General features: G+C 42.5%; 4 protein-coding genes across 9 annotated transcripts; all 4 read left to right on the forward strand.

Annotated features, from left to right (window-relative positions):
• The first annotated feature begins 1,957 nt into the window (after positions 1-1,957).
• On the forward strand, positions 1,958-21,597 carry LOC140656446 (single-stranded DNA-binding protein, mitochondrial-like). 2 transcript variants are annotated; one of them, XM_072872159.1, is made up of 16 exons: positions 1,958-2,305; positions 5,439-5,638; positions 6,506-6,554; positions 9,068-9,240; positions 9,892-10,013; positions 11,291-11,437; positions 12,220-12,321; positions 12,654-12,739; positions 13,376-13,546; positions 13,635-13,777; positions 16,481-16,517; positions 17,877-17,937; positions 18,897-19,037; positions 19,713-19,800; positions 20,022-20,110; positions 21,430-21,597. In XM_072872159.1, exons 1-16 carry the CDS (start codon positions 1,973-1,975, stop codon positions 21,474-21,476), a joined length of 1,989 nt encoding a protein of 662 aa, XP_072728260.1. In that variant the 5' UTR covers positions 1,958-1,972; the 3' UTR covers positions 21,477-21,597. The 2 variants fall into 2 exon arrangements, with proteins under 2 accessions (XP_072728260.1, XP_072728251.1); XM_072872150.1 differs by lacking the exons at positions 1,958-2,305; positions 5,439-5,638; positions 6,506-6,554; ... (5 more) ...; positions 13,376-13,546; positions 13,635-13,777 and adding an exon at positions 16,198-16,379.
• Positions 21,598-31,602: 10,005 nt separating this feature from the next.
• On the forward strand, positions 31,603-108,403 carry CREB3L2 (cAMP responsive element binding protein 3 like 2). 2 transcript variants are annotated; one of them, XM_072872262.1, is made up of 12 exons: positions 31,603-31,896; positions 75,608-75,824; positions 90,176-90,342; positions 91,958-92,045; positions 93,880-94,058; positions 94,739-94,885; positions 96,612-96,670; positions 98,049-98,117; positions 105,256-105,355; positions 106,315-106,441; positions 107,130-107,355; positions 108,303-108,403. In XM_072872262.1, exons 1-12 carry the CDS (start codon positions 31,789-31,791, stop codon positions 108,376-108,378), a joined length of 1,563 nt encoding a protein of 520 aa, XP_072728363.1. In that variant the 5' UTR covers positions 31,603-31,788; the 3' UTR covers positions 108,379-108,403. The 2 variants fall into 2 exon arrangements, with proteins under 2 accessions (XP_072728363.1, XP_072728361.1); XM_072872260.1 differs by having other exon boundaries at positions 31,604-31,896; positions 93,877-94,058.
• A 1-nt stretch (position 108,404) lies between these two features.
• Positions 108,405-350,149, forward strand: DGKI (diacylglycerol kinase iota). 4 transcript variants are annotated; one of them, XM_072872233.1, is made up of 34 exons: positions 108,405-108,504; positions 200,138-200,246; positions 208,069-208,092; positions 211,269-211,364; positions 215,464-215,538; positions 217,944-218,000; positions 219,228-219,293; positions 225,409-225,480; positions 226,047-226,163; positions 232,978-233,052; positions 234,297-234,392; positions 236,229-236,311; positions 237,769-237,829; positions 241,449-241,562; positions 242,141-242,278; positions 243,423-243,501; positions 247,273-247,328; positions 248,186-248,248; positions 248,469-248,542; positions 250,026-250,137; positions 252,654-252,853; positions 269,229-269,329; positions 280,426-280,505; positions 282,347-282,391; positions 287,640-287,709; positions 289,231-289,271; positions 290,864-290,991; positions 291,572-291,697; positions 309,650-309,675; positions 325,856-325,893; positions 327,440-327,560; positions 335,761-335,797; positions 337,671-337,770; positions 339,233-350,149. In XM_072872233.1, the coding sequence occupies exons 5-34, from the start codon at positions 215,521-215,523 to the stop codon at positions 339,347-339,349; spliced, it is 2,511 nt and encodes an 836-aa protein (XP_072728334.1). In that variant the 5' UTR covers positions 108,405-108,504; positions 200,138-200,246; positions 208,069-208,092; positions 211,269-211,364; positions 215,464-215,520; the 3' UTR covers positions 339,350-350,149. The 4 variants fall into 4 exon arrangements, with proteins under 4 accessions (XP_072728334.1, XP_072728343.1, XP_072728349.1 ...); XM_072872248.1 differs by lacking the exon at positions 108,405-108,504 and adding an exon at positions 196,377-196,409; XM_072872242.1 differs by lacking the exon at positions 208,069-208,092.
• Positions 350,150-366,451: 16,302 nt separating this feature from the next.
• Positions 366,452-446,132, forward strand: PTN (pleiotrophin). Its single transcript, XM_072872275.1, has 5 exons — positions 366,452-366,717; positions 421,479-421,588; positions 423,207-423,380; positions 424,429-424,590; positions 439,969-446,132. The coding sequence occupies exons 2-5, from the start codon at positions 421,480-421,482 to the stop codon at positions 440,019-440,021; spliced, it is 498 nt and encodes a 165-aa protein (XP_072728376.1). The 5' UTR covers positions 366,452-366,717; position 421,479; the 3' UTR covers positions 440,022-446,132.
• Positions 446,133-505,654: the final 59,522 nt, after the last annotated feature.

The raw sequence follows: 505,654 nt of genomic DNA on the forward strand, positions 1-505,654 counted from the left end.
GCTGGGTTATTAATTGAAAAGTAGTTATGGGGACTAAAAGCATTATTTCTTCAGATTTAAAATAAAATATTACTATCTAAGGCTCCAGTATCCAACATCTGATTAATACAGTCAGATCACAGCAGTACTAAAGTGGTCCTGTCATAGCATCTCAGTGGGCCAGATGCTGCAGAGACAGCTTTTCATAGCAAAAAGCAGCCAGCGCCAGCACTCCCAGGCTTTTGGACCTCGCTCAAGGTAAGGCGCAGGGAGATGCAGCAGCTGCGTGGCAGGAGAAGGGCTGCCACAGCAGCCACAGGCTCTGTGCCTGGAAGAAACGCTACAAGCTCTGGGCCAGATGCAGCAGTAAAACCAATACTGAGTTCCTGGCATGTCCACCTAATACAGCTTTGGTGGCCTGTATCAAATGAATTGGTAGTCACAGTCTTAAAGGGCAACTTCAGAGACCCGTATGGCCATACTTTTCATTCAAAGACCAGGTTAGGAGGGCTGAGTGCCTTCAGGTCAACATGTCCCTTTATTTTCTGGTGGGAATTCCCCTCAACATGTGCACGGGAAAGCACGTCGGTTCTGACAAACCTCCACCTCCTCTGGGCTGCGGCCACTTCCAATTTCTGCATGTCCTTCTAGCAGTTCTCCTCGATGCTAAGAAAAAAGGCTGCCATAACCTTGTTCCCAATTAGTTAAAGCTCACTTTGGCCCCTCTTCAAAACACAGGCTCACAAAGGCACAGGAAGATCCCCATTTTTTACAGAGAGGCGCAGCAAGAGGAGACATTGACCCGCTCCTGGTGAGCAGCAGAGCCACCCTACCTGCGGGGCTGCCTTCACCGATGCAGCCAGCTTCTCCCTCCTCTCCCAGGGCACATGCTTGAAACCTCAAGATGGGAGCCCATACAAAGACCTCTGTATGGTCCCTAACTCTCTCCTGAAGTCTAGCACGTTATAAATTAGGCTACTAACCTCTCCATGCAGGCTGCAACGCTTGTCCAAACTAATACACATCTAAATGCAGGAAATGAAATTCAGACTTCAAAGAAGGAAGCACAGGGCCCCATCACCATAAGACTAATCGCTTATACAAGTAAGTATAAGTGATACAAAGACTGCATCTCTGACAGCATTAACATGGAGCAGACTGGCTGCCAGCAAACATCACCTCCCCGTAGGCCCCAGGAAGCCGGAGGAGGGAAGAGCGTGCAGAAGCAAGGAGATGACTCAGAGGGAGCCCTGGCTCCCTGCAGAGCTGGTTGCAGGCACAGCAAATCCACATCCACAGCAAAACCCCTCAGCCACCAACTTTCCTAGGCACAGGCAACGGTGCACAGGTGCTGCTGAGCTCCAGATGTTTCCCGTTAGCAATGGTCCAGGTGTGTGGGGTGGTTATAAATGTGCCAGGGCTGGAGAAGGGTTGTCTGTAGGGTATCTGGTAACTGCTTGGGGCACCCTCTGCTTTTACAGCTGTATGTAGCATGGGTTCTTTTTCTCTGGTTGAGAAATTTAAGGTAGAAAAGGATGAGGAGAGGGCTGGTGTGTGTTGCTCTTTAGGACTTGATAGCTCTGTTTCTATGTGTGATGAGAGTAGTGGATGAAGTGCTGGTGGGTGCAGAAGTTGTGTTGGAGGCTCACTGGGAAAGACAGTGACTTCTGACTTGTATCTGACTTGCACCAACAAGGTGAAAAGCAGAATCTGTTGTTGTTATGTGAACAGTAACTGAATGGATTTGTATTTGCTAACTCTGGAGTACTCTTCTTTAACCAATGCCATCAAATGACATCTATGAGTGATCAAGGCTTCTGTGTGTGGGGTTGGGGTGGGGGAGTGCATGTGGTGAGTAGAACTAATGCCTTTAACAAGGCAAGAAAGAGGGTGGTTAGCCTGCCTGTGTAAATAATCTTCCTCTCCTTCTGCCCTTCTCCCTCTAACAAAGCAGGCCAGTATCAGCTCTACCTGTTCTGTTTCATATGGTGACATGGATGACTGGGACAACAGCGATGAATTCATTCAGCGACTGGATTTTTCCAGTTGTGGTGAAGAGAGTGAAGACAGAAGTGTACATGAGGAGGATGCCCTGAGCTCAAGCCCCCCCGGGAACTGCAAGTTCCAGAAGTGGCAAAGGAGCAGTCCTCTGCCAGCAACCCCTCAGAGAAAGCTTAGTGAGATTTTCCTGAGCAGGACGAAAGCCTGGATGAGTCCCACCCTGAAGCCTTCCCCGGCCGTGAGCACGAGCTGGGGTAATGCCGAGACACCGCTGCACATCACCTGGAAAAAGCTGCAGCTGTGTGACACCCCGCACACTCCCAAGGTGATGGCATGTATCAACTCTGAGCGGGCAAGGGCTGTGGTGTGGCTGGGGCATCACTGTGTGGGTGGTGAGGGGATCTGTTGATAGCTCTGTGGAAAGCATTTTTTTTAAATGTTACTGTTGTTAGCCTCTACTCTTCCCTTAGAAACCTGGGCCTTAGAAACCTAGCTATGGAAGGGTTATTCTGTGAGTGTGAATAGAAACCTGTGTGTGGGAGCAAGTGTCTTGACTCTTTCCGAGCTGTTGCTAAAACCAATTAGTTGGTGTTGGGCCAGTCTGACTTAAGAGAACAAGCAACCATGTGCCTTGGCCGCCCATGTGCCTCTCTCGCTCTGCTTAGAGGAGTGGACATCTGTAGCATCTCTGTAGGAAGTGTGCACTGTGCTCCCAGAGGGGTAAATGCATCTCTCTTCAAGGAGCTCGTCATTCCACGGGGAGCTTGGAGACAGGCAGCTGCCCTGACTGCTCTGTTCAGCATAATTTTGCATGCAAGCAGGCTTTCTCTTGAAAGAGAATGTTGGAAATGGCATTGTGGCTGGGGTATACTTTGTCTGGCAAGTCTGGATTGCCTCCAACCAGCTTGTTGTCCAGTGATGCTGATTCTCTTTTTATGTGAAACTGAACTGCTCAGTGAATTTGGGGAAAACAGGACTTTGTTCTCAGGGTAGCAAATCCCCTGTGGAAGGGGTAACAAATCAATGTGTGCTTGTGGAGTAGCCTGTTCTTCCTCTATGTCACTGTCCTAAAATGTAACTTATCTACTGAGCTAGTTTCTTGGGAGAATGATCCCAGCCCCTATTTTCTGTGAAACTTCTTGTATAGAATATAATACATCTGCTTTTTGTCTTCTGTAAGCACAAGTGGAGACTTGGTGCCAGCTTCTCTGTTTCTAGATAACTGTTGCGTGCATTGGCTTTTAGCATTCAAGACTTGCAGTGAAATGTAGCTCGTTCAGTCCTCTCTCAATATTCCTGCTGTACTGATAGACTAGTTGCTCAAGTGGTACACAGAAGATCAGTCTTTTTAGTACTTCTGAGCTAGGATTTGACTTCTGTCCCCCTCCAGAAACCTGATTATGTGGAGAGAAGGATGGTCCTATGGCCATATATGACCAACTGTGTGCCTATGTTCACTGAAGAATGGCCTGCTGCTCTCTAGGGGGAAGTGGCTCTAAATGGCATCACTCCAAGAATTTTGTGCAATGATCCTGCATAAGAAGTCTCCCTGAATCTCATCTGAAAATGGGTTAGAGGTCCAGAATCTCTTCCAGACCAGACGGGCTACTTGGTAGTGCAGGGTGCTTTCAGTGTGTGCTCTTGTGTAGATAACATGTTGGCTGGATGCTTCAAGACATGCTGCCTGTGGTTTGTCGCTGTGTAGCCCATGAGCAGCAATCACACTAAATCAACAATTTCTTTTCCTTTGCTGTCTTCTGGGAGAAAGGTCTTGGTTTCCAAGCATGCTGCAAAAGGTGGTCTCTAAAGGGCCTAAATCTGCTTATAAATGAGGCTGGGAGCATTGATCTTGGAACACTTGAAGGTGAGAGAAAGGGTAAGAGACCAGAGCCACATCTAACTGCAGATAGATGAGCACTGGAGCCCCAGCTAGGACACATGGCAGAGGAGGCAGATGATTGTATTTTGTAGACTTACCCAATCCTGGGACAGATTGCTAGAGCAAGTTATGGTAGCTGCCTTACACTGTATGGCAGCAGCTACTCTCAGATGATGTTACAGTAGACAAGTCTGCTTGATTATGAAATAGAGCCCTAGTAGAGCAGATGGGAATTGCATGCATACAACAGCAGGCTGCAGTGGTATTTTAGATCCCTTTCTTGACTTGTGGCTAGACTAGAACATAGCCACAATTCTACAGAGCTTCTAGGCTGCTGGGTAAATTGGGCTTGGACATATACTGCCTTTACTAGATCCATATGCAGAACTTTTCCATCCAAGACCAAGGAGATGCAGACCAGAGCTTGAGAAAGTGATCAAGAAGCACTTTCAGGATCATAGTAAACCAGTAGATGAACTTCCAAGTATGGTATAAAAATAGAGGGATGTCCCAGAAGTAGCTATATCCATGAGTGCAGCATCAATTAGGTGGATGCAGGATACTGCATGCAGCTCTAGGTTTTTATCTTCAAAAACTTTCAATGAGAGAAGGGAGGAACTCTAGATACAATCCTGGAGCCACATCTCTACTCACAAGAGAGACCACTGTTGGATCAAAAAAATATAGAAGTATCTTGATCTTCATGGCAGGGGGAGTTCTGGGTTCTTGAAGGGCTTTTAACTAGAAGAAAGAGGTATGTTGAAAACCCCTTTAGACCTTACACCACTCTCTTGAAGCTGAAACAAGTCAAAAACAAATGTATATTTCAAAAAGCTGATGGTTACTGGAGGAGTCAAATCATGGAAAGTAAGTAGATTTTTCTGTCTTCAGATCAAGACTGGGTACTTCTCTGAAGTTATGCTTTACTCAGACCAAGGTTTTGACTAGTAGGTGGAATCCAATGGCCTGTCTTCTGTGGGAAGGTAAACTGTAGAAGATCCAGAGGTTCCTTCTGAACTTAAATTTCTGAAACACTGTTTTTTCTTCTCAAGGAGCACTGTTTTCTGGTCACTTTGCCAGTAGCTGTATAAAAATATTTCTACCAACTTCCCCTATACTAATTCTGCTTATTGCTGGGGAACCAAAAGGAAACTTGGTGATGTTCTATCTCATCTCCTGACAAACCTGTCCTGACCAAACTGATGCAACAGTCCATGCTTGACAGAACTGGGTCTTTCATGTTAATGCAACATATGACGCAATTTCTGTGTCTCTGTAGGTGGGAAAGATGAGCAGCTGGCTCCTCGTGAGGACTGCACTTGCCAAAATGGCTCTGCAGGCCTCACCCAAGTGACAGGGAATAGCATCTCAAAGGGCTTAGTGAAGAATGTAATACTTTGTGGAAGGAGAAGAAAACTGTCTGGACTAAATTAGGGATGCAGGGTTTTAATGATTCAGCTATCCTGAGGAAGGGAGCTGAGTTCTCCTTGATTTGCAGGAGGGCAGAGATTTTTATTCTGACATAGCAGCAACAAAAACATTTTGCTGGCTTACCTGCCACTTTTTTTTCTCAATACAGAGCCTGTTATCGAAGACAGCTTTTGCTTCATCTGGGACAAAGGTTCCATCCAAAGGCTTCCGACATCTGAGATTTACTCCTGGTGCTGACTCAGATGACTCTACCCAAGCTTCTCTTGTCAACATTAATCCCTTTACACCAGAGTCATATCGACAAATGCTCTTTCTTCCTAATGGCAAGCGGAAGACCAGAGGAGAGCTGTAAGTGAACTACTCTTAAATAACAGGCTGGAAGGAGACTGTTTGAAGGAGATAAGTAATGATGGAGATGTTAGGTACCTGAACTTATTTGCTAACAATGAATCATTCACTTCCGTAGTATTCATTGGTGCAGAGCAAACATTAGCAGACATATGAAGGTAACAGAAATATAAATCATTTCCTTTGTTCAGAAGGGTAAGCTGGGATCAACAGCCAACCTCAGTGCTATGGCTGTAGGAGAAAATTATACCTCTCTTTCTTGACCATGGGTAGGGTGGAGCTTGATTCAGTTATGCACATACCCACAACTTGGAAGAAATTACGTGCATGTTTGCATGTAATACAGCTTTTTAAGATGGGTACAGGCTACTGCTGACCTGCAAATGGTCTGGGTTAACCCAGACACAAATTTAATCAAATACCTGCGCACTACAATGACGTTCAGCTTCTTTCATAGCCCCAACTGTAACAGATGCTCAGCTGGGTATCCCCCTTGAAAGCACAGTGGGGCAGTTCTCTCCTTCACTAGGAATTTGCTATGCGAGGTCATCTCCCATGTAGCTTGACCAGTAATAAGGTGGCCAGGAGAATGATGCCCCTGAACAATGCTACTCTGTTCTGTGACCAGTACTGAAGCTGGTATGTGGAGGCTTTCTAAATGCAAACAAAGGCTAGGAAGCCTGGGACTACAGTCTTTAAGACCTCAACTAGAAACTCGTTGTGTATTAACACTCTACAAAATACATCTTTAATTAAACTATGAAGCAAGGTTTGGGGATTCTTTTGAAAAAATGTTTTCATTTCAAATCTCAGTTGGATTGCTGCACTGAAATGATACACCCAGACTTTCCTAAACTTCTGTTATAGGAGGGATCCTGATCCAAGAAGCCAGATAAAACAGGAGCTACCTACAAAGGTGAGTGTCTGTATTTCACACCACAGAGAGGATAAGATGCTTGTAAAGATTTGGTGCTTGATGAAATTTATTCTGCTATTGGAGTATAAATCATGGCATCATGACAGAGGATGAATGCCTATGACAGAATCATTCCAAGCTGAATGTTTTATGTTAACATTTTTTTGAGACAAACTCAGAAATTATTCCTATCTCTAAAGGAAAATTGTACTTAAGCAGATCTGAAACTTTGACAAGTAATCCTAAAACTCATTGATTTTTTTTGTCAGGAGGTCTTTCGAGGAAAATATAATTTGGGTTCCTCAGGGGGAACTGTATTACTATATTATTGAGTTGGCATAAATAGGGGCTGTACCTTTGTGGTTCAAAAAAGCGGGTCTATTGCTGTTCCTATGAATCGGTGTACTGAGTATCTTTGGATGTGAATGGAACATGGCTTCTATATTGCAAATAATATATGGAGCTGCACTGCAAAAAGACAGACTGAGCTGAATGGCTCTGATGGGGATAAGTACTGCAGGCAGAGTTTCAGTTGCAGTAGTCACAATGGCAAACTTCTGAAGCAAGGCAGCAAATTCTGTACTCTCATTCAGTAGGAAAACGTCTAGCTGGGGGGTGTCTGTGTGCCTTGGGGTCCAAGGGAAGGCCCCACCACAGCTTACGTAGCTATGGGACAGCAAACACTGTCTTATAACTCAAAACCAAGTTCTCTTGCTGTTGCTGATGTCTGTACTTTGCTGGCAAACCTCAGCAGCAGGGTGTGTTGGCCTGGCTGTATGGGGCAGGGTGTGAGGTCTCATGTACCCCCAGCTGCGCTGCCAGAACTGGGCAGCTGGTGTGGGAACCCATGTCCTGCAGCCTTCTTCCCAGTCCTACCTGGGGGAAGCTACTCACCCAGCTAGCCTGTGGAAAGCAAGCCAAGCCTGAATTAAATATCTGTGTTCAGATGAGGTAAAAATCTCAATTTTCCTGAGCAGCCCCTTGAAGGAAGTATCTGGCCTTGTGCAAGTAGGTAGAATTGTTCATTGTAACTGTGAAATAATTAGGCTTACTGGAAGAATAATGGTACCCTCTAGCCGAGGAGACTGGTATTGCAGAAAAACCCGTCTCCATGGAAAAAGTACAGCTGCAGAGTAAATCTGCTACCAGGTAACGTCCAGGGTTACCACAATTATTGTTTTCCTTAGAAGAAAACCTCAAATAACTTGTAACCTGCTGAAATATTACTCTGCTCGAGTGCTGATTAGATTGAGTATGTAATATAGATATAAAATTGTGTACTAGGAAGTATTTTTATTCCCTGAGCTTTTTAAGATACTGTAAAATATAGCTGCCTTATGAAATACAACCTGTTGTGAAGGGCTGCTGTTTCATATAGGCCACATCTTACTGACTGTGAGGACCAACTCTTTACCCCCCATGCTTTAAGGTCATATACCATATACTACAGCAATCACAGCAGTGGTTTCTGTGGAACCACTGTGCAACATGAGCCACTGTCCCTGTAAGGGATGCAGGAGGATGAAGAAAAATAACTTAGTCCACTCTCTTGTTGTTCACTTCATGCTCCACTACTTATTTCTTATCTCCCCTGCCAGTAGACATCACTCTACAAGCAGTACCAGCAGCTCATATTTCCCTAGTGACCATTACTGTAGCAATAATGATGTTCCAGCTGTTCTGCAGGCTTTCAGCCCTTTGTGGAGAAGTGGCTCCTGGTGAGAAACCACTGGGAATACAAACAGATACACTGAGACCTGCTAATCTGCCATTAGTCAACAGCTGGTGCTTCAAACCTGATGAGAGCCTGAACTGATGCAGAATGTCCTTGCTGCAGGCAAACATAGCTGCCAAAGTAAAGCAGCTCTTACATAGCTGGGACCACATTAAGCCAATGCACCAAGCTTCTCTCCTGAGCTCAAAACAGGCAATAGCTCTTATTTAAACACAAGTTCAGTACATGAGTCTGGCTAATTCAGAGGTACTGGACTTCCACCTACCAAGGCCGGTAACAGGTCTTCTCGAGTCTGCAGTAGCTGGGCAAAAGACAAGTATTTTGTTGTTGCCTGCTGTTCATCTCTGACTCCATCATCCATCAGTGCCAAGAGAAGAGATGTGATGGTAATAACCCAAGGAAGCTTAGGCACATACAGACAACTAGACTACAGTTCTCCTTAGCTGCAATTTCTACCTCTATGGCTAGCAAGTCATGATTTAAAAAAAAAACAAACAAACAAAACAACAAAAAAACCCAAAAATACTTGGCCAAACCAGGCCAAGATGGCCTTTGTTAGGTGGTCAAAAAAACCCCACAACATGCCTAAGTGAAAGGTAGTGTTTCAAGAAAAACTGGCAGTGTACCTGCACACATGCCTGGATGAACATCCAGAATGGGAGAGGGAGCAACACGGGTACTCTGAGAGCAAGTGCTACACAGCTCTAAAAACATGACAGATGTTGTTATCTAAGTCTTTCAACTCATACTTGTCTTTGCTGTTTTTGTGACCTTGTAGAGATATCCTCTGAAAGAGAGCAATATGGTTTCCCGCTACAAGAAGGAGTTCCTGGAACTAGAAAAAATTGGTGTGGGGGAATTTGGCTCTGTCTACAAGTGCATCAAACGCCTTGATGGATGCGTTTATGCCATCAAGCGCTCCAAAAGGCCTCTGGCAGGATCCTCAGATGAGTGAGTGTGCTAGCTAGAAACTGCCAGTGGAAATGATGGGCATGTTCTTGGGAGGTGTGATGGGGAAGGAGGGAGTGTGGATCTAAAGGTATCTGAGGGGTGGCATGAGCAAAACTGGCTGCTGTTGCACTCCCAAGTAACAGTTGGGAGAGTGGGGGAAGTTACCACTTTAGGACTATTGGATATAAATGTCTGGGAAAAGGAAGAAGCCACATGTATTGCAAAGTGACATGACAGCTTACCTGAACTCCTTGGGTCCATGCAGCCAGTCTCTTTAAAATAATAACTGTCAAATAGTTCATTTGTGGTATGCCCATGCCCTGCTGTGTGGCCAGCACTGCTCACATCTGTATGGACCAGCTAGTGTTGTCCTGTATGCTAAAGCAATGAAAGCTGCCTTTGCTTCTTTAACAAAAAACTTGCTCAGTGATTTTGGGGTTTTTTTGATAGCTGCTCAGTGCATTTGAGCAAGGGCAGGTTTTGATTCAGCAGCTGTGAGAGCCAGTCCACCTGCCAAAATTTAAGAGAAAGTCCTAAATACCTCTACTTTCCCCTCTCCCAAGCCAGGCTGCAAACCAGGGCTCCTCTCATGGTCCCAAGCAGGACACTGGCACCCTGTCACCACTGCTTTTTCTGTATGTGCTTCTCTAGGCAGGTGGCACTTCGTGAGGTTTATGCTCACGCTGTCCTTGGACACCACCCCCATGTTGTGCGCTACTATTCGGCGTGGGCAGAGGATGGTCACATGATTATCCAAAATGAACACTGCAATGGTAAGAGCTGCGACATTGTTAGAGGCTGAGATCTCAGGATGGGTGCAGTTACCTCCTTTTGTACTTAAATATGGGATGTTTTGGCTTACAACAAAGCAAACTGCACTGAGGCTACAGTTCCATGGAGAATCCAGTAAGGGTTTGTAATATTTAGACAAAGCTCTGAATGGTGCCAATGTCTTAAAAGTACTGAATACCCTCTAATTTGAAGATTTTAAAACTGTTCCTCTGTGTTGGCTGGCCTGGAAAAGTATTCCCCATGCTGATGCTTAGAGCTGTGTCTGAGACTGCCCAGGTAAAACCTGATATGAGTGACTCAAGAGCAGTTGACTTAAGTGCCATGTATCTTGGAAACAAACCCTTCTTAATGAAGGGGAGTAATGATTTGAAGAGTGGCTTCCTGGTTGAGATGAAGGCACCTTGCATCTTGGCTAGAAGAAGGGGCTCAACAGCTGCAGAGGAACAGAGCTAAATAATGAGGTAAACTGTAAATGGGGTGCTGCACGCACCCTGGTACACTCTTACTTGGGTTTGCCCTTGGCCATACCACTGTTTGGGAGACATTGGAAGAAACACCTCTGGCTACCAGAGGAGCTGAAGGCAAATATGTGGCGCTCATCTTTCAACTGCTCCTGCAGTCTTGGGGCTCAATGATGAGTGGTGATGGCTGTTTGGAGTAATGACTTCAAATCTGGTGGAGGTAACCATGAAACCTGGTGATCACTGCTGCAGCAATGATCACAATTTCTTGTGTTCTAGTGGATGAACATCTGAGACTAAAGGAGAAGTGGTGAAAAGCAGGCTTATGGGGAGAGAGGCCATGGTATTTGCTAGTCCTGAAATAGCCAGAGTGCCTTAATGGAGACCCACAAAACACTGTTTCTGTATCAAATATTTCATTCTTCAATAAAAAATCTGCTAGTGGGTGCTCAATTTCCTTGCTCCACCATTCCCATACCTGCTTTCTACCTGTAAGCATGGCAAAAGTAATTAACTTTTCCACTGTTCACTACCAGGTCAGTCCTTCTGGTGCTGTGGTTAGAACTGCAGTTGCTCAGTCCTTGGCAAGCAGGAGGCAGGGTGCTCTGAGGCAATGGAAAGGCTGGAGTTAAATGGTGATGTCCAAGTTTGATCACTAGAGCGTACATAGCTGGTCTGGTTGGGGTTTGTCACTAGCAAGCCTGCAAGTGCTCTGGGCAATAGTTTCTACTAAGCTATTTCAAACATGCTGCTCCATAAAATCTTTGTCAGGTCTCAGACTGACTGTTTTCTCCTAGGTGGGAGTCTCCAAGATGTGTTGCTGGAAAATGCAAAGCTTGGCCAGTATTTCCCAGAAGCAGAGCTGAAAGAAATAATGTTACAAGTCTCCATGGGGCTAAAATACATCCACAACTCTGGCCTCGTCCACCTGGACATCAAACCTAGTAAGTATAGTGCTCTCCTTTGTGGAGGGTCCTCCAAGTGACCTTCCAGGGGTAGGACTTGTAATAGGTCCTTCTTACTGGACCTATTACAGTGCTTCAGAGGAAAGAGGATCTTACCCTAAAAGGTGAAGGTCTTGTGGTTTTTTTAATCTTGCCGCTACTGCTGCTCTAACACTGAGCCTTCTCTGATAGTTGGCAGCATTTTACTCATGATTTCTCATGATCTTCATAATCCTGTCTCATGGGAATCACTTTCATACTGGTGGAGCAAGCAGAGCTGCTAATGAAGATGAGGACTTCCTTATTTGCTGCTCTCTTGTTGCACAACACTTGACCTTTGTACATGAGAGCTGGAGCGAAGTGAATGTTTATTGTACCTTCCCTGAGGGATTAAGTTCCTGCAAAAAACAGTAACAAGCCTTCCTCTCTGCAGATGAGGATGGGCACCTCCAGGGCAGTGCTCCCTCCACAGTCGCATAGTTACGTCCTTATAGCAGAGCTCCACTTTCCTGCTGAAATCATGCTTCTAGCCTGGGGAGGCAGAGGGAGGGGCAGAAAAGTTGATTATGCTAAGATATTTATGCACAAGATACAACTGTCTTGTCAGCTGTATTGTTGAATATATGAGCTGGGCAGAAAGTGGACTAATGGGTGGGAAGCATGTGCATAGCTTCTCTGGCTGCAGAGCTTAACTAGCTTGACAGGTGGGATTTTTACAAAGTTGTCAGGCTGCCACAGTCTGGCTACTGATACCACACTTGCTAAACTTCACTGTCTTGCAGGTAATATCTTCATCTGTCACAAGCTGGCAGTTGCTGCCCCTGCTGAGCAGGAAGAGAGTGACAGTGAAGACGAATTCTCTTCTGGTGTGGTGTATAAGATTGGTAGGTTTTAGCCCACTTTACAGCAGGCTTAAGATTAGGGCTGCTCATTACTGCTTGATAGTGCTCTGTCCTGCTGGCTAAGAGACTTGCATACCAAACTGATACTGTAGTCCTGAATGTCTCTGCTGCTTACCAGAATTAATTCCTCTAAGGAGACAAGTCCTAGAAAACTCGTGTGCTTGTTTCCAAGCCCAGACTCCTGAGTAGGAGCAGGCTTGCTCTCTTACTCGATATTTCCTGATTGCTCTGTTGGTGCCTATAAAATGCAGGCTTTTATTGATGGTGGAGGTCTACATCAGTTTGCTCCATGAGTTGCTTGTTCTTTGTCTCAGGTGACCTTGGCCATGTGACATCAATAACAAACCCCCAGGTGGAGGAAGGAGACAGACGCTTTTTGGCCAATGAGATTTTGCAAGAGGTACAGCTGCTAGTGGGGTGGTGGGGAGAACAGGGTGGTGAGCAAGTGCGGAGAGAGCCGCTGTAGTATATGCACCCAGACAAATGCCTTGTACAAGAAACACTGATCAGGTAGTGTGGAGAGGTGGGAGGCATAACACACCTCTTAAACTGGCTGCAGTTTTGCCACTCTGGCCAGTGAACAAAAAGGGAATTGCTATGTAACAACCAGCTTGGATGTGTTCATCAACTTGGGTATTTAAGTGACAGTACCTTTTTGTGCTGCAAGCGGATTTAGGAACCATTAGGTCAATATATCGCATGCAGGCTTTAGTTTTAGGTGGGCATGGCTAGCTTATTGCCTTGTGGTGAAGGCTGGAAGCATGCATTTGTTAGGCCCATCCTCTGGGTTTGCTGCAGTGATCCTAATGTGGGCTGCAAGCTCCTCATGACTGGGTGAAAGCTAATGTGCTATTAGCTACTAATACTACTCACTATCAATGTTTTTATCCTAAAGAGGAGAAAGCAGCTAACTGGGATGGTGAAGGCAGTGTCACATACGTGTTTGGCAGTTTCTTTTTGAGCTGGTATCCCAACACACCTTTGTTCAGTATAGCAAGATGTTCCCTTTCTATAACTGTTTATCTTCTCTCCACAGCAATACTGCTACTTGCCGAAGGCAGACATCTTTGCCCTGGCACTCACAGTAGCTCTAGCAGCCGGCACGGCACCACTGCCTCACAACGGGGCCATGTGGCACCACATCCGCAAAGGCAATATCCCACTCATCCCCCAGAAGCTTCCTCATCGCTTTCTTGAACTCCTCAAGGTGAGGAAGTAGTCTTGACAGGATGGAGGTTTTTCTGGTTGGCACGTGACAGAGGGAGTGTTAAACCCTGAACTCCTTTCCTTTCCAGCTCATGATCCACCCTGACCCAGTGGAAAGACCTTCTGCCACAGCTCTTACTAAACATCCAGTTCTCCGTCCTTCACGTGGAAAAGCTGTGCAGCTCCAGAAGCAGCTAAATGTGGAGAAGTGCAAAACTGCCATGCTGGAAAGGTAGGGCTGGCTTGGGCATGAAGGGGAGAAGACATGGCCACACCAAGTGCTGGTCACCAGGCTTGAATGTAGGGTGGTAGTGTTGGGAGACCCAACGTACAGAAATACCCAGTCAGCTCCTGTGCCTGGAGCTGGGAGAGTGATGGGGCTGTAGCAGGGACTTGTAGTGCCCAAGCAACTGTGGTAAGCTGTGGTTCACTTCTGGCTTTGAGGAGCTGGCTAAATTAGAGCAGTGAACTTGCATGCTTACTGCAACCACTGGTGATGGAAAATAGTGATACAATATGCAGCCAGTGGGCAGTTGAGGAATTGATACTGCACTGAGATAGTGGTCTAGCACAGAAGGAAGAGAAATATCAGGTGGTGGCAGACATCCTCCTTCCCCTTGCTCCCTCTCACTGCTGTTGGCAGTAATGTTTTGAGGTGCTGGGATCTAGGAACTGCCCCACCACCCCTCTTAGTGTAATAGTCAGCTGGGGAATAGGTTTTCCATGTAGACAGGAAAGCATATGCTCTGGGAGAGCAGCAAGCATCAGGGGGAAAAAAAGGCAATGGAAAAGAAGCATGTGCCTTTATTAGGTATTTGTGCTGCACAAGATGGCACTGATCTAAGTTCCACCATTCACAAATATCTGAAACAATGGGAGGAAAAACTGAGCTAGGGACTCTTCATACTAGTGCCAGTCTAGGTGTGTGGTGCTGAGCTGATGCATAGTTTTCTTTTGGTAAACCTTCAAATCTTATCTGTTCTGAAGTAGAAACCCTAGTGAAACCTACAGTAATTTCCATGTCACCCTCTGGGGTCAAAAGTCACCACTCTCCAGCAATGCTGGAGTACTGCAGTCACCCCCTTGTGCAAGACTGTTCATAGCTTGCTTCTGTAGCTGATGGGGATCCATGCATGACATAGTTTTCTTCCTCTCCTCTTCCTTCCATCTCCTCCCTGCAGGGAACTTAAAGCAGCCCGCCTTGCCCAGACCCTCATGAAGGACCAGCCCTTAGGAAGTGCCAAGTTGCAAGAGTCTGAAACCTCTTCTAAGCAGAACAGCAAGCGCCTGGTGGGAGGGAAGAGCTGTCGCTCATTTAGCTTTACGTTGGGTTACTGAACTTCTGTTGTCCAAAAAGCTCTGGCTGCTGAATGGCCCTGTGAAAGCAGAGGGTCTGCACATATCAATGCCCCGTATTGGCTCTCCCTGTCGTGGTTTTTGGTTCCCTCATTAGTTATGATGAGATGTTGGCTGAGTGAAGAATGACTAGTTTACGAGTGTCAGATCATGGGATTTAAGATTATTGTCCTTGGTCTCTTACCTGTTTAATTTCTTGTGTAACTGGTCTTGTTCCAGACTAAGAATAGCTTTGCCATACAAGGGAAAGGATGGCATTTCCTCTACTTGCTTCCCTCGTTGTTTAGTTGGGCCCTATTATTGATGATGTTTTTGTGGTCTTAACACTCTGGCCACTTGTGTATCTTTAGAGGGGAGACTGGCTGGACATGGAGACAGCATCTCTACAGCTGGGTCCTCCTGGGAGTCAGGAGGTAGAGACTATGGTAGACAGTTTTAACTACACAACAGGAGAGACTGGTTACACAAAGTCCTGGTGGACTTGGGATGCAATTTGAGTGTCATTCACTGAGGGGGACAAAGAGTAAAATGAAATAGAGTTAAGGGGGCCTTACTTGTGGAAGTTGAAAAGGAAAACTTCCCCTCCCTTAACTTTCAGCCACAAGCGCAGTATCACGTAGCTGATGTGAGTAAGCTTTTGCAGACCAGTCCCTGATGCCCAACTTGTTTATACTGATCGGCAAGGACTCCTTGCTTAAAGTGGGGGAAATGACTGTCATGTGCTGGTAAGTGGGTCTGTGTACCTGTTTCCCTTCCAGTACCTTACACGTGGTGCAACTCCCTGCAAAGCCTTTCAGTCAAAGATGAGGGAAATCAGAAAGGGCTTTTTAGGCCTTGTCAGTTTTTTGGAGTTGCCTGTGTAAAGTGTGTATATATTTAAGCAGGGGGATGAGATGTAATAAGTATTAATGTAACTTTCTGAATCCTTGTCGGCTGTATGTCTAGCTGTGGTAGTTGGACATGAATGGTGTACTCTTACGAGGGAGAGCACAAAGTCGGTGATTTGGTAATTTTCAGGTTTTACTGAAGCTTGTTTTCAAGTGTTGGGCAGTGCTGCCTTTTAAACTGTTAGATCCTATCCTTTAAGAAGCGAAACGTGCAAATAAAGATTTTAATCCTTTTACCTATGACAGAGTGACTCTTTTTTCCTTTGGGCCTCCTTGCCCGCCATCCGGGGGATCTCGCTCACCCGTGGGCGGGTGGGGGCAGGCGCTGGCCACTGCTGGCGGCGGGAGGACCCTCCTCCCGCCCTGCACAAGGCCGCGCCGCTCCCGCCCGTTTCCACACGGGGTGAGGAGCCGGCCCCGCCGCGGTGCGCTGCCCTTTCCCGCCCCCGGGCCCCTCTCCCGCGCGGGTCCCCGCAGAACCGCTGGAGGGGGAGAGGGTCGCGTTTCCTCCCGGACCCTCTTTGCGCAGGACACATCGTTTCCTTTCCGCTTCCGGCCGTCTGAGGGTGGTGCGGGGCCGTGGCGGGAGAGGTGCGGAGGGGGGCCGGGCGGGAGCGGGGGCCGGGGGGGGTTGGCGGCCGCGGGACGGGGCTCCCTCCGGCGCTGCTTCAGCCGTGCTTTTCCCTCCGCAGGCGCGGCGGCGGCATGTGGCGGCGACCGGCGTGGCAGGTAGGGCCGTGCGGGGGGCCGGGGCTGTGGGTGACGGTTTAACGGTTCCCTGAGGGAGCGGCGCTCCCCTCGCCGAGGCCCTGGGGCCAGGCTGCAGCCCCAGCGGAAGTTTGGCCCTGGCTTTACGTCCGTCCCCGGGAGGCCCGCACCGCCGCAGCGCGGTGGGAGTCGCTCGGGGAGGTGCTACGAGCCCTCCCGCCGCGGGGAGGGGATGGCGGCGAGGAGAAGCAGCTCCTGCCCCTTCTCAGCCCCTCGCGGGGCTTGTGATGACTTTCTCGTCACGGAAGCTGGTTTTCACTGCCGTCCCCAGTTGCAGCGTTATAACGTGCGAGGTGCGGGGATAACCGAGGGCCCCGAACCCGCCCCTCCCTGCTGCAAGGGCCGGAGGAGCGCTCTGCCGCCGGACGGGGCCTTCGCAGAGCCTCGGCTGAGCTGTGCTACCTGCGAGCGGCTTTTCCTACGCGAACCAGCTGTAGCTGCTGGTGCCTTTACCGACGCACTGACAAAATGATGTGTTAAAAGATCCGGCTTATGCATGGAATGAGTCTTGTGTGATTTGCATATACATCAATGAACCATACAGACATACCAAGGAACACTTGTTTTCCAAGTTGCATTTCTTCTGGTTTAGCCCCTCTGTTCAACACAAGACTGTCAGTCTCGCCTTCCTTTAAGTTTTGCAACCACTTGCTATAGGAGATGAGCTTTTCTTCCAGTTCCTGTGCATGGGCTGCGTGCGGTGGTGTTCCTGGGCTTCTCTTTTCTCCTTTGTTCTAGGACGTGATATTTGCCAGCATCAAGTCCGTTCCTTTTCTTTTTTCTCACTTGTGTTTAGCTGTAGCAATCAGGTTTTTGTGGCCTTGATTTGCTGTTTGCTTGGGAATGACGGGTTATCAGTGCATCACACTGCTTATGCTGGTGGATAGATGTATGTTTTGGGCACATCCTGTTAATCTCTGGAGTGAAACAGAAAGTTGATGAAACTATCAAAACTGTTTCCAAAAACCGAAGCCCAACCAACTAAACAACCCCTCCACTTCAAACCCGCCCCCCCACTCCTATTACGCATTACAGAAAAACAGCAGTTACTGCATGTCCCAAAAATAATTGCTGGAGATGTACCTTTGGGCCATTATTTTTCCTAGGCAGCTTTTTAACCCCAGTTTAACCAAATATTATTTGAATAATCCTATTGGCTTAATTTAGTTGAACAGATTTCTTCCCTCAGACCCCCCATAAGTCACCAGAAAAGAAAGTACTTGCAAAACCTCTGTAAGTCTTCAGACAACGAGGTGTAAAAGCATGTGAATACTGTTCATACTTTGTGTCTTGGAAGCTAACATCTGTCTGTTCCTTCAGGTGCTTCGCCAGTTTGTAAGACATGAGTCTGATACAGTTGGCTCATTGGTACTGGAAAGATGTAAGTAGCTCCTGAGATGAAACTTAGCTGTTACTCTGTGGTTTTTATCTTGGTTTTAGAATGGCTGAAATATGCCAGGAGAGGAACGGTTAGGAACGGTAGCTCCCGAATGCAGTAACTAAGAATGTGTTGTTTCAAACAAACAGACTCCTAAGTAGCTTCCTATCTGGTCTTTGTCAAGTCAAGCAGCCCTTAAGGGGGAAGAGAAAAAAGCCCTAACATGGAGTACACCCTGTAAAAGGTAGGTAGTCATACTTTAACAATGGCAGCGAATCAGGTACGCTATTGTCCTGTTTTCTAATAACCTGCATTTAGGTGTCTCGTGCTTGTTTCTCAGACTCCCCTGTGCCTGGGGGACTTGTTTGGGTGCTGCTGCTGCCCCAGCATGATTTGCTCCAGGTGTACACTTCAGACTTTACTATTCAGTTCATGTGCTCATTGTGCAAGAGCGATGCTCCCCTGACCTCCAGTTGTCCTTCAACAAGGAGAAGGAATAAATTGTGTCCACCCAGTCCTGGTACCTGTGTAAAAACTAGTGACCCTCTAATTCAGAGGATGGGGTGTAATAACGCACCTTTGTTGTTTTAAAGGTATTGTTTTATGGACAAAACAATGGAATGCTATGGTTTTATCATAATGAAAAAAATAAAAGTTAAGTAAATGCAAAATAGTCTAAAGTGACATATTTATGTGTCTGTGAAGAAGGTTACAAAGGACCAAAAAGAATAAAGAATGTTTAGCTTTCTAAATGAGCTTATTGAGCAGTGATAACGATAGTACAGGCACAGTCAACCATCTGCAGGGCCTAAAAAAGCCAAAAGTCATAAGAGCTTGAAAAATGGTTAGGAGGTGCAGAAAGTCATTGTTTTGGCCCTTGACCAAAGTTGCCAACTTAGGACTTGCCATGATTAGAAGAATCATAATTCACCTGTATATGTATTTACTCTCTCGTGTTTCAGCCATGAATCGTGTTCAGTTACTTGGTCGGGTTGGACAGGACCCTATCATGAGGCAAGTGGATGGAAAAAATCCTGTTACCATATTTTCTCTTGCAACCAACGAGATGTGGCGAACAGCAGAAAGTGATGTAACCCAGGGAGGTGAGTCTGCAATGAGCAGTGTACTTCTGCTGTGTTCTGATGCCATGTTTGCATATTCAGTAGCACCATGCTTTGTCTTCAGGCTGCTGTGTAAATCTCTTGGGTGCAGGGAAGTTCCTTTGAGGTCAGTAGAGATGCTGGTGCATTTGTGTGTCTCTTACTGATCCTCAGCAGCATGTACTGAACAAAAATCTGCATGTCGACCTTCCTCTGGAGGAAAGGAAAGAGCGTTGAGTTGGCACTTTTTCACAGTTGGGGTTGCAAGAGGTGTAGCAGGTTCCATACTCTAATTTGTATTCCAAGAGGGGGGAAAAAAAAGAACAATACATTTTCTCTTTGATTCTTCCATCAGTCTGCAGCTACAGATGTCTCTTTTTCTCAAACTTTTGTTCAATGCGGAGTGTGTGAGGGGAAAAAAATTATTCTAGTGTGAGCACTGACTTCCAGGAAAACTCATCTCTTGATTTGAACTGTGCTTTTGCATGATACTTTCATTTGGATGCAGATGAGTGGAACATTGAGTTCTAGTATAGAGTGGGAGATCAAGTGCTAGTATACTTCCATTTTCACATCACTTTTCATAATTTGAGAACACCAACATGTTGAAACTAATTTCTGAGGCTTGAGTCAAAAAAAGGATTTGGCATCCAATTTTCTTATTTTTATGCAACTTAGGTGATATCAGTCAGAAGACGACATGGCACAGGATCTCTGTCTTCAGACCGGGCCTCAGGGATGTTACGTATCAGTATGTGAAGAAGGGGTAAGTGAATAACAAATGTGGTTGAGGATTTAATGCCTTAATAATCGATTGATGTAATAATTATGGTGACCGGGAGCTACACTAACATAGAAGTGCCATAAAATAAGTTAGCAGACATGCTACAAACAAGTGAGGCAAAAGCCTGTGTATTCAGAATCAGATACAGAGGAGAAAACAGCCATACAGTTCTCTGACCAGAACCAAATTCTTCATTTTTTCAGTGCTCGACTCTATGTTGAAGGGAAGATAGACTACGGTGAATATACGGATAAAAACAATGTGAGGCGGCAGGCCACAACAATTATAGCAGGTAAGGAACAACATACCAATGCCTACCTTGCCCTTTTAAAATGGAGAGGAGGTGGAGGACCTTTGAAATAGAGCTTGGTTTGTCTTCATCCTCAGAACCCACACTTGGGGATTTTGAGAGAATGAATAGGCTGTACCACTAGATGTCCTCTGGCACTGCGCGTGAAGACACAGAAAATGAGAGCATATAGTTGCAAACTGTTGCATAGTTTGTTCAGACAAATCAGTTGGTGCAGCAGGTAGATACTCTGTGTTTTAAGAACACTGGTATGTAGTACTGCAGGTCAGGCAGATTCCTTTTCTAAGCAGAGTTTGTTTAGTAACTTTGTCTCGGTTTGGCAGGGAATTTTTTCTTCCTGTTCAAGACTGGAGGCTTCCCCAACTTTAAGGACCTCTGTTTGTGAAAGATGTTTTGTGTGGGGATGACTTGATGGAGAATTTAGAAAGACCTCAGTCTGGTAGCCAGTAGTGGGAAGAAGAGCACAGAATGGATAGGGAGTAGATTTGTCCCTTGGGTAGACACAATGAAGAAGAGAACTGGGAAACACAACGTTTTCCTTGAGCCTTTAAATAGCATGAGCATCTACTGTGGGTAGAGCCACTATCTTGTGGCTTTTGAGGGAGGGCTAAAATAATTGCGTAGTAGAGCAAACATTTCTGTTACACAAGTGTATCTAAAAAAACTGGGTCAGAGGAGAAGGAAAAAAAACCAACCACAATTCTGGATGTTTCTGCTGTGCAGCCTCTTTACAACAGTAGTAATCAAACTTTCACATGAACAGTTCAGCTAGCAGTGCTGTAGGTTGCTGTTTAGAAATTGCTGGAGGGGAGAAGCAAGTCCCTTTTTTTAATTAGTATTTATCCTAATGGTTTCTTCTTCATGTTCAATATCCCCGGTCTCAAAATGCTTTAGAAATTACTGAGGCTTGATGAAATACAAGCTTCCTATAGTCCCATAGACTGATGACATGGTAGTGCATACTGAAAATGACAAAATAAAAAGGAAATAAGCTGTAACTGATAGAGATCATAGTCAAAGAATGAAACCATTATTTTAAAATGTTTCTGGTATCTTTGACTGTGATCATCAGGTTTAGCACACTTGTTTCATAGTATATATGGTCGCCTTGAATTGTCAGCTTTCTGGGGAGATAGAGCAAGAACCCTGTATTGGACACTGTTTTATTTTAGGAACTATTCTGTACCAAAATACACATCTTTGCAGGTTATTTTAACACAAATAGGTTGTCTTTGTGGGTGTGCAGGCTTGCAACAGGGCAAAACAATCCTGAAGATTAAATTTTCTTTATTTCTTTTCAGATAATGTAATTTTTCTGAGTGATGGTGGTATGAAAGAAAAGGTGTGAGGTCGTTAGTGCTTGGACCCAGGCCATTTCATTCCTTTTGTTTTACAGTGGTTCATAATTCTGTAATCATGTATATTGCTGTAGTTTCTTTGAAAAATAAATAAAATGTTTGATACCTGTAGGGTATCTATGTGTGTTTTGTTTTGTTTTCCTGCGTGCTTTCTCTCTGTTCATCATCATTTGGATTTCTTTCTTTTTCGTTCTTTCTTAAGAGAAAAGGTAACCCAGGCATCTGTATTAATTCTTGAGCTGATGAATATATAAATGGAAGTCACCCTTTGCAGTTTCAGCCATTTTCAAACCTTATATCCTTGGCTGCCTTAACAATCTCTCTTCTGTCTTGTGGGGTCTGGCAGCCTAATCACCTCTCACTGTTAACATCCCTCCTCTGTTCTGTAGGTGTCATTCTCCGTTTTTCCTTAGCTAAGTCAATTAGACGGCAAGTTTAAACCAGCGCCATTGGCCTCAACTGGTGCTTAGCTTGAAGTTTCTCTGTCACAGGCCCGGAAGCGCCTTCTGTGCGTTTGTGTCTGCCCCTCCATTGATCATAGCATTTGATCAAATCAGGTGTTGTCTTTCACCAAATCCTGTTTAGGTCATGTGCTTAGGTCTTCATTATTATGGCATTTGACATATGGTGACTCTATGATGACATCAACGTTCTTATCCCAGTACCTTGTTAGGGTGCTATGCCTATCGTTTGCAGGAGGGGCTAGAGGAATGACTGCCTTGACTGTTCCTTTTGAGAGGCCTGCAATAGTGTGTGAAAAACATTCCTGATCCAGGGTTCTCCGTTAATGTGGGAGTGGCGTTTGTTTTGCTTTGTTTTATTGCCAGAAAGACTGAGAATTACTAGTATTGTTAGTAAAAAACTGCACAACTAAAAGATGTTGCATTCTATTACATGGAGAAGTGGTGAAATTCCCACTGTAATACAGCGGGCTGCGAACAGGGAAAGAAGAACGTTAGAGGTGACAATTTCCTGTCTTCAAAGCTGGTGGGATTTTGTATCTCATCTCTCTCTGAGCCCAGTACAGAGCACGCTTATTTATAGTTTTTGCAGCTCTTTCCCCTACAGAATGATGATCTTGGTTAAGCTTTTCTCTACGGCCATTGTCAGTACTACCAAAAACTTCAATTCTTTCAGTTCAGCATTTATTTCTGCTTGAAGTTAATGCTTTAACTAGTATCCTAGCCCCTGTCACTGGCATACTGAGGTGTTAGATGTACTGGAAATGCTTAGCTACTTAAATGGATTGTTATGTACAGGAGATCATAGAATCGTTTAGGTTGGAAAAGACCTTTAAGATCATCAAGTCCAACCGTTAACCTAGCACTGCCAAGTCCACCACTAAACCATATCCTTAAGCATCACATCTACATGTCTTTTAGATTCCTCCAGGGATGGTGACTCAACCATGTCCCTGGGCAGCCTGTTCCAGTGCTTGACAACTCTTTCACTTAAGAAATTTTTCCTAATATCCAAGCTAAACCTCCCCTTGGCACAACTCGAGGCCATTTCCTCTTCTCCTATTGCTTGTTACTTGGGAGAAGAGACCGACCCCCACCTCGCTACAACCTCCTTTCAGGTAGTTGTAGAGAGCCATAAGGTCTCCCCTCAGCCTCCACTTCTCCAGACTGAACAATCCCAGTTCCCTCAGCCGCTCCTCATAGACCCTGTGCTCCAGACCCTTCACCAGCTTCGTTGCCCTTCTCTGGACACGCTCCAGCACCTCAATGTCTTTCTTGTAGTGAGGGGCCCAAAACTGAACACGGTATTCGAGGTGCGGCCTCACCAGTGCCGAGTACAGGGGGGTGATCACTTCCCTACTCCTGCTGGCCACACTATTCCTGATGCAAGCCAGGATGCTATTGGCCTTCTTGGCCACCAGGGCACACTGCTGGCTCATATTCAGCCGGCTGTTGACCAGCACCCGCAGGTCCTTTTCTGCCAGGCAGCTTTCCAGCCACTCTTCCCCAAGCCTGTAGCGTTGCATGGGGTTGTTGTGACCCAAGTGCAGGACCTGACACTTGGCCTTGTTGAACCTCATACAGTTGGTGTTGGCCCATTGACCCAGCCTGTCCAGGTCCCTCTGCAGAGCCTTCCTACCCTCAAGCAGATCAACACTCCCAACAAACTTGGTGTTGTCTGCAAACTTAGTGAGGGTGCACTTGATCCCCTCATCCAGACCAATGATAAAGATATTAAACAGACGTGGCCCCAACACAGAGCCCTGGGGAACACCACTTGTGACCGGCTGCCAACTGGATTTAACTCCATTCTCCACAACTCTGGGCCTGGCCATCCAGCCAGTGTTTTACCCAGCAAATTGTACACCCATCCAAGCCATGAGCAGCCAGTTTCTCCAGGAGAATGCTGTGGGAAATGGTGTCAAAGGCTTTACTAAAGTCTAGGTAGACAACATCCACAGCCTTTCCCTCATCTACTAGGCGGGTCACCTTGTCATAGAAGGAGATCAGGTTAGTCAAGCAGGACCTGCCTTTCATAAACCCATGCTGGCTGGGCCTGATCACCTGGGTGCCCTGTACGTGCCGCGTGATGGCACTCAAGATGATCTGCTCCATAACCTTCCCTAGCACCGAGGTCAGGCTGACAGGCCTGTAGTTCCCCAGATCCTCCTTCCGGCCCTTCTTGTAGATGGGCGTCACATTTGCTAACCTCCAGTCAACTGGGACCTCCCCAGTTAGCCAGGATTGCTGATAAAGGGTTGTAAGTGCCTTGGTGAGCACTTCCGCCAGCTCCCTCAGTACCCTTGGGTGGATCCCATCCGGCCCCACAGACTTGTGTGTGTCTAAGTGGTGTAGCAGGTCGCCGACCATTTCCCCTTGGATTATGGGGGCTTCATTCTGCTGCCGTCCCTGTCTTCCAGCTCAGGGGGCTGGGTGCCCCGAGCACAACTGGTCTTACTATTAAAGATTGAGGCAAAGAAGGCATTAAGTACCTCAGCCTTTTCCTCATTCTTTTGTCACTATGTTTCCCCCCGCGTCCAATAAAGGATGGTGGTATCTTTTTAAATAGGAAGTTCTGACTTTAATTCCCTTAACTACTTCTTGTTCAATCTGAGCCTGTTGTACTGCTGGGAGAAGTTGTGATGGTGCACTTCTATAGTAGTGATCCAAATACAGTTTGTGTTTGGTCCACGCAAATTTTTCCTGTTAGCTGAAAGCTGGGGTTTGTCTTAAGCTTTCTTCATGTCTAGGAGGCCTCAGGTGAACATGCTAAGCCTCTGTTTGTTCAGTGGTTACCTCCTTTTTTGCACTCTGCTGTGGTGGTGGGCCTCAACACAGCTTATGACAGTGTCTGCTTCGGAGCTTGGGAACTGGCTTTCTACTCCAAACTCAGAGTAGAAGTGGCAGCGATGATTCCCTTCACTGCTGCACACGGAGTGACCAGAACTGCAAGAACCCCTCTCAGCGCCTGCTGAACGGCTCATGCTCATCTCTGCCCCTGGCTCAGGATGGGGACAGAGCTGAGCTAGCACAAGGTATAGAATTAGGTGCCAACAAAAAAAAATATTTGCTCAAGAACGTCAACTTCTCTTGCTTTTCTGGTTGCTCTATTTAAAGTTGCTAGTATGCTTTTAAAGACTGGCCTGCTACAAAGACAACACATAGCTACTTTGAGAACACACTGTTTGAAAAGCAGTGCAGTATCTTGAGTGTTCATCACAATTTTGCATTAGCGTAGATTTTCCCAAATGATTCTGCATTAGCAATAGACATAGTTACGGAAAAAATAGCCAGTGGCAAAGGTATGTTGTGCGTTTGCCTCTTATGTCTGCTTTGCTGCTATGGGGCAAAGTTAATCTATAACTAAGTAGTTTTGGTTATGAGAAAATCAGGTGTGAAATCAGCATTCCTGTAGCATCTGGGTTGGGGTTTTTTATGGCTAGGTACTTGCTTTGTAAGGAAATGTTAAAGAATAGAAGTGGTATCTACTGAGTTAAATACAGTGATACCTTGTTTATAACTTGGCAATGAGTATTTTTCCACGCTGTCCCTTGGTAAATGGCATTCAGCTTTTGCTTGTCCTTGTTAACCTCTTGTGTAAACTGGATTAGGCAAACCCTGATTGCTTGCATCAACTGGGACATTTAGAAGCGTTTGACCTGAACAAGGAATTTATTTTATGTATTTATGGAGATAGATTGGAAGCGATAAAAAAATAGAGATTATTTCTTTTTAAAATGACAGAGCATTTTAACCAAGTATTTGGAGCATTTCTTAACAGCCCTGAGACAGAGCTACTCTGGTCTGCAACGCAGCTCAATGCCACTCAGTTACTTCTGTCAGTCCGGTGTAAGGTATAGGAAACCCTCTTCCCCTGTGCTTGTTTCTGTGGCTGTAGTGCACTGGTTTGAGGAAGACACTATGGGCATTGTGCCTGTGTCACACAGCGAAGAACATTTTCAACTTTAATTGAAGTGTGACCTGTATTTGGGAACACAGACACAATTCCCCCAGCCCCACATAACGCAGAGGGTAACGAGAGGGCTATTTCAGTGAAGTGGAACTTGATTTCTTTGGCTGAAGCATCTTCTTTTGCTTCTGTTTCATGACTCATAATTTTTGCGGACAGAGTAACAGGATGAATTAAGAATGACTGAGGGCTTGGACTGATGTAGAATTACTAGAGCTTTTTACCAGCAGGTACCTGGCTTGGGTTCTAACCTAGCCAAAAGACTTGCATCTTGGTGACTGCACAGTGCCCTGTGTGAAGGAGGTAGGTGTTTGAGCCCTGTCCCAGCTCTGCTGTGAAGACCAGCAGTGCCTCTGGGAGCCTGGTAAAAGCCCATGCAGAGAGGCCATGAATTGCAAAGGCAGGAAAGCTGAATTAGTGCTTTGAGAAGTCCCTGGGTACAAGAGGTAGGAATATTCTGGTAAAGGGAACTTGTGTTTCTGTTAGTGTACCAATTATGTGGTTTTAGTAGTAGGCTGTCTCCAGTACTGGTGATCCCACTTCTTTCACAAGTATTCATGTCAGAAAAGGAATATAATGCCAGGATTGTGGGAAGAAAACTTCACTATTCTCAAGCACACCTTCTATTTTTAACTCTGAAATTTCTGTGGTGGAAGCCTTTTTGTCAAGTAGTTGAGCATGTCTGTATGTAGAAACTAAGACTTGGTGGCTGTTTTATCTTGGTGATGGTGAGCTTCTCTACACAGCAGTGTGATTTAGATCTCATTTACACAAGAAATTTGCTTTGTTAGTGCATTACCAGATACTGGGTAGTGCAAGTAATGTGTTTGCACGTGACACACAAAGAAATCAACTTTCATGGGGTTTCTACAGAGACATCCTCTTGTGGGAAATGTGTGTTAGTGTGTGTGAGATTTCTTTCTTCTGCTTGTTGCTTTATGTCCCAGATAAAAAAATCATTTTTTTATCTGGGACATAAAGCAACAAGCAGAAGAAAGCTCATTATCATCCAGCTCATTACCCAGCTCATCCCAGCTCATTACCGTACTTTGCCATTTCAGAACAATCTCCATCAACTACTGCGATTAGAAAATGATTGCTTGGTCATTCATTGTGTTCTTAGTCCTGAAGTTTGTGCCCTGTACTCCTTAAGAGGTGCTAACTTTGTTGAAGAAACCTTCTCTAACTATGGCCATTTTCTGTGGCTTTCAAGGGGTAAGATTTTTCATTTGTAGCTGATCAAAAACCTAGCAATTTTTATCCTGTAGGCTCTGTTGCTGTTTGTTCTTTTCTTGCCGGTTGACTTTTCAAACTTATTTGAACAGAATGGCTGTAGAAGACGGATGGTTATCTTGATCCTGGTTGTCACAAGTCAGAGAAATGTCACCTGTAAATATTTAATGAGCCTTTGTTCAACTGACCTGATCGAGAACTGAGTAATGATGCGGTTGCAGGAGTCGCGGCTTCTGTAACCCAGATCTGCAAAGAAAAGAGAGCACCTTTCCTTTGCCAGTCTTTTTGTGACTTACTAGGCTTGTATTATTGCTAGCTTTTTTCTTTGATATTTAAAGTAAGTGGTGTTTGTTTGGAGCTCTGCCGTAACAGCCTCCTCTTTCTTAGCTAGTTTGGTTTTCTGTGTGGGTTTTCTATATGTTTTTTCTGCGTGGGCTTTCTGCTCCTTGCAGAAAGGCAACAGAATGCTCAGTAAAAGAAAGCTGAGCTCTCCTCTCCCCCAAGCCCCATCTCTGCAGACAACAGACCCCCACCTTTTTATCTTCTTGTAGATTGTCGGTCAATTTTTGCACTGTCCCCCTGTGCTGGAGAGTGAGTTCAAACCCAGTTCAGAAGTCTGTAGTGAGGAAATGGTCTTACACAAAAGGAGAAATCAAAATGCTCTCAGAATTACAGGAGCTGGAACTTAAAAACACTGCTAAAGCTGCTCTGAGAGGAAAGTTATGAAACACGGAAAAACAGCCTTGACTTTCAGCATGCTAGTAACTGTTGAAATCTACAATTTAAAATCCTCCAAGCAATATGGGAAAAAGTTAGGAGGATAGTTGGGTCTGTATAATGTTATTGCTGGTTTTGTGGTGCTTTTCACCATGCCTGATTTCTGGTGTAGTGTCCGTTTGTGAGCAGCAATGCATGACACATTAGAGTGCCATCCCATGTGTTGTGTCAGGACACTGAATAATTAATATTCTCTGGAAAGGATTAATTTCCTCCACTTTTGTCTCTTCCTTCTTGGTGCCCCATATGTGCTGCCAATTTTCAGCAGAAACGTGCTAATACAGATTTCTTTTCCCAAGAAGAACTGGTGCTGCAGCACAAAAACTTCAGTGTGGTCTATATGCTGTTAGTTGCCGCCATACAGGGCGAATCAGTCATATATCCTTACAAAGTCTCAGGGAATTGTTTTAGGAATGTTGAAGCTCAAAAATGAGATGTAGCCTTGAACACTAATTTTAATAATATGGCAGGAACTGGGCAGGATGCCCAGTTATCAACGTCTAGTCACTAGTTACCAATATCATGTTTTATATTGGTGAATAGCCCCAGAAATGGATAGTCTCTGTGTATCAAAATATTTCAGTGGCCCAAGAAATCTTCCAAGATGCTTATGAATACTCAGCAGCACTGTGTACCACAGCAGCAGCCGTGCCTCAGTACCAACGTTACAAGAGAGCCCTGGGGAAGTGCAGAGGGGAGAAGGACACAATTTTACGTGATGCAGGAAGAGTGGAAACCATTGGGAAAAGCAGCACGCTGTTTACCCAGGGTGCCTAATTTCCCATCAGCGCTTTACCCAAGGGGGAACAACAGATATATGTACTGTGCAACTTGTTTCCTAAATAAGTATTTCTTCCTGAGAAATGTGTTAGGACGAGAAAGTTCAGCCCAGTACTCTTGGTCAAATACCAGTCCTTAGGAGACCCTCATCCTCAGCATGTTCAGCAAATGAAGTTGCAGTCACCCAGTGAGCACCTTCTTTCTTCTTTTAAGGTGGCTTTTATTTTGTTGGCTTACAAGGCAAACATAGCTCTCCCTTTAGGCTTCTCACACGGGCAAAACATTAATTTCGTGCCCCAGCCCAAAGAAATTCTCTAGTCAAGCAGTAGTTTTAGAAGGATCTAATGTCAGCCAACAGAGTGATGGAGAGCCTTTTGTTAAATGGATTATCACAAAGCCACAAAAGCTTTAAAAGTAAGAACACATCCAATGAAAACACGGAGGTTTCTGGATAAGGCACTGACCTTTACAAGTTTCACAATCTGCATCTCCGGCCTGGCACAATGTAATTGCTTTGACAACAGTGCCTGACAGTGCCAGGACACAAGAAGTTTGTACGTCCGATCAGGCTTGCCATAGTAGTAGGTAGCAATTCAGGCGCTAGTAATTTGGCTTTAGATGTTTTCTGTGCTGCTGAGGGCATATACTGGACTGACTTGTTTCACAATGACTTAAAATAACTCATCTTTGCAGGAGACCTTTGGTTGGGGCAGTTAGGGATTTTCCCTTCATATTCTCCACCAAACAATGTAGCTTTTGTTACGCTTTTTTAAATTATTTTTTTTTTAATCAAGTCAAAAAGATTAATAAATCTTAAAGGGTTGTCGTGGTTTAACCCCAGCCAGCAACTAAGCACCACACAGCCACTCACTCGCTCCCCCCCGGTGGGATGGGGGAGAGAATTGGAAGGATAAAAGTGAGAAAACTCATGGGTTGAGATAAAGACAGTTTAATAGGGAAAGCAAAAGCCGCACACACAAGCAAAGCAAAACAAGGAATTCATTCACTACTTCCCATGGGCAGGCAGGTGTTCAGCCATCTCCAGGAAAGCAGGGCTCCATCACGCGTAACGGTTACTTGGGAAGACAAACACCATCACTCCAAACAACCACCCTGTCCTCCTTCTTCCCCAGCTTTATATGCTGAGCATGACGTCATATGGTATGGAATAGCCCTTCGGTCAGTTGGGGTCAGCTGTCCCAGCTGTGTCCCCTCCCAACTCCTTGTGCACCCCCAGCCTACTCGCTGGTGGGGTGGGGTGAGAAGCAGAAAAGGCCTTGACTCTGTGTAAGCACTGCTCAGCAGTGACTAAAACATCTCTGTATTCTCAACACTGTTTGCAGCACAAATCCAAAACATAGCCCCATAGTAGATACTATGAAGAAAATTAACTCTATCCCAGCGAAAACCAGCACAAGGGTCAACTCCAAAAACGTCACCATTATTTTTCCTCTTCTCATTGCCGTTGTGCCTGATGGGCGATGGGATGGCCTTATGACTTTGTCGTCCTCAGAGGGCTAGTCTAGCCCTCTCTCCTTAGCGAGGACCGTATCACTTACAACGCACAAGGGTTTGCTCTGTGAGTGAAAGAAAGTGGTGTGTCACAAGAGATAAAGTCTAAATGGGAGGTCCGACCCGTAGAACAGAGAGAGAATTTATCGGGAAATCCCGTTATGATTCATGCACAACGCAGCGTGGAAATGCCAATTAGCGTTGGACTGACCCATGGCGAAATGCCTTGATTGAGTTCCAGGAGCTGAAATGAAGCACTGAAGAATGCCCAGTTTCTTGAATCATAAAGATTTGGCATCTTCCATTTTTAAAGAAGTATGAAGTGTCAGCGTTGTCCCGGCTTGGCATGAAAGCAAGTCTTAAAATATCAGAATTTCCCATTGACTGGGACTATTTTTACTGCTGGTTGATTAGCACTCTGGGAACGGTATCAGACAGTCAACAGAGTACTTGTTGCTGCGAATGCCATGGCTGCGCAGAGTTTTGAAGCACAGTTTATCCTAAAGCAGCCGGTTTTTACAAGGTACATTCTGACACGTCTTTTCTCTAATACACAGGTAAGCCGTGCTCGGTCATATCAAACCATGAGCCTTTAACGATTTTCATGCTTCCTTTTTAACTAAATGAAACGACCAAGGGCCCGGTACCTTTAAGCCCTGTGAACCCGCTGAAGTTTACAGGAACCCGGCAGCGGCAGCGCTGGGGGTGAGGGGATGGCGGCGGCCCGGGGGCTGCCGGGGCTGCCCCGGCCGCTTCCCCCTGAACGCTCCCCTTGAGACTGAAGCACGGCCGGCCCCGTCCGCCTCCCGCGGGCAGGGAACCCCTTGATCTGCCTCAGCCCGCTGCGGTGACCGTCGCACCGCCTCCGGCAGGCCCCACGGTGCCCTCCCGCCAGGCGGCTCCGCGGCGGGCAGCTCTCCGGGCCGGCAGGCGCCGCTGCCCGCCCGGCCGAGCCCCGGCTGGCTGCCCGCCCCGGCCCGCAGCCCTCCGCCCTCCCTCACAGACCCGACGCGGCGGGGGCGGGGCGGCACGCGGCTGCTGCAGTCTTGTCGCTGCCGCGTTGGCTGGCGCGCCCGTCGCTCCCGGCGCCCCCGGCGCTCCATTGGCCGCGCGGGGCACGGGGGTCTCCCCCCCGCCGTGACGCGCCGCGGGAACCCCCGCCCACATTCCACAGCTGGAGCCGTGCGGGGGCCGAGCGCCGAGCGCCGATTGGGGCGCGGCCCGCCGGCCGGCCGAGCGCCTCGCCCCCGATTGGCGGCCTCGGCTGCGGGGGCGTGGCCAGGCGGCGCGGGGGCGGGGCGCGGCCGGGGGGCGGTGGGGGCGCGGCGCGCAGCTGGCGGGGGTGACCCGCCCGCCCCGGCGCCCGCGCACTCCCGGCGGCGGCGGCGGGGACGCGGCCTCAGCGCGGCGCCGGGTCCGGCAGCGGGGCGGGGAGCGGAGCGGAGGGCGAGCGGCTCCGCGGCCCATGGGAGCGGGCGGCGCGGCGTGAGCCGGCCGCCGCGGGTGGGCAGGGGGCAGGCAGGGGGGCGGTGGATCGGCCGGCGGGGTGCCCCGTTGCTTGCGGCCGTCATGGAGGTGTGCGAGAGCGGCGGGGAGCAGCCGCCGCTGCTGCACTGGGACCGCAAGCTGAGCGAGCTGTGCGAGCCCGCCGACCCCGACACCCTGCTGTGCCACACGGTGAGGAGCGGCGGGCGGGCGGCGGGGGCGCAGCCGTGGGGGCGGCTCCCGGGGGCGCTGCCCGGCCGGAGCCGCCGGGAGGGCCGGGGTGGGATGGCTGAGGCGCTGCCCGCGGGCGGCCGCGTTTCGCGGGGCCGTGGCAAGGGTCGCGCCGGCCGCCCTCGGCCTCCCCTTGGGGCGGGGTGGCCCGGCGGGCGCGGGGGTCGGTGCCGGGCGGGTGGAGGCGCCGCGGCCGGGAGGTGCTCGCCCGCCGCTTCTCCCCGGGGCTCCCGCCTCTCCGGGCCTGGTCTCGCCGGGGGAGCGAGGTGCCCCCGGGCAGGCGCTGGGGCCGTGGCTCGGCCCGGCCCCGCCGCGGTGTCACAACTTCCTCCCCGCCGCGGTCGGGCGCAGCCGTTGGCGGCTCCTGGCAGCCGGGGTCTGGCGCCCCTCGCCCCGCCCGCCGCCCCCCGTCCCCCCGCGCGGGCCGGGAGCCCAGCCCGGGCCTGGCCGCCTCCTCCCGGCCGGGGCTTCCTCTTCCCCCGCAGCGCTGCCTCCTTCTCTCGGGGGTCGCATCAAGAGTCGCCGGCCGCGTCTCCTCCTCCAAAGCGAGACTGTCCCGGCACCGTTCCGCTCCCCGGTCTCCCCCCGGCGCAGGAGGGAAGTGACAGAAGATCCCGGTTTGTCCCGGCAGCCGGGGACGGACGTCGTGAACCGAGGGACTTTCCTTCCCCGGTGCTTGCAGCCTGGTCGTTGGCCATCGTGCCAGTGTCGGAAAAGTTAACTATCCCGTAGGCGTGCTACGAGGGGTCTTTTAAAAACATTGATGAAGTCCTTGCTTGAGTGGCTTTGAGGGCCAGCACTTGAAGTTTTAGTGATTTTTTTTTTTTTTGGCTGGATTCCCTATGTTTTTGCTTGTGCAAAATGCATAGTTAGGACAATCCCAAGGAAATGTGTCTTGTTATCTCTGCTCTGTGGTTTCTGTCTTAATCTGGCGGCTTTTTGCAAGCACAGACATATAACTTTACAAAGCTGCATAGGTGCAAATCCTAAGTGGAAGTGAGCTGGACCGCTTCGGGACAGCGTGCACAGAAGACTCCTCTAGTCCGCTGTTTGTGCAAAGCACAGCGCAGTCAAGCTTGGTGCAGTTGTCGAGCATGTCCTCGAATGGAGACCCAGTGTAACATGGTGGTGGTGCCTAGCACGTGGCCTGAGGAAGGGTGCTTGGTGGGTGCTGGCGCTTGCTCTGCGTTTCTTTCTTGCACCTGGGAGAGTGATGTGCAAATACAGTCGCCCCACAGAGAGGGACCAACCTCTTCTGGTGGGAGCAGTGGTGATCCCGCAGCACGATGTGCAGCGAGGCAGCGTGCTGGCACTGTGTGGAGATCTTGGTGTTAGTCTTGAAAGGCAAACAAGGAACATTGTATTTGTTGTGTGCGGTGTGGTCTTACTGATCCGGGATAGTGTCCGTCACAAGCTCCAAACCTCGTTTCAGCAGGAAGCAAGCCTACTGCACGCGTGACTGGCTTTAAACATTGTTTGGCTTCTTTGTCTTTGAAAATTCTTGGGCTTTTTGCGCAACGCGTATCTTCTGGTAGATCCGGAGAAAAGCAATCATATGTTATGGTGGGTTGGTTTTTTTAAAGAGCCAGCAGGAACACTTAACAATGGAAAGCTCTTCCTTCAAACAGTTGCTTTCTTGTGTTTTTTCTTTAACGAGACACAATCTTTAACAAGAGGAACGTTGTGAATGAAATGAGAGGCTCTTCAGAGCGTGCTCCCGCTTGGATTTTACAGTTGTGCTGGGATACTTCCTCCTGCTTTGTTTGGATCCTTGTGATGAGAATGGAGTTGCCGCTCTTGACTTTTGTGTTCTTATTTAGTGTTCTCATATTTTTTTAATTAGTGCCCTGAAGGAGGTCTTGCGCTTGGGCTAGAATTTGTGGCTGCAGTGACACGGATATGTGTGTTTTCTGCCCTATTTCGAGGAGCCTGGGACTTGGTTTTAAGTGTAGCTTGACAAACAAAGCATCCTGGCTGTCTGGCAGATGGAAATGTGGTGCTTTTCCTTCTGCTGTTTTGAAGTTTTATTGGGGATTTTAAGCATCAAATGCTATGATGATGCATGTTTTGCAAGAGGCAGTGCATAGCTGGATCTGCAAAACCTTGGGCTGTGACCCCCTTTGGGAGTAATATTCTAATATTGATTTGCTTGTGTGGTGTGGGGTTTTTTTGTTTGTTTGGGGTTTTTTTAGGAGATTAAGACTTCTTTAGACTACCTTAAAATCAAATAAAAAGTGTGAAATTTATCTTTTTTGTTGTTTTTTGAATTCTTCTGAAAGAAGCTATCAGTAAAAAAAATAAAAGCAAAGAAATATTATGTGATAAAGTAGGTGTAGTGGGGTATTAGGATCTTTAAAGAAAAAAAGGGAAGTTTTCTGAAATTATTATTCTCGGGGGGGGGGGGGGGGGGAAGCACATGTTTCTGCCTGTTGAACTTTTTCTTTTGCAAAGTACATCCTGCTGTGTGGAGGAAAATACTGAGCTTGATATCATGAAACACAAGTTCTCCATTTACCTCTGGCCAGAGCTTCATAGAATAATTTTTAAAAACAAAACAAACAAACAGAAAAACCCCTCTGGATGAAACATCTGTTCTTCTCCTGGCTTATTCTTTCCATCTGGGAGGACTGGTTTGACCCAGCTGGTTCCGGTGCATCTGTAAACTTACTGCAGGGTCTTTCTGAAAAGACCAAGGTGATGAGCAGACCCTCCTCCACTCTGCACGAGTGCCCACCACCTGTGCTGTCATCCTCAGGGCTGAGGAGCACGTGCCCTGTGGCATCTTCTGGTCTTTGCATGCTTCTGAGGTGCCCCATAGCTGGATATGCCAGTCTGCATTCAGGAAAACTTGAGTGGGCTTAGGAAAGGTGCCTGGGGTAGTCATGCAGCCTCAGGAGTGTGAGCTGGACTCGCGAGGGGGAGGAGGAGAAGACAGTGACTGAGGGGAGAGCTCACAAGCAGGAAGAAGGATCCATGTCCTCTGGCAGTTGGACCCGTGTGTGCAGACAGGCGAGGGTGAGAAATTCTGTGCCAGCTGCCTTTTGTGTGTGTTAAGTTAAATTTTAACCTTTTTATGACCATAAAGGCTGTTTCTGGGTCTGGTTGATTTGAAGCTAGTAGACAAGTGTGAAAATATGCATACACTTAAAAACTTGACCTCTATTTTAAACTGTTCCAGCCTGCCTTAATTACCAGGGCTGAAATGCAGCCTCCCGGGGATTTACATTTCTCTTTAACAGCTGATGATTTTACCAGTGCCTGAAGCAGGGTGAGTAGCGGTTCCCTCGCTCTGCTGGTGCTGTCGGTGATGTCATCGGCTGTGCTGGGAGAAACTGGGACCTTGAGGAGCTCAGCTCTGGCGTTGGCAGGCAGCAGTCCTTGAGGTGGCTCATTAAAGTCTTCATGGTTTATAGTAATCACCTGGATGCCAGATAGCTTTAGTGGTTATTCTTCCAGAGTGGCTTAGTTTTCCATCTAAGAAAAGGCTGAAAGGTTTCCCAGAGGTGTGTTCATGGCATATGTGACGTGTCTGCATATATAATCTTCATACGCCCTGTAGCTTGTTATGATTGTGTTGGTAATACCTTACCTTGGCATTGTGCAAGGTATTATTATATGCTTTTTCTTTTTCCTGGCAGTCGAGCAGAAAGGAAGCGCAAAGCCTGCCGCTGCCCAAAGGGAGCAGAAGTGTGGCCAGGTTGCAAATTCTTCACCTTCGTGCCGCTGCTGTCACTTCGCGTAACACGCAGGCGGGCTTGAAGTGGGAGAGCTCTGCTTGCGGTCGTGGCTCTCCCTTGGAGTTGATCCGTGGTTGTGTGTGGCCCAGATGGGACGGCATCTTCAGCGACAAATGCCAGATCTGATGCAGATGGATGAGTCTGTGGACAAACACGCTGTGAAATGCCAACTACCTGTCCCATTGCTGGATGGCAGCTGAAAGGCAGATGGTTGTTACGAACCTTTGACATTTAAAAACTCCTTATTTAATACTGAGGAGACAGTCTTTTTTTCCCTCATTTTCATGGTGATTTTAACACATTAGCTGCTGGCTGCTGCTTCCAGATGGTAGCAAAATGCAGCTGAATGTAAGTATGACTGTGATCTTGGCATGGCAGGTGTAGAACTGCACCTGTCCTAGAGGTACGTGAGGGCAGCGGCTGGCTTAAATACTTAGGACTAAATTCCCAGATGCCATGTCCTGTGTGTCTTGATGAGTGGTTAACTGGAAGATACTTCAAATGCTAAGTAGCCCAAATTGCTTATTCTTTAAAGAGCCGGACTGTTGAACTTGAAGCTTATACGAAAGAATCGAAATGCCTCAAATATCACATTGCTGATGCCATTGTCTGAGCGGTGTTTGAGCTCAGCAAGCCTGTTGCCATGTCGCTGGTGATGCTGTGGGCAGCTCAACCCTGGAACATGGGTGCAGCATAGGTCAGCATGAGTGGAGGAGATGTCTCAGGCCTCGGCTACCAAATCTCAGGCCTCTGCTACCAAATTGCTATCTCCCTGCGAGAGCAGTACCAAAACGATCCACCCCTGAAGGTTAGCGTTCAGTGGTGCCAGAGTTCAGGGTCGTGATCATCATCTAAGACAAGCTGGAGAAACTTTCAGCCGGCCTTCTTTCCTCAGATAAAAATTGCCCATTACAAGCCTCTGAACCTCACCGGGAGCTTGCTGTGACTCATTTCCTCTGCCACAAAAACGATGGTTGCTGTTACTTTGTGTTCTGATGACTTCTGCAGAAATGCTACCTCTGAACGAGCTGCCAGGGATTGCCTCTAGTTTTTGGAGTATGGCAGTGGCAATAGTTAATTTAAAAGGATGACAGTGCTTGATTTTTACAATCTGTGTGTATTTAAAAGTTACGGTTACTGCAGCATGTATGGATGTAGAGCTGGGTGTATCTTATTTTGTGGTGGCTGCATGTAGCTCTCTGTAAAATCTCGTGTCGATATAGTCTGATCCATTTTTTAAATTATTTTGGTCGGGGGAAGGTACTTCATTTATTTAAAAGTAGGGTGTGGCCTGTTGCCTTCTGACAAGAAAGCTGAAAGCTGAAATCCCTCATTCTTTCTTCTCTATACACCTTCATATGGAGGACCAGACAGCTTACTTTAGGTGAAATATTTGTAAAATCAGTACTTTCAAGGATTTTGGCAAAATCCTTGAGTAAATAGGGAAAAATATGAAAGTGAGATTTTAAATAGTTGTATACAGACTTCATACAAAGTAGTAGTGTTCAGTTTTGAGAATGCCTTTCCATATTAAAAAAAATCAAGGTCACAACTGCTGAACAGCAGAACTAGTTGTATTCAGTGCCTTGCACTGAAAGCCATTCCCTCCCTGCTTCCCCCCTGCCCCATTTTCTTCCCAAATTTAAATAAGAAAACCACTCCTGTTTGCCAGGGGTATGTCAGATACTTGTAATGGGTCTAAATGATCTCCACTTCTAAAAGCGGAGATAAACACAAGTGGGATACTTTGAAATTTTACCCTCATTTTCTGACAGTTAAAATAAGAAAAATAAGGGTATTGACTTGCTGGCTGGTTTCATTTGGACTGGCTGTAACTGCATAGTGAAGTGCTTGATCTGCAGTGAGGACGGCAGCTGGAAAAAATGTTAGTCTGTGCTGGGACTGACTTTGGAATGTGGTAGATAAGAATGAGCCAGCGTTTAATGTACAAAAATACTTTTTTTTTTTTTTCCTGATGGACGTGACTGATCTGCACTGTCCTCTGTAAATGTTTCCTTACTTTGGAAGGCCAGTTGTTGCTAAGTGTGGAGCAGGTTGTGCGCAATAGCTGGGGTAAAGGGATTTAATTCACGGTGTTACCAGACAGGGTTTTCCTGTGTCTGGAGTTGTTGAGCTTATCTACAGCAATGGGGGGAACTTGTGGTCTTTGCAGGTCTTTGTTCGCACTGTAAAGAGTCCCTTCTTTGGGGTCTTTCACAGTTGGGGGTTAACTAAGTTTCCACTATCCGGGGGGGATGACCAATTTTTTATTAAAGCAGTCTCACTTTTTACGATCATCTGTGTGGAGGAGGCTGATGTGACTAGCTGCAGATCCCAGCTGGGGTTGTGCAGTTTGATTTGATCTTTTTGTGTCCCTCTTGCTTGCCGGTGCACTGACTTCAGCTGCAGCAGTTAATATATGCTGTATCTCTCCTCCCTGACAAGTCTGCCTTCATACTTTTACTTGTATGTTGTGAGATCAGGTCATCTTCATGCCAGCTGTGACAAATAAAAATAAATATAAAATAAATATAAAAATAAAGCAAATAGGCCTTTGACCAATGTACCATCAGCTCTGGCTGTCTCTTAGCTTGTCTCTGCTTCTTGCTGTGTGGCTGTCCCCATACCACCATCTGGCAGAGCCACTTGATGTCTGAGCTGCCTGGCAGATGTGGGAGGGAAGTAACTACTGCAGAATAAAATTACTTCAGTGCCTTAGGAGCCACTGTGTGCAGCAGTACTGTGCTGTGGTGACACAAGGGGATGCCTCTGGACTCGGGGGCTTGTAAGCTTCCCTTAACAGGCTTTTCTGCAGAGCTAAGCTAGAGTGGATGTGCTCAGCTTTGCTACGGCAGGAGCAGGGGGCTATCTGCCTCGTGAGCTAGCACCTTGTCAGCAACGCGGCTCCCATGGCCCTGCTCGTGCAGGGCTCGTACCCAGGGCTTTAAGGACTGAGGCACCTAGCTTGTGCTGCATCTTGCTAGCTACTCATCCCTCCAAGTGCTGTGCTGTCTTTGTCACTGTGGGCTCGTTTTCTCTTGGTGCCTCAGCTGCCAAGGTACCTCTAAGGTACTTGGTTGTTGCTTGGAAAGTGAAGAGACAGTCCTTTGAAAGTAGCCCTCTGTCTCTGACCGGGCAAGTTATCTTGCTGGCTTTGCACTTGCAGATAGCTGCTGCTTTTTTGTGCTGTAACCAAATATCAGTTATTGGGCCCTGCTGTCCTTCAGTGCTGTCTGTACTCCTTCCTCCCTGCATTCCCAAAAGCTGTTTTCCAGTCACTTCGTAATACTTGGTTTAAACATCCATCATCTGTTTCCTTGGTCTTGGGCTGCTTCTCTCCCTTCTGGAGAAGGATCGTTTTGTGGGTGAGACTTTAGCAATTATTGATAGCCGGTCAGATAGGGTGACTAACCTAGCTCGGTGGCATTTTTCACAGGCTGCATTGGCTGCCTACCCTGCGCTTACGAGGTCCTCCCTTTAATTCCTCCGATTCCCTAGTGCAGCTCTCCTTTTTCCAAGGGAGATGGGTTCTGGGTGGGTCCCCGAGGGGTGCTCTCCTTATAGAGCTCTGCATCTGGTTTTTCAAGGAGGGCACATTCACTTCTGCTGTTGCTCCCTATTCATCTCTCTGAATCATGGAGATGAGAAATAATGCTTTCTGGATGCCCTTTGGCTGTGTGTTTTCTGGGTGACAAGACCTGACAGTGCGGTTCTGCACCTGGATGTAACCGCTGGCTGTTGTGGCAGCTGCCTGGGAGCTCATCCAGTTGTAAAATTACTTTCTTGCAAGAAATTAGCTTTCAAGGGATATCAGTTCCCTGATGCAGCTTACCCTGTAGCAGCCCAGGTATGGTGCTGACATGAAAAGGCAGGTAGGAATATGTGGCTGGGGAAGGGTGGTGAAACTGCATTTTGGGCTAAAGGAATGTGCAGTGGGAATAGTCTGGGTAGCTTTATGGGTTGTGCTTAGATGTAATCCTGATGTGTGTGTGTGTATATTTATTTGATACCAGTGGACTATTATTTGGATGTCACTGGAAAGAAAGGGGATTACCTGGACAAGGCAGTTGTTCAAGGGTCAATAGGAAAAAGGGTTGTTTGAGAAGAGTGTGGATATAATGCAGGGAAATGGACAGACCTGAGGTTCAAAGAAGCACTGATGTTGGATCTGGTTGATGGTACTGCCACCCCTCCGTGATGCCGAGTGTTGGTGAAAAGTGGAGGCTGTCTTGGATGCTAAATTGTTTGTCTTGTATAAAAGTGACAGGAACAGCGTGTGAAACATAAGCTTGGCTTAGGGCCACATTTTTACTGGCAAATATGTTACCCTTTCACCTCACTTAAGCAAGTAATAGGCCGTAAAGAAGACACATCAAAAATGGTGAGGTTTAATAAGGCGTAGCAGAGGTGGGCATTGCGTCTGCTGTCTTCAGTGTGAGATACTGAGCTCTTTGTAGCAGGGACTGTCATTCTCTCTGTCTGTGAGCTGTCGAATGTAGCTTGTGACCGCACAAAAGAGAGTCACTGAATTGAGTTATATCAGTGCTAAATGCATTCAGGAAGGATAAAAATGCTCTGGCAAATAAGGAGTGCTCCCTCTCATGAGGGCACGTTGGGAAGCGGAGAAGGCAATGTGAGAAAATAAGAAAAGGTTGGTTAAATGGGATAGACCTGAATTACTAGAGCTGTCCCCATAGCTGCCATCCGTCCAAATATGTAGCTTAATAGTGCCAGTGACCTTTCTGTGCCTTCGCTGTGTCTTGGAAACTACTCACTTTTTTTTTCCATCTGCCACTAACCGGCTTTCAATCTTCTGTACGTGATCCGGCTCTGCTGTGGTGACAGGCAAAAATCAAATGGAAAAATGTGACACCCACTTCATCTCTTTCCTCTCTGCCAAGGAAAAACATTCCCCTGCAGCCACGCTAGGGCTGGCTTTGTCCTTTCATGCAATCCGTTAGTCATATGGGATGAGAAATAGAGACCAGGCTGCTCTGATAACCTCTTGGGGAGCCTTGGGCAGGCACATGGCATGGGGAGCTTCAGCCTTCCTTCCTTGCAAAGTCTCATGTGTCCTGAGCAGAGATGCAGGAGGAACATGAGCTGGTGTTGGTGGAGGCCTCCCCCCTGTAGCATAGGGGCAGAGAGCAATATTCTTGATATGCTTTAGTGGCTCACCTGGAGCTGTACATGCTGGGCGAGCTCCTCTCCTGCAGGACAAGCCCTGGCTGTTTGATGACACCAGAGCACTCGCCTCCCAGCTCTTGCTGGAGTGGAGGTTGGCTGCAGAGGTAAGGTGTGTGCGAGGTGGGCTAATCTTGAATAGAAAGGGGGAAGGTCATATGCCCTTGTTCTGCACCGAAGCTATTGACTGCTGCCACTGATTTTGGATGTAAGCAGGGTTTTCAGCTGTGGCAAAATGCTTTTAAGCATATGGTGGCTTGTGAAGCAAGGAGAGCATCTTTAAACTGCTGAGATTTGGAGTATCCTGTTTAGTTTTCCTTCTCCAGAGTTTGGATGCTTGATGCAAAGGTTTGTAGAAAAGAGTGGAAAAAGAGACAGGTTCTTTGCACTGCCATATGACAGGAGGATGACAGAAAATGGACATCAACTGAAGTGAGAGAGGTTCAGACTGGTAAGGAAAAATGGCTTTGCTGTGAGGGTAGCTGAGCACTGGAGCAGGCTGCCCAGAGAGACTGCACCATCTCCATCCTTGGAAGCTTTTAAGACCTGACTGGATAAAGCCCTGAGTAACTTAGTCTGAGCTTAGCGCTGACCCTGCTTGGGCAGGAGGCTGGGCTAGAGACCATCTGAGCCCCTTCCAGCCAGAGCTGTGCTGTGGTTCCACGGCAGTCCTGGATCCAAGGCACTGCCTTGCTCAGGTCTAGATACTGCATTGCTAGGCAGTAGTCTGATCCACGAGTTTTTCATGTCCCCTACTGAGCGATTGAGGCCACTTGGTTTTGCTGAGATTTTTTTTTGTTTTTCTGATGACCATGGTTTCACAGAAGCAATGCTTTTGGGTTCTTTTGCAGTTCTGGTTTGGATTTACTGAAATGGGAGAAGGAAAACTGGACTAAGTTCCAGCCATCCTGAACAAATGCTTGTTCTGTGCATACGTTTTCCTTCTGTGCAGCACACGTGATGTGCAGAGTTGCGTGTTGGACTTGTGGTTTGTTTATGCACCCTTAATTTTGTTTAGGACTTTACTGATAAAATTCTGGGCGCCTTACCTACTTGCTCTTCTGCCATATGATATGGCCGTATAAGAGCCTACATGATTTGCTTCAAGGCTGTTTGCCTTTTTGCAACCTCATATCTATAAGGATTGGCTACTACCTGTGTTATTACATTTTTGTGGCTAACCCTGAAACTGTAGGTGTTGGAAGAGACCACCCTGCGTAGTAGCTTGCGTGACTAGCTTGGAGGAGGTGCTGTAGACCTAAAACCTGAAAAACAGCCAAAAAAAAAAAACCACAAACCCAAGCCCTGAATACCAAGCAGGTCTCAGTTCCTTCACCCCTGCAGTCCTGCAGCAAATTTTGTGCACAAGGGGATCTTTATCCTAAAGCTGCTTTTTTTCCCCAGTCTCCTATAGGTTCTTCTGTCAGCTTCAGTAATCCACTTGCCTCTGATTTGATTTTGTGTGGGTTATCTGAAAATGTGTATTCTCATTTCTGGAGCTTCTGGTACCCACAGAAGAGATTTGTGTGAGTATGTTTAGAACCAAAACTTAGGAGCAGTAAAGAGCTTATCTGCTCCTCCAGCTGTTCTTGCAGCAGAAGGAGCGACGTGACTATTGCCTTTGGGGAACGCTTGTGATAGTACAGACAGGACAAGGTCTTCAGGAGGAACCAAGACTGAGAAGGTCATTATTTCTAGCAAACAGATACCTGGCTTTCTTGGATCTGTCCTGGCTAGCAAAGGATGAAGACTGAGGAAAATATGGTGTCTAAACTGTCTGCTTTCATACCTCGTAATATGAGGCAGTGGCTGACTTTATGCAAAACATCTGTCTTTCTCATCGTGGGTGTAACTGGCCTAGCCATCAGCACTGATGGTATGTCTTGCTCGAGCTTCTGCACCATGGCTCCCCTCCCCTTCTCCTCTCTGCCATCCCCCCCGCACAGCTGTGTGCGTAATTCAGGGTTGGGACTGGTGTGGTGTTCGGGGCAGACTGGTAAGCTGTATTTTTCAGAGAACAGGCACAAAGCATGAGTTGCTTTTTTTTTAAAAAAAAAAAAGAGAAGAAAACCAAACTGACCCTGTCTACCTACGGCTCTGATGCCTCCCACGCTCCCTGGTGAAGTGCTGTGGGGTCTGAGGGCTCTGCTAGGCATGTCCATTTTGGCTGGCTGCATGCCATACGCCCTTCCTCTTGTCCGAAAGCATTTCCCCCCTTGCCTCTCCAGACCAGTTCCTGCATGTCTACCTGCCCCCTTCCCTCCCAGCACCCCTGAAGGAGCCAAAGCAGAGAGTCCCTGGGAGGCTCCTGCCCCTGGTTATCAAATCAACGACAACAGCTCTCCAGCGAGCTGGGGAGGGCAGGAGCTGGTGGCTGCCGGAGGGCTCCAGATGTGCGAGGGTGCTGCACCGCAGCCCTGCCCTCATGGTGCCCAGCCAGCTCGCTCTGCCGGCAGCTGGAAGGTGATGCTCAGGTGTGACTCCGTATACCACGCCTGGCAGAAATGAGCTTTGACACTATTTTTAAGGCGCAAGCTTTCTGAATGCAAAACTTGTTTCCTCCTTGTGTCTCAGTGCTTTTGCAGTTCTGTTTCTATTCGGCTGGTTTGCTCCTCATGGCTTTCAGTGGATGCTGTCACTTACAAGAAGGACTAAAAGAGAAAGAAAAGTCTTACTTTTGTACTTGCCCAGGGTGACTTGGGGCTTCTCATTTGGCTGTACTAATTCAGAGCAAAATTTCAGCTGAATTCCTATTGACTATTATCTTTCTCTGATGAAAAAGCACAGCAGGGAGTCTGCTCTGGTGCTTGGGAATGTTTCCCTATTGCTATTGCTTGTTTGTTGGGTTGTTAAAAATATGTTGCAAAACCATGGGGGGAAGATGGACTTAATTTATGTAGCTGTTTTTTTCAACTACAAACATGTCTGCAAGATCAAAACCACAAAAAAAGTGGCACTGACCTTGAAAACTGCAGTAAATGTCTTGGTTTCTTTTCTAAAAAATTAAAATTAAAGGCATTTCATGTCCAGAATGTCTTTTTTAGCTTTAATGAAAAAGATCTGGAAGAGAGGCATACAGACAACCCTCTCCTCAGTATCTTGCTTGAAACAGCTTTCTGGCAAGATTAGTTGGGGATGAAAAAACCTACCTGGTTTTAAGATGTGGCTTCAGTGTTTAAGAGGGACGTTATGTGATATGGTAGCTGGGATGGAGCTACAAGGAACCTCTGGACTAATTTGATTTGGTTTCAAATTTGCAGGTATTTGAGGGGAAAAAAGGAGGTTGGAAATGCAGACAAGAAATGAGAATCTGCAGAAACTTGCCTTGCTGAAGGCCAAAGGAAAAGATAACTGAAGCAGTTAGTGCAGAAAGCTGTAAAGTCCATATATCAAAGGAGTCGGGGTTATGACTGTGGATGGCCAATTAACTGTGCCACTGCCATAGCGATGATTAAGGTGTTGAAAAGTACAGTTTGGGGAGATGCATGGAAACCTGGGGCTTGTAGGTGTCAGTATGCTACAGTTTGGCTGCGGGCTTTTCAATTCTGGACACCGGGATATCTGGAAGAGAGGCTGATTTGGGAGAATTCAAAGAACAACGGCAAAAGTAAGTGAAGTAGCTGGTTTATGAGGAAAGATTAAAAACATTAAATGCATATAGCTTTGACAGGTGTTTGGAAGAGGATGTGGAAGTGATATGACCAGAACGGTTTATGTTAAGCTCACACTAATATTATTGAGGCTTCTTTTTCAGTTTCATATGATGTATATAATGTAATTTTCAGTATCAGTACCAGAATAGAGAGTCTGTGAAAACTTTGGTTTCAGCTGTGGTTTTCATAACACACAGATAATGAATATCATTGTACTCACAGCAAGATCCCTTCAGAGCTTTGTGCTTGGAATAAAATTATTGTTATCATGAAGGGGATTATGAATCTTAAGCTATCATTATGCTATTCCTTTTCAAAACTGCTAATGGCTTTTGAAAATACCTTTTCTCTTTTTGCCCCAAGTAATACTTACAGGCTAGACAAGAGTGAAAAAGAATCACTGTGAAGTAGAGAGGAGCTAATGATGATCACCTAAGAACATCCAAGGGGAAAACACAATGTTGGCAAGTGTAAGGGTAGAAAGGGGATTGTTTTTATGATGTAGTATGAAAAATAACCCTTGTCAGTAATCAGGTTACAAAACTTCTTGGAACCAACAAACCTGGATAACTGGAAATTCAGATAGGCTGAAAGGTCCCAGAGGAGAAGTTTGGCTTGTTGACACTGGTTTTTGTTGGGTCATGACATCATGAGGAAATGTCTGAAAACATTAAATTGATTAAGAAAGAGTAAAGGGGAGGAAATAAAAACTATGCAGTGGAGATCATGACATCAAACATAGTTAAAAATACAGAAAAGCTCTTGTAGGATTCCATAGTTAGAGTGGAAGGATACAAATATGTTTTAACCCTGGTAGGTGGGATTTTATGAAAAGCAGATATAGTCAGACAAACCTGATTTCATTCTTTGACATGAAAAAAAAATTTGAAAGTAAATAGAGACATTTTCCAAGCAATTGGATATTTAATTGTATTGATTAAAAAATTGTACTACAAAATGTGTGAAATTAAAGGGTTGACTCAAAGTAGTTGCTAATGGACAATTGGTGTCGGAGGATGGATTTCTTTTTTCTTTGCAAAAAGGTGCTGGGACAGGAGGCTTCTCAAGATTTTAATCCATGATCCAGAAGCAAGTTATGTGTCTAGGAGCAAAAAACCTGTCTGTACCTGTCTGTACCTACAGGACAGGTGAATGCATATTGGAAATCAGGACTTGGAAAATGGTCTAGAGTTCAGAGTAGACAAGCAACTCCATGTACTCTGCTAGGGTGATTCTGAAGGAAAAAGATTTTAAAAAAAAAAAAATCCATGTTTTTCAAAATAATTTCTCTATTTAACCTTAGTATACAGTGTTGGTGAAACCAGTGTCCAGTTCCTGAAGTTCAACTCTTAAAAAAGGATATGGAAGAACTGGAAAGCATAACAAAAAAAATTAAAGGGCTAAAAATATACTGGAGTGGGGGAAAAATGCTCATTTCTCAATCTTTGCAGCACACCCATATTCTTTCCTGGAAGTTACAGTTCAACAAAGGACAAATTATCAGACCCTATAGAAGGATACCTCAGGGAAACATAGTGGATTTGGACATGTGGAAGGGTCAGATTGGGAAGGTTTCATAGTCCTTTCTAGCTTTAAATGCTGTAAAACTTTATTGCTGGGCCTGTTGTCTCTCTGAATACTGCAAAGCAGAACATACAGCACCACCCTATGTGACTCCTTTAATCTGTCCAAATGCATCACTTGGTTGTTGCAGCATTTGGTCATTCTCCTAAACTGTGTTGATTTCGGTGAAGTTTAAATAAATGCTTTAATCTCTTCAAGCTATTTTGAACTGCTTGTGTTTATCAGGACACCTCTTGGCACACGTAAAAGGGGACAGCGTGCAAGGCATGTGGGAAAGGGTAAGATTTCTGGTAGAAAAAGGCATTTGTCCCAAAATACAAGGCCACCTTTATGTGTGTTCCCTCTTGGAGTCGAGTACCAAAGATGGCCTTGTATTTCCTGTACTTCTGTCTGGGACAGACCGGCTAAAACACGACTGATCAGTGTCAGTTGTCCAGCATCTTCAGCCCTGGCAGGTGAAAGAAGGCGGAGGAAAGGAAGAAAGCAAAGCAGTTAGGACGAGGTATGAGGAAGAACCAATAGACTGAATGTATGAGGAGGTGGGATGAATACCCAGACAAAAAAAAGTTTCTAGCTTTCATTTTAAAGGTAGAGCTAGTGGAAGGTGGTGGCTAATATGATCCCAGTTGTACCAATGGTACCAACTTTCACCTCAGTTTTTAACAGTGGGAGATTGTTGTTGTCCCTTTGCCTCTTTTGCCATGATACTACAAGCCTGTACTTTTCTCCACCACCAGCTTGGAGGAAGCTTAAAATCCATTGCCTGTGGCAGGCCTTACCTTATTAATGTCTGTCCAGAACTTTTGCAGCATTTTAATGAGCCTGGTAGTTTGGTTTTGATGCAGGGTCAGTCTCCCCATAGTTTATAGGGGTCTCATGTTTAATTTTGACACGCAGGTTGAGACAGGAGGAGGAGAGTGCCCAGGGCGTTTGGGAAGGGCAAGTAATTTTTCTTCCTTGACATGCTCTGTATTTAGGTAGCTGGCAGACAGAAGACGCTGCCTTAAACTGCTTCTATGGTATGGTATAACCTCCTCTACTGGTAGTGCCATTTTGTTTTTTCTTTGGAACGTGCTAGCAGGAAAAATATTTTATTCAAATATAGCGTGGACAGCAGATGTGGCTTGAAAATGCCTAAAAGCTGTATTGGAAATGCAGCGATCGCCAGGAGAGTGCCCAGCTTCTCTAAAGCAGTGTTGCTTCTCCTTTTGGCATGAAGCTCCCAGTGTGCCCGTGATGTGTTGGTGTGGGGGAGAGCTGCTGCGCTCATGCAGTGGTCCCTTCCTGACCTGCTGCTCAGCGTCAGGTGCCTCCTGGAGAAGCGCTGACAACACGTCTGGCTGGGAATGGAGCTCCTCAGCTTGATGATCCCGTCAGGCTCTGCTGGGTCTAGCAGGAGAGGCTGAGGCTATGTGTGCTGCTGGGAGTCACCACTCACACCTGTCTGAGGACAGAATAGATGAGCAGCCCTGGTCCTTAAACACTAGTTAATTTGTGGAGCAGAGGAGTACTCCTGTGACTGCCTTTGCCATTCTGCTGTGGAAAGATAACCTGTGGCAGCAGAGCAATAGTGCAAGACATGCAACGCCTTAAACCACGCTAGGTGCCTGGAGCCTGGATGTGTGCTTAGCCTGCTCCTGCGATTGACGCACAGCAGGTTTATCTTTGCAAAGCTGCCTTATCTCATTTCTGCTTGGGATATGTAGTGGAGCGGAGCTCCTCGCGACAGTCGGCACTGCAGCGTGCAGTTGGCAGATCAGGAGCAGATCTCTGCTTGGACCAGGTGTGCCCATACAGAAACCACATGGAGGGGCAGTTCTGCTGTTCCAGGCTGCTGCCCTCACCCCTGAAGCAGCCTCTGGGGAGCTGGACGCTTGGGTTATGGCCAAGACACAGAATAGAAAATACGGAAATAAAAGCAGAAGTGAGCTGTAAAGCTTCCCCCCCCCCCCAAGAACAGGGAGTGATTTTTAAAAGACCCCAAATTTTCAGAGTACTGCTAGAATGCCTTGGAGGGGATTTTCTTCAACTAAGAGTTCTCTCTTAATTGAGCCCTTTTAAGGGACTTTCAGGCAGGTGTCCCAAAAATCTTGATTCACTCTTTTGCATAGATCTCTGACAAGAGGTCTGGTGTTTGAGCCAGGCAGGCTGTTCTCTGTCAGTTTAGTCTGGCAGCAGGGAAGGAATGTAAGTCAAAGGCCCAGCCGGGGAGATGATCCAAAGCGAGTGAGCGGATGCCAGAGAAAATCTGGACCAAGTAGGGGTGTGAAGAAACCTGGGGGCAAATGGGGCAAGGAAGTGTGACAAGTTGTGTGCAGACCAGGCTGTGACTTCAGTGGTCTGCAATACGTACCAAAGAGAAATGGCTGTGCAGGACTGGTGCTGGGAAATGGCTCTTTCAAAAGCTTAGTCACTAGCAGATGCTGCAATGTCTGCGAGCTTTAAGGTAGCTCTGTGGCTGTCTAAAATGTGTCCGTGCGATGCTTTGCTTCAGAACTCTTGCATTAAACAGATATTTGAAACATCTCGGACTGGAGTGGGTTTTCCCCATGACAAGTTGTACCCATACAGGCACTGATCTCTTCCTCAGGGCTTTGGAGGGGAGAGCGGCCTGCTGTAGAAATAGCTCTGAGGTTACATATAGCTTGGTGTAGTGTCTCGTAGCAGCAGGGAGGAGGTAGTTGTCATAGTTTTCTTCTTGTCTCTAAACAGATTGTCGAGGATTTCTGTAAGGTACAAGGGCACAATTAATGTAACCGGTGCTTTCAGGCTCCTAACCATGGCTCTTAGCAGTCCTGTTTGCGATCCACAGAGACACCTAAGCCCCAGCCATTAGTAAACATACAGACAAAGCTATATCACTTTTCCCAGAACATGCTGCAAGTCAATATAGCCGGGGACCCAGCAAAGACCCAATTCCTTGAGCATCCCCTGTTTCTTCCTGGCTTGGTCTGAGGGGGGGTGCTCACGTTGCATTGCTCCTCTGAGCCTCTTCTTGGAAGCTCCGTGCAAACCCGCCTGTTTCCAGTTAGTGATGCGGCGCTTCAGGAGGCCGAGCCAAGACAAACAGGGATGTTCCCTGCTTAGGGAGTGAACGGTGGGGCCTCTATACTAGGACCTTATGGGCAGCGTACTGACAGTATATTTAAATGCTCAAGATCAGTGTTAACTTCTCAGAGTTGTGTCTTTAGCAAATAATCTTTCTGTCCTGGTGGTGATGTTCATTTAAATCAAACAAACAAAAAGGTGAGGGGGAAGGAGGAAGGAGAGAGTTTTTCCATCCCTCTCTGATGGTGAGGGAAAACTAGGTTATAAAATGTTATCCTCTATAATTTTATGTGAGGAGCATCTTTGCCCCATTTAGGTCTTTTCTCCACTACTGTCTAGTGCACAGTCTCTCAAACTGGTGGACAGGCTCATATGAAAAGGCACAAGTGTAACAACTCTGGGGAATAAAAAGGGCTTCTAGTATTTTATTGGGAAAGCATATAGCTGTAGGATTTGTTGAGGGGGTCCAGGGAAGGGCAGAGGGAAATAGAAGAGCAACTGAGAAATGTGTGCTGTTTCAGCCAACTCCTGCCGTAGAAACCTTGCAGTGCAGGAAGATGCTCCATACTGTACTGCAGAGGGGTATCACTTCTGCTCTTTACGTTGCTGGTAGATGCTGGTTGTCTTGCAGAGCTTATGTTATTAAATTTTCATGTATCTGACCCAGGCCTGTCAGCTGCTGCTGGGTAAGTTTAAATAGGAGAACCTTCTCACTTTATGAATTAAGGTTTGGAGGGTTCTTTAGGGGGTTCAGACTGACGGGACAGGGCAAGGCTGGACAACAGTCAGTTTGACTGAATTTGGGGGAAAAAATAGCAAGGAGGACTCATAGCTTAAAACTTTAATACAGACTAGTTGGACTGACCAGGAAGAAGTTTAACAAAGTAGAAACTGGGTGTAATCTCACTTAAAACAGGAGTTATTGGTGAATGAGGCTGGATTCCTCTTATTCCATATTTCTAGTATATGCGTGACGAACCTGTGACTTAGTAGCAGAATCTTTATCTACAGATTGCGCTTTCTTTTATCTTTCTCTGGCAGACATCATGCAGCTGTGTGTATTGATGCCGCTTTGGAAAGCTGGGACAGCTGATCAGAGGCACCTTTAGGAGGTCTTCATTGCTTGCTTTGGTCAAAGGCTGACTAATAAAGTGTAGTGCAAGCTGGCTCAGTCACTTACTTTGGTTGAGATTCTGGCTGGGCTTATAGGAGTAAGGAGGATTAAAGGAAGAAAAAAAAGAAGATAAAATGTGGCTTTACCAGAAAGTGATGCAAACATCAGAAGATCCAAATTTGATTCCCTCTTCACCAGGGGAAGGAGTGCACTCAGCCTTAGCAAGAAACCTTGATCTGTCCACTGGTGTGTTGGTTTTTTTGGAGGTGTCCAGTATTTTGGAGACAATTTCTGTAATTTGGGGAGAGGGTGGGAGTGTACAGTCCAAAGCAGAATGTATCAGAATGTGGCACTTGCATGTTAGCAAGATAATGTTTAAATACTGTAGTTTAGATAACTTTAAGAAATTTTGGAAGCTGTAAGTGGAAGGTGCATCTTTTGCTTAGTTATGATTATGAGTAGCAATAAGGGAAGGTGAAGACCTTGCTCATTAAGATTGTGGGATTTTGCTGGACGGAAGCATATGCGAAGAGGAAAATATGGAAGCGTGAACTATTTTGCAATCTACCCCTGTATATGCAGTGCTTAAAATGTGACTTAACCATTTATTAAAATAAAATCATTCCTGTTATGAGTTTCTGGCTGTTGCCAGCCAGCTCTGATCCTATAGTCAGCTTGAACAACGCAGGAAGTACACTGCTGTTGAAACTAAGATGCCATCCAAGTTGCTCATCCTATTCGTTAGGCACTGCATAGGTACTCCCTTGCTCAGGAGACACAGATTTGGTGTCTTGTGGGAGGGCCGCAGCATTAACTCTGCTGCAGCGGCAACATCCCAGTTTGTAAATACGGAGGGAGGGATTCGTAACTTCTGAGTACATCTGCGGTGTGGTTGGGTGGGTACAGACTCGGCTGGCTATGGGAGGGCGGCCGAGCGAATATTTTACTGCAGTTGTCACAACTATATATGGAAGACTAGAAAAAAAACCAAAAAACACTGCAGTGGTCAGGCTGCTTACCAAAAGAACCTCAGCTGAATTTTCTTTTCCAATTGCTTCAGTGTGTCTGGATTGTTTCTGTAGTAAGAAACAAGTCGGGTACTTTGTGTCTGATGGATGACAAATAGTCCGGAGATCAGCTGATACTTCAGTTTGAGGCTGCCTGTGGTGATCATGAGCGATCATAAGTACTTTGCCACCTAGTGTAGTCTTTTTTTGATGGCATTTAGGAACATCATATGCCAGAAGCAGATGTTCCCTTCAGTAGGAAGGCTTGAATACTTGTGTGTGCATGTCCCCCAACACACATGCGTGCACACACTTTGGAGGAAGCAGCATTGCTAGTGCCCTCGCAGGGCTCGCAGTGGCAGTCTTGTAAATACAGCCTGCAGGATTGATTCTGCTGATTTATGATAGTTCTGAGAGCTCCACCCATCAGGAATTTCAGGGTTGTGGTAAGTAGCCTGCAAAATCCTACTAGGCAGTTAAATTTTGTTGTTGCAACATCATAAGAGACAGTACGTCCTGATCAGGATGCACCGTAGCCCAAGATGTTTCAGGCTGATCCATGAGCCGCTCATAAGGATAGGGAACCACACAGTCTTCTCTAAGGAAGAGCAGTTCGCCCTGGAGATGTTACAAGTACGCAATGCAAACTTGGATAAGATGTCCAAGTCAATCTGCTTTTTTTCCTCATATGATCATGGGATGACAATTCAGTGAAATTGGTCTTTGAATTACATCTTTACACAAAGAAATTTTGTGAAGTCTTTGACAGAGCTCAAATCGCTTATCCTGTGGATGTAAGAAGAATTTATTCATTGCAGGGAACCTTTAAAGACATCTACTCTCTATACTAGTTTTGGTTCTTCCTGGGGCTGAAGATGGAGCATCTGTGTTCCAGCCTTATACATATAGGTAGATTTATATATCCCAATACAGGAATACTCAAGTTCTTGTTGCATTTCCAATGCTAAATGCTGCTCTAGTTTGAGGAGGTCACTTCTTGCATTGCCTTATCTGGAAAATGAATACTAACATGCCTCAGTGGTGTGTTTTATGGAATAATTACAGAAAATGAAGAGGTGCCCGTGTTGTTGAAAAAGATCTGCTGCAAGAATATGGACCTTATTTTTTATTTTCTTAATTGGAGTGCATTTTTCACTTCAGTGAAGTTCTATGGACCCGACCTCAGCCAGAATGGGCTAATTGGTGCAATTAAATCACAAATTATGTCATTCATAATACCTGTAAAGGGAGCAGTGCTCTGTGCAAGGTAGTGCTATTTGTAGGGGACAGCAGCTACAAGGGCATCTCCTGTGAAGTTCTTCCCATCCACTGATCTGACTTTTGCTCTTGGAGGAAACCTCCTTTTGATCAAACGGTACTCCTGTTAAGAGGGTCCACTAATTGGTTTGCCTTGGTGGGAGCCAAAGCCTGAGCAGAGGCAGCCCTGTGCATGGAAGCTGGTCTCATCTGGTAGCAACACTGGTGCAGAGGCAGTGCTTGTGCAGGTGGTGGGTTTGTAAGCAGATGTGGCTGAGCATCTGCTCTCAAGGAGAACAAGCCATGCAGGATTTGACTAGATTTTACCCCGTTGTCAGTGTTTGCACCACTTCCCCTGAAGCAGAACTGCACCTTCTTTGGTGTCTTCTGGATTTGGTGACTTTGTAATGAAGGACTGCTGGAGGGATCAAACTTTGGGGGAGTGCTACAGCTAAAAGGCAGACCTTGGATGCAGCACAGTCCAAGAAGAAATTCTCTGTGAGGCAGGCTGCTGCTGTAAGCGATGCAGTTTTGAGAGGTGGGTAGAAAAACATCCCATCTTTCCTGGGAGAGCTTGAATTGTGCGGGGCTGGATGCTTGGGCTGCTGATGAGCAACTGTTACAAAGTTGTGGAACCTAGCTGACCACTTAAATGAGGTTTGTCCTCATTGGCCAGACAGATCAGAAATAAGGTAGGAATCACCTTTGGGAGAGAAAGCAAGACATTGATAAGTGACTTTGGCTCTAGTTAGGTGTTCTCTGCTGGGAACGTGAGACCGCTGGCTGGCCCCTTTAGATCTGCTAGCCTAACTGAACCTGGAGTAGCTCCCTCATACTGCTCTGCCAAAGTGGTCTGTGTTACTTGACTAGTGGACCTCAAACCCATCTTGATGGAACTGGGTTGGAGCAGCAGATGTGGAGTTAAGCTGTCCTCGTTGAGGGAACAGTGACCTCTGGGAAAGATGGTGACTTCTGTTGAACATGAATAATAATCCAACACAGTTTCTGGCAGAAAGGCACGTGTCTCTGCACGTTATGCCTGTTAAACGTTTTTATCTCAAAATTCCCGGTGATATAGCAACACTAAGATTTTCTTGGTGATGCTGTTTCGTGTGGAGTACTGATGCTGTGGGATGCTGAAAAGAGGCCAAGACAGCTGAACCATGCCTTTTGTTGAAACAGATAGGATGTAAGGTCAGGGTGTAAAAGATTGCGTGTTTATTAACTCCTTTTGCACTTGAAATCTGGTGTGATGGCTTCAAACTCAGTATTGCAGTTGGAACGTGCCTCTGTTGTGCTCAGTCTGAGTTATAATGATAGAGCTGGCGTATCTGAGTAGTTTGCATGTGACTTTGCCAGGACTTGCTCAGTTTTCAAGATGTGCTCTCATCTATTGCATATGGGCAGCATTTAGCCTCTTGAGCTGTAAAAGACAGGTTGCCAAAATATGTTTCTTAGCTTGATATTGTTAAAACACTCCTCCCCGCATGCTGGGTTTTCAGGCACGTTGGGGTTTTCTGAAATGTGTTCCTTCAGGTTTTTTTCGCACTGGTTTGTGTTGTCTGAGAGGCCTACTTTCTCCACCACTATCGACAGAGACAACTGACTTCTCAGAGTTTGAAAAAACCCAACTGTTACACAGAAATGAGGGTAAGATAAGATTGTGGTCATCCAGCCTGGAGGGTGTCCCTTGGAAGCCAAAGAATAGGCAGGGGAGCATGCCATCGCAATAGCCTGCCTTATAATTGCTCCCCTTGCCCTTCCCTCTCCCCTGTCCACTTAAAAGCAGAATGCAGAAAAGCAAGAAAAAAAGACAAGAAACCAACCCCAAAAAATAGCCAGCCAGGACAGACTGAGACGGTGGAAGCAGAAGCATGCAATTAAAAAAAGCTGCATGCACCCGGTCCCAGACATTCCTGCAGCTGCAGGCTCCCGGCGCGCTATCCGGGCGGGCTGGACCCCCGCCAGCCCCCGCCCCGGGCAGGGGCTCTGCTGGGGAGCTGCCGGCAGAGGGGTGGAGGCTGGGGTTGTTGCTCTTTCTCCACAGGGTGATGAAATGGGGTTTCCAAGGTCCTGCCTTTGCTCAGAAATGTCTCACTTTCTCTGTTTATGTGCCTTGGACAGGCTGCGCTGGAGGAAGAAAGAGCCTCAGAAATCCGTCTGAAAGGGAAACCGAGCGCAGCTCCCCTCCAGTGGGGAGCCCACCTCTACTTTACGCCCTGTCTGCACAGTCCCTGCTCTGTGCGCCTGCGGTGGAGCAACTTTACAACAAATGCCTCTGTGTTTCATTTTGGGTTGGTGGGGAAGGAGCAGGGGTCAGTGCCAACAGTCAGGCTTTTGAGACCCTGGAACCGTTGAGCCTTGCATGTGTGCGTAACTTTTAACCAAAACCCGTTGAATCTGTATGATTTTATTCTACCAAAGGGATGATGTAAATCCAGGGAGGGTTAACACGTTGGTTACCGGCAGTTAAACATAAAGTGTGAGAGCAGGGCTGGGGCTTTGGTAGGGTGAATTGTGGGGATGCTCTTGCCTCTTTCTGAGAACAGCAACTCTGTGTCTGTGCTTTGGGCCGAAGTAGCCTTGGAGCTGCTCTGGACACATACTTGGTCCTTCTTTGCTGGTTTCCAAAATGCAGGTTCTTCCAAGGGTGATGTTGGATATGAGAGAAGCTGTATTAATTTATTAAAATAAATGGCTTAGCAGCACAGCTCTTGGTGTTGCTCTAATGGCTGAGGAAAGGTGAACAGCTGTATCATTTGGGCACTGAGAATTTTTTTTAATTTAAAATATGTGTTTTAAAGCATGCCCGGTGACAGCTGTGACGGGGGGCTGTGGCACATCGTTGCTTTCCTGTGCTGCTGCCTCCAGTTTTCTGTCTTGTGTCTCTGATGGAGGCTGCCACGGGAAGAGGTGCCTGGGCCTTTCACCCCGGTGTTTTAGCTTACACTGCTGAGGAAGGTGAGTTGGGCACCTTGTCCCCTTCTGTGAACAGAAATGGCTGGGATGAAGGCCTGCTCCTCCCATCCTGAGAGAGTGGTAGTCCTGCAGGGAGCCAGAGGGCAATGTTGTCTTAAACCAGGGCTGTTTTTCTGGATTTTTTCCAGAACTTGTTTGTCTGAGTTTTCGGGCAGTGACGGAAGGGTGCGGGTATCCTTGGGCTAGGTGGGTAACTTATGCAAAAAGCGCCTGGGGTGCTCTGGGTGGCTCTTGGTGAAATGTTGTCCCTTTCCCAACATCCCCAGGGCTCTTCCCGTCACAGGCAGTGTGCTCTTGTGCCACCATCGGCAGAAGCTGAACGAGGTGAATGACCACACGACCTTTTTGCTGCTACAGGTTATCTTGCCAAGGACAAAGCTTGGGTATATCAGCAGAGGAGGCTTGCCTGTGGCTGTTCCCGCACCGGTTACACAAGTGTCCTCTTGGTTTTGGGATAAGTAAAGAGTCATTGCCATGGGAATTTAAGTGTTGAAAAGCAAGATAAGAGCTGTGTACGTTCCTCTCCTGCTCCCCAGTTGTGTCTTTGTGCCTCTTTTCTGCCTCTCTCATCACTGAAGGCTTTAGCAGGCCAGCGCTGTGGTTCTCCTAAGTCCTGGCAGGGACCCTCTCTGTAGTCCTCCTTAGCTGTTTGATTTTTTCCCTAAACAAAACACCAACTTCAGAGTGTACCAGGAGAGCATCTGAACATGTGTGTGGGCATCCCTTAGCAATGAGAGATTTCACACTGTTTGGCTAGGTCTATAGCCAATTTGCTTATTATTGTTCTGGTTGCCCCTCTTGGAGGTGTATGGTAGTGGTGTTGTCTAATAATAGGAAGCTTTATTTACAACGGTGTGGTATGAAAAGCCCTATCAAGCTTTTATTCCTGCAGTTACAGCTCTGTGTGTATGGCCTCTATCTTACCAACAAAAAACCCATGAATACAAATTTCTACACATCAGAAAAGGCTGCTTCTCCACGTGTATCTCTATTCACTCCTTGAACTTTTAAAAATGGGTTTGCATCAGGATCAGACAAATCATCTGCTTAAATAAAAATGGCTAGAGCACTAAACCTTTAAAAGCATATCAGATTGTCACTGCTTTTATTTAATATTTCCATTTCAGGTGGGTAATAAGCAGTTTGAATTACTGTTAACATGGGTATCTGGTCTAAATCTGTTTCCATGTTCTGTCCTGACCTTTCCTGACTGGCTTAAAAAATCCTGTCAAAAGGGGAATAGTTTTAACTGCTGCTACATGAGCCAGAGATTGGAGCAATGTAGGCAGGGTGAAGAGACTGATGATCTCTTCTACTCCTTCCCCCCCTCCCACTCACCTGTCAACTGATAAAATACCACATACAGTGGTTATACTGAAAGCTGGATGGTCCATTTAAATTTCTGTTCTCTTCCTCTGTTTGCAGCCTTTTCTGAGTGTGGCTGGCTGTCCCCATAAAGCTCAAACTGGAGGCTTGTGTAACTGGATCCTTCTGTGGAACAGAACGATTAGGTCCTTCTGTAAAATGGTCTAGTGGGCTCCTTTTACAAAAAGCTACCCTACTGGACCTTTTGAAGTGTTATTTGATATTTTTAATTGCAATATTGGAAAAATAAAGGTGACTGGTAGTAGGGAAAAGATGGACAACTGCTCTTTCCAAAAGAAGGGTTATTAATTCTCTGTATTGTCCTATGCTTGAGTTCCTGGTGTGTGTGCATGCTAGCAACTTGCTACCGTTATAGGACAGGTACAATTCAGCTTATGGAAATCCCAGAAATGCTGAGTTACCATTTGGCATTAGTGCCAACCATGCTCATTTCGACTCTTGCTGAGGACCAGATCTTCCTGAGCCATCTGGAACCGCAACTTGTCGGTAGAATCAGACCAGTGATTTTCAATCCCTTGTCGTTTTTGCACGCCTAACAATTTTCTGGGGAAGTTTGCGGCCTCTGCAAACTTGAACTTACTTCATGTTCTTTATTTTTCTTTGTTACCCTTTGCAGATCTTGCAACCAGAAAAAAAAATAGAGGAGATGATGCTCAGCAATTCTGAAAACCTGATTATTTTAGTTTGGCATGCCTGAGTCTTTGTATCAGTTCTGCATAAGATATGGTCATTGTGAGCCTTCATTTATAAATTCTTCTAGTTCATAGAATTTTGCTGTAGTCTTTGGAGAGGAATACTGATAATATCTCAATGTGTGCATATACACATGAATATGAAGCTGTCTTAGTCAGAAGGATGTCAGAGTGCTTTACAAATGAACCGTTTGTGTTTGTATGTTAATTTAATGAATAAAAACTCATTGTGGTTTTTATGAGCTTTTATTGTTTGATGGAAGCTTAAGATACTCCATAGTAACCCACTGAATGTCAGGTACCACTTTCAGTTCATTGGGGTAACACCAGTCCAATGCTAGATCTTCTCTCATACTGATGCATGTCCTGAAACTTGGTTTTGTTTCTTTTAAGGATGCTGAATTTCAGTGGCATGAGGTCAGTACCCTTGTCTGCAGCCAGCTCCAGCCCTGCAGGAAGCGGCAGTTTCAGGATCACTTCTCTTTCTTACCCCCCCCCCCCCCCCCCCCTTTTAGTTAAAGAACCTTCCTGATATCATGCATTTGTCAGTGTCCCTTACACAACAGTTTTCTGTGTAAAATCTGCTGCAAGTTTCAAATTCCTCAAGAGTCCCATAATGTTTCGCTCTCCCTCCCTCCCGGTCCAGATGGTCTGTAGCAGATGCTCATCCGAACTGTTCTGCAGCCAAGGGTGCTGTATTAAAAACTGAGCTATATTTAACACACACAGACACATGCGCGTGCACACACACGTATATATAGCCTTAACTGGCTCTGAGTTATGCATTGCTGATAAGCAGTACAAGGTTCCCCCGATTATTTTTTTTCTAGCTGCGTACCTGTGTTTCCCTAGATCTGAACAGACTCACTTAGCTCCGGGAGAGTGTTTTCCCCCCACCCAGGTGCTCTCTGCTTGAGCTGCGTAATATGGGGGGCTGTGCTGGCTTGGTGCTCAGCACCCAGGGTTTTGTGTGGCCACGCACTACAGATGGCTTACAGGCTGCACAGGAGAAATCATGACACTTGAAATTTGAATGCAAATTGTGCTTTCTGAGCTCCTGAGCTTGCTCCTTATGTCTCTGTAGCCCTCAAAGCCTAAAATGGCTGTGTGGGTCCCTCCCTCCCTCCAGGCCTCTGCACAGCATCCAGCACCGTGCCCTGCAACAAGGGGCTCCCTCTATGTCCCAGCTCTCTTCGGCATTTTTATGATCCTGATAATCTCAGCACTGAATATGATGCAATCTTCCATGCTGTTACCCTTGAAATCCCTCGTGACAGGAGGGTATCACTTCATTATTGCCCTTAGGCATGTGGAAGCGAGAGGTGAAGGGTGCCTTTGCCCCAGGGGACGGGAGGCCCGGGCCTGCTCAGGTGGTGTGGGGACAGCACATGGCGCATTCGGCTTCTGACTGGTCCTCTAACCACAAGGCTGCATTTCTTTCCTTACAGCAATGTTGACAGAGCCTGGAAAATACACTGGTGTTTTGTTTGGTTTTGTGTTTTGGTTTTTTTTTTCTTCCTTCTTTTAAGCTCTGGGGTAACGGTTACACAGGCAGGGGACGAGGGGCCTCCGGAGGCTCGGGGCTCTTGCTAGCTAGGTGCTGGGACAGGCGTCCGTGAGCAGGCCCCATGTCCTGCCCCACACACACACCCAGGCTGGGCCTCTCCCCCCCTTCTCCGCCTGCTCACCGGGTACCCGCTCGCCTCTGAATAGCTCGAGCAGGTCTTGGCTGCGGCTCGCAGGGGTCTGAGTTAGCGTTGGCCGGGATAGTGCGAACGAGTGATTACGTGTGCCTGTGCTTATGCAATGTCTGAAACTTCCCTCCGCCCGTCTCTATCCCCAGGACTCTGGCAGGCTTTTTTGGCAGTCTTGAGAGAGTCGTCTTCTGCCCCGCACAGCGCGCTCGCTCAATGTATTCAATTAATTAAATTGCAGTGCTGCGAGTGAAAGCAGCTTTGTTTGCGCATTAGCGTTTGAGGGATGTGGACTGGGAAGATGCTGCGCAGGGGTGCGGGTCTATGTGTTGGCTGGAGGCGTTGGCTAGAGCGCCCTTCTATTTGTAGTGCCAGAAACTCGCGTTGCCTGGTGGGATTAATCTTGTAATTAGTCTTTAAAACAGGATGAAACTCCTGCTTTCCTTTAAATGCTCCCTCTCCTTCCTTTCTGTCAGCTGTTTGCTTTTAATGTTTTTCTTTATCAAACTCAAAAAAATAAGGAAGCTTTTTTCTAACATAAAATAAGAGCGCAAGTTACCTTGTTCTCTCTGTGTGTTTGAATGGGGTTGCATATTACATGTTTGTGTTGATGCTCTTTCTCAGGTTTAAAGCAAGAATAAAGTAACTTGCCTCTGATATCTCTGCTATGGGCAGCCTTCTGCTGCTGCAGACTTGGCATTTGGAAAGGACGACGGGCCATGGAGGAGATGCCCAGACATGTGCAGCTGTGCTAACTAGGAGACGTTGTAAAAGAGACTTGGAAATGAGCAACTGCTAAATGACTTCTCTTGAAGTCAGTCCTTCCACGTGGAAGCTACCTTTTAATTTGCCCACGCACCCCAGCATTCCCCTTGCCTGGGCTTGTGGGGAATCTCCCATCACCACTGAAATCAGCCATTTATCGGATGTGGTTTGTTTGGAAATTAAACATAGACTCTGAAAATGATCATGACGCTGTGCGCTTGTGAGTCCTCACAGTTTGTTGCTGGCATTTGCTTGTGCTTTGGCATGACTGTAGCTGCTCCTCTGTTCCTGAGGAACAGATTGGTATCAAAAGGATAGGGAATAGTTTGCATGCGTGGCTGTTGCTGGGTGTTTGTGTTTTCAGTCTCGTTGATTGAGAAACCCTGAAGTCCAATGCAAGCCTGCCAAATTTTCCTTCTGTGACCCTCTCCCAGCTCCCTGCTGAGGTGCAGCTCTCGGGGTAATGGCAAGCGGCTGGGGCTCCCTCCCTCCCCCAGCGGGTGCTAGGGTGTCCGCAGCCCTCACCAGCCCAGCTGGGGTGCGGGGAGGAAAGCTGACTCACTCGTGCAGTAGGGCTCGAGAACCTAGCCTTAAAAATAAATCAAGGGAAAAGGCTTTCAATGGGCTAGTGCTTGCAGGATGTGCCAGCACTTGGAGTTTATTGAGCGCTGTGTTTGGAGCTTGCTTGTGAACGGGTGGGTTGTGTCTAACACGAACAACCTTTGGTTTTAAACCTAGATTCTTGAACTGTGTTCCCCGGCTGCCTTCCTGATAAAGATATCAAGTTATCTGGAGTATGGGAATGCAAGGCAGCATCAGCAGGTTTCCCAGCTCCGGGTTTGTATCGGGTTCTCCAGAACATGCTGCCACTCTAGTAAACATCCTTGTTTTGTTGCAAGAAGGCCAAAGGAAACAATTATGATTAATTAGTTTAGCCTTATGTAAATCGTGTGCTATAAAACTTTCCCAGATTGTTTCCTGTTTGACTTCCTGCATATCTTTGTAGAGAAACCTCCAGTCTTCAATTAAGAATGGCTTGAGTCAAAGAATTCATGCTGTTCCTTCATGATTGATTGTTCTCCCTTTTTTTAATATTGTGTCCCTTTATAACCATGATGAATGGATCTGGTTTCAGTTTGTAATCTCAGCTGCAAGCTGGTAGAGCTGTTCTCTAAGTCCTATTCCCCATTTCAGTACTTAAAGAAAGTTCATGTTCTGCATTCATTTCCTCTTTGACAAGCTGAATACATTGGTTTCTTCTTTTGTTATTTGCTTTGATTTTGAGGCAGGATTTCCAGCTCCGCAGTGATTCTTGTGGTTCTCTGAACTTTCTCCAGTTGTTCAACATCCTTTTTTTGGAATTTGGCGGTATAGGATTGGAGCTTGGCTGTGGCCAGTAGCAGCTACGTCTGACGTAAGCATGGAGAAAATGCTTCACACCCTTCTGTCTTCTGAAGTCTTCAAACTCATGTACTCTGGGTTGTGCAGGGAACACAGGCTTGTGCAGCGGGCTGTGCGATTGGCATGAGGCTGTAGTGCAAACCGTAGCTGGGGATTGAGCCTTACAGGGCGACTTGTTTTAAATATGGAGCCTCATTTAAGGAAAAAAAACAGCAAAAAACCCCCCCTAAATAAAGAAAAAAGGCAAGATTGCGGCAGTACCATTACCACCCTGCTGTTCTTCGGTTGTGTGAGCCCAGCACTGGCCCCGTAGCACGGGACAGCCGTGCCGAGGATCCCCAGTGCTGGGCTATTCCTGGGACTGCGTGAGACCCCAATTCTCTGGCCGAGGGACTCGAGCTGGGGTGCAGCGAGGGGTCTCTCGTGCTTGGAGCGTGAGCACGCATCTGCAGTAGTTCCTCCCCAGGCCCTCCTTCGTGCTCCCAGCGCTTGCGGTACCTGTCCCACAGACGCTCCTTCAGCCACGTCTCTCTCAGGGTCCCAAGTCCTTTTTGAGATCTCTGCTCCTGATTGTCAGTCACCTGAGCGTGACTTGGGGCCTTTTGTTTGTACCAGTAAGATTTTTTTTTTTGGTTTGGTTTTTTACCTTCAGCTTTATTTAAAACATGTCACTTGTTTATGGCTGCTTACCAAGTACTCTGTATTTTGGTTTTGTGACCTGACCTTTTTATTATTCGCTGCTCCTGCTGATGCTGCGTTATGTGCAAGCTTCAGTGGTGGTGACTTTTCCTCTCAGGTCATTGATAAAATATTAGAGTCTGGAGCCAAGGACTGATCCCTGTGGGAAGCCACTGAAAACGTGTGGTGCAATCAGCTGATTTGTGTTTCGCATCTGGGGATTTCTTATTTCTTTATCACACTGAATGTGGCCTGTTGACTTCATATCACTCTGGCTTTGTTTTGTATAGCACCAAGGCAGTTGCCTTACGAGAGAGAACGTGTATTAAGCTTGTAATATTACTACAAAAAGAGATAAAATTTGGGAAGCTAGATAGTCAGTTATTGTGGAATTATAAACATAAATTAGATTTCTCTCCCTTTTATTCTTGGACTCTAACTACTCTCTTCCCTTCTCTATCTCTTCCCTTAGTCAGGAATGAACAGTAGGTAGGTTAACTTGCTGTTACTTTGGTTGCCTTGTTTACACTAAATATTTTCATATTATTTTTTCCAGTCCATCACTATTGTCTCATACTGAAAATAGTTTCAAGAGCTCCTTAGAAACTGTGTTTAGACTTTTCAGATGGAGGTTTTCTAGGTCTGCTAATTAAAACGGCCAGCTTTGAGTAGCTGTTGTTTTTATATTCTCTTCCGTTATTGTTGGGATGAAAATCATTTCATTACCATCCCGTGGGATGGCTGTATCATCTGTTCTCATATAAAGAGCAGTAATTCAGAACCGCCCCCTCCCAAGAATATTCAGTTAAACATTTTGATCTTCCTCCCTCCCCGCCCCCCAATAAATGCAGCCAAGCGATGGCCTGGCCTATAATTAATATTATTCTAGGTCCTGACAATCTCAGAAGCAATCTTTTTTCCCTCTGAATTGTATTTTCTATTAACTTATTCTTGTTTTCTGGGTTCTGATTTATGTTAATTCACATTAATTTGTCCTTTCTTCCAGTAGCCTAAATATGTAATACTTACAAGTTTCCATGGTAAGCAGGGTTGTTTGCCCAGTGTGGCTTGCTCTTCACCTGCAGTGGTGAGATGGCAGGGCTTTTGTTTTTGTTTTTTAGGCACATCGTGAAACGCTGATAAATGATTTACAATCAACATTGATAAAGACCCTTCTCTAAGGTTCTCTTGATCCTCTGTTTTATGGGGGCAGCCTGAAGAGCTTGACCATCTCTTTAGGACTGCAGAGCACGGGCTGGAGGAAATGTTTGTTGCAGGAGAAGGGTAGGGCTGCACTGCCCAGCGTCACGCTGGCACTGCTCCCACAGCAGCGTGCCTCCGTCTCGCTGACTCGGGGATGCAGGGATCTAGTGCCAGCCCCTACTGAGTCTCCTTTCCTTCTTGAACCTGCCTTTCAGGTGCAGAAGAATAAATGAGGGTAAGTCCATAGCAGTGACAAGAATGACCACTTTAGGATGGGTAGTTTTAAATGGCGAGGCACAAGTCAGTGACACTTGGCAAAAATACAAAACTGGGGATGGAGAGGAAGTTCTTGCACAACCTCAGTATGCTGCTTAGCTTTCGCAGGTTTATTTTATCCTTTTCCAAGCACTGTGACTTCCCCCCCCCCCCATTGCTTTCCCTCTGCACCCTTGTTCTTCTGGCCCTGCTCCTCCAGGGTCTTCACCTGCAGCTTGCGACTTCCTTCCCGATTCCTCTGATCTTCTTTAGGTTCTGCAAGGTGATGAGTAGCTTAGGCCTCTCTTTCACCTGCTTGTGAGCAAAGGTCTGGAAATGAAAGGTACAGAGGGAGGTACACATGGAGGAGGGGGATGCTCTGAATGGGGGAGGGCTAGCTAAAGAAGCTGAAATGCCTGTTCACAGCCAAATGAAGGCAAAGCCGGTTTGAAAGTCTCCCCTGTATTAGAATTCGTGAGGGCAGAGAGCCAGCACACGTATTACTAAATAAGCTGTTTCACTAGTCCCTGTATCTCTGGAAAGAAGCATAGAGGAGAACTAAACACACAGCTTTATTTTTGTTTTTGTTTAAGACCTTGTCTCAGGATACAGATGTTTCCATCTACTGCTATTTTGGGTCCTGAACCTTAATCCAGTACTGCTCCTATTTTATTTTTTTTTTTTTAATAAAATTGACTGAAGTAGTGTTTTCTGGCACTGTGACAAAAGACTTGTCATAGGAAATTGGAATACCAGCTCTCAAGTATGGGGTGCCTTAAAATAATTTGTCTAGATGAATGCTACGCATACTTTTGAGTTTGTATTTATTTGATCTTGTTCACGTCCTGTCTCCTTGTTTCCTTTCTCTCTACAGCTTTCAGTAGAGCCTCAAAACTAAACTGGTCTGCCTTTGACATGAGTAAAAACCAAGTGACTCCTGCTGCTCTCATGGTGATGTAAAATGAAATGCATCTTTCCTCAGAGGGAGGGTGCCAATGTACCAGTGCTGATGGAGGTACTGGTCCGTACAAAATGAGGTGCCAAAACTATTTCTGTGGGTTTTTCTGCAGAATTAAGGCTGTACAAGTGCAACATGGGCATCCTGAAGTATTCATCTTGTGGTATGGAGGACCACTGGAGACAGCTTCAAAACGCAAAGCTTTTTGCTCTGGGATGGGTTTGGACAGGACTGGTTCATCGAAAGCAGTTCTAGTGTCACGGCTTGAGGTATAAGGTAGAGACATTCTTCCCTAGCGTTGTCATCAACAAATACTATTGCTCCGCTCTTCCTTAGCTTCCTGGGGCAGTAGCTGGTTTGACATGAAGCATGCTGCAAAGTTGCAAGCTGGAAACGTTTTGACGGTTTGGGACCGGAAGGCTTTGATGATACCTGCTGTTGGCAAAGTATCGGCTCTGTATGCACCTACAGTGTTTGCAAGTTTATGGGAAGGATGAGAGGTATGTCAGATCAAAACCCAGGATGTTTCTACTGAAAGCTAGGCATAGGACTTATTTACTGGAAAGGGGTTCTTTAATATAGTCATTTGTTCCACTGTCTGGTGAGATCACATGCTGGAACAGGATTTCATATCAAACGGACTTTTTTAGTGCGTGGTATTTAATGTGTAACGCTCAGTGACAGAAGCACTGAACACAAAGTCCTGCCAGTGTTGTTTCTCTTTCTTCCCTGATAGTAGATATTTATCTGATAGAGGGGGCAGCAGTTTCTGCTGGGCAGGGTCTAAAACCCGTGGCAGCTGAGGTCATTGCTAGCCAAAGGCTGCTGATCCTTGAGCTCTGAATCAGGCAGGGGAGTTCATCTCCCGGGTAAGGTGATATGACCTATGGATTTCTTCACATTTGTTTTGCAAAACCACTCCATTTTTTTTTTCTCTCCTTCCCTTGTGCTCAAGCACCTGTCCCTTGAGTTCAAGAAAGGATTATATGTGTTTGGTGTGTTTTTTCTTTTTAAAACTTTACACGCATCTGCAATTTTAACCATTATGTCTATGAATATTAGGCAGCATTTATAAAAGCTAATTCATATTTTCCATAATCAGCTCAAGGAGTCTGCATTTAGGCACTTGAAGAGGTAGTCTGACTCTTCAAAAATTAAGAGCGCTTAAATAAACATTTAGGAGCTTATGTTTGTGTCCTTTCTTTTCAAGCCTCAGCTTCCATGCTTCTGCTCTTAAAGAAACAAAAGACCCAGCAGAACTCCCTCAGTAACTCTTTAGTGAAATAAAATGCCCAATCTCTCCTTAAGCTGCCAATACTGATAATAAAGTCTTACTTATTTTATAATAACCAGACAGCTTTAATTAAAGAGCTGAATTTTGATGGGTGGTGTGCAGGTTTGCAGCCAGTGTTAGGAAAAAGAAGGAACAATTGCTCCTGCAGGCTGGAACCCTGCCATTTAAACTTTACAGCCGTTAAAGAAGTAATGTTGTTGAAGAAGAAAAAGCAATTTTTATTTTAAATGTCAAGTGTCCTGTCAGTGAGGACTGGCAAGCCAGAGCGTGCAGCGAGCGCTGCTGACGGAGCAGAAGTTGTTGTTTCCTACCTACACTGCTCAGACTAATTTAAGATCCTCCTTTGAAAGATACTGGTTTGGTCCTCAGGGAGGAGGCTGTTGTGAACACTTTAAACATGAAACAGCTGAGCTGCAGAGCATCTGCGTTCTGCAGGAGGCCCCCTGCACTAATGGGAACCTAGACGAGACATTATGATTTTGCCGGGCTCTCCTAACAGCATCCCGGTACAGTGTGCCCACTGGGACGGTTAAGTTTCTGGGAGGTTGTACCCATGGGCAGAGGCTGGCAGCTTCAAGTGTTGCTTAACATGTGGGAACTGTGATGAGACCTTGCAGGGTGAGCAGATGAACGAACTGCCGCTGGTGTGCAGGGCAGGTTACAGCACCTCTGTTTTAAGTAACAGTCCCTGAATTGCATGGTGCTAGGCATCCTTGAGGAAAGGGTTTTTTCTCCTTGTAGGCCAGCTGGAAAATCCCTGTGACTTCTGACTTCTCTCCATGGTTATCCATTCCTCCTTCCTGTTATATCTGTAAAGTCATCTGGGAGTTGGACTTGATGATCTTCATGGGTCCCTTCCAAATTGAGATATTCTATGATCTCTAAAGTGGGTGCAGGACTAGTAGATTCTGTTTAAAACACAGGAATCGTGCTGGCTGTGCCCTTTACAAAGGGCTTATCTGTGCCCCTTGACAAGGCATGCTGTTACATGAGGACTGAGATGAATTTTCCTAGCTTTCCTCCCCTCCCTTTTCCATGGTGAGGGAAGATGGTAAATGAAACCAAGTGCAGTGCGCCCGAATGTTGTAAAACGCTGCTATAATGTTAAGATCTAGCTGCATGCCTTGAAGAAGAAAGTGGAGTAACTGTTTTCTTTCAAAAGTGGCCGTAAGTTAAACCAGCTGTGCAACAACAAAATGTGTTATCCTTGCTGCCGAGCTCTTGGGCAGCAAACAAGACCATAAATGCCCACAGGTGAATTGTAAAATTTGTACGCAAAGGTTTCAACTTGTCTAAAAACTTTCTTTCATTGCTTATTTTTTGGCTAAACACTGGGTAGTTACCCAGAAGACGCTAGTTAGATGTAAAACTTGCGGTAAATGCAAGTTCTTTCCAAAGAGCCTGTAGGTGTACCTGGGGCATAACCTAGCAAATTAATATTATCTCACAACAAATATTTATGACTGGCATTGCATGCCTGGAGCATAGCTGGGGCAAAACCCCCCCCCCCACCAAACAAAAAAACAACTGCATCTGTTCCTTTCTTCACTAGATAGTTTTAAAAAACATAACTGGTCTCTTTAAGTACAGGGTGCCAAAAATCATCAGACACACCAATGACTAAGTTTTGGAAGCTGAGCTATTTTCTCTGTCTAGGGTGAGTCACAGCGGCTGGAGGTGGCAGGGGGAGGCTTGCCCCTACTCTTGGTGGTTTGGAGGCTTATGAAAGGCAGACCTGTCAGTCAGGCTTGTCTTGCAGTCTCTACAGTCACTGGTGGTAAAGAATTGTGGCCCTGCTGCTCACTGGGTGGAGAGAAGGGCATGGAGAGAAGTGATGGAGAGTTTCAGTTTTCTGTGGTTCTGCTGCTCGAGCTGCAGCCCAAGAGCTGACTTACAAGACAAATGAAGTGCATGCCAGTGAGCCTGGTGTAAGAGGCAAAAAAAGTAAGGGGGGGGGGGGAAGTAGCCGAGACAAAAGAATGAATGCATCTGACCTGAGAGCATAATCCAGACGCTTGCTTGGAACACAGAATTAATAATGTATTTTGAGGTCTCAGCCAGGGACCCAGATGGGGGGAGCCTTGTTGAAGGGCTTCCAGCTCGCTGACTCACCGCTCCAGAGCTCTGGCCCCCGTGACTCGCTCCTCTCTGGCTCTTTTAGGGAGAGGGTGGGAAACAGCAAAACATGTGCCCAGCCTATTGAAAAGTTAGACTAGATCCAAGAACCATGCACTGGGGGAAGGGCAGAGGAGTGTGAGAAGGATTTTCCTATTTTATATGACTCCCAAGAGGCTTGGGCTAGGAATGAGCAATAGCATCCTCTTCTCTGCTTGCAGACAGTGGGCTTAAGAGACTGAACTTCACGGTTGTTTTCTCAGCCTTGCCTCAACTGCACAAGGGCTTTTTTTTTTTCTTCTTTCAACCCATACTTAGTTCTAGTTATTACAGAGTTTAATTTTAATTCTCTTTTTAAATCCAAAATTTTTTTTTTTTTTTGGGGGGGGGTGTTAAGAAAAGTGCAAGAATATTTTGGAACAAGGAAAGGCAAAGGAATAAACATGGTTATTGAAAAATCCTCCCGATTAGTTAAAAATAAATATATCTCTTCTTTGCTGGTTGTGGGTTGGAAATACTTGAGTGTTTGCAATGGAAGTGTGTGCATGCATGTGTGCATAATGGGGTGGATTATAAGATTTGCTCAGCATGAACTTCAGCATTTCCAACTGTGTAACCTGAGCAAGTTGGGAAGATGTACAGATTTAATTACCATGTAAATCTATTAGCTCTGAATTTCCTGGCATTTGTTTTGCTAATGACACAACCTGAATGTTATTCACTTAGTGGATTTTTTTAATCCATCCAAATTTTTTTTTTTTAATGCTTAAAATGAGTAATTGCTGGTGTGAGACTCCAAACGATCATATCTGCTGTTATGGTGGATCTCTTCGCTGTTTTCAAATACCAATTTCATGTTACCCTTCATATCCTCCCACAAATGGGGTAATTTCAGTGTAGTTAATGACTAGGCAGTAAAGAATTTTATAGTAGAGTAAAATAATTGAGCAACTATTTCTCTGTGTCTTGGTTTTGATTTTTACGCTGTAGAAGATAAACACCTAGAAATCTGAGGTTCCCTCTGTTTGCCCTTGGCAGGTAAATAAGCCAGGGTAGTGTAAATCTCTCTACTGTGTTATCAGCATGTTTTAGGCGTGACTTGGGGGACTGTTTACAGTTCTGAGTCTCCCTGTTCTCTGCTATGGCTGCATCTAAGGCTTTTTTCCTGCCATCAGAAAGCTCTTCCAGCTATTTTGGTCCTTGATTAGGCTGAGAGGGAGGATCTCTGTGTCCTGTTTAAGAGCGAGCAGTTAGATGTACCTGCAGTCGCATGCTCAATACTGTGGTCTGTCCAAGGGGTCTCTTGGCAAATCAGATTTCAGCCATTTCAGGTGTGGTTGCATTAATTTTTTCAAATATTCGCTGCCAAATATAGTTGGTTCCCCCTCACCCAAATTAATGCATACCAAAGGTAAGCACCCTGATATATCAAACTGTATAGGGTGCAGCCTTCTGCTCTTACAGTCTTTCTTCCTGTGGGGATGTTGGTGAATGACTCTGTGGGGTTGGTCTTGTCTCTCTTTCAGCCCCCATCTTTGGAATCAATCTTACAGAAAAATACTGTATTGCTGCCAGGCTGTCCTTCGTTTCTCAACCTTGTAAGAGGTTGAGATGCAGCAGGAGCTGGGATCTGTGCCTCGTCACAGTGATGTATCAACGCACCCCATGCCAGTAGAGGAACTCTTGTGTTCCCTGCAGGGCATATGTGAGTGAATTGCAGAGGTGAGGCTATGGGGGCTCCATTGGTAGCTCTTCTCAAAGCTGACGAAGATGAGTACCATGTGATACAAGCTGTGGCTGAGTTTAGAGAAGAACAAGTGGTGGCCAGCTTCCCTGCCGTAAACGTAAAGGATTTCTAGAAAGGGAAGAAGTTGAGAGAAGTGATGCACCTGAAAATCTGCAGAATTTGTGTTTGAATCTCTGAAAATTAACTGATGCCCAAGTGCCAGTGAGTACTGAGAACAGTTGTCTTGGTTGTTGGATGCTGGCGCACACTGACACCTCCAGTCCATTGCTGATGAGCTTGCAACAGGAAAGTCAACAGCACCACCAGCAACATGTCTGGGAATAAAAACACCTGCCTTGAGGAACCTTTTCAACCTGTGCCTTGGGGTTTAACCTTGGGGTTGGGCATGCAGAAGGTCACGGACTTCTCTGCTGCGTTGCCATCATTGGTAGGCTTGTGTGTGCAGTCCTCCACGAGCAGCATCTCTAGGCATGGTTCTTCATTAGCTAAAAAGGGCAGGTCTCTGCTCCAAGCCCTTATGGGTAGATGCTGTGGCAAACACAGGCAGAGCTGATAGAGAGGTGCGTGATGCCTTTTACAACTCTTGCCGTGCAGTCAGGTCTGGAACCTAACCTGTGAAGGCTGACTGGCATTTATGTGCCATCTTTAACAATTGGCATCTTGCCTGGATGCCCCAGAGCTTGAAGCCTTTTGTTAGCAGCTGTGACTCCTACTCGGACCTCCTCAGCTACCATATAAGCAGCTGCCAGATATCTGTGAAGTGTGTGCTTGGTTCCTTGAAGAGGAGATGGTATCTCCATGTAGCCACGTTTCTTGATCTGTTTGATGCTATTAACTAGAAATGCTGCTATCTTTTGTGATATTTTGTGGTTTATCTCCTACGCACCTTTATTTATGCAAACCACAAAAGAGCTGCTGAAGAAATGATTCCCTTTTCTCCCTGTTATCTTAATGTGAGAGGAAATGGGGAGACGGGGGAGGAGGGGGAAATTCATGCCTGTGGTGCACGTTTACTTCCCCACGGATGGGAGCTGGTTTGTGGTCTCCCCTTTCTTCCCTCTTTCCTAATTTTCTCCAGGAGCACTGCCTTATACATTACATGCACTCTGATTCCTTTGATGCAGAAGTAAGAGTGCAGTCTTTGCCTCCCACCCCCCATTAGTGCTGCTCAGGCCTTACAAGAGATAAATATCAGGCAGTTTTGTACCTACGGGTAGATGGTGGGCTTCATTTTTATCCCATGAGTGCCTCCTGGGTAGAAGGGATGTTCCCACCTAGGCAGTTCCTCTTGCAGAGGAGGGATTGATCCCTCCAGGATGGGGAGACCTCCAGCTGAGCCAGGAGGGAGCCATTCACTCCCAGGAGGGGAATATCTTGAATTCGTGGGTGGTTCTCACCCTGGCACGTTGCACGTAGGCTGGCTTGCCCTGTGCTGCTTGGAGAGCAGGGCTTGCTTTGCAGGGTGCCAGGGTGCTGCCGCTGCAGCTCCCCTCTGGGCTGGCTCTGCTGGAAAGGGGGGATTGTGCTGCTACAGTCGGTGTGTGGGACTTGCAGCTGACGCAGTGCGTTTTCTAGGCTCAGCAAAGCCTGTCACTTGTTTAATAATTGAAATATAGTTATGAAGTATCATTTGGGGCTCTTGACTTCTCTTCATTCCTTTTTTAGTGAGTTCTTAGAAAGTCAGTTTTCTGAACACGACTGTTTCATTTTTAGTCATGATAATGTCACGTCTTTAGACAACTGGGGCTAGTGCTGCTCTCGTCTGGCTTCAGGTCATCTGGTGGAGAAGTCAGCACTGCCATGCACCTAGCAAAACCTGAGCCTCCGTTTTACTTCAGAGATGTTCATTTGATCAGACAAGAAAGAAGAAAACCCTTGTCCCTTAGGCAGAGCTGGAGAAAAGGGCCTTTGTCTGGCAGGAACAGGCAGATGCTGTGGAGAGCTGCAGCCCGCGGCCCAGCTGGTCTGCAGCCAAATACTACTTTCGAAGAGCTATCCAAAATCTGCCCCGCACCCGGATGTAAGAGCTCTCCTCTGTTTGCTTACCGTGGGGAGATGTCTGTACATGTTTTGTGTTCCCCAAAAGCACCCGGGTTATAGGCGGGAGCAAATGTCCAACTGGATCAGTGGTGAAACTCCGTAGGGCTGCAACTTACTTTCTCTCTGTAAACAGGAGCGCTGCTGTTTTGTTTGTCTTTTCAATGTTCTGGGGGAAGGGGAAGCGGAAGATAAGGTTACATCTGTCCTAAATCCATGTCTTTTTACAGAGGTTAAATCCCAGCTGAACACATCTCTTTGCTATGTAGAGAGAATAGTTTAATAATTCAAGCAGGCTCCTTGTACCAACACATGTCTGCAATTAGTCCCGTGGCTGCCAGTGGGGTGTGAGGATAGCAGGAAGCTGGCAATGGAGCTGTCTACAGAGGTATTAAAAATAAAAAAAGAAAAGCAGAAAAAAAGGCACATTTTCAATGCAAGTACTCTTTTCTCTCTTTTTTTAAAGGTGAACTCTCTGGGTAAAAGATGCCAAGCTGAAAGCCACAGACAAAGAATTTCTTTCTTTTGCGAGCAAATATATATACAAGTTCTAAGGGTAAAATTCTCAGTTTCCTCCCTAAATTGCCCTTTCCTGTTCCTGAGTGCAGGGATGATTGCTGCTGTATCAGAATTGGGGGTTGTTCTGTGGCTTTCCAGCTCTGGAAGCGGCTGATGACCGCTAAGGTGCATGTGGAAGCAGAGAGGGGAGCGCGGAGAGGAGGAGGAGGAAGAGGAGGGTTGGCGATGGGAGAACGTGCTTTGAAGAGACAGAGGGAGCAGCTTAGGTGTAGGCGGAAGTTTCGAGGAGCTGGAGGCCTAACTGCTCCTGGGTGGTTTCTGCTGTAGCTGCTGCTCAGATGCCTTTTCTTTTTTAATTCTCTAGGCAAATGGAGCTGCTTTCAATGAGACAATTGTTTTCTTAAGGGGAAAAAAAAAATCAAAGCGAGCTAGCTTTAAGTGTTCACTGTAGCAGAGATGTGTATAATGTATGAAAGATTCCTGTAAATCAAGTGGTGGTATTTTTCGTAATCACCGAGTGAGGAGAAATCCAGACCCCTAAAATTGTCTGTTCCCTGAGTTCAGTAGCTGTGCGGTCTGACCTGTGGCAATTGTTTGAGGCTTCTCTATTGACTGGTATTCAAAGTTATATCGCAGACCATTAAAAATAAGATTAAAAATTATAATGAAACCAGAGGATCATTTTAAAAACTGATTGACCATTTAGTTGCTATCAGACAATTCTGTTGTAAATGCAAATTCTTTTCTTCTTCACAGCTTGCTGCTTTGCAGCTGCGTATGAAAAGGAGAAAGCACAAATGTTGATTAACATGTTGAACATCCTTCCCCACCCCGAGGTCCTCTTTCTCTCTGGTTTTGGGAAGCTGAATGTTTGTTTCCTTCTTTGCTTTTCCTGAAGCGGTTTTAGGAAAATTCCCCCCCCCCCCCTTTTTTTGTGTGTGTGTGTGTGTGTGTGTGTGGAATCTAACATACCTAACTTTAATCAAATGGAAGAAGTAAAATAACATTTGATATCAATTTCTTCCATATCAAAGCAGTAATAGACAGAAGGCTAATAGAAATCTTTATTTGTGAATTTGCCAAAAATAGCCGAGTAGCCTGTGGTCATTTTGTCTTTCAGTTGAGTCTGTTAAATTAGGACATCTAAATAGTGTCAGACTAAGTCAGCACTTAGGTATGATATTTTCAAGGATGACATCCTCAGAGTGGATGATGCTGGTGATAAAGTAGCTGTGTGTAGAAATCAGGGTACAAATATTGTAGCAGCCCTATTTCAGCATCTGCTAGTCATCAGTCAGAATAATGCATGCAAGAATTAGAAAGAGGAAAATGTTCTAGCCAGCTTTAGGAAAATATGCAAACAAATATAATTGACTCTTGCCACTAGCCTGAATGAAAAGAAGTGTGTAGACTGTGGGGGAAAAAATGTCCTGAAGAAAGGCACTGCTTTTTTGTAAGTTCATCCTTTACTTCTGTTGTGGTTGGGAAGCATTTCTGTCCCTTGTTAACACTTTAATAGCTGCCTACCCTGTTTTACTCAGTGTCTTTATTGATGCACCAGGGTGTTCAACTAGTCTTGAGCATCCTTTTCTTTCTTCTTTGCGTAGTGGGGAATTGTAGTTTATACTTTTATCCTTGCAGATGTCGGGAGGTAGCCCTGGATGTGAATTGCTAGTGAGTCCTTGGGTATCAAAATTAAAATAAACAAGGCTTTCTAAGGTGGTCATGAACCTCTTGCTGAGTCATCTGAGAGTTTGTTTAGTAGTGTTATCATTTACAGTAAGTAAATATGAGGCTACAAATCTGTTTTGCCATTTGTAAAGGCTTTACTTGAGCTAGCTTGCTATTCCAGCATAGCAACTGTGGTCCTCTGTTTATTGCCTTATGTTTAGTAAATATTTTCCTTTCCTCAGTGTCAGTCAGAATTGACTGAAACCTTATTAATTTTGAAAGAAGGCACAGTTAGCATTCGTGAGCATCTTGGAAGAGGCACTCGAACTTCCAGGGGACTCTGTGAGAGCTGGCTGTGCTCAGTGTTTTCCAGCATCAGGCTTCAAGGCCACAGGTGCTGCTGGAGCTGTGAAATGTGCGTGCATGGGGGTGTGAGCACACCGCTTCCCTCATGGGTTTATACAATATTGGCTTGTTTAATTCTTAATTTAGAATACAGGAAGCTGAATCTTGAATTTCAGTGTTTGTTTCTGCAGGAGAGAGCAAGATGAAGAGCCAAGATCAATACTGCTTGCAAAACCGGAGCAACTCAAACAGACTTAGACTTTTGTAGGATCATGCCCCAATTGACAAAGACTCCTATATAAGATGGTAGATAGTGCCTGATTGTTCGGAAAAGCTTATTACAATTCATTGTACAAATATTTTTGCACAAAAATAAATTCTTTGTGTGAATGAGATGAGCAGGAATGGTTTCTTGCCGTGGAGTTTCTTGGTCTGTCAAAGATGTAGTCTTCTGACGTTGGAAACAAAATCAAGAAGAGATGCAGAGTTTTTGGCTATTGATGGGAACTGCATTGGAGTCTCAAGGAAGTAGATCGTGAGATTTCATTTGTGCTCATTTTGAATAAGAAACAAACACAAAGTTATCCTACTACATACAGCCATAACATGTGCTGTCAGTGTAATCAATTCAGTGTAATAGATAAAGTGGTAATTAGTACTGGCTGTCAGGAGCTTTAGCTCTGGGGCCTAGAAGCTGGATATGGGCTCTAGTCCTAGGTGGAATGCAACTTCTAAAACAGATACATAAATCAGCCAGGAAGGCCATTTTATAGCAAATGCGTTAATTGCTTGGCTGGCAACATGCATGGACCCGTTTTCCTAGAGCATGCTGTATGTTCTGCGCAGCTAAAATAGCCATATGTGGTGTCGGAGTCTGTTTGAGTGTGTTTCCTTTTTCTTCTCTGCTTCAGTGAACATTAACCCAATATATTCTACTCTACACACAAAGTGTTCTGGTGATAAATCCTGCAGGATCTTTCACGCTGTCTGGGTCAAATGTGCTTTCCCATTTTTGGTGGCATGCTGTAGAGGGTACCTTTGCGGGGGTGGGGAGGAGGCTGCTTCAGGCCATGACTACCATGGTTCTGTTTTCCGTTTTCATTGCAAGTCAGTCACAGGCTCTTCTGTTGTAATGGATGTCTCTGAGAGGACTTTTGTTCTAGCTGTAGCTTTTCAGCTTGAAGTAGTGATTGGAGGAGGAGGTTGTTAGGCAGGGCTGGTAGATCCTGCTGCTGACTGGCACGGGTGCCCGGTGCAGATACTGGGATTGTTCTGATCAATGCTCTCCTGTTGCTGGCATGACAGACAGGCAAGGAGATAAACTTTTCCCCCCCTTTTTATCTCCACAGCACTTCACAGAGTTCCTGGATGAGTTTTCATCCGATGTCTTAGGCCAGCTTTTGAATGATCCCTTCTTGTCTGAGAAGAATGAAATAATGGAGGTGGAACTGTCTCCGGCATCCCCAGCACCCCTCATCCAGGCAGAACACAGCTACTCCCTCTGTGGGGACTCTCGACCCCAGTCTCCCTTGACCCACATCTCGACCGATGACAACTTTAATGAAGGTAGTATGCACTGAGCCCTTGTTTGTTTGTCGTGATGATGCAGGAATAAAATGCTCCTGGTGGGGTGATGATGCACTAAGGGTGCATGTGAATGCTCTTTGCTAATAGATATACCTACAATGAAATCGCAGAAGGGATTTGTTTAAGTCTGCAGGCATTGTGAATAAAGAAACTTGTCCATAGACAGGGAAATTGTGCTCAGCAGAAGTTACTAACTTTGCACTGTAAACATTTTGAATTAGAAGGAAAGTACCCATCAAAAAGAAATGGGAGAAGGGCCAGAAATACACTTGTTTGCATATATCTGGATATGTGGTTGTTGGAGATAAATGGAGACTGGTAAACCAAATGAGGACCACTATGAAGTCTGGGTACTGTAGAACATGACAGGTAAGGAAAGGGTGAGGTGGGTTTTGTTTGGTCTTCTGGAGAAAAGGCAAAGGGGAGATCTTATTGCTGTCTATGGCTATCTGATGAAAGGGTGCAGAGAAGACAAAGCTGGACTCCTCCGAGATACACGGTGGTAGCACAAGAGGTAATGGTTGCAAGTTGCAAGAAAGGAAATTACAGCTGGGTGTTAGGGAAAATCATTTTCACCATGAGAGTGGGTCAGACATTTGAACAGGTGTCCAGAGAGGCTGTGAAGTCTTCATCCGTGGAGATATTCAGAGCTGAGCTAGGCAAGGCCCTGAGCAACCTGATCCAAATTGGCCATACTCTGAATGAGGAGTTGGGCAAGATGGTCTCCAGAGGTCCCTTCAAAGCTACATAATTTCAGGTTTATTAAAAACAAACAAACAAACCTTTTAAACTACACTTATTTTTCAGTAGTGAGTATCTGGAACTTTCTGGTATCCCAAAATGAAAATCAGGTCATCTTATTTATGTTTCTAAATACACTTGTAGGAATGTAACTTCAGGTGCTGCCCCAGTCTTAAAACCTGTCTTGCTGAAGTCCTACAGTTTTTTTTTCCTTTTTAGAAAATAAAAAGAAACGCAAAGAAGAAAATAATGCCCATCAATAAGTCATTGGTGATCTTGTAAAGACGTAATTGCTATTTTATAGATTCTGTGGTTGTGGGAAATTACGATGCATGGAAAATTATGAAAACCAACAGCATTTTTTAGCAGTTATCTTTAATTTAGCATTATAAATATCTGGTGGGGAAAAAAGGAACATGCAGGAATGGTGGGAGGAAGAGATCCAACCTGCTTGTTCTGGTGTGAAGATGCCTGCTGGCAGGAAGGGGAGTTCAAGGTAAAAGCTAGTGGTTGGCGGAGGAGCAAGGCCATGAGTATCTGGTAACTATTAGGAATAATCACCATGGCAGACTTTCACTCCTAATAATTGGTTTATGTCTTCAACATTAGCTTTACAGTGAAAAGCAGTAGAGTACTAAGCTGCATCACAATAAAAGGGAGGGAGATTAGTGCTTATGTCTAAGCATTAACAAGCTAAGCTGTTTATGAAGATCCACCAGGACATGAGTTTTCAAAGGCTGACAGTTTTGTAGTCCAAAGCGCTCTCTTAAAAGAAGATGCAGTCTGTTAGAGATTTCACAAGAGGACAACTAATAATATCTGTGAGAAGGCTTTTCAATGTGAGACAGGGTTTTTGGAGATGATCTGGAAACATCATCTACATAAAGCCTTCCCTAACTGTTTTATGTGAATATCTTTAAATTAATACATACAGGAGACATTAATTGTGGCAGGAGAAACAAGCACAAGAAACTTCAGAAACCAAGCTTCTCTGGAAGTTAATAGGGAGAAGCTTCAAACTAGGCTAAAAGTGAAGGGAGTTTCCTTTGGGGAAAAATCCTGAAGAAATTCATACTGCAGAGACCACTGGGTAATTAATAGAGCTCTAGTCAAATGACGTTTTAAAAAGCCAAGAAACATTAACAAGTGGGTTTAAAAATAGAAAATGAATGGAAAGCATTTCATCTTCTGTTCACTCTGCAGAGTGTTTCATAAGAGAGGAGGAGGAGGAGGAGTTGTTCTTGGTGTTTGGGATTTTATTTAATCTTAACCCTGGAATCACGCTCACGACCTTTCAATACCTATTGACTTCAAAACAGTGACGCTCAGGAAATTGCAGAATTACAGTTAACATGGCTGTCTGATAGATATTCAAAGGCATCACACTGATGATTTTTCAGTCCTTGAGTCCGTGAGAGCAGGAGAGGGGGATTTTGTGGGTGGCAATACTGCAGAGCTTGACACTGGAGACTGAAAGCATCTCCACTGTTAGATGGTGGAGGTACACACTGCTCTTAACAACTCTGGTGAATGCCAGTCCCCTTGGTGGAGTAACGGGACGGATACTGGGAGCACCAGTGTCCTTTTGGGGAGCAGGAGGTACAGGGTGTGGAGGGGGAGGTCCACGTGCTTCAGCATGATCTCCTGCTGCCAAGGAACTGGGATTGGTTTTGTGGGCTGGCAGGGGCTGAGAAACTAAGTTGGCTGAGGCACTTATATAAAGAATGTGCAAAAAATTTACATTCTCCAACTAACCACCCCACTGGGCAGCTTGGTGAGCTCTTACAGCAGTTGTGTTTTCATCGTTTTTCCATGGCAAGGCTTCATGATTCTGCAGGACCCTTCCCTGCAGGACTGGGAGTAGAAACACGCTAGTGAGGAGGCTCATGTATGACACTTGCATGCGTATGTGCACACATGCTATGGACACACGTGCTGTGGACCTGCGTGCCTGCGGTCAGCAGCAGTGCGAGGAGGAGGAGGATGGCACAGAGCAGTTAAGCTGGGTCTGGATGCCATTTCAGAGCTTCACCCTTAGCTCTAGAGGACTAAGGGCCTGCTGTTGTCCACAAAGCACATGGCAAACAGACTTTGTTCTCGCTTTGCAGTGAAGTCAATAACGTGATGTTTCTTCTTTGTAGCTCCCTTAGCAGTTGTCCTGGCAATGAGCACTGGCGGGTTGGTTCCCAGGGCGTGCAGAAACGCCATCCCCTCCTAGGCCAGCGGGTGTTTATGGGCAGGCAAAGACAGGGCAAGTGTGAGGAGGGGGAAAACCCAGGATTTTCTAGGGCCAGGCCCCTTAGCCCATATGGCTAGATAATGCGTACTTGGAAGTGGCACCTGCTACGCGCCTTGTTGTCGCTGTCACACCAGCAGTTACCCTGTTAGTGTGACTTGGAGCTGCAAACTCCTTTCAGCAAAGGCAACCTTTCAGGTGCCATGTGCTAGCGTATGTTGAGATGCAAGCTGGCTCCCCCAAGTCACTTCTAACTTGGTGCATGTTAATTGTGTAATGCTAATTGGCTGCTCAGCCCTTGGGTGCCGTTTCTGTGCCGGGAGCGGGCAGGTGGCTGCCGAGCCCTGTGCCGGCCTGGCCTGCTGGCGAGTCCTGCACTGCCAGAGGGAGGAGGCCTGCGACGATGGGGGACAGGGGGTGGCTTGTACCCCACGGATCTGGTGTCCTAAAGGGAAACATACCTGCCTGCCTTTAAAATTAACCTTAAAAGCTGAAGTGTGTTTCCATGGCGACAGGCCTGTTGGAGATGGCGGGGAGGCAGGAATGGCGGTTGGAGGTGTGTGTCCCATCCTGGGGCAGGGTCCTGCTGTCTGTGTGGGCCCAGGGTGACCCCAGCCGTCGGTCCCAGCTGCGCGGCGCTGGGGCCAGTGTGCTGCCACCAGGCCGGCCCCATGTCGTGTTGCTCCGCTGCCTGCCTTTCTGCCCTCCTCCTTCAGTCCGTGCCGGCCTGTTGGAGGAGGGAATTGGATTTTGGCAGTTGTCTCCAGCTGGTTCAATGGCACCCGATGTCTGCAGCGGTTTTCATCTATGTATTCACAAGTGCGGGGTCCCAGAGCCCCAGAGTATGGGGAGGCTGAGAAAAAGGCCCGTCTTGTTAGGCACATGATCTTCAAGATCTTGAGCCATTCAGTGTCTATTTCCATCTTTTGTTTTTTCCCCCACCAAGTCTCCGACAACCTTACTGGAAATGTTATTTAATGTTTCCTTTCAGCCGTTACGGTGCAGTGAATGATCGCTCTGACTCCATAAGCACCTTCTTGCCCACTGTTGCAGGGGAACAATTAACTTCTGCCGTGAGCCGTTCTCGTTGGCCACTACCCGGCTATTACCGCAATTTCTACAATTGCTAAATTGACCTATTCATGTAATTGTAAATCTTATATGAAGGTTTTTTTTTAAAGTGCTGGAAGTGTAAAACCTGGCAAACTCCTAAGTCTGGGTTTAACTTTTCTGAGAAGTCCTGTTGACCTCAAGGTGAGAACTCGTTTAAGTATCCGTAAGGTCAAGGTCCTAACACAGGGAGCGGCTAGTCCTTCGCGGCCCTCCCATGCTTCATCTTGTCAGCTCTAGGCACAGACTTTCGGATAGCGGCTGCGCCTTGTTTTGGATGTGTGAGATCCATAGGCGAGAATGGAGTACAAGTAATACTGAGGGGCTGGTGTGCAGCAGGAACGTGGAGGCAGAGGCTGCAGCATCTGCGTGGGGCCCTTCATCCTCAGGGATCAGCTCCAGTGGTGGCGGTGGTTCACAATGGGTGTGTGGTTTTTGTGTATGTTTTTTACTTGGCGAGCCTGGCAGGGCAGAGACAGTGGACAGCCGACTAGTCATTTGTATGGTTTCTCTCCTCAAATTGTAGCCAGGTGGCTGGGTGCGTTCCTTTCCCTGTCCCCCGAGGGCTCTGCTTTTGAGACTAGTCATGGTCCCCACATGCCCCTCCTGTTCATGCTTTCCTGCTCAGGAATGCTTTGAAGTTACTTTTGGATTTGAAGCGGCTTGCCTTGGCTAAAGGTTTGACAGAGTGATTACAGAAATGGTATGTTTCTATTTTATGCTTAGCTGTGCCAAAACTGGGGCTGGCCCCGGAATATAACCTGCATTGTTATTGGGGTTTTTACTGCTGAGGTTATGTTTTCCTGTAACGTGCTTTTAAAACTTAAATTTTCTTTTTAAAATTCAACTCCATCTCCCTACATGGTTGGGGGGGAGGGGGGGAGCAAACAAGGAATGTAAAGCAAACTAACAAAACCTCCAAAATCATTGTATATGGCTCCCACTTCTCCAGTGCAAATAGCCCTTCAACAATAAATCCAGCCCTCATCTCAGGCAGCACTCTGTACAGGAAAATGCTTGCTTATGTATGGAGTCCACAAGCAGTAATCAGTGTCATGTGCTGTCTCTTCGTGTAGAAGCATCTGTGGACTTGGGGCTTGGGATGGTCTTCATACATTCTATATGTATACATATATATATACACACAATATATATATCTGTATATGGTGTATATATAAGTCATAATATATTTATTATGTATAGTAGGTTATATTATATATTCTGGTTTTATTTTTTTATGTAGGCTATATATAGAGAGAAATGCATTGTCCTGCTTCTCTCTGTTTTTCTCCAAATACTGAATCAATGAAATGTGAACAATGAGAATAGAACCTCCTCTGCCCTGACTTTAAAGGAACTGGAAGTGGACAAAGAAATTCACTTGTGTTTTGAAAAGATGCTGTCAAAGCCATACTGATAATTTTTGCGAGTACATTCCAATGCAGCTTTTTTCCTGTGTGGGTTTTTTATTTTTGTGTGTTTATTTAAGAAATGGGGAGGAAGCCATTTGGTGGTGATAGCCTGTATTTAAGTGATTTTTATGTGGAAGGGTAGCAGTCAGTCCTTGTCAGCATCTGCAGTTTTAAAGGATGGGAAGACTTTTGAACTTTTATACGTCCAAGGTCCAAAATCTCACTAGGTCACTCTGAATCAAGCCTGTAACTTCTACATTTGGCAGCAGTGTGTCTGAAAAATGTCAGTTTTGATTTAGAGATGGGCATTTTGGTGGTTACTTATGCTTACTGTTAATAATTGACAACTTTATTTGCAGTCAGACCTCCTTTAGCTTTCAGTTCCACATATGAGATCTCTTTATGGCCTTTTTCCCTGCTGGAGTAAAGAACCATCTGCTCACGGAAACCTCTTTCCCCAGGTGTTTGTAGGCTGTGATTAAGTTCCCTCTTGATTTCTGCTTGGATACAGCTTAAATGAACTGCACTTTTTTGGTGTTTCCCTATATGGGATGTCTTCTGGACATTGAGCTATTCTTGCAGTTCTTTTCTAAACAAAGGAACATTTGCAGTTCCTTTTCAAAACTCTGTGTAAAGTGACTACAGGAGCTGATTTCTCAGGAATAGTTTCCCTAATGATGAACATTAGGGGAATACTCCTCCCACTTCCAGTCCTGCTGTTTCTGAAACCAGTGATCTCATTCTTTTAGCTGTAGTGTTGCACTGGGAGTTGACGCTCAGTTATTTGCTGCAAGCATTGAGTCCTTTTAATGTGTGTCAAAGCCTGATTGCTGCTGTAATATGGATATGCCTTCACAACATCCGTGTGGGGAGAAAAATTCAGAAGGGTGAGAGAGAACTGCTTTACTTGAACACAGTGCTTCTGTAGATAATTTTTACATGTCTTAAAAACAAAACAGAACAACTCACATAATCTTTTATAGGACATTTAATAGTATCCAGTGTTAAGGCTGTAAATCCAAGCTACCACCTCAATCTGTGCCTCACTCCCATATATAAAAAGGGTGATGCTATAAAAATAACATTTTTCTACCCCTAAGCAAAATAATTTAAAACATCACGGACTGTATCCCAGCTGACAGCTATGCTTGTGTAAAGTCTTAGGCTGAAGAGAGACTAAAGCAGAACCTGTAACCCTTAGACATCTCCTGGCTGGTTTTATGTGACAAGATGATTCTGATTGAAAACTGTCAAATTCCCCGCAGGAAAGAGGGTATTGACCCTGGTTCATTTAGGTATGGGAGGAACAATGTGTCCTTGTTTCTATCTTAATAACTTTGATAGTGATACAAATAATCTGTGGGTTTTAGATGGACTGTGTGCTGCTCAAAGGGGGGATGCAGGTATGACTGGTGATCCTTTGTTAGAAGAAAAGCTACTTCTGCTGTGTGTCTTGATGACTGTATATCACTGACGCTCATCTTTGCCCACTTATTTAATTTTCCCTTCCTGGCACTTTTTAAAAAGGACCCCAATGGTTGGTAGTCAAACAGTATCCCCTTTGTCGAGGCCGTTTCAAGGGCTTCGGTTTCATTATTTGCAGTGGGAGTGCGTGTGCATGCTGGGAGGGGGAAATGCCATCTGGAAAATCTGTAAGAGAAACTGTTTGTCGATGAATGTGGGCTCTCACCTCACAGAGGCGGGGGGGTAGCAGCAGTGGCGTTGGAGTTCAGCATTTCAGGCATGATAAACGGGTCTTGTGTCTGCCAGGGGGTGTTACGTGAGCCCAGAGCTGGGTACCGGGGACAGTGTGAGCCGAGGGGGAAGACAAGGAAGCAATTATGTCTCCAGAAGGGTCCAGCTTGCCTTTGGGAGGGTGTATAGGGCTCAGACTGCAGAGCTGGGGATGCTGAACTTCCCTGCAAGCGGCACATCCAGCAGCACGCCCAGAACCTGTGCATCAGCAGAGGCCCTTTCGGGTTTGCGGTGCGGTGTTCCTGCTGACAGAGAGTGAGCAGCCATTTCCCCCACAAACAAGTTGTGAGCCTCTTCCAGGAGATGTTTTCCCCTTGCAGGCTAGCTGGCTCCCAGTTTGCAGCTTGTTTCTGTGGTGTAGAGCTAGTGAGCACCCTTGGATCCTGCTGCTAGCTGCATGGGGTGGTGACCTCAGATGCAGGATCCAGGCAAGGACCAAACACTTGTCTGAAATACAGCTTTGCAAATGTGGACCCTTGGTGCAGAGTCTGAGCCAGCATACTGTTGTACATGGCACGGCTGTGCAGAAGCCATGTGGGCTGTGCATCCAAGCCCTGTGGTTCATGATGGCAGTACAAGGTCTGTCATAGACCAAAAGGAATTATTTGAAGCCCTTTTGCTCAAATCCATGACAAGGCTGAAGAGGGGGATTATTTAAATACTTTTGGCTGGAGAACAGCTTGACTCATTAAGGATCTTTTGCATTACCCTGTCCAGACATGTCTCTTCTGATAACCTGTGCAGAGCACTTTGGTAGTCTGTTGTGGTCTCCTGCGCTTTCCAGTTTTGTCTTTCTCTATCTGTTTTATCTGTTGCTTGGATGGTGAACTTGGAGGAGGCAAGGACTGCCTCTTCCTTCTGCTTATACATTTAAGGATATCCCTTGATGCTTCTACAGGTCTTATTTGCAGGCTTGTTTCAAATGACATGCAGCACATGCATCTGTTTTCTGTAAGATTATGATCTGTTGTGGTGGTAATGGTGGTAGGGGGGTTTTTTCCCCTTCAAGATTAGGTTCAGTGGTACACCATTCATGTGGGTTTGTTTACCTAGTGGTGTTGTCTTCCTTTTTACTGCAGGGGAAAAAACGGTGAAAATCATGTTGTTTCTGTGAATAGTTGCATTCTCTCTACTTGGGGGGGTGAGGGAGAGATACAGAGTGCCACTCTAATTTCATTTATTTAAAAATACACAACAACTCACTGATGCAACTTGGTTATCCATGCAAAAAGCATCTCTGTTAAACTCTTTAATGAATAGTGCTGAAATGAATGTGGGGAGCAAGGGAGATCTTTTTAGTTACTTCATAAACTCTGTTTCTCTGTACATCTATCACAGAGAGTGAAATTTAGTCAATATTGGAGAAGATTCACTTTTTCTCAGGAAAGGAGGTGGTATGTTGGACAAGATTGAAGAATTAGTTGGATAGAATAATGTTGGATAGAAATAATTAAAAAAAAGGAAAGCAAAACTCACTGGGAACTCTGATATTTAAAAAAAACCTGTACAGTTGAAGTAAGCATTTTTTACCCTATTTTCCACTTTTCTTACCCTGCCTTCCCATAATATTATATGGAACAAGGAAAGAATCAAAATGTTGCAGTACTTCAGAGAAATATGAGTATCCTAGAAAGCTGCACATGGTGGTGTTAAGAGACTATGCTTATTTTTTTTATATTATATATAAATACTGATATATTAAAAATGTCTTTTAACAAACACAGAAGTAGTATATATTAATTCTGTCATGTACAAACACAGCCCTTCTTGGTTGTGTGTTTTTCGTGTATGCCTAAATCACACGTACTGATTATTGCTACAGCTGTCACACTTAGAGGAGCACTGAAATCCATTTATGTTGAAAACTATCATCATAATGTGTGCGGTGTGCAGCATAGAGAGAAGTTGACTTCGGTGTGTGGTGCACCCAAAGCCAAGCACTTGTGCATAACTCAGTCTTCGTAGTGGACTTTAAAGTTCTTAAGCTTTTATCGTGCAAAATGTTGCATAGCCTTTTCCCTTTTGGGTGTAGTGATCTGGAGAAAGGAAAGTGAAAAGGGAAAGACCACGTGTGGTATGTTCGGTAGGTCTTCCTAGCATTGTCCATCTTAACTGCAGATGATGGAACCTGGGGCAGGATTAGGGTCTCTGAAATAAAGACAGAGGACAGAAAGAATTTGTTTGCTACTTGGATGCCTTGCTGTAGGTATGTGTGAGGTGCAATGCTTACACTTACAGTACTGAGGGAATTATGTCTCATTTTGAGCTTCCTCTCCTGCATTATTGCATACACAGCATCTTAACAACACATTGCATGTTGTATCTGGGACCAAGCTGGACTTGCGATGAGTGCAGCTGGGAAAGAAGAGGACATGTTTAGGGTTTTTCCTATCAGTGGGGAATTTGCTCAGTACGCTGATTGAACTTCGATGCTTTGTAAGGCTCCTGCCTTTTTTTTTTTTTTTTTTTAAGAAGGTGAAAGATGCATGCTAAACAAGAGTCTGCAGGAAAAGTGGGACAAGCTTGATGACAAAAGCAGCACACAAAAACTTTCCGAAGAAATGTAATTTTAGTCTTGGACACAGAAGAGAAGATCTTAGGTGCATGTGTCACAAACCTTGGGTTGCTGTGATGAATGGGTTTTTTGGATGCTTGATTTGAAACTCTGACGTTTAACTCGGAGAAGTGGCCGTACCTGAAAACTCAATGCATACTTTGTTTTGGTAAAGTATAATAACAGTGCTAAATCATCTGAAAAATCCAATTCCAGTTGTCTCCAGTTGGCCATTTTAAATTACTAGATACTTTTTGGCCTTAATCTCTCCATGGCTCACTTGAATTTTCAGGACCTCTGTGGAAATTAATTCAGGTTAGTGAAGCATTTTGATTGTGCCCTAGGAGGGAATTAAACAGCTTCGTGGGAACAGAATTTGAATTGATTTGTTAAAGGAGAGATGAGCCTGTGCATGAGACAATGAGAATAACAAAATATGGTATAGCTCCTTCATTAGGGGAGCGCCATGCATTCTGTGTGTGGGGTAAGGCACAGATTCTGCAGAGAAATTGTTTGATCTCATTATTAAAACATTCCTATTTTTAGGTGTGTATAACATGCAAAAGTACACTGAATTAAACCTTCACAGGTATTGCTTAATACCTGGGTGCTTTGCAACATTACTGTTCAGTTAACATAGTCCTTATGTGGAATTTAACAGTGCTGGTCCATTGCACGTAGAAGCATTAGCTGGGATTTTACTAAGTACTGTGTAGACTCCTTAAATGACATATTTCATGTGCCAAAATGCCTAGCATTCATGGACTTATGAAAGGGTAGGTGAAGTGCTTCTCATCTAGTCATTGTGCGATAGAGCTCTGTAGTTCATGGGAAGTTTCAGCGGGGGTAAAGCAGCTAGTATCATTTGTTCAACAGTCAGGATTTTGAAGCCCGAGAAGAGATTTCTAACAGACAAAGTGACCATTTTTAGGATATGGATTTTCCTAGCCATTTGAATAGCTAAATCTCTTGTTCAGGCTTTCTCCTCTTTATATCTGAATGGTTTGCAGTGTATTTTGTGTCACCTTAGCAATGCACTGTTGCCCTATTCGTACCCATCTAGAATATCATCACCAAGATCATTTTCTCAGCCTTTTGTTTTGGACTCTGTCTCAATAGTTCGCGTGTACCTCCTAGATCATGTAAAATATAAATACAAATACTCACCTTCAGTTTCTTGACACCAGTCATCTACTCTTTCCACAGCATGTCTTGCATGGTTTGGAGAAGACACCTCCCTTCTGATCCAGTGGGTCCCTTGAGCCAGCCTCTATTGCCCTTTCATTTCAATATTTCATGTGCACCTTCTTGCTTGTTCTCATTATTCCATAAGACCTCTCATGGTTCTTCATACCCCACCATAAGAAATACCATTGTCTTGGAGGGTGTGCCATGCCTCTCAGTATGACAAGTATTCTGTAGCCTGCTCGATTTTCCTCCTATTTGCCTAAATTTGTCTGGTTTTATGCAGCATTCTCATTGGGGCAAGGGCTGCCACTTTGTTTGCTTAGTACAGTGCTTGGCAGAGTAGACTGAGGTGCTTAGGGGCTATTATAAGAATCAACTAAGAATGATTTTCAGATAACGTCAACCCGCTGTGCTCAGGAAGAGGAGAAAGGAGAATGGGGAATGTCCTTGCAGCTCTTTTGGAGCAGAGGAGAGATCGTTGGTGACTTCAGAAGCTGGAATGTGTCAAAAGAAAGTAACTCGTTGCACAACAATGATCATGATAGTGAATGTGTAACAGGGGCTTGGAAAAAGTGGGAGAGGGGAGTATCAAGGTGGGATTTGACTAGTGTGTTGCTCCGTCCCTTCCTTTCACAGGGTTGTTCATCTGGAATGACAGCTGTCACCATGCATCCTAAGAGGCAATGTCAAAAAAATTTTTAGGTGCAGTTCTTCAAAGTTACCTCAGTGTTAAACGCAGCGTGTTGCTGTCGCTGAAAGCCATCCGTAACTACGAACTGGTTAGACTGGCTTTAAAGCCTAGAATAACTCCAAGCAGTTTGTGCGGATCTAAGCGGTCATGGCAGGGATGTCAGGTTAATCATCAGTCAGGTTCCAGAGGAGTAAAATGACTGGCTGCTGGCCAGCCTATCTTGCTGTCTTACAGCAGCTGAATCCTCACGATGAGTCTGGGGATTAGAGGTGATAAACATCACAAAGTGCAGCCTTAGAGGGCATGTCCTGTTTCGCTGGGCACCCACGGCTAGATTTCTCTTCTACTTGCATGATGATGCAAATCTCAGAAAGTTCAGGGCTAATTACTTGGTTCACTGATAGCTCTCATTTGTAGGTAGCCTTCCCTCCCAAAGGGAGTCTAAAGTAGATTACAGACAATAGCGCTGCCACCGGGTAGCTCGACCCAGAGGTGCGAGAGGCAGCAAGCGGGAGGCTCTGCACAACACGATGTGGGGGAGGTTTTGGCAGAAGTTATCCAAAGAAGCATTTGAAAGTTGTGTTTGCCAAGGGATTCTGGATTTCCAGGCAAAGATACCACTTTAAAGCTCTTATCTGAATGATCCACACGCAGCAAGCTAGAGGGAGTCCATGGCTCCACTGAAAATTTCATTGCAGTCAGCAAGGGAGGGAGCTGCGCTCTTGTGCTTGTGAGTAGAGAGGCTCAGAGGGGGTTGAAAGAGAGCAATGTCCTCTCTCCTGAGTTAATATTTAGACAATGCTACCTCTTTTTTTCATAAATACTTCTATTTTTATATTTCTGCATTTCCCAGAAAGCTCTGGGAGTAAGCCCTCCAGAAACTTAAATATGGTGTTTAGCCCTTGCTGTACAGTTACTTCTCTTGGCAGAGCTGGGCTCACTGTTCTTGAGCTTCTGATTACAGGATGTGTATTTTTCATTTTTAATTCCTTGGTGTGTCTTTTCTCAAATTACCTCCTTCCTTGCCAGCGGTGGAGGTTAGGTCCCACCACAAAGTAATTACTAGCACTGGAGATGTACATACTTCTCCCTTCTTCCAGTCACCCAGCTTTGTGCCCAGTGCCTGTGTGCTGTATGCGTGTGTGGTCTTAATAGCAAGGGCAGACAGCAGCACAAGGGCCATAAGCCCGCTCTTATTTTTGTTACCTGTTTGCAGCTGAACTCTGTTGACATCTCACCAGCTTGATACGTTCAGATGTGTAAGGGTCTTATGTCAGCCTTGCAGATGGCTGGTGGCACAGCCACAGCACCGTGGCTGCCTCCCACAGTGCTGATGCAGCATGCAGTTAATTCGAAGCCCTGTTGCTGTTTACTAGCCATACTGCATACGTGCTTGCTCTCTGCTTTAATTCCGTATATGCAGTAAGTACTCTGTATGAAGGCAGGAGAAAGCTTTGAAAGAAAGGTCAGCACTCTCTTCTCTTATGTATGTTTGGGTTCAGATTCCAGCTGCTTGATTTATGGACGTGCTTCTCATGACTACTGACGAGTTGTGGCAGAGGGCTGCACTGTATGCTGTTGGGATGCAGTACAGCTGGTGTAGGGTACTCTCCTGCAAGAGAAAAGAACTTATATGACTGAACTCTAGCAATAGGGATGGGAATTTTTTTAAGGCAGAATTGCATCTGCCAAGAATGCGTTTGAATTTTTTTTTTAAGTGGGGTTGTTAATAGCCTTGTGGAATTGTTTTAAAGTTTGAGTCCTTCCAAGTTCTTGATCCTCTATCATACTTTAGACCTGGGAGAATAAGTCCCTTTTCAGCAAGTCAAACAGTGGCTGCCTCATGAATGGAAATGGGGAGCTACCAACTTACCATGCCAACCTTCTTCCAGTTCTTGACAGTGCAAGGCAAACCTTTCAGCTTTGTCCAGTGAAAAGTTGCATGGCTTTCTCCTGATTAGTGAGCTTGCCATAAGTGGGGCTAGGGGACAATTCTGCTGCATGTTTCATCGCTGCCAGTCAAAATACGCATCCTGTGCTCTGACTTCCAGAGACTCTGGGGAGGAAATTAGCATGATCACCGCGGCACTGGTGCTCCTGTGAAATCATCAAAGCCTTTATCTTCTTTTCTAAATGGATCCTTAGGGGAGAAAAATTGAAGTCAAGAGTGTGAAAAATCCTTTGTTCTTAAAAGTATATCATCACTGCTCTGGCTATTTGATGATTGCAAGCAGTAGAAGGAGCAAAAGTCTGGCTAAATGCTATCTCTGCAAGGAGGAATAAAACTGAGTCAGCAGGCATTAGCGTGTGTAGGACATGACTCCCTGGCTGCTTTACCCAATAGCTTGTTTAGTCTTGTTCTGCTATGTGTTAGCAGCTTTTGGCAATGTACAGTGATTAGCACTCTGTGTCTTTCCTTGCTGCTCCTCTCTGTATCCTGGGGCTAGGATTAGGTTACAGCCCTGAAATGGCATGGTTGTCTGCATTGACCAAGAGCTGAATAGTAAAGACAGAGTTTTGTTGATGGACTGAAATGCCTTCTGTGTGTGTTTCCCTTCTCTGGAGGAGGGATGACATTATTTTCATTTGTAGTCTTTCTGTCTCTGACCTAAACATGTGGTGTCCAATTTCCTTCCCTGGCAGGTGACCTGGAAAATGAGGAATGGTGCCTGGGTACAGAGCTGACTCCAGCAGCAATAAAGACTGAGCCAGCATTGTGTGAGACATCAGGCCTTGCTCCCTCAGTCAGTCTCACTGTCACGGCCACGTCGTTGGAGGGGGAACAACCTGAACTACAGACAGATGCCCTGGTACATGCAGACTTTCTGTTCTCCTCTCTGGGCAATTAGCTACAGATTCTCCTAACACTCTGCATACCAGTGTAGCCTCATTGGTGCCAAAGGTTGTCAATTCAGGGTGCACACTGCAGTCTGCTTTAATATTTTTTAATGTTTGCTGGTGTCCCACTGCTGCTGTAAGAGCTTGTGTTTCAAAACACTTATCTGCATCTTCAGGTCTTAATGGTTGGATGCACAACATTCTCTTCTATGCTAGCCCCAAAGCCTGGGGCTCATGTGTTTTTAAAAATATTTAAACAGTTTCTAATGAACCGGTCCCACCTGAACTGACTAACCTATTTGCCCTACCGAGCCTGCGACAAGCTAAGTGTCTTCCATAATAACTTGCTTTAGTGCTGCTGTGCCTTCCCCTAATCAGAACAAGACTCCTTGTTTGAAATGACTGGAGAGTTTCCCTGTTTGCCTAAGTCACTTTTGCCAGATCTATGAAGCTTTGACATTTCAAGCTGCTGCTGCTTCCACACCAACCTGCCTCGTAAGGAGCATTTGTGATGCCTTTCTGACCACAGCTGGAGCAGCCAGCGGGCATTCTCAAGGGCTTAGTTTGGCTGTGGTTGAGTTAAGGAGAATGAACTGCAGCAGCTGATGGCTCACCAGAGTCCCCTGTCAGTAGAGGAAGAAGCATGACTGTTCTCAGTCCCCAGGGTGCGATGTCAGTCCAGGCCGGGTGGAGTTAGTATATGCTGAAAATAAATGTTTCCACTTGGATGTGGATCAGAAATATGTGCAACAAATTATTTTGTGAGAAACTGAAAAAATTAAACACAAGTTTCCCATAATCCTGTTCTAGTCTGAATGTGCTGTCCCTGGTACATAGTCCTGCTGTAGCTTGGGATGCCATGATTTGCAAAGAGTATATTGGGACTAGCTGGTGGCTCGTTACCATTGCATGGATTGCTTACACAGGTTATTGAGAGAGATTTTGGCTGCAATGAGCATGCTGATGTGCCAGACTGACTTCCTCAAGCGTGGAACTGTAGCATTCAGGCAGACTCTGGGCAACAGCTTGGCAGCCTGGTGCCCTAGCCCTGTCAACAGGGCAAGCCAGATGTCTTCCAAACTTTGGTCAGCCATGACTGTCTCTTTTCCTGCTCCTCCACACTGTGAAATGAACTTGGGTCCAATAATCTGGTGCTCAGTGACTGGCACCTTGCTTTTGCTTCCAGATGACAAAGGTCTTGCACAGGCTCTCCCCCACTGCCAGGAGTGTTTCTGTCTCTGCTCAAACAGACTGTGCGGTCCGGCAAATCCTAGCGGCAGCTCTGTTGCTAAGGGAAGTAATTTGAGTGGGTTGCATGCTAGCTTTCAGTCTGAAATGTCATCTCTGAGGCGTAATCTTTTATTTAGCTAAATATAGTAGTAAGAAAAGCCACAGTGGGAGTAGTCAGGGCAGTATTCTCTGTAGCCTGGTTTAGCAAACTGTGAGAAGCAGTTAAAGCTTTGCCTGTAGCAGAGCAGGAGGAAAGGGAAACCTCTCCATTTATGGAGAAGTCATCCTTGTATCCTTCTATTAAGATTTTTAAGATGTGTGCTTTGGGTTTTCATGCTGTTAATTTCTCTTTTTTAGATGAAACCACTGAGCCAGAAAGTTCTTCCAGAGATTAAATTGGAGCCCCATGAAGTGGATCAGTTCCTGAACCTCTCTTCTAAGGAAGGTCTGTTAATTACCAACCCAAAATGCAGGAGGAGATGACCAGAATGCACAATGAATGTACTTTACCCTGATTAAATATTTGGCTTCCTCGTTCGCCATGTTAATCTTTAGGCTGAAGCTGTTGCCTTCTAGGGATTCAATTCAGGTTGCTGAAGAGCCAGCCTCTCTCTGACCCATTTATGTGTTTTTTTCTTTTTTTTTTTTCCGTTGCTCATCACAAAGAAAATGATCCCTTTTTTGTCTGTAGCGTATTAACAATTGTACAGTTGCTGGAGGGAGCTTGAATCCTTAAAGTCCAGGATTGTTTAGGCTAGAAGAGAAATCAATTTGAGGGGAGTTAACTAAGGCATAGAAAACATGAAGAGCATAAGTGGAAACTTTACCATTTTAACCTCTGATACAAAAGTGAGGATGTGAGTTTATATGAAATTAAAAGTTAGGTGCATCTGTTTGTAGCATATTAGTTTTAGTAGAGTTTTTAAGAACCACCAGGATCCCTTTGCATTATCTGTAAATGAGGAAGGAGGAGCAATGATCCCTGCCCTGAAATTTAAACACGGTTTTGTGGCACATAATCTGTCAACCCAAGGAAAGTTTGAAAGACCCAAATATTTGGGCTGAAATTTGAGCAGATAACTGCATCTCAGTTAGGAACACTTGGTACTCTGTTAGTGAATTCATTTGTGTAGGTAAGTAGAACTACTCTAGGGAAAGAAGCAAGTGATGTAGCAGGTGGAAAAAGGGAGGCTATATCTCAACTCAGGGTGTAGATTCGGTTGCTCAATTTGTGGGATTAAGGGCCTTGCTGTTTTTCAAGTGTGTGTCTTCTTCTGGCAACTGCTAGAGTTAAGATGATAGACAAAAAGAGCTCATATATAAGACTACTTTTTTGTTACTATTTTTCTTCCTTCCTCCCCCACCGCCCATTTGATCTTTTCAACTCAAATTTGCGAAGTATAACAGAAGTGGAAGGTGGCAAATTCAGCCCTGTATCTTCCTACTCCCAATCTTAATTGCTGTAAATTTATCTTAGAGAAAAAATGACTTCATTATGGCTGTTTTGGACACCTGCTAAGTTGTCCGTGTAATATGAGTAGGTGAGACATTGCCCTGTTTCTCTTGGTCCAGACCCATTTGGTCATAAGCAGCACTTTGCTTGCCAATTCTAGCACAGGTTATTTTGGCTACAAGTGCAGTAGAAGTTAGCTTATGGCCCTTGATAGCACAGTGTGAGAGAGATTCCTGTGGTGGTTGCCTGTGCTGCTCCTGCTCCATCAGTACATTAAAGCCTTTGCTGTCACTAGGTTGTCACTTCCTCCCAGTTGTGCCAAACCAGGTCCTTAGGAGGCAGATTATTTCTCTCCTCCCTGGTCATATAACACTTTGGACCTGATACCTTCTCTTGAAAAATACTGGCGATTTGTTTAATCCACAGCAAAGTTAGGAAAGGCTATTATTTTTGGAGAGAAAGCACGCTGGCTCAGACCCCTCTGTTAATGTGGTTTCCCAGGGGCAGGGGACTTTTACTGGAGGGCTATACTGAAACCTCAAAGCATTCAGAGAAGAAGCTGAAGTGTAGGTAGAAATGACTGGAGCATATGTGCAGAGCCCTGTTTTGTCTGTTGAACCTAAAGATAGCTGCTGCGTTTCATTCCTCCTTTGGAGACCTGCATGCTCTGAAAATCTGTGAAGTTGCCACTTTTGCTTGATCCATTTTTTAGCAGAGAGTCCTAGTCTTGGAAACTGGGTGGTGGTGGTGGTGGCGGCGGCTCTAGTGGAAATTTAAATTAGCACCTCAAAACCTTGTGTTATATGTCTCTCTTGCCATTTAGCAGTAGATCCCCTCCATTTGCCTCCAACCCCTCCCAGCAGCCATGGCAGTGACTCTGAAGGAGGGCAGAGCCCGGCTAGATCACTCCCTCCTTCAAGCCCAATCCAACTACAAGCCACAGCTAAAGTGACATCGCGCACAGCTTCAGCACTCTCCAATTCCCCTCTCCTGACTGCACCACATGTAAGTTGGGTTGGCTTTTCCCAGCATCTATCTATCTGCCTCTCATTTTTTCTTTCTTTCTTTTTTTTTTTTTTTTAAATTACTGGTTTTGCCATGGATTTGCTAACTTTCTGTTGTTCTTTAGATGAACCCATCTCTGGTCACAACTGCAGATCCAGTCATTCTTGCTCACTGGTCTGTTCTGTTCCCACAGAGAACAGCATGTGCCTCTCCTCTAAGTTGAGACAGAGTTCAACAGTGTTATTAGGTTTCTCCCACCATGGATTGTGTTTTGCATTAGGGCCCAGCCCTGCTGGGTTGACCTGTCCCTGGTAGATCTGCATCTGTCCTCTTGTCTTGTCGAAAGCAAGTGGTGATCTTTAGGGAGGGATTTTCAGTATGCTTCTCATTTGTCTGTTTTTCTGTTTAAGCTAAGGGAAGTTTTACTGTTGGCCCCAGTGTGTGCAGAGCTGGACCAAGAACAGTTTTGAGGGAATCCAGTCCCAAAGGTTCAGTGTCTGAATGGAAGCTATCTAAAAGGTCTTCCCCTTCCACTCATTCCCAATTGCAAGGGGCTGCTGTGTTAGTAGGCAGAGTCCTCTCTGAAGTGGGAGAGCTGCTGCCTCTCTTCCCTAAACACCCTTTTCTCTAGGTCTGTGTGCACTTACTGTTATATTATTTCATTTCTATGACACTTGCAGAAATTACAGGGGACCGGCCCACTCATCCTGACAGAGGAGGAGAAGAGGACACTGATAGCAGAGGGATACCCCATCCCTACCAAACTGCCCCTGACAAAAGCAGAGGAGAAAGTGCTGAAGAAAATCCGCAGGAAAATAAAGAACAAGGTAACTGTTAGTTAGCTTTGCTGGGTAATTCCTACTCATCCTTCATTTAAAAAAATGCTGCAACAATTCTGCAGTAATGGTCTGTGGTAATGTTGAATGCTGTAAGATGTCTTTTAACAAAGTGTTTTGCTTTGTTCCTAAACACATCCATCAAATTGTCTTGTCACTGTGACAGTGTGCGTCTGTCTAGGTATTTACCTGAACACATGAACGACAGACTATTTAGCAAGCAGGGTATGAAGTTGCTATTGCTTGGCTCCATTTTAAAAACAGTACAATCCTACCCTTATGGTAGGCAAAGACCTCTCTGTTCTTTCCATGGCAATGAACATGTTCTTTTCCACTGTTTCATGTTTTAAAATCTGACCGTGTATTTCAGTGCCCTAATCTTTTGATCACTGAATTCCATGACCTTTACATGAATAGTTGATACCAAGGCTGTAAAATGCCCTACAAGTCTTTTCTTTCTTCCAACATGGGGAAGAGCTAGTGATAGCGAGGAAAGCTTTTTTTTTTTCCCCAGACCTGGCCAGCTCACTTATTCTAGAGGATATTAGCACATCTTTGGAGGTTAATGTGTTCTGTTATTGGTTTTGCAGATAAAGGTGCAAATTTGCCTACACTGTATTGGAATTTGGTCTTGTAACATATTTTTTCAAAATTTTTGAAAGTGACTTGTGCATTTTATGTACCACTTTCATATAATCAGAGTCATTTATACTGGAAGGGATCTTTGGAGGTCCTTTGGTTCAACTCCTTGCTTTGAAAGCAGGGTCAGCTTTGATCAAGTTGCTCAGGGACTTGTCCAGTCACATTTTACTGTCTTAAAGGGTGAAGAGTCCCCAGCATCTCTGGGCAACCTGTTCCCATATTAGGGCACTCTTGTGGTAAAAACAAATAAATAGAATTCTTAACATCTAATTGGAATTTCCCTTGTTGCAACTTGTATTTGATGCCTTTTGCCATTTTGCTGCACGCCTCTGAGAAGACTCTGACTCAGTCATCTTCGCTACACAAGATAGTTAAAGACAGCAATAGGATTCCCTCCTTAGCCTTCTCTTCTTAAATCTGAACAAACCCAGCTTTCTCTGCCTTTCCTGATAAGTCATGTGCTCTAGCACGCTTATTATAGCAGTGGCCCTCCTCTGGACTTGTTTCTGTACCTCCAACGTATTTATTTCAGAGCCACAAACTGTATGCTGTACTCAACTGTGGTCTTGCAGGCGCTGAATAGAGGGAAGAACCACTTCTCCCAACCTGCTAGCTACAATCGTGTTAATGTAGACCTGGATCTGGTTGGCTGCCTTTGCTACAGGGACACATTGCTGACTTACGTTTGGCTTGTTCATCAGGACCCCCAAGTGTTTTTCTACAAAGCTGCTTTCTAACGCATGCATAGGCTTTTCCTCTCCCAGATGCAGGGCATTGTTCTGGGATCGTTTTTTAGTCTTTGTCGTAGGATATTCTCTCCAGATGAATCTCATTTACTTTTTAAGGTTAGTTCTCTAAGAGCAGGGAATGATCTTTTTCCTACTACTGAGAGGAGCAGTCTGTTTCCAGGATGTGGAAACAGATCAAGTCAGTGCTTTGCTTGCCAGGAATAGAAATGAGAACAGCACGGAGGCTTGAATCTAATAACGTCAGGGCTTTTTACCAGTTTATTAATTAATCTCTGATGCTTTTTTTCCTATGCAAATATTTGGTGTTTTTCTTCCTTTTTCCTTAGATCTCTGCCCAGGAAAGTAGAAGAAAAAAGAAAGAATACATGGACAGTCTGGAAAAAAAGTAAGTCAGCCTCCTTCCTGTTTCAAGTGGGCCAATAGCACTAGTTGCTGGACTGGGAAGGGATCCAGCTGTTGATGCTGGGACTGTTTCTTGCACAGAGTGCCAGCTGCCATCTCGTGGTTATGACTGAGAAAAGGCCTTTCTTCTTGCTTCTGCTTGTACGTGTGCTGGGGTGCTGCATTCATAATCGTGTCTGCCTGCAGCACGCTGCTAGCATGCTGACAAAGACTTTAAACCTTAAATAAGGCAAGACCCATCTGCTGTTGGCCTCCCCCTCATGCAACTCTGTTGGCCTAGTGGGTAGGCAGTGTCCAGGGAAAGGGGGATTCAGAGTGAATATATTCTGTGTTCTAGTGCAGATGGAGACAGAAATAGGAAGTGGGTGAGTCAAGACCGCCTGGGAAAATAAGCAGGACTCAGGAAAACAGCATGTGACCCATCAACTTCCCTTAGCAAGAAGGAGCCAAACCTCCAGTTAGTGATTTATATCCCAAATTAATCTTTCTTCCAAGAGACAAGTATTCTAGTATTTCTCTTATGCACTTTACCAGATGGATCTGTTAAACCCCTTGTACCATCTTTGGTGATATCCTTGATGTAATTTCCTTTTTTTCTTCTTATTTCTTTATAACTGAGTCTTGCTTTCTCAGAGTTACTCTGGTGAAATTCCACCCTGTGCATACAGATATCAAAGCTATTTCCCTTTACCTTTTTCCTTCTTGAAGCTATTCCGGATGGTCATGTTTGTCTTTTTAGGAGTCCCGTATTTTTACTTGGACCTCTTATGTGGCATGTTATATGATAATCTCCTTCAGTTTCAGGGGTTTCCAGGGGCAGTGTGAAAATGAACACTCTCTTGGGAATTAATCTCCTGGCTTATTAGCCTCCATAAACTTGAAATTCGAGGATCTGATTTCAGAAGCATGGCATTCGCCAAATTGCTTGGTGCCTTATCCTAGCAATGAACTGCAAAGGAACACCTTTGCACAAAATACTTGCTAACAACATAAATACAGCATGTTCTGGGACTTTTAAAGTATCTGTCCCATGGCCCAATGCACAGAGAGAGTCTGAGCAGGGTCTTTGCTGTTGCTATTTCAAGGGGCAAAAAGTAGTTACAGCCCATCGTGAATGAGCTGCACCTACTGAGATGTAGTTGAGCACTGTAAGCAGGTGCTCCACAGCTAGTAGTATCTTTCGCAATGTCTTTTACAGTATGAAGTATGATTAAAGATTATGACTAAAGTTTGTTAGTGTAACTTTTCACTAAATGTAGGCAAAATCATAGAGCTTTCTGTGAAAGCAAGTTTGGTTTGTTTTACAATCTCTTTAATAAATGACTTTTAAATTCTTCTTTCTTTCCTTGTGCTGTCTCCAGAGTTGAGACCTGTTCAAATGAAAATAGTGAGCTGCGTAAGAAGGTTGAAGTCCTGGAGAATACTAACAGGTAAGCTATGAAGGGAATAAAACAAAACTGTAGCATGATATAACAGTGAAAAGTGAAAATCTGGAAGTTAAGAGATCAATTGAAATGTGAACAATAGCTGTATCTGATGTGGTTAATGTCAAACAAAGATGAGAAAGGCCAGTTATTGTGACTGCAGTGTGATGTAAAGCATGGAGGCTTTGATGTCAGGTCTTAAACTGTCTCCCTAGCCTGTGGTGTGCTTGAGAAACCTTTTAGCACTCTTCTTTGAGTTCTTCCACTGCCCAGGGAAACATAATTAGTGATACATAACAAACAAAAAACTACCGCCCAACTCTCCGAATTGTCTTTATTTAGTGAAAGACTGTTTTGACAGGAGACCTTGACCTGGGACATGACACTTCCAGAAATTACAGTGCTGAAGCTCAAGAATCATTGTTAGTTCCTTCTGGACTAGCAGATGTCATTGCAGTTATTGTGCACCCTCCTAACCATCTCACAGCCCAGAATTTCCTTCATTTGGAGGGGGAAAATCAACTTCTTGTTTCTTCATTTCTGAAGAAATGGGTGACTTGGTGGCTTTCTCAAAGGACACATGGCAGAAAATGTTGAATAGCTGAGATTTTAATCAGATGTTAGCTGAGAGTGGAGTGTCAGTCATGGCTCATGCTCAACATGTTCTCTAATGATGGCAAATTCCAATGAGTAGGTACTAGATAAGCCCACTGTTAACACCTTCTAGTTAGAGGCATTCATAGTGATGGTTGAATATCACCATTGAACGTGATGGTAGCACTGCAGTGTGGGAGGAGGCTGGGTTTTGATGATAAGACCCACGATCATGGAAGATGGCCCTAGAGCTTGTCTGGCAGCCAATGTATTGCTAATTGAGTGGGATGTGTTGTTTCTAATCTCCGGATCCAATCTCTAATTTCATGGAGCCAGACCCTGTAGCACTGTAATTTGCTGGAGAGTGTCTCCCACACACTGCTCATGCATAAAGACATCTGCTGCTTGTTTGAAGAGAGCCAAGCCGTTTCTGTGCCTCTTGGATGTTCCTCCAGGGTTTTACATAAAAGAACCAGGAATTGTTCTGTAGGTGCAGAGTAGGCTTTTCTCTCCCAGGATCTGTCCCAGGAGGTGCTGTAGCCAGCTGCTCTAAGGAAAGGTGCAGCTGTGGATGAACCACTGAGGAACAACATGTTGTCAAGCCTAGGGTTGTTCTCCCCAGTTCAGCTAAGTTTGGCCAGCTGTTTTCATGTCTGAGTTGTTGCAGATGTGGTCGTGAGAACGGTTTTGTTGGTATTGTCTGTCCTTTTAGACAGGACCTTTAGCATCTTCTCTATTATTTGGTGATCTTAATTCTCTCATGCTAAATGCTCTAAAAATATTTAGCTAAGTGATATTATCTCCAAATCCTTCATACTTTGGGCATGCAGAATGAGTTGCATTGTTTTCTTCCCTTGCAATAGCATTGATACTGATTTGTAATCTCCTGCAGAGAAGCAGATGTTCCTGACCTTCTGCACAGAAATTCTTGTAATTCATTGCTATGCTGTTTTGGCTATTTAGATACGAACTGTATCTAAAATCTGTTAAGGCTTCAAATTGAAGTGCTGAGAAATTTGTAAAAGTGCCTGCTTTCATCAAGCCTGAATTATGTAACATACCACATTATGGGTTTTCTCACCTTAACCCCAAAGAGCCACTTTTCTTATTTAGTGTATAATTGTGCAACTATCTCATTCAGAGAATGGTTCCAGGCCTTTGTTTAATGTACATTATCCACTTCCTACGGTGAATTCAAAATGTCTGGTTTCCTCATTCGTATTTGCACAGAGCCTTGATGTGGCATCCAGAAAATGTTCAAATGTTTCAGAACTTGTCTTCACAGCATCCTATAGCTGGTACTTCCATCTCCTATGTACAGTCAGGAATCAAAGTTCAAAGCAGTGATGGTCAAAATTATGCAGTGTCGGTTTATTCTTGGATGCCCAAATTTATACGTTTAGGACTTTATTTCTCAAAGTACCTAGCACACAGTCATACACACGCATATCTTATTTAATATACACAAAGCAGAGCCCCAGTTGACTTTAGTTGCAACTTTGAGTGTTCAGTGCAGTAAAAAATGAAGACGTCGTTGAAGGTATTATCTAAAAGTAGATCTACAAACATTAGAGCGGTTCTTTTGTTGTGAAAAATTGTAAGAGTGGAAGAAAGATAACAGGAAAATAAGACCTGTGATTACATTTTAAAATGTTCATGCATTCAAGTGTAGACGAAGACAAAGTTGGTTTTTCACCTTGTTGGAAAATTGGGCTATAGCTGCTTACCTAAAAGTTCATGCACGTGTATATGCTGTTGGTCAGTATCATTTTTTTTCTAGACTGGCTGGAGTTGAGAGGAACTGAAAGGCAATTTCCAAAACATAAAACTATTGAATAGCAGAGTTTCCTTTCAGTATCTGCAATCAGTTTTTTAGAGCATGTTATTCTATATATAGAACACATTTGCACAGATACATACCTAAGACTTCAGGGAAACCCTGCTTGCATTTCAAAATCTGGCTCCAAACCATGGAAACACTAGAATTTCTTCTGGTAAAAACGTTCCTACATTATTCTCAGTAACATTAAAAAATATAGAAGAATCTTCCCTGAGAGCCTGCCTTAGCCTGAAATTCTGGATCTGAAAAGATGTAATGTAAAAGGTGCAAGTGTGGTCAAAAAACTTGCATCCAGAAGCATCTCCCTTGACATTCACGCATCTTAAAAGGCAAGGCAGGAGGCTGGGGATCAAGATGCAGGGTAGTTTTTAATTCTCATTACTCTGAGTGGGCGACTGCAGCATTTTTGGCATCTTCAGTATTAGAACACTAGCATATGTTTCCTCTCCTAATTTATGTGACTCAGTCCCTTAAAAGAAACCCATCCAAGTTCCTTTCTAGGCAGTTTTCTCAAAACTAAGGAAGCACATTATTACATGCATATCTGTTATGACTTGTAGCCACAAGTGAGCCAGGCTCTCATTGGTTTGAGTAGCATCTGAACATGTGGGGCACTGCTGTCTTAGAAAGCAAAGGGTGTGAGAAGAAGCTGGCCTGAAGAGTTGGACTGACTTGTCCCAGTCACCAAGAAGGCTTGATCCACTCAAGTTTTGGCACTGGGACCGAAGGCAGAAACTGCCAGTGATCTAAGGGGTTGAATAAGGTCTCTGACACCAGCATTGTCTAGCTGGGAGCCGTGGCTATGTGGGCTTAAAGACAGTATTGAAATGTCTGGTACTGTGTATGACATATGAGAAGTACTTTTGCTTTTCACTTCTGTTGAGTCTGTATTTATAAATATATTGATGGTCACTTTTCCTGGAGAAAAAGATGTAGGATCCAGTTAGCATATGGTTGAGAGTGTCACACGTGGACAATGCATGCAAGTAGCTGCTGGAGTTGCTCCCATGGAGTAATGACTAGCAAGTTGTGTAGATCTCCACTCTGACAGGCACCTTAAAGGCAATGGCTTTATAAATACAATTGAGATGTTCTTCCATTTCTCATGCTCCTGCTCAAGCTATTGTTACAACTCCCAGTCATCTAAAGATCAAGTTGCATATCAGTCTGACCCATCAAGGGTTTATCAGCACCAAAGCTGCTAGACTTTACTGATTTGCTTGGCTGTTCCTTTATTTGAGGCTGGTAAAGTCATTTTACCAAGTCATTTTCAAGGATTGAAGGATCTGGGCTTAAGCTGCAATGAGATATCTTGCACTTCATTTCAGACCACCCTTATAATAGTTGACAAAGCGTGGCAGCCCTGGAGTGACTGCTTGTTTTCAGAGCAGCAGGACAGTGTTTTTTATGCTGCAACATCTTTGATGAAAAATTGCTGGATTTTTTCTTTGTAATTCAAATGAGAAGAAATTGTGGATTTTTTTTCTGCTTTGAGGTATTCCGGTCTTTCAGTGAAAGCCTTACTTTGGGATTTGCTCTCTTTCCTACAAATAGGACAGGAAGAGAAGGAATCTGTGTGTAGAGCTGGAAGACAGAGTAATTTTTCTCTCTCCTTATCAAAATTAGGTTTTGTTCCTCACAAAGTAGATAAATTCTGAAAAATCTTGATCAAAATAAACAGTGTTTGGTATCCCCTAGAAGCTGACTTTTTTTGTTTAAATCGATGTTGGATTTTAAACATAAACACTGAATTGAGAAAGCCTCCTAGGTGGCTAGGTCCTGGAGTGACAAATTTTCTCTCCTTAATCAAAGTGTCATGGGAAGCAGAGGGGAAGCCTTACTTTGGTAGTGAAATACGTGAATGTGCACACAAAAACAAGACATTGCAGGCAGAGTGAATTTGCTGGCAGTGTGTGGAAGGGAGAGCAGGAGTCTTCAGTCACTTTACAGCTTTCCTATGAGGTGCTTCCATTGGCAGAGAAAAGCGTGAAAACACGTTCACACCTCCTACAGAGGTGACCCTCTAATTGAATATCACCGGGAAATGTGTCAGACACAGTGAAAATAATCCCTGTAGGTGCAAACCCCCTTATGCACGCTGCCTTGGGATTGCATTTTCTCCTGTTAGGACTTAGCCATAGGCAGTGTTTCACTAAAAGCGTTCGTGGCCTTCCTGCTGCTATTTAGAGGGAGCATCTTCATTTAACCTAAGTTCCTGTTCTACAGAGCAGAGAGCTGCTCCTTTTCCCTCTCTTAGTCCAGATGATCCCTGCAGCCATCCAGTAACAATGAAGGCAGCTTTTGCATGGAAAAGGAGATCTTTTGACCTTGGAATTCAGTCTTCCACCATTCCAGATTCAAATAGAGAATAAAAGCACCAAGGAGTGCCCCATTTTGGCAGTGGCAGGGTAAACTGGTATCGTCTCTGAACAAACAAACTTGTTTCTTGCTCTTGCCTTGGCTCTTGCTCTTAGTTTGAAAATGTGCCTGTAGCCTGTCAGCTCCCAACACTGAGTCCTTGTCTGCTGAGAAGACAGTAGCTCTGCTCAAACAGATAAATGACTTGGAGGAGAAAGACATTTTATATGAAGGTAGTTGGTAAATAAGGTGGGTCATGAATCTTCCTCTGTGTAGAGGAGACCTCAGAATACCTGCCTAATTATACTTTCCAAAAAGAGAGTGTTTTGGAATCAGCTTTCTGGGCCCACTCTGCCCAGCAGGTTTTTTAAATTGGACACAAAAAGGCAGAGATGAGCAAAACAAGGAGAATTGCCTCTTCTCTGTTGATTTCCTCACCAGCCATTAGCTGTTTTCTCACTGACGCCTCCACAAGAGGTGGAAAGAGGGATCAGCATTTCAAGGCTGCTGCTGCTGCCAGCCCCCGAGCTGGGGAGGAGGAGAGCTCCTTCCCCCTCGCTCTGCAGAGCTGTTCTGTGTCAAGCCCAGTGACTCAGGCCTGAAACAGGGGGAAAATTTAGTCTTCTATAATAGCACAGAAGTTGCAGGGTTAAAAACGCATTGCTGTATAGTGTAGCTGGTGGCATATGGTGGGAATACTGTATGCAGCATGTTCTGTGCCGGAAGATGATATATACTGTGTACGCAAGTCGTTGTGAACCCTATGCCATGTAGTGGATGGGAGGAGGAATTGGAGAAAGATGCAGAAGGGAGCAGGGAATTAGGATGGTCTCATTTACGTGATGGACAGTGTTTTCATCTCTTAGTTTGCCTGTGGTCTCTCTAATAGTGAACAAAGGACTGAATTAGACGAATCACTTTCTTTTTTTAAATATTGAGTTGCAGAATAAACCATGCTCTCAAGAGCATGCAAGACATCCTTCATTAATAAGTGGAAAAGGATCTGCTGTCCCAGATAAATCTGTGCTGTGAGCGTGCCTTGTGCTCATTTCAGAATGCATTCCTGAAGTCCTTGAATTCATTAAACTCTAATGAGCAATGAGCATTGATGATTAAAAAAATCTATAATAATAGGCAGACAAGTGTATATTGAGCTGTGAAGGCACCTCTGGGTCTGTCCTACAATTAGCTTTTAGCCAGTTTGATCTTAAAATAATCCTTCTATTTTCTCTGACATGCTAACCTTGCCTCTTGCTTTAGCATTTGACATCACAGCCTCCACAGCTGTTGCCTGGGGTTTTGTGGGGTTACCCTCCGCAATAGGTTGTGAGACTTACAGGAGAAATGAAAAGTAAAATTGGAAACAAACAGCAAAGTTAACATCCTGATGCAAAATTGTACTATATTTGACTGTGTCTAGGGCAAGTATTTGGATTACTCCTTGTCTGTTAAAAAGCTTTAATGAAAACAGAATGAAAACTGCTGTGAAAACCCTGTATCAATCATTCTTTGAGATAATTTCCCATGTAAATTACTAGTATCCTAACTGTAGTAATTGATGATGATACAGCAAAATAAAAAACAGCCAGAAAGACAGAATACCTTCCTGGTCTGGCACTGTTGACTCCAACCAGAACAGAATTGCCATCCTGGTTGGGACCTCTGAAAGACACAGTCAGAGTAGCCACTTCAAGCATCTGTGATTTTTGTCAACTCCTGGAGGATTTAGGAAATAGCAGTGATGTGCTTTATTTAATAGATGAATTTATGTGAAATGAAGTCTGTGCCTATGTCTAGCTTTACGACACCTCTTTGAAAATGGTCCAGCATGTGGTCCAAACCACTGTACAGCAGGTTTTCAGAAAAAGGAGGTAGCTGTATACCTCTACAGCCAATTAGAGCAGTTATAAACTTGCTTCAGTACCTTTTCACGTAATAGTGAAACTCTTGCTGAATTCATTACACAGAACCAGGTTGTATATGCATCTAGTCACTTGCACGTAGAGCAGTTTCAGTTGTTTGTATGCTTACCAGAATTATTTCTTGTAGAAACACTGAAAATACAGTTTTTATTTTTAAGAGCCTTCTGAAAGTGCTGAAGAAGTAATTGTTCAGGGACATCAGTTGAGGGAAAGCCAAAAGATCTTTTTGAAAGGTCCAGTGCTAATACATGTAAAAATCATGTAAAACTAAAAACATTCCTTCCTACTAACTTCAAGGGGAGGACTTTACTGATCTGTACCTTGTCATAAATGCTGTATTATTGCCAGGTGTGGAATTTGAAGCAAAAAGCTGTTTAACCAGCAAGTAGATCAGTGCATTTGATGCTTGTCTGTTGTCTTTGCTTTCCAGAACACTTCTGCAGCAGTTGCAGAGACTCCAAGCCATGGTTGCTGGGAAAGTGTCCCGTTCGTGTAAGGCAGCTAGCACACAGACAGGGACCTGTCTTATGGTGAGTGTCCCTAAAGCTGGGAGTTGTAGGGGAATGAGAATCTCTTTCCACTGCTCAAAGGCGCATCCCTTGTTCTGCGAAGCCCCTCACTTGCAAATTCTCAGCTTGGGAAACTTCTCTTCAAAATCTGACAGTTAGTTTTGAAAGGTAGGTGAGACTCCTGGCTGATGATGAAGATTAATGGTTGTGGGAAGGCATTAAATTCTGGAGGAGACTGGGCCTGTGCTTTTGATTGGGGGCTGCTGTGATGAAAGAAGGAGCACTGCTCCTCTGAGTGACCTGTTTTATTATTTCCTACAATATCGTATGTGAGAAATGGTGTCTAGAGTTGTAAAATGAAAACGAGGGTGACCTTTGATGCCCGGTTCTTTTGATACCAGTAAAAACAAACTTTCTCATCCAAATAAAAATATGACTAAGGCTGTAAATCTACCTCTGCCCTATTTCAGTAACAGTAGTCAGGATAAGAAAAGGATTAGAATGAAACTTTTCCCTTTTCCCTTCTTACACTCAGCCAGCGAGTTCCCGTTATACTAGTGCTATAAATTGATGGGAATTATTTTCAAGGTCTAAGTTGTTCTCCTCGACTGCCAGCCTCTCTGTCACTTCGAAGTGAGACTGGGGCCAGCAGAAATAACCCTGGAAATTCCCAGCAGCATCTGTAAAACACACATGGTGGTTGTGTCTGCTTTTCAACTTCGGGAGTAAATAAAGCTACAGGCCAAAATGGTGGCAGACATTGAAAACAAACTCCAGCGTTGAAATCTGCCCTTTAAAACGCTGAATTGTTATTGTATATGTGCCTTTACCAAGAGACACTGTATGTAGTGGTGAAAATAGCCTCAAATGATTTGTTTTGAAAAAGTATCAGATCTGCTTTGTGTTGATTCTTAGTTTTGATGTGTGCGTGTGGGCCAAGAGCTAGTGCACTTACCTCTTCTGCATCCTCCTTTTGCCAGATGGTGGTGCTGTGCTTTGCAGTAGTTTTTGGCAGCTTCTCTCAGAGCTATGGGCTATATCCTTCTGCTACAAAGATGGTGTTGCCCAGGCAGCATTCCTCACCAGAGTCCTACACAGACTCCATTGGTAAGTGACAGCTATCCCAGTCTTGCTCCCTGCTTGGTTGTGCTTTGACACTTTGTTTTCCACTCCCATCCCTAACCCCTTCCTCAAGCATCTCTTGCTTTTCTGCTCCTTAGCAGGCCATTCCTTGGTATACCTGTGTCTTTCAAAGGGTAGCCTGGCAAGCTGTTCTGATGGCAGAAGACTTCATAGACGTGGGCAAAGCCTTGCCCTGCTAGCCTGCTTGGTACTTCTGTTTAAAGCAGTTTTATTTCTGTTTGTGGAACTAAAGCTAGTGGTCTGTAAAAGGTAGCAGGATTTCTACTCGGTAGCAAATGTTCATACTGTTAAAGTGCGCAACTGATATCAGCCGGTGTGTCCTTTGCCAGTGTCAAGAAAGAGTCCAAGGACTGACTGAGAAACTGTTAGCATTATATACCTGTAATGAACCAGTTGCTTTCAACGTATATTATCAAAGTGATTGTTTCATTTTGTTCTTGTTTTGTGAATAATTCAGAGCTTTTTGATCCCTACTTGGACCATTGCTGTGGTATCTTTCCTCAGCTATCAAATTACCAGCTAATCACTATGAAAAGAAAAGACCTTTGCAGCTTTAGTTCTGCTCTGACAGTTTCCATTTCCTGAAAGGACTAGGGCTGTTCTCTGAGCTGCCTGTTTCTCATCTCTTTTTGCCTTCTGTCTTTGTATGCAGTGAGGTCAAGGAGTCTGCTAATTTATGAAGAGCCTCACCAACTGGAGGAGTCGTCAAGCCCGATCTCCTTTGCAGATCAAAATGACAGGCAAGCAGACACCTCCAAGTACACAGCACTGTCCCTGGAAGCCATGCCAGGGACACAGCAGGATGATATCATGCAGTTCACAATAGCCAACGAGACGAGGCTAGAGAAATCGGTGCTGCTGGGCCTGCAGCAGCACAGGTGAGTGCAGGGTGGGCTGCTTATCATATGGGTGTTCGGTGTCACTGTCATTTGTGCCTGGAGGCCAGCAGTTAAGACTAGGAGCTCAGCTATGCTGGGCACTGTGAAACATGAAGTAAGAGTTTGGTCTCTATGTGGAGAGCTTATAGACAAAGTTATTGTTACTCTGGAGAAGTGGTTGCAACAATACTGTAGTAATACAGCTACCAAACTCCATGCTTCTGCCAGAAACCCTAACCCCTGTAAGCCTGTTAGTTGTGCCTACCCACTTCTTTAAGCACTTACTTCTGTGTCTCCTAAAGGAATAAGCTTTTGCCAGTTGAGTGGAAGTGTGAGGCTGTGACTCACTGGGCTTTCTATGAGGTTAGGGTGTGAAGAGCTGGAGCTTCTCGCAGCAGTGATCTTACTAAAGCATTACTGTGGAAAGTTTGCAGGACTCAGTCTTAAGAGAAGGACCTGAAAATTATCTGAACTACTTAACACAGAGCTCCTTCATAATTTTTTCTTTTTTTTAGCATAAATGTAAGTTTTGGGGGCCTCTGCAAAGAGAGAGATTCACTGGTTTAAATATGTGTGTGCAGTTTTCATTCCACTCTACCTTTTCTTGTCCTGCCACTGTCCTGTTGGCCCAGGTCTTGGTCTCTGCTAACAAGCAGTAGCAAGCACACCAAACAGTGGAGAGAGGGATTTTGTTTGGAAGCATGCTGTTCTGAGGGCTAGGATGAGCCGTATCACCCCAAGCATGCCTTCTGAGCACTTGTGTCAAAGTTACACCGAGAGCCAAAGAGATGACTAATTCCGTGTGTTACCATACTCCAACTGACAAGTACCTGGTAAATACTGAGTGCCTTTTTAGCATTAGCCAACTCAAGCAGGATATGGGCTTTTAAAAATGACTAAGTATTAGCGTTAACCTTTGTTGTTTTGGGTTTTTTTGTTCCCTGCAGAGTCAACTCCGAACTAGAAGGAAATGAAACACTGAAGATAATTGAAATAGACAGAAGAGTCAATGCCACCTCTTAAAAATAAAAAAGGCCTTTTTTCTTGACTTCCCTCTTTCCCACATATTTTCAACCAAAGTCCCCCTGACTTTTCATCCTCAGTGAACCAAAGCACAAAAGAGAGGGAGTTCAACTTCTGCATTGACTGGTGAGGCTGTGACTGCAGATGGGATCTCTTGTCTTTGTAATTCCCTTCCTCACTTCACATACAGTTCCTGTCTTTGCTTTTATTCCTTCCCTGTCTGGTACTGCAAGGGCAGGATTGAATTATGATGGCAGATGATACCAGCAGTGTGCCGGTGACTGGTGGGTGTGTGTGCCTGCATGCACACATCCTAATCTCAGCACAAAGACATTCTGTAGAAGAGTGGAATATGCAAAACTGATGGGAGCATGTGGGTGATAGGTTTCTTGGGAGAGGGAATTGAGAGGAGATACAGCATAATGCTGCTCAGAATCTAGCCACAGCTCTGTGCCTACTGGTCTACGGCACTTGAGCCTTTTGGGGGGATTGAGAAGCATGTTGTGTGGTCTGCTTCTGAAGGGACAAGAATGGGCCCTGATACTGTTGAGTTAACAGCACAGGCAGGAGAGGGGTGGGCAATGATGCTGCTGAATTGTCCTCCCCTAGCTCGCTCTTTCTTCTCCCCAGCCCCTTTATCATTTAGTGGGGTAGGTTTCTCTCTGGGTTGAAAGCAGTCCTAGTAGGCTTCCCTACTGCTTCCACCCTTGTGGAATTCAAGCAAAGATCAGTTGCTGTCTTGTCACACTTTGTCTGTGTGGGAGAATTACACTAGTTTAACTAAATCTGTTTAGAAAGCAGGTTTTGTTAAATTTATGCAATGTTTTGGATGGATGTCCCTTAGTCTGCTTAAGGCTAATCTGTTTAGCTTAAATCAGTTCCTTCCCAACAAACTAAATCAATGTAAGGCTTAAACCAGAAGTGCCTCCTGCGAGGACCATATGGATTTAATTTATTGGCTTCTAGATGCGTTGATGGAATTTCTTATGTAGACCTGGTCTCAGATTGTCCTGTGTTCTCCTTTTCTTGCCATCTTCCTGTTACTGTTGTAAATAGTATTTATTAGCTTTGCAAAATTTTGCTCAAGCAGTTGCAATGAAGAGAATTGAGCTTCCCTAACCCTGCAAGTGGTCTAGGCAAAATCTGAAATCGGACATAAAAATATCACTGAACACCCATTCCTCCCCCCCCAAAACTTGAATTGCCCTAAATTAAAGCCATGGGTCTTATCTTCCTCTTACCTCCTTTTCCAGAGATGTGATCTTAGACCAACTGCTTAGCTGAAAAGATAAGGGGCACAATTCAGGCCTAGAGGTAGTAGATACTGTATTAACTGTATGGCAAGACAGCCCCTGACCTGAGGAGTGAAGTATGTAGGCAGCAGAAAAGGCAAAAGAGGATGAGATGGACACATAGGGAGGTGAAGCAACTGGCCCAAGTTCAGTGGAAAAGCCAAGAGCAGTATTCAGGTCTGATCCTGGTCCAGTACTCCTCTCCCTGCTTTGTTTCCTCCTTGTAGCTGTTGCCTTTAAGGGTTTTCCCTCTCTTGGTACCCTGGTCATGCCTTTGCCTGAGCTGTGTTTCTTGCAATTTGTCCTTGGAGTGGCACGGTCGAACCTACCCCAGGATTTGAGCAGGGTTTTATCTGGTTACTACAGAAGGGCGTTCAGACTCCACTGAGGATGGATTTAATGTGAAAGTCCCAAGGCTAGCATATAGCTACTTTACAGTTTACCAGAATAAGTCAATTTAAAAAAAGAATAAACAATTTTGAAGCTCTTTTTTCTTCTTTTTCCTAATGATAAATAAGGGAAAAACTAACGTAGCCTTACAAGTAATTTTTTACTATGTACAGTAGATATTTCCTGCAAGTATTCTATTTTGTAAAATATTGGATTTGTATTTTATTACAGCAGCTGCCACACCAGCTCCTTTCTTGTTCTTCATTCTCCTTAGACTTTCTTCTTTTGGTATCCTATTTTGCCGCTCTCAGGCCTGACTCAAAACTCAGTGAAATTAATGGAAGGAATTTGATGGGTTACAGCAGGCTGTGGATCAGTCCCCACTGTGCCATTTTAAGAAGGTGTTTCACATTAGTGATAGTGAAACATGTACCTGATTCCATGAAGTTGTAGTGAGTTTTGGTGTACAGACCTGCTTTCTAGGTAATGCCCTATTCTTCCATGCAAGTGCCTTTTTATTATTTTACCTTTGGTGACAATGAGAGGATAAATGCCATTCTAGTCTATTTTGCAAGTGTGCCCTTCTTGGCATGGGTCAGTCTCCTCCCTAAGGCCCCTTTCCCTTTACAGTGATCCTGCTGGGCCCTCTGCATCATTGTAGTATCCACCAATGACTTTTGTATGAGGTTTTTTGAGCAATGATTTAAGGCTTCACATAAATAATGAACACTGGTGGGTGCCACTGGGGGTGCCACGAGGGATGGCTGCATTGCTTAGGCACATGAGGTCAGCAAAGTGACAGGAGAAGACTGGGACTGACCCTTCCACTACTGTATGGCTGGTCAGTGTAAGTGGGCAAGGTCATAGCTTAGAAAATTCCTTAAATGGTCTTTTTTTTTAGAGCACCCATGGTTTGCCACCTCTGAGGGAAACTGAATGGCTAAGTCATCTGCAAAAGAGGCCCCACGCTGTCGAGCAGAACAGCTTTTATTAGTCTTGCAGTTTGCACTGTGCATAAGTAGGAGGCCGCTCTGCCTGAGCTCATGCCCATTATCAGTTAAAGGGATCACCTGCCCTTGCAGATACAGCTGACTTCACTGTATTAAAGCCAAAAGTGAATTATTTCTCAATAATTTAACTTAAAGGACAGACAATTTTGCAAAACCCAAACACACCGCCCCGTTCCCAAAACCTACTGCACTAGTCACCATTAAAGCTTTTCCATTTTGTTTGCTTAATTTGGGCATGTCAGTTCAATCATGTCTGGGTCAGGCCTCTGAACTAATTCATCCAAGCCAGTATGGCAATACCAATTTTCTTGCAACTATTGGATAATCTATTTCTATAATCTTAATTTGTGTAATCCTTTAAGTTATTTTTAGGTACTCTTTTGGGGAATCTTTTGACCTAGCACATGCATTGCTTGGGGATTTATTATATTAAATATTACTTCTTTGTAATAAGGAAAAACTTTGCTTTACTTTGGTATGTTTGTGATCGTTTTTCTTCAGGGGCCTTAATAGAACAGGTTTCTCTGCTAGATACTAGGGGCCAAAGAATCTCCTGTCATCACCTACCCACAGGCTGTTATGCGACAAGGACTTCACTATCTCCAAAGGTAGTTTATTCCCCGTGTTACATACCTAGCAGGGGGACAGAGGAGGCAGGACACGTGCAATTGCACTGCCAGCCTCAGCAGTCCAGGGATGACCCAAGTGTGAATGTTCATGCACTGCAGACCACGTGGAGTGGCAGGTCTATGTGCTCTGTGTTAAGGGCATAGGGACGGAGTAGTAAGGCGTATTCAGGGAGGATGCCAGTATAAGTGCTTTTAATTAGCTCAGCTATATTACTTGAGGTCTTTGCCTTCTGCCAGTATATTTTTTCCAGTGATCAGTGACTTGGTGCTGCAGAATAATGTGTGCATATGGACAGGGCAGGCAAAGGCCTTATGTGCTACTTAATTTCCATTTCCACTAGAGGACTTAAGTGATCCTTAGAGTCTTCAGCTGTAACATTATGCTACTTGTCAGCATGATTTTATACACACTAGTAAACTTACCTTTTGGCCCATAGCTTTAAAGCACGCCTAGATCTGTCGGGTCTTTGCTTCTAGGGAGATAAGCTACGAAGGAATGTAGGGCATTATTTTTTTATATATATATTTAAAAAGTATCAAGCACAGGGCATGTGACAGTTCTAACCTTGTTACCAGTGTGTAGATAATGTTGTGGTTTGGTTTTTTTTTTTCCAGGCTATTTATAGTTCTTTGCTGCATTTCTCTTATTTCATCCGTACCATTCAATATTTTTCAGCAGCACAGACTAATAATGGATTAGGCTGAGGTTCTTAGGCCAGATCCCAGCTGATACAATGCAGCATGCTTCTTACTTACCGCTTTTGGAGGCTGCAGGTCTGATTTGTACTGGCAGGGGACCTCTTCCATATCTCTGTGTGTAATAATGTGTCTCAATGTATTCTTGATTTTTCTAATGTAGAGCTGAAAATGAATATAAAAACTTTTATTCTTTTTTTTTTTTTCCCTGCTACAAAAAAACAACCCACCTCTCCACTCCCATCCCCCCAAACCATCAGCAGTGCATTCTGTCTAGACGCATTTAGAATGTAGGTCAAGTAAATGAATGATACTAATTGCTACGTTGGGAGGGATTTCCACTGAGTATTTGGGCTCTAGATTCTAGCTAATGCCAAGAGGCCATTGTACAAAACCCACGCAGCTAAGAACAGAAGTATATGGAGTATTTTTATACTCTTGGTGACTAAAATATTTCTTTCTCAAGTCACTAATTAGAAAGGGAACATTTTGTATTCTGAAGGTGAAATGGTAGGTCAATACTTTGTAACTACAAAAGTTATACTCGCCTATGTAAGTAGTGTAGTGCTATGATGTGTTGCCGCTTTGCACTATAGTGTTAAGGACAAACAACTTTGGGGGTTGCAAAGATGAATGAACTGGCTTATGTGTTAAGGTCTTTATAAATAAGACGTAAGGATTCAATCAGTGGGCCAGGATATCGTAGCTTTCTCATGGCCAATAAAATGACAGTGGGTATTCAGGGATATGTTGCGGGTGTGATCTCAGTTACTACCGCATTGCTTAGGTGATCAGCATCCACTGGAGACTCCAAGATCTTTTTCTGCTTTACCAAGGTATATACCTGAATTGACCTCCTACGTAGAAAAGAGTGCATCTCGCAGGAAACTCTCATTTGTGATGCTGAAATTGAGTTTTGATATTCTTTATTACCAGTAGTCTCTTCTCTGCCCTAAAGCCCATCTTTGTACTCTTCCTCTACGAGCTGGAACTGAACAGGTGAGAACAAAACATGGGAAAGCTAGATTTGTAGTCCTGTCTTGCAGAAAAGATGAAAGAAATGGCTGATGAGGGGACTCCTGACACCACAGGGAAACTTCCTAGTTCTTGATTCCATAAATCAGCAATTATAGTCTTTTTCATTAGTTCCCCCCTTGTTTTAGCTTTATTTTTCCCCTTGCTCTTTAATACGATGCAGTCCTCTTCATGCATATGTGACCTTTATGGTATATGCCATTTTTCCTTCCAAGCAGCAGGTAAAAATCTTTTTGAACTTTAGCAGCCCATAATTAAGGGAGTGGAAGGGAGAGAGGGGGAAGCAGAGACAAGTAATCAATTTCTTTTAACCAAACTCTGCTTGTATCTGACTTTGCCATATCAGATTTTGATTCAATGGTGCTGATGTAATGGTGTCTTGCTTTCTTCATTTGTACAGTTAGCAAGAATGAGTGCAAGCGTGTGTGTATCTGTGCTCGTGTGCATGGTGAGCAATTAAAAAAAAAGAGTTGTTTTTTTAACGTAGTAAGCATTACTAAATAAAGGCATCTACTTGAGCACACAGGGCACATTCCACTTGGTGCAACAGAAAGTCCAGGCGTGTCTCTCTGAAACCTGTTCACATTCCACATCACCGAGCACTCGTAAAACTGTAGTGTGAATTGCTGTCTGAAGTCTGTCCTATTAGCAATTTTCCTCTGAAAGTTATTGCACTGTGTCATTTCGTGTGTATGTTGTTTGGCCTTTCTGTAGGACACCTCTGGCTTGGTACAAAAAAATAGTTACTTTAGGCTTTCTTATATCTTTGGGTGTCATTTTTGTTCTGCAGAATTGTGGCTTTGAATGCTGCTTGCTTTTTTTTTTTTTTAATGGTGTCAGTTAGCCTTAAAAAGTGCCCCCTGAGAGCTGACAGCTCAAGGAACACAATTTGTTGAGCTGGTCTTCTGGGAGAGGACCTAAAGATCCCCCTTCCCTGGGAGTGCTACTGCCCTAACTGCCCCCAGGCGCAGTAAGATGCCAGCGAGGGGAAGCAGTTTGCTCTCAGAGGGCCACGTACATCACAGTTTCCCTGAGATTCGCTGGGCCTTCTAAGGGTTAATTACCTGGCGTTACCCCCTTGAAGAGAAATACATATCCAGGGCCAAAGCCATTGCCTTGGGCCATGCAAAACAATACCTTGTGACTCTGAGTCACTCTGCGTGTGACAGCCCAAAGGCATTTCAGCTGATCTTGCCCCTTCCCTCTCTTCATATGGGTACAGTATGGGTTTGTGCAAACATGTAAAACTATCTAAGATGAGAAGGACAGTGATGCTAGTGCAAAAGCACACCGCCCTAAACTCCTTGGTAAATTGCATTGGAGCCTCTTCTGACTGCAGATATCTGTTCTTTTGCCATAAGTCTGTTTAACTCTGTGTATGTGTGTTCAATGGCCTCTCTATTTTTGTACAAGCGCTGTCATCTGGATACAGTCCCACCTGATTGTTCACACTGCAAACATGTCTATTGGGTAGAAAGAAATTGCTGTTTTTCCTTTTTAAATCGTCTGCTTGATTCTGTGAGAGAACAGACTACCTGCTTTTGTAGCCTAAACATGTATGTAGCTTTTCATTTCTTGCAAATAAATATTTTCTGTAGAAAAAGCAAGTACAACTTGTTTGCTTTCCTGATGGTTGGAAAAGATCTGGTCCCTTGGCTTTCCCAAGTGCAGCACTGCACGCAATGTATCCATCTTCAACACGGCGGAACCCCAGTAATTTAGCACGTTGCTAGATAGAGAAGGTTAAAAGCAATGGTGTGGGTTTTTACTGAAGCTGGCTACCCCCCCCCCCCCCTTTTTTTTTTTTTGAAATTAGCGGAGTATTTTATCTGTCAATAATGGGTGGAAATTAGGCGAAGGCTGATAGCATTTAATAATGATAACAGCACTTGAGTGCAACTATGCGATACAGCCCCATTAATATTAAATTCTCTCTAAATAAAAGCGGGATCCAGGAAGGCTGATGCTCAAGGGGGGCACTAGCTTCAGCCTAGTGATACCAGTCTGCTAGAGCATGCTGGAGCTTGATTCGTGTTGCCCAAATAGCCCTCTGGAAGGTAAGGCCTTGCCCTGCTTTGACTTTACACTGGGCAACTAATTGCTTTAAACTGAACTCTTAAAAGCGCTCTTTCTGCTTTGGCTTTTAGGGGTTGGGTCCTTTGCTGGCCTCAGCTCCTTCCCTTACCCTGATTCGCCCCTGAGATAGCTCAGGAGCTTTCTCCAGCAATTCAGAAGCTGCTATTTTGCCCGTGTGAAGAGTTAAGATGATGCCCTGTAGCCCAGAAGCAGCATCCAGCTGGGGACAGAGTTGACCTTTGCTACTTTGTGTAGACATGGAAAAGAAAATACGTAATTTCTTCCAGTTTGGGGACTCCGTGGCTTTGCTGGCCATCCAGGGAACTTGGCGATGGATGGTCTAGTGCAGATGTGAAAATTACCCTGTGCAGAGCTGGCTTCACAAATAGCATAGTCATTCGTATCACGCCAGTTTTCTGCTAGGAAAGGGATCTCATATATGAGTACCGTGCATCCATGTAATAGCAACCAAGAGCTTATCCTCTGCAGGAAATACTAGCAATGGAAGTAATAGTTCCAGCTTTACTGAACTGAAAATGGGAGCATGACAGATGGCTTTGGTGCCTCCTTTTCAAGGCCTCTTAAAGACGGCTTCTTTAGAGGTTGGGAAAGGCAGCATACCATGAAAATCGGAACACCCTGGCCTGCACTAAATTTGTGGCTGATGTGGATTTTCAGAAATGCCTTGGGTTTGGGCTAAAGAGGGTAAAGGAGCAAAAGAAATTGGCAGTGAAGAGGGAAAAAGAGAAAAAAGCTCTTCTCTCCCAAGCTCTACCCTGGTGCTTTTAACCCAAGGATTGACTTTGCTGCCCACCACCATTCACTATCACAAGAAAAGGAAATTGGAATGAGAGGTTTATTTTTTTCCCTATTCTAGCTTTTTTGTCTGTCCCATCGCACGTGCAGCCTCCGTGCAGTGCTGTAACAGAACATCTCTCCCAGGTGGAGCCCGGTTCCAGCACCCCAACATACTGTCTAACCCCTCCTCGGTCACAGCAGATGACGAAGCAGCTCTTTCTCACAAAATTTTGTTTCTGTACCTGAATGAAGAAGGTCTGTGGTGCTTTCTCTTGGAAAGTGCGGGGAGAAGGACCTTACTTTGTCCTTGAAGTTCTGCATCCCACTCCTTTGCTCTGATCGTTTCAGAGGTTATTGTGGCTGCCGTCTTTCTCCTGCTGCTGCCGGGTGCCCCGTGCTTTCTGAACAGGCAATTTCACTTGCCAGAACTATTGATCCAGGGCACTTGTTAGCAGCATCAAGCCATATATAACATTTTTAGAGGAAAATCATTAGACTGTGACTGATTGGGGAAGTTACCCTCAGCTTAGTTTTAGCTGAGCTCAGTTCCTCTGAGCGTACAAAACACCGACTTGGTAAACGATTGGTTAAGAATCTCCTCGGGTCTCAATATTACCCTTAAAGCATCGTACAGCAGGTGATGCTGCAGGGAGTCTGTGATTAAAAAAGAAACCCCCATACAATGGAGAAATGCTGGGTGAGGAGCTGTCAGCCTCGCTACCTCTCAACCTCCAGTACATGCTGTTCTTTGAAAAGCATGTTACTGTTTGAATTCAAGGCTGAATTTGATACTCTTTCTCAGGCTGACTCCCATTGCGGGGCAGGAGGAAGGGTGTCCGAATGCAGCTTGCAATGCCTCTCACGGTGTGGTGTGGGTAGTAAGTCTTCGCCACCCCTGCAGGTATTTCATGTCAGATTCATCACTGGTGCTTCCTTTCCTCGTTTGTTTGCTTTGGGTTTTTTTAGAAATATGGACCTCATTAGCTTGGAGTTTAGAAGCAGTGAACAAAAGCTTGTACCTTTGCCATAAATAAAATTATTCTGCAGGAGCCATGTCCTGTAGAGAGAGAGCAGTGGATAGGGACTGAGGAAATGAGCCTCTGTGTCTAGTCCTGCTCATGGCGTGCTGGTGAATTTGGCTGACCCTTCTCCATGCTTCAGATTCCTGAGCTGTGAAATGGGGCCAGCAGTGGCTTCCTCCTCTCTGTAAGGCACGCCGAGATTAACCAAAACAAGGTGATCCAGAGGAGGTAGTAATTAGAAACAAAAGCATGTTTCACTTTGTGTTGAATGAATAACGCTTGTGTGTCTTGTCTCCCTCCAGTTTCTGCTTCAAAAAGTGATGGATTTGATTCCTCATTTTCTTGCTGTTGTCTCCTGTAGGCTTCAAATGGTCCCCACAGAAGCGAGGAATGACTTGTTTAACTGTTTATAATTGAATTAATCTTAAGTTGTGTTTACACAAGTTCTATATGTTGCTCTAAAATTACTTTTTTGTGGATCTCCAGTAAGGAGGAAATTACAAGTTCTGGCCCTTATCTTCGCTGTGATACAACCGAGGAAAAATAACCATTGTAGAGTAAGTCCACGTCTGTTGGGTTGTCTCAGTTCCACTGTCTAAAGAAATGCTTGGGTTCTGGTTAGCCCTTTTTTTATAAACCTATTTGGTAAAAACTCGGGTTTTATCTGTGGCATTTGTGAAGGGGCAGCACCCAGGCACTTCCAAGCCAGGATCAGGCCCTTGTTGTCACCTCCACGGAACACCGTGGCAACAGGAATCCGGGCATATTTCTAGCTATGGCAGCCTACACGCAGAAAGGGGAGCAGTGCTGTGAAATAGCTGGAAAATGGTAAAGAAAAATAGAATGTAGCAGAAAGCAGTAACTTGCCAGAGAGCTACTTGGAGGCAGTGCTGGCAGAGCTGCAGGGTGAAGTGGCTCTGCCCAACAGGGTGATCTGCTGAGGTGAGGGCAGGTCGCTCCATGTTAAGCCTCAGCATGCCTCAGTTACCCGATGGATAAGCGGTGCTGTACTTGAACTTCACATGCTGACCAAGAGTGAATGTTTCTGTGGGCATGTCTATCGGCATTGGATCTGGGAAGGGAAGCTGGCTGCTGGTTCAGTCATGCTTAAAAGAAAAAAAAAACTGGGGGGATGCAAATACATACATACACACACGTGTGTGTGTGTGTGTGTGTATAATTATATGTATTTTTGTGTGTTTTCCTGGAGGGTGAATTTTGTATGACCTTAAGGAATAAGGACCATTCAAAGTAGACTGACGTCTCACTAGCTAGCCTGGCACACTGAACAAGTAGGGTTGCCTCACCCCTTTCTTCCCTGCTCCCCTTTTTCATATATTCACCTCTTTCCCATTAGGAATAGGGTTCTCAGTCCCTCCCACTCTGAATACAACTTACTGCAGCGCGCACAGCCTGTGTATGCTGGAGTGTTCAGAATGGGATTTAACAGGCATGTGAGTAATGGAATAAACCTCCTTCCCTTGGCTTTACTCCAGAAGGCTGAATTCCCTCCTTTCTCTGCATTTCCTCTTTCATTCCCACCATCCACCCTCCTATTCAAGCCATGCAGTATGGTGAGATGTTCCACCAAGGAAAAAGAGCTTCCCACCTGCTGAAGCTTGCCAGCTCTCCCAGATGAGCAGGGGAGTCACCGCGGAGTGATGCGAGGTGCTCCTTTTGACCCGAAAACTGAGCCCTTGGTCGAGTTGTCAGCTTAAGAAATGAGATCCCAGCCGTGGGAATTCAGGCTTTTGCCAGCACGATGATCCTGGATACTGGCAAAACCTCCTAAAAATCTATTTTTGTGCTCATCCTTTCCCTCCCGATCCAGCGGTATGTCTGCAGCCACGTCTTGGAGCAAACGTGATGCTCTGACGAAGTTTCTGCTGTTGCTGCCTTTCTCAAACCACAGGAATTGACAGCTATGCCACAGGTGTAATTGTGTAAGCAGGGCTTTCCTTCACGAGCCTCAGATTCTCTCATAATTGCTCATATTCAGAAAAAGGCATAGGAAGTCAATTTAGCACTTCATGTTGCAAATGAGTCATGCAAATTGCAGCAGTCAGAGGAAAAACAGGTAATCCCGGAGCACAGTGTAAATGTGGTCATGTGGGCAAAATGGTTATTGACAAGCAGGGGCTACAGTAGGGTTTATGCTGGAGAAGGAGGAGGTGGCTCAGTGGCGTGGATGTTCGCTGGGGGGGGGTTAGCAAATTGTGTTTCGTTGTCAGGCTTTGCTCCAGATGCTCTGGGGGAGGTGGAGTGATTTGCTGGGGCACAGGCCACAGAGCTGTTCTCATACGGACTGAAGGCTAAAAGAATAAAGCTGTGAGATGCTGCATACTGTTCTGCTCTCCAAGTGCAAAAGTAATTTGCAATTAAAGTATTTTTTGCACATGCCATTGGCGTCTTCTCATAGCAACAGAACATACGGTTTTCGCTAACAACAAAACCTTGAAGAGACCGTTGATGAGAGAGGGGCTTATGGCACTGCTCCTCATCCTTGAAGCTGGCTGTTGTGCGAGGTCTGAACTGGTCTGTGACCGTTCCACCTCAAAATGTCTTAGTTTCTTTCTGCAAAATGAGTTGTCACATGCTTTTGAATTGGATGCTCTCGCTAGCAATATTGGCTGCTAATTTCCCTGCTAAGTTCCTGAGGTCCCAGCTCTGCACTCGAAAAGGCATCGATGGTTTCAGTAGAGCTCCATGCTGCTTTGCAAATCTCTGCACACAGCTCAGAGCAGGATCCAGACCTTCTTTTTAGGGTTCTGCATAAGAGCTTTAGTTTTGCTTCTAATAAGCCATGTATTACATTGGTTAATTAAACTTTCTTCTATGTGCTTCGTTAGTAACTAAAAATACTCTGAGGTTTTGGGGAGAAAATTTATATACATATTGGGGGAAGCATATGTGCATATAGATAATATGTGCATTATTTATAGATATGGATATAATATAATTTTGAAAGTTGGTTAAACTTTTAAATGCTTGAACTGTAGTAGAAATATCCACTTTTCATCGCCCTTCTCCACTGCCAGCATGGGACAGGAAAGCCTTAACTGGCTGGCTTGGAGAGCCTGCATTGCTGAAGTCAAAAGATGTATGCACGATATGTGCTAAGGATGGAGAAGCTGAATCTTTAAATAAGGTTGAAGAAGGAGCAAGAATCAGGTGTAAAGAACCTGTTGACTGCCGTAAGTCTGATTCACGCCCAAGATTTTGCAATGTTTGCACGCTGGTGCATACGGGCAGCGGGTAAATGCTGTTACCTGTTTGACTTCCGATCGTGCCACTGGCTGTGCTGTGGCACAAGGATCATAAAGAAGGGGCAAGGCCACTCAGGGAAGTCATCTGGGGAGAAGGGGTGGTTCTGAAATCTGTTCCTGTAGGGTTTGCCTTCTCTGTAGAGTGTCATTGTTCGTCTTTCTCCTCTTTTTTTTTAGGTCTATTTTGGATTGCACTGCCTCCTTGGAGAAGTTTTGGATGCAGAAAATAAAGCACTGGCTGAGTGTAATTCCCTCTGTAATTTCTGCATAGTCCCAGACCTTGACCTTTTCTGTACTTTTTAATCTTATTGTCACTGTCAGCTCACGTGCTCAAATAGCCCCCCGCTGACGCCTCCCTGCAAAGTTTTCCTTAGTCTCCCTCAATGAACAAAAGGGAGAAGGGGGGAACGAGGTGGGAGGACAAGTTCTTTTACGAAGAGGCACCGTGACGCTTGCGTCAAAAGATACCTCTTTGGAGCCGGGTGCGTGTCCCAAATTGAGATCGCTTGGGAAGAAATTTATCGAGATTCGCGCGTGAGCAAGCGCGGGCTGTAAGAAGATCGGGGCACCGCGGGGCGCTCGGGGGCACTCGGGCTCGCTCTCGCAGGTATTTCTAACGAGACGCCGGGAGGGAAGGGGCACGGCGAGGGCCAGAACCCGGCCCCGGCCCCGCCAGCCCCGGGCCCTGCCGCCTCCCCCGCCCCGCCCGTCCCGCTGCCGCCTGGGCGGGGGCGTGGCGCGGCCGGGCGTGGCGCGGGGGCGTGGCGGCAGGAGCGGTGCGGCGATTGGCGGGCGGGCGGAGGGGCGTGGCGGGGGCGGGGGCGGCCGGGAGTTTCCCACAATGCCCCGCTGCAGTGCGGCCGCCGATGGATGCTGCGCGGCCGCGCTGCCATTTGCAGCCGCCGCGGCTCGCAGCGCGCCCCGCGGCCCCGGGAGCAGCTGCCCCCCGGCCCCCGCCGCCCCCCAGCGCCTGCAGCCGCTGGCCGCCCCCCGCCTGCCTCCTTCTCGGCCCCTCTGTCCCGCCGCAATGAACCCCCCCGCCGCAGCCGGCGGGGAGGAGGCGGGGGCGGCGGGTGGCGGCGGCTGCCGGGGGGCCGAGGGTGGTGGGGAGGCGGCGGGCGCCGCCGGGGTCCCGGAGGAGCCGGGGCTGTCCGCGGCGGAGGAGTCCCTGGAGGAGAAGCTGCGGAGCCTCACCTTCAGGAAGCAGGTGTCCTACAGGTGGGTGCCGGGCGGGCGGGGCAGACTCCGGCCGCCTTCGGTGCCCCTCTCGGGGCATCTCCCGGGCGCGGGGCGCCCGCGGGTGGGGAGGCGGCAGGCGGGCTCCGGCGGCGGTGCGGCCGGGCGGCGGCGTGGGGCCAGCACCCGGGAGCCGGAGGGAGCTTTTTCTTCATCCCGAAGCCCCCCCGCCCCAGATCGGCGCTCCGCTAAGCCAGCGACCTGCCGCCGGCCCCGCCGCCGCCGTCAGGTTTGCGGTGCTCCTCCGGCGCGGCAGCGCCAGGGGAGATGGGGAGGGGGGCGGCGTACGTGGGGGAACTTCGGAGTTACTCAGAGAGAGAGTCGGGGATCTCGCCCGGCTGCCAGGGGAATAGGTCTGTCCTGACGCTTTGCCCTCTTCCATAAAAGCACGGCCGCCCGTGTTCCCGGCGCCTCCAAACGCTCGCAAACGGGATCGGAAAAACCTTTCCGGTGGCATCGCTGCTCCCGAGGTGGGTTTCTCCGTGGGAAGTCTCACGGAGTGCAGGTCTCCCCACCCGTGCCGGCAGCCGTTGCGTAAGCCCCAGCGGTTGACCAGTAGGTGGGCTGCTGTGCCCACTGCCCCCACGCGTGGCCGCGGGCCGAGAGCGGGCAGCCACCGGCCTGCCGCATGATGTGCCGTAGCCAAAGCAGGGTGTTACTTTCATAACCAGGGGCTTGTATTTTTATGGCTGTGCGTTTATCCTGGATCGCTGACGCTGAACAAATGGGCTTCTTCCCGCTGGAAATACACCTGCGTGAAGGGGCTGCTGGTGGGGCTTGTCTGCTGTTCTGCTGCTGCCTAGGATCCGTTAATGGTCAGCAGCTGCTGAAAGCGATTGCTGTCTGAGACGCTTAATGCCAAAAAGTTCTCGAGTCTTACCTAATTCTGGCTGCAAAGCCCCAGCAGAGGCAGCACGCCACCAGTAACTAGTATTCTAGCGTGCTTAGGGATGAGCCCTCTTAACTGGGAGGACAGAAAACAGAGCTGCTACTTATTTTGTCTCCGCAAGGAAAGCGTGCCTCTAGCCCTAGGTAAATTAGCTGAAGAATCTCTCCTAACATGGAGATACTTCTTTTCAACGTGCTGTCAATTTACATCTGAGATAGCTTAGTAATGGTTTGAGTCTTCTGCATGTGGTGGGGCTTAAAAATGATGTAATTAAACACTCTCCATAGCTGAAGTTTTATATAATACTTCATGTATGCAGAGAGACTTCCCCATAAGGGCTGATGGTCTCGCTAGTGAGTGTGAAGTTTGGGATGATTCATACTAGACTCAATAAGGTGCGTGATTTGAAAAGGAAAACTTACTGGACACCTAAAGAGCATTACATCAGTCCTCTCTCGGTACTTTTGCATCTCTACCCTGACAGTTTCACTAGCGCTTGCCATTTAGGGGCAAGTTGTCTATTGCGGGTAAAGGCAGATTCTGTAGGTGGGCTGTTGAAGTAGCTGCTAATGAGGCAGGTTTGCTGATGTGTCTGCTCTTGGTACAGAAGGCATGGGGCTTGCAATAAATCTTGGAGGTGCTCTATTCAGGCTCTACATTTTTTTTATTTCATCAGTTTTGGCATCTTCCCCTTTTTTAGGGGGGCGGGGGAGATAATAAAATCAGTTTATAGTGGCCTGTTCTCTAGATTATCGAGAAGTGTGTTAAAGACATGAGTATTCTCGAAGTTTTCTGCACGGTCGATATTTGTAAAGGTTTCATAATAAGCACTCGTAGGAGGAAATGTAGGGGTTTTTTCTCTTCTTCCTCCTGCCTCTCCTCTCCTCCATCTAGGCAAGTGTACAACAAGTCCTGAACCTTCAGATATAAAAGCCTTTTCCTAAGCATCTCTTGATGCATATTACTCATTCTACTTAAGATATGTGCGAGAAAGTACATTTTCTTTGCATCCTCGGATTTCTACACGTTTTCTTCTTTTGGAGCTGGTTTCCTACAAATAATGCACACTCTCTCATTTATCCATAACGAGAACAATCCGAGTAGATAGAAGAGTAGAAAACTTCCACAAAGGACCTCCACTGAGCTCTCCACAGCCCTAACCCCCCAGGCTCCTGAAATTGCTACCATTTCTCTCTGTAAATTATGGTGCTGAAATACATTTGTAAATGTAAATGACTATATTATATACAGGAAAATCTGTTTATGTTGCACTTGGACTCCCTTATCCATTGGTACAATAGAAATTATTCAAGGCTTCATACAGACTTTCAAACAGCTCATTTAGGATTCTCTATGCAGGTGCATTACATTGACATACACCGATGTATCTGTATTTATACATGCAGAAAAAAACCCCAACAGTTGGAACTTACTTAAAATAATAAAGATTCATGAAAATGCATGTAAAAAATTCTGTTGATGGCAACTGAAAGAATGAAATGGGTGGCTGAAAGAGAGGTCAAGGTATCGTCACAAGGGAAAAAAGGAAGAAGAAGAAAAGTATTTCTGGTACCAATTTTATGTTAATCACTCACTATTATGAAACTATGGTTTACCTGAGTCTGGCTTAAAGTATTATCTTTCCCCCCCTCTTTTTTGTTGCTAAACAGCAACTGCTTTCATTATTATGCAGATCTATTTAGCTAATGACATAGTTGTTGCATACAAATAACTTGTTAGTTTCTCTAGAATTGCACCAAAACCATGAGTAACATAGTTCAGAAAACAATGTTTTGTACTGACACGGCCAGTGGCTTACAATGCAGAAACTGCTGTATTAAATACGTAATGATTTTGTGTAGTAAACACCAATTTAGGCATGCTTGTTCCCCATATCGAACCATCAAGAGGAAAAACTTGCTTTAAATAACACAGGTGTGCCTCAAAGGGAGTTCAAAAACTCCCTTGACCTTGCCGTGTTCCCAGCCATACCCACCTTGCACCTGACATTCACGAAGCTCGTTGTCTGCACCAAAAGCTCGTCATTCTGTTAAGAGTAGATGTTTGCTTGCTGTTTTCTTTCTAGTAATATGCTGTAATTATGTATACATACACAGTGGGGATATGCCACTTATCTATGCTTGTGCGTGAGCTAATGGGTTTAAAGTGTGTGTGTGTATGTGCTGCCAACACACATCCCTTAAGTGGATCTTAATTTGCAGACGGGGCGCCTGCCCTGCCTGATGTAACAGGGGGTGCTGCCCCTGGAGCTCAGCCAGCGGGTACCCCTGGAGCTCAGCCAGCGGGTGCCCCTGGCCCTGCTGGCGAGGGAGGGAAGGGGCAGTCTGCAATCAGAAGGGTCGATCCCTTGATGAGGGCTATCTTGCAGAGCTGGTCCCTGCGCAGACGGAATGAAAGCTCAGAGAAATGGTCTCCCTGTTCAGCCTCATGCACTTAAATGAGGCCAACCGACTTAATAGTTGGATGCTAACATCAGAATGCCAACAGCTAAGCAGTAATTTTTAGGGCTAATTTTTTACCCTACAAATACGGAATTAGGTATCTTAAAGGTGTTTTGGCTTTTCTGCTTAAAATCTGAACTATGGGCTCACAAAATGAAAAATGTTTTTTTCATAAACTGATAGAACCGAAAGTTCAGTTTCCCACCCCACTGTGAAGAAATTGGCAAATGGAAAAAAAAAAAGTTAATTAAATATGTACCCCTGCCAGAGAGAAATGCTCTCTACAGATTGGTCCTTGGAATAGTATTTACCCCCTACATTTCTAGACCCAGCAGAATATTTACAAGACATTGTGACACAAAGCTAGAGGGTAAATTTTTTTCTTTCCTTTTAATTTTTATTATTTTGTCACTGCAAAGTTCTGTGAGGAACCTCGTGGTCTCTTTTAGCTAAAGTAGAGATTAAAGTAGCTTTCCCAAAGTAATTCTTGAAATAAAGAGAAATTCAGATTATACCAAAGAGATGCTCAATAAGAATACTTCCACAATAAAAAGCTATGGCTAGATAAAACCTTGGAAATAAATCTCTATTATCTGGCAGGTTTCCTGCAGTTGTTTGCAGCTCTAAAAACTTAGCTGAAATGCACTCTTGTCATTTAATTGTTTAAGCTTAGAGAAATAGTAAAAAAAAAACCAAAACAAACAACCAAACAAAAAAAACCCCCCAAAACCAAACCAGCCAACATAAGCCAAAAAGCAAACCAACCAAAACCATCAATAATGCAAATGTTTTTTAATTATTATTTAAAAATCCAGGGAATCTTGATTAGTGGCATTGGAAATAAAAATAAAGTTGTAAGTTGTAATGTCCCTCTTGTGAGAGCTCAAGTGGCGTTTGGCAAACACTTGTCACTAGGGAATAGTTTATCTAGAGAAATGTAATTTCATTTTGACCAAGTGGAGAAATCCTGCCCGATGCAGTGGGCGGCAGGCTTCAGGATTCTTGCCTGTACATGGCTCAGGGGTTTCCAAAAGCAGGGCTGTAACGAATCATCTCAGAGTCCTGTGCTGCTAATAGGCAGCGGGTTGGCAGCTTGGCTATCGTGCTTTGTCTTTGGCTAAAGTGACTTGCCGGAGCAGGAAACCACGCGTTTCACTCTTAGTAATGGAAGTGGCTGGAGGCGCTGGTTTTCTTAACTCACCATGTCCATCAGCTGTCCAGTTCCACTCAGAAATGTCGCTGTCTAAAATAGGCGGTTTGAGTTTCCTTCGCTAATGTTCCTCTCCGACTCGCCAAATGAATCTGCTCGGGACGTGCCTTGTGCGCTTTCCTGACCCTTCCTCTGCAAGCAGAAGCCAAGAATCAAGCTGGCCTCTCCCCTCACGCCATCAGAAATAACTGCTTGTCTGTTGTGGCAAAAAGTAGCTTGAGTTATAATTAGAGTGGGTTTTGTTACTGCAGTTGAAGGGGAAAAAGTTGAGGCAGAGAAATCCTGGGAAATCCCTGATTACACAAGCCTTGTCACTGTTGATGAGCATGTAAGTACCTGGGACTACAGATGGGGCCTTGGACCAAAATAGAAATTTAAGGATAGGAAACATCCTCTTTTTTTGCTTCATTTGCTTACAGACATGATAATGATCATAAAACGCACATCACTTCTCAGTAAATATTAAATAGAGACAGGATGGTAGAGGTGTCTCCTATTACTAAGACTCAATTATTTTATGAAATATGACAGCATTTACTAGTGTACTGTGAAGCATTATAAATAATTAAAGCTGAATGACATTTGTAAAAATGAAAACACATAACAGAAGCCTTTGATCTTTTGTGTTGAATTCTTTTACTTAGGTTTCCTTGACTCTTAATACATCCTATTTCTATAAATGAGCAAGGTTGTGCTGCATGAAAATGATGGATGATTTTTTATCTTCTACCAAATGTCGAGAAAATAATTCTTGCTCTCTGGCCTAATCTCATCTGCTTACAGCTGCCTTTGTTAAGAGTTTCGGGTATGTACTGTATGGAGTTGTTACCACCCACTCGGATAACAGTGACTCAGTTTACTTTGTCACCCAAAACATCCATCACCATTTTATCATTTTCTCCCAAAGCACATCACTGGATGTTTTTGGTACATGAAGGGACCTTCATGAAGCTCTTTAATTTATAAAGCTTTGAGGTAGAAGTTCTGTGTTGGAGCAAAATGCAGAAAAAGGCTAGGATAGTTCAGAAACAAGAATAATACCATGGGAAAACCAGGCTGACATTTAAAGTTCCCTCCTGACTTCAAGATGTGGCTGCAAGTCTGGCCATCAATGTCACTAGGTCACACAAAGTAAAGGGACTATCTTTGGATTTCGAGCATGTCTTATGCTCTCCCTTTTGTATCTGAGGTTAGCAGTACTTTACAGAAGACATGTTGCGAATGATGACTCTGGGTAAAGATACCTGTGAGCTGCAATGGAATTACATACATACTCAGGAGTAGATAAATGCGCCAGTGGTTTGAAAGCAGGAGCCTCTACGAGCATGTAATAAAGTTGTTGTGTAGCATAGGCACAGACCTGTAGCCTCAGATTGCCCTGGGACTACCGCAGGTGGAAAATTTCCTTGGGTAATAAATGCTGAATCAGATGCCATGTAACTTGGATGGGGTGGAAAAACACTTTTGTTCTGGCTAGTCCTTTGGAATAAATGAGCAGGTAGTTGGTTCTTCTCGCCCAGGTCAGTCATGGGGCTGATGAAATGATTTGCTTGAAACTTCACCAGGCCTTTGACAGGGGATTTTTTTATTTGGCAGACTTGGCTGAGATGTTGGGAAGGTGATGCATCTATGCAACAGTCTTCTGTGCTCTTCCTGCTTCTTTATCGGTAAATCCAGCACAGCCTGGGCATGAGACACTGTCAATCAGCCAAAGGATTTCCCAGATATTAAGGAAAAGAGGGAGAGGGAAAGAAGAATAAGAAAATAATCAGGCATGGGAGGCTCGTAGCTTTGTGGCAACCTCTTCTAGTTACAGAACTGACAATGGGGAACTTTGCCTTGGAATAAAACGGATGTGGAAAGTTGTGCCTCTTCTTTGTGTCTCACTCTCTACAAACTTTGGTGGTTTTTTTTTTGTTAAACTCTCCATATGTGGGAGTGATGCATTAACTCAATTATACTGTTCACCCTGCATGTCCCGATGTTGGGTTTTTTTCCCCTCTTGTGGTTTTTGAATGATTTGACCATTTGTCACTCTTAACAGAGAAAAGCTGTGTGGGACTGGGTGTATATGAAAAAATATGTAAGAGTACATTAAGATAAGACCGTGTATGTGCGTATGTATGTGTACAGAGTCTGTAGGAGCCTCCATGGGTGTTAGTACTGGGTATTTGATGGCTGTGTATGGGTAAGGTGATGTCATGGTGAATAACTTCAGGGTGAAGGAAAGTGTATGACAGGACATGGGCGTGAAGGACTCTGCTGTGTGTTTTGCAGGTTGCAGCTATGGGAGAAAACCCTCTGTACTTTCTCCTAAAGAATTGCTGGATAAATAGTGTACCAGGGTGGGCTGTGTGTTCAGGAGCCTCAGTGCATGCTCTGTGTAAATGCCCACGAATATAAGATGAAGGGATGTCATTACGTTGCTAATTCCAGTATATGGTGTGTGGCTTTTCTCCCTTTATTTAACTGCCTTTCTTCTGAGTTAATACACATTTATGCATATAAAATGTTAACGTGCTTGCTTACGGTGAAGGCCTTAGGTCTGACGGAAAGTGCTGTGCCAAGAGCTGAGTCCAAGGTTTGCAGGCCCATCCAAAGCCACCAGGTCTCTCTGGTTTCACTTCTCATCTCTTTGTACACTGTACTTCTTTTTATTTCTCTTTTCCTGCTTCTCTCAGTGTGGACGTGCTGTCCTGTGGGTATAACTGCTTCCCGTGTTGTGCCAGCCCCCGAATTCTCCTGTAACCTTGTCTCTCAGGGTGCTGAGCTTCTGGTAAGGCTGTCGCTGATGCACGTGCAACCCACTTTAAGCTGCCCGCAGGGAAGTAGATAGCATCTTAGCCAGCTCATAAAGGCTTCTTTTTGCCTCTCTGGAAACTTGTTGTCTGCATTTTGCCTATAAATGAATTCAGGGAGGATTTCGTTGGTAAAGATTAAGATGCACATGGCCCTCACACCAGCACCACCTTGTCTAATGTGTGCCAGCTGCCATGTGCCACAGGTTGGCCATGCTCCTGCACAGCCTTCCCTGTCCAGTCTGTGCCTGAATCCTTCTCTGAAGATAGCACAGGGCTTGGGGTGACTGTGGTTAGGAAGGAGAGTGGGGTTTTTCACCTTAAATTTCACTAGAATTGTTTCTCAGTCACAAAAGACCTCAGCCCCCTGTCTTGGTCTGCAGAGGAGACCCACAAATGGAGCACGAGACAGTGTAGTGTCAAGGAAGGGGCTGTTTGTTTTTTAACACCAAACAAAAAAGTCTAATACTTGTCCATTATACTTTGTCTTGGCTTTTTCCACTTGCAAGGCTGTAATCTCTAAGTGATAATATCTACCTAACGCAGGCAGTGTAGGACCTGATTTTTTGTAAATCCTCTTTGAGAAACTGAGACAAAGGAAGTTAAAGTGACTTATTTAAGATGGCAGATGGAGTCTGTGTGACAAAGTGGGAATGGATCCTCAACCCTTGCTTTAAGAGCAAGGCCTCTCATCCAGGTTAAAAGGAGAGGGGAACAGAGGAGAATTGAAACTGCAACTTTCCGAGAAAACCTGAAAGTTGGGGGAGAGGCAGAGGACAGCTGTGCATGAATATTATAATTTGATTAGAGTTTAGATTAGATTTGACAATTGTTTGGAGTACAATATACCCAAGTTTTGCCTCTGAATTATTTGTGCATTGAGCAAACAGGAGGGTTTGTTTTTAAGGAGCTCTGGTAACCTGCGGCTGCCACGGGGCACTAAGTGGTTCTTCTGAATGTCTCAGCACCTCCACCTGCCTTACTGAAATGGCTCAGCATAAAGGTAGGTAAGGGATTGAGGGGGAAGGGAAAGATTTATTAGCTGGTTCTGAGGAACTAATGGTCACTAACTACTGCACTCGTGGCAAAGTAAGCTGGTGCAGGGCTGAGCCTGTCTGTGCTCTGGGATTGAGCCTGGTATTTCCCTGATAACTTCCTACACTGCATTTTTGAAGAAGCTTGGTGGTTTGAAACACTTACGCTAGCAAAAGGCTTGGTAATGAGGTCCTGAACCTTTCAGTCCTGGATTTCCCTTCAAATGCAGCTCTGAATGGCACTGCCAGAATCCCCTTCCATTTAACAGCTGCTTGAAAGCTTAGCTAACTTCAAAATTTACAGTTCATAATGGGAAACTGCTACTTTATCGTCTGGTCCGTCTACCCTTTTTTTAGGGTTTATGGCTTCGAATTCTACCTGGATAGTTTTCCAGCTCACTGGCCCTACAGACTACCTAACACTAATCCCCATTGTCATAGACAAATGGGCATGTAGTCAGAGAGAACGGAGGTGTCTAATTGTACTCAGGTTTGAGGCATACTAACTGAACGCATCATTGCTCCTCCTGTGTACCTTTGTGGATAAACATGAGAGATGAGAAGATGTAGGATGCTACTCTCTCAGGCTGCTGATAAGGCATATGCCATCAGCAATGAGTTTACTCATTGGCATTGGGGAACGGTGCTGCTGGCTGCCCTATAGCATCAGCTAGGCTATAGATGCATTGCAGACATAAATAATATTGATGGCGTTGGCTGTCTGACTGTGTGTAAGAGCCCTTGGTGGAGAGATGTGGGCTCTTTTTGAATGTCCAAGGACTTGGAGGAAGGTGTTTAGTAGTGAGAGGTGTAGGTGCAGATAGTAGGAACGTGGTAGGTGAATACCTTGTCTTGCTTTTTGTTATCCTCTTTAGATGGATACAAAATTCTCCATTCCTCCCTTGCCATTACTAAGGAATGTGTGTTTAATATGTAGGTCTAAAGTATGTCTGATTAGGGCTATATGATACCCGAGTGTTTGGGGGTATGATCTGACACTTTTTACAGGAGGCGAGAAAGAAATTCTCATGTTTAATCTAGACATAATTATAAGAAGCACTATGCTTATGTAGTACTCACTTCAATATTTGTAGTTTAACTAACTTCAAAATATTTCAAAATTGTAAAGTCTGTTTCAATATTTCTAATTTATTTCAAATGTTTCAGAGTTTGGCTTTTCATAAAAAATAGGAAAGCCCCTAAGAGCTGGATTATATGCCTTCTAAATTGTATGACTCATCAGGAAGCTTGACCCACTGGGGAACATTTGCCAAGTGGGGCAGGGATTAAGCTTCAATTGCACAAATTCATCAAAGATTGAGTTGAACATCTTAGAATGCCTCTGTGCTCTGAAACTGCTCCCTGATGCTGTGTAATGTGCAGGAGAGGGGACTGCCTGTGATGCTCTGAGAGGTGCCATGGGGTTTCTGGGCACCATAGGAGAGAGTGAGGAAGCAAAATGGCTTTGAAGCCTGTTAGCATTAAAAGATGATGAGAAAATACCTTCCTGTCATCAGTTTATTTCATTAGGTTGCTAATGAGTTTCCTCTAGGGATGGTAATGGGGTAGTTCTTATGCTTTTATCCAATTAGTGAATTATCCCAGGAGTATATCCTTTTGTTGTGAAAATACATTGAGTTTCATTCCAACTCAAGCACTGCATCCTGTAGGTTCTCTGAAGGCAATGAAATGCCATGTGTAGGTGCATGCTAGGCCAGGTCCTTGGTTATTAATTGCTGATGTTAGCCTGATTTATGGTTTCGAGATGATGCCCTAGAGGGCAATGGACTCTCCTGTGAACGTAAGTGAAATGCCAAAGATGTGAATAAAGTTTCATTATGAGTTTTGAGGTTAGTTGTAAGTTGAGACATTGAGAGAATTCACATGTTAAAAACACACGTAGATAGGAAACAAAAGAAAAGTGCCTTTGTTATTGCCTTGAGGGATATCCAGTACCAGTGTCTTGCCAGCTGCTTGTGCTCATAGGGTCCTTTGCTGCTGGCACTATAGTCACCTCCAGGTTTTAGCCTGATTTAAAATGACATTGAAGAAGGAATTAGCAGCAGTACCGATGCAGCTGGCATGTTGGGTTGTGGATGGCCTTCCATTAGTGAGAAGAACTTAAGCTATTCTTTATTTTTCATTTTTGTCTCTGCAGGGAGCCAACAGTTGCAACTGTCACTTCTCTTGCAGGGCAGTATGTTTGGCTTTGGAGCAGGTAGTTTCTTTGTTTTGTCCCTGGCCAGTTTTTGCTGTGATAGGATTTCTAGATTTCTTTATTTTTGAGTTGCTCTCTCTCCCTTTTCATTCTGTGACTTGCCTTTGTTGTCCTACCTTTCTGCCAAAATACTGATGCTCTGCGTGGGTTTACGTACCTGGGGCTGTGCAGTGCATGGTACAATGAACGAAGAACATGCAAGTACATAAACACTGGGTTTCACATTCTACAAGGTTAGATACAAGTTCTTGAGCTTGCTCCAACAGTTTTTTCCTGCCTCCAAGGCTAGTGTGAGCTTTATAGTCCAGTGCTGCATCTCTAATTCTTTACTATCAAGATGCTCACGATAAGCTGCTTCCTTTCCCCTTTAGATTTGCAGTACTGGAGTTTTTCAAGCCTGGTGGTGGTAGACTATGTTGCAGTGGTTGCAAAGTCGCAGTGGTTGCAGTGTACAGGTTTTATGTGCAATTGGATATAGAGACTTTTTTGGGACTTCTCTGTGTCAGTGTAATACAAACCTATGGCGATAAGGAGAAGGCACCAGTTGCCTTCTTCAGCTTTTCAGCTTTTCTTTTTTTCCAGCTTTTTCAGGTGTTGAAGGAATGCTGAGAAGTGCTCGACAAGCCCTGCAGGTGCATAACAAACAGTGCTGGAGTAGACTCACAGTGGCTTGGATACAGGGTAGCGTTGTGATACTTGTGTGGACTCTTTTAGCCTCGTGAATCTTGATGCAGCCTGGACGGCAAAGAGCAAAATAACGTTTTTCATTTCCTTGAGTCTGATGTGGGCCATATCGTTGTTTGATAAATGTGCTATGATCCAGAGTGAACAGCAAAATTACTGAGTGCTGGGTTATTTGGTCTTGCCAGCAGATAGTGGGAGGGGTGACTAATGTTGGCTGGGATGCTGGGGCAGTTACAAGCTGGACTGAGACCAATATAGCAGTTAAGGTGCCTCCTCACAAAGTTTATATGCGGTGTTTAGAAACGGCTAACCTGATGGCCTTCAGACAAGTGACCTAGGGGTAGCAGTTCTTTCCCAAAACATCCCCTTACCTATCAAACCTTAATCTGTTTGAGAGGCAGAAAAACCATAACCTTTAGCGGGGATGGCTGCTGACAGTCTGGCCTGGAAGACTTTGGTGCCCTCCAAAGGGAGGGCTGGCTGGAGCACAGCTTTGCTGCTTTCCAGAGGGATACTGCATGTCTTTCCCTCTGAGAATAGCCTGGGCTCTCCCAGCCCACAGCAAGCTTCTGTCCAGACCCCTCTTGGGGATGTGATGGCCATCAACAACATAAGCCAAGAATTATGTATGTTCATTCAAGCCTGTGGGCAGTCTCAAGCCAGAAGCACTCTGTGAAATGCTCTCCAGGGCAGGATGGACCCAGAGAGCTTGTATGTGAGCTCTCCCCTTAATGAACGTGTTTCAGAAAAACCTCGTATATGATTATATCTCTTTTTTTTTTTTTTCTTGAAGGGAGTAAATTCTGCTAAGCTATCTCTGATGGCTATAACTGGTAACGATCTTTAGTATGACACACAAATATTTTTATTTCCTTATATGTAGTCACCTAGAGTCACCTATTCAAGATCAAGTAATGCATTCTCCCCAGTTTTCACCCCACATCTGGTGAAAATGTGAGAGATCAGATAACAGCGAATTTAAAAGAAAAGCCTCCTCTAATCCCTTGGGCAGTATGGTCTTTTCTCCCTAATCCTTGGACTGTGCAATACATTCTTCTCTCCTTACCCCCACCTCCTTAGTGCCGAAAGGAAAGCAACCAAATGCAATCCTGCCACCAGCTCTGATGGGACTGTGAAAATATCCTCAACCTGTCGATACAATAGCTGCTTACATTGCCAATTCCCTTTTTTTGAAGAAAGACTGAGTTTGGTGTTCATATTAGTACCTGGTCTTGTACCGAATTCAAGTAAAACAAGCGTACAAAGTGAATACAGAAGAAGAGTAAGCCACAGCTGCTGAACACCGGTGTGGGGGCTCCTCTCTCTTCACAGCTCCTGCTGCTGCTCTGCGGGAACAGAAGATACGATGACTGATTTGGGGAGGGAGATGGAAGGAAGAGGGGAGCTGACCTGTGGTTGGAAAGTGCTGTGCTCATTCCTCCTCGCTTCCTAACTGTTAAGGGCTGTTGTTTATTCAGGGAGAGTTGCAGCACAGGCAGCAGCAGGGAAAGCTTTCATCACACGCTGATTATGCCTCTCTCCTGACTTAGCAGAAAAAGAAGGTAATTCACTTTCTTTTCATTCTTTGCCCTTTATCCTGAGATTACTCCTGTCTTTTCATTCCTGAAAATCAGAGGTCATCCTCTTTCACATATGAAGTGCCAAGATAGCAGATGGCCTTGCCTTTCTGCCATCAATGACCTTATTTTGCTATCCTTTGCAGCTGTGCATCTTACTAAATGAAAGCTGCAGCTGGCTGTCTCCTGGAGGATGTGGATGTGGGCTCACAGTTGGGTCTGGGAGCTCCGGTCTGTGCCTGCTTCTCCCATCTGCTTGTGTTTGATGGAGCTGTAGGTCATAAAAAGGAAATTTTGATCACTTCAGCCCCAGTCAGACTTTTGGACCCTCCAGCTGACCAGGCATTTCCAGTGGGTCACAAGCAATTATAAGATGAGATGAGGAAAGGAAGGGAGGAGGGTGGGAAGTCATGCTTAGGGTGCACTAGGTAATGCTTTATAACAGTAATTTTTCCAAGCTTGAAAGAGGCCATTAGGGATGTGAAACAGAGAGAGAAAGAAGAGGAGGAGGAAATAAGCTGGGATGGAAAATTGTAGCCCAACTTTCCCCCAGTTCGATCCAAAGGCTGAAAAAGGAAAGATGTGAATTCCTCTCCAGTTGGAGAAGCAGCCTGCTGTCTCAAAAGGCTGTTCCCTGGCAAGTCAGCTCTCCCACCCACTCCCGCTGGCAACCTGGGGATCGCGGCCAGAAAACGTGGGGCTCTCCTGGGTCTTGCTGTGGCCGAGCCCTGCCTGGGCAGTTGCCCCCACTCCCTGCATGTTAGCCCCTTCCCCAGCTGCCCCCACCTGAGCATCCAGCGGGAGCTTTTTGTTTCTGATTCAGACGCTCTGCAGACGGTGTCAGAATTTGTCAGGTACCGAGAGTGATATTTGCTTGATGGAAATGTTGGCCCTATTGTGAATCAATCCTAACAGCTTTTCGCAGCAAGGTTGTAAGACAATGAGGCGAATTTACTATGCAGGCAGACAAAGTGCCTTCTATTATGTGTGCAAACACAAATAATAGGAGGATAAATGCAAAACAGTGAGACTGTCTTAGCGTTAGGTGGTCGCAGGCACAACAGTGCACGTCAGCGTCTGACTCGAGTGACAAGGCGGTGGTGGGAACAAGCAGGCATGCCTGCAGGGCTCCTGCCTGACGAGGCTGAGCTGTGGGTGCGTGCAAAAACACAAGGAAGATTTCAGAGATGCTCTGCAAAGGATCTGCTCAAACACAGCAACAGTGGGAAAACACATGATTGTTCCTTAAAAGAAAGTGACCTCTCGCTCATTAAGGGCATGAGGTAATACATGCGAAGGTAGCACAACGTACGCATTCACTTGTAATTCTATTCTTATAGAATGGAGAAAGGTGGCTGAAAAATTTCCAGTGGAACATGTGGTTTTTTAGAATTTTGACATAATATTTTCCAACTGAAATCTTCTGGGGAAGACGCTGATTTTGTTTTAAAAAAAAATAGATGAGCAACACATTCATATATTCATCTTAATATCTGAAATATAGAATAGTTGATATTATAATTCCTTGGAATTTCTTCATGCTGAGTTGTTTCCAGTCTGATTCAGAAGAGAAAAGTTATTTTGTTTTGATTTGAAATATCAGAATTTCCCAAAGAATGGAAATGCTGAGTTCTGGCAAGCCAAATTTGTTATTTGGCAGCATCTGTGAAACTATCTTGGTCATGATTAGTTTTCCATGATAGAAATGTGTTGTAATAACCACATTTAGTGTTAATCAGGCCTATGATACTTCTGCAGGACCAGAGACTGAATGAACACGGAAGATGAATTGTCTTCTGACTGCTAGCAGGAGCCACTTGATGTCATGATTATAGTATATTATCAGGGTAATACTGGGTAGCGGATGACCATCCACATTTTTATAGCTAAACAGGGAGGTCATTCTCCAGGGGTGTCTGAAAGCTGAATGTATGTCAGGTGTATGGTTAATGTTGTGGGGCTTTTTCCTTTTCCTTTCCTTCTCTTTCTGAAAATATTTGGTGCCTGGGAGTCTGCCTCTGCAGCTACTGGCAGAATGCACCTGGTTAATAATACCCCAGGTAGTCATTTATTGGACACTAACTCTTGTCTTACACAGAGAATGAAAGTGATTTCTGCCTGGGCTGAAAAAGCTTCTGCCCTCAGGGAGTGTTGACCTGTTCTTTAGCCATTTCTCCTGCTCCTTTCTCCCTCTGGCCATGGAGCGGTCAGATCAGCACTTACGCTCTCCCAGGGAGGGGTACCAAGGTGGTGGATCTCGGCTGGATGGTGGTCTCTCCCACCCGTGTTCTGGTCACTGGGTTTGTGCTACACTGTGCTTGGGTCAACAGGGCGAGAGTTTTGTAGAAGTCAAAGTTCCGTAAGATTTGGCTCTCGGGACTGAGGAGCTCCCATCCAACTAATCTGGACAGTGGAGAAAGAGGGAGCCAGCATATTTTTAATGGCTACATGTGGAGGGTTGATGACCGTCTTCTGTTCAAGGCTGAAGGGTGTTGGCAACTACAGCCCAAAAAGGAATATAAATGATAGGCAAAATAGCGAGACAGTGTTTATTATAATAAATTACGTCTGGGCAATGGATTGCTGACTTGTCAGTCAAAGAACACTGTCTGCTTGTACTGGTTTTGCCGTTCCCGACATCTGACTCCCACAGGATTTAAGAACTTTCTTGGGAAGAGACCACGTGAGTGCGCAGTTCTTGCCATTAAGACTAATGCATTTCCTTCTAATGGCTCTGCTGTGATGAATCAGTCCCTGTGTGCCCGCCTTGATGGTGGGTGTCACTTCTTAGTGGCTCTGGAAAAATTGCGAGTACTGATATGTGTGAAGAAGTCAATATGAGGGGGGAGGAATTATTCTTGAAGGATAATTTTGGGCTAGGGAGGCTACCTTCTCTTGATGTCCTCAACAGTCATTAGCAAGTGAGAGAGTCTTCTCCAGAGGACCATTTTGCCAGCGTAATTCAGGCTCTGGCTCCAAATTGTCCTCTGGAAAGGCCCATCTCTATCGACTGCAGACAGTCTGTAGAGAGCAGTCTTACAAAGCTAAAATTAGTTTTTATGTGGACCCCTCCTACAAATAGGATGAATAGATGTATGTGCTTGTTAGTGTTTGACAAACGTTTCCAAATTTAAAAAAAAAAAGGCAAAACATGGGAACTCTTTCTGTAAAAAGCACTTTTTTCAGGGGGAGGCTTTTGGGATTTATTTTTTTTTTTTTGCAAGAGATAAATCTGGTTTAAAGTGGAGGTGGTGACTCCTTTTAGTGGATACTGGCAAGTATGTCAATTTTAAAAAGTGCTGCAGTAGCTCTACAGCCAAATAGCGATGTTGCCATTTTGCCTGCTGTGAACTGCATCTTCAAAAGGAACTCCTTTGCCAGCTGCAAGGGCAGCTGGGAGGGAGTTGTTCTGTGATTCAGTCCCAATGCAGGACACGAAAGTAAATCTCTTGCCCTCTCCATCGCTTTTTCTATGGAATTTGGACATTTGTCATGTTTTCCATGAACTACAATAAATTACCTGGAAAGTAAAATGCATGGATTGCCCATGGCTATGCTGGTCTCTGAGGATTGTTCCTTAATGGTTCAAAGCCAGACCTGGCTGGTGAAAGGAGCATGTATTAGAGGTGGGGGGCTGGTGCCTCTGTGCAGGTCCTGGTGTTATTCCATGGGCCAGCCCCCTTTTCTGATGAGCTTTGCTCTTAGCTTCAGTCTCATTGCTAACTCATTCACTCCACCAAACCAAACCTATGGGAGGAGGAATGGGGACGGATCATCTTTATCTTGAATATGCGACACCTCCAATTGTTGATGTGCTGAATGGTACCTGGGGGGCTGATATTGACCTTTTTGTTCTTTTTCTTTTTTTTTTTTCTTTCTTTGATTTGTTGGGAGCGTGAAAAGTACAGATGAAGTGAAAAAAGGCTAGAGAAGGGTAATATAAATCACTTCAGGCATTCAAGCGTATTTGTGATTATTCTGCAGGAAGAGAGATGATAGACTGCAGTTATTTAGTTTGAGTAGAAGAAAATATGATGAAATAAGTGAGCTCAGGGGCTTTTCGTTTACTTGCCATACATGATTGTTTTGTGTGTATTTAATAGGGAATTCACTGCTGCAGCAAATCATTGAAGGGAAATATTTAGCAGGATCCAAAGAAGGATTAGGCTTTTACATGAAAATGAATCATATTCGTAGCAAGTCTGACTACTGAGTACCCACAATGTCACCAGAGTTGCCAATGCTTTCTTCCTTCAGGGGGTGACAGAATGACCTGCAGGGGCTGGAAAGGGATTCTCGCCGTGCAATACAACTTTCCCTCCTTCGCTGGGCACACGGGGCTGGAAAGGGATTCTCTCTGGGCAATACAACTTTCCCTCCTTCGCTGGGCACACCCCACTGCTTGTGTTTCTGGCTGCCTCCCCTTAAAGTACCAGGTATTGGTGGGATATTGAAAAGAGAGTTCTTGAACTCACAGGCCAGTGATTTGATCAGGCGTGACAGCCGCTAGGGACCTAAACAAATAACGAAGAAGCTAATTCTGTTCCCCTATCTAAAATTCTAATCTTGTTTGTGACATCATAATTGGTTGCCATAGGGACAATTATGGTGTCATAAAAAGAGGATTAATGATGAGTTTAAGTGAGGAATAAGCAGCTGGAACAGATGAACTTTTTAATAACTCCTGCCTCCTCTGAAAGCTACCGTTTTGTGCATAAAAATATAGCTCCAAATAAAGAATGATGGGCTGGAAGAAAGTCAGTAAATATGCACTGAAGGAACAGATGTGCATCCAAAAGGATATTGCTCTAAGCTTCTGGGGTCTATCAGGATGCTGTGGTGTAAAGGAAATCTCAGTTATGTAGAGAGATGCTAGAATGAGCAACAGATCTCCTGTCGCACATGGACTTTTCCAGGTGTGAAGCCACACTTTTTTCCTTCCATGAATTTTTTTTGTTGTGTTTTTAAGCATGGAAAACTATGTGCAATTAGGGTTAATGGTCCACTGTAGCTGGTTTAAAAAATAAATATGGGAAACATGATGGTAGTGATATGTAAAAGATAAATGAATTTTGGAGCAACCTAACTGATTCCTTTGTGAGGGTGCTTCAAATTTTAGTGGCTTGTCTGTTTGGAATTGGTTGTGTCAGGAAAATCAAGATTCCTGGAGCTAGAATATTTCAGGATAGGTTATCTGATGCTTTAGCTTTTGCCTGTGCTATAAAGGCTAGGAGGGCCACTTAACAGGAAGCCAACTAAATCTGGCGAACAGGGTTCTTGTGCCCAAGCTGATGGGATCTGAACTACTGTATTAAATGGTCAGTTCATACAGTTTTTCCATGCTGCTGACTGTATGCAGTTTGTAAAGCAAAGTTTTGAAAAATGCCAAATTACTTCTGCAGCGTTACTATCTGTGCTGGCTGCTCTGCCCTCTCAGGTGCTCTTGCATGTTCCCTCAGAGCCAGGCAGGCTCTGCGTGGTTTGACTGTTCTTGCTGCTGTTTACTGCTCTGACCCAAAGCACTCCGGCAGTAGTGTATTACCAGAAGGGCCATCGACAAGAATTATTAATACATAACAGGGGACAGCAAGTAGTGTGAATAGCTGCGGGTAGCGCTGGGGATGGACTCGCTGGCAAGAAACTGCCTGAGGGCTCGTGTGTGGGTGTCAGTGCTTTTGTTTTGTCTCTTGCTCTTGTGACATTTGCTTAACTCTTTTTGTCTCCCTCCTTGCTCTTCTTGGTGCCTCTTTTACGAGCCAAAGAGGAATGTGTGTTTCTGCCTGCATGGGAGCATAAACACAGGGCTCCTGAGGTTTTTTGGGGGATCCAGCTGTCTTGCTCACTGCCACGATGTTGGTCCTTGCTGTGACTTTCGAAGAGGAGTGAGAATAGCACCGTCTGGTTATTGCTGCTGGGCGTTCGAGCATAGCTACTCTTGCACCCACTGTCACAGTGTGTGGGAGTCATTACCAAGCGCGCTGGCTTGCAGACAGTGACCGGTACGCCAGGCATCCCTGTGCTGCTGTGCCAGGGTCACCTCTGCCTTTGGTGCTGGTGGCTGCTGAGACCGGGTCTTTGTGACCCCAGCCCTGCTCTTGACCCCAGCGTGCTGAGCACAAGCCTCTCTCCGAAGCATTTTCTGGGAAGAATGACAAATTCTGGGGAATTCTAAAGTGGTTTTCAAAGCCCTGTACAGAAATAAATTAATCCCTGCAGCACCACTGGGATGGCAGGGGGCAAGCTGCTCTCTTCTTACTGCAGGAGATGAAATTCAGGAATAAAGGCTAAACTATGAATTTTCCAAAAATTTCCTAGAGGTGTAAATAGCTCTTTTGGGTAGCTGCCTGGGGACACATGAGCTTGGGGCACGTAAGACTTTCTCTGATTTTTAGCCAGGCTGAGGACCTTTCTAGCGTTATAGAGGATTTCAGTGGGTGTAGTGCAGGTAGGTTTGGATGCTCTTTTACTGACTGCTGCCTTCCTAGTACAGTTTTTCAGCTGTCTTTTCTCTCCCAAAGCCCTTGACCTTCATTCCTCCCACCTGAAGCAGCTGGATATACAGCCTTTCGCCTCAATCTGCCCTTGTGCCGCCAGGCAAAGGATCTGCTTGCCAAGGATCCTACCCTGCTGTTGTGCAGTGTTTTGGGAAGAGCAGCTTGTAAATGCCATGAGCAGTGCTCTGGCTAGTCCTACCTACTAAGGTAGGTATTTTACAAAGTAGGAACGCTGTTGCTCTGAGCTGTGCGGGCAGGTTGGGGAGCTCTGTGTTCCCAAGTCCCAGAGCAGTTAAGTGGAGGGCAGGGTGGCATGGCAAGCCCAGCGCAGGGCAGATGGCTGGTGCCGGCACAGGCTGCTACAACCTGGGCTTTGGCAGGGAGCTAAAACCCTCTGCTGCTTAGACCTGGGTGGTTCTCTTCAGAAATAGATGATCTAGTTGAATCTCTCACCAGATCACAATAGTGTAATTCCATGGGGAATAGCTAGGCGGGCACTAACAATTTTATCAGCTCCTCCAGATTGAGGAGGTGTGCCCACAGTTGCGTATGCAACTTTGTGATGCCCAAGGAACTACTTCTTTTTTTTTTTTTCTTTTTTTCTCCCATCTATGCTTGTCCAGAGGCCTGCAAGATCTTCCCTACCCATATGGAGGGGTGGGGCTGTGCCTGCCCCGGGAGCACCTCAGCTCAGTGCCAGGCTTCCCCGAGGTTTCTGGTGCTGCCAGAAACCTGGCAGCTGCCTTTCTGGGACCTGGTGCTGCCTTTGCAGCGATGTCTGCTCATGGGCACCTGGTGGGAGCTCAGGGGGTGCATCTGGGAGCAAGCTCTGCCCTGGCTTCTTCTCAGATGCAGTTTTTCCCCTTAAATCCTATGTGTTTTAGAGACCTTGCCCCTGTGAAATCAGAGGTATTTTGTTTGTTTTCAACTGGCTGCACCACATTCCTCCCTTTTTGGTTACAGCAGAGGCGAGGTGTGCAGCTGGAAGGAAGAATGTCCTGGTGAGAGCAGGAGGGGATGGACAGTACGTTATCCTGGTGGCAGGGTTCTCGCCTGGGTTTGCTCCTTTGTCACCTGGCAGATGTCTTGTGCAGACTCTTCCTGATGATGTGGGTTAAGGAGGAGCGTGTTAGTATTCCTGAGATAAAAAGAGGGTTGACTGGTCTGATATGTATTGCTTTGATACGTTAACGGTAACTGCTGTGTGTGTGAAGCACTGGATAAGCATATCTTGGTTGCGGCTTGGAGACATGTGCCTGTCTGCATATGGTCAGTGAGAGGGCACGGGTATGTGCCTCTGAGCTGGGCAGGAGAACATTATTCATGAGTGATCACACGCAGCTGACAAACTGTGGAGGCATATGATAAATTGGACCTTTGGCTACCTCATACCAGAGAAAAGCTGAGCCTGGCTCTCCACCGAGCACTCGCTGCGGTACTGGGGCTGGCGATGAAGGTGCCCCTTGTGACAGGAGAGCTTACGACGTGCCTCCACTGTGGGTGAGGAACAGGATAAGGCTATTGCTCCTTTTCAACGGGGTGTGAAATACGTTTGCAGGTTAGCACAACTTCTCCCAAAGTCACCTTGCCCATGCAGAGCTCCGATGCTGCAGGGATGGGCACCGGCAGTGCTTTCTGCCTCCAGGCAGAGGGTTTTCTAGAGACCGGTCCTGCCTGCTTGGCCTGCAAAAGTGTCCGCTGAAAGCGTTGGTCTTTGTGATCTCACGAGACGTTAAACACAGACTGAACTCAAAAACATGTGGGTGCAGCGGGTCTGGGTGCTAACACCTGCCAGAGCAGAGAGGAAGTACATGAAGCAAGGGGAATTTTTCTGTCTGATATCTAGGTAAGAATCGTGAGCAAGAATGCTTCATTATATGTGTTTATACGGGTGCCTTGAGGTCCACGCACCCTGCTTTCCAAAACATGGCTGTAAGCCAAGCCTGTTTCGCCTTCTGTCACTTAAAATCAATTTCCAGTCACTATGTCAAAATCTCTCCCCTCTTCTCCCCCAGTCTGTTATCTCCTTTTCATCCTATTTAATCAGCAGATGATTAAAAAACCCCACCCAAACCTAGTAAACAACTTCTTAAGTTCTAGATTGTGAGTTTATATTTGCTTCACTTTTATTGGGACTGAAGTCTATTGCCACTCGTAAGTTACCCGGAAGCCTGTGTGTAGGAGATACTAGTTTGCTGCCAAGTGGGTAAAGACCCTGTTTGGGTTTTATTACTGATATCCAGAGCAAGGTGAAGGCCAGGCTCTGAGGCTAACCTGGACATCTTTTGAAGAAAGCTTAAGGCAAGCAATCTCCTGGATCCCATTAATGTCAATAAGATCTGCTCCCCAGCTTCTTGGATTCCTCTGGAAAATTGCTGCAGCTGGTTTAACTGGATCCACCCCACAGCAGCCTTCCCTGGGTCAGGGTTTTATCGCTCTAACAGGGATGTTGATGCTGCCCTTGCTGTTTGAACTGGGGACTTCCCATGGGTGAAGCGGTAGCAGTTTATATCTGACCTAAATTTGGGCCTCACTTTTTAGGGCTCCCCCTTTTAGATACTTTACCAGTATTAAGTAATAAATTCCACTGCAAGTTATGTGTACATGGGAAATTATTTCTGGATTGTTATTTCATTTCTGAAGTGGTGCCGTGCAGTTTTATCATGAGGATTTTGATGAAGCTAAATGAGAAAAAGAAACCCCTCTAGCAAAATATTTCTTGTACGGAGCCCCCTTTTCATCTGAATCTGGGAACATGAAAGTGCAAATCTGTCTCTTGCTGAAAAATTTCATTTCTGTTCTAATTTGTAATAGGTCTCTGGGTGCTGAAACAATTTTCCTTTCTCTGCAGATTTATCCTGAGCATTTTTCAATGGTCTGGAACGGAATGGATGTTTAAAGTACATTTTGCTTTCTCCTTTCTTTCCCCTTACATGTAGTACAAGGATATGGCTAAGCCAGTTGCTGACCAAAATGAGCCGTGGAGATCAAAGTGTTAAATGTGAGTCAGACTATCTTGCATTAGAGGGTGAGTCAGCTTTGGTTTTAAAAAAAGACATTTTAAAGAAGCTGTTTGGAAAAAATGCTGAATGGAAATATTTCAGAAGAGTCAGTCTCTGAGAGAAGATGGGTATTTATTTATTTCCATGCAGAAATGATAGCAAGTGTTAAAAGTAGTAGTAATGATGAGATCACTCTAAATTGAAGGTGCTTCTTTGGGAGTCTCATGCCCAGTGTCCTGGGCTGGTCACTTACAGCAGAAACAGCAGTTATTCAAGGTGAAGTTACTCAAGGTGAAGATTAGCGATGCAAGCCCAGGTCAGCGAGTCCCTTGATTTACTAGGCAGAGGTGCCAGAAGACTGTGGCTGATGGGACGTCCTAGGAAGGAGAAAGACTAAACTGCTACCTGGTTGAGCTGGCTTGAGGGTCGAGACCGTGGGGGCTTGGTATTGCCCCTTGGGCGGCGAAGCCTGGGCACGCTGCAGAAGGTGGGATGCTGTGACCACCTCATGGGGAGGAGACTTCTCTTTGTGTGCATTGAAGCTCAGCCATTTTGGTAGCAGGTTAGTAGGTGTTAAGGGGAAGCGTGCATTTAGGGAATGGAAAGATTAAAGAGTTGGCAGACATCTATGAAAGGTTTTTCCTCTCCAGATTTGTTATACCTGCTTCCTGTATTTCACAGCATTACCTTTTTGGAAAAAGGATGATCAGCCCAAAGGGATAATCCTCAGTTGTAAAGCTGGAAAACATCAGCAGAGAAGAGCTGATGATGTGTGACACAAAATAGCAAATGAACCAGCTAAACAGCCATCCAAGTTCCCAATAGAAAGAACATATTGACAAAAAGCAGAAGAGTTGCCATTAGCTTGGGATGGACTATTGCTGTGCACTGTAAATTAAGTAAATTTATTCCTGAATCTACTCTGACTCTGACTTTTTGTGTGGCTGTAAGCAAAGCTCCTAATGTTTCTAAGATGAATATAGTAGCTTCTTCCTGCTCGTGTAAAGATGTATCAGCAAACTGTGGTAGTGTATTGTTATTGTACTGTTACAAAGGTAAGTGTTGTTATGTGCTTTACCTGACATTGTTACTCATTATGAAAGGCTACAACACTTAGAGCTTTCAGCAAAGCCACAGTGGTTGTTATCTGTTTGAGGCAAAGGCAAGGGATTCTTTATTTCCTGCTCTGACTCTCGATGCGCATGGTCCCTGTTTTTAAAGTAAGATTTCAGGAGGTTCTGGAAATTGTATGGGGTTTGCTTGCTTTTTTTTTACGTGCTGTCCTGATGTTCAAACATTGTCAGGTCCTCCATGGAAAAATTAAGCCAAAGAGGTTGGGTTTTTTTTCCTTTTATAAGTAACTACTCATGTTTTGACCTAAATATAAAAAATGGGAAGGGAAGTGGAGCCTACTGGTATGACAGCGGTTCCAGTGACATCTCAGGAACCACCTCTTCCCCCTCCTTCATCTTTTTCCCACTCAAGTACACTGGGGCAGTCACAGGGTACTCCTCAAGCCTCCCTGGGTCTACTGCTTTCCGGCCATCGTGCCAGGCAGCTCATGCAGTTGGCAAGAGAGACGAGCACCGCGTGCTGGGGGCAGGAGGTGCGGGAGCCGACAGAACTTCTCCGGGATGTGGGACCGGTGGAAAGACAAGCATCCTTGGAATACACGGAGGTTGGAAACTTTTATATATGCTCGTGTGTATATATCTGTGTGGTCCAAGTTGTCATGTGTATATATCTGCAGACCACCTACGTGGTCCACGTTGTCGTAACGTGTGTGCCAGCATGTCCATACGTGTACAATAACAGAGCTTATGTAGTAGAGAAACAAAGATGCTGTTTAGGGTTAAAGGGTTCAGGCTGTTGGTTTCTGTCATGGCAATTTGAGTGAGGAGCTAAAGGGGAATTTTCTCTTTACGTGTCACCAAGGACTAAGTGGCTTTAGATGGATGGTGTGGAACGCTGGAAGTGCTGGGGTGTGACGGAGGACTTTGCAGACTCTGAATAATGTTACACTTTTAATAACCTCTTGTGAATTTAATGCCTTGAAGTGCAAAAATTTTAGAGGGGTTTTATCAAGGGTGAGAGGACCCAAATTTGACCTGCCCTGAGAATGAAGTTTGCTTAATGCTTGTGATCTCTGCAGTTCTCATTCCCCCTGCAGTTAGGGTGTGATGTTCTGAACGTGGCAGGTGCTCTCTGCTGCTGACCCACTGGCAGCAGGCATGGAAAGCTGGGCTGCCTTCAGTCTGCCTTCAGTCTGCCTTCAGTCTGCCTTCAGTCTGCCTTCAGTCTGCCTTCAGTCTGCCTTCAGTCTGCCTTCAGTCTGCCTTCAGTCTGCCTTCAGTCTGCCTGTGCACTGGAGCAACCTTTCCTCTATGTCTGCCCCTTTGGTTACCTGAGTGGATGGATAGAGGGCTCATGTCTGATGGTTATTCCCCATTTGGTTTCTATCAATGGGTGGAATTCTTATGGGATTCTCTAGAGCTGGCTTTCCTGTTATCCTCCTCCTTTTATTGAAATGAACCTGGTTTTGAGAGCTCCAAAATTAGTAGTTTCAGAACCCTGCGATTTTATTTGTAACTCCTCACGGTCAAGATGTTTTTCATTGTGAATGCAGACAAATCGCAATGATTTGGAAGACAGGGTGATGAGTTTGTAACAGCCACTGCACAGAGGGTATTAAATACAGAATAATTTTGGACAAGGCAACCCCAATTATTAGTTCCTAACTTTCACTAATGAGTCATAATATTGGGTGTAGCTCTTCATAAATGTTTAGTTGATAACTTCATTGTCTTCTCTGGCCTGCTCGGTTGAAAGATGCAGCCCACAGCAGTTTGACACTGCTCTTTCGTTGCCCGAGGGCCCGCTCACAGGCAGGTGTTGAACATCACAAGCCCCCTCTGCCCTGTGTTCTCAGCTATTAAGCCCTCATGCTGTGCAGTGGTTTTTTAACCCATCAGCTCGCTAGTTCCCACTTCTCTTATTCTACCTCTTAGATTTCTTTGAACAGGCCTTTATCCAAGTCTTTTCCTGCCTCTGCCTCAGCAGCATCCCCCACTGAAAACAAAGATTGACTCAGTATTAAAGCCTAAAGGACTAATTTATTCAGTTTTGCGCTCATATCATGTCTGATTTGGTATCCATTAGAACAGACAGACTCCCAGTGATTCCTGCTGTCACTGCACTGGGCTCTAATGCCCAACTGTGATTTTTTTGAAGCATATTTTCTTGATTATTTTTTTTTGAATAGGTGTAGATGACTGTATAAGCAGCTGTAGCTGTGGTCCAAGACTCTGCACCTTACTCGTGTCTCTTGTTTTTCAAGTTTCACTGAAATTTTTTTTGCATTTTTTGGACATTTATGACAAGAGATGGCAGTGTAGAACCTAAAGTGGTACTACGTTTTATTTTAATTTCACCGAATGTAGCATTTCTCTAAGTTAAAGTGATTTGCCTAGCTAAGTATATAAGCACTCAGTGTTGTTTGGGTTTTTAAAGTTGGGGAAGGTCTAATACCATCTAACAGGAAATCAAATTTTATATCACTGAATATAATACAGCAAAAGTTGTTTTGGGTCTTTCTCATACTATTAAAAAAATCCCATTTCATGGTTATGACCTGAGAGCCATAAAATTTAGTCTTCTGATGGCATTGGCTGTGAATTTTATTTTTAAAATTTAATAGCTAGCTAGCAGTGAAGTTTTTGCTAGGTTCTTTCTGTGTATGGCTGCTTTTCCCCCAGTTGTTGATAGTGACATAAAGTAAGTGCAGCCAGCGTTCAGATTTCTTGTTGTGGTACAAGATGAGGAAAATTTTGTTGGCTAGGTCTATATGCTTTTCTTCAAGTGTGCCTGGGACAGAAAACCTGTTTTCCTTCATCCCAGAAAGTATGCATATTGGAAATACTTATTTGTCCTCTTCCTGTGAGTTAGGTTATGGCAGGGCTGCTGCTGGAAGTACTGGATGTTTCGGATGCAACGTGGTCCAGAGCAAGACCAGCAAGACGCGTTGCTGGTTTTGTTTTCTGCTTTGGCATCTGCTTGTACTCTCCTCGGCTCTATGAGGACCTGCTTTAGGTGGGGACTGACAGAGTGACGGAGCGCCCTGTAAAGTGAAAATTGATGAGTTTGTGTCTTGGCAGGGGGGAAGAGGAAAAGTGTGTCATATGGCATGCTCTATTAATTGTTCTGGGAGGTGATGTTTGTGTGGTTTTGGCTGTCTGTGTCTCAGATGCTGCTCTATAGCTGAACCTGAAGACAAGACTGAAGCAAGGGAATGGATGTGTCACCTCTTCTGACTTTAAATAGTGGCGATGTTGATGATAGTAGCTTTCTCGGAAATAATGCATATGGGGATGGGAGGTTGAAATGCTGCTAGAGACATCAACTAGCTGATTTTGAAGCTGTTGTGTACTCAACCCTCCTGCCCCCAGACATAAAACTCCTCCCCACTCTCTGAATCCTAGATCGCAGCTCTATTTCAGGACTTGATTGATCACAAACTTCCTGAAATAAGGGAGAAGGCTCAAGGAGGATGTTAAATTTGTATATTCAAAGATGTTAATTGCAATAGAACCAATTTCCTGATGAGAGCTCTTCTCCACAGAGAAGTCATCTCATCATTGTAGAAACGCCACCATAATTAACGGGAGCTGAAGCACTTATTGGCAACTCATCACAGACAGAGGCCTAGGTTAGTATGCGTCCAGATGTCGGTATCTCCTCTCGCAGGAATGATAGCTTCAGGCTCAAAGATGAGGTGCCTTGTCTTAGCTGCTGCCTCTCTGTTACTGCTGATGTCTTAACTGCTCTCTGAATAGCGAATGTGCAGTTCTTCTGTCCAGTTATCAGGACCCATAATTATAGTGATTAAACATCACTTTGAGCAAAGTAATCCAGCAGCTTCCAGAGTGTGAAATATGCAACCCAACAAAAAACCCGAAGTAGTGAAGAGGGCAGCCTTTCTCTTTCTCCTATGTCTCTTCTCTCTAGCTACGTTTCCCTCTGGTGTTTTATGTACAAGGCTTATGCTACACATTTGGACACTGAGAAGATGATATATGCTGCGTGTCTGCCTCTGAGTGAGGAACAAAGTGAATTCGACTCCTGTTTTCCAGAAAGCAGACTAGTGCAGAGCAAATCAGAAACCTGTTCAACTGGAGAATGTGGTTGGAAGGGTTGCAGTGCAATTAATGAAGGATCTTTCACCCAAGATGGTCACAGTTCAAATTCTCCCTTCTAGGTCTCCAGCAGGGTCACTTGCTTATGCACATTACAAATAGGTTAGACCTGGAAGTCTTTGCTCAAGAAAGACCTTAATGTTGGAGTAGAAGTGGTGCATGTCAAATACACCTGTACAGATCAGGGAAACGGCAAAACCATTTGCACATGAAGTGAAGCAGTTTTCCTTACTCCAGGTGTTTCCAGCAGTTTGCCAGTGGTTATGAAATGAAGATGCACAGAAGTATGCTTCAGAAGTGAACGCTGTCTCTTAATCAGTACAAAAGTGTGACAGAAGATGATTTTAAGAGCGACTACATTTGGTACAAAGGACGCAGATTCCCTCTTTAAATCTGATCTGTGCACTCCTGCTTCAACCTTCTCCTCAGCCGTTTTCCTTACTTCCACCTGATGCTGCCAGAATTAGAAGTCTGTCCCAGTTCCTTCCTAGGTGACCCACGGCTCGGCAAGGCCTCCTCCTCCCCAGTCCCGAGGCCCTTTCTGATCCCAGAAGACAGCTCTCCCTACACCTATCCCTGAATGTCAGGAACGTGTTCTCTGCTCCCGCCCTGTCCTCCTTCCTCACGCACATCCCACTCCTCCCAACCTGTTGCTGGTCATGGAAAAGCAGGAACAAAAGCAAGCGCAAGCATGTGCGCAGAGTTTGTTAATCTGCAGCAGCAGAGATGTTAATCTGAGCAAATCCCTGGCTTTGGCAAAAGCCCGTTTTCCCTTCAATGCCAGTGTTTCTCTGCAGCTCATGGTCCTTCTATTGCCAGCACAGGCAATGGGGCCCAGGGGCTGGAAAGACTTTCTTCTTGTCTTGCCTCAGCCTCCCGTTACCTACGGTGACCACCCAAGCACCACTGCCTACACAGCATCCATAGTCTCATGGGAAATTAGGGTACCTGCTGGTCCTAAAACCTGATGAGAAGCTTTTGTTGCCTGAAACCTCTTAAAGCAGGGGTAAACAGTGATATACAAATCCCTCTTCTTGCATGGGACAAAGCTTTGCCCTGCTAAGGAGCCAGTAGGTTCCAATACTAGTCCATAGCACACCACGGCTGTGGTTTGCACACAGCCTATGGGTCAGACCCAAATGTCCTATGTAGCACACACACCTAGCTGCAGCGCAGCACTGTGGCCTCTGCCCACCACGTGCCTGGTCATGGCTGGTCTGTATGTGGCAAGGCTCGACTTTACTGAAAGCTGTGCTGGGGGAAGAAAAGATCTATACTCCTACCGCAGACCTGTTTGTCCTGGTGTATATAAACACCAGCTCACAAAGAGATGCCTGAGAGAAGCCAGGAGTGCGAGTAAAGGTTGAGCTCATTTGGGTGGGTTTTGACTGGCTCTGTCATCCCAGGATGGGGGAGTGCAAGAACTGTAGGAGGAAAGTTGGATGAGAGAGGGTGGTTGGGGGAGGATTTTACATATGTGCAGGAGTGTGTGGCTTAATGCATTGAGTGTGTTGGAGGTGAGGAACTAGAAAAAGAGACGTTATCTTAATAAGTCTGAGTCACTGAGGGAGTGGAGGTGGTGGCAGAGAAGTCTTAGCACAGCAGGGATTCATAAACTGAGGAGGACCCTGTGAAAATTTTGCATGGGCTGAGCTGAGAGGGGAAAGCAATGAAAACTGCTGTGTGAAGCTCTCATGAAGAAGCCCTCAAGCTCTTTGCAATGCCCACTTATTTCATTAGGGTGCTTGCCTCATGAAGTTTGTGAAAATAGAGCGTGCAAACCTTCTGAGTGACTGGAAGTCTAATTTCAAATAAACAGCAAATGATTAATGCCTACTGGAGAAATCTTGCACAATTTTCCCCTTGGCCCCTGGCCACCTCTTTCTAGTTCAGATACAAACTCAGAAGCAGCTTAATTGTTTTAACTGAGTTTCTTTTTAAGGTCGTTCAGCTATGAATCTCTGAGCAAAACTGGAGGTGGGAGGCTCATGGGTATTGAAGCAAAAGAAATAACCCCCACAATGTTTTACTGCTGATTTGTACACTCTGTCAGCCTGGAATATACATTATAAAAAGGGGCTAGCACAGCCACTTGGGATTCCTGTGTGCACCTCTTCAAAAAAGCAGCCCTCGCAGAGAAATGGAAAAAGCGAAGTAGAGGGGGAGAGGAAACTTAGGTTGAATTTAAAAATTGCTTTCCTGAAGAGCAAGGACCATGTTTATCAAGGAAAAGAGACTTCTGACAGAGGACAAATTTATTTAAAGTAGGAATTTGCAACATCTTAATCCAGAATATGAAAGAACCTTAGCTGAATTTTTACTTAATGTTATTTTATTCATTTGTCTCTTCTTGCTGTTTGTGGGCCTGACCACACATGCATAAATATCCCCAGAGAGCGCTGCTTGAGTGCTGTTTCCAACCCTCCTGGGAGTGAGAAGTAGCAGGAATGTCAAGAGGGTCCAGATCCCAAGAGATTACAGTTTGGCAGAGTATGGACTACCGTGGGTAAAGTTTGCATTAGAGTTGGATATTTGAGTCTCCACCTGAATTATGCCTGAACGCTGAACTTAAATTAAAGGGCTGCTAATTTAAGAAGGTATATTTCTATAAGACCGGGGGGAAGCCTAGCTGCAGTCCTGCTAAATAGAGATGCAGGAGCATCCATGCGTGCTGGACAAGCAGGGGACCTACGTGCAAAGCGCAGCGATAGGGCAAGTAATTGTAAAACAGGCTGTAACACCAGCTGCTTCTCTGGTGCTGACTTGCTGGAGCTGCTGGATCTTTCAGCTAAATGCAGGCGAGCCCAAGTCTCAATTTAGCTAGAAATCAGCAGTCTGGTTGCTTTCAGAGTTGTGTCCTTATCCTCTGGAGGCAGGCTGAGTGTTGCAAAGTCTTCCATGAGGACCATGATTCACCTGCCAGTGAACAGTTGCTGAAGATCCCTGGGTATGCCCAAATGATCCTGAAACTGATGCTTCTGCTATGGTATGAGGGGTTTTTTTTGTTGTGGTGTGAACGAAGGATTACCTAGTTATTTCAGTTTCAGGTAAATAGGATCCTGGTTTGGTAGCCTGCTTCAGTGTTGCATGCAGTGGGAATTCAGCCTCTTGAGGTTCCCCTTCTGCCTGTTCTTTCCCATCTCGACACTATTAACTTTCTAGGTCTTTTCTTCCACACGAATGAATGACATAGGATCACTTTTTGTCTGGATGATATTTGTTGCACTAGAAAGCATTATGAGGGGAAGAACAGCTTCAGAATCTCTGCATTTAGCATATGTATACGCCTGCTGAGATGGAAAGCATGGTTAGACTATTGCACAGGCACACAAAGCCAGACGGCTTTATTCCTTCACCCAGCATCCCTTGCCATTTCAGTTCTTTGTCTCTTTCAAGCAAATACGGGGCGGGGGGGGGGGAGAAGGTGTCTCTGAGTGGGAGTTATCACCTTCTAAGAATTGGCTTAAGATCAGCTGAAATAAGGTTTGCTTGCGACCTACATAATTCTGGCCTAGATCTCTGGCCCATAGAAGGGAAAAAAAGCCTGCTTCATATTTAAAAAGCTCTAGGCCACTGCAGACACCTTGTCTTTTTGGTGTTTCTTGTATGTTTAGGTTGCTTTGCTTTCCGTTTTCAGCTTACTGCTCTGAAACGTCTTTTCAGGGCTGTCCCCTCACTGATGGTGTTAAAATTGCACTGCTTGAAGTGTAGTGAGGTAGGACAAGGCTGATGTTGGGGACTGTTGTGGGAAGTGTTGGAAAGCTTTCATCTAAAATAATTGGGATTAGGTGCCTCTGCCGTTGTAGCACTTGGCTCGCGAGCTGTGTTATCCTACCTGTTGCTCTCTGTCTTGGCTCTGCTTCCTTTCCTATCTGCCGAATCCAGAGAACACACAGGCCCAATGCACCCCTCTGAATCATGGTGGCTGCTTCTGCCAAATGCTGGATCTTGGACTTGAAAAGCTCATAGGAGCTGTGGAGAAGGGGAGAGGGGAGGAAAGGAGGGTTGTCAAACATATTCTCCTCCTTTTTTAATCTCTTTTTGAGGGAGGGAGGGCTAAAGGGAGGAGAGGGACTGAGCAGCCCATAAAGGCGAGTACTGATGCCAGCTTATTTAACAAGCAAAACAGATAAAGATTAGGGTTCCTATGGCAACTGGCTACCAGCAGAAGCACCTCAAGGATTTGGGGACGAGAGGGGGATGATGAAATGGTTTAGCACAAGGCCCCAGCACTTTGGATTAAAAAGACCTCTTTCTAGCTGCAGCAGCAGCATTGGCTCCTTTGCCGAAAAACGACATTTCTGTGTAACCCGCACCAAAGGCAGAGGATGAAGTCTCCATGTCAGTTTAGCTAGGCCTTAAAGTCACGAGGCAGAGTATTTTACAGACGGTCCTGAGTTATGTTCCCTCTCTGTGTGGTTTGAAGGAGAAGAGTGGGAGATGGCAGATGGTGAGGGGGAGACGGAGGGACATTAGAAGCTGAGTGGCAAGTGCAGAAGGGGCATTAGTTAGGGCTTGTGGATATGATGTCTGGTTGTCACCCCTACTCTGGGAGGTCCTAGGAGCCACGGCTTCTTCTCCCAGATCTGATGAAGCCTGGAGAGCAGCTTCCCTCTCTGGCCTTCAGACCATCCCATCTCAAAATCAGAGGGGACAAGTGTATGTACAAGCTTGCTCTTTCAGCAGAAGACTTAAAATGTCAATTTTGTTTGGTTAGGTTGGTGGTTTTTTTTTTTGGTTGCAGTGATGTGGTAGTGCCAAGAGCCTGGGTGCTTGGTGCTTGTGTTTGTTCTCTGCTCGACGCCAGCCCTCCTGCGGAGAACATCTCTCATCTGGTATTGTGGGTTTTCCATTTGGAGTTAAACTGCCAAAGCATGTAGTCATTTGATTCTGGGAGTGAGAGGAGGTTGAAGGAGGTTAAGTATAGCTTTTGTTTAGATCAGCACAGCATGGAAAATAACCATCTTTGTACAGCCTCAAGGCTCTGTATTGGAGGTCCTACTGAATGGCTCCCTGATCAATCACAGCCCTGGGAGGTTGACTGAGTGATTTCCTTAATTGGATTTTGTTTGTTGATCTCACTTTCTTGATTTTTTTTTTAATAACTCATTATAATCATGCCCTTCTGTCTACTGGAAAAAAACACACCTCACGCTGAGAAAGAACTGTATTTGTCCTTTGGCACCTGCTGGTTGGCGTTGCGTCCATTAGAGCTCACGTTACTGCTGAGCAGTGGGCACAGTGAGCCTTCCTTGCTCGCCCTGTGGTATGCACACACAGGCATGCACCAGCTCGTGCTGGCAAGGGTGTGAGAGAGTCTGTCAAGCAATCGGCTAGTGAAATCTGAAATCAGGCTGATTTTGGTATTCATGGAGTAAATAGCGACTTGTAAGCTTGTCCCGCCAGAAAGAGCTGTTGTGTTTGAGTTGTGTGATATAATGTGTGCCTGGTTTCATGAGCATTGGCTTTCCAAGGTTAAACTATATGGTTCATCCCAGGTTAGGAAGGCACATGGAGGATGAGTGACAGGAGAAGACTGCATGTAGCAGGACTGAGGCACACGTGGAGTTTATAGACATGTAAATAGCACAGGAGGATGCAGGGGCTTTATTCCTGATGAGAAAAACTTATGTCCAAAATTTTGATAGGTCATAGGTGTTAATAAGACGACCTATCCTACTATGGTTAAAAGTGGAGAGTGTGGATAGGGAATGAACGGGGAAGGGAAAAGGCTAGGAGTCAGGAAATATGCAGTAACGTGATGAAGGAAGCATTTGAGCCTGGAGAAGGCTGATACAAGAACCTGAATAGAATTCAGGAAAATGAAATATAATGAGGAGGTCTGAAACTGGGGCGGGGGGAGAAAGGCACAATGTGTGCTGTGTGGGTAGGAATGAAATGGGGGAGTAGGAACTGAACAGGATAAAAGGGGAAGGAAGGAATGGTTAGTGGAGAAAATGAACTGGGTAAGAAAGGCAATGGGAGGGAGGAGGTTTAATGGAGAAGGTGGAAGAAGGAAGGTAGACAAAGAAAATAAGTGTAATGAGAATACTGAATTAGAGAGGTGTGGGGGGAGTATACCAAAAGGTGGGAGCAGGGAAAGGAGGAGAAAATGTCCTATTACCTAGGGAAAGCAAAGGTTTTTAAAGAGACATAGCATTCATTTTAAAGTGTGTGTGTGTGAGCCAAGGTTAATTGGAGAGAGCTGTGGACATCAAAAACCTCAGGAAAAAAGAATAGAGCTATAAAAGAAGAAAAATGGGAAAATTAAAAGGAGAAGGGGAAAAAAAGAAACAAAAGCCGTAGGTGACAGTGTGTTACTTTGCAGACACCGTGCCATCAGGAGCTCCTCAGACAGACATGTTCCTGTGAGTTCCCATAAAAGCTTATCTTTGTATTCCCCCTGAACCTGTAAAAAACCCCACCTCCATGGAAGTAGGCAGCCAGGGCACAAATGCCCTTTCCAAAGGAAACGAAATCTCCACAGCTACAGGATATGCATGTTTTGACAAGCTGAGAAAAATGCCCTCCACGCTGCCTCTGCCCGTACATTTGCTACATAAATTTAGGGTCAGGGCACACTTCAATTCCAGTTTCTAATGCCTTCCTGCTGTTCAGAGAATACCCTTAGTGTACATAGGACTGGGTAGCATACATGTTTGAGTAATTTGTACAAAGGCCTGACTTTAAAGACTTGAATTTGGTGCTGAGGAGCTCATGCTGTCTTCAAGAAGCAGATGTGATCTGTGTATCTTGAGTGGCTGACAGACTGAACCATACAGTACGTGACCCTATAACGCTCAAAATTTGTCCTGTGACCAGTGCCCAAACTATCTTGGGAGGCAGCCTGTTGTCATTCTCTTTTGCTTGTCTTGGCTGCCCCAGGGCAGCCCTGCCAAGTGTGGCAAAGAGAGCTATAGGGAAATGCCCATTAGCTAGAGCTGCCCAGCCAGTAATGGCAAAAACCAGGAGGGTGTATGGGATTCCCCTGCAAATCCGTAAGAGTTCTTGCAGTAAAACAGTGATGTGCTTAGAAATGCCACCATTTACGCCAGACCTCACTGCATCTTGTGCTCTGAATGAATTCATGAGTATAGCCTGCAGCATATTATTTCTCCCTTGCTCTGGTCTGCCTGCAAAACAGCATATTAAGGAAAGCTGTGATACCTTCCTAAGGCACTCACTTGTGGCTAAACTCTGTCAGAGAGAAGGAAGTGCCAAACACATGCTCTAGTTTGTAAGCACCATGAAGGAATTCTTCTAGAGCGGGTTACAGCCATTCAATGCCTCTGCCTCCCAGACCTTTTATAAATTTCCCATTTATAGTCAAAGATTGAGCCAACAGAGTAAGTGGTGGATGGGGCGAGGCCTTGGTGATCTTCAGCCAGAGTCTGGCAGACTGAGCTGTTTGTCTGGAGTCTAATACTGGCAGGACTATGTTTCTAAGCAAGGCTTCCCTTTCCCAGGCTTAGTTTCAGCCTACCTGATCTCTCACCTTGCTCCTTCTGATCTCCAGTCAGAAGACTTCCTTCTGCAATTGTCACCATCAGGAGCAGGTTTTAGTGCATCGCTCCTCTGACTTACCCTTTCATTGGGAAATGACTTTTTCCCTTCATCTGGAAACCTTCCACTCCTGTTTCCTCTGCGTACTCTGCACTGGATTCCGCGTTAGGAGTGACTTCTGGGTGTTCAGCCCTATCTGAAGTAAAATAAGGTGTTATATCAGAGCTGCATGTGAAATGCAGAATTTCAGTGGTGGGCTGAACATGACTGGAAATCATTTAATCGCACCTTTGGCTACTCTATAGAAAAAATACCTTTCTGCTTGTGTGAGGTGTACAGGCTTGTGTGCCTGTGAAACCCTTTTTAAAATTTTTGAAAGGATGGTGGGAAAAACAATAGAGATTTAAAAACAGAAAAGGTGGAAGGGAATAAAGGCTTAGATGGGACTGTGCTGGCCATTGGGTCCTCTCCCTGTGATTGCAGGTAACCATATAACAGTTGCACAGTCTGGGTTTATAGGGGGAAAAAAAATTAAATTTTCTTGTATCACAAATTTTCAGGAACTCTTATATCCCTGTAGCAAGATTAAGCCCTTTAGCACAACATTTGAAAAACTCTTCTGTGCCACAAGGAGCCATCAAGAGAGATGTTAGATATTGCCAGCCTTCTGGTCCCTGCAGGAGTGGGGAATCTGGAGGTGAAAATACCCAGATGATCTTGGGGAAATGCACAATGCCATCTGCTATAAGAAAAGGTGGAAAAATCCCAATGGCTTCCGCTGGTCTGAGCTTTAGGAAAGGTGTTCCTCATCCTAGGGTGGTGATTGCTTCTGTCATGGGTGTATGAGCAAGACACCAGTCAAGCAGCTGAGGGTTTGACTGTGTGGTTAACAGCACCAGCGCTCCCCCCCGCAAAGTCTCAAATCCTGTATTTTCATTGTAAGGAGGACAATCAGTACAAAAATTAAAGGAATGTAAGATGGTATTTCCAGCCTATGACATCCATTAAATCTATTAAAGTAAGCCAAGAGTTATAAAGAAGGTTAATTTGTTCTCCTACAGAATCTCAAAATAGTGGCATAATCTATTGAGACTCCTAGCACTGATCCCTGCTAAACTGCCTCCCACTCTTTTGGTGGCATTAACCACTTCATGCAAGTGTAACAGAGACTGGGAAGGTCAGTTGTTCTCTGTCTGATCCCTGGCTCTCTGCTACTGTGAAGTGAACCTGCATCTTTTAATTTCTAAATGGGTTTTGCCTGTCCCCAACTGGTATTAGTGCAGCTGTGTGTAAAACCTCTGTTGTCTTAATTGTGAGTGCTGCTGGTTTGTGTTGAACCAGCAGTCTTGTTTTGGGAAATTCTCTTGTTTGTTTTGGACATTAAATATTAAAAGCTTCCATTTTGGTGTGTATTTTTTGGCTGGTGAGAGGAAAAACTGTTTGAATGCTTTTCTTCTTTGTTTCCCCTGTAGTGTGCTTGCCCTCCAGCACTGGCTAGGTAAGCAATGTTATAAAAGGCAGGTTTTTTTCTTTTGCTCCTGATGCAGCTTTTCTTGGTAGCTTTGAGCTACAAGTTTCTCAAGATGAAACCTCCACCTTATGCAGATCTCCGGAGCTTTTTTAAGAAAAAGTCCTCCTCCGACTCCTCAAACTTGCATGGCTTTGTACCACTGTTCCTGCAGTGCGCCTGCTGCCTGTCACAGAGCTGCACGGAGGTTTGGCTTAGGTTCTCATCTTTTTCCCCTTCCCCATGATGTGAGATACTGCTCTTGTTGTGACTGGGCACTGTCTGTGTGTAATGACAGCTCTGCCATGGTAAACGGTGAGAGACCAATGGTTTCTGCTATTGGAAGTGCCAGATTTTCTCCACCTCAATATTCAATTGAGAATTAGGACAAACTGTTTTTTGTTTTCACATAGCTGTACTCCTGCAGTCTAAAATGGCTTTCAGACGGAGATTACCACCAAGAAAGAAAATGAGGCAGACCTGAGCGCATGTGCGAGTTCATCAGCTCTGAAAAGGGAGGTAGCTGCTGCGAGGACAAAACCAGCACTGATACCTCAGCACGTGCTGGGGCAAATACTTAACTGCAGCTGCTTTCCTTAGGCACGATGAATTTTAAACTGCTGCTTGCCTTATTTGTACTGATGAAGCTTAGCTGGCTGTCAGTGAGTGAGACCTGGCAAATAGAAACAGCCTATGTTAGTGTTTGTACAGGGAAAGCATTAAGAATTTCCAGAAATAAGCAATTTGCATTAGGGGAAAAAGAAAATCAATATGATGTGCAAAGTGCAACTGGACATAATGACGAAGACAAAAAGAGATAACAGTTGCCCTAATCCAGGAGCAAGTAATTTTGAAGCCTACACCGTGTTGGGGTAGCTTTTTGTAAAAGGAAGACAAAAAGTGCTGAGAGTGGCGTGTGCTTATGCTCGACTTCCACAGCCAGAAGTAGAAATGCTCCAGGGATCCTTTCTAACAGCACTTCTCCCTGATCAAAGGCAGAAAATACCACCTGGCTCCTGAAAGGCAGGTTGTGCTTTGTATGCTTTGCAGCCTGAGTCGAGAGGTGAGGTGAGCTGTGCGGTGGGGTGAGCATGCCAGAGACTCTGGGTGAATCTGGCGAAGGCAATTTCTATACTGCAGGACTGGAAGGGGCGGCGGGGAGGGTCATTAGCAAGAAGGTGTAGGCAAAAGGCAATTGCATGGTGGAATAGCCTATCTCCCTCAGCCTTTGGTGTATGAGCCAAGCAAGACTAAGGATTTTCTAGCTGGAAGCCTGCCTCTGGCATATCTGATCAAGGACAGGTCAGGAGGTTGCCCCAGAAGTGTCCAGAACCAACTGGTGATGAGGCTGGAGGTTTTGCTGCTGACTCAGTGCCGGAGGCAGGCTGTGCCTCCTGCCAGCCATGCAGAGGCAGCTGTGATTCCCCTGCACCCAGCGACTGACAGCCTTCTCCCTCTGAGCTCCTGAGCATGAGCACTTACGCTTTGCAGAGATACCTTGGGGCTTAGCGCAATTGTGAGTTTTGCTTTATTCTCTGTCTAGCTCCCGCACGCTGTGCTCAGCGAAGAGATCTTCTCGTGACCCTTCTCAGCCCTACCGGCAAAGACCCCAGCAGCAGCTAAATGTTTTGAGCTTCACAGTTGCTGTGAAAAAAAAGTAAAGCTTTTAAACTCTGCTTTGCAAACTATGCCGAAGGTTTTGTGAAGTGGGTATTTTTAGCATGTCATAAAAATATAAAGTCCCACTCTTATTTTTATCCCTTCAATCTCTGCAAAATTAATTGAAAGCATTTTACCTCGCTCTCCTTTTGCTTCCCTGACTTTCAGAAACTAGCTAACTTTAGGACCCAGGAGGGAAGGCATCATCAGATGTTGGCAAATGCTGGCCATGTTGTGTGTCTATTTATAGTAGGTGTGTGTCTAACCACCTTGTCGTTCTTTTCTTAGCATCAGCTGGACAAGCTCAGCTATCAATTATCCATGAGGCTAATGATAATACAAGGAAAGCTATGTAAAGCAGGTGCTCAGAGGAGAGAGAAAAAGGGGAGGTAGGTGACAGGACAGGGAGAGATGAGGTTTTAGGAACTGAAAAAGATCCTTTTGCTCAGCCTGAAAACCCTTATTATCTGTAATAATTATTAATAACAGGGGTGCCTGCACAGAGTCATTGTGACTGCTTTCAGCTGGTACGTCCCTCCCAAATGTTATTTCCCTCATTTATTTTCATTGTGTTGGCAATCAAAGGCAGTGGGTTTTTCTTCTTTTTTTTTTTTTCTTTGCGTTTGCTTTTAATAGACCTTAAGCTGGGTGTTCTCCTCCCCCCTCTCCATCCCAGGTTCTGGTATTTGGGTTGGTAATAACAGGTTCTAGTTTCTCTATGAAAAACTGAGCCTCTGGTATTTCTCATGCTTGGAGATTGCATGTCTACATTTGTTTCCTCTTTTGTCTCCGTTTCAGAGAGGATTTTGCCTGTAAGGACTCTGGGGGGAGACGGGAGCAAGCAAAGGGGTGTCGTTCCACTCGTTGCCAATGACAAAGCTGATTGTCAGCTATTTATCGGGGCCTTTCTTTTTTTATTGTATGGCTTGTCTTTGCTTTTTTCTCTAAGCGCAGGGAAGCAGGACAGCATGAACTCTGCTCTTGACAGCAGCTCAGGTTCTGAAACCATCTGCCACCTAATCCACTTCCAAGGAAGGGTCTGACGTCTGTGTGCATGTGTGTGCACATATACGCTCCCCACGTAGCCATACATCATTTCAGCAGACTTGTACTGACCAGCTTGGAAGCGCCATTTCTCTTACAAGAATTGGCCTTTGATACTACTTCTTTTCTTCCTCCTGCTTTAGATTTTCCTGATTCAGTTTGACATACTGTGGTGGGAGGCAGGGGAAGGGGCTTATGAGTTGAAACGGGAGAAGATTTCCTCAAAAATTGAACACCTCTCTGTTTTCCTACCTAGCCTGGCTCTCTGAGGTGCTGGACTTTAAGATTTTTATTTTTTTTTATTTTTTTTTTTTACTCTGCCTGGAAGTTATGAGTGTGGGATGCATGGATTTCTTTTGCAAAAGCAGCAGGAAACAGAACAGGTGTAAACTGTCTGTGCCAGGCTCCTTGGATAGCTGGTAAGTGGGCTCTTGCAGGAACTGTTGAATTTTAAGCTTTTCAGTGACATAATGGCCAGTCTTGTTTGACTGCTGTCTGCAAGCACTGAATGTGTTTCAAGCTTTCTGTCTCTCCTTCCTCTAATAATACACGAAGAATGGCAGTTATCATGCGTGATGCTGTGTCTGCTGATGTTTTTAGATGCACCGTATTCAACACAGGTCACTGATTGTGCTGGATCATGTTTGCTCATGGCATTCAGTACTGTGCACACACAGTGCTGTGGAAAATGGCGTGAGAATTGAGATGGGGAGAGAAGAGGGGCTTTGGGAAGGATGGAGGGATGGCACAGTATGCATTCAGAAATGCCAGCCGTTTTGCTTGTAGTCATCAGTTATGCCATTTTTCTGGGCTATGGTAATGAATGTTTGAATTAGCTACTGTTTTCCAGAAGCTATCTCTACTGCTGGGTGGCTCTCACACCTGAGCGTTGTGATTTCTTCCTCCTGGGTGCCCGCGGATAACCCTTTCCTCCCCATTTGAAAGGGTCTCCATTGCAAAAAATGGGGGTCTTTTCTGGCTGAGAAGGAAGGAATAGGACTCCCTTCAAAAGTGAACACAGCCTTTGGAAGGACAACCCTGCCTCTGCCAAACAAGGGACCAGGAATTCAAGTCATGTGCTTGTTGCAGGCTCTAAAGCCGAGCAGAGTTCTGCTGCGTAACGCAGAGGGTTTGACCCAGAGCTTTGTGATGGATCTGGAAAGACTGCCATCATCTGCAGGGGGATTTAGATCAGGCTCACTTATAGCTCTCGCTGGTTCCTGTGATGTTCTGCTTTGCTTTGTTGTTGGATTTTTTTTCCCCTCCTCCATCTGCCTTTGTAGACCCTCTTCCTCATTTTCCAGGCACACACTAATGGCAGGAAGTTATTTGCCTGTGTGACCTTCACAACAATTTCTGCATCTTACTGAGTATGGACCAGAGGAATCCTGCTGTTCAGTTGCACTTGGTTTCATCAATCACACTTAAAACACAGAAAACGTTTCATACTGAATAATGCTTATTAATTAGGCAAGCAAAGGAACTTCATCATGTTAATTGGAGATAGATTTCTATACAAAAACTAGTTAATGAGCAATCTTTGCTAAGTGCATTTTATTCTTCTTGTAACAGAAAAATGACTTTTTGACTCTTTGAGATTACTTGTGGAGGTATTCAAAGAGCGGTTTATATTAATACCATATTGACATGTATTGATGAAACCTGAAAACTTCTCTCTCTTTCCCACTGCAGAAAATTGCTTTCATTTGTCACTTCTAAAGGAGGCAAGGGAATAATTCTCCACCCTCAGCTAGCAATTTAAGATTGATCTGATGAAGACAGAATATTTCAGACAATCGATTAAAGAACTTATCTTCCAACCCTAGTTTCAGCTCTTCTGTAGGTTCGCATCCTGTTCGCAACAAGACACTTACAAGCTTCAGGTTATTTTTGAAAATAGGTTCTCCAGATCAAAGTAGTAGTTAAACTGGCAGAACTGTATGATGCTGTGGTTTCGTTTAGAGGATGTTGTCCTTCACATTTTGCACTTGTCTGTGTAGGGAAAATAGCGGTTTACACATGGAGGAACTGGACTTCTGAAGTCACATGTTTTGTTTGAACATTTAGTCATTTTTCAGTGAAATACGTATCTACAAGGCAGTGGAGAAAATGGTAATAAGTGTTATGTGTGTGAGAATTGTGCCTCATTTTGAATTCATAGTATTTAGAAAGTCTTCCCTTTCCTAGTGCGTTTGTTTTCCAGTAGAAAATATCTTCTAAGACTACTAATTAATACTGATATATTGGTCATCTAAGATAAAAGCAAAACTCTATTCACTGCTGAAACATCTCTAGGGAATTAGAAAGCACTCCCTTCAGTAGTAGAAAGTTTAGTGATTTGTTTTTTTTCCAGTTTTATCTCTCTGCTTTTGTCTCTACCATTCTGTCTCAGCACAGGGACTGTGTCTCATAAGCATAGACCTTTGCCAACCTTCCCTTGAGGTTTTGACAGATCTACGCAGGGAGGGATGATGAATTCCCTTGGGCATACGTATTCCCTTTGTGCCTCTAGCCAAGCAGCAAGCAGCCCAGGAGGAAAGCTGGTCCTCATGGGAGGTGCAGACTGATCTTGCAGTCAAAAGCTTGGAAAATTCCAAACAAACTCCTGGGAAAGCATGAATGTTTGAACCAAATCCAGACATTTTGAGGTTCAATTTCCAGAAAGATTTCATACATATAAGCAAAGCAATGTGGTCTGAATGCGGGCTTGCAGAAGGCTCTTTAGTCAGCTTATTGCAAACAAGCTTATCTAGCACTATTGATAAGCTGAAACCCTAGGAAAAAACAAAAGCCCAAACCAACAAAAAAGAGAGCTGAGACTCCCTCTCTCCTTGCAACATTGGGAGTAACTGTTGGAGAAAAAGGGCAACAGGGGATGCTGAACATGCTCCTGGGTCTGGCAGTTTGGAATAATTCTGGCTGTGTTACCTGTATCACCTGTTTGGATAGCTACAGCTAAGTGTGCTATTCTCTGTGGAGATAAATGCTTCACTGCTGCTATTGACTTCATTAGTGAAAATAATGTAATCTCTGAATGTGCATAAAGTTTAAAATTGAGTATTTTGCTTTTTTTTTTTTAAAAAAAAGGAATAATGTTGGATACCTATGTTGAGACCAATAAGCTAATTTGCTGAGCCTGGGTACATAGCCATTTTTAAAAATGGTGTCCCTTTCAAGTCTGTTTATTTGCTGAACTCTTTACTTCAAATTAACTTTGAAAATGTAAGTAATAGGAAGTGACACTTGCATTCCCCTTATTTTGGAAATGGTGGATATAGTGTATGTTTACTTGTTTCCTCATCTGTAAAACACATATATATGTTAATTATGGTCAACATTTCATAAACTGGTTTTAGGCTGAGTATTTTTAACAAGTTTAGTCTCCTCTGAACAAAGGTAATATCACAGGTCAAATTATTAACTGCAACTGTATAGGCAATATTTCAAAATTTTGACAGCAGCAATTTGCAGTCAGATTCAAGATGGCAAGTTTCTGATTTGTGTGCATTTGTGGTGATCTCAAGGCAAACTTCAGTTTTCCAGTATGACTAAATTTAAAATCAGTTGTTAACATCATATGAAAATATTTGTTGCAAGCAAACTTGAGATTTTTACATCAGGAACAAAACTTTACCCTGTATTACTTACTCTTAATACCCTGGGTTTTGATCTGCATGTGCCTGGTTTATATAAAGCAACTTGAGAACCGGAGGGGTGGCAGATCACCTAGACCGGATGATACTCATCTTGGGTTACTGCAGGGAATAAAGTGTGAAATAGCAGAGGTACTGATGAGGACATGTGATATATCCTGAAAAATCAGCAGCTGTTCATGACAATTGACAAAGCACCAGTGTGGGATCTACCTCCAAAATGGAGCAGCAAGGTCCCGGAAATCAGGAGATGGGCAAGCTGCCTTGTCGCTGCAGGGGGACTGAATGAGAATCTCGGGATAGCATAGCGCAATGGCTGGCTGGGTGTAAGTCTAGGCTCAAATTCCCATTCCATTTGAAAGGAAGAATCTTACACCTGTTAGACTTTGTAAGAATGAAGTTGCACAGATGTGTGATTACACATGAACACAGAATAAGGACTTGAGGAGTAGTAGGCTTGAGTTACTAGGTCTTTCAGAAGACTTTTTCTTTGAGTAAATTACGTGTCAGGACTCGGAATACGTGTCATGAAACGGTAACAATAACAATTAAGAAGTGAGTACAACTTCTGCCAGCTCTCATCTCTGTCCTGCCAATGAAATGCTCATTTTTAGATAGTAGGTTCTTAAAGTCCTGTTTGGTTTGGTCTGAAGCAGTACGTGTGTTTTATATCTCACCCTGGAGGTGGATGAACATAGCTCATCAGGGTATCCTTATTCTTTGATTTCTGGGAGATCTGCGTGCAGTGGACTGCTTCATCAAATGTTCCTAACACTTGAATAGTCTCAAAAAACCCCCCAATGTAACCAAATCCTCAAAGACGAGCGCAGTATGGACACGTTCTCTTAAAGCTCCAGATGAATGTTTGTGCCCATGCAGAATGCTGCAAGCGTACAAAAGCGTGAGTGCTGTGGCTTCGTTTAAAGGAGTCTGGGAGCAGCTGTGTAGTTGGCAACTCTTGGATGCCACCGCAGCCCCCTGCTCTCAGCACTGATGATAAATGGCAATCCAACTGAACAAGGGAGATGAAGAGCTCCATGAGCTTTAGACCCTGAGCACCCCCTTCCTTTAGGGGGTTGATCCCTTTGCATGATGGTATCAACATACAGAGATAAAGCTGGGTGTAGAGACTTCCGTTTGCCAGCCTGTGTGTTCTCTGGAGAAGCAGAGCATTTCATAGGCCTGCCAGCAGGGCAGTTTTCGTTTGCAGTAAATTCATATTTGAAAAAAGGAGAGGAGAAAGTATTTGGTAGAGACTGTAAAAGACAACCAAAATTTCCAAGCAGATTTCAGTGCACCAGGGACTATGTATCACGGCGACGCTCTCTAAATGTCAAGTAATGCACGCTGGCAAAAATGGTCTAAATTCACGTATAGTGACGTGCTCTGAAGCTGTGGGGTTCTCCAAGGAATAAAAGTCACTGTGGATACTTCAGTGAGGATATCTAAATAGAGTGTTACTGCAGTTGAAAAAAGGGAGGGGAAAAAAGAGAGAGGAGGAGGGGATTTCTAAGGAACACAGAGAAGGTAAACTAGAAATTTGTGTTTAAGTGGGTATGTGGGTTCATCCATGTCTTCTGTAATTTCTCAGGGATCAGTCTCTCATGTAATAATCTTATTTTACTTTAAAAAAAGCCGATGAAAGAGTGTACTTCCACTGTAATTAATCAAAAGCAACACCGAGGTAGGAAACCTTTGCCTAACTCCTACTATTGCCTCGCCTGCACAGATCTTGAATGAAACTCACCAGGTGTTTCCATATTTACTGAAATTCCCTTAACTCAAGGTTTTCCCTCAGCTTCAGGGTAGAAAATGTTGGTCTAATCATTCTGAATTGTGAATGAGTCACTGGAGTCCTTTGGCTGGAGAGGAGCTCCTACGAGGAGCGCAGTGCTCTACTGCCAAAGGTCTTTGTTATCTTGACTTAAAGAAAGCATCTGAAACACTTTATTTTGTCACTTATCTGCTCTCTTTTCTGGTGAATATGTATGCAATTGTGAGGAACTGAGAGCAGCTCACGTGGCCCTGTGTTTGAGTGGGAAACTGCTATTTTAAATCAGGTTTGAAAAGATTATTTTAAAACTAAAGATTGTGCCCTTAGCAAAAGCATTGGAGGTGTAGGGGCATGGAGAAAGTATAGGGATTGGTATATTTAACCCTTTACTGACTTCTAGGTTGGGATATATGCCCCTTCACAGGAGAGAAATAGCCAGGCATTTGGATATTTTGGAAAGACCGTGATACAGAGGCAGAGCAGACAATGCACGACATAGTTTCTACCCATGAGCGCACGGTCTGAGATTTTTGCTTACGATAGGAATATGTCTCGTGTTGTTGTATTCAGCAGGTGGTGTCAAAATGAGTGTGACTAGTACAAATTAGTACTAAAAGCACTCAGTAGTTCCTGATGGCAAAAATCTCTGCCCAAAGGGAAAAATGCTGCATAGGAGCAGCGTCTGCCTCGCCTCCCTGGAGATGAGGCTGGGAACTTACTCTGGTGAGCTGGGCTGAGTTAAGGCACAGAGGTGAGCAATGTGAGAAGCTGTGGAAGCTCTTGTTATTCAACTGGATGGGTTTGATGTCTCGCTAGCAATATTGCCAATTCACCAGTCTGTCTCAGGAAGGCTGTTGGGTCTAGGCAGGTAACTGCAGCCCCTGGGGTTTCTCTTCTCTTGACAGACAAGGAGGCCATCTCAGTGCAGTATTTATGTGCTGCTTGACATATTTCAGGTCACTTTCCTATACGCTCCTGTGTACGTTTCCAGGTGGATCTCATCTGCTTCAAAGCAAAGTAGACAGATGACCTTTCTGCACAGCTGCTTTACCTAATATGGACTATGTGCTCTGCAGGATGTTTTAGGTGAGAAAATTAGCATGTAAAACTGTTAGCATAGTGATATTATTTAAGAGTTTTTTTTCTCCTTGGGTCTTCATATAAATCACCCTCTGCCAGCAGACCTCACACTGGGATGTGACTTCCATGAAAGATGTGCCTCAAGTTAGTCGCAAAACAAAATTGATTCCCTGTTATTTACTGCTTAAAAGCTCATCAGCGTTAAGGGTCAGTTCATATTTTGGTGAACTTGTAAATATATGGTTATTTCCTCTATAGTGCAGAGAGGGTCTTACCCAAGCAAAGTGGGACCTTGAGCAGTTTACGATTACATTTATGGGAAAATATAAACCTGTTGTCATTATAGTTCAGTAAACCCTTGAATTGGTCTATACCGACATTTTTCTGGGTTGCATCCTCTTCTGTCATTTCCTACATGGGAAGGAGATAGTTTTCTGAAAATGCTTCTGCTGATAATCAGCTTTGGTGTTGCTAAACACAGAACAAATCCAAATATTCTGGGCTTCAGTTATAGCCTGGCACTTCTTGGTCCTGGTCAATATGAGGCTCTGTTCCCTTATAAATTATTTGGCTTGCGTTTGAGCTTCTTTCAATTTTACCTCAACCCTGCAAAGGGGTAGGGTTCAAACATGGTTAACCATGGTACTTTCTGTTCCATGAGGTGTATCCAGGTTATAGCTGTTTTATTTAGCACAGTGGTGTCTTTTGTTGCAGTCATGTTCTATTTACAATTTCCAGGAAAAGTTTCATGTTTGTGCTGCTTGCATTAGAAAAACAGTGCTAGCAACAATTTTTGCCTTTCATCCATAGGAGAGGGACTTCTTTCTTTGTTTTTATAATGATTTTCCCTTGCTGTTTAAATATATTTCAATGGAAAACAAATTTCAGTCTGTATTGTCCTTTCTATGATCAAAATCATTGACACAGGAGAACAGTAGTTTTACTCTTTCTCTCATATCAGGGATGCTGATGCTTTTAAGGGGAGAAGATGAGAAAAGCTTCAGAAGTGCGCTTTAATTTAGAGATGTGTGTGAATTTAAATAGATTTACAATGCTTCTCTTAAAACAAAGCAATGCAGAACTGAAGTCTACAGGCCTTGAAATTGGAAGAAGTCAGAGACAACAAATGGAGCTATTGGGCTGTATAGAAAATGATAGTCTGCACAGCCCAGTGAACTGAGGGAAATTGCAGGAATAAGAAAATATATGCAGCAGAGCTCCCAGACTTTTTTCTTCATTGCGAGTGCTTCTCATGAAGCCTTACTGGCGGGCTAAAATAATTTAAGTCTCTTTGGTGGATCCTCCTTAGCAACCCGGTTTCATGCCATAGAGGCTGCGAGCACCTTCACTTCTTTCCTCATTTGTGCAGCCGTTCCCCGTTTCCTGCAGACACCTGGGACATGCTGGCCTCGCTGCTGAAGTCGTGTGGGGCAGTCACTGTGTCCGAGTTAACTGGCAGCTGAAAGGCAGCATAAGTGTCTGAGCAGTCTGATGGAAGCAGCTGTTGAGGCACACTTTGATTGCATTTAATCTCAGTATATTTAAATCTGTTTTCTCTGTGTATATTTAGATTAAACTTTGAGCAATGCCTGCTGCCTCTGTGTTTTTACACAGTATTTGAGTTGTATCTGTAAGAAAGGGAGATATTTATTTTGCATGTAGCTAAGGCATGTCATTCTCTTGCACCTCAACCTCCAGAAATGCTCCAGGAATTATCAAAACTACTGTCCTCTTACAGCCACCTTCTTTGGACCACCAATAACTAACCCATGAGCAAGAGCTGTGGTATGTTACAGCTTTAGAGGCGAGCAGCTAGTGCTTTATTTCCAATACATGTGAGCTTTGAGATAACTATGAATCCTCTAGGGATTTGGATTTAATATTGATATGCAGACAAATCCCTAAGCCTTGACTGTAAAACTGCTCAAGGCTGGAGATGGGCTGAAGTGGCAGTATTTAGTCACACTACTTCTGGTTCCTCTGCCAAAGCTGTTTATTTTATGATCTGATTGACATAGTGTATCTGCTTTTTTTTTTTTTCTGAACAGCATTCTTCTTAGTCTAGAAGAAACTAAATTGATTTGGTCTGTGGGTGAAGATTCTTGGTCTAGTAACTGATTAAAGAGTAAGACTAGAGGCACGTGATCAGTTTTTGGTCTAGAAGGATGTTATCAGGGATTCACATGGAGCTAGAACAGTTGTTGCTAAATGTACTCTTGGAAATTGTTTGGAAACAGGAAATAAACTATGGGGTGATGAAACTTGTCTCTAGGCTATTTAAAATGATAATTAATTGCAGAGTTGCAAAAGGATCATTGTAGTGAATGAATGGACTGTAAAATGGGGGTTGCAATTCTGTTGATAGGGCTGCTTTTCTCCATCTGCATTACTTTGCAGTTAACTCAGGCAAGGATGGACTGTGTGTTAGTTATTACCCATTTGGAGAGAGATTTAGTAGTCACCGTAGATAATTCTATGACTATTTCTGCTTACTGCTCAGAGAAGCAAATGAAAAGCAGAGAAGGCAAATAGAGCAATAGTAATTTGATCAGTAAAATGGAACAGTTTATGGATGAGAAAAGACTCGATAGAAAAAGTTTTAGCAGCTTGAATGGCATGAGGAGCAAGCAGAAGGCAGGTAGGGAACGCTAATTTAGTCTTTCCTGTGACATAAGAGCCAGAGAGTGTCAAATAAACTTGTCAAGCAGGTTTAAAAGAATGGGAATTATTTTTGCTCACAGTTCAATATTATGTGGTGGATCTCATTGCTACACAATATCACGGAGACAAACATACCTGTATTAAAAGACCAAATAAATGAACACTGTAAAAACCCATTGGTGAGCATGAAGTGGGAGAATTTGACGCAGCCCACGTCAAGGAGACCGAAACTTTGCTTTGCTAAAGGCAAGATGGAGATGTGGAAGGCAATATACCTTTGTGCTTGCCATGTTCTTGTTCTCTCTCTAAGCATCCATTACCAATTGGCTGCAGGCAAAAGCTGCTGGCTTAGTTAAACATTTGGTCTGCCTCAGTAAGATTGTTCTTTTAGTCTTAGGGTCTGTCTACAGTAGACAGAGGTGAGCTTATTGTACCCTTTGCCCTGAGCTAGTACAGGCTGTGAGCTAGAGCCTGAAAACCAGCTCACCATGTTGACATGATACTGAGACTGATCCAAAAAACCCTACTAGCAGGATTGCTGGATCCTGTTGGCTCAGAGTGGCTCAACGTGCTGAGTGGGCTGACATCCATCCACACGAGGTGGTACAGACATGGAGGTGCTTGGTGTCACAGAGGCATCAGGACTGCATGTGAATTTTGAGCTGAAATGGAGACCACCCTTGCCACGCTCTCCTAGCATTTCCCTACTAGCCAGCTTAGTTGATAAGTTACTTGGAAGAACCTAATTCCTTTCCTCCCCATAACAAATATGGGCTCCCTACATAATATTTTAATGTGGGGCCAGTTATCTAAAAATGTATATGCATTACAAAATGTTGCATCAAAACACATGAATCAGCTTCTGCCTCAAGGTGGTTTGTTTGGTTTTTTTTCTTTCTGGAGCCTATTTTTTTATGGATGGTTCCTGCTGTGTTTTGGTGTTTCAATTTGTGCTGAAAGCTGAAACTTTAGCTGTGCCTGTGTGTGGTTTAATAGTCTAAAACCAGTTAGGAACTGCAGAGAAAGTTCATTAACCTTGAAATAATCCATGTTACCCACATGCTTCTAATTTTGCTGTTGAAGGCATGTAGCCCATGCTCAGAAAATCCCTCAAACTTCATAAACATCAGTCCAAAAGAAGGAATTTTGCTGAGCTGCCAGGCAGGGAAATGGTTACAACTGTCATATCTCTGTTGTGTTTGCAAAGCAAGAGAACAGGAATGGAAGCTTGGTTTTTTTTGGTGTGGTTTTTTTTTTCCCCCACTTTCCTGATGCTCTAGTCTTCATTGCAGAGCTGTACAGAATGATGCAGACCACTGCACACTGATGTTGTTCTGTTGTGCCATTGCAGTTTATACCAGCTGAAAACCTGGTATAAATGATTTGTGAGGAGTTCAGCAGTTGCTTTTTAGTAAAAGTTGTAGTGAAGGCTTTTTGCAAGGCAGTATCATTGACTTTAGTGAGCTCAGTTTATATCCACTTGTCCTTCAGCAATGTGGTGTCTTAGAGATCCATGCCAAAAAGAGATTATCTACAGAAGCTGGCACATAGTTTCCAGGAAAAACAATGAAAAGTACTTTCCAGTTCCTGTATATGTGTACACAGTGCCCTCCACCAGTCCTCTAAGGGTTGGCTGTTACATTAAGGAAGAGTATTGTGGTTAGAAAGAAAGAAAACATTGGCTTGTTGTAAACCTCATCTCTTTGCTACAGTTTCCAGTTCAGAAGTCTTTTGGTTTTTTCCTTCCTTTTTTTAAAAAAAATATTTTTTTTTCAGCATCTTCCCTGACTGGTTGTAGCTGGGGTTGAAGGAGAAGTCAAGGTGGTCCCCTCAGTCCTATGACAAGATATATATGGCTTCCATGAGGAAAATGGAAGTTTTGAGAGGGTCGAGTGCTTTTTCAGGTACCTTAGTCTATCTGCCTCTGATCTCAAGGATCTCATTGTCTTGCAAACTAGAAAGAAAAAATGTTTTGCTTTGCCCATGCAAAGCAATTTGTGGGGAAGGGAAAAACCTAAACACCCCCTTCCCCAACTCATCCCCAAACTAAACAAAAAAAGCAAACCCAAAAATGTAGGGAAAATGGGCCTTACAAGAAGAAATGTGGGAGAGAAAAGAAAACAAGATTTCTGAAGAACAGAATTCATTCTTAGCTGTGTATAAAGTACCAAAACTAAGGTGCATGGGATTGGATTATATTACCTCTGATTCATTGTTCATTTCAAGGAGGTCTTCTCACCCTTGTGCTGGTCTTTTGAGGGTTGTCTTTGGCCATGGAAAACAACATTTGCTGGCACTGGCATACTGGGGGAAGACTGCCATCCCCACTCCCCGTGGGGTCCAGGGCTGACCTTTCTAACCTGACACAAGTGGTTTCTCACCCTCTGTGCAGACCAGGATTGTAGGACTTGGAACGTCCCCCGTCAACTTGGTGACTCCTGCTCAGTACGGGCCTTTAGAGGTGCAAGTAAAATGTGATATGGCAATAGGAGCATTGGGTCAGTGGAGGCTGGTGCTACACAAGCTGCTTCTGTCCTGTTCTGAGAGCAGCTGAGGAATGGCGTGGGTGGCACCTGCTTAGTATAACAGGTCTGGACACATTCGTGGATGCAGCCAGTGTCCTTTGCCTGCTCTCACGCATCTCGTACATCTGTGTGGCACCTCTCACCTCTCTGCTCTAGCATAAAAGGCTTGGAGAATGAGTGGCTTATTGCTTTACCTGGCTGGAGAGAGATTTTCCTCCCAGCTACCTCAGCCTAGAAAAAGAAAAGCTGTAGGTCTTGTTAAATATCACTCTCATCTAAGATACAGGAAAATAAAGTTTTGGGGGAGTTTAATTCCTTTCTTCACAGTGGGGGTGCCAGTTAAGTGGGATTTGTTGGTCATTAGTGTAATACAAGTAACAAGGATATTCTGATTTGCCTGAAATGAACAACCTGGAAAAATCACATGAAAGATTGATTACGTGGAGTTCCCTCTTTTCTGTTTAAAGTCTGTAAGTTCACACAAGGACTTGCCCTTCTGGCTGCTCATTTTCAGAACCCTTCTGAGGTGTACCCAGTGCATAAAGCAGCCTCCCAGCACATTATGTATCATAAGGTAATGCGTCAAACTGAGAGAAAATAGATACTTTGACAGAAAGTTCTGCACTTAAAAAAGCAACATACCTCCTTGCTTCCAATCTTTTTGGTTAGGTATTTAAAAAAATATTTTCCCACAAAAGCAATTTATTGCTAACTCTATACCAACAAAAGTGGAAATGTAATCATTGTTTTGAATTTGAAAGGTCTGGGAGGGATGAAAGGTGGTACAAGCAGTGTGGTTTGTTAGCGATGGCTGCAAGTGATAGGCATGTGGTTTGGTAGCTATTGCCTTGTTTGATTTATTTTTGTTAAAGTGCTCGGTTCCCCTTTTTCCAACACTGTTTATACTTCAGCTCCCTGTTTCCCCTGCTTTGACTCTTGGCCCACATGATGACAATTAGGTAAAGAGAACAAAAGCTATGCTTACCTACTTTTCTATAAGTAATGCAGGAGAAGTAGGCCTTCAGAGGAGATTTAAAAGGGAAGAAGATAATGATTTAAACTACCACCACAGAACCTAATCTCTGTGGTGGATAACAAGGAGAGTAAAGTAATGAAAAAGTTATGAAAATATGGGGAATATTCAAGTTGCTCATGTTTTTGGAGGGAGCACTGGTAAAGAAGCCTATAAGGAAACTAAATCATGCTTTATAAAGCACTTTTAACATGAAAGAACACATGACATACAAGAGACTCTATTGTCAATAATGCATTTAATTTCGATTTAAATCAACTTGACAGGCCGGATATTCCATATGTGTGTCTATTAAAGATGAGACCCCCTTTTTGGGGGGGGAGAAAGGCACTTCATACCTCTTATGTGATATCTGTATTTAGTACTCTTTTGTGTGTGAAAAATTCATTAGGGCTCAAACTGCCTAAGTGGAAAATCAAGACTTTCTTTTTATCCCAGATCTCTTCAGTGAGAATATCCTCCCCCTTCTCCTACTGAACCTGTATGAAATTAACTTCGTTTGTCTTAAACAGCCCAAGGGGATCAGCTCGGACTCCAACAGATCTTACATGTCAAAGTAGCTGTTATATTTTCTCTCTTATTCACATTACCATTGCAAATACTTGTGTTCTTTGCTCTTCTTCTTTTCTAAATGCAGTAGGAGATGCTTTATATTAGGGAGTTTTTGAGGGGTTTTATTTTTTTCTGGAAGCTCCAAAGAAAAGAAGTAATAGAGATGATTAAGGAGACAAATTGTTCGGCAAAGTAGGGTCATGCTGAGAGGGGAGGTTGTAACACTTCAACTTCTGAGGTAAATTTAAACTCACAGTATTAATTTGGATGCTAATATTTCTAATGACATTACTTTTCTTAGTGTAGCTTTAGCTGATCAGGGTCAAGCTTAAATGAAACACTTTACATCCAAAGCCAGGGCTTCACACAGGAGGTGCATTCTCCTGTGACTTTCAGGTGAATGGACCTTTCCTGGGTAGACACAGGTAACAGCTTAAAAAACAAACAAAAAACCAAAACCCCCCAAACCCCTAGGTGACTTTAGAGGTCTCACTTTCTTTGTTAAAACCTGGTCTCCCCATGCACTGTCTTGGTGTGGGCGAGGAGCTGGCATCTCCCTAGCACACTCTGCAGCAGTTTGTGGAGGTGCTGGGAGCTGGTAGGAGCTGTCCTGGGTTGTCGCCAGAGCAGGATCTCCAGGACATGGAGATACAGTGGCTGTGAGGTCAGACTGCTGTCTGGTCACTGCTGGGCTCGAGCCCGTGGCATAGCCTGTCCTCCTCTCCCACCCTGCATGTCCCTGTTGACTCCCTTTGTCTTGACTTGTGCCCTCTTTGACTCTTGTCTCTTGCCTCTGCCTTCAATCTGAAGGTCTAACTCTAGGCTTGACTGCCAAATCGTGGTGATTGCACTAAATTCCTAAGGCTATTTTTAGGTTTTCAAGTTGTTAGGCATTTTTCAAAACTGTACTGTACACCTCTTTCAAAATAGTGCCTTTTATTTTAAAATGAACCAAATTTTTCACCAGGGCTCTCTTCTAGTAGAACCACACTTCCCTCACAGAAACCAACTGGTAGTAGATTAAGTGTTGCTGGAAAGTATTTTCTAACACTGACTGACAGATTCACTTGTATATTGAGTTCAACTGCTAGCATGAATTGTTAATGGTAGGCAGTGGTTGTATAAATAAATATAACTGAGGGCACTAGCCCAAAAGCAGTTAACTGCAGCAGGTTGAATTAATGCTGAAGGAAAGGAAATCTCAGCAATGAGGACATACATTGGCTAGTGGATGGAACTGGGATGGGAACTTTCTGGTTGTGCTTGGATTTTTTCTACCTGTAACAGAGCTGTCCCAAAGACTCAGATCCACTATTGCTGCTGTTTTGTGTTTCTCTGAAGCAGTCTACATGGACCAGCAATGGAGGCACATTTCTGGGGAGACCCAGCCAAACTGCTGCCTCAGAATTGATGCCCCACTGTGAATTGATAGCTCCTGCGGCAAAGGAAAAAACACATTTTTCTTAAGATAATCTCAGACAAAACTGACTGGCAGCACAGAGACACTCTTATTCTTGCTGAACATATTTTGTCATTCCTTAGTCTGTTGCTCATTGTATTTGTTATTATAGTATGGAGGGTTGATTAGCTTTGGCAACAAAGCTGCAAACTCTTAGCTTCCTACTGCATACTATGAGATATGGAAAAACTAGTTGGGAATGTTCTGAGCAAAAATATGTGTAATTAATTGATTTAGAACAGACTGTGATCTATTAAAATGGAGTCTTGACTGGGCTATTGCACATATTGCTGTGTGTATGTGTTAAGGTAATAAGATGATTGTCATAAACTGTGTGTTGGAAGGAGGAAATGGATCCATGGTACACCTAGAGCCCTAGACGCACACCAATTTTTGGTGATCTGGTTTGACCTGCAGGGTGGTTTTGTCAGCATTATGGGTGGATTTAAGATGGGCTTTAAAGCACAGGGAGGAGGGATAACAGATACCCACCCTTATTATCTAGATGCTAAAGCACATCCACCTATGACAATGTAAAGAGATCACGCTAGCAAGACATTTTGTGTTTTGTGTCATTTCCCTTCCCCTCTCCCAGTATTTTTTGCTCTGCTCTGCTTTGTTCCTAGGACTGATCTTAACTGATGCACTGTTTTGATGTGGTCCATAGCTCAGTTTCCCCAAAGGAGAGACTGCTAGCTAATCCCAGTTGAATTGGCAAAATAGGGGTGGTTGAGTGATGTGCTGTACCCCAAGACTTGGTTTGAGGATGGGATGTCATTGAGAGAGATGGGACTGAAACATGCTACCTGAAGAAGATTGGTCAGAGAGATGAGAAGCTGGGAGTGGAAGCAGAAATGCAGCTATTCCTAAGACATGCTGGTGTTCCATTTCTTGATATCTATTTTCTATTCCCCCTGCTCCTCCGCACGCATTCAGTGTACAGGCAGAGGTGGTGAAAATTACAAAACTTGCTATATAATAAAATCATTGTTCACTTGTTATTAAATAATGCTTAATATCAAATGACTGGAAGAATTGCAAGCTTTTCTATACGTAATCCAAATGTAAAATGTGACCTTTCTTCTTTCTTTCTTCTGGAAGTGAATACAGTAGTCAGCCCCTGGCGTACTCGAGTCACTGCATTGGCTTTAAGGTGGAATAATTTAAACCAAAACCATATCCTTGCAAGAGGAGGAAACAATGCATATCAACAGCCTCTGAAGTGCCCACATAGTGCTTCAAGTGGCAAAAACGAGACTATCGGAATCCAATTATTCATTATCACGTTTTAGTGGCAGGCAGGAGTTACGGGAGGAAGGTGGAGAACGTGCCTGAACTGGAGTGTGGCCTATGAGCTGGGTTAGGTGACTGCAGCCAATTGAAGTCCCTTAAAAGGACACACTGCTGAGATTTTTCCTTTTTTCTTCCTCCACCCCCTCACTGATGCTGCAACAACCCTTTGACAGTTTGATGTTGGAACCTATTCCCTTAGTGACTGACTTCTCCTCTGGGATCCCTTCTTCTGAGTTACTCTAAGTTGCTTGTGAGCGCTAGTCTTTGTGCACTAGCTACAATCTTCTTTTAAAGGCTATTTTTGCAACACCTACTGTTTGCCCTGGATTTATTACTATTCCAGTCAATCTTTCACTTACAGAAATGGATCTGTTCTTGTAATTTTTTTTTTAGGGTATTTCTATAGAGTGAGGATAAAAATGGTTTGGATTTGGGCACTCTCTTCAGTAGCAGTACTCCAGGTGGCTACCGTCCTTGCTGTGATCCAAGTGCACCAGCTGATGGCTGCACCTGCAAGGAAGTGGTTCAGCAGGGTGCAACGGTTTGATTTGGGGAGCACAATGCTGAATTACAGCCTCAAGTGTTTGTTTACATACTGGACACACATTCATGCCCTACAGAAGAAGAGTGCTATCAGGACTGCAAAATCAAATATGCAAAAGTTAGGAAATGCCAGGTCGTTAATTTTCCCACCCGCTTGCGCATAAGTATTATGATTCAGTCTTTAATTACACAGTTGCACACTGTTTTTTCCACAGAATTCCCGCTTCCCTCTGTGCACAGGACGTCCACTGCTGTTTGAATGAGAAGCTATGCAATATTTTGTTTTCTCCTTATTGTTTCTCATGACATTATTCAGGCTGCGCAATGAAGGAGGAATTGCTGATGGCCTTATTGTTTTGTTTTGTTTTCCTGTCTTCACCACAGCGTAAGTGGCTAGTGTTTCATGAACACTCTTTGCAGTGGCCCTGTCTGATCCTGGATGCTGTGCTGGCCCCATCCATGAACTGGAAATACAAGAACATTGAGTGTCTGCCTTGGGCCAGCAGCCTTACCAAATGTTTCTGATTTCCTTACCTCCATTAGCTATAATCGTCATTCCCAGTTCCCCAGTTTAAACCCCAGTCCTAGGTTTTTCCTCCCCTCCTGCCTGGCTTTAGTTCTTGGTATGCCCAAGTTGATTCTCCCATGTGAGCTGGTATCTCATCATGTCTTCATAAAAGGTCTTTGTCTTTCATGCCATTTGGATGTGGCTAGGATTATGGGCAGCAGAGCAGAGACAGGCTCCTTCATTTCATCTCATCTGGACCTGGATTCAGCAGCGCAGACTGGCAACTGTAGGGAAAGGCCTGTTCAACCTCAGTGCAGGTCTTTGGGCAGGTCAGCTCTTTAATTCAGAGCAAACTCTAGAAGGCATGAGAGATGTATGAAATTTCAAATGCTTACCCCTTGGGCAAGGTCAAGTGGATTTTCATAAGGACAACAAAAGGTGCTTTTCTGTCAGAGTCCTCTGTCCTCTGCCAAATTTACGTTACTGCTGCAAGAAACAGATCACAGAAAAGGTTCCTGAATGTTTTAAACACCGAATAAACAATATGTTTTCTTCTGGTTTTGTTTTGGGCTACAGCTGAAGTATTTTTGGTGAAATTGAAAAAAGCCTCATCAACCTGTCATAGGAAAATTCAGCCTGTGTGTTTAAAGGATAGTGCAGCCCATATGCAGCTTAAAAACAGGGCCTTAGGCTGGGAAGTTTTGTCTGGCCTATGAACAGTTGAGTTTGATATAGTAAACGCTGTAGTATTTCTCAGTAGGGATGTCTGATGGGTTCTGATTTGTTTTATCTTTTTTACATGACAGCGGTGCCATTGAAATTAAATATTTTGAAATTATTTTTTTCAGCCCTTTTGTAACAGTGGCACAGATAGCAGCAAGCAGAAGAGGTCACTTTTGGGTCTGCCCGATGCTGTAGGATCCTATTTCTGTTCCTCGTTACCACCCCTGCTCTCCCACCAGATGCACTTGAGCGAGCTTGGGCAGGGAGGGAGGTGCTTTCTGCACCCTTTCAAGAGAGCTGCCTTCACAGCAAGGATTTGTCTCTTTGGGGAACAGGGCAGTAAATGGAGTGCCCGTTTCTGCTGGCTGCGCTGAGATTACTCAGCAGCTAGATGCAACACGGGTGGTGTGTGTATATGACACGTGGCACAGTGCAGGGTGCAGCACACCTGGGTTACCACAGAGCAGCTCTGGGCTTCTTGGCAGGGTGAGTTATGCCAGCCAGAGCGTCATGCTAACACGTCTGTACGTCCTCCAGTGCCAGAGCAAGCTCTGGCATCTCGATAGGGGACAGCATGCTGCAGTATAGACTTAAACTGAATTCTTGAGAGGTGTTTGTCCAGTGGCTTTCAAAAACAGTTAGCTAAATTAAGTTTGGGTGCAAAGAAGAATAACCTGTTTTGAAAAATGTCTTTACTGCTTTGCTATTCAGACTCTTGCTCTGGTAGCTTAAATCCTGTCTTCCAAACACAATTGACAAGAATATAATTAGCAGATTGGTCTTTTTTATTGCTTTACCCCTCAACATTCGTAGCTGTGCTATCTTTTTACCATAATGGACTGCGTGTTTCTAATTTTTACCCCAAAGACTGTGCACTACTCTAGACTAATGCTCATTTTGCTTTTACTTGTTTTTTAAAGTAAATTGATATGGTAATTTTTTTTTGTTTTGTTACCTATATGTGGTTTTAAAATCCTTTCTGGAGATATCCTGTACCGGAATAGAGCCCCAAGCCTCCACTAAAATTAATGCTTAGAGAACCACAGGGGAGAGAAGAATTAAAGAACAGGAAAGGCAAAGTTGTCTTTATACCCACTCTCCATCTCTTTTCACATTATGCTTGGTCTTGCCTGCTTCAGTGAAATTTCTCCATTTGTTCCCTTTAAGTAGTGCTTTGAGAAGATGCAAACACCACCCATCAGCTTTCTTTAAGTTGGTAGGTTAGCACAACGCTCTGTTACCAATAAGCAGTAATAGATGTGGAAAAGAACATGTGGGTCTTCTGGCTTCAGGTAATGGTCTGAGAGTCTAGCTTTGATTTCCTTCAGTGCTCTTGAGTTTTTGTAGGGAGTTGAACAAGCCACCAGTGTAACCTTGTTTCCATTTTGATTTCTAAATGTCAAAGTATTATTGTTTCTCTAACATGGTGGCACTATTAGAAAAATCAATAAATGCCAGAGGATGCTGAAATTCTAAATGCAGCAAAAGCCAAATATGTTGATTGTTGCTATACTCAGCTGGTTACATTTTAATTTATTTACAGGTATATTAACTTCAAAGGCAATCCCAGTATAAAATATATTGACATGTAGATACAGCACCATGATTCATACATTTACTGTAATCAATATCACAGATTGTGTTTAGTGTTTACATTTTGTATCTTCTCTGAGTTTACCCAAAACATGAAGTTATTTCTAGTCCTGGTCTTTACATAAGCTGAGTTTTGGAGTCCGAGTTGGCAAAGCACTGCAGCTTTTGATTAGTATGGTCTAAAACAAAACAAATCAGCTGCTCTTTTCCTCTGCATTAAGTACTCCATTTCATCACAGTGTCTTGAGAGTCTTAGTTCAATGTGATATAGTTAGTTTACTGTCATTGTGACTAGGCTTCAAGCTGATCACTTGCATGATGGTCGATCCAGAATTGGATTGGGGGTTGGACTCTGGAGATTTTTTGACTTGACCGTATTTCAAATAAAAAGAAGGAAAACACCACAACTGTAAAACAAGTTACCCAAATTTTACTTTTTTGCCAGAACATTTTTGTTGCAGGTACTGTATGCATATATAATGCATATTACTCTGAAAATTATTCTTGTTCTCTGAATTCTAGCTCTTTATACAACATGCTGTAAATATGATAATTGTTTCCAGATTAATGTGTAGAATCACTGCAGCATTTGGGAAATTCTGTATATAAGAGATTTCTTTTGCATATATTTTCTCTGTTTCTGGTTCACAGTGAAATCTACTGAGAGTTTCATGTTCAAACAAACCTAAAAACTCTTGAATGTTTGCTAGTCTTTTATTCTAATCTATGCAAAAGAACTACCTTTGGCATTCCTTCTACCCTCTGGTGCCCTGCGCTCACCTGAGGCGAGACCCACACTTTTGTACAGAATTGATAAAAAAATTCCAGGACTTCTAGATCTACTGCCCCAGACCTTCAGCGTTTGACTTCATGGGTTGTCATGGTGCGAAGGACCCCAGGCTGGTCTGCTTTGTAGAATAACTTGGAGCCACTCTCTTATGGATCTAAATTTGGGAGGAGAAAGGGAATGTTTTTTTTTTCTTTATACAGTCTCTCTATGGCTTTGCATCCCTAGAAGAGCATACTAATAAATTAGGTCTGATTTTCATTTCCACAATGTGACTTCTGTTTGGCAAGCCTGCTTACAGATCCAATCTTAATTTCACTTTATTGGTATTAATTCTGTGTTGAAAATCACAAAGTTCAGCACGCAGTTCCCAAGAGGCTGGTCCCAGTGACACCTCAGGAGATCCACATTCTGAGCAGCATTGAACAGGAGGATCCGAAGGAGAAATACTTATGTAGGAATAATCAGAAATTGCTGGGTTTTGGTATCCTTTTTTGATGTCCTGAAAAATAGTAATTTGGCAGATATTTTCTCTGCCAAATGTACACCTGTGTATGACATGTAGGTTTTATTTGTCCTACATAGTGCTTTTTTCCTCTCTTGGATCTCAAGGCACACTGAAGGATTTCTCTGGTTGAAGTATGGAGGACTGTTTCCTTGACACTTTAGCACTTGTGTGGTGGGTGATGTTTCTTTGCCCAGGTCCTCTCCTTTGGGTGGGCACTGTGCAAACTCATCTTGCACGTTCTTAATTTGAATCCTTTTAGAAGCTCTAGCTCTGCTCAGTGAAAATGAAGATATTGCAGTTAGGACAAATGGAGCGTCAGGACACTTTAGCACAAAAGAATGAAGAAAGGGATATGACTGAAGTAATCTGCAGTTCAGATCTGCCAGGTTGAAAGTCATCTTAGCACAGCACAGAGGCAGTGCTGTCCAGTGGCTGAGGGATGCAATGTGGGTCTTGGGGAAACCTGGCTTCTCTTCTCTTGGCCATGGCAAAGATTGAAGTCATTTCACACCTGTGCTTCCTTTCCACTTGCTGTTAGACCAATAGCTCTTAACAGCAGGGTCTTTCATTTACTGTATACTTTCCCAGCTCAGTAAAGCCTTGATTTTTTTTGTTTCAACTTGTGCTGTAATGGTGATAAACACAGTCATCTAGAGTGATGCTTTCCAGTCCCCGGCATTTAGCCATGGGTGGCAGGGCTAGATAAAACTGAGATATAGGCACATTGCGAGGGGGCTGGAGCCTGGCAACACATTTATAGTGTTGCTTTTATTGAAGCTGCCCTTTCTTTCTCCTCCTCCTCCTCTTCCTCCCTCAGATGATGATGACATTGTTTTATTTGTTTTACTTCTATAGTTAGCAAACTTAGTTAGCAAGTCAAATTAAAAATAAAGCAGCAACCCTCCTCTGTTCTAACACTGTGAGAACTGTTTCTGCTGAAGCTTTGCGATTGCAAAAGGGGTATCAAGTCCTACCCCTGACTGGGGCAGGAGGTTGTGCTCCGGATTGACACACTGTTGAGTAGCTGGTAATTTCTGTCCTCTTTCTCTCTTTTGTGTGACTCCTGGCACCTGATCATTAATGTCATCTTGGTTAAGGAGCGAGGTCCCCATTTCCATGGAAACATAGGGAAATGGCTTTGTAATCTTAAAGGTCCTTTATTTATTGGGTAGCATTTTCTCACCTGTTTAAGCATTTAAAACAAAGAAGCCTGCAGTGCTGAAATCTTTTAAAATATATTGTGTTAAATGAGGTGGACATTTATAAAAATGACATTTAACTTTGCTCTGTAATCCTGTAACAATATAGCAGCTGGTGAAAAATCAGCCTAGTTACCCTGAAGCCAATGGAACCAGACCGGTTTCCAACAGCCAGGAATTTGTCCCAGAGGTCTGGTAGTCTGGGGGTTAGATTCCCAAGGGAAGCGATGGGATTCTCATCACTTGAAAGTCATAGCTAGACATGATAAATCCCTGAACAGGTATGGGAAGTATTAGTTCTACTTCAGCTGCTAGATGAACAAGGTCATCTAAAACATTTTTCTAATTCATTATTATGCTCATAGATTTCCTGATGCAAGATTTATTTATGTCTAAATGGCTTAACTTTTTTTGCATTGTTTAGTGTCACAGGAAGCCAGTAACTGTGCAGACATTTTTTTTTCTATAGGTCAATATTGGTAGCTGTTTGGTATGAGACGCATGATATTAAAAATGAATATTTAAATATAATTCTAATACTGTGAATGCTCAGGCTTGATATATATTTTATATTTTAAGTATTTACAGTATATTTACTGCAAAAGACTAATAAAATACTTTATAATATACTTGGTGCCATGAACAGTGCATGGAAAGATGGAATGCACAAAAGGCAAAGTAAAGAATATGGTTAAAAAAGCTTAACTAGTGGCACAGGAAACTACAGTTTTTAACACAGTTACTGGAGTTGAGGGAGGGATAAATACTGATCCAATCAATGTCGATGGTAATGTTTCTGTTGTCTTAGGTGAAACCTGGTTCAGCCAAAGATTTTTAACATTATCTATCCCCTTGCTTCCCCTTACAAATCACCAAATCATTTCCACATTTAAGCCAAATCCCTGTTCTGATTTAAAAAACGTCCTCTCTTTCTCTCTCCACTTGAATAGAAGCTGTTCATGTTTATTCTGCATCTGAACTTTGTTCATTTCTGTCACAACCCTCAGAAAACTCTCCAATTGCAAATATTAAAACCTGTTTGGAATAATGAGAACTACGTATATAAATGTCCCTTGCCAGAGTGTCAAAGGAACAGCACAGATAATTAAACCTAAAATGTGACAAGATACCTGCGTGATATATCACCTATAAATAGTAAAATGAGAACACAGAGGTGGCTTTGGATTCAGGAGTGGCTTTAATTTTGATTCCATCTGATTCCTCCTCTTATACTGCAACCTTGACAAAGTCATGTTGTACCTTGCTGAACCTTGCCGGTGAAGGGAGGTAACATAATTTCACTTTGAGCTCCCTGAATGTAGGACATCACATATGGAGCTGAACCAAAGATGGCAAGCATATTTGCATTTACTTCAGTGACAGGCAGCTCTTAAAAATTATGAGAAGATAGGGGCGTGTAGGTGTCTGGGGGGAAATATTCCATCTGGGGGGGACTAGCACCAGACTTGCCACTTGATCTTCAGGGTGACAGAGGAAATTCCTAAATGTGGGGATTGCAGGGAGAGGCTCAGGGCACCTGCAACAGACCTCCTACTTCTGGGCAACCTACTTTTCCTGCAAGTTTCTAGTTAGTCTAGTTGCCTCTGTATAGACTCTGGCCTCATTTTCTTGAGAGTGTCTCTGTCAGATGAACTTATGGGGAGAGATGAGGTTGGTGAGCTCTAGAATTAGGGGTGATTGATTAGTTCAATAGTAAGTCCATTTTCAGGTGGCTTTTGGAAGAAGATGATGTTAGTGAGGCAGATCACGTGTATGATAGTGTTGAATAAAAATATCCTCCCTTCTCCCCATCGATATTGCCTGGAAGTATTTGTCAGAAAACTATTGTTAGTGCTTTCCCTTCTCATTTGAATTTCAAGCCAGTGAAGATGGACACACTAAAGTGAACAAGATCCCAGAACAAGGTCTTGTATAGATTAGAAGGTTAAGATACTGCTCTAAATTTAGGATGCAGTCATTCAGATGAGATATGATGGCAAATTCCTTTCAGTTCTGTTTTAAAAGAAAAAAAAAAATCCTAATCCTCAGCATCTGATGAAAATATTAGCTGCTCTGACCAAAGCTGATTGTGAAATCCAGAGCTCTATGGGCTCAAATTATGGCTGAGGAAGAGATCTCTTTTTGGTTCGTATCTACATAGTGCTGGCTTACTCCCTGCTTTATAATGCATTTTAAAATCTACAATATGAACAACTCTATAGAAATGAAATTTCACAATTTACAGTGCTGTAAAGATGTTTTTGTTACTGATGAGCTTAAAATGAAGTTACAAACAAACTGTTACTTTAGTTAATGGTATATTTTGGCTTTATAAATTAACTCAAGATAGAACAAATAGTTTCTCTCAAGGTTCAATTGTACTTTGTTTTTCTGCTGCTGCTTCTGGAAGAACTCCTGAAACATTTTATTGATGAGGTAATGCACTCTCATCTGCATGTAGTACTTCTGTAACTCCAGCAAAGGTTTCTGGTGACATGCTAGACCACAAGAACAAAGCTCAAGTTTATCGTGTTCCCCCAGGTGGAATTACAGTCTTCATCAATTAATGCAGCATTCCTCAACTTTGGAAAGTTGAATCCTGACCTGTCAAGAAAATGAAGTTCACAGTATTGCTGCTACCAGCAATGTTGTTTTAAAAGCCTACCCAAAATGAGCAGTCACTCAAATAAGCTGTGTAGGTATTCACCCTCATCTCTCTTGTACGCTTTGATTAGCAGTGCATTGTCAACAGTGTTGAAGTAATGTCATTGGCATTTGAATCATGACCCTTTTATAACCAAAATTACTGCATCAGTTTCACTGCAAATTCAGGCAGGCGTTGCAGCCGTTATGGATGGCTGTGGTTTCAGTATTGTTATTTGCAAGCAGATGCCTTAAAAACCAAAGCAATCAGAATAACAAAATAGATGGAGGTTCTGGAGGACCTGTAAGAATCTGATTTAGTATTCAGTGCATGGCAGATTGTGCAACTTTTATTATTGTACACAATTTACTGTTATGTTTTTCTTAGAGCTTTACTAAGTGGGAAGTTTACACTTGATTTGCATATCGGTGTGAACTGAATGGCTTCAGAGCACCTACAACTTCTTCTGTAGGCACTCTCTTAGCAGTTTTTTTTAGGTTACCTTAAGTCCTAGGGGCACAGATTTGACCTCAATCACAATAAGATGTTATTAAGAGGAAGTAATTTCTACATTCTGATTTGCACTAGTAAGACTAAAGTAGTTTAAAAATTCATTTAAGTAATGCAATTTTCTCAGGTAAGCAAAGTGTTCATCTTTGTATTCTGTGCTTTTTTTTTTCTGTGGGGGTTATCGTGTTTTATTAGCTCTCACCATATATAGAAGTTATCTGTTTCTGTGCTTCCCAACAGCAATGGGAATTGGAGAGGTTTCTTGTTCTTTTTAATCTTCCCTGAAAGTGCTTAAATTTTTTTTTACTCAGCCCTCGCTTGATATCACTTTTAAATAATTTATTTAGTATGTTACTGTTAGTCAGTTAAGAACAACTAATTTGTGGATAATGCCTCAAGTGATACAAAGTGGTATGGCTTCACTGAAGTCCAGAGTTACACCATATTCGCCAGTTGAGGATCTGGTCTCTTGTTCCTGGCAAGGCTGCTGCTTGTCTCCAACTGTTAGGGAGGAGTGGGCACCCCGATTCATTTCAGAGAACAGAGAAGGTACTGAAGAAAATCTGGGGTGAAAGGATGGCAAGAGTATTTCACTTTTTTTTAATTTCTGTCTGATTGTTTTGCTTTCCCACATAAGAGATTTTTTTCCTCTTTTGCTGCCCAGCATTTTGCCTGTGCAAGAGCTTTAGCATGGTATTTGCTTTATAGAAGTTAACAGCCTGTAATTGCGAGGATCCTACTGGGTAGTTGCAATTGTCTCCCCAGTGGATTTTTCTCTATAGGAACTTTTCTTAACCTTTTAGTACCACTTCATGGCTCGAAAGCCTGACCATGGCTGTTGGGAAGTAGCATCGCTTGCGGAGTTGTAACAACCTGCTGTGAGGGCAGCCGGCAAGGATGGGTCTTGTGGTTGTATGAACTTTGCCAGTTAGATACTTTTTGCAAAATTTGGAAGCACTAGATTACCTCTCTCTTTCCCTGTTGCTGATGTAGATGTGTCGGTACGTGAACTCTTTGCCAACTATACACACAGCACCACACTTCTGCTGTTAATGGTTCTGGTCTGCAGTTTCCTAGTCCATACTAGCAGTCCAGCTCCTCTGTGGGTATGTCCCCTATCACCAGCAGTGACAGATTACATTCACCTTAAGGGCAGCAAAAATCAATACTAAAAAGTACATTTTAATCCTAGCTAGAGCAGAAATTGGGTGTGCTCCCCTTTAGAATTTCATGATTTATCTATCTTTTGCTATGTGACATTTGTTCATGTTCTCTCATCTTCTAAACTGTGTTCACTCTGTCCTTCTGCTCTGGTAAAGGCAGCTACAAGAATGAAGCTGGAACGGCTTGATGCGGTAGCACGCTGGGGCAGGGGTACGTGTAGCCACGGTCACGTCCTCCTCGGTGACTCATACACTGTGGGTCAGGTCCCCAGGCATGCAGGTTGGTTTGGTCAAGCTGTGCTGTTACTTCTGCTGAGGAATATCCCTAGAAGCAATGACACTATTTCAGTAGCACCCTATTCCAAATATTTCTTCTCCCACCTCTTTTCACTGTCCATTAGTATTTTGTGAAGGCTTTATTTATTGAAAGGATATACAGGATGGAGTTTGGGGGGAGAATTTCTTTCTCCCTTTAAAGTAGATACAATACCAAAATCAGCGCAACACCTAGTCATTCAGTGCATTTTTGAGTGCAGGGAAAGTGACATAAGAAGTAACCATAAGTAACCTAGTCGTCCTGCGCTTGGATGTTTTTCATACACATATTACGATCTCAGTGGATCAGATATTCTAAAGTAGTTTGGATTTCCATGCTAAGAAAGGGTCAGGTTTTCTCTCTCCTGAATTATACACATGCAAGGAGCTTGCAGAGGGTAGCCTGGCCTGACATCGTCTGTATCTGTCAGCAGCAAAAAGCACTTGAGACTTTTGCTCCTGTTTGTTATAGCGATGGCCATTTTGTTGTCAAAGTGTGATTTCATCCATCAGATGGTTACTATCTAAAGAAATGGTTTCTCTGTGTGCATGTCTTTTTGAATAGGTGATGCAACATTAAAATAAGTGGAGAGAAAAATACAGTAAGTCTTTTTTTTTTTTGTACCTTACTGTGCTTTTGGTGTGGCTGATGTAATGAAACAAGTTTTCAAGAAAAGTGCTACTTAGTTTTAATTCAGAGGAGCTAGATTTTTTTTCTTTTAATAGTGCTGTATCTGGAGAGAGTGACAGGTCAAGGTGTGATGAGCAGTCCACTTTCTCTTGCTGATTTTAATCCAGCAAGAGTTAGTTCTAGCTGAAAACACCATGATTTAATGACTATTTAGTCGTGTGTCACTGTAAAATGAGGCAGCATTCCCACACAGGTCAAATCTTAAGGGACATGTATTTTTGTTGTGTGCAGGAGGAAAAAGACGCTTGGCTCCCTTGTTGAAAGCCCCGAGAAAAGATGAGGTCAAAGTTAGACTGAATTTGGCGACTGACCTACTTTCTCACTGCTACAAGTGTTACCTCTGGGCAGAGGGTGAGGGGTTCCAGGGTAAAAGTGGGCAGGAGGTTTGTACAGTTGATACCTTTTGCTCTGGTAATTTTATGGTAAAGGATTTTAATCTCCCATGCTGTCAGTTATCTTCACATCTTAATGGTCACTGATAGAAAGAAGCCTCAGAAGCTGGTCTTTTTCTTTCATAATAAAAACAGTGCATAAACAGATAATATTTTCCTTCGATCCCATGGTGGTCTTGTTCAGTGACTTCATTTCAAATTAGTATTTCTCTCCAAATAACTCCAGCAAATAAATAATACACCAACACAAAGAGCTAAGAGCATGGCATTACAAGTCCCTTTTTTACTCTCAAAATCTCTTTCAGATTAAAATAATGTCCAAGTATTGTGACACGTCCTATCGTGAGGTTAATGTCCAGATCTCTTCCAGCTCTAGGTGGGCTGAAGTGGGAATGCTGTTGTCAGGTCATGGTGTCTGAGGATTTATCTGGCCCTTAAGGAACACCAGCAACTTCGTGTCTTTTCCTAAAGCTGTATAGGCACTATGGAAGCAGCACCCACTATTACTGTAGATGAAAAGAAATTAGAGGAAAAATCTTCTTCCTCCCTGCTGTTTGCTTATGTGCATTTGACAGTGCTTTGTATTGTGGTTTTTTTTTTTAGCCTGCTTGTATACAACTGGTGAGTCAACAGGGAGGAAGAAAAACCCCATATGTATATTTTAACAGAATTTAGATGAAAAAAGAGAAACTGTTTAAAGGGCAGATCATGAGAAAAATGAGCATTTTTGAAGTTAGTTCCAAAAGAAAAAAAAAAAAAAATACTCCGGTTACAGCATCTCTTTAATTAGATCCAGCAGAGCTGCTAATGAGTGCTGAAGATCTCCACTTTCTTCTCAGCCACAAAGATCACTGCTCTAGCTGATGTACCGCCTGCACTTTTCTGCCTTGGTGGCCCCCTGAAAGCTTTCCTATTCCAAGACTCAGACTTAGGCACAACCCTGAGACGGCGGTCCCTTGGGGTCGGGAGGGAGTGCGATCATCTCCCTCCTGACTGCGAGTGCCTTGGACCTTCCCTGCTGCACCACTGTAGTGGCTGCTGCATGCTGAAGGCAGCAGGCCCTCAACGTGATTCCAGTGAGGTTTGTAATGTTGCATGACACAGGCGATGTTGTCGTCTTAATCTGATGTGAAATGCTCCTCCAGGCAGAAATGTTAAGGTTCGGTATAGAGAGACTGATTTTTTTTGAATGGTTACGTGTAACTCCAAAGTTGATTATCAAGAATACGCTTCGAACATAAGTATTTTTGGTAGACAACTCATGTTTTATTCAGGGCTAATTTAGTATGAATTCATGTTTTATAAACACACTGGGTGTTCTGAGGTTAATGCCTCTGACTCAAGCCCTGCTCTGTTTCTCCTCCAGTTCTAGAAGTTTATTTTAAGCTGTTTCTTAAGTTTTCTGCTTTCTGTGCATTAAAGGAAGAGGGAATATTGCCACATCAGGTATACTTTTTTCCCTCATTTCTGAATTGCCAGACAGTTGTTGGTGACAGGGAGAGGGGAAGGTGGTGATTTATTACGACTGATATTTTCAACTCAGATCCCTCATTCCTTGTTTAGTTTTTTGGCTTGTGTAAATCCGAAAATGTATCCCTAAGCCTCCATTCTTTGATCCCAAAACTTGTTAAAAGTAATCAAAACCTTTTGATTGAATTTGAGCTTTGGATGGGGTCCTGCAGGAACAGGTTGCTACACAGACTTGCTGGGGAATTGTCACTTGCTTTCTATTTTCTTCCTCTGCTATTCACTCACTGCAATACATCCTCTTTCTCCACCCTCTGCTGAACTCTTTCAGTTTGTTTCAAACAGAGGAATTGGAAGTGGTGGGCATGTGCCTGCTCTCTTGGGACTTAGTCTGGTGCATACAAACCATGCCAGAGGAAATGGAAGAAAGTCTTCAATGGTATGGAGGGGACAAAGGTGCAGGTGGTTGGAGCACAGTAGTGCTTGTCCAGCCTAGCAGCCGCCAGCCCTGCTAGGAATTAGGGGCCTGTTGTTCCAGGTGCTAAAACCAAGATTTTCTAAGCACAGAAGTATACATGATTGAACTGCATAGTCTTTGTGGTGAGGAATGAGGGAAAAAGAAAGGCACTTGTTGAATTTTTTTGTCTGTTTTTGTATCTCATACAGTCCTGGGGAGCAAAGGTAGGGGACAAAAGCTTTGTCTTAGCTGCTGGGCTTCTTTCCTTAGAGATAAAATAATAGAATTTATTTGGTTATTGAATGGTAGTTTTACTTTTTTCTGCCTTTCTCAAGCGTCACTCTAATGAAAAGTAAATGTAGGCTGTTCCCCCCCCCCTTTTTTTTTTTTTGTTCTTTTTCCCCAAGAACTATGCAGGCAAAGCCTGAACTCCCTTCCCTGCTCTGTTGTCTAGACTCTGTTCTTTCTGTAAAAATTGTGTTTGGAATTCAAAAGTCTAACTTGCTTTTCAGAAGAGGGAGAATTTTTTGTCCTGTGTGCTTTTGAAATCTTTTGTTAGAAAAGATTGTTATTTTGGATTGTTTTAAAACTTGCTTTTGTCCTGGGTCATTCCTTGAGTCCTAGGTATTTGTGCATCTTGGAAGCAGAGAAGTTGATTGTTGTATCAATACTTGGTAACAAAATTCTTCTGGTATAAAATGTAATATTCCTTTTTTTAAAATTCAGTCTAAAAAACCGCTTGAAGTATTTTTCACTTGACTAGTGAGTATGGATCTTCATTACCTTTTTCAGTTTTTGTTTGTATACTCAGAAATGGAAGACTTATTTTTAACCTCTGAGAGACCCTTATTTGCTAAATAGGAGCTTATAATGGGGAAAAAATGTGGAGATGGATGGTGAGAATTTCTGACTGTTTCCATTTTCAAGGAGAAGAGACTACACAAACAAAGAAAAGACACTTAACAATTCAGGGGCATGGAAATAGGTTCAAAAAATCCACATTTGAAACAACTCTCTGAAACTTACAGTATAAATCTGCAAGACCTGTATTTGATTTGTAGAAAAGAAGAAAATCAGAATACTTCATTATATAGTTTGTGTGAGGCCATATAGTTCTGGACTCATAATGACATTTCAGCTTGTGTAAACAGCTTATGCCAACGGAGGATCCTAGCCTGACGGAGAAATTACCTTAAATTAGGTTATTTTTGAAAGCAATGTGCTAGCATCTGAGATGCAAGAAAACATTTCCAAGACTAACATTAAAAAATAAAAATAACTCTTACTTTTTTTTTCTTTGCTGTTCTAAACTGCTGAGGATTTAGTCCTTCTCCCTCCCTGTCTTGTATTGTTTTATTTTCCCTTTCTTTATCTTCCAGATCAATGAAGATTATTTGATGCTACCAAGAAATACCCTGAAAAAAAAGACCTCAATCTTCTCCTATTTTCCTCTGGTTGGCAGAGTGATAACATAGACTATCTGCACCCCTTTTGAAAATCAGTATATATTACTTTAGCATATCATAAAAAAAAAATTTAGCATGATCATACTGTAGTCATGTTCATCCAATTTGCTGTCATCATTTTTTGTTTGTACTTGAACTACAGAACATAGGTTCTACATATCCTGTGATTTTTTCTGTATCAAATGTATTGTTATGAAAATATTTCACATTCAGATTTCCTTTGCTTTCTGAAATAGTAAAAACATATCAATCTTCTGTAATGTTGATGTCCAGTCTATGATGCAGCTGGAAATCATTTATGCTTAGAGTTCCCTAGAGCATTTCTCATTGTTTACTTGGAAAGACAGTGATTAAATTTTATCATCCCAGTTACTCAATTGATTCCAGAATCTTTGAAATGTGAGCGTCTAACTCCTATGCACATCTCTATCCTAACATAACCTCATTCAAAGGGTTTTGACCCAAGGGTTTAAAGATTTCTAGATCAAGGCTTTTGGGTGCCTTTTATTCTGTACAAGGATCATATAAAAATCATAGGCTGTACGTTCAACTTTAAGTCTTTGGATGAAACGTGAAACTCCTAATAATAGCAACTTAAGGAGGATTGTGCAGGGGATGCATATGGGATGGAAATTACAAAAAAGATTTTAACGATGAGAAGAGTGGAGATCTGGCATAGTTTCTCAGTAGGAATGAGAAAGAGGGAACAACCAGGCTAGATTTGAGATGGGTCTTTAACTTTATGAATTCAAACATAAGTTTGCCTGAAACAGAGAAGACTAGATTAATGACCTAGAAAGTCTCTTGCAGACCTGGCATTCATAGCTTTGAAAGCTAAAGGCTAAAAAAAAATTAAAACCCCTCTCCTAAAACAAATTATTTTTGACTGCAGCAAAAATAAAGCAAAATAATTCAGTTCAAGAAAGCATTTGTATTTTTTTTCCTGCTTTCCTAAGCTCCTTTGTTAGTCTCTTTCTTGGAGAATTACAGGGATAAAGGATACTATTCATCTTTATTGCATCACCAACTGTATCACTTCTTTTCTTTCCTTTCCTCCTCACACAAATTAATGCTGACATTTCTGTTACTGCAAGGAGTCTTCCAAGGTCTGTCACTTTTTGTGGTAAGAGTAATCACCACATTTGTACAGAGCTTTTCAGAAATAGCACATTTAAAAGATTGGGAGGGACCCTGTTGATCCTAAAACTGAGTTTCCATCTACTGTAAGTACCCCTTGATATTTAAAACTATTTGGAAAGAAATCTAGAGAATAAATTAAGAGTAAAGGGAAAAAAAACCTCAAGTGAGCAGAAGGAAGACCAAGAAATGGGTGATACATATCACTGGGTATAAATCTGAGCTCTGATAGGAGCTCAGAGAGAACTCCACATGACTTGACTTTTTCTTTGACTCAGAAAAGTCAACATCATGTGGTAGAGGCTTTTCCTCTGTTATCCTGATCAAACTTTCTGCAGATCTTATGCTCCTTTTGCTTTGCCTCTTATTTCCTTTGGTGTAGGATTCCTGTGTATTACTTGTGTCTCTACTGAATTCGTTACTTTACTCAAGGAGATGGTCGCAGAAAGGCTAGGTGGCTCTGTTTGGTCTTGCATCTGATCAATACAAGCTGAATAAGGTATTTGATGTGATAGATCCAAATGCTCCTACCAGAACTTACCCAGGGAGCTGATGTACTGTAGTTACCTCTCAGTTCTGGGGTTGCTGTTTGAAGTACTTGGTAAGATTGTTAGTGTAAATTTGTTTCATTGTCTTCAGGTCGGTCTTCGAGCTGCCTATTAGGTGCAGGAGGGCTGGGTTTGAGGCTGAAAGCAAAGCTGGTCAGAGCTGCATAGAGCTGCAGTTTTTCATGGAGATGTACCAGTTTCCATGTGGCTTTTATCAAACTTGTCTGTGTGGTTGAGAGAGAGGGAGGAAAGATCTGTTGGGGTCTTGGAGATGTTGATGTTGGGTGGCTGGGAAGCTACCCAAATCTTTGCTTTTCTATACCCTGGTTCCCTGGGCAGCAGGCAATGACAGATGCGTAAGCAAGTATTTCACGAGGAGTTTGAAAGGTCTATTTCTTTTAGTGCTAATTGGAATTTCTTGCATCAGTGTTCACTGCTGAGGGTGCCTGAGAGTGTCCTAGGCTGAGCTGCTATTTGCATGGATGAACCTGAGGAAAATGGGAAGGTTAATGTAAGAGGCTAAAGACCACATTGAAAAAAGAGCCAATAACTAATCACTAGGATTTGATTTTGCTAAGTGTTCTGATGGAATTCAAACAAGAAATTGCTGAGAGGGCTTTATAATTAATAGCTCCCTTAAACCAGCTCCAGTCCTAAAGGAGTGTGGTCACACAGGGGCTCATAGAGTGCTGAAGGGGTAACCCAGCAGCAAGTTTTAATCAGAGAAACTGGTAGAGCTGCTGGTAAGGTGCAGGATTAGTAAATGCACCGCTGAACGTGATGTGCTGGAGGAGAGCCAGCACAGCTTTTCCTAAGGAAGCCAGGACTTGTGACTCTTGCAGAAATTGCTGGCAGAGGCACGAGGCCCATGAGCTGGGGTGGTCTGGCTGTGGGAAGCAGAAAGCTTCCAATGAGGTAAGAAAAAAGCTTTTGGTACAGAAACTAGGGCTAAAAGGGATGATCTTCACTTGGTTAAACAATGGTTTAAATGTAGCGAGCAATGGGGTGGTTAGCAGAGTTTTACCTAGGAGTTTACTGGCAGGGACCACTGGGGATCTGTGATGGGAGCAGTGCTGCTCGCAGGGAGCAAAGTGTGACAGGGCGAAGCTTGCTGCTGCTCGGCACAATTAGTCAGGGTGGGCACAGGCCGATTGTGGAAAATTTGCAGAATGATCTTATGATGCTGAATGACTCTGCAGCAAATTGCAGTTGAAATGTGAGATTGATGAAGGCAAAATAATGCACACGGGGGGAAAAAAGCTGTAAAGTTTGGACTTTCTGTTAGCATTTAGCACTCAGGAAAGGGGACTTTGGATAATTCCGAGTACTCCTATGAAATGATTAATTCAGTGCTCACAGTGATTAAAAAGGCAAGTAAAGGGCTCAGAATGAGGGACGGGAAAAAGAGAACAATGCAGAAAGTATAGTGACACCACTGATAAACCTCTGGTCCAGCCAGATCTTGAATACTCGTGCTAGTTCTGGCAATCCTATCTCAAAAAAGATATAATCGAGCTAGAAAATGTTGACAAAGATAGAGCAGCTTCAGTATCAGCAGAAGCCTAAACAGTCTAGGGTGCTTCTACTTGGGGGGGGGGGGTGTGTGAATGAAGGGATATATGAATAGAGATTCATAAAATCACAGAAGGTGTAGAGAGGCAAATGATTACTTGCTGTTCCTCACAATATGATACACCAATTGAATTATGAAGCAGAATTTTTAAAACAGACAGAAGGAAGTACTTTACACTGCCCATAATTAAATTGTGGAGCTCATTACATAGGCTGCTGTGGAGACCAAGAGTATAAATGGTTTCAGGGAAGGACCAACACATTCCTAGAGTAAAGAGCCATTACAGGCTATTAAGCATAAAGGTCTGGAAGCAGCCTCCAGCTCAGGAAGTCCTTGAACTACTGATTACTGGAAGCTGGGACTGGAGTACGTCAGGGGAAGGATCACCCAATTTGTGCCAGTGCTTCTCTAAACACCTGCTACTGGCTGTTGTCAGAAATGGGATACTGGACCAGACAGATAATTTGATTTGACAAGTTGCTGCCTTTTATATTGAATGCAAAAAATTTGGGAATCTTGATGTTGCAGTGAAACAGTTGTTGCCCCGTGGTCAGCTCGAAAGGAGAACATTACGTGCCCGGAAGGCAAGCTGGGAACAGCAGGTTGCAGGAGCCCTGTGCAGTCAGCAGAGATGAATGGGGAAAACTTAAATAATGCCAGAGTTTAGCCAGTACATTTTGTTCATGACTTTCATAAGCACCAAAATGCAGGAGTGAAAACCACCTCCAAACAAACTCGGGCGCATATAAATTGTTCATACAGCATGCAGGTATGTCTGGCCTTGTACAGGGATTTTCAAGTTGTGGCTGGCAAAGCTGAGAGCTGGCAGGCATGGGGTTTATCTACATTGAATATTCAAAGAAAAGCAGAGCTGTTGTAACTTAAACGTTGTTATACAAATGACTGTCCTTTTCTCCATAGGTATCTAGATTACCTTTGAGAAAAGACTCCCAAAAAATCTCTCTCCTGGCAGATGTCCTAGCCATGGGATCTGTGGAAGCCAGTCTCTGCATTTTTATGATCTCTCAACCTTGCAGCTGAGACTACCCCAATGGTAACTTATGCCCCTATGAAAAGGAGGGTAATAACCCCAGCCTGGAAAGGCAGCAACTCCAACACTGGTGACAACTAAAATGACACTCAGATCTGCTAACCACGTGCAGTACTAACTTACTCTTTCTTTTCCAGGTAGAATTTTCTAATCCTTAAACGAGCTGCATAGTATTGACTAATTGTCTTTTGTGGTCTTTGAGGATTCAGGCATAACTATTCCATCTAAACAACTCATTGGAGGATTTTTATATGCCTTAGGTGGAGGAAAAGGCTCAGTAAAGCCAAAGCCTCGGATATAAACTCAAATCCCCCCTAATTAAATATGTATCCTTTGATCTAATAAGTAGGTTGAGTCTACCCTGACTTTTCAGCAAAATGAAAAGGAAAATGTAATGCTCTTAAAAAAAAATAAAAATTATTTATTATACTTGAATAGCCTCAATGTCTGATTGCTTTTGGTTTCCAAGACAGTCAACTGCTCTGTTAAGGAAATTCTTTAATGGTATCAACTATGGGATTAGTATCAGATATTTTTTTGTTGTATATTTAATGACATACACATGTATGTGCACCCATGCTTGTTCACAATGGTGGTGTGTTAGCTAAGTTGATAATAACATCTACTACAAATTACTGATTACTGGATATGAAAAAGTAATTATCAAAATACAGCCCATTACTGATGATGCGACATTTACTTGCTGTTGGTTGCTACATTGACAAGTTGGCTGGTGTGCCCATTTTAGCAAAGTTGTGGACTTCATAGTCTGAAGAATGGAATATATCATGAAAACACAGATTCACTTTTTCTGGCTGTCTTTTATCAGGGAAACAGTGATTACTTTTGCTTCTATAGTAAAGGCTGCCTGTCAAGCCTGTGTTTTCATTCATGCACTCAGCACAGTGGAGATGAAATTGCTGGGAAAGATAACTAAAAGCCACTCGTGTTACCTTACTGTTGTAAAAGTGCCAGATGGTGTAATCTGCTAGTTAAAGTACTATGAGATATGATCACCTGGATACTCGGCATCTGCTCTGGTATCAGATTTGTGCTACCTCCCCTTTTCCCCCCATTTTCTCGTCTTTCGTCTGCCTTACGCTTACTAGAAGGCCATGTGTTTGCTCTTTAGCCTGACCTCCCTTTATTTTTTTTTTTGTGGGAAATGTTTCTGTGGTGCATGCAGTGTGTTTTGACACTGTGTCTCTCTTTGTTCTGAGACAAAGTTCTGATAAGAAGCTGTGTAAAAGTAGGCATTTTTAGCTTGCCCTTGGGCCTAAGGGTCACTTCTGGCTGGTTCATGCAAATTTGCAGTCCCTGAGATCTCTTTAAGGCTTTTATGTTAAAACAAACCTGAAAAAAAAGGCGTTATTGTCATGCCTGTTTTGTGTGCTTTCCAGACAAAGCCATAAATCCAGCTTGGCATGCAGAGGAAGGGCAGGCTGTTGGCACAAAACCCTGCCAAGTCTCCCCCAAAAGGCTCGTCAGCCTCAGCTTGCTTTTAAAGGAACGTGGGCCAAGTCTCAGGTTCTGCTGCAGGAGGCTTGCCCATCTTTAATTCTGGCTTGAAACAGTATCCAAGGCTTGATGCTGGGATGTCTGTGGCTGTTCATTAGGCATATTTACCTTTTAAGTCCCTACTGAATTCCCCTTCCAGCTGGAAGCCTTGTTCTCATGCTGGTCAGATAAATTTGTTCCTAGGAATATTCATCACAGACTTTGCTTTAGTAAATTTGCTTAGTGGATGCATGCAACTTTACAGTCTGTATTGCTTGATAAGTAATGGGCTGTAAGCAGTGTTGGCTGAAAATGTTGGCATTTTTCATCAAATAATAATTAATAGCTAACACTTTATTATTCAGCCGCCTTTGCTTAAGTATGTTGCACAAAGTGGATGCTATCTTCCTCTGTTATGAAGGCAGGACTAAGTAGCCACTGGTTTGCTTTATCGCTGTCAGTGATGCAGGATGGGAAATGTGATACTGCCCCATTTCCACCAAAACAAATTGCCTTGTTATAAATCATGAATAGACACAAGAAAGTACTCTTGTGTTTAGGAAGCACTGATAACTAAATTGATACGCAAAACAGCATGGAAGGAGGCTGCCAAATATTGGACGCTTTTCTGGAAAAATATATTTAAAAAAAAAAAATTGTAGTTTCTTGTGGTTTTTTTCTTTAAAGCCTTAATCTAGTCATTGAGAAGATGTGTAGCTTACATTGTACTGACATATATGGCATAAAAGTCTTTCTAGCTAAATTGTTCTCTCCTGATACATTGCCAGGTAGTGAAAGTCTTTTCCTTGGGCTCCTTCCCTCTAATGGGTTTTAGTCAAATGCAAATGTTTTGGAAAAAACCCTTAATGTCTTGCCCACCTTGTTAAGTGGAAAGGGGGCACTGGATGATCAGAGGCTGATATTAATGTGCTGAGTTGTTCATGCTACCCACAGGAAAGGGAATTTAAGAGATTCTGATTCAGCCCACTCAATTTTTCCGGACGTGCACTGTGAGCAGTAAAGCTTCCAAGCTCCTTTACTGTGGATATATATTGCATTGTATATTTTCAGGACAATGAAAAGATTTATTTAGCATATGGATGACCTGCATTGTCATCACTGGCTCAATTGACCTTTATTGCCTTGGGACAGTGGTAAGATTAGGTAAGATTAGGAGATGCTATAAATAGCTGTTGAACTGTGGGAGTGGTATCACAAAAATGCACTTTACACAAACAGACTGTCATTTCACTTTGTGGGGGATGAGCGTATTTGGCTTATAAAACGAGATCTCTCCTTGAGATGTTTTTGTCCTTCTGAATCATTGCAGCTGAAGCTGTAAGATTGTTTTGGCCACCACCATCAGGTGCTAAAATATACAATGCAATAATGTTATGAAGCTTTATGAAACCTACTGTCCAAGTGCAGCTGAGCTTTGTATGAGCAGTGTACTGTACTGCCTTCCACCTGATAGCTCACGGTTCAAGGCTGATCTGGCAGGGCTGGGTGCCGCTGGGGAAACAGGCAGTGGATATGCTCTCAGCGCTTGTGGAGCTCCAGGAGGGTTTCTGGTCACCATCTGTGACTTTTGAAGGAGGCCATATCTGTGCCTCAAGAGCTGTAAGAATGACGTTGGACCAAAGAGATAGAATTGAAATATAATTGGAAAGAAGCTGTAATACCTTGAGGGATGCTATATGATCAAAAAAGGTAGTAGTGTATAACTCCCCTTCCTGACTAAGTGGTGTTCCCATGTCTTGTTTTACATAGCCGGATGCTGAATGGATGACTTTTCCCAGCCTATAAACTAAATAAAAGCAACAGATGTTGCACTGTTTGTATAAACTCATATTTCATTCCTCCAATAAAAGCTATTTGGAATTATGCATAAATTGATTCAGCAGGTTCAGCTGGTATGTAAGGAATAGTTGTAACGAATGAGGACTCCACTGGCAAACAGAACCATGTGTAGTCCACTGGATTTGATATTTCAGCTTAGTGCCAGATGAGTAACTGATCTTCATTAAACAGTAATTTTCAGTGATCAGATTACTTTATTCTTTTCCTAAACTGCTTTAGCAGGAGATGGCATTCAAGCACCATTTCACCCAAGCTGAAATTAGATGCTGTACTGCCTCTTCTGATTTCTGGAGAAGGGTGGGGTGGATAATTATATTGGGTAATTATATTGGCTATACATTCCATTCATTTGTGTTTTTCTTTTCAATTTGCAGGAAAGCAATCTCCAGGTCAGGGCTCCAGCACCTGGCTCCTGTGCATTCCCTCAACATTGCAGTCTCCAATGGACCTGTGAAGGAACCAAGGGCGGCCTTAGAGTGGACTGTAGGTGTTCGGTTTTTTTGGCAGTTAATTTGAGCAGTATCTCTGGCTAGTGCTCTCTCCATCCTTAAATCAACATAAGACATTGTGTTGCTATCAGAATTAGTGCTGGTCATTAGGAACATGCTTCTATTATGAAATGAAGTACAAGGCAGAGACATGAAAACTTGCGGAGACTTGAGCAGCACAGGACAGAGCTATTCAGATTTTCCAGCTTGGGAACTGTCTGGCTACATTTGCTCACTGTCTTCTTGACGAGGTCTGCCATCCAAAGGTGATCTGATTTTAGCACAGCAGGGTTTTGTACCTCTGCTTGATGGGCCAAAATCTAAGGCTGAAGACACATGTCAAGTTGGCTGGGTCTGTAGAGTAGGTCGTAGAAATCTTTGGTCACAATGCTTTGTAGGTATGGCTAGATTTCTTCTGGGCCCAAGCTGGCTTGTAGACACAGAGAGCATATGTTTCCATCCCTCCCATCTTGCTTCTCTTATGTTTCTGGGCTAGTTCAGAAGGGGCCAGTTTAGGACTGTCTAGAATAGAGTATTTCGGTTGAAAGAGCCATACAACAATCAGCTAGTCCAACTGCCTGACCACTTTAGGGCTGACCAAAAGTTAAAGCATGTTATTAAGGGCATTGTCCAAATGCCTCTTAAACACTGACAAGCATGGGGCATCAACCACCTCTCTAGGAAGCCTGTTCCAGTGTTTAACCACCCTCTCTGTATAGAAATGTTTCCTATGTCAAGACTGAACCTCCCCTGACACAGCTTTGAACCATTCCCATGCACCTTCCATGTGGTTATGTACTGGTACGCGCTAAGAAGGCAAGCCTTAAGCCAGCAAGTCACACAAATGTCCCATTTAAAGCAAAGCAGATAGTAGATCTTACACTCGGCTATTGGTAAAGAACTTGGTACATGGCAGTATCAAGGCACCAGCCACCCGAGTGGCTTTTAGGTGAAGATAACTTATGTTTTGATGAATATGGCTTATGTTTATCTCTGTTCTCTATGCCAAGACTGAATGGCTTTCTAGATGGCATGCTCTGTTTCAACCCCAACTGTTACATTTAAAGTTTAAGGGGATGAAATTTTACAGGCTGTGCTGCAGGCAGCTGGATTAGATTCACTATGATCTTCTACAGTGCTGTACTTCAACACAGAGTTTTAAAAAGAGTTTGAAAGTTTACATAGAATCCTCTTGGAAGAGCTTTGGAGAATACCTTGATCTTTCCCTTCAGGAAAACTCAGGTCCTGATTCAGCAAGGTGTTAAAACACATGCCTGCTTTCAGTCATCAATACTGTTTAGTAGAAATCTGAAGGATCAGTCACATATGTGAAGGGTTAGGCACAGGCTAAATTAAACACCTTTCAAAATTGTGCTTAGAAAACACCACCACCACCAAAACCCCAAAACAAAAAACCTAAACCCCAAACCCAGCAACCACAACTTACCCTTCTTCAAAGTCGATTGTCTGCTACTCATTTTACCAGGTGCTTCCTCATGTGATCCCAATACATAAATGCTGCAGGACTTGATATTGGTTGGTGAATATTGATTAAATATTGTGGGGTTTAATTGTGCGTGTGTGTGGAGGGTGGTTTTGCAGTTTACTTCCTGGCTTATGGTTTAGATTTTTGATCAGTTCAATTTCTCAGCTGTTCCAGCCTCTCAGATGGGTGTTGCTGCTTTACTTCACACTTTGATTGGAGCAGGGAGGCAACCCTGTGGCATGTGGGGAAAAGGGCAGGATAGTGAGTGGAAGACATCTGTGGCTGGGAAGAGCCTGAACTCACCAGCTGTAGTAACTGGTGAATGTGGGGGAGAAAGGCATTTCTGAAATCTGAGGCACAGTATAAGTAAAAGAGATAATAGGGAGGTGATTTGGAGGCGTGAAGAAGCTGAAATGGACCAAAGTTTATGTGAATGTCAATAAAAAAACTTAAGTTTTAAATACTGATGTTTAATTGCAGAGGTGTATTTGGTAGAGTGAACAGACATTTGGATTAAGATGCATTGGAGCCAGACAGGACGTCTTTGTATTTAATCACTGGAAGGCAGCATTAATCAGTGCATGTTGCATCCCCATCTATATCATCCTGCTCTGTAGTGTTTCTGAGGATGATTCTCCAAGGACTCACAATGGGAGATCTTTCCAAAGTCTAAGTGATGAGAACGTAACTTGTCACTTGACTTTGCAGTAGAAAATGTTTCCTCCTTGTTATCTTCACAGTAATAACTGGAAAGAATTCCCTGGCTGTAGTCTCCATTTTTGATAACTCCTTGCAGGTGAATTGCCATTATCAGATGATCTTGTGAACAAGACACTGATTCGGGGAGTGGGATTTCCATTCCCTGCTCTGCCACTTACCTTGTGAGCGAGCTCAGATGAATTGTTTTGCCACTCAATACATTAGCCTCTCTAGCTGTAAAATGGATCTGATGATTCTGATGTCTCTTAAGACCCTTTACATAAGAAACAGTAATGCTTTATTGTTGTTACTATCTATCATCCCTGAGGTTTCTTTTCTCTCATACTTACAAATGCCCAGTTTCATCACACTTGCTACACCTAATTCAAGGTAACTTGTGGCTTTGTTGTCTAATTTAATGCTGTCTTTTCACAGCAGGGCCATACAGAATACATCCTCTGGAGTAGGTGATGTTAAAGCCAGAGGACAATACAGAATATGCCTTACCAAAAAGGAACCAGCTTAACTGCCTGTCCCTGTGTTATGTTTATGCATAGCCTCTTCTCCCACCCTCCCCCATTTTAGGCATCACTCCCACAAGTTAAATGATAAAGTAAGCAATTCTCAATTAAGTACGGACCGAGCCACCTCATACAGTGCCTGTGTACCATTGTGGATTTAGGTCTTTGTATATTTTCATACTGCCATTTGCTCCCAAGGAAAATAACCATAAGCTTTTGTGCAAAGTCATCCTGTAATTTCCTTTTAAGTACTGCCTTCTAGCTCCTGCTTTCTTTGGTGCCTACAAAAATCTTGACAGCCACCTAGCATATTAGTGTGTTGAGCTTCCCACTCACCACAATTGTCTCATTATTTTATTTGTCCATCATGCATTTGTCTGTTGACGCCAGTTTCTTGCCTTCTCAGTAGTAGGCATTTATGGCCCATGACTACAAGTCTTAGAACTCTAGTTATGTCCATTAAGAGGCATTTGAAGACACGTAGCTTCCATTCTTGAAGTTCAATGAAAAAACTTGAGACTGATCTGTGCTTTGTGTTCTGTGAATGCACAGTTCTCTGGGTGCAAGATGAATGTTCTTCAGAGGAGAAATATTATAACCTTATACCCTAAATTATATGTATTAAAGACACAAAAAATCTTACAGATCTTAACAAGAATAGAGAACTATGCATTTGAGTAGACGTTGAAAACTGGTATTTGGCAATATGTGATAACAGTTTTGTAGGTTTTACTTTTACCTGCTTCTATAAGATTAGTTGGTTGAGAGGGTCTATTCAGTTGCATAGGATATTTTAACATGCAGGAAAAAGTTGTTCTTTATACTTTCTACTAAATATCAGAAGATTGCAGGGCTGTGATCTCACTGGGATCACAGAGACATAGTGCAATAGCATGTGACGAGTGGCACAATGAATAGATATAGACTTTTTAGGAAGGACAAGGCCAGGATGGCAAGGAGGGGGAGTTGTCCTTCATATGAGAGAGAAGCGGGAATGCTTGAAGCTCTGCTGTGGAATGGATGATGAGCCTGTGAAGAGCTTATGGATCAAGATTGGAGGGCAAACCAACATAGGCAACATTGTTGTGGGTGTCTGCTACAGATGCTTTGTTCAGGAAGAGGTAGAAGATGAGGCCTTCTTCAGACAACTGGAAGCCGCCTCATGTTTGCAGGCCCTGGTACTGATGTGGACAACATGAGCCATCCTGGTATCTGTTGAAGAAACAACAGGGCACAAGCAATCCAGGAGGTTTCTGGAATGCATTAATGAGAACTTCCTGACACAAGTGATTAAGGGGAGGTGCTCTGCTGGATCTCATACTTACAAACAAGGAAGAACTGGTGGGAAAACAGGGCAGTCTTGCCTGCAGTAATGATGAGATGGTGGAGTTCAGGTTCTTAGCAGGATCATAGTCCTGGACTTCAAGAGAGCAGACTTTGACCTGTTCAAGCAACTGTTTGGAAGAGTAACATGTGATGTGATATGATTCTGAAGAGAAAAGGGCTCCAGGAAAACTAGTTGAAATTCAAAGATCACTTCCTCAATGCTTGAGAACAGTCCATCCTCACATCCAGTAAGTCAAGCAAAAGCATCAGGAGGCCTGCATGGATTCATAAGGACCTCCAGACAAAACTCAAATATTTTTAAAAAAACACCCCAAAACCGCCCTGCCTAACAATCCCCACCCCCCCAAACCAACAAAAACAACAACAAAAAAACCCAAACAAAGCAAAACCCAAACACGTCCCCCAGAGTACAACAGGTGGAAGCAGGGTCAGGCCAGCCAGGAGGATTGTAGAGGGCACTACCCAATTTCACAGGGATGGGGTAAGGAAAGCCAGAGCCAATCTGGAGTTGAATCTGACAGGAACATGAAGGGCAACAAGAATGGTTTCTGTAGGCATATCAGCAGCAGTAGGAACACTAGGAAAAACATTAGGCGATGGCTGAATGGGGCAGGGAACTTGGTGACAAAGGACATGGAAAAATCACTGTGCTCAATGCCTTTTTTACCTCCATTTTTACTGGTAAGACCTGCCTTCAGGAATCCCAGGTCCCTGACACCAGTAGCTGAAGCAAGGAAGACTTACCTTTTGTAGAGGATGATCAAGTTAGGGAACACTTAAACAGACTAAACACATAGAAGTTCATGGGACCTGATGAAATGCATGCTGATATCATCGCAAGGCCAGTCTGTTGTCTCTGAAAGGTCATGATGATCAGAGGAGGTTCCTGAGGACTGCAACAAAACAAATGTCAATCCTGTCTTCAAGAAGGGCAAGGAGGAGGATCCAGGGAACTACTCATGATCAGGCTCACCTTGATTCCTGGGAAGATGATGAAGCAAATCCTTCTGGAAGCTATTTCCAAAAAAATTAAGGATAAGAAAGTGATTCAGAGTAGTCGGCATAGATTTATGGAGGGGAGATCATGCCTGACCAAGCTGACAGCCTTCTATAATGAGATGACTGGCTTGGTAGATGATGGGAGAGCAATGGCTGTTATGTTGACTTTTGCAAGGCTTTTGACATGATCTTCCATAACATCCTTGTAGACAAACTGATGGAGTATAGGCTAGATAAATAGACAGTGAGGTGGCCTATGAGAGGTGTTTGTAATCAGTGAATGTGACTTTTCAATGAATTTGTTGTATTATATTCTCTGTCTTCTTGGCATTAGTCAGTAGTGCTGTCCACTTACTTTCATGGGCAGTAAGTGTTTATAAGTGCCTAGTGATATACTACACTTCAGATAATTAACATGCATGTTAATACACTAATATGTGTTCTACATCTGATGAAATATTTCCCATCTAGATAAATGTATTTCTTTTCCAAGTGAACGGTTTGGATTCTGTATCATAATTTCCTAAAAGCTACACTAATTTTTACACTGAAGGATATTTCCCTTCCATTGGAGTGTCTGCCAGACTGTTTTGTAATTGGAAGCTGAATATTCAGTTGAAAAGATATGTACGTTGTCAGATGCTCACATGAAAAGGAGAACCCTGGGGTATGGGTATCCCATTAGTCACATAAAAACATGTAGAGGTGCTGGGAGCTTTAGTTCCACTTAAGTAAGTAGTGATAAGTGCAAGCTCCATGCAGACTTAAAAATTGCTGAAATTTTGTGTGCAGATGAAACTTGAAGCAATGTGTTTGGGATCAGTAGTCCTACTTTGCTGTTTCGTTTTCATCAAGGTTTGATAACTTAATGTTCTTTCCAGGGAGATCTAAAGAGAAATAAGAGGTCTGCCATATTTCAAAATGGTGTCTGTCTCCCTGCCCCCCTCCTCCCCCGCAGTATAGAGGATGCAGTGATAATACAGAAGGTGCCTTTCTCGAAAATAAGTATTTTTTCCCATTGCTGTCAAAAGGACTGAAGTTAAGCTGTTGTCAGCCAAAATAATGGTTCATGAGAACATAGGGAATCATCATCTCAGTTGATAGCATCTGGACATTGCTCCTCCATGAAGACAAATGTTGTTGTTCTGCTTCTGCATACAGATGATCTTTCAGATGATGGTAACAACAACCTCAAAAGCTCAGCAGAGAATACAGGAGTGGGCAACTGATGCAGGATGTTGGAAGGCATGGTGGGCAAAAGGAGAATGGCAGCAAAAACTAGAGAATGTGGTGAACCTAGACCTAAAAGTTGAATATGCAAAAATAGTTCTGAAAGTTGGAGCCTACATATCTTCAAGTTTTTTGAAGTAATTATGTAGTACCATATCTCTGTGATGTTTTGTTTTGGTTTATGTCCACGTATTACATTTGTAATAATTAAAGAAAAGGTGACTTCTACGTGAAGAATATTCCCAAATTAAAACGTGGTAAGGTGGAGTTAAAATTGAGAATATATACCAACAGAAAAACATTTGGGACATTGTTATTGTTTGCAGCATGAGCATCACAAACTCTGGAATTTCAGAGTTAAGGGTAAAACACAAGCCAAACATGAGAGAAAGACATTTGTGAAAAAGGCATCCAAACAAACTTGTTTCTGCTTGATAATGACTTCATAAAGAAAAGGGCTAAAGCTAATAATTTTTGCTTATAAATATGTTTAATTAAATTTAGATTGAGCACTAATTTTACACTAATCATAAGTTTATCACCCAAAGTTATACTTGTAAGAAGGTTCATCTCTTTCACTGGAGTGTTAACAAAGGGAAACATTTGTTAATGGCTTGTTTTAGAAATCTGTCTTACATAATTTTTTTGCAGAATGCCAGTCATGGCAGGACTGGAGGAGAGCTCCATTCCTCCCGTTTCAGTTGGAGTTGCAACTCCTTTGAACTAGAAAGTTGGGCTGACTGGTGTATTGTTTGGCTGAATATCTATGACTGCTTGACATGGCAAATTAAATTACCCAGGTTTATCTGCATTGCTTTTGGAACCATGCTGACTGCAGCTTGAAGAACGGTGAGGTATGGAAACACTTATGGGATTTAAAAAAATAGTAACACTTGCTCTGTCACTTAACCATGCTGGGGCACTTAAGAGGAGAAACCTAGTTGAATCAGTGAAATGTGCACAGCAAGTTATGATCACGTACATGTAATTACATCGCTCCCAAACTCCTAAGTCCTTGAATTCCTATTTCTCTTTCACTTCAGGGGGGATTGTGTGTGGTTTTTGTTTCATATGCAAGGAATGTTTGATATACTGAAATTATTTTTGTTTGCTATTAAGGTGGTAACGGATCAGGAGCAATCAAATGGGAGGTCTCCATCTGGGGGAGCATATTGAGTGCGTGTCCCCTGTGAGGCAGGCTGCATCTGCCAGGAAAGCACTGCTGCCTCCGCTTCAGTGAGCAGGGGCTCCTTCTCTTCACAGGACACTGAGCGCGCACACTTGCAAGGGCTGGGAAGCCAGGCGAGGAAACAGAGTTCCCAATTCTCTTTTTGACTGCAGAATATTAGGCCGCAGTCATTGCTGTTTTATCCACGATGATGGACAGTATCCCTTTTCTACATAGCAAGTGAAAGCAAAGCACGTCAGCCTAAAAGCATGATTTGACAGATCAGCTAAGCTGCTCTAACACTGAGTTGGTACTAAAAGCATCGGTCCCACTGAACCCACCTTTAACCCACCACTCCTTGTGTCAGATCCAGCAGTTATGTGGTCACAGGGTGAGTCATTTTGTCTAGCTGATTTGGTAGATAAAAGTTATCGATTTTTTTTTTTTTCCATCAGTTGAACTGATTCATGTGTAGCTTCACAGCCACTAGATCCAGCATGAGGAAAATGGCAAGAGCATGAGACTGGGGTCTAAGGGGTCAGGGACAGAAAGAGGACGACTGCCTCTTTAGTAGCCATTTACTTCTAAAGCCAACATAAAGACATCAAGTGCAAAATAAACCAAATTGGTGAATTATTTATGAAGAGGTTACTGAACTCAAAACTCTTGTGGAAAAATATCTGTGTCAAAATATGCAAGTGATGATGCAGCCTTTACTGTGCTTTAGTTTTGTGTTAAACAGGAGCTCATACTAGAGATGGTCCCAGTGACCCCTGTCAGCTTATGTGTCGGCAGATGGAGTACTCTTTTGTCCAGCACATTGTGGAATACTGCCTGTAAATTTTGGAGTAGAAAATACTGATTTGCTGAAGTCAAAATTTTTCATAGAAATGTATTGATTTTTGTCAAAATTTCCTATTAGAATTGAATGAAAAAATTGGGCTTGGAAAAGGTCAAAGCATTTTCCTTTGACTGTATCTTTGTGATTTTCATAAGCAGCAACAGGATGTCTCATCATATAAATGACAGTGCTCTGTAAAATTTAAAACAGTGAAGTTCACATAACTCCCTTTGATCTTATTGAGACAAAGTAATCGACAGGCAAAGCTTTTTGAGGGAGGGCATTTCATCTTGGGAAATCTCAGCTCTTTGCTCTGATTCAGGATGAAAGAAGATTTTTCAAATGTCAGTTTGCTGGAATTGAAATTGTGAATTTTCACACACAGTGCTGTGAAATTGTTTGTGGCAGTAGGTATCTGGAGGTATGCCACTTATACCAGATCAGGTTATTTACATTTTTATTATCTAGTCTTGTCAGAACTCTATCATAGCATGAACTACAAAGGTCATCCTTGTAGACTACTTACTGATTTTATTTACACTGTGATGTAAAGTCAGACATGTGAATCTATGATACAGTCTGGAACAATCAGTCTAAACTAGATTATGGAAATAGGCCACTTTATCTTTAGAAATCCTGGATGGCAAGTTATGTGGACATGGTCTGAATGAAGGGGTGTTCAATCTATTTTTTAAATGGAATTTTGATTCCTCATTAAAAATTATGTCCCAGGAGCTGTGTGCTTTTGTATTTAACTTTCATAGTTGATCCTTCCTAAACACCTTTTATAATCTATAAAATTTAGCTCTGGGTTATAATGTTGAGTTTGTACTGTTTCGTCAGCAGAGAATGTGCTCAGGTCAAATACTCTTTGATGAGCTCATATCCTCCTGCTTTGGTCCCCTTGTCTGGCTCCTCATAAACTAGACAGGAAGTTAATATGTTGGGCAATACTGTGGGCATAGTAATTTTATTAGTATGATGTGACTAGACTTCATGAAGTGCTGTAAAACTGATATAGTTTTTGCCAGAGAAAATTGCTTCAATATAAGGATAAACTTGAAGGGAAAGAATTTAGGATCTGAATAAATTACCTTGAAGAATTTCAAGGCTTGAAGAATTTCTTAAGCTAGTTCAAGTCCTTAAAAGCTATTTTGCATTGTAAAAGTGCTGAAAAGCCTCACCTAAACTATTGTGCACTGAACTGTATAATTTAGGAAAATCTCTGTCCCAGGGAGTCTACAGTTCAGGTGGACAGGCAGACAAAAGGATGAGAAGAAATGGAGGTATAGAACAGCATGCCACTAAATGAAGATTAATCAGGGTGCAATGGCAGTAGACTGGAATCCAAGTCTCGCTCTCATCCAGCCCCTTGTGCTGAGGGATAATACCAAGTCTGACATCAACGGGAACATTTCTGATGAAGTTAGAAGACCTGTGAACAAGTAGACCTCTCGTCAGAAAAAAAACTCATGTTGTTCTTGTCCTCTTGGTTTATTTGAAGTGAGCACCATAGTTGTGGTAGGCACCACATGCAGACTTGCATAGGTCTTGGCTATTGTAGATGCACTCATACTCCAGAAGGCAAAGGATTTTGCCACTTCTGCTTCTCTGCATTACCTAAGAAATCCGGATGGCAAGAGAAGCTTTCTCATTTCATCACTTTGAAACTGTCAGTGTTATTTTAAATAAATTATTTTAACCGAGATGGCTATTTCAGAGCATCCTGCTGTCGGACGCCATCTGTTTGGTAAGCGTCATCATTGGTGACTTCTGCAGTGTGGGAACCAAATGTCAGAGACTGTCAAAGCGTTTTCCATCATGCTCTAATTCTGGCTGAACAGAAATCCTGTTTATTCACTTTGTTCAAGTAGTGTACAGTAGACTTCTTAGGCTTTTTAGTCGAGCCAGGATTATAGTCAAGTGAAAACTGTAGTCTTTCTACAACCAAATTTCCTCAGAACAAGAATTTCTGTAGAATTAAGGTACAGATTTGGTCAAATGAGGCTGTCAAAGAAAAATCAGATGTTACCCTGTTAATCGCTACTAATTGTCAGTGTGCTAGGTAGATTTTTTTGAGTGTGTTCTCAGTTGAATGTATCATTCTTTCAGTTATAAAATTAAAGTCTCGTCTCTCCTGGCCACTTAATGTTTTGTTGATGTTTTCATAAACATACAGTGTTGATGCAGCCCTTTTTAAAGAAAACATTTTTCCTTGTCTAAACTATCCTGTCATCCTAAAGCTATAGTCAGTATGTTATTTTGCACTTCTGGGCCCAGTTCTCAAATTTTTGGGCTTCTCCAATTGAAAGTTCAGTAGTCATGTTTTTGTTTCTTCTCTCTTGAATTTCTGTTTCTTTAAAATTCCGTGTACATCTCATGCTTATGAAATCTAGAGTCCCAGTTAAACTATGCAGTATGTGGGAAGAATACGGGCAAAGTTTCACTGAACTGTACACAAAAATACTTTGGTTCTGATTGGTGACACCTCATTCATTGTGTGATCAGCATCCTTTAAGCAGGGGTGGTCAGCCAGGGTAATACTGTTATGGCTTTGTGTTGTAGAAAAAGCAACATGTGGTTGTGTGGTGGTTGGTTTTGGGTTTTTTTTCTTTTTCTAAACTTGTGGTGAAAATCAGATGTGTGGTTTGTTTTTTTTTTTTTTTTCCCCTCTATACTCACGTGGCTGAATTTCACAAACCAGGTTAACAATCATCTTTTCTCAGGAAAATGCTGTGAATGGAGAGCATCTGTGGCTGGAGACAAATGTTTCTGGGGACCTCTGCTACCTGGGGGAGGAAAGCTGCCAAGTCAAATTCTCAGTGAGTTATTTTCAGATTTTCTTTTCTCTTTGAGGTAACAAGCCTGATTTCAGACTGATACAGTGCTCTGGTGCTTGGGAGCTTGAATTGTTTGCTGTTGTTGTTGATGCTTGTGTTCCAGGAGAAGGAATGCAAAAAAGGGACAAAAGGCTGCTGGTTAAATACTTTATTGCTTGGAGAAAAAAGCCCCAAACAATTTTGAGTGATGCAGATCATTTACACAGTGAGAATGGATGTAATGAGTACCTTTATTAACATGGTAAGGGAAAAAAGATTAGAATATTGAGATATTTCAGAAATGTTCAAAGAAAGTAGCCTATTTTATTTATATACATAAATATATAGGCTGGATTGATGGGCCAAGGCCAACCGTATGAGGTTCAACAAGGCCAAGTGTCAGGTCCTGCACTTGGGTCACAACAACCCCATGCAACGCTACAGGCTTGGGGAAGAGTGGCTGGAAAGCTGCCTGGCGGACAAGGACCTGGGAGTGTTGGTTGACAGCTGGCTGAATATGGGCCAGCAGTGTGCCCATGTGGCCAAGAAGGCCAATAGCGTTATGGCTTGCATCAGGAATAGTGTGGCCAGCAGGACTAGGGGAGTGATCGTCCCCATGTACCCGGCACTGGTGAGGCTGCACCTCGAATACCATGTTCAGTTTTGGGCCCCTCACTACAAGAAAGACATTGAGGTGCTGGAGCGTGTCCAGGGAAGGGCAACGAAGCTGGTGAAGGGTCTGGAGCACAGGGTCTATGAGGAGCGGCTGAGGGAACTGGGATTGTTCAGTCTGGAGAAGAGGAAGCTCAGGCTGAGACCTTATGGCTCTCTACAACTACCTGAAAGGAGGTTGTAGCGAGGTGGATGTGGGTCTCTTCTCCCAAGTAACAAGCAATAGGACAAGAGAAAACAGCCTTGAGTTGTGCCAGGGGAGGTTTAGCTTGTATATTAGGAAAAATTTCTTCAGTGAAAGGGTTGTCAAGCATTGGAACAGGCTGCCCAGGGAAGTGGTTGAGTCACCATCCCTGGAGGTATCTAAAAGACATGTAGATGTGGTGCTTAGGGACATGGTTTAGTGGTGGACTTGGCAGTGTTAGGTTAACAGTTGGACTTGATGATCTTAAAGGTCTTTTCCAACCTAAATGATTCCATGATTCTATATCACTTGCTTGGGTCTCTGAGAGTAGGGTCTAATCAAATTTTTGTGATTTTAATCACCGCAAGGATTTGAACTGAATTTTCCAAACTCTTGAATGCACTCACCAGCAATGAGTGCGGTCATATTCGAGTGTTTGCCTTCTCCTATTGAAGCTTTTCAGCTGTGTATGAAAAAGTTTCATTGGGTTCATCTCTAACCCGTGTGTGTCTCTTCTTTGACTGGGGTGTCACTGTTATACTTTCAGTCTGCTTCAGCAACTCTTCACCTAGTATTTCAGTTAAACTGCTTCAGCAGAAGAGAAGAAAAAAATCCCTCTTATCTTGGTATTTAGGAAACCTGGTGAGAGAGTGGGGATCCTGTGTTGAAGCCCTTGCTTTGAATCAATGCTCAAAGGAGCATCCTGGCCCTTGGACTGCAAAGTGTAAAGGGAGTCTGTCTTCTCTGGGGTGTTTGTGGATACTGCCTGCGACTGTTTGCAATACCATATTTTTGCTTTTATTTAAAAAAACCCCCTCATATAATTTGATCCAAATCGCAGCATTTTGATTCACTAATCACCCACATTTTTTGGGGCACTTTGATCCAAAATACTAGTGCTTTCTGTAGCTCCCATTTAATATCCATCCCCCATAACTTCTCAAGCAAATTGGTTACTTTATGGCATTTAATGTTAAGGCCAAGCCTGGGAAGTCTATGCCTGCTTACAAAGAGTACTGAAACAAAGCCCCAGCAGTTACAGACTGCTGATTGTGGGGTAGTATTCAAGGGAATTGTCATTGTGTGTTTGCCCTGCGCTTATACTGGCCCTGAGGCATTGGGTTTTGGCAAAAGCTGGAGACAGGATTTGTTTGGCTGAGTGGACTTTTGGTCTGAGCCAGTACGACTGGTCTTACGTTCTTAATAGAAGCTTGCCTTTCTAAAACTGAGTAAATACTTCCTCATGACTTAGCTCATTGAAAGTAGCATGGAATTTAATAATATGTTGCGCACTATTTGCAAGGCTGTGTCTTAGCTTTAGAGGTGTATCTCTCTAGGAGCTGGAAGGACTGTTTGCAGTAGCTGGTGAATTAGACTCGCTGACTTACACTTTTATCTGGGAAAGTTGGGAGACATCTTACGTGGTGACAAGCTTTTCCAGTGAGATGTTCTGTCGTATTTGGGAAGCAGCAGAGTTTAAAGTTGCTCAGTTCTTAATCGCCTGGCCTTTGCTTGACCTGACTGAGTGCTTTTGGGTACTAGCGTATTGGTTCCCTTTGAGGAAAGCAACATCTGTGTTTATAACATGTTACAGTGTATGGGGCTTTCATTAGCTTAAGAGCTAGAGATGGAAATGGAAATACAGTTAACTTTAGTTGTGGTTAGTTTAACCTGATCTGTCAAAAGGCTAATACTTTTCCAGTTTGAATCTTCTGAAGGCACTGCATCTTTCAATGGCTGTCCTGGTCTTCCTTTGACTTAGCTCTTTTAAATGTGGACTACTTAAGATCAAATGTTTTCAATGGAGAAATGGTGAGAAATAATTAAGCTGTCGCTGCACAGACTTTGCATAAAATGTTAGCCTATACGGAACATGAACTCGTAATCTCTGGCATATGGAGCTGACATTTCATGATAAATCAAAGAAGTTAGAAGTACTGGAAAAGATAGTCTGGATTTTTACTAGCCTCTCACTATAAATGATTGTAACTATTTGCATTGCCACCAGCATTCAAAAATCATGAGAATGACTTAAAAAGCAAGGTATTAAATAGCTGCTTATAAGGCATTACCTTTGTTTGCTTTTTGCAGTTTTTCATCTTAGGGATCGATTCCTTTATGTTGTCTCACTCTTCTTGGCAAACACAGAGACTAAAAACTTACTTAAAGTTAAGTCACAAAACGCATGGAAGCTTAGTCTGTTATACAATGTCATGATTCTTCAGGTGTAACATTAGAACAATGCTCCTCATACATGTGAACATGCACAGTTAGGGTGTATCTAGGTAATCACGACTCATAATTATGAGACTCAGTAAAATTATAATTATTCTATAATGTAAGCCAAATTTGTGTTCCATTTCTCCTTGAGTTTATTTACAATATATTGAAAATTCTAATGAAATAATTTATTAGAGATTTAAATGAACATGAATAAATTGAATGTAAAAATCTGAGGCAAATCAATCTCAATTTACCGTGTGTTTATAAATTTTCTGTCTCTCAAGCAGAGGGCTATAAGTTAAACTTCTATGAAAATTAATTCCATCTGGTTTATTAAATTGAGTATATGGAAGGAAAAAAAGTAAATGTATTCTCTCTCTCCCAGATGCATCCTCTTGCCTTTGATATGCTTTGGTGCAGGGGATTAAATGGGAAGTGTTTTAAAAGCCCTACTGAAATTAATAAAACTAACCAGCATAATTAGTCTGAGAATTCTATCCCTGCTGTAACATTTCATAAGCATTTAACAACATTATGTGAGAAGGTTATCATTCTCTGCTAAATGACCCAAGTATTTTTCTGCAAGGCAATGGTCAGGCCTATCAAATTAAATATTATATGATAAGCATGAAATGACATACTCTTCCGAACTGGTCTGAGTTCTCTGGTTTGCATGTATGGTTTTTCTCCTCTTTTCACTGGCTCTGCTCGTCCTCTTCATAGGCTGCTCCCTTTTAGAGCGATGATCTGCACTGTAACAGCCTTATCTACTACCTAAGGGGAGCATTTTACTTCTAGTTCACAAGCTGGAGTACTGCGGCTCTCTGTCTTTCATAAAGTCCAATTCTTAACTGGAAGAGCTTCAGACCTTTTTTCAACATACAGAACAGCTGAGAGCACAAAGAGAGGAAAAAAAAAATACATGTTGCATAAGGAGAGAAACATCTCTTGTTTCATAGCTAACTTTTTCCCTCCTGGGAATAGCGCACCTCCATGCACACACGTCTCCCGTTCCTCTTGCAGAAATCTGCTCTGCGGAGGAAGTGTGCTGCCTGCAAGATTGTGGTCCACAATGCGTGCATGGAGCAGTTAGAGAAGGTAAGACATTGCCATCTTCTGGAGCCTGACGCGGACAACACTCATTTAATTCTTTTACTGAGGTTTCAATCTGGAAAACACCATATGCCAAAGTAGGTTTTCATAGCTGTTTTGACAATATATTTGTTAAAAAGTTGACTTAAAATTCCAGCTTATTTTTTAAAATAGATTTCTTCAAGCCCTGTGAACCATTAAAAAAACCCCAACAGCAAAATACCATGGAATGCTTTCCCAATTTTTATGGTTAAAAAAATAACTTTCCTCTACTTCTAGATTGAAAATTGAAGCTAGAAAATGCAGTATCCTTTCATGCACAAAATTGGCTTTTCAAAATTCTTCAACTAAACCCAGCATAAGTCATCTTATGACAGCTGTATGTATTATGAGCAATGCAGCATAAGATGCTACGATGAACATTTTTCACTGTGTTTACTAGACTGTACTGTTTTGTCCTCAAAACCTCAGAAATTAAGTTCTTGTTTTTAAAATGGAAAACATCAAACCTTTCCTTTATAGTACCGTTATTTCCGTGAGCATCTGTCCTGCTTCTCAGTTCCTTCAAGGAGCCCTCCTTACCCCCAAGTGCCTATAGAATATTTATCACTGAGTTCTCTTCCCATCAGTGATTCTTCTTCATTATGCCTAAATGTTAATGTGTTAAAGAAATTTCCCCCCACTGTTTTTCTTTCTTGGTGGGATATGTGTAAAGAAATATGGGTGGGAATTTCCCCATTGATTTCATTAGAGCTTCATTTTCACTCCTATATGTTTTGCAATGTTGTTCTCCATAAAAGAAGTTGATGCATAACAAATTTATAGCAGCAACCCTTTGGAAAGAGTTTTTCCTTTCCAAGTATTTGGACTTGTGTTGACAAATGTCACAGTGATTGCCATAATACCAAGTTGGAGAGGTACCATTTCCACCCCCGATGCTTTTGCCCACAGTGAAATTAGCATTAGCACATGCTTCCAGCACAAAATGTTACCAGTGAATTTTTCATGACTTCCTTTATCAGCAGCAGTGCTGACTCTCCGTTGCCCAGCGAGCTGGTGGCATTGCCAGCCGGAGCAAATGAGCACTTAGATAAAACCCATTCTGTTGAACTTGTTTATGACATTCTGGAGACCATGAAATTCACCTCTTGGTAAGGGGTTGTTATAAAGTCTACATCCCTCTTAAACCCTGTGGAGTTTAAAACTGGTACATAAGTCTTCTGCTTGGCCCTCTCTGCAAAGGGGTAAGTTGTAAGTAAAATAAATATAAGCTGGGGGTCTTTACAGCCTGCCACGACTCAGCAGTGAAACAATGAAATGCAATTCCATGTGAAGAGCAGTGGAGGAAGACTAATATTGCTATGGCTTTTATTTCTTCTTAAGTAATAAGTATTTTGTTTGCTTTTTTTCCTCTCTCCCCCTCCCTTTAGCTATTATTTTGAAGGCTATTATCAAATGAGAGAAGAACTTATTTGTATGGGAAGGGCTGTATTTAAATTTGGGGAAACTCAATCCTTCTGCCTTCCTGCACAGCTGTACTTTTGTCATGATCCTTAAGTGTTTTATTCTTTGAAGGATAGTCAACTTAAGCTTGAATCCATTTCATTTACTGCATCCTTACCTCACATATCCTTTGGCCTTTTCCCATGCCTCTCTCTTCTTCAGTATATTTTTTATCTCTTTACATCCCCCCGCTCTTATTTCTATTGATTTTCTTTTCTCAAAAGATTTTGTGTTTTTCTCAGAGGACTCCCTTGTTGTTTAAGTGCTTTTTCTCTTCATCTTCCTAAAAATGTTTTCCGTTCATGGAAGCTCCTGTTGTCCTCTTTCTGTCTCCCCTCTCCCGTCTGAAAGAGGCAACACCATTGCATGAGGCAGTACAATGCTCCCCAAATGGTTCATGGTTGGGAAGGTGGATAAAAGCAGCCTGATCTAAGCAAAAGGTAGAAATTTAGGGTAACTTGCCCAGTTCTTCATGTGAATGAAGATTTCTCCACAGATTTTGTTTATCCCATAAAGCTGGAATGTGCAAAAAGGTCTTAGAGTTAGATTTCCAGCTCTTATTAACTTTTGAGACCTCAGCTTAAGGCCACTTCAGTTGCAAATGATCTTCAGAAAAAAACAGATGAAGCAGCTTCCTTCTAGGCAAGGGGGAGACAGTTTAAATAGTTGAACTGAGCAGGCAGCAATAGCATTAGTGAAGATGAGGGCTGCGTAGAGATGTAGCAAGGAGAATCATTATGGCATATGAGAAGAGATTTTCTGGCATCCAGGTAAGTTACTTTGTTCAGCTAGTGAAGCTAATATTTTAATAGATAGTAAATATTTTGGAAGTCTGGCCTAGATCAACATATTGGAATAAATTCTCTCTCGGCTCACTTTCAGTTCTAACAGCTTTATTTTAATGCCAGATTAATTTTCGCTGCAAACCAACTTTCCGAGAAGGAGGCTCCAGATCTCCAAGAGAAGTAAGTAATGGACAAATGACGATTGCTTTTCATTTGATTTGTGTGCTGATCCACATGGTGTGGAACTGCAGCAGTGCTTTTAGATTCAGAGGAGTCTTAGAGTATTGATTCCCAGTGGGACATGTTCTTCTCCCCAGAATAAATGTAAAATGAATTCTAGCTGAAGCACTCCATTACTTACACTGACAGAAACCATTTCATCTTTCTGTTGTCTCTTTTCCCATTCATTCAGTTATTCTGTCTTTTTTCGGGTAGCATTTTTTTTTCTTCCTGACCTTTTAACTAGTATTTCTTATTTTTCTCTATTTCACTCTCCTTCCACTTGCCTCTCCCTCCATTTATTTTCCTAGAAGTATCTCTAGTGTCCTAAGATTTTTTTTTTTAGTAAAAAAAATCAAACATTCAGAAACCTTATGGTCTGCCTCCAACTACTGTATAAATTCAGCTCCTTTGAACTGGGTATGTACTGGGTATTTACTGTTGTTATTGATATATTTATATATCTGTCTTACACAGTTAGAAGCCAGTGTTTCAAAAACACCTCAACTTTTATAGTTGATTTGGTGGCCAGGTTGCTCTTAGCAGAGGTAGCTCAATTCCCTGCCACATCGGTGCTTCAGCGCTGGCTGGCATAACAGCGTGGTGCAGGCAGACCCCTTCTAACTCCCTTGCCTGCACAGAAAGAGGGACAGCAGTCCTGCTCACCCTCCTGCCTCTTGCCCACTGCTTGCTGCCATCCAGGATGTAAGTGGTCCAAACGAAGATAAAAGACTGCTTCAATGACTGTTCCTTCCTCCCCTCCTTCCTTCCTTCTGCATTGACTTGTTATTTTTTGCATTATAAGGCTGTATTTCCAAGCAGAACAGAGCGGGGCCCTGCGTTGTGGCTGGACCCAGCAGTGTTTGGGCACTTCTGTGCTCTGTATTTAAGTGTTGATTATCTCCCCATCATGTAATGAACTTTCTTCTTTTTGTAGAAGAGTACTGAGAGAATAGTTCTGGCCACATTTCAACATGGATAAAGAACACCATCTTGTCCTTATTCCTCCTGCAGTTTTGGTTTTGTCTGGGGTTTCCTGCGGGGACTGCTGCATTTTCCTCCAGAAATGATTGCATTGACTGAAGGGACCTTTCCTTTGGTGTCTGTAAACCAATTTCACACAGATGGTACCTTTGAGTGCAAGCTGTCATTGTTTCCTATAACATTTGTTTTGTCCTTCTTTTGCAGAACTTTGTCCGACACCACTGGGTGCACAGGCGGAGGCAGGAAGGGAAATGTAAGCAGTGTGGAAAGGTAAGATTTCCAGTGCAGAACAAGCACAACACTGGGCACTTATGAATTCAGGGTAGCCAGGAGGTCCTTCTAGTCACTGAAATTTTTCTATCCTAAACACTTGGCCTCTCTTAAGCAGAAAATGACAAGCGTGATATGTTGAGTGGTAGCAGCCCCGATTCCCACATGGGAAGAGAAAAGGCAGCTGCATCTGCAGGAATGAGCTCATCATGTGTCCTGGGACATTGCGCTGCACTGGCTGGTGAAAATGAGGAGGAGGAGGGCTGTGGCTCCTTGAGCTTCTTTTTTTGTTAAGCTAACTCTGTGCCAATATGGTGTTCTCACAGTGCCGTCCTCTGTGCCAAAATTATGATGGCCTATTTTTTCAGGCTTCTGGAAAAAGAAAGGCTGTTGCTTTCTTTCTGCCCTGGCAGACTCCAAGATTTGTGAGACTGTTTCATGTTTCCTCTGCTGCATCGATGGTAAAAGTTTTTCTAAAAAGCTATAAAAAGTGGTAAGAAGTACCTTAGCTACTGAAGACCTGTCTTCTGAAATATTATGAACCCCTGAAATCTGTTGAGAGATTTAAAAATTAAATTAACACAGGGGTTTAATTTTCTTTCTCTAGCACTATATTATACTTTTGCCTCCTTCTTAACATCAACTAGTAAGAAAGACTGTGTCTCATCTCCATGGCACAGCACTTAAGTTGGAGGAAAATCAGATTTGTATCTGGATACTGATGTAGATCACTAGCTACCAGCTGCAACAAAGCACGCAATAAAAATGTGATGCGCTTTTATAGCAAGTAGCATGCGAACAGTGCAGCAAGGCACTTTACATGCAGTGTTCTTATGGTATGACTTTGCAGTGATATCGCCTTTCTCCTCTGCCATTTTGGCCTGGATCTCCCCTAGAGGCATTAGGAGTTGATTTTGCAATGGGAGTACTTACTGTCTATCATATCAAAACCTGTGCTGGGTATGTTCACGTGGACAACATGACCATTCCATCCTAAAATTCCTATCAGCCCTGACTGATATGGAGAAGTTGAGAGGAAATCACAGTTTGCCCCTTAAATAAGAAATATTCAGTTAAGACCAACATGGGTGTATTGTAGTAGAGTTCTTCTTTGTCAAGAAACAGAAAGGATTAGGGAAAACGATAACAAGAAAAAAAAAATCCCATTATATTTACTGGCCAGGCAGTCTCCTATTACAGCAAAATACTTGTCTGTCTCATGCTCTGCTGTTAAATTTCTTATACTGCTGAGTGAGAACCACCTTTTATATTCTCGTCATGCAAGAAAAAGGGAACTATCATTGAAATGGAATGGCAGTAAATTTAAAGCAATAAAAGAAAGTCTTCTTCATGGAATACCTAATGATTCTGGTAGATCTCATTGTTGTATAATATTAGTCCTATCCCATGTCGGGAATTGGGTGGTTAAATATTTTAATGATCATTAATAATATTTCGAGTAAAAGTAGAAATGAACATTTAGGATATACCCATCTCATGCTTCAAGTCATAAGCCAGTGGAAAGGAATTAATGCTCCCCCACATCCTTAGCATGGCTCTGTGGTTTTATATTTTATGTGCCTTCTGTGCCACAGTTGACACTTCCTGAGAGCTGGAGAACAGAGGTGTCTATGTCAGTGTTTCAGCTCAAATCAGAAGTGCAATTTGGAAGAAATTTTCCTGATTGTCATCACTTACCACGGTTGACACGTGGAGCAGTCTTGCAGCAAATGAACTGACTTCCTTTTAGATTAAACTTAATTGAAAGTTAACTCTGCAGCTACTAATGGGCATTCAGTCCACAGGACCAGACTATAGCTAGTCAAAAATAAAATTCTCTGAAAATCCTTGTGTATAGTGTCCTCAGTACCACCAGAGCTTGTGCTCCCACTGTTACACGTCACTTGCTAGCACAAATACAGCTTATATATGGTCTCATCTGGACTTCAGTTTTCTTCTCCTTCCCGGGGGTGATTTCACTGCTGTACTGCAAAAGTACCATATGCAGAAATCAGTGCCAGGGAAGCGGGGCTGGAAAGTCTTGTTCAAAATCTTACTGAGTGCAGTGGAGCCAAATGATCCATTTCTGTCTACTTGCTGTGATGATTCCCCTTTTTTTGGAACTGGAGACTGATAGAAGGATGGCCATATCTTCTAAGACAAAGTATCGTTGAGCCCAGTATTCAACAGTGGCTTATTATGGAAAAGCATAAGTGGGGGCAGATGTTTAATGATGCATCCCCAGAGCAGTCTCCTGGCCTCTAAGAATTTTTGTCCAATGAATTTCCAGGAATGGTGCCTTTATATTTAACAGCCTATGATATTTTTCTCTCCTGTGATCTTGTCTAGTCTCTCCTTGAGTTCCTGTAAAGTTGTAGCATTTACAATATCCTTTAGCAAGGAATTCCCAAACTTAACTACATGGTGTGAGAAGAACCACATTTTGATTGTTTCAAACCTGTCACTACTAGTTTTTTCTAATGCTCCATAGCTCTTGTGTTGGAAGCGATGGTAAATAAAAGCTCCCAAACTGCATTCTCTACACCATTCATGATGTTTAAGAACTCATTTCTTTCCCTTGCAGGCGAGAAAAAAGATAGTTTTGTAGCTTTTAGCTGTTATTAGCTGTTTGTTACCTGGGATCATCAGAGAAATTGGGATTTTTTTTCTTTACGTAATACAACATAAGAACATTCAGACCATGTGGCCCAGCATCCAGTCCATGACTGTGTGCAGTAACAGAAGCTTAAGGATGAATGCAGACTGATCTTTTCTTCGTATACTTCCAGTTACCAGTGGCTTAGGGATTTTCCAAGACTAAGAATGCATCTGGACCATCATGCTAAACAGACACTTTATTTCATTCTACTTTCTGTGGTGTCCACTATATACACGCAGTGTGCAGCTACAGTGTCTATCTCTTTCTGTTACTGGTCCCTTTAAAGGCCTGTGGATTGATGCAGAGCTGTATGTTTTCCCTGTATATAATGGCAGGATTGAAATTTCTAGTAGTTGAAATGCAATTCTAGTTCTTTGCTATTTTAGCAGAGATCACAATCCAAGTGCTTCTGTTGCTGTCTGTATTCGAGTTGTAATAATACCTGGCTCTCCTACAGTAGTGTTGCATTGGAATATCTCTGAGAGCATTAAAAAGGGAATAAATATCATAGGAAAATATGTGCAAAAATAAATTATTAGTAGCCCTAATACTGATGTGAAAATACTCTTTAATAAGTACATTTGAGAATATAACCAAATAATGCTGAAGCTAGTAATCCCTATGTGCTCTGTTTGTGTGCATGGGTGTCTATATTAATGTGGACTTTGATCCCAATTATTTAGAGAGATTGTAATCACCAACACAAGCTGGGGATTCAGGTGCTTTTTTCCTCCAAATGTATTTCCTCTGGTATGCACAACTGTTTATTTCCGCAGGAGCAGCTCACAGCATGGGATTTCATGTGTTGTACAGGAATTGGGTGCCAGTGAGTCAGGGCTAATCAGGTACTGTTAGACTGATATTCTCACAAAGGTGAAACTAATTTTCTATCCCAAAATTTCTAAATTTGTGCAGAAGACCTCCTTGCATGACCCAGGAACAAGATAGCTGAATTTTAGTTTTCCTTCTCACTGAGAGAAGGCAGAAGAGATGATTTCTGGTGGAATATGGGGGGCTCCAGTGTTTCAACCTGATAGTCCCCATCAAATCTCACTGTGACCTGCAGTGCATTGCTTTATTTCACCAGTTCCTTTATTTGTAAAGCTAGCTTTCAAATAATTGCTATCTTACCTCAACCATGTATCCTTAGGAAGAATTAGCTCACATTTGTAAAGCAATTTGAGGAAGAAAAGTGGTGTTTCATTGCTACTTATCATTAATATGTTTTTATTGCTGTATCATTTTCTCTAATTACTCCCTAAAAGCCAAATGGCTTACTGAATAAATGAAAAACGGTCCATCCAGAACCAGACAAGCTGCTCAGTCCATATGTTTAAAATACACCACTGATGGGTTGTGGAATTAATGTACTGAATTTTAGGTTTTATTAGTGGAGGTTTTGGGAGAGAAGAATTTCTCCCCTGCTTGTTACAAAGCTGAATAAAACAAAACATTTTATGCCCGTGATGGGCTGAAATAATTTCTTTAATATACTTTGGGTCAAGAAAGAGTAAGGTTTGTAAGAAACATTAAGAAGCACTAGTCTAAGTTAATGAGAATAGAGTGTTTCGTCCAGCATCAGACCTCCATTCCAGCACTTGTATTATCATACTGTCACTCTGTTCTTGTGCCCACACCGAATGGCAGACTAGATCTGCCCATCCAGAAGCAGCTGGCCAGTTTATCTTTGTGAAGCCATTTGACCACAGTCCATTACTAAACCTGAACATGCCAGATCACCATAATTATGAATAATCTACTCACTGAATTTCTCTGAATGTAAAACCTGAGGCATTAGGGGAAGGATTAAAAAAAAAAATAATCTAGAGGCTTGTGTCAGCTCTGCCTAGGAGTAGGCTTTAGTTGGTGGTGTGGTCCATTTGGCAAGCTGGTTTGAATACATGCTGGGGACACCTGAAGAAGTAGCTGCAATGTGCACTTCTGCATGGCAGGCAGACAGGAAGAGCTTCCTCCTCTTCAAACTATTGATAGGGTTGTCCTCAGCTACCACATAGGGACAGACTGTAGCTCAATCCCTCACTTAAACAAGACCAGTGCATCTCTGGATGGGTTTTTGGTTGTTCATTTAATTCTCCTTCTTGGTGTGCTTGACATTGTCATTGCACTGAGTACTAACAGGCTCATTTTTCCTGCAGGCGTCCATCTTCCTGTTCAGTTCCACAGCAACTAGAATAAGATGGACCATAATTACAGAAGCTTTAAGGAAATGTCCTGTTAGATGTTACTAAATCAGATTATTGTAACTTTGCACTGGGTCTTGGGCATTGCCCAGCATGTAGGAGATTTAGGTAAAACTCAGCTTGTCAAAAAGAAAACTGGCTCACAGTTTCATGACTTGGTAGAGAGACTTTCAATTAGAAAACTCTGGGTGGTGATGTGCTACTTAATGTAAAAGAGAGGCCTGATAGAAGCCAGTGAATAAAGGATCTAGATAACTGCAAATCTGAAATAAATCTAAGCAGTGAAGGTGACTATGATAAACTGTTCAACAGAGTTCTGGACTTTCCATCTCTGCAGACATTAACCCAAATCAATTTTTTTCTCTGGCTAAAATAAGCTTTAACTGAACACAGATTTTCAGGCTGTAACTCCATTTACCATTTGTTGCCTGTGTTATATGCAAGAAGGCCGTATATGACCCAATGGTCTTTTCCAGCCTAATTTAGAGCAAAGCGATATGTCTGCTGAAATTGCATTCTACAAAAACTAAACTCTTCTGTGGGAGGATAAAATCTCATATTTGCTGGTAATAGTGTTTTTTTATCTTTAAAACTATAAAGAAATATTTTGTTTTATATCTGTTTGATTTTAATCAGACCATCTTGTTTTTTGGAGCTTACTGAAAAGATTTTGATCTTAGTCAGCTCGATAAAACAATAAACAATTTCCCAATCAGGACATTTCCACACAGACATTGTAGTAGATGCCACCCTCTATTTAAAAAAAAAAACAAACCAAAACCAACAAAAAATAAATAAAAGAAAAAGGAAAAATCAAATTCTTGTTCATATTTAGATCAAAAAAGACTGCAATGAGAGAATGTTCTGTTCAACCAAAAAATCTGAATCTTATTCAGGTCTGTAGAAATCCATTGAAATAGGCATTCCTTCTCTGCTTCTCCCTTTCCTTCTTTTTAACTACAAAAGTTAAAAAAAAAGCACAACATTTTGGAGAAGTGTCTTTAAAATGTGTGTGTGAAAATGCCCTAGTTGAAGAACTTTCTCTGAATCCTGTCATTATTTTATCCCTCCCCAAATGAGGGATATCTAAAGGTATCTAAGAGCAAAATGAGGGTATCTAAGAGCTTTGAGGCTGAACCAATGTATCTGACTGCAATGAACTGGTTGAGCCTAGGACAGTCACCTGGTAAGAGTTAAAGGTGTAAATTTTCTTACAGTCAGGAGGAATTTAATCCTTTCCTCTTGCTTATTCTAGGGCTTTCAGCAGAAATTCTCCTTCCATAGTAAAGAGATTGTGGCCATCAGTTGTTCCTGGTGCAAGCTGGCGGTAAGTGGACAATACTCAGGGAGACTGGTAGCAGCATCACTGAGTTGACCGCGCTGCAAGCAATTTCGTTTCTCCTGTCTCTCAGGGTTCCCTCTCTGTGAATCACCCCCAGTTTTGTAATTTCTGTTCCTTTTGCTCAAAGACACCATAACTTCACCTGGCTGGCACAAGTCCTCTAGAAGAATCTTGCACAATGTAGTTGCTGGCTACCTCCAGCAAATGCCTTAGCTCAGAGAGCCAAAGGGCTCTTAATACACACAGCTGCATCAAACTAGGTTGTGGTCTTCAATCTGTGATCTGTGTTTAAGTAGAGATGATTGTTTTTTTGGGGGGGCTGGGTTTTTTTTGTGGTGGTTTTTTTTTTTTTTTTTGTAAGAAGGCATGGCTAGGGAAGATTATGTTTAGTTATATGTTCCTAAAACTCCATGGTTTGAAGGACTTGAAGATGGTGGAGTTGAGAACGTTGCTCCAGTTTTTGTACCATCACCTTCTTCCTCTCCATGCTTCCCCTTTGTCTTTGTCTTTCTTGCCATCCTTATTCACTCTACTCTTTTCCTCTCTTCCAGTTTCATAATAAAGTCACCTGTTTCATGCTACATCACATTGAGGAACCATGTTCCCTGGGGGCTCACGCTGCTGTCATTGTGCCTCCCACCTGGATCATTAAGGTGAAGAAACCTCAGGTAACTGCATGCTGATGTCTGTTTCTGAAGCTGTATGGCTGCGCAGGGCCAGCCTGGCTTCGCCGCTCGGTACTCCTTCCCTACAGCATGCTTGTTCAACCCTGTCTCTATCCCTGAAATCCAGCATACATCCATGGTGATTATGAACCTGTATCCTCCCGCCCCTCATCCAGCCCTTCAGTAGGTTTCCCTGTTTGGGATGATTAGCAACAAACATGACTTTTGTTCTGAGCAAATCCAGCTCAGATTTGTTCCTCTAACTGTGACTTCAGTGAGCATACTGCAAGAAATCCCCTGTGTTGTAGGCAGTCAAGCATGTTTCATTAAATAGAGCTGAGAAAATACAGGGAAAAACTGTTCACAAACATTCACTTGAAGCTTTTGTAATGGATGTGATATGTTTTAGACAGGATACTGGCTTCTGATGAACACAATAGGGAGAAAAGGTATCCAAAAGAGAGCTGGCCAAAAATTAAAAGGGGATTCCCATCATGCAAGAAGTATCTTGTTCTTTGAAAGTCTGTTTTCACTCCAGGTTGAACTGAAAGAAACAGACAAACACACACTGAACATATCAGGGAGCCAGAAATGCTCATAAAACTTTTATTTCAGAAGCACTGAAACAAGTTGGGGGTTTTTTGGGGTGGTGGTTTTTTTGGGTTTTTTTTGTTTGTTTGGTTTTTTTGTTTGTTTTGGTTTGGTTTTTTTTGGGTGGGGGGTGTTGGTTTTTTTCCCTGAAATGAAGTGTCTGGGACATTGAAACTTCCCACTCATGTTTTTTGTAATTTTCTTCCATTGACAGGTATGCTGGTTTTATCAAGCAGTGTGATGTACAGTTCTTACATTAGTGTGCTTGTCCTTGGGAAGTGACCCAGGGCTTTCTGGCTCTGTGTCCTGGTTGGCAGCAAGAAGCAGAGAAGTTCAGGCTGTAGGCAAGGCACTAAGACACAAATAGTCCCATGGAACTGGAAAAAGGTCTGAGTTGGGACACTGGTCAGTCTTTAGTTACAGTCAAGGGAGATGACTGTCAGATTTGTGTGTGAGTAGCACTTCTAACAAGCTGGATATTAAAGACGGGGCGGGGGGTGAAAGTATAGAGTAATCAAAAAATTGACTGAAGAGACCACTGTTTCTCCATTAGGTGCAGAACAGCCAAGATCCCTAGCCACCTCTCCTCTGAGAAAAAAAGCTTTCTTTGGCATTTGTTTTTTTTCCCCCCATACTCTTCTTTCGCTGTTAGTTTTACTCTAGCCTCCTCTAGAGGGATCTTTTTTCCTCTCTTGTTGAAGAGTCCGTGGCAGGGCCTTAATCTTCTTGGCTAATTTTCAGCCCCCGTGTGTGGTATTTGGCACAAAAATGAGGCTGGCTCCTTTTCTGTGCCCTTAAAGAGACCATATGGCCCATTAGTCTGAAGTCTTTTTGGTCCCTGGGCTTCACAGCAGACTGCCTGGAAGCTCTGCTTTGGGCATTAGCCACAGAATTGGTAACTTTAAGGGTTTGTGGTCTGGAGGTGGATCCATGAGGTAGAGATCTTTGGGCTGGGAACCAACCTAGCTGTTGCAGTCCAGACCTGGAAACTGGGTACTGCCAGGGTCCTTGGGTGTCTTAACTATTTAACTACAGCTAACCTCAGAAACATGGGAGAAGGGAGATAACTGATCTGAGAACCAGCTTCTGGTGGCCAGAGCTGCTACCCTCTTCCTAGGTCTGATAAGGAAATGAAATCTTTTTTCACTCAGCACATTTCCAATTTATTTATCTTTCAAATTGTTTTAAATCACCATTTAAAAAAAAAACCAAACAACCTAACAAAAAACCCTTTCATATGCTTTTGAGCATATTTTCTTACAAAAAAAGGAAGATTATTGAATATGTTATATCATTTTATGGCTTACCAAAACCCCTTTTTGTGAGCTGGCAATACACTGCAGTCACCATTCTCTTAACCAAAATCAGGAAAAGAATTTTAAAATTAAAAATACTAATTTTAATAAAAGAAAAACACATTAATAAGTATAGATGTATCCATGTCTGACTTTACTAAAAGAAGTCTTTCTTCAATCTTTTTAATTCTTATTTAATTTTTAGTTAAAAAAAAAAATTGACACTTGTAATTTTCTTTTGATTTGGCATTTGGTAAAAGCAAGGTACCTTCCTTATAATATTTTTAGAGAATTTTCTTTGTTGTCCATTAAGTTTTCAGAAAAGTTCAAATAAAATAAATCTGATCCGCTTAATTATAATTCATAGGAAAAATGCTTTTAGATAAAGGTTTAAAATCTTACACCTTAAAATGTTAGCTTTGTGTGCCTGAGTCATGAATGGAGAGGAAGTACTTCAATCCAATATTCCCTTTCCATCATGTCTCAAGTCCTTGAAATTTGAGGTCATTAGTATGCAATAACTTCATCTTGAGTAATTGAAGCATTAGATAGATCAAAATGATATTTAGCACAGACAGTGGGCATACTTTCATGAAACTTCTTAACAGCACCCATTGCAGTGTTAGTTCTGGGGAATGCATCCTTATTGCTCTAGAAAATAATGGTGCATCTTTCAGATGTGTTTTCAGATTTTTGGCAGAAGTCTTTTTCTTTTTTTTTTTTTTAGGAGATATCTTTCTCCCCTCCTGCTGTTTCTGGCCAGCTCTACTTCTGTGTATTATGACCCTCTTCACCCTATATGCATGTTTGATAAACACTATTGAGTATTGACTGCGTTCAATCCACAGAATACAAACAAAAAATTCAGAAATTTTTTGTTAATTTAGATAGTAAATAAATGTGTAGATAGCAATCTGTTTTTCACATATTCCACAATCAGAATAAATTTGGCTAGAAGCCTTTTTGTTATAAATTATTTCCTCAGCTCTAATTAACTACTCACATTGGTCACAGGCAACTCCTGAACTGAATTCCCTACTCATATGAAATTGATTTTAGTGGTGCCTTCATCATGTTTGCTGGTTGTTTCTTTTAAGCAAATAAGATGGCTTTTTGTAGCAAAACCTTGCCCTGATTTTTAATTTTTATTTTTTTTATTGCTACAAAAATGGTTTTCCATGCTTAGTTTGTACAACATGGGTCACCACCTTTCAAATATTACGCTTGAATAAATAGAACACTCCCCCTCTGATTACCAGCAACGTTGTGGTAAAGAAACATTATGGTATAATTGGTTAAAGACAAATCTCTGCTGATGACCTACATTCTAAATGGGGAGCTTTTGCTTCTTGCAAGTAATTGGTTGCAAGATGAAGAATATTCAGAATGGTTCAAATAGCTTTGGGATCGGTGGTAGCCCTGTATGTAATGACCCATTTACATGAATGGAAAACTCTCAGTATCTATTCCATGTTGTTCATAATGTGAGCCACTTTTGCAACTTCTTCACTGATTTCCAGTGCTTCTGTACTGTGTTAGCAGCACTTTGATACCAGCTCTGATATCCTGGGGTTCAAATCAATTCCATCTCCTAGTTTGTGAAAGCAGGTCACCCCTGTTGACTGGTGGTATTTTGTTATAGGTGAGGTTTGGTAGCCCAGGTGGTCTTAGCTCTAGGAATGGACTTGCTATGCTTATGCTGTGGGAGAAAGTAGATAATAAGGAGGATCTGGCTGATTCAATCTGTCTTCTGTTTGGGAAGGCAAAGGCAGTAACTGTAAAATTCCATTATTTTTTTTCTGTTCAAGGTGAGTAAACATGGTGTTTTCTTCTCCTCCTCCTTTGAGGACCATGAAAAAGTGCTAGTGAATATTTATACTTCTGGGTTTATTTCTTTATTTCCTCAATTGCTGAGTGCAGCTGGCTTGTCTGATTGTGGTTTGTGAACAACCAGAAGATGGTCAAGATTTGCTTTCCCAGAGGCTGTTCATTATTTAAGTAATTTGAAGCCTAGCATGCTAAAAGCCTTTGAAAATGGCTTGGAATGTTGTAAATGAAAAGGCTGAAAGGGTCCATTGGATTTGCTTGAGATGGGTGATGCGAGGGCCACAGACTAACACCATACAAAAAGGATTCCAGTTCTTCTGTTCATTTAGCTAAGCTTGCTTAGAACTATAGGGACCATGCAATAATACCAAAAATCTCTCTTTAAGATGGCCAAACTGACATCCACAAAGGAGAGGTTTCCTCTCTAGAGGCAAGTTAGGATTTACATATGGTGCCCATTTAAAGGTATGCTTTGCTATCAGGTACTTCACTGAATAACACTATACGTTTATAAAATACTCATCACCTTGTTATGTGGACAAGGTAGTACGCATCCATTTCTTCAGTTTAATGTGCAAAGACTGATGATTACTCTTGGCTGTTATTCTTCTGCATGTTTGCAAAGAGAACCTACATGTGTTTAAGCAGCTTTTTTGCCTTTCATCTGCTATGGACATGCTGTTGCAATCATCGTAGCAAAGCTTTAGGTTCTCTTAACACTATAGGTGTAGGCATGTTAAAAGTTAAATAACATAGTTGTGACATAGCATATTTTGTTGCCGTTTTGAGTGTGGAAATGAAAAATGTTATAATAATGAATGGAGGCTTAGAATAAAACTGTTTCCTAATATAGTTGTATGCCTCTTCCCACCCAACTCATAGGCAAGAAAAGAGATATGTTATAATGGGATTTAATGACAACTACATTTAAACCTTCTTTTAATTTTTTTTTTAATTAATCATGATTTTACTGTCTTTGCCCTTTCCAGAAGAATTTCACTGGGCTTAGGTCCATCCATTGTGGAGGTAGAAAAACAAGTACAGTCCTTCTTCCAGAGGTACAGTTAAGTACTTGCCTAGTATAATATCTAACTTGAGTTACAGACTACAGTTTGCCAGCAGAATTCACTGCACTTTGCCGATAGGATAAGTATTTTTAATTTTACACCTGGAGAGACTGAAGCACAGGGAGAAGGCTTGATATGCCCGTGACCTTTCAGTAGAGCACTGGCAAGACTGTGGATAGACTAGATCTTCTCAGTCTGTCATGTGTCTTGCCCCACTCCAGGGAGAATCCTTCAGCAGAGAACGGCTGAGAAACTAGGCTAAGGTCGCCATGGGAGGCAGCTTTGAGAGTAATGTCCTGTACCTTTACATTGACATAAAGACTTTTGTCTACAGTCAATCTGACTGCTGAGGTAGGGCAACGAAAGACCATGCAGATGACATTGCTGATGCATTTCCATAGTCACTGCAGTCTTTGTGGTTTATTATGCTTTCAAGATCACTTTGTATCAGAGAAGGGAAGAGTATGAACGCTTCTTTAGGTGGTGTCTCAAAATATGGTCTAAAAGGGCAAATGTCCTGTAATTTCTCTGCAGAGCCGTCTTGTCTTCAGTATTTTCAGGAAGCAACAAGGCATGACTACATCCTGGTCTGCAAGGAATGTTGAGAGGTGACAAAAAGCTTGGGACCTTGTGCTCTACAGCAGGCTTCTCTTGGTCTGGGTGAAAAAGGACAGTGTCTTTAGGTATTTGAGTTAGACAGCTGATAGTTTTTCTTAACTTCTCAGAGATGTGGAAACATTAACTTCTGTATCTGGTGTGTCATACTGAAGTCTTGAAATTCTGGAAGTGGTTGTTAGGTATTAAACAGAATCAAGTAGCTATTCTTGTTAATGTTGGTTAGCAAGCAGGATTAAGGACAGATGTTATTGCTTACAGATTTGATGATCTCTGGTCATTGACTTTTTTCATTAGTGGTACGCTTTTGAATAAGGTCAGGACAGAAATGAACTTTTGGATGAGCTCAGTGGATCTTGCTTCCCCTCTTGAAGCCAGAAAAAAAAATAAAAATCAAACTTTATTCTAATTCCCTGTGTTACTTTTATTTCCTGGTGATGGCTAGACTAGAAGTTGAAATACTGAGAAAATATTTACAGTATTTCCTATAATACAAAATTTCAGTCATATGGAAAGGGTTAGGGTTTCCTGCAGGTATGACTTCAGTTACTGAATTAAAATAATTTAAAAATAAAACAAAATTCCCCTTTTTTTGACTGTTCTTATCACACCAGAACACCTTTTGGTTCAGTATCACTGAGCAGGCTATCGCCAGCCTGGAGAATAGCTCTGATGCAAGTTCTATTTTAATAGGTTCTGCAAAAATACAAGCAGTTTTATGTTTTTTTTTCCATGTAGTTAAGTGATATTGTTATTTAAAAACAAAACAAACAAAAACCCCACAAAGACCCCCTCCTCACCGAACTCCTTAAATGTTAACAATTCAGTTTGTTCCCTAGCAGATCATTACACAAGTTTCTTGATAGGCTGGAACTGACTCCACAGTGCCAGCATCATACGCCATGGTGGCCTGCGTTATGTTGAGTCATAATGGTTGCCAGAGCTAAAACTTGTTGTTTTCTTTCCTAAAAAAAAAAACATGAAAAATATCTCATTTATCATGTTTTTTATTACATCTTTATGCAGGTGGTCTCCATACCAGGAGACGAGCCTGATTGGGCAGGAGACTGGAGCCCCGAAGGGGAAACGGGCGTCTCCTACCCCTATTGGGAGGGTTGGCAGGTACAACATGTGGTGTTATGTGAGTCTATGGGAGCATCTGATCTTTTTCCCCCCTCACAGCGTGGGAAAGTTTCCAGTTCCAAAGCACCAGTCTGGTCTCCGTGTGTGGCTTTCTCCATAAACGGTGGTGTGGAAGTGTAAAGCATGCAGCGCATGTAATTTAAATATCGAGCATGTGCCAGATACTCTTATCATTCTCCAAGTGGACATGCATGGAAGAGCTTCGTAAAGGGGCTCTGTCTGGGCCTGTCTTCTAAATTTTGTTTTGCTTTTCATGTATTCTTTTTTATTTTGATGTAGAACTCATTAAAGACTTCAACACGGCGAAAGAAGAGAACGTCTTTTAAAAGAAAAGCCAGCAAAAGAGGCAATGATGTAAGTATTCAAGTGCTTTGGAAACCAGGCTCCTTTTGTTTAAATGTCTAAACACAGACTTTAAAGTTTAGGGTTTTTACTGCAGTGTTTAATATTTTTTTCCACTGGAAAATTCCACGCTATTGAATTTGTTGTGAGAAGAGATCAGTTTTGATAAAACTTGTATGAGAAGTTTTATTTGCTGAGTTGATTTTTTTCAAGAAACAACATACCAGACTCCAGAAGGACCAGCAGCCTAATGAAACAGCGTTCCCATGGGATGTAAGAGACTCAGCTCAGACCCTTGGTTTCCACTAGGTAGAGCAAGGGTGTGAAACTGGGGTTGCGAAATCTATGGTGAGTGCACTGATGCAAGGGTCTGGTCCAGTTTGAGGGTGGCTCCCTCAGGAGATCTCATATTGGAAATAGTCCGTTTGTGTGAAAATTGACATTGGGCCGCAGAGAGAGAGAAAACAGATGAATGATCTGATGGTTTGATTTACCATGTAGTTTATAGAAGACCTTGTTTCTAGACCCTGCTCAGTGGTTTAGTTATATAGATGAACAACAGCCTCATGGGGAGAGGTGGAGGGAAGCTTGCCTCTGCATAGCCAGAGCTCTCTGGTTCAGGTCCTCACTTGGGTGGTAGGAGAACTGCAGACCACAAACTTGAATCTGTGTGTTCCACGGCCCAGGAGAGTGCCCTCACTAGTGGGCTTTCTGGTGTCCTGCAGGGGTAGGGAGTAGGGAGGTAAATAGCTTCCTCATTGACTTGTCATGTTTGACCTGTGACGTTTGTTCAAAGGTGGGAGGGCTGGCAAGGCCAAGAATTCAAGAGCAGATCATCTGCAACTAAGTGCTGATACAACTTGTCTGTTAGGTGGAATTCATGAAAAAAGTAGTTTATCTCATTCTATTTGCCATTGGAAAATTGTTTGTATTAGAAATAGCACTTTATCTGACACATTATTAGTGCTGTGTGAATAATTGTTTTTTCGGGAAATAACATTGAGTAAAATTTTAAAATAGTTTTGTGCTGGCCTGAAGTGATATCTCCCCCCCCCCCCCCCCCCTTCCCCCGCATCTTCTTACTCAATTGTCTCAGCTGGACAAATTAGTCCCAGCTGAACACTCCATTAACATGGCTGTACTGTTTCCAGTACCTGAGGTAGTTTTGTCAGAGCTATGTTGGGTCTCCTGCACATGTTATGCCAGGGAAATATACATAGCTTGTACTAAAGCTGTTTCTTGCTTCTGTTTCTCAGGATAACAAAGGTCGGCCATTTGTGATAAAGCCTATCTCCTCTCCACTCATGAAGCCTCTGCTGGTTTTTGTCAATCCAAAAAGTGGAGGAAATCAGGTAAGAACATAATCTGGATCCAGGTCACAAAGTTTTAGTTTAACAACGTTGTTTCTGCAAATGAGAGTAGTTTTTGGTGAGTCAGATAGGAAGAACTCTATGCAACTGAATTGCGGTCCTTAGAAGAGGTCCTTGCTGTTGAATGCCCTTTCCACTTCAATGGAATTGGATGGGTGGAATGGATACTTTAGTATTTGAGCAGTTGTATTCCTGTCTTCAGATTCTTGAAAGGAAACTTAAATGGTAGTTTGGAGGTTCTCAGAAGACTTCATCGTTCCACAGAAAATTTAGATTGCAAATGAAGTCTGAGGCTTTTATCCAAAACGTGATTTAATTTTACTAGGAAAGCCTAGTGAAATTAGTGAATGTGAAATGACGCATTCCTATGGCATTTTAAAAAAATCATTACTGGCCTTGTACCGTACCTTAGAGAACCAAGTTTCAGTGACTAACATGCAGCAGACTTCTTGGGATTCTTGGAATTAAAACCTATCCAAGTGGAAGTTTTGCAGATTAGTTCTGCCACTTTTTGAATATCAAATAATCTGAGTGTCTTTTGATAAACAAGGCCTTCTAGTTGAAAAGATTGATGTAAGATGTAAGAGGCCTATAGTGCTTGGAGAATAGCATAGCTGCTGCTCACTTTCTCCTCTGTTAGAAGAAGTAGGGAGTATATCAAATGAAACTGCGAAGGCCCTGATTCAAATCAAAGAAAAAAGTTGGTCCTTCTTACAGTGTGTAGTTCAGCTGCAAAACTCCTTGCCATAGGATGTTGTGGATGCTAAAAACTTACATGGGCTGAGGGAGAGATTTGGAAGAGGAAACCCTGAAGGTTACTAAAGTCCTGGACCTCCCTCTGGCTCAAGAGTTCTACGAACTGCAAATAGCTGAGGCTGGGAGAATACCTACAACAATCATCATATTTATTTTCTCTGTTCTTATACCTTTTCCTAGGCACTTTGACTACTATTCTTGGTTCTCCACTTAGGGGAAGGTGTCAGACAGAAGAGCCATGCCTCAGAAGGGGGAGCTGTCAAAAAATCCCGACTTGCACCCCCCAGGCTATGTCTGAAATGTATTCTTGAATTACTTCGAAGTACAAGCTGGCCCCATAGAGTTCTTAGGCCTCTTCTGCTAGTAAGAGATCCTGCCACTTTGTGTCTGGCAGAACATGGAGGAAGGCAATCAGTTGTCTGGAATATGAACCCCAGAGTTTAAGAAGGCAGAAATTATATCCTTAGGTGATGGGCTGGCCACGCTGCACTGAGTGAGGGAGCATTGGGGCAGCTATAGCAGAGTCCTTGGCTCCTGCTTCATTAGATGTTAGAGGGCTACAGTTATGAGTGTTCATGGTGGTGATGGTGGAGGTCAAAGCAGTGTCGTTGCTTGGATGTTGTGCAGGGCACTATTCAGTGTGATGGTGACTTTGCCCACAAGCTTGTTTAACTTCTTGCTGTTATGGATTGCTGAGGGTGGTGTGAGATAACAGACATTTCTTGTTGCAGGTGGTGAGAGGTAGGAGAACAGGTTGCTGTGGGAGCTGAACCTTTGGTCTGACCCTGAATGCCTGTTCTTACGAACCATTAATGATATGTGTTGTTAAATTTAGTCTACGTGTATACATACGCACCCTGCCCAGATTCGTGGGTCACTATTCTATAGAGCAGTCATCTGCTATGCCACTTTGTAGTTTGTCTTTTTCTTGGTTTGTGTTTGCTTTGTAAAGCACAGAAGAAAGAAAAGCAGTCCAAATATAGTGTTCAATATTTACTATTATTTCTCATAATCATGAAGCTATTAATAATTTCCCTTCCTTCGATTTTTCTCTTTTCCCAGGGCACCAAGGTTCTCCAAATGTTTATGTGGTATTTGAATCCACGCCAGGTCTTTGATCTCTCTCAGGAAGGGCCAAGAGATGCGTAAGTTCTTGAGCCTTCAGTGCTGCAGACCATAATTCTTTTCTTATCAGGAAAGCAGTCAAAGATCTAGCTGCATAGATTGGTAGACTGGGTATTCAGTTTATGTGTCTCAGTTTTGGTAGTGGTGGAGGGGTGGGCTGCAGTGGTGGATGCTGTGAGAAGAGATCAGGAGCTACCCCCATGTCAGACAGCCAGTTCCAGATGCCTCCAAGACGGAGCTGCTGCAGATCCCACAGTGCCTGACCATTCTCTAGTGGCTGAGCAGTGCAATGGGGTGAGGCTGCCTCCAGATTTCCATGCATGACAGCAGCATGCAAGTACCTCTGCTTGCTGAGTAACTAAGCTTCTGTGGGCAATAGTTGTGAGCCTCTTCCAGGGGATGGAGGACCTGTCCTTAAAGGGATGATTCTCACCGCTAAGGGTTAAGAGACCATCCTTCTGTGGTATTTGAGATAGAGGTACTTGCTTTAGTCAACCATCTGTTTAGCTCTACTTTCACAAGTTAGGCAACACAAAAATATAGTAATCATGTAAAATCAAATATTTACCTGTATAAGAATGGTCCAAGTATTTGGTATTCACACTTCTAGAGCACCCAAGCCTTTTTTCCTGCTGAAACACCTCCACTGCTGCTCCCCTCATGATGTATGGAAGCCTTAAAGTATACGTACAGTTTTCAGAGCTGTGTAATGGAGTTAAAGGAGGATTAGGTCCTCTGGTCACTCAGCTCTCTACGTGTGAATGTACCCCCTCCATTAGGAGATTTATGCCTCTCTCTCATGCAACTGAAGGAACAAGTCTTTAATGGCTGCTTTTTTTGGCTCTCCTGTTAGTATCTTAGACATCCAGAGAAAGAGGTCTGTTAGATGTTACTGCCTCCTTTGGTGTTAAAGAAATAGTTACCAGCTGAAGGAGCTGTCATGTTCTACATGCCTCAGAAATGGTGGCTCAGCAAATCCTGATGAGGAACATCACATTTTGTTTAAAAATCTCCATGTTCATATTTGTTTACTTTAGGGTAAGAGAAAAATGGAAGATTTTTGTCATCTCCAGAGGGAACATGAGAATCTGGCCTTTCAGATTTAGCATGGGAACATGCGAAACTGATCAAATACTTCTCAGGAGGTGCTGCCTAACCATGGAGGAAGGCCCCATTTCACATCCTCGTGGTTTTGTGTGTGTGCGAAGATGTGAAGTGAGCCACGGGGCTCAGGTTGGGTTGGGGCCAATGCTGCCTGCGGCTGCCAGGGCTGATGCCTCCTCACTGCTGAGGCTTTCGGTAACACTGAGATAGTTTTTTTTAATTATTTTTCTGCCTCCACCCACACCCTTAGTGATTAATATTTTAAAATGCAATAAATGGTGGTTAATCTGTCACTTGGCAAACTGCATAAAAAGTGCCTGCATCATTGTTCTCACTTTTTTTCCCCTTTTTTCCCTTTCCCTCCCCTGGCCAGGCTGGAGCTGTACAGAAAGGTGCCAAACCTGCGGATCCTGGCCTGCGGCGGGGACGGGACGGTAGGTGGCCAGCGCCTGGCAGCCCTGTGGTCATCGCCAAGAGATTAAATTCCTTGCAGTTGTGGGTTTCCCACCTCGCGATGCCTGCAGAGCCAGATAATGTACCTTACGCTTGTGAAATCTACTTTTAAAAAACTTTGTGTGGCTTGGCCTGCGTAGTGATGGAGGCAGATCCTAATGTCCAAGGTCCTATCTGCTTTATGCATAAAGATTTGGTACAGCTTAGAAAAATAAAGACTAACTTGGCTGGCCTCCTCTCACTATTTACACATATCTGAGGGTCTAGTAGGTTAAGGCAGTGTCTGGGGGCCATTATGTCTTAATTTCTGCTCCTTCCTGCTATCGTCCCCATGATATCCAAGTACAGTAAAATAGGGTCTCCTCTGTGCCTAAAGAAAGTGAGTTTCCCCACTTACTTCACAAAGTATCTGTAAGGAAGGACATTGCATTGGTCATACTACTAGCCTGGGATCTGGCAGATCCAGGATCAGTATTTTTCTTTGCTAATGAATTTCTCTGTGTTCTTGGATAAGCAAAAAGGGTCAGATCTTTAAAGGATTTAAGGACCTTCAGTTGAAGACAGGCTCTGTGGTTCAGGGCCTGGAGGCCAAGAGTGGTAATGGAGGCATTACAACCGCATTACTCTTTCCATTACTTAAGAATATTGTAAATCTCAGTCTGTGCCACTGAGTACTTAAATACAGTTGAAAAACTGACCTTTAATCTCTGAAGATCAGTTCCCCAAACATGCGCTTGATAATAGTTGTAACTGTAAGTATGGTAAGGAAAATGCATTACTAGTTGCAAGGTGCAATGGCTGGCTAGGATAGATATATGTAGATATTTAGGGCACGGGGAGGTGTTTTGTGTTGTGGTGGTGTTTTTTTGGGTTTTTTTTGTAGTGAGCTGAACCAACCCACAACCCATCTCTGCTTGTATTTCTGGGGGAACTTTCTGTTCAGCTTCTGTGGGTCCTTTTAAAATGCCAGCTGTAGGGGTTGTTAATACCAGTTCTTCCTCTGCAAGAGTGAAGAAAATATGCCATTTGACTACTGTCTTGCTGGTACCTGGGACAGTAAGATATTACTGGATTGTGAATATTCCTTGAGAAACATGCAAGGCATTGCTTTAGCAGGAGACATAGCTGCAAAGAAAGAATTTCAATCTGTTTCTGAAAGCCTTTGCAGCTTCCATCTGAGGAAACCAATATTTTAATAGGGAAAAAAGTCTTCATCCTGAAAATTTTAAAACAGAAATGAATGCAACTACATTTGAGTCTGACTATCTTTTGTTTTCCCTTTGCTGAGAAGTGCAAGCGACAGGTGGCAGCACCTTCTCATTAGTATGAGCAGCGCTCCACTACTACCTTTGCTGCTGCTCAGTTTGAGGCAAATTAATATCTAGTTATTCCCAAAGCCGTTACATCTAGACATGAAAAATCTGGCTCAAATGGACTTAGTGAATATTCAATGACACCAGATGTTACCTTGCATTATTGAGATGAATCAGAATTTATTGTAACTTTTCCATTATCGCTGCTTGCTGTTCCTTTCCAGGGCATAAGTGGAAAGCTTTGCTTTCAAAGCAGTCAGGAGCTTTCTGTTTACAGGGAAATGATAGTCTTTGTCATCCTTGATTGTAAAACTAATGTGCAAGGTTTAGAAATAACCTCAAGTTAAATAGCAATGTTGTACTTATAAATTAGGAATTTGAAGTTTCTGTTTATCAGTTAAAAGCATTTACGAAAGTGGTAGGTATTGTAATGCTACCTGCACCAGTAGGAGGCTGAGGCACAGATGTATGGATTAAGTCAGTGGCAATGACAAAGGAATAATGACAAAAGAATCTTGAAGTCCTGGCCCCAGTGAAGTTATCGGGACTCTTTATTCTCTCTCCTGTTATCAACACTGAAAGATAAATTTTTGAAAGGTATAGGATTACTTATCTCTGAAAATCTCTTAAGGACTGTACTTAGTCCTACTATGGTGCCTATGATAGACTGAAGTACCTTTGGTGACATCCAAGTTCATGAGAGTTATAAGTGATTCAGATGACTGTTGTCAGACAATGAGCTCTAATGTGGGTTCACATCCCAGGTCAGTGCTTCAATAATTCTACAGTTGTAGTTATGATAAGTAACTGTCTGATAAATGCTATTTATACTTAATTAAATTTCTTCAAGAGACTTGGAGAAAGACATACCCTAGAATACCAAATAGGGTGGTGGTTGCTATATCTATCAGGCCACCCCCTGTCCAGTCCTTCAAATTCCAGCTGTAGTTCCCAATGCCCATTTTATACTGGGTACCTTTTGTGAAGCTCCAGTCTTGTCCCAGTTTGGGGTAAGAATCTATTTGAAATCATAGTAATGGGGAGTTGGGGATTTTTCTTCCCCCATAGTTGGGGGAGGAAAAATCCTGTCCAGTTGCAGTCAGGATTTCAGTTTTATGTCTTATTTAGAAGCTCACATTTCAAGTAGAGACTGCATCTTTGAACATTGGCATCAGGAAAAAAAACAGATCAAATTTTATCTTATGTTTGTTTTTTTCTTAATTATTTATTTAAAAATGCAGCACAGGTTCTTTCACAGATTTTAATTATTCTTTTTGTAAAGGTGAGAAATAGTTTAAGAAATAGTCCTATTTTCTTGTAGCAAGAATTTCAGTTATAAAAAGTTTCAGAACATTTTCAGCAACTCTTCTTTACCCCCTTGGAAATTACCATTTAATGAGAACAAAATATTTTACAGTAATTTGTTCCTTCTGGCTAGATTTCTATTTAAAAGTTTTATGTAATCCAGAATAGGGACAGGAGAGAGAAAGAGCTCTCTAAAATAACCAATAGTTTATGATACAAAAGAGCCAGATACATTGTTCCAACCCAAAGTCTTCAACCCTGAGCATTAGAGTTTGTCTTTTAGTCTAGTCTTTTAGTCTTCTATTTGTGTGTGTATGTGTATGCCTAGAATATATATGTTTTATGCTTTGCACTGAGTTAAATAATTCAGCACTAAGGTCTCTTGTCTGGGGAATGGGAGACCTGTAGGCAACTCCATGCTTGACGTGATCTGGACCCCCTGTTCCAGTTCCAGGACATGCCCTGAGATACCATACTGTTTTAATGTCTCTCTCGCATCATCTTTCATGACAGTTGTCAAAGGTTTAGTTTCATTTAGCATAAGGGCACTTTAAAAAATTTGTCTTGAATCGACCATATTATTCTTGACACATTTTTACAGACAGTATTTTTCAGCGCAATAGCTAGGCAGCCTTAGCCAGGTGTAATTCTGTGTGTTTTCATTTCCTGCTTAAAGAACAGCAACTTATGTGCTCCCTTTCCTCAGTAACTCTGTGTGCTCTTAAAGGTAGCCAGTGTTTACATCCCACTGCTTCTACTTGCACAGGAGTTTCATGAAAACTGCTGTACCTGTTCTCCCAAAGGTGAAACCTCAGATGGGGCAGTTGTAGAGTTAAATTTCAGATATCCTCATTTTTCCTTCTCCCTTTTGTTTTACTTGATCTTCTCTGTAAAGGGGATACAATCAAAATATGTCTTTTTCCTTTTTTCCACCCCTTTTAATCTTCCTGACTAACAGTTCTCTGCATTTCCCATTTTATAGGTGGGCTGGATCCTCTCCATCCTCGATGAGCTGCAACTCAGCCCCCCTCCTCCTGTGGCTGTCCTTCCGCTTGGCACTGGGAATGACCTTGCCCGCACCCTCAACTGGGGTGGGGTAAGCACTGACTGGGGTACCCTTATGCGCAGGCTCTCACCTTGCTGGTCTGATTTAGTTGCGTAGTAGGGTGAAACTTCATTTTGGCTAAAAAAGCAGGCAGGGCTGTGTCCAAGGTCTGCTTCAGTTAAGCACAATGGTTTGTTTCAATTTCCAGTCTGGGATCTTGAATTATTAACTATGTAGTTGTTGTAATAAAAGTGTACATAGATGTATCTGTCTGGTATTTTAGGCCAAGTAATGAGGAGAATATGCAGGCTTCTAATTTAAGCATAGTTTAAACTTTATTTCTCTGTATTTATCCTTGACTACACCACTGGAGTTACTCCAGGCAAGGCAAATACACTTTGAGTTCCTCTCCTTATTGGTCTTACTCTGTCTGCCCAAGACTTGTGTACCTCAGCAACAGCTTGTTAAATGGTTGATATATCAAAATTTAGCAATATTTTGGGGTGTTCTTAGGAACATTTGATCTGGCCTCTATGAAAGGAAGGAAGTCTGCCAGGTAATTGGCGAGTGACTTGCTTTGTTTTCACTATCCATGGCTGATGCTCTGGTGACACTCTCTCTGCTGTCAGGGTTACACAGATGAGCCAGTGTCCAAGATCCTGTGCCACGTAGAAGATGGTACCATCGTCCAGCTGGACCGCTGGAATCTCCAGGTTGAGCGCAACCCTGACTTGCCACAGGATGAGCTGGAGGATGGGGCACGTAAGGTTAGAGCCTTCTTTTTTCCCAGGGAGACTATAGGATGCTTAAGAGCGTCTTTGGGTTACACCATAAGATGCACAAGTGGGGAAGCTCTGAAACTTTTTAATTCTCTAGTTGCATCTCTTCCTTTTGCTCTTTTCATGTGTCAATGCTTCCAGAGGTGTGTGAAATGTAATACATACCAGTCATTTATTTGTTGTTTGTTAAGTCTTGGACATTGAGCATTTATCTCAAGAACCAAGTCCTGGCAAAAATCCCTGGCTTCGTATCTGAAAGGTCATTGTTTGTTTTCTCTAGTTAACCTGGGGTGGCAGAAGAAGCAACCTTGTGACCACCATCCGTTCCTAAATTAGAGATACAAATCTAAAAACAGGATGTGGAATTTTAGTCCTTCGGATTTTGCTAATGGATACAGTTTCCTACTTTACAGCAAGGAGTAGTGTATTTTTGTATTTAACTTCTTTGTGTGTGGGTCTCCATATGATCTTGACATCTTTGTGAGGGGATCATGTTTATAGTAATGTGTCATTTGGACTGGAGATGTTGGAAGTGTTACAATCATAAAAAAAAAAATTTGTGAAAAGTTTTCCTCTTCTCAGTTATAATTTCCAGCTTACCTATCAGATGCTACTGTTCTCTTTTCACAGCCCTGCTGGGCGTGTGTAATGAAGAAGAGGCCAGATGCATGCTTCCCTGCCTCATGCATCCTCAATAGTATTAGGGCTTCTTGTCTGGGACTTGCATTGCTCCTGGTTATATATGAAGCAGGAAGAACACAGCTTGAGTTTCATTTGCCATGCTGAGCTTGAAGTGCCAGCAATTAGGAAAACCTTTGTATTGACATGTTAAGTGGAGCAGCATTATGGGAAATCTCAACGATGGCATAAGGAATTCTTTGTGTTTAAAAAGGTACATGTATGATCATAAAGCACTGTAGATGTTTTTGTGTTCTTTAGGCTTTTGTATCTGATCATCTTCCACAAGCTATTACTAACCTTCAGAACAACCTTCTGCATACATTTCCCTAATATGTGCCACTTTCTTCTTCTTAGACTTTCATGAGATACCAGATTTAAAGTAGTTAATTCCTGGTGTGTCATGGAACATTTCACTTGTGTTTTTACATGTCTTTTTATGATTCAATTACAGCTTCCACTCAGTGTCTTCAATAATTACTTCAGCCTTGGATTTGATGCACATGTTACACTGGAGTTCCATGAATCTAGAGGTAATAGGAACTTTTTATTTCCTTAACCTTGGGAATGGGCAGTTATTTTATGAATTACAAATGGAGTTGGATTTAACGTCCTGTTCTTATAATTCAGAAGGAAAGCTGCAACATAAAAACCCAAGATACAGACACAAGTAGGAAGTGATTGTATCATGAGTTTCCAAGGGAATTCATTATTTAAAAACAAAAAAAGTACAAGGAAAAATAGTATTCACTGGAGGAAAAGGGCTAAAAGGGGAGCTTTTCAAATTTTTTTATCTTCTAAAGGAGATACCAAGTACAGATATAAAGGAAGCTTATGCAGATGCAGAAATGTCAGAATAAGAGCAGAAAGAAAAACAAATGTAAGCCAGGTGCCGGTTTTCCCTCCAGTGTGGAGTGGAGGGAGGAGAAAAGCTGTGAGGCTGCGGAAGTAGCAGGGTGGCAGGAGGATAATTGTGTTCTCAAGCTGAACAGCTGTTACCTATGGATGAATATAGCATAATATCATTGGACTTGGTACAGACCCAGAGTGTGTCTATGCAAGTGAAAGGTTTTAATGAAGTCCACAAAACTGTCAGGAATTTGAGCTGTTGTAGCACTTGTTTGTCCCCTTGCTGATGGCAGTTATACCACCCCATACAGATCCAAATGTGGCTTAACAGGTGGGCTTTGGACTGATGCGAACTGCTCTGTTTATATAGTTTAGGCAAGCATGCTTGTATAAACAAACCTTGTTCAATTGTCTGTTTTCAGCTTTTGGTCATTTTGGCTTCATAGGCAGGTATTTTTTCTGAATGATAGCCTCCCTTATCTTCACTTTCATACTATCAGAGTGTCATTTCAAGATGAAAAGATAGCGCTCTAATGCCATGCTAAATAAAGAACAGGATACATGATGGAATGAGCTAATGCATATTTAATAATGTTTAAGACTGCTTCAAGCTTTAGGAATAATAATGAGGGGACACAAAAGGGCACAGGAATGAAACGATGACAGCTGTATGCATTTTTTGATGAATGCATATCACTATGTATTGCTAATGTGACTGTGAATATACTGTATAGATGAAATGCATGGCTACTTTCTTGCTTAATGGAGGCATTACTTAATAATGAAGTAATGGAGCCCTATAAAGAATGGATGTTATTCCAGAGATGCCAGTGTTTTAAAAATTTACATGGGTGAAAAAATACTTGACAGAGCAAGCTGTGTGTCTGTGAGCAGGTATGTGTGGCCAGGAGAGCTTTTCATAGCACAAGTGTCTGCTCTTACAAGTCATTACTGCTGGTGTCTTCCTTACCCTCTCAAATGCTAAAATATACAAATGAGTCCTATGTGTTTTAGGAGAGAAAAGCTTGTAGCCTTGGAGGTGTTGCTGGTGTGTGGGTTTTATTGTGTTTCATGTGGAATTAAGCAGTGCAAAACAGATTCTTATCTCATTTACAATTGATGACAATCCAGAGAAACTCGTAGCAAAACTGTAGCAAAACTTTAAAGCACTTTCATGGCTGTTGTACTTGGTCCGTTAAGGTAAGTGGTTGTATGCAGTTGCTTATGTGGAGCTATTGTAATTGCATATAGTATTAAAAAAAACAAACACCATGTCCCCCACTCCATCCCCCCCGCCCCCCCCGTCAAACCAAAATAAATTAGATTGATTTGAACTCTCAGCCTATCAGGGCATTTTATGCAGTAGAGATTGGTGAACTGTTATATTGAGAATAAGCAGTGGTTGCAATGTCTCAGAGGAACCTGTACATGAATGTGGCCTCTTCTATGGCAACCTCTACACTTTTCTTGTGACTACTCAGATTGAGCCTTGAGGGTTGGCCCCAAGCCTAACGTATTTAGCTCTGCTTCTTCAGGAAGTGTTCTGGGTAGTGACTCTTTCCAGAGTCACAGTTTCCTCCCTTGTTATCCTTATGCTTTGCTGGGTCAAGGGAGATGCAATTTACTTTATCCCATTGACATGCTGTTTGTTCCCTCAGCTCTCCAGGACTGTTCACTTACAGGACTACACCTCCCCCCTCCCCGAACACTTTCCTTTTCCTACTCCCTTGATGGCTTGAGAAGGGTGAGGATGGAGAGATCCTTGGATATGCAGTCAGTGATTTACTTCTACAATCAAAATTGCACTCTAATCAACTTTAGGCTCTATTCTACATTGCAGTCCTCCCTCCCTACTCATGCTTATCTGCTATGTCAGAGGTAGGAACAGTTCCCTATGTTGAAGGTCCCTGACCTCAGAAAGGCTCCTTTTCTGATTAGCCAGTTCCAAACTGAGGTTTTGGTTCTGGTCAGTATTTGTCGTAAGATCCACGTAAGAGCCAGTGCCCTGGTGGCTGCTGCCCAGAGCCATCGGGGATAACCACATCAGAGAATGCGCAGCATGGGCACTGAGCCTTCAGGAGCCTCCCACTTCTTAGCATGGGATGTTGAGACTTTCTGTAAAGAGCTGTGAGCTCAGCAAGTGAGATGAGATTTACTTATGCAGTTAAATTAATTGTTTTAAGAAGAGGTGGCCCTGACTGCATTCCAGGCTCACCCGCAACACAATAAATAGATGATAACAGTAGCTGGGCAAACAATCAAACAAGAAATGCAGAGTAAGTAGCTCATTCTTACAAAATGGAGCTTTATATTGTGAGATGCAGTGACTTCAAAGAGAACTAGAAACATTGTTTCAAGTGGTCATTTGAGAAGTAGTAATTTGGAAGTGTTCACACCAGTGTGATGCTTTAGCCAGAAGGGCTATCTTGATATTTGGATGTTCTCACTAGAGAATTCTCACTGGAGAATTACTGAGCAAGGATAGGTGGTTGTTACTACCACTGAATACAGTTTCAGAAGGGCTGCTTCTGAAGCCTCTGGATGCCACAGGCTTAGGAAAGCAGTTCCCCGGAGGCACGAGAATGACCTGTATTCTGGGAAGCATGCCTTATAGTGGGAGATTAAAGGAGCTCCATTTAGCCTATCAGAAAGAAGGTTAAGAGGTGATTTAATCACTGCCTGTAAGTATTTACTCAAGGAGAAGATACCTGATAGTTGGGGGCTCTTTAAACTGACAGACAACTAAAATAAGATTTATCAGTTGGCAGTTGAAGTCTGAAAAGTTCAAGACAGGGGAAAAAACCCCCACATTTATTTTAACATTGAGAATAATTAACCATTAGATGTGCATTACTACGGGACTATTAAAATTCTCCGTCACTTAGAGTCTAATCAAAATGAAACAGCTCTCTAAATAGGTTTTAGAGTAACCACTTATTTTTTTTCTGCAGGAATATTTGGGTAGAGATGTCTGTTCCTCAGTACCTCTTTGTTACACATCAGAATTTAAGTGTCTATTTCATCTTATAATTTACTAGTGCTTTACTCCTGCTTCAAAGCATGGGTTAGTGTTTCACGGATTTCTAATAATTCTTGGAGGTCTGTTCTGCGTTGGTAGAAATAGAAGTCTCACAAGCGGTACTGAGAAATCATAAGATGAATAGTCTAAGAGGTGCTAAATTAACTGATTGTATTCTTGTTGCCTCTTTGCTCATGTCTCCATCTATTTTCGCTCTACAGGAAAGCGGAAGAATTCAATACCAACGTTTGAAATCTGATAGCAGATAATGGCACAGATGGGGGACTCTCACACAGGAAAACTATATTTATATTAATATTTTCACTGAGTGATGTGTGCTAAAAGCACTATAGTACTAGCAGGGAATGTGAAGGTACAATGGGAGTCTACTTGTTTTGTTAGGGTGTTCATATTTTTCCTTTTTATTCTTTCACAGAAGCAAATCCAGAGAAATTCAACAGCCGATTTAGAAATAAAATGTTTTATGCAGGGGTGAGTTGTGATTCATCTTACAGAATGACGCTACCATAGTTGTTTTAATATTTTCTTAAGTACCTTCCCCCTCACTTTCTCACATCAGGAGCTCACGCCAGTTCATTTTGCCTGTTGCAATTTAAAGTGCACATGTACTGTTTCTGGCAATGCCACGTGTGTCTGTTGGAAAGTGCCTGAAGCGTTGTTGTTTTACAGTGCTTAGCAGGTGAGAAAAATGCTACTCCTTTGGACATAGTACTGGTCATGTCTTGCTCCCCCTGCTTCTGGCTCATAAGCTTCTCAACAAACTGCTCTGCTTCTTTCAGGGTTTGGGCAGCATATTGATATTGACTTTACTAGAGAAATTCCCCATCTGTTAGCCTGTATCTTTGTAGCTTTGAGGAGTAGTCTTGGATGTAAGGTCATGGGGAGTGGAGGGCAGAGATCAGCTATTTGGAGTGATTCATTTTCATATGTAAATATGCAAATAAAATTACCCACTTCTGCATTCAGGAGGTACATGGACAACGCTTTATTCTAAAATGCAGTTATTGAGAGAAACACTAATTTGATAATGCATGACATATAATGTCTTTCTGGATGATGACTCCCGCTGTACCCATGTGCCTTAAACAGGGAAACAAATATATGAGCAAGAATTTGCATTTAAATCCTTGGATGCTCAAGGACCTTCTTTGGTTAACCCCTCAAAAAAACCTCATGATTAAAAAAAAAATCATGTCTCCGGAGAGCAAGAAAGAATAGGTTTGGCAAAAGGATGGCATTTTGTTAATTAGCTCTGTGGTGGGATAAGAAATGATGAAAGAGAAGACAGGAAGTGCTGATGACAGTTCTTGCACTTATTTCTGTCGCAGGCAGCCTTTACAGACTTTCTGCAAAGAAGCTCAAGAGATTTATCCAAGCATGTTAAAGTTGTGGTAAGTATAAGAAATTGTGTCATAGTATTGTGGGAAGAGGGGGGAATGGAGAGAGAGCGAGGTGAGAGTTTAATGGCTCTGTTACTTTTCAGTTTTGAGCATGACATTTGCAACACATTCCAAGGAAAGTCTTGGGAAAGTTGTTACAAAGCAGCAACACTTCTCTTGTCTGTGGCTCCATTCAGCAATTTCTCTGTGCTCTGTCACTTTGGCTTTGTAGTGTGATGGTACAGACCTGACTCCAAAGATCCAGGAGCTGAAGTTCCAGTGTATAGTGTTTTTAAACATACCCAGGTAAGCTCAAGACAGATGCTGGGAGTTATAAAAGAGGGGGTTGGGGGGAAGGTACCTACAAGTTGTCCTAGACTGGGTGGATGCACAGGAAGAGTATTGCCACTGTGCTGCCTTCCTGAGAGCTAGGTGCTTATAATACTGTTAATTAGCGATACGGAATAGGATCCGAGTTTAGAGTGCAGCTAAACCATCTTTTAAAATGTTGAATATCCCGATACAGAGATAGTAGAAGTGATTAACAAACACGCTCTCAAAAGTTGTGCACCTAACCTGCAAACAAGATAGTAAAGACACAGATGCCTGGTCTTCCGCTAAATTAGAAGCAGAGTGTGAAAAAAGGGGGCAGGGGGAAGGATGAATATTTTTTCGGTAAAGGAACACCAAACTGTTGAAAGTGCTGTGTTTTTAACATGTTAAAAGGTGTCCCAAATAGAAATATAGCTGTATTCTTAAAAGGTGTCTATCTCCTGCTCTCTAGAGCAGTAGTCTCCAAACTTTTTTTGATTGTGCATCCCTATCAGTAAAAAAACTTTTAAGCACCACCCCAATATATGTATATTTATTTATAAATTATATACATGTACTAGTGTACTTATATATTACATTATAAAACATACACAAAAATAGAAATTAAGAAAGGATGTGATAAAGACGAAACAAACACTATTTTAATGGTTTTTTTCTTATTTATTAAAAGTACAAACAATATTTTCTTCACACACCCTAGTTGTCTTGTCAGTTGTGGATTTTTCTTGCACACTCCCTGTGGTGCCTGCACCCCACTTTGGAGACCACTGCTTTAGACAACCTACCACTTTGCTCCACATGCAGTCCCAAGCACTTGATCTTTTGAGTCCTGCACTGCCCTCACTGCAAGCTTCTGCCTGGTGTCACCACTCCAAAGATCCCCCTTCTATCACTTTTACATCCATTCTTTAGTAGTAGGAAAGACAGATGCCACAGCTGCATCTGTTCCTGCTTCTTATTTCTCCCGGCCTCCTCAAGCTATGAAAAGTTTTGCATTCCTTATGCTATTGTAACTTCTGAGCCAGCAGGGAGAGAGGAAATGGAGCTTCAAGGCTGGATTTGCTGCTGCATCCCCATGCCTGCCTAGCAGAGGGGCTAAGCAGCTTTCTGGCTCAACAGCTCATCTGCAGAAAGCAAAGCAAGTGGGGAGACAAAGTGCTGCTGCTCTGTTATCTATTTCCTGGTGTTTCCCTGTTTTCCTCTCACAAAGGAACCTGCTAAAGATTATGATGGATACATTTATGGATGGTGTACCAGCTTGGAAACAAATGACAGATTTTCCCTTTTGTCCAGTCCTTGCCAGCATAACTTTTAATTGTCCCTGAATTGAATCCTGGAATGGATATCTGGATACTTCTTGGAGGACAGCAGAACAGGCTAATAGTCAGGCTACTAGTCAGGACCAATCAGGGCAAACTGCTTTCTCAAAGCTTGCTTTCCAAACCTCTTTCTGTAGGTATTGTGCTGGCACAATGCCCTGGGGAAACCCTGGAGATCACAGAGACTTTGAGCCTCAGCGCCATGACGATGGCTACATTGAAGTCATTGGGTTCACCATGGCCTCACTGGTGAGTATATCGCAGGTGCTACCAGACTTGGTGAATTCTGTGGGCGGTGTTACAGAGTGCAAAGTTGTTCTCATTACTGAAGAACCACCATGATTCCACATATTCAGTCAGCTAAGGCCAAAACATGCTCTGCTGTTAGGTTTTAAATGAGGGGGACAAGTTGTACTTTTGTAATAAAATAAGTGTTATTTAATAATAAAAATGTACCTTTGCAAATATGGCTAATTTGCATGTGCACTGCTCCTAAGTTAAACAGCAAGATTATTACAGTAAAAACAGCATGCATGCACGTTTTTACTGTAGGAATGTCCTATGGTCAAATAATTACTGCTGTTTCTTTTTAGCTTGTATATATTTCAATCTATGGCATAAAAGTTCAATTTTTTTGTAAAACTGGATACTGGAAACAAATATGAAATATTATATAAAATTATATGCCCATACAGTTTCCATATGCCCACTAAAAATGTTGTGAAAATGTAGTAACAGCTGTGGAAAATCTAGTAGTATTTCTGGCACAAATGTTGTCTCTCTTTTTGTTCTGCTAGGAGAAGAAAATTCAACCAACAATTTTAATTTGGCAGTGCTCTTTCTGTCAATGCTGCTGTTAAAGTGAACTAAAGCTGAGTTACTATAAAAGCAATCTCACTGTAAATACCCTAGTGTCCTACTATCACAGTAGTTAAACACAGTGACGGTCTCTTCAGAGCATGATTAAATGCAGTCAGAGAGTTGGTAGTTATCCCCGTGCTAATGTTAATCTACCGAAGGCACTGCAGCTTGAACTTAGTGTGGCCAACAGAAGACACATATCAGGGCTTCCTGGCAGGTTTGTTTAGGCCATGCTTAAGTCCATACCCTTAGGCCTTTGTTGCTGCTATGTCTTGTGTGGACTAGGTTAAAGCTAACATGGATAAGTCTGTTTTCACTGCTCTCACACATTTATTTGTTGTGTGACCTGCCCTCAGTGCATATCACATTCAGTGAATACACATGATAGTGGTGTTCACTTCCTCAAAGAGAAATTTGGACAAATCTAATCCTCAGAGCAAGCAAAAGTAAAAGGTTGCCTTGTTCAGAAATAATTTCTTTAGAAGCCTGGGTTAAGGATTCTTTTTTGGTCTCTTTTTTTTTTGATTGACCTAGTGGATTAGGGAAATAACCTACAAGTAAGCAGAATTCTGTTTGTTAGCCTAGTAGATCTTGTGGAATGAACATTTGTTACTTCACTTATGAAGATTTTAGGGTGTGTTTCTGAAAACGCTGTCAAAAGTCTATTTAGCATGTACCAAATGGCAATTTGCAGCTGGAGTCTTTTTTTGGGTTTACCTCTAATGTGTCTCTAGCTACTGGCAGTAGCTAGAGTGATCTCAAAGCTACCAACAATTTCAGTTGGGACTGAATTTTAGTAGGGCCCTTTCAGCTGTTTTTTCTCTTTAAAGGAAGCCTAGTTCAGAACTGAGGGTCTACAGGTCTACATTGGTTATGATGCTGAGGAACCGTTGTAACCCTAGGCTGTATTGATATAATCCTTACTTGCTCTGTATGTCTCCCAGATGTGCTTGGTCATACCCAAGAAGGTCTGTGAGACCAAGGAAGAGAAGTACTTTATAAGAAGTGTTGTTATGAATATTATTGACCATATTATCAGTTGATCCATAATATTAAGCTCACAGAGCAGGTTTAAGATCTTGACTTGTGTTTAGGCTGCTTTCTGTTAGTAGTGCATTAATATAGGATTTTTTTCTGCACCTGATAGATGAGAGTTAATATTCACACTACAAATTAAAAAAAATACATTTCTGCCCAAACATATCTGCTTAGAACTCGAAGGATCTACTCATTGCCCTGCTTGTTTCATTTCTTTGAAATTAATTATTGATCATGATATTTAATTATTTTTCACAGGGTCCTTCTGCTAGCCCTTTTCAGCCTGTCTAGTCTTGAGGTTGAGTTGCTGTGTAAACTTTCATAATAAGGATTTTAGATTTATCTAATTCACATTAAGGACTGTATTCTGTTCAGGAAGGGGAAATAATTTTTCTGTCTCGCAGATGTACCCAATTAAGGTTGCTGTTTTAAAGAGCAAATAATTAGTAGCATTACTGTTAGTGGAAAAACAGACCAACCAAAGCAAATTAAAAACTTTAAGAATAAACACAGGTATTTATTTGTGCATGCACATGTGTGTGTATATATTTGTGTGTATAAAACATGCTTGACATATACCAAGGTGATTAGATGTGCAATGCACATGGTTAGATATCTGCTTTTTGCCCACTACTTCTCCTTGTGAAATTTTAAGTCCTGCTTTGCAATTTTGGAGTGAAAATACATCCATTGTGACTTGTTAGAATGCCTTACACATAGAATGCTGTGTAATGGATGCTGTCTGCAAAACTGCATTTCGGATTTAACTGCCTCAACTATCTGTTCTGAGGTGTCTTTTCTTTGTCTTTTCTGTTTGTTTGGGGGTATTTTTGCTTTTGTGTGTGTGTGTTTGGTTTTTTTCCCAGGCTGCTCTCCAGGTGGGTGGTCATGGAGAGAGGTTGCATCAGTGCCGTGAGGTGACACTTTTAACATACAAGTCTATTCCCATGCAAGTGGACGGCGAACCATGTCGATTGGCTCCCTCACTCATTCGAATCTCCTTAAGGAACCAAGCCAACATGGTGCAGAAGAGCAAGAGGAGAACATCCATGCCTTTGCTGAATGAGTGAGTTAGATATGTGCATGTCCTAATGGCAGGAGGCCCGTTTGGGCAGCATATTCAGTCATGGATTTTGCATGTACTGGACTTGCAGTGCATTTACAAAAAAAACAACAACAAAAGAATTCACACCTTCTGAACTCCCTTTCCACCGTATTGTAAATACTTACCCGATTTTCTTTTATTCTTTTATCTTCTGGGTTACTCTCTGTCTTGCTTTTAGAAAGGTGTTGTATCTTTCAGTTATTTAGAGACATTTGTGCAGGCTCAGCAGTGTGCCTCTTGGCTTCTGACAGTTCTGCATATGTATGCCATTTGCCTTTGAGGTTCTTTTGATTCATTTTCTCAACTTTTTATTGATCTGCTTTTTAAGCTTCATTGGAGATCCTGTAACAATTTGCCATAATCAAGAATTACTCAGGATATCTTGTAGTCTCTGTTGTGGGAGCATGCTGCCTGGGACTGTTTGTGGAGAAGGACCTGGAGGTCCAGAAAGGGCTGTTTGCACTTCGCAGGGAATCCTGCTCCAGTATAAAAAACCAAATGAGAAATGAGTAGTCTAAAGATTAATAGAGAAAAGCTAAGAAGCTAAGATAATTGGAAACCAGGAACACGCGAAGAAGAAAAGACAGGACTAACATTCCTTTTCATAATTAAACCTTATTTGTAAGCACTGCAGATATATTTTAACACCAAAAAAATTTTCAAATTTTGACCTGTGAAAATGCTTGTCCAATAAAATAGTTTATTTTATAGAGGTGATTATTGTACTTCACACATAGGCGGCCTTCATTGCTGCTAAAATGAGTGGCGTAGTAAGTGCCTTTGCTGTTTTTCATCAAGTATTCTTAAAGTGAAGCAAAACAGTCTGCCCCTTCTACAAAGACACTGAGCTAAAGGCCTAAAGTTATCAAGGATCCACATTTCATTCAAACATCCATGCACTGAGGGTTTCATTTTTCTGTGGAGGTGGGTGGGGGATTTTGCTGTTGCAGCTGTAATGGTGAGGCAAAGTTTATGAAGAGATGTAACATCTTTCATTAGACTAACTCATATAACTGGAAAAAACAGTCAAGGTCTCAGGCACGCCTTTTCTCTTCAGGTATCTTAAAGGTTTTCTGTGTCTTTCAACTGTATCATCTAGTAGAAGATATTGCTTGACTTCAAACTTTGACTCCAGCCCTTTAGAACTTCTTGTCATCTGCTGCTTGTCAATCTGTTCATGTAATCAAAGCCTCCCTGGTTACTTTCAACATCTTCCTGTTCAATTTAGCACTCTGTATTCTCTTACTGAGACTAATGCTTTAAGCTTCAGTAGAAAACTATATCTGTAACGTGCAATTCCTATTTGCTTGGAAAATACGTAAGGTTTACTCATCTCTCTTGAGCAGTGAAGAATAGCAGACTCTTGCCTGTGGGCAGTGATGCCTGATTTCATCCAACCACAACTCAATTGTGTTTGAAAGCTAGAATCGAGCAGACAGCAATCTTGGGGCATCTTTTTCTACACTGAGGGAGGCTAATGCAAATGTAAAATGAAAATTTCTGGTATTTCAATCTGATAATTAGCATGGTTAGGCTTGGATTTTAAGATCTGAGTTTAAACTGTGGTAGGGAAATACAGATTCATAATATATGCCAGTTGTCAAGAGGATCTTATTTGTGGCTTAGCTTGATTTCAGTGTGCTATGGTAGACTACATTGCTGTCAGTCCTTTGATTTGGCTGAGATATTTCCCTGCAGACCTATGTCTTGGGAAAATACAAATGATCTGTCAGGGACTCTAGTCTCAGCCTCATGTATCAGAAATGGTGTGTATGTATATTTATATCTACATCTATACCTATATATCTCTCTGTGTATGTACTTTGCTCTCAAGTGTTGAAGGGGAGTGAGAGAGAGGAGTTGAATCTCCTGGTGTGATAAAAAGTAAATGGCATGTTAAAGGTTAAATTTCAGGAAGCGTTTACTATTTTAAAGAAGTTCATTCAATATGATGCTGATTTGCAGTATTTCACAAGAGAGAAAAATTTCAATAAAATATGTTTATCTACATTTCTTAACTTGATATCTGGAATATATCTCCCTATTACATTGAAATCTCCCAGAGAGCCTTATATATGACTGAAGACAATAGATTGTTCTCTTACGACTGTCATCTGAATATTAGATGTGTGAGATAAGTAAGTGGGTCTGGAGCTATCCCACTAATTGTTAGACAGCTGTTTTTGAGCTCCTGCTTCCCAGGAAAGTGATTAAAAAATTATCTTGCGTCACAGTAATGCAGAGCTGCTATTATTGTTGGCTTTGATATTATTGCTAGATAAGGAGAGGAGTAGGAATGCTCTTTGGAGTTTTAGCTAGTCCAGTGTCATAAGTAGAAAAAGACTTAATTTGAAGAAGTCTTACACTGTGTTTCTGTTTTCTTACTCTGTTCTCCTTTGTTCTGGAGGTTTTAAGGAGAGGGTGTTTAGAGAGGATAGTGAGTTTGTTGTTTGCCTTATGGATGCACTTGAATTTCCAGGGAATAATAGTATTTTAAAATTGAAAAGCCCATATGTAATGTAGCTGAGTGAGAAGAACAGAGATTTCATGCTTCTCTCACTTGGGAGCGGGAGGGCCTTAGAACCATGATTCTCTTCTGATTGTCACAGTTGCCATCTTCCTGATTGCAGCTGTTCTCCTTCAAAACCTGTGGACGCTCCAAGAGGATACTTGTATATACGAAAAAGGGATCTGACCTTCTTTGACCTGTTTTTCCCTCCATTTGCCCACTATTGTGCTTCCAGCACCTTCTAATTGCACAGAAACTGCCTCATGTGGTTCTACACAGACATTCAAGGCTGGAACTCCTATATGTTGAGAGTCCTTGTTTTATTTGTCACTGAATAATTTGCCTTTTTCAAGGTGTGGGGAAAAATTTCAGCAGCACTTTTGACAGTGTAAAGGTTCCTAGACTTAAAAAAAAAAAAAAAAAAAAAAAGTTGGTCATGGAATCAGATTAAGGAATAAAAATCTAGTGTTTCTGTGGGGCTACTTAAACTGAAGGAGCCTCCCTTCCCTGTTGATAGCAGCAGCGTGAAAAGCTGCATTGAAGCTATTAGGGAACAAGTAAATATAACATGCTGTGTTGTGTCATAGCTGGGTGAATTACTGGCAATTAATATTTTATTCAGTTATTTCATCTTTCACTGCTGACTTGTCTACAAACAAATTTCTCAGTATATTAATTGTCCCGAACCATTCATGGACTAGTTGCTGCAACTAGTGATCTGTCTTCTTAGCATTCATCAAGCATTCATTTTTTTAATATTTCCTTTTGGAAAGTTAAGCTGTTTTGATGTGATTATATGAGTACTCTTCAGTAGGTGAGGATGACCTGTTTATGGTTTGTACTCTTCTGATAACTTTAAAATTTTAGAGTTGAAGCACAGTGGAGGGAAGTCATTACTTGGTGAATACAGTTACAGTGCTTCTAATTTGTTTCTAATGGAGGCTGTCCAAACGTAAAAGGCAGGCATAATCTCTTCCTCATCCTACAATGCGTTGCTCTACAATGGAGATAAGTAACAATCCAATAAAGTGTTTCAAGCCAGAAGCAACTTTTTAGGTGCAAGGAATATACAGGGTAAGATGATGCTGTTCACGCGTGGTTATGGATTGGTTGAAACAAGGCAGATAGTGGGGTTGTGGGGGAAAAAAAGGTGGGTTTCTTTTCTTCTCATGTCTTTTCTGTTTGTACCAGCAAAAGCAAATTTTTGGTACAGCCAGATCAGCAGACTCAGCTTTTCTGGAAAAGAGTGAATTATGTTCTTATTCTCCTTCCCTTAAAAAAACTTGCTGGCTAAGTTCTCATTCCTATTCTCCACTACTGATCATGGTAACATGTGAAAGAGACAACATATAGCGTGGTTTTCTGTGATCAAGCCAAGAATGTGGTTCTTGTGAGCTATAAGCAAAATGTGTGTGGAATAAGAGCAGCAGCTGTGGTTCAGTTTTCCAGGAGTCATTTTCTGGTTAGAAACTACAGTTTAGCGTGCTGCTCAGTAAGTTTCAGTTAATGATTGCTTTCTGAACCTCAAAAGACGGTATTTTGCTTTCACTGGCTTTTAGTTTGGATTGAGGAAGTATGTCTTGCATGACGGAAGAGAAAGAAGAGGGAAGAGCTTATAGGTAAAACATATTCCATATACTTTACAGAAACAAAGGGACCATCTGAGTTATAAACACTAAAAGAGAGTCAGTCTTGGGAGTCACTACATATAAAATGCATGTTTCCCTAAGGTACATGAAAGAAGAATGGAGACAGCAATTTGTCATTGTGGATACAAAATCTCCAGTAAGGGTATTTTTTTCTTCTTAAACGTTAACTAAAGTTGGCCAACTTTTGGAGACAATTCCATCCATTCAGATCTTGGCTTTGATGTTTGTTTGCATTTCTGGACCTGCTTCCAAAGTCTGCTGCGTTGAAATTTTTCAGTGCCTGTGGAACATATCCTGGGGCTCCTTGTCTTCCTTGTATAGCCGTGTGCCTAGCTTGTCATTGGTCCTCCTCACTCATGTCTTTAGAAAGCTCCTGTGTGCCATGTAGCAGTGATTTTCTCCATTTGCATGTCTTCTGTTGCTCTTGGCTTCCTAGTGTGAACTTGGAGCTCTGCATGTCTCTTCATTCAACTTTTGTGTGACACATTCCTTTTGGTTCTGTTTAAATGTTGTATGTCTTTCTTTCTTTCTTCTCTTCCGCTCTTTTTTTCTCTCTCTCTCTCCCCTCCCCACCTTTTTCCTTGTCTGTCCACACTGTGTGTTGCCTTTCTCCTGGCCACTCATTTCCTGCTGCCTATAGTATCCATAAAGTGCAGTCTGCTGACCTGAGGAGAGTCTCAGCTCCCCCTGATTCCTTCACTGTGTGAGTATCTGTCTTTTTTCTACTTTCAAAGTTCCATAATTTTTTGCTGTTACCCTGTGTGTCATTCAACCAGCAGATGAGGCAGTAAAATCCAGTGACAAATGGGAAGTGGGAGCTCAGGTAACAGCATGGCAGGCATAGGGCAGTGGCCTCACCAGCAAAGACATGGTTCCACAGTACCCAAGTCAGGTGAGCAGGGCATGTCTGGTGACAGTGACCAGGTTCAGCCAAGAGTCCATCTCACCAGACAAATCCATAGCAACAGTCAGCTCTGAAGTTAAGCGCCAGGCACCATTCCTGGAAACAGTTGAGATGAGAGCTTTCCATCCTTTGGTTTTAATCAAAAACATATGGTGAACAAACTCAGCTATAAACCATATGTCCAGATACAGCTGATCAAAATAGGAAACAAGTCCCCCAGAGCAGTGGTGTGACACTGGCTGCAGCTGCATTGAAGATGGAGACCTTCCCGCTGCCACCTTGGCAATATCTTGATTGCCAGCAACTCCACTGTACTAACTTGCTAGATAGTAGCTAAATTATTCAAGAGCCTAATGTCTTTTTAAAAATGTGGTGAATTGGCACTTAAAACACTTGTACCATTGTACCATTGTATGTTGGTATCTTCTAATTCACCCCGTTTATGGAAACATGCCATATTATGAAAACCTGTGTATGTCCACAATTAAAAAAAAAAAAAACAAACCAAAAAACCCAACCATCACCACCATCACCCCCCAAACCCAAACAAAAAAATAAAGCCCAGCTTAATGTAATATGTCAACTCAGGCAGTGTAGTTTGTCTTCAGAAATGCTTTTTTACTTTCAGTCAAAAAAGACATGTTTTGCTTTGTGTTGACATCCCTTTCGTCATCTTGCTTTGCCAGTCTTATGATGGACATCTTTTCAAACAGGTTAGGACTATCAAAGAAAGGAATTTGAAATACATGTTGAAAAATATCAAATTTCAGAGCTATAAATCCAGGTATTCAGAGCAGAAACTTGATTCCAAGAATGATTATTATTCTATCATAGAAGAAAGTCAATGGTATATGCTAAAAGAAAACCCACCAACACTTCTCTGTTCTAAAGACTAAGCATGTGCAATAGATGGCGTATAAAATGTTCAACAAACCAAGAGTTATTTGGGAAAACTGACTGAATAATTTTAAGAGCAAATTTCAGCTTTATAGAAAAGGACCTGGGGGTCCTGGTGGACACCCAGTTGACCATGAGCCAGCAATGTGCACTTGTGGCAAAGAAGGCTAATGGTATCCTGGGCTGCATTAGGAGTGTTGCCAGCAGGTCAAGGGAGGTGATCTTTACTCTCTACTAAGCACTAGTGAGGCCACACCTGGAGTGCTGTGTGCAGTTCTGGGCTCCCCAGTACAAGAGCGATATGGAGCTAGTGGAGAGAGTCCAGTGAAGGGCGATGAAGATTACTAAGGAGCATTCCTCCTATGAGGAAAGGCTGAGAGAGCTGGGTCTGTTTAGCCTGGGGAAGAGAAGGCTCAGGTGTGAATTCATCAATGTCAAGGAAGGGTCTAAAGAAGACTGAGCCAGACCCTTTTTAGCGGTACCCAGTGACAGGACAAGAGGCAATGGGCACAAACTGTCCTGGGCAGCCTGCTCTACGTGGCCCCTGCTTGAGCAGGGGGTTGGACCAGATGACCTCCACAGGTCTCTTCCATCCTCAACCATTCTGTGATTCTGTGAAAATTCAGAAAGCTGCAAGTTCCTCATTGTTGTTTTGCGAACAAGGAAGGATTTCCAGTTCAGTGTGCCTTATCCCTGGATCATCTTTGCTGTACTTTGCTGAGGAAGAGAAAGTAATACAAATGCCTTGTCTCACTGATTCAGTGTCTAAGCAAGCCTCTAGAAAAAAGTTGAGATAAGCCTTATTGCTTACACAGAACATTTAAGTAAGCTGTGGGTCTGGGAGAATGGGTATTGTTTCCAAGTTGAGGGATATCCCTTGGAAAATGACCTTCAAGTTTTGATACTGTTCATTTGAATGTCTCATTTGATATCAGCTGTGAGGATAAGGTAGGGGGAGAGAGAGACTTGTGAGCCCCAAACTAATTTGTAAGTCAGAGATGTTCTGTATCTTAAAATCTGTAAAAATAGATTAAACGTGCTGTTGCACTGTGGCTGCCAATTAATGCGTCTGGCAAATTAAAAATAAGAACCCATGAGGTATTAGGGAAATTTGATTTGGATTGTGATGGCTTTGAGATTCAAATGTTCCTCCTTTTTTGTTGAACAACATAGGAAGAGCCTGACTTCCAGTTAATACTGAACAGCAGGGCAAATTCTGCTGAGACCTGGTGATGGATACAGGCTGTCTTAGATAAATTTCAGGTTCTCTGCAGCAGGATATGCATGGGAATTTGGGGCAGTCAAAATTATTAGGCACATATGGTCTTTGTTGCAGAGACAGTAGAACTGTAGTGTGATCCATTTCAAATGTTTATACAGAGTGCATAAGTAAATACAAGTGTTGTATTTTTAATTGAGGCTCTTTTAAAAGGAAGGTAAAGACTTGCATTTTCCAGCTGGGTCTTCAGTTGAGATGAGAAGGATGCACATGTGACAGTACATCTGCTTTGTGTGGTTGATGCAAAGGAGTTCTGAAAAAAAATTACCATTTGAAAAATAAAACATAATTGACTCACGTAGGTCTTACTGTTCTTTTACAAGTGAAATAAGCACTGTGGATATGCTGTGATTTTTTTTTTTTTTTTAATCTGCATAAATGAAAATAAACTATCACCTTATTGGTAAATAGTTTATACTCTTTTATAGAGTTTAGAGTAATGATTGCAGCAAGGTATGCATATAAAACCTGTGTGAATAGCAAAGGAGTAATATGAAATAATTTTTTGCTTTTAGAGATCCAAATGCCAAACAGAATCAGCTTTGTGGGTTAGGTTGAATATGGGTGTTGTCTATAGGAGGAGAGTCTAGTAAAGAATAGCAGGAGACAAGGCATAAGGGAGAAAGTGTTAGAGTTAACTGTTCTCCAAATGCATAGTTAAGGATGAAAATGCTCATATATATCTTCTCCCTGTTCTCCATTACATGAATTATAGGGAATTGAGTCTCATCTTTTCTTTGTCAGTTTTTCCTGTTCAGCATGTGGGCTTCTGTTTAGTGGTATCATTACTATCGGAGAATCCACTGTGCTTGGAAGTGTAAAGTGCGAGAGAACTACAGCTAGCATGGTGAAGGAGAAAGAAAATAAAGACCAGGATTCTACGTGGCACTTTGGCACGTGTTTAAGTGTATGTGTGGGTCTAGCCTTTATACAGCAAAACGCTCGAGCGCTTGCTGAAGCAAGTGTGAGGTAAGAAAGTGCAAAAGGGTTTAGTACAGTTGGGTTTAACCTGGCTTATCTGCAATAACACTCATCAAATGGAAAGAAAAAAATATGTGGTGGAGCTTATATTTTTAGGGGTATTTTTTTAGGTAAAGAGCTTAGCAAGAGCTTTGCCTTAAAATAGCAGTAGACTTTTGTGAAGCACTGAAATTTGCCCATCAAAGAAGGCTGGATGATTCTGCTGTATCGTGGCAGTTCTTATGTTTTAAGTAGATAAATGCTGTGAAAAACACATTTATTTTTAATGTATCATTTCCAAGCTCTGCCAATAAGATCTCAAAAGTAAGGTTAATTTCTTTTTCTCCTCTGGTTGCTGCTTTCCTTTTTCCAATTGTTCTAAACACTGGAACACTTAATTAATTTTGCATGTTTATTTCTTCTCTAGGAGATAGGTAATTCATTAATCTGTCACTGCAAACATGCCCCAGAGGAGTGTGATTTTTTTTTTTTAAAGTTTATTTTTTGCAAGGGAGGGGGGCAGTAGAAGATTCCTTTTCTGTTTACTGAATCATTAAAATCTGTATCTGTGTAGGCTGGTGTGGGCTGTATTCTGGAAGATCTACGAGAGATTTTTCTCTGGATTCTATAGAGTTGTTGCACTGTTCATTATTATTATTTCCTTTCTCTATGCAGACACAAAGCATAAGAAATAGTTCACAGCATTCATAAATAATTGATATAGGAATTAGGGCATATATAATTTAAAAGTCTACCTTCCCAGTTAAATCAACCTGGTGGCATGGCAGAAGTGTTATCAGGTTGCTGTGCAGGAGTGCCAAGGGCAGGACCCAAGCTCACTCTCTCTGTTTTCTTTCCTGGGTGACTGGAGGCAGGAGCATGTTTCTTAGGAAAACCAGCTGTGCTCCAAGTGAGTTGGCTGGCATCCTCTTGCCTGTTGCTGGATGATTAATAGGGGTGAGAGGAGGAAGTCACAGCTTCATCAAAAGCTTGAGTGTGTTTTCTTGGTGAATGGAAGTAGATCAGGTTCTGCTGGTAGTCTCAGAATAGGTACATGTGGCTTTGCTTCTGTGGGTTTGAACAAGTGGTGGAATGAAAGGGATTTAAAAAAAAAAAAAAGCCCTTCTCATTCTTTCCTGTCAAAGCTCTGTGTTTTTAGGTTGGGTTTTTTTTTTTTTGGTGGGGCGGGAGGTGGTGGTGGTGATGGTAACACTTCTAGAATCCCAAAAATGTGATAGTTCAGGCATAGGAGGGAAACAAATGCATACCTTTTTTTTTTTTTGGTAAGCAACTTCCAGCAGTGGGGTGGGTGGTGTTAAAAATGACTTCACATTACAAACAGTTTATCTAGCATGATGTTGACTTTCTAAGTCAACATCCCTGTAAAAAGAGTGGTTCTGATTCTGGTGTGTAACTTGGTATACAGTGGGATGGATATCTTCTCACAGAAGGGTAGACTTAAAAACCATAAAACTTAAATTAACTGTTTATGTTAATGAATGTCTACAAGTTTTAAGAATTCCCAGAATGCATGCCCTTTTCCTTGTAATAGGAATTATTCAATATCTAGCTGATCTTCTGTATTCTTGTGGAAAAGTCAAATGCTGTTTGTCTGATAGTAATACAATTTCCTTGTACTGTTCAGCCATTTTGCAGCTAAAAAAGGAAATAAAATAATTTGCTGTTACTGAAATTACATATCTTTTTGATGCGAGTGGAATAATTTTGAGAGGACCTCATAACATCTCTGTAGAATCTTTCATAGTTTGTTCCAACTAAATAATGTGCATAGCTTTTCTACAAGGCTCATTTTGATTGTTATTTAATAATGCCCTGAATGTGCACTTCTGGTCCATGCTAATCAAAAGTCCATCAGACAAAATTCAATATGGTAAACTAGCCTATCTATGCTCCTGATTTGAGAAGACTGATATTTAGATTTGTGTTTAAATGGAACCATTATAGCTAATCAACATGAATGAACAGAATGTTTCAGTTGACCTGAATCTGTATTTATGATCCCATGGGGCATATGACCTTTAGGATGTAGTTCTGTGGATTGGTGTGCTTGGGGAATAAGGTTCTTAATTAGATTCTTTAGGAGGTAATGGAATTAATTCATCTGTACTTTAAATTACTTTTAATTGACCATGTAATACACCATTTTGAAGAATAATAGGTGTAAGAAATTTAAATATTTTAGGTTGAATTGCAGTGCAGCAATCCCTTCAAGTTTAATTTTAAATTGTCTACTGCTGTATCGGGAAAGCTTTTCTTCCTCTCCTTACAGTTAAGCAAGTTGTTTTATACAGTGTTTAGAATAATCCATTTCTATTAATATCGTACTAATGTTGCTTTCAGTGACATTCATCACCCTATTATTAGCTTTTACATGGACGTGCTTATGTGCTTAAGCTTTGCAGTTTCTGAATACGCTGAATTTGTCTGAACAAGATAAATTGTGCGATTCATATAATAATATGGATTATTATCAGTATCTGTAAAGACTACAGAAGTATTGATGGTGGAAGTGTTTTCCTCGGCTGCATTAAATAGACCTCTGTATGGAACTCATGAGTTCTGTGAGTGAACAAGTTAATTAGTTGGATGATGAGGACAATATTCCCTGGTGTCAATTGCCAGTCAGCACAAAGAATGAATATTCACATAGTGAATTTTAGAGCCAAAGCTATATTGAATAGGTAATAAAATTTAGTGAGACATTAATATTATGTCATTCAACAACTGTATTCTGACAGAGCAAAGAGTATTTGCAAATAAATCATGAACAAAACCATTGGATTTCAGTCACTGAATAAATGTTTTTTTGTATTTATTGCTGTATGTATGCACATACATATACATATAAATGTGAGTTATGAATGTATTACCTGTGACTGGACTTAGCTAAGTACATAAAATCTCTACCCTGTAGAAGGGACCTCTTAGCCTTCCTATTTCTGATAATCATTTATTTTCTATAGAAAGCTGCTGTTTCCAAGGTTACATTTTTATGACTAAGATAGCTAAACTTTTCAAATGGGCAAAATGGCAAGTCTTGTTTCTCTGCAGTTGTATGTTTTAGCACACACAGCTTGCTTAGGTAGTAGTAGTTCCATGTCTTTATAAAAAGGGGGTGAACAGGAGAAGAAACAGGAGAACAGGAAACTCTGACACTTGCCAGCTGATTACCCTCCCACCCCTCCCAGCTCCCTCCCTGGAAAGGAACTATTTCTCCTCAGGTAATACATTACATTTAAGATGGTGTGCCTGTTTTTTCCATAGAAGCAAATTCAGAGATATACAGTGCACTGACGTACCAAAAAATTATACTTTTTACAAAAGCATGGGAAGTACCTCTTGGGTATTTTCTAGTTAAAAGGTGCTTTTGGAGAGTGTGTGTGGCTCCTGGAGCAACAAAAATGTTTTAGATTTGCTGTTGATTTTAGACCTTTTTCCTCCTCCAGTTCCAAGCAAATAAAAAGGCCTTGCTCACTTCTCCTTTTCAGATGAAAGGACTAATTTGACTCAGGAAGGTGATGCTGGAGATGCAATAGGTTGCCACCAGCTTCAAGCCAGGAAATAACATTTGTAAAGAGAAGGTGCACGCTTTCCTTTCTTATGTGGCATTAGGTAGTGAGTCAACATAGCTACAGAAGTCAGTGTTGTCTTTCTTTCCCCTTGGCATCCAAACACTATCCTGTCCTCCCAGGGAGGCTGCAGGGAGACAGATGGTAACTAACAACATCTGGATTGGCCAGATGCTGGCATGAGGCTCAACATCCCCCCCTCCCCTTTTTGCAGGTCTTCTTGAACATTGAATATAGGGTCAACAAGACCATCCCCTCACCTCGACATAAAGGCTCCAAACATACACTTGGAGAAGCTGTTCTGTTTCCCTGTCTTCCTCTCCTCTCCCCCTTTCATGTGATATTCAGATTACCTGTTGCAATGATATGTTTGAAATGAGGCCAGTTGTGTGGTAGGACATAAGTCTACCACTAATTCATTGATAATGGTTTCCAAGAAAGTTCATGTTTGAACTAGTGCTTAGACACTGAGAAGCAAAGAACTACTATACCTGCTTTTACACAGCTTTCCTAGTATTTTTATGCCAAATGAGTTGTTACAAGCAAAGCACTATAAAAGGAAGATAGTTCTGCTGATTTTTCTTACATTATCTTCCCAGAGAACTAAAAAATCTTGGGTCTGGATGATAATTTAAAAAAATCTTAGTAGAGAATACAGAATTAGAATACAGAATTAGAATTATTTGTAATAATTACTATTCAGACAATAATCCAAGTATTTTCAGGCATTCCATTTTCAGCTACAAGTAAAAAAATCTTGGTGAGACTGTAGGGAAAAAAGCAACACAAAAAAATCACTGTACTGTTATTGAAAAATTAACTTTTACCCTAATGAAGGTAGCTTTGGGGAAGAATGGGTAGATGGCCTTGAGAATAAGGGATTGAATTCTGGGCTGAAGAGTTCTGTTGAATTCTTGCCTCTGTCGAAGATTAGGTGTGTGAACTTGGCAACATCAATCCTTCTTTTTTTTTCCTTCCTCTTATCTAAACCAGGGACCATAGGAAAAATTATCATTTCTGAAAACTCAAACATGATGGTTACATATAAGTACCAAATAGAAATATTGAAACAGCAACTTTTAAAGTCACTTCTGATTCAATGATGATTGCTCTGGATCAGACAAAAAAATTAACAGGTTTTTTTTTTTTTGTGACCCCAGGCTTGCTTGAGTTGTTTCACCTCAACATCTGGAAATGGAAACAACGGCATGACTGAGACAAGCTCACAGGGAGACATGGAAGCTGGGGAGAGGATCACCTGCCCTGTCCCCAGTATTTCCCACAATAGAGCATGGCTTGTCCCCAGTTGCCTGTATCAGGCACACTCCTGTCCTGCCATGCACTAAAGAACATGAGAGAGGCCAGTGTGTGGAACGAGAGAAAGTGAAATGTGAGTGGGAAGTATTAAAGATCTCGTAGCTGTAGTAAATTCTGCACAGACAGTGCAGAGGTACAAAAATACATAAACAGATTCATCTCTTAACAGCGAAGGACACCAGTAGGTTGCTGGGGAAGCCAGACTGATGGGATGCAATGGATGGTTGAAAGACAAGTATCACTCAGATATCTGCTATGGAAGATCTAAAAGGACAAATCAGGAGAGAAGGGAGTTGGTGATCTTCTATTAGGAGTTAAAATTACAGTTTACCTTGGGAAGACGCAAAGTTCCTGCACTAAACTGTTTTTCTCTAGTAGGGAGAGCAGCACTGGACATCACAGCACAGGGTCACAAAGTGGAAGGGAGGGTCTGGGCATCATACACAGATGAGCTCTGTAGCAAGGAAGAAATGGAGAAGAGCAAGTAGGGGGTGGTTATAGTGTGGTTCTGGTTTGGAGGGCAAACGTACCTTGTGCTGGGCTGAGTAATTCCTGCGCAGGAGTATCAGCTTTTGGTCAAGTGGCTATTTTGAACTGGGGATTGGACAGCATTTTTTTATAGCGTTCCAGCTTGGGTTGCTCAAACATTTCAGCACAACAGTACAGATTTAGTTCTAGTTTCAGGAGACATGACAGTTTGAGACAGTTTTTTGGGTTGGGTTTACACTTGGCTTAATTCAGCACATAGCAAGGATGGCTGTCTTTGTAGCATGGTCGAGTGTTACAACAGAAATAAGTTGCTGAATTTTCCTGTCTCCCCACCCCTTTTCCTCCCAGTTGAGTTAAAAGAAGCAGAGGTAATTCACAAGCAGTCCCTTCCCCACACCTACCAACAACCCCCAGGTTGTGAACCTGTTGGCTGGAAGACTGAGCTACCTTCATCATAATGCACGGTGGCAGAACATTATGGGAAAAGCAACGTAGCTTCTTCCGGTATTGTACCAGTGCATAAAAGACTTCACTTTTCAGAGCTGTCAGTCTGTCATTTTCATGAACCCTACTACATGCAGTGAATTATTTCTTTTTTCCTCTCAGACAAAGACGATGCAGTTAAATTCCTATGTTTTCTGACTTAAACATTTCCTTATCTTTTCTTGGCTAAAAATAAAATCTATGATTTTCATTTTTGAACTTGCATTTTATAGAAATTGAAAGGGAACATAGTTCCTCAGACTACGTTCATTTCTCAGCCAGCAAGGTGACATTTAAACTTGTCTTAAAAAGAAAAGAAAGAAAAAAAGTGTCAGGCTTAGTGCAATTATGTTGTTCTTCCATCTATGCACCTTTCCCCTCCATTTGCATGCACTCATCTTCTCCAGGTTGCTGAGCCAGCTGTAGAGCCTGCAGGTTGAGAGTGCTGTTCTGTAGGATGACATAAGGGCACCTGAGTTAGAAAGCTGCCCCCTGAAGCTGTGCTGAAAGTTACCATCCCAGGTGTCTGTTATCAAACTGCAAAAACTTTTCTTAAATATGGGCAGTTTGCTGATATCTTGGGGCACTTTGATGCAATAGTCCCTGTCAATCAGCACAGGAAAAACATTAGGCAGCCTATATGTTTCTGAGTGTTTCAGTCTTGCTGCTACTGTTAAGCATGTATGATTTCTTCTAAGCTATTCTTCATGCGTCTTAGGTTTATTTTTATCATTAATACAGAAACTCCTGTTCAGAAGGTGAATTTCTTCAGCACAGATCCTTCTACAGTATAATCTTACACTCCAGTTTTGGAGGCACCCTCAATTTATAATCCTTTATCACTTTTTAGGCAAAGAGTTCTTGTGTCAGTAGAGCTTTTTTTTAACTAGGACTTGATTTTAAATCTTTATTTTCATTTGTCCAGGTGTGACAGAGCTGTTTATACCTACAGAGAGAAAGCATGCAATAAGCTAATGCTGAAATAATTGCTGTTTGCTGTCCCAGTGGCTCTACCAAGAGATGGCCACAAACCATGTGTTTTGTCAGGTCTGCAGTATTTTCAGGTCAAAAAGAAAATTGCTCGCTTGATTAAAAAGAAATAAAAACTTTACATTTTTGAGATGTCGCTTGTCCTGATTGGCGTTTATACTAGCAGTGCAAATGCTGTGGGCCAAATATCTTAAAAGTGAGACAAAGAAGAAAGTAAGGCTGTATATTTATGACAGTGCACAGTATTTCAACTTTTAAAAGGCAGCATGTGTATGTGGTGGTCATACCACTGGCAGACTTCTGTTACTAACTAGATTAAAACAGAGAAAATAGATGGCCTTTTGGTGGAAGCACAGGATGAAGAGTCTACTTTTAACTGAGCCAGGGGCCAGTTCTTACAGGACAGACAGTTGATATATGCATTGTAATACACAGGTTATCTATCTTTCTTTAAAAGCGGAAAATGCAAATGTGGCCAAGTTAATTTACATAGCATTCAGTTAAACTTGCAAAATCAAATAATAGGTTACAGTAAGGTGGAAGCCAGCATGAAATCAAAACAAAGCTTTTCAGGACAACTTTCTAGAAATATATGGACACTTTAACTTATAGATAGGGACCCGCTGAGTGTGTCAAAATTATATAGACAGTTGAGGCAACTGAATCTGGCTGGAATCTGTAGAAATGAGGTTCCTGTGCTGCTACTTGCTTTTGAAAGTTCTCCTGGGTTCTGTGCATTGGACTGACTACTGTGGAAATCTGTTTCTTAGCCACATTTCTGTTGCCTGTTTCCCAGAACAGAGATGCTGAATGAGGATCCTCCAGGGATATGAGGGTGGATGGTCTCATGGGCAGAGGAATGGTTGTCCTGAGAGACTTCCCAAGAAAGCATCTGTGTCCTGAAACACAGCTTGGCAGATCTACTGACTGTGGTAGGGCCCTAGGGATGTACAAAAAGGCAAACTGCAGAGGGGAGGGGTAGCTATATAGAGATTAGAGAACTCAGAAAAACCTCTGTAATTCCAGACCAAACAGCCAGCAAACGGGCTTCTTGATCTTGCTTGTCATTTATGGTCTAATGTCTATGTTGTTGTGCCGTGGGTAGTCATAATTTTAAATGCAATGATGGGCCTGTGAGGAGTTGGCCCAGGTTTGAAGAGGCTTGCTCTTTTTCTTCTTTCAGAGAAGATTAAAATCACTTCATATCCTATTTTCATTTTGCTCTTCCATGGAACACTTCACCTAAGAAGCTGTCTTCTTTTTTTGCAGTCCTCATTCCATCCCAGATCGCCTGCGGATCAGAGTGAACAGGATTAATTTACAAGAATATGAGGGGCTACATTACGACAAGGAAAAACTCCGGGAAGCTTGTAAGTTGGAAGAAGCCAGGTTGTAGCTGCTTTTGGTAGAACCTGCTGTATAAATCTTACATTAACAAAAACCTCCCAAAACAACAAAACCAAAAAACCCCAAACACAGGGTGAAGCATACATTTTTGGATGAGTCGCATAGAGTGTATACTCATCTGTCTGTATATATGCACATAAATATTCTCTCTGTATAAATATTCTCTATAAAAAGCATATATAGAGAATTCACCTGTTTTCTTACTTAATTATGCCTTCTGCAAGTAGATTTTATTTACTGTAAAATAAGTGGTTTTCACACCTGTTTTTTTTATTCATGTCTTTCTGTTGGTTCTGCTGGGTTTCTACTAGTGTATGAAACTATTCAAGATTTTATGATTAGCATCAAATTTGAAACTGAGTGGGGGGACCATAATTAATTTCGTATTGAGAATGTGCTCTGACCTTGAACGTATTTCTTGCACAGGTGCATTTATCTTGGGAAACACATCCGGCTTCCCCAGTCCCTTATTCTTTAACAGCCTTCAGTTTTCCATATAAGAGAATAATCACTGTTTTGTTTCCTCATATAATGGTTTAATTGCCACATTCAGGGGTAAGTCAAAAGCAGACAGCCGGTTGCTTTGGAAACATTGACGATGACGATCCATGCTTAAAAATTGAGTTCCTTTCCTTGGTGACACACGGAGTCATTAATCAATGAGGGACATGGCTGCTTGTGATAACAATTTAAGTCTTGTTCATGCATCTGGCTCATTATTCATATTGAATTACAAGCATGACTGTTTGTTGTGCAACAAAGCTTGAGCTCCCTCTGTAATACAGAGCTCTGGTAATTACAGGATGACAATCCTTTTAATTGGTTTGCTTATCTTACTGTTGGAAGATAGTTAAACTGTTTCACTCTCTCTCTTCTAATCCCACCCCTCCTTATTCTTCCAGTTCACCAGCTCTCCTTCCAACAAAAGAACTGAAATGGCCTAAATTTTACTATAGGTCCTGACAGCCTTTTCTGAAGTTTCTGTTAGTGGATTTTGGTCATAATTAAAGCAGTCAAAGCCTTCATCACTGGACTGAGAAGAATTTTAACAGGATGAGGATTATGGCTCACTGGAGAGGAATTTCCTTCAAGTTTAAATTGAGTTTGACCTTGAGTAGACTTCAGGCCATATTGAACCCACATCTATCCAACCCTGTCAGAAGCAATCTGCTTCATTTGATGGTTCATCCTATGCTTTCCCATCTGAGGAGAGCTATCTCATCCATCATCACTATGGATGTAAATTTTGTCTGTGTGTCTATTTAGTATATATTATGTAGTCCTTAAGAGCCATTTACATGTTCTGACACAAAATATACAACTTTTTACACTGTTGTCACTGCAGTTGCAAATGAGTATTTATGTTGTTTGTCACCTGCAAAAAACCATAATGATAGCATTACAAAAAATGCCAGAGAATGATCTGGAATCTCTGAGATTTGGTTTTAGATTACACACACATTTGATCACTTGCTGGATGTGTACTTAAGAGGTTTTCATTCAAAAAGTAGATGTTTGTCCATCATGAGTTAAAATGATTGCTTTCAGGTATTGGCAGGCCATTTGCAATAAGACTCCTCTGTCTCTCTTTCAAGTTGCTGCATGGCCAGCTTGTTAATATAACATAGCTGGACTGGAGTATTCTCCCCAGTTGTTTTTCATGAAGTTGTTTTGCCTATCTGTTCTCCTTTAGCTGTCTCAGTAATGCCTGTGCACTACTGTTTTTACATTAAAATATGAGAAAGCAAATAATATCCCTATCAACCTAAAATAAATCAGAAAAGATACCTCACCTTACCCTTTGCAGGTATTAGGAATGTCCTGTGTAAGAACATATAACTTACAGCATACAGTGATGGTCATCAGCCTGCTTCTCTGGACATATAGCTTAAGTGTCTCCTATCAGAATTGTCCAAACTTTAGTTTTCAGGAGACTGATTTTGATTTGAGGACTTCTGGATGATGCTAATTACAACTAAAGGAAATTATTTGTGGGAAGAGAAGTGCTCTCTAAACAGTCAGAAACCAATCTGTTTAAATATTCTAGCCAGCTCCTGGCTAGAATATTCTAGCCAGAATTCCATGAAGTAAAAAATGAAAAATCCCTGTGGTTCACTGAGCACAGACCTAATGTCCCAGTCGTCTTGTGACTTATAGCAAGATGCTTGCATCTCTTCTGGAAACTGAGGCATAGCCAGTCATCAAGCTGCATGGTTACACTACAGACTACATAACTTAAGTTTTTATGAGGAAGGAAGCTGGAAAAATCACTTAAATGTTCCTCTTAAGAAGAGCAGATAGCCATTTTAATTGCATTTCTGACATAGCTAATTGGATACATTTTAAATGGTTTTCACACCTGGGTTTTTTATTCATGTCTTTCTGTTGGTTCTGCTGGGTTTCTACTAGTGTATGAAACTATTCAAGATTTTATGATTAGCATCAAATTTGAAACTGAGTGGGGGGACCATAATTAATTTCGTATTGAGAACGTGCTCTGACCTTGAACGTAGTTCTTGCACAGGTGCAGGTCTATGGATTGCTGCCTGCCTGGCTCTATCATATGCTAAATACTTATATGAAATAAGCATGCTGACTACGTCCTCATCAGCAAATCATTTCTTGGAGCATTGCCACTAAAAGTTACTTGGCTAAAGGGGGAGGAGGGGAGTGCTGAGGGAGAAGCAGCAACTCTCCTTCCTTTACCAAAGAAAGTTATTATGGGGGGAGGGGAGTAGAAATAAATAAATTTCCATGGCAGGTGAATAACTGAAATTTTGCCAGTCTGACTTAAAAACTTAAATGCAGATAATACTTGTACACTAGCAAAATACAAGAGCACTTGTATTGGGCCCTGTTTCTACAATAGTGTTTCTACAAGGCATGTTACTGTCAGTGGGGTTAGCTTCCTTCAGCATGACTGTAGCTCTCAGGTGCATGTATGTCTCGCTAGATGCTTGCAAGAGACTCAATTTACATATCTGTCCAGGCTTTGGCAGAATACCTACAACTTAATTCCAGCATACTATACTTACTATCCATTCCCTGCCCACAAGAATTAAAAGCACTTTTACCTCCCTAAATAATTTGAAAACCAAACCAGAATCTCACAGCAATCTGAACAGGAAAAGGAATCTAGTTAATAACAAGTCCTGCTGTTGTCCCTGAAGGAAAAATAGCAAAGAAGCTATTATGGCTTTTTGCCTGTTACATGTCCCCATAATAGAGTTTTGAAAGCTCTGATATCAGCGTAATAATCTGGATCATTTTAACTCACAGTAAATACATTTCGCTCCCCTTGTTTGCTTGAAATACTGATTTGATTCTATCAACTACTTCACCTAAAATTGCACTTCCCGACATATAACAACGCGTCATACAAACTGTTCCATGAAGATTAATCTTCACTCTGCTGGAGGTAGACACCTCATTTTGAAAACCTCCTGAGCAATTAAAGAATGTCACTTTGTCCTCTGAAGGGCATGACCGTTCTTAGCCCATTCTCCTTCTGTTGCTTTCTACTTTTCTTGCCACTGCAGCTGGCATTTAACCAAGATACTGTTTCTGAATTGTCCCTTCCTTCCTTCCCCATGCTCCTTTTCTCCTTCATTCTTTCTTCTGTCAACATCTCAGTATTGTCTGTGGGATGATTGATGATGGTATAGAGGATGCTTGTTGATCCTTCAGCAAGGAGGGGTGAATGCTTCCATGCACCCTTTTAAGAAAGGGATATATGTTGGCATTTTAGTTGTGTTGTAATGTTCTTCATTGCAAATGTAGTTGTCTTCTCCAACACCTCCCTATACATGCCCCAAGCACTTGTCACTCTAGTCACCAGCTTCACTACCTTCTGGCCAATATGATAGTTGTACATTACATGACCATAACCAAGACTATCATATTCAAAAAGTGAGTTGGATTGATGTTTCTAGATGCACAGAACTTATTTCTGTCTCGCTTGCTTGCATATCTTCTGTGCACTCTCTCTGATTTCCTGTTATTGCAGGAAAGTGTGTTCTAAAACAGCATTGTGAGGAAACAATTGAGTTATTTTTAAAATAGCAAAATCTTTCTGTTTATGACACCCCATTTTCCCCTTTCCAATGTTACTAAGAAAATCCTGACAATGGAGGTATATGCAGAAATTAATTATATTAAAAAATCAACCACAAACAAACCAACCATAAACTAGTTAGTGACCAAGTGGTCTTCAAGCCTTCTTAGTCCTTCCTGCCAACACTATTGTAGATTTGCTCCATGAAGATGGAGCTGTGAAATAGCTCACCATCAGCACTAGCTGCACAGGTTTTTTTAAATGGAATATGTCAGTTCTCACTGCTCTTAATTTGTTGTTTTGTATGCTCTAGCCATGGACAACCAATTTTGGTTTGCTCAATACCACTAAGATTAAGGAGGAATCATACCTGACAGCAATGGTGGCGGTATCAGAAATAACTCTCAGCTCTGTAACAGCTCCAGGTCTCCCACACTGTCTTTTACACAGAGACAGCTGCTCCTTATCTCCTCTCGAATAAAATGGCACACTAGATTAAGGAGCAATTTTTGAAGAAAATTTAGTTCCATGTGTATAACAATTGAACTGTCTGCAATCTAACAATCCTTTTCTCTGTAGCCTCTGTGCTTTGTGTGTGTGTGTGGGAGTGAGGGTGGTGTAACATGATGTGATGTTAACCTCGACTTCTTGTCTCTCTCTGATTATATCTAGTCAGATGTCTATATTCAATATGTTCCTGCTTTAAATTTCTGTGAGTTATCTGAGGGTTTTGGGGGTCATCCTAGGAGTTCTTATCCTAGGTATGCAGAGGTACATGGAGTGACAAGCTTGTGAGTCATTTGGGATGTGTACATGTACAGAGATACTGTAGCTTCCTCGTACCAGCGATATACTTACCACAGTTTGAGAATCACTGATCTATGAAATGCATTCTGATACTTTAAAGCTCCAGGGTATGGCAGGTGAAGTTAATTTGGAGACTATTCCATGTGATTTTGAGCAACTAGCTAAATAAGAAAAGGTCAACACCGAGGACTTTGTATTTACATCCTGAATATCCATAATGTAAAGGGCATAGGGGAGTAAAGGACCTCCTGCTAGGTGACTGCTATGATGAGGGAAACCTGAATTTAGCGCATGGAGTCAGGACAGGGGAGATTAGCCACTGAAGGAAATATGCTCATGTTGGGAAGCAACTTTGACCTGGATGGATTTAGGTGAGATGGGTTGTGTAGCTACAAACCTCCTCTTCCATCCTGTAAAGGAAGCACCAATGGTGACATATTTGTCAGGAGGTCTCTTAGGGGACATGGTAGCTTATCTGTAGAAGCTCTGTAAAAGGCAGCATTACCTACAGACTGTCTACAAAATTTCCCTCTGCTTAAAAGTCACCACCTTGCTCTAACAGCTTTGTTTTCTCAACATGTGTTGTGTAGACATTAGCTAATTCATGCATTTCTCTGTCACAGTGATTTAATAAGATCTGAAACTAAGAAGGTTGGATGGGTTACTTAAGGTCACCCAGCAAGATGAAACCAAGAGGGTTAGAAGTCAGCAGTGAGTTAAATATTGGCAACTCTGCTGCCACTGAGTTCGAAGATTCTCATCCTGGTGTATACAGATGCAAACCACTGATAAATGTTTGTAACTGAAACAGAAATTACAAAAACAAAAAGGAAGTTGCCAAAGGCATTGCTGGTGTCAAAGGAAATATCTCTTTTTGCCTTTTGAGGGATGAAAGCTTGCGGGCTTTGTCCACACAGCACAGTGAATTACATTTCTTGCTTTCTGATCTGCATACACACATGCACACATTCAAAGATTAGAAAGACACAGGAGTACAACAGAAGAAAAAGTAGGGTGTGATCAGATAATTAAAGGGAGTAGCACAATGAATATACACACAGGTGCTGAAATAGGCAACTTCAATCTTGGCTTTTTCTAACTTTGAGCTCTTGATCTTGTAGTCATAGTAACATTTATTTAACACAGTATGTCATTGCCTGGGTTGGGAGGAAGGAGTAAATCCAAAACACTGAAATCTCACCTCATATCATTGAGTTATAGAATCATAGAATGGTTTGGTTTGGAAGGGACCTTTAAAGATCATCTAGTTCCAACCCCCCTGCCATGGGCAGGGACATCTTCAACTAGATCAGGTTGCTCAAAGCCCCTGACCTTGAATGCTTGCAGGGATGGGCCATCCACAACTTCTCTGGGCAACCTGTTCCAGTGTCTCACCACCCTCATTGTAAAGAATTTCTTCCTTATATCTAATCTAAATCTACTCTCTCTTGACTCCACATGGGGCATATCTACATTAAACACAGTTCTCTGCCTTTTGAGCTAGTGGGGAAACTGTCACCTGTAAGTTTGCCATCTCGTTTAAACTAGAAGAGATGGACAGTATTCCAAATAGATGTAAATATATATTTAACCTAGAGGAGTGGGGAGACACAAGAATATTAAGTTCCATTTCAGACTTTCCAGGCTATAGTTTGTCTTTCTGGTATAGACTTTTCTGTGAGATTTTTCTGTGCATATTCTACTTCTCCCATTTCCTTTCCTATTCCTTTTCTGATTTGATTTCCTCTTACCTTTTCAGTCCCGGCTGTCTCCTTTGGCCATCCCATCCCATCCCACACACATCCTTCCTGCCTGTCTTAGTCTGTTTCTGCAGATCTCCCAGCTTGGGTTCCTGTTCCTTTTTTTAATCCTAAACCCTTACTCATTGTTCAGCCAGACCTCTTCTTTCAGCCTTAGTCCTGATATCCATTCCCTGACAGTTTCAATTCCCAGCTCTTCATAGTTTTCTTTCTATAACCTGTTACCTTTTGTGTGGCGTTTGGGACAAGTTCTCTCTTCATTTGACTTGGGCAGCTTCTTCCTTTTTGTGGCAGGGTATTGGAGAAGTCACTGAGAGCCTGGAGGGGATGACCGCCTTCTCAAATGTGGTCTGGTTTAAGTCTGATAACCTCCGTTGTGTTATACCTCCTGATGTGAAGATTTTAAAATTGGATCACTAGTGCCAAGAAAACTGGCAACCAATGAATGTAAGGAGGCTTATTTTTTGTCAGTATAATAAACAAAAGGGATCTGAAGAGACACATGGCTTAGATTTGTGTGGTAAGACAATCCTTTTGTACAAACTCAGTTGTATTAAAACCATACTGGGAAAGCCAAACCTCTTAATATAAATGTCTGAATATTTTAGAATTCTATCCCAAGAATTTACTTGGTCTGTCACATTTCTAATATCAGCAGAAACCCCTCAGGAAAATGACATTCTTAGAACATCTTCAGTAGTAAGGATCCTTTATTTGCTATATTAAACATTTACAACCCAATGTCTAATTTCCCCAGTCCCCTGAGGTATGTCAGACTCGGAATGAGTTTTCCTGGCATTCACATCTACCTTAATGATCTGTCTTGAGGCTGTTTTGTTTGGGATTTGAGTGAGTTAATCATGGTGTTTAGATCACAGATTGAATCCTTTCATAACAATACATGGGGAAGTTAATTGAATTTTATTTTTTCTTCATGGTGTCATATGCAGTATATTCAGGCTTCTTCCATTTGTGTTCTCAGTACTATTAAAGAGTTCACTAGCTTTAGGTATTCAGCATAATGGGCAGTTAATAGGTGGAAGATTTCTTCTTTGTTTATAAATTCCATAGCTAATTTCATGAGGACTTAAGAAATCACTACTAATCTTGCAGTCAATTAGAGCATGATGCTAGCCATACTGCTGTACCTACCCCACCCTCCTCCTGCTGATACTTGATTTTGGTTAGTGTTGTTGGGAACAAAAAGCTTTCCACAGTACTAGTTCAGAATATGAAGCAACGGTCTGCCTGTCTCATCTCCTGGGGTTCTTGCACTGCTGCTCATCACTGCAGCGTTAGAGTCTGTATCCACAGCTCCCTGGACAAAGCCCTTTTCACCATTCAGGGAGCACAAAGAGACTTGGAGCTGGATGCAAGGGGCCAGAAGAGCAGGCGCCTCGGGAGAAAAATATCTGACACTTGAATGCTGCGGCTTGGCTCATGATTTGATACTATTCCTTATTTTTGGCATATTCCCATGTCTGGATATATCCATATATTCACACGAATGGACAGTGTATGGGTGTATGGGAAAGTTGCCCTGCAGTGCCTGTGCTCTTAATGTAAGACTTTGTCCTTCCATCTCTCACCTGGCATATCTAGTAATCACTGTGTCCTACAGCACTGTCCACATCCTCATCCACACAGGGCTATTCAGAAAAGGTAGAAGTTCCTTTCTTCCTCAATGGAAGTGGCCACAATGACATTGAATGCCATGCATGTTAACTTTTTATGCCTTTAACTGATTCATCATAACTTACCTCGTTTTGCCCCTGTTGCACAGCATTGCCCTATATTTAGCATGAGCAACACTCCCATACTTTCAATCCCATTATCAATGATTAAGGATTTGCTTTTGTTTTCACTTTATTGTGAAAATCTTGGCTGCATTGTGCATAGTTACTGTGGTTTATGATCAAAATGAGGGCTGGGAACATTTTCCTTGCTGAAAGCCAAATGTGTCTTGCAAAAAACCAAACCAACAACAACAAAAAACGCTTTGGCAAGCAACATTTTAGCATATACTGTAGTGTTATCCAGTAATGACTTAAAAAGTTTTTCAAATGAGCGTGAACCATATGGAATGGAATCATTTGAGACCCACCTCACGCACCTTATCCCTTAGCTAGCCATTGACCCATAAAGCCATAGGTCATGCTAATTCAGGATTTCCAGGCAGCAAAAGTCGCACATCTCTTTTTAAGAACAAAGTCACCCAGCCTAGAATTCCAGAATCGTTCTGTGACCACCAAGAATAGATGGGACATAATTTAATTAAACCTGTGAATCATGACTTTCTTCTTCACTTGTGTAGATGAGGCCCATAAATGTCACTGCTAAACTATCTATTGCATATTAGTGTTTTCTTTTCAGACATTTTGGTGGATTTCTTTAGAATTCCAAATGTTATTAAGGTCCTTCTCCTTTGGGCTGTCAGGAATGGTGATAGTTACGGATTTCAGTTCTGTGTTAGCTGCGTTGTTTCAGCAGGTCAAAACTCTGGTCCCCATTAAGTGCATATACTCCTCTACGAAGGAATGAATTCAATAGAAAAGAGACAAAATCAGTGGTGACAGTTTATGAGCCAGTGGTGTAGCTCCCTAGTGCTCTGTAGCTATTGGAGATGTGGTTGTGTCTGCTGCAATTCACTTTTTAGTGGTATAAATGAATTTAACAAACGCTTCTTTCAGTAAGGGCTACAGAGGGATCTGCTGAACTGAAACTGGATAGCCATTAAGTACTCCCTATGAAGAGCTTAAGGGTCTTCAGTCGGAGCAGGTTAAGCAATAATAAACACTAAGCAAAGAGAATCAGGCTGTAACCCGGAGCGTTGGAGCGCGTAAAGCAAACCTCACAACTGACCCTTGTTCCACTCGCTTGTGTCTCAGTCTCTGTTCTGTAATGAAAAAATCTGGGAGATTGCAATGAGTACTGTACCCTTTTGGCCTTTCTGAAAATGAGCAGGTGGATTGGCATCACTATCGGATGTCAGTGTTGCTTCAGGAGAAGTGCGAGCTCTTCCCTTCTTCCCCGGTCTTCCTGCCTATCCCTTCTTTATTTTCTTGTTTCTCCCTCCGGCTTTTTTTCCCTGCTTCTAGTTTTCCCAGGTTCATAGCTGTTCTGCTGTTCAAATTGCTTTCCAAACCTGATGCTGGCAGCGTTGTTGGTGTGTCCCCAGAGCCCTGCGCTGGCCTCTGAGGCTTCTAATGATCTTGACTGCCGTAGGGGCTCCCCTACTCTCCTCCCTGAGACCACTGAGCTTCTCTTTGTGTTTCTAGCCTAGGTGGGCCACAAAAATATAAGCCACGTTCCCCATTGTCTTTTAGCACTGTCTTATTTTCCTATCAGAACGAAGAGCTTCTCAGTAGAAAAATATTTCTCCCTCTTAATCAACTTCTTTTGATCGGCAGGAGGAGCTGCAGCACAGTTGTTTTTTCTATTTATCTCACAACTGTCAGTGAGTTCATGTTGCTGCTTGTTATCCAGTTACCAAAATTGTTTATGAGTCAATATTCTGCTCTCCTTCTGGAATACTTCATGTGAGGATATAAATCTCTTTCCTGCTGCTCCGCTACTTTTTTGGGCCATTGTTTGATTAAAGACCCTCTAGGGAGAAAAAGGAATTTCAGTCAGTGATTCAGTTTTAGAAAACCAGGGACTCAAGAGTTTTCACTTGTTTCCTCTTTATTGAAGAAGATCTTAGTAGGTAGCTCTCTTGGTACCTTCCTTGTGGACTCACATATGCTTTTTTATCTTTTGTTCTTTTTGTGGGTTTGTTTTGGAGTTTTTTGGCTGCAAGAAGAGAATGGTTGTGGAAACCTAAATCCCCCATTATTAAAAATGGTGCCCTCAGCTGAGGGGAATTATTTGCAGTATTTTTACAAGTTCTCTTTTTTTTTTTCCTGAGAAAATATGGAGATGTTGTGTCAATTCTGCATGTAGATGGAATAATGCCTGTTTTGATTTGAGAGCAGCCTTCCATCAAAATAACATGGTGCTGGACAGTTTTCTCTGAAATCAGGGTGTGACTTTCATTACTTTAAATCATTTTTGTAGACTTTTAAGAGTTCTGAAAACGAAATATCACTCTCTTATTTCAACATATAAGAGCACCTCCCTAAACTCTTGTTCTGGGGTATGTTCCTTTCTTTGCAGTTAATAATTGATGTTGACACCAGACGATGAAGCACACAATTTAACTGAATTTGTTTTAGCTTCTTCAGTATGAAAGATAGTTGAAAACCAGAATCTTTGATAATTATAAATGGGTGAAATTACTGATGCATAATATGTTCCTGCTTTTAAATGACTGTTAAGATTTAGATAGCAGAAAATTTTTGTGAGGACATTATTTAAAAAAAAAAAAGCAGCATATTGCAAATCTTTTAAGTTCAAGAGACTTCAGTTAAAGAGGTGTTTTTTGTTTTCGATTTTCCAGCCATTCCCTTAGGAATTATAGTGGTACGAGGAGATTGTGACTTGGAGACCTGTCGTATGTACATTGACCGTCTACAAGAGGTGAGGTTTTTGTGAATTCAGGTATCATATATTAATTTATGTTATGCTTCTTTCAGTTCTGAGTGCAGAGGTCTAAGAGTTGCAACAACCATATGTTAAGAGTATTGCAGTTTGCCTACCACTGAAAACAAAACTTTAGAGTTATGATATGATAATAAAAGCAGGAGAAGCACTGAAAAGTATTTTCTAAACGGGAAATGAAAAGTCATACTGACTCCTTTTAAATGATAAGAGAATTGATGTGGATGGGTGTGTTTACTTCTCCTTGAATTGGAAGGGAATACCAGGACTCTCCACGTACCTTGCTGAAATTATACAAATTATTGATTAGAAAGTGTGTTATGTAAGGATAAACATTGTGGTATTTAAGTGCGTCTAATTTTGCAAATGTCATTCTCTAATACTGTCATGGAGTAATCTGAGACACCAACAAACACTACAAATACCAACTAGATATTTCCAAATACACAGAAATATATGCGCATGCAGCTAATAATAATGATGTTGCTCTTATTGTCTTGAACACCTTGCCTCACGAGAGTTCATTCAATACAGTCTGGGAAATGGAGACTCCAAATGTCCCATTACCTGAATAATTTTAAGCGTGTATGCATTTAGTGATAAAACCAATGGATTTTCATTAATATACTGTCTCTGTTTTTAATCTTTTACTGATATCTTCCAACAACATTTACAAGTGAGAGGACATTATGTAGGTTTCTAAATAGGTGGTCCAATTTACACAGGGGCTATGAACCTCATCCCTCCCACTGAACTGTTTGGGAGCCACTGACTTCCCTGTAGTTTTGAAACTCTGCGCTTGCAGCGTGAATATGGGCCTTAGTATCTGACTACAGCCTTTCACTCTTTTGCATTTCAGCCAGGATTCCCTTCATCAAATGCATTTCTGAACATTCAGACCTGAGGTGTGGCTATTATTGTCAGACATAAAACCATATTGTGAGGTGATGCGTATTTGAGGTATCCAGTGGTGGAAAATTACATTGAAATAGCACGGATGATGTTCTCAGAAGATTACTAATGTGAGCTCAGACTGAGCTCAGGCAACTTAATATGGCCAGTATTGGGTGGAGAGTAGCTGTACAGCCCTGGAGGAAGCACAGCTAGAAGTTCTGGTTAAATTACCCATTGTGATTGTGGAGGAACTGTGTTTCTCCAACATTTTGCAGGGTTTGTACTAGTAATTTTTGCTTGATTTGGCTCAGACCCACTTGCTGGGAATGGAGGTGCCAAGGCTTTCTGCACTCTGCCAACTTGCATGCCAACTGGGAAGCTATGGCCTGTAGGCCAGGCTTTTTGGTAGGCTATGTCATGAGCTAAAACTGTTTGACAAAATCTCTATTAAAATAAATTGGATTCCTGAGCCCTGCTAAATACCAGGGTCATTCTGATATGACCTCCCTGACATGAGGTTGTCTTAAAACAGGGAGAGCTGCCAGTGGTTTTCTTTAGTGCATTAATTACTCAGAAATATTTGCAAAAAAGATTTCTGCATTTTAGCATCTTTTCTTTCATTTTATTGCTGATATTCCAAATTTAGATAGTTTTCATGGAACAAATAGGTCTGTGATACGGTGAAGATCCGTTAACGTAACCTCTATATTTTAAAAACCTTTTTTTTCACCAAATGCATGCAAATCTAAACTTTAAGTGAGCTTTCCATGACTATTCTGTGGCGTTTATTTAATATACTTAAAACCAGTGAGAAATACTTGCAAAATTATTTGTACTTGCCCAACCACTTCAGATCGTAGAACTGCAAACAGCTCTTGTTGCTTTAACTTTTTTCATCATCGACATGTCTTTCATTCTCCTACTAGGACCTACAGTCGGTAACTTCTACTACACAGAGAGTTCATTACCAGGTAAGATAAGCTTTCCTTTTAGCACCAGAACAAAAAGAGGCTTAACAATGTCGGCTGCACTCTTTGCTTTTGAACCCAGGTTTTATTTTTGTTAGATACCCATATGTTAGATGAATTTCTGATTATCATTTACCCTCAAATGTTGGAGGTTCATTCTGCTTTCCCTTGGACAATCCTTTTCCTTGCAAACTTTATGGAATCATCTTTAAAATTAGCACAGCATGATGATGTGAGTGGTATTGCAATAGCAGTGCCTTGCATATTGAAGTGAATGAGAGAACGTGTCCTGTAGGACAAATGACAAAAGTAAAATTGTTTCTCTGTCTGAGAAACTGAACAATAACATGTTATATTGCATAGCTGTAGTACTAAAGTCTATCACTGAGAAAAAAGGTGTGCTAGCAGGCCTAACCTCTTAATAATTCTGTGCACCACAGTCATCTACCTCTAGTTTAACATAATCTCCAGGGCGGTTTTTTAATCCATCCTGGGCACAAATGTGTCTTTTGCATGTGACAAGCAGGTTCTAGTTTTAGGTGGCTAGTTTTTAAAATTGGTCTCTTTGTGCATTTTACAACTTTATTGTGTAATTTATGCAATACAGAACTTGGCTTTACAGTTGGAAGTATTGTTCAAGAATACATATTTCTCTCACTAAAATAAGCACAGTACTTAAATTGGGAGTAAACTAACTCTACTGACTCCTGAGCTGATCTGACATTAGTGCAGAGACTTGACGCAAACTATGGCCAGTTGACACAGTGCCCAGGACCACAAGACAAGTTTGCATGGTGTTGATAGCCTTTTCCTAGATTTAACAATGCAAGTCTTGTTTGGATGAGCAGGAATGAGTTCACTGAGAAAACATGCAGAGGTCCAGCTGATGGGAACCCATTGTGGTGAAGCTGCAGATAATTTCTTGGAGCTTCATGATTACCTGGGTGATACAGAATTTCAGTTTGGCCAGAATGCCTGTAAATGTGTTGAATGCAGGAAGACACTATGAGAAAATGAAATTTGGCATGTTTTCCTGGAGTTGCCTTCTTCATACCAATTCATGGTTTGTTTCTGCATTTCCCTGTCCAATTTTAATCTCATATTTTTGATATTTGTATCAATCATTGCCCTGGAACTGAGTTTTAGAGCACTGTTAGTGTCTAGCGAATTGGCTAATACAACAGAATGTATTATTCTGTTCCACTCATTATAAATTAACCTAAGTGGCTGCTGAATGCTCCATGCATAGGAAACTGGCTGAGGTAAAATGAAGAACTAAGCCTGTGTGTATGGACAGGGCCAAAAGAGAGTATGAAATGTCAGAAATCAGCCCCATATTTGGCTCTAACCTCTGCAGTTATAGCAGTATATAAATTAATTGCCTAGCCATCTCGTCTAATGCATATCAGTGTGAAATCCCTAACATGCCATCAATTTTTTATGATGCTACATTTTGAATGCACCCCCTTCTGTGTTTTGTCTTCAGTACTTGTTTATCCTGGATTCTTCAAATATTGGTTTGTTCTCAATGGGTCGTTTCTGCAAACTGTCTTGTTAGATTAATTTGAGGTTTGTTCCATGTTTGTTGGTATCCCTGTACATATTACAGAAAGGGGAAAAAGCAGGGGATAAAGGGCATGATAAGGTGCTTGAAATGATGGAACTGTCGTCTTACCTCACTAATAAGGTGTCACAGGTACTTTTAGGTCTCATAAATGCAGTTCTCTTGCATGATTCCTCTGCAGCTCAAAACATAAGGAGTCAGCAGAAACAACATCAGCAAGCCCAGGTGCAAATGAGAAAAATGATGCTAGGGTTGTTTTTCATTCTGTTTTGTTTCTCTAATGAGTTTAACGCTTATAAGATATCATTCTCGTGGGCCTGAGACTTCCCAAGCTAGTTCTGCAGTTGAACTGTAATGAAGTCTTGGAAAGAACATATCACAATATGCAATTTGTGACTTGAATTTACATTTACCAGCTGTATGCCTATCTTCATTTTACCAGCATTATATATTCTGCTAGGTCTATGAATTTTTACTCATGTCTCCTCTTTGTATCATCTACGTTTTTACTATGCACTGTTATCTTTGGATATTTTCTTCCTTTTGTCCTTTGTATCCCAATCCTCACCTTTCTGCAAATAGTGGGCTAAATATTAAGATACATAAAGCTTTGTGCACGTAGATACATAGACATCAGCAAACCTAGTGGATTTCAGAAAACCCTTGACTCTCCCACACACACCTCAGTTGCAATACAAGCAAACCTAAGCATCCCACAACTCCATAAGCCCACATCAGAGAAAGATATAGGTGTATTTTAAATCTGATGCTTAAACCACTGAGATATGTAATTTGGTCTCCATGTGCTGAAATAGTTCACTTTATGGAATGTTATGCTGTCGTTGCCTTCATCCCTCCTGTAATGCACAGAGGTTGGAGACAAAACCTGTATATGAGAGCAAGGTTTATGGGATCAAGTAAAATCCTTGAGTCTAAATATGAGAGAGAATTGAGGCTGTTTTATTTTTATCAGGGTGGCTATAGATGCAGGTATCATGCATCAGAAGATACATATGTGTGTGTATATATATATATATATATTTTTTTAGTCAAGCACAATCTGTAAGTTTCTGCAGTAACATTTCAGACAAGATCTGTTGGCAGGACTATAGCCAAACTCTAGGGCACTGAGGAGACAACAGATGAGTTGTCTGGAACATCTTTGCTTTTCTGTCCTGGATAACCAGAAAGGAAAGGCAATAATAGATGGTTACAGCAATCCCAGAGGCAGAAGCTAATAAGACGAATTTTGCAAAAACTGACGTGATACCAAATGAAATTAATAACATTTTGTAGCAGCATCTAGGCACTGATATGTATTCACCTGGCTGAGAAATGAGTGTCCATCAAAATGCAAAATGCTAATCATCATCAATGCTGCTTGAAAACAACACATCGTGCATGCAGGCATCCTGCTGACCAGGAAGCTGGGAAAGCCAAGAACTCGTACGTATCTGTACAACATCAGCGTGGCCTCATTTTTTCTCAGGCGGCTGAAAAAGTGTCAGATACCTTTATGTAAATCAAAGAGCAGTGTCTGCTTCTTAACTTATGAGGACATTATTTGGTCTGTAGTCAATCTGGAAATTGTTTTACCCAGTCAGACTGAAATGACAACTTCCTTCAGCATTCCTTGAGATTTTCCCCAGGTTGAAGAAAGCAAACTGCTTCTTCCCTATGGCCTTACTGACACATGTCTAGGCAGCCTGGGGAATTGAACTGATGAAACTCCCATTTTTCTGTTGATATATTCTTTATTTTTTTCTTAACTTTTTCTCACACATGGGTACTCAGATAAGAAGTATTTTAGAAATAAGTCAGATTTGCAAAACAGTAAGATAAATTGCTGAGAAACAACTATTACTTCTAGGCTTTCTTAATGATATAAACACTAGGCAGTAAAAGCAGAGGAAAATATATAGGAAACTACGAACCTTTGAGAATCTGCATGAATGTTCCAGATGTGTTGGACATGTTTGATACACTGTAAACTTTCATTTTAACTCTGTATTGGTGTTTCTGCACTTTTCCTCTTCTTGTATGCAAAGCAGCTTCACTTTCCTCCTTCAAACTATGCACATGGTGCCCGCTGCCTGAGGGAATGGTGGGTTTTGTGTCACTTGAAGTCTCTCACTTAGGCTGGGTGCCTTTCTCAAAGGTCTGCTGTAGCTCAGACTGGAGTGGTGGATTTCTGTGTTATGCTAGGGGTTAAGTGTTCACAGCTCTCTTGTCTTTTCTGGCTGAAAACCCATGATTGTTTGAAATCTCTTTTTGGAACTCGCTTTTTCAGCCAGCCTTTACTTTCTGGTGTTGGACCTTCAAACAACTACTGACCTGATATAACTGTACAATTCCCAATACGAAAAGTGTTTGTCCTGCATCCTGCTGTCAGGAAAGGTGCTGGGCTCCTGTGTGATATTCTGAAAAGTCCAAATGAGATATCGTTGTATCCTGGTCTGTTTTCACCAATCTATGACCATGTTATGAATATATGTACATATACTTAATTCACATTCTGTGCTTTTTGTGCAGAGCAATACTTTTCTCAAAGGTACCTTTCCTCCTCATTGCTTCTACTTTTTCTTTTCTTGCCTTGTGATTTGGTATGCCACTCTGTAGTCTGTTGTCTGAAGGAGGAGTAAAGTTTAATCTTGAGCTCGTATGTGCCTGAATTTACATCATTTTCAGATATGCTGGTTTTACTGCTTAAGATGGAAATAAGCATAGAATCTGGCTCTGTACAAATTTTGGGTGTGTGTCCCAGATCCATGCTGTTGTGTTTTGTCCTGTGCAAATCTATTTGTGTTTAAACGTTGTGTCCCAGTGGCTTTAGGAAGTTGGCTGGCCATCCACTGGCAGCATGGAGCAGAGCCATGGCCACCCTCTGCTTTCTGAGATCCCTTTTGCCTCTCCAGCTCAGTGAGAGCTGAAAAAGCAAGGAGCAGCCTGTTTGCCTTCTTGGCGAGTACAGGTCAGGAAGAAGGCCTTGGTTGCTCCTCAGTCATTTGGTTTGGTTCCTGAAATAACGTCTGTCAAGGAGCAGGCCTTTTTAGCCAGAACAAGAACATGTTGACGTAGGATGTCTGTTTGCTTAGCCAGCGGTGGTGCCCAGGTCTGCACTCTCTGTATTCTGGGTGCAGAGGATAACACTTTTTTTACCCTGATGGGCATTTGGAACACATCAGAGACAGGCAAAGCGGGCAAATGCTTTGAGTGGCAGAACGGTAGAGGAGGGAAAGAGTGTAAAAAATACTGAGCTAGAATAAAGGAAGGTGACAGGCACACAAGAAACACACATAGTAATTAGAGTTCATGGCTGTTGTTTGATACTGATGTGTATCTTGGACCTTTTTTACCTCTCTCTGTTCCTGTGTCCCCACAAATAAGGGGGGCTGTAGACAGCTGAGAGAGCTGGTTTTGATGCAAAGCTTTTTGGTATTGCTGAGCTGAATGGAAGGGGATAGCTGAAGATGTGGCTGAAGCTAACAGTATCAGTTTACTCTTTTTTTATATTACAGTCAAACTCTGATGTCAGTGAGAAGCAAATCCAGTGGGTTTGGGTTATGTAGGTTTTGCACAGCGTCCACTGTCAGTACAGCAAAATGAAAAAAGCAGAGACTAGAAAATAGTCCTTTTTAGAGAAAAAACAGTTTGTTATTTTTTGTGTCATTTCCCTGCCCTATCCAGGACCAGGAAAGCTCTTTCCCCAGAGTACTTTCTGTTCAGAGGCTCTCTCCTAGATGGTGCTTCCTAGATGGTAAGTGCATCTCCCTTCTCTTGTGCCTAGCATGCTGCTTGCTTCTGGTGTGCATGTGAAGGATAGTGCATCTGAGAGTATTACTATGGAGGGGTAACTGTTCCTTCTTGTTACACTGAGTAGGTAAAAAAGGAGCCGAGTGCCCCCCTTTCCCCTCTGAAAAATGAAACAAGCCCTTCATCTAGCAATCAAAATGTCTGCTGTAGCTTTGTCACCCCAATGAGACATGTTCTTCTAAGGGTGGTTAGAGGTTTGGTTTATTAGTGTCTCTGCCGTGATGAGCAGCACTTACTGCATGGCATTGCCGGGACTCAGAGTGCAGCTGGTTGTGGCAACGCGCTGCTGCGGGTAAGGCTGCGTTCTTCACTCTGGTTTCTCTTTACTATAGCGTTTAGGTACTAGTAGCGTTTAGGCGATGGAAACGCACCTCCCTTTCCCTGTGAGACTGCACTTCATGTAACTCCCTGGAGGGCTGCACTTGTATTTGACCCAGACTTTGTCAAAGCAGATGGCTTATCTGGGCTTTACATCAGGCTGCAGAGCACTGGAATTAGCAGCTAAAATGGATGGCATCTCTGCTTTTGCAAAAGCTTCAGCATGGGGAGACTGAAATTTTTATTGTTCTGAACAAAAACAATTTCTCCTTGGCAATTTCTAATCACTTTTCCTTGTCTCTCGTGAGGGAAATTGATAAAAAGCATACTGAGAATCTGTTTGGTTTTTGGAGAAAGTTGGGTGGGTAGATGCATTTAGTTTTTGTCTTTAGGGATTTGATATTCCCTTGCAGTGCCAAAACGTACATTGCTACATCACTGTGCTCTTGTGTCAAAACTCTAGAATGAATGAATCTGATTTCACTGGCCAAACTAAATGCAAAACAGAAACAAAAAAAATCGCATCTGGTGAAGCACACTGTAGGTGATAAAATACTTCTGGGTTTAGTAATATAAATTATTTGGAAGTGACAAGATTCATATTAGGTGCTTTATTTAGTGAATCTCCCCTATTTTCATGTGTTTTTCATGAGTAGCATAAATTTTCCTTGAGCGTATTGGTAATTCAGGGTGAATATCTGTGGCCATGCATTTGATTTACAAAGAGCTCCCAAGCATGTTATTGTTCTTTAGATTCAAAATTTGAATTAATCCTATTAGACCCATCAATTTCATTGTATGCTTGCTATATTCTCATCGGAACAATGCAGCTTTTTCTACCACATATTTTAATGTAATCGATTCTTCTTATAAGCCTGAAATCCATTTAATGTGTTCTTTTAGTATTTATTTCAAGTTAGTAATTTCAGTGAATATTTTTTTGTTAAGCCTCACCTTTAAATTCACCATTTAATGGGACAGGAATATGGACATAATGAATCACATTATGTTCTTGTGAAGCCACTGTGACTTCACGGACACAGAGGTTGTCTTACGTGGTAGTGATGTTAGCTCAGCCCATCTTGTCCATGCAGTTCTGCTCAGACCATTTTCTTCACTGTGGCTCTGTTGTTTCTCTGTCTTGCAGCAACTTCTGCTGATCGTTTTTACCGCATTGACAGATCTCAGGTAAATCTTTATTTGGTTACCATTTCTATAGATTTTTTTTAAAGCTATGTCAAATGCAGCCTAAAATGAATTATCTGCCATTCCTCCTGTGTATTCTAAAATGCTACTGATGTCTCATGAAAAGTAGAGAAAAAATTCTGGGCCATTTTTTAGTTGATGTAATTCACATCATTTCACTGAAGTTTTATATCTGCTGACCATCTGCCCTTCTGTTTACTACCAGTCTGATGTACAGATCAGAATTTTCTACATTTGTCATCCTCTACAAGTCTTGCTAAGGGCATCTGTGTGGCATCAGAGTATTTGAGTTTATCTTTTCACTGATGCTTTTAGTCACCAGAAGTCTTGATCCTGTGTGTGTGACATGAAATAGCTATGGAAATTAAGGCGATGTTACAAATTGAGAATTATGGACAGAGCTGTATCAAATATTCCCAAGGAACCCCAAAACAGCATGTAGCTCTGTTGGATTCAGACCTGTGGTATAGATTTGACAATCTGAATAAATTTTCTAAAAGACACTTTGAAAATTTTACAGAGCTTTTGGTGTTTCTGATTTGTAGACAGAACAGGCCAATTAGTGGCTCAGCATTAAGTGCAAACTGTTGATTTCACACAGCGGTCATTTGTATCTGGTCCCCCTGAGAACTGTGTAAGCTGTTTCTCAATCACATGAACATATGACTGGTTCCTAGCAAAAGCAGCTGGTGGTTTAGTTCAAGCAGAAGGAGCTGTGGCTTTAGTTCAGAGGTCCCAGGTTCAGGGTCTGCGTGAAGTCACCATGGGAATTCTTTGCCCACAGTCATATAAATGCTTTGATGAAGTTCTACTTCAACATTTGCAAAGCAAGGATGAAAAAGATGCTGCTACAGGTTAAACTGGGCAGTGTGACTCTGTTTGGCTTATTCTGCATTTCTTTAATACTTGACTCTGTACAAATGGTCATCTTTCCTTTCCTACTCTTTTGCCCTGTGTTTCTGCGGGGAAAAGATCAATGCTGTGTGATTGTCTCAGCGCACAAACGGTGGGAAGTTTCCTGCCCATTTGCCTACGTAAACAGGCCTACTCACACTCAGTGTTTTTTGAGGGACAACGAGCCTTCAGTGTCAATAACAAAAAAGAGGGACTGAGAAAGAGCTTTGGTAACGGAGATGTGAAACCAGAATGTACAAGCAACGGAGGTCTGGGAGAGTACCCCCAAACAATGAAAATTTGTCAGTCATCATCGGAGGGCAGACTTTAGGTGTTCATCCTCACTTCGAAATGCAAACCTCGGCTTTTTGCGTAGACCTCCAGTTTTCAGCTGAATGACATAGAGTCACTGAGTAGCAGCCTTTAAATGTTGCTGTGAGTGTGAAGCTTGCTGGTTGGGAGTCTTGTTTGGATTGAAATTGATGAAGTATTTATTGGTGACTTCAGTGGCATTGGTTTTAGTGTGTGTGTATGTGTGTGCACTTAAATAAATACACAGAGTCCCATGAACGGTCTTCAGAGACCTTGATGTGCACCCAGCTTTTCTATAGCCAGTTGGGTGCTCTGAGAGACCAGTGATGCTGCAGGTTCATTATTTGTTCCTTGTATCACTCCAACAGGAACATTTGCACTTTGTGACGGAAATTTCGCAGGACGAGATTTTTATTCTGGACCCAGAGCTGGTAATGTCACAGCAGGTGGGGACGCCACCAGGAATGCCTGATCTGGTAGTGGAGCAGGCCTCTGGGTGAGTGGTGCTGGGATCCGGCTTTCAGCAGCCGTATTAGAGTTGGGCATCTCTTTTCTGGTCCCCTTTTCTGAAGGATTGGGAGATATGGGAGGGCAAATCTTAGGTGGGGAGCTGGGGACAGGATCAGATGCAGCCATGGTAATGACAGAAGGAGAGTGGAATAACATCCACTCCATTAGGCATCCTGGAGCACACAGCAGGACTAAAGGGCTTCAGCACCTTTCAACCTCCTCACACCCCCTGACTGTATCTGCCCCACCATAAAGCTGTATCGATCAAGTTACAAACCCCTTCTCTGCATGGTCAGGGCTCTGATGCCACTGTAGAAGGCCCTGAAGCCCTTTGTGCCTAAGAATGATGGTGAAGTGTCTCTGTTTCTTCTCATTCTCTGGGCAGACCAGAAATGCTCCTGTTCATCTTTAGGAACAGTCTTGTACCCGTAGTGAATTAAGCTATTTTAGCTTGCTATGGGCTGAAAAATGCTGGGAACCAGTAAGCGTTAAGACAGCTTCAAAGTGGAGCACGCGAGGTAATTTTTGAGGGGTGAATGCCTTTCTGTTCCTTCTTCCCTCCCTAGAATATCAGATCGGTGGAACCCTGCGGTTCGAAAGAGGATGCTGAGCGACAGCGGCCTCGGCAAGATTTCCCCACACTACGAGGTACCTGACAAACAAAAGGACGCCAGCCAGACACGTATGCTGCAGTAAGAGCCCTCTGCATTTCTCTGCTTGATGATGCACTGTCACCGTCACCACAGACAACTCCTAGTGGCTCCTTTAAGCTTGATGAATTGCGCTGACGTTTTGAAATTACAGAAGTCCTTCTGCTTCTTCTCTTTTGCTCCTTCCTTCTGTTTCTTCCTCTTTCTCCATTATTATATGTTCTTGCCTTTGTTTTTTTTTCTCTGTGGCACCCTGCACTCTTAATAAACCTAGATCCGAGTTTCCAAAAGTCAATACATTATTTTGGATGCCTGAAGTTCCAGCTAAGGGAACCTTCATGGCAACTGATTATGAGAAAGACCGAAGCACTCGCCTTTTAAGGTAGCTCTGATGCAATGAGACAAAGCAGAAACCTCTACAGTCGCTGCTTACTTTCAAAGACGTAGGCAATAGCTTTCATATAATCTTGAACCAGGGATACCATTGTTGGTGTAGGATGACTAAACAGTGGTTTTGTTGCTGATAATTCCCCCACAAGAGCATCTCTTATTCTTCTTGCCTATTTTAGAAGTGGTTCTCAGCTTTTTGGTCCTTTTGCTTTAGATTTTCAAAACCAGCAGTAGATCCATATAATCGCTACCAAAGTTTAGATGGGAAGCACCTGTCTGAACTCTGTTGCTGGCTTTGAAAAATTCTAGTGTTTTGGAGTTGTTTTTTCCCCCCAGGTAGATAGTGTATAATTGTGTACATCACTTCTGCTTTATGTTTCTAGTTCTAGTGTACCTAGATCCCTATGGATGGGTTTTAAAACTTAGTATAGAAAAATTAGAAATAGTGACCAAGTGGTCCTTGTTTCAGTTTGTCTTTCTGTCTTGGATGTGTGTGGAATGGGGCCGCAAGGTGCCTGCTGAGTACAGCTCCAGGGCAGATGCAGTGTGGACGGGAAGCTGCATAGCCTTGTGGCTACAAACTGGAAACTTTGCAGCAAACTGGAAACTGCTGGCAGGAGGAGGAGATGTCATGGTAAGGAAGGGTGATCTGGGTAGCACTGCCAGGAGACACTCACCTGGTTTTCTCCCATTACCCTGAGGGATTCTGTATCAGTTCTTGTTTTTATGCTCTTTGCAATGTGAAGGATGGTGAATTCAGGTTCAGTTTTTCACAGACTGGAATGGCAGGGCTTGAAATTTGGAGCTGGCAAAGCTGGGAGAAAAATGATGCTTAGACACTTTTAGGCAGTGTGGAGAGATGTTTACAACATGTGGACTAACTTCTAATTGATAAGAGGAATGATTTTGTTTACATCAGCGTGACTGGAAATGTTTGCTTAGCGGGAAAAATTATGGTTGGTAGATTTATTACAAGCAAAGTCAGTAGCACTGCCCAGAGTAAAGTGTACCTGTCACTGCCTGCTGTAAGGAATTGTTTTCTTTATAGCTTCTCTAAACTTTAATTGTTTTGACTTAATTTTTCATGGTAAGACTCAGTCTTTGACTGATTCTTTCTCTTTTTCTTTTAGTTAAAACTTTAACAAAAAAGTCAGTTGTTTCTGAAGACAAGATTTGTGGGAAATGTGCTGCTTTAAATTACCTTCTTTAAAATAAATAAATTCAGCAGTTGTTTCCCAAGATGTTTTAGTAGTGGCAGTGGAATGAACTTCATTGGAATGAAGTTTTGGAGGCTTGACATTTAAAAAATGTCACCATAATACGAGGGAGTTGCCTTTTGCTGTCTTGAGAAAAGTACCCCTGAGTTTTCCCTGCTGATGAGGTTGGTCATGCACTTTGGAGACACCTGAGATTCAAGAGCTTTGCTTTCAAGAGTTTCTGTCTGCACATGCTCACGGAGGAGTTATGCCCCTCTGTGCTTAATCCTGGTTGCAGGCCTGCCCACCGGGCTGAGGGAAGCGGGGCTGTGCTGCTCACCAGTAGTAAGGAGTAAAGGGAAGCACCACTCATGGTCAAATGGAGATGGGTCAGGAAAAGGTGTATGGAGGAACAGGGAAAAGAGGTTGCAAGAGCCAAAGGAGTAGAAGCAAAAAGGGAGTGTGTGCAGGAACCTGGGGAGCAGGGTTAGGGGATGGGAGCAGGCAATTAGGAGCACAGGGGACGTACAGATGTCTGGGAAATCAGAATGGGAATAATGAAAAGGAGGAAGACATGGGGTGCAGATAGGTAAGAGGTGAGTGAGACAGGTTAGGGGCATGGGGGAAAGAGTCTATACCTGTTTCTCTCCAGAATCTGGAGTTTTAATTAATTACAAGCTGATGCAGGGCTGGAGTATGATGCTCAGATGTCATGAGCTCTGGCATTTCCAAGCTTTTGGGTGCTTGACTTTGCAAACTAAAAAATCTTTCTAACCTGGCACTTTAAAGGAAAACTTAGAAAGCACTATTATATTTTGGCAGCTGAAGTAGCTCACAGGTTCTTTACAGAGGTTTTTCCCTTCAGAAATTATTTTTCAAATAGACCTTGTGGAAAGGATTTTAGCAAAATTCTCAAAAAGGAGTACGGCAGAGCATAGAGGGGACAATTCCTCCTGTACATGGAGTTCTTGTGGATCTTTGAAGAGTCATCAGTGTGCAGTGTTTTGCATCTAGTCTGAAATACTGTACAGCACTTCCAGCTCAAAGTACAATATCCTATAGCCTATCACTAGGGCAAGTGACAGGGGACTTGCTGTGAGAGAAAGTGTCATCAGCTGACCTACGGGGGCTGTTTTCTCAATGGTCATTTTTCTCCCAAACAGGGGTTGCAAGTGACCCTCCTCAGATGTTAGGAGCAGATTAGACCACAGCTGGTCATAGTATGGCTGCAGGCTACTTAGAGTGTCTCTGGCATCGCTATATATACACATATATATGTGTGTGTGTGTGTGTACATATATATATATATAACCTCTTTAAGATGAAGTAATTATTTCTGAGAAGTGAGGAGCGTAGCTAAAAAGACAAAGTATGCAAATAGAGAGATCCCTTAAATTATTTCAATCAATGAAAGTATAGAAGAGAATATGTGATCTAAAAATAATTATGATGTTTAGTATTGCTTTTGATCACAAGCTGTTGGGGTAAAGAGTAATTTGACTGTAATGGTTTTGAGGCAGGGGTCTTTCTGAGAGAAAATTATTTATGCTTTTGGTTTTAATTAAGTGAGCTTCATGTTAGTTAATTTTCAGGTGGCTTTTGATTGATGGTATTTCATGTTTTGCTCCCTTTCTGGTTGCTCTTTAATGTGTGACCGATCTGTGGAGTGGCCAGGACATGAAACAGAGTCTTGATGCAGTAACCAGGAGCTGGGGCAGATCATAGCTTAATAGGAACATCAAATTAGTGTGAACGGTGCATACAAAAAACAATGGCAAGACGATTACTTGGACTACTGATGCTTGATCTTGAAAAAAGCTAAGTATTCTGGGCTGACTCCACTGAAACATGTAATTGGACTCTTCCTTTGAACATGAGTGGGTTCATCATCCTGATTTATCCTATGATCAAATGGTGCCGTGAGATGGGGACGACCATTCCCTCATAGCCTGCTGTAAGCATTCATTGTTGGCCATGTATTTCTCTTCCTAGTTATGTGTTTGTCGCTCTGTTATGTGATGAGAGCTGGAAAATTAAATAAAAACCACAACACCATACAAAAATGAAAGGGTGACTAATACCTTGGTAGAGGTTTAATCTACATCTTTTAATTGAAGTCATTAATTTTCCCATTGTTTGGGGCACTCTTCTAGCATCTGTCCAGCTGTGATGGTAATGTGTTTCCAAAGCTGCTAGGTGCATTGTCTGAATTGAATGCATGGCTTGTGAAGGGTGGGTGAAGGTTGGCCAGAATGCCATCTGGTCCTGTCAGGGAGAGGAAGAAAAAACACATGTAGGGGCTGGAAGGTGGCTGCAGCCCTTTACACTAAATAGACATTAATTAGGTAGTAATACCACCCAGGCACTGCTTTATGAGGCAATAATAACCTAGTTCCTGAGAGGGAAGAAGAAAAAGGCTGAATGCCAAGTGTTTTAACTCAGCCACAAGAATCAGATCATTGCCCAGGAAATCAGTGTGACAGTAGAGAGGTTACAAGGTGGTTTGGTTTTGGTTTTTTTTAAAGAGAAATCTTTGTGTGGTCCAAGGTGAGAAGAGCAGGGATGCAAGTTTGCATGTAGAAAGGAGAAGGAATGCTCATCTAGTGAAAGTTAAGAAAATATAGAGGTCACTCTTAGGATTTGAACATGCTAGGCAGGAGCTCCCTAGTGATAGTGAACCTTTAAGATTTTGAAGGTTGGTGAAGACTTGAAAAATTCAAGTGTTTCCCCAAAACTTTTGCATTGGGAAACTCAGCCTCAGCTCTTAAATAGGCAGAGTAGTCTGCCTTGGTGTGTTTTGATAGCAAAATCTGAATTCGTTTTCTGGTTCAGATTTAGTTTAAGCTGCATTTATAAGATTAAGCCACAAGAATGAAGTGCATATGCTTTAACCAGCTATTCGTACACCTGTACAAATTACTTTCCATTGTTTAAAATCCCAGGGGGACTCCATGAGCACTAATTGCTTTCAAACAAATCTTATTTGAGTGAAGGCATAAATCACAATCTCACCTTCACTGTACACTCCTGTGTAGTCCTTATAATAGAATTAGAGCATAACAAAATGTGGTGTCTGTTTATGCTTGACTCTCCCTTTTCTTTCTCTTCTGTTCTCTTAGATGCTTTTACAAATAGCTTGTAAGGCACTGCCTTATTACCTTGAAGTGGAGAATGAGAAAGGTTTGTCTAAAGCAGTTCTCCACCTCTCGCTAGGAAAGTTATATTACAAAGGAGGGGGCATTAGTGAAAGGAAAGATGTGGACTCATAGAAGAGGAAAAGTGATGTAAAGAGAACTAAGAATGATTCAGGGAAAGGTAAACATGGGTTAAATAGGGAAAGTCCTTTGAAGAAAGCAAAAAAAATTATATATAAAGAATATAGCACATGGATAAGAAATTGGTTTGAGGGAAAGCAAGTTCCCTGAGTGAGACTGAGTCGGAAAAAGTGATGCATCTCAGTATGGGGTCTGGTCCTGTATTTTGAAAGCTCTCACTATTGTCAGCATGATGCAGTCACAATACTTAAAATCTTGTGCACATTCCATATAGAAGCTACAATTTATCCACCATTAGGAAATCTTTTCTTCAGTTGCTGCTGTAAATCTTCCCCTACCCCCATTTCCGGAGACTTTCTTGACAAAGAAGGCACCTGTTATTTTTTTTTACACTCTAGTGCCCAGATGTGGTCAATAATGAATTTCATGTACTTTATGTTCCTGTTGTGAATATTAATTCTCTCCATATACTTCAGTATTTTAGCCGCCTTCATTGTTTTTGGAGATTTTCAGTGGGGAAAAAAAGGAATAATTATTGGTTTCCTTTGGAATTCTACCTTGAAGATATGTGTCTGCAGTTCTGAAAAGATATAATTCTGCCCTTTCTCATTCCCTTAAAAATTTCTGATGTAACAATGAAAATCCAGCAGAATTTTGGCATTGCTTGAATAATTTGTCTTGAAGCTTCATTTCTTGCCATCCAGAAAAAAATTTCAGCCTGGCAAACAATAGGAAGGCTCTTAAAAATGGTGGAATTTGGCTGACAAAAAGGAGCGTGTTTTCTCTGTGAGATCCCTATGTTTTTAAAATCAAACCCTTCCAGAAATAGTTTGAATCTCTTTTTTTCTCCATATAGTCAGTTCAGTACAGAGCTACTCAAAAACAGGATAGTTATTTTTATTTTGTGGTACAGTCATTGAATACAAGAACAATCTGGAGACCGTAGCACTGCAGACAGAAATACTTCCCAGTGAAATTTGTACTCTTTCCAGATTGACAGCAAAGAAAAATCCTGTTTAGTGGCCAGTGCTGCTTTGCAGCCTGTGGGATTTCAAAAGTTTCTTTAAGGACAGCTACTGCTGCTGGTATCTGTTACTATTCGGAAGCTAATTTGAGTGTCCAGCTTTCACAATTTTTCTAGAAGAAGTTTTCTTTTTTCTTCTGGAGCTGCTTATACAGCAACCTCAAGTACAGCTGTAGATACAGAATATATATGCATTTGTCAAATGATTTGTCATGAAACTGGAAATAAGACTTTTACCTGGACAAACATTAATTCACAAGTTAGTTTTGAGCCTCTTCCTCATTGTCACTTAATCCATGTCCACTTTCCCCAAGCAATGTCTCTAGTTCTAGTGATATTCATCCCGGTCATAGCCAGGAGAAGGGACTCCTGGACGTGTCTGATCAGTAGACACACCTTGACTCAACTGCAGAAAAATGGAATACAGTTTAGAGAGGAAAACAATGCTAAAATCACAGGGGATGTAGAGGAATGTTGACACCGAAATATCTTTTCGAAGATTGGCCTGCATGAGATGTTTTTGGTATATCCTGAGTGTATCATGTACAGACTGTGTAGGTGAGGTAAACATGAGAACAGACATTCTCATCTCAGGATTCAAGAGGCTTTGCGTTACTTCAGCCAAGTTGGTACCATCTCAAGGATGGTTCTGGGCATGGGAAGATCCTGGCATGTTGCTCTGATGTCTGAAGATATGGAAGCAGGACTAGGGGATGTGTTACCACATACAGTCCCTGCTATGTCAGGGCATGAGCCACGGCTCTACGGTGGTTGCACCCACCAGACCTGAGGGATCTTTGCAAACAACGAGAATCAGATGGTTCTGGAAACTGTTTAACATGTACTTTCAGCAACTTCTGCTGTTGCCTTTAAGTGACTGAATACATGGAAAACCTTATTTAATCACCTCTTCCCCTGTTAATTAGTAGAATTTTTATGTCACTACTGCCCAAGCCTGGCCTTATCTACAGAGATAAGGGTGTAGAAAAATCATGGGTTTTACTTATTAAAATTTCTGCAACAGTCATTAGTATTTGGTACTTACACATCCTTCTGGCAACTCCTTTCCCAGTAATACTGAGCGTTAAGACATTGTCTTTTGCTTCTGCTCTTGTTAACCATAATTGGAAAAGGAAGAAATCAGAATTTGGTTTAGATTTGCATGTGTATGGCCTTATTTGTGTATGTGACTGCAATGCAAATAGTGTTTGTTTTCTTCCAGAGTTAAGTCCCCAGCCTTTGCTGTTGAGGTGCTGAATTGTTAAGGGGTGTTAACAACAGTAGGCACATCTGATGAGGTGGGTTTGTGTTTCTGCCCCTTCAATATGTGGCGGAAATAGAGTACATCCTGTACTGCATCCTGTAGGATGTTTTTTTTTCTCATCAGTACTTATTACCAAATAATTTTATTATTCAGAATGTAGCTCCCGGAGTGGATTGGGTGCGATTTTAGTTTCCTCTTTTCCCACCCACCTGCCCCTAAGCCCTCAAAATGAAGGCTCTTAATGATTTTTGTAGCATCTCAACACCTGATGCACAGCTGAGGAAATTCACCCTGCTGACAAATTATTTTGGCAGACAGTGACATGCAAAACACTCCCACACACCATGAGACTACAAATTGGCTTCTTTAGAGAGATCTTGCTTCTTGACTGGCATCCTGCTTTCCAAAAGGGAAATGCAAGCAGTCCAGCTCTCCTCCTCTCCTTGGGGTGATTTCAAGCAATAGAATACACGTGTGCTTGACAAAGGGACCTACCCACCTTGATGCTGAAAAAGTCAACTAACACCTAGCTTGAAAATGCTTTCTGTATAGTTCCAGTAGATAAGGGGATGAAAAAGAGTTTTCCAAGTGGAATGTAAGTTGTTTTGTTGGAGTGTGTTTAAAGGATGAAATTGATGTTGACAGAGTACAGGTGGCGGGGTGCCTTGGTTTTCTTTCAGTTGTTTACCATAACAGCTATAAATCTGCTTTCCACTCTCTGGCTGATAGCCAAGGCAGAAGTAATAGTTCTTTTTTTTTTTTCTTTTCTTGTTACAACTCTTCATTTTTCCTTTTTTCCCCTTTGCTTCCATCCTTGCTTGCTTACTTTAGCCCCTGGATTGAGAAGCAGAATCTGTGCTGAGAAGTAAAGCAGCTCTGCAGCAAAGAAGGCAGGGAAACATATCAAGACAGTCAGTTCTTGTACCCTTGTTTTCCGTTTGGCTGGGTAAAAGAAAATGACATCTGATAATTTGATCTTTAGGGCCTACTGCTTTCCTGCAAGCGTCAGGCATGTGGTAACTGCACTTGTCCAAGAGAAGGGTAGAGGAGAGAGTGGAGCCGATGGTGCCACTGTAAAATGTGAATATTCCTCTCTTCAGCTTTATGGAGCGGAAATAGCAGACCCATGGCCCTCAGTGACATTGAAGGCACTGGAAGAAGGGCTAGCTGGGTTTGTTAGTGGATATAGGATGATTGAAACCCTTCTTCTGGGCTTGCTTTAAGCACTGTTATAAACATAGGGTGAATATCCTCCAGTACAGGAGGCTTCCAGTCCAATAAAATCTGGAAAAGAAAGAAATTTATAGTTTTAGGTAATATGTGTGTCTGTATTTGTGTGTACTTGTTACTTATTTGTAAGCATTGAAGTAGGACAAAAAAAAAAAAATCCCGGTCCTAGTTTTCTGAGCATTGCACAGGAATAGCAAGCCTGTGTCCATGTGCTCTGTCCCTGCCATAAGGAGCTGCCATCTGCTCAGAGAGGAGACTGGTTCTCAATGTGCTCTCACTCAGTACCAAGCTCTCTTATCAAAGCCAAAACTAATAAGCTTCAGGGCATGGGTACGAAACACAGTCCCGTACATATGTAACACACAGAATACATAGTGTGTCCAAGCTTTCACACTAGGACATCTCATAATATTCATTCAGACTGCATTTATTGATACTCCATTCATAGTCCTAAATTCTGGTTTAACAGGCTTGCAAAGAGAACAGAAATGTAGTTTGGTAAAATAACTGCTCTAGACTATCACACAGAACTACTATTTTACCTGAGTTGACAGTGTTAAACTCCAGAAAGTCAAACCTTTGCTAACTTTCTCTAATTCTTCAGATATCTGCATGTTCAGACTTCAGCTGTGGCTGGAAACCGGGAAGTATCAAAATACCATGCAACAAAAAGCTAGAGACAAAGCATAGTCATGTGAAAATAGGTCATCTTTTGAGGTTTGCAATTTAGTATTTCAGACCCACAAAGTTTAGTGTGTTTGGATGAGGCTGGGAGCAATATTTTGACATGAGCCTTTGCTTGACTCCTTGAACGAAAAGTGAGGTTTTTCACTAGGGCTGCTTGAAAAATATATTGGTGAGCTGTTTTTGCTTGGTGGAGATGTGCATGAAAGAGGTTTATTTCTTCTGGAAAATGTTGCTTGAAACAGCCTCCTGTGAATGTGGGCTGGGTTTAGTGTGCTTGGGCTGGGGAGAGGTTCTCTGGTTCACCTGGGAACTGCTGAGGGACAGGGACCACGTTCCCCAGGCTGTGTGTCTTGGCGTGGCTGCTCTGCAGGGAGCTGCCCTTGCCCTTCCATGTCTAGGGTGCCTGTCCTACTCCCATGGCTGCGGACTTATATGTCAGGGCGTAGAAGGTGCTGTCTCTTCTTAAAATGCCTGCCAAAGGATTTCTCAGGTGAGAGGAGAAACTTCTGAAAGCTTAAAAGCATTCAAATGGGGAGGGAGAAAATTTGTCCTTGCTTGCATGCTGCTCCTCTGCACTGGGAAAGGAGCACGAAAACCCACAGCTTTGTCTCAGTAGCTGACACTGAGTGAGCGTTTAGCAGTTCTGGCACAGAGGTGTGTGCATGGGAGGGCAATACATGAGGAGCGGGGCCGTAACACATAGCCTTGCTGAGGTTCCTGGCAGTGTTGATGCCCATGGGCAAGCAGAGACAGATGGACCTGGCTAAATTATGCCAAGAGCTGAAACCAGAGAGCCAGAGGTGGTTTGAAAGCAATGTAACCCCAATTCCTAGATTCTTGTTTCTGTGCCAGGTGTCTAAAAGTGCAGCACAAAACCGTATCTGAAACTCCCATTACAAGTTTTATTCTCCATTAATTACTCTCTAGCAGGAGTGTAAAGGGCTCAGCAACTCTGCTCTGCCTAGGACCTGTGTGTTATGCACATTAACTGAGGTGATTTTTCTTTTTTTTTTAAAGATGGCAAGCAAGCACGGGTTGCTTAGTGCTTAGCACTTGTGAAAATCAGGCCACATATTTATGAACATAATTGCAAGAATCTGTACCTGAGGGATTCCTGCGTTTCAGTCTCTCTTCTCCCAAAACCACTAAAGGCTATTTATCAGGAGTCACTGGTTTGCTTTGTGGTAACAAACACACCACTTAGGGTAGCTTCTAGATGGTTTAGAAACCCAAACTGGCCTAAGATTATTTGGGTGCTGTCTTGAGATACCAAGCAGCTGATGTGCTTCATCTCCATCGAGCCTGGGGGCCAAGTGGGGATGTGACTTCTGAATCAGAGTATACCTGATGTGCTTGCTGTCATGGCTTTGTGGTTACCAAAATCATTCCTTTCTCTGAGTTAAATAAAAAGTTAAAGTCATAGCAAAATGATCTCTGGGTTAATCTTTTTCTGGAAAAAGTGAAAGTACACAGATCCATCGTTGAGGAAAGAGGCCAGATGATTTGTTACCTGATTGCACCTAACATCTTTTTTTGTTTTTCACATAGGATGTTAAGGCAGTGTGTAAAGCCAGCCCCTTTAGTGCCTGTCCCAGGTCTTCTTAATAAAGAGCTGTTTCGAACAGCATCCAGTCCTTTGACATCCAGTCTCTTGTCTTGCCAAAGTATTACAAGGTGTGGCTAGATCTTGCTTTATTTCTTTTAGCGTTAGAGCCACATCAGATACTGCCTTTCCTTTGCCTTTTGCTCCCCAAATTCGTCAAGTAATTGACAGGTCAGTGAGGATTTTGAAGATTTAATTCAAATCTGGAAATGGAAGAATAGCATTTCAAAGAAGCTTGAATCAGGCCCTCTTCAAAATGTATGTTTTACATTCCCCTGGGATATTTTGGTGACATGTGGTGATAAGAGAAAGAGAGGCCAAGTATTAAAAAAACCCCCAACAAACAACCCATGATCACCCTACAGTGATCCTGCTAGTCATTTGGAAATACCTTCTTTTTCAAGGAAATAACAAGCCAGCTTTCTTAGGTCGTGTTTTGACCTTGATTCCGAGGTAGAACTATCTTTTTCAAGATGAGTGTGTTAGAACATCTCTCTTCTTCTTCTTCTTCTTCTCCTTCATTTTTAAATCAAGGTTAAGCATGTTTGGGTTTACATCTGAGTTTGCAATAGAATCTTTTATTCCCCTGTTAAGCAGCAGTTCCCAGGCAACTCCTCTGGGTGTCAGTACAACTTCAGGTATATCTGCATTGTGGTGTTCCAAGCCTTCATTCGAAGCTTAGACAGAGAAATTGTAAGCGATAAAAAGTTAGGCAGTAATGAGAAAAGATATGGAATAATATAAGGGACACAGGCGTGCCTGAGACACAGCAAGGAATACATCTGAGCTGCCCTTGTTTTCATAAGAAGCCCCAAGCTACATTCCTGTATGTTGGACTGCTTGTGAACAGCCCGAGGCAATGGCTTATGTGCAGGTAGAGACTGAGGCTGCAGAAGGAAGTTACAGAGATGCTAGAAAAAGTACTGATCTTTACCTTTAGCAGAATTAGAAAAAATTAGGCTCTCCACATTATTGTTACAGATTAACAGGACATGGCCGAACGGATTTCTGCGAAATAAATAACTTGAATGTAATTTTATAGATTCAAGGAGCATTGCTGGTCAGCATTTTCCCATGTGTGTGAGACAGTATGGCCATTGTCTACAAGAAATATTTGAGAGGAAAGAATGACAGGAAAGCTGGGATAGTAAAAGCAGAAAGCTTTGTAAAGACATTCACAGAATTGCAGAAAAATTTAGGTTGGGAAGGACCTCTGAAGGTCATCTAATCCAAACCCCCATTCAAAATACGTCCAGTTAGATGAAGTTGTTCAGAGCTTTGTCCAGATGAGTTTTGAATATCTGCAAAGCTGGAGATTCAATAATCTCTCTGTACAACCTGTTCCCCTGTTTGGTCATCCTCACGGTGAAAAAGTTTTTCCTAATATCCAGTCTGAATTTCTCGCATACCAACTTGTGACTGTTGCTTCTCCTCCTCTTCTTTCTTCAAGAAAACTCTGGTTCTGTCTTCTTTATACCTTTCCATTAGGTAGCTAAAGCACCAATAAGATTTTCCCTGAGCCTTCTCTTCATACTGAATGAACACAGCTCCCTTAGCTGCTCCTCGTATGTCTTTCCTCATATGCCCTCACCATCTCTGTGGCTCTTTGTGGAACTCAGACCAGTTTGTCCATGTCCGTCTTGTTCTCAAGTCTCACAAGTACTGAGTAGAGGGTAAAAACCACTTCCATTTACCTTATGGCTGCACTCTTCCAAATACAGCCCAGTATGCCGTTGGCTTTCGCTGTTGCATGGAACTCTGCCGACTGACATTCAGCTTGTGCTCTGCTAACATCCTGTATCCTTTTCTGCAAAGCTGTTTTCCAGGTGGTAGGCCCCAGCCTGTCTTGTTGCATGGGTTTATTCCTCCTGAGGTGCAGGACTTTGCACTTGCCTTTGTTGAACTTGCTAGGTTGCTGCTAGCCCACTTCTCCAGCCTCTCAAGGTCACTCTGAATTGGGCATGTATAGGGTCAAAGTGGAAGTGTGGGGAAACTCTCAGTAATTCTTAGGCTTTTATTTTTCATTAAGTGCCATGGCAGAAAATAGTGATGCCCAGGCTGAGCATTATCTTTAACTCCTATTGTGTGCCTCCAAGGAGATGCTGAAGGATCAGGAAAAAAAGCAGTTCTGCCTTTCTGCCAGTAAGATACAAGGCACTGTCTGCAGCTGGGGCTGCAGCGGACTCGCCAGTCCCAGAGGCGTTGATATGTGTCAGAGTGCTGAATGAGGGTGTTCCCTCACCTTTATTTTAAAAATACTTTATGTGCAAAAAATTTTCTTCTATTACAATCAGCGAATACATGAATAAATCCCAATAGAGGTGCCACTTTTGGTTCTGAAGAGATGTACACACAAAATGAGAAGAAATGGGTTTGATCTGAAAGCTCTTTCCCTCCCCTGGTCACAGGCAGCTATTGTCAGACTGAATTAGAAAGTTTGCAGAAATACATTGCTTAAGCAGGGAAAAAGGGGAATGGTCATAAAAAACAGCAGAATTGCTGCACAGATTGTTATTTGGCCTTTAAATTGTAAATGGCTGGTTTTAAATAGGCCTGGTGCATGGTTTCTGGTGATGGTTTCTGCTACAGGTTTATTGATTAAAATAGCTGCTTTACATCAGCTCTGGGTTTGTTTCTCCAGATAATTTTGTCTTCGTGAATAATGTACCCATTTGCTGAAATTTTGTTAGAATTCATCTGCTGGAGACTGGCTGTATTTCTCTAGGTTCCTAAGCCTCAGTTGACTAGGCTCGAAATTGTGACAGTCCCTGCCCTTCCCTCCTCAGAAAGGAATATTCCCTCTTCCACCCTTCCAGTGCTGAATAAATCTAGTACTTGCACATTGGAGAGTGCACTTGGAAACAGCTGTGAGTGTTTGGCTGTTTGGGGAAGGCTTGTATGATACTGAAGGCTGTCTTGGCTGTACTGGGGATTAGGCTTTTGCCAGCAATTGATCCAAAGCCTGTAAGAGTGAGTGGAAAAATTCCAGTGAGCGTTGGATCAGACCATTAGCTCTCCTGAGGCACAGTGCTGCTTTAGGTGGGCATGTCTCATGCCTTCAGTATCATAAGTCTTCCAATTTGCTGGAAGCATCTAGTGAATATATGAGTAGGGGCTTTTTACATTATTATTCAGGCTATTTCTAAATATGTGTACCTCATTTCTTGGGAGGTCCTTGTGCATTTTGTGTTAAGCACAAAAAGTACTGCTTTGCTTGCATAACGAATGGTGGAACAGGCAATGCGCAGCTTCCCCTTGCAGGCTGAGGCTTGCAAGTGCTGTTATCTCTTCTGAGTAGAGCTTGCCACTCTGCAACAGGAGAACACTACTGCAGGACCTATAGTGAAAGGAGAGGTATGAACAGCATGGAAAGGAAATGGAGGTGATAACATACTTTCCCTTCTCCTCCCTTCTGATCCCCTTCCCTATCATCATAGTAATATTTGTCTTCCCTTTAACTGGTCACTACAGCAATAGGTCTTCATAAAGGATCTGTCAAATCAGGGCAGGGGAAAAGTCAGATTAATGCCTTTGGTGAAAATATTTTAAATTGGGCTTCTCTTTCACACTTATCCATGAGAAAAGAGCATTGTTGGTGGAAGAGCTAGTTTAATCTCATGATTCTGGAAATGTAGCTAATCACAGACAACCTGGCCTGCCTTTACTCTCTTGGGAGTGGGGGGGTGGGTGATGAGCCTTTCTTTCTACAATTTTACACCAAGATAAAACCAGAAACAAGTAACAGTTAATATGAAAAATAAGCGATTCTGTTCTGAAGTGGCCAAGAACAGGATATTGCAGTGCCTGAACCCTTTTCTGAGGGTTTTGGGCATTTGATTTGTTTTGTTTTGTTTAACCAAATTAAAATGTCTTCACGATTTCATTTGGTGAAGTGTTTTGACCCAGGTGGGACCACAGATCTTGACAGCATATTAGTTCTTCTGAAGTATCTCTGACTTGTCTCTTTTTTTTTTTAAGGCATAGAGGTTGTGGGAATGCTAACTTGCTTCTTTATGACAGTCAAACACATAGCTAGAATCACACTCTGAGGGCAGCTGACAGGCGCTAGATAGATGGTTACTGTGGGGATGTTAGCAGCTGAGAATCCTCCCTTCTCAGGACACCCGTCTGGTGACCACTGCTGCCACAGTATTATCCCTCACACTTCTGACAGACCTGAGCGAAAGATGTGTGACCAGAAATATGAGCATCCACTGGATTTTTTTGGTGTCAGGAAAGCCCTCTGTGGCTGTGGAGTGAGTGTATGTGGTTTAGAGCAGGTCATTAGACTTAATCTTTCTTTCCTCCCTTAGAGCCTATCATAAGCATGGGGTAGACCAGACAATGCATAAAATGCCCAACACTATTAATGTGGAGTTCCCAACAGCCTCACTTCCTTACATTATAGTTACAAGCAAGACTCCCCTTGGTGTAGTTAGGTCAGTACTTGAACGGTTTGGAAAACCTTCCTCCTGCTAAAATGTATGACCTGAAATTGTAGGAGAATGTTCAAAGTCCTCTCTACTCTTTGCCAAAATACCTTATGTTGGTAGTGGAACAAAGGAAGCCTAGTTTATCGTGGTTGAACCTTTGGTATCCTCAATGGTGGAAGGTCTTGTTGAGGCTTTCCTGTGGCTGAGATATTCAAAACCTCTCTTTGTGGCTTTGCAGTTACGTCAGAAAATTTGAGCTTATGCTATTGCGTTTCCTTGTGAAAGCAGGAATTGCCTCTCCAACCCCTCTGTTAATGATGGGTGAAATGAGTCAACAAGCTCAAACTTTATTAGGGTGAGAGAGGTGCATACGTACACACAAAGATGCTGTGATTATATAAACCTTATTTTCTCAGGATACCAGGCTACACAGTTCCAAAAGATGCTTGATGAAGCCTTTCAAATGGAAACACTGCTAGTAGCAACAGTAGTACCTGTTAGATTTCTTACTGTTCAGGCACTGTGTTCAAGGCATGCAACAAAGGTACATGGCAGTACTATTTTGAAAAATACATACTAATTTTGGGCACACTAAATATACACAAACATATATTTCATCCCTCCCTTCAATGTTTTAATTGAGAAGGCGGTGATATTGTAATAGTGTCTCTCCTATTGTTGATGCTTTAAGGAACTAATGACATCTGTTTTACCAGGCATAAAGAAGAGCCAAATTATAGGATAATCTGTACTGTTTATTTTATTGTTTCACATAAAGATCTGAAAGGTGATGAAACTGTGCAATTAAGAAACAAAACAAAGGAATAAATTCTACTGATGCTGTGGGATACTGCATTAGCAATGGGCAGAGAGTCAGGATATGTGAGCTAAGGAACCTGGCATGACTCCTGCATGTAAAAATATTTTTAAGTACCTAAAAATTTGTATCTCTTGATATGGCCCATTCTGTGCTGTTTAACCTTGTAGGAAACACTGTGTGTTGAGTTTTGATCTTCAGAAGGGTTTCTGCTGGTGGTTGTGGAGGAAGGCCTGTAACTAACTGGTCAAAGCAGTGGGACAGAGTCCTAGTGATGCCTGCTAATCCTCTGGGTTACCTGCATTCCTACTGTATTTCCATAGACATGGCTGAAGGGCAAGGGCAGAGCTGGCCTCGTTGGCAGCAGAGCAGAATACATGCCTAGGATGTTCAGCAGCAATCAGAGGATTTAATGGGAGTAGAGGATTAATTAATTCTGATCCATACAGACATATTGGCTTCTTGCACAGTCAGAATCTTAATTAGGCAATCACATTTTTTCCTTTCAGTGACCATTGCTCCAGCTGTGCTGTAACTCTTTCCTCTCTTTCTTTGCAAATCTCTCCCTTTTTTAAAAATGTTCATACCTCATTAGGAAAGTTTCCTTCTTTTCTTTCCATCATTCCTGTTTGCATCTACATATTTGCATATTTGCTTCTGATGTCCTATAATCCTTCAGCCTTCATTTTCAGACCCCTGTGATGGAATGAGATCATGACTCCTTCCTCAGCATCTTTATTCCTCTAAATCCAGGGTTTCTAACCCATCTTCCCCCCCTCTCCAATCCCCAGCCCTGGTGACTCACTTAAATATACATGTGCTCTTTTCCTCTTTGTTCCTTCTTTTCCCTTCACCCCTCTGTGGCTGCTTTTCTTATGTCGGCTTTGATCTGTTTGCTGGCAACACTAACAGTTTTAAATCTTTAGTAATTTGTTATTTTTTGTACCTTGGTGCAAAATTAAATATATCTTGGAAAGGAAGCATGAGTTGTCCCATTCACTGCAGGAACAAACTCCTTGTTACCTGGGTGGGAAGGCTATATATGCAGTTGAAAATCTTTGTTGGGGAAGTCCTGAGGCAATGGTCCAATCCACTCTGTGCTGTCAATCTGGTCTAAATAACCGAGGCACATCCTAGATTTGGCTGTACAGTTAGCCCTAGTTTTGCTAAGCCAAGCTACTGCAGCAAAGGGAAAAACAGAGGGCCAATACTTTACACCTCTTTATGTTCCTTTTTTGTGGGTGCTGACCAAAAGGATGAGGAGTGTGATCCTGAGTGATGGGAGCTGTGACACAAATCTCTGGAATTCAGTGGGGCCCTTCTCTTCATCAGCAGGGGCACTGAGAGGTCCCTCATGTTTTATAACCCCTCACTCTCTTCGAGTATTATCAGAGGCGTAAGCCAGTGGTTAGGGTATCCTGTAACTCTTGTGTTGCTGCTGTTACATGTTACATTGCTTTTACTGTACTTACATCTGTCCAGACCTTTTTTTTTTTTGGGGGGGTGGGGTGGGGGGGTGTCTGTTTATGTTACTTTTGTGAAGATGGCATGAACTGGTATTAATTACGACCAATGTTTTATGCTCTCCACCACACTGACTCATGGTAAGAAAAATGGCCACCTTAATGACTGCAAGTTCCTCTGAAGCTATAATTTCCTCAACCACCCCTAGCTGTGAGGTTTCGTCCTGGCCACACTTAATTATAGTCCCTTCAATAACCTCTGAAGGATCAGGACTTTCTGAACAGTAATGTCAGCTATTTCCAACAGTAACAGTACTAGATAAGTTCTTTGCCAAGTACCTACAGAAACTCTTGGCATGAGTGCTTAACAGTGCAGCTGTCAGCTGTCTTATGGGTGTGACTCCATACGGCCACTCTGGTCTGCAGAACCTGCTCACTGTCTCTGCCCTTTTCTGCTCTTTTCTTGTCAGATGCTTTCCAGTCCTCCCTTCTAAGTTAGCCCAAGAATAAAACCTTCCAATTCCTCCATACTGTATTCCCCACAGTGACATTGAACCTTATTTGTGGCCTTTCCATACCAAAGATTGACTGGACTTTGTTGTTTTATTCCAGGTCACCGGTCTCTTCAGAAGATCAAGGTAAGATGTGTTTTGTAGATACTGATAGCATATTAAGAATGAGACTAAAGGCTAGCTGTAAGCTATGTTTTAACACAGTTGTGGTGGAGAAAAATGACTTTATAAAAATGAAACTTTGATGTTGCTCAAACTTTGTTCACCCCTAGACATCAAGTGCGTGTTCATTTAGTTCATTTAGTTGGGGCTGGCAGAAGTTAAGCCTGTATTGAGTTATTTGTAAAATGAATCTTGCTCAAGCAAACTGAACTATTTCAAGTGTTCACAATTTATTCACACAAATGCATAGGGCTTCACCTATGAAAAATTATGTGCGGGCTTAAAGGATGATATGAGATGAAGATGAGCTGACCTCTTGTGACTCTTATAGGACAGCACCTTTGTAGCAGAGGAGAGTGGATTGTGTTCAAAGGCTTGAACCCAAGTTATCTTGGGTGAACACTAAAATCAGTTTGGTAGCACGGTGTGGAATTTAGTGCCGCTAGGAGTTTCTACACATAAAAATCTCATGGCTTGAGTAGCAAGTGTTGCAGGTTATGGTAATATACTTGCTCTGAAGGAAACTGAAGGATCTGATGTTTCCCTATAGACTAAAGAGGGAGTTTGCAGAAACTAGCTGGTTAATAACTATGACCTACTTAGGTGCTTAGAGCTAGGTGGTATAAATATCCCTCTAGAGTACATTGAAGTATAGTTGCATTGGTACTGAAATCCCGAGGCATACTGCAAGTGAGGTGGTAATTGCACTGGCAGAGTTGCACAAGGAATGGAAAAAAAAAAAAAGGGGGAGATTGTAACTGAGAGGGGAAAGTGCATCATGTAGCTCTGAATCTGGAATATTATTTTGGACCACAAAAGAAAAAAATATCTATTTTCTTCTGGCATTCAATTAGGGTGCAATTACACAATCAGCAAAATTTCTGGACAATACAGTAAGTATTATTCAAGAAAGGTCCAGACAGGGAATAGCAAGGACTATTGCAAATGCAGATGTAAGGAGGTCTGAGCCTGGAAGTATGTCACTGAAGTATGTGCACTTGGAGTGTGGAGTGACAAGTTAGGTATCAACCTACATTGTCCTTGGCTCCAGCCAAGATCTTTTTAGTCCAGCATAGTGGCTGTCAAAAATATCGTCATTAATAAATTCTCTTCCATCTCCTTGACGTGTCATTTCTTTACTAAGAAAGTTATAAAGAAAGTAATAAAAATGGGCAAATGTGTCAGACCAAAGATATATCTAGCCCATCTAGTTCATTCCTAGTGTCCGATAGCAGTGGATCCCCTGACAAGAGCACAAGAATGGCAGAAGTATACAGTTTGAATTTCCTGGTGTACCCTATCAACTTCCCGTGATTTACAGCTCATTGACTTTGTGAACCAGAGGCAGTTTTCTTGTTTAATAGTTCATCTGCTTTTTACCATGACCACAGCTTCTTAATATAAAGTACTGGACACTTGTGAGAAGTTAATAGTATACTCCCTTTCTCCAACCCTCAGAAGAAATTTGAAAACATTATGGTCTAATATACTATTTCAAGACCTGGACTCAAGCTGCTTGTCAGTGCATAAGCTTGTTAGTGATAGACTGCTCTTGCTTTTTCATTTCCCTTGCATTTGTTCTATTGCTCCATTTTTATCTATTAATGGAGCAACAGACAGTGTAAATGTATTTCCTTGTATGTCTTTAAACTTTAGTATTTCCTGCTGTCATAATGCTTTCCTTCTTTCCACTGTTTTTATACTGTTCTAGTTTTTCACAAAATCTTCCTGTTTGCCATCTACCATCTGCTGCCAGGGTCTGGCTTTTCAGGTTTGATAAACATCTCTGAATAGCCTCTTCCTTCCCTTTCTTTCCTTTCTCTCATAAGAAACCTCCTCTGAAATGCAGAGTGGAAGGCCTGTGTTTCCTTGACCAATTAGTGATGTGATAGTGCTAGTTATTAGAAGTTTTGTGTGGAGTATCTAACTAGATTTGTCATCCATGCAAATATGCAGGAGCTTCTCTCAAACACAAAAGATTTCACATGCACCAGTGACTTTTCAGAAAGAGAGGTCCAATACTTGGATTTCCTCTCTCCCACTATGCCATATATAGACCATGGTAAATGACCACAGTACTAGAAGGAAAATGTGACAGAAGTGCTGTAGCACAAGCTGTTTTGAACCTAGGTGCTTCTCAGCCCACTTTATGCATGTGTGGAGGCATCTAAAATTAGTCTTGGATCTGAAACGTCTTATCTAAACAAAAAAGGGAGGGTCCAGGACACAGCTGAAAACTTATCTCTGAATTGCCTGTCTTTTATGGTGTTTATGCAGACCTCTCCTGGAATATTTTTCTTGGAGTAGGTATCCAGGAGTCGGTTTTGAGACTCTTATTTTCATTAATAATCAGTACTGAATTGTGTGCTTATTCAAGATGTTAAACATTCATGTGTAGTTTTATAAGGCAATAATGCTTTGGGGTGCACAGTGGGGCAAGATCCAACTGTAGAATAACCTACCCTCACTGGCATCAATCTGTGTCCGTTGTTTCAGCTGCTCTTCCCTCATATGGGGCACCTTCCTAGTGCTGATTTTCTGATGACGTGATGTGTTGGCCATTACTGAGAAAAGGTGCTTTTCTCATTTGTGTTGGATCTTTTGCTTTAACTTCCCATTTGGTTCCTGATCTTTGTTTTCTCTTCTTTAATCTTCAGTCCTCATTTTTTCTTCTACTGTTTCTCTGTGTTTCTTTCTTTTCATCATCCTTGTCTCCCATTTCAAACGTCTCTTTCCCCTTGACCATGAGGTTGCATTCTGCATAGGTTCTTGTGTTGTGCTCCTCACTTTGGTTTCTGAATGTCCTGCTTCTCCTCAGTGTGGGCTGCCTGCTTCAGGCATTAGTTTCAAGCAGTAGCTGTAGCATCTGTAGTGTAGCAACAGAGCTGCTACCAGAATTAGCATCTAATGTGAGTGGCACTTCCATTAATCCCTGACAGGACAATGCATTATGCTCTCTTGAAGAGAGGGCGAGGATAAAGCACCATCTGTCTGGGACTGGGCATCTACTGAACAATTCTAACAGCACACAATGCTCCTTGTTGTGGACACGTGTTAAAGGCACCTTTATCAGTTACAAAACAGAGCCATTTTAATTGGCACAGAAAGAGAAACCGTACTGCTAGAAAATCCCAAATTTCAAAAGAAAAAAAACAAAACCTCTTAAAGATTTTGGAAGGTTTGTGTCTTTGTTCTTGGTACAGGTAGTTAGGAAATACATAACTAAAGAGTGAGATCCATCTTCTTTCCTTCTCTTTTTTTTTTAATTAAAAAAACCCAAGCAAACTACAAAAAGAGCAGACAAAACCTCTAACCCCCAAATTCCCTAACTGACTGACAAAATGGAACAAAGCGCAGTAGTTTAGACAGGGGATTAGGGTGATGTCTGTGAAGAATGAAATAGAAGGGCTACCTGTTCAGTCAGGTGGGCCCTGGTGCAGTTACATGCCCTGCAGCCTTGGAGGACAATGGTCTTTCTTGGGGTGTTGGGACTGGCTGAGTCAACAATAGGCAAGTGGCAGGGCCACAGAAGGTCTGGTGGATGTCATGAGAGAGGGGACAGGCAGCTCCCCTGTTAGTGAATGGTACCACCTACTGCTGTATTTTCACTCTGTAAAAATCCCGGTCTTATGCTCAGGAGGCCTGAAGCTGTTGGAGGTTATTGAAAGAAGCCATATCCATTGTTTCCAGGTCAGGTATGGTACTGTGATGGGAATGCAGATTTCTACTGCATTGCCTGGCCAGTACACAGTCATTCGCTGATTATTGTTGAGTGAATGATTGAGGTTTACCAAACCCTTCCTTCATCCAGCACCTTTCAACACTGCACTGGACACTGTATATATGCTAGATCATGCCCTGCCCACTTTTGTTCACAGCCGGCCTGCAGAAATCAGTCTACAAATTTTCCAATGCTAATGCATTGAATAATATTCTTATATTTTACATTACTTTTGGTCTAGCTTCGTCTGGGTTGTTTACCATTCTCTGGTTACCCTGTGTAACTGAGTTGGCTGTTCTTCATCATCACCTGAACAACTGAGGGAAATGCTCTCAAAAAGAACACAATGAGTTCCATTTCAGTCTTCTGAAAAAAAACCCCAAAAACCAGCAAACTCGAGTGATGTGTGGACATTGGCATGTTATTTATCTAATGTCAACTTGGAGCTGATGCAGCTCAATACTTGTTTGCCTAACTTCAAACAGAGGAACCTTGCCTTTGATGGAACTACTCAAAGTTTTAAGTGGCTATACTAAGGCATCTCAAGTAGCAGTCAACCCCAGTGCTTAGTCCTTATGCATCTGAGTTGCATTCTGATCTGGAGACAGGAGGTTCCAAATATTTATGTCTCTGGTCTCTTGCTCTTCTTATTTCTCTATAAACCCATCAAACTGGGCTTTTTGCCTTGTTTGCTTCTAGCAGACGTGCTTTTTTGCTGTACCAGCGTAATTTCTAGCAAGCTTTGCTGTGATTAAACTCAGTTGTTGTTTGTTTTCTTTTTTTCCTGCAATAGATGCCAAATTCATGAGGGAATAGGGGACAACTCAGAAATTCCGACAAGAAGCAAATATATTCAAAAGAGAAATTTTGGAGACAGTTAGTTATTACAACATCATAATATGATACAAAGGGTGAAGATGAAGGATGATATTTCTGCTTGGAAAGATGAATGGCGATGCTCAAAGGTCTTTCAGATTCTGGCAGATGGTGGTTCCATGATGATACTTAGAGTCATCCAGTCTGGATATCCTATCCTTAGGAGGGATTTGTGCAGAGCCAGGAGTGCATTAGAAGTGAAGTGAGTTTAAATGGTGACCTTCAAATTAGCCTCTATTAGAAGAGTTTTCCACAGGGATTGCTTGGCCCAGGTTCAAACTGGAAGCTTGGGGTGGGAGGTGTAATTCTGTCTCTCTATATCCCTCTGGATGGATAGAGCTGCTGTATGAATTATAAGGAAGGGAGTGATCAAGTGTGTGCATGGAAGGCAGTGGCAGCTCCATCCCATACAGCAAAATGCTTTGCTATGCAGTATCTGCTCCTGCCTTGGAGTAGAATGTGCTGTGCATTACGGTATTTGCTCCAATGTTGTCTGCTCCATTAAAGAGAGGAGGTCTGAACCCATGCAAGGAGGAAGATGGATGTAGGAGCCCCAGAAAAGAGCACCAGAGCTGAGAACACTTCCTGGGATCTCCAATACCTGGGATTTCCTGTTGTCCCTGGCAGCCTGTGGGACCATGGACTTCACTCTCTCAACCTTCTTTCTTCTTTCTGGAGCCACTGCCCACTAGTCTTGCTTGTCACAGTCTGCAAAGGGACGTTCTCCTCAAGAATTTTTAAGCATCCTGCCATCCTGAATAAGAGGATGAGCAGGGAACTACAGATGAACCCAATCATCTAGGTGCTGATAGAATTTAAAAAAAAAAAAAGGCACCTCTGTTTTGTACACCAGATTCCTTCAACAGAGAGTGTGATGGTTTTGTGCAGCTCCAGCTGAGAAGCTATATTCTTCAGGGTGATGTTGCAGCCGTTTACCTAGCAACAAATTGAGATGTCTTGGAATGCTTTCTCTGAACAGATCAAAGACAGTACAGTGGGGGGGTTCCTGACTGCAGGTATTTATTTTGATTAATTAGCCACTTTGGGAAGAAAGCCCGCCTGGATAGTGTTTTAAAAGTATGTCTGTGGCCAGCTAAGCCAACAGTTGCTTGGGGATCTGCTCTGAGTTTGTTCATTTACTTTGCAGCTCAGCAGAGGCTGGTATCGATGCAGAGCCCTGGTACCTGTAGTAAGAGAAAGCATTCTGTCAAAGCACTTGTCTAGCGCTGAGGGAGGTCCTCTCTGCCCAAAACCTTTAAAAGGTGCCTATGCCCCACCTCTCATCACATCTAAGCAGGCTGAGGGGTTAGCAGGCAGCTGTGAGGAAGAGGATGTGGGCATCTGAATGAGTAATAGAGGAAAACTGGGAAACGTTTCTTTCCAGATGGCCACTGCCATTATCCCTTTCCCCTCAGGAGGAAGCAGGAGTAAGGAATGTGTTGTCTGAATCAGGGCACCTATTTTCAAGCAGAAGCCCTGGGTAACCTTACAACCTACTTTGCTCCTGTTTTTTGTTTCTGATGGAAGCTGCTCATGGTCAGATAAGAGTGGCAACTTGTTAAAGTAAAACAAAATAACCAATTGGCTCCACCCACCGAAAACTCTGGCCAGCAAATAAATGCTTGAACTGACCTTCAGTTTATTTAGTCCTACTGTGAAGTCCTAGCTTGTTGAGGAAGAGTTACTTAGATATTGCCAGGCAAAGGCACTGCAGCCAGCCTTACAGTGGCAAAAAACCTGAAGGGAGTGTGGTAGGAGTGCCTGTGATAGTAATGGTCCACCAAGTAAGGGAAGGGGGAGGAACAGTGTGGCCCACAATGTTCTTTTTTTTTTTTTGCTATCGTTTTCATTTTTAAATTAAAAAAAAATAATTGCTTAATTATTTTACCTAGAGTTCTCTTCCTGCCAAAGTAATGCCACTCTGTTGATAAAGTGGCTGCATTAGTCAGCCAAAATCTTCCCTGCCTTGTGTTCTCGCTTGATCAGAGACATTTTCCTCCACCACATCGCTCCTGAAAATGACATTAATTGTTCCTGTCTTGGCTTAAAAATAAAAATGGTGGAAGGGAAAAGGAAAGGAAAAAAGTGACAATGTCTGCCAGATGGTACTTAGTTTATCTTCAACTGTTCTTTGGGTTTTTGGACCATTTACAGAGGAAGTCCTTTTTCTTTACGGTCATCCCTTCTTTTGTTAATCTGAGTTAAATGGTCTTGCAGGAAAAGTTCGGCATTATGGTCTGAATACTTCCACCCCTAACTATCAACTGCACACTCAGCTCAGCACCAGTGCCACATGAACAATTCAGGGTGGACTCTAATTGGCATCAAAGTACCTTTAAACTAGTCTGACAGTGCAAATGGGGCCTTAAAGGCAGCTTGGGTGTAATTTACATCTGCTTGAAAGCCTCTTTATCCTTCCAGAGTTGTATGAAGGGACTTCTGTGTAAGTGAGAATTTAGCCTTTCTTTCCCTCCAGCAAGCCTGTGTAGTTATTTTTACTTTTTTTTCCTCTCTAAACAGTGGTTTAATGCTGTGTGTTGTTTGAATCTAAAATTCTTAAAAGGAGAAGGTTTATAATGCATATTTATAACCACCCGAGTAATGGATGATTTTTTGCGTGTTAAAATTTTTGTCTTATTCCCAAGTTAGGCATACATTGCAGTCAAAACTGTGTCAGGTTTCTCCTTTGAATCTGCCCAGGATGCGGTGCTTTTGTAACTAAAGGACAACCCACAAATGTTTCGAAGGGTTTTCTACCTCTTTGTGCAATCCTAGAAATAGATGTTACTGAGGTTTGACTTATTCAGAGGGCCAGCATGCTTCAAAAGTGTGTCTCAAACCACAGGAGAATGTGTGCTCATGCACACGTTTCCCTGTACAGATGGATTAGCTCGAGATGCTGTGTGAAGGCCTTCATAATATTCCCCTTGCTGAATAGTCATCAGACGTCTGTGTCTGGCTGCGGTTCAGCTGATGTGCTTTTGAGCTTTTGGTTGCAGCAGGTTGCCGCACTGTCGGTTTTCTTGGTCTCTTGGGAGCATTTTGAGCTCTCAGTCTCTTTATTTGGTTTTCTTTCACGGAAGCAGTGCCTCACAGCACTGCTGTCGTGAGCTACCTAGACTGGTGCCGTTGCTCTCAGATTCCCTAAGAAGCCTAACCCTTTTCCAAAGCTGAAATCCTGGGGGGAAATCTTGTTTACCACCTGTTTCTTTAGGATAGTGGGTAGTGGCAGCAAACAAATACACTTTGGAAAAATTTTAGAAATCAATTACTTTAGCCAGCGCTATGTTCTAGGCAGGAAGGTTGGATGGCAGGATACTATGGATGGCAGGATACTATGCTCTAGGCAGGAAGCCTCTAAACTGCATGTATTTCTGCTGTCATATTTCCATCACGGTTTGTATACAGTCTTCGGGCTGAGGCAGAACTCTTCTAGCAAACCCAGGAACCTTTCCCCATTCCCCATTCCCACGCCAGACAGCTTTCAGATGCAGACCGCCAGCATCTTCTTCCTCATGGCTGATGTTAGATTAGAGATACTGCTGACATATAGGGCTAGACTTTCTAAAATGGCTAGTCAGAGACTTTATTTCTTTTTAAGCTATAATTGGTGTTTATAAGTTGATGTCTCTTCAGGCTTACAGGCAATCAAGTTCCCCATCAAAATGTCCCTTGTTTAGTTGTAATGCTGCCTCTTTCTTGAGCATTGAAATGTGAAACTGTTTCTCCTGGTCTGTTAGCCATCTTTTTGCTGAAAATTTTCCATTTTGATTGCTCAGCACCAAGTTTAAAAATTGTGCAAAAATATTATTCTGTTTTGTGCAATAATTTTTTCTTTTACTATATGTCAGCTTTAGTTCAATGTGGAGGTAAAAATCAGCAAAAAAAGAAAACAAGATGGAGGTTAACACCTGATACAGATATACCCAAGAGTCTTACTACCAAACAGCACTACTAAGCTTTATGTTCAGGCAAATTCCCCAGCAGTACATGGGCTGTTTTAACAGGGTATTCTCATGAAGATGTTATCCCACAAGTGTGCGCTCGTTTACCCGGTGTGCGAGACGCCGATATACACACAGGGCAGAGGTATTTTATTTCATGTCTGCGCAGAGATGGGTGCTAGGTGGTAGCTCCACAAAGCTAGCACAAAGTTCAGTGATGCAGGTACAATATTTATATGGTCTAGTTATACGTATGCGTAAGTAATTACACAAAGCAGTTTCCTATGGGTCTACATTTCTCTTATTTCAACTTAAAGCTACAGCGCTACTTTAATATTCTGCGCATGCTTGTAGGAAGTGGGGGAGCGTAGCTTTCTTTGGTCTTTAATTGAGTCGGTGGTTGTGATCTCCCCCTGCCGTCTTTACCTTTCCCGTAGTTTCTGTAAATCTCGTTGACTTCATGTAGTGCTGTATCCTCCCAGCCCAGCAATCTCCCTTATAACAAGATGTTTCCTTTACCAGTCCTTGAAGTTCCTCGTCTTAGTTTCTTCTTCAAAGGTTAGTGATTAACGAGGCCTGCATATTCCCCTTTTATCAGTCTCTTAGTTTTTCTTCAAGGGCACATTTGTTAGCAAGGCATGTGTTGTTTATACAAAAAGTGTCTTGTTTTATAAGGCCTCTATGGCCCTTACATCAAAAATGGACATTTTTTGCCTGAACACAGCTTTTCCTGTGCACAGCTATAAGGAAAAATTCAGTCCTGATGGTTATGATAGAACTAAATATTTGTGTCCTTATCTTGGCTTAAGTTGTACACTGTTATAATAACAGGTTCCAAAGAGGGGGTGTGTCCCTTATAGGGGCTTGGTGCAACTTTTTTGGCCCTACCAGTTAGCCTATATTCAGGGACCTTTGCCCCATTCTATTGGGAGGAAAATTTAGTTGTAAGAGTCAGACAGCTGTTTGACGTAAAGTCCTTTTTCAGTGAACACAGAAGTGATTTTCTCGTGCAGAAGTTCAAGCAAGTCTTCATAGTGGACATTTTGCTTTTGCTGCTTTTATTTTTGCTAGCCTTTTGCTCTCTTAAACCCACACAAAACTTTAGCCATTTATTTCTGGGGTTTTTGCCAGCATCTAGGAGACCCCCTCAACCCACAAGGCTTAACTTCCGTTTACTTTTCTTCATGGTCTTCGGTAGTGGCTTCCAGTACTTGCAGGTGCATAAAATACACGAAAAAACATTTAATTGCTCCTTCCACTCAGCTTACCTTCAAAGAGAAATATTTAAGCATCATCAGCTTTGGTGAGACTTGAGATTGTGTGTAGATCAAACACCTGTGAGCTCACAGTCATTCCAACAAAGTGTTATTAATTTTGTAATTTAATTTCTCAGTTATGTAGACAATTTGGCATATGTATTTTAAAAGTGTTTTTTTCTTCTGTAGCTTTAAAAGAAGGTTAAATATTGGGGAGAGGTAAAGGGTTTGTAAAAGCTCAAATGCAGAGATTTGCAACCTTTTTTCACCATGGATCCCTAAAACTTTTCTATGGGACTGGCAGACCCTTCAAAAATGTCAAATGTATGCACTGCTCTATATCTTAGATGCTTGTTTTTCATAGTCACCTCGGAAGGGAAGTAGTCCACAAACCAATTCCCCGTGGTGCCCTGTAACCCTTTTATCTGCAGGCCAAGGTTGAAAATCATGGCTAGAGTAGAAAAACGTCAGTTCTGTACATTTCTGGGTAAGTTATGTTACTGTCAGTTTTTCATATTAGATTTGATCTTTACTAGATTGTACAATGCTATTACAAGCAAATTGTTGTTTACAGAGAAAAGAATATTTCTGAATGATAATCTATACAGACTTCACACTCACTTGAGAGTGTAGCTTTTTGAGTGATTGAAACAGAAGTGGTTATTGATTTCTATAAAACTAGTGGGATATTAAGAATGAGGGCTTGTTTTCTTATCATTTCTGTAATGCTGATCTTTAACAGCTCAGAAGACTCCAGCTGTGTAAAAGCACTCTTCTAGTCAGGGTCAGCTTTTAACTTCTCAACATGTAAAACTAATTACTTTAAATTTCTGACTCCATGAATTTCACAAAGTCTACAACAGCAATAAAGAGCTGGAAATGTTCTGGAAGCTAATGACAGGCCAAGTTAAGTTTAATAACTCTCAAGAAATTTCATGATGTCACCTTCTGCTGCAGTTTCTTTTTCATTATCAGCTCAGCAAGGTTTGAGCGAAGCAGTATTTCATAAGGTGTTCCTTACGAGTTCCCCAGCGCAAATCTAGTAGAAGATGGTGGTGGACACTGAGGCTCAAATTCTGGGGGCCCCACACTAAAGCTCTAATGTCTCATATTTTTTATTAGCTGCCTCTAACCAGTAAGAAACATCCAGCACTGAAATGCAGATGCCATATCAATTCCAAGCCCTGAATCAGTGCGTTAGCTGTGTCTTAGAAAGGGCTGGACAGTTGCAGGCCCTGCCTGATAAGTGAGATTTCTACAAAGCCCTGATCACTTCAGACCATCAGCTGTCTTATTGAGTCTTTTGAAAGAGCTAAAGATTTTATGAGCCCTAGTTCTGTTGGAGTTATGGTAGTTGAATTCTGCCATAATTTCCTATGTGCTTAAACGTTGTCATACACTGATCAGATGCATTGTTAGTCTGGTATTTTTTAACCCATGGTAAGATGTATTATTGCAAATAATACTTTGCTCTCGCACTGCATTTCATTCATAGATCTCAAATTGGCTGCATTTTAATTATGGATGTGACAACTCCTTTGTGCAGTACTTATACTTTAAAACAAAGTTTTAAATAATTCTGCCCCCTCCAGTGACAGTTCTTAGACCTTCACTAAAGAATTGCCTGGAGATGGTGAAAGCTTCAAAATAGCCGCACCTTTTTATCAGCATTCTCTGTGGCTTAGTTTGTACAGCAGTAGTGGGTGCAAATATGGTGTGGAAAGGGTCAGATCAGGTGTGCAATCTGACCAGTAAAATCTGAAAGATGTTTATGGTTTATAAATAACTTTTACTCACTTAAAAAGACACATTACTCCTGTACCACTGACAGTGGCAGACTGCAGAACTGTACTGTTCTTTGAGATTCTTTTCAGTGAAAGCCAGCTCCTCTCACTGACTCACTAATAACTAACTTACTAAATATCTTCCATGCCAACCTACTTCAAACAAAGAACCTTGTGATCCTGAGATATTAGCTACAAGGGTTTATAAGAATTTTTTTTCCCATGTTCTTTCTGGAAGTGTTTTAGCAGCAAAATTCTGGCATGATGGTAGCCTGGTGCTGAGCCGTGCTTATGTCCTTGGTGTTAAGCTGATCAGCAGCTTTGGGACCAAGAGGGAATTTTCCTTCAGGGCAGATGGGAAGGGGTAGTTTTTGGTTGAGGTTTTCCTTACTCGTGATGCTTCTGAGAATTTTCCTAGCTTTTGAAGTGAGTGAGATGGTGTCAATGTTTTCTGTCCCTCTCCTGCTGTTTTCTTATGATGTGTTGCAGTCATGGGCCTCTCTTTGTTAGCCCTCACATTTATGAGGAGTTCTCATGCTGCACCTGTATGTTATACAAAGAGTTCCCAAAATTTCTGAGAGCATGAGCACTGCCTGGTCCCAGGAGTATCATACCTTGGAAACCCTTAGAAGGAGGATCCCCCATTTTGCCCTTGTTTGGTTGTCCTCGCAGGTGATCAGACATGTCTCCTGGCATCATGGCATTCTGAAGGATCCCCTCTCTGTCTCAGTTTGGCTCTTAATTTAGGTACTGCAAGTTGGAGGTAATTTTCCCTAGAACTTCTGTAGGGAAGTTCCATGGAGGGAGTTGTGCAACAGGAACTATTGCAGGGATGCCAGGTTGCTTTCTATGGAGGGTTATTTTCTCTTCTGACCATCCAGGCAGCCCTGTGAGATCTCGTAGGCATCTTGCAGCCTCTGAAGTTACTGGGTACAAATACCTCACTCCTTCATTATCTGTTTCCCAGTGTTTAATGGCTGATTTTGCAGCACTGTTTTAATGCTGCTGACTTCACATGCAGAAGCAATTGTGATTTAGTAGGTTAATTTTATGGCTGGGAAGCAAAAAGTTTTGTTTGTTGTAACTTGTGACATTTGTTGTAACTCAGTGACATTAACATATATTTTTAGAATATGAAATAAAACTAGCTGTTTCCAATAGAAACAGTGGGCACTAACATAGAAATAATGAGTGACACATGCCACAGGAAAGGTATTATTTTTGGCATCTGTGGAGGTACTAGTAGGTGTGTTTTGTTTGTTTGTTTTGGGGTGGGGTTTTTTGGTTTTGTTTGTTTGTGGTTTGTTGTTTTTTTTTTAAATGAGGTTTCTTTTGTAAATTGGCCCACAGGGATGGTTAGAACTTCACCTCAAAATTCACCCAGTGGAAACTCAAAGCTGCTAGTCTCTAGCAGCTGTTACATACATAGTCTGCATTTCTGGCTGTCCATATCCTACCAGGTAATTGTTTCTGTCAAGATCCATCACCCTGGGCAGTGATTGACACATTTGCTGGCAGTTTCAGCAGAGAGGTCAGTGATGGAGGAGGGATGGAGCAGGGGCTGTCCGCAGGGATGTACTGGTAGAGAGGGTTGAGCTTCGCTGAGAAGGCAGCCTGGGGAGTCTACCACCGTGGCAGACTGAGTGCTTCCTCGTTATATGGACAGAGCACTTCAGTCTCCAGTCTTGTCAAGCTGTCACCTTTCATCAGCAATAAATCTGCTTGCTAAATAAATGAAAAAGGTAATAAAACATTTTTATTAGTCCTGACAAATGCTTGTCTTAGGAGAAGCTGAGAAAATAATGACTTGATTTAAATATTTATTAAATCAAGTGATTTTTGAGGCATCTTTAAGACCTGAAGGTATTTTATGATATGATAAAACAATTGCATAATTCATGTTATATATTACACCACTGGTGCAGTGTTGCTCAGAAGAAATAAAACCATTCTCACTTTAATGTTTTTAATTTTAAGCTAGCCCAGCATTGCATGTTAACAGGATTTTTGTCCAATTTCTCAGTCTGCTCTCTCTTGTCAATGCCATCTGCTTGCTTGTTTTACCACCTCTTTAACAACCAGGTGATTTTTGCCATCTTCACCCTCCTCCTCAATATGCCCAGCAATCCATTTGGGTTTATGGGGTTAGTGTGATAAGCAATATTCATATGTTTATGTAAATGTGTTCCCTATTCTAAAGAACCTTTCTCCATTTCTAGTTCAATAGCTTCTAAGTCTTCCAGCATCCTGGCTTACAGCACTGAATTATTTTACTGTAGTCTAATCTGCTTGTTATGCCAGCTGGTTTTGTTGATCTGTAATGTATTCATTTATGCAATAGGTTCTACTCTAGCAAAGCACTTAATTTTAAGTGTGCAGGTAGACTTGGTGAAAAGAATGTGATTAGCTCAAAGCTAAGCACCTGCCTAAATGCTTTGCTGGATTGGAGGCTTAGGAAAGAGGGAAAGATTGGTCTAATTATGTTGAATGTGTTTTAGAGCTGCTTTATCCTAATAGCCTTATCACCAGACCAACGTCTGGTTATGGATACTCAATGTGGAAGATTTCTCATGACTTGCCAGGCTTTTCTTTTCACTTCATAGTTTTCTAGATCTCTCTCCTGGCTTTTCTGGCTATAATCTGAAGCATGGTTTGCATAAGAAAATGTATCTCTGCCTCTTAGGAAGTAACTTCAGGGAAGCCATGTCTTAAAATACTGGATGTAAAAGGCAACGAAAAGCTGGTGTCACCAGTTCATTTGACTTTCGCGTGTGTGAGGAGAGCAAAATATTTATACAAGTCCAGACTGCAGTAGCCCACAGAATAAATGTGGCAGTGAGACCGGATCAGCAAAAAAGGAGGAAAAAGATAAAATGAATGAGACAAGGGTTAAATTCTGCTCTGCTATTAATTTGGACTGAGCTGGTATTAGAACTATTGGAAAAAAAAGAAGGACATAAACCACTGGAAATGAAATCTGAAGAAAAGATGTACATGTATTTTTGCAGTTCTAGCTCTTACCTGCTGGTGTTTGTCTTTTTCCATTCTTCAGATCTGTGTGCCCTCACTCCCACAGATGCCAGGGGGATTTGCAGGACTTAGTTTAACTCATGCTCCCTGTAAAACTGCCCTAAATTCAAGGTTACAAGAATTGCTGCTACTGCTTTCCCAAGTCAGAACTTAGCTGGACTGGGTTTTTGCTTTTCCGACTGCTGCGTGGCCAGGGCATGAGGCATTGCCGAGACCAGAAAGCCACGCACAACCCCAGGTGCTTTCAAAGAAAGGGCATTTGTTGAGTCATCTTTGCACTCCCTTCCTCTTCTGCAGTGTTTAGCTTAGATGTGTTGTCATTTCTGAAACCGTAATAAGCTCCTCGTGGAATTCACACTGTGCAGTTTCCTGTGTGTTATTTTTCAGAGGCAAGGCTATGCTATGGTTTTATTTCCCCCTTGTTCCTCCCTACGTGAGCTTTTGGCATCTTTACCAAGGATGGCACTTGAGCAAATGCTTAACTTGATTACGCTGCCTAGACTCGAAGATAGAAATGGGCTTAGGCACTCTTGAAAAAGTATGAACTGAGGCAGATGTTTAATGCTTTCTAAGATGCAAACCAAGTAAGTGCTTTCTCAGGAAGATTATTCATAATTGTTTTTTACTATATATATCATGACAGGGAGAAGGAAGAAAAAAGGAGGAAATAGCCGCATAGCAGTAGATTTGTAACAGCTTCTCATGTTTGTGGCTACTTGCCACCACGGTGTTTTTAGATGAGTGCAGCCTATACATAGGGCAGTACAGAGTCCCAGGCTTTTGCCTGCCTTCCTTCTTTTTAACGGGCATGGGACAGACAGTAGTGGGTAGTGAGCAGCTCCCAGCTCTGTGCACAGCTCAGTCCTGCCTTGCTGTGAGCTTTTGTTCACTTTGCCTCTCGTTGTCTCTCTTTCCTTCTGTGTCTGTTTAAATGACAAAGGCTAAAAAGGTGGGGACTGGCTCCTGCTCTGTGTTTGACCCTGCCTGCCAAACCCATGGGACTTGCTGCCTACTGGCATGTCAAAATGTTTTTGTAATACCAATAATTATTAAGAAATTTCTATTTTGCCACCTAATCATCTGCAACTTGAGACTCTCAATGTATTTGAGACTGACTGACCACTCCACGGTCAGTATGAATAAAGTCGGAGAGGTCTGAGGATGCTTTCAGGTTCTCTGTGTTTGACATTGACGTCTTCAGTGATGGCTCAGGTGCCAGAGACTTGGGCCCACCCTGTGGACACTGTTGAAAGGTCCCTGAAATGTCTCAAGGCAAAAATTCAGATAGAAGCAGGCAGTTCCAGGGCAGCATTGGAAACGCTGGCTTGATGTCCCTATAGCTTTCGTGCAACATGGGCAGTCTTCCATCTGCCTGCCAGTGCAGGGTTTGCATTGGTTTTGATAGTATATGAGAATGCAAGTGGATTGAGGCATTGGTCTTAACTTGCACATACTGTGAGCTATGTTCTCAGCTGTGAGGCTGTATGCTTAATGCTTTCTGCCTAACATTAGTTTTCTGTTTGTCTTTTGCAGCACTTTTACAGGCAGTCATAGCTGGTGATCTGCTGAAGGTAAGTACAGAGCACTGAGTGTCCACTTTTTCACAGCTTTTTGCAGGTCTGATATACTATAAATTTTATCACACCTCTGCTCAAAACATAAATAGACTGCTGTAGGGACTGCTGGCAAGTGCCATTTTACAGCCTTTCCAGGAAACCCTGAATATTAGGGGAACACATCAGTCAGGTGAGATGTGAAATTTGAGTGAATAGGATTTGGTGTTAGACAGCACCTTTCAGCCCAGGATTCATAGCGCACTGCACAGAGCAATGTGTCAGTTACCAACAGGGAAATTACTATACTGGCAAATGCAACACTGAACAGCAGGGTAGTTCTGACACAGCTTTTCACAGTAAAGGATATTTTACGGCAGTGAGGTTGGTGGCCAAGCCCCTAGAGTTCCTAGAGGCTTCTTAACTTCTACCTAGGCAACCACCAGACCAGGTAGAACAAACCTCAGCTTGTTGTTTTATCGTCTGATGGATGTCTCAAAACATGTAGTGTCTTGGTATTGTTAGTTATTGGGAGGAAAGGGCACCCATGCAAAACTGTTTTGTGCCCCAAAGTCTGAAGTTCCATGTCTGACAGTTATTCAGGCTGCGTTTTTCAGTAGCCAAGTCAGGATTTGAAAACATGCCCTCGAATTTGGATGAGGACTGTGATTAATGATTGCAATTTTATCAGCGAGAAGCCAGCTTGGAGCCATTTGTAAAAATGACAGTACTGTTAGGCCAACTCTTTGCCTGCAGGTACCCCTTCTATACCTCCGCCCCTGCGCTTGTGGCTGCGGTATCTAGGGAGCAGTCCTTCAACCAGCAGTCATAAAAATATTGTCCCCTTTCTGCTTCTTGAAAACTTTTTGCCTGAGTTTGCTTTGACAGGGAAACGTCTGGCCCTTCTTTGGATGTACTGCATCATAAATTATGCCCCACTGTCGCAATCCTCTCCCTCTTTTCTGCAGTGATCTGCACTGCAAAGCCCCCCCAGAATTTGCAGCACTTCTGAGACCTGGCCGGTTGCTGTTTCCTGCCCGTTCTTACCCTGTGTAGTGCTTCCCCCTCTGCCAGCCCCAGGCAGGGGCCAGAGAGTGAGAAGGGAGCTCTGGGGCAGCTGAACTCAAAAATCCTCCCTGCGGATTTTCGAGTTGGAGTTTTCTGATGTAGTCAGAAAGCGTTTGTCACCTGTGCTGAGGAAAATTGGTAATTCTCAGTAGAGAAGCCAGAATTTTCTATCAAATACATATGTTTTAAAATGTCCCAACAGCTTCTCCAGAAGTGGTTTGCAAGCATTGCTAGCAAGCAATAATTCATTGCCAGTAGAGTAGCAATCTCTCATTGTTTAGGAAATACAAAACTGCTCTTCTTAACCCATATAAGTGTCAATACTTCTAGTTTCAGATATTTTTTCATTGGGGCCTAAAAGCTGGCTTTAAAGTAATAGTTTATTTCATTTTATTCCATTTTTCTGCTGACGTCCTATGAAAATTAGTAAACAATTTGCCTGCATATTTGTTTTTCTGCTCCTCCCATCTTATCCTTCTGTGTGTTTTTTTTCCAGTTCATAGAATGCTGTAAAAAAGGAGCCAATTTGTTAATCCAAGGACCTGATCACTGCTCCTTGTTGCACCATGCTGCCAAGACCGGGCATGGCGAGATTGTGAAATACATCCTGGAGCATGGTGAGTCACAGTGGGCAAAGCCACAGAGAGCTGTACTTCAGCCAAGGGTCAGTCGGGTAAAACCACACCATGCGGCTGGAAGTGCCCTCTCATCTGTGGTCACCCTCAGCAAAATGTCCACCTGCAGCATGTGTGAGCAGGAGGCCAGGAATGTGGTAGCAATGACAGCGATGGCTCCAGATAAAGAGAAAGTGTGGAAACAAAAATAAAGATGACTTTTGAGAAGGATGGGTGTTTTCACAGTTGCGTCAGTTGAGGGGCTGTGAAGAAGCAGTGTGATGCTCTAGTTAGAACCTCTGGCACAGGAATCCTCTGAACTAATTTGTTTTCCATTAGGGCATATGTTGTAGAAAGCATCTAATCTCCATTAAAACATTTACAGTGATGGAGAGCCCATCCAACCATTGGTATTATTTCAGTATTTAAGAACACACTGGTTAGGAATCTGTACATTTATTTCTGGACTGCATTTGCCTAGCTTCCCTTCCAACCTTCCAATATGATGTCTCTGTTAGATTCAAGACCACACGATAACAAAAATTTATGGTCTCTGTTTTATATTTATAGGCTGTGATCATGCCATTTCCCTTTTTTCCTTTCAACTCTTTTTATCTTTGTCAGTAACCGGATTGCAGGCATGCTAACACAGGCTATGCAGCAATTTGTGTGTGTACATATGTTTGAAGCAGTCACATTTAGGAGTTTCTGCCTGTTGAACTACCGTAATCTTGTTCATTGGTTGCTGGAGAGTGATACAGTAATATTGTCACTGCTCTGCACGCGGAGCTAAGGTCCCAGTGATCAGCCTCCTGCACTGTAGGAAATGTTTTCTAGTCCTTTAAATGTTCTTGTAATTCTTTTCTGATCCCTCTTCAAAATATTAATGGCTATTTTGACTTCTGGATGTCAAAATCAGCTATATTATTTCAGCAGCAGTATTAGCACTAAACACAGAGACTGCCTCTGGCAATTGGAATAAGTGTTAGCTAATGCTCAAAAGTTACTGCAGAAATTTTACAGAGGGAAGAAAAAAGCACAACTCATAGGAAAGGAAGAAGCAATAATCCATCTGTTAACATTTGTGTTAATTGGGATGGGATTTAGCTCGAGCTTGACTCCTAAATTTAGGTGTTTGTTTACAAGTGTCATGTAACCTGTGGGTCTGAGTTCCCGTACTGTCAACAGAGATCCACGACTCAATTACTTTGCTCCTGTATGACAGAGGTACTAGAGGAGACCTGTCCTCTTTCAATGGCAGATGGAAGTGAGGAGGGCATCTTTAATAGCAGCAGATTTCCAGCATGACTAGCTCAAGGGAGACCCTAGTCAAAGTGGTCATTGCAGCCCAGCAAGCGATTCAGCTGACAGTTACCTGTGCACTTCGTTCATTTAGCTAAACATAACTATCTAATGTCATTTGCCCTTGGATATCCAGGACATCTGCATGGGTCTACAAGGTAACATACAAGGCCTGTAGGAGACCCGTACTGGACTGGCAGCTGGAGCCCAACCAAGCATGCCTGTCATTCCAAACGCATCCTAAGACCTGCCCATAGACATATCGACTGGCACAAAATATCTGTGTGTGGGCAACTGAACTGTGCACCAGACACCTGACTGAGGGGGTCTGAAGTGCTACTTTACTCCTTTATGTATAGATACCTACACATGGGTAGCTAAGCGTAGTTGGCCTTATATCCAAATATTGGCTAGTTTTCTCCCCAGTTGTAACAAGTCTTACCAGTGCTAACTCTACCTCCTGCTTAACTTCTCTGGATTATCTCATTAGTCATGTTGCATATACGTGCCTCTGAATTCTGTAGACAGACATAATTTCACTCAATTTTCTTACTGCCTCTGGTCTCTTCTCACAGTGCACATGACCTGTGCCAATTCACTGTCATGGCTGTATCTCCAAGATTTTTCTTAGGCACATACACCTTAACTTACAGTCTGACCCAGTTACCATTCCTTTGGTGAAGGTTTAAAATGAAATCATTTAAGCTGGTAAGGATGTGAGCAGGGAATGCATGGGAATTTTTGAAGTGAATAGAAAAATGTGAGGGATTACGGACTGTTAGACAAAGACAAACCAGAAGGTTGAGCAAATGTCAGCTCGGTTCCTCTCTCCCCCCTTTATCCCCAAGGGTGGCAGGAAGCTTTCGCAGCTTTCCAGACATATGTCCTCTGGGCTTCTCCAAATGCATTGTTTGTTTAACATTCTCTGGGGATCAGAGAGTGCATGGGACAATGCTCTAATAAGGGCCTCCTCTCTTCTCCCACCAAGCAATTAATGAAACTCATTTCTACCCCGGGCACTTCTCAGTCACAAACGAGCTCTCTTGCTGAATCATCATCATCATAATGTCCTTATTTTTCTGTTGCGTTCTCTGGCATCTGGCATCTTCTCAACATTAATTAGTGTATAAGACCCAATCCAATGCTACTAATATCTGAGGCTGTCCCCGTATCTAGCTTCTCATTTCTGCTGATATCCACCCTTGATAAAAATGGGTCTTACTCCTGTTCTAGCAATTACCTCTGCCCAGCCATACTTCCTCTGTAGTTTGTCTGCTTCCCATACATGGCTGGAGATCGTTAATATGACTTCCACTGCAAAATACCCTCCAGCACACAGCACAGAAAACCTATTATTAATCACACAGGGAAAATCTTCTGAATATCTTTAAAAAACAACAACAAAGCAAGACAAAACCCACCATACCAGGAATTTTAACGGCCTAATGTGAAACTACTGGGGTGAATCAAATGCGATACATGAGTGGGGAATCCCCCCTGCCCATAGCACTGGGATTATGGAGGAGAGAAAATGGTGTAGTGATGCTGTGACTGTCCTTTGTGGAGAGGGCTTTATGATTTCTGCAAACATGCAGGGGACATTAATGCGAGAGGTTATTCTGTGATCTTGATCAGATTATTTCAGATGTTAAGGGGAGGAAAATAACCCTTCTTAAATTAGAAAAAGCAGAGATGAGTATGTCGTGGTTTAACCCCAGCCGGCAACTAAGCACCACACAACTGCTTGCTCACTCCCCCCCAGTGGGATGGGGGAGAGAATCAGAAGAGTAAAAGTGAGAAAACTCATGGGCTGAGATAAAGACAGTTTAATAGGGAAAGCAAAAGCCGCGCACACGAGCTAAGCAGAACAAGAAATTCATTCACTACTTCCCATGGGCAGGCAGGTGTTCAGCCATCTCCAGGAAAGCAGGTTACTTGGGAAGACAAACACCATCATGCATAACAGTTACTTGGGAAGACAAATGCCATCACTCTGAAAGTCCCCCCGTTCCTCCTTCTTCCCCCAGCTTTATGTGAGCATGATGTCATATGGTGTAGAATATCCCTTTGGTCAGCTGGGGTCAGCTGTCCCAGCTGTGTCCCCTCCCAACTTCTTGTGCACCCCCAGCCTACTCGCTGGTGGGGTGGGGTGAGAAGCAGAAAAGGCCTTGACTCTGTGTAAGCACTGCTCAGCAGTGACTAAAACACCCCTGTGTTACCAACGCTGTTTTCAGCACAAACCCGAAACACAGGCCCATACAAGCTACTATGGAAAAAATTAACTCCATCCCAGTCAAAACCAGCACAGAGTCACAGAAGGAGACTGCTGTGCAGTACTGCCAGGTACTTAGCAGTGGTCTAGCACAAGCCTGGAATAGCAGCTAAAGCACCAATGTAGTAGATGTCAGGACGGCAGCTGCTTACTGCTGCAGGAGCAGTTGTGTTGGCTGCTGTTCCTGCAAAACAGTTTCTCTCTAACCCCTGTGCAGGAAGGGCAGACACACAGACCTGTATGTTGTTCAAGACCGCCTTCCTAAATCAGGGGTCTTTTGCTTGTAGTAGGAGGGGCAGCTTTTAAGATCTGTCTGTAGCTGGGCTAAGGAACACTTAGCTTGAAACTGAAGGCCAGACTCAGTAGGTATCAGAACCACATCTGTTTATTGCTGCAGTCAGCAACTGTCTTGCACCCTAATGCGTACACATTAGAGAGGATTTAACTGTTTACTTGCTTAACACAACCAGAATTGGGGAAGACTTAAGAAGCTCCATTAGAAAAAGGACCTCCTAAATCATCATCTGTATTTGGAATCAAACTTGGCTTGGAGTCTTTATCTGGCAGTGCTGAACTATGTGTAATTTATAACCAGTATGCAAGACATTCCAAGGTTTGCCTTCTCCTTGTCTTCTCTTCTCTAGAAGCTCAAAAGACAAACAAGAATTCTGTAGTTCATCTAGGGTATTTTAATTGTAAACAGAAGAGAGGAAAGATGTTTACAGTTGCCTTAGGAGTTTGTGGTGGGAGCTTCTGATGGAACAGTCAGTCAGTAGAGCATCCCATCCCATCCTTGCTCCATTATATAGCATCCTCTGGTAAAAAAGATGATGCTTTCCTTACTCTTAGCACCGCAAAGTCAAGAGTGAAGAGCCATCAGTGAGTTTGGATTTGTATCCTGACCAGATTTAGGAGTTCCAAAGAAGGCATTTGGAAAGCAAGTTTTGCCGTGACAGAGATGTATGTCAGGGACAAAGTTTGAATAGCCATCAGAAAGCAATACTGAAGGAGAGTGAGTTTGCCTGACACATGCTAGTATGTCTAGATTTGCAGAATGTTTTAGGGTAGTGGACATTTGGGAGGGGCTTAAGCAGAAAACAGCTTAGTTTTCCTAGAAGGCACAAGGTATAAAATATTCTATTTTAATTTGCAAGTTTACCAAATTTTAGGCCAATATGTCTGAGAGACAGTTATGATGGAAGGCATGCTTCCATAAACTGACTACCTTCTATGTTACAGTGGAAATTCTGAGCTAAAAGACACTAGTGGTAAAAACCAGACACTGTTAATCTTCACATCCGGTAAAAATGAGGAGTGTGGAGTTGGGGGGAGGCTTGAAATAGTTCTGACTTTGCAGATTACTATTATTTTTAAAATATTTCTTCTCTGAAGGAAAGGAACCAAATCCAGTTTTGTCCCCCAGATAACAACCTCAATCAAGTTATTAGGCAAAGAGGGTTTAGACAGATAAACACTCAGAAATGCTGATAAAGTCCGACATTACTGCTTAAAGCAATACCCTTCTTCCCCAGTTCTGTGAAGGACTGACAGGACAAGGGACTGGCAGGGGTTAATAGCTGTGTGTCTCCTGTGGGTAGCTGTAACCACATCCATTGGAGAGGGCAGGGTGTGCTGCAGGCCAGGAGGCCTTTTGGACTGCATGGTGCTGTATATTTTGGAAATGCCTCTGAAATATGGTCATTTAGTCTCTCTTTTATGTTGTAGTGAGCTCAGCTAAAGGGCAGCTGCTTTTGAGCATCTCCTTCCCTTCCCTCCTCCCATCCCCAGCTCAGGCTGCTTTGCCTCCTGAGAAACTGGAGAGGGGCTTTGGTGGAGTGAAAGGGGGCAGAAGGAGAGAAGGAAAAAAGTTAATAATTCTACACAGACAGTCTATCGGAGATGTTAAGGAAAGAAAGTGGTCTCAGCTGGGCTTCCCCTCAGTGCGTCATGCTTTTCAGCTCCTTTCATGCGAACTTCTCCACACACCACACCCCTGTCACCATCCTGCCATTCTTTAGCCCCCGAGTCGCTCCCTCTTTCTCTCTCTTTTTTTTTTTCCCTCCCTCCACCTCTCCACACATTTCTATCTTTTGTTTTTATTCCCTCCCCTGCTGTTTTCCTTGATAGAAATCTCACTCATGCATTTCCCTTCCGGATTTCTATTGGGTTATTTTGTCCTCTCTCTCTCTGCGCCTTGGTCCCCTTTTCTTTCTCTGCCTCTTGTCCCGGAGTAAAACAGCCGCCTCCCCGCTGGGTCGGGATGACAGTGCCGTTAGCTTTCCCAGTGCCAGCCCTTCCCACATCTGTGCAGCTTTTGTCCCGGGGCAGAGGGGGATTTGGAATGGTCGGTTGGCAGCGCCAGGGAGACTGATGTAAAAATGAGGTCCAAAAAAGAGGGGAAAGGGAATTAGGAGGAGGGCATAGGATGGTTTAAGAGAAGCACAAGTGAAAATAAAATAAAGAAGTGAAGGGCACAGCTCAGGCTGTGTGTGAGTTGGGACATTCCAGCTTCAGAGATAGGCCAGAAAGAATGGAATGAATGAATCCTGGTACCACGTTGTGCTGCTAATCGATTAGCCCCAATATCTGGCCCTTATGTATGACTGGGATGGAATCGGGGCACTCCCATGACATGCTTTATTTGGGCCGGTATCCAGGAGAGCACCCTTCGCACACAGGCGGGATGTACCTGGCACCTCCTCAGGGCTGTACGCAGAGGCTGCCCGCTCAGTCCTCACAACTCAGCTCCTCTGTCCTAGCCTTGCTGTTTCTTCCTGCTCCAGACCCATTTTCTTTCACCCTTGGCTTCCCATCTCTCCGGACCCACTCTGCCCCAGATTCTCCTCCCTCTCGGGTCATATTCTTCTAACTTCTCTCCATCCTTCCTCCTAATGTTTTAACACCTTTTCCCGTTCTCCTCCACTTACCAGGGCAGGTACCTCTATGCCCAATGCAGCCAGCCCAGTCACCCTGTTCCACCTTTGCATCACAACCTTCCTTGTCCCATCCATGAACAGATATAATAGTTTACTTGGCAGTGTCTTTTCTAACACACTGCAGGCCATTTCTGGTTATCTATCACTGGCATGTGGTGTTGCAGCAAGCCATGGAGAATTGCCTCTATTTTTGAGAGGACATGATTTTCTTTTCTCCTGGGACATGTAAGGGAGTCTTCTTGTTCATCTGTTGCGTTTTTTTTCTTTTTAGTTTCTCAGGCATTATTTTTCCTTCCTCTCAACGAGGGACCCTGCTTAGCCCCCTGTATCCTTCTTCATGCTTATGGGAGCTCAGAAGTCGTGAGTGATTCTTCTTTTTGATGGGGAGGATTGAACACATAACTGCCAAGTGAGGAGATGAGGATGTGTGGTGGTAGAGTCAGGGTGCTGTGCTTTAAAAATGGACAGTTGCTAATGAGTTTGGAGAACTGCCATGATAGGTATGCAATGCCCTGTGCACTGGGGACTAAGCATAATACTTTTTTGACCACTCCTTTCTCATGATGACAGAAGATGAAGTGAAGGAGCTACCTGCAGCTCCTGGAGCCGAGGCAGCCGGCTGCCCCGATGATACTGCATGTGAATGTTGTAAAAGGAGTGAGGGAGAGGGACAGGCTGCTCTGATCCATTTTGACACATATTCAGAGTGAAAGGAGTATAGAGAGGTTGTGTGTAGGCCTTTGTAAGCAAGTAGTGTGAAATTCCTCAGTTTCAGGTGAGATTTGCTGTAAGCTCTTGAGGACTCTTGAATTTCAAAGTCAAAGTGTGCTGAAGAGAAATATTCATGCACAGGAAGGAAAATTCCTGTAACGTTTCACTGTTCCCCTTGCTAACTGCCCCATACCATCTGGCACTATGCTCCAGAGCAGTGGAGAGAAGAATAATAAGCCAGGCTGCAAAAGGAAAAGTTTTTCTCGTTTCAAATGCTATCCTAGCCTTTCCATATCACCGTAATTCAGTGATGGAATTTGCTGCTATAAACATCTGCCTGTAGTGAATATCAAGGACAAAAGAACATTAGCATAAATGCATTATTTTGTCCCACTTAACAAAAATCTTTTCTGTTTTTCTTAATCTTACTTTCCTGATCATTGCTAACCAGCAGAGTACAGGATTTGCATATCAATATAAAGACCGCTGGGAATATTCCACCCTGATCTACATTCTGTATAACGCTATTAAATGGAGTAGCACAGGGATGTCATTCAGGACGGAATTTGGCTAATTTCAACTTCCTAATGACATTTTCCCTCTAGTACTAACAATAGATTTTAACTTGCAATATATCAGGGTTTCCAGTGTATCAGCATTTTCAATGCACTGTACTTATGTGAACCACTTAATTGAGCAAGGTGAAGAGTGAGAAAATAAACTCCATGAATATTCATTCCCAGTATAATTTAAAGGCTGCTAGTTGCTGGTGCTGACACTCCAGCAGTGGCTCTGCGTTCAGAATTTTGCTAGTGCAAGGGCTTACACAAGCAAATATTACCTTGAAGACTGGCATATTTGTGCAAACTGAGCTTTCAGTTGGCTTCTTTTACATATTTACACCGGGAATCTTCTCCTGGTAGTCATACTCTTCTAGTCATGCAGAAAAATGCTATATGACATACCTGACTGTCTTTTGCAGGTCCATCTGAATTACTGGACATGACAGACAGTGAAACGTAAGTACAGCCTACCCTGCCCTTCACATTATGTGCATTAACCTAGCAGACTTCTCTTGTTTTTCAAGTGCAAACTTTCAAATAAAAAAGCTGGTAAAATGGCACATCTCTTAAAAAACAAACAGACAAACAAAACTCCCCCCAAGCCCAACCAACCACCTCATATGTGGTTTTCTGGCCTAAAACAAATGTTTCTTGAACTCCAAAAAGGACTTCCTCTCTATTTCTTCCTATGCCTCCTTAATCTTTCTAGAGGAATACAAGTCCTGCATTGTGCTTTGATGTTTCCAGAATCCAGTTACTGAGGAAGCAACCTGGAGGGAAAATTCCAGAAATCAGGAAATTACTTTTCTTGCTCTACGCCTTTTCTTCAGGCCCTTCTTGATTCATCCAGAGTGCTCTGCCTTAGCTGTCTCAAGTGGCCACAACCTGTGCAGTCAAAGATTTATCTCGAGTAGTTAGAACCTCAATCACCTCTGTTATTATGAAAAAGACGACTTTACTTTCCAATTCCCAACTGCTCTACATCTTGTTGTATAATCAAGGTGTCACAAATAGCATATAAGGGAAGCCTGAATAATCCTCAGAAGTATATGGAATATATGGGAAGCAAAAGTGACCTCTCTCATAGGGGTTAAACCTACCATTCCTCATCCCGCAGTGCCCTAAGCGAGAACTCCAGGAAGGATCTGCACAAGGTGCATGTGTGCAGTCCAGGGGTGATGGAATATGGATGGACTGCCTGTTTCTCTTCATGCAGTAGCATAGCACAGCCACTGAAATAAAGCGCAAGTGAACATGGCTATGAGGGCTTCCCTTTACAAAGGTCCCTCTACCACTAACTCTTGAAAATGGGAGGTTCAAGCCGTAACTGGCAGCATGAATTTGTCTTTTGATCCTCATGGGAAAATCAGATAGTACCCCATTCTGAATCTAGTTCTCATGCAGCAGAGGCAGATTCATTACAAGGTTGCCTATTAATATTTCAACTTGCCCTGTCATGGACTGAGGCTGAAATTCCTTTACGCACTCTCACTTTCTGGGTAGGTAGGTGCAAGATTTGTCCTATTACATGTATTTAGTGTCATTTGTTATTTTGGAGGTTATGTAATGGCCCTACTTGTTGGACGCTAGTATTAAAGACACCTTTTCAACCCACTCAAAGCATACTTTCTTCCTCTTCCTAGGCAAATCTAGATGGATTTTTTTGACCTTGGTACCACAGTCAGTCTCAGAATCCTGTTACATGTAGCCCCAGTCTGAGTGAGGAGCTTTGCAATAAATCTGTTCCCACTACACAGCCTTCTCTTTTGAAAAGCATGTGTTCAAGCTTCCCCAGTAGCTCACCAGTCCAGCAGTGGAAAGCAAAACCACAGCTTTTGCTCTCATACATCCAAGAGAGCAGGGTATCAGAACCAGGGCAGCAAGTGCACCAGTCATGGCTTTGATGGGCAGGATTTTTCTAGGATGTGTCCAAGAATGAGGTTGAGGAAAGAAATCGCACGAAGAAACAAACACTGCTGCTGTTTTGCCTGCTGTGAAATAAGAAGGTGGCTAGTTTGCCTTTGCAGCAGTTAGCAGAACTGGTGGTTGGATGGAAATGTGACATTCAGTCCTTTGAATGCATAAAACCTGTGCATGTTTCTTTCCCACCCCTCAGAAGTTCTTCGTCTGCTATTTGTGCATTGCAGGCTTTCCTACTGAGTCAAAGGATGTAGATGCTAAGGGAGAGAGTGCACAAGTCTACCTCTGCCAGCAAGAGGGAACCTCGCAGAAATACAGCATCCTTCTCTGTCTGTCCTCTGCACCTCATACTTCGTAAATGTACATTGGTGTGATGTGTCTCACTGCTGGTTTCTGTACTTTGGTCTAGGGGTGAGACAGCATTACATAAGGCAGCCTGCCAGCGCCATCGTGCTGTCTGCCAGCTCCTGGTGGATGCGGGAGCCTCTCTGAGAAAGACAGACTCCAAGGTAACCCAGCCCCATCAACCAGTTATAAAATACTGCAGCCAAGCGAGACCGATCAGCATCCGTCCCTGCTGTGTGCATGATTGAGGCTTCCTCGTGTGTGCCAAGAGCAGCTGTTTTTAAACAAGCTATTTTTATTTAGAAAACTGTATTGATTTAAACAAGTACAAGAGACTTCAGTTCGGTCCCCAACGCGGGTCATCTTCACCACAGTGAGAGCCTGGCCTCAAACTATTCGGTGTGTTGGGTGTGAATGAGGCATCTCCATGGCACAGCAGCATCCTCCTCCTGTGTGGTCAAAAGAGAGGCCTGTGGGCAAGGACCACCTGGGGGAGCCTTGGTTTGTGATTGCATAGCATCTGTGAGGCTTGATTATTGTGGTTGACTTGCTTTGTGAGGATGGCTAACCATTTTCTTTTGCCCTCACTTGCCCCTATGCTCACTGATGTGACAATAACCACAACCCTCTCTTGGTGTAGGCTTGGCTGCGAAAGAAGTCTGGGCAAAATTAAACCCTAGGAATATTCTGTCAATACAACAATCTGATCACTTGGGAACATGGTCCAGAAGCTGCCCCTCTGGCATTTCTGAACATAAGCATCCTATGGTCAGCAGCTGAGAGGTGGTTGGATCTCTGGGCTCCAGAGTCAGCAGCACCTTTGCTGCAGCAAGACAATTAAAAACAATTCCTACCATGTAATACTGCATGGGGTAGCCTACAAGGGGGAGAGAGATCATTGCTTTTTTCAGATGAGAGTACTGTACATTGCAAAAGATAATTTCTTCAACAGCTGAAATCCAGACAAGTGGCTTCTGACTTGTTAATCTTTATCTGCCCAGAAATTCAAGGAGCAGGAGTGTTTTTGTGGACATACATTAACGTGTTTCCAATATTTTTTCATAGTTTAGGATCAAGACTTGTGGTCCAATTTAACAGTACTCTTAAGGTAGCTCAGATAATGGAGTAGCAAATTGATGCACTGCAAAATGATTTGTACTTGAGATAGAATGAGACACATTGAACTCATCTCAAATGTTGGGCGTGTCTCTCTGCACATCCTTAGCAAAGTGTGTAGTCTGTGAAGTGCACTTTTCAAGGGTTAGCTATAGTACTGTGCGTCATATTCATTCCCATAGGGATTGTAGCCCTAGAATGAAAAATCAGTTCCTTCCAGCATGTGAGCCCTTCTGTGTGATGTATCAAATAGCATGTGCTTGCAGAACTGCATGATTTGTCCTAAACCACACACTTTGAAAATCTTCAGAATCTCATGACTCTGATAGAAAAACTTGACGTAACCCCAACTTATACAACAAATAATAAATTCTCCAAATTTGCTTCTGTCCTTCCTGTAGTAATTTCCTGTAGTAATATCCTTCCTGTACTAATCCTGTAGGTCATGCTTTCATCTGTTCTTCTAAATACGATACCACAAGACTTTCTCTTCCTGTTTCTTTATTATAGGGTAAGACCCCTCGTGACAGGGCTCAGCAAGCTGGTGACCCAGATCTGGCCTCCTACCTGGAGAGTCGACAAAACTACCAAATGGTTTCCCACGAGGATCTGGAGACAGCAGTCTGATGTCTGAAAACGTCGAAGAGGATCCTTGGAAATCGCAAAGCTGCACCTGAGGCACTCGGGTATCATGTGAGGAAGAAGCTGATGGAATCAACGTGTCTCTCACTCTCGTGGAAAATACCTGAGGACATGCCACCAGTTTCTAAGGGCTACTGAGTCTTGCCACGGAACGGTTAGGTTCCATAAGTTAGCCCATGATGGATGAGGCGGGACACTCAAAGGTCTGTGGAATCCATGGGCCACGGAAATTTACCTTTATTGCTTCCAGCAAGTAGCATGAACTTCTCCCATGTTCATCTGTACAATTTATTTAAAAAAAAAAAAAAAAGGAAAGAGAAAAGAGGGTGTGAGGGAACCAAACTATGGGGGACATTAAAACACCCAACCAGCCCCTCCTCCATCCCTACAGTTTCCTGCATTCCTTTTATTCTCCCATTCCCCTCACTTCTCATCAGTTAAATAGTACCTGTTATCTCTGTGTTAAGTCTTCACAAATGGTCAGGCAGTAGCAAAAACTTTGAGGAGCTCTGGATGCCCTTAGGAAAAATCCAACAGTTTTACCAGCTGCATTCCCTCCCTTGCCGTCCTCTCGGAAGCTGCGTCCTCAGTGCTCAATCACCGGGGAGTTTTCTCACTTTTGGAGAGGACTCTGCCTATTGCCTTGTTTCCCAGGGTGTGGGGCACAGTTAGATTTACAGCAGTAACAAAACCTAACCTCCTCATTGTTGCTGGGTATACAGTTATGGTATCTTCATGAGACAGTCATTTGTATGGCAAGGAGTTATATGGGATACACCACATTGTATGGCAGAGCAGAAAGTTACCAGTAAGGGTTCTTACGCTACCATTGTGTGTATAATGACCGGCCCAATTCTGCTCAGGTTTCAGGCCTGCCTAAAAGTTGATAGCTACTTTTTACTTTTGAAAAGATGGGGTTTACACTGGGGAGAGATCTGTGCAAGAGGGAGGGGCTTCTGATGGACTGACTGATGGACCCAGTCCCCTTTGCATTATGGCCAGAGGTAGGAAGGAGACCTCGAACATCAGCGGTCAGCCTAGGCTTACCACCATCAACAAATGAGTGAGCACCACCCCGGTTGCATTGGGAATAGGAAAACCTTCTTTGGCTGAACCTGTAAACTACCCGATTCCCCAAGGGAACAAAGTTTCAGAGAGGCTATCCCACTGGAGATGGACAAGCAGCAGCTCTTTGCCTCGTTACTTGCTATAGGCTCGGAAACGTAAAGTTGCTTAGCTGCTGTAAAGGCCAGTCGTGTCTTCTGTACTCGTCTGTTCTCTGTCTTACCTCAAAGATTATAACCACAAAAGAAGAGAAAGCAAACGCACTTACACACAGGCATACACAAAATGTTCACCTTCAGGTTTTCAATCGCTACAGACAACTCAGCTGCCAGAAATAGCAGAGCTTCCACTTCCACTTTGTCTGACCAGTTCCCATGAAGATGCTCACAGCCAACTTTTGGCATAATTCTTGCAATAGATTTTTGAACTTTGCTTTGTTGTTTGTTTTGAAAGATCCACCGGTGTTTGTTTTCATGCGCCTTGCTAGGTGTAGTTCTCTGGTAGATGGTGGTCATCAGGATTACATGCAGTTTGGAAACCATGAAAATAACTCAGGTCATTATTCAGATAAGTTTTTCTTCTTTGGTAGAAGTTGTGGAAATGAAATTAATGCAATTCTTTTCTTTTTCTTTTTTTTTTTTTTAAACAAGAGTAATTGTTGTGGCAGAGAGGGAGGAGCTGAAAAATATATTTTTTATTTTTTTCTGTTTTCAAAAGTTCATTTGATATGAGCAAAATATTTCTTTAGTATTTCTTCCTCTGGAAGGAAACTATATATATTTGTAATCTATAGATCAATGGCGACATGAAATGTATTTTGTCTTATTTTCTGTCTTTACCTTTCTTGTTTAAAAAATAAAATATGAAAGCCAAATTCCTTCCCTTGATAATCATCCAGGGGCTTGTGGCGAAGGTCAGTATGTGTATATATTAGAACAGAATTTGGCAAGTGTTAAAATAAAAAATCAGAGTATAATTTTGGTGTATGTGAAATTTCCCCAAGGAAGATCCTCACGCTGTGGTTTCATGGTAGGCCTTGCATCATTTCCCAGCTGTGAGGAAAGACATGGCTGTAATATTTCTATATATTTGATGAAAAATAAGAATTATATTAGTATCAGTTTTATCTTTTTGCTTTGTTTTACTGAAAGAAAAACAAAGGAAGCTTCAATGACACCAGGGGCTGGGTTCCATCCTGTGCTGAGGCCAGACCGGTGCCTGAGCAGAGGATGGTCAGTGAGCCCATTGCAGCTCCCTGGTCCTTTAGTCCCATGAAGCAGGTGGAGCAGTACAGGCTTGCTCTAATCACAGGTAGCTTCCAGAGGCCACATGTGAATTACGATAAGGGAGCTGGGTCTGCTCCCTCTCTGTGCCCAGTGGTCCTCCCCTCGGTGAGACACCCCTCGTGCCCGGGGGGCGGCTGCAGCAGGGGCTGGCTCTGGAGCAGCTTGGCAGGACAGGCAGATTTCCTGAGCTCCTTTGTGCTATTTGGACTGCTCAAAGGAGCTTAGCGCACGCGAGAGAGTCTGGCTTGCCTTTTTCCCGGGCAGCTGGAGTACGATGCTATGATCAGAGTGAGCCTGTTGTGCCTCTGGAAAGCTGCCCGCGCTGTGTGCTCAGTAGGAGGCAGTTACTGTGGGACGAAAACAAACCCCAGCGCTGGAGATAGGACAGGGGCTGGCTGTATGTCGTGCCTTTAATATTCAAGGCGTCCCAAAGCGCTGCACACATCATGCATTAGATACTGGCGATGTATTGTATTTGTAGATCACAGAGCACGTATACTGTTTTCTGCAACGGCTCGCGCACAGCCAGGAATATCAGAAGTTGGTTCACTGAGGGAAGGAATTTTCAGGCCAGGACACTGCAGGATTATTTCTTACTCCTTTTCAAGTGCCATGGGATTCTGGATTTTGGACAGCCACCAGAAGCAGGCAGACTCTGCAGCAGTTAAAGGTGACACGTACGTATTGAATCTCTTGAGCACTTGGGGTCTAGCTTAGTACAGTATCATTGTGTCTGCATTGTGCAGGGCCCAAATTTTAGTGTGCAGTTGGGAACCCACTTAAATTACATGTAAAACATTTTGATTTACTAAAAGTGTCTGTTCTGTGGCTGTGTCTATTTATATGTGTATATTACTATATATATGTATATTTATAAATATCAGTATGCATATATATAGACCCAGACACACATATGCACACACACTTTTAGAACTGTGCCATTTGAATGACAAAGCACCTAGGGATGCTCAGCTACTGGGGTTGCTGGACTGATGAAATGTCATTTTCTGTTTTAATTTGTTATTAAAGGGGACCCTTTTCAGTAGAACTGAGGAGCTCCTGAATCGTTCCATTGTACTGGTTTTACTATCTCATTTTGGAGTTAAATGGAGGGAAAGAAAATATTTATAATGTTGATAAAATAAACTTACTTTTGTTATTTAATAGCATCAGTTACTCTTATTATTTCATGTTTCAATGCTAGAGATATCTTTATGTGCTATCCAAGACATGACGATGTCATACATTTCTCACTAATTATAGCATCCCTCAATATTGTGAGGTGTGAGGATGAGCGACTTATGTAAGACAGGAGTTCAAGGCAAATTTTGCCCATTACAAAATGGGCCTCAGACTCCAGTGGCTCTTTCACCATTTCACGTGATGGCTTGTCTGTGTTTTAGCACTTTCAGATGCCTGTAGATTATTTTACTGACGTCTGTCACCCTTGCTTTTCCCTAGCAGCAGTAGAATTGTTCAGTCTCAACTCATGGTGCCATAGCCCGGATTCGGACTACATGAGATGTCCCCTGCCACATGAGGACTGTCATACAGAAGCACCATAGACATAAAGAAAATAGAACAAAATTGATGTTTTGTTGCCATTGATCTTCCCAGTTATATTTGCAGAGCTGGTGTTGTTGTGGATGAATAGATGGAGCACATGGTTTTTCTGGTGGTGTGACCATGGGAGGTTGGTTTGAGTAGTACTTAATGGCCTCTTTTGCTCATTTTTGTCTTTGTCTTTGCTGTAACAGTGACACTCATGGTAGTGAAAGTCATTAATACACAACCTCACCTAGAAGGTGGCTATTTTCCTTTCAGCCATCCCAGATGCCTCCTGTTGACCCTTCCAGTGTATCAAAAGCATGTTGAAATGATCTGACTCTGCGCAAAAGCTATGAAATGGGCAAGGTACATTGGTAGCCTTAAGCTTGCTGGGGGTTTAGTAGTAACCAAGAAATGTATGGACATGCTGGGAATTCGGATGCCTTGAAAACACTCCAAGGACAATTCTGTCCTTGCACTCCCTGTACTCCAAGAAGGAAGCATCGTGCTAATCCATTTGAGGTCTGTCATTTTCTTTCCCCCACTTTTTGCTTCTTTTGCACCAGACTAACATCCATGGAGAAGTATTTTATAAGAATGGTGTTTAAGCTTGTTGAAAGAAACATTTCTATCTCCATTATACCTATTCTTTTCCATTCATCAGACATTATTTCCTCTTTATTTTCCTCACTGAATCTGAGCCAAAGTGATATTATTGGCTTCCTAATTAATCTAAAGCATCAAATGTGAGTATCTTCAGTCATTTCAGCAGTCCTGGAAACAGCTTATCATATACCTGTGCCTTTCTGGATACCTGTGAAGCTATAGGACACAGTATTACAGGGTTCACTGTAGTACTCATGTTTTCACTTTGCTTTCTTAACAACAACGTAGGCAACTATTTTTCTTAGTAATGGATAGCTACAGCTTTAAAATCCCATGAGCTGCCTGCCAAAATCTGTTGATTGCAACGACAACTCAGTAATGTGCTAAAAGTGACTTGCTACCATATTGATGAAGACCAGAATTTTATGTGGAGTATGTGTCTTGAGCTTCAGTGCTTTAACTCCCTTTGGAAGTGCAGGATGCAGATCATGGCTGCACTGTGGCAACGCCTCAAGAGGAGTTATAATCCCGCCTGCACCCATCTCTTGGGGCGAACAGAATATATAGAGGGTCAGGGTGCCTCAGCCTTTGCTGAGGAGTTACCGGTGCAGACTGACTGCAGCAGCTTGGCACTTGGCTTGGGCTGCCCAAAAGTAGGCCAAGTACTTGGGCATTTTCTCATGTCTAATTCTATTTAAAAGCTGGCTTGGGAGGGATGGACTACCCAGCAGTCAAAGCAGTGACCGTGGCTAAGTGTACTCCAAGTTGTGCCATGGCACCATGCTTCTCTGGACTGCCTACCTGAGACCCTCTGTAGGTACCAAAGCTCAGGGGCCTCCCTTTCCTTCCCCAGCATGTTTCCAGCACTGCTGCCCACAGTAGTGCCCACAGAGAGTGGCATTCTCTCGTCCCCTGTACATGTCCACTGGAGCAATGGCCCCTGCCCTGGCCAAGTATGGTGCCGTTCCTGCAAAAGGGGAAAATTCCCTCCCTCAGGCCTTGATCACACCATAAATTCATTACATTTGACTTCAGTGATTAGGCAGGCTTAGAGCTGAATAACCTTACTGTATTCAGCCATCAGAGTGCATCTTGACTCCTGCCTTATTTATAAGGTGCCACATTCCAGTCTCAGCTGCAGTTTCTTGTTTCTCAGACTGCTTTTTTTAAAAAAAAAAAAAAAAAAAAGACAATCTATCCTATACAGTACACACGTATCTAGTTACCCAGAGAGTGTGGAAGACAGGCAGCTCGTTTTAAAACCTCGTCATTCTGATGTAGCACGTGATGACTTCTAGAGCCTAAGCAGGAGGATGCCTTGCAACAAAAGCAATTGTTTCAACATAAGCACATCTATAATTCACAAAATAATTTTATGCTTAGCCCTTTAAAAGCAGTCAGCTTATGCTCCTGGATCGCCTACATGGAGGAGATTTTGTGAATCTAAGAAGGCAATGATTCTCTTGACACACACACACATACGAGAAGGTGAATATCCGAGAAAGCAAAAGACATACTTTCTTCAGAAATCTGTTTGTATTATTTTGCCCTTATCAACTAGAAACAGAACCCTGATTTGGGAATGCTATTTCAGAGTTCACTGGTATGCTAACAGCTCCAGCATTCATATACAAAGTACGTAGAAGCTGTAGCCTTTTGACATGCAAGGAATAAGCACTTCTTTTAGCAATATAGTACTACATATGTAATTGCTTCATCTAGAGCCAGCTTCCTTCTGCTGGCAAAGTGTAACACCTGGCTCTTCAATTAGTCCCTGTCTAGGAAGCTGCTTGATGTGTAACCTACCACTCAGCGAAGTGCGTGCAGTGGCAATCCAGTCCTGCGTTATGACAAGTGCTGCAGCAATTATCTAACTACTAATGCATGAATGACAGTAGCAGTTCATTTCTTAGTGTTACACTTTATTTTAATGAGAAAAATGGCCTTCTGGTTCCAACCGACTTAATGACCTTCAATTATCACTTTTTCCTCAGCTTGTGGCCAAGCAGAGGGAGAAGGCAGTCCCTGTTCCTACACGTATTCAGGAATCCAGGACCTGTCTAGGAACTGCAGGAACCAGTTAGGTTTGTAGGTATGGAGAAGAAGTTCAAGAAGCTCTTGAGCTTGATGCAGCAGATATGAGTGATTTCTACTTGGCTAATTAGGCTCTAATAGATAGTCCCACTTTTCTCGGGCTTTTTTTCCTGTATGACATTCACACAAAAAATGAAAGAAGGCAAAATTAGAAAAGCAAAGCTAAGCTGGCCCCTGGGAATGGGGACCCTACAGAATGATTTCCATAAGCATTGCTATTTTCTGGTCAGGGAGTTGCAATGCTAACTACTATCACTGTAATGAGTATTTATGTACCACAATTAGATGTATCCACTTTTAATAAAGTGAGATGGGTGCATTTCTTCTCCAAACTCACTGCTCCCAATATTTATGTCATCCATCCACAGGGCACATTCTGTTCCTGCCCCTGCAGGGATCACCGCACAGGCTGGTGGGGCACACCCTTCTATTTGCAAATCTGGAGGCTTCGCGAAGTGAGGCAAGTCGTGCACTAACACCTGTCCCTGCTCCTTAGCTATACTGGAGGTTTTCCTTCCGAATGGATGGAAACAATGCTGCATCAAAAGAAATTATTGCTATAGGCCACAAAGCAAATAGCTGTCTTCCCTCTCCTGTCCCCTGCTTCAGCCCTTTTCCCAGGACCAGGTTTTTTTTCTTTATCAGAATGGGAAAACTGTTGTTGATGTGCTTGTTTTAATAGGAGATGAGCGCAGTTGTGAGTTGTTTTCTCCCGTGGTCTTGCTGCTATTGTAATAGTGTCCTTATCTCCAAGGCATGTGGGAGCAATACATTCATGTCAAACCGATGAAAAAAGTGAGCTTGCTGGCAGCTAATGGCAGGAAGGAAATGGAACATAATTTTACCTAAATTTGATTTCAAATAATCTTAAATGCTCTTTGCTTTTCTTTCCGTTTTTTTGCTCTGTCCTTTTCAGGCCTTCCTTACTGAAGTCTTTACTCTTCGATGACCTCTTTTTTTCCCTAGCTCATGCTACCTTCATTTTTGACTGGAAAGGTCAAAATCCTGCTCATGTGCTTGCCCCTGGGACACTTCTGCTTGACTAGAGTCACAGGCGATTGGATCTTCTCTGACCATGCCCAGCCATGGGTAGGGAATGTTGAAATTCTGCTGTACTAGGGGTGAATTGGACGTGCAGCACTAAAGGCACCTCTGAGAGTAGCTGTAATGTCTCAGGATTAAGCAGATGGGAAGCATGATGGATTTGGGTATTTCACACCTGAGGGGTTGATTTCGACCTTTTCAGACTTAGTTTTAATATCAATAGGAAAAAAATATTTTTTTTTTTTGTCTGCTCTCATGTTTCTTCCCTTTGCAATTTTCCTGTTAAATAATCTTTGCCTGGGCAAATGTGATTGTGTTGCTCCGTGACGTGCTTGCAAGAAGTGGCAGCTGCTTCCAACTGGTGAGCGAGTGTGCTGGTCTCTCGTGCAAAACGGCTGGCCCTGCTACTGTATGTTTTTCTGCTCAGTATGTATCTCGGAAAAATCACAGGGAGATGGCAGAGGCTTATCAGGTTTTTTTGTTCTGTTTACATGTCACTCCAGAGTGATTCTCCTCCATCTGCCTCCTTTGATCATACAACAGCTTTGGGAGAAAAGAAAATAAGAGGCTGAGCCTTCAAAGCACTGAGCAACTCTTGGGAGCTTTTTCTCACTCTAGCTTACTGCTGCACCTCACAGATCTGGGCAAAGGGAAAGGGAGGGATGCCTTATGTGCAGGAAGATCCAACTATCACCTTACTGGCAAAAGTAATGTCTCTTTGGAGGCTACCTATTCCAGGCACTCCACCATGTGCCAGGCAGATCGTGAAACACATACGGATATCAGTAAGCCTGTAGGAGCTGCCTTCTTTTTTTAAGGGCTCTTCCAAGCTCTTCTTGTTTCTCTTCCTGGTGCTGGGGCAGGGGACAGTCCCAGGATGGGCATTCCTGCCCGTTTCCTCTCAAAGCAACTGGCGTGGGACTGCCCTTTGTAATGGGTGCCATCTATCTGCCGTCACACCATGGGTTGCATATGCTCTGTGTCCTGTAACGCTATTGGAACATGAAATAATCAAGGGTTAAAATCCCTTTCCAAATGGACTTGGGAGCTGCCAGCCTTGCCTGCTGGCCCATCAGGGTGCAGTGCATTGGGGAGGGGAACATGGAATATGAGTGCCAGTGTTTCTCTGTAGAAATCTCTGCAAGGTGAAACGTGCTTTCACAGTGTGAAATGAAGGTTATTTTTATTCTGCCCTTATTATTTTGTGCTGTAAACCCTGTGCCAGTCATTTTGGATGCAGCCAGCTTTTTGGAAGCAGGAGGCTTTTGAAAAATTTTGGGAAGTCTAGCCAATGATATAGCTGAGGACTCGTGTTCTGCGCCTCCCACACAAACCTTCTGGCAGTCCATGGAGGTTTCAGTGTCCTCTCTGAGTCAGTGAGCAGAACATTTTGCTATGAACTACAGGCCTGCCTTTGTGCCACTGTCTGCATAGCTTTCACAACAGCTATGGCTTTGCAGCCTTGCACTGGGAAAAACCCGGATGCATTGTGGGGAAACATGATTCTCCTATGGACACAAATACTCGTCAAGCTGCAAGTGTGTTCTAATGAAAATGCAATGTACGTAAGGACTGAACCTGGTTTATGACACTGTCACTGATAGCTCAGCGGGGATTTATTCTGAGCAAGAACTGACCTGTTGTTTTATTGCAAAACATAAAGGTTATGCAAAAAATGATCACCCTGTTTAATGATATACTTCTGTCTTATGATAGTTTACCAGTCTAATTGTGCGTTACATGGTTGTGTCACAGAATAGGGAAGGCATGTGCTGTGTGTTATAATTCATTAGCACATCTCTCTGGAGGTGCTGTGGTCAAAGGGATAGAGCAGAAGGTAGCAAATCAAGGGGTTGAGTTTTTATTCCTGCCACTGTCATTGAGTCAGTTTTGGTAAGTCATTTAACCTTCCTGTGCCTCAGTTTCCTTATCTGTAAAATGGGGATAATATCATCTCCTCATACACACACAGGTAAGGTGCTTTGTGTTGCGAGGCCAAAAACTGCTATTAACTTTTTTTTTTGTCATGCCTTGTAATGTTGCTCCCATATAGTATCCTGCTTCTTTTGGAACCATTTTTTGAAGGACAGTGGGAGTAGCCCTGTCCCTGTAGCTTTTTAGTTTAGATGGCTTAAATTGCGGTAGTAAAGAGTGCTGGAGGCTGACAACTTTCTAATGAGCTAGTTTGCACTTCTCATGCTTGATTTCCATGTTTGAGCTATCTTGTATTAAAAATTCTAACTCAGGTGATATTTCCAGTCAATGAAAGAATTCAGGTGGTTGCCCTCCCTCCAGAGAATAATATTTTGCTGAATTTTAGAGCAGTTGTATTCCATCATATTTAGTTCATTGAGCACAGAGTGTTTCATTTGGGAGAGCCCATCTCAGAAACACCTCTTTCTGTCACCTCTATCCTATCATTGCAGTGTCACAGTATCTTTTCCAACAGCCCAGAAATCACCACTTGATTTTGTTGATGCAAAAGGTTTCCGGGGAACGAAGCCAAACATCTGAGGGAGCAGACTGGCCTTCACACTAGCATCTCCTCTGGCCACTTGGCAAATGAGAGCTGAAAATTGACAAAGAACGAGGACAACAGTTAGCGAAGAGTTAGGGAGCTGGAGGTGTCTCCTGCAAAAAGGAACAAGACTAAGAAGGAGTCATTGTCACGTGGGATGGAAAGGCTGAGTTTCCATTGGGCTACATAGTGGATATTCACTTGCTGCTTCCTGGAGATGATGGAGGAAGGATAAAGGACAGATCCTGATCTCCTCTGCACTGAATTCACTCACTCCAGGTGAACCAAGGCGTGACAGAGGTCAAAATCTGGACCACTCCATAATATGTTTAGTCCCCTTAGTAGAGCAGTAAAGTCAAAGAACAAATGCTCATATTCAGCCAACATTTCATGGGCATCCAGAGTTCCAGTATTTGTACATATCCTATTATCTGAACCCACATCTGTTCCAGGAGTTGTAATAACATCACAAAGGGCTCTTTTATGCTGCCTGACCCCATGCATAATGCCCCGGGGCTGCGCATCATGAGGCTGCCAGCTGGCAAAAGGAATCCGAGGCATGCAGCAGCACCCATGAAATGAAGCTATATGTTTAACAGAGAATCAGGGTCCAGGTAATCAGCAGTGAAGGGGGATACGGGAAGGGGGAGGGGTTTTTTTGTAACAAAGCGAGAAAGTATTTTCTTCCCTGATTTTCTTGCATTTCCTATTTATACAAAGTATCTTGATCACTGTGTTGCTGAACAAGGAGATTTTAAACCGGGGGAAGGAGGAAATCTGTATACAGTGAAAGAGGTGGTTACTGTTCCTTTTGGACACTTTTTCTGTATTGTGACTTGTGTGGAAATGTACAGAATAAAAGTGAAGAAGCGCATGCCTTGGCTGGGCTGAGTTTCCTTGTGTTATTCGCCAGTGGAGCTGGGTTGCTGCTTCTGGTAGAGTGATAAGACTGGTGTGACTCGAAAGCTGTGAAGACTTAGGGGGAGTGGAGGAAAGGGATGCAAGGGTCAAAATTCTGCGTGTGTGTGTGTGTGTGGTGGAGCAGGGAGTGGATGGGAAAGGAGTGTAGGCCTTTGGATAAGCCAACTTCAAGCCCGTGGTAACAAAAAAGGTTAATGATACCCTAAATATTTCCAGGGAAATCTTCTCAGTCCTTCAGTAAACTCAGATTGTCAGCACAGCATTCAGTGTGTGCAAGAGATCTAGCAGAGATTAGCAGGACTATAACGTAGGCATATAGGTCACCTTAGGGTCTTAGCTATGCATCTCAGGAGTGTTTCTCCAGTGCACTGATTCACCCCCCAATTTAGCTTAGGTTCTCAGTTTAACACTGTTTTAGACTAACCCATGAGCATATAATGGCTCTGTTTGTTTCTGCCCAGCTGTACGTGGTTGAAGAAATTTCTGTCACGGCCATTGCTTGCTTTCTTGTCCTCAGCAGCCGCCCTCCCTGCCTCACTCAGGAGCTTCTGTGCCATTTCTGATACCAAGTTTTTGTGGCCTCTCTCCTGTGCAAGTCGATATTTCCTAACAGTTCCCCTGCCTCTGCTCTCCCATCCTGAAATCTTATTTCTAAATCATTTTGTGATGTTTCCTTTGTCCTGTCTCCCTGGGACAGCGCCTGCTACAAAAACAGCTCCCACGCACGTGGTTCTGGCTCCCCCCGCTCCACTCCAAGCCCTTTGATGCTCACCGCTGCTGCCAGCAGCCAGCTGTGTGCTTGTCTCTTTTAAAGGGTATCTTAAGCCTCCTTTTCCTGCTGTCTCAGACAGCCTAGGAATATTATTATTAATAATAATAGTGCTAAAAGGACTAACTGTGCTGCCTGTACAGGACTGGCCGGAGCTGGATGAGGATGTAGTCCAGTTGTGAGGTACACTGGGCCTTTCTGCACAGCGAGAGAGCACTACCAAGCACAGCTTTGACGTTCATAAGCACAGTGGTACAAAGCACTAACTTCCCTGGGGTCCTTCACAGTAACAAGCTGCATCAAATGGCTGCCAGCTACTCCCTGGGAATGTCTGTGGAGAAGAGACGCTTTTTGATGTGCTCAGAGCTGCCCTCACAGCAACATCTGGAGGTGTTCCACCACCTGCAGGCAGAGCTGCTCGGTGGTGCGTTTAAAAAAAATGAGAGTACAGCTTTACGTCCTACCAGTTTTGCACCCCAAATTCTTGAATGTGTGTGGCCTTGCACGTGTCTGTAGTTCTGAAGAGAGTCCAACTGTTGTGTTGCTCATCCATTGTAATTTGCCCTTGTTTCTCAACATTTCAGCTATGTTAGCTGCTTCCAGGCTGATTTCTAGCCAACTTACCCTACAAAAATCTTTCATAAAGCTGGTGAAATTCATATATATGTATATACACATACATATATATGAAAATATCTTTCTCATAGGCTAATGCACTTTCTTAAGTGGGGAATTCCCTTTTTCATGCAACCTTTCTTTACATATGAAATGTAACAACTTCTAACTGTTTCTTTAAAAAGCTAAGCTTTTTATAGTAGGAATGTAACTACAATGAAAAAAATCCATTCTCGGGAGAAAAAAAAAAAAAGAAACCTGACAGGAATAATTTGCTTTGGAAAAAAAAAAAACCAAAACCAAACCCTGCAGTTTCACTGCAGCCAAGTGACTTCAGTATCTCCCTGCAGTTAATATGTGGTTCTCTCTCACAAGGGATCTTTTGAAATAGGTAGTGATGCTTGTAAGAGATGTTGCCAAGGTTATTAAGTTTAAAAATAGGTAAATATTGGAAGTGGTTCCATAATTTCAACGTGTTGGGTCTCGTATTTTCACATTCAAGGGTTGATATTGATACATGAGTATTATATTTGCAGCCATATTAGTTCACAGCAGGCATACTTCAGGTTCACAGGACAAGGAAACCTTCAGAGCTGCTCCCTCTCTTCTTCTGCCCCATCTGTCCGTAATCTTAAGTGGCACTAGGGATGTGTGAGTGTGTTTGTCTGTGTGTGTGTTTGTCAGAAACTGGTTTTATGTGAACGTGGAGTTAAAGTGAGTATGCCAACTGCATGGAGCCTGCTGCTCTCACTCAGTAAGGCAAGCAATCCCACAGGTAGGAAGGTGAGCTATGAATCCCAAGACCCAGAAAAATAAAGATTTTGTGTCCCATGGATATGAAATGGGAGCTACCTGCTGGGACTTAAACTCAGATGTACAATCTGTAACGTGATAGGAAGCCAGGTGAAGCACTGCCTGGTTAATATGTGTAATCAATTTGCTATCTAATCAGGGAGCTACCAAAAATCAGTAACACTGACGGTCAGAAGAACTTTTGACTGCAGCCTAGTCTGTTCTACATTTGCCACCAAAGCATCTAATGGCTTGGCAAGAAACTGCAGAGGGTAACTCATTGTCATTCGAGAGGTTTCAGCTTTGGGATGCAGCATTCTGCAGAAGTCAGAGGAAAGCAGGATGCTTCTCACCAAAGGGTGGGTGTAGGTCAGTTCAGATGGATGTTCTCTTATGCCGGACAAAAGGTGGAGGGCACATAGTAGTTGGAGGGGGTTTTGGTTTTGTTGCTGTTCTTGTTTGTTTTTTCAAGGGTGATAGGAAAATGAAGAAGAGATTTAAAAATTAAATAGTAAGATTAAAAAGGTAGCTCTGAACAGTATTTTGGATCCTGAACCCTCATTGAGCCTGAACAACCATGAGTCAAAAAATGCTGTTATGCGATTCAGACTAGTGTTTGGTGTCTAGAATTTGGGGTTTGTGGCTGACATAATTAGCCAGCAGGCTGAGGATTGTGTTTGCTAGAAATAGGGTGTGATTACCTGCCTGCTTCTGTTAATGCATGTATGTATCACATAAATTTCTTTGCTGACAGAACTGATGATATTCTAACAAGCTCTGGTCCTTCTCACTCCATTTATGAATATATATTTAGCTCCAGGAGTATCTGCATTTTGCTAATGGGTCTCAGTATCATCCCTGAAGTAGGTAATACAAGGCACCATATAAATTTAAGGGGTTGTTATTCTGGCTGTTCATTCTTTTTCCTTGTTTCTCCCTTCTGCCTTTTACCAAATGTAAGATGGAAGGGCAGATATAATCAGTTGTGTCCAAGATGATTGCAGAATAAGGGGTCACTGCATAACTAACAGTTTCTCAGTGCAATGCAGCTATTAAAAGTTCTCCATAGTCTTTTCAGTCACTTAAGCTTTTCCATTTTAATTTTCAGTTACGTGCCAGCTAATGTTGCAGTGAGGGCCTGAAATTTGATATATATTCACAGATGTGACCAGTCTTAATGTTATGGTAAACCAATGGACAGCTTGTAGATTAAAGCTTGTAAATTGAGATGTCCCCTGATATAAAACCATGTAGGCACTATGTCTGTAGCTGCATGAGTGCATGACTCCACAAGTCACCCTGAAATTCTTACACTGGATTTCCAATCAAGCTGAACTGTACTTGTAGTGCCCATCTCTAAAAAGTGACCTCCTCCTGGGAGACCTAGTTGGGTGTTGCCATGCTCTGCAGATCATTTGGGATTTTTTTCCCCCTCTAATAATGAAGGAGGTCAGATCTGAGCATATGTAGGGGAAAGAGAATAAGGGCTAATTAGGATTATGAGGCACTGTTTGATTTGGAATATTAATACCCTCCAACCTTCTCATGTTTAAGATTACATTTTTTTTAAAGCTTCTATAATTTTCTCTATTCTCATTTTGAAAAGCCAGCAATACAGTATCTGGATTATCCTTTTTTTTTTTTTTTTTATTAGCAAACACTGATTTTAATCTTTCCAGAATATAGATTCACAGACTCAGTCATCCAAAAAAAAGACATCTGTAAAAATTACTATGTGTATGTGAAGACCTTGGATCCAAGGACTTGGGAATGGTGGATAATTCAGAAACATCATTGCAATTGTACAGAGATAGTTTTTCTGCTTTAGATTTTTTCTTGCTACCTATCTCTTGGGGAGATGTAGCTTTTTGATGTCAGAAATGAACTTTCTGCTTCCAGACTGCGATGCTTAGTTGTAATTGTCTCAGATCTGCACTTTTGTCTTACCCAGACATATTGTGCCTCCCTATTGCTGCTTCACTTCTTTCCTAACCAATATGAGAGTTTTTTGCAGCTCTTTGCCATGTATCCTCACTAGATCACAGAAACAACACAAGCAAAGAAAAGCAGGTGACCATGGGCTTCCTTCGGACACACAGCAAGAGATGTTTTTTCTACACATGTGGAAAGAAAGCTCACTTAGGTTCTGCAGCCACAGCATTTAGTCAACACTGATGGATTGTTTCACAGGGAGGGGAGATGGATGCTACAAATTCAGTATATTCTCTGGTGGCTGTTTGCTCACAGGCAATGCATGCAACATTCTCTTCTGCTAAACACAGCAGAGCTCCTTAATTGCAGGGGGTAAGTGTTTTGCTCAAGGTTTCCAGGTCTGCCTGGGAGACTTGCTCAAAGCCTTTCCAAGTTAGAGATTCTCTAATTACTCTACCCATAATTATCTGGGGAGGGAAGGAAGGGGCTATCTCTCACTGAGTGACTGATTGCCTTCACAAATTGTCTTTGCTGTTCCTAGATATCTCACATCAGAAATAGGCTGAACTGCACCTCCTGTTTAATGTGAGATATGGGTTATGGCTCACCAACTGTACACAGATCTATGAGCCTGCTGAATCCAAGATGGATGTGGGAGTCACCATGAGTAACCTCCCACAAGAAGGCTTTAGGAACTGTAGAAAGCTGTCTGGATTCCAAAGCTGCAGTTTGGCAATGTGCAGACTTTCATGACAAACCTATCTGCTTATTAAAACACACACTGAATTTCTATTGCTGTGAAATATAAACATAGGCTAATTTAGGTTGGTGGGGACATCTGGTCCAACCGCACACTCAAACCAGGGTCAACTTCGAAGTTAGGTTAGAGTGCTCAGGCTCATATCCTTGTGTTTAGGATCATTATTTAGGTCTTATCAAGGCCTTCCTTGGGTTTATACAAAAACAGAAAGAAAGAAAAAAGTACTTGCTGTAAGGAACTGGGAGCATGAATAGACACATGGACTGTTATTGCCCCCACTTTGGTAATCTGAGGCAACACGAAATGTGTGTGACTTGTAGAGTCAGGGACTGAACACACCACAGACAGCTAAAGAGAGGTTTCTTTCACTTACTCAGAGGCACCCAGGAAATAATTGCTAGAAAAAAGAACAGACCTGCAAGTCCCCTGGCTCCCACTACGTTAACTTCACATCTGGAAAATTTTATTGCACTATGTGTCTCCTATTGAATTTTCTAGTTTCTGCAGTCTCTCTTGTGCTGAGGGTTGTTTCATGAACTTAGGCACTTTGCTTTGAGTTGTTGGGTTTTTTTGTCCCCTGAAGCTACAAGTTGCATCCCTATTGTGCAGAAAATAGGAAACAGACTTGTTCTTCTCAAATGGGTTGGGCCTTTAAATGGAAACTGGGAGGAGAAGGAGGGGACAGCCTGCAGCCCTGCCACATTCTTTCCATTGATACACATGACACCAGGCAAAAGTCTGATTCTGAGCCTCTAAAACAATAGATATGGAAATGTTTTCCCTTTTGTTTTGTTTTTCTTCTGTTCCTTTTAAAGTGAGCATAATGTTGAAAAGCACTACAGAGCCCAGTCTATGGCTCGTGTCCTCTGTTAGTCCATAGAATAAGACAGAGTTGCTTACTCCACAAGTTCAAATACCAGCTTACTGGCCAATGACAACAACAAAATGGTTTTATCTCAGTGTGAACTAAGCGTAACAGTTAAAAAATTATCTGCTCCAGGGTACAGCTGTGTTCATGCTTACTGAAATGTGGCCGTGTAGAAGCAGTGTGCTTGAGTGGAAGAGGCAAATGCAATTTCCAGGCAAGCGGGTAAGTAATTCCTTATCTTCCTGCCACAAGGGTATTAGGTGTAGGTTCCTATGCAGGTGTCATGCTGTAGATACAGTTCAGCAATCTGACTCAGGCCTCAACCACCACTGTCTTTCAGTCATTTTCTTGTCATCATTTTCTTGTGTAACCATGGAATAAAGGAGTCTAATGAGGTCTGGTGCAGCCACAAGACAAAAGAGCAAGCTGTGCTACTGCTGTTTGTCGTGGGATGGGAGCGGGCATAATGCATGGGCAGAAACTCTGGTGGCAGAGTGTCCAGTTCGTGTCCTACACATACACACACAGAGGCAAGCTACCATCCAGAGGCTTGAACTTAGACTCAACATTTATTTCACTTACTCATTTAAAAAAAAAAAAAAGTAAATGCTGGATTTAACTGTTTTTAACCATGAGTTTTACCACCAGTATACAGCAGGCAATAATATTGATGAAGCTTTCGGTTCTCAGATGAAATGTGCTACAATTATTAATAACAGTTGAATAAAACTAATTATACTTAAGGCAGAGCTACTGTTCTAAGCCTTCTTTTTTCATTTGCCTCATCCTTTCAAACTCATCTTCTTGAAATAAATATGCCCATTCTTAGCTGTTGCTCTGAAGTATTAATTAAAAAAAAAAACACACAAAAACCTGCTCTCCACCATAAAGAAACAAACCTTGAGCAGAAGTGAATAATTTAATATGCTTCATATGTTAATTAAGCAAATGCTTTTCAGAGGTCATAATGCAAAATTTGGCATAAGAATGGTGGTCAAAAATAGCAGTTCAGTCTTGTCTCATGTCTTAAGTATTGATGAGATGTAGGAAACAAGACCTCTTCAAGCTGGAGGACATTTGGTTAATGACTTTTACAGTTATGAATGTTAGAGTTTTCACAATGTTGGTCAAGTAATTCTGCACACAGGGAACAGGAAATCACTTTCCATTTTCTTTAATTTGTCTTCATTTTTTAGACAGCCTGAGCTTAACAGTGGTCTGTATTCTGAAGTAGTTCCAGATTCAATGCTCTTCCTCTTCTGAACTGTCCCAAATAACAAACCACCTGAATGTTAAAATGGTATTGTTGGCCTTTCTCAAATTCTGTTCAATAATCTTAGTGGGTGAGATTTGAATTTTGAAAACTTGTAATCAGAGGAGAGTTTGAATCAGTAACGGTTTTGTGACATCTTGAGTGATAGCTTGATGTTCACTGAATCTGAGTACCTGTGATCTTGAAGTTTTCTGAACACATTGTTATCGCAGCCTGAGAAGGTGTAAATTCCAATGGATTTACCTGTTGTGGGGTTTTTTTTTTTCTTTAATAACAATAAACGCAGCAAAATTTGCCTTAAACCCCCTTCCTTGATCAATTCCTCTAGCAAAGTGCTAGGTAATTTTTCTGACTCACTCACGCAGCTGGCTTATTATGTTACTGTGGAAAATCGTAGGTGAGAATAGGCACCACAGTGAGGAGAGTTTCAATGTATGTCTGCCTACAGTCTGATCTGGGCATTCCTTACAGAATGAATCTGAGTATTAAACAGGCTGTGGGGAAAAATCCAGCTGTGAGGGTTCATATAGGATTGAATAAAAATGTTATCCCTGTTAATAAACCAGGACTCCATGAAGGATGACTTTTTCCTGGCCAGATTAGGTAGTGTATCAGTTTGCAGGGACTTCTCCCATCTTCACTTTTCAATTTCATGAATAAAAAAAAAAAAGCCACAAAAAACACACTTGCTAAACAAGTTCATAAATTCCTAGCACTTCTTTCATCATCAGATCAACCAGGGGAAAAACATTATCTAAAGAGCATTGAATTACACTTGTGATCTGGTCCTATGACTATGCTTCAAAATTAGGTGTTTCTCAGTTTTTTGACCAACACTGGAGGAATAATTTGAGACATAAAGGGAGTATCATTTTACAACATTCCAAAACAATATTTCAACTGGAAAATGAATGGTACCTGTAGATGCTAGAGTAAAGACAGGCAATCCAGCTATGAAAGTGCTCCTCATTTCCTATCCCAGACAGCTGAAACAAAACAGATGTCACAAAAAAAAAGTTAATCAAAATCTAAAACACGTCACTAAAGAAAGAGTTCAGACAACAACAGTGATGCAGGGCCATAGACTCATACAAACTCCTTGTTAAAGACTCATGTTTTCTACCTCCTGAAAAAATACGATGGAGGAAACATAAATAGGCAAATTATACCGGGAGCATGAGCATTTTGTTAAATATTGCGAATATTTCATTAAATAGCATACTGCCTTTAGGCAGTTAACAGTGGTTCCTGACACAAATCTTGTGTTGTTGCTGCTTTCAACTCCTTGACAATGGTGCAGTTTCTAGATACGCATTATTCACGCTGTCCTAATAGGATCTTATATTAGCATCATTTAGACAAAGAGAAGGATGCAGGTTATTTAAAGAGGGTGGGAAGAATGCTGAAGAGGGTGGCGATGCAGAGAGGGAGACAGAGCTCAATCTGACTGTTTGGAAAGGACTACTTTGCAATATCTTAGTGTTTAGCCCAAATAATTGGAAAAGGAATAGCCTGGGGAGGCAAAAACAATTCTGAAGAGCTTTAAGTAGAAGTATATGCAATCTCTTGTAATGTTGAAAAGCAAATTGATAAAACAAGAACATTGCTACTGAAGTAGAAGTTCATCTGTCCTCTTAGGTTCTGCAAGCCCGTTAATATCATTTCATCAATAATGGTGTACACTAATTAGCATTAATACTAAAATTAGGACAAAAGGGACTACAGACCTTAGCTAAAATTGTGTTCCTTTATTTGAAACATTGCATATATAATACTAAAACATCACAGGATCTTCAAAAGGCATAAAGCTCCTGATGGATCTCAGAAGACAGAGGATGAGACCCTGCTTCCTATCCATTTCTCAGTAGAAATATTAAGCCCAAGGACCAAAAGAGCTGTAGATTGTACAGAGTTACCCTGATTGTTCCTGCTCCTCAAAGTAGAACCAAGTATGTTTGATCAGACCCACCTCCTTTTAAAATCTCCATAATTTCACTTTAAAAATGAATGGTATAGACAAAATGATTACCAGGAATAGCTGTAGTGGTTTTGTCAAAACGAGCCTAAAATTAGGATTGTTTGAGTGACGTCAGCATTTATTCTACATGGGAAGATACCTTCCCCTGTGTTCTACCCCCTTCAAATTCCTGATGTGCAGAAGGAATCACTGAAGTGAAGAATGTGCTGGAGGACAAAACAACGTGTAATGTAAGTATGGCTATTTTCTTAAGTCTTTCTCACTATATTGACAGTTCCAAGAGTTAAAAATGTGTAAAAAGACCTCATGAGACAGGCTCCAAATTTTAAACATTTATATGTATTATATATTATAATATATAAGTTTATGTTATAGATTTTAACACATATTCTGAACATTATTATTAACTTTGGATTTTTTTTAACAGCCTTTTAACATTTATATTCTGAACTTTTCCTGTAAAAAAGCAGGAGTGGAAGAATCAGGACTTTCTCTCCATTGTTTGCTTGTTCACTTTTTGCTATTGAAAACTGCGTGTCTAATGCAATCACATAATGCTGGGAACAAGGTCTTTGGGGAAAAACTCAGATAATTTAGCAAGAAGTGCTAGCATTGCCCATAGTAGTCCCCATACTTCGACATCAGTATGAAATCTTTAATGTGAATGTTAAAGGGTTTTAATGTGTTCATTTTTTTTTAATAACAACCAGTCCAGGTCTAGGTCTGTGAATGATGATGCCATGTTTTGTTAAACTCCTGAGCGTGAAAACTTAGATCAAGCTGACGTTGAAGCCAACAGCACCCCACAGGATTTTCTATCAAAGATGTATTGTGCTTCATGAGGGCCATGCAACTGGCTCAAATCTCAAGCAAGAAATTGCCAGTAAGTTAAGAACAGATGTACCTAATTTTGTTCTTATGGGGGGAAAATCATGGCCATTACATGAACTAATGAGGCATTGCACATGCGCAGGTTATAGCTGTTTGTCTTACAGTTCCTATGTTTCTAACAGCAGACCTTTATGTTGGTTTCTCATTTGTGTGTGTGTGTGTGTGTCTATATCTATACATTCTATATCTCCTAAATTTCCCATTTGCCATAGTTATTTCTAAAAATGATAGCAGGGAAAGGGTACTACTTTACTTTAATACAATTTCACTTTTTATTTTATTCTCTTGTGAAAATATCTAGCTAGCAAGCTATCACCTGAAGAGCTTTGCAACTCTATCATCCTTGGGAGTGACCATTTTTAGGGCCTGAATTTTATTATGGCCTACTTTATGGATGAGTTGCTGTTACTTCAACAACTGTCAGTCTCAGTGCAGACTTGACTTTACTACAGCGAGTGCTACTAGCTAAAGTGAAGAAAAAAACTCCGTTAGTCTATGCAAGCTTGTACTGTAACCACTGAAATAGTGAGCTGATGAGCTCAACTGTGGACTGAGGGTAAGCCACTGAAGTCTTGTAAGAGCCAGCTATAAAGAAGTCTTGGTAATGGTATTTCTGAACATGTTTGATAATTACTTGTCAATAGTATATTCTCAGTGTTCCTTTTATTGCTGTGATTTCACTAAAATTCATAATCAAGGATTTAGCTGTCTGTTCTGCACTTGCACTGAAGGAGAACATCTCATCATTTGATTGCACATAAAGAAAACTTGTCAAAACCACTTATATTTGTCTTTAAATGTGAAGTTTAGCATCATTATAATTACACAGGTGAATCCGTTACAAATTGACAAACAAATCCTTTTAAAAGGTAAGAGAACATTTTGATAAGTGGAATTTCTTCTTTGTTCATACATTCAGCTCAGAGTTGTGCTGGTTGCATCATACTGTGGCTGCAGAGAGTGTCCTGATGGTCGCTCCCCACAATAGCAGTAATTCATTCTTAAGGGAATGTATTAAGAAATATTTATTTAATTATATAGGCATCATCAGAATGAAAGGTACTGATTATGTATTTCAAAATGTGGTTACCATAGTTTTACTTTTAACTGGAAAATGGTTGTGTGTTATGATTCAGCTCATAGGCAAATGATCAGAATGCTTTTCATTTTCCAATCACTTGCCCGCTATGTAGTTAGCGCCTCAGATTTGTTATCGCTGGCTTGTCACTGAGAATAAAATTCACCATTTCAGTTCAGTGCCTAGGGGAAAGCTAGCTAGTACTACAACCAATACTAGCTGACTGTCTTAACGAAGTATCAAGGACTGATTTGGTGGGATTGTATATACTACCTTCTCTACTTCTAAAGCCAGTCTTTTCATAGAGTAGTTGGACATGTGGGTGTAGAGCCTTGAGAAAAAATAGGTATTAGCAAATTAAGTTCTTCCTGAGAGAAACTGAAAAGGAAATTTGCATTCTATTTGTTCAGTAATTTTCTGCCAGAAGTTTGAAACCAAATCAAAATGTCAATTTTATCGGTTCTGTTTCAATGGAAGAACATTTTATTTCTGCATTTTGCTTTGATTTTTACCCAGAAATACATAGTGACAAAAGAACAGAAAATAGAACAAAAATGGTACCTTTTACTCAGCCCTTCAAAATAAAATGCCATTTTGTTTTGGTTTATACTTCACCCCAAACTGTAAAACTGGAGTGAAATGAACATGTTTTATTTAAACAGGAAAAAAAAGTGATAGTGTACTCAAAGCAGCAATTTTTTACCAGAGCTAAGATTTTTTTTATATATGATAGACTTCAAATCCTGGATATTTAGGACTTCCATTCCCAGGATTGCCAGCACAAAAGAAGAAAATAGTGAGAGAAGCCAACATACGAACGGCAGTCTTTTAAATGCTGGGGATCTGGAAAGGCCTGCTGTGTCGCATTATATTTGTGGATTTCAAACTGCAACATGCAGATGTATGCACATGAATAATTTTGAGCACAAGAGCTTTAATCCCCTTGTAGAAAATAGAATCAGTCAAATGTGTAAAGTTACAACATGTATTCACGGTTTGGTGACTGAAGCTTAAGACCAAGTTCTGGGACACTGACTTTGTTTTCAAATATCTTAAGCTTTTAGCATATGTGCATGAAAGAATAACTCTTCTAGGTTCATGCTCTCTGTTTGCCTTCTTCCGCATACATCTGGGAAATCTGATTTTTTATATACTGGATTACATTAATACTAGAGAGTGAGGTATGAATTATTATTTTTGAACTCCATGGATTTTTCTACTCTAACTATAGGATTGATGGTCTCTGTGACAATACGCCTGCCATTATGCGGACTTGAAATGAAAGATAGAGTGAGAAGCTACACAGCTCAAAGTAGCTGATTTCAATCTTCGATGCATTCACTAAATAATTCAGTATCACTAATGGCAATCTGATCTTAGTGCAGGAGCGGGGACGCGGGGCACTCAGTTGCCAGGGTTTGGCAGCTCAATAGCTCGGGAACAACAATGGAGCAAAAGGTGAAAAAATCTTTAAACTGTTGTTGAGTTCTCTTCTTTGCTTTCCTGGAATCACATTACATCTTCGTGGAGCTGCTGTTGCTGATGGCTAGGGAGAGCGAGAAAAAGAAATTGATATTTACAGTGTATCTGAAATAAACAAGGCAAGCTCAGCTCAAGCTGACCTTTTAAATGGTATGCAAGGGGTGGTGTTTGCTTTTTGAAAAGTACAGCCTCATTCTACTCAGCAGCGGGACCAAAAACAGTGAAGCGCTTCTTGGGAGTAAAACTGCATAAAGCCTTGTCCTCTGACTTTGTAGTCAGAGCTTTAGAATCAGAATTTTTCAAGAGCGTCTTTGGAAAAAAGTGCAAACTCCTGTCAGAAGCTGATGAGATCCAAGCAACTATCTCCTTCAGGTGGCTTGTGAAATGACTACATAAAAGTACTGAAAAAAACCAGCCTCGAGGGAAAAATTTGGTTCTTTTTCAAAGGAAAAAAACTCAGTGAGAAGAAATTTATTATGGGCAGCTTTCTACATTTTGGCACAAACCAAGCTGGGAGCTTCTTTCCCCAAAATTGCCTTGAACATTTACTGATTGAATTAGGATTCTAATTGGGATCTAATACTTCTGGATTGTTTATGAGAGCATTTGCATGCGGTATCAATCAGAAGTCCTTTTATAACTTCCTATAGCCCTAACCCTCACTTGTCCTTTTTAAAAGAAATTTCAGCCCCCCTCTCTCTCTTTCATTAAGTTGCCAATTTTTGTTTTGGTAGCAAAGAGGATACATGGATGTAGAAATTGGACTTCTACAGCTGCCAGTCCATTCCTCACCTCTGCTTTTTGATTGGAGTGGAACCAGCAGTTGCAAACAAATGTCGAGGATTTTAAAGATAAGTATCACCGGCAATCTGCAAGCAAATTCTCCTTTCTAGGTTAGCTGTGTGTCCAGACTAGAAAAGTAATACTCAAAACCTATTTTTTCAGTATGGGTTTGTGTATATGTCACAAGAAACATACATTAGGCTGTAGCTCTGGACACCATGTAGGAAATAAAGCATTGGCTGGAGAACAAAGTCAGGAGAGACAAAACAGCAGAGAAGTCCTTGAAGTAAACCTCTCCAACTTCACAGTGCTTTTAATAAGGAAAATATCCCTGTGGCAAGTAAATGGTCATAGCTTATCTTCCATCAATCCCTTTTCTCTGTGCTGTCCTGTTCTTTCCCACTGGGAACCAGCACACTAGGCACCTTTGAGGCTGTGATTAAGATATAGTTCATGACTTTTTCTTGGCAAAAGAAGTTGCATTGGTCCTCCCAAGATTGCTGTATTCACCAACTGCCTCACCTCCTTCTGTGTCTTTAGGAGTTCTATCCCAATAGCAAAGGTTCAGTCAAGAAATTCAAGTGTTATACTCCATTAATATCAAAGGCATCAAACACAGTGGGCAATGTGGGGCAAAGAGTATCCTTCTGTATTTCTACAGTGCTTATTGCAATGGAAACTTCAGTTAAGCCTCAAGGTGCATTGAGACAGAAATAATATAAACATTAAAACACATTTACTTTTTGACAATCGAAAACTGAAATACTTTTTCAGTCATAGGTGCTTCAGACCATAATCTGTCTTCTGACCAGCTGTGTTAACCTTGTCTGCAGTTTTATTTTGGACTTTCTGAATCAAAACCCAAGCCGTATCACACAAAACTAGTTTCTGTGCATGTAAACTCAGTTTCGGGAAATTAATTTCTGGGCTACGGAAAAGTAGGTATAGAGAAAAGCTGTGAGCAAATTTGGTCAAAGATTGTCTGTTGGCATTGCTTCTAAAATTTAGTGGACAAATGAAGCTTCTAACGTCATGCACATCTTTGTGAAAAGCAGTTGCTTTCTGCAGAAAGTTTCCATTGTTTTCTAAAAAGCTGAAAATGTTTTCAGTGTTTTAGCTAAGGCTCCGGTTTCTGTAAGGAAAGGAAGAGATCTCTTGACCCACTTTGGTGCAATCTGTTTTGATTTCAATCAAGGTGAACTTACAGATTGGCCTTTGTCCTCTTTCCTACCTTCTCTTTGTTACTCAGACATGATTGACCATCTGAAATGCGCTATTGTGGTTGTACAGAGAAACTCTGAGGGCTTAAAGTGTCGACCGCAACCAGGTGTTTTTTGATGGAAAGTGTCTTTCTCTAGATGTTCGTGGTGCTTAGCACCGTGATGGCAGGATTTCATTGAGAAGCCCTCAGGAAGGTGCAAGCTAGCTATCAAGGATCCGTTCAACTTTGCACAGTCTGAAACGCAAAGATGGAGTTTACTATTAAGTGCTCATTTCCACTCGTCCGGCTGCTAGAAAGAATATTCTCTCCATCTCAAGCCACCACTTTACACTGTAAATCGAAGTTGTTGTTTTAATTTACATCCCTGTCATTAAATCTGCCGGTGGTGCAAATCCTGAACAGCCATGCCAGGACTAAACACATAACTGTGTGATGAAAAGAAGATGCCAAGGTGTGGATGGAAGGGAGTAGTTTACTTTACTAAGAAAGACTCCAGGTGGGTGCAATTGCCCAGGCTGGGACTAGCCGCACAGTGCTTTTCATTGTCACAGATGGTAGGTGTTAGATGATGCAATGTGTACGGTGCCAGACAAATTACTTTTTTAGCTCATTCCTCTGGAAACAGGAGAAGAACCTGAACTGGATTTCTGTGCAAACCTGGAGCGGGAGCTGCAACCCCAGCTGAGATCCAAGCAGTCAATGGGCTCAGTCTTTCAAATCAAGGCAGAGACTTGCTCTGGGGATCGGGAATTACATAGAAATTGCCTGGAGTTTGGAACAAGTCCACTTAGTTTTAAATTGAGCTGTGGATTGGGGAACACTCTTATTCAATGGACATAATGAACCTAAAAGCTGGAAAAGCCTGCTCCTAAATGAAAGCCTTGATATAACTCCAGCAACCACTACAACCAGAAGTGTTGAAACGCCATGACAAAAGTTGTTCTCATGGCACTTTCAGCCCAAGTTGAAATTAAAAGCTGGTTTGTTTTTTGGTTTATTTTCTTTTGGTTCCCCCCCCCAAGCAGTACTTCCAGTCCAACATTGCCGCGGGCTAAGTGGCAAGCTGAAAGTCAGCGAGGCTAAAGCTCCCCATACCCCGACAGCCAAAGGCTACCCGGGCAAAAGCTGCGGATGTTCGTGCCTGGAAAGGCAGCTGAAGCCCCGGCGAGCCCCCGCACCGGGCCGGGGGGTACCGTGAGGTGCCCCCCGCCCTCGGCTCCCCACCCTCAGCGGCCTGGGGCGCTGTGAGGAGAAGGAGGGGAAGTTGCCTGGCCTTAAAAGCCCGTTACTTAAAAGCGGGGGCCACGCCGCCCCGCGAGGCTCTCCCTCGGCGGCGGGCGCACGGGGAGCTGCCGCCGAGCCCCGTCCGCCGGCGGAGCGCCCCGGCCCGGCCCGCCCCTCCTCTTCCCTCCCTCCGCCCCCCCACCTCCCCCGGCCGCCGGCGGCGGGGGCGAGGCTGCCCCGCGGGTGACCCGCCCGGCGGGCGCGCCCCCACCGCATCACATGAGGGGGCAGCGCGGCCGCTCGCTCTGCCCCGGCGCCCGCCTGCCTCCCGCCTGCCTCCCTCCTCTCGCTGCAGCCCGGGCTCTGCTGAGTCAAAGCGCGGATCAGGTTCCCTGCCTCCAGTATAAAAACCTCGGCGAGAAATCTCCGGCGGGAGAGAGAGACGGGGCGCGGGGCGTGAGGCGGCGGCCGGCGAGCCCGTCCGTGGGGAAGCGAAGGGACGCGCTGCGGCGGCGGCGGCAGCAGCAGCAGCAGCCGCTGCTCACCGGGGAGGCCCGCGGCTCGCCCCTCTCAGCTGCGGGAGAAGAGCCTTTCGCCGCCCGAAGTAAGTCCGAGGGGGCGGCGGGGGCTCCTGGGGTCCGCCCGAGGGATGGCGCCCCCCGCGCTCGCTTCCCCGGGGGAGGGTGGGAAGCGCTTCCCCCCGCCCTGCCCCGGCTCCAGGGGACTCGCCCCAGCGGGGCTCCGCCGCCCCGGCCACACCTCGCCTCCTCTTGCCGCCCGGCGGGTGCCGGGGAGAGGGGCCGCGGGGTTGGGTAGGAGCCCGGACCCAGCGGGGTGGTGGGGGGCACCTGCGGCCCCGGGGGCACCTGCCCGAGGGGCAGGCGGGGGGGCGAGGTCTGGGGGTGCCCGGGAGCAGGCACGGGGTGGCGGGGGCGCCGCGGTCCCCGCCGCGCTTTGCCGTGGCGGGGAGCGCTGCCGCGTCTGGCCGCCTGACGGCCGCCCCGCGCGGGGTGCCGGCGGTGGGTCGGTAAGGGGGAGCGTTAAAAAGCCGAGGCAGGGTGAGCAGCAGCGAGGTGGCGGTGGGGGCCGTGACCCGGCGGGGCGGGGACGCGGGAGTCCTCGGGCTGGTCCGTTTCGAGAGGACAAAAGGGCAGCGGAGTGACCCCAGAGCGGCAAACCCCCTGCCGGTCCCAGTTGCCCTGTGCCGGGAACGTCCCGGCTGAGACTCGGGATAATGAGGTTAAATTGTACCCTCGCACCGAGCACTTTCACTGGTATTTTTCTTGGGACTTTGCCTTCTTATCCCGAGTTTACTTCTGGTGGAACAACTGAGTCTAGCAAGTGCTGATAGACCTATCTGAAACGGCCGTCGTTAGTTTGTGTCTTCCATTGCCCCTGGAGGGATTGGTTGGGAGAAAATCTGAGTTAACAATGGTGAAAACACAGTTTCCTCCTGTTGAGCATACAGATTATTCAGCAAATATGTTATGGTCACAATGTCTCCAACATGGATGCTTCTAACTCCTTACCCCCCCTTCATCCTCTCCTTTATAAAAGTAGAGCTTTTTATAGGGAAAAAGTAGTCTTAATTCTTCGGGAGCTCATCTGCTCCTCTTACATGTTCCAGCTGGATGTCGCACACCTCTCTCTTCCACGCTGCAAGTGGCTTGCCGTGGCGGTGGATGTCTGCTGTGCATTAGTATAGTGGTATGTGCTGAAGCTGGATTTTAGGATGTAAGCCCTAGAGACTAGCTGGTTCTTGGGAGCATTGTGGAAATGTTTGTGACGTGCATTAAATCTTTCCCTGTGAGATAACCCTGCAGCTATGGATAGTGGTAGGTGTTATAACTAGATCCTGTTTGCTCTAAATGACTTGCATTACAGTGGAAGAATGCTTTACCTGTGGCTCATCAACTCTTGAACTCTCTGCCCTTTCCTTGTTTTCCCTTTGGGCCTTGATTTTTTTGAGCTTTTAGCAAAGTCCAACTTTTTGGACAAGAAATAGACTGAGTGTGTAACTGCTTGTATTAGGGACAAGAAGGGAAGGGATGGAGAGAAAGAGAAGGGAGGGATACGGGAAAAGTTGTTATAAAGAAATACTTGTCTTCTACATTTTCTGGAGAGTGTGCTTGAGCTGATTTACAAAGCAAATTTTATGGTTTTTTTCTATGTATTTCTATTTCCTCCCTGCAAAGAAATAAGAATTTAAAAAAAAAGAAAAAAAAGTCTGAACTTTTGATCAAGAGAAATGGTCTGAAGGGAAAAAGGAACCTGCATATTTGTGACAAAATTTGTTAATTTGCTGTGGTAATGAAAATTTGGAAGTGAATGGAGAGGGTACTTCACTGGAGAGGATGAACAAAAAAAAAAAGCAGCAACAAAACAACCTGCTGCATAATTTAGTGACTCTTCCTAAAGAGAAGGAAAGCAGGGGTTTAATATACTCCTGTCTCCAGGCTAAGCTAAACTCTTTAGTGACTTACTACTTAGGAAGCTTTGGATGAAATTGAAGGACAGAAACTTACTGACTTTAGTGTGCTCCAGAGCAAGCTGTTGGGTGGAAAAAAGAGAAGCCAGCAACAAATCTTTCTTTTACAAATGTTAAGTCTTTGTTTATAGTGTAGAAGTAGCCTAAGAAAAACAGACTTTTTGCAATTATCCAGATGTCTCTCACTGGTTATTTGAGATGCAGTCTGTGGCTGATACATCCTTGCCAGCAGAAGGTTGGTCTTACTATAGTATTACAAAACATCGTGCTGCTATCCCCGTACCATGTGCCTATATTCCCCTATGCCCATACTGACACTGAGGACACTTTGAAGGCTTATCTTATTCCTGACACAGCTGTACTGATGGATGTTTTGTGTGGATTCATCTTTCTGTCGCTAATGTGAATATTATTACTTAGCTGACTTCCAGCAGTCACGGCCCCGGCAAGGTACTTCCCTGACACGTCCTATGTTTCTTCTTGATCATTCTGGGAATAGTTGCTCCTGAGTCCTCAGATAACAAATAAAAATAATCCTTTACAGGAGCTCTGAAAATGCACTCATTTAGCTCATACTCTATTTTATTTCCGTGTGTTTTTGCAGGAGGGAAGATAGGATTTATCAAGTGTTATAGTGTAGCGAGTGTTTTGGTGTAACACTAGGGCATTAGGGATGGAGCTGGCATTCCTTGCAAAACCTCCTGCTCTGTTCAGGCCCCCTCATTACCTACACTCCCAACCGTGGTGTTTTCTGTGGGAACTGGTCTTTAACAATGTACGCTTTGCTTCGATATTTACAACCTCTTGCTGATCAGTGTATCAAAAGCATTTTCATTTAGAGGATTCATTTCAGGACTTTAATTGAGGAAATCTCTTTGTTTCAAGATTCTATAATAAACCGTTCAAAATGCTGTCTTTGAACGAACTAGGTCACTGTAACGCGCACACACACAGAGTCATTCTCATCTGCTTAGGGTAGCCTGCATTTGGTCGACCCATATCCCTGGTGAGCTTGTCCCTGATTTATCCTTCTTGGACTGGTTTGTTCACAGGGAGCTTATGCTGAAAATTCACTGCTGGAGATCATTCTCCATTCTTGGCATCTCTGGCAGCCTTAAGCTTAAATTGCAGCCTCATTTTCTATCCAATCAATACCACTCTTATGTCGCTGAGTTTCCATGGTGCCCCCAATCTTCTGTCTACATATTGATGTCTGACAGCAGGAATAGCATTCTGTGTCGCTATATATACTTACTAAACCTGTCAAAACTATTTAAGGTCTGTCGCACTAATTTATATCCATATCCTGATATTATTTGTATCTGTTGAGCTTTGACTGATGGAACTTGCTGCACTAAGGAATCAGCCCCAACAATGCACTCCAGGGATGGCTCAAGGGATGGATGTTTTGAGAAAGGGAAAAAGACTCTCTTCTAGAGTAGCTGGGGTAGTCTAGAATCCTGTGAGCACAATAGAGTCATTTTAAAAACATCCAAGTCTCAATGGCTCCAAGTTAATGCTTTGGAAATTATTCTCCATTGTGCTGCTCTGAATGCATAGAGGGTCCTCTCCGATGGAGCCACCGAGAGGAAAATAGAAAAGTGTCAAGTGCTCAATGTGCATTTGAGGAGAGTTGGAGGAAATTTGACTCAGTTGTCTAGCATCAATTTCTTCAGCAGAAGCACTGTGGAAAAATGAAATTAAAGGAGTGAGCAATGTCTTCTGTAATGTGGATGTTTGTGTTTTACTACAATAACCCACAGAGCACTGTAGCTGCGTAAGAAACGGTACAGGGGTGTCTCTGTGGATTGACACAGCAGCAACTAAACAAGATGAGAAAAGGAATATCTTCTGTGTGTCACTAACTTCCAAGGGACTGATACCCGTTACTTGTGCCAACAGTAATAGAGACTAAATAAAGATGAGTAGATTTTTTTTTTTAATTTAAATATGCTTTGCAAACCGTTGATCTTGTATCAAACAGAGGGGGTCATCAGCTGGAGAAACCCTTTAATCCCACTACCTTTAACATGAGCTTGATCCAGCCCATGAAATAAGAGTTGGCAGTCAGTATGGAATTTGCTGCTTAAAATTTTGTTTGCTCTGAGTTGCCAGAAGAACTGATTTTGTGATGCCAATTTCGTTAATACTTTTCAGACCCTCTTCAGTCTCCTACAGTCTTTTCACTAGTGAAAAGTAAGGACCTTTAAGACTTAAAAGGCCATGTTGCACGTAGTGTTTGATGTAGTAGTATTAAAGTTGTTCAGTTTGTTAAGTTTTCAGCAATGGCTTATCTTATCATGGTCAGTGGGACTTTATCAAACTGGACACTCTCCTGGCCAATATGTGTCACCTTATTTTATTCCAAGAAATAGAATCACTGAACCATTTAAAATATCTGGCTCTACCTCCTGCAGTGGCACCATGATGATTTTTTTTTTTAACTTTTCTCATTTCCTCCCTTACATATGTGGGAGTGACTTTTTTAAAAACTGTAGTCATCTTGCAGACTGCTTTTTAATGTCTTTCAGACCGAAGGTTGAGAGAACACAGCTGTAGGCAGTTTCATGGGAGATGAGAAGGGGGAATGTGAATATAATAAAGAGCTAGATGTATTACTGATGCAGCCAGGTGATTTCCACCCCCTCTGTCCCTCCACTCCAAAAAGCCTCTGCCCTTTCTTGCCTTCCCAGAACAGCAGACTCTGGTTTCAAAGTGGATAACCTCTGAAGGTGAGGAGTAGAGCTGACTACATCTGAGGCAAAATGCAGTTTTGTTACATTAAGAAAAATGTATTAATATGTTAATGTGGGCCCTAGGAGCATGTTGCTTGGCAAGTGCCATTGATTGCATGGCAGCTGCTAAAGACTTTTGGAGAAGAAGAGCATTACAGGAGTTGGGGATTTTCTGATAAAAATAGTCTCTGAAAATAAATAGTGCTTGGGGCTCCAGGCCACTGCCATTTAGTAAACTGCAAAGTTCAATTTTTAAGCTGGACCTTTTTCCTCTGAGGCCTGCCAGCACTATTTCAGAGCTCATTAAATGTTTCACGAGAGTGTTGTAAAAATCTTCCTTCCTCATTAGTTTCTACAGAGTTCCAGTGTAGTTTGGACCTTGTAAGCATCCCCTATTTAGTTGTAGATGATACCATTGTGAAGTGCCTACGGGGAGGGAAGAGAAAGAGGAGAAATTCTGTAATACCTCAGTCCAAATGGTTGTTTTGACACTGGTCTACAGCTAGCTAACAGTGTAAATGAAGCAGAATTTTTGCCATCTTCAAACAATATTTTTGGAGCAATTCACTATCTGTACAAGTTCTCCTCCCAGGAGTAAAACCAGGCAGAACAACTGGGAGGGAAGAGGAGGCTGGATGAGCTCTTCTTTCCTTCAGCAAGCCTCTGTCGATGCACCTGGGCTGATGCTCTGTTGTCTTAATGGGGCTGGTCCAGCTGGCAGTGGAGGCAGGCACAGCACTAGTGATGCCGGCAGTGAGGTGGAGGTAGCCTATTTCTCAGGCTTGAGTGCGAAGTTGGTCTTGATCTTCTGAGCTCATTAAGGAAGATAGACCACTCTGCTGTTGTCTTCACCATCTGACATTGCTACCTGCATCTGCCTGTGGCCTTAGGCTAGGCCGTCCCTAAGGATTAGAAAAGTAAAAACCAGATAATTGTGCTCTATGGGTATATAAGAAAGGAGGAATTATCTCTGTATTGACACAAGCAGTAAATATATAGATATCTGTGGAAGTCAGAGTGTCCCTGTCTGATTGCAAGCAACGGAAATGACTGAACTGGCTTCTCAAATTCAGTTCCATTGGATATCAGGCACAAAACCTGTTTTGTTCTTGGGTTTTGTTTCTGAGAGCCATGTGAACAATGGCATTAGTTTCATAACCAACTAAAGATGATCTGACTATTGCATTTAAGGCTTCCTTGTTTCAACTGGATCACTAGTACAACAGATTTATTTATGTATTTATTTTTTTAGCTATCCTTCTCACACATCATGTATCTCAAAGAGCAAAAGAGCCTTAGTAGTGCAGTGCAAATGTATGCGCCCATCTGTAGCCAGCAACAGAAGGCTCACAGTCTGGAGTATTTTTGCCTCCGTGACAGGAGCATCCAAAATGTGCTTAATACTGTGTGTAGGTAGTTCTCATATCAAAAACTTTGTATGTAAAAATAACTATTTTACAGGTTTTGTCCTTTTTTTACAGGCTTACAGCATGCAAGCAACAGTGGGAAAAGTGACATCGGCTCAAAATGCCCATTTTAACATTTCTGTGATGCTCTTCTAGGCACTTTGTTAGACAGTAATGGATGGATCTCTTAAGAAGGGTGTACTGTCTTTGAAAGTGATATAGGAAGGGACTTAGAAATAGCCTTGGTAGAAAGATGGCACCTATAATACGGTGCTATCTCTGCAGTGTTATGGCACTACAAGGTCACAGCTTGCTTTTGGACAACTGAACTTCCTCCATTTTCAAACTGAGATCTCTTGCAGCTCACTAAGAATCATATTCTTCCTGTCAAGCAGAGATTAATACTAAACCAGGCACACATCCTCCAACCATTATTCAGGCAAAGTTGAAGCTTCAGCAAGAGCTTCATTAGAATAAGGACTATAGAATTCAGCCTAAGATAAAGAAAGTGTGCCCACCCCTTGGTTTTGGTGACAAATTCTTCAAAATAAGGCACAAATGAGTTATAATGCAGGTAAATGGTTGTGACTCTTCCTGCACTTCTTGCAGCAGAATCTCATTAGTTTCATTGAAAGTGCCTTTGGAGTGAAGCACCTTTTAGTAAGTTAAAGGTAAATCGAGAGATTGTTCTGATACTCTGATGCCGTAATTCTGGTAGGAAAACACTTTGTTCCTTTAGTTTGAACATTAAAAATTACGTGTTCGAAAGTAGTCTCCCCACCATATTAAACAGAAATAGTTTGCATTTCTTGTTCTACCTAGGGTGGTTTCTCCTGGAAACCCAGTCTTCTATGGTAGTGGCTTAGCTTTCCTTCTGGTGCTGACAAAAGGCCCCTGAGATGCTCTGATTGCTTCCCGATAGCTTGTGCCACCTGGCTGCCTTGTCGTTTGCTTGGATTGCTGCCCTCCCAGAGGTCACAAAGATGTTTTTGTTTGTGCAAGAGTCACTTGCTTTTATTAGAAGCTTGCCTGGGTGCAGCTGATATGCAGTAGGGACTGAGGGATGGAAAAAATCTACTAGCTTTCCCTCTAAGGCCAACAGATAGGATTTTCAGCAATCTTACAAAAACACCGCAAGCTTTGATTAAGGAACTTCATGTCATTTCACTTATTAAATCCTCACTTTCCTAAGCTGTCCCTTCAGCCCATGCTTCTTGTCTGATTTGCGCGTTGTCAGATGCTTTTGCTAATCTCTGTAGTTGCTGTTTGCTGAAGTGATTATTTGGCAGAAGCGTGTGAGCGGGCATCTGTATGATTGCCGTTGGCATGACAGTTAGTATGATATGGCATTAGCATTCTTGGTCCATGCTGCAGGCCTCCTCCTCTTCTAGGCTTACTTATGCAGCAGGGAGACAAAAAAAAAAAACAACCCAGAAAGCCATGGGGGAGCCAGTTGTGGTATGGTGATGCTCTGGCCAGTTTGACCAAAGACCTAGAGTTCAGAGGAACTTAAAGGCTGCTCTCATCTTCCTTCTCTTACTAATCATAAATAGATCATGCACCAGCAGAGGATTTATAAAGAGCTGCAGGAATTATGGGCTGCCTAAATAGGGTTATCTACATTGAATCTAGTTTTCAGGACTTTCCCTGTGCTTGCAAAATAGCTTGGGAACTGTGTTTATGGGGTGATAAAGAAGAAGAGGCAAGCTCCACTCCCTTCCTTTTTATTAGCTCAAGAACCTGTCTTTAAATGGGACATTGAGTTTAGTTTGTTTTGGATTCATTGAGTGGCCATGGGGATTATAGGTGTATGTGTTTTAAGAGGCGTCAGTCCCTTCCTTCAATCGCTTGTGATTTGAGCTATAGTCTTTGCATGTCTTGCACATTGCAACAGCCTTATGGGCTATGAGTTACCTCACTGAGAACAGTGGGATTTACTTAGGCAATGTAAATGTAAAAGTGCATGTGAAACCTTTGCTTGATCAGTGCCTTGATTTATAAGTTTAACACAGCAGAAATAAAAATATCTGATGATGCAGTATGTGTTCAGGTGCATGCCCTTTATGAGTGGGTAGGGATGAAATCTCTTGTGATAAATTTAATAGTAAAATATTTACCATGGGGCCTTTGGCAGCTTCACTTGATATTTTTCTGGACATCTGGTTAAGCATGAGCTGCTCTTGTATTTTTTTTTGGTAAAAGTCAAACTGTTGGCGAGCTAGTTTTCTCCTCCACTTTCTGATGTAAACTTCTGTCGGCCCATGTTAATGACTGTACCTTTCCAAGGCACAGTGTGGGCTGGGCATAACCCCTTGCCAAAACCAGTCCCTGTATGACTGTCTGGTGCTGTGAAGGTTCTGACTTTATCCTGATGAGAGGTGGAGGCTTCTGTCTTCCCGCTGGGATCAGCCTTTGGTTTTACCTCTGAAGGGAGAAGACTGCTGGGCTTAACATCTGAAATGGTTTTGTAAAGCTGTCTGGAATCAGAAATGTAGGAAAGTGGGGGAACATCTTCTCTCCCTGTCCCTAACTACCTGCAAAATTGGTTATGTTTTCATGATGCAAAAATCTGAAGTTCAAAAAGGGATGGGAATGGGAGGAAAAGCAGGTGAACTCCCTGCTCTTACTTATAATTTTGATCTAGAAAAGTTATTTTGAGGCTGCTTTCAAAAACATTTATAGATCCTTTTAGTATTTTGCAACTGAGATAATATTTACAAACACCTCGTCTTCTTCAGTAGCATAATGTGCTACGTGGTCCTGGCCTTTCTTTGGCTGCTTCTCTGTGCCCAAATACAGCATCTCTATGCTAATTTTCACAAAGGGTGAGAGCTCTTGAGAATGGCTGGAGATTGAATGCTGCCGTACAAGGAAAGGACTAAAAAACAAAGGCGGTATATTACAGCATGTACTTTGTTCATTTAATTGCTATGTACTATAGTTTAGTTTGAATTATTTATGACTATATCTACAAGGAGGTAGTCCTTTACATAAGAACCCTTCTTTCTTCTGCTGACCACAATTGTAGGTTGAGTGGATATGGAGACTGTGTTTTTATAGAGGGGGAAAAAAAAGGAGATGTGTAGACACTTTGCCCCAACATTGTGATTTACACATACATATCACAAGTGAGTCTCTGTTTGGAGAAACTTTCCAAACTGTAGGGATGTGTAGCAAAAATGCATTCTCTAACTTCAGGCTTTCCAATTGCGCAACACGTACTGTAAATGACAAGTTCACATCTTTCTGTGTTGACACTTTCAGCATGTGCAATAAGGCTCTAATTCTAGTTGGGATTTTACCAACCAAGATTTCTCAAGTAATTGTAGGTGGGAATTTCTTGTCTTATTTAAATAGGAAATTCTAAAACAAATAAAAAGCCCAAAGCAGGAGAAGTCTGTGAAGTGTAAATTATCTGTCTAAGTCAAGAAAAATTGAGGTTGAAATATTTCACATAAGGCTTATCGAAATGGAAATTTTTGAGTTACTGAATCCAAGATTTCTGTTCCAGGTCAGTGAAATTCTAGTGTGTATCTGAACACTTGCAGCACTTAATGGGTATTGAGGGAACGGAAACAACTTGAGCCTACATATGAGAATAGATACAATGGCTACAGTAAACCCTTCATGATGCCCTATGTTGTCCAGCTGATGCTGTTCATTATGGCATTTTTATGATCATGATGTCTTACAAAAAGAGTGGTATAGTATACAGCCATGGGGAGTGAGGAGCATTTTCTCAAATGTATCCTTTCCTGATCAGTTTAAATTTCTTTCAAAGTATACCTTTGAAAATTAGAATATATATGTGCAATTTTAATTGTCATATAATTGTGATAATTGTAAATTATTACAGAATTATTTGTATTACAAAATTACTTCTTTACAAAATAATTGTAAACAATTGTAATAATTTATAATTGTTATTTACAATTATTACTACTATAATTATAGAGTTGAATAAAAAGTTTTGATTCCTTTTTTTCCCGAAGACTCGTGCATGTTCTTTTTCAGTTGCTCCACAGGACATGGTGTTTGGGATTTTGATTTTTTTCTTTTTTTTTTTCCCCTCCCTATATAATCATAGCTTCTGTTGCAAAAGACATTTTAGCCTTTGTTCAGTGTCAAGTAGACACTTAGCCTAGGATAAGTATAGTTTTCACTGCCTGATGGAGTGTGTGATTTGTGTGAAATGAAAGGGATTTTTAAAAAAATCTCATTTATATGTCTTCTATTCCTCCAGGTTTAAAAAAGTATTCCAGGCCTAAAAACTTTTTGTAGTAGCAGAACTTCCAAGCTGCGGCAGCTGATCCCAGGTGAGCTGCCCACATTGCGCAGCCTCGCCTACTTCTCTAGTTTCCTTGCTCAGATTCCTGTCCAGTCCCAGTTTTGCTGCCTTGCAAAGCTCAACCGTTGAAGGCTGCTACTGCTTCTATAGCAGAAGCTGTATCAGGCTGTGAAATAGGTCTGGATTTGTCTAAGACATGGATCACACCCTGTGAGTAGCAGTCCAGTTGTACAAGATGTGAAAGTGGATGGAAGAGCATGGGTCAAGTTCTGTAAAACCAGGGTTATGTGGACTGCTTAAAACTCTTTGCAGGTAGCCTTCATCTTCCTTAGCTTTAAATGTGCATAGATCTGAAATGGATTTTTCCCCGAACAGATAAACCACACCCAAGGTGTTTTGGTTTTGAAGATGTATTTCCATAACTCTGAACAGCTGAGGTTTCCTTAATCTTAATTCTGAATTCCTGTGTCTCTAATGTCCTTATTTTCATAACCCAAACTTCTCTTTGCTTTAACCTCTCTTCTATTTAAATAGTGTAGTAGGTCACCCTTCATAAATATTACACATTCTCTCATGTGTCTCGTTTTCAGTGGTCTTTTACAGCCCCACGCCTAGTTCTAAATCAGCAAAATGTTTCAGCTTGTTTATTTTTAAGTGTGCTCACAATTTGTGCCCTTATTTTAGTGAGCACATTTAGCTGTAATTTAACCTGGCATTCTATACTTGCATTGTCATTTCCACAGTCAAACTTCTTTCATATTACAGTTTAAAATTTTAGAAGCTCTGTAATAAATGTTTGTCTAGTCTGAAAAGACTCTTCTGCTAAGCACAGGGATATGACATTGTTTGTCTCCAGGACTTTTTTGGTGTCTAGAAGTTAATTCAGTAATCAGTGCTATATACTGGTATGTAAGCATATATATATATATTTGTTCTATTAGACTTCAATGTGTCTGTGGTGAATTTTATCTGATATTTATGTTGTCCAGTTGCCTGGGTAGTTGCGAGGACAAGGACCTCCATATTGTTGACTAATACCATTTTAAATGAGCAGCACATTTTGTTACCTTGTTTTTCAATCTTTCTTTCAGATGCTTCATAAATGCACTTGACAACACTGATCCTAGGCTGATCCTTTGCGTGCTACAACCCCCCTTCTGTAGGAAGAACTGGTTATTGTTCTTACCCTGGGATTCTCAGTTGCTTGACTAGTATTTAAAGAGTGACCTCTTTAAGAGTTTAATATGTAAGAGTGACCTTACCTCTTATCCCAAGATTACCAAGCTCTCCTAATAGCTTGTTTCAAAGTCTTTGAAAATGCAAACAATTTACATCTAGTGGAAAATAGCCAGAAAAAATTTTTAAAGGCTTCTTGTAGATCAGTGAGGCATGATTTATCATTGTGAAAAATGTGCTTTTTTAGACTTTTCTAGTTTGTGGGGCTTCTATTTCAGGCTAGCTGGTTTACACTTGCCTTTAAATGTTTTTTTCTCAGCTCTGGAAATGCAGTTTAGTGCAACTGAATTTCTCAAGTTGTTTCTTTTTTTTTATTTACTTTATTTCCCCTAACTCTGTCTGGCAGTTCTGCCTCAAGTTCTTTACTTGTATCACCCTAGGGCATGCATCTCTCTTCCCTACTTTGAAGTGAAAACTGAAGCAGAGGAGCCATTTAACTTCTGTGCAATCTCTTTTTCTGCTCTCATTGACTTCCTTGCTTCAGGGTAGTCTGCAGTATAGTCTACAGGACCCACTGGCTCTTCTGGAGTTCCAGTTTCCCGTGTGCTTAAGGAATGCCTTATTACTTGTCACTATGTATTTGCCTCCTTGTTCCTCAACCTTGCTCTTGGATCTCTTAATCTCCATTTTGCATCTCACCTGCCAAAGTTGTTCTCTCCTATTAGTTTCACTTGGGCTGGATTTCCATTTTCTTTCTCTTAAGGATATTCTCTGAGTGAATAAACTCTTAAACTACATTTGAGAAGTAATTTTTTTTTCTTTTTTCTTTTTCTGCGTGGCCAGGAGTATCATCAGTGATTGCGCTTTGGCATCCTTTCAGAATATCTGTGCTCATTCCTTGCATGCTTTATTAAAGGAAGGCTCACAGGGAACAGAAGGAAGTGACTCCCGAATAACCTGCTGCTTGAAGCCTACTTCTCTTAGGACTCGTGATGACCTCCCAGTCATAGCATCCACCGTAATCATGTAATAACTTTGGGGTGAAGATTTCAAAGGATTGTGAGATAATTCTATATTTACATCCCATGGAAATGTATCCCAAACTGTGGCAATTTTCCCTTTGGAAATTAGTCTAGAAACATAGCCCTGTCTAATTCCTGAATCAAATTCTTTTCCATTGTTTGGGACTAACTAATTGTAGCCTTTCCTTCTGCAAGCATCAAACCAGCTGTCACCATATGAATTGGTTATGCTGACAAGAAAACATTTATAAAAATTATTGCATTTTCACATTTCTAGAAAATGGTAATGTAGTCATCATTTGATCACCAAGTATTTTACATCGATCATCTCTGGTCTGAATTGGAGGCTTGTCTTCTACCATCCTTGAGACTGTAGCTCAGAATTTTTAGTTGGAAACACTCCCCTAAAGTACCTCCCTGTGAGGAAATGCTCATTGAAGAGAGCATGAAAAGTCAGATCTGTACTTCTGACTTCTTCCTTGTTCTTACTTGGTGTGTGTGCAAGTATAGCTCAACATTGTATGTTTTCTCCTTTTAGAAGAATTCCCTCTAAGCATTTTAGCTAAAGGCCTGACCTGAAGTTCACTGAAGCAGCTAAATACATATATAAATATATAGTTTCATTGCGATTTAGATTGGCTGTATAATTTGACATTAACACTTTTTGTGTACTGCCTTTTTTTTGATTAACACTTGAGCAAACCGTGTTCCAGGAAGCTGTTTGTGATACCAGAAGTGCAAGCTGATTGCACTCATGAACGTCTAATTTGATGCCCTGATGCGTTCCAGCTGTGGTAAATGGACAACTATTTGAAAACAAGTATGTTGTCAGATTTGGAATATCCTGTGGAAACTACCCATTTTCCCTTAAGTCTGGCTGTGTTCAGTTAATCTGATACTGACTTAGTCTCCCTGCATCTCTCAGGGAATGTTTTTAATATTAACTTCTCATAGTAACACTTATACTTCTAAAATGTCTTTAATTTAACTCTGGGAATTATTCATATTCTGAGCAAAATTGATGTCCCCCCCATTTCTATTATGGAAGATCGAGACTTTAGCAAGTTGAGGTTACAGGTACTTTAAGGCTATTACCTTTTAAGTAATGAATCCCAAAGCAAATCTTTGGGTTTTTTTGAATGGGAGAAATGTTTTGTTGCATCCTTCGTTTCGGAGCTATCCCGCATGCTCAGTGGTGGTGGGAAGGACAGGGTTTGAGCACCCATTTATGTGCTTGCTCCTCAGCAGAAGGTGAGGAGCAACCCCTTCCCCAGGTTGCATCTCTGTGTAGAGGTGGAGTGAGAGAGACAGGGAAAAGTAGTGTGTTATCGCCAACTGATGTCACAACAAACAATCTCAAAGCCTCCGTGCATCTTTTTTTCTATTTTGATGCAAGCTGGCATGTCTTTAGCAGAAGCAAATCAACTTACGCAAACATCTGCCAAGAGCAGGAAGGGAAGGCTAATGGATCAGGAAGACAGAAATGGGCTTCTGTATTTAACAGGATTTTTTTTTTTGTGCTAGTGGAACAAGATTTATAGTAATGATTACTAATCACAAAGGTCACTCGAGCCCTTTCTTAAATTCGTATCTTTAGAGAAAAGCATCTGTAAAGGAATGTATAGAGAGGAAAGAGGCAGTTATGAACCTCAACTAGGCGGTGCATACAATCATTCTGCCTTCATTTTTAGCAAGCTAGTGCCTGCGAGTTAGGTGCATTGCCACTTGTAAGCCCTGTCTCTCAGCATTTCCATATAAGCCTGTTAACTGGATTGGGCTGGACTTAAGAAAGAGCTCATTCCTATTCTTGATGAGCTCAAGTGGCTTTTATGTAGGGTGCTGTGAATGGGCACAAGGGCTTGTCATCATGTGAGTTGCTAAATGCGTTACAGCTTTTGCTGTGACACACGCAGCATCAGCAGTTACAGAAGCCAACCGAGGTTGCAGTTAACCTCCTGCTTCTAACGATGGTGCTTTTAGATCACTTGCCTACGATGCCTCTGAGTATGGCAAATGAAGGGGTGACAACGAGTAGCTTTTGTTTAAAGTAAATTATTGTTTAGGTGGAACAAGAAGAAAAATGTGTCTGTTTTTAATGGTACTCCACTGGGTATAGGCTTTGGAAATTAAATAACTTGACCTTTCTGAATAGCATACCTGTGTTTCACATCTAGCTGCTGTTGCTGCTGGACTGAACCGCACAGTTAGTACACTGATCAGAGCTCAATGGAAACATTTTTGTTATACGACAGGTAGAAACAAAGACCGCAGGCCTCCTGGGACTGGAGTAAGCCTTCAGCTTTGGACGGTGGGTCTACAGGATTTGACAGCTCTGTTAACACAGCAGTGTCATATTAGCCCACCGATAATGCTAGTGTACCCTTCTGCTCTCGTGTTCCCCGCTTCCCCCCCACCCCGGCTCACACAGGATTCATGGCATTGTCTTATGGTGTGCTTTCCCGTACACATGGTTTGCAGGCTGCAGGCAGCTCTGCGAGGTCCCAGCATAGTCTGCCATTGATCCCATTCTCCTCCTTTCCTGTTTGCGTGGTGGAGCAGAAAGCACGCATGTAGAACTTGAAAATCACAGCAATAGAGGTCACAAGCGGTGGAGCAGAAAGCACACATGTAGAACTTGCAGATCACAGCAACAGAGGTCACAAGCACAGTAAAAGTCGAAATGATCCTAACAAATTGGACAGTTTCTCTGCAATTGAGAGAGTTTTTCACAGAGGAATGAAACATGCTGTCCTTTGGGGTTAATAAAATGCACACACATAAAATTTGGAAACGTGATTGTAGGATAGCAGGAGAAGGTCTGACAGCAGTTTCTGTATGCTGCAGAGGATGCTGAGTGTTCATCTGCTAACCCAGCCACTCCAGGACAGCTGAGCTCTAGTCGTGGTTTGTATGGGTCGCTAATAACTTTGATGCACAGGGACTAACCTAGCTACTGGATGCTTTCAGTCATGATGCATTTTGGCCTGAGAATTTTTATCTCCAAGTGAGAATCAAGTGTAGTGGCTAGAATGTGTTTTACCACATTTGATGTTATTTCAGCATCTGCCCCTTTGGAGGTTGGGTTTTTTAGGTGGAGAAATCTTGCAGCGTTTGGGTTCAGCATTGGTGATTCCTGCGACATCTGCCATAACTATCAAGACAGATGAAGGCAGTGTCCAAGAAAGGACTGAAGAGATTACAAGGTGCTCTAAACCTGAGGACGGAGAACTTTACCATGTGCCATGGCAAACCAAGGCAGGACACACTGAGAAGTTCCCCCGCCTAACTTTCATGCTGCCGTGCTCTTACACGCCTTTCCCAGGGCCAGGCCTGGGATGGCAGGTGTAGCGGCTGGGATAAAGGGCTTTCACATTGCGGGGCCAGTGGATGCTGCAGGTAGCAACTAAGAAATGCTGGCAGTGTGGTGGTAGGGAGTACAGTGACAGAGATGACTGGGGTGGCAACGCATAATTTTTTTTCTCCTTGTGGCTAGAACAGGACTGTGAATACAGAGGAGGTGCTGTAGGATAAGACACATGGTTTTATGGAAGTCCAGGGCAAGAGAAATGAAATGGTGCAGACACAGTGTGAAATGCATTTGCAGAGTTGTGTGTGGGAAGGCTATGTTTCACTTGCCTGCAGCCAGCTTGGTGTAGCTAATAGTATTTAATGCTCTGTTGTTTGTTTGTTTGGGTTTTTTCCCCTCTTTTAAGCAGTGTATTTACCTCATAAGGGGAAAAGAAATCTTATTCATGTATGTAGTACCTTCCTGGGAACTAGGAGGAGCACAGGGCAGTTTGCAGTTGACACAAACAGATTTATTCCTGGCTGAGTAAGCTGTTCCTGAGATGCTGTGGGCCCGTTCCTAAGCAGGCGTGTGAACGGGCTTCCATGGAAATCCGGCTTTGTGTGTCATACTGTCAATTCAAAAGATTTCAGGAGCTTTTTAAAAGCTGGTCATGATCTGGGCCCATTTCTGGTTGTTCTCCCCCATTTGCTTGGCTATTCTAACTACTACTTTTAATTTACAGTGCCTGAGGCTTGAGGAGAAGCCACATCACAAATCTACCTGGAGTCTCTGGATTCTTTACTGCATACAGAGTTCAGGCTTTCTCTTGCTCTCCATGGGGAAAAAGAAGAAGAAGAAAAAAAAAAAATCTGTTGCTGACAGCAAATTGGGTTAAAAAGGCAAGAGATGAAATGAATATACCTTATGCTCCCTTGGATGTAAGGACAAGTGGGTGGAGTATCAGACTGCAAGGGAGATCAGAGTCAGAGCTCCTTCAAAGATGATTTTCCAGGCAGGTGAGGAGCCGGCTGGTATGATGGCAGAAAGTTAGCAGACTATTTGAGGAGGTCGGGATTATGGTGCTCCTCAGAAGCCTGGGTGTTAAATTGCATCTCTTTCCCATTTTCCTGGTCACATGGCTGCATAAGATAAAAGCTTCATCAAGCTCCTAGACTTTGGACTGGTCTTGCAAAATCAAGCCAGCCGTTGTGAGAGGGGTTAATTCACACCATCGCCACAGAAGACAAAATGGATCTTTGAAACAAATGTGGTGGTGGGGGTAAACCCATCAATCATGTGAATACTGCTTTACAGTAATTCACAACTGCAGCTTTTTTCTGAAGCAAGGGCTGGCTGAGTCCGATCAATCCCTTGGCTCTCAAATAGGTCTCAGCAGGCAGTAGCTTGCTCCTTGTGGGTTTGTATGTACATGAAAGCCCACTTTATATTAACTCTGTGGAATAGTATTTTTTCCCTCTCTCTAAACCCCTTAGCGCTAATTCAGTGTAATTATACTCATTGAATACAGTACTGACAGCCCCACTCCTCCCCCTTTCCTGTCAGGATATTGGCCTAAAAATCACTAGATGAAGAAAATCCAAAACAACGATGGGATTCTTTGTTCTGGCCTTCTACATAGGTTTTTATTATTTTAATGTAGCCCATTGGTCACACTTTCAAGTATTTCCTTTAAAGCTGAAGACTGAAAATACATTTCTCTTTTTTTCTTTGAAAAATTAACGAAGAATTAGACTTTAGGCTTTAAGAAAAATACTAAATACTGCAAAACCCATTACTAACTGAGCGTTGGCATCATTATTAACAGCCTGAGGCTGCTGAGGACCTCTTTCTACCTTTTTGGAAATGGGGAAAGGTGCCAGGAAAAGGCAGGGAGCCTCTCTCCACCTGTTCCTCCTGCGTCTATGTCTGCATCTCAGGGATGGGTGGCATTTTCCCTGTTGTGTTTTCAGGGCTGAAAATAAAGGTGCAGGTGTCTTAGCAAAGCATGTTTTAGTCCTTTCCAGCTCCATATGTATGAATGAAACTTATATAGTGGGAAATATCTGGAAAGCAGTGACTAAAAAGGATTTTAGGGGTCATAGGAGGTAGGCGTTGACACGTGAGCTCTGAATGTAGTGCTGTGGAGAAATGTCTAAAACCAATTCTTAGGCATATACATGAGAGGGCCAGACTAGGGCAATGGTGCTGATGAGAGAGATACCAGGATAAGGCATTCTGTGTTGGTGTCAACATTTTCAAAAGGTGCAAAAAAGAAAAAAGAAAGGAAAGGAAAAACTCTCCAACAAACTAATGGCTGGAGAAAGTTTGCTCTGCAGCTTAAAGAGCTTAGTCTGCCTGACAGACTCAAGAAGAACAGACAACCACATTATAAATATATTTTAGGGAAGATAAATAACAAGTACTGAAGGCCTCTAACTTACTTGGGAAAGCCATGATAAGAAAAATTCAATTACAAACTAATTTACTATTTTACAGTGTTGATGGTGGGAGGCAGGGTGATAATTTCACAAAAGCTTTCATAGAAGGCGGTGGATCCCTCATCTTACGAAGCATAAATAGCAAATGTGGAGTTGAGCATTCCAGAAGATTGGTACAAGGAACTAACTTGGGGCTTTTGCATAAGGACATTCATTTTCTCTTGACAGAAGAGTTTTTTCTCAGCTGCTCAGAGGTGAAATGTGGGCAGGTCAGCAAAGCAGAAGTCTGTGTTTTAAAAGATAGCAAATGTGTCCTGCTTTAACAAGCAATGGAGTTCTCTTTTTAACTGTAATACACAAATACTGTCATTTAGGTGCCAATTTGCTTCCTACAAAGGCTGTAACATGTTGCAGGTAACACTTCTTGTGTTACCCTTATATCAAATTGTAACTCAACTGCTGTAAACCTAGTAGAATAGAGCCAAACATCCCATGAAAAACAGACTGAACAGGGAAACACGCATTACGGAAACAAAAAGGGCCATGCTGGGAGGGCATTTCCCATCAAAGTATAGAGTTGCTTACTCCCTTTCTAAGTGTGGGTTTTTTTAAATTTTTTGTTTTGTTTGGTTTTTTTTTCCCTACTTACCTTGCCTTAGTGGAATGGTAGCTAAGTGTGTGCTTTTCTTTTCAATCAAGAGTGATTTTCTTGATAGCAGACAGGCAGGCCACAGCCCTTGTTCCTGAAACCTTGGTCCTTTAGCACAAAAGGTCTCCATCCAAGCATTGTCTTACTGTCTTTAGGTCTTGCCTGTATAAAGCCTCTTTGGAAAAGTGAACCTGAATGAAGAAAAACATGTATTTGTGAGATAGGTAGATTGTGTCAATCTTTTAATGTAAACAGTTCTCTTCAGAGTGAAATAAAATAGATCAAACTAAGGTGTTGCAAGTTCAAAGAGTATCCACACCACTGTGTGCTATTTCTTGCCCACTTTTAGTTGGGGAATGTGCAGGGATAAGGAGGTCTTCTGGATTTTGCAAGACTGAGGAAACAGAGGCATTAGAGAGGAGGAGGGTGTCAGCTTTATTGGCTTCCTTTGCTCATGGGATTGAGGGACCTTTATTTATGCTTTTCTAGTCATGTGGATAAGCTAGTTCTGTTTCCAGAATCAAGAGCAATGCTGATTTTTCTCTTGTGGAGAAGAATGAAGGGGCTTAGCAGCTTTGAACTCCAGTTTAGTTTGAGCACTGGCTATAGTTACAATAAAATGCTGGCTTTAAGAAGATTCAGAAAGGTCAAATCCCAAATAGGATTTTTCCAAATGGGAAAAACTTGTTTGTTCCTCTCTCTGAGCATATGGAACTGTTCCACACAGTACATTTCCTTAAATTGGGTTTTCATGTGTAATACAACTTGGGTGGGGAGGACAGGGGCAAAAAGCAGAAGTTGTAAGCCTGTGATGTGGGGAGTGGTTATAGCCTACATCAGTTCCCCAGACTTTAGAGCAGCCTCTGTTCTCTCTTTCTCCTGCTTTGTTTTATGCAAAGGTCATGCTTCCCCAGTGACCATTAGGACCCATTACCTTTTGTTTTATCTGTGATTAATGTTGCCTAATTTAATGATTATGTTGATGTAGTGGAACCATCTGGTATTTCAACTTCAAAAGGCTGAAATTCTAGGCTGAAAACTTTGGATAGAATTGCCAGCATTGGGCCAACCTGGTTCCTGTGGAGCAGAGGGAGAGTCATTCTGGATTTCTAGAGCTGATGAGATGTTTCTTCTTTAGCTTTATACAGGTAGTTCCTCCGATTGCTACAAAGTGTTTTCAACACATTTTGTTGTTTAGGTGAGGGCATGTTAATTTTGAACTTCCTTCTGTGAGTAGTTGCCTAGATAGCACAAGAGAGGCCTTTGTTTAAACAACACAGACAGAGCCAGATAACTGCAGGTAAGCAGGCATCTTGATGAGATTAGAAGGGCAGCAGTAGATACAACAGAGGCATATACATTATGAGCTATTCTGATTAGCTCCTAATCCTTAAGCGGACTTTACTGAACTCTGCCTGGTTGAATTGTTCTCACTTGGGACACTATTTTTTGATTTGTATTGCTGACAGAAGATCCATCCATACTACCTTTTGGGTAATTGTGAGCTGCCAAGGCTGAGAGTTCAAACCCTGGAGCACACTGAATTGGGGAGCAGCAGCCAGGAGCTGGTGCTCTTGCTGAACAGATGGTGACCCAGAAAGCTGTATGCTCAGCATTAAGTACTTAATGACATGCAGGTGTCCTTCATGGTTTGGAGCACCGAAGTTTTTAAATTTACTGTAGGAAGTTGGTCACTTTGAAGACCAAATGAGGCTTCCCACCTCTGTGGAGCCATTTGTGGCACAATTTACTGCTACCAAAATCTATCCATTTAACATAAACAGATGTGCAGCACAGAGCTGACCTGAACTTCCCTACAGTGGGAATTAAGGGATCAACCATGTTCATTCAAGACAATTCAAAGCCTTAGCGTGAGGCCACCAGAGAGAATAACCATTTGAGGGTAATTCCTCACTCTAAGATATTACTGTTATCTGTTCTTAGCACTAAACCAAGTTGTTTTAGACCAGAGCTGTGTGGTTGCTCTGCCTGTGTGGAATAGCATCATCCTATTAACTGTTGCCATGCCCTGAAGAAATACTGATTTTTGATAACTAGCAAAACCTTTCTGAAGTGATGTCTGTCTTTCTGTTTGCAAGCCAGCTTTTGAAGAGCCAAAGCTACAGGTCCATGGGGGTGGGGAGAGAGGAAGAGGTCTGCAGGCCAGAGGAGTGGGGAGGATGAGGCAAAGTTGGAGGAGCAGCACTCATAAGGTTGCTTAGGCTCTTTCTTCCCCCCCTCTGCTGTGTTCCCTTCTGTCCTCAGTCTGTGAGCCTGTAATATTACTTCTGGCTCTTCTACATCTGCAGAGCTGCTTCTCATGAAGGATGAGGCATAGAGAGGTAGCAGTGATTCTGCATTGTGCCTTCAGAGCTGGTATCCTGTGGTGAAATATGCTTCACTAGCTTTAACAGGTGATACCTGTGGTCTTAGCGAGCTTTTGCGTATTTGGAGGGAATGATTCCTCAATCATGGGAAATGAGCAACAAGGTAAAAACCCCACCTCAGTAGCAGGCATTCAGCAGGTGAAAAGGAGTGTTATCTGTGCCTGCTTCCATTTTTGATAGACACGTTCTCATAGCTTGGGAGCAATGGAGAATGGCAGCTTTAGTTTCAGTTCATTTGCGTACACGTTGTCACTTCTGTTTTTCTTTTTTCCAAAGGCTTTGTGAATGTACTGGGTCCCTCTCACTGACTCACAGTCTGTATATACTACCTTCAGTAGGAGTGATCTGTTCCTTGAGCCAAGCGGCTCCAGGAGGTCGTGCCTGTACTGTCGGCGGCTGCCCAGCTGAAGTGAGCCTTTCTCCTTGTGTGCCTGAACTCCCCTCCCTAGGGATTGCCCAGGGTGGCTAAGGCTAGAGCTAGAGTATGAGTCACCACAGAGGGCAATACAGATTATCAAAAAGCTGAAGCTTAAGTATGAGCTCTGGGTCTGAGCTCACTGGCCAGCAGAGGTGCTAATGCCACTCGCAGGAAGCTTGGCTTGGCATCTTGTTCACCGAATTAACAATGAGTAAAGTTTAATGATTCCTGCCTCTCGGGTGATACCTTTCACTAGAACACTAAAAAAGGAATTAAATTGTGGCAAAGGGATTGGGGGAATGAAAGAGAATCATGCCTGATTAGCTTTCAGAAGGAGGAAAAAGAATCTCATGGTTCAGAATGGTAATTGCTCTGCAAGGGGCAACTATCTCCTGGAGTTATCACTTAATCTCTAGGTAGGCTCTCTTCTGAGTCGTACTTAATGGGTAAGCTTTGGACTGGCCTTCAGTGAAAAGGAGAGCTGCATTATCATTTCTCTGTCAGGATAAGGCGGGAAGGCAGTCTTAGGTAAGAATTTGCCTCTTACTGAGATCTGCCCTTTACAGCTTTTCTCCCATAACCATCCCAAAGTGCCCTGCTGGCTTCTGCCTACGTTTTGGTATGCTGGAGAAGAATTTTGACTGGTTATTCTGGGAAGTCATTAATGATATAAGTATCCTAGTATAATCTATGACACTCTTATCTAATACCTTCGCAAAAGATTCTGGGTTTAGGGAATCACTTGCCACTGCTTCTTGCCTTCCTTCTGTCCTGCTTATCTCTTTTTTCAAGTGGTACAGGCAAATAAGCTCTTTGGAACTGCTGCATCTCAGACTTTCCTTTCTCTCCCTCTCCCTTTCTTTCTGTCACTGGCATCAGCAAGCTCCCTCAGCTCTGTAGGACAGCATGCAGTAGCACATTTTCCTTTGTCTGATGTTGGGATACATGGTGTAATTTAACCTTTTTTTTTTCTTTTACTGTGCATGTTTCAGATGCCCTGAAAGAAGGAGCTCTTTGCCAATGCAGTTGTAGTGAGGTTGCAAGAAATGGGGAAATTAGAGGAACACACCAGAAAACCGGTGCTATGTCTGAGTGAATAAGCTATTGCCTCTTAAGTGCATTTGCTCCCTAGTGCTAAAAATTGCCTTGATATTTGATTGATATCACATATCAAGACAAATCAAGCTATGTGATGCAGAGGTGATGGGGAAGAAAAGGCAGGTATATGCATTGGGGGCAAAATACCTCTGGAGTAGGAGATTTGATGAAGGGAATTTAAACACTACAAACACAGCTTTGTTTCTAATTATATTTTTTCCCTTGTAATGACTTGCCTATCCTTTAGGCTTTCACTGCAATTTCTTTACAGGCATTTCTTCCTTCTCCCCTCAAATTTCCATCCTTTCCTAGTAATCTAACAAGAAATTCTTTCTGGGGAAGGCGCTGAGGAAATAACCCCTCCTCCCCAAATAACAGCATCTTTCTTGGCAGAATCTGCAGTTTTTGCAAATGAACTATGTTCCCTCACACCTCCTGTGCTTTTCTTTTTCAAATCACATAACTTCCTGCATGAGGTAACCTTTTCTATCTCGGTCTGTCTCTCTCCCTTGCTTGCTCTCCCTCTGGCTTACTTTTCAGTCAGCGTTGCTCTCTGGGTCCCTTGCTCGGTGATGAATGAGTTTCATTCATCTTTCTTTTGGGGGCTCTGTGAAAAGCTTTAGACTTTGCCTGCTCCCATTTTTTCGCTCGGCTATTCATTTCCATGGCGATGGAGAAAGGAGGGGGGTGGCAGAGTGGGTGGCAGTGGGGCCAGAGGTCAAGAGTGGCCACTTTCTGAATTAAAGCTTTGAATTCCATTAAAGGTGACACGTTGTAACCTGGAGTAACTCTCTAAGAACTTGGCTGTCAAAGTCATCAAAGCAAAGGGAGAGGGAGGCAGGAGAAAGAGAGAGATCAGAGGAGGAGGAACCCAAGAGCTTGGAGTTGCTGTCAGGATTACATCTGGTGACTTAATATAGGGGTAGTTCATTTGTGTTGCCATACACTGTGCTTCAGTGAGGCCGTGCTCCGAAATCTGCACGCGGATGGGGTGTGCGAGGTAGAGAGGGTTCCCCTCATCCTTTGATCAACAAATGTAATCTTCTGATTAAGTAAACAACCCTTCACCTCTGAGAAATGGGAGGAGGCAGTTGAGTATAGATAAGTATCCCAGCCACTTTAGGATTTTATTAGGTTGTTTCTTCATTTCTTTCACAGAGGTGCCAGGAGGACTCAGCAGACAAACATGAGGGATGTTTTCTTGGCATCGTATGATTAGTCACTGAGAGAAAGTCTGTGTCCAGGAAGACAACATGTGAAGTAGAGCGAAGTGTATCAAGCTGTTTCCAAATATCCAAAATTTAGGTGTTTTAAAAACATTAAATTCGGAAACGTGCCCATCCCTGTATTAAAAAAAACAAACCCAAAAGAAAACCTGCTGAATTTTGTCATCTGCAGATGTTTCTTCTCTGAAGGTTGATTACAGGGGGGAGGAATCGGAAGGAGGCATCAGGACCTCATGCCATGTGTGCAGGTTATATTCTGAATTCACATCCCCTCTTTGAATGGTCCCATCATGGTGGTAATCAGGGCCTGTGTTAAAACTCTCCCTTCTCACTTGTGCCACCTGATGAGCCAGCGGTTCAAAGCAGAAGTTTCTGTTAGTTCCCAAGCGCGTGATCTTTCTTCTGGTACTGTTGAGTTTCAGAACCTGTTATCCCTCCATCCCCAAGGTTATCCAGCTCTTCTTTTATTGATGACCTGATCCTAATGTGTACTAGCAGGAAAGCCTGCTAATTTTATAATATATAAATTTTTTTCTCCTTGGTCTCATATGTTTTCTGTATTAAATGAAAATGCAAAAGTTTGGTGCTAAACTCCTTGTGGAACTCATTTTGAAACCTCCCCCCCAGCATTGTATTTCCCAGCTTGCTAAATCTGTCTAGATTCCAAACTGGACAATGCTGTTTCTGCCAGTCCTGAGTGTGCCACTATCAAAAACTGTGCTGTGCGCTCAGCAACCAAGAATTATAAAAGTCTCTCTGTACTCTGAATCACACTTGATTATGAAGCCTTCAGCATCCAGGTCAAGTTGGGATTCTGGAAACACTCAGTTCCTCCTCTCTCAGGGTGCTTCTGATACTTCTTGTATCAGAGTGCTTCTGAGCACTTGATACTTCTTAGCAAGGTCTTTCTCATCATTATGGTTCCTCTGCCTATTTTACCATTCACTAGCATCCCTGAGCTTCCTTGTGGCACTCTAACAAATGGCTTAACATGTTTGAGGTGGAGGAGGATTCTGGGATTTTTCTTTGGCTAGAAAATTGCGGCTTTTATTGCTGGAGGCTGTTGGGGTTCTTTGCTGAAAGTAAATTGTGACAGACTCTTGCCTGTGTTTTGCTGTTGTGTTTTTATTATTTACTCCTTCATATAAAAAAATATTTCCAGAATCTTGTAAAATAACAATCTTAAAGATTTTTTTATTTTCCAAGTCCATATTTTCATGGTGTTTTTCCCCCCATGTGTGGTATATAAGACAATAGTAGCCTGTAATTGGTCTAGTAAGATAATGTATTATTTTTTTCTCTTTGGCATTTCTTCAGTTGTTTAAAAAGCAACAAAGAGGGACTCAAAGCAAAAGGAACACTGGATTTTTCAGACCAGTTTGCACAAATCCTGCATCTTTGTGATGCAGTAAAAGTAAGAACTGAGGCTGTATATAGTGACCGCAGGAGTTAAAAATGAGGAATTAGGAGTTATTAGAAAAGTTTGACACTGATGTGCATGGGGTTTTTTGTTTGTTTATTTTGGGTTTTGGGGGTAGAGAAGATAGGGAAGGAAAGTTTGAGGTGCCAGAAATACCCTAAACTGAAAAGCAAAGGAGGAATGAGGGTGGTGAGGCACTGGAACAGGTTGCCCAGAGAAGTTGTGGATGCCCCATCCCTGGAAGTGTTCCCAGGCCAGGGTGGAGGGGGCTTTGAGCAGCCTGGTCGAGTGGAAGATGTCCCTGCCCATGGCAGGGGGGTTGGACTAGATGATCTTTAGGGTCCTTTCCAACCCAAACCATTTCATGATTCTATGAATAGATGCTTACATTACTGAATGAATGAGAGCTCTATCAGTCATATGTGAATCTAGAGATGTTAAAAATCCTCTAATTGGTGAGAGAATCAGCTGCAATATGTGTTATGCTATGCTAAAGGTGAGACTGCTGAGAGAAACAGCTCTAACTTTGGAGACATGCTGCAGCTAATGAAGGCAAATAAACCAGCTAGGGAAAGGATCAAAACTGTAACAGCAACCACTGGTTCAGAGGTATGCAAACTCGGGCCGAAGGGACCTCAGAAATAGGGCAGAGACAAAGTGAATGGAGAATAAAAGCATCGTAGGTCTTTTTACATGAGAGGTAGAAGGAAGCAGTGCAGGGACTGAGGGTGGAGAGTTTCTTTGTTAATAAGGAGTATATTGGCCTACTTTAGTAGACTCAGACTCTCAGCCTGCTGGCACCTGAATAGGAGGGGAGCCGCTGCTGTATTTGTAACTATGGCATTTGATCGGTGATCTCTCTGTATGTGCAGGATGGTGACGTTCATTGCAGCATATTCTCAGTGCAAGGGCACTGTGAACTGCCCCAAGAGCAGCACTTGTACCAAGTGTACTGGCTGGTGAACTAGGGCCATTCCCTTTTCCCCCCTTAAGAGATTTGGCTCCTTTTTTAATCTGCTTTTTCTGGTGAGATGCTTGTCTGAAACAAATCTGCTCCAGCAGGACTTTCAGGTCTGTTAGTCCTCTATTCTTTTCACCTGAAACAGAATAAACAAGAAATGAAGATAATGGGGAGGAAGCATAGAGATTTGATTTAATGCAGAGGCTTGATTTACCTGTTCTGCTATGCTTGATCCTACTTTTCCACAAAGACTTTCCTTCATGAGACAGTCCTGTAGTTTCACCCTCAGGGGTGTTGCCTTGCTTACTTTTCCTGCATTTCTTTGTATTTTCATACCTGCTTGTAATACATTCTTCCCCTCTCCATAGCAAACGCACCTGGTAATGTCGACTCTGCTTAAAAAAGCCAGTGCCAGGAGTAATCACAAAGCTGACCTCGTTAATCTGTGTGTTATCTGAGGAGTGGGAGTACTCTGCCTTGCAGAGGCTGTAATAGCATTGATCGGGTAAAGCACAAGCAGTTCCCCTTCTTCTGTCAAACCATTTTGAGAATTAAAATGCAGAAATACAGCACTGTGTAAGCCGTAACAATTATGCCTTCCATTTAAAGATGTATCTCGCTGAGGAACAGACATGACAAAACATTAAATCACAGGACTTTTGCCTCCCTAGCCAGTAGGGTCTTTACTGTAAAACTTGCACACGTTAGTGTGGATGCCACGGAGGGACGTGGATGCTCCAGGGTTGGGAGAAGCAAAACCCCACAGCACACTAAGTGAATTTGATCACATCTATGAGTGTCCAGCCTTGTACAGAACCAGGCCTGCTTGTGGTGTCAGGCATAAGTGAGACTGTGGGTCTCTGCCTGACCAAGCGCTGGCACAGGTTGCTCAGAGAGGTTGTAGAGTCTCCCTTCTTAGAGATATTCAGAAGCGATCTGGACATGGTCCTGGGCAACTGGCTCTAGGTGGCCCTGCTTGAGCAGGGGGGTTGTGGCCTCCAGAGGTCCCTTCCAACCTCAACTGTTCTGTGATTCCTATACTGGCTAATTCTGTGACTCTTGAGTAATTCTCTTGTTCAGGCTTGTACCACATCTCTGTCTTTCTGTTGGTCAATTTGTACCCTACAGAATATCCGTGTATGCTAGTAGGGGTGAGGAGAAGGGCATGCACAGTGTGTTGTATTAAAAGAGAAGGGGACAAATGATACTAAACTAGCTTTTTACTTGGAAGAACTACTAGTAGAAACAGTGCCATTTCAGCTACTCTTCCAGCCACATGCACAGACTGACATCCCGATAGAGTTGTCTGAAGGGACAATGTTCTTACTCCTTCGAAGAGACTTTATTGCAATGTAAGACAGACAGCCTGGAGCTGCAGGGAAATTAGTCCTGTGTTGTGGTTTATGCCTATGTAGCACTTAAGACTGGAACGCTTTCTAGGCATCCTGCTTGTCGTCTTTGGCCACGGAGCAGGGAAGCCAAAGTAGCCAGGGGCTAGCTTGGGTGAGAAGCTGTCTAAATCAAATTGTGTTTGCTTTGGAGGAAAGGCCAAACCTCCAGTATATGCAGGGGCATGTGCAGATGTTTTGTGCAGTCTGGGTGGTGTGCAGAGGTCCTGATCGCATGAAGTGTTTAAATATGGCTTTCCTGAAACCCATGAGGATGAATTGCTGCTAGAAGAACTGGTAGGAGTGTCCTGGGAATGGGCTGCTGTCAGCTGGGCACTGGAATGGCTTGAACTCCTCCGATGGATTTGCTCCTTCCTGCCCCCAGTCTCTAGCCTTTGTCACCAAGAGCTCTGCTTTTTCTTTCTAAGGTTATTTCTGGGTCAGTAAGGAAGGAAGATATAATCTGTGAGCCTTGTGAGGTAGTTAGCTTAATCATCCAACTTTCTTCTGGCAGAAAGCTGCTTACAACAAGCCTATCCTGTGGCAGGGAAGGACGGGGGGAGGAAATGGGGTGGGGTAGCCTGGATCACAGATCTGGAAATAGGTGCTGGAAATCCCACTCTTCTGACGTAGGACTCCCGTCTTTAAATCCCTCGGTAGCCTCTGACTTATGTAAATGTTTATCCAAGGGGGAATCAAATTATTCTGATCTTCTAGCAGTTGGAAATCTGACATCTACCTATAACTGTTTTCAGTTAAATTCTGTAGGGTTTAGTAGTAATATCTATTAAATTCTATGTTTCCATCCTTTGAAATCTTACAGGGTGCTTTTCTTTAAAGTAGCCCTTAATAAGTTCTAGCATAATTAAGCTATCGTCATGTTGGATTGAGAAGAGAATCTTCGGAAGGATTTATTTTTCTCCATTTCCTTTGCTGAGTTTCTAAAAATGTCAGGGCACAGAAACTAGGCTTCTGCTTTCAGGGTGTTTGAGCAACCGCCTCAGCCCTGGTGTCTTCAGCACAGTTGGCTGGGCTGAGCTTCACATTCAGATACTTTCCGTATCAGCCTTCCTCCTCAATGCACAGCCTGCTTGTTGCTGTGTCTTCTGGCCTGTTCCATTCCCGATTGCCATCTTCTTCCAAGTCCTTTTTCATCCCATCTGTTTTAGGCCTTTGCCATCTGTAACACAGTCTTCTACCCTGAAATGTTTCAGAGTCTTTTCCTCGAGTGACAGAGTTGGGACTGATTGGTTCTCTGTTCAGTGTATCTAACATACAGCTTTTGTTCCGTCCCTGTCAGCTTTTGGAGACTGTTTCTTATAACATGTCTACATAACATGTATATGCAACATTTGTAAAAGTAGAGCCTTATTTTTTTTTTTTTTTTCCCCCCCCCTTGGGAACCTCTTAGCTGTAGCAGAGAGTCACCATTCTGCGTTCTCTGCGCCATTTGGGCTGGCTCACTCCCTTGGGGTGGCTGTAGCATAGACCCTGCGTGCCACTGAAGCATGGACCCTATTGCTCTTCCTCTGCTGCAAACGTCTGCAATAATGCAAATATGGGGCATAACATGAAGAAAAGGACGTGGCACTAGGCTGCATCTTGGAATTTTATCCCTGGAACAGAAGGGTTGGTCTGATGCCCAGCTGAACTGAGCCTTTCTTTGTGCCGAGGTGCAGTCGGTCAGCATGGCAGCATTCGCTGGGAAGTGGGTCCAGGTCTGGGGGCTCAAGGAGTGGGAGGAAGGTTACAAAGCATCACAGCTGACCTGTGAGATCCAGCCCTGGCTCTGGGAGGGCTTTTGGAGGTAATCAACTCTTGAGTTTCATGCTTCATGTATGACACTTGGGAGAGGTCTGTAAAAACAGGCTGCTGGGGCTGCTTGCATGCTCACTTTCAGGTCCCAGGTATAGACAGTGTAGTGTTAAACTGTGCCGTGCTGTCTACATGCTTGCTTTTTTTCCTATTTATAACTTTTGAATAGAAACTTATTTATAACTATTTATAACTTTTGAAAAAAAAGTGCCTTTTTTTGCAGGTGAGGTGTGTGTGCTGAGACTTTACCTTGTATCTTTAGGAATGAATAAGACCTCAAGTGACAGGTCATGTAGAAATGCAGTGCTATAGTATATTTGCTTTTTTTTTTTTTAATTTAAAAGGATTATTAGACAAGGGATACGGACAAATTTGAATCCAAGTCCCTGTCCACTTCTCACTGTGTTCGTCGCGACTGGATCGTGACTTTTCTCTTTTTCTGGAAAACTGCAAACCAGGCAAATGTTGACTCTGAGAAGATCAAACAAATAATTTCTGCTCTTCTTTGGTTTGTACTGTTGCATCATGAGGGCAGATCAACGGAGTGAATCAGAAGTCAAATATCTGCCCTGACCCATAAGGAAACATGGTCCTTGGGGTGGAGCAAGATGCTGATAGAAGACATACTGTCTCTATTCCCATCCGTTCCAAGGGCAGACTGCTGTGGAGGCCAGTCCTGGTATGCTAGTGAAGATGTATTGCAGGTCTCTGTGCATCAGAGCATCACAGTAACCAGCAATGCTGCTCTAGGGATCTAGGAAGAGCATCAGAATAGCCGCTCTACCAAAGCTCTAATTTGCTCATCACTTTTGGCTGATGTGATTAGCAGTCAAGGCTAATTACCTACAGGAGTGCTCCCTCTTGCCTCCCTGAAGCCACACATGAGAAAGCTGGTGTTATGATCCTTGGCAATATAAGCTGTTCTTCCTTCTTTCCATCACAGAAGATACAAATATTAATGAAATGGAGACAGGGGAATGCTTCAGGGTCAAATATCCTCTTTCCTCAACTTTTCTTCTGTCTGTGTTCTGCTTTGTGTGGTTTTATTTCTCCTATTGCTAGCACAAAGAATGGCAGAAATATTCTCAGAAGCAATCTCATACGCATACACCCATTATGCAAACAGATACAGGTATGCTCTGTGCCAGCACGTTTTACTGTTGGTGAAGAAAATAGTGAAAGTAACTGGCAAACAGATATACAGCGCATTTATTTCCTTGTAAGTAAATGTGGTGCAGTGACCTAAGGAGGAGGTGGTAGAGAAGGAAGTTAATTGACATGGTCTGGAACTTCAAGCAAGTCTGAATTTAACACTGCCTTCCTGCACGCATGCGTGCCAGCCGCTCCTAATCGGACAGGGAGGCAGTCTTACCCAAAAGCTGAACTTCCCTTTTCTTAGCAAAAAGTAAAAATAGAAAAGAGCTAACAGGTTTCAGTATACCTTCTGTATGACAAACTATCCAGAAGGAAAAAACTAACATGGCTAGGCTGGATTTGGGGTTTGATCCCTTGTCTCCCACACTGGCACACATCGCAGAAGGTGCATTCAGCGTGTTGAGCTAATTGTTTAGGAGTGGAATCAAGAATTGTTAAGGTTGATGTATAGGGAGAATTAGGAGCGTATGACTGAAACCCAGAGGCCTGCTGACTGAGTGGTAGCTGAGTGCTGAACATTGTGTGGCTACAGTAATACAAAAAGGTAATGAGGTAAGTTAGCTTATAATGAACCCCATGAAGCCAGCGATTTCCAGTATTTTAGCTATTCAGGGTAAAGCTGAACTACATTTATACTGCACTGCCATCTGAGACATTATCAGCACTAGCTGGGCACTGAGCAGAAGTACCTAGATTCATAAAATGTGCATCTTTTGTATCTCGCATGCCAGTAAGGTCCTAAGTCCCTTGGGACTGAATATCCAAGCACTTGCATGGTTAACCCTATCAGCAGAGCAAGTTACCAGAAAACATCATGGAGTCCGTGGGATCTCCACCCTCATTCATTAAAGGCAGCAAGTTCACTTAATGTGGGTTTTTACTTTCTAAAGCATGGAGCCTTACAGAAATGAACACATGAACCTCTAGTTGTGTATGGGAGAGAAGATCCAATGCTGGGTCCATTGAGTGTTTTGGCGTTTGTTTTGTTTTGGGTTGGGGTTTTTTACTATTATTATTTTTCTTTTTGCAGACATTGAGGTGGGAAGGGAATACATGTGCATGAAATTGTCCAGTACTTTAAGCTTTGTTTGTAAACAAGGCACCTTTTGGCTCTGCTTTCTCTTGGAATGTAATGAGCAATAACAAATAGCATAATTTTCAGAAAGTTTAAACAGTGGAAGGTTGTTCCTTGCCCTTCTATCAGCATTGCTCTTCCATTTTTCAAGAGTCATGGTGCCAAGCGATCTGAGCGGGTGTAAGTTAGTCAAAGGGTATTTCTGTTTGAGCTTGGACTGTGCTACCTTACTCATGCCTTATAGCAGTTGAAACTTGAACTCAATCCTCATAGGTATTTTCTCTGATAGCGACTAAAAGACAGTCTCAGGAAAGCTTAAATACCACTGTTTCTTTCAGGCAAGATATTTCAAAATCCACATCAGACTCTTTCTACCTGCTTGTTGGCAATAATTTCCAAATTCAGTTATACGGTATAGCTATAAAGAGAACAAACTTATTTTTTCCCCCTTCCCTGTTGGCAACATTTAACTCAATAGGAGGCTGCATGTTGCCAGAGTCCTCCCACTCCAGTCCTGGCCTCCAGGGACTGTGCAAACCGCTTTGGAATGTGCCAAGACCCACACCCACACCCTGGGAGATAAAAGACAGTTTGGTAGCTTTCTTGCATTGGCTTTCTGACATTGCTATTAAGAAGTATCAGGGTTATATTGTCACTGTTCTATTTGTGGCCATCTATAGCCTTGCAAAGTCTTTTTTTTTTTCTTTTTTTTTCTTTTTTCCCCTGTGGATGTTTACCTGCAGATAGGTTCAAGACAGAACAGTGGAGACTTTTCACATTCTGATATATCATCATCACCAAGCATTTTCAAATTTAAAACACAAATAGCTAATGTTGTAGAAAATATGTGCTATAATATAATCAGTCATGATGTACAGTGTGTCCGAAGTTCAAGAATGTAGTCTTAAGTAAAGTTTGTCTTTTCAACTTACATTTTAAATATAATTTTTTTTTTTTCATTTGCATGATTGTACTTTAAAATGTAAAGTAGGGAATGCACCTGAGTGTGACATGTTGAGAATTTTATATATTCCCTTGCATTTTTGGCTGCTTTGCTAAACCATTTGCATTATGACTTATTCCCTCAGTCTTAAACTGGAGAGGTCATCTGCATCACTGGCCATAGTGACTGCTGATAAGTCCAAAACAACTGATAATTGGTACTACTTTGGAATTACTGCATGTTTAGGTTTCTGACATCATTACAAGATCCATTTTATGGCTTTGCATGCTGTTCAGTCACTGGTTCAAGGTGAGTATAAAATGTTAATGGATCACTTTGCCTGCTCCTTTGCACAAGTATGTATAACTAAATAAAGCACAAGGCAATGAAAAAATGGGCTGATGCTGTAAATTGTGTTCTTTAATGCCTGCATGCTCCATAAAACTCTATTTTTGGCATCTAGGTAAACTTTGTATTTAAGAATTGAGTTCTGGATAATACGAACCTTATCACCATTTTTTTTTTTTTACTAAGTGTGTAATTCTGATCTTCTGTCTGTCAACATTTTAGTACATTCTTCACATTTCCATGTCTGAGTGCTTTCATATGTAGTGACACAGACCTTTTATTACATTTAAGTTTCCTACTTTCCACAGTTTGTAAGCTGAAGTTGCTAGATTATCGTATCTTCTTGACTTCTGGTGCTGACTTCTTTCAAGAGATCAAACAATGTGGGGTTTGTTTTTTATTTTCATTGCATGTGGCTGATAATTTTCCTATTAATACCCAGCCATTGCTCTCAGCTTGACAGTACAGGGAGATAAAAGCAGGAAAAGGGCAAAGTGCTGTTTGATACTTTGGAAATGCAGCATAATGCAATGGTGGAATGTTATGGTGGCAAAATTTAATTAGCTGTAACATAAGAGAAAACAAATCATGACATTTATTTTTAGGAAGAAGCCTCCCACAGAGAACTGCAGAATACCTTGCAAGGAGAGGCAGACTAGAGAGAGCTTTTTAGAGTACAGATATTCTCATCAAGCAACAAAGCAAGAAAGTATCTTTAGAAACTGAATTGTTTATTATTATTGTTGTTGTTAATAATAATACCACCACCCATGGAGAAGATTGAGTTGCTCTCACAGTAACTAGTGCAGAACAGATACATAACAGTGTTGGAATGCTAAGAAAACTAGGGATATAGGCAGCTGGTTTTGCAGACTAGTTATTCTGAAGAGAATATACAGCATGTACTTTTGGTGGAAGAGGGAAAATGAAATGTTAAAACAAGACTGGAATGGGAGAATAAGGTAGAGACTGAAAGAGACAAAGAATGGTGGGAAAAGCAAAGTTAAAAGAAACCCAATAAAGGAGCATTTAAGAAGCGCAAGGGTAGACTATGGGTTGGAAATTAGTATAAATTGAAAAGAGCTTTCTTTTTGCACTTTCTTTTTTTTCTGAAAGAGTATTTTGCTAACTCTGTTTCCCATATATTAGTCTGAATTAGCAGATGTCCTGATTCTCTGGATGTGGTCCCATTTTGCACAGCATCAAGCTACAGGATGCAAAAGGCCCTGCTGTGCCTTTACATGATCAGCAAGAATAATAGCTGAAGAAGTACAGAAATGGGATTTGTTGTCTTTATCTAGATCATATGGTTATAATTAACCCATCACAGGCAGCTGTGTTCAAATATGTGTTTACACATATAAGTATACCTATATACCTCTATATGTGTGTGCATTTGGTTAGTTACACCAAAAGTCAATAAGCCAGGGAAGAGCCAGCAAATGATAGATGCTGAACAGCAAGAACAGACAAAAAGATTTGCCTTACATCGTAGCGCTGCATCCAGTTTGCCCTTCCTTGTTCTCGTCATACTCATCATACACCAGTCCACATTGAGGTAGTCTCCGTATTCATGCCTATGAAGAGATTGAAAATAGCACCTGACTTTTCATCAGGAGATACCCAGAAAGGAGTTGGTGGCAGCAGGCTTTTGTCTAGCAGGAACGCTGTGTGCTGGGAGACACCCAGTTAGATGTGACAGTCACGTAAGATGGACCACTCTTGTAGGTACCAGAACTATGGCATGGGTTTAGCCAGGGTTCACCTAAAATTCAGCCTGTGTCTATTTAGATGTTGTGGATGTGATTGTGCACTGATTCTGTTCCGTGTTTGGACTCTGGGGAATGCATAATAGTCTGTGTCTGTTGCTGGACCAGGCAAGGGCTGAATGAGTCAACACTGGCCCTGTCTGAAGCAGTGCTAGTCCTGTGAAAGAAGAAAGGCTTAGGAATAAGCATTAATTCACTATTTAATTCCTTACTTGGTGGCAAGATATATTCCCTTGTGATAATTAGTACAGTGCTTGTTTAAAAATCATCCTTTATAGCTCAGCCAGAGGCAACTTTTGCACGAGTAGGCAGCTCAAAATCCAGCAGAGGGCAATGCTGTATTGCACCTATACAGATATCACAAATGAGTCTACCTCGAGGACCTTTGAATTATCTTCCCTAATGAGAAATCATGCATTTAATTCATGATAGATTATACTAACCTTGTGGTTGGGGTTTTGCAATAAAGTCCTGGAGTGTTTCTGGGGAAATCGCTCCTTGGTGGTAGGTGTGTTGCTGATACGAGAATGGACTGATTGCGTTACATGTTTGAGCTGCACAGAATTAAACCAATCATGAGTTGTCACAACTTTCCTCCAAAACTATCAAAAGCTGACATCCCCCACCTTTCCTTCTTTCCTTCCTCCACCCCTCCCCCATACTTGCCTATTAATTTCTTCAGATATTGCAGTTTTATTAAGGCTTTCCCCCCCCCCCATCATTATTTCTTGCAAATTCACAAAAATGAGAACTGACAAAACTCAGTAGTTAAAATTGATCATGTTCTTGGGAGACTCATTGAAACTGAATTTCTGTTTTACAGAAATTGTAACAACCATGCATAACACAGTACTTTTCTGTCCATTAAACATCTGGGAAGAAATTCGAAACAAAGGACCAATGGGAAGTACCATTTAGAGTTACAAATATATTCATCTCTCTACTCCCTCATGAAGAGTATAAAAAGCAGTGGAGGTCTTACAAGGTCTGGTGCTCTAGTCTGATTTTTAGACAGCTGCAATCTCACAGGTTTTATATGACTCTGATTTCATTTGAGGTCGATTGCACTCTTGTTGTCTCAGGACTCATCTGTGTGTAATTCTGGTGTAACGGAAGAATCCAGAGCCTTCAGGAGCTCTTCACTCTGATGAGGGCCCCTAGGTCCGGAGAGGAGCCTGTGAAACTGGTCTTTCAGCCGCACACCAGCTCTGCTTTGTTACCACTATGGCAGCTCTCAGTAGCAGTGCAGTCCCTGGAAGGCTGTTTTTACCATGCTCTTCTCCAAATTCCTCAACCAGCAATAACAGTAAGGGGTTTCGGTTGGGTTTATGGGAACAGAGACAAAAAGTGTTCCCAAGGGATTCTGTCTGGACTAGAAGCACCTCTTTGAGGAAACCCTCTGCACTTTCCCTGTCCTCCCAGGATGGACTACTCTCTGTGGCAACCTGCAGAGTGACTAGCAGTAGCAAGTGGAGGAGGACTTCACTGTAGAAGTGTTTTTATCATGCTTTTTTCGTTTTCTCCTGTTCCTACTTCCAAAACAAGTCAGCAGTGACTTCCACATCTTGCAACCCATTTTGTTCTAGGGGACCAGCCACCCTTATTAGGATGCAGGGCAGAGATTCCATTTTCTGTGGTTTGCATATCTGATTATAATTGCAGAGAGCAAAGGAGAGGGTGGAGTAGATGAGAATGTTTTTCACTGGTGCTTGTCTCTAGGAGAGTAAGGATGGTATGATATTGATGGATGATATATTGGAAGGGAAGGAACATAAATATAATGTAAAGCCTTACTAATTTGATCCATGGGTGATACACCTTTTTGCATTTAAAAGTTGGTTTCTAGAGGCTGCCACTGTAACTACAGTAGAATCCAGCTTGTACAAAGAGAACTTGCTGCAGAAGAGCAGACAGATGCAATCCTTGCTGTGTCTGAGGTATACATGCCACTGCTGCCCTGCACAGGCACAGCATAAAGACATCCAGCCCGGGGCCAGTAAATAGCTATGATTAATGGCTTTTACACTTTTATCGTAAAGAATAGAAAATCAAGAAGAAGTTAAATATTAGGGGGTTTATGACAGTGGGGTACATGAGGGAGGTGGCTGTGAGCTTTTTTCAGTGGCAAACCCAACAGTCTGGGATTTAGAACTAATCTCCGGGCAAACTGTTTTTCTTAATTGATCTGTGCAGCAATGAAGTTGACTTCAGTTGCTTAAAATTCAATGTCTGGAGCTGGTCACCTTGCTAATTCAGTGTGTGCGTGTGGTGCCCTTAGTGATGCAGACTGCCTGCCGCTTTCTAGGAGAACTGAGGTGCCTGGATGAAAGCTGTAAAGCCTGTGCTGTACAGATAAGCGGCTTGAGCTGCCTCCTCAGTAGGCACCAAGTCAGTGGAGCAGCTGTGAGTTGTGCCACAGGAGGAGGAGCTGTCTCAGGTGCTATCACCACTTGGTACCTACCCCAGTGGGAGCTTCAAGGTGCTTTTGGGTTTTCCCCCCAAAAAGATCTAGCTCCAAAAGTAGGTGGTTAAAAATGGATGAGAAAATGAAATCTATTTGTGCTAAACAACAGTCATATACATGCAAAGAAGCATGAAGAAGGCAAGAGACTGCTGTCACATTTCTCCTTTAGCGAGAACCAAAGCCTCCAAGTGTTGTTTATAAAACAAGCCTCAAAACCCAGCTTTTCTGAAGTCTTTAAGAATGCAAATATAACTTGCAGCCAACGAAATTCCATTGTCTCTGCTCTGTGGCAAAGTGTTTTAACTATATTTTTTTTTTTTTAAGGACATTAGGACTGGGTCCCTGAATACCAAGTCCCAGCTGAGCATGAATTCAAATGACTGAGGCCTAAGCCCCTGATAATAAGGGTTTATTAAGGAAGCACTAACGGAGCTGAACTGGAGTGGACTGAATGGCCAAACTGAAATAATAGAATGCTTGTGGCAACCAGAAAATGATTGTTTATTGGCATAATCCCAGGATAAACTTCTGCCAAGAGCACGCAGTCTTTCCTTGCCAATTTCTTCATATGGGGAAATACAGTACTGAATTTCTGCACGTAATAGCAGTGCAGAAGAATGGGAGGAGGAGAAGTGGCAGTTTGTATGAGGAAGGGAAAAAAATGTACATCCCAAATGGTGTAAACAATGTGATCCCTAGAGCTCCACTCATCAGCAGGCTCTAAAGAGACCACCTGGGCTTCAGCTTTAGGAATATCATCTGAAAAACATGGTTTTGGCTATGGAGTTCTCTCACTTGAATCTCTAAGTATCCCTGAGTGCAGCATGCAGGGAAGAGAAAAAGATGGCATTTTGTTCTAAAAATTCTGCCTTTATGATGATTGAAGTGCTTACGAGCCGTTTCTTTCACACATGAAAAAAGAGGACTGTCTTGCAACTCTGCTGAGAGACAAGTTCTCAAGAAAATTCTGTTGAATCACACTTGGCAAATATTTTATTCACTGAAAAATGCAGTTATGAGATGTAGCTACACATAACTGTAGGTTAAGTTAAAAAGTTTATGGAGTAACTGCTGCCTGTGCAAGGGAGAAGAGAGCAGTGAGGCTACTCTATATCGTACTGCCTTGCCCTTATCTAATAGTCTTTTGGATAGGCTATTTAGTGAAGGAGTCCTGATTCACATCCCCTCTCTGTTGGATTGGAAAAGTTTTTCTTTTCAGCCAAAACCTCAGATATCTGAATGCTGTAAATACTGTCCTACAAGGCACTTCGTAGTGGTAGTCTCTCCACATTTCCTGTGGAAGCTAATCATGTGGTATAAAATACTTAAGTATTCACCAGGGCATAATAATCCTACCTTCCATGAAAATGCCTTTGAGGCCGTTAGAAATATCTGTAGTATGAGACAAATTCTCTGTGTATGGGCAATTGAGATGCCCGCCTGAGAAATCTTTGAAATGTAGCTAGAGCTCTCTTGAGGAGTAGGAAACAGCAGTCAAAACCTCAGCTATCAATCACATACAGGACCTGAAGACAGATCTTCCAAGCTTTAAAGTTTTGTTTTGAAATCAATACAAAATTCAAGAAAAAAAGCATAACCATAAATGGCTTTTCTCTTTCTTTTAATTTCTGCTGGTGAATTAGCACTAAGTTTGTGTGACTAACTGATTGTTCAAAGTCCCAAAGGGTGGTTCTCAAAGAGCTTCAGCAAGAGCCTGGTTGCTGTGATGTAAGGTCCAAAGCTGAAAAGCAGTCTAGTTTGGGGAGAATTGGGAAAGGATATTGTCTGGAAACAATCAACCAGTAGATCAACAACAAATCTGAGCTGTTCTCAGCCTGCAATTTTTTCTTTTTACTTCTAGTTATTATTACATTTGGATATGTGGCATAGATACAGCTTTTAAAAATTACCTTATTTATATGTTTATAAGAACTCAATTTGAATAAAACCTGCCTTCTAGCAGTAGTTCAGCCTGCTCCAGGGCTGTAGCCTCCCTTTGGAGGTTAAAAATGCCAACTTCTTTCTTCCTAAATGCAATCTTAACTTTCTGGCATCTGCTGGCTTATTCTGTGATACTGTGATGATACAGTATGTCATAAGTATGACTCTTGTCATACAAGTCTGTGCAGAATCTAGACTTTATTGAAAAAAAAAAAAAGAAATAAAAAGAAAAAAAAGCTCTTTAGCCATTGTGGTTTGGAAAGACAACTCTGAGGGAAGCTTTTCATGTGTGACCTGTTGCATTTTTATTTATCTGAATCTTGAATAAACTGAAAAATCATTTGGATCATTTTGTTATTCTCAGCTGGCTCTTAACTCTCTACACCAAAGATGATGGTCTTAAATTCCAACATGTTTAATACTTTTTTTTTTTTAATCTCTTTGAGTATCCAGTTCTCCCGTTTGGACCCCCAGGATAACAATGGATCTGCTTCTCCCTCAGTTAGCTGCCAAAATCTCCAGTTGTCTCCCTGAGAATTTCTGTGTCCTACTTGCACATTGAATACTGAGATCTCTGGCAGATGCAAAATGAAGACTGTGAAATAGGTGCTTGCCTGCCCACATTTTAAGAAGAGTTTCAGTTTTGCATTGCAAATTTTGCATTACTGTTACTCAATGAATTTTCAGTTCTCTCATTATTGGTGTGTATGATCTTCCCATCCAATGAGTCTGTTAAATATTTAATAGTATTATAGTTATTTATACTATTAAATGTCACAAATTTTTTTTTTTCCTTGTGTTCTTGCTTAATGTTCTCCCAATGCTAGAAGTTATTCTTTGTTACAGAAACATAGATGGAATAGGATATGTGTCTGGTTTTGGAAGGACGTGGCTTCCCTTAGGAACGCTCACCTTCCAGTGGTTTGATGAATGCTATCTTCCAGTTTGGAGAGAGGACTTTGTTTATTTTTTGTTTAAAAAGAGTTGTTTTAGTTGTCTTAAGAGAACTTTGTGACCTGAAGCAGCCATAAGGTGCAGAATGACTTATAAGGAGATTCTCTTTAAAAATGTGTGTACAAGCATAAAGGAATGAAGAGGAGGGGAGACATCATCTGAGATTAGAGAAGATGAGACTTGGAAGGGTAATTGAAAGAACATGGTGAGATGGTGACCATCAAATTACAGCCGGGATGTCAGATAACAAGAATTTTTAATTTGAATGGAGTTTCTTAATTTTTTCCAATACCTTCCAGCAGATGAGGATGATAACAGAGGAGGCTAATCAGTCATGAAAACACATTCCTGCCCTCCCTGGGTAGATGAAAACAGGCATTTAAAAAACTGAATGTGTTTTGACCTGTTGCATGGCTGGAAGGTACCTGCAGCACAGTGTCCTTTGAATAGTACTCCTACAGCAGCGTGCAGGCTTATTCTGTAGCTACCAAAATTTTGCTGCAAGTATGCATCTCTGTATTGACTTCCAAAATGGATAGATTTTATGGAATATAGCAAAAGAGCTCAACAGTCTAAAAGCGAAAAAAGCTGCTCTGAAGTCTCACCTCATATATTGCACACTGTACAACTTCATCCTCTGCCATCTGCATCGAATGATATACAATATCCTTTGGCATTTTTTTACCTTGGATAGAAATATGAAACTTATTGCAGATAGGGTAAGTAACTGGAGCAGGGGCAACTCTGACTTCCTGGCCATATTTGAAAGTGGTATTTTCTGTCTAGGATGTTTTTCTGGTTAAGGTGCAAGACTAAAATTTTCTGAAAAAAGTTCTCTGTCACACATGTTTTTGGATAATTAACAAGCAAGTTGATTTATGTCTCTCAACCTCAGTTTCTGTTCTGCGAAGTGAAGGTGATTGCACTTTCTTCTCTTCCCCTGGCTTGCTTGTTTCTAGGACATTCTCCTATGGATGGAGGCACCACTTTGAGGTGCTGTCACAGAATGCAGCTGTTCACCATCAGTGCCTAACAGTGCTTCACTGCAGCCGTCAAAAAGTTTTGCTTGTTACTAGCACTAATATGGCCATTGTGAACATTGGCCAGGCTCCCATACCTGAAAAGGGAGTAGCACTGCATCCCAACTCATTTTTTGCTACCATTAAATGCCATGGTGAATGTCCTTTTGTGAATTCAAGGTAGGGTCCATCCTGAGTGGTTGTTAAACTGCACTGGAACAAGAGAGGCAGTTCTTAAAGCCCTAGCTAAGTAGGAAGGCCATGAAGTACCTGAAAGGAGGTTGTAGTGAGGTCTCTTCTTCTCCCAAGTAATAAGCGATAGGACAAGAGGAAATGGCCTCAAGTTGCACCAGGGAAAGTTTAGATGGGATATTAGGAAAAATTTCTTCACTGAAAGGGTTGTCAAGCATTGGAACAGGCTGCCCTGGGAAGTGGTTAAGTCACCATCCCTGGAGGTTTTTAAAAGATGTGTAGATGTGGTGCTTAGAGACATGGTTTAGTGGTGGACTTGGCAGTGTTAGGTTAACGGTTGGATGTGATGATCTTAAAGGTCTTTTCCAACCTAAATGCTTCTATGAATATCAATTGCAGAAGATGAGGTCTGGGCTATTCTCTTTCTTTGCTGACTGGTATCATACTGGAGGGCATATGTGCCTCGGAGATTGAATTTGCTTTCTGACTGCCAAAGAGGAGATAACATACTACACAACTGCTGCCCTTGCTCTTGAACAGCTTTTGGAGGAGAATGATTTAAAAACACATTCTAGCCCTGTGTTATAATGTGGCCAAAACACAAATTTCATGTGCACGTCACATTTGTTTCAGTTGAATTAATTTCTTCCTCATTCATTTTTGCATAGATGTGCCAATGCTATGAGATTTGTCACTTGAAGCAAAGAGAATTCCCCTGAAAAAAAAAAGAAAATGCAGTCCCTTGAAAAGATTAATAGAGGGCATAGGTGAGAGGCCATGTGCTTTCAGCTTAAATAGGTTTCTGACTGCATTGCATGTTTTGGAGTGCCATCTGAATAGACAGCAAAGGAGACAGGGAGTCATAGTAAGTAAAGGAAATAAAATGGGCTATTTTCTTTAGGAGTATGGAGTATTTCCAAGAGTCTGATTGGAGGGAAAAAAAAGTCTCCAGCCTGACAGTCAGCTCAGGCAAATCAAAACTTAAGTATTTCATAAAATCTGGTTACTTTTAAGGAAAGTTAGTTATCAAAGATAAAGGGGTTCTGCTGTGTCTTGCAGCTTTCCCTCAACAATATGCTGAGCCATTGGGAGCTGCACAGTGTTGCTGCTGCTCTCCTCTGCTTGGGGGGGTCTGGCCACCCTGCTCAAAGCCTGGAACCATGGAGGCATGAGATCCAGGAAAGTAGAGCAAGCTGCAGCAGATGCTAGATAATAAAATGACCCCCCCTTCACATAATTTTTATTATGGGTTTCTCAGTGTTTTTTTGAAGGAGGCAAGAGCTATTATCCCTGTTTCATAGATGGAGACATGAGGACAGTGGCAGATGCTGTGATTTGCCTATTGCCATTGAGCTGAAAATGTCCTCATTGGGGCAGAGGCAGAAAAAGAAAACGTGAATGCAGTGGAGGCATCTGCCTGGCTTGTATGGTACAGCTGTTCATTAGGAAAATCATGTCACAGCTTAAACAGCTCCCAAATCATGATGCATTCGCAATAATGCTGTGACCACTGGGGCTGTGGTGACATCGGTGTAGATCTGCACACAGTTTTTTTTCCTCGTAGTAATAATAATCTTTGGCTGTGGACCTAGTTACAAAAATAGTTATATTCATCGATCGCGCCTGTTTTTTTCTGATTGTGATACCCATAGGACATTGTTACAACTGCTGCAGTCAAGAAAATGAGGCTTCATCAATTTATTCTGGTTCAAGAAATTAATTTATAATAGTGAAGAAAATGTTCTCTTGGCCAGACAGGGACAATGAGAGACTCTTTTCTGCCCTCTGCTTAGCAAGTGGATGGGAATATGCCACTCCGTACTGTAACATTTTCAGAAGATACCCAAATTAATCTCTGGCAGATGAAAATACATTATCTAGCCAAGCAGATGTCAGCTGTACTCCTTATACCAGAAGACTCTGTATTACCGTGTTTATTTGCTCTTTTCTGGTCTTGTAGTGTCATGGTACCCAAGTAGTAGGGATCTCGACACTTGTCAGAGGCATTGCAAAACCGTGAAAAAATACTTTTTGTCTTAATAATCTTGGGCAACCAAAAGAACATTTAGGTAGAGCAAAGACACCAGTCACTTTGGGGTAGGAAAGGAAGCAGAAAGAATAACTGTAATAAGAGCTTGTTTTCCCTCAGATAGACATGCTTTGTCCCTCTGCCATTATCAAGTAATTATATCTTTTGCACACTGGGGGAGCCGTGAAGATGGAGTCAAAGAAAATAGAGAGGATTTACCCATAGTTGTGGCTGCGGAAACTCATGACCACAACACGTGGATTCTCCAGGAGAGACGCATTGATGCAGATGATACACAGGAGACTTGAGTCAGCAGCTTGGCCTCGCTCTCACTGAAAGGAAAGTAATTGGAGAGAATGGAGGTGAGTCTCCTGTGGTCTTCCAGGAGAGTTGTTGGCTGGTCAAATCCAGGACTGTTTAATCTCATCTTTAGTCTTGGAGAAATGAAAGTGTAAAGAACCCCAGTGTGACTTCATAGATGTGCCACAGCAGCTGTGATCATTGTGGGAAGAGCAGGGAGGGAAAAAAATCACAGTAACAGAAGTGGCTTAAAATGTCTTTTTCAGTTAGGATCTGGAAATACAGCAGAACGAACTGAAATATCAGCCTTGGTTTGAGTTTTTTGTTTTGTTTTCTTCAGCCTCTCAGCTAGAGCAGTGGGAGGGGAAGGTTAATAGAAGAGGCAGTTGCAGAAGTCAGTATTAGTTATTGCTCGAGAGCCCTGACTTGCTCAGACCCGCCACGAGCAAAAGAGAGGAAGAAAATGTGCGCATTGTGGATGAAAGCAAATAAGAGCTTGGGGAGAGGAGAAGGAGAGAAAACTGATTTCAACAGTGATGTTCATTTCAATGATGTAGTTTCTAAGAGAAATTGAGAAATTTTTAAGGCCAGGGCTAAGAAAATGATCTCTATACACTGGTTGGGGACCAACAGAGAAAATAGCAACTGCTCCTTTTACATTTATTAAATGTAATGCATCTCTTGAAAGGACAGCAGGTTTTTTCATCCTTTTATTGACATGGTTAATTTCTTAACATCAGCTTATGATACTGAATGGGGTTTTTTTGCAGTTATGATGTTTTAAAAATATTAGGTGTGTTCCCTAGCCTTTCTGAAAATAAAATCACTTTTGTAAAATCTCATGTTGGAAATTTGGAAATAGAGAATCCCCTTTGGAGGGTTTTGGCCATGTCTATTAGATTTTTAGTTCCCTGGCCTTTTAACCATCCGTACTGCCTGTTGTGTTTGTTTAGCTCTGTGTTTCCACTGAACTACACTTCTCTCAGGGAGAAACTATTTGTTACCATTAAATTTTTTGTTCACAACACTACTGTGTGAATGCTAAACTTTCACCAAAAAAAAATGACACCTTTTATAATTGATTCCTTCTTCTGTGATCAGATAAAGGCTTATAGTGTCCTGGGTTGGCAAAATTTTGCTTAAAACTTGCTATGAAGGAATTGCATAGCTCTTGGTGCTCCCTGAGAGGTAGAGCTGGCTAATGAGAAGTCCAAATGGAGGTTCAGATTTCTAGGTCTGATGTTATATTGCAGAAGTATCTGGAGATTCTGCTTATGAGAAACAGTAGGATCCTTTGTATAGCTTATGTAAATTTATATTTTTAATGGAAGGGAATACATTTAATATTAGTGAAAAGGAAGAAAAAGAAAATTAATTCATAAAAATGCTTTCAAAAACTTGCTATCTTGTTGAAAATTATCTTCTCCCCTAAAACATTTTAATTTTGGCAAAATATTTTGGAAAAATGGCAGAAATGTTCTGTCCTGTATTTGTGTGGACCAGCTCTTTTCTTGAGTCTTGAGTCAGTCTAAATTATGCTCAGCACTAAAAGGCAGAATTCATGTACCCAGGGGTATCTGTTATCAACTTGAACTATTAATTTATGTCTGGGGAACTAGAAATATAAAATATCCACAGCATGTGTGTTTGCCTTAGCCTGATGTGAGAGACAAACATGCAATCAACTATGCAAATATCAAAGGGTAGGGGAACTGTTATCCACAACTTAACTAATTACTTTAGCTTATTTACTTGAACAAAGCTAGATGGGGCATGTTAATTGATCATTGGTTTTGACTTTTTGTTGTTTACATTTTAATAATTTTCTTCAGTCACGCAGCTCTTGGTTCCCTGCTTATTTTTATGGCATTGGCATAAGTCACTGGCCTCAATGCTGTTTTTTCTGGCCCTTAATGATGTCCATGTTGAAAAGAGAACATGAAGTTGATTACATATTGAAAAATGTAGTCCCCGAGCTGCACACTGCAATTTTTTAAGTGAAGTGTTTGACTTGGGCTTATCAGAAGGGTCATGCTGTGATTTTTTTCCTTTTTAGCTGACTCTTTGATTCTGGCTTGTTATTACGGGTACCCTATGCTGTAGCTGAGCATAAATGCTGATTTAAAAAAAAAAAAAAGTTTGCCAAATATCATTTTAGCCTTCTAGAGTTTTCTCACTTCTCCCTGGCTGATCTGCAGCAACAGATAGTTATACTCAATTTTACTCTTTTTTTAAATTTGCCAGTATACTGCTGAATAAATTACTGCTTACCGAACTCCTTCCAGTACCGGTTCACCTTGGAAGCAATTGCCTCTTTCCTACCAGGTACTTCTTGCCAGCTTCCTCTCTCCTGCATGGAGGGCAGAGCATTGCGTCCCCCCAACATAGAAGCAAAGGAGGGAATAGAAAAAAGACAAGCTGAGAAGCGCCTGCTATTTGAAACTCCCTGATTCTATATCATTTTGCCAGACAGAGCAACCTGCCGGCTGCACGGTGTCGTGCATGTTGGAACGGGCACCTGGAGGCTGGGCGCTGAGACACTGGGCACACTACCCCAGCCGTCCTCCTGCGGCTGAAATGCAGGGAGCCTTTTTCAGTAGGGTTTAGGGTTTCCTACACCGCTTTGAACTAACTTGTTAGCACACAGACTCAGACCACGGGCATCCACTGTTCAGTGTTGCTGACGCAGCTCCCAGAATTTCATGACTATATCACAAGAGAATACTGATCCCAGACAGGGAAGTAAAAGGAGTAAGGGAAATGAGCACACAGGTTTTGCTTTGGGCAGGATTGCAGTAGCTGCAAGTCTCTGAATTAATGGGGGGGGGGGGTGGTACACTGACCAACCCACCCACCCCCTCCCACCCCCTAATCCCCCCAAGAGTAAAATATCATTTCATTACTTAATTTGACTAAAGAAGAAAACCTGGTGTTTCATCATTATTCTAGTAGGTTGTCTTTAATAAAATCGTTCTGAAACATAACCATTGTTAGAAATGAGATTAAGGCATGGTTCTTCAGCCAGAGATAGTATCATTTGGTTGAGCAATCAGTTATAATTAAAGGTTCTTTCTTTCTTTAAACCTTGGCTCACTTTTAGGCTTAGACTACTCAGGCTATAGTAGTAGTTCTGTTTGAAATGAACACAGCATTTCTTTGGTCTATGAAGGTGCAACTAAATGATGAAGATCAGCAAGTTGGCTCAAGGCTTTGTGCTGTGAGGAGAGTTTGGGGATGTTTACCCATAAAGAAGCATACAGAGAAATGTATGTGATCTCCATGTCTACTTCTAGTACTCAGGAAGGAAAAATAAGGTGAATAAAGATTTAGCATTAGATAAAGAAGCAACATTACAGGGGCAGTGTAGCCTAGACAAAGAAATAAATTACTGCTGTTGAAAACTGCAGTAGTCGGGGTGGAAAGACACTTAATGAAAAGCTGGTACCTAGAAGACATTTGGGTGAGATCAGAGAGAAATATCAGGTACAGGTGGCCTGGGCAATGAATTAGAGAACCTGGAAAGAGGTGTAGTACCTGCAAATGGATATTATTGGGTTAGCCCACACCCACTCTGAAATGGTAATCATGACTGGTAGACAGGAAAACATAGAAAAGGTCCAGAAAACATAGAAACCAGAGTAAAAGTGATATAGCTATAATGGAAATTAATGATACACTGTGTAAACAAATAAGAACTACTGGTATGTATAAGATAGGATTCATATGACTCAAAACTACTTTGGAGGCGTATGGAAAAATATCTACTGTTTTTGTGTCAACCCAAAGTTGGATGTGGATTAAGTTAGAAGTCCTTATAGTGTTATGCAGGAGGAAAATATAAGGAGATCTCTCATTATAGAAGGGTTTATCTTTCCAAATTTAGATTAGAAGGTAAATGGTGCTAATAATAATAGGAGCTAATTATTTGTGGATGTGATTTCTTCACTACCTACCATAGGACTATAAAAAGTTGGTGCTATTTTAGAATTTAATTTAGTGTGACCTTACAGCTCATTCTTAAAGCTCATCCTTAAAAATAACCACTTGTATCAATTGTTAACAAGCTGATTCAGTTTATATTACATAGGATTGTGAACATAAATCTAATTAAAGTTTTCACTTTTAAAAGTTGATTTTTAAGAAATTAAACTGGTGATGTGTGTTGGACCAATGCAAGGTTTTTAATAAAGGATTATTTCAAATCTCTTTGTATCAAAGTAAAAAAAAAACAAACAGAAAAATTGAAATTTGTTTCCTCAAGAAAAAAGAGGGGGGAAAAAGCCTGTAGAGAGGAATTCCAAATGTAACTGAGGAGCAGCCCACTAAAGTGCTGTCAGGAGCTTGCAGGAATTTAAGAAAATGGTACTGATCATCCAAGAAAGTAGTGTCTTGGAAGTCCAGAAGTGGCAGATTGCTGAGACTCACCAAAAACTAAGCTGACTTAAATCTTGCAAGGGAAATGAAAAGCAAATCTAGGTTCCCCCCCCCCCCCCCCAGTCCTGCAAATAAAGACAACAAAGGAAAAGTGTATGTGTGTGAGGGTAGGGGGAACATTTTACAGTTTGAAGATTACAGTTCACAAAGGTCTGGCTCCAAAAGTGTATGAGCATTTGCTTCGGTTTTCAATATGGGAGATCACGTAGGACATGGGGCCGTTCGCCATCTGGTGAACGAGGAAGCGACCTGGAGAAGCAGAAGTTTCTGCAGCTGTTACAGAGGTCAAACTCCTCAGAGCTGAATGCTCTTAACCTCTGTTTTACAGAGAAAACTGTGTTTCCATCTCAGAGTACTGCAAAAATGGCACTCGACGTTTCAGATTCATTAAGACTGTTAAAACATGCATCAGATACTTCCTGCTGTTGTACAACTGGAGCATAGCAAATATAATATTTATATTAAGAAGGGGAAAAGAAACAGATCCAGGTAACTGCAGACATGTTCATCGGCCCTTGATGGACTGCAAAATAGGACACATTTTGAATAAGAGAATAATTTAAGAAGTGGAGGTAAATGTTAAGTTTCATTAAACACAGCATGTGTTTACTGAAAGGAGACTGATCTCCCAAACTAGCTCACTTAAAAACTGATTTTGTAGATGTGACTAATCTGGGACTAATCAAACTGTAATTTATTAAAGTATTTGTTGTGGGACTTGATGAGAAATTATTAATTCAAGCAGGAAAAAAAGAGGGATTAGTGCAAAAGGTAGTTCTAACATGGGTAGGGAGCTTAAAGAGGATGCGAAATGAGCAGTGTTGTGAAGAGAAATAATGGGCTGTAGGAATTTAAGTCTGCTTTTGGGATGCATTTTATTTATTCATGATCATGGGATGAAAATGATAGTGTACTAAAAGATGAAGCTGGGAGTCATAGTTATGCTCAAAATATTGTTTATGGGCAAAGAGGAACCATACCTTTTACATATATTTTTATAAAGTCAAAAATTTATTGTTACTATAATTGAAATGTTAACGGTCTAATCCAAGAATCATTACTAGAGTAGATGTAATTATTACAGAGAAGGAATATGCCTATGCAGATGTTTTAATAACAGTAACACCACCACAATTAAAATTGTTATACATATACTTAGATTCAATGGCTTTTCCTAATGTTATGCTGACCCTTCCCCAGCTCCTCTCGGCCCTAAGGTTGGTAGTTTTGTTATAGTGTTGGTGGTAGGGGGGGTTATGGTGTCTTATCAGCATCTCGAGTCCTTTGCCAGGAGGAATATGATGTTCATGTTGGTGGTTTCTTCTTCCTCACTTTAGGATCAACTTGGGGTTGGTTCTGTATGTTTGCTAACATGCTTTATGCCTTTTTCTTTTTTCATTGGTCTGCTGCTCCATGTTATGTGCAAACTTACTATATATGACACCTTTTAGGTATGTTGAAAACTATTTTTGTGTTCGCTTTCTTACTCCTATATCCAGTTTTGTCCAGCTCCAGGTCTGCATTTCTTTATCTGACTATGGGTGAATTGTTTATAGCTGGGGGGTCTCCATTGTCAATCCTGTACCCTATCTCGTATCTCCCATACCTGTACTCATGTACACTGCATCCCATGTCTCACTTTTCAAGGCCTTTGCTAAGATACCAGTCCTGTATTTCTCTGTAGTGCATTATTATAATAGAGTTGTAAAACCTGGGTGGCTCCATACAACGACAAAGAAAAGTAAATCAAATTAGCTGTAGCTAGCTGGTCAATTAGAAAAATTGCTGTTGCAGCTAAACCAAATGTGACAAAGCTGCAGACAGGCCAGGGAAAGCTCAGACAGAGCAAAAGCCTTGACAAGCCTCAGTCCTGAGGCCTTGCAAACTCACTACAAAGCTCGTGGCCTGTCATTAGCGATGGCAATACATATAGTATTGCAGTACATGCAGGGTTGCAGGGTAACGGCATTATCAACACAGCTGATGTTTGGCATATTATATTGGAAGAGCTGGAGGATATGGACGGGTTAAATCACGTGAGAAAACCTGATAGTTCAGTGTAGGAGATTATACTCATATGGACTAATAATAAAATACTTGCTTCTATAATCTGGGACTTTGCCAGTTGCTTTGGAAAGAACAGATGAAGGGAAGGGCTTGTGAGTAATAGTTATTAACAGCAAAAAAGCCACCTGCAAAAGGCATATGTGATCCTAGGATGCGCTGCATATGCTAGTTTAAGTAAGGCTATGAAAAATAAACACTTGCTCACCGAAGGAGCTTCATCTGCAATTGGTTTGTTGGATGCTTGTGTTCAGGAAAGACTTGTTCAGATGTGAGAAATGGAGAACCTGTGTATGAGTTAATTGCATGAGTGCAGACAGAGTTGCTCCAGCAAGCTTGACTTGCACTAGCAGGCATCCAAAGGTCTGCAGAGGACAGCATGAAAACACCTGGGCTGCCAGCTTGGGTATGAAGGAAGCAAGCTGCATGTGCAGGGTCTTGGGTTGGAAGGAGTAAAATTTTTCTCTGGGGCTGTTAGACAAAGCCTGGCACTGCATGAAAGCATCTGTAGTGCTTCAGGACCCAAATTGAAGTGTCTGCATGTGCTGTGCTATGTGGGTACTGGTTTGGGTCTCTGGTAGAGCTGGGATTTGTGTGCTGCAGTCCATAGGAAAGGTATTTCCTAAAAGAGTTGGTACACTTAGTCATGTGGACTGTACTCATCACAGGAAATGAATGATTTAATGAATTAGGTTCAGGAGAGATGAGTGCGATTGTAAAATCAGGTCGGGGTTAGTGCAGGATTTGGATTGGGAGGCTCAAGCTCCGCTCAGAAGGTCCTTTAAAATGCAGCGGTACTGTGCCTCTTTCCTGACTCTCTCTCTCTGGTGCTCAACATGCAATTGAACCCATGGATGTATGGTTGATGAACTCATTAATTTTCTGATCGCCTCCCATATTTAAATTTTCCTTTCATTTTTTACTCCCAAGCAGAGATTGACTGTGAAATCAACTGTAAGACTGAAGTAATTCCTGTGCTTCATTTTTGTTGGGAGAAGCCACTTGCTACAGTGCATCTCGGCTGGGCTTCACTTCTTACCTCACTACACACGTCATGTTTTCCTAACACTCTCTGTTTCAGTGTTTAACCGTCATTAACTACTTCTCTCTTCTCTCATTCCTGTTTTGGTGCTCTTTTCATGGTTATTCACTCTCTTTTTCTGATCTTAGTTCCAGCTTACCGTTTAAACTGTTCTAAACTCTCTTTCTCTCTCTTTGCCTTTTCTCTCTTCTGAAGTTTCCTGGAGCCCCACCCCAAATGTCTCTTTTCTTTCCTTCTCTTTTATTTTTGTCTCTTCCTGTTGGTTGTAAATGCCACTGCCGTTTGTTTAAATGCTGCTGCCTCGCGCTGTTCAGGGGCTGTCATACAGGATTTTAGAAATACTTTCCCTTCATGACACACAATTTACTTGTTACCATTGGTGTAGATAGAAGGCTCATTACAAAAGAAAACAAAACCAGGAGTCGTCCATTTTGCATGTCGTGAAACACTTGTTTTTTTATTGCTATTAACATTTTTGGCAGTTCTTTAAAGCAAAGGTTGAACTGGAAATGTTATCACAGAATCTAATGAAAAGGAAAAATTGTTACCTTCAAATTTGGGGGAAGGGGGGAAGACAAAGGGGTTGGGTTTTTTTTCAGTGGTATATATTGTTTTCAAAACCAAGTCCAGTTTGACAAGTTTTTCTCTTCATCCATCGTCTTAATGGCCAGCTGAAACATTTGCAAGGAAAACTGAAGATTGAACTCAAACGATTACTGATAGGTGGGATTTTCTGGTCTTCTGAAATAATATCTCATATTTGATGGGTACTGTATATAGGCCATAGGGGATGTTTGTAATTTTGTGGAAGCACCTGCCCCTGCTGATCTGTCATGTAAAACAATTATGCAATTTTCTATAATCACACTGGTTACATCAAGTTCGAGGTGTTGGTGTGGTGAGAGGCAAGGCCTCCTTCTGTACAACATGGCTTTTCACTTGTTCCTAATAGCCAAGGCACTTTAGGAAGCAGCCTGGCTCGCTCTGCCGGGGGGAGAGATATATACACACACACACACACACACACACATATATATATATATCTGCAGGTTTACTGTTTGCCTTAGACAACTTGTCAAGTATTTTGGCTATACAGAGACTTGAAGTCTTAGGAAAACATGCTATATTAAGGCTCCGTGTGGTTTTGTTTATAGGGCTTCTGGAACATTTCAGACTCCAAACCCCAGCTATTTTCCCTGCCTGTTTTGCTGAAAATAATGTCGATCATATTTGAATTTGAGTCTCTGTCAACTTAATATAAGGCAGCTTCCCTAGAGACAGTTATCCACGGCGCCCGGTGACTGCCCTCAGCCCGTGGGGGTGTGTGTGACCGCATCCCAGGTCCCTGGGGTGGGCAGCAGGGATGCAGGAGGGAGCCCCAAGCCCACAGCGGGTGTCTCTTGCATGTGGTGACATCCTGTGCCACAAACCCACTGGTGCTGCCTTGCTTGAGGTCCTGACATCCCCAGACAGCATGCTTGGGACCGTGTCTGGAAGTTGTGGAAGTATTTCTCTCTTTCCATATGTTTCCACACAAGCACTTAATACTCCTTCAACGAGGGAGTCTGGTGAGTTGTTTAGATGACAAGAGGTGAGAAGATAAATTCTTGTGAAAATGGGATGTGAGGTGAGGTGCAATGCTACTGGTGGTGAAATTTCGCCAAGGGAAAGGGGCTGAGGGGGGGGAGTTTGGTGTCTTAACAGTGTTGCAACTGTGGTTATGGAGAACCAATTTGAGGTAAGATGAATAAAAAGGCAGGTTGCATATTTATTTTTTTCATTGTTTTATTTATTTATTTATTTATTTCATTTTTTGTAAAATGTGAGAGGCTTTCTAAGTGGAAACATGTAGCAGAAGAACGGGAAAAACAAACCCAAGCTCACACAGGACTCGCGCTCTCTAGCTCTGGGCTGTTTGAGTTCACTGGAGATGCTGGTGGTCCTTTCTTCATGACGGGAAATGCTACTTTCTCTTGAAGTAAACCAAACTAATGACAGCTCTTTCAGACATTTGAATGCCAGGTCTCTTGCAATCTTCACATGAACTTTATTTAAACAAAACTATTAAATTTTCTCATCTGGCTTCTAGCATGATGTTAAAGATGGATACTTAAAAGTCTGTGTGTTTGATATTCCTCTCCTGTTTTCCACGTTAATTACAATTATGTTGCTTTTGAACAAGAGGTTGCCAGCAGGGAATACTGAGGAGTGCTAAATTAAATTCCAAATACACTTTGTTCATGGTGAGAATTATTTCTTCCCTAAGGTTGCTGTGCTCAGCAAAAGGAGCTCAGGTTGCCTCTAAATTCTCTGTAACATCAATTTATTTGAGTTTTTAAGGCCAGCTTAGTGGCTAGCACCTCCGAGTGGTGTCAAGGGCTGGCATAGCATGAATGTCATGGGCCCTGGTTTGAAAAAGGCTGGAGAAGCCTTCCATCTGAGCAACCTCTAGTCCATCGTCTTGGTACCTGGCTGCCTACTAGAGAAGTGTTTCTGGGAAACGGGGAGGTTGCTTATTTTTAACATATGTATTTGTTATGGCCCTGCTTTCCGATAAACTGCCAAAATGAGACAATGCAAATTATAGCAAAGTGAAAAGGAAATATGTGTGTAAGCCATTGAAGTCAGCCAGCTCTGAATGAATTTTGGTGATTGGCTAATAACTGATGCTTCACCACCAAGCAAATGTTTTTAATACCTTTTTATATTTCAATATTTGCTTCCCAAATCCAGATTTTGGGTTCATTAGCATGCTATGGATAGCCTCTAGCTGTGTGTGCAAGTCCTATCTCTGTGCCCATTTTGCATTTCAGGTAATTAGCTTAATTTATATTAGGAAGAGACACTAATTGGAGGGGAAGGAAAAGGTAGGTAGCAACATGCCAATGAAAAGATAATACATCACGTATTACCTATATAAGTTTTCATGAAAGAAGCTCTTTTCAGATGTCAAGTAAGCCTAATAAAAACTTGAACGCTTGCAAGTTGGACAGTGTAGCATTCCCTACTTCGTATGAATGGGTAAGCTGAAACACAAAGGATATGTTATGTTTAGTTTTATACAATAAATCACAGCCAGAGGTCAGGAAAGAAGAAAGAAGTTCCAGGCCCATCAGGAGCCTTGATTGGCTGACAGGTTTCTAGAAGGTGAGCAATAATTACTGAATTTCCTGTGGCAAAACTCATCTGTAACATTAGCGATGTAGATCAGGGATTTGGTACACAGGCCGGAACATAATTGTTAAAAATCTTTGTATTCTCTCTGGAATGAAGATAATTGCCCATTCTGCCAATGGCTAATTACGTTTGACCTGCTTGTGTCTTGTGGCCCTGAAGCAGAGCTTCCCAAAAATGCTGTAGCAACACTCTAGATGGGTTCCTACTTTTTACAGTCTAACCAACCATTTTTTCCTCTCTCTTGTTAATCCCCAGAATGCAACAGCAACAACAGCAACGTCGAATGTTCACAGCTGCCCTCCTGGCACTTGTTTTCATTCTGGCAGCTGTGAGTACCACCGAGGCCGGCAAAAAAGAGAAACCAGGTAAGGTCCAGTGTAACTCAGAGTTACTCCCCGAGATAGATTGCATGTGTGGGAGAATGTCAAATGCTTCTGGTTTTGTTATGAAATTCAGGTCATTCATTAACCTTTTGACATATAGGGTAGGGATTTGTGGCTGTGACATGTTGTTCTGTGTTAAACAGGAAAACAGAAAGTAGTTTCTATGAAAGCTGGCAGCTTGACAGCCCCGGAGACTGGAGTCCTCAGTTTATCACAGAGTGGTTATTGCAAGGCAGCTTAAAATTTGCTCTGGGAATAGATTCGTGCTTGACTTAGGGAGAACTAAACAGGAGTGATGAAAGAGCAGTTATCATGTTGCTCGTTCAGTGTTGTATATGACAATGCTACGCCAATGCTGTGTGATGTGGAAATCCTCTGACAAAGAATTGAACCATATCGCTGCTGCAGATAGACAGCCAGGCATCCAGTGGTAATTGCTTTCTGTCAGTGATGAACTCAGACCTCATTATAGGAGAGACAGGCCTGGGGTGGAAAATTCACATCTATCAAACCCAGTTTTGACATTTTTTAAGGAACACATCTTTTGGTGTTTTTCTTAAGGTCTTACTGTTTATAGGCTACTTACACACCAGTTTATATGACCTGTGAGTCTATCAGAATTAGTGTGCCCATTAAAAAAAAAGGTGTTTCTAACCGTTGTGGCTGTATGGAAATATGAGAAAATGTGAATGTAAATATACAAGAGATAGAAGGAAAATAATTTTATATAACGTTCTTTAAAGTTACTTGTAATGTTTGGGGGCCCTAATTAACTATTTTTGTGAACCCTTGGGTTTGATAACTGTTGTGGTTTAGCCCCAGCCGGCAACTAAGCACCACGCAGCCACTCGCTCACTCCCCCCTGGTGGGATGGGGGAGAGAACGAGCGGCTGCGTGGTGCTTAGTTGCCGTCTTTTTCTCTTCAGACTTTGGTTTAAGGATTTAAATGACATTATGATCCTTACTTTTGTCCCTGAGCAGCAAACCCACCTGTATTAACAGCATTTCGAGTACACTTCTCCATGTAGTTTTTTCTTCATCTTTGGAGTTTTGGTCATATTCTGTCATAAAATGTGACATGGTATACCAAGTGAAAAGTTTGTATCTCGCAGCTGTTCCCTGGAAGTGCTCAAATCCTCTGATACACAACATCAACACATACATTTCTAATCTGTATAGTGTGTAGTGCTTCACTTGAAACTGAAAATATTTGCATGCCATCAGCTACTGGAGACAGAGGGGTGTCCTTTCTGAGTGAGCCCTCCTGCATGTTTTGGTCAGTGATCCCTGAGGGTTTCTAGATGATTCCCCATTCTGAAGATGAGAGTCCACTCCAGAATATCTATGTGCACGAGTAGACATGGTAGTGGGACTGAATTTGAATGATCCACCCTGCTTTGGAGTCAGAGGCTGACCTGTCTCTGCAGAACTGTGAAGAGGATGCCAGACCCTTTGCTTTTGAAGCAGTTGTTTTATGAATGTCTTCCTTATTCACCCTTTCAGGTGCTGTGACTGTTTAGTGATGTTTAGGGAACTTCTCCATAGGCTCTGGGTACTGACTGCTTCTCTTGCTTGGGTTTGGTTCCTTGTCTTCATCCAGAGAAAAAGGCAAAGAAGTCTGACTGTGGGGAATGGCAGTGGAGCGTCTGTGTGCCCACCAGTGGTGACTGTGGCCTGGGGACGCGTGAGGGCACTCGCACTGGAGCTGAGTGCAAACAAACCACCAAGACTCAGAAGTGTAAGATTCCCTGCAACTGGAAGAAGCAATTTGGAGGTAAGCATCACTCTCTCAAGGGATTTGCTTTGGTTTTTACTTAAGTGTGGAGCAGGAAGCCTGTATTTTCTGCTTAGCCCCTTGGTGAAAGGGCTTTCAAGTTCAGTATTTCAAGTTCATCGCAGCTGGAACACGTAAGGCATCAGAAGGCAGCTTCTTCAGAGCAAAGCAGCTCCTCTGTAGAGAGTCCATATAACCGACTTATTGTAAACTTATTCTTCCAGCAGCATGTTTAAATCTGCTCTCCTGTGGTGTACAACCATATATAAGGCAGCAATGTAAGTGTCACGCGTTCTCTCACAGCTGTGAACCTCTCCGATGGTTACCACAGGCTTTATGTGACCTTGCGATGTGTAATTTGCAGCATGGAGCATGGGTGGCTACCAGTGTGTGCACTGAAAGGAGTGAATGAAGACCAGTGTATTTCATCTATATTATTCAGTTCAGAAGGTTCATCTATAACAGTTCAGAAAGATACGTCAGATCTGTCCTGGACAAGATGTCTGTCCAGGACTCAGATCTGATTACTCTTGCAAACTTGTTTTATTTCTAGTAAACAGCTTTCATGGCTTTGACATCATTATAACCTTACCAAGGCAATCAGTGCAGCAGTTGCAGACTGGACAAGTTCATAGTTGCACATACGTTCTTGAAACTATTCAATCCTTATTTGGTAACCTTTGACATCACACAAATGGAGGAACAGCCATATCGAATGTGAATGACATTTCCCACTGCTGTTTTTTCTTTCTTTTTTTATTTATTTATTGTGTATCTTCATAGTTGAATGTATTTTCCTTTATATGACAATAATGCAATATCCATGCAAAAGCAAGAGGATTCAATTTTAAAGCATTCTGGGGCAAGGGGGACTGCAATTATCACTGCTAATCATCTTTAATTTTTTCTTGGGATTCCTTTCTTCAGTTGCATGATCCTTTTGTCTACGAGCACTGGCTGTCTGTGATATCCTATTAGACTCATAGCATTTTTGTTTTCACACTCAGTCATTCTGTTTTAAAAATTGCTATTTATTTACTCGTTGCAGCGGAGTGCAAATACCAGTTCCAGGCTTGGGGAGAATGTGACTTGAATACTGCCTTGAAGACTCGAACCGGGAACCTAAAGAGAGCCCTTCATAATGCTGACTGCCAGAAGACTGTCACAATCTCAAAGCCCTGTGGGAAGCTTACCAAACCCAAACCTCAAGGTAAATTCCATTTGCTGAAAGATGCACACTAGTTCATTTAAATCACTGCATTTGTAGTGTCCTGCATGCTTCAGTGGGAACACAGCAGTACAGGAGATTGTACTTTCATGGCCTTTCCTCAGTTCTGCACTGCTCCTACCTCCCAGCAGTCAGGCAGACGAATATTCCTGTCCTGAGTTGTGTAGTCAAGGCAGTCTCACACACAAGAGGTGAGCTGAAGATTAGAGCTCCAATATTAACCTTAGACCACCTGTACCGCTACCAGTTTGCTTATGCTCACTAGACCTCCAGGGTACAGATGCTTTTCATAACTCACCTGTTGATGGGAACAGACCAATTATAGCATACAAAAACATCTCTCAATAAAGACGCCTTTTGTATAGTTTTTTTTTTGTATCAAATAATGACTAGTTGAAAAAGGGACTGCTTTCCTTCTGTACAGGTAGTATTGAAGGGATGTTCTGCTCGTTGCATGTTGAAAAGAGGGTATGTGGATGTCTTGCACTCTTGGGGTTGTATATTCTTTATTCAGAGATAGCAGGAAGGAGAGTACAGAATGTATATGTCTTATTTAAATGTGAGTGACAGTGTAATTCCTGGTACGCAGAAAGGCATATGCCCTGCATTTGTGTTTCCAGGTGTCCCTTAGACAAACTTATTTTCTTTCTCACCATTAAAGCCTTTTAATGTACTCTTTTGTTGGAGTAGCAGGTGTTATGTGTGTAGGATGATTTATAGTGGAAGCTAAAACTGTGAGATCTTGTTTGAGATACAGAAGTAATGTGTTTTAAGTGGATTATACAAGCTATGCTACCCTGGCATTTGTTTGCTTAAAACCATCTAGGTTTAATACATTCCAGGCTCTGAATGCTTGGATAATTACAAAAATAAATGTGATTAGGAATGACAGGTGCAACCTGGACCAGCAGTTTTCAAGTTGTGGATGGTGGTGCACCATTGATCTGAGGGGTACCTGCAGGTGGCCTGCTCTGCTTGTGTAACCAAAGACGTGTCTGATGAGGTTGCAGATGCTTTCTGTGTGTGTGCATGCATCCATCTGCTTTGCAGTCAGTACAGCTGTAACTGGTCTTCCTCGCACACCATCCGTGGAGTTACCAGATAAGCACTAAGCCTAGAACCTGTCTAGATAATGACAAGCCGTGAAGTAGAAAGGATACAACTAGATTTTGAGAGACCAGCTGAGTTGGTTGAGTTGGCAGCAATAAATATCTTCATTTGGGGATAGAAGCGGCTGGGTGGGAATGCAGGAAGGGCTTTGAACTGTGTGATTTTATCGTTTATTAGTTTGGGGAAAAGGACTCTTTTTTTTGTTTGTTTTTGAGTAAGTTTCCATGCCTAGGTGGCATTTGGGAGTTTATTGAATGAAGTTTCCTATTGTGCTGCCGGAATGCCTCTGCTGCTTGAGGCACTAGTAGCCCTCTGCCTTGTTCTGCTCCCGCTGAGTCAGTATATTCTATCAGTGGTTGTCGGAAGAGGGGAGAGGGAGACAAAGCAGAGTGTTGATGCAGCATCCATTTGCGACAGCAGCGCTGTTGGGTGGTACAGGGTCATTTTCAAGTTACAGTTTTAAAGGCAGAGCTTGTGAAATTCCTGGATTGGAGTTAACTTAACTGATTCTAGATATGAGTGAGTTATAGGTGAGACTGAAACTCAGATTGGGACTGACTGAAACAGACATAGTTATGTGGTTTGACTTAATTAGGAAACCTGACTTCATTTGATTTGAAGGCATGCAAAAGGAGAAATGGGTACAGACGTAAGTTTGTGATCATAATAACTGTAGGAAGAAATTCTGCTCTCCTGATTTGCGTTAGAAATCTCACGGCATCTTCCTGCATGCCACCTGCTCGTTCATCTGCTGTTGGCATTAGTAGGAGCAACACACATGGAAGTCACACGCTTGCAGCCTGCCTGGGCCCTGAGCTAAAGATAAGAAATCCATATTGCAGATCTGTGGGCATAACTACCTAGGAGCTCCACTGGACAGTATGTTGGCAGCAGCAGGATGAACTAGAGTAAGAAATTAGGTCAAGCAGATTAGTACTGTGTGAAATGTTGTGCCCTACTGAACTTTATTTCTGAATTAAAAATCTGAGCACTGACATGTTAGCTGGAATCAGAGTATTTGTTTTCTTCCTGAGGTGAAGGAAATTACAGGTTGGAGGTAAGTCCCCACCCACACCTAGATAAAGGAAAAATTAAACTGTATTCAATCTGTAGTTAGAATAAGACCCAATTTAATTCTTTGGAGGCAAGGAGTAAGATCTAGTTTATTGTCTGAGCACTTGGAATGGACTGCAGGTACATAATTAGGCTCCCTTTTCACCCATAGCTTCACATCAATGGCTCAAGACTACAAGAGAAAAAGCATTTGATACATTATCTAGAAGCAGCAATCTTTTTCTGAGGCATAGTGTTGCATAAGGTCTGTATTGATATGCAGCTAGACCTGTAAATGCTGATCAAGTGCTGTACATTCCTGCTGTGATTGCCTGGAGTAGCAGGGCAGTGGCTCTCTGGCATTTGGGAGCTCTGGCAGCAGAATAGTAAGTGAGGGGCTTATTGATTACAGGAATCTGTTCTACTGCTAAACAGTTACCTTTCTGACTGGTGTGTGCTTCAAGAGCTGCATCACTGAATACATCTCTGACAGCAATAGGTGGCGAGTACCAAAAGCAGATGTGAACTGAGTGAGAATATTGCACTGAAAAATACTAGTGTATTCAGAAACAGGGTTGTTCTCATGATTTTCCTGACTAACCGCCTTTCCTGTGCCCTGAAATTTTCCTTCTGTTAGGTGGTATCTGTAACCTCTCCATTACATCACTTTTCCTTTTGATTCCATATTGTAAATGGGGTGAGTAAAAGCCCCTATTTAGCTTCTCCAATCAATTGTAGTTTTATATATCTTCTGTGTCTTTTTGTCACTTGCCATCTTTTAAAGCTAAAACTTCTGACTTAGGTATTTCGTTGAATAACAATTTATCCACGGTAAGAATACTCTATGCTGGACTTACCTAAATTCCTTCTATTATTGCTAAATAATTTCTGAGATGAAGAGACTGGACTGTACACAGTAGTCCAAGCATGTACTCTACAGGTTTGTGTTGAAAAAGAAAATATCATTGTAATACTTCCTTTATTGTTCATTACACCCACTAAATAACCTAAATATGTTTTTCTTTTGATCACTGCTTGCATGTGGAGCAGATATCTTTATCTGAGACCTTCACAATTGTCCCTAACTCTTATATATTTTTTTTTAAAGTTAATTAATGTGGTTAGTTAAGAACCCAAGAAGGTGTGTGGGTAAGGCAGATTATTTAATCTAGGCTTGCCCAATGAAGTACTGTGTATCACATTTCACCTCACACATTTCTTTAGTGCAGCTTGGTGTCTGAAGTTCCTCCTCATCTTATCTGTTCTTTGAGAAAAATTGCAAATAAATTGATGTCATCTGTAACTTCTGGTCTCCTGTTGCTTATCCACCTTTCCAGCTCATGAACATGCAGCAGCTTTGCTGGTGGGATGAATCCTGTGTCTCTCTCCTCTCACATAACTATTTGGAAGATGACTGCTGTTTCACAGAAATTTGATCTATGCTTAACAGAAAGGAAAATTGTACCTGCAGAAAAATCCCAAGGGTTATAATTTTGCACATTTGCTGATAAAGTATATTTTGGTTTTCCAGGAACTTCTATGAGCTGTGGCAAAACTTCTGCTAAATTAAACCAGGAGATACTCATTAACCTTGTGAATCAATGCCTGCCTCATAAACTGATGATCTAAGTGTTCTTATGGATTTGGTTTATCACTTGTCAGCATTCATGGAAAAGCCTTAAAATCTTTTTGAAGCACTCTCATTGGTCTGGAAACTAAAAAATAATAATAATAATTTTTTTAAAAGTTGTATTTTTTCCTTATTAGCAACTGCTCTGTCTCAGTATTTTTTCTTTTGAGCAGCAGACTCTAAGTATGGATTGTAGTCTGCGACACTTGGACATTTTGGAGCTCACTGCTTGCAAGAGGAGAATTACTAGAGAAACTCTGCTGGATATAATATTTAAGGAGGAGAGCAGATTATGAATCAGGAATTAGAATTTTATCTGGATTTCTGACAAGCTCTTTTCACCATAGCTTTGCTGAGGTGTTCTGAGATTGGAAGACAATAGCTTGGTCTTGGGCTGCTGCGCTAAAGTATAGTTAACCAAGGATAAAAACTGTCATCTGTTCTTGAATATTATGCATTTGGACAGAGAGGTTGTCAGCAACGTGACAGTGATATCCCCGACACCATGGTTTGTGTATTTAGTACACAAATGAGGTCATGAGAAAGCCTGTCACGAAGGCTGGAAAAGATGAAAGGATAATTTTTATCACAAAATCCCAGCGGAGGCAGCCACCTCTCCTCTAGCACACACAATTGCATATTCTAATCATTCTCTGCAAGGCTGGGGATGTTCAAGGTCTCCCTAAACTATCTTGACAGATGTGAAAGACTCAGGCACTTCTGTTGAGTGGCTGCTATAATGGCCAACTTGCACTGAAGAGCAGAAAACGCTTCCGACATACTCCATCTGGCCTACTTCACGGCCACCCAAACTTGATTGATGGTTATTTGGGTTCCAGCCAGCCAGAAAGTAAAAGAATGGGGTATTGTCAGGATTCAGGAAACATTTTGCTTTAACTGCTGAGAGAGGAGGAATTTATTTTTATTGAGCTGGGTTGCCCGATAGGCTTTATTTCTTTTCTCACTCTTTCTGTCACTCTCATTCTTCCTCTCTCCCCATATCTCTTGTACTTTTAGCTATTTATTCTCCTGATTAAGATAAAATTAAATAGAATAAGCAGTCTGTCTGCTCTTTCTGCAATGTACCCTTCATTTTTTGAATTATGCTCCTTTTTTCTCTGATAACTTTTTCACCCAGCTGTGTTTAGTTCTTTTTAATAAATCTCCCTTCTCAACTTTTAATCAATTTACAGTATATCTGATCGATGTGTTACTTTATCCTGGCTCAGCTCAGTCCTTGCCACATAGGAAAACAATTCCAACTAAGGTTGGCAAACATTAACACTGCTTACACCACTGTTGTCTTTAATAATTGGGATGGCATCCAAAGATCACATCCTCCAACACGCTGTGTTTGGAAAGGTTTCTCACATGAAGGCAAGACCTACCCGAGTTGTTAATGGCTGTAATCTCTTTCCTGTAAGCCAGATCAGGTGTAGCATTTGAGAGTCTACCAAGGTGTCAGTGCAGTTCCCTGTGTTTGGCACGGTGAGTGTGCTACCACAGTGGAGGAAAGACTACGCTCCTTGCTCCTTGTGTTTTTAATAATTTCGTATCATTTGAAGAGCTTTACTTAAGAGTTTAGTGCAATATAAATAATCTGCACTACATTGTTTCTTTTATCTAGCAATCTTTACAGGTAGCAATTAGCTAATCCTCCTATCACTCCTTGGAGCTGAGGAAGTACAATTTAAAGAAAAGCAATAATTGAAAGTCAGAGAGGCTAAATGATTTTCCAGGTTACACAGTATCAGTGGCAGGTCCAGGCACTCAGCTAGGATCTGTTGACTCTTGGCTCCATGCTCTGACGAGTAGCAGCTTCTCCCTTTTTTCCTAGTCTGCAATTACAATTATCAGAATGTGATGATTTACTTCAAGGTGAGTGTCTAAACTACAGTCTTTAACTAGGGTCTTTGGTTTTGACATTAGTAATCTCAGTGGAGTTAAGACAGTGTTTGACACTGATTTACCTTGTGTCCTCTTAGGGAGCTTGGTGTCAAAACATAGAGCTGGACTTCTGTTAATGAGCAGGCATATCCCCATCCTTACTTTGGTACCAGCAGCAGAAAACAACATGTGGGTTTTGAGCACTACAGTGGCAGCCTTGATTTCTACCTGCAGAGAGGACGTCTTATTCACAGTGCACTGCCAGGGCAGACTGACTGCGCTTTGGCAGGTTGACTTGGCTGCTGGCTGTTGCAAGGAGCTGACAGTGATGTCTGAATAAATTGCTCACTTGGTAAGCAGCTATTCCTTGCTCAAACAAACTGGGTGCTGCATGACAAAAATGACCACCTGTGGCCCACTCCATTTTGCTTGCTGGGCAATCTGCTTTGTCTGGGGTGCCCTTCCTCAACTTTGCCTTTGTGCAGCAACAAGATGTCTGCTTCTAAAGAGTAGGTGGAGGGGACACGGGGAGAAGAAATGACTTGTTAGGACTGTGATTTTCTTTTGTTTGAAAGATGCTGGTGTCTCCTGTTTTGGCATCACACTCGTGCTGTATCTCCCTCTGTAGGTTTCAGAATTCCTCATCTTTAATGTAACTCATTAGTCGTGCAGGCATGCAGCTAGCGTAACAATTAGTATTACAGGAGGCAGAATAATAGGATCTGCTCAAACTAATTAGATATAAAAATGAGGGATTTTCTCATATTAAGAAACAGCTGTGATAGTTAAACAAAAACCTGAAAGGCAAAACTGGAAGTTTTTTCTCTTGCTCTAAAGGATGAGGCAGGTTTATTGAAGAATGGCCTCTGGCACTGACCGGGAGCCTGCAGTGAAATACAGTGATCTGAGCTCTGCGGGGCAGACACTGGCAGTGGATGCCCAGTGGGAACAGCATAGCTGGCTGTTGTTATTGTTGCTATCATCATGATTATTTGTATTGCATGAGTGCCCAGAGGCCCCAGCTGAAAAAGGGTGCCATTGTACTAAGCACTGCATAAACATTGTGAGAGGCATTTTGCCATGAATAATTTATGCCTTATGGAGCTGAGAAATGTGAAAACTGAGAGAAGAAACAGTGGTCCAGAGGGGTGAGACTGGGTACTAAATGCTTGGTTGTGTTTCCCCATGCCCCTGCTAGTCTAAGGACAAGGCTTGTTATTTCAAGATGAAGTAAAACTCACTGGAAACTTAGGCTCTGAGACACATCTCTGTGATTTGGCTCCTGCTGCCATAGCATGAGGAAATACGATTTTTCTCAACTTAAGCGGGAGCAAGAGTAAGCCATATAAGAAAAATAAACACAATGATGGTTACAGTGTGGACCAGCCTCAAGCTGCTAGTAAGCTGACAGTGCAGCCCATAACTAATAAAGTTTGGATGTATTTTAATTGTGTTTTTTCTGCTTCCATTTCCTTATGTTTCTTGGAGGCTTTGCACTGTAGTCTCCCTTCAGACTGCTTTTGTATCTTTGAAAAATTACACTGTTTGGATAAATAATTTGAATGCATCGTCAGATCATAACATAATATCAATCTGATTGTCAATAGCCCTGATTCCAGGGAGCAGGAAATGCTTGTAGGAGAGGGAGAAAGAGAAATATTTTTTTTTAAAAGGAAGTATTTATCAATTTTTAGTTGTTCTGCAGCTTTTACAGGTGTTTTTGAAAGGAAAAGGTTGGGACTTTTCGTGGGAAACCTAGACCTCCATGTTTTCTCACCCCCTGGTTTGTATTTCAGATTTTTTTTTTTCCTGTGCTGCTCCAAAAGATGAAAAACTGGATGTGACAAATGTTCTTGTTTAACCCTCTTGCACTTGCAGGATTTTCTTTTAGGGTTTAATACAGACCTTTGTGGGTGAAAGTTTAAATAGCCTTGTGTGTGCCAAATCTGTTACATGCTCATTGTCTCACTTTCCTGGCTTGCAAGAGTAGTCCAGCCTCCTTGGCATTAGTCAGTGCCCTTGAGCTGTGAAAATGCCTGAAGCTGTGGGACTTGCTGTGATAAAGATATGCCATCAGCAAATGTTTACACTCATTACTGTTCCCAGCAGTGAAACGGAGAGAAAGTTCTGTTCCTTCCTTTCTGCCCTTTCCTTTCCTTTTCTACTTCTTCACTTCCTTTCCTACTTCTTCACTTCCTTTCCTTTCAAGTGCTTTTTCCCTTTCTTTATCCCTCCATCTCATTTTCCATGTCACCATCTCTCTATCTTTTCTTCTATCTGTGCTTACTCTGAAAGTTTTGCAGGCCACTTTTCAGAGTGTGGAGCACAGATCAAAGCAAAGCCCGTGTCCTTTCCCCTGAGTGTAGATCCCGTCCGGGGCAGATGCAGAAAGTACGATGGAGAAATGCGTGTGCCTGGTTTTCAAAAATGAACTAAATAAAATGGGGTCTCTATTCACAGTAAATCACAAATAACTTTCTGCTAAATAGCTGTTTACTGATCTCAGTTTGACATATAAACTGCCTCAATGTGTGATCTTTCTGCTTCTCTGTGGATACAGGTAAATGCCGGACTCCAGCTGGATTATTAATACTTTTTGTTTTCAGCAGTCTCCTGCAGACATGTGAATGCAGAGAGCGAGCTCTGAATGTATCAGTCTGTGCCTGCACCTGTCTCGCTGGCATTAAGAGGGATCTTGTGTACAGCATAGGCAGTGGGCTGAAGAGCCAGCTGGGACTGGGTCCCTCTTGTGCTAAGCGTAGAACATGACAAAGAACAGTAAGAAAGTCCATACCCTACAGAAGCAGCAGTACAAATGTACAAGAGGCAGATGAGAAGAAGCAGCAAATAGAAGAGCAAAGTGAGCTGCTTCTGGAAATCACTTTCCAATTAGGGAGACACCTTCAGCAGTCTCCAGTTGCAAAACAAGCTTCACTTGAAAAGTTTATCCATTGCAATCTCCTGCATGTTTACTCTTAAGGCTTTAACGTCTTAGATACATGTGACCCAGACTTGAAAATGAAAATGAGATTAAACTTTCCTGATCTTTGTCTTTGGGCAATTAGGCCATCTAGCAAAATCAGAAAAAGCATGTGTCTCTGTGTAGGCAATTTTGAAACTTTTTCTCCTAAATCTTTGAGTGAAGGAAATCACCAAAATTAAACCTTTCTGATGAAAATCTTTGATTTCAACAAATTACCTCTTAAAAAAAAGCTTCCTGTCATTCCTGATGAGTTTTATGTAAGGATGTTAAAAGTGAATGTTTTTTAGGTCGTACATCCAAATGTCAGGTTCCGGCAATGACTTCTGACTGTCTAAGATCATTTCAGAGCTTTGTGGATCGCTTTAGAATAAGTTGGATTAATTTTTTCCTGCATTTATTTCTTCTTGCAATTCCATTGAGAAAGAAAATGAGTGAAATTTTCCATGAGTGGTTCTTTGGTCTGTTTCTTTGTCAGATACATTAGTGTTTGTTACAGGCATAAATCTACCTGTTCCCCATTCATAACACACATTGCAGCGTGCCTTCCTGGCTTATACAGTGCAGCTCCACCCTTTAGGTTTGAATTGGGTCCGTCTTGTGTTCAAGTGGGAACAAATCCAAGTCTATCCAAAATGGAAATTTAGCAAAGTGAGAAGCAGAACAAAACCTGCTGGAGAGGAGTGATTGGAAAAGTGGAGGAATTGAGAAACACTTACAGACAACTAGAGAAAGTCATTAAACAGCACAGAGCTAATGTATAGGGGATATAATCAATTGTAATATATTAATGAAGTAAAAGTAACAGCAAGGTCATTGATTCATTGGAGAGTTACCTTCTACTTCTGTTTAGCTGGCGGAGTATTGCTTTTTTTCCATCCAGTAGAACTGTGTGTTGCTCAAAGAGCCTTTTCAGAATTTGTTTTAGAACAAAATTGCTATCGTAATACAGTTTTTCTTTCTTAAACTCATTTGGAATACATAAATGCTTTATATAAGGCAGGCAAATAGAAGAAAAAGGAATTAGATGGCCATGAAAGGTTCTCTTTCTCTAGAAGCAGAATAAATACCTTATTTAAAGGGTATTTCAGAAATCAAGGGATTTCTTTCTACAATCATGGAAATCACAAGATAGTATAGTTCCTGTTCCTAGAGAGCAGGATGAAGCCCTTCAGGTGAGGTTCTTTTCACCAAGGGATAAAATTCTTGGCTTCATCAAAGTCAAGACTGTTTCCTTCCACATCGGTTGGCATTTGATCCCCAAAATTCAGAATTGCCCTGCACCCAATGGCACCATTGCCCTGCACCACCATAGCAACCAGGTGCTTTGGAAGATTTTCCCTAAGGAGAGGTAGAGAGCCCTTTAGAAAACCTGCCTTCCTCTGTACTCAGTGGCACTTAGTGCTAGTTCCTGGGAAAACTGTCCCCTGAACACCTGGTGTTGAAATTCTTTGCTCTCACCTTCCATCAGCACAGCTTTTGCTATTTCAAATGATTTATATTGCTTTTGGGGACACTGCTTGACTTTTATATATAGGAGTTCAAAAGTGCCGTGAGTGAATTGTTACCTTCTTCTCAACAAATGAAAATAAATACCTGCAAATCTTGGCTTACAAAGCTTGGCTTCCATTAAAATGTAATTACCTCCCTTTTGTGCCGTATACATTAAGAGCGGCTTCAAATGGTATGTGGCTCCTGTTTGACATAATTACTTTCCTTTGCTGCTTGCATAGTAAGAATGAGGCTCTAGCATAAAGAAAACTGTTTAAAGAGGGCTGCTGCCGTTCCAAATTGCATAGAGAAAGTTCTGCATATCAAATTAATTTGTTTACTCGGTAAGATCCTCAGTGGAATTTTTGTTACTGGTCATCATGGACCCACAGAAGTGGGTCCAGTGCTAATCCATGATCACACAGCTTTTAATCCTGTGAATAATTCTTAGGCATACAACTATTCATAGGTTATTCAGGTGATAAATGATTAGATAATCCAGTGTGTGTGCATTGACACAGTTTGCTCTTGCAGGGCTGTTTGTACAACGCTACATGGGTGTTTTTTATCTTGCTGGAGGTGCTCTGGGTTCCAGGGGGGAGTGGCATGGCTGTGCAGTGCTTGGTTGCTGTGCCCTGCAGGGACTGCCAGGTATTCTGAATTTGCTCTCTGTGTGTGCCCTGGTCCAGGATCCTGGCCTCCATCTGAGCAAGAGCACCGCTAGGCAGCCTCTCACTGTGGGCTAAGAGGGAAGGAGGAAAGTGTATCCTGTCAAACAGACACAAAAATTGAGGACTGTTTTGTCATCCTTATTAATATTCTGGAGCATACGTAGCTCACTCTTCTGGTACTGGCCAGGATGCACAGGGATGATAAAGCTAAGTATTTCCTTGAGGTGAAGGAAGCCCAGTCCGGAGTGGAGAAGGCATAGCTCCTGCTGCTGCTTTCCTCAGCGTGGCTGTGTGCTGAGCCACGCTGGAGGTGGAAGGACAGTTTGGCTGGGGCACTAACACACAGTGCACTTGGAACAGTAGGCAAACAGCTACCCCGTCCGTTCCCTCCACTGCACAGCCGGCTCCTCAAGTGTTGAGAGACAGCGAGAGACAGCACACACTCCCACCTCAGTGCTGACCCTGGTATTGGTAGGATAAATAACTTTGATAAGGCACATAATGTATTAAAACTAATGTATTTAACTGTAAATATCAAACATATTTACATAACTTTCATAAAGTTTTATATTGAGATGTTCCAGTTTGTGGCCCGCAAGCCACATGTGGCCTGGAGGATAATTCTGTCACAGTTAGGCACTTAGCCCGGCTGAGCAGGTCCCTGAACTGGCCAAAGTCTGCTCTCCTGAAAACCAGGGTTCTCATCCTGCTTTTTGCTTTGCTCCTTCCACTCTGGATCCTGAACTCCACTATAGGTAGCTCATAGAGATACCTCCGACTGGTGTCTGGCTCAGCACCGAAAAGACTAGACCCCCTAGCTTTAAAGCAAATGGTGCAGTGAATAGATTCAGAGTAAAATTCTGCGTGAGCTGGTGTGAACCTGGATTTCATCTGGCCAGGTCATCTCGTCATAGTGGCTGTTGATATTATTGGTAGCACTTGTCTGCAGCAAACACATTCCCTGTAGCCAATGCACAGGTGATGCACAGATCTGTGGCTCTGTCTTTGCAAATATTGCATATTAATGCAATTGCATTAATATTGCATATTGCATATTAATGCAGGTAGGTGAAGTGAAGGAGGCTGCTGTTGACCCAGGGTGCTCGCAGATGGCAGTGTCCTGCTCAGGGCAGGCCCTGTTCACCCTGTTGCTTTTCTTGCTTCCTTCTGGCTCAGTGGTGAATGTCGTTGAGATCAAGGTGCTTTGCAGTGCCAGTGAGATGTGGAGGGCAGGATGGTGGCTTCTCCATCGTAAAGGCTGTTTCAGTGGGCACTGCTTGATGGGTTACTATAATTTCTGATGGCAGGCTGGGACCACATTAAGAGGCCTGTAGGAAATGGCTGAACCGAAGGTCTTGCATCCAGTCTTCGCTAAGCTGAATTGAATTTTGATAATTTTCCTGTATGGAATAGGAATCTGAATGGGATTATTGGAGACAGTGTATCCAGGGGATCTTTCCCTCACTTAACTGGTAGATGCCTACAGCTGGTGCTGGGGCATGGGACTGCTGAGCTTTCAGGTAACTGGCATTGTACTCTCAACTGGTCAGGGCTTTTGAGCATGGTGTCATTGCTGGTACTGCTGGCATGGTGACCCTTTCAGTCAAGCCTGGCTACCCTAGGAAGGGAAGCATTGGCAGACCAAGCGATCAGGGTGACATGGACCCCAGTGTGGCTGTGTGAGCTGACTAGGTAGCATGTCATAAACGTTGAAGTAGTAGTGTAGGGTGAACAGAGATGAGGACAATGAAAGCCTGAATGACACAGATGCAAAGAGTAGGACTGAGCAATGAAAAAACATGAACAAAGTACATCTTAAAGCAACTTTATACTTTGTTAGCTGTGGATATACTGTAATCTGTAGCTTGAGCATAGTCAAAACAGGTGGAGGGCAGCTGTAGACAGACTTGTGCATGAGAGTATGGACAGCAACATTTTCATTGGTCAGTACCTGGGTATTGGTGTCTGTGGTAGGATGTTAAGAGCCTAAGGACTGGGAAATATTTGAGCAGTTTTCTTTTTTTCTTTTTTTTATATTGCCGCAACTCTGGGGGTGCATGTTGTTTCATGGAGCAAATGTGCTTTGCTTCAATACAGCTTACCTGTCTGAACGATTAAGCTGTGGTGGTGTCAGTACCTTTACTGTGAGAGGAATTACATCCCACACATGAGGGTTTTACTCTGCTGAGACACGAAGCAGAATCACTTGTCTTTGTAGATAGATGGGTTTAGCAGTTTAGGTGATATGCAGATTATCACAAGGTAGACAACAGGGAGGACTGAGCTTTTGCTAACAGGAGCTGATATAGACCCACAGGGGCCAAGTGCAAATGAATAAACAGTGGGTTGTCTGGTACCTCAAGTCAAGTGAGGATGGGGACCTGATGTGATCATACGACTCCAGACCAAAACCTTCTCCTGGTGGTGACTTCACCCCTACCATGAACTGCACATACTCTTCAGTAGAGTCCTGTTGGTGATCTGGCCACATTCATGTCTCCTTTGCTTTTAGTAAATTTAGTTGAAGTCTGCAGAGTGCCTTTCTGCTTGTGCTGGGTCTGAATAGATCTTACAGATTCCAGTGCTGGTCTGATTGACAAAATGCTGCTGTTTCTTTCAGTGAAAGCGGCGTTGGGGGAGAAGAGAGAGTGCGAGAGAGAGAGCGCAATGAATACAGAATCCAGGAGGGTCAGTGATACAGAGGGAAAATTAGAGGAAGAGGGGGACGTGAGTAAAAGAGGATAGGAGGGGAGACAGCAAATTTGTAGGGGGGGGGGAAACTTTAGCTGAAAGCAAATTTGCTATTAACTTAATGAAAAATGACATTTTGGAATGACAGTTTGTAAAATAGTGCCAGATTCTGTGAATGGCTCTGGACCACAGGCATGCATACAAACACGGACACGCATACAAAGGTGGGGAAATAAAAGTAGAATATTAATAAAAAAAAATCATGTTCACATTTTCAGACTAAAACAAATTACTTGTTTTTTTAAGTTATTATCCCTTTAAATGTTAAGCAAAGTTTTTAAGGGAAAGGGATTTTCGAGCAGATTATGTGACTAAGCATGAAATAGGTATTTTATTTTGCTTTGACTAAAGGATTATTGGAAATGATTTTTGTCTTGTTGAAAAAGATGAAGAAAAATATGTTTTCAAACACTAACAAACAAGAAAAGCAACCATCAGAGAAATGTGATAACCCAAGTCTGCCTTCTGCTGGAGGTACCCTGGCCCTATCCATAGCTGAAAGATGTCAGTCTAGCTCCCTTGGCTTTAATGCAAGTAAGCTGGTTTTACCAGAGCTGATGATTGCTTGACTCTCTATGTTACCCAAACTGGTCAGAGAGAGAAGAATCATATTCACAAAGAAGAGTACCACCTTAAGGGCTAAGTGCTTGTCTTCTCATTCAGGGTGATATTTGTTATTTAACCCAATATGCTTTTTGTTGGTTTATTTGGTTTGGGGGTTTTTGTTTGGATTTTTTGGGGGGGGGGGGGGTGTTTTTTGAGACAGAAGAAACAAAGGCAGGATTCAAAGGAGGAAAGTGAAATCCGGGTTAAGGCAAACATGGGTCTACTTGCTTGCTGTTTTGGTTCCAGGAAAGATGCTTCACAGAAACTCAGTTTCCATCTTTCTGTAGTGCCTGTTGTGCTGTGTTGTGTGGTGGTATCCACAAGGATTTATTCACGTTCCCAGTGGGAGCTGTTATTTCCCCCATTACAAGGTGACATGTGATACAAGAGTACCTAATTCCCTTAATTCATTTTTTAGGCCCCTCTGTGAATTTGCTCTACCTGTAGAACACCACACTACCCTACAGCACAGTGAAAGTTACCGCAGGTGGCAAGATAATGTGTAAACTTCCACTTGTACCTGCACATCATTTCCTTATTTACCCCAAATTAATCAGAGAAGCAGATGCTCCCTAGTCCCTTCCCTGTCCTATCAGTACCAGCTGGCTCGACAGACCGTGCTCTAACGACTCCAGGCCAAACTTCAGTTGCCTCTCAAGTGTACGTAGGTGTTTGTCCCAGACAAAGGGGGAAGGGTTGGCAATGGAGAAGCTATAGAAACAAGTGAGCTTTCTCACCACGCTCTGGAGTTGCTCTCATATTCAGAGAAAGCCAAAGACTAACAATGAAATAGAAAGGAAGCAAGGGAGGGGTATGTGTGTGGGTAGTGTGTGCAAAGCTTTCTTCCAGCTCTCCACTGAGCCATGACCTGGTTTCTCCAGGAGCTGCCTGCTGTTTTCTTATTTTTGAAGCAAGTTCCTGAGACAATGCTTTGCATGCCAAACAGGGTCAGCTGCTCAGATAGGAAGGGTTCTGAACTGGATATGCACCCCCCATCTTCTCTAATGCCTCGACCACTCCTTTCTTTTCCTTCTGTTTTCCCTTTCCTTATTCAGAATGAGGAAACAAAATTAGTTCTTACGTGCATAGAGAAAGCAAGGGGAACTTTCAGGGATATTGGATTAAATTTATTGCAGTGACTGCTAGATGCTAATTTTTTATGGTTATTGTTATTTTGACAGAATCCAAGAAGAAGAAAAAGGAAGGCAAGAAACAAGAGAAGATGCTGGATTAATGGAGCCAACTTGGGCAATGTGAGAAAGGGACATCAGCAAACACGATCAGTTAACAGTTTCATTTATACCTAGGCATTTTATCCTAAAATTATTTATAGCTTAATGGTACCATAGAAGGAAACAAACAAACACAGAAAAAAAAAATCCCTTTTTTATTACTTTAGTATTTTAAATGTATAACCCTAACAACAATTTTTAGAGGCCTGTAATAAAGGACTCCAAAGTCATTTAGAAAATTATGTCTATTGTATATTGAACAATGTAGAGGTTTTAAAAATATTTTTTTCTCAAGTCTTGCCATAGGTCTCAATCTGGTAATTACTCCACGCAAGCAGAACCTGAACCTGTGTGGAGCTCCGCTGAAGGCAGTGGTGCCTTGTGTGAACATAGGAGTCTGGCTGGATGCAATTATATTTAAGATTGGGACCTTGTATCTGAAAAAACCCAGACTTGTTTCTTAAGTTCTTGTTACATCTGGATAACTGTATGAAATTATTTGTCTAAGGAAAGGATGGGGGCATTTTGTTGACTGTTTACAGGCATAGAATTTTTTTGGATGTGTGGTGAATATTCATTCCAAAATGCCACCATCTCCAGGTAAAAAACAGTAGCACTCCTATCCTTGGCCATATTTTGAATGTTGGAAGTAAAAATTCTGAAATCTTTCAACAGTTGGACATAGAAGAATCCTAATTTTTCACAATTTTCTAGCAATGATTTTTCCAAGTGGAATGATAACAAAACTTCCCATTTTTTAGCATATCAGTGCTGGTAGTGTCCTCTATTTTACCTATAAAAGCTGAAAAATGCTTTCTTTTATTTGTTTATTTTGCCAGAAGGGAGAATATCCTTTTCACAAAAATCTAGTTGAAATTGTTGTGATTCTGCCTGACCCAACCCACTTTTGTATCAGTGGGAATCTTCCTGTTGATTTTAATTATAGCTGGTTGAAAAACAGTATGTCTGGTGGGAAGTAACAGAAGAAATCTGTTTGGAAACTGCTTGAGATAGTTCATATTTTTGACCAAAAAAGGGACAATTTGTGGGACTTGAAACTAATAGGAATGAAATTAAGTTTTGTTTCTCTGTTAGTAAAGCAGAAGGGAAATATAAAACCAGTACCTGTTGCTTTCTTCCATTTTTATATAAGCAAAAAGACTGTGGAAAAGCTCAGTCAAAATAAAAATAGTTCTGTGATTTTTTTATTATTATTTTTTTTAAATGGTCTGCAGGGAAAGAAAAAGAAAAATTATAACCAGCTGGTTTTCAATTTTTTTCAATTTTACCTATTTTAAATGATAATAAGTCCTGAGAAAAGTCACAAAGTAGAAAAAAGATCTGACAAAGGGCTGGTCTGTCCCCAGGTAAAGGGTTGTTTAACAAACTAAACAACCAGCAGACCAGACTTTTAGAGGAAACATAAGGGATTTCAGTGCCCAAATTAATTTCAAAATCATTGCTTTTAAATTCTAAATCTTAAAATTCAACAGCAAAAAATAAGCTTTGCCATTTGTGTAGGCTGCAGGCTTGCCTGCTGGTCAAGAGGAATAGTCTCCCTTGTACTGCTGCAGGTAACCACTGACTTCAGCGAAGCTGCAGCAGGGTGTGTTCATCTGAGTAAATCACATTGCTCTCTTGGGATTAGCTTGTAGACAAGCAGAGAGTCTTTTTCCAGACTAACATCACTCCCCTTTTCTATGCAAAAAATTTATAACAATTGCAAAGCTTGCCCTCTTTTTTCTCACATGGAGGGTATGGCTGATCTGAACTCACAGTGAGGCAAGTCCTTCTGTAGACGTTCCCAAACCCTTTTGAAGCCAGCTAGCCAAGGCTGCGTATAGTTCAAGGTAGACGAGCCACACAGTTATTTCCTAGACTCCTTGGGTGTGTTTTGCAGTCTGTGTTGATGTCCTTGTTATTTTGACTATGCTGTTAGACATACTTGAGCCAGTGGTATAGTTAAAAATGTCCCCAACGTGTGGTGGATGTGCAATGACCAAATCCAAAATCATAAAAGCTCATATTTGGGTGGTTCTGGGTGCTATTTGGTTTGTTCATGGTCTAATCAGGTCTACCTGTGCTTGTGCCTCAGACTTAAACTAATGGTTTGGTAGGTCTGATTGAAAGCAAAGGGAGAAAGAAGCTTTTTCACTCACCAAAGGTTTGTCTGTCTAAATGCTGCATCAGTTCACTTAAAGTGGTTCAGCTTTGAGTGCAAACACTGTTGCACCATTGTCTTACACTGGTTAATCTAGTCCATGTTTCATAGGGAGCTGGCAGGGGTTGGGAATGATGCTGAGACCAACAGTTTGACTATCCTTTAGCAAACCGTAGATGTGACTTCTGATTTCCACCTCTGTGAGTAAGAAGAAAATAAATTCCCCTGTGTTTCCTCTGACACCTTATGGCCCTTAAGATTAACTGCCCATCTGGCTTGTTAAAGGAACATTCCTAATAGTTTTTGAAGGAGGCCAGTCAAGTTCCTATGGTAGTGTAGGGCCTCCATGGAGAGAGTTTACAGAAAACAAAGAAACAAACAAAAAAATACCATGTTAGGACCAGAAGAAAGCACAGCAGTCCTGGTAGCAAAGGGTGTGAAATAGGAGAACAGTTCCTCTGTACTACTCAGCCACATAAGTTTGGATCTATATTGGCATCTTATTGTTGACAGTAATTGGAGTTGTATCTGTCATAGTTTATAAACAATGAAGAAAATTTCCAAGAAACCAGCAGAAAACATTCTGTGGAAACTCTGGCTATGAAGGAGATGATAAAATTAATTCATGGCAGAACACAGAGGAAGATTGAATACAATAGGTCAGTCAGGTCAGCTCTGAAACGAGGTCCCTGATACCTAACGGGAGCAGTTGCTTCACTAGTGACATTATCAAGAAAGCAAGAGGCAAGTATCTGAACAAAACCTCTTCTCACCCTATCTTGCTCAGTTTCCACTTGACTAATTCAGAAATTTCTCCTTACTTGCTTTCTAATCTTCTACCCTCCCTCCTTTGGGAGGGCAAGGTTGTCTAACAGTGCTGTGGGGGTGGCTACTTCAGATGAAATATGTTTTACCCTCTTGGTGCTATCCTGTTACAATGGAAAATGACTTAGCATAGATGTGTTGCTTAGCTAGTTTAACCGACTGAAGCTTGTTTCACGAATGTCCCTCTTGAGAAGTGGTTTCCATCTTCATTTTCTACAGCTATAATATGGTATGGGGACCTGATGGAAGTCCCCCAAATGACAGCTTTTTTCTGAGCACTCAAATCTCTTAGAAAAGAGAGGGGTGAGTTGCTGAACATCAGCTAAGGATGAATCTGCATCCAGACTCTGGATTCTAGCAAGTTTAAACTTAGGGGAATTTGGGTATAGCTCCCTTCCCTTCCTCTAAGTAGGCTGAGCCATGCTTCTAAGCAATTAGGCCTGTCTATATCTTGATTCAAAACAATATTTGAGGGGGCATTTTCTGACCTTGACATGCCTCCTGACCCAAGTGCCCATATTGAAAGAGAATCATTGCTTGTCAGCCTGGCATATTTAACAGACTATTATGTGCAGCAAAACTATAGGGCAAGGCTCCAGGAAGGGAAACATTTGTTGTACATGCAGGTAGATACTAAGTTGTAACTTAGCAATTCTCATCTTCTAATTCCATAGTGACATTCTGGACTGTACTGTTTTTCAAAGGAGAAAAAATTTAAAAAATGAAAGAATAATAATTATAAAACATATCAACAGATAGTGTTGGAGACTTTGTCAAGAAGAGACAGGTATGAAGTCAGGAGCATTTTATACAAACTTCTTTTGCATGCTCCTTGAGTAGGGAAGGCAGGATTACTGACTGGCACATCTGTTTTTATGCTTTACTTGATTTGTGCCTTAATGAAAACTAATCAAATGTAGAATGTTACAGAGAAGTAAAGTCCCACTCCAACTGCAAAAGAACATGTCCACCAGGAGGCAATGTCAAAAGGAGACAAAAGTATGTCTGTCTTTTCTGGTTTAGGAGTGCAAGTTATGATGATGTTGATAGGAGAAAACATAATATATTTCTTTAACTTTGGTGTATATCCTTCACCACTTGGCACGTGGCAATGGACAATTCAAGTAAAACAACGGAGCATTAGGATGAACTAAGGAGAAGTGAATACTTATGGAGACTGTTTATGGAAACAGGCCTATAAAACCCCTGAAACTAACCATGCTGCTAGCAGGGAGCGACTGAAGATAAACATTGTGTAGCATTCCCATTTGTTTAATGAAATTCCGTAACATATGATGAACTTTGAGTTTCCTTAGTCTAATGTCAATGATGAGGGTGGGACAAAAGCCAGCCTGACTTTCCCTCAGTCTAGGAACTGCAACAACACTAACAATGTAAACCTGACACTTTTCTAAAGCAAAATATTGGTGAGGCACATCATTTTGACATGACACAGTAGTCTTTCACATCTCCCAAATTCTTACAGGAAGGGGAAGCAGTATGTCAATGAGGGTAGGTATCTCATATTCAATCTTTTTAAACTCTCTAGGACAGCATCTTCTGTGAAATTCTGACAGTGTTCTCTCCTTTGCGGGGACAAATGAGATTATACAAACAGATTATACCTGTTGTCTGCCTTCCCCCACTCATCTCTAATTTTGAAAGTATTTATAGGTTTTCTGTCAATTCTGCTAAGGCAGTCTACCTCTCAGCCAAATTTCTGTGGATATTGTTGATCCTTCCTCATGCTTGAGGCTGTATTTTCCATTTCTTGCTGGATTGTCGCAAAGCAGCCCCAGCAAGCCCCTACTGTCAGTTACCTCTCATTGTGTGTTTCTAAGATTAAAAGACACAGTAGCAACTTGTTAATCAGAAGATGACAATGAACAAGGAAATATGAGAATGAGCAAAGAGATTCCCTGGATTCACAGGGAGCGTGGCTTGCTGGTAAAACCTTTGTCATAGCTCAACCTGGGTAAGGCTTCCTAGGGGACAGAAATGCATCACATTTGATTGAAAATTAGAGACGATGAAAGAGTGTCTGCCCTTAGCTAGATAAACAGTGGCAAGAAGCTGCATCCTTTCCCACTGTGTCCTCTCTTACCATCGAATTAAAGGGAAGAGACATGGCACATAGAGCTTCAGGGATAGTGGAAGGCTTGCCTGGGCAAAGTAGAGCACAGAGAGAGGCTTTTCCACCCCAAGGGTGTTTGCATTTAGAGAAGGTCTAGGTAGTCTTGTTCATAGCAGCAGAAAACTTTGTGTGCTTTTGGACCAAAACTAGACGATGCTGAAGTCTAATCATTCTCCTAATGTTCCCTTTCTGCTGCTTTTCAAAAATGGCTGTTTGCCTTGTGGCCTCATCACTCTGACCTGAGCAGAAATGAGATATTTTAAGGAAAACATGGGAATTCAACGATATTCAACTATCATTATCTCATTGGTGGGGCTGTACAATCCTTTTACCCTTTCTGCAGTTTACCATTTAAATGTGGAGGGTCTTGGGGTCCCAGATGGCTAAAAACTCAGTCAGTATGTCCTCGCCTTTAAATCGCTCGGCTCTGAGTGAGTTGTCTGTGAAAAAACTGTACCTACAGCTCTTATTCCTTTATTAAAAAAACCACAGTAACAAACAAAACCCACAACAAAACTGACAGCATGTGTCCAATGTATGAATTTACTGATGAGATAAAACAGAGCCTCCCAAGTATTCCCATTTCAGAAAGTCATTCAAAGTTAAAGACTTTATACAAAAGCTTTAGCCTGAGTTCTGTGATGTAAAGCTACGAAAATGGATAGCCTCTGCAGGGCTGTCTTACCCATACCCAATTTCATTCAATTAGTTACACTGTTTGAATTCCCTCACCCTAATCTACCTGGCAACAAGACATTATTTAACTTTTCTCATTAGGTCATTGATTACACTTCCCATATTATGATTATGTAGTTCATCTAGATTTTTACAGCTGAAGGAAATGGCTCTGATAATCCAGAGTGTGTTGTGGTTGCCGAGGGGACCTGCAGCAGAGGCAGGCTAGTACTGCTGCAGCTTGGAGCGAGAAACCACCTAATGAGGATGTCAGCATCAGACACAGCAGATCGCTAAATATAAATGCATACATACTGCATATATGGGAAGCAAAACTCTATATAAAAGTGCATCTGTAACTCAAAATGTGTCTCACAACTAGTGCTGCCATGTTTTCAAGCTAAAGTAGAAGTGAAAGAGGTTTTTGTCCTGTGTTGTTATTTACACGAGGATACAGGAGTAGTATATAGAATGAAGAGCTAGGTTTCTTTCCACTCCCCAGCATATCAGATTAAGAATAGCTGTGTCTAAGGAAAATGCAGAACACATGCCAATGAAATGGCCAATAGGACTCAGTATCAGAGGGATGTTCTCTTCTGTCACACCAAGTACATGGAAGGGCTTTGTTCAAAGGGGACGAACTGCTTCAGTTAGGTGTGAACATAGAAACCCAGGCAGAAAACAAGCTTTTTCTCTGCCAATAAAAAGAGAGGAAAATGGGAAAAAAAGATGGAAAAAACAAAGTAAAACAGAAATCATCTTGATACTTGTAGTTTGAGTATTAAACAGATAGAAGGAATGAAAGTCAAAATAACAAATTAAAGCCTGAATATCATGTTCAATGGATTTCTAATTCTGTATATATCTATTAAACCAGTGCTATATGATATCTTCTCATGGGTTACTCTCTTTTTCCTGTTCCTTTTCCTTTTTTTTTCAGTTTGTATATTGATTTTGTAAGCTAGCGGTGTGTTACCTTTTTGATTTTTTTAAACTTGTATGAAAGCCATATATCCATATTGTAGAATGAAAACATTAATCCTGTAACATCCCTTAATGTTTCCCTTAGCTCTGTGGGATTGTGGGAGGCTCTAGCGAATGTATATGTTTACCAATTGTATCAACATAATTTACTTGCTCTTAGTGGCGATAAAGAATTAAATAAACTAATACACAGAAGCGTGGTGTTCTTATTTCGTTGTGGAAATTGTAGGGGACTTCTGAAGTTCCTTAAATTAATTCCAAGTATTCTTAGTGGTCTGCCTTTATTGTACTAATTTCCCACCAGCTATAGGTGTTGCTTGTCACAGAAACGATTTTCTTTGTAAATTCAGAAAAAGTTTTAGTCTGTAGAAAGAAATCTGCCAGAAAATGATTCTAGCAGAAAACAGCTCTTTGGTTTGTGCATACTGAAGTCTGTCTGCCCCAAATTCCTGGCACTTACCAGTTCTATAAAGCAGCTTGTTTCAGTATACAGTTATTTCAACCTGCATAATATTGACACAATGATGGGTTACAGATGAGGAGTTTGATTTTTTTTTTTTTAAATTACTAGCTAAGCAGTGGGAATACCTTATTCCCAGCCCTGTCATGCTCAGCTGTTTTACTTTAACAGTGACTCTAATGAGCATGAGTGTTTGGTGAGAGATGATTAAGCCTCAAGAGTAGAGCAAAGAAGTTAAATTACATTAATGGACTAAATAGAATTATGCAGAAATTCAGGTAATGCTCATTGTATATTAATTTCTTCTCTTTTCTTTTTGTTCTTTCATTATCCTTTTTTCCTAAATTTGCTTCTTTTCCAAATACTTTTCCTGGTTTTGTTTCTGTGTCCAACTATTAGTTAAAATGTTAGAATAATTAATTACTCCATACAAGCCGTTCCATCACTCACTGTCAAAAGAGGGAGATGGAGATACTTCACACTGTTTGCAAGACTAGGAGATTTATACAGGCTTCTGAAATTGTTTGGAAGAACATGAAGTAGTATAAGGTATAAAAACTGACGATGCATTCTTCAAACCACTAATGAAGTCAGCAACCTAAATCCTATTATTGGAAAGGAGACCAAGTACTCACTAGTGTTTAATTACAAAAGAAAAAATTAATTCCTTTTTAATATGCTATTTAGAAGTTAGTTACATTTTTAGGTTACTGAGTAATAAGAGAGTTTTAAGACGCTCTTGTTCTTCCATGGGAGATATCTGATCTTGTCAGTAAGCCTGAGCTGCTTGGGGATCATCTCAAGTCATGCTTAGCTTCCCAAAGCTCCATCATGCAGGGCACAGAGGTCTCTGATTTCTCTTTCCTTCCCACCTCTGTCCCCAAATGCTGACTAACTATAAACAGGCTTACCAAAGAGCTTTTAGATCAGCTCTTTTCTGGTGGGTTGTCTTCATGGAATAGGGTCTTAGAAAGCCATCTCTGTCTTTACATATCCTCTTCTTGTTATATACGGAGTATATGAATGGAGAAGACTTTGTGCAGAAGAGATCCAGGTTCTGCTACCACTCTGTGCTCCAAACTTCTGGGAGTGGTGGTTCATTAAGTGGGACTATGGATGCAAGGAGGACTGCCAGCGGCGAGTGGGACGAGATGTCCATGCAAAAGTAACCACTAGCAACGCGAAGGCCACTTTGAGAACTGTAAGACCCCAGAGCTCAACCTATGCACTACTACAGCTGAAGTTAAAAACCGGTTTGTACTTCATCATCCCTCTGGCCTTGCACAGGGTAGAATTGTAATTAATACTCAAATGCACGATAGTCGCACATGCACACACACAGAGACACACTCACTTCATCCCTTGCCTTGTAGATGACAGAGCAACACCTGATTTTCGCTGAAAACAGAGATTTTGTATGATCAACTGTTCATGTTCAAGATGAAGCATTCCTACAAAGTAATAATACAACTTTTTGGATTATTTGTGTCCATTGTCATCTTTTATGGTGATGTGGGAAGTCACCTACACAGAAATCCTCTCTTGGTTTATCTTACTTAGCCTGGACTCTAGAGAAACCCAAATGGAAACCCAAACCCATCTCTAGAGAAACCCAAATGGAAGAAAAAAACCTGTAATCCTACAGTAAAACACAAGTCTGTTATAAAATCTTCACTGTTTACTGAGAGCATTTCTTAAGAAAGACCATTACACTTAACTTGTGGTCAAATGAGATTTGACATTAAATATAAATACACATGCACACACACACACAAATGTGTACACACACACACAGAGTGTCTTACAGAAAAATATCTCCATCCCTTCTGGGTATCCTGAGTTACAGAAGGCTCCATTGCTATACAATCACCATTGGAAACTATTGTCTCCATTGTCAAAGAATATTTTTTATTGGTATTTATTCAGTCTCTGCTTTCTTAGTTACATGGTTGTCCTTTTAATTTGCTGCTTCCCTCCATTTCTACCCCAGGAGCAAAAGATGAGAGCTTGGATCTGGAAGGGTCAGTAACTATTTTTTGTCCTGTTCAGTAGATAAAGACCAGAACACAAGACCAGAACACAAGAAAGAATCCTTCTTTAAAAAAAATTAAAAATAATATATATAGTCATAAAAGTTTTCAGTTAATTGATAGCTATTTAGCAGTTGCTAAGTGTTTGTTACTGGAGGTTCTGGAGACAGAGTAAAAGAAAAATGTATGCTGGGGATGGAGGAAAGGAAAAGAGCTTTCCATAACAATGATAATTAACTTGCATGCTATTGCATTTTGAAATACGGGCTGTTACTTTGTTTTGTTTTTTACCCTGATATACAACTTCAAAAACCTACTGTTCATAATAAAAGAGTTTTGCACCCAAGTAATTATATTTTTTTTCTGTCTGAAAAACTTTAGCTTTTTTATTACATTAATTTTTATATTTCTATTATTCATTACATAGCACTAGAGATGCTTATGGGACCTAGATACTCAGCCTCAGTCAAGTGCAGTTGGTGTCACTCCAGGGTGCACAGTGGGCCTCAGTCTGACGAAGTGGCTGCCTGGGCATCTGCTTGATGCAAAGGGAATCTCCAGCTGCAAGAGTAGACCGACTTCCACTTTCTCCTCAAAGCTTTTATGGTGGAGGTAGTGACCAAAGAGATGTAACACAGGGCAATATTATCCCTATTGGCCTTTCTCCCTCTCTTTTTCTTTCTTCCTGGTTTGCTTGCTTTCTTCCTTTCTTCCACTCTCTGCTTGGGCTTAGGCCACATATTGCTGACCCAGAACTTGGGGAGTAAGTGATTACCTGGGAAGGCATATCCATGATTTCTGCAATTGCATGGAGTCACTGGTGTAAACAGTCTCTAAACTTCTGTGGGGCTGGGAGTTTTGGGAAGAAATGTTGAGGAGGATAGGTGATTTTGGAAGGTGGGAATAGAATCCCTGATGTAAAGATCAACACAACAAAAAACTAGGTACACGTCAGAGAAAGACACAACAAATGGCTCAGACTGAGGTGCTGAAGAGTCCCATCCCAAAAATAGGATTACCTGGGCAGCTGATGGAACTGGCTGCAGGGAAAGCCAGAGATTTCTCCTCTTGTCTTCTGACAAGGTATACTAAAAAAGATTTATGTGGAATTCAGGACCTGATTTTGGATATATTCTGAATGTGAAGTGGCCCATTATCGTGGTTTAACCCCAGCCGGCAACTAAGCCCCACACAGTCGCTCGCTCACTCCCCCCCAGTGGGATGGAGGAGAGAATTGGAAGAGTAAAAGTGAGAAAGCTCGTGGGTTGAGATAAAGACAGTTTAATAGGGAAAGCAAAAGCCGCGCACACAAGGAAAGCAAAACAAGGAATTCATTCACTGCTTCCCATGGGCAGGCAGGTGTTCAGCCATCTCCAGGAAAGCAGGGCTCCCTCACACGTAACGGTTACCCGGGAAGACAAACACCATCACTCCAAACATCCTGTCCTTCCTTCTTCTTCCCCAGCTTTATATACTGAGCATGACGTCATATGGTATGGAATAGCCCTTTGGCCAGTTGGGGTCAGCTGTCCCAGCTGTTCCCCCTCCCAGGTTATTCTGCACCTGGCAGAGCATGGGAAGCTGAAAACTCCTTGATTTAGTATAAGCACTACTTAGCAACAAGTAACACATCCCTGTATTATCAACACTGTTTTCAGCACAAATCCAAAACATAGCCCCATACTAGCTACTATAAAGAAAATTAATTCCATCCCAGCCCCAAACCAGCACACTCATTTTCAGCCTGGAGAAATGTCTTGAAACTAATGTATAAAGATCCTAAAATATATAATATCTCAGTCCTGTAACAATTTACACGAGTGCTGTGCTTTATGTGCTGCAGATAGTCCTACTGATTCAACAGGACACTTCCCAGAGCAAAAACCCAAGGAGTGGCAGGACGAGGTCTCCGTTTATCCTTAGCTGGGAGTGAAGTACATCATTTGTTCTCTTTGCAATTGTCCTCCTTTGATGACAGGGGTCCGTCAAGTCGCCTGCACAACTGAGTGTCGCAAAGACAAAACATACTCTCCCTGTGATAAAGACTGTTTTGTAAGTAGTTGAATTTGAACTGGGCCTGTGTATCATCACCGCTACTTGCTGTCTTATCAGGAAAGCTCTCTAAATAAGCCACTGCTCTATCTACCAGCATGGGTAGAAAAAGACCAGTAAATTTTCTTTCAGTGCAGTGTGTACCCAAAAGAGTAAGTGCTCTGCAACCTTAACGTAAGGGTCACAATAAAGTGGTATAATAAAGGCAGAACACAAGCTCTTAGAGGAAGAAAAAACAATGGAAAAGGCAGCCACCTTCCTACTTTGCAGCATTTATGCTGCGGGTCCCTGGGGTAGATGGATTTCATCAAGGGAGATGAAAAACACTGAGATCTTAAACCCAGAAATATACTTTATTTGCTGTCGTTATTAGTAGCAACGACAACAACAATTTAACAGCTATTATTGTGCTTTTTACTGTAGTTTAGTAATACACTGTCAGTTAACACCTTTGTTTCAAAAACTTCTATGCAGTTTGGCAGTGCTAAGGGCCCACCATCCCTGTGTGTGAGGTGGAAGGTTAATCTCAGAGGTTGTCCTTAGGCTCCTTCTGGAGTCAACGGAGCATGACAAGTCTATTCAGAAGGCGATTCAGAGTAGAGGGCTAATTTAGCAAATCTGAAAGACGTCATGAAGGGCCTCTCTCCTCGCTAGCTGTGGAGGGAGCTTAGGGAAATGAAGTGTAGTAGGCTGACCTGAGTTTCGCCCGGTAGTTTGCCCTCCCATTAAGGTAGCATGCAACCCTGAAGGCCAGCACTTCAAAGGTATTTAGGAATTTTAGAAGTAAGGGGTCTTAACAGCTTTGATGACAAGGCCCAAAAAAGGTAAAAGGCAAGTGGCCTAAGGCCGTGGATTGTGGCAGCGAGTGATCGGATCTGAGGCCCCAGTGCAAATCTTTCTCGTCAGAGGGGAGGGAGGACTGCCCACATGGCACGGCCCTGAGCGGGACCGGAGAGCGGGAGACAGCTCGCTGCCTCCTCCTTGGCCCTGACATCGGTATTGAGGCAGAGGGGAGAGAAAGTCCGCGCTTTTGTTCGCTTCCCTCAGCTGAGGGAGGGAGGGAGGCCGGGAGAGGGGCCTTGCCCCCCGCCGGGCTCCCGGCTCTGGGTCCTTTGTGCCACACAGCAGGTGTGAGGGGAAGCGCCTCTCCCCGGATGAATGCGCATGTGGATGCGGATGCCCCCGCTTCTTTCACGGCCGTGCTGGGAACCAGAGCGAAGCCACATTTCTCAACAGCAGGCCAGTAATTCCTGGAAACAAGTGAGCGCAGGAAGGGGCCGCAGAGCGAGAATGGGGATGATTTGGGAATAGCTCTGCAGGACCACTTCTTATCTAGCATTGCCCGTTGACAGATTTAGGGCTTCATCCCACAAGGCGTTCAGCATCTCCCGAGAGACCTAAAACTGGTATCTTAACTACTTTTCTCTGTGAAAAGCTGGTCTGGCCAAAAAAGTCTCTCTAAATTCTTCAGTTGAAAGGGGCTACATAAACGTAAAAAAAATTATCATAGTACCCACAGGCCTCTCTTATTCACATCCGAGTTCCTCGCTTGCTCTCTGTTTGGCACAGGCGAGTTCTCGCCAGCCCGACACTCTTCCCCCTGCATCCATATCAGCGGCTGCAATGACAAGAGCTCTAAGCCAAATGCCTGGCACATGGGAGCCTCTGCCAGGACAAAACCGCATATTTAGATCTGTGCTTTCAGTGCCAGGTGGGAGATGCAAACGTCAAAGAAAGGAGGCCTGAGGCTGCAGCTCTAGGCTGTGCTGTTGATCCAGGGGGCCAGCCACTGTCAGGGAGCTTCAGAAAAACAGAATTAAGCACATGAGTTAGAGCTGATGGGTTAGGGTGCTGAATTCACCACATACTGCCTGACGCATTTCAAGTTGGTCCTTGTTTTGCCCCAAAGCCAAATCATGTCATCTCTGAAATGAAAGGCTGAACTTGCTTTGAAGTTTAAGTTTTTGAGTATGGTTTTAGCAATCTAGGCAAATAAACCCCCAATCCTCTATTCTGTAGCAGATACAGTAGGCTGGGCTGCGATAATTACTGCCTCTAGGGACTGAATCTCCAGCCCTTGGAGCTAAAGCATGTGCTGCGTTAAGGGACCCATCCCTCAGGTGTGTTGAAGCACCCAGGACTATGTCCAGATAGCCTTAACTCTCCCTGTGTCCCTGAGATCAGTATTCCCTGCTGGCTGGGCTCTTCTGGAGGTGTAGAGCAAACAACTGACAGGATGACGGGGTTTGGGGTGCTAAGAAGGAACTAGTCTGGATGAGCTGGACCCTTAATTCAAAGTCCTGAGCAGCCTGCACCTTCTGAGTGGGGAGAAGCTCAGATAAACTTCTGAGTTTACTGTTTCCTAGAACTAACTTCTTCTGCTGACAATGTAAGGGTTGTAGTCATGGTATTTATTTTTTTCCTGAAGTACCTGCTGAAACATTGCAAGACTTTAATTAGATCCCTAAAAATACCTTTGAGGATCTAAGCCAAAACCTGGAAATCAGAACAGACTTTTGTTTTTTTATGGATCAGATGCACCTGAAGATATAAAACTCTCCCTCCCGTAAGTTAAAGAAACTTACTTCTCCAGCGTTGTCTGTTCTGAGAGAATCAGACCATTTGGCTGCCAGGATCATTGTCAACTAGTGCAAAAAGTGCTTGAAACTTCTGAGATGTGGTGGTCAAGAAGCTGAACAGGGATGATCTTTTAATAGTATGAATTTAAAGCTCTGTAGTCAGTTGATTGAGAGTGATATGGTATTTGATGTAAAGATCAGGGCTGACTGGGACAAGAGCAGGCCACCTCTGGCAGTAGTTTCCAAAGGTTGTAACCTATTGGGAGAAGTGGGGAGGTCTGTGTATTTGGCAAACCTTCTGATAGCATGCTCTTCATTTTTCTTCCTTCATGCCTTTAAAGGTGGCTCACTTTGGCATGGGCTAAGGTAAAAAGGTTTCGGTTCTCCAGTGTGAATTACTAGTCCTGCTATCACTAATTTTCATGCACTCCTATAATCCTTGCTGGTGCAGCTTTTGCTTTCTGATACAGCACTTTCACCTGTGGAGAGATTTTTCTAAGTGAAATCAGATGAGACTTTCCAGAAACTGTGAAATGCCGATTTTGCAAGCAAATGCCTCATTGAAATATACAACATGAGAGGTGAGATGGAGAGGTTAAGCTAGAAGGAAATGGAAAAGCATAAAGCAAACATGTCTTCCATCACAGTAATGCGTTTTGGAAAAAGCATCCAATTTTTGGCATATGTAAGTTGGTCTGGCTCAGTCAGTGATGGAAGCAGTTTGTTAGTGAGCATAGCTGAAGCCTTCAAACTGTGATGGGAAAGAACTAAGGAAAACAGGAGGAACATGCTGCATCCTTAAAGGCAATAGCAGGAGTGGTAGGCATAGAGCTTACTTTGTGCACATGTGAGCGGGAAAGTGGAAACAAAATTACATACACAGATTTTATTTAAGCGATTTTGTCATCACATCCAAAGTGTAGAGAATGTACCAGGAGCACCATAGTAACATGGTCACTGGCTTTCAGAGCTGCTTTCCTCAGAGATTACAGGCCTGATGACTAGCACACCAAATAAACATACCTTTATAAGGTCACTGTTCCCTCAGTAAGGGACTTCCACCTGGAAAGCAACAACAACAAATCAAGGCTGTTAATAAGCTTCTTATACTTTATATCCTTATATAACATTCCTACAATCTCTTGTATTCCTGCCACACTAGTCTTGGAGCTAATATTTGTGTACACAGTGCAACAAAAATGTCATCCATTTTGGCTTTGGCTTACATTCCTGTGAGATACCTGAATTTGAGCCTTCTCCTTCTCAGCTGTGCAAAACTGGCCTGGCCTCTGACCTGTGAAATCAACAGGTCCTGCAGATCTCTTGACAGGCCCAGATGGTCCAGATTTTCAGGGAGGTGGGAGATGATAGGATAGGAAAGGGATAGGAAAAAGGCAACACACACAAATTCCCACGAAAACAGGTACAGCAGAAGATAACACTGCCTTTAAACCTGAAGACAGACTTTATACATATACAAGGAAAAAGTATATGTGTAAGAATCTGAATTTTTGTAATGCCAACCATGTAGTTTTGGAAGTACTAAACTGACATTCCTAGAAGTCACAGCTTTCTATTTGCAAAAAAAGGCATTGAACCTCAGCCATGTTGTGGTAACAGAGTTGAGCAATTGTAGATGTGGTTGGTAATTTGCAGTCATTCCACCCCAGTGACAGAAAGGATAACCGCTATCTACACCAGAAAGTCAGATTGAATTATGTGAGGAAAGGACAAAATGAGAAATTCTGAATAAACACTGGATGAGAAAAGTGGCAGATTCACAGTGAAGTGCACAAAGAAAATGAGCCAAAAGAAAACTAAACTTGCAAGCTTGGTCCGCAGTTTCGAGGAGGTTTCGCCTGGCAAGTTGTAGAGATGACAGGATACGTTTTCTTCCTACATGTATCCGGTCCTTGCAGGGCACACCCTGGCCTGCTGCCAGAGAAAGCAGCTTTTCCTGAGAAGTTTGTTTTCATAGTCTGCCAGGTAGGCTTGCAAAACAGCACTCATAAAATTAGACAGACTGCTGCTCAAAACAGTTAAGAGCTCTGCATCAAAAGATTTTAATGGGGAAGAGAATGGATTACAGGTACCTTTTGGCTTGGAATGAAAAGCTGAAATAAACTCCTCTTCCTTGGCATCATTTTTCCCTCTAAACATCCAGCAAGACTTGAGCATGCTAGGCTTATACCATACCAAGAGCTTAGGGAGTTTAACTTACCGTTCTTTGGTGAGATACCTCTGCTCAGATACTCTGCTCTCTGTCATAGCACATTATGCCTCTTCAAGCTACTTGCTTTCTAGTCTTCACCTTGTCAGAAGAGACTGCTCCATGAAACATATTCAACAGTCATGGGATGGAGCTAAAGGCTTTTCTCTACTCACTGGCTTTCTCTGTGTGACTTCTTTAAATTAAAACCTTCCATACTCCTTTTTAACTGCTTGCATGTTGAAAAATTTTAGAATTTTTTTCCATGCAACTGAAAGAAAACGTAGCCCCTGAATGAAGAGCTAACACCAGTTGCTTTTCCAAAAAGCTGGTCTGGAAGAGCCCTGAGCCCTGCTTCAGATAACTTCCCTCATAATGATTCTTGGCTGTCTAGGAAATGCCTGAGTTTGGCCTAATCCTGGATATTCCTTTACCCAACTGCAGCATCCCAGAGGTAGGACACTCTGCAAGGGCCATCACATTTACAAGCATCATTTGGCACAGCTTTTCTATCATTTCTCTCCAAGAGTAGGCTGTAAAGAAATGAAGTGTCATGGTGAAGAAAAATACAGCTGATGTTTTCAGCCTGCTTTATTTCTTTATCAACTGTTTATGTTAACGATGTCCTGCAGAGTTCATTTGCTATCTGGCACAGGCGGAGAATGCACTGGAGACGACTGTTTTATGTAATGTTTATGCAGGCCATATTTTTTTCATAATGTACAAAATGTAGAACACAACTATTAGTTTCCAAAAATGCCCAGTACATGTAACTGCTACCTAGACCAGGAGGCCAGCTGGAAATATACCCTAGTAGTTCCAGCTAAGGAAGTACATGTAGGGGAAAAACCTAAAACACAGTGGAGTGGAACATGAATCATTGACGCTGCTTTTGTGTACATAGAAGCTGGAGACAAAACTCTAGGTGGGAAGGGGAACAGCGAGAAGCGGGTTTACCCAGGACAGAGGTTAATGTCTGAGTAGTAGGAGTGCCATAGAACAGCTGAGTCTTCTGTCCTACAAGCTGGCCAACGTGCTAAGACTTGCACTGTATGAGACATACTGCAATGGTCTAAGACCAACTTGGTTATTTATCTATAAGTATAAACATATAAATATGTGTATATAGAAGGCATATATACATATGTAGGTTTTGATATATAGCCTATATCTAAATATATTTTTACATAGCCTGTATGTGCATTTTGTGGGTTCTCTCTTGAAAACTTAGTGTGTGCTTAAGTTGTGGAACTGTTTCGAGCAGGTTGTTACTATAGCTAAAAATTTAAACAGGTTCAAAGAGTGATTGGACAAATTCATAGGAAAAAAAATCCATTCAGGACTGCTAAATGCAAAGTTACTATCTGTAATCTAGGAATTCTCCAAGATGCAGCTGTTGAGTTATCAGTAGACATGAATTAGGAGTTGAGAGATTGTCTTACTTGCCCTGACCTTATTCTATGCCCTGGTGCCACTGGCCACTGTCTGTATTGACAACTCTTAGGGCTGGGCTGATGCTTGACCTCTAAAAGTACTTCGCAGTACCGTTCCCACTCGGCAAAAAAAAGGAAAAAAATAGCAGATAAACCAAGGGTGTAGAGGAGCAATAACCAAAAGAAGATAAAGGGAAGAGAGCAGAAAGTATTTTGGCCGTGTGGAGGCAGCACACAGAGCTAGCTGGACTTTAGATCTTACCTGTTTGTCTGTCCTCACGTTTTCTGTAATGTTTACGATGTTTGAATCTAAGCCCATTGAGACCCTTACTGCAGCCTTTATTAAACAAGCTTTCCTCCTGTTTCCCTGCTACAGCAATCTGGTGTCAGTGAGCACAGCGAAACAGAGCTCAAGGAGAGCAAAGAGAGCAGACAGCCCAGAGGGACCTGTGCCCAGAGACATGCCTGGGGAGCCTGGCAGTGTGTCCTGCTGCCGCAGAGCACAAAGGTGAGGACTGCTGCCACCCTTTCACGTCTTCTGCCCTCCTTTCCTCTGGGCATGAGGGAGAGCCTTGCCACAGGCTTGGGTAAAGCCTGAGATGTCACATATCAGCCCTATGTTAATGTTCTTAAGCTATCATATTTATCCCACATTCACTAGTATTTTTTAATTAAGCAAATCATTCTCACTTAATTTTTTCTTTTGGTTCCACTCTTCTATATCTCTGTTGTCCTTGAACAGCTCCTACATGCTGTTCTACATGGGAGGGACTCATTATTGGAAGTTAATTGCAAGCATCTTCCTGCAGGGATTTGCTGTGTGAAATCTTGTGCTGCATTGGTTGTTTTTTAGCTGGACACATGCAGTATGGCATAGGCTGCGTCTCTGTCCCTAAGTGATTCTGCAAAACTATTAGAATTACCTCACTGGAAGGAATTATAACATTTTCAGATTGAAAAATTGACATAAATAAGCTATTTTTTGCCAGCAAACCACACCACTGGACTCTTTCCAGAAAGCAAACAGAAAAAGGGCATCTGTGCATTCAGAGTGAACCCATTTATAATCTGAATTAGTATTAGTGGAAGACATTTTACACTTGATTTACTGAAAGCTTTTGGTTTTATCTGGGGCTCCCTGACTTTTTGCTTTCGGCTAAATTTCCACTGAGCTACATGGGAGCTTGACAATCAGAAGAAATGAACCATCATGCCCTCATTTTCATCAGTTATGAAATGCTTTATTTCAGTTCTAGTAACCTGGGAAGTTTCAGTAACAGGTGAACACCCCTGGATAGTTAATTATTTTGCCTACTCTGAAATATAAACTGGAAGGTTGTCTTCTGCCTAGGGAATGTGCTTTTCTATTTGTGTTTTCCTGTAGTGTAGTTACAATTTGAACTTGTGCTGGTTTTATAAAGTGGTGGTGTATACTCTGAATGCAAACCAGCCATTGCTGACAGGGGCTGGCATGTACTGTGACCCCATGAGCAAACAATAAAATTTTACTACTGTGTCCATATATTGCTGAAGAGAACATGAGCTTTCCGGGAAAGTGGAAAAATCCAGGTGGTTCAGTGGGACTAGTAATAACTTGAAGCGTTTCTCTTCAGTCATTGCTAAAAAAATATAGCTGGCCTATCATGCACGTGAGTTTGATCAAAAGACACATCGTTAGCTTATAGTGAAATGATTTGGTCTCCACTTATTTCTACCTTGAATACATCATTACCGATTTTTTTTTCATTACTCCAATTCTTTACATCGTCATGTAATTTTCAAGGCAGAATGCACTCCATGAATTTATCCCCTCTCACTATCATAGCTGTGAAAACACATTTTCAGCATTTAGCCATCTCTGCCATTTGAGATGATCTCCTTCTGCAAACACACTGACACCAAGTCAGTCTGCTGTGATTTCTTAGGCTTCCAGCAGGGAGCCCAAGGGCTGACCAGCTCTCCCAGCAAAACCATCATCTCCTCCCCACAAGGAATAGAACACATCATCTGCTAGGTGGACTAGAGAAGATGTTTTGGTACCAGGTAGGCTGTGCCTGTTGTGCAGGCATGAGACCTTTAGTTTTTTTTTCCAAAGGGGCTCTGGGACATGGTGCAGTGCTTTGCAGGGTCACTGCTCAAGGCAATCTCTGGCTGGAAAACCTTAATGCTTGCTTTTGTCCCTTCCAGTTCTTCCTGATCTGGCAGCATTTGTGGCCAAGCTCTTGCTGCTTGGCCACCTCCAGGAATTCCCCATCGTACTTGCCATCAGGTAATGTGATTCCTCCCAACCCATTTTTGCTTCTGACACAGTCTTGTCCCTTGCCATCTTTACTGAAAAATCAAGTGACGACTGAGACAGTGTTAGGCAAAAAACATGACTGCAAGTCATTGTATTGTGCTTATAAAACCTTAGGTAAGTAGGTGAGGGAAAATTTACCTTATAGTCTAAGTAAAGAAAGCACACTACCATCCTAGGCATTTTGTTTTATTTAATGTTCTTTTCCCATCCCAATGTAATTTGATTCTGACATTTACACCAGGGGAATAACAAAAAAGCTTTCTCTGTATAGATGCCTCCATAAGCTAACATCCTCTATGGGCAGTTAGGTAGGAGACCAGACAGATTGCCCTGGAACACTAATTAATGCGGAGCATTTACTGACATTACATCACGTCAAAACTAATTACACTTCCATTACACTCGTCTACTTTACCCCTTCCTGCGTATGTGTCTGTTGAATCCAGTCCATATTTAATTTGGGAGTGGATTAGCTAATGAGGTGGTAGAATCAGTTACTAGCCTGGCAGCAAGGCAATGAAAGCCATCCAGCAAACACTTTCTGATTTGGAAGTTTTCTCTGAAGGGTAGCAAAGAAAAAATAAACTGGAGCAGGCCCTCTTCATTAATCCAGCTTCCCTTAGGAATGGTCTGACCACAGTTCCCTCATGCTGTGAATTTTCTTCTCTTTCTTCTGGCTCATGCTATTGTGGGGTGATTGAAAGAATAGCTATTGAGCAAAAAGCACTTGTGCAATAACTATTCCAGAAGAGAGGAGAGGTTTACATCTGCACAAACCAACTCCAGAAAAATCCGCTTTGGTCAAACAGTAAATATTCTGGGATCAAAGTGATGCTCCAGAAATACTCTATCAGTGGAATTATTCTGCAATAATTCTAATACTGTATCTCTGTTTCCAGCTCTGTTCATATAATTTTTACATGGGGGCAGAAACAGAGCTTGCAGCATTCATAGCCAAGCAACCAGGAGCGGCATCAAGCAGATCTGTGTCCCACTTGCTGGAAAAGAGCACACAGCGGCAATTAAAAGTGAATCTCAGAGGTCCCAGCAGGGAGAGGAACTGGGAATTCGTTAGGGAGGAAAGGATACTGAGTGCTACCAGGGAGAGAACAGAAATGAGCCTGGGTCCAGCTGGGACAAACAGAGCAGAAGGGGTGGTGGCTCCCATCACAGCAGATGAGCTCTGAAGGCCGCGCGGTGCCTCAGGTATGTGAATGAACATGGTTTGAAGAGGAGCTCCGTGTGCAGGACCAGCAGAGCGTGCAGCTCCAATGCTGTCCGGGCTCGCTCGCTGAGCCGTGTTAAGAGCGAGGAGGATAGCAGAGCTGTGGAAAGCTGCAGCGTGGGCCAGTTTTGTGGTGGTTTATGCTGGCATCGCTTCATGAGAGTCAAGAGAACCGAGCAGGCTTGCAGGAGCTGAGCATATTTGGGTCAGCAAGTACTGTAGGACTTTTCTATTATAAAGCTGTGTGTCATTAAGAAGTGAATTTTGAAAATACTTGAAAAGTTACAAAACTAGGAAGTCTGTCTTTTGACAGCAATGCTATGAATTCCATGGACTGAGAGGAGGGAAGAAAGAGGGTGGTGTGGGTGCTGTTACCTCAGCAATATTTTATTTGCTCCTTAGTGTTACTCTTATACACTTCTTTTGCCAGGCTGATGTTGGTGCCTGGCTTTTTGAACAGCGACAACTGTTAGGTACAGCTGTCTCTAAAATGCACAGTAAAGAGATTAGTTCATACTCTGCCTTTTTAAAAATGACAGCTGATGTGTAATAGCTAAATGTAATAGCTTGTAGCTTTCAATCATGAAGGGAAGAGCAAACAAAACCTTTTCTGCTAATAATGTTTACACGAGTCCTAAGGCAGGCTATTTTATCCTTTCCTACAGTCAAGATAAAATAAAGCAAACCAGACTGTCCAAAGAAGGGAAGAATGAAAGAGTTTTTTATTCGTGCTCTTCCCTCCTGTTCTCCACCCCCTATTCTCTACAACAAAAAATTGATTGAATCGTGAAAGATGGGAAATCCAGCATCACAGATTACAAGGAAATGCAGCACGTCTGCTTTCTTTATCAGGAGACAGAACTGCCTTCTAGTCACAGCTCCAGCTAGCCCTTTCAGAGCCCTGTTAACAGCAACCTGGCTGAGCATGGCAGTTTGACAGTGCTAGGCTGATCCTTATTGTTTTGCTATGGCTTTTCAGTCGAGCTGCCGTCATTCTGCTGTTTGGTCGCTTTGACTGGCAGCATGCAAGGGCCGTGTTTTCGACTTTGAGGACCTTTTCATGGTGAAGTTGCATGCAACTTCACAGATGAGGATTTAAGTGAGTGGAAGTCACAAAATTAAGACATTGAAATTACAATCCCCACACTAGTGTGAAGTCAGCCACAAATTCAAAACATGGCAGGAAGTGGTGGGAAGAGGAAAATGAGAGTCACTTCAGCACAGAGTTTAGTCCCATATATTTTTCATGACACAAAATCTATATTTTGCTTTATAGACGGACACAACTTGCTGAGGGATGAGTATCTTCTGTTTCTGATGTAATGCTTTTAGATCTTCATCTCTAACATCGTACTGAATTTTTGTTTTATTTCAACGTAAGGTGCATAGGAAGGAGTGAATATGTGTGTGTGTGTGTGTGGTGCTCCTCAGTAAACTATGGTTATATTCACTTTGCACTTTGCAAATATCATATGGATATCTGAGGCATTTTTAATCATGGTATCTCATGGCCTGGCCACAGAATCATGCAGTTTTTCAGCTGCGCTCCTGCATGGATTAATTTACTGCATGTCTCAGTTTATAATAGCTAGACTGCTGCCAGTACCTGGACTAGATGGTTTAGAGGTCATCTGAGATATGTTAGTCCATACCAGTGTAGGCGTGTACTAAATGGTAGATGACTGAATCACAGTGCAGTATCAGCCAACAGAAGCAGTAATAAAGGGATTTGGCAGTAGGAATAGAAAGGGTGATGTGAGTTTTGAATACTGCAAAGATTTCTAAGACGCTGGAGAAACAGCAGCCACAGCTATTAGCAACAATCTAAATAAAAGACTGTAGGAGTGAGAAAAGAGAAGACAGCACAGAAGCTTGTGCTATTATTAATCATCATAGAGACAGAGCAGGGAAGACAGGGAATTCAGGATCTGGCTTGTTAGATTTGAGTGCATGGAGGAACTTGGAGCTGTGACAGTCTAGGAGGGCACCCTGCCACAGTGTGCCTTACACTTTGCTCTTCCAAGGTCATATTTAAAACTCTAGTGGATGCATGCACTTGCTGGGAAGCCAATGAGATCCAAAGGCAGTCTAAAAACATTCAAGCTGCCCTCAGCCCTGCCTCAGAATGGTCAGTGTGCCCAGCACATCACCCAGCAAGTCAGGGGGGTACACAGGGCTTTTTAATGCAAGACATTTTAGCACAGTCCAAAGATGCTGTCATGACACAGGCCAGCAGTGATTCACTGCCTCTCAGCTATCACGTGATTAACCCCCCTCTCATTCATTCTCTCTAATTATTACTTATTTTTTTTAACATCATCGTGTTCTCATCTTTTCCCATATAAAACCATCAACTTGTCAAAAACGAGAGGAGCTGGAAAAAATTCCTCTCCTTTTCACCTTGTCTGGCTTCTTTCAAACTGAGCTATGCAAAGCTCTAGTGTGGCCTGACAAGTCCTAACTGCTGAGATTTCACAGACGCAGGGGGAATGGTGGTGGGAGGGAACAGGGGAATTGTTCCTGTAAGGGCTTTGCTGCAAGCTGCTGTGTTCTGCAGGGGCTCTCGCAGACACCTTGGGATTGAAGGAGGGCAGGTAAAATGGAGCAGAGGGAGTCACATTCAACAGGAAAGCAATGGATGTAGGAACAGAAAAATATGATGATAAATCTTCCGTTTCAACGTAAGAAAAGCTACTGATTTAAACATCCAGGAAAGGTGGAAACTTATTTCTGTAATGAGACTTGCCCCTGGAAAGGAAGCAGAGGTCCTGAGTCATTATTTGATATGTTTTATTTTGAGGCAGAGGGCTTATTTTACAGACTGAAACTGGATTGAAGGATTACTGTGCTACAAGCAGGCCATCTGTCCATAACTGTATTAGACATGATAATGTTCTTTTCTTCACAGCTATTAATACCATGGCTCCAGTTGGCCTGCTCCTCTGCATCGTCTGTCTGGATCTGCTTGGTAAACAGGTGGTGGAAGAGACTGCTATATCTCTAAGACAAAAATATTGTTTTGAGTGTAAAAACTTGCATTGCAGAGTTAGTGAAGTGAAGGGGGCTTCTCTCTTCTGCCATGCAATACGCGAAACTCTGGTAGCTGGCAAGTTTGGTAGGTCAGTGTTCTGCAGCAGATCTGGACGTCTTTACACGGGTGGTGTCATTCTGACATTCACTGCATGATGATGGCACTAGACCAGGACAGTGCCATCTTCTTAGTTTACCCTTTCATATAATTTAGACAATTCTTAGTGGGGAGATTTGGAGAGGCATTCCTGATTTTTTACTTTCTTGTGCAGGTCTCTAGTACCCTGCCAGGTGCAATAATAACTGTTGGCATATTTAGAAAGAAAGATATTTTACGGGTTACACAAGCAGAGTGGGGAGCAGAGACATGATGAAAAGTGAGATCTGCAGAAAGTAATCTGCTTTTGTAACAGCAAAGTTTCAGCTTATTTGCCTCTTTTGTTGTGACATCTTTTGTTTTTGCAGAAGGAAGCAAGTAGTAAGTAGCATTTAATTATCAGAATACACAGGGATGCAAATCCTTTGTGATTATATTGTGACTTTCTTCTGCCACCATCTGGAACAGCAATTGAGTTTACAGCTGGAAAAGTATCTCTCTCCTTGTCTTTTTTCTCAGTTGTTACCTTTCCAGATAGCAGATAGGAGCCAAGTTTCTCTTCAGTAGTCGTCAAGCCCTATTTCTTAATCAGAAGCTGCTGTAGGAGCTCCTCTTTCTCCTAAGTTATACCAGACTTACTGTCTTTCAGGAGGCAGGAATTCACTCAGGAACCATCTTGGTCCAGAGATCCTTTGCAGTTTTCTGACAAAACATGTACATAACCTTTATGTCACTGTATGAGCAGCCATCAGGGGCATTGGTTGTGACTCTTCATCAGCTACAGTTTGTTCTCCTCCAGATTTGGTTTCCCAGATGGACACCACCTTCCCTTTCTTTTACATTCAGTATGCTTGTCCCCAGGTCCTGAGCTCTGGTTTTCATCTGCCAGGAGCTCAGAGCTTCTGGAGCTGCTTGTGGCAGGGCAGGACTTGTGGAAGAAACAGCTTCCCAGAGCAAGGGACATTTCTCCTGGCAGCCATCCAGCTCCTGCAAGCTGAATATGCCAGAAAAGTCACAGTTTCAGGCTCTTTGGAAAGCCTTTCCTCTCTTTTCATTTGCACCCTTCACCTTTGAATAACAGAGCTCTGAGCTGAAAGAACAACTTGTCATACAGTGATCTGCAGCAGCATCACCCTGGGCCCCCTTTGCAGACTGTGAGGAGCAGTGGGAGGCTTTGAGTACACTGTACCTCATCCAAAAGGAGGCACTGAAAAGGTTCAGAGAACTGCTACTCTGGAAGTGCCTATGCTTTCTCTATCGGCTGCAGAGTGAGCCTGACATACCTAGCTCATCTCCAGATGTCCATGTTGTAGACAGTTGCAATTAGGTGAGAGAAAGTCAGTCTCTCTTCTAGTCTAGACACTGGTTTGTCTTTCAAGGGATTTAATATATTATGTCTATAGTATATTCTTCAGTGCTAGCCCTGCATTTCATACAGTCCCCATTAATCTTTATTCAAGATCATAATCATAACCTCCTGTGTTAACCTCATAGGTCTGAAGAAATGTAAGCCTATGTTCAGGGAAGATTGCCCTAACCGCTGCCTCATGCGGAGCTGCAGCAAGATGGCTCCCTGCTCCTGGTACCTGCCTGGGGGAGCACTGAGGGGAGGCAGAGGGAGCTGAGCCTGGCTGACCAGGACTGCTGCTCTTCAGGGAAGGGGCCGGGGCTTGCTGGGAGCAGTGGCTAAAAGGAGCCTGCGGGGAGCAACTGCAGGGGCAGGGAGAGCAGCTGGTGCTTTGAGGAGGCATTTGGGTCCAGGCATACAGTACCATGAGGCTGGGAACACCAAGGAAGAGCACACTAGAGCAAAAAGCTCTAGGCAGTTTACGTCTTCTTGCTCCCTTCTGCCTGGCCATTGTCTTTGATTGAGACACTCTTATCACTTCAGTTCTTAAACTGTGAGATGTCCCACAGTGCAGGTTGTCTCAATCCAGAGGAAGTGCAGTTACGCAATTACAGTGGGTGCAGTGTCATTATAAAAAATTTGGAAGAACGTTCCTTGGGCATAATGGCATCATTTTGCCAATATTCTGTAACTCAATAAACAAGCAATAGAGCACTGATTCATAGCTAGTGGAAAAAAGAATCACAATTCTCACTAATAACATTTCTCATTTCTGATGGCAGCTTTTATAGACCGACCTCTGCTGAGCACACACCTGCAAGGAAATGAACCTGTAATGTATTGTATAGACTTAGCTCAGGAATAATTTGTACAAATTGATGATAAAAGCCAAATCAAACAAAAGAAGCCTGCTATGATAGCAGCTAGCGAGGGACTGGCCTAGAGGAGGTAGGTGACTTCCCCATGCACTTCAGTCAGTCCACAAGGTGCCCTGCACTTCCAGCTGAGCCTAGATCCAAACCAAATGTAAGCCAACCCTTTGCAACAGCTGCTTTTGATAGTGAGTTCTCCCTTGCATGTGTGATTCCTGTCTGAGTAAATGTTCTTCACTGCAAATTGAACAGTTCAGAAGAAAATGAGGAAAAATGAGCGAAGATACCATATGTGGGGAAAGCAAGTGGCAGTGTATTCCTGGGGCCAAAGGAGAGTTTCTCAGATTCTCCTTGACTTGGCATTTCAGCGCAAAACATCACCTTGAGGAGAGCTACTTCTTGCTGAGGTTGCTCTTTGTGGTAAAATGCTTTTGCAGTTCTGTTTCTGACAGAGGATGTGCAAGGCTCTAGGCTAGTCAATGCTTTGTATTGAAGGCCAAATTTTACCATAAAAGGCTGTTACTGTCATGCCTCAGTCCCCATTAAGCTTCAAATGAAAAGCAGTCTTGATCACTTCTTGTCTCTCCAGGTGCTCACTGGGCCTTTTAGTATAGTCCGAGTGGAGATGCTTCACAAAATGTGTCTCATGTTTGTCTCTGGTAATCAACCAAAAACAGTTCTAAGAAAAAAAAGTGCTTTTCCCTGCAAATCATTGCCAGGTGATTTATAACACTAGTATGTGTAAGCCTAAATCAGCTTGATTGAGAGCAGAGATTGAACTGTTATTCTGCATGCATCAGATCTTTTGAATAGAGAAACAGTCTCAAGAAAACTGGCTATAGCTGTTCCACTTTTGTGGATTAACTGTTTATTAGTGCAAGGAGGGCTGACTATGCCACTGCTTTGAGCATGTAAATGCAGTGTGGATGTGGATGGCCCCATGAAAACACTACAACGTGGGAAAAGGTGCAGCGTCATGTCACCAGAAGAACAGACAGTCCTTCCTCGGTGGTCCTTCAGAGATATGGGCTAATATGCAGTGTGAAGCAAACTGATTTTCAAGTCATAGGAGTTGTTAAGGGATGCATGGGAGCCTCTTGGTGGTAAAACCGTGTAAGTGTATCTTCTGATGGAGTTACTCTGGCACTGAATAGGCTTGCTGTGTCTAAAATGGAGTCAGGATCAACATGTTCCCTGAAAAAACTCGTCACTCACCTAGTTCTCATTCAGGCTTGAGGGACCTGCTTCATAAGTTTTTCTTCCCTCTTTCAGGAGAAAAAATGTGTGAGTTTGTTTTTGGAGACCTGTAAGTTCTCAGTTCCATCAAAAGAAACTGCCCTCCCGTGGGTCTCAGATGTTCCTTTCCCTTGCCATGACCAATCTGCAACAAAGATAAGATGTGATACCGAACGCTGAAGCTTTCTTGTCCTGAGGAAATATGATATGTGAAAGCTAGGGTCAAGCAAAATGGAGATCTCTTCTAACCTAATGAAACGCAATGCCTTGTGCTAAGTGAAAACAGCCTGCTTGATACCTTTTCCAGAGAAGAAGAGTGAATCAGGAAAGCTGCTCTAAGAAAACATTAGTGAGTGCGCAGCACAAGAGATGGTTTACTTTATTTTTCTTCTGTGTGCAGATTGAACCTGGCTCCTAGAAAACTACGCTTGCTCCCATATGATATCATCAGCTCTCACTCACCTGGGGAAATATTCTCCTGGTAGAGAAAAACTGATTCCTTACATGTATGGAGGAACTTATGGCTAAAACAGTAGAGACTGCAAAGTTTTGTTTTCAGTTTCTACTTCTGAGATACCTCAAAGGTATGTTGTTCATTGGGGAGGATAAATTCACAGTGAAGAACTCAGCTAGAATATAAATGCTATAAGCAAAATAAAAATGGCAAATCCTGTCCACCCTGCCAGTCCTCATCCATGTTTTATTAGCCGGTTTATCTATTCTGTTCTCATTAATTCTTTTTAAGCATGTCTTTTTCTCTCTTCATTTTGCACTCATCCTGAGTACACTGTGCTACACCAAGCAAGAAATATTCAGCAGATGTTTCTGCTTTGCGGACTCTGGCACTGCATACTTGGTTGTTTCTTGACAACTAGAAATCCTGACTGGGATGTTTCATTTTTCTCACATGAGCTTTGGGAGCACCACAGAATAACATCTAATCAGTAGTAATTCCTGTAGCTTGTATTAACATTAATTACTCAACTTTGGGGACAGAACATACCCTTAGCAAATTTGCAGATGATGCTAAATTGGGGGGAATGCTTAACATGCTGAACAGCAGAGTTACAATCCAAACAAACTTGAATATTGGGCCAACAGGAACTTCATGAAGTGCAGGAAGAGGAGTGCAAAGCTCTGCACCTGGGGATGAATAACACCAGGCATCAGCACAGGCTGGGAACAGACTGGCTGAAAAGGGCCTGGGAGTTACAGTGGATGCCAAGCTGTGAGTTAGCAGTGCACTCTCATTGCAAACAACACAAATTGCATAGTGAGCAGTGTCAGGGGCAGTGTGGTCAGCAGTCCAAGGGGAGGTGATAATTTGACACTGGTGAAGCTGCACTTCAAATGGTTTCAAGTTCATGGACTCTGCAGCCCAAAAGAGAAGGGGAGAGGCTAGAGAGGGTCATGTAGAGGACTAATAGGATGATCAGGGGCCTGGAGCACAGACCTGCAAGGAGAGGTTGGGGAGCTGGGCTAGTGTAGCCTGGTGAAAACACTATTGGTCAAACTAACAGCAGCATACAGCTACTTGGTTGGGAGCTACAGAGATGGCTGAGACAAACTCTTCTCAACAGTGGCAGATGGTATAACAAGGAGCAACAGTCACACGTTGCAGCTTTGGAAATTCAGGTTAGACATTAGGAAAAACTTCTTCACTGGGAGGGTGGTGCAGCGCTGGAACAGGTTCCCCAGAGAGGTCAGGGACTCTCTGTCCTTGGAAGTCCTCAGGGCTCAGCTAGTCAAAGCAACAGCTGATCTGATCTAGTATTGGCAACAGCCCTGCTTCTTATGGGAGGCAGGACCAGAGGCATCCAGAGATCCCTTCCAGCCAGCACTCCAATGATTGTATGAATTTGAGGGATGCAGTAAGCCAATCTAAAAGAATCCTGTTGCAGTCAAACTTTAATTGAACAGCCTATAGTTATGAAGTGTTACTGAGAAGTGCTGTATCTTCATGTACAATGGGGAAACTATTCTCCCAAATCGTGCTTCACATGTTATAAAGCTGCAACAGAGTACATGACTCCCAGATGAGTTTAACACAGGGCAACTTTTCTTACTGGCTTGTGCCCCGGTTCTGGAACACTTGTAGCACATGCCAACGTTTAAGTATGTACTTTGTTTTAAGCCTTTGCATCTATCTGTCGTTTGGTTAAAGTCCAAAGGTATGTGCATAATTCTTTGATGAATCAAAGCATTTGCAAGTCCTTAGCTGGCTCCTGGTGGTTGTTCTGTTCCTGAGGTACCTCAGCTGTGGCTAACTCTGAAGAATTAAGTCAGACAAACTGAATGTACATTTTACATTGTGCACATCTGTGTCCCATATTCAGGTTACTGGTTTACAAAATAGCGTATCTGTCTTCCAAGTGATACTTCCATGAAAACACAAGCTGCTCCCATGTCCTCATGAGTGCGGTCCTTCCCAGAAGGAAACCCCCTCAACATCTGCAGAAGCAATAACTATTTCAGCAAGAGTGTTTGCTGTCCCTTGCAAAATCCACCCAAAACAGCTGAGGGGCATTTTTAAAAGTAAAGTAGAACGTGCAAGAAGTCCATGACATTCTTTAGTGCTTCATCAGATTCTTGCCTTGTTGCACTAAAGACAAGAATGTTATCACTCTGGTCAACTCATTATTCATAGAACTGATTAATTTACTGTCACACAGCCAAATATATTTTTTCACAGTATCTCGTGTCAGTATGAGTGAAAACTGTAGAGCCTAAATTCAAAGTGTGTTTCAGGCCTGTGGAAACCTTTCCTAAGGCTCTTTTTTGAGTAACCCTGTACAAAGCTCGGGGGGAGGGCATTATATGTTGATACATTCTCATTTGACTGCAGCATTTGCATGATACGCATATCTGTAAGAGTGTATGGCTATGTGAGTTTAAACCTCTTAAAACTCGGATGCCCACTAGGAAGTTCACTGTACTTTTTCAGAACTGTTTTGTGTTTCTCTTCTTGTTTTCATAATTTTTTTTTTGTGTACTTTTTTGGTACTCTTATTCTGTGGAGACAGTGGTTACATGTAGTGTAGAACAACCCTTTGCTATATTCAAGCCCCATTATGTGACCAATGCTTTCTGATAGCCTTGAAAGTGTTGCAAGATGTCATTTGCAGATAAGAACAGGTAAGTTAGTGAATCTCCCATTTGATAAAGGCCTCTTATCAGTAGAGAGATAAGAACTATAATAAAGATTACATGCATGTAACATGAAGGGAAGTTACAGGGACCTGATGACAGCTTTTGGCTTTTGTCTCCTTTCAAAAATATAGTACTTTGAGGTTAAAAGGCTTCCTGATTTGAACTTTGGCTTCAGAAATATGTAAAGTTATATGTTTTATTAACCCAAAAATCTCCTGCAAATCCTTCAGCCAGCATCTTGTTGTCCAATATTGTGTCTTTGGTTTCAGACATTGATATTTGCTTAGTGTAACTGAGTTTGCGTTACTGTAATACGAATTACTTTGTCCAGGAAAGGAAGAATAACAAAGTTCAAGTACTGTGACTTTTTGTTTGATCTTCACTCATGCTTTAATTTCCATATCAATTATCTATTATAGGAAGCCAGAGACAGAATTAGTGTCAAGAAAAACCAGAAAGAAAAAATTGCTTGAACATGCAAGATTCTCCAGAGTCAGCTCATTCAGCCATTATACTAAATACATTTCTACAAGGTTCTTTTTGTCTCATCATTTTATCCTGAAGCTGTGATTTAGTAAAACGAAAGAATGGAAAAGTACCACATTCTATAGTGGATGTGTGTACAAAACACTCATTTGTGCCTTTTCCAAAGCTGTTACGTTGTCTTGTTTTCAGCCCACTGGGCAATGTATGGGGCTCGGAGACTTTTTTATACCTCTGCCAGCTGCCCTCTGTGCAGTGATAACTCTCATTCCCACCTCCTCTACTGTTATAACACAAGTGGCCCATCTGCAACAGAAGCAGTAAGAAAAGAAATAACATCTGCGACACTTATGTGTCTCAGTAGCTGCCCCTCAGAAGGACTCATGGCTGGACCCTTCAGAAAGGTTTAGATCAACATTTAAAGTAGATGCAGTAACCCACTCCTTTAAGAGAGACACAACGTGTGTTTTGAAAAGGAATAATTTGTGAAAGAGCAAGTAAGTATTTAAAAAAAATGTTTGGGCCTAGGCTTCCATTGAGTATTGCTGTTAATCTCTGTGGAGCTGCTGGTCTTTTTAAAAGGTTATCATTGAATTAATATAAAGCTGTATGCATATATAATTAGGAGACTGCTATGTGAAATGCAGCTTTTTTTAAACAATCACTTATTATTGACATGAATACTTGATGCCAGAGATACCATTTGGTGTGTGGCTAAGCGTAAAGACCCATAAGCAAGTATCCATGGTTTAGAAAGAGAGGCTGGAAGTGAGGGTGATATTCAGCTCCAGATTGTAGACACTTACATTAGGAATCTGAAAGAGGTATCTCCATGCAAATTGGGTGCATAAGTATCCATTCTAATCAGAGGAGAATCAGTGTTTTATTTAGCTGTCTTTTTGCAAATATCTAACAACAGAAATTCCTTTAAGGTACCTGAAGTATCATCTTTGCACTGGCAAGTATGACACAGGACACAAGGGAATCTTGAGCTCTTCTGCACATAAATGAAAGTTGGGAAAGATACCATATGATAACTGAAACAGCACTATGGGCCTATATGCAGACAAATGAATGAGCCCTAGATCTCCAGTGACTATGTTAGGAGTTCAGACATCCAGACCACAGGTAAATACATACAGGTAGTCCTCCAGATTTCTGAATGTGAGTGGAATGAATAATCTAAGTGAATAGTCTTCACTGAAGTTGAGGGGGGGTACAATGCCATTTTAATTATATGCCTAAAGATCTATAAAATAATTGTTCCTGAATTGTTGGACTTGTAATAGGTGAGGCTTTAATTAATAGTTATAGTAATCCAAAATTTGATCTCACCATCTGGGCTAATAGTTGTGCAAGAGTAGTCCTTCTGGGCAATGACAGAGCTCAGAGGGTCCATTAATGAAAGTCCTCAGCTGTTGTTCAATGACTCCTTAATGGAGCTCTCATATTTGGTGACTTACTAGGCTGTTCTGGCTTGTATAGGAATAAGCCTAAGTACTTACAAGGTTTCTTTGGTCTGGGTAAGTTACAGAGTTCTCTCCTTTGACATCTCTTGTAAATGCCCTGGCTGTAGACTCCCTTCAGAGAAGCAAGCTCCTGGGATGCAATTACATCCTACACAGATGTGGACACACAAGGTTCACCAGTTGTTTGCTGTTTCCCGAAGCACAATACCTGTAGGCAGTCTGTTTAAAAGTTCGTTTTCCCAGAAACTCTGAGTATTAGAAGATTCTTACATACTGACAAAGTTTTCACTTCCAACTGTGTGAGAGACTCATGGACCTAGACAAAACAATGAAACATCTGAGTTTCCACCCTTGCACTGTGTTCTTTGGACTTAGGCCAGGTGCTTCAGGATCTCTATAATTCCTCCTATGCATGTGTTCTGTACAGCCCATTTTTCTCCTCCCTGAGTATTCCACAGTGTGTAAAACCAAATTCCTTGTCAGCTGAAACTGGTGAATTGACTTCTGTGATATTTTGTTCACATACCACTAGCATTTTTAAAGTGGGCTCTGAAAAGACTTCTTATCTGTTGGACCCCAAAGTAAATCAGTCTGCAATCAGGAGCAGTTACCCTAGTCATATTCCTATACAGTTTTTCAGAGGTCCTCCTTGTCGTTACCTCCTGAACTGTTCACTCCCTTTCTCACTTGGTGTGACCGTGACATTCTGGAATTTGCATTGCTTATTCAAATGTAAGTTGTACTCAAAGAGTTAATGAAGAAGGCAACAGACTCACACTGAGAAAGCATACGTGAGGCACCAGGTACAATTCAGCTTGTCCCTTGTTCCTAATCTATATCTGCCCATTGAAGAATACTGTGTTAAGTCTCCAGTTTAGAGAAGCTTTCAGTATTACACTGATTTCATCAAAGCTATGGCAATTTACACTAGCTGAGGGCCTGGTTATGTTTGGATTTTTAAAAATAGCCCAGCAGACAAGTGTAGTGAATGTAAAGGATTATCAAATAAGCCCTATTTGTGGTTCATTCTATTACATATCTCACTGGTGTCCAAAATGCTTGTGTGGTTCTCTTTGAGGGAATAACTCTTCCATTTCAATTTTGGTTTATTCATCCTACCTGCTGTGTTATGATTTTTTTCCAGAAAATTACCTTGCAGCAGAAGACCATAGTATCTTGGGTGAAACAGTCAATGGGCAGAAACTGCAATCTGGACATTTTCAAGGGGAGATCAAATTACGCAGCTTGCTGTAGAAAGTGCAAACAAATTTTAATCTGGTCGGCGCTTATCTATTTTTGCAAGTACATCACTTTGGAAAGAGACTTGCTCAGCTGTTCTGTAGCTGTCATGGAAATGTAATTTTTCCTTCCTCCAAACCAATAACAGGCTCCCGGCAAGCTTGCTTGTGCACCCATGCATTCAAGTCTAGCAGTTTCCATGGAAACCCATCAAACTGTCGCACCAGTTTTCTAACATGCTGCCACTTCACAAACACAGGACAAGCTGTTTTGCACAAAATTCCTGTACAATGCTATTTTGTTTTCTCTCCGAAGACAATTCAGTAAGATTAAATGTTTGCAGGCTGCAAGAATGGCTTCTTATTCTGACTAAACCAGCTCATCTATATGAGAACATACAGGCTGAGGCTTTCACAAACTCACTGAAAAATACATTTTAGGCTATTGAACTCCCCATCTTTAGATGAGAAACATGAAAAGTTCCTTTTCAAATATATTTATACTGTGGTTTCATTAATACACTACCTATGTCTTTGGTTCCCTTCTGGGAAGATATTTCCATTCCAAACTCAAGATGCCACACATAGCTGTCTCTTTTGAGTGACTGCCATGCTAACTTTTAAGTTAGTTTGATAAATTTGTTCAAGGAGTTTAAGAATATGATCTCTGTGAGAACAGGAGATGGGACTCAGAGATCCAAGAGGTCTTGTCCACTCTAGTGCTTAAGGCCCATCCAGTGACTAAAAAAGCCAAGGCTTCTTTGATTATGAATAATTCAGATTTCAAGCTGTGTCTTAACATACCCAACAAACAAGGTTTCAGAGGAGCTTCAGAATCTCAGAGGTACGGAGGAGTCTGGTACTGTCTCATCAAGGCTATCCGAATATGTAGGTTTCAGATATGCTCCAACATATATAGTCATCTTAGGTTTTCCATTTGAGTAAAACTTGTAGCGTGTGCCCTCCCCCACCATGCAACTCAACATCTATTTATCATTCAGCCAGTAGCAAGGTTTTCCAGTGGACAAATAGCCTGATATGACCATTTTTTACTCACACAGTGCTCATTTTTAAAAATTATTCATGAATCTTAGAAGCTGCCAGCTCCTGTGAGGAGTATGTTATGGGACTGGTTGTCTTTTTAACAATATCAAGCCTTTTTCTGCATTTCTTTCTTCCCTATGCAGTACCGTTTTATTGATATCAGCAGTTGGCCCTCATTTAAATTGGAGAAGTGTCAAACACTATGAATTCATCCTGTGGAACAGCAAAAAATAGTTAACAGTCTGTGTGAGATGAAACTCAAAGAAAAGGTTCAAAGAAAAGGACAATTAGTTGGCAGGAGCCATAGAATTAATGCACAGAAAAATTTACAAGAATGTCTTATCCAGTGAATATTTATAATGGAGATCAGATGGAGCTGGTAGCTAAAGGGACATAAATGGGATAAATGCCCATTTATAAAGAAGCATCTTTCAGCTGAGGAAGCCTGAGACTGAATAGTGCATATTGTAAAAGATTGAATACACTTAATATTGGCTCGCTTAATGGAAAAGTTTGTCTATGCTATTAAGCATTAATTTAATGCTAATGTGCCAATTTAATAACAATTGATATTAAACAGTTTCCTATTTACTGTTAATTGAAAATCACTGATTTCCAGTTCCAGATAGTATTTAAGGTCACTTATTTCAACTATTGACAAAAAATGCGTTTTTATTTTGACTCGAAAACTTTGAAGGAAACCTAAAATACAAGAAACACAGATCAGTCAGTAGGACTATAAAATTTAATTTAATTGTATTATTGTTGAAAAAAAATGACTATCAAAGCCCTAGAAGCATAATTAAATGCCACAAACCACAAAGGATACACTGAGATGATACTGCAGTGGCTGTAAACTGAGTCATACTTTTTCTTTTCCTTTACTTTTTTTTTTTTTTCCTGGTTGAGCATGAGCAGAAAGTGGTTGTAGTAAGGAAAGGGATTCTGGTTTGACCACCACCTTTTCCAGATTAAAGCCTGTACTCACCTTCTGGCTTTCCAGGACAGATGTCACTGGCCTGCCAACAAAAACTGATGGCATAACCCCCTTAATTTGCATTCCCTATTTGGCTAGCTCTGTGAATACACACTCAAAATATGCCTTGTGGGTTCCAGACTGTCTGTGAACTGTGCAAAGATCCTCAGCACCTGACAGCCTCTCCCTATAGGTATCTATGATGCTCATTGCTCAGTGCTCTGGGACCTAAGCTTCTTTTTAGATCCAGTGTCTGACTCTTTTTGGAAATTATATTCTATCTATCTCCACTGCAGGTGTGTTGCTGGTATCACATAGACTGTGTATGCAGCCTATTCATAAATTATCTTTGTCCCTTCTCTTATGCATGTACATGCACAGAGTAAAAAGAATATGTAACACCTGAGGGTAGGTTCATAAAGTGAAATATTTTCATATGCTACGTTAAGTACAGTTGCATCATTATTTACAAGTGGTCTGCCAGTCTAGCTATCTGCTACTTATGTCAGGGTCTTCTTACTGCCCTCAGTCTTGCTATATTTCTTTGCTAACATTTTGTTCCACAGGATTTGTGACTCCAGTTTGACACAAGGTATCATGGATAGGTTTTCTGTGCATTGTCTGACTGGTTTATTTCAAAAAGTACAATGAGTCAGTTATACTGTTGCCTGTTTTCTAAGTGCTGGAGAGAAGCTCTAATTGTTTTCTGTCAGTTGACTCAGGCATGGCTGTTTCCTAAGTAATTTCTCTTCACCAGCAGAATAGTCTCCCACTGAGAATACTCCCTCCTTATTGTGGAAACTTGTATTTTGGTGGGTCATAATTAATAACAGTGATGTTATTAATCTTTAGTGCATTTTCTAACCTTTAAAGCAAAGAAAAGCATAATTTATAATGTTAAGGAATAAAATTATGTCCCACTCCTTCCTTGAGGGGAAATAGGTTTCCTGCACAATTCGCAATTCTTTCCCACAGTGAATATAGCCTGTAGCATGCTTTTAAAAGGAAAGCTAATTGTAGAGGAGTGGGAGGCAATACGGAGGGCATTACTTTACTGTTTGCCTGATTGCTCTTGGACATAGAAAGTGAAGAATGAATTCAGGGATATGCTAATGGTAACGGGTCCGTTTTGGACGGGAGCTAGACGTGTCTATTGTGAGCACCACTGATGGATCATCCTGTTTCCAATTGTGCTGACACACAAACATCCGTATATCTGAATCAGTCTGAGGCATTGCACACGTCAAACTGTTGCTCTCCCAGTGCTTGCATTGATAATTCATCTTCTGCAGTAAAATTTGACAAGCATAAAATTTTGAAAAGGCCAAGTTTGGGGTCTCTTGAGATTATTTTTGACCTCAGCTTTGACAACGAATGAAGGAGATCACTAGCTGTATGCCTTTTGCGGGTCCATTAAGCAACTGAGGCCTGGAAAGTTGCTGTTATTAGTAGGATTAGTGACAGCAACCTTTCCATAGCTAATGGAAGTCATCGTTGACATTAGAGGCTTGGCAAACACAGAAGGGCTTGCGTCACTGCTGGGGCAGGATAAATACATGCAGAGATCCATTGAAATACCGTGTGGACAAATAGGGGCTTTCCAAACTGGAAATCCTATTGTTTTGAAGCCATGAGGCCATAACCTGGTGGGGTCCTTGATCCCTGAGTTATCAGCATTTCAGAAGGAGGCACTAAGGCTTTAATGAGGTTTGTTGTATGTTCTTCTTCTTCATGGTGAACCTGAAATCTCTGAAATCTGAATTGCTGGTCTGATGACTGTGGTGTCTTACCCAGCCAGAACAGGAAAGTAATTCCCACCTGAACATGACTTTGCAGGGATAAGTTGGAATGTTCAAGGAAATATTCCAGACCAACCTTTGCCTGAGGAGCACCATCTCCAAAGACAACCGTAGGGAAGGAGGTGCTCCTCCAGAGGAGAAATCTGTGGCCTCACCCTCCTTGTGTCTCTGCTATTTGCAGAAGTGCTGTAACGGCACACCTTTCTTAAGCCAACATTTGCCTGCACAAAATGCTCTCTCCCCTCTTTCCAGTGTGGTCTCTCTATCACTCCACCTTCATTCAAAAAAATTCTTACCCAAAGGTCTATATTTTACCATTTCTACCAGCAATAAATTACACCTCTGATACTCTTACTCACACTAAGGGGCAACTTACTCTGAGAGGAGCCAGTGTCAGTGAAGGAGTTACTTATGCAGTAAAGATGTCAGCATCTATTTTTACAAGTGCACCAGAATAAGAATGTCCAATTATTGGAAGCTTAGAAAAAATATAAGAACTGTATGTTAGGAAATGATCATGCCTGGGAGAGTAACCACTCAGAAATTAACAGTATAGATGTGGATTGGAGTCCTCGTTCCCAATTTTACCTTCTTGATGTTAGCCTTTATGTGATAGTTACAGAAAGAAAAGGAGGAATGACTCTAGCAGGAATACTGTGAACTTGGTATTAATGAAGAAGAAGCTCCCCTTCTTCTGAGAGAGAAGGAGGCAGCAAAGACCACAAAAAAAAAGAAAGACTGCATTTTAACAGATGGAAATATTCTAGTTTAGCACAGGAGAATGGGAGAAACTGAGGTGAAAGCTAACTGAGATGTTGAAGAAGCATATATATTGCAAAGTAGCATTGTAATAGATTGCTTTGTTGTTTCATATTTGTTAACATTTCCATTTTATTACAGCCATACTTCAAGAGAAATATCTTGTCATTCAAGTGAAGTGATAAAACAGACTCTGAGTAATTTGATTTGTCACTGGCCATTTCATTCCTAGAGGTGTGGTGACCCTGAAAAACCCTCTGGCATACTAGAATATTCTAAGAAGTCCTTTGCTCTCCAGCACTGGTCAAATAATAACTGTATGCTCTTCTACCTGGCTTGCATGGGCTGATTAGAGCATCAGTACAGCAAAGGTGCCTGTCACTTTCACCTATAGATAACAGATGCTTTATGCATATACCTCCGAAGAGCAAACGCATCAGAACTGATAGGCACGCTTGCTAAACCCAAATCAACAGAAAATTTATGAACCTGCTTTTGAAAATTTATAGCTACTAATGTAGACTTTGGCTAAATCAATATAAATATTGTTTTATTTGGCTAAATCAATATAAATTTATTAATACCACCTTACAGAATTTTGTGTAGTGACTTGGTTTGGTTTTATAAGTCTTGTTGGTTTTACTAAGTCTTGCTTTTAGGGAACAGAGAAGAGTTCACTTTCTTTAAGATCATTTCTCTCTTTTGGGGTTTGATTTAGTCTATTTAGAAAGTGGGGATAAATCCTTTGCAATGAGAAAGAATATGACATGGGAAAACAGAGCTGGAGCCAGAGCTGGTGCAGACCCATAGGCTGGTCCACTTTTTTTGCCAGAGTCTCAGAGATTTTCTAGCTACATTCCCATGCTGCCAAAAGTGCTGTCTGTGTGTCCCAGCTCTGCCCATTCACCTCATCAGTCAGCAGTGCTGACTCCTCCTGCCTGCGTACCTGGCTCTGGCACAGCACTCCAAATACAGCTAAATACCTCATCTGCCTCTTGGCACATGCTCTTCAGTACAGTTTTTGCATGGCTGTCCATGCATTTCCATGCTGTTACAAGACTAGGGAAAAGTAAGGAGGGAAGACAAGAAGCTTCAGTCAAAGAGAACTGATTTCACCTCCAAAAGGAAAAAAAAGTGAATTGGTGTCCGTTAGGAAAAAAGTAACCTCAAGGCAATTCAGAAAGTTGCTGGAATTGCAGGCAATGTGGTCCTATTTTGTTCCCTACTCAATTTCTGTTTTGGCTGTACAGTATGTCAGTTTATTTTTTATTTATAAATGTTTTTAAACTCACAGCCAGCTGAGCTAAATGAGTTCATTCTTAGAAACAGGCTATAATTTATTATGAATGGTCTTACGTGCCATGTAAACTGTCGCAGTCTTAGGCATTTGTGCCCTTTTAACATCTTGTGGCACACAGAGTGTAGTGATAAACCTTTCATACCTTCAAAGTCATACCCTTGTTCTGTATTGTCCTAAAATCCTCTAGACTTAATCAACACTGAAGGTGGCCTGTGATTTGACGAAATGAATGAACAAAGGCAGAAAAGGACGGAGATTAACTTTCACAGTAGCAAGAGACATGATGCAAAGAAAATATCTCATTTAGGGAAGAAAAAGAGCCAATTATATTTACTGAGAAAAAACAATGAAAGAAGCAGTCTCTTAGGAGGTGAAATAAAACTTTAGTCCAGTCTTGAGTTCTACTGTAACTGTTTTATCCTTTGGAGGATTCCCTTATGTAAGGGTAATCTGATGACTTTCAACTGTACAAGGACCTTTGACAGTTTACCTAAAGACTATGGAAGAGTATAAGAGGACGGTTCAGAAAATAAGGCATGATTTGGGCAACATTGGGCTTCGGCACAGTTAGCATCTTAAGATGTTAATTAGGTCCATTTGGAAACTATCTCAAGAGTATGCTGTATTTTCTCCTAGAATCATGCCTTTAACATGATCCCTGGTGAAGCCTTCTAGTGCATAAGTTTTGGTCTGATTTAAGGCTATTTGTAGTCATCTGTAGTCACCACTCTACCATTTGCTAGCATGTTACACTCACTTTACGTAAAGGATGACAGTGGGCAAATACACCTGTAAGCTTCCTGTCTGACTTGTGAGCATGTGGAGAAATGCCCTGTGCTGTGCCATTAAGAGTGATGTAAATGATGTCAGTGATATAAAGTAATGTTGTAAGTACATGATGTAGTATTAGCTCTGAGAGTTTAAAGCAATCCAGCATCTGTGATGAATGATTTCATTGTCGTTAATAACAACTGTCAATGACAGTGGGAGGTGGCAGAGGAAAAGCATCAGTTTGATTTACAGTGAATTCACTCTACTTGCAAAAAATTCCTATCCCCTGTCTGAAGGGTTTCCAAACAATTACTAGTACTTTGCATTGGAGAAAACCATTTTTCCTCTTCTGTAAAGAAGAGCATAGTGACTGCATCTTGTCTCCGGGCCTTGTGCTGACAGGGACAAAGTTTTAGAGAAGCATCAGTTATCATTTTGCTCAAAGGAAGTGAATTGCTCTGGATCCCACATGACACTGACCTCCTGCCCTCCCCAGGCAAAAATCTCAGCACTCAGTTACACCTGAGCTGGAGACACTTTCTCACAGGATCCTCTGCTAAACCAGAGCTCAGCAACAACCAGTTTGTTCTCTTATCTATTTGAATTTATATGGTGTCAATACCCTGGGGTTTGGATCACTGTCATAGGTCAATTTTTTAGTATTAGAAGGTATTGGGAAAGATAAGTCTATTTAGTGCAATTGTCTTGCAAAAGCTAAAGCTATTTAGCATTGCCTCAGCTGAAGCTATTTTGTATTTAAAATATTTACAAAAACTTCATTTTCCACATTTTTTTAATATTGAAAAAAATGATTTTTTGCAGTTGGTGAAGAAACATGCCAAAACTTTCCATTAAAGGGACTTTTGAAGGCATAAGCCTTAAACTGGAAGAAAAACCACTTGCAATGGAAAAAAATGTCTCCTTTGCAACTCTCCTTGTCTCCTTAGTTTGGAAAGTAAAATATGAAAATAATAATTGGGGTTTTTTCTTTGAATTTTAGCCGAAATACATAAAAAGTGTAGTAGTTGTTGATTCACATTTTTCAGTGAATAGAAAATTCAACAGAAGTATTGCCATTGATTAAATTTAGTATACTTGTTCTAAAATACTACTTCTAAAATAGATGGATAGGGCTGGTGTTGTGTTGTTACATTAACTTATCACATACACAAGGAGTACAAAAGTGTATGTCTGTGCCAGACAGTAGGATCAAGGGCCACACTAGAAATTGAAATCTTAGCTCTTTTTTATTCGTAAGTCAAAAACCAATTTATCTCTCACTAATTTTATAGATATTTGCAATTAAATTGGATCTTGCCTCTGTGAACCCATATCCTCCTTTGACTGCATTTGAGCTTCTAGTGAATGAAAATTATGCTGAGCTTGTGACATCCATAGCAACACATTATCTTGACATCAAATGCAGGGTCAAACAAGGGTAGGTGCCTTATTGCAAGAAGAATAAGCTTTTACAGGAAGCCTGTCCAGTGAGGTAAACATTCCCATCACTCCAGGTTCCTTCAGGGGAGTGTTAGCCAGCATACATATGTCGTTATCAGTTCCAAGTGGTGCAAAGACTAAAGGAAAAGTGAAGGCCCTATATGCTTTTACAAGACACCTCAAATAGATAGACTGAAGGTGAGGCAGATGTGTCAGTTTGAGAGTTATATTTTTCAAACATTTAAAAACCAAAATAATAAATAAAAATACATTCTGTCCTGCAGAAAGCTTATTTGGATTTTTTCTGAACTTGAAGCCATCTAGTAACCTGAACATTTCAAATGACATGCCCAAGAGACAATTCCTTAAAATGTGGAGCACATTTTAAACCATGGATCTAGTTAAGCCTGGAAGAGTTTCTACCAAATTGTGATGCATTCTCAATTCTTGAAAACTGTGACATTAAAAATGGTCATTCTTCCATAGAGGACATACTTGTCCAAGCAGAAATAATTCACTCCTGAAAGTCGCATAATCTGTGTTGTGCTGTTGGCCAGACTGCACTGTCACAGTGGTACTCTGAGATTATTTATGGGTGTATCTGTGAGGCACTGCTTACTGAAGAATCAGTCACTTATTTTTGTTCAAGAATTTTTAATTGATTACTGGCTTTGTTTTAACTCTTTTTTTTTTCCCCAGTAACTATGCACTACAAAGAAATGATGATTACCAATTTGTAAGGAAAATGTGGCAAAACGTTTGTCTTCATTTCCTCATGCAGCTGTTTAGCTGCAAGCCAGAAGAGTAGATGAGGGAGCCAGAAAGCTGTAGGTAAGGGCTATCCCAGCCTGTTAGGTATATTGGGTGATGGATGCCTCTTGATGCTCACCATGCTGGAAGCCTTGGCATCTCCCATCTGAGCAAATCACAGGCACAGACAACAGTAGCACACGCTTCTTATTTAAAGCATGAGGGAATGCTTTTGCTGCTGTTTCATCTTCAGGGAAGTGCTTCATTCCTCTGTTCTCCAGATAAAGCAACTGTTGAGGGAAGCAAGGGCTAGGCTGCAAGCAGAGCAAGGGCTAGGAAGGAAAGTGCAGTGTTAAGTAGCTTCAAATTATCTTCGTGACACCAGAAACAAACTGAAATGATGCAAAATCCATAGTGTTGGTCCTGCTCCCTCACCTGCTGCAGTTTGAGGAGAAGAGCCATTACCCTGCAACTACCTCTTCCCTGTTCTGGCTGTGAGCAAAGAGGCACACAACCCCTTTGCTGATGTATGAATGCTTATGTAGACTGCAGTGAAGTTTCTTGCTTTTAAATTACTGCAAAGTCCATCCAGGATGGTCTAAAATTTGGCTTTTCATGCTTGAGAGCTCAGACGGATCCGTGAAATCCCTCTGTTCTTTCCTATACCCCAAAGTTTTGCCTGGGCCAGTTCTTTTGAATGCTTGGAGTATTTTTGTTTGAGGAACGATCGCAATGAAAGCATAAGTTCTTTGTTAATGTTAATTTATAGGCTCTTATGACCAGAGCAATTAAACTGTTGCTGTTAAAAGTGAATATATATGGCAGAAATTTATTTATGCATATTCAGAAAGGGCTTGAGGATAAGCCCAGTGGAAAAATAAATACTGGCAATGTTCTGAAATCTCAAAGTGAAAAATGCTATGACTAAACCAATGATGATGCTGTTTTATGTAATGTCTCCTTTAGTGAAAAGAAAGCAGGACACATATTCACATTATATTATTTTTGCCTCCCCAGATAGCCTTTCTCAGGGAGCTGGAAAATTTGCTTTTGCTAGAAATTATTGCTGGGTTTGTGTTTCGTTTCTTTTCCAAATTTCCAATATTGTGGAGAAGAGCAAAAATTCACTGTGAATATTTCCATCTCTGATGTGCTGCATCAGTAAATTAGTGGCCACTTATATTCATTCTTTTTTCTCACCCACCTACAACTTTTTCCTCCCCCCACAAAAGGTGAAGAATTTGAATTACCAAGAAATTCAAGAGAATTTTTTGAGGATTCTTTTGAACAAACATCTTTTTCAGTGATTTGAGCTAGACTTTAACTAAAGCACAGAAGGAGAAAGAGCAAGAAACTGTAAGAGAGAAAGAGAGCAAAAACTAGCTATCCATCATCTATATCAGTCTAGCTTTTTTTAGAACTCTTCTAGTTTAAATTAATCTCTGCATTGACTTCAAATTTCTGATTTCATAAATTCTCTTAATTAGTCTTGGCACAATTGTTGTACTCACCAATTGTGATATTTTACAAGGCATCGTGGCATATCATTACACTGAAAGTGCATTTAACAGAGTTACTGAAGGATGTCACAACATCTTAAAAGACGTCTATCTGTCTCTATCTTTGGAAATCTACTTCCTGAAACTGCTGTACTGCAGCACTGGTGAGGAAAGACCATAACAAGTCAAAGATGCTTCTCAAATGTCATCCTTGTTGTATCCTGATGGAGTGGTACCTGCTGATCTCTAGTTTCCGCACTGAGAAAATCCTTCTCTAAATTGACGGGGAATTGGCATAATTCAGAGGTGATGCAAGGAGTGAAGGTGACGATGAATTTTGGGCACATTCTATGTTTTTACCTTATAATATTCAAATAATTCCACCTTATTATTTCCTGCATCTCTCAAGGAAGTTGAAGTTCCCTGCAGGTCTAGCAGTAGGCAAGAATGAATACAGTTCATTTGTCAATGTGTCACTGACCTATTTCAGAATAACCTGTAGAATAACTACAAGTTCCTGATTTATTTCTCTGGTGAGGCAGTGAATGTGGTTTTATTGCAGATAAACTGACACTGGAAACAAGCTCTCCCTTTCCCTTGCAGCATTCCTATGGGCAGCAACTGCCTGCAAAAAAAAACCCAGACAGGGCCATGGGAGCCTTTGAAGGACTGTGCATGACTGAAAGCTTTAGTTTTAGTGCACAACAAATAAACATACATAAACTATCAGATGCCACCAGATATTCTGCTGGAAAAGTAAGCCACTAAAAGAGATGCACACTCACACACTTACACAGGCATGAGCCTGTGTCCACATATATGCATACATACACAACATATATTGGCACACGTGCACATACCCCCAGGCGCATCTAAGATGAAGCAAAAGTTTTTCTGCTTCACTGTAACCATAAATGTACAAAAGCTTATTACTTTCTCACCTTCAGAACTTAATATCCACACAGGGAAGAACAATTAGCCAACCGTTAGCCTCATACATTTATCATGTCAGTATTAGAGGCAACTTACAGACAGAGGATTAAAAAGGGGGTTATTGCATTATATGGACTTGGCAATTCCCTAAAGAGAGAGGGGAAGTGCGGAAGGGCTTAGCAAGCCCTCTCCCAGTAGGTTCATGTAATTTATGATCTCCAGGAATGTAGAAGAGAGGTGGGAACAAGCTGGGACTTTTGGATCTCTTTCTTTTCCCCTATGGCACATGCCATCCCCAAGACAAGTGTAGCTGTATTTATCTCACTTGCTTGAGGACAAGGGTTGTTTATCAGGAAAAATCTGTTTCCCATCCTTTCTGCATTTGGTATGAATAAAATAATCCTACTAGCTTCGTGACATGTAGCACACTCAATTTAAAATAGGTCTTTTATTTTCTTTTCAAATGCCTTCTCTGTTAGCCCCATACTTTTGAGACTATCCACAGAGTAACAGCATGGTGATTGTTTTCTAAAATCCTCTTGAAGTTTCATTACATTTTGCTCGATCCTGTAATAAGCTATGACCAATTCTTTGAGAGCCATGAGTATAAGTGCATTTATTTTGCTAAACATTATTTTGCTATTCTCTGTTGCCTAGGGCTGATATTTCTTTGTGTGATGCCTTGTAAAAGTATTGGAAGACTGTGGGCATACATAGAGGGAGGTGACTGCATTTAATTAGTGACTCTCTGCATGTAAAGAACAATATTCAATTTCTTCCTGATATTACTGGTAAAGGAAAAAAGAAAGGCAGAGAGGAGGTGGTGGTGGTGGTTTCAATCATCTTCCTCATTAAAACCTGCAAAGGAATAATCAATTATATCAGCCTCAGTGTTGACAGAGTAGATGAGTTGAAGCATAAGGAGCCAGCCCAGGCCCTCCAGCGGTCTCTGGCTTGTACTGGGGCAGCTGAAAATGGAGAGGGCTGAGTTGAAGGAATTGTGAAGGGTAGTTAGAGCAGCTCATACTTGCTTGGTGCTTGGCTTCAGAAAGACATCTGCTCACAATGCTTTCCTAAGACATGCCTGCATTTCCAATGGAAAATATTTCATGTTTATAATCTCAGTTTCTCATTTGCCCTCTCACAGGTGTACAGAGGAAATGCAAGGGGAGGCAGAATCAGGCACCATGCCTGGGATCCAGACATAAAATGAAACCTTTGAATCCAAGTTCGTATTCCTCTATGTTCCACATAAGTTAGTAAGCTTGAAAAGATATATAGAGAGTTAATTTTCTTCATAGTAGCTTGTACCATGCTAAGTTTTTGATTTGTGATGAAAACAGTGTTGAGAACATACGGACAGTGTCATAGGGACAGCTTCTTATGCTGTCCTGCCAGTGAGCAGAGTGGGGGTGCACAAGAAGTTGGGAGGGGACACAGCTGGGACAGGTGACCCCAAGAGACCAAAGGGATATTCCATACCATGTGATGTTGTGCACAGCAATAACAGCTGGGGTAAGAAGAAGGAAGGGGGATATTTGGAGTTATGGTGTTTGTCTTCCCAAATAACTGGTATGTGTGATGGAGCCCTGCTTTCCTGGAAATGGCTAAACATCTACCTGCTGATGGGAAGCAGTGAACAAATTCCTTATTTTGCTCTGCTTGCACGTGTAACTTTTGCTTTACCTCTTAAACTGTGTTTATCTCAACACATGAATTTTCTCATTTTTACCCTTCTGATTTTCTCCCCCATTCCACTAGGGGAATGAGAGAGTGACAGGCTGTGGGGGGAGTGAGCAAGTGGCTGTGTGTGGCTGACTTGCCAATTGGGGTTAACACAGAACAGTCCTTTTTGGTGCCCAATGTGGGGCACAACCCATGACCCTGGGATTAATAGTCCTATGCTCCCATGCCAGTAAAGTCTGTCTCTTTGGGCTTAATGTTTTTGTCTTGAATCATAGAATCATAGAATCATAGAATCATTTAGGTTAGAAAATACCTTTAAGATCATCGAGTCCAACCGTAAACCTAACACTGCCAGGTCCACCACTAAACCATGTCCCTAAGTGCCAAATCTACATGTCTTTTAAATACCTCCAGGGATGTTGAATCAACCACTTCCCTGGGCAGCCTATGCCAGTGCCTGACAACCCTTTCACTGAATAAATTTTTCCTAGTAGTCAACCTAAACCTTCCCTGGTGCAACTTGAGGCCATTTCCTCTTGTCCTGTCACTTGCTACTTGGGAGGAGAGACTGACACCCACCTCTCTACAACCTCCTTTCAGGTAGTTGTAGGTGTGAATAAAATAATCACTCCTTTCAGGTAGTTGTAGAGAGCCATAATGTCTCCCCTCAGCCTCCTTTTCTCCAGACTAAACAACCCAGTTCCCTCAGCTGCTCCTCATAAGACTTGAGCTCTAGCTCCTTCACCAGCTGCGTTGCCCTTCTCTGGACAGGCTCCAGCACCTCAATGTCTCTCTTGTAGTGAGGGGCCCAAAACTGAACACAGTATTCGAGGTGCCGAGTACAGGAGGACAATCACTTCCCTAGTCCTGCTGGCCACACTATTCCTGATACAAGCCAGGATGCTATTGGCCTTCTTGGCCACCTGGGCACTCCCAGGTCCTTTTCCACCAGGCAGCTTTCCAGCCACTCTTCCCCAAGCCTGTAGCATTGCATGGACTTGTTGTGATCCAAGTGCAGGACCCGGCACTTAGCCTTGTTGAACCTCATACAATCGGTCTCAGTCCATCGACCCAGCCTGTCCAGATCCCTCTGTAGGGCCTTCCTACCCTCAATCAGATCAACACTCCCAACAAACTTGGTGTTGTCTGCAAACTTACTGAGGGTGCACTCGATCCCTTCATCCAGATCATTGATAAAGATATTAAACAGAACTGGCCCCAATAGTTCTGTTGGGGCTGTGGTGTTCCCCACAGCCCTGGGGAACACCACTTGTGACCGGCTGCCAACTGGATTTAACTCCATTCTCCACAAATCTTTGGGCCCGGCCATCCAGACAGTTTTTTACCCAGCAAAGCATACGCCCATCCAAGCCATGAGCAGCCAGTTTCTCCAGGAGAATGCTGTGGGAAATGGTGTCAAAGGCTTTACTAAAGTCTAGGTAGACAACATCCACAGCCTTTCCCTCATCCACTAGGCGGGTCACCTTGTCATAGAAGGAGATCAGGTTAGTCAAGCAGGACCTGCCTTTCATAAACCCATGCTGACTGGGCCTGATCACCTGGGTGTCCTGTACGTGCCGCGTGATGGCACTCAAGATGATCTGCTCCATTGGCTTCCCGGGCACCGAGGTCAGGCTGACAGGCCTGTAGTTCCCCAGATCCTCCTTCCGGCCCTTCTTGTAGATGGGCGTCACATTTGCTAACCTCCAGTCAACTGGGACCTCCCCGGTTAGCCAGGATTGCTGATAAAGGGTTGTAAGTGCCTTGGTGAGCACTTCTGCCAGCTCCCTTAGTACCCTTGGGTGGATCCTTTCTGGCCCCATAGACTTGTGTATGTCTAAGTGGTGTAGGAGGTCACTGACCATTTCCCCTTGGATTATGGGGGCTTCATTCTGCTGCCCGTCCCTGTCTTCCAGCTCAGGGGACTGGGTGCCCCGAGAACAGCTGGTCTGACTATTAAAGACTGAGGCAAAGAAGGCATTAAGTACCTCAGCCTTTTCCTCATCCTTTGTCCCTGTGTTTCCCCCCGCGTCCAATAAAGGATGGAGATTCTCCTTAGCACTCCTTTTCTTGCTAATGTATTTATAGAAACATATTTTATTGTCTTTTATGGCAGTAGCCAGATTAAGTTCTAGTTGGGTTTTGGCCCTTCTAATTTTCTCCCTGCATAACCTCATGACATCCTTGTAGTCCTCCTGAGTTGCCTGCCCCTTCTTCCAAAGATCATAAACTCTCTTTCTTTTCCTGAATTCTAGCCAAAGCTCTCTGTTCAGGCAGGCTGATCATCTTCCCTGCCAGCTCATCTTTTAGCACAAGGGGACGGCCTGCTTCTGCGCCTTTAAGATTTCCTTCTTGAAGAATGTCCAGCCTTCCTGGACTCCTTTGCCCTTTAGGGCTGCCTCCCAAGGGACTCTGTCAATCAGGCTGCTAAACAGGCCGAAGTCTGCCCTCCGGAAGGCCAAGGTGGCAGTTCTGCTAATCCCCCTCCTTACTTCTCTGAGAATCGAAAACTCTATCATTTCATGATTGCTATGCCCAAGACAGCCTCCAACTATCACAGCACCCACAAGTCCTTCTCTGTTCACAAACAGGTCCAGTGGGGTGCCTTCCCTAGTTGTCTCACTCACCAGCTGTGTCAGGAAGTTAACTTCCATACAGTCTAGGAACCTCCCAGACTGTTTCCTCTCCGCTGTATTGTATTTCCAGCAGACATCTGGTAAACATAATTTGTTTACAGCAATTCAAAAGGGATGCAAAAAGGACCCTGTTTAGACATGGCAGTAATTACATCTACCTAATGTATACTTAAGTGCAAGTTGAATGTAAAACAGAGGTGAGCAACTCCTTTTTTTGAGGAAATGAGTCCTTGTACTGTGTGCTGAAGGAAACTGGAAGTTGGATCCTTCTCTGCCCTTGCACTAAATTAACTGGGGATCTAGCCCATGACGATGTAATGGTATGTTCTCTTCAGAGGGGTAACATATGTACCTTGGCGATACACTATCAGTTCATTAATCAATAAAGAGCTGACTTCTTATGCAAAACTGAGCTTCTAAAATTTTCATGATTGCTTAATGGAAGGGACCAAAGAAAAGCCAGCCAAAGCCTGTCGGCTATTTGGGATTCGAATATGCATAAATTTCCATTCACAATTAATGCAGTGGTGCACTCTGCATGAAGAGCAAAATCACAGGTTGTCCCTGAAATGATTTTTAGATGACTTGGAGGCACCCAGTTTTGTTCTTTGATTGTGTATTTAGGACAATAAAAGCCCTGAGGGATCCTAGAGGGGACATGTCTTGGATGCTTTGTGCTAACTAATTCCAAGTGAAATGTCCTAGCTGCTGGATTAGAAGCATTCATTAAGTTAGTAATATTTTTTTTAAAAGTTTGTGCTATTTCTTTCTGTGTTTTTCTTTTACTTAAAAATTCAAAGCCTCATTAGAATTAGAGCAGAATAGAGAATGTTATTTTAATAATTTGAAAATTTCTAGGAATAAATGTTATTAAAGATATTCATTCCATGACAGAGATAATTTTTTTTTTTGTAGGATACTGCAGATTTGCCAAGATGGCACATCAGACTGAATGGACTTCTGGTCAAAGTGCACATGTGCATTAGTAGAGCTGTCATTCAATCCTAAATCTTTTGGTAGGTCTAAGTGTAATACTTTGCATAAGGCAGTGTAGGAAATAGTATATGGAAACCATTAGGGATGGAACAAGATAAAAATACGGATAGTAATTTTACATAAATGAGTGACAATAGACAGCTCATGCCAGTTTAACTTAAGTTAGTATATTAGGAAGTTAGATAACTGGGAAACTTTAGAGACACAGGTCAGAAGATCTTGGTCTGATCACAAAGCAGCTGATAAACTTATTTTATAACATCCTTAGATTAAGATAAAGCAGTATTGTAATATTTGACCACCTATATAAGGTATATAATGAGATGAAGTTATGTCAATATCTAAAATGAAAGAAAGACCATCATGGAGAAGGTGTTCTCCTTCTATTAAGCCTGTGCTCATCTAGAGATTCTCATCTGTTTAAAAGTACTTTAAAAGTACCTCTGGGAGTTTAGCTAATGAACTTAGATAACTTGGGCAAGATTTCCTGTCGTAGTAAGTTAATTTCTTTTGAAATAATCTTTACATTTGATTTGTATAGTCCTTCATACCATATGCACTTTTTATTTTCCTTTACAAGTGTAATTGTTGGCTGCATATCCTTTATATCTCTGTGTGACAGGATATGTATGAAATACTATTTACTCATTTAGTCATTGCATTGCAGTTTCAAACAAAAAATTCTTTTTATCCCTACTGTTGCTTGGGGTGCGTTGCTTGAACTCTCTTGATTCTCAGCTAATGTCAACATATGAGAGCGACAGAACCTGTCTAGTTCATGTTCTCTTTTAATCAAAACTTATTTGTTGCATGTGCAAGGAATGTGCAGCATTGCCAAATGGATAACCCCATGGGGACTGATGTTATAGCTTGCTGTGGGGGGCTTGTGCTTGGGACGAAGCAAATACCAGAGCAGCAGGGACCTGAACTTGGACACTCTCCATCCTACTTCCATCTTTGAGCACAATCTGTCTGATTTTACCGAATATCTCAAAGAGGTCTGGCTTTTAATCCAATGCAGAAGGAAAATAGTGGTAAAGCTTCGGGTATTTTCTCAAAATGCAATTCCTGTTTGATATTAATCTAGTCCCACATATTCTAGTGATCAGGAGAGCATTGCTGGAGGAAATGAACCACTGCCAGGCTGGATTCCACCCCCTCCTTAACTCAGTCTTCCCAACAATTTATATAATGCTTAGAAACAGCAGCCAAGAGTTGCTTTAAAAGGAGGGAGACCTGTACTCATATTCCCACTAAAAATCCATCACATTTCTCCCTAAGCTGTCCTGTTTTCTGTGAAAGCTTGAAACAAGCTGTTTGAGGTAAATGGGAGTTCTTTGGTTCACTTCAGTTGGAGATGAATCAAGTGCTCTTCCAGTGCCATTCTCCACAGAAATCATAACAACTGCAAACTGGTAAGGTAGTAGCTCTATGTGACTGTTTCCACTGTTCTGTTGCCATCTCACCTTTCACAGGGTTACCAGTACTGTACCCATATTTTGTATTCACCCTAACTCATACGCTGTTCATTTTCTGCAGCATCATCAATACGGTTTTGGGATTTGTTTGTAAAGTATTGCCCAATGGAATCCAAAAGAAATACCTCAGTAAAAAAGAAAATAAATCTCAGTTTATATTCTTATCTGGTTTAGAAGCTGAAAATTGAGGAAAAAAGGGATATTAAACTTGAGGGGGACACACACTTTGCTTTTGCCCAGAATAGTCTTCATGCTACCCTTTGAAGATTTACTTCATTTGGGGATTGTCTCTCTCCCTTCCTCAAGAGCCTGGATCAGAGATGTTTGCCCTTGAAGGCTGCTTCTGTTTAACAGGAGTTGTCCTCCCACACTCTTGATAACTGCTCCTGGTGAGGATGAGTGAATTAAAAAACCTAAAGCACTGGAAATGTCAGAAATATGCTTTTCCTTGTGATATTTTAATGAGGTTGCAGCTTATGGTAATCAAGAAATTCCCCACTCTGGAAAAGAAAAGGGGTTTATGTTAATCTGCTGTGACACTGATTGTTTTCCTAGTGTGAAATGAAGTTGTGCCTGTGTAGCTGTGCGACAACAGCGGCAGCCCGTGCCATCTCACTGTCGGGCCTGGAGGCTCAGAGGTTGGTTTGGGAAATGGGTGATAGAGAGAGCTACTCTTGTTTCACATGAGCTGTCTAGGTGTCTTTTACAGGCATTGTATTAAAGGCCCTCCCTTTGACCACTGCCTCAGGGAAGGTACAGCTTTCTGTGTTTTTCTTTTACACATACAGTGGTTTGTGAGACCAAGAACATATTACACTTTTTAAAACATGCAATTACAGTTAATGAGAATCTTCCTGTTGAAATATAATTTAATGAGTTTGTTAGCTCTCTCCCTCAAACATTGCTTTCATAAAAGCTGTCTGCTTTCCCTGGAAATTTTATTGGCTTGCATTTCAAACCTTAAAAACCAACAGATTAGGCTTTCATTATAGTTAAAAGTGAGAGTGTTGGGCAGTTTTGGATAGAATTTTTTTAATTGTGGGATTTTAAAAAATTTTCCTGAAGATCATAACTTTGAAATTTGGACTGTATAAGTAACCAGGAATGTATTTCAATGAGAAGTGGAACTGTTTTACCAGTAGAGACTGGGAGAGCCTGGATTAACTTGTAGTCACAACACTTGTATATATTGAACACATTGTCTTGTTTACCCACACTATGCTTTTCCATGCAGGGATACACGCTGCTCCTTCAGGCTGTGCTCTGTGGGCCCTGGAAGTCCATTAGCTTTGGGGAGATGAATGAAAGGTAGAGGAGAAAAGAAAGCTTATTGCTAGTTGGCAAAAATGAGCTTTGTAGGATGCTGCATTTCCAAGAAAAACTTTTTGGATGTCTACAAATCAAAAAAAGACAGAAAGTTATTGTCTTCTGAAATAGAGGGGTAATTTGGGAGCCTCAACAGCACACTAAAGGCTTCAGAGATCGCTCTCTTGAGAAGATGGCATTACTTGTCTTGGGAAAAAAGCCGGGGTATTCACCCCAGCTTTTATTCAAATCCCTTGTGTTCATCCTGAGCTAAATAGAAAAAACAGACACTGATGAGAGGAGTCCATTCAAGGTAATGAATTATAAATAATCTACTATATGTGAGTATAATGAAAAGACAAACTCCATAGGCAAACTCGCACACATAAGGCATAGTCCTACAAGAGTGTTCATGCACATCTTTGAAAAGCTATACTTCCTGTAGGGGGAGTTTGGAATAGAATTTCATAAAGCACAGGTCAAACAGAAAAGACTTATTTGCACACCTGTTTTGCCTGGGATAGAGACAGTCACTTCACTAGTTCCTACCATTCTTCTGGGAAAATTGCTCTGTATTGGGAGGCTGGAACAAGTACTAAAATACACAGCACAAGTTGGATAGTCATTAAAAAAAACCTCACATCAAACATTAAATGCCACCCTGTGCTTCAGAAGAATAAGAGCCTGGCTCCAATGTGTTCTTGGGCATGCAACAATTCAGAACCGAATACTGCCTTTACCTGGAAGAGTTGTGCAGGACCTAGTTGAGTTGTGAAGCTGGATGCGTTTAGACACACATTCTTTCTCTGTCTCTCTTTCTCTTTGACGGAGGCCCAGTAATTATATCTGTATTTTGTGAAAACACAGGCAGACCCCCACACAAACATACAAAATCTCCCGTCTGGACTGCTTTTTATTTCTTGTCACGGAGAGAGGGAAAAGGGCATGACTAGCTTTCAAAACTGATTGCCTATACGAGGGACTGAAGCAGCAGGAAGGATGAACGTTATTAATGCCAATTTGCAGAGTCAGAGAGGACTCTAGAAGGTGTGGGATGTTCCACATTTCTCAGAGGCCTGATTTTCCTGGACGGGAAACATAGCTGGTAGGTGATTAAGGACTAGAAACCTTTTCACTGCAGTTTTCGGAGTTGCCTTTCTAAATGCAAGTAAGGGCAAATTTCCCTAGCTTTCCTGTTTTCATTCTCTTTGTCCTGATCCCTTTCCCTTTGCTGAGTTCCCTCAGTCACATCTGCTGTGGAAATCTTGTCTCCAGCTGGAAGGATGAGATGTATGGAAACTTTCCAAAGCTGTATGTTGATGACAGCATAGGGGGCTCAGCTGAACAACAAACATCTTTTTTTAATACAGCTAAATGCAAGGTTATTCATCTAGGAAAGAGAACTGTAGGCCATATTTATATAAGATGAAGGTTGTCTTTTAAAAAGCATGATTGAGATAAGGGACTGAAGGATCAGAGTGGATACTGATTGCAACATGAGCTCTTAAGGGTGATGTAGTAGCAAGACAGGAGTCTATGCAGTCCTTGATTGTGTAAATAAAGATCAATGAAAAGCAGAGGTGTTGTTACCACCATATGCAGTGAGACTGTATACAGCTTTTGTATTTAAACCAAGATTATGTGGAAAGCAGGAATTCTGTTTTGCAGGGTGTTTCAAGGCATAGCCATTATTTTTAGCCCTGCAAACTGAAATTGTTTTACTTTTGTTGGGTGAAAGCTAGAGAGCACAAAGGAAGTCAAACTAGCCTGTGATAAGTAGTGGTACCACTCCCCTGGGACATCATGCACTTAAATTCAAGTGGCTGGACTGAGTCCCCCATGGGGTGCCTCGGAGCCTGGGTACGCCTTGGCACCTGGTACATTTAAGCTTCCTTGATGGTCCCAAGACACAGCCACCTCCTTTCCCTGCCACGGCAAGAGCTCACATCATGTGGGAGTGCTGCAGCAGGGCCTGGGCATGTTTACTCTTTTGGACAACCCCTCAAAAGGACACCCAGAATGGTGATGCTTCCTACTGGGTCATGGCTGAAGCTTTGCAGGTGTCTCCTTTGCTGGGTTTGGATCAGGGATTTGAACCTGAGATTTTCTTGCCAGGAATGGTGCCAGGAGAGGACTTTCACAGCACATTATGCACTACTGTTTTCTTAGTTTGGGTCCACTGAGCTTCAGTGAGTTACAAAAACTGCAATAACTCCAACTGGAGACAACCAACGTAGAGCACTGCTGTTTTAGTGATTAGGTCAATCCCTCTGATTACGGGAGTTAAAGATCCCTGCTTTGAACTGGGATGACTTGAACATGTGTCAGCCTGGAACATATTTTCATATGTTGGTCTAATTCTGAGGCAGTTCAGAAATCTCCTGTAAATCAATATGTTTCCATGGAAAGCTTTGGCTTTCATTGAGAAAAGGTATTTCAAATAAAACAGTATTTGCAATATCAGCTCTATTTCATATTTTAAAAAGCATATTGGCAAACTGAAGTGTCTAGAAAAGAGCTACAAGAAATACTGGAGTCCTGGAAAATCTTCTTTTCTACAAAAACTCATGACATTCAGCCTTTTTAGTTTATCTTTAAAGGTAAATGGTGCCTGTTCACAGTAGATAAGTGCCTATAAGAGGAGCAGATTTACCAAGAGACAACATTTTAACCTACTGAAGGCATAAAAAACTGCAAAAAGGCTCTCATGGCTGGCAGCTGAAGCTACTCAAATTCAGAACAGAAATCAATGGCAAATGTTTAAGATAAGGATAATCAATCACTGAAGCACCTTTTAGAGAAATGGATTGTATCTGCCAGCAACTGCTGTCATTAAACCAGGATTATTTTAAAGCTGTCTCAAGATTCAGCAGAAAGTTTTTCTATAAAATAAGTTTTAATTCAAGCGGAATTTCTGAACTTCCTGTAGGAATCACTTGATGGTATCCCACGGTCTGTCTTATGCAGAAGGTCAGACTAGGTGATCCTATTGGCCTTTTCTAGATAAAGTTTTGCAATTACTTTTTCTGTCTCATAAATTACTGTGAATTATAATAATAGAAAATATTAGGTCAAGCAAAATGATTTCTCACTAGACATCCTGTCAAAATAAATTTAAATGAAACAAAGCTTGTTTTTCCATTCCTTTCCTTAATTTTTCCACTTACTAAAATATAATTTAGGTGATTTTTAAAAAATATTGCTTTCTTTTCACATTTTCATGAAAATATTTCACTTATGCATTCTAAAACTTTGGCTTTCTTCTTTACTAGGTATAATTTTTGAGAAACTTTAGACAAATCGCTTTGCTTGACTCAAATGTGTATTTTTCATTCCAGCACTGAAAAAGTCTGTACCTTGTCATCTGAGCTCAAATGACAGGATTTTTAGAAAATAATCTGAACTCACTCTCTGGTACTTTTTCCCGCACTGAAGGGCACGCAGGCCCTGGGCTTACATGCCAACTTTCTCCCTTGAAGGTTTGCTAAGTAGCAATCTTAGTTCTAGAGAGATGATAGAAAAAAATTGCAGATTCTTGTTTATATGGATGTTCGTTAGTTATGCTTAATAAAGTTATGCTTAATAAATAGCAAATTGCCATGATAAAGGCAGATAAATAGCTGACGGAGGCAAATTAGTATCAGACCACCTCACTGCTGGATAGGGTTATAGCTGGCTACAAGAGAACACTGATGCTGAACCTCACCAGTATCAGCGATGATTTCTGCACATGAAATAGATTATTCTGCCCAATTTCACTCTCTTTTCACTGAGATTTTATGGGACAGTTCCAAAGGGTACACAGAGATGTACCCATGCAACTTTCCCCAGAGATGAAAGGGAAAGGTTATAAGAACACTTTAACCATAAACGTGTGATGATTTGTTTTCAAAATGTCTTCTTCTTCATTTTCTACTGAGCATGCCATAGATAAGGAAAGCTCCCAGGAATATGGAGAGGTGGTGTACCTAAAAACACAGAGATGGCATTCTGGAATGGCGTCCCTCATGCTTTCTTACTGTGTGGTGAATCTAATACACTGTTAAAAATACATTTCTTTTGAATAGTCCCTCATTTAGTGTAAAATGAGAGGCTTGCAAATGGATTAAGTTTCAAGGAAGGTTCAGTACATGCTTTGGATTATCTGAGTCTCTGCCTGAACTGTTGTTTTATTTCTAAAATACATAGTGCCTTCTAAAAAACATCTCAGCTGGAAGACTGTAGTAATCACCTAATCTTATTATTTTCAAAAATTTGCATGCTGTGACTTCAGAAGAGAAAAAGGGTTCAGAATCCACCTCCATTTGTTTTGGCATCCCATTTCAGATAGTCCTAAAGATGAACAGGGGTCTCATAACCCCTGAAACTTAGTTTTCAAGGAAGATTGCTGCCTACAAGGAAGCAACTTCATGTTCAAATGCAACCTCCTGCACAGTGAGAGCATCATCACTGGCATCTCCATGACTCCAGAAGCCTGTGCCCCTCAGCACACGGCAAAGGGTTGCCACTAGGTCTTTCCCTGAGGTGAAAGCTGAGGGGTGGGAGGAGAGGAAAGAGGAAGGGTGGCAGGGCTGGGGAGAGTTGGGTGAGATCAAGAGCTTAATTTCAATTAAAAAAGTAGTTCTGAGCGATGAAACCTAACTTGATTCATCATCTCAGCTACCAGGCCTGTTTCTGTGTGTAATTCTTATTAGCCTACTTTATGTTTGTGGTTGGCTGGCAAATCAGGTTACAAAGCTGCATATGAAACATCCCTCTTCTAGGGCTGGAGAGAAGAAACCCCTTTGGATCCTGATTTGAAGAGCCTGAAGCATTGGACAGGTGGCAGAGCACCCTGGGTGGCAGCCTGGGGTCCCCAGCTGGGAGAGCCGCCTGTGAAACTCCTCCATGAGAATGATTTAACATTGCAATGCATTTCCCTCGATTAAACAGCAGGCAACAATCATCTTCAGCTGCAGACACATTTGTAATGGTGTATGTGTCATGAGGAATATACTGCCTTCTCGGAGCACTGAAAGAAAGTGTAACTTTTTTCTAGGCTACTGCTGTTGTGTTTGAATTGCTCTCAATATATGTCATGAATAGGAATGGACCTTCTGGGATGTGTTCAGATGCAGACCTTCAAAACACCCATCTACCTCATTAATAAACTCAAAGCCACCATAAGGAGCTGGGCACTGCAATGAGAGACCTTTTGGTACGCTTCCCCTCAATGACAGGGTCCTGAAAAGCTCCCTTTGTAAGGAGCTGGGTGTCTTGGAGAGGAAGGCCTGAAAGCTGGCTTGCTGGGAAGGAGCTTTTTTTTTGGTTAACTGGAGGCAGTGAGGAAAAAAGAGGGCTTAATAAAATCAAACACTTTCTTCTACTTTGTATTCCTAGATGCAACTTTGCCCCAGCTTGCTGCCTGTTTCTCAGACTTGAAGCAATATTTTAGTGGCCCAGGAATGCTTGCTTAGCTCTAGAAAACCTTGGTTCACATCCCTGTCTGTCACGTCCAAGAAGATTCAAGCATCCATCTTCCATTTGAATCTGTAAGAGCAGCTGATCCAGCTAAAAGTCTTCTGCTTATTGGGCTAAATGGAGTGGCCACCTAACACTGTGGTTGGAACACTGACAAAAAAGGGGAAAAGTCAGTGCTGGTAGTTGGCCCAGCTAGTATCTAGGCATCCACAGGTATCTGCTGCCCCAGCTGAGTATCCTAACACCACGTATCCGGTGGGTAAGGAGTCACCTTTTTACTCCAGACTAATTTAAGTAGTTCCTGAAAGTAGGAAAAATTCATCCAGGAGATATGAGGGGACACTGCTGTCAGCCCGGTCTCATTGCCAGTGTGGAGAGTGGCTGGGAGACACCATCCTGCATCACTCCAGGGACATGGGAGCCCAAGCTGGCGTGCTCTGCCCAAGTGCTGTGGCCATGGGGGAGGGCTGCTAAAGGTGGGTTGTGCTGCCCTGTTGGCAGTGTGGGCAGCAGAACCCAGCTGGCAGATTTGCAAGAACACGTATTGCCTCAGACCACACAGGCAGAGGAAGATTTGTTAATGAGTTTTTGAATCCCAGCAGAGCTTGGGGATGAACCAAGAACCTCCCTGGTAAGCACTCAGCAGGCAGAGGCAACTCTAGCAATGCAGCTGCAAGTATTTAGGCACTAGGGATGTTTTACCAGTCCTTTACTTAGTCCTCTAGCCTGTGGTCCTATTACTGCACAGGGAGCCTGCACCCAATACTTGCATACTTGAAGTCCTTGCTCAGCTACCATGTAAGTTCTTCTTAGCTCCTTTAAGTAGAATATTTTTCTCTGTCATTTTGTATGGCTGCTTCTCTGTCCTTATGGCAAAAAGTATCAGTACGTTGGGTATGTTTTGTTGTCTTCCTGTTATAATTCTTGCTGAAACTTCTGGACTATTTGTTTCTTATGTCAGAAGTGTGGGCACAAGGGAAATGAGACCTGTTTGGTATTGCTGACTCCTGCTGAAGATGCTTCCTCACTTTTTCCCCTTACTGTGGACTAGTGACCTGAAGTCAATCTACTTTCCTTTCTGCTTTGCCCATTACAGTCTCAGTATGAGAAATGTGATAAAGCCAGGATGGAAGGTACTTTACACTACAGAACATAGCTGGGACTACTTAAAATAACTTGTTTATTACTAAGAAAAACAACCAGGAAAAGAAATCTTGTCTTGCTTTTTCCTGAACATAAATGTTATATCTATCTAGCTCTTTTTTGCACTGGCCTTAAAATCAGGTCAATTTGCTCTGTGTTTTGGTACCCTTGCCTTTTTCACATATACCAACAGTAAGCTGTTAAATGAGTCAGTGAAAACGGGATACCGCACATTTCCTCATACCTCCCTTGAAAGGCGCACAACATTTTGGGGCTTTTTGACCAGCAAACAGTGTTTGCTCCTTACTAGAAGCCAGCTGTAGATAATTTTTTTCTATGCTTTGTTCTCCATGCTCCTTTCAGGCTGTTCTAGTTTTCTCTCTCGCCCCTGAAGACCACACAGTAGTCAGCCCAGGTTGCTAAACAAGAAGGGACCTGGGGAGCCGATGGCTCTGTGCAGAACTGCCGCTCCACACCAGACAGTGCCTGCGAGGGGCTCTGTGACCCTGCTGAAACCTCCTGATTAAGAAACAGCAGCAGCTGACATCTAATTGGTTTGTGTGGGAGTTTTCAGTGAAACATCCTGAGAGCGTAATAACTTTTGCAATTGATGGCACTTCTTAGAGCCCTTCTTGTTATTTAATTGATTCCAGGCTGGTGCTTGCTAAGAAAAATGCTGTTTGTGGGTGCTTGAGCTGTTTATTATCCATTAATAACCACGTGGGTGGACAGCTGTATTGTGCTGATCAATATACAGAGCTGCGCTCCTGAAATAGAGGAGTGCGGGGAATTTGGCACCCAGGCTGTGCAGAGGGAGGAGAGCTCCCTTCTTGCCTTACAAGGGTCCTTCTTGCCCTTGCTCAGCTGGCATAAACCCTTACAGGGGTCCATCGCTCCCAGGTGTCTGGAGAGGCACGTTTGCACCAGGCATAAAGGATAGGCTGTGTGTCGGTGTTGAGCCACCTCCTCCCAGTTGAGAAACAGGACAAAAATGGGACAGCAAACATCCATGCTCTAGACTGGGAAGAAAAGTATTGCTTTTCAGTGTTTTCCTCAGGTTTAAAATAGCAGATTTCTTTTTTGGTCTGCTCAAACCATACTCGCTGCACAATTACATTGAATACAAATTATAATATAAATCTTGAAATAAATATTTGTACTAAGGAGATGGTAGTTATTTATACTTCGGCTTCTGTGCCTGCTTTTGTATAATGTCCAGCATGTCAACATCCTGGTCTTCAGCTTTTTCAATGAGACTGAAAAATATTTTCAGTCTTACACAGGTCTGCGCATGTGCATATGCATATGAAGAAGACATGCAAATATTAGAGACATTGAAATATAGTTTTCCAATTCATGGAAAACTAGGAAATTATTATTTTGTCTTGTTTAAGCTTGGAACAAAAACTTGTTTCTACAACTTCCTATGAAATGAGAAATTCTGAAAAAAATCTGTTTTCAAAATTGTAGGTTATATGGTACGTGACTTCCACTGATTTGTCATAACACCATATAGAAATAGATACAAAAAACAATGAATAAATGATGGAATTATATTAAATTAATTTTTCACTTTTACTGAATTTTTCATTTCTAGTTTTGAATTGCTTTTCTGATGCTTATGTCACTACCAGTATGATACTGCAAAAAAAATCAGTTTCAGTCTAACGTAATTTCCTGACAAATATATGGGTGAGATGTTTTCATAAATTGTTACTGGACTCATATTTGCTCGGGGTTGAAGGTTAGTTTTGAATTTGTTTCAGATGAGCTGCTGACCTGATGAAAAACAGCAGAAATTAAAGATAAAAATTGTAGCCCTCCCTACCTAAGTTCTACCTTTTCATCTGGGTTCTTCCTTTAAGTGCTTTGCTTTGGGGCAGCAGTAGCCACCACCATTAACATATTTTGTCATCAACAGATTGTGATCCCTTTTAGCCACTGAGGAGCTAGAGATGATTTCAAGGCAGTGACCTAGAGATGAGAGGTGCTTTATCTCATTAGAAGATAATCAGCACTATCTGGGCCCCTGAGGAATTACTGTTTCATGATTAGGCCCATAACCTAAGGGAAAATAAGCCCCTTGGAGGAGGTAATTTTGAACAGTAGGCAAAAGGTAATATAGCAGGAGATAGGCTGTGCAACTGAAATTACTTTAACCAGAATCTCGGGGCTTCTCTTGGCAAATGAACAACAAAGGGTGGATTTTTTTTTTATTCAGTATATTCATTGCTTATCCACCACAGTCAACAACCTAAGTGTCCAGCAAAACAGGAAGAGCAGTGGCTTGTATGGAATTGAATCCAAATCTCTTATTTTTTTGTCCCTTCTGCACAAAATGCAAAGTAGGAGAGGGAGGGGAGGATGGAAATGGAAAAAGTGCACGGAAACTACTGCCTGTCCCTTCCTTGCTCTTTGGGGCTTTGTCACATTAGGACTTTGCAATCAGATTAGCAGTTTCCGTTGTAAGGCTCTTCTCATTTCAGGTTAGTATTCATATGCGGTAATGTTATTGCAAAGTGACTTTCCTAGCACGTTTGTTAAGATGCATGCTAATAGGGAGTGATGGAGAGGAGCTAACATGATGGGGATGTCAGACAGCGTTAGAAGAGCAGTGAAGAGCCTTTGTGGGGAATGAGGAGGGCAGCTCCATGCCAGCCATGACCACTGCAATCAGAGAAGGAAAAGAAGACTGTTCTCCTACGCCCTTGGGGAACTTATCTCAAAGGTGGCTCTTTACTGCGTTCAAGGACGTGCAAAACTGGACATCACAGCATCAGCAGTAGCTGTTGTAAGAACCAAATGTTCTTCCAGAGGGATGTAGACTAAAGGCACTCCTGGATACAGAGCAAAGGCATGAAATGTCAAATGTTCTCCCAGAGGGTTGTAGACTAAAGACACTCCTGGATGCAGAGCAAAGGCATAAGAACCAATTAATTTTGTTTTCTTCCTCCATGCAGTTTGCAACTTTGCATAATGGATTTCCCTCCTTTCCTCCCATCTCTACCTTTTATATCATCCCTTGCACAACCCGTGTCAGAAGGAGTACATCTGAGATTGTGACTCTGACTGTGAGCACAAGCAACTAATTAATCATTAAGCAGTAATTTTTTTCCCAGCATAATACTGGTTACTATAATTATTGTTACAGCTGCATCTATAAAATCTAACAAAGACTGAAACCCCGGGGCTGTGCACACCTGGGCTGGGAAGAATCTCATTTAACTGTAGCTGTTCAAAAGAAGGTCTTCTGAACTGGTCCCCCTGGCTCTCCCTGTCATCAGTATAGGCAGAAACAACTGTATCCAAAGAAACCTTCAACCCATTTAAATAAGGATCCTGTTCTAGAGAAAATTATGTTTCTACATTGCCCCTAGGAGGGTGCCCTACTTTTGACAGATGAAGCGTGACATGCCTCATCTTCATTTCTTGCTATGGCTTCATAGTTCTTTGCAAACACCACTGACTTTCACTTTTCAACCCTTTCCACTCTGAACTGTGTCTGCCCAGGGATTAACACATATTTGAGCATTTATCTTTTAAAATATATATTCCTCCCTTTTATAAATAGTTCCTATTTGCAGGGTCTAAAGTATTAGAGTAGCACGTACCTAAGTGCTCCTAAAAAAATAATCATGCTGATTGTCTGCTTTGGAGTATGACACAAGCATGCCCGGAACAAAAAACATGGTCATTTCTGTCCTCTGTGAAGTGCTACGGAAATCTGCTTATGCTTGTTTTAGTATGGTGCATCTCTTTTGATATCCTCTGCTCAAGGCTGTACATAAGTCATACAGGCTCTCCCTGCCCTGTGCAAATTTACAATGAGGTGTTTGAGTAGCAGCACCCAGCTGGTTTTGTCACCAATATCTATTTGTAGCTCTGTTATATGCAGTTTCTTCAGGTGTTGCCCAAGCAGGACCGATTCCAGTGCACTGCCCTGACATGTAGCCCTCCCCGACACCCTTTGCTTGGCCACCCAAAACATCCCCTCAAACAAGCTAAGTGGGAGAACAAGGTTTGGACAGGACTTCAGATCAATGTGGAGACAGATCTGTTGCAAGCACATGCCTGAGAGGTATTTTCACTAATAAATGGCTCCCTGACCACTGTGTACAGGCACTGTTGTACGCCCAATGATGGCAGATGAAGGCTCTTGTGTCGATTGCACGAGTGAAACTGGTGATGGGCAGTTGAATGAGAGAGAAATTTTCCTGTTCCACTCCAAAATCTTGGCGGACAGTCAGTCTCTGAAGAGTTTTATGCCCTCTTTCCTTCCACCTAGGTAAGACTGGATAAACCAATATACATTTTTTTAAAAAGCCTTTTCATTTTTCATATTGGGTTTTTTTGTATTTAAGCTTTCTGAATGAAAGCTATGTGAACTAAAAAATGAACTTTTTAAAAAAAGAGTTATGATAGTCTCTTAAGAGAGAAGTTTGATTTTTTCCAAGAACATTTCAAAAGCAGGCAATCCATTGAAATTGACTGCTTCACACACACACAAAAAAAAAAAAAAAAAAAAAAAAATTAACATATCAGCATTTTATAGTGGAAAAAAAAAGTTTCACTGGAAAGTTCCCAACCAACTCCATTATTTTGCAATTGTCTAGCTCATGTCTTCTCAGCATGATGTGAAATCCACCAAACAGAAGACATTCCCCCTCCCTCGTATAAAGTTATGGGGTTTTTTTCCATACGGGTAATGGAAAATATACCAATTAAAACCACTGAAAACTTTTGGTTTCTTTATTTTTCCTTTTAGGAAGACAGCATAACAAAATCTGGGATTTGATGTCCATATTTGAAATGTGTCTTTTATATTTTCTATAGAACATCCACTATTTTAATAGCTCAGCCTGTATACACTGAATTCTGCTCTCATCCTTATCTGTTGGCTCCTGGCAGGAAAGATGAAGTCTAACCCTCCTATTGTAACAGATGCAGTCATTGGCAGGAGCTTAGCCCTTGTTACCCAAAATGACAGTCTGGCCAGGCGACCCGGGAGTATCTTAATTTCTGCCAAAGATGGTGACTTTTACAGAGGGAAGCTCTTGCTCCTTTGGGCTACTGGCACTTCTTAATCTTCCCATCTGTAAGGGGAGCTGTATCTTCTCTGCTGGAGGGAGTTAACTGCTTTGACCTTGCTCCCTATTCTTTTTTAGGCTGTTTTTTTAGCAGGAAGAATTCTACGATACCACAGATCCATTGTGCCCATACTTCCAGAAAATGATTTGGTGCAGTTGCCACCAGTAACGTGTCCATTTGGGAATATTGCTCCTGTGCCATACGGATCCAGTCACCCCTGCTCAGCCCTGCTCCTGAGTGTTTTTGTACTGCAGGCAAAATCATAGTAGCGATTATGGTGGGAGTCAAGGAAAGCCTTTGGTCTCTAAACTTAAATGAATTAACTCAAGAGCTTTTTGAGGCATTCCTCCTTGCCTCCTTCCCTCCTACATTGCTTCACATTTTTAAGCCAAAGGCTTTGCTTTCATAGTGATTTCATACTAATTCAGCACCTTTAGCAAGCTGTTAGTGAGAGAGTGAAACCTGGAGAGCTAGCTGAGACACTTCAAAGACAGGATAGGAAGAAAGGGACAGGGGGAGGGAGGAAGGAGCAAGGGAGGGAAGGGGCGGGGGGGGGGAAGACAAAGCAATGAGTGAGGGCAGA

This window comes from Ciconia boyciana, chromosome 1 (genome assembly GCF_034638445.1).
Source record: "Ciconia boyciana chromosome 1, ASM3463844v1, whole genome shotgun sequence".
NCBI lineage: Eukaryota > Metazoa > Chordata > Aves > Ciconiiformes > Ciconiidae > Ciconia > Ciconia boyciana.

Excerpts from the sequence above, each read along its gene's own strand:
- LOC140656446 (XM_072872159.1), top strand. The coding sequence starts at position 1,973 with ATGGATGACTGGGACAACAGCGATGAATTCATTCAGCGACTGGATTTT. Across the intron at positions 17,938-18,896 it reads CTCATTGGTACTGGAAAGAT|CCATGAATCGTGTTCAGTTA; the intron begins GTAAGTAGCTCC and ends CTCGTGTTTCAG. Across the intron at positions 19,038-19,712 it reads AAGTGATGTAACCCAGGGAG|GTGATATCAGTCAGAAGACG; the intron begins GTGAGTCTGCAA and ends TATGCAACTTAG.
- CREB3L2 (XM_072872260.1), top strand. The coding sequence starts at position 31,789 with ATGGAGGTGTGCGAGAGCGGCGGGGAGCAGCCGCCGCTGCTGCACTGG. Across the intron at positions 90,343-91,957 it reads AACTACAGACAGATGCCCTG|ATGAAACCACTGAGCCAGAA; the intron begins GTACATGCAGAC and ends TCTCTTTTTTAG. Across the intron at positions 94,059-94,738 it reads CTCTCCTGACTGCACCACAT|AAATTACAGGGGACCGGCCC; the intron begins GTAAGTTGGGTT and ends TGACACTTGCAG.
- DGKI (XM_072872233.1), top strand. Across the intron at positions 226,164-232,977 it reads TTAAGGTGAAGAAACCTCAG|AACTCATTAAAGACTTCAAC; the intron begins GTAACTGCATGC and ends ATTTTGATGTAG. Across the intron at positions 282,392-287,639 it reads CACAGAGAGTTCATTACCAG|GACCAGGAAAGCTCTTTCCC; the intron begins GTAAGATAAGCT and ends TGCCCTATCCAG.
- PTN (XM_072872275.1), top strand. The coding sequence starts at position 421,480 with ATGCAACAGCAACAACAGCAACGTCGAATGTTCACAGCTGCCCTCCTG. Across the intron at positions 421,589-423,206 it reads CGGCAAAAAAGAGAAACCAG|AGAAAAAGGCAAAGAAGTCT; the intron begins GTAAGGTCCAGT and ends GTCTTCATCCAG. Across the intron at positions 424,591-439,968 it reads TACCAAACCCAAACCTCAAG|AATCCAAGAAGAAGAAAAAG; the intron begins GTAAATTCCATT and ends TTATTTTGACAG.